Source organism: Lissotriton vulgaris, chromosome 1_1 (assembly GCF_964263255.1).
Source record: "Lissotriton vulgaris chromosome 1_1, aLisVul1.2, whole genome shotgun sequence".
Classification (NCBI taxonomy): Eukaryota; Metazoa; Chordata; class Amphibia; order Caudata; family Salamandridae; genus Lissotriton; species Lissotriton vulgaris.
Window position 1 is genome coordinate 1,969,507,306 of NC_141685.1, and position 576,716 is coordinate 1,970,084,021.

At 44.8% G+C, this 576,716-nt stretch overlaps 1 protein-coding gene across 1 annotated transcript; it reads left to right on the forward strand.

Annotated features, from left to right (window-relative positions):
• Positions 1 to 65,447: 65,447 nt before the first annotated feature.
• Positions 65,448 to 446,125, forward strand: SEMA3D (semaphorin 3D). The gene is made up of 18 exons (XM_086919762.1): positions 65,448 to 65,845; positions 169,268 to 169,452; positions 210,432 to 210,592; positions 220,565 to 220,627; positions 227,270 to 227,389; positions 228,227 to 228,320; positions 238,530 to 238,658; positions 254,254 to 254,396; positions 289,822 to 289,936; positions 295,840 to 295,909; positions 299,073 to 299,217; positions 358,471 to 358,693; positions 382,175 to 382,263; positions 391,751 to 391,792; positions 394,748 to 394,905; positions 406,920 to 406,987; positions 420,735 to 420,874; positions 445,333 to 446,125. The coding sequence occupies exons 2-18, from the start codon at positions 169,308 to 169,310 to the stop codon at positions 445,753 to 445,755; spliced, it is 2,328 nt and encodes a 775-aa protein (XP_086775888.1). The 5' UTR covers positions 65,448 to 65,845; positions 169,268 to 169,307; the 3' UTR covers positions 445,756 to 446,125.
• Positions 446,126 to 576,716: the final 130,591 nt, after the last annotated feature.

Genomic DNA, 576,716 nt, shown 5'->3' on the forward strand with positions numbered 1-576,716 from the left:
ACATGTCTTCGCCTTGCAGGTCCCTTATCGTGGCCTGTGACGCCATCAAACTCTTCGGACGGTACTCTGGCCTGGTTATCAACTGGGCCAAGTCCTCTCTGTATGTTCTCAAGGGAGACACCCCGCGCCTCCCTAGGGGCTGCGGAATTCAGATTGCTTCGCGCGGTTTCAAATACTTGGGTATCTACATATCCGGTAATGCCAAGCTCCGGTATGACCACAACCTGCTCCCTCCCCTTCAGCGATTGCGACGTGATGTCGACAGCTGGCGCCATTTACCACTCTCCCTCCTTGGTCGTGCCGCCCTTTTTAAGATGATGGCTCTGCCCAGGTTCCTGTACGCACTACAAAACACACAAGACCCTGTCCCGGCCCGCTATTTCCGTGAGATCGAAGGTCTTCTCCGTAATCTCCTCTGGGAGGGTCGCCCCCGCGTCGCCCTTCACAAGCTTACGATCCCTTGGTATGATGGGGGCATTGCCCTCCCCGATGTGCGCCGTTATTATTGGGCGTCGCAACTAACTGCCCTGAACCATGGGTTTTACGGCCCAGTGGTGAGCCCCGGATACGCTATGGATAGGTGGTTGACGGGAGGCGGTAATTACTACCGTGCCCTGTATTCCAAATCCTTCGACCGCAAGCTAACGGGTCCCACCCGGACGGCAGTCCGCACCTGGAAGGCGGTTACCAAGGCGCAGGGATGGCAGAATAGGCTCACGAGGCTCACTCCCCTCTTTGACTCCGACATCCTGGGTAGGCTGTGGCACACCAAGGGCTTTGATAAGTGGGACCTCATCGGCATTAGCAGGGTTGAGGACATGCTCTCTAGGGGTTTGATTAAGACCTTCCCCCAGCTACAAGCTGAATACCAGCTGGGCCCGACGGAGTTCTTCCGTTATGCGCAGCTGAGACATGCGCTGCTTGCGGCCTCTCCGCCGGACGGCGTTATTCCCGAAAGTTCCCCGCTGGAAGATAGAGTCTTGGATGGGCATATGCCAGACAGTGCAATTTCCCTCTCATACAAGAAGTTGATTAATACACGCACAGACCTCCTCCTGGGCTTAAGAGATCAGTGGGGGGCGGATGGCCTTGAATTGGACGACGAGGATTGGCAGAGTGCGGTTTCCTCTCCTAAGGAGGTTGCCATTTCTTCCCGTCTTCGCCTCGTACAGTTTAAGGTCCTGCACCGGGTGTACGTGACAGGGCCCCGATTGATGCGTATGGGTTTCTCACCTGACGGTCTCTGCCGTAGGGGCTGTGGGGCTCCTGCCACTTTCCTACATATCCTCTGGGAATGCCCGGTGATCGCCTCCTACTGGAGAAGGGTTCACCGAGTGATGGCGGAGGTTACTGGCGTGGCATACCTGGCGGAGGCCCGTCGATGCCTCCTGAATGTATGGGAGCCGTCCGACCACAACGTTGCACAGACTAGGTGGGTCACCCTCGGGAACATGGTGGCAAAGAGGGACATAGCCCAGAGATGGGGCGCGGCTGAGGCCCCTCTATTGGTGCAGTGGAAGGCCAACATGGACTGGTGCATGGTTAGGGAAAAGACAGTCTATGTGGCCAGAGGGAAACCCCGGGCTTGGACGAAAGTTTGGGAAGCATGGAACGAATATAGGGGGAATGTGTGTCAACCGCCCGAACCAATTGATCAACATGATGTCGCCTTTCCCTGACCTGTGACGCCAACTGAGCATTGATGTCATTTCTATCTCCTGATACCTCCCCCCCCCCCTCCTCTCCATCCTGCAATCTGCCTTTCTTTAGTGTTTTCTGCCTTGTCCCCTACCCATCCCTGACACCTAGCGTCACACTCTCAACACTGCCACTTTCGCGCCGCGGGCGCCTGTTGTTGTTCTTATATCATAAAATTAACCTTTGATGATTCTGTCTCGAATGTTTGACACTATTGATCTCCTCTATTTTTGCTGCCTTGCCTCCGGGATGTCAGGCTGAATAGCTGTGTGTTCTGGTCTCAATAAAGGTTTTCAAAAATTTAAAAAAAAAAAAAAAAAAAAGGAAGGTGGTGCCCGTGAGCGCAGGACACAAAGGAGCAGAGGTCTTTCCGGTTTTGTTCAGCCAAAACCCAGAGTAGAAGTGCGACACTGTCTGGCTGGAAGTGGCATTATCCTTGTGGCTCTCTTGCATGAGGATCAACCAGGCGAGGCAGGAGCCGTGAACGGAGAAAGGGGAAGGGATGAAGGGAATGGAGTGTCCAGTGGCATGCGGGAGCAACCCGCAGATCCAACAGTTCGTGGCATTTGCAGCAAGGTTGTGTTGGTGCAACAGTTGCACGAAGGAATTGTTCCAGAATTCCCTACGCCTTTCTCGGAGCTGTGGCGACAGGGAGATCAGGTGATGCTCTTTCGTGGGGGTCGGTTGCGCAGTGGGCAGCAATACTTGATGAGCCGGTGCGCTTTCCTCCAGTATCCAGAAGGAGGTCATGAGGAGGAGGCAAAAGAGGAAGACAATAAAGAAGGCGATTGTCTTTGATTTGTGCAGATTGTCAGTCTTTGAGTTCCTGTAGCGGGTATTTCCTGTTGCTTCCATCATCTTCTTATCTGGCGCTTCCATCATCTTCTTATCTGGCGCTTCCATCATCTTCTTATCTGGCGCTTCCATCATCTTCAAGGTGCTCGGTAGCGGGCAGAACCACAGACTTCGTTTAGCTTCTCTCCGGGTAACCCTTAGTTGTGTTTAGGTCACCGTTCTGAGATTTAACTTAGTCCGTGGCCTACTTAGCCGAGGCTCCCTCCTTTCGACGCAGGAAATACCCTTCTCTGGATGGCACAGTGGGATCAGAGAATTTTGCAAGATCGAGTGCCTCAGTATCGGGATAACAGTTCAATGTCGGTCGGTCTTTGTTCAGGAGCTCTTCTTGGGTGTTAACGTTTTCTGTCGTGGCCAGGGTCGTGGAGACCTTCCTGCAGTGGTGTGCGTGCAGCCAGTGCCGCTTCCCCTCCACTCGAAGCGCTGTCCGGGTGGTGATAAGCACTTGCCAGGGGCCCGTCCACCGGGGTTCCAGACTCTTGGTCCGTTGGAAGTTTCGTATTAGAACGAAATCTCCCGGTTGGATGTCGTGGCCGGGGCCCCTGGAAGCATCGGGGATGGCCTGCTGCACCTGTTGATGAATGACAGACAATGTTTTAGTTAACTTGCACAAATAATCAGATAGTAGGACGTCCGGGACGTCATGAATGGAGGTTGGTTTGGGAGCAGTCCAGAGGTTCATCGGTCGCCCGAATACAACCTCGTAGGGGGTTAAATGGTGTTTGGTGGGAGTGGAGCGCATCGATAGCAAGGCCAGTGGGAGAGCGTCTGGCCAATTAAGTCCGGTGGTGGCCACTATTTTTGACAATTTCAACTTCAGTGTGGCATTATGGCGTTCCACCAGGCCGGCGGATTGGGGGTGGAAGACTGCGTGAAATCTCTGTTTCACCCCCAATCCCTTTAGGATTAGTTGGATAACCTCAGCTATGAAGTGGGGGCCATTGTCGCTCCATAAAATTCGACAGAGGCCATAGCGAGGAAAGAATTCTTTCAGTAGTACTTTGGCAGTGGTCATGGCAGTGTTGTCACGGGTTGGATAGGCCTCTACCCATTTGCGGAAGGCACATACAATGACTAGTACATACTTCAAGCCTTGACATCTCTCCAGCTGGATGTAATCCATCTGGAGGACCTCAAAGGGGTCATTGGGGGTCCCAAACCCTCCCCGGGGTACCACAGTTCCTTTCCCAGGGTTGTGTTGCAGACAGATAAGGCACTGCTGGACTAGGCGTCTGGCTGAGTCGGGGATTTTGTCGTTGTGCCAGACTTTGGAAATGAGTTCGATCATGGGTGCAGATCCTATGTGTGCGGGGGAATGAGCCATCGTCAGTATGGGGATCAGGTATGAGTCAGGCAGCAACCATTTGTTGGCATCTTTTGTTCGCCAGCAGCCCTCATCATCCTTCAAACCCATCCCTGCCCACTTAGTCAGTTCGTGAGGGGTGCTGGCCGACTCGATGTCTCTGATCATTTCCCTTGCGTCAGTCCATTTTTCTGCTTGTGACCTGGTCACATACATGCGTGTCACCGTCTTATTCTCAGCTGTGGTTCGTGCAGTGATGTCGGCCAGTGCATTCCCTTGTCCGACCAAGTCTGTCACCTTCTTGTGTGCCTGGCATTTGATCACTGCTAGTCGTTTGGGGAGGAGAACCGCTTCAATCAGGGCAGAAACCAGATCTCCGTGAAGGATGGGGGTGCCGTGGGACGTCAGGAATCCCCTTTCCCTCCACAGGAGCCCAAAATGGTGAACCACCCCGAAGGCATACTGGCTGTCTGTGTATACGTTCGCGGTGGTTCCTGTGGCTATGATGCATGCTCGTGTGAGGGCTATCAGCTCTGCTGCCTGGGCAGATCGTTGTGTGATGCAGGCTGTCTCAACTACTGTTCGGGCTGTCGTTACTGCATAGGCAGCTGAAGTGGTGCCATCTGGGAGTTTGATGCATGAGCCGTCTACCCATAGTTCTCCATCGGGGTCTGTGAAAGCAGTGTCTCGGAGGTCAACTCTACTCCTAGTTTGTTCGTCAGTAAGGGTCACACAGTCGTGTATGGGAGGAACGTTGGGGTCATTTTCAGGCAGGGGTAACAATGTGGCAGGATTCAAAGTCGTGCATCTCTTTAGTGTGATGTGGGGTGCAAGTAGCGTCAATTCGTACCCAGTCAGTCGTGCGCTAGTCAAATGTTGAGTCTTGGTTTGGTTCAGAAGGGTGTCGACAGCATGGGGTACTAACACGGTGAGGGAGTTTGAAAGTACGATTCCCTCACTCTGACGGATAGAGACAGCAGCGGCAGCTACTGCTCGAAGGCAGGCGGGCAAAGCTCTAGCTACAGGATCAAGAGTGGCGGAGAAGTAGGCACAAGGGCGCTGCTTTGGACCTATAGACTGAGTCAGGACAGACAATGCACACCCCTCCCTTTCGTGGGTGAAGAGGGAGAAGGGTTTGGAGTAATCCGGGGTTCCTAGGATGGGTGCTGAGCAGAGGGCATCCCGTAATTCCTTAAAGGATGCTTGACACTCAGGGGTCCAAGGGAGCGGGAAGGGGGCATCTTTGGCCAACAGGGCAAGTAGGGGTTTTACAATGAGGCTGAAATTGGGTAACCATTGTCTGCTGTTTGGAGGGCAAGTCAGGGTAAAGTGCAGAGGGGGTCCTAACAGGAAATTGACCTGTCGACCCTGATTCTTGGTTTTGTGTAGCTTCCTTTCTTTCTTTTATTTCTTCTTCTAGTTGCTTAGCGGCTAGGTGGGCTGCCTTTCGTAATTCTTTCCCTATTTTTGCTTCTTCTCTTTTTCTTCGTTGTTCCGTTTCTTTGCGCCACATGCCGATACTATCAAGCATAGTGGGTGTAGTCTTATTTTTCTGGAGCGCTATTTCTAATGTTTTTATTTTATGATCATCAAAGGAACCTATCAGTGGCCACTGACTTTCAGGGTTCTTCTTCGTATATTTATGCCATAGCTTAGTATAAGCTATAGCGACTAGTCCATGCTTAGTGAACATGTCCTTATTAGGGGTGCCTTCCAGTGGAGCTGGATGGTTCATCTCTAATAAGCGGTCCGGGTTGTACAGGCTACCAATCAGTGGGGAGAAGATAGGCATGACGGGTTACAACGGGGACAAAGGTCTGCACTACCTATCTTATCACGGCGGGCAAAGACTAGACAGAATATTTCTATTCTCCGTTGTTTGCAGGCGGTGAATACCTCAAAAGAACCAATACCGAACACTTAATGTACGGTCAATCAAACAATCAATGGGGAGAATAAGTGGGTACGACGTGTTAAAGTTTTGCGTTACCCACTCTTTCTCTACCTGCAAAGAGAGACCTTGTTCTTCCCTGTTTGCAGACAGAGAATCTCCAGACAACAATCCACGAACGACAGTTCGGGAAAACAGTGGGGGAGGAAGATAGGCACGACGGATTACAATGGGGACAAAAGTCTGCGTTACCTATCCTTCACTGTTTGCAAAGAGAGAGCCTGTTATTTCTCCGTTTGCAGACGGTGAATCTCCAGAGGGATCAACAAAGCGTAATACTAGTATTATCCAAATCAAACAATCATTTCTCAATTTGTCGTGTTTACACAACCTTACCCGGACCGCATGGACGGTTTCCTGTCTTCTGAATCCAGCGCCCGATCGTCCTCTATTCTTCGCGATGTTCGTGGCACTCCTGATGGTTCCCAGTCAGGACCGTAGATCACTCAAGAGAGGTCTGTTCGGAACTAGTGAAGGTCGGATGATTGGCTGTCAGACGAGGGTCTATCGGACACAAGCTCTCCCGATCATTGCAGTCGTTCACTCTGTCGTCGTGACCTCTCCCACTGGATCCACGTGGCGCTGATGGGCCCCACGCTTTGGGACGCCAATTGTGGAAAAAGGGTAGGGCGATGACCTTTTTCAAGATTTGCCCGGCGCTAACCGCCTTTGTACCATTCAAATTTTACCAAGCAAATGAGGCAGGCGCCGGAGACCAGAAGGCAGGAAACAGGAGTTTTATTCCGACGGAGCAGAACACATCAGATCAGACAACAAGGTATCGTCTCGAGGTGCTCTAACAGCCTCTCTGAGGCCTGGCCTCTTATACACTGGTTTATGGTATGTGACCTTTCTTTATTACAATCAAGATATTGTGAAGTAAGGAAAAAGACATCCCCGTAATCCTCGTGTCAATCCCACCCCATATACCTCCACAATAGAGGTGCTCAACCTGCTGATAAGAAGAGGGGGTCATCATGCAGCTGAGTGTTCTGCCGATTCTTAGGATGTGTGCGCCTGATCATATCCCATGGGGTGGGGAGGCCATGATCAATAGTGGGTCCTTTGAAGAGGAGTGACTTCATACAATAAGGGGCAGTAAATGGTATCTCCCGGCTTAGGCGATGGCCTCGGATCTGTGTGGACAGTCGGACTCGGGGGAAGGGGTCATCAAAGGAGTGGTATTCATGCCGCTTGGACAATCAAGCGCGGAGGGATGGTTTATCAACAGAGGGGTATTCATGGAAGGAGAGGAGGTGCTGGTCAGGCGCGGGCTTGACTCCCAAGGACAGGGTCATGCAGGAGGAGAAGGGTTATGCTCATGTGAGGGAGGGAGGGGGAGCCAGGGTGCGCGGAGGATGCCTGCAGGGTCAGAGGAGCGCGCTGGCGGTCGATCGTGGACAGGGAGACCATGATACCTAAAATGGCGGTCGTGCACGTTGTACGTGGGTGACAAGCTGGCGCAGATGATGTTCAGCTCGTAAACTAAAATTCCACAGTCCTCCCTTTTAACATGTCTTGCCAACTTGTCAGTTCGGATTTATCCCCATAAGGCCACGTATTTCTACTTCGTAGAGGGGACTCATGTGCTCTGTTTGGAAGTCCAAAGTCTTTGGGCACATACACTTAGAAACGAAGCTGCACAAAGATGGCAGACATTGAATACCTAAACAACACCCACATAATATCACAACAGGTATCAGCACAAAGGAAAACAACTTCCAACCCCAGTCCTTCAAAGTGTCCCAAAACCAGCTCCCAAGCGACCATCCTTCTTGTTCTTGGTGAACCTCCAAGGAAAGTCGGTGGAGGTGCTCAATTGCTCTGTAGACTGAAGGCGAGTTATCTGGCACGTAGGTGCAGCAGCTAGATCCGATGATGCGGCATGCTCCTCCTCGATCGGCTAGAACAACATCTAGAACAAGGTGGTTTTGAAGGGTCACAAGGTGGACCGCCTGAAGCTCCGCCGTGTTGTTAGCGAGGATACCAGCCGTGATGTTGATCGTTGTTTCTACTGCCTGGGTCAGGTGTCGGATAGCGCGGCTGTTTGCCATTGGGCCCCACAGGGGAACGAGTCCCTTTGCTGCATCCAGGAACTGTGCCCCAGTGGAGTCGGCTTGTCCAATGTCATCTGCACGCCTCTGCCGGTGATGGTTAGCAGGGGCTACATACGTGGGGGGGAGAACGAAGGCAATGTAGCAGATACCCTTCCAACCTTTCGGGAGCCAGGTGTAAGCTTTGGTGCCACACACAAAGTACATATTTGGAGAAGCAACAAAGGAAGGGGGATCAACTGAGTCCAATGTTCTGATAATTCGGCAGGAACTGTGACCCACCAGCTGTGTTCACCGGCCTTCGAGACACACAAGACCTGTGACATTGATAACAGACAGAGCCACAGTCAGAGTGGCGGTAGTTTGTTTTTGCAGATGAGAGAAGGTGGATCTAGCTGGGTTGTGGAGCACCTGTACTTCGACACGTTCTTTGGCTGGAATGTCTTCAAGGAAGGTGGTTCCCGTGAGCGCAGGACACAAAGGAGCAGAGGTCTTTCCGGTTTTGTTCAGCCAAAACCCAGAGTAGAAGTGCGACACTGTCTGGCTGGAAGTGGCATTATCCTTGTGGCTCTCTTGCATGAGGATCAACCAGGTGAGGCAGGAGCCGTGAACGGAGAAAGGGGAAGGGATGAAGGGAATGGAGTGTCCAGTGGCATGCGGGAGCAACCCGCAGATCCAACAGTTCGTGGCATTTGCAGCAAGGTTGTGTTGGTGCAACAGTTGCACGAAGGAATTGTTCCAGAATTCCCTACGCCTTTCTCGGAGCTGTGGCGACAGGGAGATCAGGTGATGCTCTTTCGTGGGGGTCGGTTGCGCAGTGGGCAGCAATACTTGATGAGCCGGTGCGCTTTCCTCCAGTATCCAGAAGGAGGTCATGAGGAGGAGGCAAAAGAGGAAGACAATAAAGAAGGCGATTGTCTTTGATTTGTGCAGATTGTCAGTCTTTGAGTTCCTGTAGCTGGTATTTCCTGTTGCTTCCATCATCTTCTTATCTGGCGCTTCCATCATCTTCTTATCTGGCGCTTCCATCATCTTCAAGGTGCTCGGTAGCGGGCAGAACCACAGACTTCGTTTAGCTTCTCTCCGTGTAACCCTTAGTTGTGTTTAGGTCACCGTTCTGAGATTTAACTTAGTCCGTGGCCTACTTAGCTGAGGCTCCCTCCTTTCGACGCAGGTAATACCCTTCTCTGGATGGCACAGTGGGATCAGAGAATTTTGCAAGTTTGAGTGCCTCAGTATCGGGATAACAGTTCAATGTCGGTCGGTCTTTGTTCAGGAGCTCTTCTTGGGTGTTAACGTTTTCTGTCGTGGCCAGGGTCGTGGAGACCTTCCTGCAGTGGTGTGCGTGCAGCCAGTGCCGCTTCCCCTCCACTCGAAGCGCTGTCCGGGTGGTGATAAGCACTTGCCAGGGACAGACTGATTTGCATATAGCCAGGTTCTGAGCTGGGATGGGGCAGTGAGATAAATAACGGTGATGGATCAAGCCCTGATCTTTGGACTGGGTAAGAGTGGTCTGTTTAACTCAGACACTCTGTTCATCACCACCCCCTTTTCTAAATCGTTTTTGGCCACTATAGGTGTGGCAGGGTATACTCAGACATGAGTCCCTTTCTCACTGCTCCATCAGGATTCAAGCAAGCCGGGCCGAAGAAGGCTGAAATGCCAGAAACCGGTCCCCTGTAGCTTGTCTCCTTTCTGGTGAAGAATTGGCTTGGTAGTTTAGTCTGCCCTGTTCCCATGATGCACTGGGCCAGGGCCAGACTGATTTGCATATAGCCAGGTTCTGAGCTGGGATGGGGCAGTGAGATAAATAACGGTGATGGATCAAGCCCTGATCTTTGGACTGGGTAAGAGTGGTCTGTTTAACTCAGACACTCTGTTCATCACCACCCCCTTTTCTAAATCGTTTTTGGCCACTATAGGTGTGGCAGGGTATACTCAGACATGAGTCCCTTTCTCACTGCTCCATCAGGATTCAAGCAAGCCGGGCCGAAGAAGGCTGAAATGCCAGAAACCGGTCCCCGGTAACTTGTCTCCTTTCTGGTGAAGAATTGGCTTGGTAGTTTAGTCTGCCCTGTTCCCATGATGCACTGGGCCAGGGACAGACTGATTTGCATATAGCCAGGTTCTGAGCTGGGATGGGGCAGTGAGATAAATAACGGTGATGGATCAAGCCCTGATCTTTGGACTGGGTAAGAGTGGTCTGTTTAACTCAGACACTCTGTTCATCACCACCCCCTTTTCGAAATCGTTTTTGGCCACTATAGGTGTGGCAGGGTATACTCAGACATGAGTCCCTTTCTCACTGCTCCATCAGGATTCAAGCAAGCCGGGCCGAAGAAGGCTGAAATGCCAGAAACCGGTCCCCGGTAGCTTGTCTCCTTTCTGGTGAAGAATTGGCCTGGTAGTTTAGTCTGCCCTGTTCCCATGATGCACTGGGCCAGGGACAGACTGATTTGCATATAGCCAGGTTCTGAGCAGGGATGGGGCAGTGAGATAAATAACGGTGATGGATCAAGCCCTGATCTTTGGACTGGGTAAGAGTGGTCTGTTTAACTCAGACACTCTGTTCATCACCACCCCCTTTTCTAAATCGTTTTTGGCCACTATGTAATGTAAATGTATTGGCATTTATATAGCACACTACTTACCCGTAGGGTCCCAAGGCGCTTCGACCGCTGCGAAACCCTTCCTGGCTTCCCTGAGAGATGGTCCCTTAATGGGTATCTCCAGGGTGAGACCAGGCATCCCCGGCGGTCTGGTGGGGCCGTTAGTGAAGTTGAGGCAAGCTGATGCCCAGAGTTGCCGAGTGTGATCGCTGATCAGAGTGGGCACCGAGGCGAGAGAATTATCGAGTCCGCTGACCCTGGTCCAGAAACCTGCCGCGCCGGGAATCGAACCCTGGTCCCGGGCCGTCCTCTGCTCTCGGGTCTGCCGCCTCTAACCAGTGAGCCACACTACCTCACTATAGGTGTGGCAGGGTATACTCAGACATGAGTCCCTTTCTCACTGCTCCATCAGGATTCAAGCAAGCCGGGCCGAAGAAGGCTGAAATGCCAGAAACCGGTCCCCGGTAGCTTGTCTCCTTTCTGGTGAAGAATTGGCTTGGTAGTTTAGTCTGCCCTGTTCCCATGATGCACTGGGCCAGGGACAGACTGATTTGCATATAGCCAGGTTCTGAGCTGGGATGGGGCAGTGAGATAAATAACGGTGATGGATCAAGCCCTGATCTTTGGACTGGGTAAGAGTGGTCTGTTTAACGCAGACACTCTGTTCATCACCACCCCCTTTTCTAAATCGTTTTTGGCCACTATAGGTGTGGCAGGGTATACTCAGACATGAGTCCCTTTCTCACTGCTCCATCAGGATTCAAGCAAGCCGGGCCGAAGAAGGCTGAAATGCCAGAAACCGGTCCCCGGTAGCTTGTCTCCTTTCTGGTGAAGAATTGGCTTGGTAGTTTAGTCTGCCCTGTTCCCATGATGCACTGGGCCAGGGACAGACTGATTTGCATATAGCCAGGTTCTGAGCAGGGATGGGGCAGTGAGATAAATAACGGTGATGGATCAAGCCCTGATCTTTGGACTGGGTAAGAGTGGTCTGTTTAACTCAGACACTCTGTTCATCACCACCCCCTTTTCTAAATCGTTTTTGGCCACTATAGGTGTGGCAGGGTATACTCAGACATGAGTCCCTTTCTCGCTGCTCCATCAGGATTCAAGCAAGCCGGGCCGAAGAAGGCTGAAATGCGAGAAACCGGTCCCCGGTAGCTTGTCTCCTTTCTGGTGAAGAATTGGCTTGGTAGTTTAGTCTGCCCTGTTCCCATGATGCACTGGGCCAGGGACAGACTGATTTGCATATAGCCAGGTTCTGAGCTGGGATGGGGCAGTGAGATAAATAACGGTGATGGATCAAGCCCTGATCTTTGGACTGGGTAAGAGTGGTCTGTTTAACTCAGACACTCTGTTCATCACCACCCCCTTTTCTAAATCGTTTTTGGCCACTATAGGTGTGGCAGGGTATACTCAGACATGAGTCCCTTTCTCACTGCTCCATCAGGATTCAAGCAAGCTGGGCCGAAGAAGGCTGAAATGCCAGAAACCGGTCCCCGGTAGCTTGTCTCCTTTCTGGTGAAGAATTGGCTTGGTAGTTTAGTCTGCCCTGTTCCCATGATGCACTGGGCCAGGGACAAACTGATTTGCATATAGCCAGGTTCTGAGCTGGGATGGAGCAGTGAGATAAATAACGGTGATGGATCAAGCCCTGATCTTTGGACTGGGTAAGAGTGGTCTGTTTAACTCAGACACTCTGTTCATCACCACCCCCTTTTCTAAATCGTTTTTGGCCACTATAGGTGTGGCAGGGTATACTCAGACATGAGTCCCTTTCTCACTGCTCCATCAGGATTCAAGCAAGCCGGGCCGAAGAAGGCTGAAATGCCAGAAACCGGTCCCCGGTAGCTTGTCTCCTTTCTGGTGAAGAATTGGCTTGGTAGTTTAGTCTGCCCTGTTCCCATGATGCACTGGGCCAGGGACAGACTGATTTGCATATAGCCAGGTTCTGAGCTGGGTTGGGGCAGTGAGATAAATAACGGTGATGGATCAAGCCCTGATCTTTGGACTGGGTAAGAGTGGTCTGTTTAACTCAGACACTCTGTTCATCACCACCCCCTTTTCTAAATCGTTTTTGGCCACTATAGGTGTGGCAGGGTATACTCAGACATGAGTCCCTTTCTCACTGCTCCATCAGGATTCAAGCAAGCCGGGCCGAAGAAGGCTGAAATGCCAGAAAACGGTCCCCAGTAGCTTGTCTCCTTTCTGGTGAAGAATTGGCTTGGTAGTTTAGTCTGCCCTGTTCCCATGATGCACTGGGCCAGGGACAGACTGATTTGCATATAGCCAGGTTCTGAGCTGGGATGGGGCAGTGAGATAAATAACGGTGATGGATCAAGCCCTGATATTTGGACTGGGTAAGAGTGGTCTGTTTAACTCAGACACTCTGTTCATCACCACCCCCTTTTCTAAATCGTGCAGGGTCAGAGGAGCGCGCTGGCAGTCGATCGTGGACAGGGAGACCATGATACCTAAAATGGCGGTCGTGCACGTTGTACGTGGGTGACAAGCTGGCGCAGATGATGTTCAGCTCGTAAACTAAAATTCCACAAATATCCCTGTTCTCTGCATACTGGGGTTTAAAATGCTCAACCCATGATGCCTCATTGACATTATTATCTGGATTTTTAGGGGTGCCACCTCGGCCCCAATTCACGATTTTCCAGAAAAGTCTGGAATCCTTTGACCCAGAAGCTTCAAGCAATTCTTCCCAATATTCCTCATCCCACTTTTTCTTGGCCTTATGCATACTAACATTATATTGTTTCCTAGCTATACTAATCGATACCTTATCTACTTCTAATTGCCCTACCCAGTTCCAATCTGGTTAACCTGCACTGTTTATTAAACCACCTCGCCATTTTAAGTGGAGCTTTTCTATTTACCTTATTTAATCTAGTAAAATGTGGTTTTAAAAGGGAAAAGAACGTATCGTGTATGGCTGTTGTTAAAGAGGAACCAGGTGTTACAGGATTTACTATCTCCATGGCGGCAATTGCTTTGTCGCGTAGGGAGAGTGCCAGTAACTCCTACCTGCACGCACTTTCACCCTCCTGAGGCGGAAGCCGGGAGGTCTCTTATCTTTTCTGCGCTTTTAATTGATTTTAAAAATTGAAAACGTGTATTTTGTATAATTGTTGCACCTGACCGGAATAGGTGTTCTTGACCCCCCTGTGACTTCCCTTGCACTCAGTGGCGCCTCAGACCCCTGTTACCCCTGTCATCTTGGATCCGGACCTGCTCTCGGCCGAGTATTGACGCCGAGAGCAGAGCACCGGTTTTGGCGGCCATCTTGGGTCGGTCTCACTTCGTGACGCGATTCCCAGCACTATAAAAGGGACGCGTAGGGAGAGTGCCAGTAACTCCTACCTGCACACACTTTCACCCTCCTGAGGCGGAAGCCGGGAGGTCTCTTATCTTTTCTGCGCTTTTAATTGATTTTAAAAATTGAAAACGTGTATTTTGTATAATTGTTGCACCTGACCGGAATAGGTGTTCTTGACCCCCCTGTGACTTCCCTTGCGCTCAGTGGCGCCTCAGACCCCTGTTACCCCTGTTATCTTGGATCCGGACCTGCTCTCGGCCGAGTATTGACGCCGAGAGCAGAGCACCGGTTTTGACTGCCATCTTGGGTCGGTCTCACTTCGTGACGCGATTCCCAGCACTATAAAAGGGACGCGTAGGGAGAGTGCCAGTAACTCCTACCTGCACGCACTTTCACCCTCCTGAGGCGGAAGCCGGGAGGTCTCTTATCTTTTCTGCGCTTTTAATTGATTTTAAAAATTGAAAACGTGTATTTTGTATAATTGTTGCACCTGACCGGAATAGGTGTTCTTGACCCCCCTGTGACTTCCCTTGCGCTCAGTGGCGCCTCAGACCCCTGTTACCCCTGTTATCTTGGATCCGGACCTGCTCTCGGCCGAGTATTGACGCCGAGAGCAGAGCACCGGTTTTGGCGGCCATCTTGGGTCGGTCTCACTTCGTGACGCGATTCCCAGCACTATAAAAACGGACAGGGATGACACCGCGCAGCGGACGCGATCAGCGGGCGCGCCGGATCTGCGCCGGAGTCGTGCCAGAGTCATGCCCGTTTGCGCCCGTTCGCGCACAGTCGGGCCCAGGGCCAAAATCCCTTGACGTTATCAGTTCAGGTCCTATAACATACTCCCGCGCACAGCTATTTACGCTCAGGGTGTTACTCCCACTACCTTGCAGCCACTCGATCGACCTTGGTCTCGGCCATTTCTCCTGTAATAACTGTCCTTTTAGTATCACCAAGGACGTCACTAAAAGTACGCCAGTACAAGATAGGAAGACAGCAGACACTGTTCTAAAGATGGCACTCGTTAACTGCCGCTCCCTACCTAGGCATGCCACAGACATAGCTCTTCTGATTGAAGATCGAAACCTGGACGTTCTGTTTTTAACAGAAACGTGGCTTGGCCCGTCCTCCGGCCCCGATATCACACAGGCCTTACCAGCTGGATATCTGATCCAACATAAAGATCGAGAAATTAAAGTTGGCGGTGGGATCGCCATTTTGTACAGGGAACACCTAACCTGTCGTCTGAGTAACACTATTATTCAAGACTGTGAGAGCACATTATTCTCTATCTCCCACTCCCCTGAACAATCTATCTCTGGTCTCTTAATCTATCGCCCCCCCGGCCTGCTTGGCCAATTTATAGAAGGACTAATCGAGACCATCTTGGACTCGGCCACCAAGGTATCTAACTTTATAGTACTAGGAGACCTGAATCTCCATTTTAATAACCCCTCGGATACAACCGCCGCGGAATTAACTAAAGACCTAGCAGCATGCCAACTTGATTTAATCGTTCAACACCCTACTCATTCCAAAGGCAATCTTCTGGACCCAATCTTTTCCAATGTCGCGAATCTGTCCACTTCCACACCTTACTCTATCCCCTGGACAGATCACATGGTAGTACCATTCCTATGGAAAACTAACAGACCCTGTACCAATCAACGCCCTCATAAAATTCTAGGCAGGCGATGGACAAAGTTAAAGCCTAATGAATGGATAGACTCGTTAAAACAGAACGAACCTATAATTGGCCAAAATATCGATAAAGCCAACTCAGATTTTAACCAATGGATAGAACATTCATTAGACAGTGTGCTCCCTAAAACACGCATTTCTAAGAAAAAAGGTCCGAATAAACAGCCCTGGTTTAACTCAGAACTGAGACTTCTTAAACAGGAATGTAAACGTGTAGAAAGACAATGCCAAAAACTTTTCGATGAGGAGAAAAAAACTAAGTACAAACTCGCTATCAAAAAATACAAAGGGGCACTGAACGTAGCTAAATCTACCTTCTATGCCGAAAAAGTTGAGAAATCCGCCAATGCTCCGAGAGAAATGTTTCAAACCGTAAAAACGCTGATCAAGGCCCCTGACCCTCCCACATCCGAACTTTCCCCGGAAGAATCCGGTGCTCGTTGCAATGACTTAGCAAACTTCTTTGCCACGAAAATCGAAAAAATTCTACTTTCCCTTCCCCCATCCCCAGAAGTAGAGTCCATTCCTCCATCGATGGACGACACTAACCCCGCCTCACCTGGCTTAGCACTTTTCCACCCCCTTAGCGACAAACTCTTCCCCTCCCTCTTCAACTCCATAAAGAGTGGCTCCCCTCTTGATCCCGCCCCTATGTCTATTTTGAAACTTGTCCTTCCCCAGGTCAGTAGAAATATCACCGATCTTGTTAATACCTCCTTGGACTCTGGGATAGTCCCTCAAGATTGGAAACTAGCCTTGTAAAGGCCTTGTTAAAAAAACCAAACCTTAATCCTGAGGATTTCTCTAATTACCGTCCCATCTCCCTCCTCCCCGGTATTAGTAAGCTGGCTGAAAAGTGGGTCAACAAACAATTGGCATCTTACTTAGAGTCTCAAAACCTGCTCCATCCCACACAAACTGGCTTCCGGAAAGGACAGGGAACGGAAACGGCCTTGCTGAGGGTGGTTGAGGTATCCAGGAGGATTCTGGACGCAGGTGGCAGCGCGGCCATTATCCTCCTGGACCTCAGCGCCGCCTTCGACACGGTTAATCACCGTGTCCTACTCGCTCGCCTAGAGAGAATTGGAGTCACAGGCAAAGCTCTGGCTTGGCTCGAATCCTTTCCCAGTAACAGACTTTTTAAAGTCTTCTCGGACACCAACTGCTCCCTCCCAATACCATTGCAGTGTAGGGTGCCACAGGGCTCCTCCCTTAGCCCCACACTGTTCAATGTGTATATGGCCCCCTTGGCTGAGGTAGTAGCCCCCTTCGGAATCCAACTGGTGAGCTACGCTGATGACACCCAGCTAGTAGTCTCTCTCACCCAGGCAGACTCCCCTCAAAACAATCTTTGTAGCTGCCTGGTTGAAGTCGCAGGTTGGATGGATGCCTCAAAACTGAAACTGAACGGAGGAAAAACCGAGCTGATGTTGCTCGGAAGAAAGGCCTCCTTCAACACCCCCACCATGTGGCCTTCCTGCATGGGACCCAGACCCACCCCCAAAACGGAGATAAAAAGCCTAGGGTTCTGGCTCGACAATGAGCTCTCTTTCAAAACTCAGGCGAAAAAGACAGTGGCCACGTGTTTCGGCCTAATAAAAACTATTCGGAAAATTCTTCCCCAGCTGCCGGAGACTGCGAAGAAAACCATAGTCCAGTCCCTCATTCTATCTCGGCTGGACTATGGGAACGCCCTTTACTTGGGAGCCCCCATCTCAGTCATCTGTCAACTGCAGATAGCTCAAAACTCTGCAGCAAGGCTACTCACCGGAACTAGTCGTCGTACCTCCGCATCCCCTGCATTAAGGGCGTTGCACTGGCTCCCAATGAAGGAGCGAATCCACTTCAAGACCCTATGTCTGGTACATAAGACTCTGTATGGGAACGGCCCCCCCATTCTGAAGGATATGATCAGACCCTATGTCCCTTCCAGGCACCTTCGCTCTAACCACCAAAACCTCCTCATAACGCCTAGGACCAATAAAGTCCGGTCTGGGGATCGCCTCTTCTCCCGAAACGCGGCGAAACTTTGGAACGCCATACCACTATCACTTCGTCTAGAACCCAGCCTTCTGGTGTTCCGAAAACAACTAAAAACACTACTGTTTCCTAGGCCATAATCTGTCTTCCCCCTCCTAAACTCCGCATTTCCATCATTCTTCAAGCGCTGGGATGCTTCCGAGTAGCCATGCGCTATACAAGAACCTTTCCAATTCCAATTCCAATTGTCCACCTCCGAGTTTATGTAGTCCATGGATGCCACATTTGCCAGCACATTTGGTCATTTAACTCTTCGCATATCATTGGCCATAACAGGTACAACTTCACTACGCAACTCTGGGTTATCAGGCGTGACCCTCCACCAGGAGTGGGTGACACAAAGGGGATTATGGTCACTTTCTAATCTACCCTTGATTTCCATGTCGCCTATCCCACACCATAGATTAAGGCTACAAATGACATAGTCTATTCTACTTTTACTGTGACCATTGTCAAATGTACAATTGCCTCCCTGGTCGCTCTTTGTCCTTCCATTAAGGGCCCTCAAGCCATATTCCAAACATAGCGGATTCAGTAGCAATATATCTTTTGTCCACCGCTTAACTGGTACAAGATTTAGGTTTGGGACACCCCATTGGACATCTTCCTCCTGCCCTATTAGATGTTCTGTATTTTCCAACGGCTCGAAGGTCCTATTGAGGTCACCAGCCACAACCACTCTATTTCCCAGGGACTGTGATTCTAGGAAGGTGGATAGAGCCTCTAGGGTGGGAGAGTTCCCAACATTGGAACCCCTGGCTTAGATATTGTATATGTCTATCACACCCCCCTTGTCTGGTGATATTCTTAGCAATTGTATATCCTTACAACCCAGATCAAGCACTTTTATTTTAACTTGTAAACTTTGCTTGATCCAAACTGTTAGACCTCCCATGGGTCTGCCCCTTGGGCCTCTACTCGCTGGGATACAAAAATTTAAATAGCCTGGGAGGAAAATTGGGTCACAAGCCCATGTCTCCTGTAATAAACACATTTCCAACCCGTTGACAAAGTCTATCCAATTTTGTGACAGCAATCTAGCACACAGCCCCGCGATATTCCATGAAAAGAACCTCCCCGTGGTATTGCCATTACAAATCCCCACATCAATGACTGGCATAGGCAGGGGGTTAGTCAAACTCTCACAGTTACCTTCCTCTTCTATAACAGTGTCCACACAGTTAACATACTTGCCCTCAATAACACCCGTATTTGATAAAGGTCTTAATTCACCCCCCAAATTTTCCATACATACCATACTGTCCCCCCTCACATTTTCATTTTTCCTATTGATGGTCACTCCATTTGGACTTGATGTTACATCCCTAGTTGTTGCCAGTGGTTTCTCAGATATATTCTCCCTAACCATGTTACCCCCAATATCAATGAGGTCAGTCGGTTTCCGTCAACATCCCCACCTCAAATTTCCCAGCCCATCATGAGGATTGTATGCTTGTTCATAGCAGTCATTTAGTCGTGGGAAAGGAACATTGAAAGGGTTGATCTCTGCCTGAGGAAAGAAACTGAATTTCCCTGGCTCGTTGTTCCCACCAAAATGAGCGTCCACAGGTCTTGGATAGAAAAAAGTGAGATCCACAATGCCAATCCCACCACTGCTAGTACTCCAACCTGGTCTCGTGATCAATCCTACCACCCTTGGATCTTGGAAATTGATTATAATACATTCACCCCCCAACTTTTTTCAGGGTGCTTCCTATCCAATTAACCCTTCTAACCCCGATAATCAAACCATCCACTTCCCCGGGCAGAGGTCTATTGACCCTTAACCAATGCATAACCTTGTTTTTTAACATTTGATAGGTTTCTCTTTGCACTACCAATAGGGGTGGAACATTGGTAAGGATAGCCACAAATGGATAGGAATCAGGGGTAAGTTGTATTGGGGGTATCCTAGTCGGAGGTTTTATCACACAGGGTATTGGTCGGCTTTGTTCTGGAACAATAGGGCATGGTGGGGCAACATTCTTTGGTACCATGGAAGCCTTATTTTTCTCAAATATATTGTTTCCATCACTTGTAGGACCACCCCTGTTTAGCACTTTTGGAGCAAGGGGCTTATTTGTTCCAACACTATTTTTACAGGGATTTCTGTCATTACTTGCCAAAGGACCATGGCAAGTTGCCGAAGTGCTTGGTAGGGGTTGAATATCATTACTAGCAGGGGTAGCATTCTTTAAGCATTCCTTGCTACCTTTGACTACAATACTATGAGGCTTGGTTTTCCCACAATTGCTATTAGCTAGAATAGTTGGTGGGTCGTTGGTAGTCTTACTACTTTGACCTTTTCCCCGATGGCTAGTTGCAATACTCGTAGTAGAAGGATGTGAATCAACCGACGGGGCACCTACATCTCGCTCAGCTATTTGTTGGTTGTTCCTATTTTCGCACGTTTTGAGACAAGACTTAATTGAAGATTTTGTAGAAAAAAAATTATCTAGGCTAGCCTGCTCTAGGTGGTCCAATTGATCAGCTAGCTTTTTGAGTCTATCTTCAAAGGGGTTCAAGAGGGACCGTATTAATTTTTCCAATTCCAGAAGGAATTGTGGCTTAGATGTTGGTGTCCCAGGGGATGCTATAACAATGGGATCTGGGCCTGATGGTAACGGTGTCCTAGGGGATACTATTATTACGGGATCCAAGCCTAATGGAACAACTTCTCCCTCGCCCACTGGTAACCCAGTAGGGTTATCCCCAGTAGTATGACGAGGTCGTGTATTTGACCCTAATTTCCTATATTTTTGGGGGGGTTTTAGGACCTGGCATTTCTTTACAGTAACACTCCTTTTCCTTTTAGGACAGGGTTTGGGTTTATAGCATGTGCTAAAACAGTGGGTTGAGATGTAGAATGTTGCCCAGTGGGTGGATTAGTAAGAACACTGGGGGACGTTGCAGGCAGGGTAGCGGATACTATTTCTAAAGGAAAAGTAACCCATGACTCATTTACTGGGGGTGGAAGATGTGGAATATCATGTACAGCAGGCAGCGAAATAGATGATAAAGGGGTGACCAATGAGGGAAAACTTTGACGTTTACGTTTCTCAAGAGGGGTTTTCAAAAGCTCAATGGACAACCTGCGCCCCGCACGTCTTTCTGCCAAGGCGATTTCCCTATCAATATCCTGAGGCAGCCGTTTAAAATAGGAATCTAGGGGGCCCATAACAGCAGCTTCCACCTCACTCATGGATGGCAGCAAGGTGGAAGTGTTTGTAGAACAAGCCATATTAGTAACCCTTTAGCCACCTCAATATATTAGAACAGGTTAAATCACTAACACTACACAAATAACCGTATTACAGTACCAGTTCTGCAAATGTCAGTGGGATGGCCCAGCCCGGCCTCCTTCGGCCCCTGACGGCCACAGACCGTCCCGCCCTTGTCCCGGCTTCTCCCGGCACGCTCCCGCTCGCTCCCGCGGAGCGGAGTTAGTGGTCAGCTTTGAACTCTGTTCCTGGTAGCTAATTGGTTGGTGGACAGGGGGGTGTGGCCAGCGGGGAGAGCAGCCCAGGTGTGTTGAATGGGCGCGCAGGGGCTCCTGGACACTGGAGTCCCTGCCTGCATGCTCGCAGCCCCGCCAGCACTCTCACCTGCCCGCGCCTCCTCTTTCAAGCTCCCACACTGTCAGTTGCCTCTGGGACACTAGGCGCTCAGGGACCCGCGAAGCGGGTCCGGCGAGGTTGATCACAGTGTCAGCTGGGCGGCCTTTGAAGCGGGGATTCCTCTGGGATGGAGACTGCAATCCAATAGTCAGCTCAGCAGTAAAAGAAAAGGGTTCCAATGTTCTGTGCAAGGTAACGGCTTTTGTGGCAATCAGGCGGGGGCGTGGCCAGCGGGGAGAGCAGCCCAGGTGTGTTGAATGGGTGCGCAGGGGCTCCTGGACACTGGAGTCCCTGCCTGCGTGCTCGCAGCCCCGCCGGCACTCTCACCTGCCCGCGCCTCCTCTTTCAAGCTCCCACACTGTCAGTCGCCTCTGGGACACGAGGCGCTGCGCGACCCGCGAAGCGGGTCCGGCGAGGTTGATCACAGTGTCAGCTGGGCGGCCTTTGAAGCGGGGATTCCTCTGGGATGGAGACTGCAATCCAATAGTCAGCTCAGCAGTAAAAGAAAAGGGTTCCAATGTTCTGTGCAAGGTAACGGCTTTTGTGGCAATCAGGTGGGGGGCGTGGCCAGCGGGGAGAGCAGCCCAGGTGTGTTGAATGGGCGCGCAGGGGCTCCTGGACACTGGAGTCCCTGCCTGCGTGCTCGCAGCCCCGCCGGCACTCTCACCTGCCCGCGCCTCCTCTTTCAAGCTCCCACACTGTCAGTCGCCTCTGGGACACGAGGCGCTGCGGGACCCGCGCTGCGGGACCCACGAAGCGGGTCCGGTGAGGTTGATCACAGTGTCAGCTGGGCGGCCTTTGAAGCGGGGATTCCTCTGGGATGGAGACTGCAATCCAATAGTCAGCTCAGCAGTAAAAGAAAAGGGTTCCTGTTTGTGTGTAAAATGGAACTTTGAAAAATGCACTTTAGTGCATTTTTCAAAGTTTTTGCAAATTACCATGAAGTTCAACTTCACTGTAATTTGCTCCCTCTATTAGAGAAATCGCTAATTTTTTTTTAAACTTTAATGCCTTGCATTTAAGGAATCTCAATTTGAGATTCCTTGAATGCAATAGCAATTTAAGTAATCACAATTTTGCGATTTCTTAAATTGCGATTTTTGCATTTGGGATGATGGATCCCAAATGCAAAAATACCGGTCACAAAGGGGCAGATTCTGAGAATCTGCCCCTTTGCGAGCGGTTTTTAGCTTGATGCATCTGGGCCAATGTTCCCAGGGATACCAACAGTTTTCCAATGGTGCTCCCTCCCCAGCCAACTGTGTCATGCCAACTTTGAGCCCAGTGAAATGATCAAAGCAGCATCCTGCCTTCCAAATACTGGGAGGTCCAACCCAGACTCTTCTTCCAGGAGTGGCTGAGGGTGATATCACTTTCAGCCCAACCCCAGGCCATCCCTGCATTATGCTGACTTTCTAAGTGAATGAACCCAAGTAGGCCCCAGCCTGAGTTGAGTGGCTCTCCCTGGTAGTCTTGTTGGTTGTATACCTCCTGTTTTGGTACCAATATGATGTCTCTGGTGTTCGTTTTTGAATTTTGATCTATGGTAAAGGAGGAATATAGTGTTGCATTGGTTTAAGGCAACACCATGTTGGAAGCCCGTGGCTGGTGGAAGCGGGAAGATTCCTCTTGAAGGTAAGTATTGTTGGTTGTCTGACGTTAGATCTATATGCTAATATAATAAAGAGAGAGCCCAAACCTTTGAGGCGGGTAATCTCAGGAACGACATCACCAATCACAACACCCAATACAGCGTTGGAAAGTGCAGTTGCAGCAGAAGAACATAGGCTATGTAGACGACCACCATATACATTTAAAAGGTAATAGAACCGTGCCAGCAAAGTAGTCCCTTGCGGGTGTGTCTGTGTTGTGCTGTGGGCGTATGCTGGGGGCGTGACAAACGCTGGGGGCGTGTGGTACGTTCCGCCCTTCATGCCATGTCTCATATCGTGTGCTAATCCCACCCTGCTCCCTTTAAATAACCCTGCACCCCATAATCATAACCCACCCTTACTCCTTAACATACCCCAACACCCTTAAACACTAACCCATCTAACCCTATAAATATACCCTGTACCCCAAAACCCAAACCTATCCCTAAACCCTAAAAATACCCCTGTACCCCAAAACCTAGCCCTGAACCCTATAAATACCCCTGTACCTCAAAACCCAAACATACCCCATAACACTAAAAATACCCCTGTACCCCAAAATCCAAACCTAGCCCTGAACCCTAAAAATACCACTGTACCCCAAAACCCAAACCTACCCCTGAACCCTATAAATACCCCTGTACCCCAAACCCCAAACCTAGCCCTGGACCCTATAAATACCCCTGTACCTCAAACCCCAAACATACCCCTGAACCCTTAAAATACCCCTGTACCCCAAAACACAAACCTACCCCTGAACCCTAAAAATACCCCTGTACCCCAAAACCCAAACCTAGCCCTGAACCCTAAATATAACCCTGTACCCCAAAACCCAAACCTACCCTTGAACCCTAAAATACCCCTGTACCCCAAAACCCAAAACTAGCCCTGAACCCTAAAAATTCCCCTATACCCCAAAACCAAAACCTAGCCCTGAACCTTTAAAATACCCATGTACCCCAAAACCCAAACCTACCCCTGAACCTAAAAATACCCCTATACCCCAAAACTCAAACCTAGCCCTGAACCCTAAAAATACCCCTGTACCCCAAAACCCATACCTATCCCTAAACCCTAAAACTACCCCTGTACCCCATAACCCAAAACTATATCTGAACCCTTAAAATACCCAAACACCCCAAAACATATACCTCAGTACCCCAAAACATATACCCCTATACCCATACTTACCTTATCCAAACATTTAAAAAAGAAATGTTTTTACCATTCATGCATTTACAACGACTTTTGTTGTAAATGTATGCGTGGTAAAAGCATATAAAATGTAATGCCATGCGTTATAATGGCATTGCGGAGTCATGGTACTTTCGTAATGAAAGTATGCGGAGTGATGGTATGCAGAAAGAAAGTTGCGGAATAATGGGTGTTTACCCTCCCCCGGTAAGTACATTGGTGGCACGACGGCCCACATCTCCAGCAACATACTCATATTTTTTCATCACCCATTTGAAAAATGCACAGGTCTCTCTCATTGATGGCCAGCACCAACATACACTTTTAGACACAACTCCCCCCACAAGTTCTAGAATTGCGTTCTTTAGAGCTGGGGAGCTACGTTCGAATCTCGGCATCAGCTCAACATCCTGTGATTCCAGGCAAATCGCTTTGTCTCCCCGTGCCTACCACAAATGAATGTGTTCTTCTGTAATGTAAATTGTGCTTATGCCATGTTGTCGAGCTCGCGCTATATAATATTGCAAGGAAAAATAAAGTAGGGAAACTCGAGTTCACAAACTACTGAATGCGCACTCTTAAGTGAATCAGCAGTGCACTGTGAATCGGAGCGTTTCACAGGCCTGTCACAGATAAGAAATGCTATCAAAACGAAATCCTACAAAACAATATACGACTGGCCGGCAGCAATTCATACCCGGACAACGTCGGGACGGGCTGCTAGTTGTTTATAAAGAGCCCATGAAAATGGGTGTGGCAAGTTCAGAGAATGGGAGCCTCAACGGTGTGTGCGTCTTATCTTTGCTGCTGCTGCAAACACACACCACAGGGCCCCCTGCAGAATATGATGAGGGGTCTCCGAGTCTTCCATATCTTACAGATATTCATTGTCCTTGGTCTGAATGGGGCTCCCTTGAAGGGCTGGAGGTCCTCTGGAGGGTTGGGGGCCCCCCAGCATCAGCGACCGCAGGAGCCTGGTTACACCCCTGCACATTAGGTGGATGTACAATGGTTGCACTTCTGCCCACTGGAGGATGGCCTGTCAAGTTGGGAACTTCTGTATGCTTGTGAGAGACAGTGTGTAATGCAGACACTTATGTAGAAAATATAAATGCCCACCGAGCACATTTGTGAGGCAGTTTTACAAAAGAGAGCAGAGCAGCACGTGTAATACTATTGAAGGTCTGGCCTGGTGCCCCGACTCTCTCTTCTGGCCACCTTATACATTTCCTGTTTTGGGGCGGGTGTGCTGGGGGGTGACAGGGGTCAACCAAGTATGCATTCCACACTTAAACTGTTGAGTATGGCCAGGGTTGGATTGGGATTAAAAATCGGCCCGGGCAATCAAAAAAAAAGTGGCCCACATTTGCATATTGCCTTTCCGCAAAATACTGCATAAATTAATGGGCCGGCACAGCAAGAGAAAGGGAATGAAACCTCTGCCCTTTCATAAAAGGGAGGTAATGGACACCCATCTGCCTCAAGAAAGGCCACTTGGGGTCCCACTGGGCCACTGGTGGCATCTGAACAACACAGACACCGCCCAAATGTCCTCCCCAGGCTGCCCAAAAAAGCAGCCCACAGCTGTAACTCGGATACTTGGCCCTTCGGACATTGCCCTAGTTCCCGTCTTACCAATCCAACCCTGAATATGGCAGCTTCCACTGGCTCCTTTCTCGTGTGAACTCACTGTTGTATTGTGACGCAATACTTTAGTTTCAGGTGAACTCACTGGCTGAACTGGTGCCAGGGATATATTGTAATCCCCCCCCCAGCAACGTGTATGTTAATTGTTTTGCCCCGCGTAGCGCGGGCGTGTAAATAAATATCTGTGCGCGCACGTGAACGGCGTTAGAGCCGCACCACGCTATCACACACTAGACGCTCACTCCCTGTCCTGTCTTTATTGCAGCCTATACCACATGGCCATTGCAACTCCAATAGCGCTGCCCTTCGCATGCCTAGCGCAACAGTGGGGATGCTCATGGTGAAACGTCCCGACATAACATTGGTGACGAGGGTGCAAAAGACCCACGTGGCATTTTGGCAGTGGCTGCGCAGGTGAGTCTTTGTGCGTGGTGCTCGTGCTGCCACTCAGAGCTGCGATCTGCCTCGCACTGGTGACCACGGTGGATACCACCCCCTTTTGTAAATCGATTTTGGCCACTATAGGTGTGGCAGGGTATACTCAGACATGAGTCCCTTTCTCACTGCTCCATCAGGATTCAAGCAAGCCGGGCCGAAGAGGCTGAAATGCCAGAAACCGGTCCCCGGTAGCTTGTCTCCTTTCTGGTAAAGAATTGGCTTGGTAGTTTAGTCTGCCCTGTTCCCATGATGCACTGGGCCAGGGACAGACTGATTTGCATATAGCCAGGTTCTGAGCTGGGATGGGGCAGTGAGATAAATAACGGTGATGGATCAAGCCCTGATCTTTGGACTGGGTAAGAGTGGTCTGCTCAATTCAGACACTCTGTTCATCACCACCCCCTTTTGTAAATCGATTTTGGCCACTATAGGTGTGGCAGGGTATACTCAGACATGAGTCCCTTTCTCACTGCTCCATCAGGATTCAAGCAAGCCGGGCCGAAGAGGCTGAAATGCCAGAAACCGGTCCCCGGTAGCTTGTCTCCTTTCTGGTAAAGAATTGGCTTGGTAGTTTAGTCTGCCCTGTTCCCATGATGCACTGGGCCAGGGACAGACTGATTTGCATATAGCCAGGTTCTGAGCTGGGATGGGGCAGTGAGATAAATAACGGTGATGGATCAAGCCCTGATCTTTGGACTGGGTAAGAGTGGTCTGCTCAATTCAGACACTCTGTTCATCACCACCCCCTTTTGTAAATCGATTTTGGCCACTATAGGTGTGGCAGGGTATACTCAGACATGAGTCCCTTTCTCACTGCTCCATCAGGATTCAAGCAAGCCGGGCCGAAGAGGCTGAAATGCCAGAAACCGGTCCCCGGTAGCTTGTCTCCTTTCTGGTAAAGAATTGGCTTGGTAGTTTAGTCTGCCCTGTTCCCATGATGCACTGGGCCAGGGACAGACTGATTTGCATATAGCCAGGTTCTGAGCTGGGATGGGGCAGTGAGATAAATAACGGTGATGGATCAAGCCCTGATCTTTGGACTGGGTAAGAGTGGTCTGCTCAATTCAGACACTCTGTTCATCACCACCCCCTTTTGTAAATCGATTTTGGCCACTATAGGTGTGGCAGGGTATACTCAGACATGAGTCCCTTTCTCACTGCTCCATCAGGATTCAAGCAAGCCGGGCCGAAGAGGCTGAAATGCCAGAAACCGGTCCCCGGTAGCTTGTCTCCTTTCTGGTAAAGAATTGGCTTGGTAGTTTAGTCTGCCCTGTTCCCATGATGCACTGGGCCAGGGACAGACTGATTTGCATATAGCCAGGTTCTGAGCTGGGATGGGGCAGTGAGATAAATAACGGTGATGGATCAAGCCCTGATCTTTGGACTGGGTAAGAGTGGTCTGCTCAATTCAGACACTCTGTTCATCACCACCCCCTTTTGTAAATCGATTTTGGCCACTATAGGTGTGGCAGGGTATACTCAGACATGAGTCCCTTTCTCACTGCTCCATCAGGATTCAAGCAAGCCGGGCCGAAGAGGCTGAAATGCCAGAAACCGGTCCCCGGTAGCTTGTCTCCTTTCTGGTAAAGAATTGGCTTGGTAGTTTAGTCTGCCCTGTTCCCATGATGCACTGGGCCAGGGACAGACTGATTTGCATATAGCCAGGTTCTGAGCTGGGATGGGGCAGTGAGATAAATAACGGTGATGGATCAAGCCCTGATCTTTGGACTGGGTAAGAGTGGTCTGCTCAATTCAGACACTCTGTTCATCACCACCCCCTTTTGTAAATCGATTTTGGCCACTATAGGTGTGGCAGGGTATACTCAGACATGAGTCCCTTTCTCACTGCTCCATCAGGATTCAAGCAAGCCGGGCCGAAGAGGCTGAAATGCCAGAAACCGGTCCCCGGTAGCTTGTCTCCTTTCTGGTAAAGAATTGGCTTGGTAGTTTAGTCTGCCCTGTTCCCATGATGCACTGGGCCAGGGACAGACTGATTTGCATATAGCCAGGTTCTGAGCTGGGATGGGGCAGTGAGATAAATAACGGTGATGGATCAAGCCCTGATCTTTGGACTGGGTAAGAGTGGTCTGCTCAATTCAGACACTCTGTTCATCACCACCCCCTTTTGTAAATCGATTTTGGCCACTATAGGTGTGGCAGGGTATACTCAGACATGAGTCCCTTTCTCACTGCTCCATCAGGATTCAAGCAAGCCGGGCCGAAGAGGCTGAAATGCCAGAAACCGGTCCCCGGTAGCTTGTCTCCTTTCTGGTAAAGAATTGGCTTGGTAGTTTAGTCTGCCCTGTTCCCATGATGCACTGGGCCAGGGACAGACTGATTTGCATATAGCCAGGTTCTGAGCTGGGATGGGGCAGTGAGATAAATAACGGTGATGGATCAAGCCCTGATCTTTGGACTGGGTAAGAGTGGTCTGCTCAATTCAGACACTCTGTTCATCACCACCCCCTTTTGTAAATCGATTTTGGCCACTATAGGTGTGGCAGGGTATACTCAGACATGAGTCCCTTTCTCACTGCTCCATCAGGATTCAAGCAAGCCGGGCCGAAGAGGCTGAAATGCCAGAAACCGGTCCCCGGTAGCTTGTCTCCTTTCTGGTAAAGAATTGGCTTGGTAGTTTAGTCTGCCCTGTTCCCATGATGCACTGGGCCAGGGACAGACTGATTTGCATATAGCCAGGTTCTGAGCTGGGATGGGGCAGTGAGATAAATAACGGTGATGGATCAAGCCCTGATCTTTGGACTGGGTAAGAGTGGTCTGCTCAATTCAGACACTCTGTTCATCACCACCCCCTTTTGTAAATCCACGGTGGATACAGAGACAGTATCGCTCGTCCTGAATGCTGGAAAACGCGCCGGGCACTACCGGATGATCCCGGATGCAGTCTCTGGTACCGATGCTCTCGGTGGGCACAACGAACTATGAGTTGCTTCGGCACGGCCCCAAGCCATACGTCTAGCTGTGTCAAAAGACGACCACACCCAGTACACCCCCAGTTTGACATCAAGGCAAAGCTGGTGCACGCACCATGTCCCACAATCCTGCAATTGAACCATTTGTAGTGGAAGGAGCCCCATCTGCTCAGGCCCCAAGGTGACAGAAGTGGGTGGAGCGCGTGCTCCTCTTCTTTGAGGCTACAAAAGTAGACAATACGCAGAAGCATGCCACGCTCTTACATTTGGGAGGGAAAGATATATATAAAATAGCCAAGACAGTGGCGGATGCAACGCAAAAGACTCACCTCACAATCATTGCTGCCCGCAATGCTCACTTTGAGTCAACGACAAATCAAAGTTACAAACGGTTTGTGTTTAGACAAGCAAGACAACAGCCTGAAGAGTCTCTAGATGTATTCCACGTGTGTTTAAAGGAGCTAGTGGGCACTTGTGGATTTCAAGATGAAACAGAGGAGATAAGGGGCCAGATTATTCAGGGGTGTGCCTTGGCAAAGTTGAGGGAGCGGATCCTGGAAGAGTCGGGGAAGTTGTTAGCAGACATACTTACCCTGGGAAGAATGAAGGAACTTTCAAAGGCCCGGCCAGCACACATGGAGGCTGCGCTTCAAACTTCCATCAAGACAGAGCCAGTCAAGGCAGTCACTCCCACTGCCACAGAATCGATGACTCCCACACAAGGCCCAAGGATCAGATCGTGCGGATATTGTGGGGAACCTTCACATCGCCCATCAGATTGCCCGGCAAGGGGAAAGAAATGTGCGGCCTGCGGAAAGGTGAATCATTTCATAAAAGTGTGCCAATCCAGCAGAGGGCAAGTAGGAAGGTCCCAAGTAAACATGATTCCAGTGTCTCAGGAACAGAGCAACGACATGGACGACGACAGCTGAGAGGAACACACGGTACACTCAGTGTTCACTGTTGGAACATCGTCTCACACGCAGAACCGCCTGCCACAATGCCAGATTTTGGTGGCAGGGCCTCCATCTACAGCAATAATTGACATGGGAACCACCATAAACATTATTTCCTGTGAAGCCTACCAAGAGATGACACCTCCGCCATCATTAACATCGGCCAAGACAAAGGTGTATGTGTATGGCCAAACCAAACCACTGGCCATAAAAGGAACATTCAAGACCACCATTGCCTATGACAATCACAAAATGGATGCTCTGGTGTATGTGACAGGGGAGGGTATGGCATGTTGCTTGGGTGCAAGCCAGGGGAAGCCCTAGGCATAGTCAAATTTGCTTTAGGAATACATCAAGAGGGAGTGAGCCAAATACTCGAAGAATTCCCGAAATTATTCAGTGGCATTGGGTGTTTACGTGACAAACAGATACTTCTGCACATTGATCCGTCGGTACAACCAGTTGCTCTCAGGCACAGGAGAGTCGCATTTCATCTAAGGCCACTAGTAGAAAAAGAACTGTGTAAGCTGGAAGAGGCAGGAATTATTGAAAAAGTAAAAGGTCCGACACCCTGGGTGTCTCCCATCGTGGTAGCAAGAAAGACCAAGCAGCCAGGAGAAGTCAGAATCAGTGTGCACATGAGAATCCCAAATGCTGCCATCAAGAGGGAACAGCATTTGACGCCCACCATTGATGACCTGATCGGGGAACTAAGTGGAGCCAGCTGGTTCTCAAAACTCAATCTTCGGGCTGGGTATCATAATTTTGTTCTCGACGAACAGAACCAGTACATAACGACATTCTCCACACATGTCGGACTGAGGCGCTGCAAGTGTTTGAGTTTTGGGATATGTAGCACAGCGGAGGTCTTTCAGAATACTATCCAAGAGCTTCTTGCTAACCTCCCAGGGGTCGTGAATGTAAGCGACGATATTCTGGTCCATGCCAGGTCCATATCAGAGGACAACACACGACTAAGACAAGTACTCCAGAGAATACAAGATTCAGGACTTATGTTGCGCAAAGAGAAATGTGAATTCCTCGAAAGGAAGCTACAGTTTCTTGGGATATTTATTTTCAGCAGAAGGAGTTGCTCCAGATCCGGAAAAAGTAAGAGACATCAAAGAAGCCCCAGCTCCCATCAATGTAACTGAAAAGCGCAGTTTCCTGGGTATGGTAAACTACTGCGGTAGGATCATTAAAGACCTATCCTTGCTAACCACCACTATGAGAGAATTTACCAAAGCATCCACCCCTTGGTCATGGGGCTCAGAACATGAAGCTGCCTTCCAGGCTATCAAAGACTCATTCTCCAGCACCACCACTCTGAGATACTTTGATCCACGACAGCATACCCAAGTTGCTGTAGATGCTGACCCCCAAAGGCTCGGGCAGTACTCTTACAAAAACAAAAGGAAGAGGACTAGTGGGCTCCAGTAGCGTTTTCGAGCAGATCATTGACCATAATGCATTAAAGATACTCTAAGATAGAAAAGGAGGCGATTGCTGTGCATTCAGGGTGCAGACACCTCCACTTATATGTTTATGGAAAACTGTTTCTTGTTAGCACTGACCATAAGCCCCTAATCCCGCTATTCACTGGAACGGCGTTGATACCTCCACCTTGCATCGAGAAATGGATGCTGCAATTACAGGAATACAACTGCAAGTTGAATACCAACCAGGAATGAGCAATGCTGCGGACTATCTCTCTTGCCATCCCCGGAAAGCAACAATCAGTGAGGTGGAGGATACTGAGGAGACGCAAGAAAACGTCTGGTACGAAGTGTACAGATCACACCTGTTATCTATTTCTCTGGAAGAACTATGCCAAGCAACCTCCCAGGACGAGTGCCTGCCGAAGACGCTGAAGGCTGTGAAAACAAGTAAATGGCATCCCCTCTGAAGCCAAGGGGCGATCTTCACTCCTGAAGCCCGAAGAATACTTGAAAGGCTGTACTAGGTAAGGCATGAACTGAGCTCTGATCTCAAAGGGTGTCTACTACGAGGCCACAGACTGGTCATCCCCTCAAATATAGTGGACTGGGTGGTTGGACTCGCACATGCCGGACATCATGGCATGGTAAAAACTAAGGGTCGGCTGAGGACCATGGTCTGGTTTCCCCTTATGGACAACAAGGTTGAAGAGGTGGTGAGATCATGCCAGTGGTGCCAAGCCACTGGGGACCCGAATTCTCCCGGCAGCCTGAAGGCCCATGGATAAGCACCAGCATGGATTTTGGAAGTCTCCCTGATGTAAGACATTCCATGGTAGTAATCAATGACTACTCAAAATATCCTGAAGTGGAAGTGCCCTCATCTCTGAGTACCGGAGATGTAATACCAAAACTGGAAAAAGTGATGGCTTCTTATGGACTCTTTGCTTTGCCTTGACTTAGTAGTCAAGAAATACTTTATTCGGTTCGAATTTTCAAAACCATAAAAGTACAGACATATATAAAAAATGGTCCAGAAATCACAGTACATCATTAAGAAAAAAGTTACAATTAGTAATGCAGCAGTATTAAAAACGTTACAGAATAAAAAAACCAAGTTCAGTTTTACAATACACAGAATGGTTGGTACATATTCTACACCCAATTGATCTTTTTGCCCAGTCTCATTGCAATAGTTAAAAATTTGGCCACATTATAGATTTCCCAGATATCAGTTAGCATCTGGAGGTATAATACCGCTGGTTTAACCTGCCTGAACCCTTTCCCCTTTAACAGGGGGATAATGAATTTTTCCCTAATAGTTTTAAAATGGGTACAAAAAACCAGGAAATGGGCATTGTCCATAATTGAATAACCGTCACAATTACATATACTCAGTTCCGAGTCCCTGGTCCAGCCAGGGCGACCACAAATTAGCAAATGAACCTTGTTCAAGCGGAACTTGGTAAGGAGGTACCTGTGACTTGGGTTGTTTACAACTTTCAAGTAAAGTTCCGGTTCGTGATCTGAGGAAACAATCAGTTGATGCGACCTAACAGAAGGTTTTCTCAACTCCTTGTTTTCTCTATCCATTCCACTATGTAGCAAAAAGGTATTCTTTGCCCACTTCAGATCAGCCTTTACGAGGGCAGAAGGGTTGTGGAACAGCTCAGGCCTGCCCAGCTTAACACAAGATTGTTCAACATATTTTAGCCAGGGAATCTTGTTCCAATGGTCTAGTTTAAGGCAATCTTTCAAGATTTCATGATTAACATCAAGCTCTGGGTTGAGCCACACAGATATCCATTTCAGGAGGGGAGCCATAGCGATTCGATCCTCCAGAAAATCCACCCCGCATTCCTGATGTACAATGAAGCTTGCTGTGGATTTTGGTAAAGAAAGAATGGATTTCAAAAAGTTATCTTCGATCACTTGGAGAGATTTAGCGGGCATGAAACCCCACAGGTCTGCGCCATACATGGCGATAGCTATGCATTTAGCGGCGTACACTTTTAGGACAGCCTCTATGGGCTTCACCCCAATTTTGCGTGAGAAACCAAGGACTGCAGATATAGAGCGTGCCAAGACCTTTTTTTCTCCAGCATTTGGGGAAGCCAAGTGGAGCGATCATCAAACACTACACCCAGGTAGGGGAATCTGGGGACTATAATAATTTGTGGCCATTACAGTGTAGAGACATGGCATGTTTTTTGGCCTTAACATGGGGTCCTACCACCATTACATGAGATTTGCCAAAGTTGATACTGAGGTCCAGATTTATCATAAAATTATAAAAAACAGTTCAACAGACTTTGCAAACCCACAGCAGTTCTAGCTATGAGAGCCGCATCATCTGCATACAGTAATGCTGGCAATGTATGTTTCCCTGCTCTAGGTATGTCTTTACAGGCTGAACCCAGTGTTCCACCCAAGTTATTAATATATAAGGTGAACAGCAGGGGAGCAAGAATGCAGCCCTGCCTGACACCATTAGTAATATGAATTTTTCCTGTGCAATTCCCTTTTCTGTCATAGCGAACAGTGGCGGTAAGGTCCTTATGAAGGTCTGCTAGGAAGTACACGATGTTTGGGTCGATACCTATGCTAAGGAGCTGGCCCCACAACTTGGACCTGTTCACTCGGTCAAAAGCTGAGGACAGATCCATAAAGGCAATGAATAGGGATCCAGGCTTTGCTTTAGTGTATTTTCCAATCAGCAATTGTAGGTTTAAACTCTGATCGATGGTGCTCCTTCCCTTTCTAAAACCATACTGAAGGGGGGAAAGGGTATTAGTCTCCCCTAACCATTCAGTAAGTTTACTGAGGACCACTCTCCCTATGACCTTAACCGCAGAATCTATCAGGGATATGGGGCGGTAATTTCCCGGTTCCCCCCTGTCTCCTTTTTTAAAAATAGGGACAATTACAGATTGGGACCATGATTCAGGGATACCTGTTTTAAAAATGCTGTTGAAAACTCTAGCTAAAATTTTGGACCAGAATAAAATATCCACTTTAAAAAGATCAGCTGGAACCCCGTCCGGCCCAGGGGCCTTATTGCTGGTCATTTTTTCAATGGCTAGGCCCACCTCTTCCTCATCTACCGTTAGGCTATACGGGAGTTGATATAAACTGATCGTGTCCTCAGCCCCGGTAGCTTCCTGCTCATACACAGATTTAAAGTGCAAATGCCATTTGTCTTCTTGGATACCACAATCCAATTCACTATTGCATGAGTCCGCAAAATATGGTTGGTTGACCACGGCCCAGAATTTGGCGCTACTTTTCAGGACGTCAGTTGAGGTCAGATCAGCCCAAGCATCCTCTCTAATCTCACGCCGTCTTTTCTCAATGGTGGTCTTATATGCTTTCCTGAGGGTAGCCACAAGTTTTCTATCTACAGGATTTGATTTTAAAGCTAATTTTAATTTGTGGTTAGCAGCAGAACATTTATTATCAAACCAGCCTACCCTTTCCTGGTTTTTCCTTTTACACTGTTGTGTCAGGTTAGACACGATGTTGGCGCATACCCTTTTATACGCTTCTAAAACCTCAGTGTCCCCCGCCTGGTCATTTAAACAAAGTTCAAAATCCTCCTGACTATTTATACACAAATTGCCAAAAAAATCCTCAGGAATTATCTTGCACCATTTGATTCGACGGGCCTTGTCAGTTGGTCGTAAGTCACATTTGTCTACCAGACTCAAGCTACTATCGTTAATATCAAATACATCTTTAACTTTTAGTACAACAAGATTGTGGTCACTAAAATGGGACCTTACAACGGTATAACAGATAATATGACTGCTATAACTACTGCTCAAAAAAATGTAATCAATGGTAGACCCACTGCCATGGCCCGTAAAAGTTGGAATGCCCTCTTCCCCCCCAAGTGGCAACATTAAACCATTTTCGGCTAACAAAGATTCTAGAAAAGAACCCTGATCTGTATGTTCAAAATGGATATTCTCATCATCTGGGGGACCAAACAGAAGGTTCGGAGGGCAATCTTCTTGACAGCCGTGGACATTGAAATCTCCCAATAAAATAACAATACAATTGGCCTGCGGACGTGAGATTTTGATCGATTATCTTATCACCCTGATCCTTATCTCACTTGAGTCCCTATCTGAATCGATTATTGACTGTCATTGAGTAAAAGGCAACCCACATAGATCAAATCAACCCCATAGACTGACGCAACTCTAAAGAACCACCTACCACTGGAAAGTTTTAAAGATTTATTATAAAGCCAAAATCAGTTGCAAGTACAAACACCTCATTAGGAGGTTCAAAAGGTATACAGGTAATAAAATGAACATGAACTCTCTAAGAGATCTCAATCGACAGAAGAAAACTACTAAAACCAATTCAAAAATCAATAAGTTGAATATCGTTGACACAAGATGAATCTGAAGAGTCATTTACAGAAAGAAATGAAACAGGTTAAACTGTCCCTACACTATGCTAGATGACATCCCTACTTAACAAGCTCTTTACCTAAAAAGGTGTCAGCCGTTGAACTTCCGAAGAAGCTCAATCTCTCTTAGTCTCAGATGAAACCTATGTCGTGTAGCAGTACCCTTTCTGCCTACCCATCCGCTCTCTAAGAGTCCTCAGGCCATCTGCTCTACCTCCTCCCCGGGGTACTGTCCCTAATACAAAATCACAGTATGGGTGGAACGCCCCTTTGAGATGCCCACCACGTATACATTTCACGTGGTCTTGCTTCTGGTTTTTTCCATAGTTTCGTTTCTTTGGACCGTCTGTTAAGTTGACCTTGCTTCCCAGGCGCCGTCTCCATCGTGCCGGTACCCCCATGACATTCCGGTTGACTCCTCCGGACCCAAGCCTATCTCCTCAAACAGAGCTCTATTCATAAAGCTTTTGATTGGTACCCCCCTTGCACCTGGAAACAGACACTTCGAAACAGGGCCCCAAATTCCAGGCTTCTCTTATCTTACTAGGCCGTAAAACTTCGACCAGCATTGGCAATTTATTTTAACGAGACTTTTGACTTGTAGCTCACACGTGCAGATCAAAGACAAGCCACTATCTCTCCGGGCTCACTAAATTAAATGCAGTATTCTACACTCTGTGAACTCTTATTCACTCTGCTTAAGATAACACGCTAACCTACCACACTAAAGTTATACAAAACACTTCTATAAAATATTGCCTTTAACATATATATGTAAGCAAAATCATTGATTATAATGAATCCATGTCGCATAAAAGATGCAATTGTATATTTCTTCTCACACAGTGCCATGTGGTCTGCACGTTTCTTCATTTTACATTTTACATCTTTCTTCATTTAGCAGCTACATACATGGAACTTGATTAACACGTCTAATATTTCTAAACAGTCCCACACATTTCTACTTTAGCTCACACTCTATATGGATTTTCTACTTCTAACAAACACTCTAGAGTAAATACGAATACATTTTCTCACTTCTGCGGTTACATTGGCTAACATTACGCCACAAGCTTGTAAATATGATGTATACATCATTTTCATTCAAATTTCGCTCTCTCAGTTCCCCCCTTTGATGACCTCTAGGGGTCATCACTAATATGTCAATTTGAATGTGTCACACAGAACTTATTGCAAGGCTCCCTCTTTTTACCGCTTCTAGAGCTCTCAAACTTCTGTATTGATTATCTTGCATAGCAGCTAATCTCCGCTCCTGCTCTCTCATGGATCTTTGCAACCTATTTGATCTATACCATCTGTACAGTCTCACTAAACCCCATAATATGATCATACAGATTAAGACTATGAGAATAGGCTTCAGAATATACCAGACAAAGCTCTTCCCGAGATTGGCAAACCAACCTCCAACTTTACCCATTCCATGACCTACTTTTTCCCAAACATTTACCCTTGTTAGGTCTTCGATCTCTTGGTGTATCTTAGTAATATTCTGTATAGCCTTCTCAAGAGGTTTTGAATTGTCTGGAATGTAAGTGCAACATTCCTGGACCTTCAAAACCTTACAGACTCCGCCCTCTTTTGCTAGCAGAACGTCTAATGCAAGACGGTTCTGAAGAACCATTGCCCTAATCGATTGCATCTCTCCTTCCACCAGCATCAATGACCTTGCAGTACTGGCAGACAACCTATCTACAACTGTAGCTAATCTCCTGATCTTGACATCATTAAGTATCAAACCTAAAAGAGGAAACATGGCTCCAAATACATCTCCAACTACTTCAGCATCTCCTGCATCCCTTTTCCCTCTTGCCGAAGCCTTTCCCTCTATAATCTCCAAATCCCTTGCATGATATATTTTGGGGAAGACAATTGCCAAATAACATGAACCATACCAATTGTCAGGCAACTTTACGTAGGCATTTCTTCCACATACAAAATATACATTAGGAATCACTTGCATCCCTTTCATGAAATCTTTCGTATAGTATTCTAATCGAAAAGCGTGTTCACAACTAACTTCACCTACAAATACACTCTCATAGTACGTTTTGCTTCGGGTCAGACATAACTTTCCTTTCTGTGTTCGATCTAACGCTATTGGACCATTACTACCCTTCTTTTTGTGTGCCTTTTCCTCTTCGGTCCAATCTGTTTTCCAGTGTCCTGACAATTTTAATATCTTCTGCCTCCTGTAACGGTCATCAACTTGACCAATAAACTTTTTCTCGATCTCTGAAACCTTGCAAGTCAGATTATTTCGGCGTGCATATGAAGTATCTAATGTATCCCAAGGAAGGAAGAATTTAGCCAATCTATCTTCCTTCTTATAATAGTCCCATTTGTTCATCTGTTTATAATTCGGGACTTCGGGCAGTACCGAATCATAATTCGAAAAGTAGTATTCAAACCCCTCTCGACCATAAAATATACTGAGCAGTAAACTACATGTGATCCCATATGTCAATGGAAGGTGATGATATCGTATGCCTTCATCTACGGAAGCCGGCAATTGCATGCAGACATAACAATCCCTGGCCTCCATGGCATCAATATACTCATACAATAGTTTAGCATATGCGTTTGTTCTGAAATTTCCCTGCGACTCATCTACGTGTAACCTACGAGCCTCAACTGCCAATAACGCCTTTTCCTGTATTACATTGCTCTCCTCCTTCTTTCCACCAAGAACAGGTTTCAAAGTCGTTACAGGCTTTACATCTCTTGTCTCAGTTACACTTGCATGTCCCACTGTGTATGATACAGTAACTACTATGATTATGAGAAAAATTACTACTGCTATAAGTGTGCCTATTATGCATTTTGCTTTGCGGTTCGAACTGCCGGTTTCCATTTTATCAGATAGCGTAGCTTTCTTTGAAAAAGTCTCTTTTGATTTCTTCACTCAGCTTACATTTGATTTTTCGGTCTACGAATCACACTTGAAAAATGACAAAGTCTCTTCACCACAAAGTCTCTTTATCTTCAATAACAGACAACCCTAGCCCTTCTCCATCCACTAAATGAAGTCCCTAATTTTCTTCTTCTTTCCACTAGGCGCTAGGTTATCTTCTTTATCACTGGTTTATTTGCAAAGTGTTTAGATATCTACAATAATTCTGGTGCCAGCAGCCCTAATGGCGTATTCCAACAGTTCTAGACGAAGGATGGTTTCCTCTTGTGCTGGTACCGGATGACCCAAGGTTGGAAACTCTAATCTATTTAGCACCAAGTCCTTTATCCGGCTTAGATACAGGGGGACGGGGAGTGTGAACGTTAGCAACCCTTCAGTTTTGATTCCAGGTGTCAACATCCGTACTTCCACCGTTACAATTGGATCGAGATTGGTCACTTGCACTTCCCTCACCCTCCCGGATCTCTGTCCCCAAGACATCTGCCGCCAGGTAGGTCCACTCAGGAGTGGCGTATCTTCGGCAGGGCACACGTACTCTCCTTGATCTTCTTGGACTCTCGGAGTCTGAGTCTGCTGCACCTTCGTCTAGGTCTGAGTCTTCAGAAATCGGGACAAGAGTTCTCTCTGGATTTGCTCTCAGGCTTGGCCTCCTTCTTCTTTCCGGCCAGCTAGCTTCTCCCCTCCTTGTCCTCCTGCTTCTTGTTCTTGCACTTGACTCCGGACCACTTGCAGCTTGATCAGTGTCCGATTCGTACTCCCAGCTACTTTCTCCTTCTGTCGCAGCTTCAGTTTCGCTGGTGTATTGACCGTCCTCGGCCTGGTCAGACACGCTTTCAGTCTCCTCTAGCACCTCTGCAGCTTGGCTGATCCCCTCTGTGGCTTCTCCGCTTTCAGCCGGATTTTCATCCGAGAGAGGAGCTGTTTCTTCAAGAGGTGCTGGAACTCTTCGAGTGTGTGAGGCGTGGATCCAGTTAGGCAAGCCTCCACACTTCACTGCAGTGTTCATGACCAATATGACTTGGAAAGGTCCACGCCAGCGCACGTCTAGACAATTCTTCCTGACGTGTTTCTTCACCAGGACCCAGTCCCCCGGACACAGGTCATGGCACAGGTCATGTGACGATGGAACTTCGGCAGCCTGCACCTGAAGAGACACAGAATGAATTGCGTCAGAGAGTCCCTTACAATAGTCCAGGATCAAATCATCTGTGATGTTTAACAATGCTGCAGTTGGAACGGATGGCAGTCTCATAGCCCTCCCCATTAGCACCTCATGTGGGGAGAGACCTGTCCTTCTGTCTGGTGTGCTACGTATGCTCATAAGGACCAGTGGAAGTGCATCGGGCCAGCTCAAGGATGTCGATGAACAAACTTTGGCAAGTCGGGACTTTATGGTGCTGTTGATTTGCTCCACGATCCCTGAAGCTTCTGGTCGATAGCTACAGTGCAGCTTCTGGTCTATACTTAGGGCTGAACATAGCATCTTCACAATTTCGCTGTTGAAATGAGTCCCTCTATCTGATTCCAAAGAGGCCGGCACCCCGAAGCGCGGTATCAGTTCTCTAAGCAATAGCTTCGCTACTGTAAGTGTGTCGCACCTACGTGTGGGGTAAGCCTCAACCCATCTGGAAAATATACAGACAACCACTAGGACGTATCTGAGGCGATTGCACTTTGGCATTTCAATAAAGTCTAATTGCATTCTATTGAATGGCCCCCCAGACCTCCCTATGTGACTCAATGTGACTGGTGTTCTCTTCCCTACATTCAGCTGTTGGCAGATCACACAACGTTGACATATTGCTTCTGCCGCTACTCTAAACTTTGGGTTGTACCAGGTTTGCCTGAATACCCTCACCATGGCATCTCTACCTATGTGTGCTGGTCCGTGCAACCTCCTTGCCATTGGACTGACTAGTTCGTTTGGTAACACTGCCCTCCCATCTGCAGAGATCCAAAAATCCATCTCACTCTTGGTACAACCAGCTGTTTCCCATGCCTTCTTCTCAAAATCAGGAGCATTCTCTTGTACACATTTCAACTCATCCCAAGTGTCTACAGTGTCCAACAACATAGTTAGCTCGGTTCTTTCCTGTAATCCCCCCACTTCTACCTCTGTAAAGGAATATCCTTGTTCCGCACAGTAACGTGCGACTTCATCCGTATACCTATTGCCTTGTGACACAAAATCAGTATTTTTTGTATGAGCTGTACATTTAACAACTGCAATAGCTGCTGGACCTTGTAAGGCTTCTAATAACAGTCAAACAAATTCTCCATTCCTAATGGGAGAACCTGAGGAGGTCATATAACCTCTTTGAGACCATAACTGCCCATAGTCATGAACTACCCCGAAACCATACTGGCTATCGGTGTATATGGTGACTCGAATTTTATTACCGGCTAAACAGGCACGGGTCAAAGCAATGATTTCAGCTACCTGAGCGGAATGTACTCCTTCCAGGCAGGCGGCTTCCACAACTCCGGTAATGGTACAAACGGCATAAGCTGCTCTCAGCTGACCAATATCGTCTCTTACGCATGAGCCATCGACAAAGAATATTTCATCGGGGTCAGTCAATGGCTCATCTACGATATCTGGTCTTGGTTTGGTGCATAGTTCAGTCACATCAAGGCAGTCATGATCTGTACATACATCATCATCTAGGTCATTTGGAAGTGGCATTAAAGTGGCAGGATTCAAAACAGAGCATCTCTTGAGAGTCACGTTCTCGGCAGCCAAAATGACTTGCTCATAGCGCGTGAGCCTGCTGTTTGTCAGATGCTGTGTCTTGGTCCTGGTCATCAACAGTTCAACAGAATGCGGTACATACACCACTAACTGGTGTCCCATCACAACATTCTCGCATCTTTCAATGCTGACACCCGTTGCCGCAACGGATTTGAGACATCCGGGCAACGCTGCGGCTACTGGATCTAATGTAGCCGAGAAATATGCAACTGGTCTACGGGCATTTCCATGTATCTGAGCCAAAACTGACAAAGCACAACCTTCTCTTTCACAGCAATACAGTAAGAATGGCTTCTCGTAATCCGGCATTCCCAAAGGCGGAGCACGGCACAAGTCCTCTCTCAGCTGCAGGAACGCCATCAAACAATCTTTGTCCCATGGTACCGGATCACTCACCCCCTTGTGCGTCAGTTTTTGTAAAGGTTTTGCCTTCAATGAAAAGTTAGCTATCCACTGCCGGCAATACCCAACCATTCCTAAGAACATCCTGACCTCTCTTTGTGTTGTGGGCGCATTCATTTTCATGATTGCCTCTATTCTGTCTGGTGACACCTTTCGTTTTCCCTTCTCAATCCTGTGACCCAAGTACTGCACTTCTGTCAAACAATACTGCAATTTACTTGGAGACACCTTGTGTCCGTTCTCAGCCAAGTGATTTAATAAGGTGATGGTGTCTATTTTGCAAGCTTCCTCAGTCTCTGACGCCACAAGTAGGTCGTCTATGTACTGCACCAGAACCGAGTTCATGGGGAGTACTAGACTTTCAAGATTTTTCTTCAGCAGCTCGTTAAAAATCGATGGGCTTTCTGTATACCCCTGGGGAATACGACACCATGTTAAAACGCGATTTTCCAGCTTAAAAGCGAAAAGATATTGGCTTTCCTCATCTAAGGGGATTGAAAAGAAGGCCTGGCACAGGTCTATCACCGTGAACCATTCAGCTTGGAATGGTATCTGAAACAGTATCACTGATGGATTCGGTACCACTGGACAACATGAAACAACTATGTTATTAATTTTCCAAAGGTCCTGTCTGTATTTCCCACTAGGTTTCTGCAAACCCATGATCGGGGAGTTACACGGGCTTCCCACGATTTCCTTCAGTATTCCTTGCTTAATCATGGATTCGATCACAGGCTTTATTCCTGCAATCGTCTCCGGGGTCAACTTGTATTGGGGTGTTCTTGGATACTCAGCATTTGGTTTTACCATGATCTTCACTGGCTCTACCCCTTTAATCAATCCTATTTCTTCCCCTGTGAAATCCCACACCTCAGATGACACCGCACCTCTCAAGTCCCATGGAAGCTCTTCCACCGTCAAGGTAGGATATAGCTCCACGCATACCTGTGAGTTTGCAACCTTAAAGTCGGCATCATCATCGTTAGTCTGCACTTCTACTCCTTGGGTGGTGCAATATATCGTACAGTTCAGTTTACATAACAGGTCTCTTCCTAACAGACACACAGGACTGGAATCACATATCACAAACTGGTGCTCATCACTATATTTCCCTATTTTTACCGACACTGGTTCTGTCAAAGGATTCGTCATTCTCCTATTTGCGACTCCTACGACTTGTATCGTTTCTCCTGACATTGGCAGACCTGGGACCACCGCTGATCTCAGAGTGGATCGAGTGGCCCCCGTATCCACCAGAAAGGTCGTAGGACACCCTGCCACTTCAGCCTCCACGTATGGTCCCCTCTGGTCTACCTCTAAGGCTGCTCCTAAGGTGCAATCTTCCTCTCTATTCACTCGCTGTCCCGTAAGGGGATCAACGTAGTAGCATTCATCTCCTCCTACGAACAGTGGCAGCTGTCTATAGGTTTTTCCTCCGTTCGCAATACAAGGTGGTTGAGGGAACTGGGCTCGAGGAGTCGGAGTCCCCCCTTGGATAAACTTTCCCTTCGGTATCGTTGTTCCCTTCACCAGACGGCTCTGGACATCGTCTTCCTCAGGCTCTAATTCTCCAGTCTCTACATTATAGGGGCACTCGCGTTTCCAATGTCCCACCTCGTTACACTGGTGACACCTAGTCGTCTTTTTCAGTGCCGCAATATCTATCCTAGGTCTCTGTTTGTCCTCATCGTCTTTATTTTGATTATTCTGCTTTTTCCCTAGGGTTCCGGTCGTCTGTTGTCGCTGTCCACCCTTTCCAGCTGACTGCATCTGTACCAACATCAGTTTCTCCTTAAGTTTCTTTGCTTTCGAGTCTATTTCATCGCTGCAGTACCTTGCATATCTCAGAATTTCATCTAAGGGTTTGTTTTGCCAACAAATTAAATGCTGCTGAATCATCAAGCTAATGTCAGGTCTCAAACCCAAAACAAACTTTGACACAAACTGTCCTATGTCCTTAGGATCCATCACATCCAACCCACTATACTGTTTGAACGCTTTCAGCAATCTCTCATAATATTCATGGACAGTCTCTTTCGGCTCCTGAGTGGTTCGATCTATCTTAACCCAGTCTATGTCCTGCAACGGCACTTTCTCTTTCAGCCATGCCATTACCCTCTCGTACTTTTCCATGACTTTCTCTGATGGCCCATTTGTCTGGGCGTCCCTATCCGGTTCAGAAATGGGCCATTCAACACTAAGCTTGCATGCTGTCCACAAATCCCCTGGTACTACAATGTCAAACAAGGTGTTCAGATCGACCCACAGTACTTTGGAGATTTTTACAAACCTCTCTACCTGCTTATACCACTCCACGGGGTTCTCCCTCAGTTTAGGGAAAGAATTGGTAAATGCCGCTAAGTCCCCCCTACTCCAGGGCACATGCACATAGCTTCCATTCGCGATTTCTCGCAAAGGGAAGGCTTCCATTCGCTGTGGCCCTCCCTCTGGGGACATCCCAATCGCACTCCTTCTGACAGTCCCTCTCTTGGCCCATCTTTCCTCCCATTTATCCAAATCTTTCCATACTCTTATACCCAAGATTAGTTCTTTTATGTGGATTTTCAGCCCAATCGTCCTCCGTTCGTCTAGGTCCTGATCCGTGCAATTCAGCCTATGGTTACCCTGTAACGCCTTAGCTCTTGATAAGTCTATCATGTACCTGGTTGCCAACTCAGATAGTCTTTCATGCACTGACCTCGCTTTCCGAGTAACATCCTTTGCCATAAACAATACCTCATCCTGTTCATACAGATCGATTCTTTCCATTGGCAATGTGCCGTCTATTATTTCATCTAGATCTGATTTTAAACTGGTTACATTGAGTCTTTTTGCCTTTACCTCAGCTCTCAGTACCTCGCTCCTAGGTGGTGCGTTAACATCTCTCTCGTCCCAACTCCGAGCCCTACGTCTAGGCCCCGGTGAGTCATGGGGAGTCCTCCTTTGTTCCCATCTTTCTAAATCCCATGCTCTTCCATCTTCCCTAGGTGGATGATGGAACATTGTTCTATTTTCCACCATCTCATTCTGTCTCTTCGGCTCTGTCCCTCTAGACACATGATAGGATTCCCCGTTACTTTCTATGTCTCCACCATTCCCTTGCTGTCTGGTGTCACTCAGTAACCGATAAGGTCCCTCACAGCTCTCCATGTTCCCACGATCTCGTCCGTGATCACTGGACACATGATGAGATCCTTCGCGACTCTCCATACTCCCGCAACTCCAATGTTGCGCATTTTCGCCTGGTGTATGGTGAGTGCATCTGTAACTATTCTTGTACTCCTGTGTCCTTTGCTCTCCTTCACTGAGGATGGGGCGAGGCATCCCCCCACATCCTGTACTCTTCTCTTCACACATCTGTCTATTGCCACCGGTGATAAGGCAGGTATCTCGTTTGCTTTCCTGACTCCTTCCGTCCCACTCCGGACTGCTTTCGCCAGCCCCGCAGTGAGAGAGAATCCTGTTATCTTGGCCTCTCCGTTCAGCTTCCGTTTCTATTCTTTTATTCTGAGTCTCTACAGCAGTGTCCCATTCTTTCAAATACTCCCTTAACTCCTTAAAGGATTTCGGTCGAGGTCCCCTCAGATCCATCGGTCCTCTCTGACCCCCCTGCTCTATTAAGGGATCCGTTACTGAATCCAATGGGGTACTCCGACCTCTTGGTCCTAGCAACTGCCTTTGTGAATTTATCGTATTGTTCCTGCTTTCCATCTCTGCTCTTTCCCTGTCCCATCGTGCCTGTTCCTCCTCCTGTGCTCTTTCTGGGTTGTAGATTGACACTACGGGACCTATGGTAACAGGTACTTGTAAAGCATCTGGTAGCTGATACGACCTGGCACACTCTGTTTCTGGCACTTTTTGTACCACGAACCTTCCGACTACTCTCTGTACTGGACTAGGTTGAGGTATATCCTCGCCTTTTCTTGGTTCCCAGTCTGATATGGGGAGCGGTCTATATTCCCCTTTTCCGGCCCCGTCCCCCTGCTGGAGTTCGGGACGTTCGGCTTCTCTGTTGTACGGAGGTGGTCTGTCTGATAATAGCCTATCTATCAGACGATCATCCGTCTCGCTCTCCTCATCCTCCTCTGGAGGTTTCTTTTCTCCCATAACTTCTATCACTGGGTACAGTTTATCTGTGTCTATTCTCTGTACTCTCCACTTTTTAGCTTCATCATCCCATTTAGCGTCCTGTACTGCTCTTACCGATTGTTTCACTCTTTCTTGGCGTCTGGTCAAACTCCGGTCGTACGCCGCCCTGAACCATGCATTGAGGGCTTCGAATTGTGTTGGCCTGGGTAGAGGTCTCGTTGCGAGCATTACTGCTTTCAACTGGTTCAACGCTTCTAACCTAAACGTTCCGAATCTCGGGAACGTCAGTTCCTCATTTCCCTCTGTTAACTTGCTCCACTCAGAGATCCATAGTATAGTGTGTAACCCAACATTCACAGCCATGTAATAAGCTGGTGTGCCCTCCGGTGGGGCCTCTTCCCCAGCATATGAGTTCCCTCTGTCTCTCTTAAAGATCGCCCTTAGACATTTAAAACACTTCATTTTTTAAGACTCTACGCTTTTCTTCAATTCTCTTCCTTGTTTACTTCCCGATGATGATGAGCCACCAATCCCTACGCGGCTTTCTCTGGTCAGCCTATCCCAGCGCGGCTCTACACCGACCAGCCTATCCCAGCGCGGCTCACACCAACCAGCCTATCCCAGCGCGGCTCACTCTGACGTCACTCGTCCCCTTTGCAGCAGTTCCCCTCCTTTCTCAGCTCGTCTCCCGATCATGCATGCGTCTCGTTCATACACCGAAAAATGACTACTTCCGACCAAGCGATCACTTTTCTCGACTGTACGTCCACAGTCTACCGGTAATTGTCACCTCAACTGACGAAACGTCTTCCCTAAGGGTCAGACGATCGCCTTACTGATAGGTTACTTACACACAGTAAACGTCTGTCCAGCATCCGTTTACTCATACACTCACTCTTACGTTCCCCCTATCACGGTCCTGCGGGCGATCAATGGTACCTCATGACCCCCTTCACAATGGTAGACAATTACTCTGGATGTCCGATACACCCGAACCACTTAAGCCCTTCCGTGGACTTAAGATTTTCTCTGGTTGCGCGCGCTCACAACCGTCTCTCAATCACACTACAGGCATTCAACTCCGCTTGACATTACAACACAGGTACAACACAAAACACCGCAATCTGGCAACGCATGACCCTTATACTCACTCTCGACCGACTCTGCTGCTTTTTCTCTCGCACCGTCAGCACCTTCTTCGACAGGTGGCTCTTCTTCTGGTCATCGATGACTAGGGGCCTTGGGGTAATCTTAGCCTAACCTAGGTCGCCTTCCTCAAGAAGCCAACCATCTTTCTCTGCTACCAACTGCGGGCGTGAGATTTTGATCGATTATCTTATCACCCTGATCCTTATCTCACTTGAGTCCCTATCTGAATCGATTATTGACTGTCATTGAGTAAAAGGCAACCCACATAGATCAAATCAACCCCATAGACTGACGCAACTCTAAAGAACCACCTACCACTGGAAAGTTTTAAAGATTTATTATAAAGCCAAAATCAGTTGCAAGTACAAACACCTCATTAGGAGGTTCAAAAGGTATACAGGTAATAAAATGAACATGAACTCTCTAAGAGATCTCAATCGACAGAAGAAAACTACTAAAACCAATTCAAAAATCAATAAGTTGAATATCGTTGACACAAGATGAATCTGAAGCGTCATTTACAGAAAGAAATGAAACAGGTTAAACTGTCCCTATACTATGCTAGATGACATCCCTACTTAACAAGCTCTTTACCTAAAAAGGTGTCAGCCGTTGAACTTCCGAAGAAGCTCAATCTCTCTTAGTCTCAGATGAAACCTATGTCGTGTAGCAGTACCCTTCCTGCCTACCCATCCGCTCTCTAAGAGTCCTCAGGCCATCTGCTCTACCTCCTCCCCGGGGTACTGTCCCTAATACAAAATCACAGTATGGGTGGAACGCCCCTTTGAGACGCCCACCACGTATACATTTCACGTGGTCTTGCTTCTGGTTTTTTCCATAGTTTCGTTTCTTTGGATCGTCTGTTAAGTTGACCTTGCTTCCCAGGCGCCGTCTCCATCGTGCCGGTACCCCCATGACATTCCGGTTGACTCCTCCGGACCCAAGCCTATCTCCTCAAACAGAGCTCTATTCATAAAGCTTTTGATTGGTACCCCCCTTGCACCTGGAAACAGACACTTCGAAACAGGGCCCCAAATTCCAGGCTTCTCTTATCTTACTAGGCCGTAAAACTTCGACCAGCATTGGCAATTTATTTTAACGAGACTTTTGAGTTGTAGCTCACACGTGCAGATCAAAGACAAGCCACTATCTCTCCGGGCTCACTAAATTACATGCAGTACTCTACACTCTGTGAACTCTTATTCACTCTGCTTAAAATAACACGCTAACCTACCACACTAAAGTTATACAAAACACTTCTATAAAATATTGCCTTTAACATATATATGTAAGCAAAATCATTGATTATAATGAATCCATGTCGCATAAAAGATGCAATTGTATATTTCTTCTCACACAGTGCCATGTGGTCTGCACGTTTCTTCATTTTACATTTTACATCTTTCTTCATTTAGCAGCTACATACATGGAACTTGATTAACACGTCTAATATTTCTAAACAGTCCCACACATTTCTACTTTAGCTCACACTCTATATGGATTTTCTACTTCTTACAAACACTCTAGAGTAAATACGAATACATTTTCTCACTTCTGCGGTTACATTGGCTAACATTACGCCACAAGCTTGTAAATATGATGTATACATAATTTTCATTCAAATTTCGCTCTCTCAGGCCTCCATGGACTCTTGGAACTTAATTAAAAAAGAGTTTAACCTCTGCAAATTATCAACTGAGTGTTCTCTATCAAAAGAGTTATAGAAATTCACTAGTAATACAGCATTAGAGCTCCTGTGTGTAATTAGAACTGCAAGGCAGTAGGGGCTACCAGTGGGAATTTCTTTATAGGTGCCTGAGATTTTTGCGGATATCAAGGTAACCAGGCCACCTCTAGCCCGCCCTCTCAATGAATTGACAGCTGGGAGGAAGAAGGTGGTGTATCCATCCAGTGTAAGCAGATTTTCAGTCACCCACGTTTCCTGCATGGCGATAATGTCCATAGTGCCTATGAGGTCTCTCCAATGAGGGTCATCGATTTTGTTCCTAAGGCCCGCTATGTTCCATGTGGCCATTGCGATCACCTGCCTGCCTCCTTTATTCCCTTCAATTACAGACAAATCTGTCCCCCCCTCCATGACCTGCTCTGTGGTAGACGTTCGCTCAGTACTTGGATCAGGATTTAAGTCTTGTGGGGGGTGACTACTCTGTAAGGTGGCGTGTAGGGCGGTCAACGATTGTGTAGCATAGTGACCCGATGTTTGTCAATCTACCCAATCCATAAAGGACGGGTGATCGTAATGATTGAACGTTGGGACATTAAAATAATTTTCCTGCCCATTTACGTGATGATAGTCATGATATGGATGTTTATTTTGGGGGCCAGCGAAAAAACCACCCTGAAAAGGTCCAGCTCTTCTTCACCTGACCACGGTCCACCCATCCTCACCCTTCTCCTCCCAGCCACGTGATTGAGCCTCCCAGGGGGGATTAAACTTCTGTCTATAGTTGGACTCCTGAGGGCCCTTTAACCAACTCCATCTTTTGTCGGGTTGGTTCCCTTGAACATAAAAGTAGGAGAGAGGCCTGGCCATGACCGTGCTCGCCTGATGGCGCGGTGTACCGGCACAGATGTAATTTACTACCTGTGGGTGCTCAAAGGTGACCACCACGCAGTCACCTTGTAGGTTTTTCCTATTGCCTCCCACCCAAGGAGTTCTCTCCACCATTAGGATGTTACTAGGCATGCCAGGCGGTAATGGAAAGTTTTTAGACAGCCAGTGGCACACCTTATTTTTTAGGGTTTGGTAGGACTCCGTTTCAGTTGGCCCGAGTTCAGTGACCCCGGTCAGGATAACTACATAGGAGCATGCATCCGGGGGAAGGTGGATGTTTCTCCGTGGTTCTCTCTTTTCCTTTGGGGTCTGATCCAATTTAGGAGTCGGAGGTGTGGGTTCTTCAAACTTAACTTGAGAGGTAACTTTGGGTTTAACAGGATTAGAAACTGGTTTTGGGTCAGGAGTTTTTGAGGAAGTGCCCCCTGTGATGATGGTGTTGGTGGGATTAATGGGCGCATTTTTTTAAGAGAGGGGGTATTTTTATCAACCAAGGGAGGCTTATTCATGGCCTTTTTTACGGGGGGTATCTTGTTATCCAGGCTAAAACTAGGAGCGCTTATATCTTTATGGATGTTTTTTAAGATAGTTTCTAAGCAACGCAACCTGGCTTCGATGGGTTCAAGCAGGATTTTTAACATTTGAAAGATGTTATTATTTACCATGTTTAAGCTGTTCCTATCCTCCTCACTTCTAACATGATTATCTACTTCGCCACCTAGATCCAAAATTTCCTCTAGACTACTATCTATGACTGTGTCATCTGGTAAACTTAGCGGTAGACCCACATTAGTTTGTTTAGCTCCATCGATGTCAGCGGTGTTAGCAACCAGAACACTATTAGAGTTTAGGGGCGCCAGGTCTGAGGTAGTCTGATCTAAGTTCTGAGTGTTCAGTGCTTTCTTTCGCTTACGTGTGAGAGATTTGGACTTTTTTTTAGGAATTGCTCCCTCTTTCAAGCTCCTTTCCAGTGCATTTTCCACAGAAACATCTTCAGACTCATTTAATGAACCACTCTCTGCTAACAAAGCAAGATTAGGTGTTGCCTCCAAACCTTCTTGCGAGCTAATATCATCGTTGTGTACGATAGCTGAGGTGTTGGAGTTTGTGGCTGCATGTGGAGTACAGGCCTGAGCTATGAGGCCTAAAGAAGATCTCCTGGCCAATGGCAAGTCTTGAGACACCCTTCTGTCCATTAAAATAATCCCCTCATCTATTAAGGCATGAGTCCGAACGATAAAATCATCGAGGGTACCCGTCAGTTTTTTGGCTCCAGCAGCTGCCATGCTTCTAGTCTCTCGACAGTTCATTACAGGCCAAAAATAAAGTAAAATTACAGTGCAAAGTGACCGGGGTTACGTGTAGGCAGTAGAAGATAAGTCTCTAATGTTAGTCCCAGTGATAATAACAAAAATAACAGTGAGCGAACTTACAATTATGTAGGGGGTCCGTTGGTCCAAAGGCTGGCAAACAAATGACAAAGGGTGTGGCCCAGACCAGGCTCCTCAGGCCTCTGAGGGCCACAGAGGGCCCGCCCTTTGCCCGGGCTTAGCCCCGGGCGTCCCGCACGCGTCCCGCGTAGCGGGTGTCAGCAGTTGCTAATGAGGAGATGAGGCGGTTGGGGGCGGGGCAACCCGGGAGAGCGTCCAGGTGCAGGGGATGGCTACACAGGGACTCCTGGGAAATGGAGTCCCTGTCCCTCACCTGGTGCTCGCAGCCCGGGCAGAGTGTCTCCTTCTTCCGCCCAGTTAAGCACACAGTGCGCCGCCAAAGATCTTCAATTCAGCGAGGCAGCCCAGCCCAGCAGTACGGGCGATGCGGGACCCGCGCAGCGGGTTCCGCGAGGTGTGAAGGCAAAGGGTCAGTCCATCAGCAGGAACGTTGCAGGGATAATCCACGAAGCTCCCTGGTCAGCAGCAATTGAATTAGGCGTTTCCCAACTGGCTCCGGTAAGCGGCAGCTTTAGTCCGGCGGTCAGGGGCGGGGCAACCCGGGAGAGCGTCCAGGTGCAGGGGATGGCTACACAGGGACTCCTGGGAAATGGAGTCCCTGTCCCTCACCTGGTGCTCGCAGCCCGGGCAGAGTGTTCCCTTCTTCCGCCCAGTTAAGCACACAGTGCGCCGCCAAAGATCTTCAATTCAGCGAGGCAGCCCAGCCCAGCAGTACGGGCGATGCGGGATCCGCGCAGCGGGTTCCGCGAGGTGTGAAGGCAAAGGGTCAGTCCAGCAGCAGGAACGTTGCAGTGATAATCCACGAAGCTCCCTGGTCAGCAGCAATTGAATTAGGCGTTTCCCAACTGGCTCCGGTAAGCGGCAGCTTTAGTCCGGCGGTCGGGGGCGGGGCAACCCGGGAGAGCGTCCAGGTGCAGGGTATGGCTACACAGGGACTCCTAGGAAATGGAGTCCCTGACCTGGTGCTCGCAGCCCGGCCAGAGTGTTCCCTTCTTCCGCCCAGTTAAGCACACAGTGCGCCGCCAAAGATCTTCAATTCAGCGAGGCAGCCCAGCCCAGCAGTACGGGCGATGCGGGACCCGCGCAGCGGGTTCCGCGAGGTGTGAAGGCAAAGGGTCAGTCCAGCAGCAGGAACGTTGCAGGGATAATCCACGAAGCTCCCTGGTCAGCAGCAATTGAATTAGGCGTTTCCCAACTGGCTCCGGTAAGCCGCAGCTTTAGTCCGGCGGTCGGGGGCGGGGCAACCCGGGAGAGCGTCCAGGTGCAGGGGATGGCTACACAGGGACTCCTGGGAAATGGAGTCCCTGTCCCTCACCTGGTGCTCGCAGCCCGGGCAGAGTGTTCCCTTCTTCCGCCCAGTTAAGCACACAGTGCGCCGCCAAAGATCTTCAATTCAGCGAGGCAGCCCCGCCCAGCAGTACGGGCGATGCGGGACCCGCGCAGCGGGTTCCGCGAGGTGTGTAGGCAAAGGGTCAGTCCAGCAGCAGGAACGTTGCAGGGATAATCCACGAAGCTCCCTGGTCAGCAGCAATTGACTTAGGCGTTTCCCAACTGGCTCCAGTAAGCGGCAGCTTTAGTCCGGCGGTCGGGGGCGGGGCAACCCGGGAGAGCGTCCAGGTGCAGGGGATGGCGACACAGGGACTCCTGGGAAATGGAGTCCCTGTCCCTCACCTGGTGCTCGCAGCCCGGGCAGAGTGTTCCCTTCTTCCGCCCAGTTAAGCACACAGTGCGCCGCCAAAGATCTTCAATTCAGCGAGGCAGCCCAGCCCAGCAGTACGGGCGATGCGGGACCCGCGCAGCGGGTTCCGCGAGGTGTGAAGGCAAAGGGTCAGTCCAGCAGCAGGAACGTTGCAGGGATAATCCACGAAGCTCCCTGGTCAGCAGCAATTGAATTAGGCGTTTCCCAACTGGCTCCGGTAAGCGGCAGCTTTAGTCCGGCGGTCGGGGGCGGGGCAACCCGGGAGAGCGTCCAGGTGCAGGGGATGGCTACACAGGGACTCCTGGGAAATGGAGTCCCTGTCCCTCACCTGGTGCTCGCAGCCCGGCCAGAGTGTTCCCTTCTTCCGCCCAGTTAAGCACACAGTGCGCCGCCAAAGATCTTCAATTCAGCGAGGCAGCCCAGCCCAGCAGTACGGGCGATGCGGGACCCGCGCAGCGGGTTCCGCGAGGTGTGAAGGCAAAGGGTCAGTCCAGCAGCAGGAACGTTGCAGGGATAATCCACGAAGCTCCCTGGTCAGCAGCAATTGAATTAGGCGTTTCCCAACTGGCTCCGGTAAGCGGCAGCTTTAGTCCGGCGGTCGGGGCGGGGCAACCCGGGAGAGCGTCCAGGTGCAGGGGATGGCTACACAGGGACTCCTGGGAAATGGAGTTCCTGTCCCTCACCTGGTGCTCGCAGCCCGGGCAGAGTGTTCCCTTCTTCCGCCCAGTTAAGCATACAGTGCGCCGCCAAAGATCTTCAATTCAGCGAGGCAGCCCAGCCCAGCAGTACGGGCGATGCGGGACCCGCGCAGCGGGTTCCGCGAGGTGTGAAGGCAAAGGGTCAGTCCAGCAGCAGGAACGTTGCAGGGATAATCCACGAAGCTCCCTGGTCAGCAGCAATTGAATTAGGCGTTTCCCAACTGGCTCCGGTAAGCGGCAGCTTTAGTCCGGCGGTCGGGGCGGGGCAACCCGGGAGAGCGTCCAGGTGCAGGGGATGGCTACACAGGGACTCCTGGGAAATGGAGTTCCTGTCCCTCACCTGATGCTCGCAGCCCGGGCAGAGTGTTCCCTTCTTCCGCCCAGTTAAGCATACAGTGCGCCGCCAAAGATCTTCAATTCAGCGAGGCAGCCCAGCCCAGCAGTACGGGCGATGCGGGACCCGCGCAGCGGGTTCCGCGAGGTGTGAAGGCAAAGGGTCAGTCCAGCAGCAGGAACGTTGCAGGGATAATCCACGAAGCTCCCTGGTCAGCAGCAATTGAATTAGGCGTTTCCCCGTCTTATGGACTCATCAAAGAACTAAGGACAATGGTCCTCCATTTCAGGGACAAGAGGTTACATCATACGTCACGTCTCAAGGGATCGTTCACCGAAAGGTAACCCCTAAGTAGCCACAGGCCAATGGTGAGGCGGAACGCTTCATGGGAACTAGTTTGAACAAAGTAATTAGGATTGCCATGGCCAATGGGAAATCTGTAGAACAATCAATATATACCTTTCTCAGGGACAACTGTCAAACTCCCCATGCCATCACAGGAAGGCCTCCTGGGCAGCTATCGATGGAGAGAGCTGTGCGGTACTCTATTTCACACCACTCTCAGTGGGTCCCAGAGGAAAGAAATGAGCAGGCCGTAAATCACCAAAGACAAAAAGCAAATGATCAGGTGAGCAGGCATCGTCGAGCGGAAACCTCCCGGCTCCAGGTTGGAGATCTGGTTCTCGTCCATGACCGGCACCCTAGCAGCAAGTTCAGGGTATGTTTCCAAAAAGATCCCTGGCGCATCACCCACATCTGTGGTACCCAAGTGACGGTGAAAAGAGGTCTAGAGCTGGTCACCAGGAATGTGTCAGCCTTCAAGAAATTCCACGGGTGTCTGGATGCCACTTTGAGTCAATTGAGTGGGACCTCCTGTGATCAGGGCTGGTAAGAAGAGTTAGAAGTTAGATGCACTACAGATGGAGCTAGCGGTCTGGACCAGACTCCACTAGCTCAGGAAGTGGCAGAACTCACCTGACCCGCTCCTGACTACTGATAATGACAGTGAGTGTTGGGAAAATCGCGCCCAGTACCATTTGTCGAGAAACCCTGAGCCTTCCATCCATCTTCCGGACTTCACTGCTAGATCCTCCCCTCTACGGACTGGAGTCAGAGGGAGGTAGTGTGATATTGGGCATGCAGCTGAAGCCCCTATGTTGCAGGTCTGCTTTCTAAAGTAAGGGTTATTAAAGTTTTGTTTGAAGTTCATTTTTGGGGAGGAATGTTGTATTGCAACACAATACTTTAGTTTCAGGTGGACTCATTGCCTTAACTGGTGCTGGGGGTGTATTGTAACCCCCCCTGGCAAATTGTATATTAATTGGTTAGGACCGTGTAGTGCAGGCTTGTAAATAAATATCTGAGCCTGTGCACGAATGGCGTTAGAGCAGCACGCGCTGTTACAGACTACATGCTCACTCTGGGCCATATTCTCAAAGAAGTGGCGGAGAGAGGTGTTAGCCTTCTTGGCTTAATGCCTCTCTCTGCCACTTCAGAAAAGTGAAGCTGCACCCTAGTCTCAAGGATAGGGTGCAGCCTCGCGTTTCCCCCTGCGATGGCGCTAAGTTTCGCAACTTAGCACCAGCGCAGGCACCCTTGCCTGCAAGCAGGGAGGTTTGTTTATGTACAAGAAGGTGTCCCTTCCAGCACATAAACAAACCTTAAATGCCTGTTTGTAACTTACATGTGCCAGTTTGTAACTTAAATGTGTGCTACACATGTAAGTTACAAAACAGCATTTTAAAAAAAGGTTTGTTTACACCTCAGGGCCAGATTTGTCTTTGTCTTAAGTTTGGCGCTACCTTTGATTTACGCTGCCCTGTAAATAGGAGGTAGCGTCAAACTCAATGGGTGTTGTTGAGGTGGAACAGCGTGAAGGGGGGGCCTATACACAAGGCAGCATTAAGCTGCGTTAAGCCACTTAATATGCCTTAACACTGCCTTGACAATGGGGCTAAGCCCCTATCGCCACAACAACGTCACTGAACGTGACGTTGTGCTGGCGATGAGGGCTTGAGAATATGCCCCTATGTGCCCTGTCTTTACTGCAGCCTACACGTGGTCCTAGCAACTCCAATAGCACTGCCCTTCGCATGCCTAGCGCGACAGTGGGGGCGCACACGGTGCAACGTCCCGACATAACGCAACCTTCAGAACTACATCGCGTTATACACGGTACCCCAGCTGTGCCAGCCTCAGCCAGTGAGCCAGGCACCCAGCAGGGCCCTTCACCCTGGAGACAGGCTCGCTGGTGAAGTCACCCACTGCCTCCCGGCAATGCCCAAAAGCCACACCCACGGCCAGCTGATACTCATCTCAGTCTGTGGCATCTGCTGCTCAAGATCAAAAGAACTCGTGCTCGAAATTCACAGAGCGAACCTGTGCTGAACACCATGATGCTGAATTAAACGGCTATAAAACCCTCCGCTTCTTTAAGTAGCAGACGGACTCTCCAGTACTTAACGAGGCTTTGATCTACTCCGTAACCAACTGTAAAACAAACAGAGATTTGGTTTGTAAAAAAAATGTTTTTTTACTGAAGACTTCAGAATATGAAATAACAATCACTTTGTATACACATATGATCATGCGTCTTTCGTGTTAAATTTAAACACATTAAGCTCGAGTTTGTCCTCTGCAGAAACCGAACCGTTCTCTACCCTGCAGAAAGTTTTACAATGGCGCCTGCCACTTATGTCAGAGTTGACCACCCTTGTACTATCCTTCTTAAATGTCTCTTGTTGCCACCAACTCTCTGCTTGCCTTTCCATATATATATATATATATATATATATATATATATATATATATATATATATATATATATATATATATATATATATATAATTATTATTATTTTTTTAATGTGGTCACCCTTGGACCGGGGACCCGTTGTAGAGTGTAAGATTGCCCCTGTTTCAGAGCCTCTCTTTCAATGTCCACAATCGGCCCCCAAATGCAGTCCATTCCAGAACAGGAGTCGCCCCTTGCGCAGCACCTTTCGCCAGGGTAAAGTCACGCACCTGGCGCAGCCCTTCTAGTCCCATTCAGTGTAGCACTGGTTGCATAGCCCTCCTCGCTAGTGCAGAAGTGTACTCCACTCTGGCCAGTGAGCAGAAGTCGCCATCTATGAAAAATTCTACCTCGCGCGCATCCAAAGTGCCCAGAGTCAGCACCTTTCACCGGTTCGCGGAGTCCAGCCTGGCTGACAGTGACGACTTCAACAACTCAATGGAGGCTCGTGTCGTGTCAACGTGGGCACGGGGTCTACATCTCGAAGGGAGACGGCTCAGTGCAGCAGGGCACTATTGCTGGTGCTGTGTATTGCGCTCCACCTTGACTCTACTGCAAGGGGGATTTGGGGGGCAGCCGAGCCTTGAGGTCTGCCCCCCGGGCAGGTTTGGGAGGGGGAAGGGGTTTCATGGGCGCGGCCATTTTGCCGCCGGATGGGCTGCTTGGGAGAGCCCAAAGGCAGCCCAAATCCTACCGTATAAGCCCAATTAACGGCTTCATAACGGGTCCCCGCTTCCGCCCAGCCACCATTTTAGGTATTGTAACCTGGTGGCTGGGTGTGTAGTTCTGTAGCTTGTCGTGTGAGGTGATTTGGCGGTTAGCTGTGTCGGTTAGCGTAGGTTGGTGATAGGATGTCGGGAGCAGAAGATATACGTGTTCTCGAGGCCATCCGCCTGCTGAGTGAAGCAGGGCGGATGGACCTCTTGGTGGGGCCGCGGGAGGCGCGGCCGGTGAGGCAGGCGTCGTTCGGGGTGGCGGCGGCCGTTCTGGCCTGCTCGCCACCGAGGAAATCGCAGAAGTTGCAGGTGAGTCTTCGGGGCCGCGCCGATGTCAGGAGCGCGGCCCCGGATGACGGAGGGTCGCGTGCGAGGCGCGTTGCCAGGGGCGCCTCGCCGCATTTCCAAGGGGCGGTAGGGGGCGGGGAAGCGGGCGGGCGGCGGGATGTGGCTGACGAGCGGGCGCGCGTGGAGTCACGCGGCCGCCCGGGCGTTGGTGGAGGTAGCGGGGGGCCGTGAGGCGGAGCGGGCCCTCTGTAGAGAGCGAGAGGCGCGAAGGGGGGGCGGGGGACAAGGATGAAGAAGCAGGGGCGGGGCGGGAGGGGAGGGGGGAAAGGCAAGGACGGGGAAGAGGAGTGGAGGAAGTCCAGGCCACGAGGAGGCGTACTGAGAGCCCCTCGCCGGCCCGGCAGGGGGCGGGGGAGAGGGGCAGGAGCGAGGCCAAGAGAGGAGGGAAAGGGGGAGGGGCGGGGGCCGCAGGCAGGGGGGGGGGCCAGGTGAGGACGGCTGTGGGGGGGCTGGGGAGTGACCAAGGGCATAGGGGGGGGTCCCCGATTCTTTTGGAGTCAGAAGAAAGCGAAAGGGAGTGGGAGGGGCTGGATGTGTTTTCGTCATGGGAGGAAGGGATCAGGGAGGCCCGCATGGCGGCGGAAGGGAGGGAGACGGTGGTGGAGGAGGCAGGTCCGTCAAGGCAGGCAGGGGTGGTTTATGGGCGGGTTGGCAGCGGGGAGCGGGCGGGGGAAGAAGCCGCGGGCGACGCAGGGGCAGGTGTAGGGGGGCTCTGTTGGAGCGAGGACGAGGAGGAGGGGGGGGCAGGGGAGAGCTGGGGGAAGTGGCGCTGGGCAGACGAGGCGGAGCAGTGGCAGGGGACCAGCACACCAGCAATACCTTTTTTATTACAGGGAGGTAGTCGGCGAGGGGAACCAGACTTGGCACGGCTTGGGGCGGCCCAGCGACGCCAAGGAGAAGGGAAGGCGGAGCCTCCGGCGGCGAGCCTGGAGACCACGCGGGATCGCGGCGCGGCTGGCTCAAGAAGGCCCCAGGCGGGCTCGCCGGTCCCAGCACCCACAGGGCCCAAGCGGCTTGGGGAACAGCAGCATACCTGGAGCAACGCCAAGGAGGACTATTTTACTTTGAGCGGGGGCAGAGGCGAAGAGAGGGCCGCTGGCAGGTTTAGGTCGGCGCCGCCGGTGGCGCGCCGGAAGTATAGATGGGGAGGTGTGGAGTTGGTGGAAGGAGAGGATAGTGCAGAAGAAGGTGAAGTGAGAGAGGGGCCGGGCGGACGGGGGTCCGGTAATGGTGTTGGTTCTTTGTTACAGGTGTCACGGGGCCTGGGTGCTGCGGCGGCCCGGACACAGGCGAGAGGTAGATCGGCGGACTGGAGAGTCGAGGAGCGACGAGGGGATACGTTGCTTGCAGGTAAAAGCGGGATGGCGCCACGGATGGTGTCGGTGGGGGTTGGGGGGGGAGGGGAGGTGAGGTGGGGGCGAGTGATCGGTTATGCAAGGGGAAGTATGTGGCGGACCGGGGTGTGGGGACGGATGTGGCTGCGCTTGGGGGTTCGGGCGGGGACACTACGGGGTTGCCGGAGGGGAAGGTGGAGAAACCGGAGGTAGGGGGCAAGGCAGACAGCGCGGCAGCGGGCAGCGGGCAGCGCAGCAGCGGACAGCGCAGCAGCGGGCGGCGCGCCAGCAGAAGGGGAGGGCGCGAAAAAACCTGACAGCAAGGAGTTAAAGTTTAAACGACTTCCGTATATGGGGGTCACGAAGCCGCTAGGGGCGCATTTGATGGCGGTTACTAAAGAAAAGATATGGAAGGGAGAGTATGTGGAAATGTTAAAGCTTCTACATAGGGAAGTGCGGTCGAAGGAAGGGTCGAAAGAGGAGGAGTACGAACTACAGAAGCGCCCGAGGGTGCCGCTTACAATTGAAAACTGGACGGCGGCATTCCTGATTTTCGCGAGCGTGTATTGCGAGAAATTCCCAGAGAGGTCGGTGTCCCTGTTTAAGTACATGGACGTTATCAGGAAGGCTCAGATTACTGGGGGGGGGTATGCGTGGGCGCAGTACGACGAGGAGTTCAGGGCGAGAATGGCGTGGGACACGGAGGCACAGTGGGGCGAACTGGATTCCGATTTGTGGCAGCACACGATGGGTCTGGCGGGATCGGGCAAAACTATCTTCACCGCCAGCGGGCTCCCGATCATATATCAGCCCTTTCAAGGGCACCCCACCCGTGGAGGGGTGGGGGCGGGAGCCAAGAGCCAGCCCGGGACCGCGGGGCCCTGCTGGGATTTTAATAGAGGGGCGTGTGCCAGGGAGCACTGCCGTTTTCGACACGAATGCTCAGCGTGCGGGAGGTATGGGCACCCGGCGACGCGATGCTGGGGCCCGATCGGGCAGCAGTATGGAGGCAGACACACGGCGGCGGGAGCAACACGACCCGGGGGCGGGCAGCAGTCTGGGGGCGGTCGGGGTGGAAAGGGACCTGGGCCGAAGGGCTCATACGCCGGTTAGAGTGGACAAGTTGACTGCAGCCCTACGCAATTACCCAGACGCGGGGGCTGCGGAACGTCTACGGGGCGGGTTTCGAGATGGTTTTCGGCTGGGTTACGAGGGTCCGCGGGTGCGTCGGTGGGCGGACAATTTGAGGTCGGCGAGGGAGCACCCGGAGGTGATACAGGCTAAACTGGACAAGGAAGTCCAGGAGGGGCGCATGGCGGGGCCTTTTGAGGACTGGCCAATGACGGATTTGATAGTGTCCCCTATAGGTGTGGTGCCCAAGAAAGAGGCAGGACAGTTCCGGCTCATACAACATTTATCGTGGCCAGACGGGGGGTCTGTTAATGATTTTATCAGCGAGAGCGAGGCCACAGTGGTGTACTCCTCGGTGGAGGCGGCAATGGCTTTGGTGGTGAAGGAGGGTAGAGGCGCAGTGATGGCAAAATGGCTTTCCGGCTACTGCCTGTTCACCCAGACGACTGGGGCCTACTGGGGATCCAGTTTCACGGCCGCTGGTATGTGGACAAGGCGTTGCCGATGGGCTGCTCGATGTCCTGCGCGCTCTTTGAATGTTTCAGCACGTTCCTGCAGTGGTTCTTTACGGAATGCACGGGTCACCAAGGAGTCACGCACTACCTGGATGACTTTTTCTTGGTCGGGGCGCCGGACTCCACGAACTGCCAGGTAGCTCTGGACAGGTTTCAGGAGCTCATGGTGGACCTGGGGGTGCCGTTGGCACCGGAGAAGACAGTGGGGCCAGGCACGGCGCTGTCCTTCTTGGGCATTGAGATAGACTCACAAAGGATGGAAGCACGGCTGCCGGCGGACAAGAAGCAACAGATGCTGGGGCTGCTGCAGATGATGGTGGCCAGGAATAAGGTGACGGTGTTGGATGTCCAAGTGCTGCTGGGGCACCTCAACTTCGCGTGCAGGGTGGTGCGGGTCGGTAGGACGTTTTGCAGGCGCCTCGGCCGGGCTTTGGCGGGGAGGAGGCCTCCACATCATCGCGTGCGCGTGTCGGCGGGGGTGCGGGAGGATTTGCGGATGTGGCGTTTTTTCCTGCACCAGTTCAACGGAGTGCCCTTACAGCGGGACGTGGACTTGGTGTGGGATGTGCAGATCTTCTCGGACGCGGCGGGTAGCGACGGCTTCGGGCTCTACTGGAACGGGAAGTGGTGCGCAGAGAGGTGGCCCCCGGAGTGGTCGGGAGGCGGGAGGAGCATTGCGTTTCTGGAGCTCTTCCCTTTGATTGTGGCGATCTGGCTGTGGGGAGAAGTGCTGGCGCATCGGCGAGTGACGTTCAATGTGGACAATATGGCTGTGGTGCAGGTGGTAAATCGCCAGTCCGCCAGAGATGAGCAAGTGCTGAAGCTGCTGCGGGTGTTTGTGCTGGGCTGTTTGCGGCATGATATTGCTTTTCGCGCGGTACATGTCCCAGGAGTTGACAATGACATTGCGGACGCTCTATCTCGTTCGCAGTGGGGGAGATTCCGTGGGTTAGCCAAGGACGCGGAACGGGACCCGACTCCGCTGCCGGCGCAGATGTGGGACATAGGCAACACCGGATGTTGCAGCTGGTTCTAGGATCCTTGGCAGAGTCAACCAGAACAGCGTATGTGGCAGCCTGGGGGGAGTTTGTAGCGAATGGGGCGCGGTGGCGGCCGCCCGGCAGGGACAGGCAGGAAGAGGTGGTGCAATATTTGCTGGAACTGATTGGAAGGGGGTTGTCGAGAGTGACGATAGCGGGTAAGCTGGCAGGGATCGGTTTCATGGGTAAGCTACTGTGGGGATACGCCCCGTCCGCAGGTGAATTGGGGTCCAGGATGTTGGAAGGTTGGGCGCGGGAATGCGGGCGGGGGGGGGAAGTGCGGCGGCCGGTGTCAGTGGAAATGTTAGGCAGAGTGGTGCTGATGCTGCCTCGTGTGTGCAAGGATGACAGGGAGGCGTGCTTGTTTGGGACACTAATGGTGTGGATGTTTGCAGGGGCCTTTCGGGTGTCGGAGCTTTTGGGCTCCAAGGCTGAGTGGGGCGTGGATTGGGCTGAGGTCCGAGTGTCGCAGTCGGAAGTGCGATTGTGGTTACGAAAGTCCAAAACGGATCAGAGGAGTGTGGGGGCCTGGGTGACCATGGAAAAAAGGGGGGAGGGCGGTGAGTGCCCGGTGCTTTGGGGCAGGAGATGGATGGCGGTGGGGGATGCGAATGGTCTGGTGTTTCGGCACGCGAATGGGAAAGGAGCGACGGGGCGTCAGCTTTTGGGGGTGTTGCGGAAGGCATTGGCAAGATTGGGAATGGATGGGCGAAAATTTGGCACGCATTCTTTTCGAATTGGGGCGGCATCCGAGGCGCACCGTCAGGGACAGGGGAGGGGGGCCATCATGCGCTTGGGTAGGTGGACGTCAGATTGCTATCAACGATACGTGCGCGGAGCTGACCCGGCGCGTGCGCGCGTTTTGGCATTGGGGGGACAGTGTTGACTGACATATGTTTCTCATTTCAGGTTCAGTGGCGGGACCCTCGTCCCGAGAGATGTTGATCTGGATTGTGGGTCACTCGTTTGTGAAGAGGGCGAAGCTGCAAGCGCAAGACAGCTATTTTGGGGATGGTTTGGGGTTCAATCCTGATTTGTTCAAGGTTTTTTGGTCAGGGAGGGGGGGATGAGATGGAAAGAGTTGGTTACCACCCTGAATGGTTTAGTGTGCGGGGGGCGGTGCCCCGACGTGTTGGTCCTCCATTTGGGGGAGAACGATTTGGTGCGGGAGACAGGTTTGGTGCTGATGAGGGCGATGCGGCTGGATCTGGCAGAGCTGCGCAGGTGTTGGTCGGGGTGTACGGTGGTGTGGACCGAGTTGGTCCCGCGCAGAGTGTGGCGGGGAGCGGTGAAGCCGCAGGCGGTGGACAAGGCGAGGCGGAAGGTCAACGTGGAGATGGTTCGCTTTTGTCGTCATGTGGGTTTCACGCGCATATGGCACAGAGACATTAAATATGATGCGCCGGAGATGTTTAGAGGTGATGGAGTACATTTGTCCCGGATGGGAATGGATCTATACCTGTTGGAGCTTCGGGAGGTGTTGGCGAAGTTGTTGGGGGTACGACGGGAGTAAGGTGTTGGTGACGAGCAGCGAGGTGAAGGGGCGGGGGTGGGGGTGGGGGGGGGCAGGGAAAGGGGGGATGAGGTGTAACCACCTACCCCACTTTCCCTGGGTGGCGGAGTTTGGGTTGATGTTGGCCAAGTTTGGCTGGAGTTCGGGTCTTTATATTGATGTTTGGGGATTTGGGGAGCGGGAGCGGGGAAAGGGAAAACAGTTGTGGAGTTACATTAGAGGGGTTAGTTACAGTTGCAATAAGGCAGATAGGTCTGCAGGTTTTACAAGGTTTGGAGTTAAGATGTAGGGGAGAAAATGATACATGACGATGTTATGGAATTTGTATATCTGGATATGCAGGGTGGGGGGATTGTATCATGTGGGGATCGTATCGGTGGAGGGAGACACAAACCTAAGGGGTCAGGTAACTAGATGTCTAGAGAGGTTTAGTTTTGTGAGGCGGTTGCCAGGGGTTAATACATGTGATGTGCACCTGTTTCAAATAAAGCGGCCTTTTACACACAAAATGGTAGTCGGTCTTGATTGCCCCCTTCATCCCTCCCAAGGGGGATTTGGGGGGCAGCCGAGCCTCGAGGTCTGCCCCCCGGGCAGGTTTGGGAGGGGGAAGGGGTTTCATGGGCGCGGCCATTTTGCCGCCGGATGGGCTGCCTGGGAGAGCCCAAAGGCAGCCCAAATCCTACCGTATAAGCCCAATTAACGGCTTCATAACGGGTCCCCGCTTCCGCCCAGCCACCATTTTAGGTATTGTAACCTGGTGGCTGGGTGTGTAGTTCTGTAGCTTGTCCCACCCGCCCACCCTTAAGTGAGGGTTTTTGGGGGGGGGTGGAGTTTGTCGGCGGTTAATATCGGGCAGGTGGCATGTGTTTGGGACAGGTGCACAGGGAAAATTTTGCTGTATGGTTTTGTCGCTTGGAACAGGTGCAGGCGGAGTGTGGGTTGATGTTGGCCAAGTTTGGCTGGAGTTCGGGTCTTTATATTGATGTTTGGGGATTTGGGGAGCGGGAGCGGGGAAAGGGAAAACAGTTGTGGAGTTACATTAGAGGGGTTAGTTACAGTTGCAATAAGGCAGATAGGTCTGCAGGTTTTACAAGGTTTGGAGTTAAGATGTAGGGGAGAAAATGATACATGACGATGTTATGGAATTTGTATATCTGGATATGCAGGGTGGGGGGATTGTATCATGTGGGGATCGTAGGGGTGGAGGGAGACACAAACCTAAGGGGTCAGGTAACTAGATGTCTAGAGAGGTTTAGTTTTGTGAGGCGGTTGCCAGGGGTTAATACATGTGATGTGCACCTGTTTCAAATAAAGCGGCCTTTTACACACAAAATGGTAGTCGGTCTTGATTGCCCCCTTCATCCCTCCCAATGCATATAGGGGCCGGTCTTCCTCACCCTCGAGGGCTCCGTACCTTCTTGCCCCAGAGGGAGAGAGCTTACTTCGGTGGTGTTCAATGAGAGGAAACACCGAACTAGATCAGCGCGAGAGCTCCTGTCCCAGCCAGGGGCGTAATATAGGTCTCTGAGGTGCAGCGGGCCCCCTGCCAATCAAGGGGGCCCCAACTCTGCAAGGGGTCCCCAATCAGCCCAAGGCCAAAGCCTGTCTTTGATATATGCGAGACTTAGGGCCCCCTCTTCACATTCTGCGGGGAGGGGGGGGGGGGGGGGCCGGAGGGGCATCGTTTTGTTTACGCCACTGGTCCCAGCACGAGAAATAACTGCATGGAAAACGTAAATAATATAGTATCAGTTATGGTAAAAATGTGCTGTAACTTTAACACTTAAGAACAGATATGTGAACCCTTGTTTGCAAGATGCTGATATCGTCAGCCTTGGACATCGAAAAGTAATGCCATTTTAATCTCCCGTTTAATTTCAATGTGAAAACAAACACGAGTGAAATGCGAAGTACTTCGGATGAGCACAGGCGATGATTTGCACATAAACAGTTCCGCCCCGCGAGATGTCATTCGAAGTGCTGGCGGTGTTTGACTTGGCGAGGGGCTGAGTACATGCGAAGGGCGGCTGCGTGGCTCTCGGTTTCCTAACCCTGCGCTCTGGAAAGTTTGCCAAGGAAACAAGTGATTGGCTCCCTCCCACACGAGCCGCTGGCTTTGCCTGCCTCGCCTCTCGCCGGCAGTGGAATCTCGCACTGTGTAATTGGAGTCCGGGACTCGCGGCACCCTGCCCCTGTTGACAGTCCGGATGAATGAGTGGATGCTGGTGTTGCGGGGGTTACACACGGCATTCCCCACCGCCTCGTCAGAGCTGCCGTGGCGCGAGCGCCAGTGACAGACACATCCCTTGAAGCGCGCTGAGCTGGAAGTTTAGACACACTTCAGCGCCAGGCTCTGGTTTTTGGTGGTCACATTTTCCTGGGACGGCTCCGGGCGCGGTCTGCGACGCAGGAGCGCCCTCTGCTTAGCTCTCTTGTGCTATTCACCAGAGGGAAGCGACAGGCGCAGGGCTGATGCGGGAGGTTGCTTATCTAGGACTGATTTTTATCACTGCGAGAGCCATTTCGTTATCCAGCCGGGGATAATAAGCAGGTACATTACTTTTCGTGTTGTTTTCTTGTGTGATCGTTTTCCACTTTGGACTGACTACACAGCTTTTTAGCTTTTCTTGTGATCTGAAAGAGGGATCGTTTTCCATCCCGCGGACACGTGGATGGGTATTATGCATGTGTCCATACTCATTTTTATTTATTTATGAAGTTATAGAAATGCGATCTGAGAGAATGCTGTCGGTGTGCTTCTGGCCTAATTTACGAACGTATATGCATGTTTGCTAATAATGCACGCATTGTCGAATTTGGGCTACTTTAGTTCCTGCTACATTTTGAGAAATTTCTAGTCAACATTTATTTTTTTCTGTCTGTCATCTTGTAACACCTAGTCATGATTCGTGTGAGTTTTGGCAGAAGCAAAACTGCGCCATGCTGCATAGAGTTGGGTAAATTATAATGTATTGCACTCTGATGTGTTCATTAGGACAATATATATCGCTACTGAGTTAGACTAAAGTCGTTTCAAGACACGGTCTATTTTTTTGTAGAAACATGACGCACCGCTTCGAGCGCTATCATAGAGTGGCGATGCTGCGAGCCTTGCGCAGGAAGTGCGCACTGCAGTTTTTAGGTGAATGTTGCGCTTCTGCCCTTGAATCAACACTAACCGTATTTTCCATTTGCACTGTCATCGGGGATGGTGAGTCACGCTGTTTTCGTGGTGGAGTTAGTTATTTTAACAAATTCACGGTCGTGACAAAAGTTTCGAATTAAGCCTCATCATCCAGGGTGTGGGGGTTTCGAGGGTACGGAAAGGGACCGTCGCTTCTTTTACCTTCCGTTGTTTGCGTGCTATAAAATGTGAGTAAGATTTAAAAAAAAGAAAAGATCCCAGGCCCTTTCTCGTGTGTGCTCAGTTTGGAACACTATAAAGAAAGTTGATACCATAATGCTCTTGTTTGTTTATCATGTTGATCCGCGCTAGATTTGTCTAATGTAGAATGAGTATCAGAATTAAACAGTGCTATTCACGAGTGCACAGTTCATACTGATGACCAGACCTAGAGACCACAGGTGACCTCCGGGGCCAGTGAAACAGCTCGCCAGGTGTCCGAGGTGCTGCATGCATGCCCCGGTGCCTGAAGACGCGTGTTGCTTTTCTGGTGTGTGGTGATGGGGACTGCCCCATTAATGCGCTCGTTATAGATAGGGACCAGCACAGGGGTTGGTAGGGACATGAGCAGCGGGTTCTGCCTGGTCATTTTCTGCAACTGACCGATGCTGCAAGTGCATGTGACAGTTAATTGACTTCTGAGGCATGGCTGTTGGAGCCGGTCACATCTATCCACAGAGGTGTGTTACCTTGCTTCTTCATGACACTGCAGTGCATCAGAGCAGTGGTGTTGCTTTTAAAATATTACAGTTTTGCGTCTCCTCAACGTACACCATGCTGGCGCACAAAGTAAATCCCTGGTGTTTCGGGCCGTGCCTCATGGTAGACACTTGTCTGCCTGCACATCAGTTCAAATGTGTTTATATCTCTGTAGACCGTACACAGCCCACCCAGTGGAGGTTGGCGGCTATAGTTAAGAAGGGCCAGGGACACAGTGCGGGAACTAGAATGAAGCGACGAAAACAGAGGGCAAAAATGCAAACCTATCCTGGTGCTATCAGCTAAAGAGGGAACATAGAACAGTATGTATGTAGATCGCTTCATGCAACATGGGCACGAAGAAGCAGAAACCTACATTACAGCAGACACTCATCTGTGCTGCCAGCAAAAGTCATGGGGCAGCTTGTGCCCAGGGAAGGAATATGTTATTCGGATGAATCAGGGTGCATGTAAGTAAAAGTGGAGTGCCATTTGCTGATGAATCAAGGGGGAAAACAGGAATGAACACAAATAGCTGGGGGATGACTTTGTAGGGGAGATAACAAAATTAAGTGGTAGAAAAGAGAAAGAGGAGGGACAGAGTGGAATGAATGGGAATGAGTTAGCAGTAAGGGAGACAGTAGGGACAATGATGTGTCTGTGGTGGCACATGGGAAGATCAAACAGCAATGGGTGGGCAATCAGTTGGGGGAAGAGGCAAGAAGAGGAAGTTGCCAGCCAAATTCATGGCACACAAATCAACACATGAAAGGTGCATCTGTTACTGGTGAAAGCACCGCAGATCATTCGCCAAGAAGGCAAAAGTAGAGATTAGAAAAACACCAGGAATGTTCAAGAGTAAAGTACAAGACAGGAGTAAAGAGAGTCAGAACAGCTTGGCATGGAGAATAAAAGAAGGACATGCATTCTGGGAACAGCCTATTTTGGGGGACGTATGTATATTAAAATTAAGTTGTGAAATTAAAACCCAATATTTAACAATTTTGATAATTGAGAATGACCTGGATTATCCATCTTTTATTAAGGCAGAGTGGAGTAAGGAACATGCTATGGTTATATGCAGAAAATTACATGGTATGGATAAAGAGGATGGGATAGGAAAATAGATGATTCTTACCATGAAGGGCAGTATCAAAGCAACACACGCTGGTGGGATGTGACGAGGAACTTAGACTCTGGAATAAACTCACTAAAAGATATCAGAATTCCATTCACACTGGTACAAATTATAGGACACTTATACAGTAGGAAAAGCTGGCTAACTGTCTATTATAATTTATCATTAGGGAAGAAATTAGAACTGATGTGGATTCTGTTTTCTGAGCACTTCATAGGTTATAGGAATTACATTAGCAGGAGAGAAAAGTCTCAAGTAGGGAGAATCACTGTAAAAATCTTTAAAAGAAGAAGTGATCTTGGCATGCTCTAGTAACAAAGGCCAAGGAGAGCTCAAAACTGATCCATTTACAAAAGGAAGATTCCCGAAAGATGAATATGTAAGATGTGGCAAGTGTAGCTTTCCATATTGTCCTTAATATGTATTTTAAAGCCTTTCTGATTGTTTTCAGGTCTGGCAGAACATTCACTGAAGCTTAGGTCAACATGATCAAATTCCTTTTTGAAGTTGGAAAGTTAGTGTTGTAACGTAGGTCTCCTTTTCCTACAGCTGATGACTTAGTGGCTGATTATTAGTCTGGCCATAATGGACCACCAGACTCTACTCCTGATCTGGATACTGTGAAATGTTATGACAACAGTAGGCCTGACTTACTCACTCTGAAAAGCATATGTTTAAAAAAATAGGAATTTCAGTGTGGATTGTTAAACTGTTTAACCGCATGCGCGCTAGCGGGTTTTCCCGCTGCGCGCTGAAGATTCGAAAATCGCGCGTTACGTGACAAAGCCAGCTCGTCATGCGCGGAGCGCAGGTAACGCCCATGACGAGATGGCTTTGTCAACAGCATCGAAGGGGTTAAGCCTATCTTTTGTTACTTTGAATCTCACAGAGTGCTGTAATATACAATGGTTTTGATTTTATTTCAACCTTTTGACAAATCCTGGCGTGCAACATTTGCAATGTGGGAATCCTTGTTGGGCCCTCTAATAAGGGGTTATATGTAGTTTTCCTAATTGTAATTCGTTACACCTTTCTAATTGTAGAACTGAAAGCTTGATGGTTGCCTTGTAGGAACGCTTATGCAGTAGGCCTGAGCAGGTCGTGGCAACAATCCAAAGATAAAGGTTATAGACCTGAATGGTGCATTGGGAAAAGTTATGTCAGATGCCACAGGTCTGATCTGTTTATTATAAAATGGTGCATCAGACATTAGGCCTGACCTAATTCGCAGTAATAAGCATATGTTAAAGCCAATAAGTATTTAATGGTGAATTTGGTATTACTCTGTGTTATCGAAAGTAGACAGGCATTCTCTTACATGGAGTCCAAGAGATTACTGTAGTAGTCAAATGTGTTGATGTTGGTTTCCCTCTTGATAAACATTTGGTGTAGAGGATTTGTACAATCCTTGTTAGACAGTACGAACAGGCTGTATATAGTTTTGCCACTGTAGTAGTGCACAAATGTGTACTTTTATGAATGTATACCGGATAGTTGCCTTGTGAAAAGGCTTATGCTCAATATAGTAGCCCTGAAATAGTTATGGTGACACCATTAATGATAAATACTGTAGTCCAGATTGGTTCAATTAGAAAATTATATTAGAAACTATAGTTCTGATCTATTCATAATAAAAAAAATGACAAAAGAAACAAGTTACATGAAATCTAACAAGTTGCTGATGTAGAAAAAGGATTTTAGTTTTGATGACCCCCTCTGACAGAACATTGGAAAAGCAGATTTGCAGTGTGCTGATCTCTGGTAGGCTCTTCTGGGAGGGGTAGGATATTGTTTTCCAACTGAAATTGTTCACATATTTGTAATTCTATATACGCTTGAAACTTTGTGAGAAAAGGCATGAACAAAACAGTAAGCCCGATTTGTTTTGCTGATAAACCATGGCAAAGGTTCTAAGCTAGATTGGTTCATGTCATATGTAGCAGGCCTGATCAATATTACTGAAAGTTACAGCAAAGACTGTAGGCCTGGCTTACTTATTATGAGAAGCATATTAAATCTAATAGGTCTTTAAGGGTGAATTGTTATTGCATCATCTTAAATTCTGTACACACATACTCTGCTATATGGAATCTCACATTTTAATACACTAAGGTTTTTGGTGATGCTACCTCATCTGGCACACTTTGGTAGTAGCAGATTATAACTGTGAAAATCCTCAACAGACGCTTTTAAGATAGCCTAAAATATTGTGTGGCAAAACGCATGTGCTTTTTTCACGATGCTCCACTACATCAGGGTAAAGCATTAGCAAAGCCAATAGGTCCATGCGTCAATACCTATTGGCTTTGCCAATGTTTGTTTTGTTGTGTTTCCTTTGAGCATCCAGCAGCTCTACAGATAGGGCTACTAAACAGTTTGTTTGCCATTCATTTAATCTGCAGTGTACTGCATCACAAACAACCAGTGAGCACATGGTATCATTGTTTCACTGTTTGAAGATCTTTGCTACATGTATATGTGTCAGGTCAGTCATATAGGATCAGTAAAACACTACAATTGTGCACAGTTCCGAGATCACCTCAAACTGCGATGTTTATTGAGTGACCATCTGGTAAGGTATTTCCATAAAGTACTATTTTTATTCACCCATGATGGTTAAACAAACTTCTTCTTATAATGATGGCCCTGTTGGAACTGGAAAACAACGAAACACTATGTTCAATAGCATTGCTAGAAAGATGCTGATTGCTCTGCATATCTTTATTATATTCTGTAAACATATGCCTGCTACATAAATTAGGAGGTATGTTTTCTTGTTTTACTGTTTCTGTTTAAATTTATCTGTCACATGCCTGTTAAGTTGTGTGGGCTTTATCGTGGTGGGTAAGTGGGTGAAAGTGTAAATGAGTGACAAAATACATGCATGATAAGTGGCTAACTGCCTTCACAGTCGATGTTGATTCAGAGTTCTCAGGGTCAATGGCCATTATGGATCCACAGTATTGAAACCGCCTATATATCCTGCTGACAGAAGATCCTATATGAATTGAGTGTGCAGCCTAGAGAGTGCAATGAAATGAAGTTTTCGCAAGATACATATATCACTAGAAGAGATCAGAGAGCAGAACCTGATCTTTTGGTAATGAATACTTTAATAGCAAGGACAGTAATGGAAGCAACAAACTGGCTCCTCTGGTAGGTAATAAAAGACACTCATAACTGGTGTACAATAGGTCTCTCAAACATGTGGGTCATGGTGCCACTGCACCTGCTGCACCAGTGTTTGCTGGACCCCTGATCGTACCTCCTTCTGTTGCAATGATTTCATTTTCTTTGGGCCTTCGTTTCCATTTCCAGAATTTTTATTGGGTAGCAATGTTGATTTGTCTTCTTGCAGTTTTTTAGTTGTTGTATCGAACAATAACTAAATCATGCCATTCTCTTGTCATGGACTGTTGATAGCTTGTGCCTCTCTTTCTGACTCCAGATTTTGGTACTGCCCTAGTTTGGAGGAGAAAGATTACAGTAAAACCCACTAATTATCACTCAATAATGCTTACATGTAGACGTGAATCTTGTGTCAAAATTCTGTAGGTTGCAACTAGTATGGTTCTGCTTTAGAACATTGTTACACAGTGTAATACTGGATAGATAACAGTTTAGAATACAGGGTTCTCATGGAAACTAAGAGTGAGCTAACACACATGAATGAAATGGACCCTTGTAGGTAGCACCTTGCCGTCTTCATACGTTCACCATGGAAATGAATGAAGAAACAACAGACAATCGGACAATCCTTCCTCATTGGCTTAAGATGTCCTAACATCAGCATAGATTGTTACATGTGTTTTTGTGTTTAAGATATACATGTTCTGAAGTTAGATGTAGGTGAGTGTTACCCCGACTGGTCCAGGCCATTCTCCTATGACCATCTTTATTTTTCCTTAGCACCTTTTGTTGTATTACCTGTGAGTACTGCTGACAGTGATCTGTGTCGCCTACTACTTTGTGGGTGTCTGTTTTCTTTAAAGGTTATGGCAGCTGCTGTGACTATATTCCCAGCTTAATTTGAACAGTTGTTACTGCGACTGTTTGCTGATGCTGTTAGAGAGAAGAGACTAGGACAAGTTTCTAAAGCTACCGTTCATGAGGTGTTTGACTTCAATCCGATTGTATGTCAATACTCCTTTAAATCTTGCTCTTTTCCAAAAGGACTCTTTAAGGGTTGTGGTAGGTTAGGATCCGCTACAGTAGAATAGGGACTTAATTTCCTTAATAGAACACTCTGTTATTTTCTTGATTGTCTCTAGCCATGATTTTCTTGATATTTCTGATTTACTCATTCGAATAAAGATACAAATCACAATATACTGAGCTCTTACCGATAAATGAAGGTTTTCAAATTGATGATGTTTATTGAGTTGTTTTCGATTTACACTCTATTCTAAAACAGTGGCAAAGATTCATTTGGCTGGAGAAGAACATGGCATGGATTTGGAATTTGCTCTTGCAAGTTACGGGTTGAACTAATTAAATTAAATCGTTTCTGCACCAGTGCAGTCATTCTATTAAGTTAATATCCTCATAGAGTGTCTTACAAAATTCACACACTATTTCATGGTCTATGCTATATTTCCCTTCAAACTCAATGTAATAGTATATTCAAAACCTTAAAAAATAAGTAGTAATTTTAAATTATAGGAATATTGACAAGGGCATATGAGGCAGGCAAGTGGTTAAGGCACTGAGTGACCATTGAAGAAGTAAAGTTTGGGTCCCGATGGCACAGGGATTAAGAAAACCAATATTTGGACTGGCCGCCAGTGGTGCGGAGGTCCTGCACCACCAATTAGGATGCGACCGCCACCCTGGCGGTCACATTCTGCATATTCAAGATTGTGGTGGGCAGTGCTGTCAGCAGCACCCACCACAATGTTTAAAATACATCTTGCGCATTGGCATGCACAACGTGACAGGCACCGCGCAGTGCCTGCCAACTTGTGGATGCCAATGTTGGGGGGTACCATAGGTAACCCCCAAGTGCAGTCCCCCACCCCTGCATCCCCCGAGGGGCCCGCAACGGGCCCGAAGCAAAATCTGCATGCCTTTCCATGACGGAGTCTCCGCCATGGAAAGGCATCGAAAATGCCACATACTAATATGGATGGCGGTGCCTGCAAGGCACAGCCACCATATCATGGGCCTTTTCCGCCCCGGTAGGCAATCGTGACGATTGCCTACCAGCGGAAAAGCGGTAGACAGTCTTTCCGTCCGCCGCAGTACCTCAGCGATGCTAATGTGGCGGGCGTAAAGGCAGTCTGGAGGGATGTTTTGGCGGGCAGATCGCCACTGCTGGTCAGGCGGTGGCGTTATGCCCGCCATGCTAATGGGTCACTATGAGTGGAGGTAAAACCTTCCTAATTTGCTGAGGATGGAAGCCAAGAAGGTAAACACACTTCTGTATTAACATTGGCATTTAAACTGAGAATGCAGCTTTAAAGAAAGGAATAGAACATTGTTAGGTCGGGCGTTAGCCAATACCTTTTGATTGTACTACAATTATATGTATAATATATTTATATTAAGGGGCTGAAAGTCACCTCTCTTCACCCACTGGTCTGTTCTTGTGTCATTCACATTTTACTTCCACCCACTACAGTGTACAGCATGAGGCAACGTGTCAGCCTACTTTAGCCGCTGGCTGATTTCACTTTGAGGGACTGGACTTAGCCTTTTCAAAGGAAGCATATGCATACATAAGGTAGTCCTTTCTGTGCCAGTGCTTTTGTTTTTACTGTATTATTACTTTGGTGTTGTTTTGATATCTAGAGCTACAAGATAAGAGCATAGGACACTTTTCAGTTTTAACAATTACTGTCTCCTGGCAATACAGTTATTTATTTATTTATAAAGTTTTTTATAGCGCGAACTTGACCCAAGAAGGTATCAGAGCGCTTCACATTTAGGATTGTAGCGTTACAAGTTACATCAGATACAAGAGCATAGTAAGGTACAGTACACATAAACAATGTTTCAATAATTCGTAGGAGGGAGGGGAGGAAGGAGTAATAGCGGGGAGACGAGGAGGAACAATGCCCATTGTCCGGCTGGATAGGAGACGGTCAAGGGGGAAAACAAGGGCCAATCTTCTCATTAGCTGTCAAGCAGCTCCACCGAACATCAGCCATCCTTTTGAAGCAGGCCATTGTTTATTTACCTGACTGCTGCTTTTTCACACCATACCAGCATATAAGCTCATGATGGGGCTCACTCTTTGCAACCCTGCTTGTCATTCCTTTGTCGGTCCTTCTTTTACTTCTTTGCTTTCTTTCTTTTTCCTTCTGTATTACCTTCTTTTTCCTTTCTTTTATTTTCTTCTTTCTTTCTTTCTTGCCGTCCTCTTACTTTCTTACTTTGCTTGCTTCTGTCTGTGGTTCTGTCATGCATATGTTTCTTTCACGGTACCAGTATGCATTAAGAGGCAATGTTTTAAGTCACTTCAGCATTAGGCTGCTTTCATTATGAGAAATGGCATGCTGTCCTTTCCCATGGAGCACATCAGTACACAAAGTAAATAAGTAATAATCTATATTGCAGATTAATTAAACTCATTGCAATGTGCATCCATGTAACGTTATAAAACCAGTTGCTAAAATATATAGCAAATCAAATCGGCCCTAAAAACGTCTGTTAAGGCTAAGGACTCCCATATTACGTTAAGACTGGCAGATGGAATTGGGGCTTCCACACCGCAGCATAAAGTGCTTGCATGTATAACGTGAACAGCACTTGCTAACTGTACTGTTCTAATAAAGTGCATGGGTTTATTCAAATCGTGTGCTGTCTCAATATTACGAAAGAGGGGAAAAAGAATAGACTTAATAACTTAACTCATCTCTCTCTTTCTTGAGTTCGAGATGTAGAGGGGTTCTAGTTGTGACTCAACTTGTCCAGGCTCAGAAGTACAAACAGGCCCTCAGCTTTTAATTTCAAGAAGCCTGAGACCATGCTGAATCCGACATCAAAACATTCATGTCAATGCTGGGCTTTATTTAGGACGCTGAGGTGTTGGCTTTGTCGGTTGTTTGGACACCTGGAGCAAGAACCTTGTTGCCTTGCATGACAGCTGAATCAAGTGTCCGTTCAAAAGTGCAGTTAGTGCGGGACGGCAAGACAGAATTTGAAGGGCTCTCAAATCTGGGCTTAGCAATGAGGCCAGAGAACAAGCAACTTAGGTGAATCATGCTATCTTGATTATATTCGCATAAGCGGCAAAAGCTACTACCCCAGCACTGCTTCCAGGTAGAGAACAAGAGAACAAGGAGCATATTTACAAGCCCCTATTGCCACAGTGTGAAGATCCTGTGGTGATAAACCCGTCGCCTTATTTGCAAGGCAGCGTTAAGCCACTTAATGTGGCTTATAGCTGCCTTGTAAATAAGGCCTCTTTCATGCTACACTTAGTGTGAAAGGGGCATGCAATGAGTGATGGGGTGTGCGTTCCACCACAACACCCATTGATTTTGGCACAGCCCCCTATTTACATGGGTGGCATAAATAGGAGGCAGCGCCAAAATTAAGATCAGGGAAATCCTAGTCTTAACATGGCGAAATAAGGAGAAATTCTTTCTTTCTCCTAGTTTTTGCAGCACACATAGAAACAGCAAATTGCCATGAATGATTGTTTATGTGAAGGAAGGTGTCCGTCAATGCAGGGGTCTTGCATTGTCACTAGGCAGCTGAATTTAGCCCCAGTGCAGGGAGAAACGCAGGGGTGCACCTTATTATTGTAAATATGGCAAATCCCTGGGTTTCTAAAGTGATGGAGCGTGGTGTTAGCAATTTTGGAGCTAACCCGCACTCCACTTCTTTTTTATGCATATGCTTTCAAGTCCTTTGATGAAATGTTGCCAAGGTGGAAGAGCAGCAGGGATTTTTCAAGGCAGCTGAAAAGTGAATGGTCAAATGTGGCTGTGGGCCTCAGGTGGCATATGATGACAAGACTGCCCACACATGGTGTTTGTGAGCAAGTGCTGCCTTGTCAAGGAACCTATATTGGAGCTTTGCAGCCTTGTTGGTTACACTTTTAAAAGCAGTGTATTCCATGCTTGAGTTCCATACTTCTGCTAATTTTAGGGCATGAACAGCTTGCTGTAGAACAATAGGCCATAAAGTTTTGCTGTCAGGCTGTTTACCCATTTCTAACCAACATGGATAAGCTATTGTGTCAGGTGGGGATAATCTAAGCTTACTTCACAATTTAACAAGAGCCCGGTTCCTCACTGTAAGGTAAGGTACGGTAATTTTTATTTGCACAGTTAATTAACCCCTTCCATGCTGGTGACGAACCCCAGCCGTCATGCACTACGGTGCTCGTGTGCTGATGACGGCTGGGGTTCGTCACGGCCCGCCCGTGTTCGTCCGGCGGCCGCACACGGGGGAAATCGCGGCCGCACGAAAGGGGTTAAAACCAATGCAATACAATACAAAATATCAAATTAAAGCACAATATAAAATCACATATGTTTAAAACCATCATAGTATGAACATTTGAGTTCTGTTCTTCATAGTTATAAAATCATATCAGCCTTTCGATTATCACTCAGTATTTAAAATTAAACATGATTTGTGTTGCAAGACAAGTTGGAACCAAGTCAATTCAAGATTCTGGCCCTGGCATATTTTTCTCCACAGCCTTTAAAAATTTTACAAGGCCACAGCTCAATTGAGGGTCCTGAGATGAAAAACAGGTTATTACTGCGCTCCTTCGTGTACGTAACCCAAGCCGAATAAAGTGTTGTTTTAAAAGAAGTTTCCTCTCCTCTTGCATTTTCTCGCAAGAGCATAGTAAGTGAACCATATCTTCGTGTATATGACCGCATAGCCGGCATGACAATCCTGCTTTCTTTTGTAACCAGTGCGGGAAATGCTGGGTGCAGGGCAGCAGCCCTAGTCTGTATTTTAAGAAGCACATTTTTGTCTTTTTGGCATAGCCCAAGCCCAAATAGTTCTGAGGAGTTTTTGCCGAGTAAGAATTCAGAGTCATCCAAGCGTGCGTTCTTTTTGAAAATACTGTTTTATCTTGTACCCACGACTGGTGTTTGATAGATTTCTTGGCCAGTTTATTGAAGGTTTTATGATCTAAGGAGGATGCCCAAAGCTGTTCCAGCCCGGTGTTTACAAGACTTTTTGCAAGATATTTGGCTGCAGGCGAAGTCGAAGACTTATCTATCTCCCTCCATAGATGTTCGTTCAATGTTCCCTGTGCAGATTTCCTCACTTTGTCCCATACACAGATGTAGGCCCCCTGGCGTGCCAGGAGCTGTTGTTGAATGCCAAACTCCAGCCTGATCTGTGCTGGGGAGGTCCACTTAGGAAGACTAAAGATGATTCTGTATGCGGCTATGATTGTGCTCCTCACTGGATCTTGATGGAAAAGGCCAAATTCCAATCTGACCTGAGATTGCAAGATGACTTGTGGCAAAACAAATAACTTCTTGAAAGGATCGATTGAAGTGTATTTAATATCATTGTGTCACTCCCTTTCATTAATTCGGAGCCACAAGTGATGAATGGTAAGAACTCTGCTCCAATAACCTGAAGCAGATGATGGTGCAATGTGCTGCATAACATTTTTGTAGTAATTTGAAAGAAAACTGGAGCCTTTGTGCAGTAGCTCTTCTGGAAATAAGGTGCTCTCTAAAGGTAAGTTGGGAGTCCATGTAGGCTCCTAAATACTTATTTGATTTAAACAGTCCTGTGGCTTTCCAGATGAAATGGGGGGTTGTTCTTAAGAAGGGAGTTGAGAAACATACCACTTTGTTATTGTTTTGATTTATTTCCGCCCCCAGTTGGTGTTTGAGACACTGAAACACACAAAGTGGTTACCTTTAATGTCAGAGAATACTATGGCAATGTGTGCTTTTTTTGAGACCAAGACAACATTTTTGCCTTTAGCCAATGTTTTCTTTAGATTGATGAGGGCATGGCACAATAAAAGAAGAATTACTAAAAAGCTGGCTGCCAAAAGCAGACCTTTGGCTTTGCTATTGCTTGTTTAGATCTCTTGCCACAAGTAATGGAAGTCATAAACAATGAGCCTGATTAAGAGTGCTTCAGATTTTAGACATGGAGATACCATAGACCATAAACCGAATAACCGATTCCAGCCAGTTCATCCCCAACTAAATCCACTTATTCTGAGAGTTTGAACCTGGAATTGGGAATAACCGACCAAAATCAGAATTACTAGTCTTAAATTAGGATTGTTGTCCTCGATTGTTGGAAAATCCCACTTCCATTTACCATCTGCTCTTAGCAGGTGCTATATAGGAGCGGGAGCCAAAGCAGGCCATGGGGTGGGAGTTTAGGTGCCAAGAGCGGATTGCTTTCTCCCCTGTGCTCGGGGAGGTGTTTGCGCCTGCATCCACTGCCTAGTTTGGCACCGAATATTGACCACTTGGCTGGTGTTCCCTCACCCATTAATTCCGAGAACTAGGCCACTTGTAATGGGACAGACCAGTATTCTATCTGCTTTGTAATCAGGCCCAACAATATCAAAGATAATATTCTTCAGCAACAGAATTGTTGTTGCTTGGTCATGCTGTGCATAATTACTCTCATTATAACAATAGCATTTCAAAATAGGGCTGTCTAATTACTAAATGTGTGTTAACTGGGCTTTGAAAATGCACATTTTCCAGTCCTTCCCACGGCCAATCTGCTGAGTCTCATAGCTCACAAGTAACCATTATTTGTATGCAAAAAAGGAAGAAGTTAGTGTCAAAGCCCTCCATTATATACACCCAGTGCGATACATTTTATGAAAGCTTCATATTTTGCTATAATTTCCATATCAGGCAACACTCATTACAACCTTGGCATGTTGCCAGGCTCTGATTGGTTCACCTATGCAGTAGCTGAGAAGTGCACTAAAGTCTACTGTACTCTCCACGCCAACAGTACTGCATTGTATACTCGTGTATAGTGTATCTGATTTTGGAAAAGCAAATGAAAATCAGGGATGTTGTGAACTCCTCTCGACTGAAAAATAATGCCATATTTTGTGATGTCTTTATGGTTAAAGATCGCACAACCAAACTTCCTATTAAGTAATTGGAGTCAAAGACCATTGGAAGGAGTTAAAGAAGGAATCATGTCACTTACTTTACCCATGCCATTTTGGTGAAGTTACGTTTCATGAGCATTCCTTCCTTAAACTACATATCCCAGCGAAGTCATTTTTTTCATATGATCAATAAACTGGCCAGAGTTTACACAAGTGAAGGTCCACTGAGTTAAGCATCTCAAGTGTGAAAATTAGAAATACTGTAATAACAAATGTAAATCCAATGGAAAAATAAAGGATGAGAGAAGGTAAAACGGTGCAGAAAGTGAAATGCAAGGCTCTCACCATCACTCACTTTGCCCCAGGGCTCCAGGAACGCCATAATGGCACCCCGTCGAGCCCAGAAATGGGACACAGATATATTTTGCATCCTGAGCTTCTCAATTGTTATGCAGAAAGGGAAAGATGCTCCATTGGTAGGCCCCCTGCCTACAAGAGAGAGGACGGAAGTAAAAGAAGTCACCAATCTGTAAGAAAGATTGGAAACCGTGAAGGTCGAGTTCTAAGAGCATGTCCTTCCTCAGAATATGCAGCGGCAACTGAGGGATCAACTGAAATGGAGGAATGACATACAGGAGGTGACAAGTGCAATACAGGGACCTAGTGGCTACCCAAAGTCCCTGAGAATGGGAAGTGAGAATGTAAACTGGGGAGCTGAGGAGTCACAAGGGATGCAAAAAGGTTGAGAAACTCCCCCAAATCTATTTCAAAAGCCCCTGAATATCACGTCATTCAAGGGCAAGATCATAGGAGGATGGAAAAACTCTGCTCACCCTCTGCCTGATCAATATCAGGACCACTCATATGGCACTCCCTAAGGGACAATAGACAACCTCCTTCCACTCCCTCAAAAGTGGAGAGGTGTGGTGCAGCTGCAAGGGCAGCTGACTTTGGAACACAGGGTTTACGGTTCGATCCCTGGCTCCAGCGGCAGCTAAACTCAGCACCATGTGACTCTGAGCAATAGCTCACTTAATTTCCACGATGGCCCCCAGCACCTTGAGACACGTAAGGGTGAGTAGTTCGTGCTTTACAAATACAGATTTACATTTACATTTAACTGCTGTGTCACTAAAGTGAGAGATCTGCACTGCCCTCCCTTGACAATGGATGTAAGCCACAGTCACCATATTGGCGGTTAGCATCTGCACATGATGATCCACTAGGTAGACTGCACATGGCAGAAAGCATGAAGAGCAGACAGTTCCCATCAATTGGAAGAATGACAGTCCTCCACCATAGCACAGATCCCACCATAGCATAGATCCCTCATCATGTCTCCTTAGCTCAGGGAGGTGCAATCAGTTGCGACCACGAATGTAGCCACTGATGAAAAGGATATCCCTTGGTCAGAGAGGTGGGTCCAACAACCACTGCAGTTGAAGCTAATGGGATGGAGTCACTTGATCGGTGCCTGGAAAACCTGTGATATGAGACACCAGTACTGATGCAGATGGGCCAGGAGAGGATGCAGATGTTGGCAGGTCCAAGAAGCAGTGGAGGCAAATAGGGCAATGTGCCCCTGTGTCCTCAATCACAGATAGTGTGTGTCATGTGAGGAAACAGTCAACTTAAACCATTATGCCAGGACCTCAGGCAGGAAAATGCTATCCAGATCATTCAAGAAGAGGGCTCCATTGAAGACCTTTTTCTGTGACAGCACCAGTTGACACTTGTGATGGTTGAGCAGAAATCCATGATGAGTCAAATACTATTGAAAAACATCCAACCTCTTCAGGGCATTCTCAGGACAGGCACACACCAATTATCCATGAATGGCAAAAGTGGCCATCCCTGAAGATGGAACAGCTACAATTAGGCCGCCAAGTTTGTGAATATGTGAGTGTCAGGTAGCAGTCCAAAAGACAAGAACCTGGACAAAAATGTTCTCCATGGACACAAGCTGGAAGAACATCTGATGATTCAGCATTACAGGTGCATAGAGATAGCCATCCTTGAGGTTGATGGTTACCACTTAAGCCCCAATACATATCCAACCCCAATTCAGAGCAATGGTCCAGCACAGCAGAAGCAACAGAAGGCACAATTGAAGAGAGCACTAAAAATGTCAAAGAACGGAATTACAGGAAGTGTCAGGTGTCACAGAAAGGGGAATCCTCATGTTTTCTTAGATCCTAGTTAGGTTCACATGAAAGAGCTCACGGCCAAGCAGTCTCGGAAGGAGTTAAAGGAGAAGGAACCTTTAAAAATGGAACAGCCTGTGCAGCCATGAGACATAGTTTGAAATCCAGCTCCTCTTCCTACTGTCCCACAGACGTCCTGCAGCGCTGACAGGGATAGGGACTTTTAGAGGCCAAATAAGAGAATTCCTTTAAATGACACAGGTTATTGCATCACTTCCCCCATGGGCTCCAAATAGCTGCTACAAAACACACTCCACGCACAATATGACATATTCACCTGAACAAGGCCCAGCAACACTTACATAGAACAATGTCCGGCTCTTATATACGGTACCAAGATTGTATTGCCAACCAGAGGCAGAAACAATAGCCTTGCAGATATAGAAGCCATCACTGAAACACTGGCTTACTGTGCATGTATAAGGCATACATGCTCCTCACCACACACAGACATAGAAGCAGGCACCTCCAGAAGCAGAAGCAGAAGTAGCAGTAAAACCATCAATATCACTGCAGTGCTGCCACGGACAAACACGTGTGCCCTTGTGACACTCAAACAAGTGTTTTGTGATGCATAGACACACACAACCCATCTCCACGATGGCTTCGCTCCTCCAGCGATGATCCAGATCAGGTCACACTCCTGCTGTTCCCAGTGACCTGCTCTGGTATACAACACTACTTCATAGGGCTCCAATCTGATCCAATTGCCACAGCAGATTCCTTCAAGGCGGCTCCTCCTGGCAGATGGTGTTGCTGGCTCACTACTGCACAAGGGCTGCACCTCGGTCTACATGGCAATCTGTCCATGGTGGCCCTCACTGCACATGGGCTCGAGTCAAACTGCGCAACAATAACCAAAGTTAACTTTGTGTCAGCTTTTCCTGGCATGGGAGGTCGCTGACTCCTCATTGCACACAAGAGATGACGTGTTTAGCACAGCAATGTCTCAGGCTAACACGGATCATCAACTTTTTCCTACACATGGACAACCACCCAATCAGTGCAACTGCCATCTCCTCACACCTTACAAAGGTAATCCACTCAACAGTATTCCCCATTGAACCTCACTCCCTCAGACACTCTTCTCTTCCTCACAGGGCACACTGGTCATGGCAAGCAAGCAGGCATTGGTGCTATAGGTTACAGGGCAGGTGGTCTTGAATTTCCTGGGTGCTGTCCTTTCACCCAGCTGGGATACTAGCAGGCCTTGGCCCACAGTCTGGGTCACAGGCAGTAGTCTTGCAGAGCTTCTCCTCCTCACACAGCCCATCTGGCTGCATGAAAGTTGAAAGGTTTTGGGGTCTCAAGCTCCCTTCTTATAGTCCATTTCCAGACAACAAATGTGATTTAGAGTCAAGGCCCTGATTTGGATTTCAGCGGTCCGCTGATATATAAATCCCGTAATATCTTATGGAATTTATATTTCGATAGAGTGGATATGTGTCACCATTGTTACGGAGTAAAACATCTGCTGAAATCTAAACCAGTCCCTAAGTCTTTGAAGTTTATGTTTGGGTCTGCTTCCTCTTTAAGTACCCACTCTTCTGCCCTTTCTTTTCTCCAAAATGCTGCCTTTTACAGCAGGAGTCTCCAAAGCTGATAACACCACAACGTAGGCCATGGAAGTGACTAGAGTTCACGCCTGGATGTCAGTCACAATGATATGTGTATTAAAAGTCTAGCCCAGGCCCTCAGCCCTACTCTTTATGATTTGCTTATCAGCCCCATCTCCTTCCTGAGATGTGGCTACGCCCCTTCCTTCTCACCGCTCTCTAATACAAAGAGCAGTATTTGAAGTGTACCAGGGGTGCCTGACTCGCCCTTCTCCAGTGTGTCCCAACCAGCCTACAAGGATGCTGCAATAAACAAATCGGTCTCAGGGGATTACTCTACTCCTTTCCTCATGTTTCATCATGCAGCATGGGTCACCCAAAATGGAACCCAGAGTCATTTACACACAATGTACAGTACTGCCCTTTGCGTACTGCACAACTCAAAGGCACGTATACTCTCAGTACCTGCATTTAACATGCACACACTGCACAGCACTACAGCCTTGATGTACTGTACCACTCACAAGCACTCATGTACCATGCAAATGCACTTAACATGCATGCACTGCAAAGAACTCAATTATCCTTGTACCAATCATAAGCATATATACAACCAATACATAATGTAGGCATAAGTGTGAGTTAGGCACGCATTAGCAGAATTATAAATGAGTGAGTCTGTAGGCCTCACTCCAGAGACAGGTAAAAAAGACCTGTACAGTCCAATTGATCACTACACTGTATGGTGCCACCACTGCACTTGTGCAGCTTAACTCCTGGTAAATGCAACAGCCTATCACCTCTGTGAGGATAGTGCTTTGGGCCCCCCTCCAGCTCCAACAAGAGCGTAATCCGTGAGACAGACCTATGTCATGGTGCACACTCATCATCAGTGTTTGCCTATGACAACAAAAATCAGCATTAGGGATCCAGTCGTCAGTACAGTTGGGGCACTCAGGGTAAGGGTGCATGACCATTACAATGGGGAGGACATTTCTGTCCAAACAGTTGCCAAGAATAAAGGAAGTTCTCTTCAGAGGACCAACATTCCAGAATACATCACTCATCCTAAACTTAACGTTGCCCAACTTAGTTTCAGAGTGGCACTTGCTGTGTTTGTACAACACATTCTGAAGCACCTTCTTATCTCCAATGATCACATCCTTGTGTTTGCACATTATAGTGTCTAAAAAACAGAATGACACGGCAATCAAAATGCATGGTGACCTATATAGAAAGCAGTTAAAAATAAACTAAAAAAGGCAAAAACAACCACCTACATCACTCTATCCTATGCTCTTATTCAAAATCCTATACTTTTGCAACTGGATTTAATTCAAGTTTCAGCCCGAATTAGTGCACAGGATTCATCAGAAGGGCACAAACGTGTACAATATTATTATTCTTTTCTTTGCAAATGTTAATTGATTGCTGTTCATCTTGTTAAATGGGTCCTTTTTTCGTGCCAGGAGCTTTCTTTGTAATGCATTATCTGTCAGTTAATATGGGGAGGAATTAACTTGTGAGTTAGTATATATGGTTACTGCTAAAGGGACAATTAACACCCGTTCTGCATGACTTGGTATGCGTAAATTATAACATTGTAATCAATCAAAGACCCCAATAATGTTTACTGCTTTCTGGATTTACTCTGATCCTCGTTTCCTCCCCCTCTGAGGTTTCCTGATTAATGTTTATGCTTGCTGATTGCTACTGGCTCTCTTTCTAGCAACTTTCAATCGTGTCCAGCTGAAAAATAAAAGACAATTACAACCCATGAGAATGTTTAAAGGATACACGTAGAAGCAAAGTTGCATGCATAATTAGTAATATAGGAAACACGATTTTCAATGTAACTGCATTCGAATAATTAATTTCGACATATCTTATGGTGGATACATTTAAGTATTTTTAGTGAATGTAAAATTAAAATTAGCTATAGGTTTAGGTTCAATCCTCGGGCCAGCAGCCTACCGTGCTGGCAAACTAGCAACCTCTGTCACTGCATCAGCTCAACCAAATTGTCTGTAGTCGTCCTGGACAGGGTCGAGCTGGCCTAGAGGCCCCTCAGCAAGTGACGAGTGGGCTGGTCTGACTGGTTAGTGAGTGGGACGGTGTTTTTCTTTAGCAGTTTGTAGGCATTTTTATGGCAGGTTCGACCTTTTTTCACTTTTTAATCCCCTGATATTACCACTAACGTTGCATGCAGACCTCTTTATCTTGGAAAATACCCATATAGCGTGTTCTTACAAGTTCAAAACTGGCCTTGATGTGCAAACGTGCGGCACCTTTTTAGCTGTCTGGTTCGCTAATGAGGGCCACTTTTATTTTGGTGACCAGGCCAATATTATCCCAGTCCCAGTCCAACTCTGGTCCTGGAAGAAAAAACGGTGGTGGAAAAAAAGGCAGAGAGACTCCCAATGCTGGCCAAATATGTGCTCTGTGATTACCCCTTAAAGAGGAGGTAGGCAGGTAGTGCCACAACGGGACACTGCCCTAACTGTCTCCTGGAATTCCAAAAGTAATTCCCTGGCACACTTTACAAGGTTTGCATTCACTTGCAGACTGAGGGGCTATTCCGCAGCCATTCCCGGCAGAGTTCACCTGATTTTGGAAGGGTCGATGGCAAAGCTGGAGGTATCTGCATTGGTGGAATGTTCACCGCCTAGGGTGGGTGCACTAAATAGATAAATAATACTAGAGGTGTGGCTCAGGAATCTGCTAAATTTGTATGATTCTCATTAGCCTTTTCAGGCTAAGCAGTTTACTGGGCTTCAATTCAGGGGTTAGGATGAGCGCTAGGTTTATGGTTAGTGTTCATTCATGACCTGTTTTTTTTGTTTGAGATTAGATGTTAACACTTTCAGTAATAACCATTGTAGTAATGTTTCAGGTTTTTAAATGTCCCCATTTTGTTTTTACTGGAACCGTTTTCGTTCAGTTTAGTCAAGCTATTAATGTAAATTATTTGCAAGTTACCTGGGTCAGTCCTGGGGCACTGCATGCGTCCTAATTACAGATTGTTGACCATGCCTGTAAGTGATAAGTAATCTATTTAACTGCTCCCAATTGTATATAATCGGCAATGAAAGATGCCGGTACTCCCCCAAAAAATGCCCTTACAATATCAATGAGTGAAGTAATGCTTTGACTCCCATTCCGTGTCTTGAAATGTTCTTTAAAGTGCAGTTAAAGCACTCCTTATGTTAAACTTGTATTTTTGAAGCACGTTGTTTGCACATTTACCCATCCAGTACTTAGGGCCTCGTTTATAGGGTTTTAGGCGTAGGGCAGCAGAGCAAGGCACCCTGCTGTACTGCCCTACGCCAAACAGAAAGGGCAGGAATGCACCGTATTTAAGCACTACAGTGCATTCCTGTTCTTTCTCCCTGCACTGGTGCCATTTCGGCAGCCTAGCGCCAACGTAGGCACCCTTGCAGCATCGTTCAAGGGTGCCTCTGTTGCATTCAGGATTGTTTTTGTGTACCTTCCACCACAACAACAATCCAAAGGGGTACCTTCTTGCACAAAAATAGCCTAAGAGGTGTTTCCTCTTCCTATGTGTGCTGCAGAATGCAGTACGCAAAGAAAAATGAAAAAATGAGTAGAAATAAACATATTTCTCCTCGTTGCAACTCACCTCGGAAGGCGTACAGATTTGGTTCTTCACCTGGTTTACATCACTTTGTAAATCTCGGGCAGCATCAAATTCTATGGGTTTTGCGTGGGAAACCCACCTCTATGCCCATGGAACACCTCCCTGGTGCAGAGTAAGGTAACACAACCCTTTGTACTGTGTCGCTCTACCCATGAATTATGAGGCCACTCAAATGCACGAAGGTTGGCTTTGTGTGGCTTTATAAACCGAAATGAAAGGCCAGCGTTATGTGTGTGCCACTATATATGTTGCAAAAGTGAAACAGGGCTCTCCTAAATAAGCCTTTCAATTGGTAAAAAAAGTAATTACTTGAGCCCATCTCAGGAGGCACTGAGTGCTGCACCAAACATTACCCCTTGCAGGGCTGCCAGTAATAGTGCCAACACAACTACTAGCCATTGCACTCCTACAAGTGTAATGATTCAGACTACTCCAGGCTCACCCAAAGCTTAAAGAATGGTGTGGAATAGTCTGAATGTCATTTTTTTATGTAGATAGAAATATTGAAGACTCTTGCTGTACTAATCCTAAAATTAGACAGACTGTGCCACCTTGGGGTGATGAACTGTCATTAGTGCTGGTGTTGTCAGTGCCGAGCACCAGAAACCAGTGGCTCAAATTAAGCACTATACCCAACATGTCCCTCGCTCTCTTGTCTTTTGATGAGATTGATAATTTCATTCACATGGTACTCGCCTAAATTATTGCATTCTTTTTAAGAATTCCTTAAAGTACTTGTCAAATTTAGCAATAATTCAAGTGTCAATATCTTGATTATCAGAGATGTGTACATTCTACTTCATTACTTTTCACTTCATTGTAAAACAAAAGTTTTAATGCCTTGTTAGTCAGTGCTTCAAATGAAAACAGAGAAGTTCTGGTACTCACTACCCGCAGTGGCTTTCTGTACAGTTAAAGAATATTCCTGAAGACAGTGACGATACAGTCAGGATCTGTTCAGATCCGCATTTGTGATCGGTTTGAAGTTTGAGATTGTACATCCGCTTTCACCCACATCTGTATGGACATATAGCCCACAACTGGCCGCTTCTTAACATGGGGAACCTTGACAATATATGCAAACATTGATAGTATGAAGTGGGGGATGGGGCAGTAATTAGAAAATTGCCTACATCCACTAAGGAATGAAGACAAAAATCATTCCACCTTAATGTTTTCATTTTTAAATCGGATTATGCCATGCCCAAACTTTTAACTGATCAAACGAATTTTGTGATACGAAGCAGATGGCGAGCTAAGACACTTTATGATGCAATGTTGAATGATTTTTTTGTAACCTAACCATCTTGTTAGTTATAACCCGTTTCAAAAAAATTGGAGTCGACATATTCCTAATAGATGACCTTTGTTTGAAAGATGAGAGCACCTCTTTCATTTGATTCTTAAACAATAAGAGGAGTTTGTGCAGTCATGCACTTTTGCTCTTTTGCCTGAACATGACCTCCCAGTCAAACACATCAGTGACAGGCTTGTCTCTGTGCGCCTGATTGCTGTTTCTCATGCTGTTGGTGTCTCCGGATGAAACAATGTTCTTTAATCTCTGAAGCGTCAACTCTGACTTTGTTTTTAAGGCGATACACATCAGCTTAGAACAGTCTCCCGTACATGAATATCTTTTCACTGTAGAACAATGCATGCTTCAGTGGGCATTTTAAAGTTTTTCCTCTGAACATGTTGAATGCTTTTTCTAGCCTGTCTAACATTTATGCTACACAGCAATAAGTTAGCTTCCCAGTTTTTTGGCATATTTTAGTGAAGTGAACCTGTTTTGCAAAATAATGAATTTTGATTAGGGTGAATTATTTCGCAGTTCATTAAATATTTTTACAGAAACTCATATACGTTTAATCACTAATTGGCAACTTTCAGTAGTTCTTAAAATACAAGTTTAGTGATTCTAATTTGTTTTTGAAATGCATTGTAAATAATATTCGTATTTTATTCGAAAATCAAAGCTGAAATAGGATATCCTGATATTTGGTTGGAGGACAGTCCCTACAGTGGCATGTCAATGTGCCATACATGTACCTTATTTGGTTTATTAACATTTGTATTTGACTTTTAAAATAGAACAAACTCACAAGTGTTGCCCGCCAGAGTTGCCTCCAGGGTTGGTGCTTCTCTTACGACTCGCAGTGTTACTAGGATGATGCATCATGAGACCAGAGTTTAAACAGGCCAAATGGTCAATGAAAGCCTTTAGCGTCTATTGGCCTACAGGCCAGTGTGGGTGTCAAATTGGTATGTCTATAGGCTTTTTCTGGCAGGGAAGAGGTTAAGCAAGGAAGAGGTTAAGCTCAACTGTGAGATTTTGAGAAGGACAGTGTAAAGTACCTACATTCTGTAGGTTAGAGCCATTATGTCAGGCACAGAAGGATCTAAGTGCAAGAAGAAAGGATCATGGAATCATCTATGTGTCGAGGTATCCTGTAGTGCAAGTCCCTTCTGTATGTTCTGTTCTCTGTTGTAATGTGAGTGGTAGCCGTCTTCTATCACTGCATCTTTGGGACAGAGGATCAGAGGATCAAATTCAAGGTTCTTTGCCTCGCGTTTAAAATTCTCAAGGGTACGTCTCCCCAAATTTTGGAGAATCTGCTGACACCGTATGTACCCCCGCGAACCCTCAGATCTCTGGGTCAGAATCTGGCTGTGGTTCCGCGCTTCAGGCTGAGTAGAGCTGGTGGTCGCTCTTTTCGAGTGGTAGCGGCGAATTGGTGGAATGCTCTTCCTCCTCATATCCGGGCTATTGATGACCTTCTTCAGTTTAGACGTGCCATCAGGACCCTCCTATTTGTTTAGCTCTTATGCTGTTCCTGTGGCCCTTCTGTTTTTTATCGGTGTTGTGTTGTGTTTGCCTTGTCAAAGTGCCAGGACGCCCCTTCGCTGGGGCAGCTGTGCGCGGTATAAGTAAAAATAACATAACATAACATAACAGCGGCATGGACAGGCATGAAAAGTACAGACCTCCAACCCTCCAGCCTCACTCGTTCTATCGGATAGATGTGCCCAAGCATTTAGTGATCCCAGAGGCTATCCAAGAGGGTCAGACTTGCACCAATGGTGCAGACTTGATATTAATTACTTGCCCATTTTAAAGTGTTTTATAATGCACATCTGTTATTTCTAAGTACTGTAAATAACAGCTGTTACAATTGTCCAACTTAATGATACTGTGATACTGAATTTTCCAGCCTCCAATTGACATAAGGCTAAGAGGGACGTCTGTGAATTGGCAGATCATGGCATGTTTCGAAGGAGGTCTACCTGCAGTACGTGCAATTTGAATTCCATTCATTGTTTCTCTAGATTAGCTCTAGAATCCTCAGTATTATGCCTTTACAAACCACATGAATCCAGGTTTTGCAACCCTATCAAATTTCTCATGTCATAGTATTCTTGACAGCAGCGCAGTTATTGCAGATTCAAAACAGCTATCTTAAAAGTGTTAATGCAGTGTTCTTATTAATGATGTGCAAAATTAGCAACAGTTGTTTTGGCATGAGTTTGTGATGTTTCACAGCATTCATGGAACTTTATATTGTGGTGGGCGTAACTTGTGCAATTCTGTGTAGCATAATCATGCAGAATAGCCTGAGAATCATGCGAGAAGAATAATTCTGTGTTTAGCTCTATTTCTTAGTGAAAAAATTAACCCTGGGCGTAGTTCGCGTAGTAGCACTATGCATAGCTATGCAAAGTGCACTTCGCACCACGCGAGCTACGCGTAGTGCACTGTGAAAAGTGCTATTCGCACTGATTGCACAGTGATGGATGATTGTCCGCACTGTGCATTCAGTGCAAACTGCATCTTGCACAGTGCAAGCGGTCGTTTCCTGCCACTCGAGTAGATTTGTACTCAAGCGGCAGTTTTCTCAACGCAGACTGTTAGTTTCTCATCGCGAGCGGTCGCTAACAAATGCGACCCCTCACAATGAGAAACCTGACCTCTCTGTGTTTAGAATCTCGCCGGGAGTGTTATTTTCCGCGCTCGCAATCGGCAACTTGATGTTGCTGATCGCGAACGAGTAAAAAGTCTTGCTGGGATGTCATTTTGCTCGCTCTCGTTGCCAACTTGCCGTTGAGGAGTGCAAGCAAGCAAAAAATGACCGCTGACCTACGCAACGCTATGCTACGCGTGTTTGTACTGTGTTACGTGCAATTCGCGTAGCGCGAAGTAGCGCAAACTTCGCAAATTACGCAAGCGTAGCCTAGTGCTTCGACCAGGGTTAGAAAAAATGGCCCGTCGCATCAAAAGTGGTCACAAAGGGGCATTTTTCTGCTATGAAATTAAGTTAAATGCAACTGAACACAAACAGCGAGCACGAGCATCTATATGTGCTTTTGAGGTAGGATTCTCAACTATTTTATTCCCGACATTTAGTGCTATTACCTAAGGGCAAAATGCACCCTTGCTTCCAAAGTGGATGCAAGGATGCATTTATCAGTAAAAAATACACTAAATGCAGCAGAAAACAAGTAGTGAGCAGCCACTCATGCTCATTAAATGTGCTCTTGAGTAGGATTTTTGTCCCCAAATATCACAAGGCAGAGTAATTGCATAATTATCGGTAATTCAGAATCAAAGAGTAATGCAGAATTATTGAAATTACTCTGATAACTCCAGTGAAATTGAAATTCCACCTAGGCCTACTTTACATGAAACTACCTGATATTCAAAATCTGCATTTATTAGTAATTAGAGTAATTTCAGAAATATTTCTTAACAAGCATTGCACGAAATTACATCATCAGAAGGAAGATTTCACCCTGCAAAGGTATTATAGGACTGATTACATCCATCGTATTTGTAAAGTTCATGTTTACAATCCATTTCATAGCTGTATGCAGTTTTCTTGATGCACTGTAATGTAAAATGTCCAACAATTTTGTTTTCTGAGCCCTCTCTTTCCTAAAATGCCTGACTTTTTTGTGTACAGTGACCCCTCCAATGTATTGCCTTGTACAGCTGTTATCACGGCTGTTTTCTTCCTGGGAGGGTAGAACATACATCATTTTATGAGACTACTCAGACTTCTTGACTGTCATTCTTTTGTTAGGGTGTGAAATTCTGTAAGCTAAAATTATCCACAGCGTACACGCTCATCTTTACAGGCTGATCACATCGTAACATAACTGTGTCATAAACATGAACCATGAAATTGCAAGTGACCAAGTCCCATCACACTACACATCCAACCATATAGAAAATCGTCTGGTCTACTTCTTAAGGAGGTATTTGTTCATTTATTTTCAGTATTACAGAGCACTGCACATCGCCTTGTGGATACTCCAGAGAGCCATATAGTTCAAGTTAATGTCCAGGGTTGTTAAATTGCAGGAGTCCTTTAGGCGCTAACTCAATATGAAATGCTTATCTTACCCATCATCAGGCTGGTGCTCTAGACAAAAACCTGCTGAGAATAACGTTTCTGCTCTCGAGTATGGGTTCAGCACCGCTTTGGCCCTTCCACTCCAATGCATCAGCCTCCAATCGTTTACCACTGAAAGCTTGTACTTCTTTTATAAGTAGGGGACAAGAAACTCTCGATCAAGCCAGACACATGCAGCCAATAACGTGTGAGCAGCCCGCAAATGATTGCTCAGCTAAATATGTTTTCCGCACCCCAGGCTGCTAGAGGTTTTTTGAAAACCCACCTCTTCTGTTGGAGCACAGATCAACTGATGACAGCAGGCCTGCAGCAATGGGGCCAGGGCTAATATAGAGAGAAATGAATAACTCCATTTGTTAAGATTTTCTAGAGAGAGAATACATTACGCTTGCCTCTTCAAAAATGTAATAAACAATGTAGAGAAACATAAATGCTAAAGAACATTTTCTTTTTCCAACATCATTATTTGAAATTCACTTAAGTGACTTAAGTGCTCAATGCTCAATAATGCACCTTTTGTATTGAGGAAATATCTTAACTACCTTTACTAGTACTTCCAGTTTAGGTGCAGCAGAGGAAACATTAGTGCAAAGCTTCTTTACAGCAAGTTTCAGAACAACAATAAGGCCATTGCAGGTCACATTGAGGCCACCCAATAGGCCATGTTGAAAGAGAGAGTGGGTTCTTGAACATCACATTTGTTTAGCTGGGTGCAGCGAATCCAGCAGTTGTGGGAGGGGCTTTCACTCTAGTGCTCTCTCCTTCCTAACAGATACATGTGTAGCAGCTCAAGAATGTTTGGGGTGCTCAAGGAGACCTTTAACCAGCGGAAGAACAAGGCTGTCTTACCAGTGTGTGGTTTGCAAGGTCTGGAGCAATGGATTCTTTTCAGGAGGCTAGATTTATGGTATTGTATTCCATTTTGGAGGCGTCTTCCTGAATGTTGTCACTAGTTTTAGAGGTGTCATGTGAGGTGTAGCATCTTGTTTTTGAGGGTAACTCGATAACACTTTGCATAGTTCTGAAATGGTCATCTAGAGTTTTGTGTGAAGTGCCCAAAGCCTTACCTTTATTCACTCAGTCCCCCACCATGGTTTCACTCGTCACAGTCTCCTTCTCCTCGTGCTGGGCTTAATGTTCTAGATGCTTCAGACTACAAGATCCGTCCCAAAAGTGGGCACTCGGATTCCAGAGCCCACCATTCTCAGGTGTTCGGGGTTTTATGTTCCTCTAGGTAAGGCCATAAAATAGAAGGGGATTCAGGAAGCTGCACCTTGATCGCAGGCTCAATATCTATGAGAAGGCACCGGGCCCACCCAGTGGGCCTCATTTATGAAAAGTGACGCATTGCTGCGTGAAAACAGCGATGCGTCACTTTTCACTGCGCACTCCTTGCGACACCAATGATGCGTCATATTTAATGTATGACGCATCATGTCGCAAGGACTTACAGATACGTCAGTATTTCTGATGTATCTGTAAGCGCAAAAGTGACGCATTGCTGGAGTGTGTCACAAAAGTGACGCAACTCCAGCAATGCGTCCTTTCACATGGGGAAAGCCCCATGTGAAAGGGCTTGCGTCAGTCTTACGCCTGCTGTGAGGCAGGCGCAAGATTTTGACGCAACAGCATCCTAAAAGTGACGCAGTGAAATCTCATAGATTTCACTGCGTCACTATTACGAGGCTTTTTGCGGGGGAACGCCCCCTCTGCATACATTATACCTGATGCAGGTATAATGTGGCGCAGGGGTTTAAAAAGTGACGCATCTACCTAGATGCGTCACTTTTTAAATATGGCGCAACAAGGCGCATTTTTTACGCCGCTGGTGCATCACAAAAAGTGACGCACCGGTGGCGCAAAACTGACGCAAGGCCTCATAAATAAGGGCCAGTGAGTGCTGTACAAACGATACCCCTTTGACTCCCACATTACATCGATATGAGAACTGCCTCATAGCCCTGCTATGCATTACAGTTTGAGCAACGTGTGCAGTTACAGGAGGTGTTGTGCATTGGGCACTAGAAAGGAATGGATGAATGAGTGAAGGATATGAGGGGTTTGATGCCACCAATGGGGCCTTGAGTCTCTGGGGTGGGCTTTGGTGGTATTGCCACAGCCTTACAATTATACTTGCGCCATCGATAGTAATCAACTCTGCAAAGTCCTATTAGAATCGATTCACCACCCCTAACTAGGCAGTGGCCTCATCTACGCAATGCCCAGTTCTCTTGAGTGTGCTTAGTAGAAAACCACAAGTCAATAACATCTTCAACAACCAGCTTTCAGGGAAGAAAGAACAGGCTCGTCCCGGATTAGCATTTATTTTTATCCCCTGGTCACCACATCTAAGACCATGTTCTCAGTAATAATTGAAACCCTGCAATTGCGTCCAATATAGAGGAATTATGCAATTTCCTCTACTCGTATAATTGCTTTCTGTGCAAATCCGGGAGTAGTTTTTGTGTTTTTGACATGTGGCTGGGCCATGGGTGACTTTACTTTTAAGATTCGCCTGCCAGCTGCTTTAGTCACATCAACATCTACTTCCGAAAATAAAAGTATAATCCCAAAAATGTTTGCATTCAGCATTTCAATCTAAAAATAACCTCACTCGCTTTATATCGGTCTCTGCATTCGTTATTAATCCTGGCATTCACCTGCTTAATTTGCTGTCTCTGAAAGCATTATATTTGCATCAGGAGATAATTGCATATATCAAATTATCTGTGGAGGCTTTCCTAATATTGAGACTGGCGCTCCATCCCTGCAGTCATCCAAATGTAACCTCACGTTGCCAGCTAAAGCGCTCTGTTGTGTTTCACATGGTGCACGCCATTTGAATCCAGCACAATAGGAGTCTCTGCCTATAATACATTGTCATTTTATGTAGAAGTAGAGAACAGATCGAGGATATTTAGAAACTCAGACAGAAACAAAGATGCAATTGTGGAAACCGTAAATTAAAACAAACGAGTAGAATAACACACATGAGAGAGAAAATGTGTGCGCGAGCGCAAATGTTTGTGTGATCGTTTCCACCATCAAGGGTAAAAAGTTACCTATTGTAATATAAATGGATCTATTTAGGGCTTACTACCCCTGATGAGGCTTTAATGTGCTTTTTCGGCGAATGACACTCTACTCCCAGAAAACCAGTGTTACTTATCAATCGGATTGTTTAGTTTTTAATGTTTATTCGTTAGTATATTTCACACGTGGTTAAAGTTAGCAGGTTTTAACTGTCTTGTTGGACATGTTGGGGAACTTCTGATATCATCTAGATTTCCCTCGGGTCCTTCAGGAATAAAGTGGTTCGCAGTCGCACTGTGCTTTTTGCTCCATCTCGCCCTTTCCCGCATATTTTAGCCTAGGATAGCACTTTGAGCCATGTTTGGGGCACTGACTTGGTTGAATCGTTGTATGTGTGTGCACTGCAAGGTGTTCTAGCCTCTTATTTTTTGGGGTTACAGTCGTTGTTCAGCACGTATCGGGTCATTTAACCAAAGGAGAGCGGTGGAAGGGTCATTGTTTATGCTTCCTGTATTTTATAGGATTAGGTCCAGATAACCTCGCTGCCCCACTAATCACCCATCACTTTTCCCTGGATTGAAAGCAGACCCCCTCTGCTAATTGCGGGTTTACATAAATGTGTTATCTGCAGATTTGTTAGTAAATGTTGATCGCTCCGGGCCTTTTGTTTTGACTTTGCACTAAAAGGTGCTGAAAGAACACGAGACAAAGTGCAAAGATTCGAATTCAGCTTTCGTGTCACATGCCCTGAGATGTTGTTGATCAACCCTCAAGAATTCCATACCAGTGCTTAGATTTCAAAAGTTAGGCTTCTGGGTACAATTTGCGCAATACCACATTTACACATGTTTATGTATTACATGCCTGTACAAAGCACAGTTATTTTTTATCAAGCCCTCGTTCAGAACATGCACCGATACAGCAATAGAGACATTTCATTTGATTATTCATAAAGGAAGCTAATCTACAAAAACATGTTTCTAAGCCACCCCTTAAAATGATTAACCCTCAGTGTTTAAACGTGTGACTATATACATTGCAGTTGTATCAGAGGGCAGTCTTGAATGAGCACTACACTGTAAAGTGTATTGACATAAATAACGAATGACCTCACTCTGTGTTTATGAATTCCGTTTGCACAAAACAAGACCACCAGCTAAGATTTTATTCTGACATAAAAAAAATCTTCAGGAGACACCCGGCATGCTATATCATTCCGAAGAATGCCCCCACTGACAGTAATACACTCTGAATAAGATACTTTCTTTGAGAGGTCATAAATTGCAGCATTGTGTGCCTGTCTTTTGAGGAGGCATGACTATTTATGATAAATTACTATAGTTTCTAGGACTTTGTTAGGTGCTGGGGAAAACACATATGAACTTGCCCCTGGATAAAAAATAATTATTCTGTTCAACTCTGTTTAGTTTCTTTTGAGATAAAACTTTCAGTCAAACAGAAACCATCCAAAAATGATGTTGACTCCATTTATGTTTATTCAATGGCACAGATTAAGGGCCATATGTAGAAAGCATTTTGCGGTCAGAAAAGGCTTGATTCACAGATTTGGGCTTTTGCAACCACAAAAAAGCTTTATTAAAACGCAAACTGCGATTCGGTAACTTGTCACCAAATCACAATTTGTATTTAGCTATTCAATATTCTGGCGGGGCATGTTTAGGGCATCCCTTCTGTGGTTGTTGGTGGCAAATCACATTGGAGGGGTGCAACACACATAAAACATACATAAAATAATCTACACAATAATATAAATATACACAGGAAACAAATCACTCTTCTTACACTGCCGCTTGTACTGCAGCACGTTCCCGGAGCGCAAAGCCAACTCTCTCAACCAATCAAGACGATGCTCTAATGCTTGTAGGCCGAGAATAAGAGACAAGGGAGACTCTATTCACTAGGAACCAGGGTAATCTAAGTATAAGCAGAAACAGTGGCTCCTGTGGAAAATTAAAGCAATCTATAATATTGTTTATGTGCACAATCGCAATACAATGGGTTAAGTTGAATGTTGAAAGGAAAAGAAATTAAATACACCTCATTTTTTGGTTATAACAATCAGTATTTATATATAAACAGAATATACAGTTTTTTTCAAAAATAAAGCAATAGTGCGCAAGTGAACATGGAACCTAAAACATTAGTGACATATTTGTGATATGTGCAAAAACAACAGTTAATGGACAGAATGCAGAACAATGTTATACATTCACCCCAGTACAGAGATCTGGGCCTAAATCCATCGTATTTTTTGCTCACCATGCCATTCCAGTTTGAACCCAGCCATATGCAAATCAGTCTTAACCCTGTGCCCCATGGGAACAGTCCAGCCTGAACTGCCAAGCCAGGTCCTCCCTGGACTGGAAACAAGCATCCTAGGACTGGTTTCGGAATTTCAGCACTCATCTGCCAGGATTGCTTGATTCCAGTGGCATGGACAGCACAGGACTCACATCTGAGCCTACCTGTCCCACTCGGGACTGATTTGCATATGGCCATGTCTGAACTGGGGTGGTGTGGTGAGCAAAATAACGATGGATTAAACCCAGATCTGTGACTGGGGGTGAATGTTTTGCCATTGTGCAACATTCCGTCCATCAATTGTTGTTTTTGTATTTGTCACCCCGAGTAGGACGGGTATGCTCAGACGTAAGTCCCGTGCTCTCCATGCCACAGGAATCAAGCTATCCTGGCTGATGACGGCTGATAGCCAGAAAACGGTCCTAGGAGGCTTGATTCCGGTCCAGGGAAGACATGGCTTGGCAGTTCGGGCTGGACTGTTCCCATGAGGCACAGGGTCAAGACTGATTTGCATATGGCCATGTCTGAACTGGGGTGGTGTGGTGATCAAAATAACGATGCATTAAATCCAGATCTGTGACTGGGGGTGAATGTTTTGCCATTGTGTAACATTCCGTCCATCAATTGTTGTTTTTGCATTACCCACCCCGAGTGGGACGGGTATGCTCAGACCTGAGTCCCGTGCTCTCCATGCCACTAGAATCACGCTATCCAGGCTGTTGACAGCTGATAGCCAGAAAACGGTCCTAGGATGCTTGATTCAGGTCCAAGGAAGACATGGCTTGGCTGTTTGGGCTGGACTGTTCCCATGAGGCACAGGGTCAAGACTGATTTGCAAATGGCCATGTCTGAACTGGGATGGTGTGATGAGCAAAATAACGATGAATTAAACCCAGATCTGTGACTGGGGGTGAATGTTTTGCCATTGTGCAAAATTCCGTTCATCAATTGTTGTTTTTGCATTTGTCACCCCGAGTGGGACGGGTATGCTCAGATGTGAGTCCTGTGCTCTCCATGCCACTGGAATCAAGCTATCCTGGCTGATGAGAGCTGATAGCCAGAAACCGTTCCTAGGATGCTTGATTCCTGTCCAGGGAAGACATGGCTTGGCAGTTCGGGCTGCACTGTTCCCATGAGGCACAGGGTCAAGACTGATTTGCATATGGCCATGTCTGAACTGGTGTGGTGTGGTGAGCAAAATAATGATGGATTAAACCCAGATATGTGACTGGGGGTGAATGTTTTGCCATTGTGCAACATTCCGTCCATTAATTGTTGCTTTTGCAATTGTCACCCCGAGTGGGACAGGTATGCTCAGATGTGAGTCCTGTGCGCTCCATGCCACCGGAATCAAGCTATCCGGGCTGATGACGGCTGATAGCCAAAAAACGGTCCTAGTGTCCTTGATTCCGGTCCAGGGAAGACATGGCTTGGCAGTTTTGGCTTTACTGTTCCCATGAGGCACAGGGTCAAGACTGATTTGCATATGGCCATGTCTAAACTGGGGTGGTGTGGTGAGCAAAATAACAATGGATTAAATCCAGATCTGTGACTGGGGTGAATGTTTTGCCATTGTGCAACATTCCGTCCATCAATTGTTGTTTTTGCATTTGTCACCTTGAGTGGGACAGATATGCTCAGACGTGAGTCCCGTGATCTCCATGCCACAGGAATCAAGCTATCCTGGCTGATGACGGCTGATAGCAAGAAACTGGTCTTTGGGTACTTGATTCCAGTCCAGGAAAGACATGGCTTGGCAGTTCGGGCTGGACTGTTCCCATGAGGAACAGGGTCAAGACTGATTTGCATACGGCCATGTCTGAACTGGGGTGGTGTGGTGAGCAAAATAACGATCTGTGCCTGGGGGTGAATGTTTTGTCAGTGTGCAAAATTCCGTCCATCATTTGTTGTTTTTATATTTGTGATACGTGCAGTTGGTTTCCAATTTTTCATACAGTCGACCATCTAAAATGATAGAGAATAGGAACACTCCTATATATCCTATTTGTATGAATACTGATTGTTATAACTAGAAAATTAGGTGTATTTAATTTCTTCTCCTTTCAACATCAACTTAGCCCATTGTATTGCGATTGTGCATATAAACACTGTAATTTTCCACAGGAGCCACTGTTTCTGCTTATAGCTGGTAGGCAGCATAAGTGAAGTATCTTGATTTGCTGGAGGAGCATGCTCTAAGCTCCAAAAGTTACTGCAGGTCTGTGCCTGCTCTCCAACCCAGCTGTCCAAGGCAGCCAGGTTGGAGACGATTGAGTTGCACATGTTGGTTTGGCAGTAGCAAGGTAGCTGGACAAACCAAGATGCGCAATGCAAACTTAAGTGGGCACTCCTCACAGCAGTAATTTTCAGGCCCCTCCCTGCCCTTGCACTCTGTTTGCTTGCAGTGATCAAAAAATAAAATGGTAATAAAATCACCTTATTACCATTTTATTTCCAACTTTCTGCGTAGCAGTGTGAGATAAGGAGCGCTCCTCCGCTCACTTGGAAGCACCGCTGCTGCGTCCCTTCCAAATACCGAAATGCAGTGCTGTGTATTAATGTTTTGGGACCAATTTATGGTTGCAAAACATTAATTTTTCACGACACCTCAAGGGTAATGGTAACCATATGCAAATGGGAAGAGGTCCCCATGGGACCCCTTCCCCTTTGTGAATGTTAAAACAAATATTTTTTAGGAACAGGCAGTGGTCCCTGCCTACTCTTAAAAAATAAAACTTACATGTTTCACTTTACTTTTTAAAATGCATACTGCATTAAAAAATATATATATATATTGCTTTATTAAAAGGCAATACTAGACATGATGGTCTGATGACCCCTGCAGATCACCATCCCTGTGATGGCTGCAATTATTAATTGGTCACAAACTACGACCTACCTCAGTAATATTTATGCGTCAGGTCTGTTTGCAAACCACTAGGAATCACTAAATTAACCTCAATGTGTTTCATACATTATGTATAGCAATTTCCTAATTATGCCTCACAGAAAATCGCAATTAGGTAATCACTATTACTAAAATTTGTACATATAGCCCTAAATGCTTAATATAAGGTGGCGTGATGACCAAAATTTATTACATTGGCCACAAATCACTGTTTAGGATTTTGAGTAGCTATTAAAATGATGATAAAGAGATTGTGTGATATGTGTTTGGGACTCAGAATGTCCTACACCAAAACGTGCACGTTTTTCATTTAGAATATTTCTGCACATTGCTCTAAGTAGTTTTTTAAACCATTTTTATGAACATCGAAATATTCATACTGAATGCACAGCTGTATTACCCTCACTTTATAGACACTGTACTGTAAATATAATAATCTTTTAAATAAAATTTGTTAAAATAAAAAAAAAACATAAAGACGGTTTTTTAAAAGAGCTGTTTCCTGCTGATTTTTCTGAGGAAATAGTTTCCCTTGCTTCAAAATAGTTCTCACATGTTGTATAAAGTTTGGTAGCTTGTGAACTATATCTAAAAGAATCAAGACATTCTCCCAGTGGACACAACATTCTTTAAATACATTTTTGTATGCCTGGCTCATTTATAAGACAACTAAAATATTGTGAAAGGTGACATGAAGAACTACGCAGTTGTAAAACACACTTTCTTGGGCAAAAGTATATTCCACTGAAGGTAAATTTAAGGATAAATTATATATAACTTTCAGTCTCTTCATTTTGCTATGGTCCAACTTCATTTACTAGAATGGGGGATATGATGGAGACACTAGCTGAAAAAAGTACACTTTAAGTCCTAGTTAAGTGACTCACCCCTTTAACATGCTGATTTTATTACACACAATGAAGTAAATAAATGTGTTTTAAAAAAAGGACAAATATTTATTTCTTCAATAGTTAATGTGCTTGAGGTAACAAGGCTCAGGTCTATAATTGTTTCTGTGCATGTGTAAGTTAAAGAGGCTCAAATAAATGCCTAGAATGTGCACATGTAGAATTACAAGGCTCAGGGATATACTTTTTCATGGTGAGTGGTTATTATCCTTGACCAATCCACGTTTTTGTTTTGTTTGTTCAATCGGTGGAAACTTGCACTCAGTCAAGTATCGTCCAAAGTTAATCTGCCTACGATCTATACTCAGTGGTTTATGGGTTTTGATAAATCCATCTCAGATATAAATTTGGATCTATGTTGTTAAAAAACAATCCCCATGTGAACATTTATGGCTGATGACTATCGCTTGTTTTATGATTATAAGTTATATGGTTAAATCACGAAGCCCATTCCCAAAGTATTGTTTTCTATTTTAGGATGAAATGTCACTTTGCTGCCTGGATGGACAGAGGGCGATAATTCACATCCTTAGGCTGAAAATGCTGTAGGTGATGTAATACAAAATTTAGCTAGGCAACAGTATTGTTCCCACACCCTGTTTCTATAGTGTCTTTCATTTGATGTTCATTTCTAACCACTATCAGGGTGCACCTGTAAGCACTGACCAGTAGTATGTTTACAGGCGTGCACGTGCAAACACATAAACACACATACACGCACGCACTCATGCATGCACATACACACACATAATTATTTGAGGTACATCTTGGTCAAAATAGAACTTTAAAATAGATCTACCCCATTTTCTGAAGCATTGTATTCAGCTAAATCAAAATGTTTGAGCACAGATGTTTCTGGCATTGTCCGATACAGAGACCATTACTTTAGTGATAGTTAATCTTCATTTTTTTTGATTTGCCAAAAGGGGCGTATTGAAAACTGTATCATCCGTATGCATTATTTTATTGGTGCTCATTTTCTCTAAAAAAACTCTCTTACAGTATCCACATTACTATAGCCAGCGGTCAGCCACTACCTTATTGAGTCAAGTTCTAAGACTAAAGATTTTCACTTGATGGGAGTTAGACCTGTCGTACTTAGGGTGGTCTACCCCCAACGTTTTTCCTGTTTACTTCCATTTCTTTGCTGTACCTTTTTGTTGGCCTTGTGACTCTAAGCACTGTACCACTGCTAACCAGTGCTAAAGTGAATGTGCTTCTCCCCTCAACATGGTAACATTGGTATATTTAGTTTACCTGTAAGTCCCTTGTAAAGTGATATACCATATACCCAGGGACAGTAATCTAAATGTTAATAGTGGGCCTGCAGCGTTAATTGTGCCATCCACACAAGTGGCCTTCCAAACCTGTCTAAGACCTGCTGTTGCAGGGCCTGACTGTGCAGTTTACCGCCACTTTGGCTTGGCATTAAAAACCCCTTGCCATGCCTTAAAGTATCCTTTGATTCAACAAAGATGACCCATAAGGTAGGCCAGAGGTAGCCTTAATAGCAGGGTGCTGAGTAAGTAAGAGATAGGACATGTACATTTAAGTTTTACATGTCCTGGTAGTGACAAACAGCTGAAACCTGTGTTTTGTTATCACTGTGAGACCTACTGCTCTGATAGGTTAGCTTTGGGAATTCCCTAAAACACTTTTAAGCTGAAATTCCTGATTAGAAAGTAGTAGATAAATAATGTTTCATATCTTTGGAATGGTAATGATAAATCCCCTTCAGTGGTAAAGTTGGATTTGACAATACTGTTTTAGAAATGGTCGTTTTAGAAAGTGGACATTTCTCTGCTCCTAACTTTGCTTTGTGTTCCTGTAGCCTGTCTCCAATACACGTCTGGGCTGGGTGACAGCCACACTTGGTAAACCTCCTTTACAACGCAGTGTTTACACCGTGCGTACTTTACTACGCAGCCATTACAACGCAAGTCGTTACTACGACTTGCGCTTGAGCGCGCTCTTGTTAAAGGAATAGTTTGATTTTCTATTCCAACACCTTCCCTACTGTTATGTGGGCTGGAGTTGGAATAGAAAATTAAACTAATCACAATCCAGCGCCCTCCAACGCAAGTCGTTGTAACGACTTGCAGTGTAATGGCTGTGTCATAAAGTACTGCGATCATTTTGATCGCGTTGTACTGACGTACATCCGCCACACTTTGTACTGTCCCTCTAGACAGCCAGAAACACAGGAAGGGTGTTTGTGAGAGAGAACATATCTGCACTCATCTTTATTCTGATACCCTTCCCGGGCAGGAAGAGGGAGAGAGAGAGATCATAGTTACACCTGAATAGGCTGTCTCTGGTCCCCACACAAAGGATTGATTATCCCCCACAGATAGCCTGGCAGACAGGGCTAGGATTAAAGGGGACCTGTGCACTTCAAGGATCTGCTTTGACATCATCGCCGACTTCAAAGGCATATTTGGGAATAAGTACTGGGGCTCTAACCCTACCAAATCCGTACACTACTGGACCTGGGAAGAACTCTGCTGGAGTAAAGACTGCTGTGTTGTAAGGATTGCCACTTTGCCTTGACTGACTGTTCTGAGAAACTGCTTCTCTGCTTTGCCGACCTTTCCTACTGCCTGCTGATCTCTGTCCTTTTGAGGACAAGGACTTGACCCATCTTACTTGAGCCCAAAGTGACTCCAAGGGCTTGCTGACTTGCCTTCTGTTTTCTGAAGTCACAGGGATAGAACAGACTTCCTGCAATTCTACTGATCCTGTTGGACTGTGCCATCTGTGAGTACTACCCTTGCCTGAGGTGCCCTCTTAAACCCAGGGCCTCAGAAGTGGGTTCTGCAGCTGTTTTGCTACAAAACCTACGCATCATCACCACTACTCTAGTCGGAACCTAAGCATTACCCATTGATGCTGACGCAGAGGCTATTCGACAATAGCAGTTTTAAAGCCTGCAGAGCCCGAAGACACTCTGCCCGGCTTGATGACGACGCATTGCCTTAACCTCAATGGAGCTATCACTATTCTCTATAATTATGAAAAGTAGAAAAAAAGGAAGGATTTTTATTTATTTTGGAGCAAATTGTACAGCACTATCTAGGTCCAACAGTTAACACGCTTAACCAGTGAATTTGAGTACCAGGAGCTTAACAAAAACCCTACTGCCACTGCAGTGCAGGGGGGCACCCAACCCTTCTGGATCCCCCAATTCAGTGAGATATTAGAGAAGTAGGGGCCCCTCATCACATTCAGCAGGGGGGGGCATTATTTACATTACACCACTGCTGAGTGCATGTGCTACACCTTTCCAGCAGGTGCCTGCTCCGGTTCACCAAAGTTTTTTCTTGCTTAGCATCCATGGTACTATTCTAAACATTTTGATGGATGGCCACACTGGACAATCCTCCCAGACAGTACAGTAACTTTGGTTAATAATTAACATCATCTACAGGCCCAAGTGACCAGACAAATGGTAGAGTAAGCTATAAAACTGCAATAATTACTATTACTAAGTATTGATACTATCCTAATGCACAATCACAATCAAATTGTTTTTCGTTGAAATGTATCACATTTGATTGCCTAAATATTTAGTTGCTATCATATCATGTATGTCAGTATATTTCAAAGGTTGGGAAGGGAACTGTTAGACCTGGCTGCCTTAGGTGCCCCCCCACTCTGTGCCTGCCTCCCTTGATTTTCTGACCTCAATTTTGCTATTTTTAGGACTCTCTGCACTTTACCAGTGCTGACCAGTGCTAAAGTGCTTGTGCTCTCTCTTCACATGGTGACATTTGCTTAACCCCATCTGGCATTTTTAATTTACTTATAAGTCCCTAGTAAAGTGCCCTACATGTGCCAGAGACAGACTGTAAATTAAATGCTACTAGTGGGCCTGTCGCACTCCATGTTGCACTCCATGTGCCACCCACTTGAGTTGCCATCTAACCATGGCACAAGCCTACCACTGCATAGCCTGTATGTGCAGTTTTACACTGTCACTTCCAAATTTCAAGATAAATTCATTGCCTGAACTACACCATCTTTTTTTATACATAAACTTCACCTGTAAGGTAGTCCTTGTATGACCCACAGGTCAAGGTGCAAAGTATCTAAAAGGCAGGACATATACTTTTAAGTTTTACATGTCTTGGTAGTGAAACACTCCCACAGTCCTTTGTTCAATACTGCAAGGCCTCTCTCTCTCATAGGGCAAAATTGGGATTAGTTTATTATATCTTTTAAGTGTAGTTCCCAATGGTAAAGAGATAGATTCACAAAGGGAGCTTACATGTGACTGATGAGGCATCCACATTCTGATGGGCCATCCCGGGCAGGATCGAAGGGAGTGGCTGACATTTACACCTGAATAGGCTGTAGCCTGTCCCCACACAAAGGGCTACATACCCACCTGTAGTGAGTCTGGAGCCAGGGCAGGAAGGGAGGACCTCTGTTCACCTCAAAGCTTTTTTTGATGTTTCTCCCACTTCAAAGGCACCATTGCTTATAAGTACTGGACACCATGACATCATTTCACTTCTGGACCAGTGACCACTCTGCCAGGAAGAAGAACTTCTGTGCTTTTGGAAGGTCTGACACTTGTGCTGGACTGCTGTTTTTCTGGACTCTTGTCTTGTTGTGCTCTTGCCTTGCTGAGCTTCCCTGCTGCTTGCTGTTCTCCTGCCTGGGTGAGAAGGACTGGACCTGCATCTCTTGAACCAAAAGTGATTCCAGGGGCTTGCTGGCTTGCCTCCTGTTCCAAGTTTCTGGGATATCAAAGACTTCAACTACCTGCATCTGCATCAGAACTATACAAGCTGTGAGTCTGCCATGTCAACTGATGCCACTCCAGTCCTGAACCCTTGGAAGTGAGGCCTAAGGTGCATCTACATCCAGAACCCACGCATCCTCATCGCAACCTGTGCTTCCTCGTTGTTGTGTGGAGTGGAATCAGAGTATTACCTTCAGACTTGAAGCATCGCCTGCTGCGGGAGAACCAGCAGTGCATTGCATTTGGAACCAGCAACGCGCACTAAGAACAAACACATCACTGCGGTTCTGTGCAGAAAATAGACAACTTTTTTTCACTGCGTGGATCAACACTGATGCATTGCTTCGGCAGCCCCTCGCTTCTTCGTCGACGACGATGCATGCCGGATTAAGGTACATTGGTTTATCTTGCCCAAGTGTGTCGAGCTCTATCACAGTCAGCCTGAAAGTTTGACTTTTCCCCAAGCCAACGTGACCAGATAACCCATTTCAGCGAGTATTGCTTCTAAGCACTATTTTGCTATTATTCTTTAAAAATTGATATGTCAACTTCTACTTGTTGAATTATTGTCATGTTGGTGTTTTATTTACAAAATTAGGCTATATTTTTCTAACCTGGTGTGGAGGTTTTTTGTGGTGTTTTCACTGTGCTACTGTTTGAAGTGTTGCACAGATAATTTACCATTACCTCTTAAGTTAAGCCTGACTGCTCTGTGCCAAGATACAAGAGGGCAAGCACAGGAAAATGTGGGTGTTTTGTGACTTACAATGACCAGCATTATGGTTCCTGCTTGAACAGGGTGCATACCTCTTCCAACCAGAAACACAATTTTCAACGGAAACTAACACCACTGCTTAAAAATTTGGAAAACAGAATTCTTCATTTATATTACCTTAAACTTGACTGAAAAGGGCTGATGCACATGGACTTGCTTGTGACAAGATAACAACAGATAAATATGATAATATCCTGTTTGGAGTGCAGTAATTTTTATGTTTACAACATTTGATGTTCATCCATTAGGAGGGGAAGAATCCTTCTGAAAATTGTGTGTTGTCTTACACAAAACACAGAGGGGCGTATTAAAAGTGATGCACATGCGGCACCAGGAACTTGTAAATAAGCTTCAGAAGTTGGTTACACACTACCTGCTACTGAAATGACTAAAATAGTTAGCGAAATGGAAATGGAGGACACCAGCTTGAATCGCTTAAGACTTTCAAATTCTCATTTCAAGCCTCTTAGTGAGGTGCTATTTTTCACTCTCTTTACAACTGTTTATGCTTGCTCATTCCCTCTCCATGTTCTCCACTAATCACGTTTCATCGCTCTCATTTTTCAAATCTGTCTTTCATCCTTGCTCCATCTTTCTTAGTTGATCCTACGCTTTTCTGTTGCTTTTTAGGTAACATGCCTGCACTGTGCTCTAATACCTTCTGCCTCTTTGGTGCTATGAGCAAGAAAGCAAGAGTACACATTTAGCAAGAACCCAGTTTGACTAACTAGCATTTTTCTAAGGGGCTCTATAATTTTTCTAAGGATCCAAGATGGTCCTACATATTCAGAGAGATCAGGGCAAAGCCTTTGCATCAAAGTGAAGGTTGCAAGGGTGAAGGCACAACAAACATTAGCAGTGCAATGGTCTGATGAGTCAAAATATCATGAACGACACTCCAAACATATATACGACTGAAAAACTGAAAAGTGGAAATAACTATCAAACAGGAAAACAATTAGATTTCATACCGTGCAAAGTTTTGAAATTTCTAATCCACTATTGCACCAGTTAATAGTGGATTGGGTACAGTTTGTGGAATTACACAACGTGTTATAGCATTTATATTAAAATGAGTGCCACATGCAGAGAGATTCATTTATTAATGTATTAAAGTATATTCTAAGAACAAAAATTAAGATTAAAAGTGGCAAAATGATGAGTAACACTACAAAGCTTTGATTTTGTTAATGTAACCTGTTATAAAGTCTCCTTTTATTTTTACAAGCCGGCTTTATGTTCTTTGAAATTGAACGACAGCTGCGTAGGTGTATAAATAACACATGATGCAGCTATTAAAATAACCCTAGCTGCCTTGACAATGAGTAAAGTAGGACAGCGTGTGTTCTTTTTATTTATACTTCTTCTGTAAAACGGGTAAAATGAAAAGAACTGGCACACCGAGGAGAATCATAAGCACAGTAAAATGCCAAACTGCCGGGCAGCATCTGGATTTTCTAGGCTCCTGGCATTTAATCAGATTATGGTTACCAACATAATAAATGTTGTGTTTACTACTTGTTTTTTGTTTTTCCCTTTTGCTATTAGAACTGTCCTCTTTCTGTGGTTTCTTGACGAATTAATTGGAAAATATTGCCCTTGTGTTAAATGCTTCTTTCTAATTTTGTTTTCAGACGAAAAGTAAACTTTTATGTATTGATAGGGCTCTATATAAATAAGATAAGAAGCAAGGATTATTATGGGCGTTACCAAACTCACTCCAATACTGCGGATAGCTTTCGACCAAAGGTTTGTCTCACCAAGGCATCTACAGTCATTACATGAGGTAAATCATGCTTTTGCTTCCCCCTTGGAGAATGTGCAGCTCGCAAACCTGATCTGTTCCACATCTCTGATGCCTCTGTTCAACAAGTGGGGCAAGTCATGGGGAGAATGAATCCAACTAATTGTCCAAGTCATACACAGTTCAGGACCTAAATCTCTCTCAACCTCATCCTTAATCTTGTCATCCCTTCAATGTGAGATACCCTACTTACAGTGGCGGCTGGTTGGGAATGGTGGTGGTGCGGGGGTTTTTAGAAAAAGAGGCTTTCCTTGTTGTCGCCGGTTGCCAGCCACCACAACTCCTCTGACGCAGGTACAAGAAGCACCCAAAATCGCAGACTCCCCTAGCCAATCACAACACTGCCGTGGTTTGGCACTCCTAAGGGGACTGTGAGGCTGTGAATATTCTCCACCCAGGGTGTACAATACAGCTGGTGGGGAACATGCAAAGCGTGTATGATGGTTTGGACGGCCCAAGAAAGCCGGCCAAACTGTCATGCGCACTTTAGGTGCAGCAGCAACTGCTCCTCCTCCCTCTCCTAGGCGGTAACAAGCCCAGCTCACCCCAACCTGGCTGGCTCCACATAGAAGAAGCAAATGGTAATAATGTAACATTATTAACGTTGTGTTATTATCATTTTCTTTTTCTTTTTACACTTAGTGGGGCAACGCTCCTCCGCCTTAGCATACTTAATTGAAACATGCTGAATCACATCCCCGGATAATAAAATGAACTCTGACACCCATAACTAGATGTTCACAAAACTCTTAAATTATTTTTCAAAAAAATAGGAAGGCAAGGGTGTAGTATTCTTGCATTATGATTCATGCCCTATGCTATCTTGTCCTAGCTGCTCAGCCTGTGTGGAATGTTGCTGAATGGGCCATGAGTGGATTGTTTGGGTGACTGGATGAGTGATGACGTTGGTGGATGGGGCTGAGCAGCTTGCAGGCTGCTCCTGGTGGGGCTGCCCTACAGCACTTATACACCTGCTGATTAGGATTTATGCTACTTGTTTACTTACCTGAAAAAACCTACTTGGATTACATCATACCAGCATGGACTAAGTTACTACAAAGGGACACAGTTAAACAATATCAAAAATATAGGGATCAATAACTTTCTGTATGAATGACAACCAGTTTCAAAAGCAGGCTATGGAACTGGAGCAGCAATTCAAAATACAAGTGAAAAATGTCTTTCTGCAGTGCTAACAGAAGTCTTTCTCACATGTTACATTCATCAAAAGAAATATTCAGCTTTCTTCAACCCCTTTTTTTCTTATTTTATATGTATGGAACTACCACAAATACATGATCAACTTATGTTCCAGCCAGAACCAGTCACGTTTTGTATCACATTGCTTATCATTGGGACCCGCTTTTTTATGTCGAACCTGAGTCAGCGCTCATGCGCTGATCTGGTGAACTGCTGTAGTAGAGTATGGAAGAGAAGCCACTCCCACTCTCACTCCATATTTGTCATTGGCTTCCATCTTTGTCCTTCGTAAATGCAGGCTTCTGTTTCAGTGATCGTTTATTTAGTCCCTCCTTAGTAGCGCCTTTTCTTCATTTGTAACCAATCATGACTACTGGCCCCTTTACCTCTCTTTTTACAAGATACGTCTCTATTAGTAAGCACTATTTTCTTTTTTCCTACTGCAGGCAGGACGACGTGCGCAGCCGGGACAATGGCGGCCGCTTGTTTTTTTTACTTTGTCAGCAAGGTTCAATTTTCTTTTCCTCTGAACGCGCCCTGAGCACCGTGGTATTTGTGGGTCTCAAAACGGCTCGGTAGGTTCAACACTCACCCCAGAGATGTGTGCTACCTTGCTTTCCCACTTAAAGCACCGACACAGCCTTGATGGATACAGTGTATGCCCCGCAGTGATTGCTGCTTTTTTGGTAAGGGGGAAACGGGTTGGGAAATAGCCCTGCTGCCCTCTCCACTGTGACCACAGGAATTTTACCTCCTACAGCCCTAGCCCGATATGTCGAGGAGATGTGGCCTAGCGCCTGAGCTGCTGACTTTGGAACTGAGATGAAAGGTTCAGGCTCCAGCATTGGCCCAACATCCTTTGGATCTGGGCGGATCACCTAATCTCCGCCATGCCAATAAAAAAAAAAAATCTCGCTTTGTGTAACGCAATAACCTGCTTGTATAAAGTGCTCAAATGCCCTTGATCCAAGATCACGCTATACAAACCTGCACTATACAAACCTGAAAACATAAAATGCTACTCAGTGTCTACCCCACGTGAAGGGAGCCCTGATCCTGCCCTACTCTACATGCATGAAAACAGAGGGGTTTGTGGCGATCCCCGATACACTACTTTGGAAAATGAAAAGGGCCTGTTTAGATGGTGATGGTATCTGGAGCAAATGAAATCAGGCCTTCACATGGCCAGGGACTCTTCCATGTTCTTGACCTGCCAGTGAGTAGGCGGAGCATACAAGCAAACGTCTGTGTTGGGTGGGTGTAGGTTTTACATCTTACCGCCTGATTCATGAAAAACGGGATTTGCGATTCTGTAATAGCGAAAAAATGCGAATCGCTATTGAGAAATCGCAAATCTGAATTCATGAAGATTAGCGATAAAAAAATGCGATTCGCACGCGGGCGCAAATTCCGTTTGCGATTACCGATAATCGCAGAAAAATCGCTATTTCCGGCTACCCGCGCCGGGATTGCAAACTCAAATAGCGATATCGCTATTTGCGATATCGCTATTTGCGAGATCGCAAACTCGCGAGATCGGGAAAACGGGAAGTCGCATTTCGAGCACAGTGATGACATCACAACCAGGAAGCAGCCAGTTCCCACCCCCATTCACCACAGTGATGCAGACCTCGAGGGAGCAAGTGGGAGAGCTGCTGCTATTCTGGTGATTTGTACACATCTACTACATTGCTGCCATGTCAGAGGAACCTGTTCCTGGCCCCAGCAACTCCTCAGGGCGGAAAAGGAAGCTCAAATTTTCTGAGCAGGAGCTCGAACATTTGATTGAAGGGGTGGTGGCCAACCACGACAAACTCTTTGGTAAAGACTCCAGGAGGGTCCCGGAGCAAGAAAAACGGAGGATCTGGCAGGGGATTGCCTCCACTGTCAACTCCGTGGGAGTGGCCGATAGGTCACTAGAGGAGCTGAAAAAACGATGGTACGACCTCCGAGGTCGTGCCAAAGAGAAGGTGGCGGAGCGCCTTGGAGAGTCGTCGGGCACTGGAGGTGGCGGACCTACAGTCCCTCCCAACACAGCCCTGGAGGACCAGGTGGAGGACACCCTTGAGAGGGAGGCCTGCATTGGCTTCACACGTCTCGACTCATCCCGCACCACCCAAGACACCCAAGGTAAGTGGCATGCGACTGCGACCCTGTCCCCTATGAATGTCCATGACCAAATAGGCTCCCCTAATGTCCCATAGGCATGCCATTGTTGCACATCAGGGAATGCCCTGAAGCATTGTGGGAGATGTAGTGTGGCCACAATGTAGTAGTACCACAATGCAGCCAGACAGGTTCCAAAGTACGCAAAGCCACAGCCATTCAGGGAATGTCACCCAGCATGCATGTAGCAACTGCACGTCTGCCAGATACATGCAATTAATGATCGTCCATTTACCCTCACAGGTGGCGGCGAAAGCAGCGACAGTGAAAGGCTGCAAATTGATGAGGAGGTCCAGGAGGAGGAGGTGCCACCACCAGCCCAGGCACCAGCCCCTGCAACAACACCAGCAGCCAGGTCCACCAGCAGTGTTTCCCCTGCAACTGCCGCACCACCTACAGCCGCTGCCAGGCCAGCTACTATTGTGCCCCCTGTAACTGCTGCACCACCTAGAGCCGCAGCCAGGCCAGCGACTATTGTGCCCCCTGCAACTGCTGCACCACCTAGAGCCGCAGCCAGGCCAGCCGCTAGTGTGCCTCCAGTCCCTGCCGCACCAGCAATGCCTGCTGTGACACCACCAGCAGCTGTTGCTACAACATCTGGGCCCCCAACAGTTGCGACACAGCGGCCAGCCACAGTGTCAGGCCAGCAGAGCAGGCGTGGCAGGTCTCGCCAGCACACCACTTCAGCAAGCCGGAGGGGCAATGGACAGGGGCTGGCGCGTTTGAGCGTCGAAAGACGCATGTTGAGAATCCATCAGCGCCAGGCACGACAGCAAGGTGCCATTCAGCTCCAGCTCCACAAGATTGGGCGCAATGTGGCCGGAGTCGCTGACCGCATGGACCGCATGACGGCGGCCATGGCAGGTATGGGGGACCGCATGGACAACATGACTGCAGCCATGGCAGGTGTGGGTGAGGGAATGGCCCGCATGACTGCAGCCATGGAGGCCAACACTGCTGTGATGACCACACAGCGCAGTGCAGCACGCCGCCGCCACCATCAGCTCATGAGCCGGCTGGCCTCCTACAGCAGGTCGAATTATGTTGCTGCCAATGCAACTTCCCAGTTGTCGCGGCAGTCACTAGCACAGCAGCACCAACTTGTCCAGTGCTGTGAGGACATGACCAGGGTCCTGGAGCACCTGACCACGGCGGTTACGGTACTACACCCTCCTGCTATACCTGCCACTGTTGGGGGTGATGATGTTAGTGAGGGGGCATCCAGCATCAGCAGCCACTCTGCCTCACAAATCCCGCTACTCAGCCGCAGCACCAGGCCCACACCAGGTCCAGAAGCCCCGGAAGACGATGCGCCTCAGAGGCGCTTGGGCGGAACGCGCAGGAGGCGCACTTGAGTACATTAGACAATAACAGGCACAGGCTGACTGTAAGCCTGCCCTGTCCTTTGACACTGCAGTATGCAGTAATACTGTTAGTGGAAGATAGTTGAACTGGTACCTTTTTTGTGATTTAAACAAATACATTTATTTTGCTACACACATTAGCGTTGTGTCATTATTACATTTTGCATGCATTATTGATTTGTGGGGTGATGGAAGAGGGTGCACTAGAAACTGTTCACTGTGATGTGGTTGCGACGTCTGTGGCCTTCAGCTGGGTTCTCCCCGCGTGCATGGCGTGCATGTGCAGGTGGCCGGTTGTCCCCTTCAGATTCACTGCCAGAGATGTCGACAGGTATCCGGCGCTTGGTTGCTATGTTATGTAGTATTGCGCAGACAGCCACAATGCGGCAGCACACTGCAGGACTGTAATACATGGCCCCACCTGTCTTGTGCAGTATGCGGAACCTGCTCTTGAGCAGGCCAAATGTCCTTTCTAAGCAATTCCTTGTCCGTATGTGTGCAATATTGTAGCGCCGTTGCCTGGGTGTAGCAGGGTTGAGGTATGGGGTCAGGAGGTATTCACGGAGGGCGTAGACACTGTCACCTGAATGAGAGGAGCAGATGGTGATTGCCTGTGCTGCGCTGTTACTTCTTAGCAATGTGACATTGTCGACAAAGTGTACTTACCAAGTAGGTGTCCTTCCCCAAACTCTCCCCTGACCAGTCGTGTGTGGAGGCCACTGTGCCGGAATATGAAGGAGTCATGGCTACTCCCTGGGTACTGTGCGACAATGTCAGTGATGTATGTCTTAGCATTGCAGACCATCTGGATGTTGAGGGAGTGGTAGAACTTTCTATTGCGGAACATATACTCCGTGGCAGCTGGTGGGCAGATGGCGACGTGGGTACAGTCTATGCAACCGAGCACATGTGGAAAATGGGCTACATTGTAGAATTGTAGCTTGGTCATGTCCAATTCCTGTTGGCTGGCGGGGAATTTGATGTGACGGTGTAGCTGGGTGAGCATGGCGTCAACAAAAGTGTGGAGGCAGCGTGACATGGTGGGCTGGGATATCCCCCCAGCAGCCGCTACTATCCCCTGGAAACTCCCGGAGGCCAGGAGGTGCAGGCTACACAATACCTGCACATGTGTAGGCACCGCATTGGTACGGCTTGTTGGGTGCTGCATCAGGGGGTCAAGGTCCTGTATTAGCTGCATTATCATTTCCCCATTCAGCCTGTATTTTGCATATATCTGCTCTCTGGTTTGGCCCAGCAAGGTGACCCGCTGGCGGAAAATCCTGTCCTGGATCCTGCGTCTCCTCCGTGCTAATCGCTGTAGCCTTCGACGCCTCACCACCATGTACATTCCTGGCATTGTGGAACTCCTTATGCTGCTGCTGATGTTTGTCCTTATGTGTGATTGGTCAGGCCTGAACCTGTTGGTGATTGGCCAACGGTTATTTAAATGTAATTTTTGCATGGCTTTTATGGTTACCACCTGCTTTGAGTTGTCCTTAATTTGCGCGGCGCTAACTGCGATTTTTGGGTTTTTCGCTATTAGCGATTTTTCTTGAATACCGATTGCGTTTGTATAGCGAATTTGCTATTTATTTCGCAGAATTCGTGGTTTGTCGCATTTTCCGATTCGCTAATGCTCTCCTGCCGGGATTCTGCGAATATAATAGCGAATTTGCTATTATGTGTTTGCGAGTTCGCTATTTTGATGTTGAACTCCGATTACGGAAATTGCGCCGGCAATTGCATTTTCGCAGCGATTGCGGGCGCAATTTTACTTCATGAATCAGGCTGTTAGTGACGTGATTGATTGGAGGGCGATGTGACCACCTCATTAAAATTAAGCATTGTGGCGAGGCAGGACTTAGGCAGGTGTAAACCTCTCATGAATACCACTTAGATACCATGAACGGCAAAAGAAAGATTGTGTTTTTATTTTCTGAAGCCTACCACTCTCTTTCCAGGAACAGGGCGTCCAGGTGCCTAAACTACAAAGAAAGGCCAAGATACAAAATAAAGTGAGATGGCAAAAAGTATAACTGTATGTATGGTTTTTATTTCCTTCTAGAAATTGTAATTGTGTTTATATACCATGTACTGTCGACCAGTCATTATTTGAGCCAATGGTATGTACTCAGGGGCTTATTTACAAGCCCCTTACGCCACCAGTACATCACTTTTTCCAATATTAAAAGTGACACACTGCAGATGCAAGGGGCTTGTATATAAACCCCTCAGGTTTGAAAAATAAAATTGTCAGTGTTCCTTACATTGCAGTTTGTTTGTCTTACCAGTTCATCTCCTGTACTCGTTAGGGCTTGCATGTGTTCACTCACTCTTTCTTTTATAAGAAAAAAACAGTTGAGCACCCAACCTTCCCAATGTACGAAACTCCTGTGTTGGGTTATCAGGCGCATGTTACTTTCCGAGGACGTGCTTTTCCGTCAGCTGGAACGAAGCGCCAGTGCTTAGTTAAAAAAAACTTTCATATACAAATAAAATATGTGCAGGGGCCTAATGATTTTCCTAGGAGCATGCTGTCGAAAGCCCAGACTGCCTATTCTTGGTTCCACCATAAGATGCTTTCTTCCACCACCATACACTTCAGTTTTATAAAGCGCATTCTCGACCTGAAGGCATTGGAGTACTTTACATGAGTACCAGTTACATTACACAAGGACACTTTAAAAAAAAAAAAATTAGGCACGGAGATTGCAATTTTTCAGAATCACAGGATGTTGAGCTGACAACACCAAAACTCGAAACTAGTTCCCCAGTCCCATTGTCAACAGCTCTGGCTGTTGTGCCACATCCTGCGCCCTTCACACTTTCAGGCTCTTTAGCACACTATTCTATACTCTAGTCAATGATTTCCTGCCTTTTCTCTCCTTCTTTTCCCTCTTGCTTTGAGGTCAAAGTCTGAAGACTCCTCAGTTCCCAAAAATGAGTGCCCATGCCCATCACCTCCAATCACCCCTACAAATTAAGCATACTCCAGGGCTGTGTTTCTAGACCTCTGGGTGAGTTCACTTTCTCTTGGGTTTGATTGTAGGGGAGCAGCTTGTGAGCACTCAGGCCCGACAATCAGTATGTTGCCTGGAAACAGATAGCCCTGCTGTGAGACTAAGATGGGCTGAGACCAAGCCCAATTCTAAAGGGTGGGCCTGGCCCTCCCAATATAGCCCCTTGGCCCACCCTTCAAACAGAAAACCATTATATGTTCTTTTTACTAATAGGCCTGCAGCCTCACTTCCAAAGTCTAATTCTGTAGCTTTTATCTATAATGCCAATTCCTTTTTCGACTTTTAGCAACTGGGGACAGGGGTGAAGTCACAGGAGATTTTTGCTGTTACTGTGCACATTTCAACAGAAGGGGTACCTGAGATGCCCCCTGTTAGACCTGGCACCATTGGCGTGGGTCTCCCTTCCATTTTTGCTGTTGCCTCATGTATTTTTGCTGGTATTAGATGCTTTGGGCACTGTGCCACTGCTATTCAGTGCCACAGTGCAAGTGCTCTCTATTGTAAATTGATGTGTTAATCATGTTTGGCTATTTGGTTTACTTGTCAGACCCTAGTCTAGTGCACTGAGTATGCCAGGGCGTGTAAATCCAAATACTGCCTGCAGCACTGGTTGTGCCACCCACAGAAGCAGCCTTGTAAATGTGTCTAGGGTCTGCCATTGCAGAGCCTGTGTGTAGTCTGGGACTGTCACACTTACTGGGCAAGTACACCCACTTGCCAGTCCCTAAACCTTCCCTTTTCTTCATATCAGTCACCCCTATGGTAGGCCCAAGGGCAGGGTGCATTGTAAGTATAAGGTAAGACGAGCCCTGATGTGTGTGGCATGTCCTAGTAGGGAATTACAGCCATTTTTGTTTTTCACTTTTGCAAGGCTAACTGATCTCCAGAGGCCAAAATGGACTGTTAGAATTATTACATTTTATTATCCTAACTGACTCAGAGAACATGGTAGTAATTCGAGGTTAGTATGCCTGAACTCAGAATGATAAAAAGAAATCTTTTAGTGAAGTTGTTTTTAACATTCTGTATTTGCAAATACCACTTTTAGAAAGTAGGTATTTGCTTGTCTAGCCATTCAAAACTGCCTCTGCTAGGTTGTGTATTCCTTTGGCTGGTTTTGTGAGCGACAGGGCTGGGGGATTCCCAGAGACAGGATGAGTCGCCCAGTGTTGAATAGAGAGATCTGCATCTAGATGGGAGGGAGGAGTTGCACCTGAACCTTGAATAGGGCTGTGCCTGCCTTCCACAATGCTGGCTCTACCCCCTGGGGAGCAGCTGATGTCTCTGCCCTGCACACTGAAAGAAGAGAAGGAGTCCTGTAAATAAAGTGCTCAAGGACTGTACTTGCCTTCCACAATGCTGGCTCCACCTCCCGTGGGGCGTCTCATGTGCCTGCCCTGCACTGTGAAAGGAAAGGAGAAGTCTGGTAAACAGAGTGCTTGGACTGGGCAAACGCTTCTCTCCCATCAGAGAACAAAAGATTTTGGGGTATAAATATTGGAACCCTGATCCCATGAAATTAGATCACTTTGGACTACATGAAGAAACTTTTACTGAGGAAAGGAACCTGAAGAAACTGAGGAGAGACTCTTCCCAAGCTGAAATGCTGCTTGGGAGATTGGCCTGCCGTGGTTGCCTTACTGCCAAAGGAAGGAGAAAGGAACTTTGTGTACTTTGCTTTTAACTTGTGAAGGATCTCCAAGGGCTTGGAAAAGAGTTTGACTCCTGCTGAAGTCTCAGGGACAACAGACTTCACCCCTCAGCTCCCCAGAGTTCTTTGGAAGTGCCTGCTGCTGTTTTGGGCCTTCTGAGGAACTGTGTGTCGCAAGGAGCTGGAAGCACGACTCATCGAGAAGAAGCGTGTTGCAAGGAGCTATGCCTGCCGTTGCAAACCCCGAAGGAGGGTGTCACCGCTGGAACTGTTGCACTGCACCGCATCGGAGAGAAGTGTGCCGCAATGAAGAGGAAGCGTGTCGCCATCGCTGCTGCTGCCGTCGCAAATCCGAAGGAGGGTGTCGCCGCTGTAGTTGTCGCATAGCACCGTATCAAGAGAAGAATCTCGCAACGAGGTCGGAGCGTGTCGCCGTCGCTCTGCCTGCCGTCGCAACTCCGAAGGAGGGTGTCACCACTGGAACTGTCGCACTGCACTGCATCGAAGAAGAGCACCTCGCATACCTGAGAAGCGCCCTGCCATCGGAGCTGCTGCCATCGCATCGTGGATATCACCGCTGTAGTTGTCCCATCGAGCGGAAGCTTCACGCAGCATGGGAGAAGAGTGTCGCCGCTGGAGCTGCTGCCGTCGCATCGTCAGGGTGTCGCCGCTGCAGTCCACGCATCGAACCGAGAAGTTCTTGCATCCCCGAGAAGCGTGCCGCATCTGGAAGATCTCCACGTCTTTATTTCCTTGCAACTGAACTTTCCCGCATTTCCATCGCTGCGACATTGCTTGTCGTGGAAGCTCAACCTAACCTAAGGTACATTGACGCAAAGTGTCGCATCTAAGAACTGAACGGAACTAAGCTTAATCTACCATCTTAAAGTAACAGTATTGTGTATTTTTTTTGTTTATGGTCTTGTGGTAATTCTATATAAAGTATACTTATTTTTGATATAACACCTGTGTGGTGTCCATTTGTAGTGTTGTCACTGGGTTACTGTATGTGGTCACAAATGCTTAACACAGCACCTCTGAGATAAAGCCTGTCTGCTCGTGACAAGCTACCAAGGGGATGAGCAGGGGTTATTTTAGGAGTGTAATCCCCTTATCTTGACTAGAGGCAAGGGTCCCTATTTGTCACAAGTACCTACCTGTGCCAACCAGAGTCCCCCAAATCTAACACCCCCACTATATGGAGGCCGTTAGCTCCCCTCACCATGGTAATTTGGAAATGAAAACCGTTTTATAGCTGAAACAGTTGAAGAATTTTGCCAGTAGTAATATATATACATATATTACTAGTGGTTTGTTATATTTTCTATCTTCGTTATGTGGTACAACGTTGGGTGGCAAGTTGGCAAGTTAGTAAATTAATGTAATTTGGGATTCTTCTGTGGTTAGCTTTGTGTTGGGTGCTGGGTGGTTGTTCTGTATGGAGGTGGTTTTGGCTCATTGGCACGAGATGGGGTGAACGGTTGTCTTTTTTTAGTGTCCCTGGTCCTCCTGGAATTTCCACATCCCTTCTTCAAACATCCATTTTGATGGACTGCGGAAGTCTGACCCTACCCTGTACTTTCTCCACCACATCCTCCTCTGCTGATAGGCAATATTTCTCTCCATGTGTTCTCATAGTTGCAATGTTCCACAGTTTGGTTCTTACTCTCACTCCATGTTAAAGAACAGTAGATGTTTCAGCACCCTGTCTAATGTGCGGCATAGATACATACACATATGGTCTGAAAGGCGAGACCGATCGCATTGTAAATGCTTGTTTAAGGTTTGCACACACATACACCACACACACACCAATTCAATAGACACAATCAAAGATATTATGTAGGTAATGTGTCCAGAACTTTAACTGAAAGCGTGCCTCTGACCTCAGCAGAGCCAAGTGAGTATAGCAGTTAGATTGGTTTCGATGATTGTATCCTAATTTGTATGATTCAGCTTTTCTAATCTTTTAGGTCAGTAAAATGTCTTCCATTTAGTTGGTTCATACCTTTGTTGATATATTGCTGCTGTTGGATTTACATTTGTAAAGATTTCAACTAATGTAATTCTGGTAGTTATAGCACTTTCCATCTTAATAGTTAAAGTGGTTGAGATAGTGATAGATAAAGTGGCCATCATGTTGCTCTTGACATATCCCACATGGTCCCAAAATATAAACTGAGGAAATATGTCGCCAAGCACTCACTGCACAGAGATGATCAGCTGTTATATTCAAAGGTTTAAGAAAATGGGTTATTAGTTACGAAGAATGCAATCCCTCAGAGTTCTTAAGTAATAGGACCACTCTTTATTTTGGCACCAAATATCCCCTTGTAGCACTTTACTCTCTCATTGTAGTGAACCAGGGCATTCCAAGCCCTGCCCAGGGAGGTGGTGTGGACTAGTGACCCCAGCTCAATGGAACGCAAGACATCAATCAATGTATTATCCATTCATTGCTTTTTCTTTAAAAAAAGGAGAAGTTATTTGATTCCTTACACTACTTCATAGTAGACCGAAGTACTATTGGTGGCACCATCATATCACGTTACACCATAGTGGGTCCTCAGCCTTTTAACCACCTTACTCCCACCTATTTGTAATGCAATATTACAATTACAGGGGGTATAATTATCAATAAGGCAGGCTTACTGACGTTGTCATGGTGTCACCACATCAGTAAATGAAGAAGCATCTTATACTTCTGCATTGCAACATCACTGAATTTTATGGGGGCTGTACAAATATGCAACGCATGTAATAATCCACCATTGAAGTTAATGGGGGTAGTACCACTGCCAAAATTAATGGGGATAAAAATTGGAAGAACTCACTTTACAACAATAGGCTCATAACACCAGGAAAGTAAATCAAACAATTTGTTTCTCATTCCACAGATGTGGAATGCATCAATTGCATACCACAATGGCGTTTGAAAATCCCCTTTAATTTCTCTGGTAATATTAATAATAATGTAATATCCTCCTCTCTTCTCCCTATAAGAGTGCGCTGAGCTGATAGAGTTTTGGACTTATGCCCTATAGGCCTTTCCAATCAGCTACCAATGGGTCAGGGCTCCCCAAATAAAAAAAATAATCCTTGCCCTTTCATTTCCTAAAATTATGTGAGTGTACAGCAAGGTCTTGGGGAAAGAAAGGTTTGTAGCTTTCCCTAATAGAGGATATGCGAGAGTCTTTGGCCTTTTAAAACAAGGCACCTTTGTATGTTTGTGTGACATCCTCCAAAATTGGCAGTCTCCTGTAGTGGTGTAGTTCACCACAGAATGGTGGCCTTGTGTTGTGCTATCACATTCCACAATATGAAATTGTCGTTTGTTGGTGTAATGCACCAGAAAAATGCAGACAAGGTGTTGTGGGTTGCTTGCCACAAAATGGCAGCTTCCCTCATAAGTATAGCACAGAAACATGTCTGCACTGGGAGAGAGATGGGATATTCCACAAACTAATAGTCTTGGAGGATGAGCAGTGCCATGAGACAACATGACAGCCTTTTTTGTTGGTGTAGCTCCATCAAAAATTGGCAGCAGTTGGTGGTCGCTATATCCACATTGCTGGGGCTTACCATACAACAGTGTGTTGAGATGTGGTTCATCACTCAGTGATGATTGTATATGGGGTGTGACATGCCATAACATAGTAGCATAGGAGAAAGAGATGAATGGCAACAAGAGTAGCATTTCTTTATGGTGGGTACAGCACATTGCTCCTTAGAGGAGATCCCCGATTTTTGGGAAATTGGGAAAAGGTCATAGAATGTGAACAAGTGGTGATCACCATCATCATCTGTTGGTTGTCATAGAGAGCAAGAGAATTCATTTGGTTCTTGTCCTAGGAATCCTAAAGCACAACAGCTTCATTGAACATTTGCAAATGTTGAAGTTAGTTATATGTTTGATGGCAAATTGTAATGCACACCCTTCGATCATGCATGAATGCTGAGATCTTTTCTTGATATTGAGTACCATTCATAGCAATTCTCTCTGATCAAAAGGCACACCATTTGCAAATTCCGTATGGAAAGAGTGATGACTGTCTGCATATCAGGCTACAAAGGATAGTCATAGCAGTAAAACAGTTACAAGTGAGGCCATTGTACATGGCATGCCTGGGAGAGCAGCCTACTGCCTATCATGAGCTTTAAAGTGTTCTGCGAGTCACCTACAACTAGGTCCTTCACCCATCCCTGTTGGACATTGATATCATAAGCATGTACCTTATTTGATCGGCTATTCTTTAGTGGTATGTAAGATGAAGATCCCAAACAGCAAAGTACAGTACTAACCAGGTCAAGTCATTGAACTGGAATGCTGGAATACACAAAGACTCTCTGCAACATGGTTGTAAAGACGGGACAGAGCTGACTAAAAGCTTTGGAGGGACCTAAATGCACTCTTGCACAAAGGAGATGCAACTCTGAAAGAGATGGGGCTGTGACAGAGCCTAGCTGAAATGATTTAAGGATACCTGGAAAGACCTGCATTGCTGTGCAAAAGGTGAGGCCTTGTGTCGATGGATTATTCACACAATGTGAGTCAAAACAGCAGACGTGAATTACAGGTCATCCACCGAATATTCCAGGGATCGTTTTGAGTGGGTCAGGCAGACAAATGTTAAGGAAGAATCCAGAGGACCACTTTAACACTAAAACATTTCCCAAGGTCCTTTCCTGGCCTAATGTTCTGTGGGATATGCTACCCCCACTGTTAGTTTACAAGTACAGCCTCCCTTGCCTTTGTACTTTTGTTTAGGGTTGGTTCTGAGAGGAGACTTCTAACTTCACCCTGCACTCCCGCTCCCACTTGGCCAAAGAACATAACTGGACTAGTATTTATGGAAATAAAGAAAGTATAAAACTGCCCAGATCAAGTCATTGAACTGAATTGCGGGAATTCACAAAGACTGTCTGCAACATGGTTAGAAAGAAGGGACACAGCTGACTGAATGCTTAAGAGGAACCTAAAAGCACCCTTGCATAAAGAAGATGATACTCTGAAGGAGGTGAAGGAGCCTAGCTGAAATGACATAATGACACCTGGAAAGATCTGCATTGCTGTGCAAAAAAGTGATGCCTGGTGTTCGTGGATTTTCCCACAGTGTGAGCAGCGCCTAACTAAAGAGGACTAGATTGGGTATGACTTCCACTGTGAACCTCAAGAACTAAATAGTCTCTGAGCAAGAGAGATCAGTCACCACCATCCATGGTTGAAACTATGAAGAACTTCAAGAACAAGAAGAGATCAGCAGAGACCGCAGCAACCATGGTACTCACTAGTACACCTGGTGTGGGCATTGAGCATGTTTGGGTAGTGGGCTTTGCGACTGGACCAGAGGAAGACTTACCAAGTGTGAAGACATCAGTTGGGTTGGGGCAAGGAGTAACGTCGCACTGCCCCATTGGCCATGAAGAATGAAGAGCAAGAAGGGCAGCATGGCCCCTTTGAACCAACAGCTTCTACAGGTGCTACCTGCAGTTGAACTCTAATATTTGAACTACTTCACTGGCTCCAAAGACAGCAAGGTACAGTGACATTGCAGCACTGGAGCAGTGGGAAGGGTGCACATCTTTGTGGGGGTGTACTCCCTGTTCTGTGAGTAAGCTGATTCACATACGTTTCCCCCACGTAACTACAGACATCCACCTCACAAGGCCAGGAGCCAATATACTCTGCAATTTTAGACTGTCCCTGAGATTATCATGGGTAGTTAATCCATTAGCGAACTTAAAAAAGATCTTCTGTTTATTTTGTGTTATGATTCCAGTTTATGTGTTAGATTAAAGTATGTTTGTAAATGGAAGTACCAGCTGGAAGGTGAATTATTTATTGCTAGTTGATGTTTATGGAATTCTCAGTCGCTACCTCCATATGACCCTTTCTAAGAAAGACTTTCACGCCTCAACTTTGCTACTGAGTCCAGTGCTAAAATTATGTACTTGGTGCTCTGTTTTGGGTTTAAGATTAAGGTTAAGCCCAAGTATGCCAGTGATAAAAGACTCTCATTGTCACAATCTAAGTCCAATACCCCACTGCTGCACTGAGACTCCTGAATAAGTTACCGAGACATTCCAGTATACAACATTCTTGAAAACACGGCCCATATGCTTGTAGCCAGAAGACTCAAAAATGGAATATGAATTCTCAATATAGGTTAGCTGAAAAGAGGATGTTAAATCTCTTTACTAAGTTTTAATTTGAACAAGGTGCTCACATTCCAAAATGGTTGCCTCAGAGTGAAGTGATAACTTCCAAACTGCAGAGACTCTATTGGGTACAGACTTCCAAAAGTGTCAGTATCTTGTAGGCGGGACCTCCGCTAGCAGTGATGTCTACTTGGGGGAGGGATAGGGTTTTGTCTGGGGTGGGTCATGATGTCTTCCTGAAGGGAAGTGCTGCTTCCTGTCAATTTGCTGTGATCTAATTTACTGGACAGAATGTTTTCCCTCTTACTGGTTAAAAGGATTCTTTAAGAGGAACACTACACAGACACAGGAAAAGTCTCATCCCCTATCTACCTAGCAGAGTACCAAATGCCACAAAATGAGCTAACACATCAGCACCCATAATTTCAAAGTGTGTTATCTTGAGGAAATAGCACCCACATGACAAAACGTCACTAGAGAAGAGATTCCTCGGTTCAGGAAATCTTGCGCAACCAATCATTCAATTAAGGGCTTAGCAACATGTGGAATACCCTTTCAGTGCCCTGGTTTGCAGGACTAGCTGTTCTTTCACAAAAAAGCTAAAGGCTATGCTGCATACAAATAATATGAAGTAGATAGATTTTTCTTCCTGTAGTCGTCTTGTTGCTCATGATTACTTCTGATTGCTTGTTATCCAATTAATAAAGTTGAATTAGGACCTGGGATGTCACTGTCTGTTGAATCTTTGAAGTACTGGTTCACTTTCTGTTCCAATGGGCATCTCACCAGAGTGCTCACAGGGGTAGGCTGGCCATTCTATCACTCTCACACGTCTCTGGTTGCTTTCAAGCTAAGGGGCTGCTATTAAAGCTTGACAGACTGCCATAACCCAATCATGATACCTGCATGGCTCCTATCTAGTTACGTCTTACTGCAGAGTGGGGCTGGTTTGAATATTTGTACATGGACAGTAGTATAACACTGGAAATTGATGGGGCCAATCTGCAGGATGTGGCAAGGGGATCCGAAGACTCCTGCATCATACAGATACGCATAGGTCTTTAGCTGACTGGGGGCAAGGATGGTCATGAAGGGCGGGGCCATCCCTGTAACTTAGGGATTGAAGGGATCTTTGTCATGCCCCTGGCCAGGGCTAACCTTGGTTTCAAGTCCAGCCCTGGGTGTTAACAGTGAGAATTGAGATTGTAAGGTACAGTATTAGGCTGCTCATGCAATAGATACCCATCGCAGTGTACAGACAAACACTGCTGTTTTAGGTGACATTGGTAGCAAATAGATATTTACACAAGTGTGAACACCTCAATTTGCTTACAGTTTGCTAACGGTATTCCCCCACATGTTGCTGCCATATGTAAATGGTGTTTCCTCATTCTTTACCCTATCCCTTTATTTGATTCATTCATACAATACTTAACAAAGCACTTAAACAAATGAGCACAGCGAAAATGCAATATTGCTATTTAAAGACAGAGAATGAAGTCTCCCTTTCCATTACAGACCTCCATTTGCAGTTCTTCGACGCTCTAGGGTGCCACAGCCACTGTCTGGACATGCAAAAGCCCAGGTTTCTCCTGTAAATTATCATTGGTGGGCACTGGCAGGCAATGTCTCCAGCCTCTGGAAACACACAGGACTCCTCAAGATGGCAACTAACATGTTAATTTTACATAGAAATTTTTTCAGTGCAATTCAATTCTCTACTGCATGTTAGTGAATCTTACCCTTTAACACAGTCCATGGAGCCGCGTTTTCCATGGCACGGTTATCAAAACAATGATGGAGGAAAAATTGTTGTGCTGCTTCTAATTTACAAACGTGAAATCCTGCCAATAATTGGATCTTTTCATTTTACAAACAATGGAGAATTCATGAAAATGTGCTTTATTCATCAAGTCTTGATAATGATCCATGAGTGGATGGGTACCAAGTTCCACATTTGCTCATTATTTTAGGCAAATCTAGTGATCCTATTTTACCGAGTAATTGCTATAAATCAGTTTTAACACCGGGAGCTTCTAGTGTTGAAATGAATGGCTTTTGGCCAAATTCCATTAAATGGAAAATTCGTGTGAGTTTCTCTGCAGAAATATGCTGCACTGCAAAGCTGTACAAAGACTGAACCTTCTCCATTATATGTTATTCAAACTTATTTAAAATTAACAGTCTTTTTTTTGAATTAGTGTATTAAGGTATGGTAGTCTCATACAGGCTTCAAAATCTATGAACCCAACGGCAGCTCTATGTGAAACAAACTCGCTACGACAATACACTCATGTCTGTAGGTAATTTTCTTTGATGAACAAAATTACATTTTATTAGGATTTGCTTTGTTTTACCTTGAATGGTTTCTCAGTTCCAACAGCAAATTCTAGTTTAGTAACACACTACAATTACTAAGGTGTGTTCCTAAGAGTGTGCTTTTAAACTAAACAAATTATTAACAACACATGGATATGAAGTATGTCTGTCTCAAAGTGACTAAGTAGAGAAACCTACTTGTAGTGAGCACTGTTCCTAATGGAAAAGATACCCTTTTCCGACAATAAAGGTGAAACAGCTAATCAAATAGATCAAACGTTAAACAATATGAGATTTCACGTTCTAATATTTAATACTCATTCATAGAACGGTTATTCAACATATGTACATACAGGCAATGTATTTGTAAATCTTATTGAGCATCTGTCCAAACTAAAGAAAAATCAACATGCTGACATGAAAGTCTAATTTGTTACAAATCAAATATTATAAATTCACATTCTCGTTAGTTAGGAAACCATAATTCATAGTTGTTCATAAGTCAATAAGAGCCGAATTGCTGAAGACATGGTGCCCGATGCATTTCGGGACTCGAAGGTACCCTTCCTCAGGGCCGAAATCTTAAATAGCTCAAAGCCACTTCGATGAAAACAACGTTCTGATGCGAAGGTAATGTGTGCGTAGATATGTTGCACTAAGAACCATAGAGTTCTGCCAATAGGACAGTGGGCAACTTGAGTGTTGTCGGATAATACCCCAAAAAATGGGGTTTATGGATGTACCGTGTTGAGAAGGGAAGAGACTCGTAGGAGTCGATACCAGATAATGAATAGCAATAAGTCACTACATGATTAAATGTGCTTCCGAAGACGTGCCCGGATATTAGATGAAGATTCCCGTGTTAAATAGAACTTCAGGAAGGTGGTACAGAACAAGCCGCTGCGTGGCTGGGTAGTGCGCTGGTCCTCTGTGTGGTGTTCCGGCTACGAGCTGTCATCAGAACGTTGTTTTCATCAAAGTGGCTTTGAGCTATTTAGGATTTCAGCCCTGAGGAAGTGCACCTTCGGGTCCCGAAATGCATCGGGCACCATGTCTTCAGCAAATCGACTCATATTGACTTATGAACAACTATGAATTATGGTTTCCTAACTAACGAGAATGTGAATTTATAATATTTGATTTGTAACAAATTAGACTTCCATGTCAGCATGTTGATTTTTCTTTAGTTTGGACAGATGCTCAATAAGATTTACAAATACATTGCCTGTATGTACATATGTTGAATAACCGTTCTATGAATGAGTATTAAATAATAGAACGTGAAATCTCATATTGTTTAACGTTTGATCTATTTGATTAGCTGTTTCACCTTTATTGTCGGAAAAGGGTATCTTTTCCATTAGGAACAGTGCTCACTACAAGTAGGTTTCTCTACTTAGTCACTTCCTTTCACTTTTGTGCTAGCCAACACAAATCTGTAGTGAAGCACTCTTGGATTACATTAGATTATAGTTTTACTTAGACTATATAACTGAGTGCTCCTCTATCCCTCTTCTGTATGTCTGTCTCGAACTTTAAATACTTACAAGTTGATAGGTGGGCCAAAATTTAAATTTAAAATAGCCACTTCTCCCTTACCTTTCATAAACCAAATTATTTCCTACACTTTCCCCAGTCACTCGACCCCTGCTACAGCAATTATCGTATCAGTACCATGTGAGAAACAACACTTACAACGCAACTTTTACAACGCACTTCCTTAACAACAAAACTTTTACAATGCAACATCCATTACAATGCATGCCATTACAACGCAACCATTACAACGCATGTCACTACAACGCATACCACTACAACGCATACCTTTACAACGCAGTCATTACAACGGATACCATTACAACACATACCTACACTATCCAACACTTACCCTACTGTTGCACCCCCTGGAGTTAGAATAGTAATTTTTACCCCTACACTATCCAATACTTACCCTACTGTTGCACCCCCTGGATTTAGAATAGTAATTTTAACCCCTACGCTATCCAACACTTACCATACATGCAATGTAATGGTATGCGTTGTAATGGTATGCATTGTAAATGTAGTATGCGTTGTAGTGGAATGCGTTCTAAAGGTAGTTTCAAAGATTTCGTTGTAATGGCATGCGTTGTAATGGAATGCGTTGTAATGGATGTTTGCGGTGTAAAAAATGCGTTGTAAAGGTAGGCGTTGTAAAAGTATGCGTTGTAACGACATACATCCTTACCATGTCAGTCTTTCCAGTAAATTAAAATATGGTTAATTACATGAACTAATGAATATGCAATGTATGTGCACAACGCTCCCTTGCTGAAACATTACTGTGAGTTTTTCTATGAGGATTTTTTTTCAAGAACCTTACTTCTAGTGTGCATGTTTGTCTGTTCACCATTTATACTTAACATAGCATTTCAAATTTTCTATTAAATCATAAATGTTATTTTATGGACACATTAGGAACCCCATGCCTTGTTCAAAGGGCAATAACATTTCAACCGCTACTGAATGTTCACACTGTTTTGTCCCGTTTTAGAATCACATGAAGACACATATGTGTCCTGTTATCTTTCCTCAGGGCCTCAGTTTTCAGTCTCACCCTTAACAGATTAAACAATATTGAGAGCAATAAAGGCACAACCTATGGCAGAAATTATGTGAAATACACACTTTTCTAGACAGCATATCAAACAAAAACCGTCTGAAGCTCCAGGGCAGCTAATAACACCGGCTGGACAAAATAGTCTATTTAAGAGACATATCTTTGAAGATTTATGGAAGGGGATATACAAAGAAAACTATGGTAAATTTAGCAATTCTTAGCTTTGATACATGAAGGGATACCCAGCCAGAATAGCTATAGGTGTTTTTGCCAGAAATAATTACCTTGTCAGAGCCACAACCTGGGGAGGGACAATTCCTCTGATCCCCTATGATTATTATGGTCATCTCCCTTTGAGGTTGGCAATGAATCTCCTGGCTGTGGGGAAGGTGGCCATCTCTTGACTTTCACCTCACTCTGGTAGAAGCATATTTCAGATGCCTACATATTATGATCAGTCCAAAATGCTTACACCCTAGTGTTCTCCAAAGTCTCCGAAGACCATTTTATTTCCTCAATTTGGTTCCATGCCTGGTGGATCATTCCAATCACCAGCAAGAAGGAGTAAATAAATCCATCGACACCATCTCCTTTTCAGTTGAGGCACATCCAGTAATTATTCCAATGGTGGCATGGGGGATCCTGCCCTCGGTTTGTTTTTCTACCTGTCTCCTCAGGGCAGCTCCGATTTTGAGTCCCCTCTCCTTTAGCATGTCATCTCCTATAGCCCGAGCACACATCGTCCCCACTGCTAATTGTCTGTTGCAAACTGCATCTGAAAAGATCCAACTTGATACCTTGTCGGTGATGAGAAGTATTGGGGCTCTCTTCAGCACATTGGTTGGGGTGTGTGTTTCTCCCCATGCTAGGTTGTAAAACTGGGAACTCACTTATGGGTTCTCCTGTGGATGCAGGTGGTGATAGCAAATCAATGCCTACAATCCAAGAGCAATATGAATGCCAGCACTTTGGTGATTCGAAGGGCTAGCTTTCACTTGAAGCTATTGATACAGCACTTTCTTTTTCCTTGGGATACGGAAAAGTGTGCATAAGTGAAGTGGTGTGGCTCACTGGTTAGAGGCGGCAGACCCGTAAGCAGAGGACGGCCCGGGACCAGGGTTCGATTCCCGACGCGGCACGGTCATGGACCAGGGTCAGCGGGCTCGATAATTCTCGCCTCGGTGCCTACTCCAGTCAGGGACCACACTCGGCAACTCTGGGCATTAGCTTGCCTCATCTTCACAACGGCCCCCCCAGACTGCCGGGGATGCTTGGTCGCACCTTAGAGATACCCATTAGGGACCATCTCTCAGGCTGAGCCAGGACGGGTTCCCCAGCAGTCGAAGCGCGGAGATACTCCTCCGGGAGTCGATTCTAGCGCTATATAAACCCGCAATTAATTAATTAATTAATTGCTGCCTCATGTGCAGTTGCACTGGGGCCCAGAGGTCTGATGAGTCCACTGAGCCCTAATAATTGTAGTTTTTTATGATTCCGACAACTCCCAGGTGTCACATTTCCTTCTCGCACTAAGGCCCATGACATATAGGCTTCACCACTGAATATGGACACTGCGCTATTATGTTCCCATCCTTTTGTAGACAGACTAGGGGGACCCCCTACAATAGTTGTTTGCACAAGGTGAAAAATCTTGGCAAAGGGTTAAATCCAGGGTCTTTGCTCTCTATTGGACTCGGTGTGTAATTCAGTTGGTGGGAATTGAAGTAAACTTATGTTTTTTATTTAGTCTTAACTCTATGAGAACTCTAATAATCTGGGAGACAATCAAATGGACGAAAACTATATCAACACACAAGAAGAAACCCTCACTTCATCTCTGGACATTGCTGCCATGTTCCCTTCTCTACAGGACTCAACAGAAATGGCGTTCGATTTGGCATTCAAACACTTTGTTGCTGAAGGATCTGTGGTCAGACATTCTTGGTGTGGTGTTGCCTCTGTTTTGTTAATTTGTCCTGAAGTTTACAGAGGATGAAGTGGATGGATGAGTTAAAGCACATGTTTGCCTCCACACTGGTTGTCTCCTTTCTATCTAATTCTCACAAATAAGAGGGAGTAAGAGGATGATTTAAGGAGTCATCCCAGTATTACTTTCCTGCCACAGGTATTTGCACAACAACATGACCAGGATACTTCATGAGAACAATTTGTATTCCTACTCCATCTAATGACCTTTCATAAAGATGACTGAAAAAATAAGATGGTACACTTCACTTACATCTGGAGTCATGCTTCATCATAGCTACCACGTCATCAGCACCGTCATGATAAAAGGCAGGATTGCACTGAGCTATTTTAGGACATATATGTTGTATTATAAGGTGTTCTTATTCAATTAAAATTCTGTTAGGACAGGACCATTGCTGATTTTTATTTGATTTATGCCTGTCCTACATAAGAATAAACAGAGAAGAGGATAATTAGGGCAATGACAATTATTAATATTTCGATCGATTTCTGACAACATGTTTCAGCTTAAACCTAGTACTTTATTTAGCTGTAGCCTTTATTTAGGATTCTATTGATGAACCCCAATATCTTCCTTTGTCAAATATCAAGCTTTAGGAAGGTTCTATATTTTCCCATCCAGTACCTGCAGATGAAAGTGTCATTAATAAAACTCTAAATTTTTATAAACCGCGTATACAAATTTCAGTCACCATTCCCACATGTGAAGGACTCCACTGCACACTGTAACACAAAGTTAAATGTTTTCTCCCAATATGTATAGCCTAATTGGAGTCTCAAGACTGGATGACTCAGCATCTCGGCCGGCCCCTTGATATACAGCACGAATGCTGCAAGGAAAATATAATGTTTTCAGTGTTTGGTCTTGAAAAGCCAATTAAACTATACTGATAGGAAGGGGTATTTATTGGTGTTGAGGTAGGTGTAGGGATAGGAGTAGTGTAGGAATAGCTGTGGGTGTAGGTAAGAGTGTTTATATGTGTTTGTGTGTGTCTGGCTCTGTTTACTGTTCTGTCCAGGCTCTGCAAAGGCATGTTTGAAAATAAATTGAATACACAGAAAAAAAGCCAGAGGAGATTTAAAGACCAGCAGGAGTTGCCCCCCTCAATACTCGTAATAAAACACAAACAAGCACCTGGGTCTGGATAGAGGAGTGAAAAGAAATGAGAGTTGGTGTGCCTAACTGATGTGGGATATTCCCTTTAAAGGACCACTTCCCTCACCCACGAAAGGTGTCATAGGGAAACAGCCTACATCAGTTAGGCAAACCTGATCTCATTCATCAATGATGACGCTTGCTACCTTTGGTGGGTAGGGAATTGATCCTGTAAAGGGAATATCCCATATCAGTTCGGGATACCAACTCACGGAATTGGTCCTTTAAAGTGAATATACCACATCAGTTAGGCAGTCCAACTCTCATTTCTTTTCACTCCTAAATCTAAATTCTAAATCTAAATCCAGTATTTGTGAAGCTCAAACTACTCACCCCTAAGGGTCTCAAGATACTGGGGGCTGTCGGGGAGAATAAGTGAGGTATTGCCCAGAGTCACATGGTGCTGAGCTGAGCTGCCGCCGGGATCGAAACGTGAGCCCTGCGCTCTGGATTCCTGCCGCCCTGGCCGCTGTGCCACTTCTATCTGGACTCAGGTGTTTGTGTTTTGTTACGTTTGAAAAGTCGCCAGCAAGAACCTATAATGGCTGTCTCAAGTAATACATTGTTCTGGGGAATGTAGATAGGCTTATTTACAGCCGGGGTGCCTGGGAGTACTGCATCCACAAGGTTTCTTGTACTGTAATAACAACTTGCATTACTGGAAGAATAAATATTCAGAGAATCGGAAACAAGGTCACCAATACTGTGTATACATCAGTTTACTATGTTTATCATGCTTTTTTCTCCTGGTATCTGGGTATGTCTGTTTGGAAAACTATGTTAGAACACAGTGTTTCCCCAAACTCGATTTAAACCATGCATTTTTAACTACTCTCTTTTTAAGCAGGGAATATGCAGATATGTCAGTAAAAATGAAGTATTTAACCATCTGGGTTTATGTTGACTTAGTGTGTTTATTGTTATGAAGATTTGCGGCGTTGTGGTTTCTTTCACGTTATCTTTTTTCTTGGTGTTTTTCTTTGTGCAGTTCCAAGTTTAAAAGTAGATGATCTGGTTATGTAAATACACGATGGTTAGTAATTGTTGAGAAAAAGTGCGTTTTCGTTGTTGCCATCAAATGTGGGTTCCTTATGTACTGTTACTTATCCACAATGTTTTATAACGTTTCTTGAAATGCTTTAAATTAATCATGAGTTATATCCAAAAATGTACGGAAAATAGCATTCTCACATTAACCTTACTTCTGAATGGTTTGTTACAATTATCGTACGAGAATAGAGGAAAAAAATATTGTTAATGACACCCTTAATTCAAATAGATTTATGAAGTGGAAGTAAGCCTTTAAAAATATTGGAAACCATTGTCCTGGTGTAATACTGAACAAGTAACAACACTGTGTCATTGAATCATAGGCCTGCTCTCCCAAAATCTAAAATATACCCTGGAAGTATGAGTCCATTTTTGCCACTTCCCTACCTAACCTCCAAACCGCACATTAGTCCAGTCAGGCATTAAACTCATTTTGTATTATTTTCAATCAATTCTAGATATTATCTTGTAACCTATTTTTCTCTTACACACGGGATCACATTTCTCGTTATCATGGGCCCTCACAGAAACAGGCACACTGCGTAATTTTGCTTAATTACCTTTAACCATTTCACGTTCACCAGCATCCATGTATGTCCTGGAAAAAAGTCAATGCCTTTTACTCATTGATCCTCATGCACATAAAACATGTTTGACAGGAGCTTATAGCTGGCCACACCTCAATCAAAATATTTATGAATCCCATGTTTCATGCACCTCTCATCCTTCTTGGATCAATATCAGCAGTGATCTCATAGGGTGCATTCATGTCACACCCATCAACTTTTTAAGCCTTATCTTTTGATAGCAGAGTTACTGGCAGATGGCTGGGACTGTCAATCCCATCGTCCTCATTTTGAGTAAATAGGATTATCAGTACGTAACTCACATATCTCAACCCATATCTAATGACAGCCCAGTGCACTGACAGTCTCATAAATTATACTACCTTATCGACGCATAAAGGCCCGGTGGGGACATTGCCTGTCCTCTGCCTTATCTTTCCTCACTTCAAACATGAATACAAATTTGTCTTCTACATATGATTTCCTCTTTCATTCCTTGTCCTTCTATTTGTACCCCTGAAGGACCACCAGCCCAGGTTTCTCTAAGAGCAAGCTAGTAACTCACATTTTGGCCAATTTTAGATAGTGTATTTTTGACATGCAAAAAGAACTTTATTGTATCTGTGTGCCACATTGTGTGAGAATTGACAAAGATAGATTTAAAACTACATATGTCCTGCTAACTATATGTAAAGCTAGGATAAGACCAATAAGTCATAATGAGGACCATACAGTTGCATTTTTAGAAGATGCTAAACTTGTGAACATATACTCAGGAAAACATCTAAATATCTCAACAAAACTGAGCAATAAATGTTCAGGTGACGTGCAGGTGCACTTAAAATATATTGTATACCTCTGTAAATCAAAGTGCAAACAAGAATCATATGTCGGTGGAAAGAATAAAGACTACATAAACAAGAATAAAGGAACATGTGTTTAGCATCACAAAACATAAGAGAAATGGGATTGCAAACATATGGCAGTGAAAAACTTGAAATATAGGAATCTTAGGGTGGTACTAAAGAACAAACGCTTAAATAGGAATTTTGATTTGATGTGGTACGGTAATAGTCCTAGAACATGGCCCCATCATGACATTTGTGAGGAAGTGAAATATTAATTGGAATGAATGATAGTACTCCATAAGTAATAACATCACTAACTTGTTGGGGCCAGTCACAGGTTTCAGCAACTTAAACCTGAACTCAACCCTTAGTACCTATGACACAGGGGAGACAGACTTTACAAAAGAACATGTGTAAACATTTAGAAGCATCAACACGGTTAAATAGTTGAAAAACAACACAACTAAAATCCATATAATAATCCATATAAAAATGAACACAATGACACCAAATTATCAAAAAAACAACTAGAGGGATGTGTTTTTAAGATTTAATAGAAAACAGCACTAAGAAGCTCAAAGTGCCAATTTTGGTCAATTGTCGTGGTAGACAGCACCCAATAAGCTATTTGAACCCATCCATGATGGTGAGCAGGTCGAATACACCAATGAGATTGGTCTTACTAGGGCTTGGAATTAGGGAAATTCGATAAATCATCTAAGTTCAAATATGAACAGAGAAAATCCCTTCTCCATCCGGGAAAAACCTGAAATTCAGTCCAAGACTGTGGAACTGCAAGTTGGACGCTTTTCACAGTGAGCCTACTTGAAGCTCTGGAGCTTTAGAGTAAAGGTTTTGAAAGGTCCAAAACTTCTATTGGTGCCCACACATTAGCCTTATGATCCTTGGAGAGCTTTCTAACCTTAGATTTCAAGTGGAATTGGGTCCATCCTTCTCAAGTCCTTCTCGCATGTCACAGTTACCAATGGCAGCAGGTTAAGTCTACCTGGTATTCTTTCACAAGTACAGCAGAGCTCTGAGGAAGGCGCCTTGAGGTGCCAATATTATGCCTGGCACCAGCTAGAAAGTGTGGTGACTACTTGACACTCCCTAACCACTCTTTCAGCAGTTCCTGTTTACATTGCATGCCGTTTGCCAGGTCATTTTCAAGATGGCAAAACCTTTATGTCACTTGCTTCTGGGTGCTGGGGGTATACTTGCGAGTGTCATACGAAAATTCCCAAGTGTCCTCTCACATCTAACACTAAAATTCAGCATGAAGCAGACACTGTACCCACAACAACTCTAGAAAGAGAAGTCTGGTAAAACAAAAACAGTGTCCTTGAGCAAGTAGATAGGGGATACACAAGAAGTTTTTTGGAACCCTCTTCACTCACTTTCAAGTGCAGCCCAAGTGTAACTTGTGGCTCAACAGACCTATCAATCAGGATTCAACATTGTGGAATCAACAGATGCCTAAAGTCCCCACTCTGAATATTCTCTGGAGTTCAGATTAGCCATCTCATCTCTGCCATTTCAGGCCCTGAGGTCTTGCTTCTGGGAGGCATTGGAAACCTCTTTCGCCCTTATTGCCTGGCTTGAGCACAGGACAGGAGCTAGCTGAGGCTTGTGCTAATTTGCCTTCAGACACTTCAGGCAGGTACATTTTAACTTTCTAAAAGTTAACTTTCTTTAATATTTATTAAAGAAAAATTTCACTAGAGTGTTGGTTATTAACTAACTTCTAAAAAAAAGTGGTTTCATCATTTTTCTAGCTTGTCCTATTCCGAACATAGCTGTATTAGTATTTTAATATGTGCACTGGATTTTTTTATAGGATAGCTAGGCCTGCCACAGTATAAATAGCTTTTGGGACCTTGTTACTGTAGGGATAAGGTAATATTAATTTTCTACAAATCCTATTTTTAAATACCATGCCCCTACCTTGTGGGCTACAAGGCTTACATAGGAGTGACTTATAAATGCATGAAAGGTCGCGAGACCGATAGCCAACAAGTACCGTAAGGGAAAGTTGAAAAGAACTTTGAAGAGAGAGTTCAAGAGGGCGTGAAACCGTCGAGAGGTAAACGGGTGGGGTCCGTGCAGTCCGCCCGGAGGATTCAGCCCGGCGGGAAGGTCGGTGGCCCGGGAGTTCCGGATCCCCTCCGCGGGACCGGGGCCCGGGCCCTACCCGGCCCCCGCAGGGCGCATTTCCTCCGCGGCGGTGCGCCGCGACCGGCTCCGGGTCGGCTGGGAAGGCTTCGGGGTGGCAGGTGGCCCTCCGCTCCGGCGGAGGGTGTTACAGCCCCCCTGGCAGCAGCTTCGCCGTGTCCGCGGGGCCGAGGGCCCCGCGGACGGTGTTAGGCCGGTAGCGGCCCCCGGCGCGCCGGGATCGGGTCTTCTCGGAGTCGGGTTGCTTGGGAATGCAGCCCAAAGCGGGTGGTAAACTCCATCTAAGGCTAAATACGGGCGCATGAAAGGTCATTCTTTCTCTTTAAAAAAGCTTATTTTTTAAACTTGTTGCACTTTAGCTTTTACACTGCAGCAGTCATGCTACAATGGTAGGCCCAAAGCCACATATTCCTTTGTCAGTAGTGGATGGTACAATCAGTGCTGCAGTGCACAATTGACATTTAATTTTTCATGCTATGAGTGTATTTCCACACCATATACCGTGGCGTTGTAGAAAAATTAAATAAGCAATCAGATATCCCATCCGCCGAAATATAAATACCATAGGCTATAATGGGATTTATATTTTGGCGGATGGGATATTCGTCACCGTTGTAATGGAGTTAGCTGTCTACCAACATCTAAATCTGGCCGTTAGTCACTACTAAGTATTGTTATGATGTAAGTGAACTTCCACACTTGCTGTATTTAGGGACACAAGGTGATCTTCTCTGGGAAAGTCCAGAGGGAAGGAAACACATCTAGGGATGAATATTGCTCTGGTTAGCAAAAATATATTGTAGGTAGGGCTCAGCTGTCAAGCTACATCTCACTGATTAAGTGCAAAATTATAAGCTAATGGTCTATTTTGTAAAGAACAGATTAATCACCAAAGTCGTTTTTTTCCTTTGCCCCTTTTAAAATGTCTTTATTTTTATCAAATTCAATGGTGCCAATAGGTCATGCTGTAATGCCTGTTTGCAGTGAGGACAGACTGACATCATATGATTGGATTTCTTTTGTAATGGCACGGTGGAGCACAAATAAGTCTTTCAATAGTGATCTCAAAGAGTAAATTAAGAGTACATTCAAATGTAATTATTCATGCATTCTTGGAAACGTTTGAATGTAATTGTAACTCTAATTGGCTTGAAGTAGGGCCTGAAGATGGAACTAGTACAAGTCATAAAAATCCATAGTTATATTACACTGGCGGTCTATTGCTTGACATAGTAGAAGTTTTGCAAATGGGGTACAAAGAGAAAGGGAATCAAGCAACACTTGATAAAAATTTGATGATGAGGGTTTTATAGAAACACGTTACTGATTAAGACAATTAAATTTGAATAAAGCATTTGTATGATTCAGATACAACTGTAGAGTACTTTCTAAAAAAACGGCATGTGTGTTTGAATCCAGAAATGTTTAATAGCCCTGAAGCCTAATGAGTTAAACAGTGGGATGGTAGCCTTTCCAGCAACATGGTCTGCCTAGGAACTGTTAGCTGTACAGAAATAAATCAAGATTTTTTCTTAATAAAAGGTCTGCTAAATGTATTGAGCAATAATATTTATTCACTTTTGAATTTCCAATATTGTGTATTGGATCACATTGGAAGGTAGTACCAACTAAAACAACTGTAATTAGTACAAATATCGGACCAAGCTCCTTCACCATTGAAGGACCGGGTTTTAGAAACCAGCGGCGTCAGGGAGAACGCCCGATGCCTTCGAGTTCCCTTGCCTTGGCAAACAGAGACACGGGATACTTCTTGATGACGTCAAAGACCAAAGTTTATTGGCTGCAACCAGGAACAGAGATCCACGAAGCACACACGGGTGGTTCGCTAGAGACTGCACAAATTCAATGAGCGGAGCATGGTCTTTTATGCCAAAAATCAATCCTCAGGCAACATTTCAAATTAGCATTGGGATCATACAAACTGACCAATGACAGTGTGACATTTCAAAAGTAGCGTATGACGACAATCCCACTTTCCGTTGTCCAGCCCACCAGAAATGACCAAGCACATTCCAAATTTCTTGTTCGCTCAGGCCGGACAAACCCATCATAAAACCCTCAACCCAAATCAGTGATTATGTCGTAAAGGAAGGAACAGAAACAGATTGGAAGTGAGATAGAAAGGTGGGAGCAGTGTACCATAAACTTTGGCATGCCCTACTCTTTGATCTTTATCAGACCAGCTGCTTAACAAGGAACTGGCTCAGGGAGGTCAGCCTCGGGCAAGGAGTTAGTTCGGCCAGGTCACTCAAAAGTCAGCTAAGACATACATGTCTCAAGGACTCGTTCGGCCGTAGTCATCGGCCTATGTGAGGGCAACCACACAAAATGGCTGCCGTACACAAAATGGAACCCGAAGGTTCAGACTAAATCCTTGAATGTGGAGTGTTCTCATTGATCGACTCATTGGAAAACACTCATACACGCTACACTCGTGATTTGCGGTCTTCTGACACCAAAATCGTCTATTTCCGACGACCTTATTCGAACGGGTTCGGAACACCCGAACCAGACCCACAAACTCACGGAACTACACCATTGGAATTCACCAAAGGGACACACTTAAACGTAATTGCAATGTAGTAAATTTCTGATTCAAATGATCAAGGAAAACACTAACACACCAATCTTCAGTGCATGCATTCATTTTCTATTGTGTTCTCATCTATGCACACACTATTTTCTATCGTAATGCACCTGGCTGGGTAACATACTGTATATTTCAAAGATTGGAATGACACAAGCATTGGAAAAAAAATCATTGGATTCCTATTTTTTTTACAAACAGTAGGCTAAGCTGGGACTACTTTCTCTGTCGAAAATAGATGGAAGTGCATCTTTCATAATCTGCCTCATTTATTTAAATAACACAAACAGGAGGTTGTTGACTGAACATAATGAGGATATCTACTGTCCTATTATTAACAACGATCTATTATCTTACGGATATTAAGTGATATAAGACCTGATACAAATTTGGAAGCATAATCTGACCTACTGTTGATGATGGGTTTCAACACTGATGCAAGAGAAGTATGGCTTGTAAAGAAATAAGAGATACCTGAAGAGAGCACCAGGTGGGAAAGTATTTGTCTGTTGAGCTCATCAATTGGGGTGTCCTATGTAGTGTGAATAAGCAGTCAAATATTTACCTCTCTCTAACCCCAGCCACTGATTCCCACGGTGAAAGTGAAGCATGGTCTAATACTGCCACAGCCCACTAGGCCCTCACCATTGAAAGTACAACAACACAAAACAACACAACAACTAGCAAATCACTTATTGATGTGTGTCTTACCAAATATAGTCAGTGGTTAAACCTTTGGCCTTTACTCTTGTGTGTCTCCACACTAAGATAAAAACAGAGTAAACGTAGTTAACTATTTGAAGTGAGTTGACATGCTGCACTGCTATAAAAAGCAGCTTCATCAGGACACAAAAATCTCTTATGCCAGGACTCTACTGTGGTAGCTCACCCTTCCACAGGCACGTGAATATCATTTCTTGAGCTCGGACTGTGATGCTAGCCTTTTATCCACTATCTCAATAACCCTTATAAATGTGTACAGGTGTCCTGCAAGGCTCTATATTAAGCCCAGTACAGTTTAACATCTGCAGGGCCTCACTTATGGAATTGATATAATCATTAACATCGAAACTACCTCATATGCAGTCGACACTCAAATGACTCTAACATTAGATAAACATTCAGTCAATGCTGTAGAACACTTCCAACATAGACTCACAGGGATTATTCACTGGATGAAGCAGAACCACTTGAAGTGTAATTGAGAAAAAAACTGAAATCATGCTCCTAGGCAAGGCCAACACCTTCACCCCAGTCACTGGTGGCCACCAAATACCCCCGCCACACAATACGGTGGAGGTAGTAAACAATCTTCGGGTAAAATTTGACTCTACCCTATCTTTCCGTCCACAAGCACTCTCAGTGGCTAGGCAATGTTTCCAGCTGATTGATCTTCTCCCAGCCGCAGCAAGGACAACTGTTACAGCAGCCATAATAACCTCTAGGTTAGACTACTGCAATAGCCTCTCCGTGGGTGCCAATAAAGCAATCCTAAAAAAACTTTAGACCGTTCAAAACACAGCAGCTCGCCTGGTGCTTACACTGCCATGTCGCTCCTCAGCATCTGCAACTTTAAAAACATTGCATTGTCTACCATTCACAAAAGAGTGCTATTTAAGATATTTGAGAGCTTTCATTGCCTCAGGGACCATGTATCTAAGATCTAGATTCGCGCCCTATGTCACCACATGCCCTCTTATGTCTTCCTCAGCTAACCTTCAAAAAACCACACCCTTCAGATATAAAACCAAGGGAGGTAGATCAGTAACTGTTCTTGGGGCAAAAGCATGGAATAAACTCCCCAGCCTGTTTCAGGGAATCTCTAAAAACCTGGGGGCATATTACCAACAACTAGCGATAATTTTTGTCTCTAACTTGTTTAGAGACAAAAATTATCGCCGCAAATCGGCGATTTTTATCGCAGATAAACCTTGCTATTAGCAAGGTTTATTGCAAATGCGATAAAAAACGGCCGCAATGCATGAATATCGCTGAAAAGTCAGCGATATTCATGCATTATCGAGCAAATGCTCTTAGTCATGTTATCCACCTCCCATTGGATAACATGGCTAAGAACTGCTCAGGGCAGGTGTTAGCTTTTGGAGATATTCTCGCATAGCGCGAATATCTCCAAAAGTTGGTAATAGGAGATAGCGATGTTAGGGACTGTTTCCAGTCGCTAACATCTTGGCACGCCCACTTTGCATGTCATTAGTGATAAATATCACTGACATGCAAAGCGGGGCCCAAGATGGTCGCTATCTCCTATTAGCTGTCACTAACTGGTGTTAGCGACAGCTTGGTAATAGGGAGATCATTTTATCTCCGCTTTCTTGGCTTTTAAAGCCAAAAAAGCGGAGATAAACCCCCTGGATAATATGCCCCCTGGATTTTTGGAGCTTCGTACTCTCTATGCTTCTCTCTTATTTAATCCTTCATTACTCTCCAAGGCAATTTGTACCTTCCTGTACCTCCCATCTATTTCTGCATAGTGCCAAGATACTCCAGCGGAGTGATAGTCGTACTTTAGAAATAACAGATACAATGCAATACAATAAATCTACAGGGAGCACATGGGGCAAGGTCATGTATGTGAAAAAAACTATTTTTCAGGAGAGCTTTGCAATTTGCCTTTTCAGTAAAAGTGATATTAGAGAAGACTCAGAGAAGCTGTAAAATTACTTAAACACAGAAATTGAAATGAGACCCTACCTTAGGGGAAGGTGGCTAGGAAAGTCCTGCACATAGTGGTGTCTTATTCTACTGGTTAACAAGAATCTCTGCCTGGATGCAACCTCCTGGGGCAGCCAACTGTGCTACTGCAAATCAACCCTGCTGTCCTCTGTGCCCTTCAGCAGTCAATTGGAGCATGGCATACCTCATTTTATAATGTGTTTGTAAAACTATAGCAGACATTAACGTCATTTGACATCACACTTAATATGAAGATGTGTGGCTCAAAAGTAATTTAAAAAATCTGTGCCTGGTACAAGGAAGTGTTGGCTTTATCCTTGATTCAGGAGAAATGGTGTCACAGAGTTGCCTCGGATATTATATGACTTGGCTCAGAGCCTGACCTTTCTCTGGATGCAGCGTTGTTAAGGAAATACAGGATAGGTCCTGTCATACAATTTAAAATATGTTACCGGTTACTGTCTGTTTTGTTTATTATGTGAAACTAAATCAGTGGAATCAAAGGATACCTTCCAAACTCTAAAGTATAATTGTAATATCTATTTAACGTCTGTCGACCGGTTGCTTAGTTTTTATGGGTTTTTTATTCATATTTATGTGGTATAACCACAACCATTTATAGCAACAATGGTACATTACAAAGTAATTTCTTGAGTATAGCATCCAAGTAATTGTTCTCGTTCTGTTGTGGGAGGGGTTCCTTTGCTGTAGTTTATTAATAAGAAAAGTATGTCAGAAATAGGGGATCGGAAATAACAATCGAGAATAGGACATGTTCTAGATTCACATTCTAACCTAATGGTGGAAGTTTCTAGATTGTGGTGTATCATCTTCAAAAGGTTACAAACAGGTCAGGACAACTTTACAATATATGAAAACCATTGAGGGCTTCTGTGTCTCAAATGAGCTTCCTAAAATCTTCGACCTGGGTCACTGCTTCCTTTCACACTGTAACCATCAGAAGGACTGGATTCCGGGTGTCATGGTCTCTTAAGGGCATATGTGGAGAGTCAGTGGGCTCGCATGTGTCTCTACGATTAGCAGTTTATACACGCTTCTACTGGAGAACGTGCTAGTGCATAGCACGTTATCCAGAAGACCTTCAAACCGATGTGGTCAGTTCATAGGTTCACGTCTACAAGAAGAAGCATGGTACAAGGAGACAGAGTATCATGATTTGAGAAGAATATGTAAATCAATGGGAGAAAGAGAAATTCTCTGATGTAACGAAGTAAAAACCATTGTAATAGTGCTGGAGTGTGGTCAAACGGCCAGTACGCATAGGAAAGCCTCTAACAGTAACTAAAAAACGTGGCTTCACCTTTGACCTAGACTTCGCATTTGGTACCGGATTGATCTGTGGATAAGGGTGTCAAATGTCTGCTTTCTGGGCTTCCAGATGCCTGCCCAATTCTACGATGCTGTAACCAGAGGTTATGTGATGGCACACCTTAACAACACTAGAAGGGGCAGATTTATGTTAACTGGCGCATCCCGAGGGATGCGCCAGTTAACATGCGCCACAGTGCGCCACAGCTACGCCACCCATGGTGCGCCGCATTTATGATGCGGCGCACCATGGGGCAAAAACGGCACAGATGCGTCACGCATCTGTGCCGTAAAAGTGACGCATTGCTGGAGTTGCGTCGCAAGCGCGACGCAGCTCCAGCAATGCTCTGTGGGGGCCTATTCTTTCAATGCTGCCTCAAGCCTTACGCCTGCTTCAAGCAGGCGCAGGGTTTTGACGCAGCATTGCCCTGAAAGTGACTGAGTGAAATCTCATAGATTTCACTCAGCCACTTTCAGGAGGCGTTCCTGCGCAGGAACGCCTCCTCATGGCGCAGTGCTGTACAACGTGACGCATCTCCTAGATGCGTCACGTTGTAAATAGGGCGCAGGGATGCGCCACGTTTCCGCGCCGTTGCGTCACGCAACGGCGGCGTAAACGTGGCGCAAGCCCTTCATAAATCTGCCCCGAAGGGGCAGATTTATGTTAACTGGCGCATCCCCAGGGATGCGCCAGTTAACATGCGCCACAGTCTGCCACAGCTCCGCCAGCCATGGTGCGCCGCATTTATAATGCGGCGCACCATGGTGCAAAAACGGTACAGATGCGTGACGCATCTGTGCCCGAAATGTGGCGCATTGCTGGAGTTGCGTCGCAAGCGCGACTCAGCTCCAGCAAGGCTCGGGGGCGCCCCATTTTAACAATGCTGCGTCAAGACCTACGCCTGCTTCAAGCAGGCGCAGGCTTTTGACGCAGCATTGGCTTAAAAGTGACTGAGTGAAATCTCATAGATTTCACTCAGCCACTTTTGCGAGGCGCACCTGCCCCGGAACGCCCACCCTGCGCCGGAACGCCCACAAGCGGTGCAGGGCTTTACAACGTGACGCATCTGCCTAGATGCGTCACGTTGTAAATCGTTCGTAGGGATGCGCCACGTTTACGCCGCCTTGCGTGACGCAACAGCGGCGTAAACGTGGCGCAAGGGCCTCATAAATCTGCCCCGAAGTGTTTAGTGTGAAGTAGGAAAGAAACGTAGAGAAACTCAGGAGAAAATCAAGAAACGAGTAGCAAGACTGTGACTAAAGCTCCAAATCTAAGAAGATGAGAAACTTTGATTAGAAATCAAGCAGTTTTCTCCTGGTTCGATCAAAATGAATTTCAAGATTCTATACACCATACACAAAGCAATAGGTGGAAAAAGCCTGAGATTGCTATAGAAAGTTGCAATCCACTACATCCTTGTTAGTAATTTTCATCTATACGCCTCTAATTCAATCGAATAAGGGAAACTTGAATCATGGAGACTGGTCCCGAAGGGTCGAGACCCCCCCCCCCCCCCCCCCCCCCCCCCCCCCCGGTCACCTACTATAAAGGTAAACCCTGAAAATAGAGGGTACCAACTAACTTTCATCCGATCCCCACAGGAGAATGACCAAATCATTCTTGAGAAGGGCCATTTCGTGAGGTCCTAACTATGCACTTCATTTTCAAGGATTGATCTTCAGTGTTCTGAAGTGGAAGCTAGGTACACACGAATCTTTATTAAATAATGAACACGAAATGTCGGGCCACAGCACGTTGCACATGCCATGCGAGACAAAGTACATACTGCTAACCGTGCCTTTTTGTGACCACGGCACCCTGTGACTCAAGACCAATGAAAATAAATCAGACCGTCTTTTTGAAAATGACTGTAGAATGTTGATTTATCAGTAATAAACAGATGCATCTAAATAATTTATTTCGGCCATCTTCTGAAATTATTTTCTTGGTAATCTACGATCCTGAATCGTTTCCAGTAAAATGTGAAGTGGGTGAAATAAACACATTGTCAAGCATGCTCTGTGTTTGTCTGTGTTTTATTCATGAAGGAAGTCGAGCACGGGGGCAGCAAGTTATGTCATGCTCCATCAGCAGTTGAACGTTTTCCCTTTTATCTTTGCCTACATTGCTACGTTGTTGTCGGCAAGCAGGACACGTGACGTCACTACATCAGAAGAAACTACAAGAATGGTTCTCAGGGGAGTCCCGTGAGCTCCAGACATTTGATACGGTTCTTGTGTTAAGTACTTTCTCTCTTCTTCAAGCTCTAAATTGTCGCCGGCAAAGTGCAGAGCACAGTAGAACTTTGGTAAATCGCGGCCATCGTTTCTTACTCATCACCGGATATGACTGTCACTTTTACACATCTCTTTTAGAAACGGTCTATTTTTGAAGAAAAGAATGTTCCATCCCAAAGGTATCGTGGGGCATATTATCTAGAAGTGCGTTAAAAAACGCACATCGCACCTCTTCATATCTCCGGCTATCGCCGGATTTTTTTGCAGTGATAGCGCGTAATTATCAATGCGCATCACGTAGGGGAAATTAAATCCGGCGATAGTCGGCGATATGGAACATTAGCGCATGAAAACAAACGTTTTCAGGCGCTAATGTGTGCCTTGATAATATGTCAAGTCAAGTCAAGTCAATAAATTTGTATAGCGCTCTACATACCCAGAGGGTCTCAAGGCGCTTGAGGAAGGGTGGGGAGTTACTTGTCGAATAACCACGTTTTAAGTTGCTTTCTGAATGCTAGGTGGTTCTGAGTAAGGCGGAGGTGAGCGGGAAGTGAGTTCCAGGTTTTAGCTGCCAGGTAGGAGAAGGATCTACCTCCCATGGTGGTTTTGTTGATGCGGGGTACAGTGGCAAGGGCTTTGTTGGAGGATCGTAGCTGGCGGGAGGGGGTGTAAAAGGACAGTCGTGAGTTGAGGCATTCGGGTCCGATTTCGTAGAGTGCTTTGTGTGCGTGGGTTAGGAGGCGGAAAGTAATCCTCTTATTGAGCCAGTGGAGGTTTTTCAGGTGACCGGAGATGTGTTCTTTGCGCGGGATGTCTAATATGAGTCTGGCTGAGGCGTTCTGGATGCGTTGGAGTTTTTTCTGGAGTTTTGCTGTGGTACCGGCGTAGAGGGTGTTTCCGTAGTCCAGGCGGCTTGTGACGAGTGCGTGGGTGACCGTTTTTCTAGTTTCGGTGGGGATCCAGCGAAATGTTTTTTTGAGCATGCGAAGAATGTTGAAGCAAGATGAAGAAACGGCGTTGACTTGTCTGTTCATCGAGAGTGAGGAGTCCAGAATGACGCCCAGGTTCCGTGCGTGGTCCGTCGGGATGGGTGCTTTTCTAAGGGCCTCTGGCCACCAAGAGTCATCCCAGGTGGAGGGGGAGGTGCCTAGGATGAGGACTTCTGTTTTGTCTGAATTCAGTTTCAGACGGCTGTGCTTCATCCAATCCGCTACTTCTTTCATTCCTTCATGTAGGTTGGTTTTGGCGGTGTTAGGGTCTTTGGTGAGTGAGAGGATCAGTTGAGTGTCATCAGCGTAGGAGATGATGTTGAGGTTGTGTTGGCATGCGATGGCCGCGAGGGGGCTCATGTATACGTTGAAGAGGGTGGGGCTGAGTGAAGATCCTTGTGGCACTCCGCAAATGACTTCAAAGGCCTCTGACTTGAATGGTGGAAGGCGGACTCTCTGGGTTCTTCCGGCAAGGAACGAGGTGATCCAATCCAGTGCTTTTCCTTGGATTCCAGTGTTTCTGAGGCGTTGTAACAGGGTGCTATGACAGACTGTGTCGAAGGCTGCGGAGAGGTCGAGGAGGATGAGGGCGACTGTGTCTCCATTGTCTAGTAGGGTTCGAATATCGTCTGTTGCTGCGATGAGGGCGGTTTCAGTGCTGTGTTTGGCTCGGAAGCCGGACTGTGAGGAGTCGAGGGATTTGTTGGTTTCGAGGAAGGCTGCGAGCTGGTTGTTGACCGCTTTCTCGATGACTTTGGCCGGGAATGGAAGGAGAGAGATAGGGCGGTAGTTTTTGAGTTCGGTGGGGTCAGCTGTGGGTTTCTTCAGGAGAGCGCTGAGTTCGGCATGTTTCCAACTTTCCGGGAAGGTTGCGGAGTTGAAGGAGCAGTTGATGACGTCTCGGAGGTGCGGTGCTATAATGGAGTCTGCTTTGTTAAAGATGTGGTGAGGGCAAGGGTCTGTGGGGGATCCTGAGTGGATAGAGTTCATCAGACGGATGGTGTCTTCAGTGGAGATTGGGTTCCAGTCATTGAGGATGTTCAGGGGGGGTGGGGGTCCTGCAGAGGGTTGGGTGGGTTGGTCTTCAGGTCGGTTGTCGAAGCTTTTGTGGATGTCTGCAATTTTGTTGTGGAAGAATGAGGCTAGGGAGTCGCAGAGGGTTTGAGAGGGGGTGATGTTGTTGGAGTTGGCAGAGGGGTTGGTGAATTTCTTGACGATGTTGAATAATTCCTTGCTGTTGTGGGCGTTGCTATCTAGTCGGTCCTTGAAAGCGGCTTTCTTGGCAGTCCGGATCAGTTGGTGGTGTATGCGGGTGGCGTTTTTGAAGGCGACCTTGGTGCTGGTGTTTGGGTCTTTTTTCCAGGCCTTCTCAAGGGAGCGACAGAGTTTCTTGGATTTCTTAAGATCATCGTTGAACCAGGAGGCCTTCTTGCTGCCTAGTTTAATTTGTCGTTTTTTCAGTGGTGCTAGGATGTCGGCCCTGTTGGATAGCCATTGGGTGAGGTTGGTGGCTGCTTGGTCGGGGTTTGAGGAGTGGGCGGGGGGGTATTGAAGAAGCGATGAGGAGATCTGGTCGACGGTGATTTTGTTCCAGTTTCTTCGCAGAGTGGGTTGGGGGAGGTTGTTGGATGTGGATCTGTTGTAGGTGAAGTGAACGCAGCTGTGGTCAGTCCAGAGGAGAGCTGTGGTGTGGCTGAAGGAGACATGTTTGCTGGAGGTGAAGATAGGGTCGAGGGTGTGACCTGCGATGTGGGTGGGGGTAGTGACAAGTTGTTTGAGTCCGAGGTTGGCGAGGTTGTCCAAAAGGGTGGTGGTGTTGCGGTCGTTGTTATTTTCAAGGTGAAAGTTGAGGTCTCCCAAGAGGATGTAATCCTCGGAGGGGAGCGCGTGTGGAGTGATGAAGTCCGTGATGTCTTCACTGAATTGTGCGCGGGGTCCTGGTGGTCTGTAGAGGAGGGTGCCTCTAAGTGTGGTCTTGGGGTCGATGTGGATTTGGAAGTGAAGGTGTTCAGAGTTGGCGAGGTTGACGTCTGAGGTGGTTGAGATGCGGATGCATTTCTTATGGACGATAGCGATGCCCCCTCCTGTGTGTCCGGTACGGTCCTTGTGAATGATCTTATAGCCTTCCGGGATGGCAATGGTGATGTCTGGGGCTGAGGAGGCTTTCATCCATGTTTCTGTTAGGAAGGCGACGTCCGGAGAAATGGTGTCTAGTAGATTCCAGAGGTCGATGGCGTGCCTGTGGACCGAGCGGGTGTTGAGCAGGATGCATTGTAAGTGGTTGGGGTGGGATATCTGTTGTGTGTTCGTAGATGATGAGTTGTTCTTGGTGCCGTCGAACTTGCAGGTGTTGCAAGAGAAGGGTCCATGGGTGTGTCCAGGAGCGGCATGGACGCAGTTGGGGGAATGGTCGGGGTTAAGGGCTAGGAGGGTGGTGGCATCGTAAGTGATGCGGGTGGGGTGGGGGGTGCAAGGGCCAGGGGGTATGGTGTTGGGCGCGGTCCAGGCGCGGACGGGCGTGGACGGGCTTACCTTTGGCGCACCTTCGGCGCGACTGGGGCGCGAGTGCTGCGCGTGGACGCTGCGCGCATGGGCTACTGTCATATATGGATGGTGGGAAGGGGGAGGGGCGAGGGCAGCTCAGCTGGGAGGCGGGGCGGGCTCACGAGGACGCAGACCGAGGACAACAACAAAATAAACAAAATGGCAGCGGGGGGAGGGCAGAGCACAGCGCCGGGGGTAAACGCGCACTAAAGCTCAATTAATAGCAGCGGAAGCAAGGCTAAGCAGCGCTCAGTGCAATGCAGTACAAACAAGCTATGCAAAACAATACACTTCAATCAGAAGCGAGGCGAAGCAGCGGCCAATGCGCTACAGTGCAAATAAACTATCACAATACAATACAATTCAGTCAGATCAGAAGCGAGGCGAAGCAGCGCCTAGTGCAAAGACAAAATGTAGCTGGAATGCAGCAGAGATGCAGCACAACGATACCAGGTCACCAGGGAGGCTGGGGAGCGACCTCTCAGCAAGCAGCGCTGAGGGAATCACAGCGCTTCCATGTACGGGAGCGCTGTAAATACAAAGTGGGAGGGCGGCTCAGCTGGGAGGCGGGGCGGGCTCACGAGGACGCAGACCGAGGACAACAACAAAATAAACAAAATGGCAGCGGGGGGAGGGCAGAGCACAGCGCCGGGGGTAAACGCGCACTAAAGCTCAATTAATAGCAGCGGAAGCAAGGCTAAGCAGCGCTCAGTGCAATGCAGTACAAACAAGCTATGCAAAACAATACACTTCAATCAGAAGCGAGGCGAAGCAGCGGCCAATGTGCTACAGTGCAAATAAACTATCACAATACAATACAATTCAATCAGATCAGAAGCGAGGCGAAGCAGCGCCTAGTGCAAAGACAAAATGTAGCTGGAATGCAGCAGAGATGCAGCACAACGATACCAGGTCGCCAGGGAGGCTGGGGAGCGACCTCTCAGCAAGCAGCGCTGTGATCCACACCCTCATGTTATCAATGCCTTTACACCTGGTCAGAGCAGGCGTTGGGAGACCTGCGATAAACGAGTTTATCGCAGGTTTTTGTCTCCCAACGCCTACCTTGGTAATAGGGTGTTCCCACCTCCAACCACATTTTACATGTGGTGGGACGTGGGAACGCCCACTTTGCATGTCATTAGCGATGTTTCTCGCTGACATGCAAAGTGGGCTTGTGGCAGGCGTTAAGATGCCCTTGTGGATAGGGCTCTAAAAGTATCGCCGCTTTCTCGGCACAATTCGCCGAAAAAGCGGCGATACTTCGCCTTGTTAATATGCCCCCTTATTCCTCTGTTATAATCGTGATAGCATCGATTTATTGACAGAAACATATTTAAACCATTTTAGCAGCTGCTTTTTTGGAGCATGCTTGTCACTGTATGGACAGGCATACCCTGTCCGTATTGAATATCTATCACCCAGCGCCCCAAAGCTTCTAAGGAGTGGCATGCTATCTGTCCAAAACACATATGCATCTGTCTAAATAAAGAAATCCCCCCGAAATAAAGTGGCATGCACTTTATGACACAGCATAGCTATATATGTATTTGCGTTTTATCTAAACTCAAATGTAAATTTGCACTCATTGAAGTTGCATTGTTTTTAAATAATGCATACACCAGGAGCTGAGTTACATAGACTTCACAAAGTGGTGCTATTTTTTTTATATGTGTTCCAAAGAGTTTAACGTGTATGATGTTTAAAACGTTGTAGTCATAGCTACAGCCTCACTGGTATTTAATTCACAAAAAGTTTTAAACTCAGAATGTAACTAACACGGTTTAAGCAACATTAACAAATTGCACTTAAGAATTTGTGATATGGAAAGAACGTGTATTCAATAAGAGTAATAGACGAGTAATAAACAGCAAACAAAGAACCCCAGAGCTCCTATCGTGAACGTTCATCAAGCACCTCCATCTAGGGCAAACTATATAATCCCTTAACAGCCATTTTGATGCTCAAATTGACAATTTCAACCGCTTTGCTCGTTTTCTTCCTTGTGACAGTTTGTTAATTCATTTGGTATATTGTTCCTGGTTGTACTTTATGAAAGGTGCTGTCGATGAAGTTGGGAACACATACTATGGCTATATCCTCTGCACTATATGGCTCTACTGCATGTTAGCTCTCTTGAATTTGATTACATTTGTCAATATTCTGCTAGTCTCTGATCTCGATTTTCGTTTTTTAATCAAATTAATGTCATCGCAATGTCAACTTCTGGAACCCCTGCACTTGAATAGTAGTATAAATTAAAGGTATACCTTAGATAGCTTTGATAGAATTGTAATAAAAACTATTGGGTCTTACTGAAATTTCTGAAAATTCCAAGTGGTGTCTGTTTTGAAAATGCTCCATTGCTAATGAGGAGTGGATGCAGCGTAATTGTCACTGCACCTGCTGCAGCTTCAAGTTGCTGTTTTTCAATGATATTGATTGAGGCTGCTGCAGGTACACTTCGGGGTCCATTCACAAAAGCATCTATAAGTATGAGAAGTAAGATTACCTGATTATTCTTTTAGGTAGTTTTACATGGCTTTGTGGGGTCAGCCTAGAAAGGTCCAAACCCCTATCAGTAAAAGTGCAAAGATGGCATAATCCTTTCTATTTGTACTAATTGTATATGAATATTCCCTGAACATTCCTATGTTGTTCCGATTTTTAGATGTATTGAGGTACATTCATATTTCATATAAGAGTATGTAAAAGAGTACTACAGGAGCACAACATTACATACTCCAAAATGCCATTTTGAATACGTCCCAATGTGTTGTTTTTTATGCAGCCTGACCAATGAAGATTCCATCACTTACCTACAGGATTTCTAAGGCAAATAAGGGCATACGTCTGTGGAATGCCCCTGTGCCTTCTTTGCACCAGTGCATTTAGTACTAAAGAGCGTTGCTAGTGAAACTTCAGAAATACAGTCTCTCATTTAAATCACAACAGACTTCTTATCATGTCATTTGAACTTCTGTGGTATTTTTCATAAATGGCAAAAACATTAACATCAAAATAATGTTTTTTAGTCTGGAATATCTATACCTGACATGCAATTGCACTAAAGAAAACAACGTTTTTTTCTGTAAGGTGGAACCACTAATTTCTTTATTTTTAGTTATTTTTTGATTGAGATCACTCATAGCGAAATAAATACAAAATCATCCTCCATATACCATGCACCAGCGCCCCATTTCATATTCAAAACAAATTTCGTAGCAGTGCAAATTCATCAAAAGCACAGAGCAGGTTCAAATTACAGAATTCATTCATATGGAAAACAAATTAGAAGAAGAAATATCAAAAATAAAAATCTATCTGTTTACCTTACCTAGGGATTTCTGCCATAAACTGACCCCACATTATGTTGTATTTTCTAATGCCTATGCATTGAATAGCATACACCCATTCTTTATCATCACTTGCTTCACCTTTTGCAGCCACTCCCCCATGGAGGGAATCAGGCGAGTCCTTTGAAGCAATAAGGATCTAGCCACTGGCATTGCAACACATAAAGGCCCACATGCATCAAGCACTTTTTCATTCGCAAACGGTGCGATTCCTTAAAATCGGCCGTTTGCGAATGCAAAAGTGCTTTTTGGGATGCATGAAGCAATTTTAGAATTCGTAACATGTTTGCGAATTCTAAAATTGCGGGTGCTTTTAAGAAGTCGCAGATGTGCGATTTCTTAAAAGCAATGCATCATTATTTTAAAAAGTGAAAATTCGCAAATAGGGTGCCAAATTTACCGAGTGGTTGAACCACTCGGTAAATTTGAAAAAAGTGTTTAAAATGTTGAAAATGCTTTTTTTTCAACATTCATGTTACGGACACACATGTCCTTAGGACATGTGTGTGTGCAACATGATGCGAAAAATACATTTCAGGGGTGCATGGGGGGGTCCTTTGGACCCCCCCCCTGCACCCATGAAATTTTCTAAGTGCCACTCGCAATTTGCATTGACTCCTATGGGCCTTTTGGCCCATAGGAATCAATGGGAATTGCGAAAATTAACTTAAGAATTCGGTATTTCTTTGGGATTCGGTAAAAATTGCGATTTTTACCGAATCACAAAGAAATACCGAAAAAAATGATGTATAGCATTTTGCACTTCTTAATTTGCGATTCCTTATTTTTCGCAAATTAAGAAATGCAAAATGACACAATGATGCATGTGGGCCAAAACCTTTTGAAATCTGGACGCTAAGGGAGTGGCAGCATCATAACCCACTAACATCTACCACATACTGGGGACTAACCCACTAACATCTACCACATACTGGGGACTAACCCACTAACATCTACCACATACTGGGGACTAACCCACTAACATCTACTACATACTGGGGACTAATTGTAACTGCCACACTTTTTCCAATAACCCAAGTATATCTTTCCAGAAGTCTTGGATGGCAGCACACTGCACAATTACATGGGACCAATTTGCAGTGACTTCAAAAATACATCTAAAACAGCTACTTGACTATGCAGGATTAATTTGGGGTGTTTTTGGGTTCTATAAAGCAACCATTGTGTATAAAATTGCATTCTCTGCAAATTGGCTCCTCTCCACACCTTGAATTCTAATGTATTAATTCATCCCACATCTTTCTAGGAAAATTGAGGCATTCATACCTCTCCAGTTTATAAATTGCTTTTTGACACATATCAAGGCCCCAGTCAATTTAGTTAAGGGTGTATCCGCATTAATATAAGGAACTGCATATCCCCTATAAAGATTCCTTTGTTTCCTGAAAAACCACCCCGGGCTCTTATGCAAACTTTCTTGGATGATTTTGTCAATTTTAAAACATCTTGAATATCATATTTGGTGAAGATCAGTTGCATAAAATTGTTCTTAAAAATGCCACCTGACCTCACTTCATAATAAATCTGGACATGGATTGTGCAAAATAACCAAAATAATAATCCCTGAAATTGGGAAGTGCTAAACCACCTTTCTCCAACCCTCCATACAAAGTGCCAAGTGCCATTCTGGCAGTTTTATTCAGCCAGATAAAAGATGTAAAAAGAGATTCCACTTTAATAGAGAAACATGCTGCTGAAATAGATGGTATAGCTGAAAAGAGAAGTTAAACAAAGGGAGAAAAGCAATTTTAGTCAAGGAAACCCTCCCAAGAATAGTTAGAAGAAGCGGGCTCCATCATGCAAACATAGCTTTAACTTTTTGAAGCAGCGGGGCAACATTAATATCATATAAATCTTCAATATTTGAAGAATATCCAATGCACATATATCCCTTTGGCTGGTCATTTACGTAAAAGGCTATATCTGGGAGCAATATATCCAGGTTACAATTACAAAGGATGACCTTAGTTTTCTTTCTATTAATCTTGTATCCCCTGAACACTTGATATAAAAGAGAAGTTCTCAAAGGCCTTTTCCTGCAACTCCCTAGTAGCCTCCAGAAGCAGAATTATGTCATCCTCATACAGTTTTATCCTGCCCATTAGTAGAATAGGAGTGTGGATATCCCTATTCTTCCTGATTGCTATCTCTAATGGTTCGATAAAAAAAGCTATTCAAACCATGAATGGGAAATCCCTGCCAAGTACCACAGCAGATCTCTGGTCCACCAAACTTGGTTGCATTGACTATGATCGTGGTTTCAGCATTCTCGTATGTCTTACACATGAACCTTGTGATCTTGGTAGGTATCCCAAATTTGACTAAAATACAAAAAAGCATCTCCCAGACCACGTGGTCAAATACCTTATCTGCATCCAATAAAAGAACTACAGCAGGAATCTTAGTAAAGTTTCAGCTACAAAATGTGTATTAGCCCCTAATTGTCATCCAGCAATACAACTATTCTGATCCTGATGTATCAGTTTCACCACTGTAGAATTAAATAGCTGATAGTTTCATTATGATCTTGAAATCTGAATTTAATATTGTAATTGGGCGATAAGAATTTGGATCATCCCCATCCTTTCCGTTTTTTAATAAAACTAACTCCATTCCCCGTATTGAATGCAGCAGGTATAGGTCCACCTGCCAAGATGGCATTAGTGACCTGCAAAAAATAATCCACTAACACCTCCAGAAATGACATAACATTATTCTGGACAACCATGTGGGCATCATACCTTACAGCTTGGAAGGCTTCTTACCACCCCATCTGGATTTTCTTTTTCAAATGGGTGAGCTATATTTCCTGCATTCTTCTTGGTAAGAGAAGTGATATCCAACCCTGTTGGAAAAGTACCTATAGCTTCACTATCAATCACTTAATTTTGGCTATAAATGTGCATATAATGTTCAAGCAGAATTTCACCCAGCTTTCCCTGCTCTTTAACACCTACTCCCCGAAATTGGGAACTTCCAGCCATGAATTGTATTACTGGCAGCTTGTTCTCATGTCGGTCAAGCTAAATACCTCCCTGTAAAATTACCATCCTCATATACCCTCTGCATGTAAGCCTGATTGGATGCACAACATCAATAGTATAAGAGAAATCGATGTCCGCCTTTTCCAGCTCTTTTCTATTTGCCGCGGATGGTTGTCTTAAAAATTTATCATATACTTCCTTCACAGCCTTCTCTAGAACTTGCTTCTGTTTGCTGACATTTCTAATAATTATAACTCACGGAAAAGGGGAGAGGGTCAATAAATCTCTGCTAACCCGAACCCCCTAATATAACATGTTAACAGAGAAAGGGGTAGAGAGGAAACAGCCCACACAAATACATTAACAGACATGCAGTGGCACAAATCGTATGTTTTGAAAACTGCCCTCACTCCCACACAAATTTGTGTGACATGCTTCCTCATCGGGTCTGCTAACAAAACGCCCTGGCATAGCCACGCACAGGAGGGAGCATAGGGAAGGGGAAACACACAACAACATAAATTAGACAAAACAGTGATAACAAAATGAGTGTTACCCTGTGACTAGGTATAGTGATAGAAAAAAGTGCTGCAATAGAAGTGCTTAAAACTGGTTCATGGATACCCTCCAGACCTTTATTCCTGGGTTCCACATTCAGGATTAAAATAGTAAAGGATGGGAAGTGTTTATAGAGAATGTCAAGTTCCCAAAACACCCCTCCTTAAACCGCAAATGCCAACATGTTTCGACTGTCTTACTGTGCCCCCACTGAGCAGGTCAAGCCGGTCATCATCAGGACTTCTAACAGTCCCAGTCCACTCTCCCACCTTACCTCAATCTAGTTAGTCAATGGGGTGAAAAAGATCGCTATCGATCAGAAACGTGTGGAGGTAGTCCCCGCCATTTTGGGATGGCAGGGACTACCTCCACACGTTTTTGATCAATACCGTTTCTGATTATCACTGTTTTGTCCAAAATATGTTGTTTTTTGTTTCCCCCTCCCTATGCTCCGTCCTGTGCGTGGCTACGCCAAGGCGTTTTGTTAGCAGACTCGATGATGAAGCATGTCACACACATTTGTGTGTGAATGAGGGCAGTTTTCAAAACACACGTTTTGTGCCACTGCATGTCTGTTAATGTATTTGTGTGGGCTGTTTCCATTCTACCCCTTTCTGTGTTAACATTTCTAATATTTTCCACATATTTCGTTGTCAGCAGCCCCCTTACATATGATTTTAAAGCATCCTACACCACATTCAGGGGGGCTGACCCATGATTCCTAATCAGAAATTCCTTAATCTCCTAATCTCTTCATACATATCCAAACCCAACCCTCCTCTTGCAAATTTTGTTACTAAAGACCCATCTCCTAACTCGCGGACTAACTCTCTCCACAAAAATTCCAGACCAAAAATTGCATGGTCCGAAAAGTCATTAAGGAGGGTTCGCTGACCCTTAAATGTGAGTGTTTTTTGACATTAGGAAAAAATAAATGCGTTAGGCAGGTGAATTCTATTCTTGCCGGAAAGGCCTTCCTCCAGGGGTCAATAAGTACAAAGGTTTTTTGATAATTCTGTGTAGTGCTCGCAACTTTAGGTTTTAGCTATCTTTTAAATTTTAACACATCATCAATTCATGGATTCTGCAGTAGATTAAAATCCTGACCATAATAATCTCCCCTAGTACCTGCAGTAATGATAGAAATAGCTACTTGTATTGCCTAGCATTGTCCTCCACTCGGGCTTAAAAACTCACAAAGATGAACCGTCTAGAGAAAATTATGTAGTTAACCCAACACCGGAGACCATGCATATCACTAGCAGAGTTGAGCACTTCAGCACTCAGTCTCTTGGCAAGAAAAACTGCAGTACCCCGATGAGCCGCTTTGGTGGATGAAAAGCCTCTATAGCCCGCATGTTAGACTTGGCATCTTTTGGCGTGTTTCCCCTGTCTTTTTGCTTTCTGACCTCCCGGTTTAAACTCTGTTTTTGCTGGTTAGTGTCTCTGCGCACTTTCTCATTGCTGTTCAGTGTTAAAATGCAAGTGCTCCTGTTGTAAATTATGTTATGGATTGGTGTTTCCAGGATTGGCATATTTGATTTACTGGTGAGGCCCTAGTAAGGGGCACAGAGAGTGCCAGGGCTGGTAAATCAAATGCTACAAATGCGGGCTTGCAGCACTGGTTGTGCCACCCACAATAGTAGCCCTGAAAAGGTAACTCAGACCTGCCACCACAGAGTCTGTGCGCAGTTTGTAACTGCCATGCCGACCTGGCAAGTGCACCTCCTTGCCAGGCCTCAACCTTCCCTTTTTCTACATGTCAGTCACCCCTAAGGTAGGTCCAAGGTACCCCTATGGGCAGGGTGCTGTGCATGTTAGAGGTAGGACATGTACTGCTGTGTGTGACATGTCCTGGTAGTGAATTACAGTGTATTTAATGTTTCACCATTGCAAGGCTGCCTGTTCCCATAGTGAAGAATGGGGAGTTTGATAATAACATCTTATAAACATAACTGGCCCTGGGAACAAGGTAGGAAAATAAAGTTTAGTATGCCTGAACTCTGAATGTTATAATGCATCTTTTAGTGAGGGAGATTTTTACATTGTGTTTGAAAATGCCACTTTTAGAAAGTAGGTATTTTCTTGCCTAACCATCCACTGTGCCTCTGCTAGGTTTGTGTAATGTAATGTAATGTAATAAAGTCTTATAAAGCTCACTGTCTATTCAAAAGGTAAGACTGAAACCATTTCAGTGCCATGTCCTCAATCCGAATTTCCACAAGCCGCCCTCAGAAGGATCTTATGGTTGACTGTATTGAATGCCGCAGTCATGTCCAGTAGGATCAATGTAGCCGACTGACCTCTGACTGCTCGCATTCTAATTTCATCCAGGACTGTTACTAATGCAGTCTCAGTTCCATGACCTGGGTGAAAGCCGAATTGTACATCTTACAAACTTTGATTAGTTTCTAAAAATTGCGAGAGGGTTTTACAGACCGGGCGCTCTAGAATATATTGCGAGAGGGTTTTACAGACCGGGCGCTCTAGAATAGGATAAGGTAGAAGAGAAATGGGTCTATATTTATTTGGGCACTGGGGATCAAGCATAGCTTTTTTAACAGGGGTGTCATAATTTCTTGTTTCCAGCATGCAGAGACTTCCCCACTGCTCAAGGACTGGTGGCAGATCTGACGGAGCTGTGGGAAGAGCTCCTCACTAAGCTCCTTCCATACTTTATGAGGGAGAGGGTCCATAGGGGTCCGTAAAGCAGTGCTTAGAGCGTGTCTGTGAAAATCTTCCTCTGTAGGGGTTTCAAAGTGATCTAAAGTCGCTGACTTGTCCTCACTTGCCCCTTACTCCTTCTGAATCACTGACTGTACCTTTGTCGCTCTGATTTCACTTTCCCTCTCGTTTACCTGCAAGACTATTGATTATTTTAGTAATGTTCTCAAAAAAAGTTGCTTGACCATTACATAGGTCTTGAGTTGCGATAATCTTGTTTTTTATGCAGTCGGGCATCAAAAGGCTATTTAATATTTTAAATACGCTTCTAGCTTTGTTAGATGCATCTGATCTGGCATTGGCATAATACTCAGCTTTAGCGATTTCTCCTTTATAGTTACCCAATGTAACCTTAAAGGTTGTTTCATCATCTTTCTCATAACATTTTCTCCATTTTCTTTCTGCTTGCTTGCAGCCCTTCCTTAGATTTTTTTTAATTCTCATTATACCAAGGGGCTGACGACTTATGCTTATTTTTTTATTTTTTCATTGGAATGATCAGATCAAGAACGTTGGTGATCTGATTACAAAATTTCAAATAGTTTCCCTCCACTGATTTACTTCCATCAAAGGCGTCTTTTTCAGTGAATACTAGGGATTGATTGTTTTGTTATATTTAGCAGTTTGTTCTATTCCCTGCATTGAAGATAGTTTCCTGTGGCAGCGGAGTCTTTGCTCTTTCTGGAGTTGGACACTGAGAATATAATGAGAAATGGTCAGTCCAGCATAGAGGTAACATTTTTTCCCCTTCAGCCAAATTTTCCTCCTAAAACATTAGGTCTAGAATATGGCCACCCTGATGTGTTGGTTCCTTCACCAACTGCAGCAAATTTAAGTTCTCACACAATTGAAGAAGGTCTTTAAAAGCTGGGGCTGAATTCCCATTTGCCCATAGATTTAAATCCCCCAGAATAACCATTCTGGAGTGAGTAAGTGACATATTGTAAATAATGCCAATAAATGTCTGTTGTTGAGGGCTAGCTAGACCAAGGGGTCTATAACATACTATTCCGGTAAAGAGATGCCCCTTAAAAACCTTCAAAGAGAACCCCAAGAGCTCCCTGCACATAGCTTCATCAATGGGGGTCTGAGTGAAATTCCAACTGTCCAACTGTCCTTCAAAATTAATACAACTTCACCTGCTCTCCCACTGGGCCGCGGCTTGTAACACCTTATAACCCAGTGGACATGCCAGCCCCAATTCAACATCTGAGTCCGTCATGTCCATGTTTCCATTCAAAACAATGCATCCAGGTTAAGGGATTCTACCAGGATATGTTTCTCCTGGTGATGTTTAACCAGGGATCTAACATTGATTAGTCCACATTTGAGACGATCCACTTTTACTTTCTCCGTGAGTGTTCTCACCTGGGTCGGGTTGATATGATTGGGAGCATAACCCCCTTGCTCACCTATCACCAGGAGCTGTTCCCTTGTGTATCTATGGTGGGTGCTCTCTGTAGAGAGTGATCCCAAACCAGCAGCGTGGCTGGCGCAGTGCAAAGCCGGTGCGTGGATGGGCGCAAATGGGCTTGCCTTTGGGACACCTTGGTGCACTTGCAGCGTGTGCGCTTGCATCGGTTTATGTAAGGAGGGTAGCCTCCTCCTTTGCAACAATTAGTGCGCTAACCAAGATGGTGTGTGCTCAATGACCCACTCTTACGTGCAACATACACCAGCTCACCTTGGGCGCTAGAAAAAAGTGTGAGTGCCTGTAACAGTTTTAAAATATAATTCTAAGTTCCAAAAGCTAAAAAACAATTTGACAGATTTTACGAAATTTAAAAGCAGGTCTGTGCAAATCAAAGTGAATATGAGTGGAGGGTAGACTTTAATGTGTATTGAAAGTCTAGCTTTTGGATGACAGCGGTTGGAGAGGGGCAGCGGCTACAGAAGTCTAATAGGTCAGGGCTCGGTTGAATAGACCTGTGTTGCATTTAGAGTAGTGTGACGAGATTTCCTTGCACCTGAATATGTCTGGTCTGCCTTGCACAATTCAGTCTTCACTCCCTGCCAGGAAGCTGCACCAGTGAGTACAGAACTGGTTTTGGCTGGGTACAGACACTCTCTGCCTTCAGAGAATAAATGATTTGGTGGTATAAGTATTGGGGCCCACACCCCAGAAGTTTGAACTCAATTGGACCAAGAAAACTGCCAAGAAGAAGAGCTGGAGAAACTGTGAGGATTAAATACCACTTTGCTGCGTGCTTGTCTGTGTTGGCCTGCAGTGGCTGCTTCTGTCTTGTGCAGTGAAAGAACTAGACTTGAACTTTCTCCAACTTATTTTCTTTTTGAATCTCCAAGGGCTTGAGGTACAGCTTGCCCCCTGTTCAGAAGTCTCAGGGACAGCAAAGACTACAAGTTCTTCAGCCCTCAGCACTGTGGACAGTGTGTTTTGTGCTGCAACAGCAGAAAAAGCAACCCGATGCTGTCTACAATGCCGCTGCTGACTCCCTGTCCTGAAGGCACAGCAGAGGGCATCGCTGCAACGCCGCACCACAACCCTGGTCTCACCAACGATGCCTGCTGATGCCGCCACCGAGCCGCCGCTTGCACCACGACCTGTGGGCACTACACTCCGCACCGCCTCACTTCACAATGCTGCCTCGGTATCCTCAACGCCGCCGATCCGTGCCGAAATCGAAGTTCGAGGGCACCTCTCGTAAAGTTACACAATGCACCACCCTCATTCTGCACCGCAGCCTTGGCCTACGAACGCCGGCGCCATCGACTCCTTTTCATCAGCAACGACGACGACGCTGCTTGCACCACGACTTGCCAGCACTGCGACAAGCACGGCATCACTTTGCACTGCGACCCTGGTCTCACTGACGACACCATCTGATGCAACCACTGAGCCAATGCTTGCACTGCGACTTGAGGGCATCGCATGACAGACTGCTGTAGTTTGCAGAACCCGACAGCCACTAACACCCACCGACACCTGCGCTCCTGACTTCAAACGCGAGGAGTTCAATCTGGAACGCGTGTGACTTCAAGGGCCCGACGACCCTGCACCGACTTCCAGAACCGACGCCTGTGAAAGCCGTGCTTTTGGAGCTCAACGAGAGGTCGCCGATGCCCTACAGTTCAAAAGGTACTGTTTTGTGGGTCTTCCTGGCACTGTAGCTGGCCAACGACGCCGCGGTCAGGCAGAACAGTTTGGACTTTGTTGTTCACAACTCTATGATAGCCTCAGATGGAGCTATCGACTTCAAGGAATAGTTTTTCAAGGTTATTTTGATAACAGAAGATTTCTAAATATTGTATTGTGGATTTTTATAGTTTTTGGTCCTGTCTTGAGTATATAAAAAATATAGGATTTTTTTCTAAACTGTTGTGGTGTCCTTTTGTATTACTTTTGGTTATGTACAAATGCTTTACACACTGCCTCTAGAATAAGCCTGACTGATCATGCCAAGCTACCAAGGGGGTGAGCAGGGGTTATTTTATGAGTGTAACTCCTATATCCTGACTAGGAAGAAGGGTCCTTACTTGGACAAAGGTGCAAGCCATTGCCAACTAGCAACCCCCATTTTTAACACCGCCCAATGCTTAAATAGTATTCCTACTGATATATGAGTCTTCTGTAGCAATACTACCAAGGTACTATCATCCTCCACCCAGGCTTGTATGGCGTGCAGCTTATTTTTATTTATGAGTCCCCTAACAGTAAAAGAGACCACTTCAGAGTTCACAGATACCCTCCACTCCCTGGTGTTAGGCATAGTTAATAAAAGTGCTTAGAGTGCCTAAAGTGCTAAGTGCAAAAGGGCAACCACATAAAAGTGTCAGCCAGGAGCTTAAAGTGCATCTGATTTCAAAAGTGCCACCTAAGATACGTAACCTACATGCCTCCTCAAAAAGTGCTTTCAAACCATTAATAAAGTGTGCATGACCAAAAACATTGCAGTAATCTCTTTCCAAGCTCTATGGTCAAACCACCTCATCCCAACTGGAGCTCTCTACCCTGCCCTCTCTTTAAATCCTTACCATATCAAGAACATCAGCCCACCAGGCTTTTCCGTGATAAACCCCTCCCACATTTCACCTTCTTAGAGTTCTTCACTCTACACTGGTATATTTTTCTTCTTTCCACCATTCTGGACCTCTTTTTATCAAGCACCCTGAACCTCCCTCTGACCTCAACCTCCAACAACCCCCTCGTCCACCCTCCTACATGCCATGGTGGTAATTGGCACCATGACACAGTGCCAAAGCCTTCTGTCATTCCCTTCCTGACCCTCCCCTCAGCAAAAATACATAGCAACATACTTTCTTACACCAGACGTGGACAAAAAAAACACACCAAATGGGAACATTAGACCCACACAACTACATGGCTTTCAGCCATTAAAAGTATTTTCCCAACCCTGCAGACCTCCATAGTTCTCACAGAGTTGTCCTGTCTCAATGTCAGATACCCATTACTCCCCCTTTCTCTCCTTCCGTTGGCACCCCTGAAATAATCCAGACAGAACCTCAAACAAGCTGCACACCCCAATTAAAGCATTGACTCTAAGAACTTAGTGACTTCTGCCACATTACCAAGTATTCTAAAAGAGCACTTGAACAACACTTTGAGTTTAGAGAACTTGATTATCAAGGCCTCCCCCCCAGCAGCCTAAAATTCTGGAATCAGAGTTTTAAATTCCTAACACCTCTTTGCAGATTCAACTGCCATGTCTGAAGAAACTCAAAATTTGAAATTTTCCACAGACTTAAAGGCCTTTTTCACCTTTGTCAGAATCTTCTCTTTAATTTTGTGAAGTTACCCAGCATAGTGTAAGGGTGCTGTTCATGACCTTCAATGTGTGCTGGAACATGATTGGCTTGTGTGATTGTTAAGTTGTGTTTGAATGTAGGAGTTACTAATGACTGTATCAAATTTTCCATCAACTTTATACATCATCTATGCCTTGGAATACCCGTAATCCGAGGTAAGATCTCCTCTCATTGTTTTCCATCTGCTCCTTTTTCTCTTTAAACCATACTGTCTCCTTCTCCAGGTGTTCACCTTCAGGTGTTCACTAACTTTCTACAGTTTATGTATCTTAACCTCACAGTCAGACACTATTTGTTCCATCTCAATTAGCCGGTAAAAGAGACGCCGAGCTCTACACAGACAAAGTCTAACAACTGTCTCAATTCATCCGCCATCTTTGCTTGTGTGACTTTGATAACTTCCACCTCTTTTACGAGCTTCTGAAGTATAGTGGCCAAGCCTTGGGGAGCAAAGCCTCAGTTCCCTCGATCTGTATGGTCCTAGACCCCCCCCCACCCCCCCCAAGGACCAGTGGCAGCACTCCTGGCACATCTGAATCAGCATTGACACAGTCACTGCTAATAGTTACCCCTGATTAGCTCCTGACAGATTCCACAATCTGGCCTGAAGTCTCGGAGTTGCTGAGGATTTCACCCTGGCCCCTCTGTCAGAAAATAAATTAATTTGTGTCACTCTTGACACTGTTCTGGCTAGTTTGTAATAAGGGACATAGTTCACCATCCTTAGTATTTTCAGTGGAGAACCCCCTTTTTTGCTCTCCTCCTGTGAAAAAGGATGCCAGCCACCTTGATCTCCTTGATCCTCCTCTTACTTTTCAGCGACCTGCCTCAGTCATTCTAGCGATAGTGCTAGAGGATCTTGCATGTCCACTGCCTCCTCCACCATGTCCACCTGCACCCTTTGTCGCCCCTTAGCTCCCAAGGACTCTACTCCCTCTCCATCACCAGCGTACCCCTGGCCTCTACAACCGTAGGCAACGGGATGCTTGGAGAACTATCAGAGGTGCTCGCAGGGGTAATATCTGGAGAGCTGGCAATTGAGCCTTTCTTTTCTTCCATTCCACATTGCATGGCCCGCACAGCTGCAAGCACCCTATAGAATCCTGGCGCCCTCTTCCAGCCGCTCATTAACTCTGGCAGGATTTTCTTCCTTTCTGCAGGAACTTTTGCAGATTTGGCCGATTTAGGCATTTTGGCTGGCATTTTCTTGATGTACCAAGTTTTTTTTAGGACAAGAAGCCAAACCTAACCATAGTTTATCCCAAGCCAAGTTAGGGATCAACAGCAGAATGGTAACAGTGACAGTGACAACTCAAGGCAGGAGCTTAGACGGTGGGTGCCCTCTAATGTAATTAGCCCAACAAGTTATTTCATGAAATACACCTCCACAACATAATGTAGCACCACTAACCTTGCAAGCCACATATGGAGAGAGGGAGGGCTTTCAGGGCTTTCAGGCTGGCTGGCGCACCATAGAATCCACCAGGAGCCCAAAGCCCTCCATGTGGAATAAGTGGCTTGCACCCACCATAAGCCAAGTGTAGCTCGAGGATGTGGCTACGAAACCCATGACAAACATTGCAGGGCCTCCAACATGGGGGTGCTTCTCACGCTCAATGCACTGCTGTCGTGGGGCGAGACTGGAGCCAGAATTGAGAAGACGTGCTACCAGAGTAGTGTCATTCTCCCCACCGGGTAGAGTCTGTAATTGTTGAGAAAGCTACCAATGTATATTATGCTTTAAAAGTAATGAGCTTGCTCAATACATTTTACTAATGTCATATTTTTTATATGACATTGTACCTCAAATCCTATGAAAGAATCAGTTTCTATTAATGAAAAAAACGAATTCTAAAATGATATTACATTATGAAGAATGTTAGTTGTTCTTCTTACACTGTGGCATTGTACTGATGTTGTTAACCAAGTATCTGTTCTGCAAGGCGTGTGTTTTCAAAATACCAGAAACAAACAATCACAAGATTTCACTTTCTGACAAGGGTTAATGGAAATAGAAGGGCCATTTAATGTTTAGTATTCTGCTCTGAATGTAATATCTGGTACAGTTTTGGTTAACATGCTCTGTGTTGTATTGAAAAATCCAGTTCACATCCAACTATTCAAATATCTGTTGTTGGTGTTTGAATAAATATTATATACTGATTAATTTAATTAATTAGCTTTACAGTTCTTTCAGCAGTCACAAACAATTTAGGCACATTTCCAAGCAAACACTATTTCTTTAATGACCAGATGACTTACAGGCAGTCTCATTAAACCCAGCATATATATTCCTCATCACAGTCCTTATCACACATAGGAATACCATTATTGAGACGGGGAAATCTTTGCCCTATACCTCCTGCATCAACTCTTTCACTTATACCTATAATGAGAAAACACTCCTTTTTCTTGTCCTACTTTAGTTTTTACTCCTTCCAATAACTGTCCTCTAATGCCCATAAATGCCCATAATCCCCTTTATGAGGATTGAAGTACCAAGCATCAGATGGCAGCATATGGGCAGAGCAAGGAGGGATAGCAGGACTGTGATGAGGATGGCACGGAGTAGGAGCAATAAAGGTTACTGAAAAGTATTTGGGTCATTACCTCTGTGTCCAATCTTCACAGTAAATCTTCTTCATATATGAGCAGATTGGCTAAGCATAACCTAAATGATGTCATACCCACAGAAATAGATACATGCTGAAAACTATACTATTTTAAAAATGTGTGAATATCCAGCAATGAATAATAAAGAATATTCAGTACAAGGCAACACACCATGTAGAAGTATGAGTTGCTACATCTAAGGAGAAAACAGTGCACAGAAACTAAAGTAGCAGACTTATGTATTTCTGACAATGAATTCCTTGAGCTTCTGTCCAAAAAGTAGATGCTTCTCTGGTAGAACAACATTGATTGTCAAAGGGCACCTGTTGCCCATTAGACTCATATGCTGAGACATTAACAAACTTGAAGAAAGATTGGCAAGAAAAAAATGATCATACATTGTAAATAAGTATGTAATGCTTATCTCACAAAATGTATGTATGCAAGACATTATTCCTCTAAACTTGAAGGGTTCCGTAAAGAAACTTGCACAAATACTTCCTGCTCTAAATGAATCTGGGAATGATTTTAGACAACAATCCCGAACCAACTCTTAATAAAACCTTATAATGGAAGATCTTTACATAAGGGATGAATCCATGATTAAAGCCCCCAATTTCCCAAAATAGTGAGCATAAGTAATAGCATTAGAAAGCAAACTTTATATAAAAAAGAAAACCTACCTATAACATCTCAAAAAGAGCACCATGCACACTTCTAAAAACTAAGTAAAGCTTTTACACTGGTAAGGCGGAATGGTCCACTGGACACTTTTGAATCTAGCAACGAAGAAGTCGACTAACTCCTTTTTGTATTGTATTGTAGATGGAAATCCTAACAGGATTTACTAGGTCCTAAATGGTTTTCCACTGGCTTGAAGTGGACGCCTTTTTAAGGAATCCATTTCTTTAAAACGTCTAAAGATCCTAAAGGGGGCACAGGAGACAAGTAATATGTAGAAACCCGTTTTGCCTAAGGAAAATCAAAGTTGCTCTGGGATGTAAAACATTCTATTACTAAATTCCAAATTAATGTTAGATACTGCTGTTTTATATATGGCTCCATTTCCCTATGCTTGATATTTTGGTACAATATTTGTAAGATTTGTTTTATGGTATTTGTTTACTTTTCATTTGACTTGGTGTAAACTGTTTAATTTAGGGTATTGTTACAATTGTATACAAAAAATCCCTGAGTTTACATTCATTCACAGGAATTAAGTGCTGCATTTATTTTCTTCTGGCCATGCTGAATGATGCAGAATCTATCACATTTACAATGTTATATGAACAATAATTCTTGTAATATATGTTTGCACCATTATTGCTCAACAGAGGTGTCGCCTACGCAAGGATGGTGGTGAGAGCAGTCATGTGAAAGCAGGCATTAGATCAATACATGTGTTTTTCAAAGGATTAATCTATGCTTCGAGAGTCTAAAATAGCACTGTATTGGTATCAATAACTGTGTAATGTAAAGCCACTACTGATATGGCTCTATAAGGTGTGTAGGTCTTGCAGAAATTAGTGTCATAACTGAGTGTGGACCTGACCATTGGTGTGAGGCAGAGACTCAACTTACATCATTTGGTGTAAATTGTGTTCCTGGGCCATAGTGCAAGGCTATGCCATAAGACCATTATTGCTTCACATAGGAAAGGTTGTGATAGAGTTATATTTGTGTGGACAACCTCTTTGGCATAACCAATAGCACCCATTTTATCTGGGGTTTCTGTATTTCTATGGGGTTTGTTGCACTATTGGCCTACTTACGACTCTCATAGTCAATATTTTCACCCGAAGAAGGCTGACAGACTAGTAGGAAAGCTTAGGCATGTTGAATGGTATGTGTTCTTTGTTCGTCCTGTTTTGGTCCTTTCCTTTAGGGAGGAGATGCGTTTTTCCTTACAAAGTTATCTTATGCCTATTTATTATTAATTAGCTACATGCTTTCTGCTTCGTTCTAAAAGATCAAGTGATTTTTTTCTGTCTCTTCGCCAGGAGATGTGTTGGTGATGTTCATGTGTACTTTGTGTTTGCTATGTAAGTACAATACCTACAAGTGAAATGACAGCACATATGCAGAGTATGTTGCCTAAAGCGTATGGCAATCTCCCTCCCAAAAAGAGCTCACTTGGCTAATGATGAGACATCCCTAAAGGGCACTTCCATGTAGATGTTGTTCATGATGCATGTTTGCTGTACCAGCATGACCTCAGCACGTTCACGACGCCACAATGCATGCCTGCATGTACGAGGTGTTACGGTTTGTAAATCGATTCTTAGTCCACTATTGAACTTACTTTTCAAACACGAAGGTTTCATCATGGTAATTTGGTGTAAAAGAACTAAAGCTTCATGTGATGCCCTATCCACCCCTTAAAGGATGGGGTAACAGGCATGGTCAAAAGCTGGCAATCGGGTTTATACTGCACAGTGAAATGCATTCTTTTGTACTGAACATACTGTTTACATTGTTCCGTATTAACCACACTCAATTGCCTCCTTCAGAACCATGCTTCATCTTGCATTTTTTGGATGAGGAATAAAGCCACTTTGCTCATGGTTCCTCTTAGTTTTAAAGTGCCATATAATTTCTAAATGTGTGCTTTGTCAAACTCAACTACTAACACTGACATCAAAAGAAAACATTCATAACTTTATTCCCATATCAACTTTATTTATCGTGGATACAGACTAGGCATAAAAAGTATGAGATTAAGTTGAAACGTTGATAAAGCATGGTTAAAGGAACAAAAAAGAATTGTTAAATAAGAAAAACGTCTTGATGTTTATAACTATAAAAATGGTTTTCCCACGAAATTATGTTCGGGTTGTGCAGTTTGCACCTATTTTCGTGAGTTATTAAAACTCACAATTCTCCCATTTCTATCCACAGCAAAGAATATATTTATCCAGCAGTACAAACCTTTATCATCATGAATACAGAAAAGCTGATAGTTTGGGGCAAACATTTCAATTTGCGGCGTCTCTACACAATGCTGTCATTTCTATGGATTATGATGCTACCGTTTACTGAAGCACTGAAGCAGAATATTCCAAGGTTAAAACTTTCACACAAAGGTAAAGGTTTAGCTTCATTTTTTGTGTTTTAATTTAATACCTAAATGCTTGCACTTATCCTTTAAAAAAATACATTTTAAAATCCTAAAATGTTTGATAGATAGATGCAAATGATCCGCCAATGGGTAATTGTTCAATCAGTTTGTTTTCATCTCATATACCCCATGTCGTGCCAGTTTGGAAAACATGGACGACCCATATCTTTCCTATGATCTGAATATTTTGTTACTTGTTATCCTAGGATTTTGCTTAACCCATGTAGGCAAGCATTTGCTTTTTTGTACTTGACACTCTGGCATATATTTTAAACTGCATTTTGTAATATAAAAGTAGTACTACAGTATTGTTTTTTTTTTTGTCCTCATATTCGCCCTTGGTGACCATATAGTAACAGAAAGATAGAGAAGATGACAGGAACACTGACCCAGATATACTGGGGGCGGGGGGGTGTAATAGCGATTCCTATCGGGGTACCCCGCAGTGCAGAGCGCCACCCTCTTATTCGTCACATGGTACCATCTAGGCTAGCATGCTGCTATATAATACCCAGTTTGTAGCCGAAATCACCCTTATAGGGTATGTGTAGCCAAAGGAAACCCTTCCAAGCAGCGTAATCATAGGACATGGGGGAAAAAAAACCATGCTATTATTTTCCATGATTACCAATTCAATAGAAGCCAAAATCTTCTCTTATTTGGGTTCCCAGCTCTGACCATATCTAATTTTGAAGTCTGTAGCATAGAAGCACGCCAATCTATTAGAAGTGGTGGTGTCTTATCTTTCCATTGTTTACATATTTCTCTTCTAGCCAGCAAACAGGCATAGAAGACCAATTTTTTACCCATGTCGCAAAGCTCTGGGAAAATGCCAAAAAAGACTAACATTGGGCAAGGACTAACTTGAGACCCTACAGCTAGGGAGAGGGACACACAGATCTCATTCCAGTACGATGTTGGGGATGGACACTCGAGAAACATATGTACATCTGATGCCGCTACCAAACCGCATCTGGGGCAAGCAACCAGAGCGTTATTAGGAAATTTTGATTACCGTAATGGAGAATAATACGCCCTGTGTACTGTGAACAGATGGTTGCGACGAAGCCATGAAGGTTTCACAATGTCCCCCAGAATTTTAAACGATTCTAGCCACAAGATCTCCGTATCAATATTAGTGATATATGTGTCCCAGAGCGAGTGGGGGAGCAAAAATTCACCATCAGACTCGTCTATCATGAGATTATACCAAAATGTGATCTCTTTCTTAAAGGGTAATTTATCTATCAGATGGGATACCAGATTACTCTCAGCACCTATTTTAAATCTGCCCCTACCCTGATTTTGAGCGTTTGCCCAGCTCTGAATTTGGAGGCATTTAAATCTTGAGAAACGCGTTCCGATTATTGAACTCAAAGCCTCCCATGGAAGTAACGTGCCTTCGACAAACAGGTCCCCCCATGATGTGAGCCCCGCCTCTCTAACAGGTAGAGCTAGACTATCCAAGAGCCAAGAGGGAGAGCCCGGACAATCCCAAAGTGGAGCCCTACTGTGATAATAGTCAAGTCTGAGTGCACGTCTAAAATTACCCCATGTTCTAGCTAGATCCCTCAGTACCTTTAGCTTGACTTTTTTTAAATATTTGGGATCACCAAACTTTAACAAAAAATTCGCAGGCCTAACTTTTTCCCCTTTAGGAAGTGCTAAAAATAGTTTCCCACACCCAATGCAGCTAGGGGTCTTTAAAAGCATCCTGACGTGGAAGAGTTGAAAGGCCCATCCATAATACTGCAAATCTGGTGCCGCAAGGCCCCCTTTTTCTCGTCGACGTCTTATCTTCTTCCAAGCCAATCTGGGTGTATGACAGTTCCATATAAATGTGTTTATTTCAGCTTGGAATTTTGCAATCATGGATGGATCAAAAAAAAGAGGGATAGTGCTAAACAAAAACATAATCTTAGGTAAAATAGTCTACAGTATTGTTTCTCATGTACTGTAAACCATATTCACTATACTGTGCTGCACAAAAGAATGATGAATGGAATGCTGAACCAATTATACATTCACCCCCGGGCACATATCTGTGTTTAATACATACTTTTCTTTTGCTCACACTGCCACCCCAGTTTGGACCCAGCCACATGCAAATCAGTCTTGACCATGCTCCCTATGGGAATAGTCCTCCCTCAACCGGAAACAAGCATCCTGGGACCATTTTCAGGCAATTTCTTCAGGGCAATTACTTTTTACGCCACTGCATTGGACACCAGGGTTTCAAAACACTGTCATGGAGATAAAATAAAATAAAAATGAGTTTTACTTCAATGCACAACGTGTATATTTTGGTAAGCCACTGCGAAAGCCACGCAAATATTGACATATTTACCCTCTATCGGGAGAAGTTTCTCATACCAGCCGAGAGGTCGTAAAAAAAGGGGTTTTGGTTACCTCCTTATGTGAATAGCTTAACGACTCCTTCCGTTATCCTTAACTGTAAAGACAACATCACACAGTTGTGAGCATTTCTCACTTACCCTCTTTCTTGGTCTAAATCTTCACTATATTAAGACCCATTCAGTGTAGCCCCCTTATTCTCTTTTACCAATATTAGGAGCGTTGCCGGCGCATGAGATCGGTCATTTGGTGGGTCTACTACCGTATTAAATTCCCCCCCATATAACATATGTGGATCCTAGCGTCTGGATTTTCCCCACAGTGAGAGCAAGGCTTGTGTGTCATCTGTATTGGGTCCGTAGTAGTTTGCTATGGTTACATCAGGTGAATTCAGTTTCCCCCAAATCAGGCAGTACCTCCCATTTACATCAACTTCCATCCCCCCCAACACGAACCGGACCCCACGCCTAATGAGGGTGGCTACTCCTCTGGAATAACCAGAGTATGATGCAAAACATCTATGGGACGCCCATTTAGTTGCAAATTGGGTTATGCTACTGGGTTGTAAATGAGTTTCCTGCAGTAGGGCCACCATGACATGATGGCGATCGAGATATCCCAGCACCTGTCTCCTTTTCCGCGGGTTATTCAGCGCGCTCTAGTTCCAAGATATAACATTTAGATCATTCCTATTGTCTGTGGTGTCTGCCATTTCGCCTGGTTGTAATGGTTCTACACTTGTGTATGCCTTGTGTGCCTCTCAATTGTGTATTTTTTTTTAAGTATCTTTTATTGAATTCACAGGAGAAAATAAAATGTGAATGTTACATCATACATATTTCCACACCTCAGAGAAGTCTGCCGTGTTCGCGGGGCGTATCACACAATACAGTAGTTCTCCGCTTCATACATCATGACAATGATTCATCACAAATGTTCCAACCGTGTGACATCTCAAGATAAACAATGAAGGAAAAAAAGAAAAAAGGAGAGGGGGGTTATGGTTATCTAATTCGGAAATGTGGTGCGTGCGTCGGTTTGAGGGTGCATCGATGTACTGGGGGCTCATGGGTGCCATTGAATAGTGACTATGGGTTTGTGTCCAGCGTTGGGGAGGGCAATGGGTTGGCGGCGGGAGGTGCTTGGGGCGTGGAGAGCGGTGGGTGGGGTATCACCATGGCGGTCAGTGTGGGGTGCTGTCAATAGGCGCACCGATGGCAATGTCCGGGTGGTCGTGTGTTTCCCTGTCGGGGGTACCAGGGTTTTGGCTTATATCCTCTGCTCCGTTCAGTGCCTCCTGGTCTCTCCTAGAGGGGGAGTCGTTTGAGGGGTTCCTTACTATTTGGCATTCTTTATGAAAGGAGCTTAGCGTCTCATCCCATAATGTCGCGATTGGGAACTGTCTCAGTCCTGCCGTTTCCTCATTATGGAGGGTTGTGCTTTCTGCTCTCGCCCAGTTGTCTAGGTAGGTGCGCCAGTGTTCCGCCAGGGGTGGGGCAGCTCGCTTCCAATGTTTGGTGATCAGTCTTTTGGCCATGAGGAGGCCAACGTCCCAGAAACGAGAGGGTACTTTATTACGTTTGGTCCGCTTGTATAAGCCTAGTAGGCATGCCTCCCATGTGTGTGGTATCGGCATGGCCGTGCATCGTTCTAGTATTGATAGCACAGTCCGCCAGTATGTCTGAATCTGTGGGCATTGCCACAGCATATGTAGCAAGTCTGCTCCCTCCAGTGCACATCTCGGGCAGCTAGCTGCGGCGCCCGGGAAGTACTGGTTAATTTTGTCAGGTGAGAGGTATGCCCGATGCAGTATATAAAACTGGATCAGTTTGAAGCGTGCGTTGCGGGGGATGTTCTTGGGGCCTGTTAGTACCATTGTCCACTCCTTATCCGTCCAGTCCCTTCCCCTGTCAATTGCCCATTTGTCACGTAGTGTTTGTAGAGTGTGCTGCGTGTGCGACAATAGTGCTTGAGTCAGCCAGTGCACCACATGTGTACCGTTCCCCATGACATGTAGGCTCTGTATCAATTGATGTGTAGGTAGTTCCTCAGTGATGTTACCCCACCGTTGTGTGTATGCCATTACTATGGAGGCGTGTTGTAAGAACTGTCCCGCTGGGAGACCCGTGTCATTACCCAGTGTCGCGAAAGGTATCAGGGTACCATTGGCGTACACTCCTGTGCATGTCCAGTGTTCCAGTGCCGCTTCCGTGACAACGGATGTGGTCTTGGGGGTGCCTAGGAGCGGGAGTGCTGGGGCATATGGTTTGGTGTGTTTTGTGAGTCTTAAGCTCCTGGCGTAGCATCTTACCGCCACATCTACATGTAGTTGCGATGTTTTCCTCGTGTGTGCCAGGGGGTGGAATAAGGCATGTATCTGTGTGGAGGACAGCACATCTGTTGCCGTGGCCGTGTCTTCCAGGTTTTTACCATCGAGCCAGGCAGTTACCCACTGTAGTTGCGCAGCTAGGTAGTAAAGTTCTAGGTTCGGCATTGCGAGGCCACCATCACTGACTGGCGTATACAGTTTTTGCAGGGCCACTCTGGGTCTCCCAGTGTTCCATATCAGGTCTCTAATCATGGTTGCTAAGTCTTTGAAAGTGCGGACCTGGACGTATACCGGGATGTTAGCGAAGTAATATAGGAGTCTGGGTAGAACAATCATTTTCGTCAACGTCACTCTGCTCGGCACATTGAGCGGTAGAGTCTTCCAAAAGGCAATTTGGGACCTTATGGACGTTATGGCGCATGTTAGGTTGCCGTCCAGGATATCCGGGGGTGTTCTGTAAATATATATTCCCAGATACTTGAACGCGGTGTGATGCCATGGCAATTGTTCGCCATTAATCCTAATTTCAGGATCTGGGATGTCGGGATTGAATGAATACGCCCCTGATTTGGCCCAGTTCACTTTGAGGCCTGACATGATCTCGAAGGACCGGAAGATTTCTGAGAGTTCCGGTGGTAATTGGGTGAGGTCCCTGACATACAAGAGTAGGTCGTCCGCATATAGCGAGACTATGTGTACACCGTCTGCCAGTGGGATACCCCAGTGCGTGCCCCTGTTGCGCAATACCTCAGCGAGGGGTTCTATTGCCGGCGAAAAGAGCAGTGGGGACAGTGGGCAGCCTTGTCTGGTGCCGCGTCGCACCCTAATGGCGTCGGACATCAGCTTACCCGTGCGGACTCGCACCACGGGGTGTCTGTACAGCAATCCGACCAGTTCAATATAGTCATCCCCTAGCTCGAACTTGCGCAACACTGACAGCAGGTAGGGCCATTCGACCGAATCGAATGCCTTCTCTAGGTCTAGAACTAGGCAACCTGATCTTGGCCAATCCTGTACTGCGTATGTCTGCACTCGGAACAGCCTCCGTATGTTTTGGGAGGTGCATCTAGTGGGCACAAATCCGTTCTGGTCACTGTGTATCAAGACGGGTACCAGGGCTGCCAGGCGTCGGGCTAGGGTCGACGCCAGTATCTAATAATCTGTGTTCAGCAGCGCTAGTGGTCTATACGAACCTAGGAGTGTGCCATCTCGGCCCGGTTTAAGAAGAGACACCAGTGTCACCTCATTCATCGACTGGGGCAAAGCAGAGTCTTCCAGTGCGGCTGCATACACCTTGAGGAGCTCCAAGGTCAGGATATCGGAGCAGGCTTTATAATATTCCGCTGGCAGCCCATCTGGGAGAGGGCAAAGATGGCTTCACGTAGTTCGTCTGCTACCAACGGCGACCCTAGGTCATCCTGTTGGTCATCCGTTAGGGCAGGCAGCGCAACGTCGTCTAGATACGCATTAATGGTGGGTTGTGTTTAGGCATGGGCGAATTTTGCGAATCTGGCGTTCGCGAATTTGCGGATTTGCGAACTCGCAATCCGCAAAATCCGCAAATTCTCGAGAATTTGCGGATTTTTTTTTTTGTGTTCGCAAGTATTTCTGCCAGTTCGCGAGGGTTTTGTACCAGTTCGCAATTGCGAACTTACATGTCGGCTCGCAACGGTCGCGATTATGTTGTTTCTACGTCTGGTTCATCATCACAGGTTCCCAGCACCCTCTGTTTCACCACTGCCACCCTCTGTTTCACCCATGCCACCCTCTGGTACATCAATGCCACCCTCTGGTTCATCATCACTGTAGATTATGGGGGGGAAAAGCAAGCACACCTGCCCTGCTTCAACTGACATGAATTAATTTGGGGTTGATTTATTAATGTGTCACTGTTTTAAAATTCCAGTCTGCACCTGCTTCCTTATCTGTAATTTGCTTTCTGTTGCAGTGCAATTTTTTTTCCAGGACCTTTGTGGCCTACTTGTAGCTATTCTATGATCCTGTGAGGGTCAGAGCAGGGTCATATAATTGTTGCAACTAGCAACTGAACTCTGGAGGGGCCCCAGTCAGGAAGCACTACAGGGAATGGTTACTAATGATGAATTTGAACTTTTGCACCTGCTGCTGAGTGCTTTCAGTTTAGCAAAACTCGTTTTTCTGCAGAACAGCAAATTTAATGCCAACAAACTTACTTGTGAAAGTTTATTTCTAATCCAAAAGTGATACAAAGAAAGTCAAAAGGCCTCAAATCCAAAAAAGGGCAGGCAAATGTCAACCTCAGGAGTTATTCTGATAAAAATCATCATTTTCAGAAGGTCTATGCTGCTTGCTAGTGGATTTCTTGTGCAGAATTGCAAATTTTGTAATTTCGCGAGTGCGAGATTGTTGCTGCCCGCCGCACCTACATGTTCACAATTGCAAACTTACACCGCACGCCGCAAAATTGTATCACCAAGAAAAAAAATCCGCTGCGTGCGAATTTGCGGATTTTTGGTAATTTCCCGAGCGTTTGCGGATTGCGAATTTACCGAAAATCTGCAAAATCCGCGAGCGGAACGGATTTTCCGCCCATGCTTAGTTGTTTTGTCAGTAGACGGGACACATATAGCGCACTATAGTGCGCCACAAAGGCCTCATGGATTTTCGCCTGGGTGTACACCATTGGGCCAGCAACTGGATGTATCGCCGTTACGGGCGTTGTGCGCTCCTCACGTTGTATCAGCCAAACCAACAGCTTACCAGGTTTGTCCCCAGTGTGATGTGTGCGGGCTGAGTGGGCCGTGTAGTTAACATGTTTCAACCTGTCAATCAGTCTGTCATGTTCCGCCCGCGCCTCTAATAAGTCAGTGTTCGCGCCTGTAGCTGCTGCTTGTTCCGCTTGCAGCAAGTCTGACTCTAAGCGTCTGAGATCTGCTTCTAATTGTCATCGGGAATGGGCCTGGGTGCCTAGACATTGTCCCCTGAGGACCACTTTAAAAGCGTCCCATTCAATCTGCGGTGTTGATGCCGTGCCAGAGTTGTCCTCGAAATATTGTGCCGTTTGTGTGCATATGGAGCTTCGAAACGGGCCGTCTAGTAGTAGGTCAGGCTGTAGTCTCCATGTGGGTATCGGGGCCGTGGTTGCTCCCATGTCAGATCCAATAGATGTGGGTTGTGATCAGAGTGTGTGCGGCCCATGTAGCAGGTGTCCGTGACATGTGGTAGGATCTCACTGGTTACCATGTACCTATCAAGGCGTACATGTAGGGCGTGTGCTCCCGAATAATATGAGTAGACTCTGGAGTGTGGGTTACGATTGCGCCACGCATCATGTAGATCCCATTGTGTGGACCATGCCTGAAGTGTGTTCGCGGTATTTTGTGCCTGCGAGTTGGGTGGTGGAGGGTGGGAGCGGTCCAGGGCTAGATTTAATGAGCTGTTGTAGTCCCCACCGAGCACCCAGGGTATACCATGCCATGGGGCCAACGTGTGTGACAATTGGGCAAGGAAATCCGCCAGCCCTGCGTTGGGCGCGTACACTGAGGCCAATACCAGTGGGTTCCCATCCAACCTGCCGTGGACTACTACGTACCTCCCCCCGGGATCTATGTGTACGTCCAATGTGGTCCATGGAGTGCCCGGCCTGATCCACACCAGTGTCCCCTTAGCATAAGATGAGAAACCCGTAGCATATAATTGTCCACGCCATCTGCGACGTAGTGTTGGAGTTTCCGTGGCGCTAAGGTGTGTTTCTTGCAGGAGGGCGATTTGTATGTGGTGGCGTTTGAGGTACGAGTAGATTTGGTAACGCCGGGATGGTGTATGTATACCCCTCACATTCCACGTACATATCTTAATGGCTGACATTACATCTTTCTAATAGTGTCCCGCTCCCAGACCTCCCACCACTTCCCCGCGCATCCCACGCCCACCATCGAGCAAACGTTCCCTGCAATCGAGTAGACACTTAAGTTGGCACACCACTTCACTGAGACCAGAGGAGGGGAAAGAAACATGGCTAACGGAACAATGAGCCAATGAACATTATGAACATTCAAAATACCAAAAGGTCGGATGCGAAACGTGCTCCCGTCCATACTCTCTAGGAGAGCAACAAAGTTTAAGTCTAAGGGGGTGGTTGTGCTATGCGCACTTGATTAGTGGTTTCGAGTCAGTAAAGTCGTTATATGAAGGCCCACTGCCTTCCCGGGAGGAATGTGCCAGTCTAAACGGCCCTTGCATACAGGGAACCCCATTTGTACATGCATTAAACACTATACTTTACGTGTTCCAATCGATCTGCTGCAAGGCGAAGCGTCTCTGTATTTGCACCTCGGCTTAGGACGGGCACCCAGTGTCGATTCTTGGTCTCTTGCCCACTGAGGAGGCGTCTGGCGTGTGTTTGTCTCATGCTTAACTCTCAGGGTCGAGGGTGGAGTTCGCTGCTGTGTGTGTTCCCTGCCGCCGCAGCGTCGCGGTCTTGTTGGTGTGTTTCGTCAGATCCGCTGCGGTAGTTTTTGGCAAATGTCTCTAAAGATTGCTGATCTCGCTGTGCAGTTAGCTGATGTAGTCCGCCGTTTGGGGAGTGACATCCGGTCGTTCTTCTGAGGCTTGGGAGTCTGGTACACCATAAATGACTTTGTCGTCGCTGGGGAATTCCTGCACGCTGCCGCCCGCCACGTCGCTCTGCGCAGGGGATCTGCTGAGTTCCATCACTAGGCGGAGGGCATCTTGTTTCTCCTTTCTCGCGGCGTCCGCTGGGGGGGAAGGTCTTGTCGCTTTTTGTGCCCCTGTCTGTGACCTCTGGCGGGGTCTACGCCTTCTTCTGTTGCCTTCGGATTGTCGCCGGGGCGCAGGTCATGCAGTCGCTCTGGGGTCCGTATCTACACCGCTGTCCAGCCATGATTCCACATCTGTGGGGTCTGTGAAGAAAGGAGTTTGCTCCCCGGCCACTACTCTCAATTTCGCAGGAAACAGCAGAGAGTATTGCAGGCCCAACTGCCTCAGGCGTTTTTTCACCGCCATGAAGGAATGTCTTTGCCGCTGTACCTGTACGGTGTAGTCCGGAAAGAACATTACTGACGCATTTTCAATCCGGATATCTTGGAGTTTGCGTGCTTCGCGCAGTATGGAGTCTCTGTCTCAATAGTTCATGATACGGAGCGGCATTGGCCTCGGGTTGGAGCCTGTTGTTAGAGGTTTGGTGGGGACTCTGTGAGCATGTTCTATTACGAAGTGCGGGGAGAGCGATCCCTCCGGTAGTATGTCTTTCAGCCACTGTTCCATGTGCTCCTCTGGGGTCCTCCCTTCCCATTTCTCCGGAACCCCGACCAATTGCACGTTGTTCCTGCGTGTCCTACCTTCCGCATCCTCGGCTCTGTCCTCCAGGAATTTGACACTGTTCAGTAAATCCTTTATTTGCTTGTGTGACTGGTCGGCTTGAGGTTGAAGTGCCTGTACATTGCTTTCCAGAGTCGTGGTGCGGTCCGCCAGTTTTTTATGGTCCGCCCTCAGGTGTGTCAGGTCTATGACCACGCTATCAATTTTGGTGGCCTGGGAGGTGCAGGTTAGTTGTATGGATTCTTCTAGTCTCTCCATTGCTGCCAGCATGATGTCTAGTTTCGCCGCTGTTTGGTCTGGATCGTTGCTCTTCCCGGGCTTGTCCATCTTGCCCATTGAGTTCGCGCCGCCGGTCCCGGTTCGTGTTCTAGGTCCATTAGACATTTGTACCGCGGCGCTGCTCCCGCTTCAGCAGCGGGATCCACCCCCAGAGGGCCAGCCAGTGCGTGTGTTTGTCGTCTGGCGGGGTAATGGACTATCTCCCAGTGCTCGCGGCCTGTAGGTGGGCAGGCACCTGTGTCTGTGTCCTCGTGTCGGCGGCTCGCGGCGCCCAGCGTCAGCTAGGCCGCCGTGTCCTTGCTTGCATGTGGTGCAGAGCCGGCGCGCGTCTCCCTGTGGTGATCCAGGTATGGTGGTGGGTCGTGCGGGCCACTGCGCCACCCACGTGGTGCAGGTATTGATGTAGGTGCCGTGTTCCACCAGCCGCGGGCGCCCGTGTGTTCCCACCGCTCTTCGCCGATGTGCGGGCGGCCTGCCTCTCGGCGGGCGCGCCTCAGGTTGCTCAGCAGTTGCGCCGTCGGGTCCGGCCGTTTCCGCCATCCAGGCCCGCGCCACTCACCACTCGTGGCCGTGCAGCGCCATTTCTGCAAGTCGCCTGGTGGAGGGGCAAGGTTGCGGGCCCTCCCGGCGGACAGCGGCAGGCCTCCGCAACCGGTGGATCAGCTCCTCTTTTCCTACCTCTGGCTTTTGGCGGTCAGGTCGGCTCCACCCAGCTACACGCAGCCACCTATCCGGCCAGGCGTCGAGGCAGTCAGCCCTCGGTGAGCGGGTCTCCCGATCGGGTCAGGCCCGGTCCCGGGCGCCGTCTCCGCACCACAGCTTCGTGCGTCCGTCTTGTGTGCAGGCCGCAATTTCGGGCCTTCCGCTTCCGCCGAAGCCTTGGTCTGTCCTGAGCGCCCTCCGAGGTCAGGGGCGACGTGTGCGGCCTCAGCGCCGCGGGATCCTCGCTGCGTCTTGGGTGCGTCAAAGTCGACGGGGTGCTCCAGGACGGTGTCCCTCAGCAGCGCCGGTGGTTTTCGGCTGGCTGAAATCAGTGCTTCCCCGGATAAATGCGTTAGAAAGGGGAGCTCAGAGCGGAGCTCTACCCCAAGGCGGCCATTCCCATTGCACGCTTAGCCACGCCCCTGCCTCTCAATTGTGTATTGTTTAACATTCCCTCCCCACGTCCCCCTCCCCCACCCGCTCCGGCTCCCCCAACTTGCCGAGCAGTTACTCCCTCCCCCATCCCAACTTTCTGATCAAAGGATTCCTTTCCCACCCCCTGGAATACAACAATAATGGGGTATGCCCTCATGCGGGGTCCGCCAGGGGCTCACACCTTGCCCACTCAACCCCTCTATTTCACCCCCCTGCTGCCCCACTTAAGTAAGCGGGCTGCATCTGCGGGACGGAGATGAGTGTCCGGGCGGAAATATTTTATAACGTCTATAAACAAACAGGATACATCACCAGCTTGGAAAGGACCTCAGTAAGTCGCTGTGCATTGGCAGTTCTGCGTTCAGTGCTGTGTAGGTTCATGGCCTCATCCTGGTTCCGACAGGGGTGACTGTGATCTGGATCTCCTGCGTGATGCCGCCTCCTGGGCCGCTGCTCTGCGTGTCTGTTTGAGATACTTTTCTACCTGTTGAGGATAATTGAACCCTGATGGTTGACCTTCAGTTTCACGGGGTACAGTATGGCGTACGATATTTCCTGTGATTGTAGCGTCTTCTTCTCTGCTGCAAACGTTTGACGGGCTTCCTGCACTGCCTGCGTAAAATCAGGATAAAAGGCCAGGGTGGCGTTTTCATATCGGACTTGCCCCTTCTCCCGGGCTAGGCGTAACACAGTATCTCTGTTGTGATAATTCAGGAAGCAAACAATCACTGGGTGCGGTGTCGCCCCCGGTGGCGGATGAGCCGCCAGCGATCTGTGGGCCTGTTCAACCGTCATGTGTGCAGAGAAGTAGTCCTTGCCAAAAAGATCAACCAGTAGCTTTTCCATGAAGACCTAAATTTTTCCGGTATTCGTCGATTCGGCCTGGCCCAAAACTCGGACGTTGTTCCTCCGAGAGTGTGCCTCCAACTCCTCATTTTTGTCCGCTATTACCTTTAGTAATTTGTCGATCTGAAGCACATGTTGTTTGTTGGCTGCCGCTCCGTCTCCCAGCTCTGATACCCTGTGCTCTTCTGATCATGTTGGTCAAGTTTGGTGACCACCGCATCCAGCCTGCTGTTCATGGCGTCCATCTTGGTGTTAATGGATGTGAGACTCTGCCTCATCCCCACTTGTAGCGCCTTCCAGTCCTCTTCACTTGGTTCTGATGTGTCTGATTCCGCTCATTCCTTGGAATTCGAGTGTGACGCCTTACGTGAGTCAAATGATAATTTTGCCTGCTTAGTCTCTGTTCTCCCCATGCTGGCCACTTTGCGTGCTGGGTATACCCTTCGTGCAGGCGGGGTATTACTATTCATGCCGTAGGTGTCAGTGCTGTGCCCCTAGCAGTCGCTGCCTTTGTATACTGTGTTCTCACTCTGTGTCTTCTGCAGAAGTTGACCCATTGCAGCTTTTGCTGGCTATCCCCGCTTGTCACAAAATGGACGCGAAGGAGCCCGCAATAGTAACAGCTCTCCTGGCGTTCGTATATGCCAGACTCCTTCACTTAGGGGTGACCTAATCAATGCAGGAGTTATTGCGGGGGAAGCTCTTACCAAAACACCTCCGATCTGCAGGGGCCTCCGTGTTCTGTCACTGCGTGCAGTGCGAAAAATGGCGGCTCTGCTCCCTCGCCGCGGCGCCAGAACCGACCCAGTCTAGGGTGAGCCTTCGTGGTGGTGCACTGTGCGTGTAGACTTTGCACCTCCTCAAGGATAATATGCCAGTGTCCGCTCACCCTCTGTCGATTGAGCTCTCCTGTGCCTCTAATTCTAACCGTCAGGTTTTAGGCCGCATCAGCCGGGAGTCGCAGTACTCGGGTCCCCGGGCGTGTTCTCTTACATGCAACAGGTTTGTTGTAGGTTCTGGAAAGCAGCCGCCTCAGAGCCCCTCTGCCATGAACCAGCTCTCTTCAGCCGTGGCGCTGCAGGCCGCCCCCTCTCTTGGCCGTTAGTCACCAGCGCCAGCCTCCCTCGACAGGCCCAGTCAGCATCGGTCTTTCCTGGCCCCCACAGCCGACACAGCGCTCCACGACGTCACTGCTGTCTTCCGTGGTGAGACTCCACATCCCGTCACTCCTTCATGTCACACCCCACGCGCAAACAAATGCTACTGCTGCAGTCAGCACTTGATCCGCTTTCCGGTGGCACACAATTGAGGCAGTATATGTCGTTTAGGATGGGGTTGATGATGATCTTTACGCCCGGTCCGGCGAGAGCCTCACTGGTGTGTAGCCATCATGGTTGTGCCCCCCCCCCCCTTGGCCAGCAAGCCTTACCGGATTTTAAAAGGTGAGAATTGTGTTCACTGATTCTCACAGGGGTTTAATGAGCACACTGAGCAAATAGCAAGCATGGGTGCTGCACTCACTACTATTATTTTTTCACTATACTCTGTTTAAGGGAAATCATACACTTTTCTTTCTCCTTTTTCACACACAAAGAGAGAGAGTGGCCGATGATGATAAGTGGGTACGCTGACGAGTACCAGACAGCAATCCCTTTGGTGCTTCTACCGTGAGGTACTCTCTCTCTTCCCTCACAATTAGTTCATTGGTGGGAGGAGGAACTTAAAAGGTGAGAATTGTGTTCACTGATTCTCACAGGGGTTTAATGAGCACACTGAGCAAATAGCAAGCATGGGTGCTGCACTCACTACTATTATTTTTTCACTATACTCTGTTTAAGGGAAATCATACACTTTTCTTTCTCCTTTTTCACACACAAAGAGAGAGAGTGGCCGATGATGATAAGTGGGTACGCTGACGAGTACCAGACAGCAATCCCTTTGGTGCTTCTACCGTGAGGTACTCTCTCTCTTCCCTCACAATTAGTTCATTGGTGGGAGGAGGAACCTAGCCTGGAAGTTTCTTTTTTAAAAAGCAGTAGAGATAGATACACTGTTACAAATCAGAGTACTGTAAGTTATCACACTCAAGGTAATTGAGCAAGTTTTTGAAAACCCTTGTATTGTCATTCCTGTTTGGAATAGGTGTAATTGAGGTGGAGTCTGAGGATTAGCCAAGAATGGTATATTAGACTAACCACCAAATTTACAGATTTCATCCTTTGTGAAATCTTTATGGCTCTTGAAAAGGTCAATGCACCTTTGCCTCCATTTTTGAATGGAGCTGGAACGATAAAATACCTATGGATATATCATCTATGGTCAGAATATTAATGTTCAGTCAATGATGACAGGTTGATGAAGTTTTCAACACCTTTATTTATTTTAAAGGATTAGTATTGTTTTGTCATCTTTATTCTGATTAGTCAGGTTACAGAAACATCAATAAAAAGAGTGATTAATGATAGCATAAATCAATACAAAGTGTTCCACAAAGAAAAATTGTCACTAAGCTAGCTAAGTAACCTAATGTACCCTAAATAGAACCCATGAAGAGGTTTCTTCGGAAAAGAGTATGTCTAAAAAAATAAGAAGAACTACCAATAAGAGTCATTCTGGAAACACAGCCGAGTTCCCTTCAGCTGCAATAGCAACTGTCAATAATAGAATGATCTTTTCAGTAGCATTGATCAGGCAAGGATATTTGAATAAAGAAAGAATAAAGTCACCTTTAGCTGTAGCTCTCGGCAGCAAGAGCAAAAGGACCAACTCTCTGGTAAAGGTCGCAAGGCAGGAAAGAGATCTGGAGGGATCTGGGGAATCAAATCTGAATACCCCTAACTAGCTAGGAACATTATTTGATATAAAATCAAACAATAATGTATCAAAACACATTAAACATTAGCTCCTCTCATCCAATAGAAACCGCTTATCCAATGGTGTCGTCAACTTCCGAGGCTCCATCTCCTGATTCTCATGGTAAATGTTCATGCCGATATAGTGTAAAACATTGTTTCAGGACTTTGTTACATGGAGGAGAGTCTCACGAGAACCTTCTTACCCAAGCTAAAGGATGTGTTCTATGTCTATTGTGAATACAAAGCAAGTCAGATATGATGGGGTAAACTAGCAATAATATACTGTGAAACATTCATGAAATGCATCTAATTCATTATTTATTCAAACAGTCACAGCAAAGCTCACTATATTAAGGCAGATGATCTGACATGGTATGATGAAGCTAAGGAACATAAGCTCGAAGTCAATGCATTCTTAAGCAAGTTGCTGGTGCTAGGCAAAATGTACTAAATAACCATCTATCAAGCTCTGAGCATGAGTCGAGATAAAAATCTTTTAGGCCTAACTAAAAGAGGCACATTTAAGAATAGTAGCCTAGTACAAAAAAAGTCCTTTACATTATTTCCTATACCTACAGACAAGCACATTTTCTCTACTTGTTATGTTATTAATGGATTATTTTCTGATTATTAATAATACATTAAAAGGATTCTTTCACATTGTGAAGCAAGCACATTTTTTCTACTTGTCATTTTTCTGTGTGAAAATATTTCTACAGCAGTTTAAACACATTTTAAAGTGAAATTCTAACATGGTCTGTAAGTCTGTATGTCGAAACATAATTACAGGAAAAGGTCCACTTTGGTCTATATGTTTGCGTGCTTTATGATGTTTATATAAACTACTACTTAGAGCTGGTAGTTACCAACTAGATATCGCAGGGATACAATGCATATTTCCGGTCCTGAAGAAAGCCTTTTAGCCCTTGGTGGCGCAAGATTGAGGCTGAAACATTTCAAACCATTGATGTTAGGAGTTAATATACCCAACTAAACATCTCACTGCTTTTATTCACCCCAAAGGACCTTGCTAGTAAACAGGAGGTAGGCTCCTGGATGTGATTTGAAGTTGCACTTGTTATCCCTTGGACAAAGAGCTCCGCTTACAAACTACGTTGAGTCAACTCACAGGTGGAGTGGGTAAGGATCGGCTGGTGGTACCTGTGGGTGAGGATCCTACTGATACTGACTCACTCCTCTCACTCGAGCAGAGTGGTCGCTCCCAGTGTCCCCTACCGGCACCTGGTATTGTTGGACCTGCATTTCCTTTTGAATTACTTGTGAATATTTGAAATTGCCCGCGTTTAGCCTGCTGCTCGCCGCTATTGCTACATTTACATATTAGTCATCTGTGTATCTGAAATTGCCCGCGTTTAGCCTGCTGCTCGCCGCTATTGCCACATTTCATATTAGTCATCTGTGTATCTGAATTGGCCCGCGTTTAGCCTGCTGCTCGCCGCTATTGCTGCATTTGCTTTTTGGTCATTTTGCATATTGGTCGGTTTGCGCGTCTGCTCTCCCCCCTCCGCCTCCATTTTGTTTATTTGTTGTTTTCGACCTCGTGGACCCGCCCCGCCTCCCAGCTGAGACGCCCTCCCACTGGATAGAACAACGCTCTCCTCCCTAAGGGCGCCGTGACTCACTCCTCTCACTCGAGCAGAGTGGTCGCTCCCAGTGTCCCCTGCCAGCACCTGGTATTGTTGGACCTGCATTTCCTTTTGAATTACTTGTGAATATTTGAAATTGCCCGCGTTTAGCCTGCTGCTCGCCGCTATTGCTACATTTACATATTAGTCATCTGTGTATCTGAAATTGCCCGCGTTTAGCCTGCTGCTCGCCGCTATTGCCACATTTCATATTAGTCATCTGTGTATCTGAATTGGCCCGCGTTTAGCCTGCTGCTCGCCGCTATTGCTGCATTTGCTTTTTGGTCATTTTGCATATTGGTCGGTTTGCGCGTCTGCTCTCCCCCCTCCGCCTCCATTTTGTTTATTTGTTGTTTTCGACCTCGTGGACCCGCCCCGCCTCCCAGCTGAGACGCCCTCGCCCCTCCCCCCATCCATTTATGGCCAATGCCCCCACGCGCAGCGTCCACGCCGAAGGTGCGCCAAAGGTAAGCCCGTCTACGCCCGTCCGCGCCTGGACCGTGCCCAGCGCCAGACCCCCTGCCCCTCGCGCTCCCCAGCCCTCCCGCATTACCTATGATGCCGCCTCCCTCCTAGCCCTGAACCCCGGCCGCGCCCCCAACTGCGTCCAAGCCGCTCCTAGACACACCCATGGACCATTCTCCTGCTACTCCTGCAAATTCATCGGCACCGACAACACCTCCGCTACGACCACTCCACAGATTCCCGACCCCAACCACCTTCAATGCATCCTTCTCAACACCCGATCGGTGCACAGGCACGCCATTGACCTTTGGAACTTACTAGACTCCTTCTCTCCAGACGTCGCCTTCCTAACAGAAACTTGGATGAACGCTTCCTCCGCACCAGACATCACCATTGCCATCCCTGAAGACTACAAGATCACCCGCAAAGACCGTACCACCCACACAGGAGGAGGAATCGCTATCGTTCATAAGAAATCTATCCGCATCTCTACCAGCTCTGACGCCAACCTCGCCAACTCCGAACACCTCCACTTCCAAATCCACATCGACCCCAAAACAACACTCAGAGGCACTCTCCTCTACAGACCACCAGGACCCCGCGCAAAATTCAGTGAAGACATCAAGGACTTCATCACCCCACACGCGCTCCCCTCCAAAGACTACATCCTCCTGGGAGACCTCAACTTTCACCTCGAAAAGATCAACGACCGCAACACCGCCACCCTCTTAGACAACCTCGCCAACCTCGGACTTAAACAACTAGTCACTTCCCCCACCCACATCGCAGGCCACACACTCGACCCCATCTTCTCATCCAGCAATCATGTCTCTTTCAGCCACACTACGGATCTCCTATGGACCGACCACAGCTGCGTTCACTTCACCTACAACAAGCCGAAACCCATCAACCACTCCCAACCTACCCTTCAAAGAAACTGGAACAAAATCACCACGGACCAAATCTCCACATCGCTCCTTCGAAACTCCCCAGCCTTCTCTTCTAACGCCAACGAAGCCGCCGCCAACTTCTCCCTATGGTTATCCAACACCGCCGACACATTAGCCCCTCTGAAAAAACGTCAAAGCAAACCTGGCAGCAAGAAAGCCTCTTGGTTCAACGATGATCTCAAGAAGTCCAAGAAACTCTGCCGCTCCCTTGAAAAGGTCTGGAAAAAAGACCCAACCACCTGCACCAAGGACGCCTTCAAAAGCGCCACCCGCACTCACCACCAACTAATCCGAAAAGCCAAGAAAACAGCATTCAAGGATCGAATTGACAACAACGCCCACAACAGCAAGGAACTTTTCAACATCGTCAAGGAATTTTCCAATCCCTCGGCCAACTCCAACGACATCACCCCTTCTCAAACCCTCTGCGACTCCCTAGCCTCATTCTTCCACAACAAGATTGCAGACATCCACAACAGCTTTGACAACCAACCCGGAAACCAACCCACCCCACCATCTGCTGACCATCTTCCCCCCGCGAACACCCTTAACGCCTGGAACCCAATCTCCACTGAGGACACCATCCGCCTGATGAACTCCATCCATTCAGGATCCCCCACAGACCCATGCCCTCACCACATCTTCAACAAAGCAGACTCCGTCATAGCACCGCACCTCCGAGATGTCATCAACTCTTCCTTCAACTCCGCTACCTTCCCAGAAGGCTGGAAACACGCTGAACTCACCGCCCTTCTGAAAAAAACAACAGCCGACCCCACCGAACTCAAAAATTACCGCCCCATCTCGCTTCTTCCATTCCCGGCCAAAGTCATCGAGAAAGCCGTCAACAACCAGCTCGCCGCCTTCCTCGAAGCCAACAAATCCCTCGACCCCTCACAATCTGGCTTCCGAGCAAAACACAGCACTGAGACCGCCCTCATCGCAGCAACAGACGACATTCGTACTCTACTGGACAATGGAGACACAGTCGCCCTCATCCTCCTCGACCTCTCTGCAGCATTCGATACAGTCTGCCACAGCACCCTTCTACAACGCCTCAATAACATCGGAATCCAAGGAAAAGCACTTGAATGGATCACCTCATTCCTCACCGGAAGAACCCAGAGAGTCCGCCTTCCTCCATTCAAGTCAGAAGCCTCTGAACTCATATGCGGAGTACCTCAAGGATCCTCACTCAGCCCCACCCTCTTCAACGTATACATGAGCCCCCTCGCGGCCATCGCACGCCAACACAACCTCAACATCATCTCCTACGCGGACGACACTCAACTGATCCTCTCTCTCACCAACGACCCCAGCACCGCCAAAACTAACCTACACGAAGGAATGAAAGAAGTTGCCGAATGGATGAAACAAAGCCGTCTAAAACTGAACTCAGACAAAACAGAAGTCCTCATCTTAGGTACATCCCCCTCTGCTTGGGACGACTCCTGGTGGCCGGAAGCCCTCGGAAAAGCACCCATCCCGACAGACCACGCACGGAACCTTGGCGTCATCCTGGACTCTTCACTCTCAATGAACAGACAAGTCAGCGCCGTATCCTCTTCCTGCTTCAACATTCTTCGCATGCTCAGAAAAACATTTTGCTGGATCCCCTCCGAAACAAGGAAAACAGTCACCCACGCTCTGGTCACGAGCCGACTGGACTATGGTAACACCCTCTACGCAGGTACCACCGCCAAACTCCAGAAGAAACTCCAACAAATCCAAAACGCCTCAGCCAGGCTCATATTAGACATCCCACGCAACGAACACATTTCTGGTCACCTTAAAGACCTCCACTGGCTACCCGTCAATAAAAGGATCACTTTCCGACTGCTTACCCACGCACACAAATCACTCTACGACATCGGACCAGATTGCCTCAACTCTCGACTATCCTTCTACACCCCCTCCCGCCAACTACGCTCTTCCAGCCAAGCCCTCGCCACTGTACCCCGCATCAGCAAGACCACCATGGGAGGCAGATCCTTTTCTTACCTGGCTGCTAAAACATGGAACTCACTCCCCGCTTACCTTCGCCTCACCCAGAACCACCTAGCGTTCAGAAAGCAGCTTAAAACATGGATATTTGACAAATAATCTTCCTCCCCTTCCGAAGCGCCTTGAAACCCTCTGGGTATGTAGTGCGCTATACAAATTTCATGACTTTTGACTTTGACTTTTTGACTGATATATATTTATATGAGATACCAATGACAAACCAGTGTACCTGGGTACAGGTCCTACACCATCATAAGATATATTGAGACAAGGTAACTGACATCTTAGACCTTAAAATTTAATTTCTAGACAGGCTAACGCTCTCTTGTGTAATTATTGATACTGTTCAGGGAGGCTGAGGTTTACACCTTTCTAGCTCTAGAAACCAGGTGCCTTTACCCCTACATTCACCTTTCATTACCCATGGTACCTCGCCTGCACCCTCTCTCTTCCCCCCACTTCTGTGGCCCCCCTCTGACCTCCCTCCCTCCCCTACCTGTTCACCCCCTTCTCCTCTCATCTCACCTAATCCATGGCCGTCCCTTAACCCCACTCCTCCCCCCTCCTCCTCTAGCCATCCATTTCTACTTCTCAACTTTCCCCTCCTATGTATGATCTCTATTCTTCACCTCTGCTCAACTCCAGTAAAAACATCACAGTCACTTCATCCACTGCTTTCTATCACCTTCCTTCCCCCCTCAAACCCCCTGCATCACATCTGTATCCCCAGTCCCCATAGCCCACTGTCCTCCTTCGCCTACTTCACTTTATCCCCCACCTTCGACCCTCGCACCCCAACACTCCCCCCGGTCCTCCACTTTCTCCTGTCCTCCTTCACCCAAGCCACTCTCTCCCTTAACCATTGAGCCACCCTTCACTCGGTGCTCAGCACACCTCTCCCTGGAAACTAAACTTGATTCTCTCAATTCTTCCATTTCCCAGCTTGAAGCGTCCATTTCACTCTTATGTGCTAAGATATCACCATCCCAGAATAACATCCCGAGGAGTTCCTTGCTCCCGCACCCCAATAAAGCCAACCACAATCTGTCCTCCACAGACATCACCAATTTACTGGCCTCCTACAAGACTATCAATCTCAATTCCCCTCAACTCGCCTCTCCTAACAACTCCACTCAATTTGCCATTCAGACCATCTCTTCCATCAGAACTTACCAGCCTCCCCCTCAAGGGGCACCTTCATTCAAGAATCTAATCCCTATCCCCCTCATCAGTCCAGACACTCACATCACCAAAACAGTTGCATCAGAGCTACACTGTATGCTCCATAACTGCAGATCTGCAACCAAACACAAGCTGGAAACTTCTGACACTATCACTCACCACAATCCCGACATGCTCTTTCTCACTGAGACCTGGTTTAATGACTCCTCTCACACTTCATTTGATTTTTTGATTCCTACTGACTACTCTATTCTCAGAAACGACAGAACAGGCAAGATCGGGGGAGGTGTTGCGATTATCTTCAGAAACGCCCTCCAAATCAAAGCCTTTCCCACCATCCTCTTTCTCACCTTTGAATCCCTTTCCCTAGATTTCCAAGTTCATCATGGCTCACCCTTCAGGTTCCATATCATCTACCACCCGCCTGGTAATTGCTCTTGCTTTATGGAGGAATTCATTGACTTCTTTAGTGACCAATATTCACAAAGTGACAAGCAGATCTTCCTAGGTGATTTCAATCTCCACTGGGGCTCTGTGGAAGACTAGGCTGGCAACAAGCTTGCACCTTTTCTCTCAGCTAACGATCTTGCCCAACACTGCTCGGAAATCACTCACGCCAAAGGCTCAGTTCTGGACCTTGTTATATACAAATCAGACCAGATTACCACTGCTCCACCCATCCTTGTTGACTGGTCTGACCATTTCCTCATTCCCTTCTGTTTTCACCTCTCACACATTTTAACTCTCGGTCAACATAAGAGCCTCTACGTGGTTCCGCAACATAAAAAACATTGGTCTTGGGACTCTATGTGATTCTGCTATGCGCTCACTTCCCAGTCTAGACCACATTACGGATGTCAACGATCTCACTCCCCATTGCCTCTCAATCATTGCTGTCGAAATCGACAAGGTTGCTCCACTCCAAAGAAAAAGGAAAAGACACACCCCATCAGCTCCTTGGTTCAATAAAGCTCTCTATGACGAAAGGAAAAATCTCAGAATCTTGGAGAAGCACTGGAGACATTCTCCATCCACCTCCAACCTCTCCCTTTTACGTTCAGCAAGATCCAAATACCACAAGCACATCTTCCAGGAAAAAACATCACATTTCAGATCCCTCCTCGATTCAGCTAAAAACAGACCCCAAAAACTTTTTCGACCTCATCAAAAACCCAAATTGCTCGCCCCAAACCTTCAAGCCTGAGGATGCCTCAAAGAAAGCAACTGAGTTTGCTTTATTCTTCAGGTAAAATCTCTAGTGGAACAGGTCACCTACCCCACCCCCATTGACGAGTGAAAATCCTTAGTCTCTTGGCAGAACTTTACCCCCGTCTCGGAGGATGATCTCCTCAAATGCATCTGCGAAACCAAACCCTCCAACCATTCTTCTGAGCCCATACCCAGTGGCATCGCCATTGATTTCCATACTAACACTCTCTCCTACTGGACCAGCAGGCACGGCCCGTGATGGGCGTGCCACCAGGCGGGGATGTAGGGTGCGGGAGGGGCAGGGTGGAGGGTTGTAAAATGCGGGAAACGAACGATTTAAGGTAAGTACTGGAAAAAAAATGAATTTCGTTGCGCTCGCTGCATCGCCAAATGTGATGCAGCGCGCGCAACAAAGTATTTTTTTTCGGTACTTACCTTAAATTGTCCGTTTCCTGCATTTTACAACCCCCCAGCCTGCCTCGCCCCACATCACCGCCCGGTAGCACGCCCGTCACGGGCCGTGCCTGTGGACCAGGCTAGTCAATCTCTTTTTCAGTCAAGGATCCCTCCCAGTTGTCCTGAAAACAGGACAGGTTACCCCCTTCTAAAAAACCCCATGCAGATGCAAATTACCTCAATAACTTCCGCCCCATCACCAATCTCCCTTTTCTTTCAAACATCACAGAAAAATGTGTTGCAAACAACTTTCCCAGCACATTATGGACAATAATCTCCTCGACAAGTTCCAGTCTGGCTTTATTCAAAATTGCAGCACTGAAACAGCCCTGCTGCGAGTGATCGATGATGCGCTGCATATTCTCGATTCGGGGGAATAGTGCCTTCTGATTCTTCTTGACCTCTCTGCAGCTTTTGACACTGTCAATCATGTAAATTGTAAATTGATACTTGTATAGCGCACTACTCACCCGCAAGGGTATCAAGGTGCTTGTACGAATACCGCTGTGGAACCCGTCCTGGCTTTCCCTGTGAGGTGTCCACTCCTGGGCACCCCCAGGGTGAATGCCAGGCATCCTTAACATTCTTCAACAGTGAATGGGCGTGGAATGCACAGTACTCAAATGGTTTGCCTCTTTCTTCTCGGACAGATCCCAAATGATCAAGATTGCGAACTGTCTCTCGGCTCCACCGGTTTTTGGTCAAGGCATCCCTCAAGGTTCTATCCTTGCTGCCACTCTGTTTAACCTCTATCTGGAACCATTAGCGCGGGGACACACTGTCTTCTGTGTAACCAGGCGCTCAACAAATGGCTTATTATTATTAGGGAACCTCCTAAGCAAATCTGGAATCCTCTACCATCTCTATGCGGATGACACCCAAATCTACCTCAAGGTGTCTTCCCCTCATGATCTCTCACTACTCAGCTCTACTCTCAACGCTATACACAACTGGATGTTAGTGCACCCACTCATTCTCAATCCCTCCAAAACGGAATTCCTTCCTCCTCGTATCTAGATCTCTCTCCCAGCCTCCTGTTCAATCCTGGATGGATCAGTTGAAATTACTCAACAGTAAACCCATCATTGTGGACTGCGCTAAATCCTAGGTGTCACACTTGACAAAAGACTCAACCTAATCTCACACATCAATTCCATTGCCAAGAGCGCACGTTTTCATCTGCGCCTTCTATGGGGGATTCGTCGGTTCTTCCCGGAGAATGACCTAAAAACCTTGGTCCAATCGCTAGTTCTCTCTAGATTGGATTATGTAATTCTCTACTGACTGGCCTTCCCAAATCTCACCTCTCCCCCCTCAAATCCGTCCTCCACTCAGCAGCTCGCTTCATTTCAGGGTCCAAACGTAGTGACCACGTCACTCCTATCCTGTCATCGCTCCGGTGGCTTCCCATCGAGGCTAGAGCTATTTACAAAATGGCGTGCATCACCCACAAAGCTTTGCACTCTTCCTCCCCTCGCTATTTGGGGAATAAACTGAAATTGTCTGGAGGCTCAAGACCTTCTCAGAATGTGGAAAAGTTCCTTCTTGAGCCCCCCTCCTTTAAAAGGGAAAAATTGATGGCACAATCATTCTCAGGTAATGCGGTGAGAATCTGGAACTCGCTTCCTCCTTCGCTCCATGCCATCACCTCCATCCAGATCTTCAAAGCGGACCTCAAATCTCTTCTATTCCAAAGACACTTTCAGAACGAATTCCCTCCTTCTCAGACCCCACCAGGAAGTTCTGTAGTCATTTTAAATTTGTCATATATACTTATATTTTGTTTGTACATTCTGTGCTTGCTGCGTTTGATATTGTGTCCCTTTTGCCTGCGTTGTTTTGATTCTATGGCCTGCTATTTTTCGCCAGGAAGTTCTTTAGTCATTGTAAATTTGTCATATATATTTATATTTTTGTTTGTACATTCTGTGCTTGCTGTGTGTGATATTGTGTTCCTTTTGCCTGCGTTATTTTGATTCTATGGCCTGCTACTTTTGTTTTGTTCCATTCCTGTAACAGTTCTCTCATGTTACGTAACTGGTTCTATTGTACAGTGCTCTGACACCTTCAGGTAAAGTCCACGCTTTATAAAAATGCATTAAATAAATAAATAAATCAAGCATACTAAGCTTATGATTGTCGGCTAGGAGAGGAGAGTTGCCACATCCTCTTCATTAAGGGAGACTGGATAGCATACCATTAACAGTGGAAATATTTTGGGGGAAGGCATTTTTTGTGTTTTACTGTAAGTTATCTAATTCATAGCATACTTCGTTTTTTAAAGTTTCCTCATGTTTCACATTGAAACATAAACTACTCTATATATTATTTTCATGTTAAACTATTTTCATTAATTGTTGTCAATGGTCTGTCAAGTATGAGGAATGTTTTTTCACAATGCAAAATAATAGTGCTGGCCCTAGACAGGCAAACAATATATTTAATAAGGAGAAAAGAAAGAGAAATCGTTAAATCAGAGTGAAAGTGTAAAATTTCCAACACATCTTCAAGAAACATTGAGATTTTTCTCATTCGGATTGCAATAGTAGATAATATGAAAGAGAGAAAATGCTATACAAATAAGATGCTAGATTTCAACCGATCATTGCATGATTTCAAAAATATGAATTTGAAGCCTAACATATCAGGAGATCACTGACCAGTGATTTGAGAAATGTGGCCAAACAATTAGATTTTTCGAATGAATCAACAAACATTTTGTTCACCAAACTCACATGGATTTAATTGAAATTAGAAACATACACAGTCTGCTCACGGTTAGCTATTTGACAACTCAAAGGTATTCATGCTGCTTGATTTATTGTAAGCCAAACCACATATCCATCTTTGCTGGCTATTCAGCCGTTTACAGAGTGGCAGCCGGTATGTCTTCTATTAGTCGAATAACCACATCAAACCACTTTCATTACTTCCTGAAATTAAGTTGAAACATTTGCTTTCATGTTAACTTTCCTCTGTGTAGAGATAAAAATTAACTACTGAAAGTTCTAGACTTCCCGCATGAAGTCAATTGAAGTGATTTCAAAGGTAAGAGAAGCAGTTTAACCTGCTTTCCAAGACACACGTTTGAGTTCTCAGCGACTTTTAACAATATTGGTAATTGTCCGTAGTGCTTATGGTGACCTTGGCCTCATGCATAATAACTCAAACTGAGTCAATCATTGCAGCTGCCCAGTATGAGGGCCAGAACCTATCACACCAGATGGAGACCTTTTTGTTCGGCTAAACAGTATAAAATACTGTGAAATTGACTCCGCACAGGGAGGTTCATTGGAGTCACGCAGCAGGCACTCATAATCTTAATAAAAGTGAAAAAAGGCGATGCAAGTGATGGATTAGCCCAAAACAGTGATAGACACAACACTTAATAGATAATGTATTTTCATGCAACCCACGTGAGACAGAGTTTAAAAATATTGATTTTGACTAGACCACGAGGACCTGTCAAACGTTATTAGGTTTTCATAAGGACATCACTAATAGGTACACATAAAACAGGAGACCTTTGTTATTTATCTCTCCATAGTGCTCTGACTTGTATGTATTGGTTGGGGTTTTCTATTACTGCTAAAAAAGATATCTGTAGCAGTATACAGAATTTCCTTAAAAGGGATATTATGTTTTGCTGCTTACATTTTTCAGAGTTTGACGTTACAACGTATAGAACTGTTTTTAAAACACTCCATATTCATATTCTGGTGTGTAAAATATTTCATTTACTTTGGGTAATGCCATGACAATGGCTAATGGCTTTGGGGAATCTTGCTAATGTGCATGCAGATATTTAGAAATGGGGGTCTCTGAAAGGTAATCAATATTGCGTATGTCTGTATGTATGTGGTATATGTATAAAAAAAACCTAGCGAGAAGCACTGCGAAGGTCAAAGGCAAGTATACTGTCAATTGACAAGGAAGGTAGCTGGAAGCTGTAAAGTTACTGCATGTAGTGCTCTTTAAGGGGAAGTGTCTTCCTCTCTTTCTCTTCCCTATATTGAAGCAGCACCGCGGGCGGAGGTAGGGGTGGGGGAGTTGGGCAGAGGGGGAGGAGGGTGTACTTATGGAGGTTTGAAAGAATTTGAAATTATGTGACTGAACATATTTATGTGTGTATAAAAGAAGATTTTGTGACTCTTCTTACATCATATAAAATCATTTCTCATAATTAAAATTTGAGTAGAGATCGAGCATGATTGGTGTTTGGTTACCATAAAGGTAAATGGGGTAGGGCAATTTAGTATGCAGTTTCTCCTTGCATGGCAAATAAGGAGCCAGCATTCACCAACTATGTGTGTGGCTGTTGGATGCACAGACTGCCATCAAATCCTTTACATTAATGTATGTGTACACGGACAGAGTTTGTTGATGCCAAGTCCTATAAATGTAGGGTAATGGCTGGGGAACACCACACCTTTGAAACAAACTGCTAGCATGGTCCTCTGCTCAACAACTTTCTGTATCCTGTATGTATCTCATATTTCAAAAACTTCTGTGGGAAGTAATATTAATCTTATTATGTCTCTTGGTTATATTTTTGCAATTATGTGTTTGTTTATGTTATGTTATGTTATGTTAGCCGGATTTATAGAGCGCGCAGCTGCCCCAGCAAAGGGGCGTTCCGGCGCTATAATGGACAAAAAGCCGGACACAAGCAGTACCAAAGACACAACCATAACAACTCTAGGAATCCTGTGGAAAAAGGAAGGTTTTTACGGCCTTCCTAAAGACCAGAAGTTCGTCAATAGCGCGGATATGGACAGGAAGAGAGTTCCATAGCCTGGCAGCAAGCACTCTGAAAGAGCGGCCACCGGCCCTAGCCCTCTTGAAGCGCGGGACTGTGACCAGATGGAGTCAGGATTAATTAGACCCTGCACCAGGTTAGGATTACACACTATAGTTTTATTTTGCTGATCTTCAGGTTAGGAAGCATTTGTCAACTAATGAAGTTGTGATATTTCAATAGTGTATGCCAGTACTAACTATTGAAGTATTCATCATGTTTATATGGTGCCTGGTTAGAAGCCAGTTATATGCAAATTAATATCAGATTTGCTTTTTGCTTGCCAATGATGACTATAGATTCATATTTTGCTGCTTACAAAAGCAATTCACTAGCTGCTCTCTTGTTGCTTCATACATTCACACTTCATGTATTTTTAGTATGTCTGTATATAGAATCTACATATAGGAAACCTAGCCAAAAGGCAGAAGAAGGTTATAGGGACGCATATTAATTTTTCTTTAAAGAGGCGAGTCTTCATCTCTTTCCTAGACTGAAGCAGCATTGGGCTGTTCCGAATGCCTATGGGTATGTTGTTTCAAAACCAGGGTGCATCGATGAAAAGGGACTGCTGCCTTGTTTTTTTCTTATTTGCACTTCTTAGTCACCAGTCTGATCATGACTTGGCTGTGGGTATGCCAAGATCCAGCGGAAACAGCTAGCTTCTCCGCAAGATATGTGTGGGCACTGGTCATGATGGCTTTGTAAATAATGCAGCTGGTTTTCAATATAGCGTAGGCTGGAAAGGGGAGCCGATGGAATTCCATCAGGATGCGGACGATGTGATCACATTTCTTGGGGGCATGCAGGAAATGTGCTGAGGAGTATTGGATGCCCTTAAGATGAGCCAGGTCTGGAATCTGGGAGGCCATGTAGCAGGGCGTAGGCATCATCTAGATTACAAGAGTACAAAGGCCTGAATTGCAGTTCTGAAGTTACTTTCTTTAAGAAGAAACAGCTTCACTTTCTTTAGTAGAGAGAGTTGGTACCAGGTCATCTTTATGTTTTTTTAGTCATGTTTTACTTAACTGTGAGGCTGGTATCCAAGGTGAATACAAGTGATTTCACATTTTGTGAAAGCTGGGCTTCTAAACCATCAACGTGCATGCCATTAAACTAGGTTTGTACTATTTCTTGCATCTTGCTTTTGTCAAATAACAGGAATTATGTCTTAATTGGGTTGAGCTTCGAGTGGGCGCTGGACATTCAGGTCTGGATGAGGTGCAGGCAGTGTTTCAGGAGTGGATGTCTAGAGGAGAGAATACTTTCAGGTAGAGTTATGTGTTATCAGCATATTTGTTACTCGTTTTGCTGTTATCTGTAAGAAGAGCTCTAAGGGGCTTTCTGTAGTGCCTAAGGATGACAGGAGTCCGGGGTTGAACAAAGTAGTCTTTATTTGAGATTTAGGAGTAAAACTGGTGAATGTAAATGTAAATGTAAATGTAAATGTATAGGCATTTATATAGCGCACTACTTACCCGGAGGGTCCCAAGGCGCTTCGACCGCTGCGAAACCCTTCCTGGCTTCCCTGAGAGATGGTCCCTTAATGGGTATCTCCAGGGTGAGACCAGGCATCCCCGGCGGTCTGGTGGGGCCGTTAGTGAATTATCACTTAATCCTATTTGCATCTCTACAGCCTGCATGAGGTAGTTGATTGTGTCAAAGGCAGTTGAGAGGTCTACCCATATCTGGAGGCAGGGGTTGTCTTCATCTGTGAAGGGCAAACTATACAATGTGTAAGTTAGCTATCTCCATACTGCAGCATGATCCGAAGCCAGATTTGCAGTCATGCAGGAGATTGTTAGCATTGATGTGATCTTGGAGTTAAGCAAAGACTATTTTTTCAATTATCTTGCTGATAAAGCATAGATGAGTGTTGAGCTAGTTGTTGGCAAGGTCATCAGGGTCTAATATAGGTTTCTTTAGAAGTGGTCGGAGCTGGGATGTATAGATGAGGCATTGATAATAGGCATGAGAACATTATTTTTTTGTATTTCAATGTTTTATTGAATGAACATTTCACATAAGGTAGATGGAATCAAGTCAGTTGTGGAATGGCTAATAATAAATGTGTATTATACATTGTACTTTTACTGCTGCACATTTCTATACTAGACAGGTTTATTCCTGGTATTCTACCAAAATATTGTAGTTTAAATATTGTTCTACATAAATATTGTCACTAGAATATTGACTACCACAATATTTTGAAGTTACCTATATGTAGATCAGAATAGATGACAGTGGTGGTTGCTCCCAAATAGCATTAGTGGGTCGGGGAGGGAGGGTTAAAAAAAATAAAAACACATATGCCGGCCATCCGGCTCGCCGGCCGCCTCTCCTTGGTCCACTGCGTCCACTTCCTTTGTTCTGATTGGTCTGAGCACCGTGGTTCGGCACTCAGCTAGGGAATGGAACCCTAGAGCATGTTCTCCACCCAGGCTGTAATGCAGCCTAGAGGGAGAACATGCAAAGTGTGCATGAACATTTGGCCGGCCCAGGAGGGCCGGCTAAACATTCATGCTGACTTGGAGTGGGCAAGCCACTCCTCTCCTGCCCTGCTCTGTGAGCAGAGCAGCCACACCCTACCCACAAAGCTGCTGCAGCATTGAAAAATAAAATGATAATGACATTGAGGTATTAGCATTTTATTTTTCCTTTTTTTTGCAGTGCTGAAGGCAGTGGGGCGACAATGCTCTGCCTTAGCGGAGGAGGAGCCCTTGATAGATGATATGTATTGCAGGTATGTAGATGCGACTTTGTAAATCTATACATACCTGCAAGTGTTCACCTTCACAATATTTTGGTAATCAATATTTTTGCTATTTTCTTCTTTATCAAGTTTATACAATTTATTAATAACAATGCCAGTATGTTCTTGGAATGGTACAGTGCAATAGCCACACACTGAATATTTTCTTAAGGACTTGTGTCCCAATCATGCAGCACATATTTAAATGTGATCAGGATGATGTATGAAAATGTATAACAGAACTGGACTATATATAGGCATAATTTGCTAAACCATATAAACCTAACACAGCCAATCATGCAAAATGGTAAAGAATCCCAATTTTGTATATGCAACACTTTGTAAATTGGAGTGACACTGGAATGGGATGGTCTCCTGAGTATTTCTAAAGGTGAGGTGGTGTGGGAAGGAGTACCGTGTGGAGAGCCCTGATAGTGGAGCAATCTATCACTAAAACCTTTATAATTTGACAGATAGGCGAATATATCAACACCTTGGATGCTGATGACGGAACCGCTCCGTCATCAGCTGCAGGTGCGCTGTGCTGATGACGGAGCGGTTCTGTCATGGCCCGCTCGGAACGCCTGCACGGCGCGAATTCCACGCCTGCGCTGGACGTTCCATTGAGCGGGGCGGGCCATGACGGAACCGCTCCGTCATGAGCACAGCTCAACCGAGGCTAGTGGCGGAGCGGTTACGTCACCAGCATGTGGCCGCTGCGCGGCCGCCCCACCCCCTTTGCACTGCGGCGGAATAGCCGCCGCAGTGAAGGGGTTAATGATAGAATTCAAATGGGTCAATGCTGTTTTTTAAAAATTAAAAAACTGAACCCAATATGTGTATGGTACCAGACAATTTGGGACTAAATATTGTCTGAGAATAATTGTGGTTACAAACATTTTATATTCGAAATATCATTAAAAAAAATATCAATCAATGGAATTAATAACAACGGATAATAATTTTGTGACCCCCTATTTAATACATAATATTTATGCCAGATGATATTTTTGTCAATGACATACTGGCATACAGACTCCATTTATCTTTATTGGACGCAAATAGTTTCTTAAATCAATGCAGTGCTTCACCCAGAGCAAGCACAATGACTTTAGAGATAAAGAGAGAGAGGGAGAGAGAGAGAGTGTGTGTGTGTGGGGGGGATGCGAGTGTTTGTACTTGTGTGTGTGTGTGTGTGTGTGTTAGAGAAATCATAGCTTTATAGCTGCTATAGTTTGTTAAATGTTTGGCAGGCAAGGATCAATTATTTTGGTATAGTCAAGTACGGATTTGATCACTGCAAATACAAGTGTTATTATATGAGGCAACCTTATGTGGGATACGAGACTGAAGACTGAATGCAGAAGGAATTTTCAGAAACCAAATTGACTTTCCCAGCACCATTCAGAGCATAAACTGACACTGAGATCGCACACCTGGTTCTTGGTGGTATAGTGTGAAACTAGGTCATAATATCAAAATATTTGGAGTTGTTAGTCCCACAATATAGGGTGTCCACTCTAAACCCTGGGGACATAGGGGAAACATACACTATATTAAGCAAAATGTTCCTAGATGGAAAAGATCAAACTACGTTATTTGCAAGGGCGGTTCCTCCATGAGGGCATTTGAGCATCGCCCCTCATTATTTTACCCCAGGCAGCTGTAAGCAGCACTATTTAAAAAAAATAAAAATATGTGTGTAATATTAATATATAACTTTAATAAGTGTAGTAATTACTTACACTTCACTCAGCCTGCCTGCAGCAGTCAGCAGTCTTAGCCACGGGCCATCACGTCATTTGTGTGTGATGACGCACGTCATTGTTCTGCCTGTGCTTCTCAACTTAGGAGGGTGGGGTGGGGTTAGGAGCAATTAGTGAGTGCAGTCAACAACATTGGCGCATGTGGGGTTGGTCAGTGGCTTTCCCTGGCCAGTCCAATATGTGCAGTTTTCAGCACTCTCTCCTCTAGAATGAAGGAGCGGGGGGGGGGGGGGGGGAAGGGTATTGAAGCAGCAGTCTCCCAATGAGCACGAGTTATCCTGCCCTGGCCAATCCAGGCGCTGCTTACCGGCCGCCGCCACATCTCCTGCATCCTCTTCCTGGCTTCTTGGGAGAAACAGGAAGCACCAGGGCACCCACACTCCCCACATCCAATCACAACGCTGCAATGCAGCATTGTATTTGGTCTGAGTGCTGTGACACGGCGCTCAGCCAGAGGCTGGAGGGGTGGGCATGTTCTCCCCCCAGGCTGTAATGTAGCCTGCATGGAGAACAGGGAAAGTGAGCATGACTGTTTTGGGTGGACCGAGAGGACCAGCCAAACAGTCATTGCACACCTAGGAGGGTTCTACCATTCCTCGCCTGCTCTGCATCCCCGTCCTCTAACGCAAACTGCCGCAGCAGGAAGACAATATAAATTGATAATACCATTATGTTATTTTCATTTTATTTTTTCCTTTCTTTTGCTGCTTCAAGGCAGTGGGGCGACTCTCCTCTGCCTTAGTGGAAGAGCCACCACTGGTAGTCTGTGTTGTATAAAGTACAACCTTTCCTCAGTAAGTGTTGGGGAAAATTGCCCTGCATAGGGAAGGATGAAGTTCCTTCACTTCATAAGTTTGTCGTTTCACTTCAACCACTCCTTGTATCAGCACTATTTTGTAGCTCCAAAAAGAGTTACATTTACATGTGGACAAATTTAGAACTGCACATTTGCAGGTATTGAACATGGGAATATTTCTCTAGCTGTAGTAGTCGTAGGTTTTACATTACCTTTGACTATGCATCTGTTGGAATTTCCTGATCGTGGGTGCTCTTGCCCAGCACATCCTGCAGCAGGAAATAGCAAGAAGATGGAACCTACTTAACCCTCCCATGTAACACTACTAGGTACCTGAGAGCATGGCTAGGACAGTTAGGAGGCCGGACAGTTTGGAAAGGGGGCTTCCTGGAGGGTGTGACATTTAGAGGGGGAAGGCACAGTGGGGCAGGCTCCAGTAAAGGATGTAGGGGCATATTATCAAGGACCGGTGTTAAAATTATCGCCGTTTTATCGGCAGGAAACAGACGATAAAACTGCGATAATGGGCTTGATAATATGCCCTTGTTAAATCCCTTAGATGCCCAGGTTAACATCAGAACATGGGCTTCTATGGGAATTAACAAGGGCGTATTATCAACCCCATTATCGCCGTTTTATCTGCAGTTTCCTGCCGAAAAAAACGGCGGTAATTTTAACAACGGTCCTTGATATATGCCCCGTAGTTGTACAGGTTTTACGCAGCTGAGAATGCCAGGTGGGCTGGTCAATGACGATGAAAACTGCCAAGGAACACAAGACACTAGCAATGCATTATGGTGCCTATAACCTTTTGTATCTCTTTAAACTACGAATAGCAAATCACTATTTGTTGTTACTGGTAGTCTAAAAGAACGATATGCGATCTTGCGAGCCCAAAACTCTACATCTTTGTTCACCCTTTGTTAGTTACACAGTCCATTGCACGTGCAACAGCCATGCAAAGCGTAACTTCCACAACAAAAGGAAGGCTCATGACCTCACCATGGATGTGGCAGATGCAATTACAATTTTGCAAATAATGATACAGGTGTAAGAACTGTTAATTGGTTTCAGTATGTGTTGTTCTTTAATTACTTTGTCATTTTGGTTTTGTTACTTAATGGTATAAAATTGTGAGGTCATGGTTTGATGGCTGTTGTTGCATGGCTGATATGAATTTTAAGGTTTTTGTCCGTCTTAAGTTTCAATCATGACTGTAGTATAAAAGTGGGTACGAGAGATTTTTTTAAAGGCGTTACAGGCAATCCTAACTGTTATTTCACTTTAACATTTGCTTTTATAAAGAAATACGTATATGCCAAACTTGCACCTACGTTTTTAAATGAAGTGACAAGATTTTGTCCACTGAATATTTGTTTGAAATGTGCATCACTACTTCACTTGGGAAGGGGTGACCACATTTCTGAAGCCTGAATCATTTATATGACTCCCCCTTAAAGAATGCCGAGAGCATTTGCTCCAAATCAAAAACAGCGTATAAAGGTACTTTTACAGTCCGTTTTCAAGCATGTTAAAGCATTGCCCTGAGAGGATGATAAATGTGAAAGGGAGGGTGGACAGAGGGTGCGCGGCTTGAGCTCTGCAGCGTTGATAACGTGCCAGAGGAATGAGCAGTATGTTTACCTGAATAATTCAGCACTGTGGATTTTCAAACATCTGTACTTGCCTACAACACTGAAACGTAGTGTTTCAGGTTTGGCGCTAGACAAATGCGAATTATTTCTGTAAGGACAGCTGAAGGTGAAATTCGGATTAAATATTTTTCCAGCTTTGAAGGTCTACTAAAAAGCTCTATGTGGCTCAGGCCTAACAGTTATGTACTTGTTGAGGTGAACAAGTTTTCTTGCGAACTTAGATTACTAAAGGTTCTCCAAGATTGAAAATAAATATTAATAAGCTGGAGCTATTTTAGCTTCGGACCTCAAAATAGGAAAATATAGACATCAAGGTCAAGGCATATAAAACGTTTAAAGTAATAAAAGGTGGTGCCCATCTAATCACTGCTACAATGTGTTGCCGCTTAATGACTTGAATCTGGCTGTTGTGGCTATGACTTGGAATAGGTCATTTATGATCAATAAGGCAAAGGTATTAATGATAACTTTTGGGATAATCAATATTTTGTCAACTTTTTCTACTGATGTTCTTGTTCTAAATGAGTGGCATCAACTAGTGTATGTTAAATGCTTCCTGTTTGGATGGGGGTCGTGGGCATTGAGGAAAGAGTTAGCAGTCCTTTTTTATCCGCGGGTCTGGCTTTCACCTCACGCTCAGGACTGAGCTGAACATTTTGCCATGCTCACCTATTGTGGGTGAGCGGCCGGCTAGAGGGCTGCTTTCAGAGCACGATGCACTGCCGTGACCTAACCTGGTCCCAATGGCCACATTCTAGGTGTTGCCTTCTGCAGTCTGAGTCTGGTTTCAACAGTATTACCAGGGTTGATTTTGGTTTCCAGTCTAGCCCTGCTCAAGGGGATGACTTGGTGTGTGTGTGTGTACTTGTAGTGTTTTGCTGGACACTTTGCTTTCAGATTTCTAATACTAGATAAACACCTCCCCAATGCAGCATACATTTATTCCTAATATTGACCACTGGGTCCTTTCCGTACTGTATCAGGGGACGAAGTAGTAAAAAATGATTCTTGTCCAATTACATCATGTTATCACTGTCCTCAATTGCAAAACGGATCCAACTTTCTTCCTTCTCTAAAACTTAGCCATCACAATAAAAACGTATTTTTATAAAAGTTACAAAGAAAGTTCCTATTATAAGAAGGTGTTAGTCTGACAAGAAAAGTCTGCACAGCATTAATCACATGAGACAACAGACTATAAACATGTCTAAGGGAAAATAACTGTGGTATTTGCATCACACTTGGGGCTTTAATTTTAGGCCACGTGTGTAACTAGAGCTGCTCAGAAAAACGCTATTAAATAAATAAAGTGTCGGCAATGTCTGCAAGGGACTGCCAGAAATTATGGTCTGTGAGTAATAAAACATGACACGGTATGCAATAAAGATAAAATGATTATGCGAATTGAGAGAAACAGCAATCAAGGCACGACACTGTTGCTGCTGGTTGTGGCTGTTGATTGCAGTACGGAGATATTTCGGTAGCTAACTGCCTTCATTTATAAATAATATTTCAAACAGGATTCCAAAATATGTAAATTTACTCTATGTTTCAGCAAACTGATTGAAGGAGCAGCCAGTGTAATAGAAAATACCGCACGCAGGGGCTACCTTGCTTTAATATGTTCTCAGCCAGTGGCACAAATTTGTAAAAAAAAATATTGATATACACACACACACACACACACATATATATATATATATTTAGCTTAGAAAATGTATATATATATATATATATAAAAAAATATATATATATATATTATGAGTGTGGAAAATGTACTTCTCGATTTACAAAAAGAATGAGAAGTGGAGGATTATGTGTATTTGTATTTGTATTTAATTTATTTATAAAGCGCTAACAATCATCCTAGGTAGGATATCACGGCGCTGAGGTTTGGTGCTGAGGGGTACGGTAACCGCATTGATTACTTATTATTCTGGTTTAGGGAAGAGTAGTGTCTTTAATTGTTTCCTAAATGATAAGAGACATTCTGTCAGTCTGAGATTGGGAGGTAGTTCATTCCACTTGGTTGCAGCTAGATGAGAGAAAGCCCGCTCTCCCATCCTGACAGTCTTCACGTGGGTAGTGTTTGCTCTTCCTGAAGTTCTGGATCGAAGGTTCCTCGATGGTCTATGGAATTTGACTTTATTGTGTAGAATGGTAGGGCTTGTATTGTAAAGTACCTTGTGTGTGATACACAGTAATTTGAAGTTGGCTCTTTGTCGCATTGGGAGCCAAAGTAGTTCTCGCATGCAACTTTTGGCCGAATCATATCTCTTCTTATTGCATACAGCCTTTGCCGCGGCATTTTGCACTATCTGCAGTTTAGAGAAAAGATAGTCTGCCATTCCAACAAACAGAGAGTTGCCGTAGTCCAGTCTGCTCATCAGCAGCGACTGGACCAGGGTCTTCCTACACTCAGTCGGAATCCAGGGGAAGACTCGTCTGAGCATTTTCAATAATGCAAAGCCTCTGCCACAGACAGTGGAGACATGTGATTTCATGGACAGAGCACTGTCCAATACCACACCCAAGTTTTTCGCTTTTATGGTAGGATTTGGGGGCAAGCCCAGGTTACTTGGCCACCAGCTGTTGTCCCAGAGCTGGGGATTTTTGCCAAACAGGAGGATTTCTGACTTGTCTGCATTTAATCTCAGACAGTGCTTTTGCATCCAATTGGCCAGCTCAGTCAGGCATTTTAGTAGTCGAGTTTTAGGATCATCTTTCTCATCAATGGTGACCATCAGCTGGGTGTCGTCAGCATAAGAACACATTTCAACACCCCACTTTCTTCCAATGGCTGCCAATGAGGAAACAAATACATTAAACAGGGTTGGGCTTAATGAAGCCCCCTGAGGAACCCCATATTTAATGTTTTGCGGGGGAGAAATGAAATCACCCAGACACACTGATTGTGTTCAATCCGCCAAAAAGGATTGTAGCCATCCCAGTGCCTTGTCTCGAATACCTTTCCCTTCCAGGGCTTTCAGTAGTTGGTCGTGTGGTACGGTATCAAAAGCCGCCGATAAATCCAAGAGTATCAGGACGACTGTCTTACCCTGATCCACCTGGGCCCTGATATTATCCGTCACCGCTAAAAGTGTTGTTTCAGTACTGTTGTTCGCCCTGAAACCTGTCTGAGAGACATCCAACAGTTCATTGGCTTCCAAATAAGTGGATAGCCGTCTATTGACCAGTTTCTCCAGCACTTTTGAGAGGTAAGGTAACTGGCATATTGGTCGATAGTTGGCAGGGTTGTTTACATCTAATCCTGCTTTTTTTACTAGTGGGGTGACTAGGGCCTGCTTCCAAGATCTTGGAAATTTAGCAGAGCATAAGGAAAGATTGAGTGCTTTCGTTACGGCAGGGCAAATTACAGGGGTTAGCTGAGAAAAAATGTGGTGCGGACATGGATCTAGTGAGGATCCTGACTTAACTTCGAGCATGACTTTGCCTACCTCGGCTTCTGAAAAAGGGCCAAAACTTGAACAGGTAACTTGAGTTGTGGTTGGCATACTGCGCTCAATAGTTTCTGGCCTACAATTAGGAAAAGAGGCATAAATGATATCAATTTTCTCACAGAAAAAATCATTTAATTTATTGCAGTTCTCTTGTGATGGAGTAAGTTTTACTGAAAGATTTGTTGGGTTACATAATTCCCCGACAATTTTAAAAAGTTCCTTTGAGGAATTTTTATTCTCAGTGATTCTACGTGTAAAATACTCCTTTTTTGCCTTCTTGATTGCTTTATTGTAGAGTACGAGTGCTTGTTTATAAGTGTTTCTGGTCTCGTCTGACTTGCCTATTCTCCATTTATGTTCCAGAGATGTACATTTTCTCTTTAGAGATTTCAATTCTGGTCCGTACCACCTTTCCGATTTTGTAGTTCTGGGTTTGTGATGAACTCGGAGGGTGGAACAGAACTCAAGTGCAGTCTTAATACTTGTGTGAAGTAAATCTATTTCTTCATGAATGTCAGTAGATGCTAAACTCGGGTGTGAAAAATGTTGTTTGAATTTGTCTATTGAGAAATTTTTCCAACTCCTCGTGCTTGCTACACTTAGACCCAGTGTTCTCGTGTGTATAGTAGGTAGATTGATACGGAAAGTGATCATATAGTGATCTGTCCATAGCAGAGGTGTTACAGAGTCGATGTCAATCGATTCCATGTTAGAAAATACCAAGTCCAATATGTGACCTGCCGTGTGTGTAGGATGATTAACTCTTTGGGATATCTGCAGGATTTCCATATCCTCCACTAATTGTTTTGTTAGGGGGTTATTGCATTTATCAAAATGTATGTTAAAATCTCCGAGGAGGAGGATATTTTTATTCTTCAAACAGACTGGCATAATTTGCTCCAGTAATTGTGTACTGAAATTTAATGTGCAGCCTATTTGATGTGTGTTCTAGTGTTGCTAGTTTGATTTATTGGTGTATATACATTCCACATAAAAGTTCATGAAATGAAAAAGTTAAAAGCTTTTTCTGGATTCCTAGCAAGTTGTGGCAGATTCCCATACAAGGCCTTTCGAATGGCCATGCAACACCTTGATTTCACTAAAGTCAGAACCTAGATTATATAATTTCTCATTGTATGGAGGGATATGCATTCAGAGAAATATCCCTATTTGAGAACTACTTTTGGATGTTGAAAGAAGTTAAAGGAAGGAAATATATATCACTGTGCTGCCAAGTGATGATTTAAAGAAAGACATTAGCAAACGTGCATTCATCTGGTATTCAAGAGAATTATTTCTTTAAGTTCAAGATGGGTGTTTTGAGTTGTAGGAGCATAATTCTCTGAATTCACCTGGTTTGACTACTTATTAGCACAGGTTGTAAGTTACTTGTGGTTTAATGAAAACATTACTTCAAGATTTCAAAAGAATAAATTAAGTAATGTTTTATGTACAGCCGGGGCCCTTGGAGGGAGTTGCGGTGTGGCAGAAAGGCAGGGTGGGGGAGGGCCAGGGTGGGGGGTGCTAAAAACCGGAATATGGATAATTGGAGGTAAGTGAACAATGTAATTAATAAATTGAATTTCGTAGCGCGCGCTGCATCGCATTTTGCGATGCAGGGCGAGCTACGAAATTTGTTTCATTTATTAAAAGACCAATGCTGCCACGGACAATTCTGAGTAAGGGAAGACGAGCTGTGTGTCGTCTGCATACGAGATCAAAGTAAAAAGTGGAGCTAGGTAAATATTAAACAGTAAAGGACTAAGTGCTGATCCCTGGGGGACCCCGCACCATAGTCGTTTCGGTTTAGAGGAGAAGGGGCCTAAAGCAACTTTATGGGATCGGTAACTTAAATAGGAATGTAGCCAAGCCAGTGCTTTTCCCTTCAGACCGACATCCTCCAATCTTTGCATAACTGTGTTATGGGCATCTATTTTTCTTTCTGAAACATTGCGTTTGTTTAATGCCTGTAAATATTGTTCTTATATTATAAGAACGTATTCAACATAATGTCATTGAGTGAGGATAGTTATAATGTACTGCATGAGGATACCCAGTGAAGCTGAATTCTGATTTGGGCCCACCAATTATGAAATCCTTTCCTAGTGCTAAATTTGCTTCCAATTATCAAGTTTCCTTCATTAAGCATTGCACATGTTACATTAAGATAGTTCCACAGAGTTGACAATTATTGGCCTACCTGTGGTTTGAAGAATTTTCTGATTTTTGTATATATATTCGCCACATGAAGTGTCCCCTCCCTATTGTTAGTAGGCTTCATTTAGGTCATTGTATGTGCGAGTACAAACTAGGCTTAGCTTTTCCGCATAAATTACACAAATCAAATTGCAGTTACTAAATACTTGTGATTCCAGATTTTCAGCACGTGGGACTTTGCAACTTTTGTATCTTTCTCGTAGTTTTGGGATAAGTATTGTACATTTTTGAAAAGAAGACTTTTTTCCAAACCCGAGCATTATCTGTCCAGCTCGTTCCATGCTGCAGCCAAACTAATGTATTCCCAGGACGTTAACACGAGTGAGAGCTACTTGGCTCGCTACAGATAAAGCCTATATACATTTCATCATTGTATAGGTCTGAAATGTGCAGTTCGTCTGTGCTTATAGAGCCCATCAGAGCGCCGCTAACATATGTTCACGGCAAAGATGTTTCTGTTTTCACAGACCTGCTGCTATCCAACAGCTGCATTCCGTTCCCAGGCTCGGCAGAAGGGCTGCATTTTCAAACCTTGCTGCTAGATGAGGAGAGGAGCCGGCTGCTCATTGGTGCCAAGGATCATATCTTCCTGCTAGGTGTGGGTGACGTAACCCCAAGTTTGAAAAAGGTTAGTTTCTTTTTTGCGGCCTTTTTTGCCTGTTTATTAGTATCACTGTTTTTCTGATCTCCGCAACTAAAATGTAAACCGGCAAAGTTGAGGGTGTATTGGAAGTCTACATAATTCTACAAGGTGTTCCTCCTTTGCTATGGAAAAATAAAATTTATGATGGTAAATGACGGTGTAATAGTAGTCCTCTATTAAGAATGCAACCTTCCCAACGCCTGTAAAAATCATTGCATCGTTTAAGTTATCAATTCAAGCGTCACAATCCATGAAGGAACTCCACGGACAGGCCTTTTCAAATGCAGTGACATTTGGGACCGAATATTTTAATAGCTTCCATTCTGTTTATGGCCGCCACATGCGATCAATCTATTGCTTGAATTGAAATGCTGCTGAAAGCCTGTAAGTGCAAGAATGTATCATATCACGTGGTCTAAACAAGTGGTCACTTTCAATCTTGTCACTTGACAGTCGCGCTTGGATACTCAGCCAGCACTAAACTGTGATGGGTCCATTCACTTACAGGGAGTGCAGAGTCGAAGGTATGTCCCAGTAGCAAGTGAGTGTCGGAATGCAGTGTTTGTCTGTGCTGTATTTAGACGAAGCTTTGCACTGGCTGTGTGCCTTCTGGCTTAGCCCCAACCCTGCAGTGTGTGAATAAACCACACACGAGGCACTTCAAGGGGATGAAGCCTGCTCTTTATTCCCTTGTAAGTATTCTTTGTAAATGTTATCCTACGACTTTAAGAGATAAAGAGGCCGGTTCACAAGGTAAATAGCTTCTTCATTAAGTAACGAGAAAAATGAATTGAAAACGTTTGCTAGAACAAATTTGGAGTAGAGCTGCAGGAATCTCGCTGTTCATGGTTTAAGAGTGGCCGTATGAAGATATTTCAGGGCTAGGGCGACTTCATTATTGTTTATACTGTGGTGATATCATCTTCTCAAAGAGTAGAATGTCTGAAAAATGTAATCTCTGTGGTCCTTAATTTCCATGCGTTTTGAATATTTAGCTCGAAAGGCGACTTGCCCTGCAGCTGCCTGTGTCTCCAAAAGCCTTGAAGGACTCCCAACCTTCAACTAAGACCCATGAACTCCAGTGGAATAGCAAAGCTGTTTCCATGCATCCTGCAGGTACCCAGGAAAGCTGTGAGAACTCCAGACCACCCAAAAGCCGACACCAGAAAGCACCACTGCACCCGTGCTCCCTAGCCCGAGTTGAAGTAGGCCCACACCGCCCCAGACCTTCCAGACTTGAAGCCCACCTTGGGTTTCCTAGCTATGGACTTCGCAATGATGCCTGCAGCCTCTGTGTGCAGGCCCCCTCTACCACGAGTGTCTAGAGTGACAGAAAACCGATGCCTCAGGACACCTTTGCACCCGCCCCAAAGGAGAAGAGGACCAAAGGTGTCCCCACATCCCCGCGCATCGTGAGATCTGGGCTCCCCTGTTGGTGCAGCCGGACTGACCCCCTAGAACAAACCTGCCGCCTCTTTTTTTTTAAAATTCTTTTTATTGTTGCATCAGGCAAATCATACGTACAAAGAACCAGACTTCTCGGGGGAGCGTCAACATTCCGCTCTTCCCGACATTACGCAACTTTTGTAAATATTCAGTTACATGGCACACATCGTGGCGAACTTATTTTTTATTATTTTCACCCCGAACACCCCCCCACCCCCCCGTAACTACAAGTGAAGTCATCAACTGAGGGACCTGTTCTCGAAGCCCCCCTTCCCGCCCTCCACTTCCCCCCCCAAGCAGCATAGTACCCTTCTCCGCCACCCCCCCGACATCCGTGACTCATTCGGCTCTCTAAGTTATGTTACATTGAATAGAGGCAATCCCTGGGCCCGAACCCTCTGGAGGTAAATATGCTGGAATCAGCGACAAACGTACCACCCCGGTGCACCACCCCACCTCCCGCCCAGCTCCCCGGTCAGTCACACCCTCCTACTCCAATCCATGGTAGTGCCTCCACTTAGCCCATATTTTTCGAAATTTTCGCGGGCACCCTCTAGCTTTATAGGTAACTCGTTCAGCTGCCATATACATATCCAACCCCCTTCTCCAGTCCTCCAGTTTGGGTTTCCCAGGCGCCCCCCACATTCTCGCAATGTCCCTTTTTGCGACTACCAGGGCCAGCAGCAGGAAAATGAGGAGGTGTTGCGTGATATCTACCTCCGTTGACATGCCCAGAAGCGCCAGTTTGGGGTCCTTAGGTATCTCCACCTCTAGTATCGCACTCAATTCATTGAAGGCCTCGTCCCAAAATTCCTGTATCACAGCACACCCCCAGATGATGTGGTAGAAATCGCCAGTTTGGTCCTGGCATCGCAGGCAGGCGGTATCGTTTATCCTCCCCATCCGAAAGAGCCTCACTCTATCAAAGTAGGCCCGATGAAGGACCTTGAACTGTATGAGGCGAAGCCTCGATTTTATGGCTACTTCTCGAGGGTGCATGAGTATGAGTTCCCAATTTAGGTTCTCTAGCGTGCCCACATCCGCCTCCCATCTCTCCCTGAGTGTCTGTAGATCGCCCAACATGTTGTTTGTCAGAGTTTTGTATGTCATGGATACCGCCCCCCTCTGTGTCTGTTCTTGCAGTAGGCGGCCCTCAAGTGGTGCAAACTGGGATATGTCAGCGAGAGATATGTTTTGTGCTCCCCATGCGTGTCGCAACTGTAGGTATTTATAGTATTGGGTTCTCTGGAGTTCAAAGTCTTGCTGCAGCGCCTGGAAGGTTTTAAGTTCCCCCCTAGCTATGACATCCCCGATTGTGGAGATGCCAATATCGTCCCACCTTTGGAATCCCCGTAGCTTGTTCAGTTCAGCCAGCCACCTACATGACCACAGGGGTGTTTGGCGGGTGGGCCTTTCGTGCCAGCCCATTCTAACCGTTGCTCTGCGCCACGCCAATAGTGTAATCTTAGTCGCCGGGAGGAGCTGGCGGCCCCCTCTCCCCCCATATAAGAAGTGTAGCACCGTTTTATTGCCCCATTTAGATCTCTCCAGCGCATAGGTGGGGTGATCAGCCGGGGCATGAATACAGTCATTGATCGGGGTAAGGTGCTCTGCCCAATAGTAGGCCTCCAGGTTAGGCAGTGAGATTCCCCCACTATATTGGTGGCGCTGCAGAGTCGCGAGCGCCACCCGGGCTTGCTTCCCCACCCACAAGAAAGAGCGGAGATCAGTATGAATTTTTCGCACTGTCATAGCCGGTAAGGGATAGTACTCGTTTTGGAGGGCATATAAAAACTTTGGTAGCAGTATCATTTTATACAGGGCGGCCCTGCCCAAAATGGTGAGCGGGAGCGGTCGCCATCTATCCATCTCCGCTTTCGCTGCCACCACCACCCTGTCAACATTGTCCGTGTAGGAGCGCCGCTTGTCTTGGGTGATAAAGACTCCCAAGTACCGGAAGCCTTCTGTGGTATGTATGAGCAGCTCCGGCAGTCCCTCCCCCCGCGGGGCACCTTGTGGGTCGTAGAGGATCGACTTATGCCAGTTTATAGTGTGTCCGGCCACTGCCCCAAAGTCGCCCAGTTCCTTGAACAGGGCCGGTATCGTCCTAGCCGGGTCTGTCACGTACAACAGCACATCATCTGCATATAAGGAGATCTTCTCTTGGTCAGTGTCCGATTCTCCCCTTTGGAAGCCAGTCACATCACTATTGAGCCGGATACGGATTGCGAGGATCTCAATCGTGAGTGTAAAGAGGAGCGGGGATAACGGGCACCCCTGACGTGTCCCCCGCTCTATCGCAAACTCTCTCGACATCCGCCCATTGATCCTCACTCTGGCCCTAGGGTTCGAGTAGAGAAGTCGCACCCAATTTTGGAACTTGGGCCCAAACCCAAACCGGTCAAGGGTCCCCATTAGGAAGGGCCAGTGGACCGCATTGAATGCTTTCTCTGCGTCTAAGGAGAGGAACCAGTGTGGCTCGCTCCTGTCACAGACTTCCTGGAGCCAGTTGTGTGTGCGCCGCAGGTTGAGTTTAGTGGCCCTGTCCGGCAGGAACCCGGATTGATCTGGGTGTACTAGGGCCGTAATGACATGTCGCAATCGCCTTGCCAGGATAGTGGCCAGGATTTTAGTCTCAATATTTAGAAGGGAGATTGGGCGGTAGGAGGAACGGTCCCCCCTGGGCTTGCCCTCCTTGTGAATCGGGATTATGGTAGCTAGGGCCAAGTCCGGCGGAAGAGTGCCAGCGTCGAGCGCATCCGCATACAACGACTTTAAGTGACGTGAAAGGAGGTCCCCCGTTTGCTTGAAAAACTCCGCCGGGAAACCATAAGGTCCCGGGGCTTTCCCCGGTTTCAGGGCAGTCATCGCCTCCGCGATTTCATCCAGGGAAAGGTCTGCTTCCAAAGCCTCGCTATCTTCGGGGGTCAGCTGCGGGACCTCCATGTTACCCAGGAATGACTGCACCACCTCGTGGTCCCCCAGGTCTCTAGCCCTGTAGAAGTCTTCGAAATAGGTCGCAAAAACCTCTGCTATAGTGTGATCTGAGGACGCCCTCGCCTGACCAGGGATCTCAACCCAGTCTACCCACCTGGCAGCTTGCTCCCGCCTGCTCAGCCACGCCATGAGTTTCCCAGATTTTTCGCCGACATCGTACAGGCGATGCAGGGTAGCCAGCGCCTGAGTACGCGCCTCATCCGTGACCAGTTCCCTGTACAGCCTTTGAGTGTCTAGCAGTATTCTTAGATCTACCTCCTCCTTTGTTCTGTGGTATTCGGCCTCTTGGGTCAAAATGTTTGCCTCCTCCTTCGCTATGGCTTCAGTGCGTTTCCTTCTGGCCTCCCCCACCCTGGATGGAAGCGGTCCCTCAACACGGTTTTCATGGCTTCCCATAGTGTAACCCCGGACTGTACCGACCCCTCGTTTTCCGCCACAAAGACTCTAATATCCGCTCTTATACCCCCTAGAATTTCAGGAGTCTGTATGTCCCATGACGACATATGCCAATGTGCCTGCCCTCTCCCCCTTCCTCGGCCTATGTGGACAATCAGTGGGGAATGGTCCGAGATACCCATCGCCCTGTATTCCGCCGAGTCCCCTGCCGAGAGTTCCTGCCTTGAAGTGAATATATAATCTAGTCTTTAGAAGACTTTGTGGGCCCCAGAGTAAAAGGAGTAAGCTTCCTGTGCAGGGTGTAACCACCGCCAAACATCAGTGAGACCGATCGTGTCCATTCTACGCGCCAGAGCTGTCTCTGTAGCCACTGTGTGGGGGCTCCCTGATCTATCGCGTGCCGTGCACATTACGTCATTAAAATCCCCCCCACAATCTGTACCGTGTCGGCCGTGTCTAGTAGTATATTTGTGATCTCCTGCATCGTTCGTGTCTGCAATTTGGGTGGAGCATAGACCGACAACAACGTGTACCTGCGTCTCCTCCATGTCCCCTGCACCCCGACAAATGAGCCCTGAGGGTCCAACTATGTGCGTGTTACTGTGAAAGGTGTCGTTTTCCTAATAAGTATTGCAGTGCCCCTCGAGTCCATGGTGTATCCAGCGTGTGCCAGGACTATGTATTGCCCGCGCGCTAGAAACGCACAACGGTTTCCCCTCAAATGCGTTTCCTGGAGGAAAATGATGTCAGGAGCTGCGCGCTTAATGTATGCAGTAACCAGGCTCCTCTTAATTTTGGAACCCAGACCGTTCACATTCCAGGTTAACACCGTAATCCCGGTGCCATCTCCGTTCGGTGCAGTTAGTGTATTTGCCATTGTAGTTCACCAGGACCATCAAGTACCGGACCCCACGGCCAGGATAGTAGCAAGGGTGACTGTTCTAGAACTCGCTGCTTTATGGACATCTGTCCCCCTCCCACCCCAACATCCCAACACCCCAACATGAGGTAACAACAACACCTGTGCGTCCCTCCCACCCCCACCCCACCTCCCTCCCCTTCCAGCCGTGCCCCAACATGGGACCAAACCATCAATGGGAGCAGGTCAGTCGCCCTCCCGCACATCCCTCCCCAACTGAAACAATAGTTAAATCAAACTCTAGGGGAAGTAGGGTATGTGAGGGGGACTGTGCCAACTTGCGTGCTCCATTTGCGCCGAGTTGCCATCTTCATCGAGCCATACCGCACTAGGTTCATGAATGGGAGTCTTGTGTGTCCGTGGTTAGGCCGTGGCCTGAGAGGTCCTGTTCCATTTGACGGATCTCCTTCGCTAAAGGGTGTAATGATTCACTCAAGAGTTCCATGTCCTCCTCACCGGACGATGGACCCTCAGACTCCTCCACGTCGTCGCCCTCCGAGCGTGCGCCCTTCCGGAGTCCACTAAATCGGGAACCTGGCGCCGTGTCAGGGGATTCCGATCTGCCGACCCTCCTGCTTGCCGACCCCCGGGTCCTATAAGGTGTCGCTGAAGCCTTGTGTTGGGTTCTCCGTGGCCTCTGTCTGTGTGGCTTCGGCAGTTCCCACTGTGACTTACTCCTCGCTGTTTTGTCCATTGCCTCCCGGCTGGCCACCTCGCGGCTATTCAGGATGGGGCGCTCCTCGAGCCACTGCCATGCGTCCTCCGGATGAGTAAAGAAGATCGCTTTATCTTTATAGATCACTTTCAGCTTGGCGGGAAAGAGAAGCATGTACCTGATTTGCAGGGATCGCAGCTTAGCTTTTACTGAGTCATAGGAACGGCGTTGTTTCAATACTTCCTGGCTATAGTCTGGGAAAATCATTATTGTCGCCTTCTCCAGTCGGATCTCCCCCATTGCCCTGGCTTCTCGGAGGATCAGGTCCCTGTCGGCGAAGTTCAGAAAGCGTGCGATGACCGGCCGGGGTCTCGCACCTTCTGGGGGTTTGGCCAAGAGCGCTCTGTGTGCTCGCTCGATTATGAAGCAGGGAGAAAATGGCGCTGTCGGGAAGGTGGTCTTGAGCCAGTTTAACAGGAAGGCAACCATGTCCTTGCCCTCAAGTCCTTCTCTAAACCCCACAAAGCGGAGGTTGTTGCGCCTGGACCTGTTTTCCGCATCATCCACTTTCCATTGGAGGTTACGGTGTGCAGCCTGGAGTTCCACCATGTCTCTCCTGAGTGTAGTAATCGCCTCCCCGTCTTCCTTCAGCCTGTCCTCCGCGGCCGTCACCCTTTCGTTCAAGTTCCTGAAGTCTTGGTGCAATAACGTTACCTCCGCCCGACCTCTCCAATTTTCGTCTCCAGAGCTGATCTCGACGCCTGGATGTCCGTCCTGGACGCTTGAATGGCCTCCAGCAACATGGCCATATCAGGGCGGGCGCCCGGTTGTTCAGTCCCGGTCCTCGGGGCCGCGAAATTGTCCATGGGGCCTTGCCTCGTATTCTTGGGAGCCATCTCCTTTTTCCCCATTCTCGCCACATGGGTGGGGGGCTCGGGCCGGCTGCTCCGCAGGGTTCGTGTGGTACGAGGGTGTCAGGGGACCGCACAATTCACCGCCTCCTCTTCCGACACCCCCCGCAGTCCGACGGCCGGCCAGGCGCGGATCGCTTGCCAGAGCCCACCGGGGGGAGTCCAATCGTACCCTGGTCCCAGTACGGCTCCCTCGTTGCTTCTCCCCGGTCTCGGAGCCTGGGCGCCGTGCTTCACCCTGCCACTGTACTGTTTTCCGTCATCCACACCGTGTGGGCGAAAGGGGGGGGGAAGCAGCTACCCCCGCCGGCGACTGTACCTCCTGGGTCAGGGTTCCAGATCGGCTTGTTCCCCAGCTCACCTCCGCTCCACGCAGGGCAGCGCCGCAGCTCAGCACTCTCTGCCGGCCGCCATCTTGGGATGGGACTGTTCTCCGCCGAGTGTTCTGCGCGGATCTGGATTGCTGTCCCAGCCGCGGGTCGCAGTCCCAGGCCGTGAGGGGGTCCCTGGGTGCTCTGTCGCTCGTTCCTCCAGGCAGCTTGCCGGGCTCAGCGTCAGCGTTTTCGCCGTCCTCCGCATCTCGCGGCCGCCATCATGGCCGCCCTCACCCCGGTGCAGCCTCCGGGCACGCCGAATTCCAGGGAAAAAACCTCACCGTCACCCTGGCCGCTTGCTCTTCGGTACCCGGAGTGGTTTTGCTTCAAGTCGGTATGCTTTTTAACTCGATGTCAGAGCTTTAAGTCGGATTTTGGGGCAACTCGGCCGGAGCTCCGGTGAGGCACGTCTAGTCGGCCATGCTGTTGACCACGCCCCTAACCTGCCGCCTCTTTTTGACCAGACTCATCCCCATTGGCTACAAAGGAAACCCTTGGCTGTATTGCAACTCTGCACCCGGCCGCCCCAGTGGCGCTCGAGATGACCTGTTGATGATCGCTTGGACTCTGCCCCATACTTATCTTAAGTCCAGGAGATTGTTCTTGTTAGTTGCTGTGAAGAACCTTTATGCAGTATTTGTTTTTCCTCTATAGGATAACGTTGCTAGCTCTGAAAATTGCACTGTGTTGACTTTTGAAAGCTACAGGTATTTCTATCTCGAAAAAAACTTTCCTGATCGTAATGATTTGGGTACCAAGTATTATATAAAGATATGTGTTACGTTTTTTTAATTGGTGTGGAACTCCTTTTTGAGTCGTGTGGATCATTTATTGACTGTGTGCGTGCTGCAGATGTCTAACACTAGTCTCTGAAAAGCCTAAAGCTGTTCCACTACACTACCACCTAAGAGAGCACATTAAGATTGCTAGAGCAAGCCCCTACCTGGACTCTTTCTTTAGTATACCTCTTTTTGGTATAATATATAAAGACTTAACTTTCTACACCCTGTAAAATATATGAAAGTGAACTGACAAAAAAAAAATAAAGATTTCATGATATGTGGTCAGGCCGTGGTGAGGAATCAAACTACACTGGTAAACACCAAAGAAGATTTCCTTATCTCAAAGATGATGTAGAACATCTCAGTGTCTTATGAGCTGCTTACAACCTACATTACACTACATGCTTACAACTTACATTAACTGATATGACTCAGAAGCTGCAATAACGTCTGGTAGGTTTCAAGAATGGATCTGTATCTCCTTCTGCTAGAGAAGACAAAAGTGAAATTGGGCTATGAAACTGCCCATACAAAGGGCAGGATCACATTGACCTTCCTTTTCACCATCTGCGATGCAGAGCGCGCTACGAAATTCGTTTTATTTATTAAATTGTTTACTTACCTCCAATTATCCATATTCCGGTTTTTAGCACCCCCCCCCACCCTGCCCCACCGCAACTCCCTCCACGGGCCGTGACTGGGTGTACGTATTGCCTCACATTTCTTTTGTTTTTTCCTACCATGAGAATCCCACAGAACATTTACTCTGAACAATTGCAAGGATCTGAAGAAGCATAAATGAGGCATTGAAAACATTGTGCAGCTCCAAATTGTATAGATGAATGCACATGCCCCCCCTTCCCGAATTGTATTTCTCTGAATAGGAAGTTGTATTTTGTTATTTTGTAAAAAGGTGTTTCTGATGGTGATACCTCTTTATTTTAAACCAAGCATTTGCTATCATAACCGTAGTCCTATATACGCATGCAAAGTAATAGTTTTTCTACAACCATACACTCAGTGTAGAATCACTGACAGCTAGTACTTTACACCTTTACAATTTATTTAACCTATTACTAATCTGACTTTATTATGATCCAAATATATTTTTAAGTGTGTTAGGAAATCATGCTTTAACTTCTCATTCTGTTCTGGAGTGCGCTTTAGTGGGCAGTATCTGAATAGCCAGTGTCCAAAGGTAAGCCATTTCAGTTCATACCAATCTAGGGCAAAAAGATGTCTGTTCGCATCACCTTACTTTGGGCGGTAAGTATAGCTCTGCAGTTTTGGATCGTTATGATTTTTGAATAATCAAGTGGACTAGGGGTGTGTCAAAGTTTTCTTTTCATTGAGTTTTAAGCAAACCAAAAAGTAATTAATTTAAACTATAACAGGTTTATATTTTGCTGGAGGTCGGTATCAACTGCATAAAGATTCATTTTCCATGTCCTTAAATGTGGCATTCTCTGCTTGACAGATTAATTGGCCTGCAGCTAGAGAAAGAGTCGAATTGTGCAAACTGGCCGGGAAGGATGCCCATGTAAGTATACTTGTGAACATTGTTTGTGATGAACCTCTCTGCATTATACACTAACACTGGCCTTATGTAAGAGACTCATAAACCTGGTAGACAACCTGCACGAGCCACAGGGCGAGACAAAAAGAACCTGTCTCCTGCTATCTCCACATCTCCAGGGCTGACTGTTGCTGCCAAGGCCGAGTGCCTCCTGCCGCCCAAACATTCCAGCTGTCTGCAGGACAGATCCTAACACATTGCTTGTTTTGTCTTATTTAGTGTTGATGTAAGAAATACATAATGAGATGTCATTCACTGACTATCGGCGATTATTATCTCTGCAGTACGCAAGTATGGTCTCAAGTGAACTTGTGAAACTGTAGACACTCTGATCATAAGTAACAATATGCTGTAAAGTACGTATCTTATTCTGACAGGTGTTACTAAATCACCAAGTTATAAAGATATGTCACTGCTATAATGCATGCATATGAATTCCACATTTCATTCTGTTTCTTTTTGTGTTACTGTAGAGCATACATATGCATCATATCAAATTCACATCCAAAAGCAGACGAGAAAGCTAACACATAGACTTATATTTACTGACGCTAAATAGTTTTGTTGAATTTTCTGTGTATCAGGGGATATATATTCACTTACAAAGACCACATGCCGCCATTCTACAATAGGCTATTGAAGGTGGAGAGCTTCAACAGGTTTTGATACATGACTCAACTATTTTAACCCCAAACTTTCCCCTATTTGCCTTACATAAAAAAGTCCTGGAAGGTGTAGCAATGTGTGGGATGGATTAGGGTACCCCGCAGTCTACAACACTTATGTCATTGTGTGCTATTATATTTAGCCACGTCCACACATTTATCTACTAATCCCCTCAGGTAAAAAGAGGACACTTGCACCATGAGTGACTATCAACTTGGCCAGACTTCAGTTATTGTTCCCCCCATCCAAATCACGCTGCCGGACCGCGAGGCACGTGTTGGGCAGATGGGGCAATAGGAAGATCAGCCCCAAGATATGGCATCTGTGAGTGCTGTATAAATGTACTATTCATCCATCGATCCACCTACCCATCCAATGCTAGCAGTCGGAATCCTTTGCTAATATCCAGAAGAGCAGAAGAGCCTCGGGTATTCCAAAGGTATCTTGATCGAAACTACGAGAAGGGCATAATTCTCACTGAAAGTATGCCATAGACAAGGGACCATTAATGAGGAACAAAGCTCTTGGGCTTTCTTTCAAGTCTCCATAAATGGGAGGAATATTTAAGTGTTTGGTTAATGTAGGAGACAAACTGAAAGCTAATTCGTCTAATTCTGTATTTTGGAACTTGCATGTTGGAACATATTGAACAGCAATTTCAAGACTTCAGACAATACATGGATTTCGAATATTGATTTCAAGGCTTTTGATGACATTGTCTGCTCAGCTTCAAGTACATGACCAAATGCAGCTCAAACTAACTATTTTTTTATAGAGTTTTTAGGATTTGGATAATGCCTTCACAATTCTGTCAAGTGCAATTTGCTTTATATGGCTTAAATGTTGAGGTCTTAGTTGACCTGTATTATATTTCGTATAGGATAAGATATTTGTCTAATAATTGTAACTAATACTGCCCAAGATTTGCCTAAAGTCCATAAACAGCTGCCGGTGAAAGGTTATAAGAGATTGACAATGCACCCTTATTTTGGAGTATATTTATTAAATATGTCAGAGTACATGAATATTGAGGATTGGATTGCACTGAGACATAACTAAAGACTTAAAAGATGCAGTAGAGGAAAGGAAATGAACTTCTTTATTTAATGTTTCTAAATTGCCATCTAAGAGTGAATTTGGCATGCTAAGAAGAAAGTGGGGCCTAAAAAATTACAAAGGATGGTTTTAGTACAGCTAGATGCGAAGAAAAGAGAAATCACCCCACCCATATTCAGTATTCATCACTCACTTAGCAGAGAGGTATTCAGTCAAAGAACAATATGAAAAGTTGTGTTTTGAAAGTAAAATATCATGTATTAAAGACATAACAGAAGAGACATTGTAAGCATAAATCAGTAGGATAGAATCTTCAAAAACATTCTCAAAATACCCTCTTAGTTTAGTGTCTTTTATATATTTTTTAAGTTTCAAAAGTAAAAATATATTGAATAGAAATGCAATTACACTGGCATAGATACAAACGATAGTCACTATGCATATACCCATAATATTACATGCAAAATGCGTATCTTTTATATCTGATTGCTGCCAACAGGGCCCCAGGTTTGTTCCATTGCATTGTTCAATTAAAATCAAAGCGTAAACACAACTGTCACATTCAGCCTCCAAATATAATTCTTGCTGATTTTGTCGTTTTAGACTAATGCTAGATGAGAACAATAAGGAAAAACAATTGAATTGGTGTTACCAAATGCCATACTAGACCCTGGTCAAGATGGTTCTAACATGTCCTAGACAAGATGCTAGACATAATTGCCACCCACTGCAAGTGGTCACCCACCTGCAATCATCAACTGTGGCCTGAATATACAAAGTGCCAGTCTGTCTTACATTGGACTAGTCATTGTTTCACTGAGGTGCTCACCTGACATGTTTCCTTGCAAAATCTGGAATGCTTCACATCAAACCTCAATGGGCCGCTCCATTAGCCACATAGAAAACAGTATCATGATTGATTGGCGGCAGCTAATTACCCAACAAATATTACTTGACAAAGATGCCAAGTAGCATTTGAAAGTCCGTTCACAGCTGTAGTTCCTGCAGCATGATGACACTAACATTAGACATTCCTTGGGGCTGATGCTCATCGCTTCTTCAGCACGTTCTAAGATACCAAATTGGATTAGAGAACACGTGAGGAAGGTGCCTGCCTCTACATGTAATGTGGATGTTGATTTCCCTTTGTTAGCTGCCTTGCATCAATGAAGATACACCCTAGAATAGGAACTTCTGTATTGTGACATGAGCACCCTATTCAAACATACACACAGCCAATGGCCTTAGCTCTGATGTCACAGCTAGAGCACGTGTTCCACCAGCACAGAAGTGCTCAGACCTCAACTTAAAGGGTTAGACTGCAAAGTCTATTACATTGAACCTGTCACAAAAATATCTGATTCACCAAAATTTGGCACAATGAGAGTTTTGGAGCACATCGTTTTAATGATAGCAATACTGTCAATGGCTTGAATTCAAGGAACTTTTGGGAGAATATCTGCTTATTCACTCTTCTGTTAGCTCGCTCCCTCATAAAGTAAGAGCATACGCAATCCAGCTGCATTCCAGTTTTTCATAACTCTCCTTTATCAACATCCTGAAAACTCATAATTCTTCATGTAAATACTGAGAGGGCTACGGTCTCACTGTGTGACATCAAGTCCGCCTTCTCCTGCACTCTGACCTTTGGCTCCTGTTACATGTTCTCACTGCACGTGATTGTGATCGAGATCATCAATTTCCGGGACAGTCAGCAGTCCTGGCCAAGTGACCCAATAGCTTTGCCTTCTCTTCCAGTTCTCTGTCTATGACCGTCCTAAATCCCTAGCCATAGCCATTGTATGGCTGATATCTTATACTGGTGTTGGCTCCAGTGGCCTTGACGTCGCTAAAGTGTACAAGGGGAGCAGTTGTGATTGCTAAATACTATGAAGGCGGATTAGCCGTTATGCTGATTGGAATCTTTACAGCCAAATTCACGATGCAAAACAAAAATCACCATAGCCTTTATTTACAACTAGGAGGATTGTAGGGATATTCTTAAAGATAAAACCTCCCTGTCTCCAATTCAATTGATTAGACGTTTCAATTGATTTGACGTAACATAATCCAATCTGGTGACCAGCCACTAGATGTTTTCATTTTTATCTACCCTTTTTGTCCTGTCCTACTCAATATGACTTTCAACGATGTTCTTTAAAAGCCCAATACGATCCTCAAGAAAGGCGGGTATGGCCAGCTTTATTATCCAGTAGCCAAATTTCATAACACCATAAACTAAAAGAAGTTTTATTTAGGATTTCACAAAAAACATAATTTTGCCTCTGAAGGAGCACTTCCTTTCTCACCTAATAATCCCACGTGCCTGCTCTGTCCATTGGGACAGAATAGGCACGTGGGATTATTCTCTGTCCCTTTTGCCTTCAGAAACCCATGCGTACCTCAATGCCTCTGCCCCTCTGCCTTCATTCTTCTGCACCCCAGGGTGAAACTGATAACACATTAAAAGCTTAGGCTATCCTGTGCCTCCTTGGCCATGCACTCCTTGCCTCCCCCTTACTAAGCTCTGGTTCCACTGTCTGCACCATGCTTCGTCCTACCCGTCCTACCCTTCATGTTCCCCAGGTCCCAATACCTGTGACGATCCTAATCCGCAGTGGCCTGGTAGCGCTATCATTCAATGCTTTTAGAGTATCTACCTTCCTCTATCTATACTACTATTATAAAGGAAGAACTTTGAACCTATGAGGCGGGTAAACTCGGGAACCACAGCGCCAATCCACACACCTGATACATAGTTGTAATCGTCAGGGTGTGCAGATGGACATAGGCTATATAAACGTAGTAAATATGTTATTTAAAAAATTTACCGGAAAAAAAGTAGTCCCTTGGAAGAAGCGCCGGCCGCGACGTGTGTGCCCGACATGAGGAGCGCGGGGAGGAGCTGCATCTAGGAGCGCGAGGAGGACCGGCGGACATGGCGCGGTGAGGAGCGGCGGACAGGCGGTGAGGAGCGGTGGACAGGCGGCGAGGAGCGGTGGACAGGCGGGAAGGAGCGGCGGACAGGCGGGGAGGAGCGGGGAGGAGCGGTGAGCAGCGGATGATTTAGGTTATTTATTTATTTATTTAGGAGCGGCGGAAAAATGAAAATCGTGAGCAAGAGGAAGCAAACGGAGCATTACAAAAGTGAGCCAAACGGTGCTTTACAGGAGGAAAAAGTTACATGTGCAGGTTACAAAAGCGTAGAAAGTAAACATAGAGGTATAGGAGGAAAAAGTGACGTGTGCAGGTAGCAAGAGGAAGCAAACGGAGCATTAAAAAAGTGAGCCAAACGGTGCATTACAGGACGAAAAAGTTACATGGGCAGGTTACAAAAGCGTACAAAGTAAACATAGAGGTATAATACTGCTATATCTGGAGGAATGCTCCGGGGGACCCACCGACAACGTCGGGGTGGCGGGGCCCTGAAGCCTAATTGCTCCCGGACAACGTTGGGACGCGGGCTGCTAGTACACTATATAAGGCCTCCCTGGCCAGGTGACGTCTGTTGCACCCTGCGTCTCTAGCCACGCTTCCCTTTCCAGCCCTATGCTACCATGGCTCGTGAGCCACCCTTGCCCTTAAATTTCCAAAACATCCTCTCCCCTGCCACCAATTCCCCCCTGCTATCCCCCCCTGCACTTCAACGCCCCCTGACCTTCTCAGCAGGTTGCATCTACCTGATTTACACACATTGTTCTTTCATTCCTCTTAGTGTGTACCCTGTGCCCTGGTGTGCACCCTGCACCCCTTTTCCAATGCCTGCTTCACTCTGCTATGCTTTCTAATGCCTGCTAAATGTTTCTGTTGATAACAGTCGTATAATGCTTGTGTCATTTATTTTCTTTAAAAAAACGTTCTTCTTTTTTAAAGAATATTTACATTGACTTCAACAGCATAACATTTAGACGGCCGTTTTGTCAGTGAAGAAAAACACAAGTTCATTTAAGGGAACACGCTGTGTAATAATACATTTAGATTGAAATGTTTAATATACAATCCAAACATTGGTGTAATGGAAGAGGGCTGACAATCTAGTCAGACATCGTAAACTGGTGTGAATAATCCCACAATATCTAGGCTCCACTCACACGCATTTCCTGGAAGGCCTGTTCCAAGTATGCATTGTTCCAGCGCAGTCACAATACCATCACTCAAGACGAGGCTAACCTATAGCAGGCCGCCATCCGCACTGCCACCCACGAGGCTGGTTTACCGTGGATTTGGCAAGGCACGCCCTTTGTTGAACATTTGTCATGTTTGAAAAACATTTACATTGCCAAACACTATATATACACAGCCAGTGCAATCACTGGGGTAGATAGACTGTTTGTTATGTATGTAGGCAGTTTTCACCTTAAATATAATGTTGAAACGCATTCTATCATGCAACATTACGATTTAGATTTCTTATTTTCAAATTCTAATTGTGATACAGTTCTTGAATTATTGAAAGACAAAAATGCTTTTCATAATAACTTGTCATGCATGGTTTAGCTCACGCCCCATTAGAAAACAGATTTAATATATGTACCTTGGTACAGTTCTCACCTAATCAGTCACTATGTATCGGTCAGTCTGGGCATTCATCAAACGAGAGTAAGATCAGTGATACATTACATGTACTGTGCAAACATGTCCTGCTGATTTAGAAGGGAAGATTTAGTTTATGTTATCAAACATGTTAGCAATGCTTGAATGCAGGTTGGCATCATGTTGTCTGAAAATGAAAACATATACAGGTTCATATACGAAGATGAAGATTCCTTTGAATATATGAATAAGTTTGCTATATGAATAAAAGAAGGTATCATTGAAAGAGCAGTTTTGTTTTCATGTACTCTTTTATTTCGAATAATTTCTTAAATGTTGTTCTCACTGTAGACAGAATGTGCAAATTTCATCAAAGTTCTTCAGCATTTCAACAAGACCCACGCGTACGCCTGCGGCACCGGGGCGTTCCACCCTCTCTGCGGTTACGTCGAACTTGGAACGCACAACGAGGTAATTCTAACCATGTTTCTCACATTAGAAAGGCATGGAAAGAAAGAGGAATTGTGTCACCCAAAGCGAGCAGCCATCACTTCCTATAAACAAAAGAAACGCTGTTTACGTTCACAAGGCATTTAAATATGCGTGCTCACTCTCAGAAGCCTATGAACGCAACACTTTCTTACCCCGAGCCCTCAGCCAAGTAATAGTTAATATACAAAGATGGCTGGAAAAAGGTTTAGAAAAGTTTTATTATGTGATAAATACTTTTTGTCCAGATGTTTGATTTGAACAGGTTTGTAACCCCAGTTCCTCAGTCGTCTTCCTGCCCTTGAATATTTTCTGTGGCCATCAATGCTGCGAGCTGCACCTTCCAGGAAGGATGGGAGACCTGTTTCCTTTCTATAGTCTCTGCCAAGAGCCTCTTTGTACCTTTGTCAGAGGTTAATGGACCAGGGGCGTGGAGCTCTCAGCCTGGGAACACAACTTGCGTGTTTGAAAGCAGCACGTTGTATATCCAAGATAGACCACATTCGTTTTTATTTGCTGAGCCTTTTTTCATTTTGAAGAAAACGTAATTTATTGTTATATGTGTTAATATGTTTTCTAACTTATGTTCTATATGCAATATTTTTGAGATAACACCCGTTACTCATGCCACGGGCATTTTTCAAAACAGTGGAGCTACAACATGGTCTGCTGTTTTGAATTTGAATCTGGATATTCACAAATAAGGAGGCATTGATTCCATACAGTCATTAGCAAGAACAGTGGTGTTGTGAAGTGAAAGCCACTGTTAACAGGCTCAGCAGACATCTCCCATCTGAAAACAAGCTCGTTTATTCACAGGAAGCTGTTTTCCGGCTGGACACACACAACTTGGAGTCTGGCCGCCTGAAATGCCCCTTTGATCCGCAGCCACCGTTCACTTCAGTAATGACAGGTAAGACCGGTCTTATACTGACTGGTACGATTAGAGTTGGTGTCCATTCTGTGTATGCTTTATACATATTTGAAAGTTATGATTTACTGTAAAGCACCCACCATTGTAAAGCTTTGTTTTCTTTTTAACAAACATTAAAAAGCTCTAAACAAATATAAGGGGGGCCAAGAATGATATTGGACTATTTAAAGAAAGGGTGCTTCTCAACCTTTGTCTAAAAAAGGCTTACAGCATTTATATTTCTCTATCATTCAAAGAGCATTATTTTTATTCTAACTTAGGTCTTCCTTTCAAATTACCTGTTTATCCATCTTATTTGCATCTAAATAAGTATTTAGGACCTTATTTATGAGGCAGTGCATCACTTTTACACAGCGTAAAAAATGTGCCTTGTTGCACCATATTTACAAAGTGGCGCATCTAGGTAGATGCGTCACTTTGTAATCCCCTGCGCCACATTATACCTGCACCAGGTATAATATATGCATGGGAGGCGTTCAGGCGCAAGAAAGGGTCATAGAAGTGACGCAGTGAAATCTATAAGATTTCGCAGCGCCACTTCTAGGATGCAAATGCATCAATATCTTACGCCTGCCTCACAGCAGGCGTAAGACTGACTCAGGCCCTTTCACATGGGGCTTTCCCCATATATACATACATATATACACATATATATATATATATTTTAATGCTTTTAAGACAGATTATTTTCACTATCGTATTTAACTAAGTGAAAAAAATCCTGTATTATACATGAAGTTTGCCGTATTTTGCACAAATAATTTACAATCTGTTGTTTTAACATCTTACCATTTTAACGATTGTATATAATGACCATGTTACGTAATAATGTATTATACATTGACTGCTCCGGGTACAAGTCCATTTTCTATACCTATGTACAATTGTCCAATCAAAAATATGCACTGTCACTTTAAATTGATCACCCTCACTTACTTTCGCTCTCATGTGAGCAAGGCACTGGGGCGCCGAAACGTTGTAAGATCGACTAGCGAATAAAAATTTCATCACCGTAACTCTGGTCTGTGCTTGATGTTCCTGCGCACGCTGAGGGAGAGCTGCAACGTGCAGGAGACTTTGTTTCGTAATATATATATATATATATATATATATATGATAGGCAAATGAGCAGCAGTCCGTCACCTGTTTCTTCCAAAAGGACCCGCCCTATGATTAAGATGCCTGTGGCATCGAAACGCGTCAGGGACTGGAATTAACAAAGCTGTGATTTGCTGCCTCTTGAAATAAAAGGTTCTGTGAACTCTCACCTGTGGAGTGCGTTTCTAAAAGCTCGGAGGCTTTGTGGAGATATATATATATATATATATATATATATATATATATATACCTTCGATTCACCTGGCATTCATGGACTTGTCCAGTGCTTTTGACACTGTTAGTAGGGGGAAGCTATGGTTGTTGATGGGGGAGATGGGAGGGCTGTATCCTGGCCCACTTTCTGTTTCTCATATATACAAATGGTTTAGAGGCACTCCTGATTAAACAGCAACTGGATTTCCCAAAAATAAATGGCAAACTGGTCCCCTTGCTATCATATGCCGATGATACAGTCCTAATGACTTTGCCGGCCAATAGCCTACAAAAAGCCCTGACCGCATTCACTGATTTTATGTTAGACCTGGACCTTAAAGCAAATTTTAACAAATCGTTTGTTATGGTCTGCGGCCCAAAGAAAACTAAAACCAGGAAATTTATGGTGAAGGGGAAAATTATTGAGAAGGTGCCCAGTTTTACTTACTTAAGTAATGTTTTTAACAATAAAGGAAACTGGGATGATCTCATAATGGTAAGGGCCCAACAGACTAGTAGATTAATAGAGGGGCTTTTCCGCCTTGCCTGCAAATTGTGTCAGAAGCCGGTAGCAGAGATGATAACTCTATATGAATCAAAATGTTTATCTGTTGCTACCTTCGGGGCTGGAGTATGGGGCTTTCATAAGAGCCACAAGATCCAGATTTTAGAGAATACATTTTTAAAAAGATTATTAATGATTCCTATTAGCTCACGAACATCATTTTGCCATTCCGAGGTGGGCCTGGAATATGTGAAAGACAGGATAAATATTGGCCCATTCATCCTATGGGGGAAAATTTGGACCTCAGAAGACTTAATATTCTCTAGAAGTATACTCAGGGATTGTATGAACATGGAGGGCACAATGTCACTCCCTTGGCTATTATATGTTAAGAACACCTTCTGTAAAATTGGACTTAAAGAATATTATATTAACCCAAAAATTATTCAGAACAACTGGAAAATGGTTATCAAAAATGCATACCATATTGAAATAAGTATGTCTAACCAGGAACGGGGAATGTTGGACAGTGGGATGCTAAATCATCAGCAATTTTACCTGTCTTTTACTTTGCTAATACAATCACGTTTTCTGCTGACCAGACTAAGACTTGGCACATTGCACTCTTTAGCGGCCTATCCTAAACAGGTTGGTTGGTGTGAGAGACTAACCCCCTGTCCATGCAACAATTTGGCCAAACAGAGCACAGTGCACATTGTGTTGGTTTGCTCACTGTATGCAGCCCCTAGATCACGTTTTATAAAGCCCTTATTGAAAGCTATTCGGCCTTCTTCCTGTATGGAGGGCTTTGAACACTTGAGATCATTATCTACAGATGCAATCTGTAGTGCAGTGCTTAGTTTTTTTAGAATAGCACTTTCAATCCGAAAACGTTATGAACTGTGAAAGGAATCAAAATGTTACATTTATTGTAGGTCCTTTTAAGAAATAATTAGATGTATACATTTTGTCGACGAAGGTTGGGATAATTTTGAACTTCATTGAGTGTTGCTGGTATATCAATAATTTTGAATAGAAAATGTTGAATCATTATAAATGTTTTAAACTATTTTTTGAATATATGTAAACTCTTATGAATCACAAGAATCGAATAAAGTTATTTGGATGATGATATATATAAGCTACTTTCAGCTGCCAGTAAGCAGTTGAAATTAGGCCCTAGTTTCGATAGGAAAAGCGTTTTTGATGTACTTATATCTTTGGTGCCATTTGAGGAATCTTCACCAACTTTTGCCAAAAAAGTGTGCAACTGATTCTAGTTGTGCATGGGAAGTTTTACCATGATCTGTCAAGCGGGCGCTGAAAAAAGAGGGGGGTAAATAAAACAGTGCATTTCCATGTTAATTCCCCTAGGGATATAAGGCATGACTACAGCCCGAACTGCTGAACGGAATTACACCACATTTGGTAGAAAGGTGGTTCTTGGTCCAGAAAGTGACCTTTTTGTGATTTTGGTGTAAATCCCTTCAGTAGTTTTTGAGACAGTAACTGAAATCTAAATTTGTAGATCTAGAGACACAGACCCTCCTTGAATTTGCAAATCCACTCAACAACAGCAATGCCATGATTAGATGGTCTCAACCTGAGAGGACATTTGTAACCACCATATTGGACTCAATTCCCATTGGATTTTGTTTTTTTAAATGATAGAAGGGGTCAGGATAGAGGTCCCCTGGCCCCATGAACCGTCGAAGGGGTCTGTAAGAGACCACTCATGGGAAAGAAATTGTCCAAAATCTTCTTTTTTACCAAACAAGGGTCTGTGGATCATCCTGGATTTGGGTGGATCTGAAGATCCAGACTCCAATTAAAAATAATCATTCACTCCCTAAAAGATCCACACACCTACTCACACACCCACTTACACACACAGATAATGACTCAGACACCCATGCAGCCACTCACACCCGCCTCATAGACCCTTAAATACCCTCACACACCCACTTACAGTCCCACACAGCTTTTAAACACCTACTCACACACCCTCTTACACACCCACACAACCACTCACACACCTACTCACACACCCATACAGCCACTCCTACACCCACTCATAGACCCACACAGCCAGTCACAAATACACTCACACAGTAGTCACAGACTCACACACCCACTTACACACCCAAACAACCACTCAATCACCCCCTCACACACCCAAGTTGCAAGGACATTATAGTTAGGAAATAGTATTAAAAAACAGAAATTCACTGAAACAAAATCAAAGGTTACAGGGATGTTATAGTTAAGTTCAGATCTTACACATACAAAACCATAGCTATTCAGTAGTTGTAGTTATAGGTATGTTACATTAAGCAACAGTAACTCATGACATGAGGTAACTATAACTCAGCCCCTCTCCATGCACTGCTAATTTCCCCACATATAGCGTGACTCAAGACATCCTCTGTGACATCATTGATAATATCACTGCAACATTTGCAGTGAAAATATTGATGAGAAAACTAAGAGTGGACGAGCTGCGAGTTATAGTTAAGGTACTAACTGACCTAAGTATAGCTTGCACCATCATACATTTCAGATGTCATCAGTGATGTAATGTACGAGGTCATAAACAGTGCTTCACAGGTGTGCTTCAAAAGTGCATGGCAGGAGGTTGCCCGCAAGGCCTGGTGTGGCCGGGTCCTACATCCAAAACACCTCAATCAGCCAACCCTCCTGTGGGGGTGGACAAAGCCCCACAGACCCCTCGGCCCATGTTATCTGCTTTTATTTTTATATTTTCACACAGCCTGTGGTACTCATGTGGGAGCACGTGTAAGGGTTAGGGATTCAGGGTATCCCTTACCCAGCCTGCTTGTGTTCTTTTTTTATTTATTTTTCAGCACACTGGGACCGATCCCAGAGACCCGTAGTGACAGCAGCAACATTTCTCTTCATGTTGCCACCAGCAAATCATAGTTTGTTGCAAATCATAGTTTGTGGCATATGGAAGACCAGTCCTATTCCAGTGTAGGAGAGTTGGCAGATGGGAAAAAGGGCCCTCGGCTAATCAGAATGTTCTATTCTTTTCTGTGGTGTGGCGCAGCATTAGATATCTGTATTTTTTATTAACTTTAAACACTCAAAAACTGCTTCACAGATTTACACTAAATCACAACAAGAATTAATAGATTCAATAGATTTAAACTACACGAGAGCTAATTACGTTGCCAATGTCTTTTAGCCATGTTGTACAGCAGAGTGGAATGGAGTGGAGTAGAGTAGAGTGGAGTGTCATAGTGTCAACTTGTGTTGAGTAATGTAGAGTGCAGTGGTGTGCAAAGCAGAGTGGCTTGGAGTGTTGTAGTGTGGCTTGGAGTGGCATAGCATAGAGTGAAGTGACGTACAGTATAGAGGTGTGGAGTGGCTTAGAGTGACGTAAAGTGGAGTGGCATAGATTGGAGTGGCATAGAGTAGAGTTTTGTAGAGTGCAGAGGTGTAGAGTGGATTGGCTTAGAATTGTGTTGAGTAGAGGTGGGTGACGTAAAGTGGAGTTAGACTAGAGTGGCATAAAGTGTTGTAGAGTGGAATGGCATGGTATAGAGTGAACTGGAGGGATGCAGAGTGGAGTGAAGCAAAGCAGAATAGAGTGGCATGGAATTGAGTATCATAGAGTGGAGTGGCATAGAGTAGAGTAGCATTGTGTGGAGTGGAGTGGGTAGAGTGGAGCAAATTGACACCATGTGGAGTGAAGTGCTGTTGGATAGAATAGAGAGGCGTAGTGTGGAGTGGCATAGAGTACAGTGGAGTAGACCGGCATAGAGTGCAGTGGCATTGAGCAGAGGGGTGCAGATTACAGAGCATTGGTGTACAGTATGGTGGCATAGAGTAGAGTGGTGAAGAGTAGAGTAGAGTGGCATAGAGTGTAGTGGTGTATAGTTCAGTGGCATAGAGTAGTGCAAAGTAGAGTGATGTATAGTGCATGGGTAACAGTGCAGTGGAGTAGAGTGGCATCGAGCAGAGTCACCTAGAGTGCAGCAGTGTAGAGTGAATAGGCATAAAACAGCGATCAGTAGAGGAGGCTGGTATAGAGTGGAGTAGACTAGGTGGTATGGAGTGGATTGTTGTAGATTGAAATGGCATGGCACATAATGAAGAGAAGTGGTGCGGAATAGAATGAAGTACAGTGGACTACAGTGGCATGATATAGAGTAGCATAGATGGGAGTGACACAGAGTAGAGCAGAATTGTGTGGACTGGAGTGGAGTGGGTAAAGTGGCATAAAGTGAAACTATGTGGAGTGGAGTGGTGTTGCATAGAATAGAGTGGCATAGTGTGGAGTGGCAGAGAGTGAAGTGGCCTAGAGTGGAATGCAGTGGTCTAGAGTAGAGTGGAGTGGCATACAATAGATTGGACTGACATAGAGTGCAGTGATGTTGAGCAGAGTGGTTCAGAGTAGATTGCATTGGAGAACCGTGCAGTGGCGTAGAGTAGAGTGGTGCCAAGAAGAGTGGAATGGCATTGAGTGCAGTGATCTAGAGAGCAGTGGCATAAGGTGGTGCAGGGTAGAGTGGTGTATAGTGCACTGGGGAAGAGTGCAATAAAGTAGAGTGTCATAAAGCAGACTGACCTAGAGTGCAGTGGCTCAGAGTGAAATGGCATTGAGTGGTGAAGAGTAAAGTGATGTAGAGTGCAGTGGCATAGAGTGCATTAGTGTGGCATAGAGTGCATTAGTGTAGAGTGGTACAGAGTGCAGTAGTGTAGATTGGAGTGGCATAAAGTGTAGTGGCATAGGGTGCGGTACCATTGAGTGCCGTGCTGACATAGAGTAGAGTGGTGCAGAGTAGAGTACAATGGCATAATGTGGTGCAGAGTACAGTGCAGTGGAGTAGAGTGGTGCAGAGTAGAGTGCAGTGGCTTAGAGTGCAATGGGTGAAGAGTTGAGCAGAATGATGAAACATGTAGTGATGTAGAGTGCAGATTAGAGTGCAATAGAGTGCATTGGCATAGAGTACAGTGGTGTGGGGTGAAGTGGCATACAGCAGGAGGTGAAGTGAAGTAGAGGGCAGTGGTGTAGAGCAGAGGGGTGCCGAGTAGAGTTGAATGGTGCAGAGTAGAGTTCTGAAGACTGCAGAGGCATAGAGTAAAGTGGTGCAGACTAGAGTGTCTTAGAGTGCAGTGGTGTAGAGTGCAGTTGAATGGAGCAGAGTGGCCTAGAGTACATTGTTCTAGAGTAGAATGTGCAAAGTAGAGTGTGCTAGCATAGAGTAGAATGGTGCAGCGTAGAGTGTCTTAGAGTGCAGTGGCATTAGGTGCAATGGCATAGAGTGGTGCCGAGTAGAGTGGCATAGCATGTAGTGGTGTAGAGTAGTGTAGAGTGTATTGGCATAGAGTGGAGCTGTATAGAGTAGAGTGCTGTGGCATAGAATGCAAGGGTGTAGAGCACTCATCTGGAGTGCTTGGACTCAAAGAAAAAAGTAGCTCTAAAATCAGGAGGAGTGGATGGGAACAGGTAATTGGGCCATACTCCAGGAAATGGTCAAACACAAGTAGAGGACATGACACATGAATGCTGTGACAAACAGGGCGATGGAATTGAGAGCAATGCTGAAGCTAACAAAAGGTGAGCTGTGGGTGAGCTATAAGCCCATTGTATGTAAACAACATGTCTCTCAGAGACAGCACATGTGCTGTCCAGGCAAAACCTAAAAAACACACTTTCTTAATACAAATCTAGCTTTCTGACACATTTGGTGTAATTCTGTAAAGCTGTTTTTTCTGTATCTTTGATTAAATTTCCCCATGGAAATGGCATAGAGAAAACATGTTTGGTACCCCCTTTTTTCGGCTCCTGCTTGAAGGATCACCTCACAACTTTCCAGTAAGGAGTTGAGATGGATGAATATCTACCAATCTATCCATCAAACAACGCTATTTAGAGCAAGTTTACTGATAAACACACACCCACACATTCATTTCTATAGTGCAAATGTCAAATTTGAGTCAAGTTTATTGTTACACAAGAGTACAATTTACTTGAGAAAATCACTGTTTATTGCCCCATAGATTGTATGTAACAACATTTTAGACAGGGAAACGCATCTCCTAATGGTCAGTGGGGGACTCCTATGTAATTGTACCTTACTACGCAGATGTAACCCCTTGCATCCTGGGTTTAGTTAAATAGATTTTGTTAAAACAGAGGCACATGAAAATGCAACAGCGTAAACCATATAAGCAGATTTTGGAGAGATGGGAGCAACATCATGAGCCACTCTAGACTTCGTCTTTTGTAATTCATGCACTCCCCTCACTTAATAATGGCAATATGTAGTATATCTGCATATATGCTATATATATTTCTCTGCTCTGAACATTGCTAATAAATGGCATATTACACTTTGTATCTTGATATATACATGTCTATCAATATATGCATACATAGTAATATTATATTTCTTTAGTTATCATTATCCCTTTTTCATCAGTGTTCTTTTGTATACCACGCTATTTGTAACACTGTTATACGTAAAGTGCATGGACACTTATCGAGTGTTGTTTGTCTAGTGATTATGATGTCATAACTCTGAACCAAAACAGCTCTTTAGTTTCTGTTATTTCTCTGGGACTAGTGACAAAAAATTAACCTCTTACAGAGTATCACAAATAAATAGACAAGAAAGCTACCCTATATAGATAAATGCTTACAATAATAATATTTTAATTGGTCGTAAATGAAGTATCGATTGCTGAGGTCAGGATTAGCACTACCCCAGATAGTTCTTGTTTAAACTCAACATTATTCTGGGGTTTTTCACAATGCACAGCAATATTGCTCCCTCTTTACTCACCAGTGAGTGTTTGCACTAGATTATTTGGTAGTACAGTTGAGATAACAAGCAGCAAATGTGATTTATGGTTTCAGATACTTCCGGTAACCAAACTTTCTAGAATGTGAGTAGTTTCAAAAGCTTGTGAACCGATTGAGAACCATCCAGGTAGATTTCCTATCACACTGAACATTCAATATCAATGTTTTTCTGGCACCAAAAAAACATAATATAGCCCTTATTAGTGGGTGCTGAATCTAGAACAGTACTCTCCTTTTTAATAAGTTCCTTTTGAGAAAAAGTGCATATTTGAAAGTAAAAGAGTGCTTTGTATACAAGGAAGCGAAAAAACACTTTCCCTAAAGATACAGGAACATTCCATAGTAGATGTATAAACCCGCTTTTGTGAACATGAGATTGAATCCCTCGGGGATATAGAATATGCACCCTTTCGGAGTGACAAAAGTAGCCAATACTGAAAATCCCATTTACCAGGCAAAGCCTCCCATAAACATATCATTTGTAAAATTCCTGTTTGAGAAAGTAACTTCCGAAGTCAATAGACGGAATGCAGAATGGAGTAACTGCTGATGGCCACGTCAAGTGCTGAGTCTTTCCTGTCAGCAGAGGTTCACCAAAGGACTGATTGTGGTCACTGCGTGTCTGTCAGCTAAGCAGGCCTGCACTCGGCATTACCTTCATGTGTCGTCATGGCGCACGCGTTTTTGAATTGTACTATTGTGACTTTGAAGAGAGGCTGCCTGTTGTGTTAAAAGCAGTGTCCTCTTTGACTGTTGAGCTGTCAAATCACAAATCACCTTAGACGTTAAATCCAAAAGATGTTAAAGCAGTAAAGAACAAAGCAGAGGAAGATGCCCTTTCCCCGCAGAACTACACATTTCTATTATGAAATACCTTATGATTAGTCCGAGGGTGACATAAATTACGACATCCAATCGGAAGAAGGAAGTGGAAGAGCACTGGAGACAGATGCTCTTTTAGCACAACAATTATGTATACTGGAAATTTGAGATTTCCATTTCAGGGATTAAATTGTCTCGGGGCTAAACATTCCTGGTATATATATTCTGCTCTAACACTCCAAGGAATGTCTTTGTGCTTCTCCTTCTTTATTTTAGAACAGCCTACTCTCAGTAGGTAGCATAGCCTAATAGCATTATATGCCTTCTGGCTATAAATATTTATAAAATATTGCACCCTTGCATGTGACTCGGGCCTATAGCTTAGGAAGAGGGACATTAGCAACCATTACAGCCCTCGCCTGTGGGCAACAATGCTGTACTAGCATAAAAACACAAAAAACAGGGCCACAAAGTGGAACATAAACAGCCTGATGTCAAATGAACAAGCAGCTTGGTTATCCATGAGACTTCAGTTTAAGTCTCCATTGGCCGTAGGATTAGAGATACAATGACATTTATAATACCCATGCTGGCAAAAAATGATGAGCACAGATCGGAACAAGTGGCACGTAGTGCAATACATGTTTGTATGTACACAAACATGTTTGACATGTGGTCTCAGACTGCAAGGCTCAGTGTTTATTGTGTTTATTTGCAGACGGGTATCTCTTTGCTGGAACGGCCTCGGATTTCCTCGGTAAAGACACGGCGTTCACGCGTTCTACTGGACTACCCCATGATCACCATTACATCAGAACGGACATATCGGAACATTACTGGCTTAATGGTAGGAAAGAAATGCTATCATTTCCAAACTCATTTACATTCACAGCTTCAAAAAAAAACCATTCAAACGCTTGTTCTGCTTTTTTCTTAGTCAGTTGGTGCTCAGGTCATTTACAATCTGTATGCTTACTAATTTCAAATGAACACTCTCTTAGTTTAGAGTTGTTATCAATATTTAAAAATTCCTTTCGATTCAACATAAAATAGAAATGTATCACCCTTCATGTATTGGTATTCATGTTGTCTTCCAACTGCAGTAATCCATGTTAAATGTAATGTAAAAGATGGCCGCCTCAAGGCTGTGCTGCACGTTAAAATGCCACTGTGGAATGCATTGATTCATCTGTGACTTTGATGGACTGCACCCTATCATGATATAAATGTTTAACTTTCCTTCCATACATTCCCATGTAACATTTCGAGCATATATCAGGCACAGATTTTGGCTGCCTTTATATCCTATGGGTGTTTGGCTTTGCTGCACTCTTGGCCAGTGTGATTTGCGTTAGACATCTTACATTACATGTTTATATAAAGTACAATAAGATTAGATTTTCTAAATATTCTTCATGCACAAACCTGCCCTGCATTCTATTTGTCAGCTCATGTGTTTGCTATGAATGTTTGAATCAAGATGTTTAAAATCTAGTTAAATGAAATAAAATTGAAGGTGCAATGCAGATTGACTCTAAAACCTAAGAGTCCAGAAGAGTCCTCCTGATTTTTAGAGAACGATAGATAGGAAATAGTTAATAACGGGGATGTTTTCACCAATGGATTAGGAGTGACAACTATGCAACAAGAATGAAGCTCGAGTTGTGTATGAAGTCACTAACTCTGAGGTAAAAAGCAGCTCAATTATTCACTTTTTTATGTATGCTTATGTTCAACTCCACCCCCCCCCAATTAACTACCCCTACATTCAACAGATATGTAGGCTAAAGGAGTCATGGAGAGCTGTATAGAACACTAGCAGCCCGTCCCGACGTTGTCCGGGTATGAATTGCTGCCTGCCAGTAGTATATTGTTTTGTAGGATTTCGTTTTGATAGCATTTCTTATCTGTGACAGGCCTGTGAAACACTTTGATTCACAGTGCACTGCTGATGCACTTAAGAGTGCGCGGTCAGTAGTGTGTGAACTCGAGTTTCCCTACTTTATTTTTCCTTGCAATATTATATACCGCGAACTCGACAACATGGCATGAGCACAATTTACATTACAGAAGAACACATTCATTTGTGGTAGGCACGGGGAGACAAAGCAATTTGCCTGGAATCACAGGAAGTTGAGCTGATGCCGAGATTCGAACGTAGCTCCCCAGCTCTAAAGTTTGCAATTCTAGAACTTGTGGCGGGAGGTGTGTCTAAAAGTGTATGTCGGTGCTGGCCATCAATGAGAGAGACCTGTGCATTTTTCAGATGGGTGGTGAAAAAATATGAGTATGTTGCTGGAGATGTGGGCAGCCGTGCAACCAATGTACTTACCCGGGGAGGGTAAACACCCATTATTCCGCAACTTTCTTTCCGCATACCAACACTCCGCATACTTTCATTACGAAAGTACCATGACTCCGCAATGCCATTATAACGCATGGCATTACATTTTATATGTTTTTACCACGCATACATTTACAACGAAATTCGTTGTAAATGCATGAATGGTAAAATAATGTTTTTTTTTTAATGTTTGGATAAGGTAAGTATGGGTATAGAGGTATATGTTTTGGGGTACTGAGGTATATGTTTTGGGGTGTTTGGGTATTTTAAGGATTCAGATATAGTTTTGGGTTATGGGATACAGGGGTAGTTTTAGGGTTTAGGGATAGGTATGGGTTTTGGGGTACAGAGGTATTTTTAGGGCTCCGGGCTAGGTTTGGGTTTTGGGGTTCAGGGGTATTTTAGAGTTCAGGGGTAGGTTCGGGTTTTAAAGTACAGGGTTATTTTTAGGGTTCAGGGATAAGTTTGGGTTTTGGGGTACAGGGGTATTTTTAGGGTTCAGTGGTAGGTTTGGGTTTTGGGGTACCGGGGTATTTTAAGGGTTCAGGTCTAGGTTTGGGTTTTTGGGTACAGGGGTATTTTAGGGTTCAGGGGTAGGTTTGGGTTTTGGGGTACAGTGGTATTTTTAGGGTTCAGGGCTAGGTTCGGGTTTTGGGGTACAGGGGTATTTTTAGGGTTCAGGGGTAGGTTTGGGTTTTGAGGTATAGGGGTATTTATAGGGTTCAGAGTTAGGTTAGGGTTTTGGGGTACAGAGGTATTTTTAGGGTTTAGGGATAGGTTTGGGTTTTGGGGTACAGGGTATATTTATAGGGTTAAGATGGGTTATTGTTTAGGGTGTTGGGGTATTTTAAGGAGTAAGGGTGGGTTATGATTATAGGGTGCCGGGGTATTTAAAGGGAGCAGGGTGGGATTAGCACACGATATGAGACATGGCATGAAGGGAGGAACGTACCACACTCCCCAGCGTTTGTCACGCTCCCGGCACACGCCCACAGCACAACGCAGAGACGCCCACAAGGGACTACTTTGCTGGCACGGTTCTTTTACCTTTTAAATGTATATGGGGGCGTCTGCATAGTCTATGTCCTTCTGCTGCAACTGCCCTTTCCAACGCTGTATTGGGTGTTATGATTGGTGCTGTGGTTCCTGAGATTACCCGCCTCAAAGGTTTGGGCTCTCTCTTTATTATATTAGTACTAGCAGCCCATCCCGACCTTGTCTGGGAGCAATCAGGCTTCCCCGACCACCGCCTGCCTCGACATTGCCCAGCAGCCTGGGCCCCCGGCCGCTCCGTCCCTCGCCTGCCCCGACCCGCGCCTGCCCCGACATTGTCCCCCGGATGTCACAAAGGACCAGTGTTGAGGCGCTCTGCATAAATCTCCATGGCAGATGCTGTAAGTCCCTGTCCCCCGCCTGCCCCGAACCTCGTCTGCCCCGACATTGTCCCCTGGAGCCTTTCCTCAGCCGATGTAAATTGTACCCTTCTGTTTTGTTGTAACTCCCCGTCCCCCACCTGCCCGACATTGTCCCCTGGAGCCTTACCTCAGCCGCCGCTCCTCAGTTCACCGCTCCTCCTTCTGTTTTGGTGTAAGTCCCTGTCCCCCGCCTGCCCCGACCCCCGCTTGCCCGACATTGTACCCCGAAGCCTTACCTCAGCCGCCTCTCCTCAGTTCACCGCTCCTCGCCGCTGGTCACCGCTCCTCCCGCCGGTCCCCTGCTCCTCACCTCCTCCCCTGCGCCATGTCCGCCGCTGGTCACCGCTCCTCCCCCGCGCCATATCCGCCGCTCCTCCTCGCGCTCCTGGACGCCGCACCTCCCCGCGCTCCTGATGTCAGCACGCAGGTCACGGCCGGCGCTACTTCGAGGGAACTACTTTTTTTATAATGTAAATTTTTTAAATATAACATATTTTTTTACTTTATATAGCCTATGTCCATTTGCACACCCTGAGGATTACAACGATGTATCGGGTGTGTGGAATGGCGCTGTGGTTCCCGAGTTTACCCGCCTCAAAGCCTCAAAGTTCTTCCTTTATAATGGTAGTATAGATGGATGACCTCACCAGTACCAACCCAGATCCAGGGATACACCTTGTGTTCGGTCACCCCTCAAACAACCTCTCACCATCCGTCCTCTCTCCCTTTCAAAATAGGAAAAAAGTACCTGGCATCTTGCTACACTTCCACACCAAATTCAATATTCTTCTTCACTTGTGCTTCATAAATATAAAAAAATAAATGGCCTCTGGGAACCCACCAACCTCTGAACCTTAACTCCCTCACCCTGTCTAAAGGTGTCATGTTTGCTATCACATTGTGAGCATAGAGTCTCCTACATCATTGACACCAAATCTGTAAGAACAGCTTGTGTATGCAGCAACTTTTTCTCAGCCCAAGGCTGAGAGGAAATGTGGTAGCTACTGAAGGCAATGAGCTACCTGCATTCCCCTACCTCCTTTTAAAGAGGTGGGAGAATGCAGGGGAGGCCACTAACTGCCATTTTGTTTGCTTGTCTTTAAATGATTAGATGAAAATTAAACTCTTCTCTTTATGACTTTGGAACAGTGGGAAACAACTTTCCATTTTACCAAATCATAGCAGTGAATAAAAGTATCTTAAAACCTTGACAACGGAGCTCAGAACGCTGTTATATAAAGTTGCTTTACAGCTCAATAGTACAGTGAACATAACCTGTTCTTACCAAACCAATATGATCTTCCATGAAACAAAATCTACCCATTTCCATAGTTTAAATTATTGCAGCTTGAAGCGTGTGTAAAATTGTTTATTTGTACATTCCCTCGCCTTACTGCTCTAACCACACTGGGCCCTATGTAATTAGACAGCATTTTCATTGCCATAGAGGCAATAATCCTCTGATGAATCTTTCTCCACCGTTAGCAGATGTGGAAAATAGGGTGACCAAACTACTACACATTAGCTGTGCAACAAGGACCATACATTGACAGCCAAGTCACAAATTACACCATTCTCAAAACTATGCTGTAAAAATGAAGAATAGCAACTGGAAGACCCAACTTCCTAATGAAGTTAAGTCGAGTGAGGATTATGCAAACTAAAAGCTCCGCAATAGCAACACAGAATAAAAGAAGAAAACTTGATATTCTGATATGTATATATATATATATATTTTTTTTTATTCTTTATTTTAGACAACTTGTAAAGCGCGCAAATACCCATGGGTGTCTCGGCGCTACGGACTGAAAGGAAAGGGAAGGCCAAGGAGAGGATAAAGAGCCAGATTTTAACTTGTTTCCTGAAGATTAGCAGGTTAGGACTAGTTTTGATATGAAGGGGGAGCGTGTTCCACAATCTGGCAGTTGAGACTGTGAATCTTATTTCACCCATGATGCTTTCGTGGTGCGAGGGACAGTCAGAAGGTCTGCAGCAGATGAGCGTAAGGACTTTCTCCTGGACATTGAATAATAGCCCATTACAGTAGTCTACTTTGGACATTACCAGTGTACTGATCAGAGTTTCACCACAGCTGATTGGGAGAAACTGGAGAAGTTTTTTTATCATCCTGAGGACTTAAAAGGATGAGAAGACGACTGCGTTGGTGTGATGTATGAACGACAACTTGTTGTCAAACATAACACCCAGATTTCTGACCTTTGTGACTGGGGACGAAAGTGAACCCAGCTTGGATGGCCACCATGTAGGGGACCAGACAGGCGATAGATTGCCAAAGATCATCACCTCCGTCTTGTCTGAATTTTATTTGAGGCAATTGTTAGCCATCCATACACTGATGGCCAACATTCCTTCTTGAAAGCTTGCCGCAACTGTTCCTCCATCCTTGTGTACTGCTAGCACTAATTGTGTGTCATCGGCGTATGAAGTTAGACCCATCCTGTAGGATTTGATAACCCTTGCCAAGTCTGACACATATATATTAAATAAGGTCGGACTCAGCGATGATCCTTGTGGCACCCCACAAGGGTGCGCAAATGGTGGTGAGTTGAAGCCACCGAAACTTACTCGATGAGTCCGATTGGATAGGAAGGAGGACAAGAGGGCTTTGGCCTTGTGTAGAATGCCGAGGGCGGAGACAGGTTCTATCAGGGTGGCATGATCAACCATGTCAAAGGCTGCAGATAAGTCCAATAACACAAGGACAACAGCCCCACCATGATCGAGCACCATCCCGATTTCATCGGAGGCTTTGATGAGGGCAGTCTCCGTGCCATGGCCCTTTCTGAAGCCGCATTGTGTGTCGTCGAGTTGATTGTTATCATCAATGAACTGGGCCAGCTGAGTGTTCATGACTTTTTCGAACATTTTTGCTGGGAAAGGTAGACAAGCAATGGGCCTAAAGGTTTTGGATTCTGAGGGGTCCAAATTATTCATTTTTAGCAAAGGCTTGATGATGGCCTTTTTCCAAATGGAAGGATAAGTGCCTGTACGAAACATTGAGTTGAAGATGCTGACTAGATTGGGGCCTATCAGGTCAGGGGTCGCTTTCAGAAAAGAAGGGGGACAAGGGTTGTTAGGGGATCCAGACTTAACAGTGGAGATTAGGTCTGTGATCTGTTCTAGTGAGACCTAGGTGAATTCCGGGAAATTAGGGGTCCTGTCGACGTCACTGTGTGTCAGTCTGATTGACAGCCTTCGTTAGGGCTGAGAAGTTGGTGTAAATATGGCTAACCTTTATTTGAAAGTAAGCGGCAAGTGCATCGCAGAGATCTTGGGTAGCGTCTTTGGAGGAAGAACTGATAGCTTGGCTACTATCTGGAACAATAGCTTAGCAGAGTCTTAGTAAGTTTTGATTTGACTATGGTAGTAGTTACTTTCTCAGAGATAATGAGAAGTTTGGATTTGGTCAGTGATTCTTTATAGCGTGTTTTGTCCGCGCTATCATAATCTCGACACCAGCGTCTTTCTAGATTCCTGCATCATTGTTTCTCAAGTCTCAACGCCTCTGAGAACGAAGGGGCAGAAGGGGACTTCCTGATTTTGGAGACAGTTTTAAGTGGTATTAGTGCAGTAAATGCGTTTTGAAGCCATTCTGTGTAATTAGTGGAAGCTAATTCGGGATCCTGTGTGGCATCATGCTGGGTGAATAGCAGGTGTGATATAGGTAATGATAATAAATGCTACTCCATGCTATGAACTTCTTGGGCGGGGAGGGGCTGATGTATAGAGGGTTGTTTCTCCCTATCTGAATGTTGAAAAGAACTGCAGAGTGGTCTATCAATGTTAGAGGAGGGACGTTCCTTAGAAAAATTAACCGATTGTTAGAGAACAGACCGTCCAGAGTGTGGCTGGCTGAGTGTTTGGGGCACGTCACTAATTGTGGAAGGCCTACAGCCTCTAGTTCTGATATAAGGGATAAGGTGTCCTTGTCTTCGTGAGCCCCTAAGTGAAAGTTGAAGTCTCCCAAGATGGTGAAATTGGGTTCTCCGCCAGAGGTTCTAATAGACTCTCAGTAAATGGGCACCAGGCCTCCTCCTTTCTTAAAGGGTCTGTCTTGTCTACGAACGCAGAAGCCTTCTGGTGTTGCGGAACAGAAGTCTGGACCAGAAGAGGGATCGCCCCATGTTTCTGTAATGAATGGAAGAATATTTTCCTGGTTAGTGAACAAGGACTGGATGTGAACGGGTGACGATCTGTTGTAGACTTCCAGTTTGAATGAGCATGTAGAGCAGCTAGTCGTGAACTGAGTGACAAGTATCTCCATGTTGAGGTGGGGGCAGCACTTTATGCCATAAGAGTGGCAGATGCATTTTAGTTGTTCACTGGTATAGACTACCAGCGGGCCGAGAGGAGCTGGATTGGAGGGTCCAGGGGGCATGGCCCTGGGCCCGGTCCAGGCGCGGACAGGCGCAAATGGGCTTGCCTTTGACATGCTAGCGGGGCACCCGCTGAGCGGATCCGCCGCGCATCAGCGATATCAAGCACTGACATAGCCAGGTGTGAATGAAAGGCTAGAACATCACTCTACCAAGATGGCTGCCCACAAATGTCCCACCAGAAGAGCAGGGGTAAATGATTTCTCCCTCAAGCTCAGTGTGTTCCCTCCACCTAATCAGCACGAGTACTGCTGCGGTGGACCGGGGAGTAGGCGGCCGAGAGGAGGTCAGCAACAAGTGCAGGTAAATTTACATGTGCAAATTAAAATTGGGTGACAACAATTTTTAAAAGGAGCAATTTTTTAAAGGAGATCGAGCAAGAAGCAAGCGCTAGCACAGCAGTGCCAACAGAGCGTTACCTCTGCCTTAAAGACCACTGCGCGTCAGCGCCATCAAGCCCTGATATAGCCAGGTGTGAATGAAAGGCTAGAACGTCACTCTGACAAGATGGCTGCCTCAAATGTCCCACCCGAAGAGCTAGTTGATTCTTCCAACAACGCAATTAAAATATCAGTACTGAAGCACAGTTTAAATGGAAGAACCAACGGGGCTCAATATTAGACTCAGGCTCATTTAGATTATATTGGTTATTATATTAAGAATCTAATTCATTCATTGAATTAAGCAATTTATTAAGGACTTCGGCCAAAACTATCACAGCTTGCAATAAAAAACCAAACATCGAGACAGGTCTTTAATGATTGGTTCTAAAGTTCTGTTTGCATTGTTACAGAGTCCCACTACCCTTTTAGGAAGAAGAATAGATCAAATTTCTAACAACTCAGGGCCTACGGATAAAAAAGGAAAGGTTCAGACTCAATGTCCATTATGGGCGAGTCCATTAGCTTAGAGCTAAAGATATAATAGGAAATTGAAAAATAGAAATGGTTTGTCAAAGGTCTCAGTCCATCAGCTTCTGATTGTAGCATCGACAAACAGTCCAAAGTAAAAGATCTATTAACATAGCATTCGGGTTTCAAATAGGAAAAATCAGAATGGTGGTTGTCAAGATGCAAAATCAATAGCATTTTTTGCCCCTCCTTTGGGGTTTCTTCTCCTTAAAAACTTTTTAACAAGATGCAGTGGTGTGGCATCATATCACCATCAAAAGACTATCAAATGACCATAATCACATAGTGCCACCCAAAGCATTTGTAACATTGAGATGGTTTCCTATGCTAGTCATAAGAAACAAAAGCTTGAGAGTCCTCGTAGGCCCAACATTTGTAGAAAAGAAATACAAAATTGTGACTTATAGCCATAGTTGAAATTATATTCCCACAGGATTAGTTCACTGTGAATATTCAAGAATGTCAGTGTGTGGTCATGTACAGGACACATAAGCAATATTTGATTGTAACAAATGATCTATTGAATTAAATCAAGGAAAAGGTCAGCAACAGAGAAACAGCATTTCAAGAAGCCTTTACCTTAGCATCCCACATTTAAACAAAATACGTTTTAACCTTTACTTCAAATATATTAGAATTAAATCATTTCAAATAAAGAATAGAGCAAACGTTGGTAAATTATTATTATATAGAAATGGCTAAAGTTAAAAATACCATAGTACCACAAAACCACAACATTTTACATTTAATTCTAAAAAAATGTGTTTGTAATATTTCATACACTATAGTATCTCTGGTATCATGTTGTAAAATATCAAGCTTGTCTTCATTGCTATACATTTCTGCACCGACTTTTCTAACTTGTGGATTTTCAGCAAAAAGCATACAAATCACTAGGCCGCTTCACATAACATCAAACGTTTCATTAATATAAGTTAATAAGCAACATAAGCAAAAATAATAATTATTGCAACTCGTTTTTATGTATTAGTGTTGTCCTATTAATGTGTTTTCTTCATCACATTTTAAAACATGCTTTTACGCTGCTTCTACTACTACACTTGTTTGTTTCATGTGTCACTGTGTCTAACGTGTACTTTCCACCTTTTGTCTCTTCCCTATATAAATATCTTGTGTATCATGATTTTTAAAATTATGCTTGATCAGAATCTAGGAGTTAGATTGTTCTTAGTTTTCGAACCTCAATCAAATAATAAGTTACCATTATATCTCAGACTATATTCTCTTCTTTAACAGCTAAGGGGCTACAAAAGCACCCATGCAAGGGTGTGATGGCCTTGATTTTAATCTTTGAATTGCAAATGAAAGAAAAAAAGGAAAACATATGTAAAATTGTTTGCCATTAGCATATTCTTCAATAGCTATTAAACTTTCAGAATCCCAGTGCACTATCCTTCTATTGATTAAACAATCAGCTTAAAGTGTTAATTGTTCCCTTTAAGTCAAGTTCATTTGTTAACCTGTTCTGTCAGTTATGCAAACATGACTAATCAAAGTGATGCTGAAACCATGAAATGTTTTGCCATTGTAACTGTGTTTCCCAAATTTCCAGAATGTTAAAAATGTGCTTTATCTCAGTGCATAAGAGAAGTTGGCTGTAATAATTACCTGCTTAAAAAGTGAACAAATTCCGCTTCAGTGTAATTGCTGTTTTTGGTAATCAATTATTTTATACTTTCCGTAATGGTGTTTTCGTTTTTGTCCTTTTTACCCCGTTTCTTTTAAACATCAATTTATGCACCGCATAACGGAAATATTAACATATTGTTAGTTCCTAGAAATACATTTTTCTATTTGAATCGGAATATCTGAAACCTTACAAGAAAAGAGATGCTGAATGGCGCATTTCGTATCTTTTCACACCCTCTGGAACAAAAAAAAATAGTAAATTTGAAATGTCCTTGGTCATGAACAATATAACTCATTAAAAATTGTATCACTTAAGCATCCACATTCTCCATATAAAATGTAGGACTTTGTTTTATGTATGGATGGAGTCCTTCTAATGTGCTGATAAGAAATATGGTATATGACATCCGCTACCTAGCACCTCGGTTTAACTGCCGAAATGGCCATATTTCTGTGGGTGTCTTTGAAAACTTGTCTCATTAACATGACATCACACCAAACAAATGCGTTTTGGATAGTGTCCAAGTTACTTGTTTCGGACCTTTGAAACATTAAAAGACTTTATGATGGGCGAAAAAGTGTCCTAAAAGTCCGACAGAATCGCCATTTTAGATAATAAAACACATTTTAATGCATGTTTAGCAGCTGCTCTTGAACTTCAGGTTCAAGCAGTATCTCTGTGGAATTCTTTATATTGCCTAAAATAACCTAAGATTTATTCACAGCAGTAAAATTTGTGCTTCAAAACATGTTACAATGTCAAATTAGTAAAAACCATATAAGTGAAGGAGCACAATGAATACAATTTTGTGGATTTTGCTTGCCATGACTTTTGCTCCAAAATTATTTATACACCATTTAATTGTATGTACACGAGTCTTGCGCACTCACAGTCATCATCCACTGAGAAGGGACCCAATCTTGTCTTATCTCGTTCAAAAGAGAGACATCCCCCATCTGGGGTAATGCTAATTACATGCTCTGGCAGGAAGTAGTGGTTGTTGCACAGAAAAGTCAAAAGGTATTGCTGCAATTTGCCTTTCTGTGAGCAAGGCCAAGAACTCTAAAAAAACATAATTTATTAATAATAATAACTAGCTGAGCAGATTCAATTTCAAAGGCAAATACCCTATCGCGTTCCAGATAAAGAATAACGTAAATACTATTAAAACATGGAACTGATCTATAGGTCTGGCTTTCATGTAGTAAAGCCTTTAAGCACAGGCATGTTGAGGTGGTGGTAATGATAGCGTAACAGTTATAGTGCTGGTAAAGCTGTGGTGCTGATGGTAATGGCTTTAATGGTAATGGTGAAAAGGTAGAGTTATTAGAGGTGGTTATGATAATAATGATGGTGACAGCATAGGCATTCATATATTTATAGAGGGCACAGTCACACAAATGCATCATGGTATCAGGATTGGATTTGAAACATAACAAGCTGAGAGGAAAGTGCAGAAGAGCAGAACCAAGCATTAGCAAATTATTTGGTCTTCAGTTTCTTTTTAAGGATCTACAAATTTGAAATTAAACATAATGCACATAAGTCCTGCTATTACATTAGAAAGCGGTACTTCTTTAAGCATATTTTTCAGATGTTATATAGTCCCAGAAGCATTGCAATGGAAGCAATTGAAGCACTCTCACAGTCAAGGGAGTAATACTCTCCTTGGTGAAGCATAATGCCACAAGCTGTAAAGGAGGTGCCATATTATTATGGGCTCTGCTGTTGCAATGTGGACCTGAGCACCTGTTGTATGTTCCTGTAGTGCGTAAAGTAAAATTATTCATCTCAATATTTCTCTGCAATTGTGCTTTATTTTCAGACAGCAAGACTCAGGCACAGATGACCTTGCTAACTTTTTTCAGAGCTGTATTATTCAACACGGGGGGGGGCTACTCCGAATGTCAGAGGATAATCGCCCCACTGAGTCAGTCAGCGAAAAATAAAATAATAAAACAACATTTTCATTTTTTTCCACTGACTGAGCCAGGGAGTCTTGGGTGGAACTGGGCCAAGCCGGGCTATGGCAGGTTGCAGGAGTGGCAGGTGCACTCTAAAGTGTGCATACAGTTCGTCTTAGGCCGGCCAAACAGACATGCACATTTAGGTTTCTCCAACCTAATAGTTTTGCACAGGTAGGTTGGAGAAACAGCACAAACTACCAGCCACTGTTTGAGCAGCAATCCAGGCCGATTAGACCAATCCTGGCACTGCTCTCATACTATTGATCAAATACAAGGAGATAATGGATGGAGCGCTGAAACGTTTCACACACTCACTCCCAGTCACAAATCTGGGTTGAATCCATCATTGTTCATTAGCTCACTTCGCCATCCCAATTCAGACACAGCAATATGCAAATCAGTCTTGACCCTGTGCCTCATGGGAACACTGCAGCCCGATCTGCCAAGCCATGTCTTCCCAGGACGGGAAACAAGCATCCTGGTACCGGTTTCAGGCTAACAGCCCTCACCAGCCAGGTCCTAGGATGCTTGTTTCCAGTACAGGGAGGACCTGGCCTGGCAGTTCGCCTGGACTGTTCCAATTTGGCACAGGGTCAGGACGGATTTTCATATGGCTGGGTTCAAACTGTAATGGCATGGTGGACACAAAAATTATGGCTTTAGACCCAGATCTCTGTCCTGATGAGGGGTGAAACCCCAAAACCAGTCCTGGTTTGTTTGTTTCCAGACCAGGGAGGAACAGCCTGGCAGTTCAGCTGGACTGTTCCCATTGGGCACAGGGTCAAGACTGATTTGCATATGGCTGGGTTCAAACTGGAATGGCTTGGTGAGAAAAAAAAATGGATTTAGGCCCAGATCTCTACTGGGGTGAATGTATGACATTGTTCTGCATTTTGTCCATCAATTGTTGTTTTGCATTTGTCACCCGAGTGGGACAGGTATGGCCAGATGTGGGTCCCGTGCTCTCCATACCACTGGACTCAAACTATCCTGGCTGACGAGGGGTGAAACCTCGAAACATTTCCTATGACACTTGTTTCCAGTTCGGGGAGGACCTGGCCTGGCAGTTCGGGCTGGACTGTTCCCATTGGGCACCGGGTCAAGACTGATTTGCATATGGCTGGGTTCAAAATGGAATTGCATGGGGTGCAAAAAAACTATGGATTTAGGCCCAGATCTCTGTACTGGGGTAAATGCATGACTTTGTTCTGCATTCTGTTATCAATGGTTGTTTTTGCATTTTTCACCCCGAGTGGGATGGGTATGGGGCCTGTGCTCTCAATGCCAACGGACTCAAGCTTTTCTGGCTGGTGAGCGGTGAAACCCTGAAACCGATTCTGGGATGCTTGTTTCCAGTCCAGGGAGGACCTGGCCTGGCAGTTCGGCTGGACTGTTCCCATTGGGCACAGGGTCAAGACTGATTTGCATATCGCTGGGTTCAAACTGGAATGGCATGGTGAGAAAAAAAAACGATGGATTTAGGCCCAGATCTCTGTACTGGGGTGTATGTGTGACATTGTTCTGCATTCTGTCCATCAATTGTTGTTTTTGCATTTGTCACCCCAAGTGGGATGGGTATGTCCAGACGTGGGTCCCGTGCTCTCCATGCCACTGGACTCAAGCTATCCTTGCTGATGAGGGGTGAAACCCTGAAATTTTTCCTACAACGCTTGTTTCCAGTTCAGGGAGGACCTAGCCTGGCAGTTCGGGCTAGATTGTTCCCATTGGTCATAGGGTCAAGACTGATTTGCATGTGGCTGGGTTCAAACTGGAATTGCATGGTGAGCAAAAAAACGATGGATTTAGGCCCAGATCTCTGTACTGGGGTGAATATATGACATTGTTCTGCATTATTTCATCTATTGTTCTTTTTGCATTTGTCACCCCGAGTGGGATGAGTATGCCCAGACATGGGACCCGTGCTCTCAATGCCAATAAACTCAAGCTATCCTGGCTGGTGAGGAGTGAAACCCCAAAACCGATCCTAGGATGCTTGTTTCCAGTTCAGGGAGGACCTGGCCTGGCAGTTCGGCTGGAGTGTTCCCATTGGGCACAGGGTGAAAACTGATTTGCATATGGCTGGGCTCAAACTGGAATGGCATGCTGCATTGCTGAGCAAAAAAACAATGGATTTAGTCCCAGATCTCTGTACTGGAGTGAATGTATGACATTGTTATGCATTTTGTCCATCAATAGTTGTTTTTGCATTTGTTACCCCTGAGTAGGACGGGTATGCCCAGACGTGAGTCCTGTGCTCTCCATGTCACTGGCCTCAAGTTATCCTGGCTAATGAGAGGTTACATCCCGAAACCGGTCCTAGGATACTTGCTTCCAGCCCAGGGAGGACTTTGCCTGGCAGTTTGGGTTTGACTTTTCCCATTGTGCCCAGGGTCAAAACTGATTTGCCTATGGCTGGGATCAAACTGGAATGGTATTGTGAGAAAAAACGATGGATTTAGGCCCAGATCTCTGTTCTGGGGTGAATGTATGACATTGTTCTGCATTCTGTCCATCAATTGTTGTATTTGCGCGCATACTATTGAGAGCATCTCCAAGAAGAGCAGCTCCGGAATTGGGTGGGGAGCTTGTGCTGGTGTCCTTGGAATTGCTGGAATGCCATCAGGAGCAGGAGAGAAGAGAACAGAGTAGGCCAGCAGCGTTGGTGGCAGGACAGGGACGTTTTTAATGTTTTATCTTTTCCCTAATTGTCCGTCCTCACCCTATCTCCCTCTTGAGTTTCGTACTGCCGCCACTGCTATTCAATAAATAATTCACTAACTCAGAGAAATTTCACAATAATTGAACTCATTTTATGCTCAAAAGGCTCATAAAACGCAGACTCTGGTGTGACAGCTAATTCCTTTATGATAGGGTCCCAGATCTAATCACTTTTCTGACTGCAAATGGCGACACAGGTCTTGGGTATGAGGCGGGAGTGGTCTGTACTTAATGTGAAAATTTTTCTTTTAAACTGAACATTGTAAAAACCAAAGTTTGGAAAGCACGTTTGAAATATTCTGTGATTTGGGGAGCTCTCTAAATGATATATAGCGATTTGTCCCCAAAAAGGATGTTCGTAATTAAAATGAACTTGCATCATGAATTTTTGTGTTCGGTAAAGTGGGGGAGAGGTTGTGGCCTAACATCTAGGGAGGTTGAGCTCAAATCTGGGGAACCGGGTTCGAGTCTCGGCAATGAGGCTCAGTATCCTGTGATTCTTGGCAAATCACTTAATCTCCCTGTGCCTAAAAACATGAATGCATCCTTTTGTAATCCAACTGGTGCTCATGTAAAGCACTCTGTCACCTGATACCTTCGGGTCAAGTTTGCTCTACATAAAAGTCCGAAAAATAAATAAAGTGGTGAAAAAACAGTTTAGTCAGCTTTATTGATTGGTATAATTCATTCAGCATTATTGGCAGAAGAAATTGAAAGTTGAAAAGTCTGTGAAATGCTTCCAGTGCTACTCATCAAAAGATCACCGCAATACATTGCTCACCGGAAGCTTCCTGGATTATTCTAATCACAGAAGTAGCACAATGCAACCAGGAAATGACAGCAGTTCCATCAGTTCATTGAAAACTTAGAAGGCAGTAAAAACCATTAAGTTGAAATAGTTCCTTGAATCTTGTGTGTTCCTAATAGTACTTGCTGTGCTGCTTTATTTTTGTGTGAGTTATAGGCGTAGACAGTGCAAGCTCTTTAATCCTGTTGTTCAAAATCTATTTTCTCGCATTACATATTTTATTTTTTGTAGGGGCCAAATTCGTAGGAGCCTATTCTGTCCCCGACACTTACAACGCAGACGATGACAAGATCTATTTCTTTTTCCGCGAAGCTTCACAAGAAAGCATCACATCAAACAAAGCTATATTTTCTCGAGTTGGGAGAGTTTGTAAGGTGAGCTACATTTTTAAATTTAATCACAACTGCATCACAATTTGCTCATAATGAAGAGGTCTGTTTTTGCTTCTAAGAAACATAAACTTTGAGAATGAGTACCTCCTCAACTGTGACCCTAACAGTAGCGGCTGGTGGTGGGAGTGCTGCGGGGCGGTGAGGCACGGCGGGGAAGAAACAGCTTGGGGGGTAGTAAACTACGGCATAGAGGTAAATAACCAAATAAATAAATAAAACAAATTTCATTGAGCGCGCTGCATTGCCAAATACGATGCAGCGCGTGCAACGAAATTCGCTTTATTTAATTATTTATTTTTTACTTACCTCCATTGGGCTGTATTCCATAGTTCACTACCCCCCACCCTGCTCCACCCCTGCCCCGACACACTTCCCCGTAGCACTCCCACCACCAGCCCCTACTGGACCCTAAAGCAATGGTTGCTTCTGCTTTATGGTACTAGAACCATTTTGAATGTTGCTCCTATTTTCCTCAAGTTAATCTTTCACACTTTCCTCAGTGATTATACGTTGTAATATGATTAAAATATCTGTAAGTTTACTTTTCCCCATACCATTGCCACTGCCATGTTCTAGTCTTTTTATCCATATACACAAGTTTTCCTTTGTTATGAACACAGATACCCCGACCAACTTATGGGGTTATTAGTTGGAACTTTGGGGATTGGTGGGGGCGGAGCGATTCCTACATCAATCAATCAATCAATCAAATACACTTATAAAGCGCGCTACATACCCGTAGGGTCTCAAGGCGCTGGGGGGGGGGGGTGCCGCTACTGCTCGAACAGCCAGGTCTTCAGCTTCTTCCTGAAGGAGAGGTGGTCTTGGGTCAGGCGCAGGTCGGACGGGAGGGAGTTCCAGGTCTTGGCGGCCAGGTAGGAGAAGGACCTTCCTCCTGTAGTCGCTCTTCGGATGCGGGGGACGGCGGCGAGGGCGTGGTTGGCTGATCGGAGGTGGCGTTTGGGAGCGTAGAAGTTGACTCGGCTGTTGAGGTAGCTCGGGCCTTGGTCGTGTAGGGCTTTGTGTGCGTGGGTGAGGAGGCGGAAGGTGATTCTTTTGTTGACGGGGAGCCAGTGAAGGTCTCTCAGATGTCCGGAGATGTGGCTGGAACGTGGGATGTCGAGGATGAGTCTGGCTGAGGCGTTTTGGATCCGCTGGAGTCTCTTCTGGAGCTTGACGGTGGTCCCGGCGTAGAGGGCGTTGCCGTAGTCCAGTCGGCTGGTGACGAGGGCCTGGGTGACGGTCTTCCTGGTCTCTGTGGGGATCCACCAGAAGATCTTCCGTAGCATGCGTAGGATGTTGAAGCACGCCGAGGAGACGCTGTTGACTTGCCTGGTCATGGAGAGGGAGGAGTCCAGGGTGAAGCCCAGGTTTCGTGCATGGTCTGTCGGTTTGGGTGCGGTGCCCAGGGCGGGAGGCCACCAGGAGTCGTCCCAGGTGGAGGGTGAGGAGCCCAGGATGAGGACCTCCGTCTTGTCCGAGTTCAGTTTCAGGCGGCTGGTCGTCATCCACTCGGCTACCTCTTTCATCCCTTCGTGCAGGTTGGCTCTGGCGGCGGCGGGGTCGTTGGTCAGGGAGAGGATCAGCTGGGTGTCGTCGGCGTAGGAGATTATGCTGAGGTGGTGTTTGCGTACGATGGCCGCGAGGGGGCTCATGTAGACGTTGAAGAGGGTGGGGCTCAGGGATGATCCTTGGGGGACGCCGCAGATGACTTTGGAGGCTTCTGACTTGTACGGTGGTAGGCGGACTCTCTGTGTTCTTCCGTCCAGGAAGGAGATGATCCATTCCAGCGCCTTGTCCTGGATTCCGATGTTGCTGAGGCGCCGTACTAGGGTGCGGTGGCAGACCGTGTCGAATGCCGCGGAGAGGTCTAGGAGGATGAGGGCCGCTGTTTCTCCATTGTCCATCAGGGCTCGGATGTCATCGGTGGCGGCGATGAGGGCGGTCTCGGTGCTGTGTTTGGCTCGGAAGCCGGACTGTGAGGGGTCGAGGGATCCGTTCGTCTCGAGGAAGGCGGCCATCTGCTTGTTGACGGTCTTCTCGATGACTTTGGCTGGAAACGGGAGAAGCGAGATGGGGCGGTAATTCTTGAGGTCGGTGGGGTCCGCTGTTGGTTTCTTGAGTAGAGCGCTGAGTTCGGCGTGTTTCCAGCTTTCAGGGAAGATGGCGGTGTCGAAGGAGGTGTTGATGGTGTCTCGCAGGTGGGGTGCGATGACAGCGTCGGCCTTGTTGAAGACGTGGTGAGGGCAGGGGTCGGTCGGTGATCCGGATGCCGTCAAAATTCACCGATGCCCACCCACTGTGAAACACTGAGCTGTCCCTTGCAACTGATGCTCTGTCTTTCACTGCTTCACTGTTCTTGGTGCAGGAGTAACTCCCTGAGCTCATACACGAACTTTGCAGAAAATGTTTATTCATATTTGGGTGCAAAGTCCAGATCTACGGATCATGCTCACCCAGTGAGGGTGCACCAAGCCTAGACTGGGATTGATTGCTGTAATATGGAACCATAACATCCCAAAACGAGAAACATAATATTCAGGGTAGATGCTTTTTCATATTCTGCTCACCTAGCATCAACACATATTTGCCAGGTTTTATTAACTGTTTAATGCCCGCCTCATCAGCTGACATTGTTTTGATTACTTCACCAATGGTAGCGCAGATTAATTTTAATGCAAATGCGCACACACATTTTCCCACATGGCCCATCCATATGCAGGTATACCTTTGGATTTTTGCTGGTCACTTGTGACCTCTGGTTAACCTGATTTGATTATTCAGGAGAGCCACCAGTCGGCCGCAATCATCACTCGAATATACATTTGTGCAGTGCAAAAGATAGCCCTTCTCCTCTTAGATGTGTGCATAAGTTGGGCTGGCATCAGGGCCGTTGGGTTAGAAGTGGTTAGTGAGAAGTATGGGAATTAGAAGTGGAGAGACAGACAATGCCTAGCCCTGTGGGAACTGCTCATCCAGCAGGGCATAAAAAGGTTTTTTAAAATAAATTTCCAAATTTAGAGCTTGTTTTGAGAAGAAAAAAAAGAAAAAACTTGACTCAACATACAGGGAATTGTTTATCTGCTTGCCTTTTTCCTGCCCACCAGCCTTAAAATCTGTCGTTATCTGGAGGAAATTTTAAGCAGAATTCACTGACTGAATTTCCTTCACCATAGGGTGAGCATTATGGAGGAAATTCATCCAGTAGATGTCACTCAATTTTTTGAATTTACCCCCCAGAAGCTGGAGGACATTATGGGCCTGGTTTTGAGTTTCTTGGATTGAGTATTCTGTCTCCCAAATTAGAGATTATCGTTGCCCCTGTGGTCATTGCTGTATAATGAATGGAGCCACTGTGATGGCGGCTCATTTCAGTGTAATAAAAGTCTGGTATACAGCAACCATCAGTTTTGGAAGCTATACACCGTTTGACATTTTTGAGTTTTCTACAAACAAATTTCCAAAGTGGGAGACGTATCTGTAAAACAAAAACATTAACGACCTCCACACACCCTGGTGAGTTTTCCCCCTGGGCAAAGGAGCTATTATTGGGTTTTTCCTGTCCTTCACAACAAGATTTGTGCTGGCAGTGACGGACAGGAAAATAAAGACATAACACCTTCCACCCTAAATAGGGCAAATTGTCCAGTGTTCTTCCGTAGAAAGCCTCAACCCCATTAGGTATTCCGAGGATGTATTCTATCAATAGAGTCAAAGAGGCACGGTCAAGGTGTGTCTTTTCTAACTGAGGCACATAGCCTGAGCATAATCGGAATTGTTGATTTAATAGCAAGGGAAGCAGTGTGTAGTGACTTGATTGTCACATCTCCTTCCCCTTAGTTACATCTACCCTACTGCTCAGCTTGGATGAGTGCTGGAATGCTTGGTGATGTTATGGAATGCATTGGCGCCTGGTGATGTGCTCAGTGTCAGTTGGTGTGTGCAGGCTGAGCAGCAGGTAGGCTGCTCCTGGTGGGGTTATCAGCTAGCTAGCTTACCATTTACTTACCATTCCGGTCAAAAGTCAATAGCAGACCAATTTTGGCCCCATTGTAGTCTTGAAATGGATTTGGCTGGCAGGCCCGAGTCAATTGCATCACAGTGGTCCAGGCATGTACAAAAGATGTAACAGTTGGTTTTCAGTAACATAGGAAGAACCCTTCGCAGCATTCTAAAATATAAGAACCAGAATGAAGAGATCTTCTTTACCTGTTAGTCCAAATTTTAATCTTGATCAACAAAAAAACTTTCTGGCTGCCAAGGTTGGTATGGGGACTTCTCTCGGGACTTGTGGTTACAACTCGGTGAGCTTGAAAATGGCTGGGAGCCAAACATAAAAGTGCAGTTGTATCTCCTTTTAGCTTCAATGCATTTCTGCACATCCTGTTTACCTACACTTATGTAAGATAATTATTGTGATTTATAAACATGCAGCTTATGCTTATACGTTAAGATACATGGATTTGTTCGTGACAAAGCAAAGTTGTATTTGCATGTAACAAAAATCTTACAAGCAATGAAGCTAGAATATAAGTAACATTTACCTAAAGTTGCATTTGACAAATTACAGCTAGAAATCACACACGCCATGCGAAACATTCCTTCTTTTGTACAGAAATGCAGCATGAATTATTAGCCTTTGTGTTCCTATGTCAGGCTACTCCAGAAAATGAAATTTCATGTACAGGTTTATAGCTAGCGGGACAAATCTATTAATGAAACCTTTGTACCGCCTTCTCCTGGTTTACAACTTTTTTGCTTAACAGGACGTACATCTCACTACCGCCTTTTGTCTCCTCCTCTCGCTGCTCTTCCCACGCATATCCTCAGGGCTCTATCCTGTCTCAGCTGCTTTTTAATCTCTACAGGATCCCACTTGTCCATCTCATCCAATCCTCCGGTTTTACTCTTTACTTGTATGTGAAAAACACTCAGACTGTCGTACGCATTTCCAACGATGCTTAGTTATTGGTTAACCATCTTCAGCAGTGTCTTCCTTTGGATGGTTGTGAGCCATTTGAAACTTACCTGTGATATAACTTGTGATACCATCTCCTGTGTGGGAGCTACTATTCTGCCTTGATGAACTGGGTCGTATGCTCCTTTAGTGAGGAACCTTGGCTTTAAAACTGATTCTTCTTTATCTCTGTCTGAGCAGATTCTGCCAGTAGTGAAGTTGTCTCTATTACAACTCCATCCCTTGGAACACATTATTGATCTATTTACTGCTTCCCAGAAGCTGATCAAAAATCTGCAGTTAGTCACGAAAGCTCTCGGCCTTTGTTCCCTTTAACATATTTCTTCCACTCTACCCTCCATGCCCGGGTCCTCTGTAAAACTCCTGTTTAAATCCTTGTTTTTAGCACGTCAGGTGTGCTATCCCTTCTGTACATCCCATTTGTGTACCACGTTCAGATGGTATTGCCCTACTAGTCTGCTAGGAAACATTTTCTCAAAGTCCCTTCATATTGATGAATATGTTTTAGTGGTAGACCACTTGCTGCTGCCGATTCACATTCCTCGCAATCCTTCCCAGTCTTTCACAGGGAGGAATAGAGTCCCTGGCAATTTCGGCAGTGGTGGCCGCCACAGGTAAATGTGGTGAGGTGGGGCAGGGTGGGAGCGAGGAAAGTCGACAGATTACGGAATAAGTATGATTAAATAAATAAATAATACCTATTCCTTCATCTGTAAGCTACCCTCCCCCGCTCTACCATGCTTACCTGTGCCGGCCACTGCTGAATTTCGGAGACATTTGAAAACATGGTTGCTGCTTGTGACCTTGGTAACACCTTTCCTGGCCTGTGTCTTATATTCTGATTTGCGGTATATATCAAGTATTGTACTGAGTGCCAAGATACCCAGTCATGCATGCACATATTATGCTTTCCGAATGCCGAAAAAAATTAGGTCAATATATAGTAACAAGTGTAAATGAATCAGTTCTAAATGTATTACAGGGACCAAAAGCATCTATGTTTGCTAGTGTATGTTATCTGCTTATCTTATTTGCTTACCTTTAGGACTGCTGCTCTTGGATACCAACAATGTTATTTGCATCTGTTAGTAACAAAAGCTCTACAAGTTTTAGGTTATGAAAAGTACTTATTTGTCATATATTTTTAAAATACCACATTCTCCTCATCTTTCATACAATTATTTTAAGGTAGGCACCAATGAGAGTTTAAAATGTCTTTCCTTACAGGATTATCAAGTAACACCTAAAATATCTGACATGTGTTTTCACAAATCAAAATCGTTGTCATGGGAAACTTTATTTCTGTAGTCACAAAAATTTAAATGTACCCAGCATCTCTTCTCACAACATGAAGGATGAGTAAATGACTGTTATAAATTGGGTTACTGGTTGACTGGGGTGTGAGCCCTGCAAAGCAGCAACTATAGTACAAGTCAGGGTAAGGCACAAGCAAACCCCAAATTAATCTGTCCTTACCCCCTGGTAGCTTGACACAGAGCAGTCAGGCTTAACCTAAAGGCAACATGTAAAGAATTTGTGCAACACTTTAAACAATAAAAATGTGAAAGCACCACACAAAAGATCCCACACCAGGTTAGAAAAATAGAGCTTAACTTAATAAATAAAACAAGACCAAAATGACAAAACCCCAATCAGTAGAACCAGAGATATGAATTTCTAAATAATAAACAGTAAAATCGCACCTAAACGCATAAAGCACCAACCACGGCTATCTAGTCGTGCTGGACCGGGTCAAAATCGAAAATTCAGGCCAATCGTGATGGAGCACACAATGGATACAGTACCAGATCAGTCCTGTTGAAGGTTTGCCATCTCAAGTTTTGTGCTAAGAGTCCTGTTTGCATTGGAGAGGGCCGCAGGGAGCAAGGAGAGCATCTCTGGCAGTGGTGGGTGTGGTGCAAAGAGCAGGCCGGGTAGTGAAGACGTGCGGACTGGAGCTTCGAATTGGCAGTACCCTGTGGGCTGACAATGCTGCTGTGTGAAGAGATGGGCTGGCAGCGGCTCACAATGATATTCGGTGCAAGTGCCCCGGTTCCGGTGCAAATGAGCTTGTTTGCTGTTTTGAAGAGCCAAAAAGCTTGATTTCAAGAGGTTGAGAGCCACACCAGGGGTCCAGGACCTTTGAAGCACCACCTGCGGGGTAGGAATGGGAGCACACTGCTTCACCTCGCAGCACAGTTCACACATTAGCATTATGGTAAATGCAGTTCACTTTAAACTATTACTTGAATTTTTGCTTAAACACGTGTCTAGAGATTCACAGCACTAATCTGCACCAACTTTGGTGAAACAATCAGCAAAAACTCAACTGAGTGTTTAAAGTGAACTACATCTACCATAATGCTAAGGGGTGAACTGTGCTGGGAGGTGAAGCAGTGTGCTCCCATGCCCCTTCAATATGGGAGGTCTGAAGGCAAAAAGGTAGGGAGAAATCATGAAATGATGCCAGGTCTAAGAATGGCACTAAATGCTTACAGACTGCAATTGAATTCTGCGGTTTAAGTAATAATAAAATGCAGAAACAACAAAGACAACAACAAAGAATGGTTTATTTACCTTAAGAAAGCTCATGGAAGTATTTTTCCAAACCTAATATTTGTTGGCTGCGTTTTGCATGCTCAATAAAGAAAAAGTTCAAAATACAATCTACATTAGTGTGAAACTATTTATGCATCATAGGATTATAGCCTAGGAGGCTCTAATCCTCTGAAACAATGATATCCTTTCAGACATAGAGAAGCCAATGAAAAGGTAATTCCATACTCTACTGGTATTATTGTATCGACGCTTTTTATCAGCTTGGAACTTCCCTTGTTAGTGATCACGCTTTTTTATAGAGATTGGAATAACCTTCTTTAGTCTCTGTAAAAGCGTTTGGACCAGCACATTGATTTTGCTTATTATAGTGTTTGGGTTGGTTCCCATGTGTATTGGGAGGTGTGTGGACACGTTATGAGAATACATGTTGAACGGTGTGTTTGTGATTGTGCCACTGGCGGGTTTGGCTGGGTTTCGCTGGGTTTCCGCTACATTCAGCTCCACTTTATATTGTTTTTGGTATGTTTGTGTGCAATATATACGGACTTAGCCGTCCACTTGCTTGCTTTTGACACGTGTGTTTTATGTCAAACTTGTGACTGCATTTTCGAGACGCCTCAGGCCCCAGTATTGTTCAATTAACAAAAGATTTCACTGAATTAAACAATATTTTAAAGACTATTGCACACTACACCTTTTGAAACTTAGAACATAGACTTGCTTTAATATATACAGTGATCTTCATAATTATATGTGTTAATCTTCAACATTACCATAGTTAGGCCTCACATTCTATGCATGTGGAACTGCCTAGACGGTGTTAATGTGCACCTATGTGGAATATGCGCCGTAGTACGTATTGTGTGTACTCGCTTATTTCGTTTCATTTACAGCACCATTATGCATAGTCTTATGGTACTAAATATATTCTGCGTACATATAAGCACCATGTGTCGTTTATGACACCCTTAGCATTTAGCCGATCTACTTTTATTTCAAAAGAGTTCCATAATTCCATGTGAAAGTTTTTGCACAGAACAGTTTGTGTGATGACTCAACAACAAAAAAAATGACATCACTATATAAGATTTATTATGTGGTGGCATTAATTTACTGTTTCGTATTGTACAGCTCGTTTGAAATTATCTCACATGAATATTGCTCCATAACATTGTTTTGTGGATATTGGCCAATGTTTAGTTATGTTACCTTGGGGAATTATTTCTTATACTCTGCAGTGACTAATGTTCTGTGGCACTGGTAGTGCTCTACCTGAAGTGCTGTTTAATCCCTGCTGTATGCGTCCCTGAGGGGACGGCTACCATGGAGAGGAGCCTAGTTATAATATTCTTTAAAGACGAACAGATTACTTTAATCTCATCTGTCAATATTAGCCCAAAGTCAAACATCTGTTGCCCAAAGATGCCTGGTTCTCCCAGAAATATTTTAATCTCTACTGAATTTATACTATTTCTACATTATGCGACTACACCCTCAATTGTGTACCTACCTTCATTGCCAGAATGCTAGCATTCGTAAGTGGAACTCAGTGTATTTTTATTGATTTTACATGAAGTTGTGTTACCATATTTTTAGTATACATCATACTTTCTATGCTCAAGTTAGAAACAGTCGTTTATATTGGTGAATATAAGCGATATATGTTTGCAGACAGTCTTTTAAAGTTGGTTTGAATCACACCTTGCTGCATCTTAGTGCTATGTAGACACCATGCTTTGCAAAAACTTAAAAAGGCCAGCGACAGGCACAGTCAAGAACCATTAGCAAAAACATTGACATGAAGTTAGACATTAATAGTTTTTAGAGACATTTAGAGTTCAAGGATAGGGCCGGACTTTCAATACATCTGCAAAAATATGTTGGCTCAATCTGATAGGGCACAAATGTTAGGAAGCATGTTTAAAAATCGCTGGCAATCCCAATAGGGTTCGCCTATGCAAGAGCTACTGGCTTTGCCAATCTTTTTAAATCATTTTTGTTTTGGCTGCTGTTCGGCATGGCTAAAATTTAGTGACATAGAGGAGAGTGGGGTAGAGTGTTTTAGATTAAAATGGCATAGGATGCAATGGTATAGAGTATCGTTTATTGGAGTGGTGCACAGTGGAGTGGCATAGAATATTGTGGGCTGGTGTAGAATGCATTGGCATAGAGTGTAGCAGAGTATGGTGGCTTAGAGTGCAGTGGCATAGAGTGCAGTGGCATAGAATTTAGTGGTGCACAATTCAGCATTATAGAATGCAGGGGCATCGATTAGAGTGTTGCATAGTAGAGTGCAGTGGCATTGAGTGGTGTGGAGCATAGTGGCATAGAGTGCACTGGTGTAGAGTAGAGTGGTATACAGTGGTGCAGAGTAGAGTGGTATAGTGTGCTGCATAGTAGAGTGGCACAGAGTGCTACAGAGTAGAGTTTAGTGCCATCAAGTGCAGTGGCATAGAGTGCAGTGGCATACAGTGAAGTGGTATAGAGTGAACTGACATAGAATGCAGTAAAACAGACTAAAGTGTCCTAGAGTGCAGCAGTGTAGAGTGTCCTAGAGCGCAGTGATGTCGAGTAAAGTGTCATAAGTGCAGTGCTATTGAGGACAGTGGCGCAGAGTGCAGTTGTGCAGAGTAGACTCGAGTGCAGTGGCATAGACTGCATTGGCGTAGAGTGTTGCAGAGCATAGTGGCATATAGTGCAGCATCGTAGAATGCAGTGGTGTTGATTAGAGTGGTGCATAGTTGAATGCAGTGGCCTATAATGCATAGGTGCAGAGTGGAGTGGTGCAAAGTAGAGTGGCATAGAGTGCTGTGGAGTAGAGTACAGTAACATAGAGTAAAGTAGTGCAGATTACAGTGGCGTAGAATGTTTCAGAGTGCAGTGATGCAGAGTAGAGTGGCATAAAGTGATTTGACATAGTGTGCAGCCGTGCAGAGTAGAGTGACATAGTGGTCAGTGGTGGAGAGGACAGTGGTGCAGAATAGAATGGGGTAAAGTACTGTGGTGTAGAGTGGCATAGAAAGCAGTGGCATAGAGTACAATGATGATGCAGTGCAGAGTGCAGCGGTGTAGAGTGCAGCTGCATAGAATAGACGGTTTTTAGAGAAGAGTCAAGTGGTGTAGAGTGGAATGGGGTAGGGTAGAGTGCAGTGATGTAAAGAGCAGTGGCTCAAAGGTGAGTGGTAGAGTGGAGTGAGTAAAGTGCATTGGCCTAGAGTGCAGTGTTTAATAGTGGAGTTGTGCACATAGAGTGGAGTGGCCTAGACTTGAGTGGTGTACAGTAGAGTGCATCGACATAGAGTAAAGTGGTGCAGAGCAGATTGAAGTGGCGTAGAGTGTAGTGGAGCAGAGTGCAGTGGCATGGAGTGTAGAAGAGCTGAGTGTAGTAGCATGGAGTGGTGCAGAATAGAGTGGAGTGGAGTATGTATGGTGTAGTAGCACACTGCCTTTACAGACAGCACATTTTCAATTGAAATGACTATTATATTTGCACAGACATACAGTTTTACTAATAAAAACTATAGAGCGCACAAACCATAATGTGTGGCAATGTCATCACCTAGTGTACTTATTTGTTTTGATCATATTGAATTATGTTTACAACACATTTCAGAATTAACAGAAACTGTGCTTCAGTTGTGCATTCCAAATTCTTCTATATTAAGAAATAATTGCACAGTTCATTTAAATATCGCTGTGTGCTAGAAAAAAAACTTTCCTACCCCTAGTATCCTTCAAGATTGTCACATAAATCATGTCAATCAAATCAGATAAGGAAATGTAAACACCAAGCTTCCTCCAAAGACAGAGCCTGCCATTTGACCTCTGTCTTTGAATGCACAGCAAATATGTCCAGATTAGCAGCCTATATACAGAAAGGAGCCCTCGTGCAGGAATAAAAGGAGAGATTGTGGGAGAAGGCTTTGCTCCTTGAGAGGGACAAACTTGCACTGGATATCCTACAAAAATAAAGCTAGCAATTAAAACGCCAGAAAATGTGAGTTACAAATGCATAAAGTCAATTGTAAGCAATGGGCAGAATGCATTCCCATGGAAGCTTTATGAATGTCATCCAAAATGTCTTTAGAAAACCAGACATCTGTGCTGTCCGATGGACTTCAACCTAATAAAAGGGCAATCTCGATGTTGAAGCCTAAGTAATGTTTGCTTGTCATTGGCCCGGAATACATGAAGATATTGAAATCACGGTCAAGAACCTTTAGTGTATGTCAGTCCGTCAGTCAGTCAAAAAAAACTTTATTCGGTTAATTAAAACCATAAAAGCAGTACATGATGCATAGAATCAGGTTAAAAAATACTATTAAACAAGTGTGAAGAATTGATCGCTACTTCTTCATGAAACACAATAAACGCGTTCTTTCTTTAAAAAGGATCGATAGATGTGTGGAACACCTGTGTCAACATGTTAAAAACATTCTCACCAAGGTTTATGCAAAAGTCAGATTTGGTGATTAGGTAATGCGGCAACTCTTGGTTTGTTTTGTCTGGCGGCTGCTACCAAAAAACAGGCTACACCATATGTGACCTGCACCGAGTTCAACATCTGGAGATATAATAATGCTGGCCGAACCTGGACGAAATTCAAATGTTTCAGGATGGGAACAAGAAATTTTTTCCGCGGCACCAGGTAGTGGTCACAGAACATGACCAAGTGCAGAGTGTCCTGTGTGGAAAAACAGTCACATGTACAAGGGGGAAAATTTTCTGGGGTACCCCATTCTGTGTGCGAGCCAAGGACAAGGTGGATCAAGTTGAATCTGAACCTTGTGAGCAGGAAGCAATGGTAAGGCTTTGTGACATATTTTAAATAGGGTTCCATAGCTGTAGATGTGGAAAGTTGAAAAAGTAATCTCACCGTAGGTTTACAAAGTTCAACCGATTCTCTTTCGCATTCCAACAAAGTTCAAAAGTGCTGCTTCACCCACTTTACATCCTCTTTGTTAAGATTTTGCGGTAGAGAGTACATTTCCGGGCGCCCTAGCCTCGCGCATGCCGCTCTAACATACTCCAGCCACGGTATATTGTGAGCTTTGTCCAGAGACATACAATCTTTAAGGATGCAGTGATTCAAACTGATTTCCTCGTTTGTCCAGGTTTCAATCCAGCATAGTACTGGGGACATTTTTAGGAGATCAGAGACATATCCCATGCCTATTTCATTGTGGATTGAATGTGTGGGAGAAGATTTCGGGAGTGACAACAGGGCCCGTATAAAATTGTTTTCAGCAATTTGTATGCCTGGGGTTGAAACGTAGCCCCAAATGTCTGCCCCATAGGATGCGATTGCCACGCATTTGGCTCTATAGATCCTGGTCATGGCTTCCATAGGTTTCGAGCCCAATCTTTTGGAGAAACTCAGAAGTGCTGTAGTGGATCTAATGACTCCATTTTCCTTAAGTTTCATTTGTGCCTTCCAAGTTCCTCTCTCGTCAAAAGTAACGCCCAGGTAACAAAAGAAAGGAACCCTCGAAATTGGCGAGTTGTTACAGCTGAAGGATCTAATCTTCATATGTTTCTTTCGTGGGCCTACGACCATGACATGGGATTTAGCAGTGTTAATCTTTAGGTCGAGGGCTTCCATGAAGAGGCCAAAGTGGTCCAAAAGTCTTTGCAGGCCTGTGCCAGTCCGAGCTATAAGAACAGCGTCATCCGCGTATAGGAGGACCGGAATAGGTAGCCCCCCCATACGCGGCATGTCCAAGGTGGCTGAGTTCAAGGATTTCCCCAAGGCATTGATGTACAGTGTAAAGAGGAGAGGGGCCAGGATGCAGCCTTGTCTGACCCCTCTCCCTGATCTGAACTTTGCTGTACACCTTCCATCCCTCGTTGCCCTAATGGACGCAAACAAATTTAAATGAAGGTCATGCAAAAAACTAACCAAGGTGATGTCCAAACCCAAATTTCGTAAAATAGACCATAGTTTTGAATGATTGACCAAATCAAAAGCGGAAGATAAATCCATAAACCCCAGATAAAGAAGCCCCCCCTTCACCACGGTGTATTTGCTAATGATTAGATGAAGGTTCAAGCATTGATCCATTGTCCCTCTATGTGCCCTGAAGCCATACTGTAAATCTGAAAGGATCCCGCTCTCCTCCAGCCAATCCCCCAGTCTATGCAAGATGACTCTGCCTAAGATCTTGACGGCAGAGTCCAGCAGGGAGAGTGTATGATTTTTCCATCTTTGAAAACATTTATCTGGAGAATGGAGTACTTATTGATGTACAGGCTGTAATTCATCACAATGAATCAAAATGTATCTATGGTATTAGACTAGTTAATACATTTTGTTAATGAGCAGTACCTGATTCTAGAAACCTGTAAGATACTTTGTCCTCAAACTAAAGGTGTAACTATAATGTGCCTGTCCATTTCTCATGCATGGAGATACAGATGACAGGCATCATTATAGCACCATAGTTTTTATTTTTTGAAAATTGGGTAATGGGTTGACCTCAGTCAGAATGAAACGCAAGCAAACCCCGAATTAACATGTGCTTAACCCTCTGGTAGTTGGGAAAAAAGCAGTCAGCCTTAACTTAAAGGTAATTTGTAAAGTATTTATGCATCACTACAAACAGTAATAAAGTGAAAACACAACAAAAGAAAACTCCCACTCTAATTTAGAAACAGAGTAAACATAATAATTACTTGACACTGAAGAAACAAAAAGCCAATCAGTAGAACCGGAGATATGTAAGATATTTTAAGATTTAAGTGACAATAGTACCAAAAAGCAGAATGCGGGCACTTTAGTTATCTGGTCATGCCAGACCAGGACAAAGTTTCACATTTAGTCCAACCACGATGGAGCGCAGGCCAGAAACAGGAACCAAGTCCTGGTTGCTGAGTGCTGTGAGACCCCGCCTTGAGAATGCACCATGCAGCGTCAGTTTGGAGGCTCTGTGAGACTGTGTTATTATGTCCTGCACCATTGTCTAGGTTGCAGTCAACAAGGGGCTTGTGATGAAAAATTCTGCATCAGCTTTGCATCACACACTGGCTGTTCCGAAGAAGCTATGGGGCTTCAGTGAGGAGTCCTACCTCATCGTCGAGGATGCTGTTGACGAGGGGCTTGCGATGCGAAGGCCTGCAGTAAGGATGTGTTATGTCACAACTATGGCCAGTGGGTCATTGGTGGTGAATTTGATAGGCAGTTGTCACTTTAGTTATGCTGGGGTCTTCCTGTAAAGGTTAGCTATTGCTGATCTGCAATTCCTAAGGGAACCATTGTTGACCCCTGTCTAGTGGAATAGGAGCTGATTTCTTAAGGGGATGCCTGATATCCTCATCTACCTTTAATATATCTTGGTGCCACAGTGAGGCTATGCACCTTCCACTGCTCAACATTTTAGTAGTGATGCAGCTGTTCTGTACTTGTGTGATTTGGTTTGGCTACACAGCTGCCTCACAATCCCCCATCACCTTGACTCACAGTAATTTGTAGGCCATTTACTAAGCTGTCATCTTAGGAAGTCAGTCCCTTTCAGCGCCCCAGCGGCTTGCTGTTCTAAGTGAGAGGCAGGCTGTTTCTACTGGTACTTTCTCAGGTGCATCAATTATGAGCCTTTTTTGTCTGCTTATCTGCTTCAGTTTTCCAAGGGCCATGCTCCTTGCGAGGTGGGACATCCTTATGTGGCTATGCCGATTTATCCAAACAGGTAAACCTCAGACCTGTTGTGAACCCTGTGTTGCCCCCCATCCCCTTTCCCCTATTTGGCCTAAACTTTTGTTTGTTGCAAGCAACTAAAAGAAGAAATAAAATCCTATATAGATGCAAATGCAAATAAATGCATATAAATCTGTAGTAAAATTAGCCATATTGATGGCTGTAAAATCCCTCCTATTGAAAGTGTCATGTTAAAGACATTGTAAAGTCCAAATAATTCTTGATGTTTCAATGAATAAGACATTGGGGCCAATTACGATGTTGTTCAGAAACTCTTCTGACCGAATCGGTTTCGGAATTGTTTCCGACCGACTCGGGTTCTGGGAGTCCGGCCGACCAATTACGATGCTACGATACGTCCGTATATAGTTTGGTCGTATTCACATTGAATTCAATGGGAGCCTGTGTTCCGAACGAGAACACAGGCTCCCATTAAAAAAAAGGGTGGTGGTGGAAACCCATGCACCTTGTGACGGGCACCTCCTGGTGCCTGGCACTCTGTGCATGGTTGGTAAGAGGGGTCCCTTGGGTAAACCCATGGGCCCCAACTGGAGGTCTACAGTTGAACGGGGGCCTGCTACGGGTCCCCAAAGTCAGATTCGAACACCCGTTTCATGTCAGGCAGACCAAATCGAAACAGCTGTCCAAATCATTCATCCTAATCATTCGTTCGGAAACCATATCCAAAGAGCAGCCTGAATGGTTTCCTTGCATCGTAATTGGTCATCCGGAATGGTGTCCGATTTGGTTGGATTTGCCGAATACGAATCCTGTTTGGAGCTTTTCCAGACGGCATTGTAATGGGCCCCATAGCCTAATTAGCATCACAGAGACATATATAATTTTGTCTCAATTGCAATCAGAAATGTACAGATCTTGTGGACCAAACATTTCAATAAGAAAAGCTGAACGCTTGGCCATTCTCTCAGTTAATAACTTGAGAACATCATCATTGGTGTGATTTTAAAAAGAAGATGCTGCTGGAGTCTTCCTGGCTGGTTCCAGTACACACAAGGGGCTTGTAACAGTTAGCTGGCCTTCTCAGGAGTGGTAACCTGTTCAAGAAAGTCCTCTTATTAACCACTAGTTTAAATGGGAGTTTCCAATGAGTCACAAGGTTATTTTCCCACTGTAGACTATTCAGCTCCAGTCACTTCAACTTTTGGTAGCAAATATTCTACTTGCTATGGGGTAGGGTGGGCCTTTAGGAGGATTTCATCTACAATTCAGGAGATCGATGATGGACACAAAGAATCAGGCTGGGTGGGAAGGACACCTCTCCTTTTAGGTAAAATAAGAAACTGTATCTGGGAAAGTACAGATTACTACTTCCTTTTCCCATCTCCATGCTTAATCTAAGGAGCATCTGGCTCAGCATGAGGTATTTATAAGTTCAGGGTAGCATTTAGCATGATGTTGCTAGATGTCACTTTCAGAGAGTGCATAAGAGCAAGGAGGCCCACATCTCAGTATTTGGCCGCTCATTAATGTGCTTATGTTCAGATGCCACCTCACGAGACCCCCCTAACCCTTCTGTGTCTGACTCAAAGTCATGCAGGCTCTCATGGTCTTACTCCTTAAGGTTTCATGCCTCTGGAGTGCTTGTATATAGGTAATCAAATTATAGAAGGAGGAGGGCCTGCAGTGGTAGTATATATTATCAATGGTTGCCTGATTCTAGGTTTAGCTCTTTCTTGAAGGAATTATAATTAATAAGGCATTTTGAGGATACCAAGAGCATAACAGTGCATTATGTCAAGCACCATTTGAGAGTCTACGTTTTTTTCTTTTAAGCTTTGCTTGCCTTACTGACAAAAATAACCTGACATTATTTTTCTTAGGGATGTAATCTAAGGCATTTCTCATTCTGAGTGGGGTATTCTGAATTAGCCCCAAAGGCATTTCAACACAGGTGCATTTTATCAAATAATTCCAGCTACTGCATATGCTGGAACCCTGGTTCTCTATCAGGGTTCTTTACAAATATCTCTATCTTGCTAGTACAGATATGTAAAATGGTGCCATTTAGAAGATAAACAAATAATATCGAGAACATGAGCAAGTACATCGAATGCACACAAACCCATAATTACACTACAGGTCACAAAAGTTACGTTTAAGAAATACATTTCTTTTAGTAAATATGCAAATACACCAGACTAAATAAAAGGGATAGCCATTAAGTATATAATCATAATATTAGATATGAAATATGAAGTAGGAAAGGGGGAAGAGAAGGGGGAGAAATGAAAATCATATACCTATCTTGCTAAAGAAGACCAGAAGAGCTTGAAATGACACAAAGATTTTAGATGATATATTTATGTTTTTGTAAAGAAAACCATGTTGCATTTATTTTCCTCATTGAGTAATGAAGGAAATGTGCATAGAAAATATACATAACAAAGACTTGAGTAAAGTTTACTTATTTAAATATTAACATGAATTTCACATAAACATGTGCAAGGCTGGGTGACTTAGGCACTTTTTATCTGACCTCTGTGTGACAGTATGAGTATGCCACTGGTTACCAGGAAGGGGGCTCATTACTCTGCCTGAAATCATCGGTTTGAATGCTTTTAAGTTGATTACCCATGCTCAAAACTGTCCTAAGATGCTATCCATGCTCATAACTGTCCTAAGACGGTCTCCAGTCTGGTCAAATAACTTACTGACCCTAGCAAAATTGTCCCTGTGCCTTTTCTGTTCCATTCCTAATGTGCAGAACTGGCCCACTTTTTTGTAGAAAAGGTGGCTAATATTTAATCGCATTTGACTGAGAGCCACAAGGCAGGAATGCAATCTGTGGATTCAGCTTTTAGTAGCAGCTCTTGGCAACCTCCCTTATTTGGCTCAAATTATTTTCAGGATATCGCAGGCCTGGTCCCACAAATGGAGTCATGGCCATCGATGGACCTACCCCAATTTTACTTCATTTGAATAAATCAAGCTCTCACCTAGACCTGCTTCCACCTGCCCGTCTGGGGGATCTAGACCCTTATTTACTACAAGTGGTGGTGGACCTGCGTAATGCCTCACTTCATAAAGGTTCTGTCCCAGGGTCATGGAAACATGCTATGGTCCTCCCTCTTTTAAAAAAAACCCTAATCTTGATCCAATCAACTAGGCTAACTCCAGACACATTTTCATGCTGCCAATTTTTTCCAACATTTTGGAAAAACATGTAAATTCAATCCTCACCGCTTTTGTGGAAGCCCAGCAATTTCTTCACACCTCTCAATTGGGTCTTAGGGCTGGGCACAGTACATAGTCCACCTTTCTAGGAGTCATGGAACATCTAAAATGACTCCTGGATGAGGGCACAACAGCGGCTCTTAATTTTATGATATCTCAGCATGGCCTTCAATACTGTGTCCCATTCCAACCAGGTGGAAAGACTGGTGACATTAAAGTAACAGTTATAGCCTGGAGTACTTACTTCTTGAAAAACAGGTCATTTCAAGTCTTTTCATCCAACGCCGGGTCAGAGATTGGTGCCTGGACCTCTGAAGTACCACAGGGTTCAGCCTTGAGTCTGATGTTCTTTAACCTGTATGTTTGCCCTCTCGCAGATGTGGTGGTGAGCTGTGGTTTAACCCTGTGTTCCTGTGTTGACAACAGACAACTTATAGATGAATAGTAACTCACTCAAACTTAATGGTGACAAGGCCAACATTATGGTGCTTGGCAAGAATCCACTGCTGTGGGGTCCACAGCATTGGCCTGAGTCCATTCGGGCTCTTCCAGTACTATTCCCAAAAGTAAAAAGTTCAGGGTTTTGGTGGGATGAAAACCTCACTTTGAGACCTCAAGTGGTTAAAGTGGCCTCTACTTGCTTTACCGTTATGAAGTGGGTGAGAAAGATTATTTAGATTATTCCCCACTCTGCACACAGAACTCAGATGAAGGCCTTGATACTTTCACAAGTAGATTTGGCAACCTTCTCTAGTTAGGAACTGACAAGGCCTCTATTAGTTGTTTGCAGGCTCTGAAGAACAATACGGCTAGCCTCCTGTGATGGCTCCCGAAACATGCCCCTGCTTCGCATCTCCTCCACGTGCTGCACTAGCTTACGATTGAAAAGAGAATTTAATTTAAAGCCTTATATTTTATTTTCAAAGCTAGAGCTGGACGAGGTCCGTGTTATATCTGGGATCTGGTGGCACCTTATTAACCTAAGCGGACACTGAGATCATGTAATCAGGACTTATGCCTTGAGCCCAGAATCTGTCTGGTGCTAATGGAAGGCCGGTCCTTCACGTAACTGGGCCCAAAACTGGGGAATGCCCTCCCAGATTCCAAAATACATTGCACTTCTCTGCTGGTATTGAGCAAGAACTTGAAGGCTTGGTTATTATGCTGAGCAGCAGAAAACCCCGTCTTGGGTAGCTGTGCACTTTATACATTGAAATAATATTAATAATAATACTAATTAATAATAAAACATATAATTTGTTGCAATATGAAACAATAGCTCCCTGAATATTTCTTGAAATGCTTCCTTCTTTTGGCTGACAACTGTTCAGTCTGTGGCAGTAACCAGAAAAGGAGTTGAATTATGTTAACTGTATTTTTTATACATTGAAATAATATTAATAATAATACTAATTAATAATAAAACGTATAATTTGTTGCAATATGAAACAATAGCTCCCTGAATATTTCTTGAAATGTTTCCTTCTTTTGGCTGACAACTGTTCAGACTGTGGCAGGAACCAGAAAAGGTGTTGAATTATGTTAACTGTATTTTTATAACTTGCTATCTCCCGTGAGGGTAACCTGGCACTGAAGTAGGTGTGTGAGGCCAGCCTCAGGAGGGCTTTCTTTAAGAGCCAGCTCTTCAGATTCTTGTGGAATCCAAGATGGGAGGAGGAGGCTCTGGAGTGTTGTGAGAGGTGATTCCAGGTTTAGATCCGACAAGTAGGTTAACTTGCCAGATCGAAATAGCACTTTAAACTGGCCACAAAGTCTCTGCAGTGGCAGGCCTGATACCCATTTAAAGGCCTACTTAAGTGGGTGGCACAATTAGTGCTGCAGGCTCACTAGTCGAATTTAAATTACAGGCCCTGGCCACATGTAGTGCACTTTATTGCGGACGTAAAGTACATTAAATCCATGTTTAGAGTACAAAGTACATGCACTTTAGCAGGGGTCAGCAGTAGTGAAGTGCCCAGAACCCAAAAGGTGGTAAGCATGAAGTCAGCAAAATAGGAGGTCAGAAGGCAAATAGTCAGGGGAAACCACGCCAAGGATGCCAGGTCTAATAATGATTCCAAGGTACTTTGCATGTACACAGGGCACAGGAATGAGTTCTAGATCTGTTGGCCACAAGGTGAAGGCTCACAGCAATGTACAACGGAACACCTTTGCTGAGAATTTTTATATTTAACTGAAATTATAAAACACCTTTATCCAAAGCACTAGTACAGATATTTAAAATGGTGCCATTTAGAAGATAAAACAATAATATCGAGAAGATGAGCAGGTACATCGAATCCATACAAACCCATAATTACACTACAGGTCACAAAAGTTACGTTTAAGAAATACATTTCTTTTAGTAAATATGCAAAAACACTAGAATAAATAAAATGGATAGCCATTAAGCATATAATCATAATATTAGATATGAAATATGAAGTAGGAAAGGGGGAAGAGAAGGGGAAGAAATAAAAATCATATGCCATCAAGCAAAAACTAAGAAGTGTATGACAACATTACTAAAAACAAGTAGAAATATTGGCAAAAACATTACAATTATATATAAAAAATATGAAAGATTCAAGGAGGTTTAGGTACTTCTTCAAATCGAGGATTACATGAACATGACCTGTTACAAAAGTAACTTTCAGTGCAAAAGATGTCATCTACATAGAGTTACATTTTGCAGGTCACATTTGAATTGGCTGTTCTCGGATGAAACCGCTGTGCCTCGTTCTCCTCGGCAGCGTCTGCCTGAACCCGCATGCGTGCCACCTCTTGAATCCTGGTTCTGTGCCTTGCCATTGCTTTGCCCTCCAGCAGTTCCGTCTATTCGTGCCAGGATTGCACTTAAGATGGTCGTTTGAATAACTTGCTTGGGGGTGCAAATTTATAGCCACATTTTTTAGATATCATGCTCAGTTTGAAGGTTTATTTAGTCTGTTATGGGGTAGCATTTGCAAAATGTAATGGATAGCTGCAAGATGTTTGCATTATGCGAATGGTTAAGTGCTTCTATATGCGTAGCATGAAACTGTTCCATTTTTTTCGATACATTTTGCTTGGACATGCTTCCAAACGAGAAAGCACAACAGACATCCTTCATTTATGACAAGATTTCTTTTTTCAAGTGAGAAATGTGCCAGTTTGTGAATATCCCAAAACAGTCCCACTGAGTCCATATTCCTTCAAATAACTTGAGAACTTTACTGCTAAATGTGAGCATTAATTTCCGATTGTGCTGCTTGCATCAAGGCATGTAAAGTTGAAAGCTGACATGCATTGTAAAAAAACGACATTGAAAAGTTTTTATTTTGCACTTTGCAGATACCTCATCATTTATTTTCATTGTTTTAGATTGCATTTATAGATGTGCAGTATTTCCCTTTCAATGCTCCTAGGCAAAACGCATGAACTGTTCTTATTTCTATTGCGAAGAATATTTTAATAATTACTTGTTTCATATGACTCAACCTTGACATTGGTATCATAGGTAAACAGATGCGACGAATAAAGAGATATCTAGTTTAATCTGTGATTTTTTTAAAGCACACCTACACCCTCTTGTGCATGCAGGTGCTATGAGTCAAGGAGGAAAGGAAATGAAAAAGAAAGAAAAAAGATAACACTGTGTAGCTAATCAATTTTAAGTATTTCAACCCCGATAAAAGAACTTTATATTGCATGGGTGCCGGAAAGGAAAAAAGCTGGACTTCCTTTCTGCTCCTGCTCATTCATGGGATTTCAGGTAGAATCTGTTCAGGGAAATTTAGAGTTGGGAGAATAAATTGACTATCTGTGCTGAAGATACAGGTTCTACGCCACTTATAGTGTGATGATTTATGTAAGTAGAATTAGATGCATGTCTTAGAGACATTGAAAACCAAATAGGCTCTTCATCAGATGAATACTGGGAATAACATCTGTGCCCAGTCAGCAGCTTAGCTGAACACTGTTGTATTAGCTGAAAAAGTGGACGAGATTCTTAAGTGGAACCGTGAAGTCCTCTATTCTGACCTAGAGCGTGCATGGGAGAAATAACATGATAGTATCTTCCACAATATATTCACCAGGAAAAAACCCTACTGAACTAATGTCAGATATACAAGAAGACAATGAAAGGTAAGAATCTTATAGGAAATCCTAGTTATTTACTATATAGACTCACTTTGGGAATGCATCTAACTCTCATGGTCAAAATGCAGAGTTCCATCGGTCCTCCTGTCCATCCCGAGACGTCACCTCAGTTCGGGCTATATAAAACTTTGTAAATAAATAAATAAATACCTAAGTTCAGCTTGACGCAGTGGCTGCTCATCTAGCTCTGGATTCCACAATGCACTTGTGATGTATCTCAGTTATTATCCACAGACAACCATCCACCTGCGTGCATATTAGTGTAGCCTTAAAATTAGATAAAGCAGGCAAGTGTCTCAACATGTACAATCAAACGCCTGGGAAACTGTAAGGAAGACTAAAATTCATGGAATCAGCTGGATCAGGTATTTTTAGATCTCCTCTACCAGATAACTTTTAGTTGTCTATATGCAAAAACCTTTTGTGGAGTGTATCAGTGCACGTAGCACCGCCCAGTGCATAGCATTGGTTGACTTTATTGTCATACTGTTATTCTTGCTTTTTATTTGATGGCTTGGGGTTGTCCCTCCCAAGAAGTATAGCTTCTTTACCATACTTTTTATTGGCTCACTTGTGTTTCTTTAATGCTCACATTTAAATAACACCCAACCCCACATCAAACACATACCTCCTTCATTGCTTCCTTTTCATGTGCCCTTCCATTTCATCTCTATCCCTTGCTTTCCTTTAGTATGAATTTAATGTAACTTTTTTGAGGGCCCAGCTGTTGCCATTTGCTGCCAGACCCGAACAAGAAACTTCACACATCTGTTGCCCCCTTGTTATTTCATCTTTGACCAATAAGATTTAAAGGAAATGGATAGTGTAAGCTGAATATCGTAACCACCTGTACACTGGTATAGATAGTAGCGGTACCTTGTCAGCTCTTTAAACCTTGCAAGGCATAATTCATTTATTTCTAATCCAAACAGTGCACCTTGGTGATGACCCTGCGCTTAGCAGTGAAGGCTGTAACCTAGAACAATCCACTAACAACCAAGCAACAAGAACTATGAGCACAATTTAAAAACAAAAAAAAACTTTTTTTAAAGTTGGACATCTTTACTTAAAGGATTTTCTTCTACTTTTCAAGCAGATTGCTGTCTTTCAACATTCGTAAATCTCTCTAAGGTACACCTGAAAACCCACAATAGATGTTTATTTCTAAGAGTACCGATAATCGCATAAATTTACACATGATGGAAAACCTCGATTAAGGCAGATGAATAGAATATTTTGAACAGTGAAGTCCCTTTCCTCAAAGAAAGTTGAAACAATGAAAATAGTTGTATCCATTGGAGATTCCCTTCTCCAGCACCCCACCAATTTTGGGGATATATTCTTCCATTGCGAACCCGACTACAGATTTACACCCGCCCTTCACAGGCGGAAATCTCTGACTGTGCTCAAGGTGAGTATGTGCTTGTTAGAAATTAGTTAATGTCTGCAAACACACGAGTCCATGGATTTTCTCTGAGTTAAGCAGACTTTCCCCCATGTAATGCCCTCATCTCTCCCATGCTAGCAAATTGTCCACTTGTAATGCTACAATGTAACAGTCACTAATTTGTAAGATTACTGCTAATTGAGAATTCTGCATAAAAAAATAAAGTTAAGTTTAATCTTATGTGATAGGACATACATTTACCAGTATGAATTCACATTTTGGGAACTGAAAACATGAATTTACACAAGTAAATTGACATCTATATCCTTGGAGCCCTTAATGTTTCCTCGTTGGAGGAAGACGTTCCCTTTAATCTCCAAGAAAAATGGAGTTGCTCCCTGTTCACTACCAGTTATGTGTGAATAACAGAGAGAGACCGTTCTGACCGAAGGGATGAGGTACTCTTCACAAGTTACAAACAGATTTCCTCTGGAATAAATTTAAAAGACATATACACTATCAGCTAGATTCATCATTGTCCCGTTTTGCGAGTCCTTAATAGCGATTATTAAGGAATCGCTATTAACGACTTGCAAAACGGGATTCATGTAGGAAGCGCAAAATAAATTGTGATTCCTACAGCTTCCTTATTTGCGATTAGCAAATTGCTAATCGCAAATAAGAATGCGATTTCAAGGGTGCCAGGGGTGTCCAAAGGACACCCTGTAGCACCCCTGAAATGAAAATGTAGACTGATGTTGCGCACACACATGTCCAAAGGACATGTGTGTGTGTAACATGCAACTTAGAAAAATGCATTTAAATGCATTTTTCTAAGTTTTCGCTATTTACCACGAGGTTTGACTTCGTGGTAAATAGCGGTCCTACATTGCGAATTCGCAATTTTTAAATGTTTCATGAATAGCATTTAAGGAATCTCTAATAGAGATTCCTTAAATGCTAATCCTCGCAAATTTGCGGATTCTTTATTAGCGATTTTTGCATTTGGGATGATGAATCCCAAATGCAAAAATTGCACTTGCAAAGGGCCAGATTCTCAGAATCTGACCCTTTTGCGAGCGCATTTCGCTTGATGAATCTGGCTGAATGTCTGCAATCCAAACCAATGACACATTCAAAAGTAAAACCTCAATACAATTGCAAAATCAAATCAAGTAGTACAAAATATTTCTTTAATTCAAATCACATTAAAAAATCACTGAATTAATTCAACAACATAACATTAATACATGACACTTTATCCATTAAAATCCTTTCCACAAATATTGCACCATTCCAAAGACATAGAAAAACAAATACATATGTACGAGAAAACACAATTTCAGACTCCAAAGTTAGTCATTTACATGGACATATCATCTGAACTGGTGAAGGTATGGTCTGGTTTGAACTTCTGTTTTTAAAATTCCAAGGCCATATTACCTTAGAGATTATGTCAGATGAGTAGCGTTGACGCGTTTCGATGGTTTTAATCAAAATACTCCCATCTTTATCAAGACAAACGTATTAAAAAGGTTTTCTCTATCTCTTGTTTCCTCAAATATGATAATCCTTCTGAAAAAGTTGTATAGTGAATCTATTCTTTTAAAAGTCGCGTGGAATTCCTACATTTGGTTCCAACAGATGCAATTCATTATAAGGCAAACCCGTCACCTTCTTGCTGTCTTGCTGCCTACCTCATGGATAGCCTCTGGATGGCCTTTAAGGATAATCACTGTCGCTTTGATTGATTCCGCTTGCTTATTGCTTGCTTGTCACCATCATTCGTTATGGAGTTTAAGTCACCTCAACCTCATATTTCTTAACATCAACCAACGAATGGGACCGGCTAATCCTTCCACGTATTGCTCCTAAGTATGCAGCCTTCGTTCTGCTCAATAACCGCTGCTCAATAACCAAAGGTCGAAGGGAATCACCCGACAGCGACAGCAGAACGAAGGCTGCATACTTAGGATTTTACATGGGCACCCTCTAGGGTGACCAACTGGCATAGGTGCAAATTCAGGACGGTGACTGTAAAAATTCAGGACAAAGGGACAAAATTCGGGACAAAAATTCAGGACAAAAGGTCAAAATTCAGGTCCAAACTTCGGGACAAAAGGTAAGTTTTACAGACATGTCAGAGGTGGTCGCGCAATAGTATATAAGTGAGTAAATAGACAACCACCTAAGTACAAGTCAAAATAAGTGTATATTAGGTTGAGTCAATCGTACACTTCACGTTTTTTCCATATGCCCGCAGCTCGCCACATTAGACAATTCAAAATTCGCATCTCGCTCCCACCCTTTCACCCCATCCATCCGTACAGTCATTCATCCACTCTTCCACCCAACCATCTATTCACTCACCCATCCAGCCATTTACCCTTTCACCCATCCCGCCATCCATTCACTTACTCATCCATCCACCCAGTCACTTATCATTCCACCATTCTCCCTTTCAGTCATTCATCCTCCCTTTCTCTCTCCATCCCCTTTCACTTATCCATCCATCCACCCACAAATCCATCTGCTCATCTATTCATGAATCCATCCATTGATCCTATTACTCATCCATCCTTTCACTCATCCATCCATCTGTTCTCTCATTCATCCACCCTTTCACTTCTTCACTCATCTATCCATCCTTTCGTCCATCTACCCCCTTTCACTCACTCATCAATCCTTACATCCACCTTTTCACTCATCCGTCCATCCATTCACCCTTTCACTTATCAATTCATCAATCCATCCATCCTTTCACTCATCCATCCACCCATTCACTCGCCCATCATCTACCCTTTCACTCATCCATCCATCTTTTCACCCACTGATCCACCCTTTTACCCATCCATCTACCCTTCCAGCCACACATCCATCTATTTACCTTTTCTCTCATCCGTACTTCCACTCATTCACTCATCTATCCGTCCTTCCTTTCATTATCTATCCATTCACCCTTTCATTCATCCATTCATCCTTTCAGTAATCCATCCAGCCATTCACACATTCCTTACTCACCCACCTTCTCACATTATGAGCTGGGCCTTTGTTTGCAAAGTTCAGACAGAAAAGGCCCATCAAGAACTTCACCTTGCTGTAGTTCCTAAAGCAAGTGGTGGGGTGCGGTGGGGGAGATTTCACTATGCCCCTGCACATAGGCAGTCTGAAAACGTAGAAGTCATGGATCATGCATAATGCCAGGATGTGACGTGACTGTGACATGGTGTTGTTTCCAGGGCTTTAAGTGGTGTAAACAAACTGGGGGGGGTCTCTTTAAAGGGGTATTCAATGTAATTAAAGGCGTGGTTTAAAACACCTAGGCAAAAAATCTGAGCTTAGCATAGTGTTCCGCCCGACTGGTATTATGATGTTTCTGTCATTCCATCCAGATGTATAATACAGCAAGTATCATTACACCACCAACAAGCCAGGACTATTGGCTTTGTCAATGGTTGTTAGTTGCTTAAAATAAAAAAGCAGTAACCAGGGCTTTGTTGAATATAATATTGAAAATATTTCAGTTCTAAAATGATGAGACAGTAAAAGAACGATAACCCGTTCTTTTTAACTTGTTTTACAGGCTTATTTAAAGAAACTGTGTTTTCACGTTGCAGCATGGGCGTTTTACCTTTTATCTAACAGATTGCCCTGCTGTACACTGAGCCTGGAGGAGGCTGCCACATGCTTTAACACCCTAGACTGCCCCATTGACATTCTGTATGTGGCAATTAGCCTGCAGACAGAATGACAATGGGCAGGTGGGGCTGCTCTTGTGCTCCAGGAGGAGCACGAGGCAGCCCCAACAAGGGGTGGTGAGGCCTCTCACAGGAGAGCAGTGCTCCTCCCTGTGATGGTCAAAATTACGGACAAAAGGCGTCCATAAAAGGGATCCTGACAGACAACGGACGTGAGGTCCCAATTACAGACGGTCCGTGAAATTTACGGACGGTTGGTCACCCTAGCACCCTCTCATCACTTCCCTATTTCCACTCTGAACCCCAAACTTACAACAGTGGAAAATCTGTCCCTCTGGTCGACTTCTACCTTCGTAAATGTACTTTATAATTCGAATATTCCACTTATAATATTTATGTGAAACTGGAACTTTGAACTCATAATTATAATATTTATGTGAAACTGGAACTTTGAACTCATAATTATATTGGTTTACATTGTGCACTTAGTTTGCACTGAGATATTCAAAGACCTTTGTGTTTCAGGGGTAACATGTTTGACCATGCTGAGTAATTACCTCAGTTACTGTGCTTGTACTGAACGAAAGCTGGCTCCGAATATCTCCTAACTTTTAATTCTTGTGAAACACCAGTTACAAACAACTCAAAGTGAACAATTAAATAATAGCCTTAAAAGTGCCAATCGGGTGGCAATTTATATGAATCTTCTCGACAGAGAAACTCCTCTGATTGTGTATTTGATCAATACAAATTTCGATAACCAATTAAGACTTTCTTTTTTGTCATTTACAATTCAGATTAATCAATGTAGGTTCGGATGCTCCAACAATAGCACTGTTTCAGCCCTGCGGAATGCAGATTGATTGCTACGTGTTTGTTTTGTTTCCCTTGAATCTTTGTGGCAGAGACTGAAAGGGCATTCAGACAGAGTTCACTAAAGTTACACGAAGTTTGTTTAATGTCACAAAAGGGACATTCTGTTTTTAAATGCAATTGTTATTCGTTTAAGCAAAGCAAACATGTACAGATTTGTGTGTATATATAGTGTATGAATCTGATTGCTTTTCCTCCTTATTCTAATGATTCATATATTATTATATCATTCACTTTTTACTTAAAGTCCAAATATGAAATAAACAAGTATTTAAATGTTCACAAGGGAATGTGACCTGAGGTGGCAATTAAGTGTAAGCTACATGAAGGCAAACAACTGGGGTGACCCTGCCGAGAGTACCAGAACCAATAACCCATGACAACAAACTTACAGAAATGTTATTCTACCCATTACGTTTTATTGAATGAAAGGCAGAAGGGCAGAAATTCAAATGAATATTCTATTAATGATGCATAGCAGACAGGTCTAGTTATCATCATCAAAAACAAGTAGTTGCATTCTTTGTAAATTCAAGGCTTTCACTTGTGAGACAATTACTCGATTGTAAAACCGATTGAATCCAGTACAGATTGTCTGGATGCGATGCCCATTTTGACCATTTTTAATTCTAATATACCAAATTGATGCTAAATTAAAATAATTGGGGATACTCAAATGATCTTCACCATATTCAAGGCACTGTCAATCATGTATTTGTGGCTTGTTGATGACTCGTCATTTTGGCAAAGCCTTTTAGTTATTCCTGTAGCTTCTACCTCTCAGAAAATGCTGCAAGATGGCATGAATTCTGGCATGGCCTTGTGCAGCCTAGAGGGTAATGTAAATGCCTGTGCACATCCAACAAAGCCCTGATATGCCAACAAATGTAGCTGTTGCAAAACCCAACAACACAGTTTATCTCCACTAAAGAATTCTACAACACAGTGCCTTTGAAATCACACTTATAGGCTGCCTTTCCCTACTAAAAATGCTAGGAAACTCCATGTGTACAATAAGGCAGCCACAGCATATAAAGAGCATTCAGATCAAGTGCACTCTACATATCACCAACATGGATCTTAGAAACACTCAGATAGTTCAAGATAGAAAACACTTTAGTGACTCTGAGGAATCTACAACCCATCACCCAATCCAGAAAAAAAATAGACACATCTTTCAGTAATCCCACAGATAGACCATACACAACAAGGATATCCAAAGACATAAAACAACTCACTGTACCACTAAGCTGCTGCAGCAAAATCTTTTTTTGCAAGGTCAACCCTGATTTCGCACCCTTTTCTGGATCCTATTTGTGCTGGCTTTTGGACTCTATTCACGTTACCACAGCTAAACAGTAGTAAAGTGTCTGAGCTTTCCCTCAAAAATGTGTGCGATACATTTAAACCCTCTTGTTGCCCTATCTAACTTCCCTATGAGTCCTTTGTAAATAGTGCTAAATGGCATGTGAGAGCTGCAATGCGTACTTACACCACTGTGCTTCAGCTAAGCTGCATTTAAAATGCACTACAGTAAAAAAATGTCAGATATAAATTCCTTTGCCATGTAGAAAAGGCCTATTTTTTTACAAATATATTAGTAAGTCATCCTATACAGTATCTTGTAAACCCAGAGGCGTAGTGCAAATAATTAAAAACAGGGTACACTACATAATTAAATTACTGTACCCTCACAAGTCAAATATTACCTAAAAGCTATTTCACTTTGTAGGCCTGGCCTTTCCCTAATAGGCTTTGGTGAGATTACAATTTGTATTTTTTATCTCTGCTTAGGAAAGGACTAACAATAGCTTCAAATGTATTCCCTGCTTATTTTTAAAATCTGTCCTAATGATGAGATCAGAGTTTTGATGACTTAAGCAGAAAAGCAGCTTTGTAAAAATGGACTTTATGACACCTGAGCAATAACTGGCTTAAAACCAGTTATTGCACTCATTACACCTACAATCCTGGAATACACATTCTTTGCCTGAAGAATTCACAGCTCTTACTTAGAGGACAGTGGCTTGCCTCTGGGCCCAGGAAAAGCCAATGGGAGTTACCTGCTGACCACTTTGCAGGGAGTAACTATCTAGGAGTGGACAGTAACAGTTGGCAGACAAAAGGGCAGCTCTAGCACTACCTTGACTAGGAGATGGCAGGGTGGTCTTCTATGCATCCTCCAGACCATCCTATAGAGTTAGGCTTCAGCCACAGTAGTAGGGAAAAACAGTTTAGACCCTATCAAGTAGGTGATGGTGAAGAAGCTAAAGACAGGCCTTCGTGCTGTCTGCTGGGTCTCGCCACCCTGAAACAGGGGCTACTGGATTATTTTACAGTAAGTGTTAGACCTGGCACCATTGGCGTGGGTCTCCCTTCCATTTTTGCTGTTACCTTCTGTGTTTTTGCTGTGTGTTGGACTCCGTTTTGCTGGTCTAGATGCTTTGGGCACTTTGTCACTGCTGTTCAGTGCCAAAGTGCAAGTGCTCCCTTTGTAAATTCTTGTTATGGATTAGTGATTCCATGATTGGCATATGTGATTTACTTGTCAGACCATAGTATAGTGCACTGTGTCTGCCCAGTGCCTGTAAATCAAATGCTGTTAGTGGGTTGCAGCACTGATTGTGCCACCCACAGAAGCAGCCTGTAAAATGTAACCCTGGGCTGCCATTGCAGAGCCTGTGTGAAGTCTGGGAATGCCATGTCAACTTGGCTAGTGCATACACTTGCCAGTCCCTAAACCTTCCCTTTTCTTCATGTTAGTCACCCCTAAGGTAGGCCCATGGTACCCCATGTGGGCAGGGTGCAATTGTATGTAAAAGGTAGGACATGCCCTGGTGTGTGTGGCATGGCCTGATAGTGAAATACTGCCAATTTCGTTTTTCACTATTGCAAGGCTACCTGTCCCCATAGGACAGAATGGGGAGTTTGTTTATAACATCTTATAAACATTACTAGCCCAAGGAACAAGGTAGAAAAATAAAGTTTAGTATGCCTGCACTCACAATGTTAAAGTGCATCTTTTAGTGAGGGTGACTTTTCCATTCTGTGTTTGAGAATACCACTTTTAGAAAGAAGGTATTTTCTTGCCTAACCATCCAGTGTGCCTCTGCTAGGTTTGTGTATTGCATGTCTGGCTTTTAGATGACAGGGTTTGTTGAGGTGCTGTGGCTTCAAAAGTCTGATGAGTCAGGGATGGGCTGAATAGACCTGGGCAGCATTTAGATTAGGGGTGGAGATTTTCTATTCACCTGAAAGGGCCTGGTCTGCCTTCAACAATGCTGTCTCCACCTTCTGCCGGGAAGCTGCACCAGTGAGGACAGAACTGGTTTTGGCCAGGTACAGACATTCTTTGCCTTCAGAGAACAAAGGACTTTGGTGGATAAAAAGAGGGGCCCAAACCCCAGACTTTTAGATCACTTCTGGGAAATCAGGAGGAACCTTTGCCAAGGGGAAGAGCTGTGGAGGAAGACAGCCCCTGTGCTGTTTGCTGTGGGGGGTTGGCCTGTAGTGGCTGCTTGCTGCCAAGTGATGGTGAAAAAGGACTTTGCTGTATGTTTTGTCACCTGCTTGAGGAAAATATCTCCAAGTGCTTGAAACTGAACTTGCCTCCTGTTCTGAAGTTGCAGGAACACTAAGACTTCACCGCTCCTGTCTCTCTGCATCTGTAACTGCTGTTTCAGCTGCCACAGAAGGAAATTACAACACTGACTCCGGTGAGGGATGCCGTAACCTGACCAAAGCCGTGGGTACCGCTCATGAAGAGCACGACGCACCGTCCTGACTTGCACCGTAGGCCTGCTGATGCTGTGCAGCATCGACTCCGATACCACCAACGAGGCTTCTGCCTGCACCGGAGCTGAGGACACCACTCGTGATGACAATGATGCACCATCCCGACTCCCACCATAGCCCCGAGTCCACTGACGCGGTGCTTCATCAATGCGGAGCCGATCCCCGACGTGGGTGACTGCTGAATCCATTGACATCGCACCGTCGTAAGGAACCGCCGCCTCGCCACCATCCGTGATGTCACCACCGAGACACATTAAGGAACCTACGTCTCACCTCCCCTGCGCTGCAGTCAGGAACAGAGGCATCACCTCCCCTGGTGTCGTGAGGAAACGACACCGCAGGCGCCAATGAAGCATCACCTCACTGACACCATGCACCATCTTTGCTTTCATTACTTCGAAGGTACTTTTCTTTGTGGGTCTGCTTGACTCCGGGCTCGGCACCGTGAACCTCGCGGTTGGTGCCGTTAGAAGTGGAGAAGTGTGGCTCATTAGTTAGAGGAGGCATACCCTGAAGCAGAGGTCAGACCCGGGACCAGGGTTCAATTCCCGACGCGGCAGGGTCCTGAGCCCAATTGTCCATGGACTTGATAATTCTCGCTTCGGTGCCTGCTCAAATCACGGGCTCACACTCTGCAACTTCGGGCAATAGCTTGCTTAATCTCCACAATGGCCCCCCGCGGCGGGATGCCTGGCTTTCACCTTGGGGGATACCCAGTACGGGTTATCTCACAGGGAAAAGCCAGGACGGGTTCCCAATGCAAGCACCGAGATGCCCTAGGGTAAGTCAAGCGCTATATAAGAACCACATGCATACATACATACAACGTTGTAATAAATCCAGGTGGAGTTCTTTGTTGCTAGAAGCTTTATTTGAGTAAATATCCTATTTTTAAGGATATCTTGAGAACTGTATTATGGATTTTTGATGTTTGGTCTTGTTTTGGTTTAGATAAAGATTATTTATTTTTCTAAACTGGTTTGGTGTCCATTTGCAGTGTTTTCACTGTATTACTGTATGTGTTCACAAATGTTTTACACACTGCCTCTGCGATTAGCCGTTCTGCTCGTGCCAAGCTAACAAGGGGGTGAGCAGGGGTTACTTTAGAAGTGTATCCCCCGTACCCTGACTAGAAGTCATGCACCCCCACCTCTTTTTCCGGCACTTTCTCTTTACCTTACTGTTAGAAATAGCGGTCTCTAGTTGGCAGAGGAGGTACCTTTGTCCAAATAGGGTCCCTATTTGGACAAAGGTACCTCCTCTGCCAACTAGAGACCACTATTTCTAACGGTAAGGTAAAGAGAAAGTGTGAGAAAAAGAGGTGGGGGTGCATGACAATTGTTAGAATTTGGCAATGGAGGTTCTTCAATCACTGGCTAGTGCACAGGATACATCTGACACCTCTCCACCACCTCATCCTCAGAACTTTTCTGAAGCTGGAAAGACTCCATCAGAAGAAGAAGGCACTACTGGATGAAATATCCTGACTTGTGACTATTGGCTCCTGCTGGTAAAAGGGCTCACACAAGGACTAATTATTGTTATTATTATTATTAGGAGCTTATAAAGCACACTTCTGCCCAAGGGTGTCCAGTCGCTGCACACTGATTCCCTGTAAATTCTGCTGGCACCCATGGTCTGTAACTGCTATTCGAGGGTCATTGGTTGTGTTTACCATTGTCAGGGACAAAAGAAATCAGAGAGACTCCAGACTCCAAAACTCTTCAGTTGACTAGAGTAGACTAGAACGGGAAGGAGACCTGGTTGAAGAGGGACCTAGCGCCCAGAAGCCTGGAACTAAGTGCTGCAGGACTGACCAGAAAGATCAATTTCCAGCAGCTGGAGACTATGTCTAAAGGCAACCCTTTGACTGGGACGTCCCGCTGAGAGTATTTGACCTGTGCTTAATCACAGCGAGCCTGTATTTGAGACTAGGCACTGGTCTGCAGCTAACTGTTTGTTTTCCACAGTGCTCAACTTCTTCTTGGTGCTTTAGCATAATAACGTTGTTACTGCTTGTACATAGCACAAACTTATCTGAGAATGTCTGCTGCTAGTGTCATACCCACCAGGTGTAAAGCAGAGATTCCCTCAAAATTGTTTTTTGACTTAACTAGAGTACATTAATTGTTTTGACAGGGGGGGTCCCCCTCCCAAATTAATTACCACATTAATGACAGCTACACAAACCAATTCTTAACTCAGACAACCATGTTTCAACAAAAAGGCTGAATCAATTGATGGTGTTTCCAGATCTGGACACAAGAGCATCTGGAAACAGAATTCACTGGAATCCTCTAACAATGGTAGTTAACTCTATACATGTGTGAATAAATGAAAGTAAACATAGATATAGAGGGACTATTGTATTATTGAATGCAAGTTTGGGTCTCTCCCTTCCATGCTGATAAAACGTTCAAGATGGCATTGTTATTTTTTATTTAAAAGTAATAATTCCGTTCTATTGCTTTTGCTCAATAATGATGTATGCCCCTCTTTAAATGTGTCTAACACCAGCAATGTTAGATATGAATGTCTGTCCTAAACCAGATTAATCCAAAAACAATAAACTACCTACACCCTAAACACTGAATTGGACAGGCATCTGTATTCCTCAGGCAGAAAGAATGCTTCTAATAGAAAAATAACATTGTTCTCTGACCATTTAAATGCCTTTACGTGTTTCCTCAGAATGTATTTCTATCATGAATGGGTGTTTCTAAACATATTCATCATTGAAAAGTAGGGTTTCATTAGAAATCTGCCGAAAAGTTAACAAATGATGGCAAAATACATATGTTATCCAACTGCACTTTTACAAATTGCTACCATAGAACTGTGTAACTATCGGTCATGGAAGAATGATTTTAAGTAAATCATTTTTTATATTTTCTTTTTTTCCCCTAAAATATGGTGCCATAAAATATTATGCCTTTAATTTCACCTGCACATGTGTTGAATACATAGCATAGTAAAAAGGGTGCACAATTAATATAAACCTTTCTGTATTTTTGTAAGATATTAAATGTATAAAACAGTTGTAGTACGTCTACTTTTTTTCTAAATAGTTTTTATTGATGTCATTTCAGAATGATGCAGGAGGCCAACGCAGTTTAATCAATAAATGGACCACGTTTCTTAAAGCAAGACTGGTTTGCTCAATCCCGGGATCTGATGGGGGTGATACGTATTTTGATGAATTGCGTAAGTTTGATTTCTCGATTGCTTTTTTAAATCGCTAAGGGGCATATTATCAAGAACGGCGTTAAAATTATCGTTGGTTTAGCGGCAGAAAACTGCAGCTAAAGCGGCGATAATGGGCTTGATAATTTGCCCTTGAGAATTCCAATAGAAGTCCATGTTCTGTTGTGAACATGGGCTTCTATTGGAATTTCGTTCCTGATAATATTCCCCAAAGCTTTGCATTATTTTTTGTCTCAGTCATAAAACTTTGTAACATTGTGTTCTTTGTGCAATCATTATTATGGAATTGCTCATTTATGAGGAGCAGTAACTGGTTAGAAAAGAACTCATTTTAAGTACAGTGAGTTTTCGACTCTCTCCAAACCCCACTGAAGATGTGTTAGAATTGAGTCCAGTGCCTTTCCCCTTGGGACTAGAAAGCAGTGAAAAGAATTTTCAGGATATTCAAAAAAAATCTCAAATGATTCTTTCTTAGAAAGAGCTTAAACATATTTATTCAATTTGGACCAGATTAACGACAATGCTTATTAGTTTGATTCCCTGTTGTATGCTATCCGAGATCATTGCAATTATTTGATGGACAGTGCCTCTGAGTCCTAAAGGGAAGAATAATGCTAAGAATAAAAATGTCAATAAGGTAGAAAATGTAGTAAAAGTGTTTTACTACACTAAGAACCTTATACCACAGTTAATTTGCACTCATACTCTACATACTGTGCTGTATACAACTGTGCTTTCTAAATGAGACACCTTTAGATAATTGTTTAGTTACTGAACTACAAACGCTCTTCTCTTTTGCCAGTGCTTAAAAAAATCAGTAGATATTACACATGCAGAATACAAAAGGTGACTAGACCATTTATCAGTTACCATTTAATGGAAAACTAGTTTGGGGAACAGTCCTCTTTACTAAGTAAAAATATTTATTTGTAGTAAATTTTTTTAATGTTGCAGAATATCTCCATCCAAAATATGCTCTTCTGAGATAGTAGGAATATCTGAACAGGGTCAAAGTCTCGGATAGCACCACTTGGCATGGCAGACTCCCAATGCATAATGTTCAGGCGCAGATCCATGTGGTTCAAGTCTTTCATATCACTAAGACTTGAGAATGGGAGGCAAGCCAATAAGTCCTTGAGTCACTCTGGGTTCAAGTGATGCGGACTAGTCCATCTCACCCAGTCAATAGAACAGTAGACAGCAGGACAGCTCAGCACAGCATGGCAGAGTTCAGCAAAGTATTGGTCCGGCAATGTAGAAGTCCTTTTGGCAGCATAGCAGCTCTTCTTCTGGTAGAGTGGTCACAGGCCTAGAAGTGTTCCAAAATTGGTTGGGTCAGAGACCCAGTTCTTATATCAAAATGTGCCGTTGATGTGGGCGTGCCTTCAAAGAAGGGTCTTTGAAGTGCACCAGGTCCTTTCTTCCCAGCCCTGCTCCAGACTATCAGTAGGGGGTAATCAGCTCTTTGTGTGGGGTCAGGCTGCTACCAACTGAAATGTAAGTGTCGGCCCTTTCCTCCCTTCCTGTCCAAAGAGCCATCAGAATGCATGTATGGAGATGGGTACTCGGACTCATCTAGCTTTCCTGTGTTTTTGGCTGTCTATAGGGTATGCACAAAGTGTAGCTGTCACCCATCACACACCATAGGTTTCAGTGAAGCCAGTGCCCAGTACATACCTTAAGATGTCTTCCCTGTTCACTTGCACTGCCACTAATTGAACTGGCCAGCACAGGAGCACATATGCTGATGCAGATCTGTCCTAACATGCAATATAATGCACACTTCCTTTTGAGCTGTAGACTGCCCCAAAGTAATCTCAGAATTTTCTCCCTGCCCAAGGTACAACAATCATGCTTTAGATTAGCTTTCCTGCTGTCTGCATGGTACAGGCAAGTGAGACCCAAACATACCCCTTTTTCCAGTTGCGTTTACATAAAGAAGGTAATACTAAGAACTAACATGGTTCCTCTTGGTGTGGGGGATTGGTACTAAATTTCTCTTTGGGGCTCAGAATGTCTATGTGGAGTCTATGTGGCTTACCATAGTTGCAGAAGCCTAGGAGAGAGTCCTTGGAGGCTTGATGAGCCCCAGGAAAGAGACTATGAGGGGATATCGCTAGTTCAGAGATTGTGGGGTGCATCTCTGCCATAACCACTGCCCTTCCACTCTTCCAGGTTGTTACAATTAGGAAACGAATACCTCCATCCAATTTTAACATGGTGCATGTTTGTTAAGCTACTGAGTGGCGAGACAGGGAGCCCACATTCACCTTATTTATGTATTCTAATGGGCTGTGGAAGGTAGAGCCTTGGCAAAGGGAGGTTCTTGTCTCCTTAGGCAAAGGTTAGAATAGAGGCTTCAGTGTATTTTTCACAAGTACCTTAGCGGTTGTACAAGTAGCATTATATTAAGGAGGTAATTTTGACTACTGTGGGCAGTCCTACAGATGGTCTACTGACCCCACCTCTGCTCTGTGTCAAATCTAGAAATCCATGTTAGCAGGGCTGATTTTGTCAATAATGCCTCTGCTAACCTTGTGCTCCTTCATCAAAACTGAAATGCTAGCACTTTCTTTAAATTTCAGAAACAAATCCCAAAAGCAGAGACCCTGACATGAAAGGAGATTTCATCCTGAACTTGGGGTCCACTGTGCCTCACATGAATATGGACAATATATATCTGAAGGTCCTCCTGAAATAGGCAGATTCATCAATTTTTTTTATTATTTCTCTTTCTTTTAAAGAGTTTTATATAGCACGAACTAGACCCGAGACATCGGGTATCAGAGCATGAGCACCTGTTTCGTTACAGATGGACACATTAATTTTTGTTAGGCACAGGAAGGTTAAGTGATTTGCCCAGAATGACAGGATGTTGATCGTCGTTGCCGAGACTCAAACCCGGTTCCCCAGCTTTGAGGTCGACAGTTCTAACCGCAAGACTACATCCTCTCCCACATGTAGATGAAGAAAATTACCATTTGGCTTGGGGTGTTCCCCCAGACTTTTATCCAGTTTTTGCAGACTGTAGAACTTGTTTTTCCAGTTGTAAGGTGCCTATGCTCCACCTTTTAACATGGTTTCATTGGCACAACTCTATTTGGCATACTTAACTCACCTATAGGTCCCAATATATAGTACATTGTGCACCCAGGGCATGTAAGTTAAATTCCACTAGTGGACTGCAACACCTATTGTACCATCTACCCCATTGGTTTCAGGACTACCATTGTAGCCTGACTATAGCAGTTTAAAAATTTGCATTTTGATCTGTCAAAATAAACCCTTTGACAGGTCTAAACCTTCCCTTTAACTATCAAAAGTCGCCCCTAAACATGCCTAATACCAATAAGGCATATATAAATGTAATGTTAAACAAGTCCTTACAGTGATTACCACTCAAAAGGTATTTTCACTGTAGCAATACTGGCTGTTCCATATAGAAACACTGAGATAGACTTTTAACTTTAATAATGTTATCTCTAGATAGGAAACACTTAGAAATAGCATTCAAGAACTCTTTGTAATATTTTCTAAAACCTCATTTTACTGCTGAGGTCAGATTTTTAATAAAAAGGATAAGTTAAAAAGTTAAATTTTTCCTTTCTAAAGACTCTTGAGGCTAATTTACATTTAGCTTCCAGCTGCAACTTTTGTGAGTTCTCAAGCCCTGAATGAGACATTTAGACTGCTCCTATAGCAGATACAAAGGCTTGCATTTGTGGAGGTGTTTTCTGTTCCTCTGGTAGGCTTACCATTTGGGCAAGGCCCAGGAACTTAGTTTACTTTAAATGGGCCGGGACTGTCACAGGCACCCTCAGCAGGGTCAGATGACACCAAGACAGACCTCTTCTCTTCTTCCCCCTGCCAGGCAGGCAATAATTCCAATGGTGAGGGAGCTGCCTCAGAAATGATTTGAATTGACCACAGAGGAGGGGTTGCTCAGCACCCTAGCCGCACCTCTGGGTTGGGTACACATGCTCTGCACAGTGACAGAAGGATTTCACCATCTTGGATTTAGGTAGAGAAAGGCAAGTTCAAACCTTGTTGCTGTGCCAATCTCGTGCTCCATCGCGATCTGCCTCAAATTGTGGCTATGTCCTGGTCTACTGAGACCAGTTGACCGCAGTTGGCACTAAATGCTTTTTGGTATTATTTCAATTTCAAATTTAAAAAATATCGATCTCCAGTTCCCTTTATTGCATTTTTGTCATTTTGGTGTCCTTTTATTTATTAAAATATATCCTATTGTTCAAAATTGGTTTGGGATATTCATTGTGTTGTGACTTCATTACTGTTTTGGTATTGTATAACTTCTTTACACATTGCCTATAAATTAAGCTGTCTGCTTAGCCATAGTTACCAGGGGGTGTTGAGTTCAGGCTAATTTAGTGACTTTAGTGGTTCACCGAGCAAGGATTGTGTTTATTATTTAAGGTGAGTAGTCTGACTCCTTAACTAATGACCCAGTTTTTTTACAGTGGTGACGTAGGGTCTGGTAGCAAATAAGGCTCCAGGTCCGAGGCTTCTGACAGCAGAGTTGAGCCATCAGATTCTTATGGGCCTCTTGCTGAAAACTGTTGAATCGCTGCATGAAAACAGTGATGCAACAGTTGTTACTGCACCCTCTTTGTGACAGGATGGGTACACCGTATTTAATGTATGATGCTCCATGTTGCAAGGAGTTACAGATATGTCAGTATTTCTGACATATCTATGCTTGCCATAGTGGCGCACTGGTGGGGTGTGGCTGAAAACAGACGCAACTCCAGCAGTTTGTCCTTTGGAATCGTGCAAGCCGCATGTGAAAGAACCTGCGTCAGTCTTATGCCTGCAGTGAGCCAGGCGTAAGATATTGACGTCATAGAGTCCTCGAAGTGTTGCAGTGAAATCTCATAGATTTTATTGCACCATTTCTACGACCCTTATTGCGGGGAAACACCCACCCTGCATACATTACACCTGACGCAGGTATAATATAGTGTTGGGGTTTACAAGTGACGAATCTGCTTAGGTGTGCCCCTTTGTAAATTTGCTGGCACATTATTTACGCTGCCGCAGAGTCACAAAAAGTGAAGCAATGGCAGCATAATAGGCCCCAGGTGGTTACCTACCTCTAAATAAAGGTGGTGGCTCTGGTGTGGAGTGATTTTTGCTTGTGACTGGACTTTGCCTCACCAACTACATTGGACATCATGCCCCTGAAAACGTCTAAAATGCCTTACTATGTGCACCTCATTGCTGTGCTTTAGTTGTCTGACAGCTGATCTCATTTCATTGTCTTGAATAAATGTGGAGAGTAGTGTATAATAATGCACTGCGTGCCAAATTGAGTCAGTTTACCTGACATATTAGTAACTCCTGAAGCAGTAGTGACTCTAAAACTAGACAAATTCATAGGGAATATCAACTTTACTGTGAGTCAAGAAGGAACAAAGAAACAGCTGTCAACGAATGCTTATCTTTAGTTTTTCTTGGTGCTTTCTTTTTAAAAGAATCTGTAACAAAAGGTGGAGTTTTGCACACAGGCACATAGCTTAGTATCAGCATCAATGTAGAATTGTTTGTCAGATCCTAGCAAGGAAAGATACATTTTTCTTCCATGATCCTATTGTTCTTTGTAAGTTATTTTTTCATTAGGAAATGCATATCAGTATGAATGTTTGACATATTTTTCTTTCAATATATCTTTGGATAATATTTTAAACTGATGTAGATAAGCAAAGAAGTTGAAAACTTTTCCATATGTCTGCTTGTAGCATAGATACTACTGTTGAAAAAAAGGATTAGCAAATTGTGCTTTGCAGTAGAAAAACACGGCCTACTCAGCACATTACAGTGACTGTAAATTTACTCATCACAAGGACATTTACAAGATATTTAAATATTTCTTTTTTCTACAGAAGATGTATTTTTACTTCCAACCAAAGATGAAAAGAACCCTGTCGTGTATGGAATATTTACAACTACAAGGTACCGTATGCTTCGATATTATACATTCATTTATTTATTTCGAGTTTTATATAGCACTAACTAGACCAGGAGGTATCAGAGCACTTTACATAAGGAAACAGCATGTTACCAGTTACAGAAATTTACAATAATTACAGAAAAATTACAAATTCAATACATGAGTTATTGGCAAGACAGGTGTCAGGATTCAAAAAGAACAGGGAAAACTGGGAGTTCATTGGAAGGAGATAGCGGCGGAGCAAAAGGCGAGACATATTTCAGAAGTCCGGCTAAGTAGGTGACGCCCAAAGTGGTGTGCCAGGGCCAATCTCCCCTATAGCCGTCAGTGCAGCTCCACCGGGAATCGGCCATGCGGTTCGGGCTCCGCCAGACGAGCTTCAAGATTCAAAAAGAACAAGGGGAGCTGGGAGATCAATTTGAGGGAGACAGTGGTGGAGAAAAAGGCGAGACAAATATTCAAAGTCTGGCTGAGTAGGTGATGGCAAAGCGGTGTGCCAGGGCCAATCTCCCCTTTAGCTGTCGGTGCAGCTCCACCGGGAATCGGCCATGCGGTTCGGGCTCTATCGGACGAGTATCAACATTCAAAAAGAACAGGAGGAGCTGGGAGATCAATTGGAAGGAGACAGCAGCGGAGAAAAGACGAGACATATGTCAGAGGTCCGGCTGGGTAGGTGAGGGCCAACGCGGTGCGCCAGAGCCAGTCTCCCCTATAGCTGTTGGTGTAGCTCCACCTGGATTCGGCCATGTAGTTCGGGCTGTGCTGGAATTAGAGAGATGATTAGGAGGTGACCGAAAATCAAGAGTCCAGATACATGTGATTGGTCCACAGCCTCAGCCACGAGACTTCCCCTTGAACTAGATGGGATCAGTGGCAGCCATTTTGGGGTCAGGCGCAAAGTGATGCTCATGCCCCTTGTTGTTGGAGACAAGCCAGTTCCCTGGATTGGGTTTATGGGCAATCAGGAGCTTCCCTGATGGTGAAGGAAGTAGATCATCAGTTGGAGTGGGCCACCACTGTTCTTCCTGTAGCTACAGCAGCAAGGGCGCCATGTTGAAGTCAGGAGCGACAGGGGATCAATAATTCTCCCGTGATGGAGATAGCCCTTTGCTTACAGGGAAAAAGACAGTAGTTGAAGTGGGCCAAAACTGCTACTGGTGAAGATATCAAGGCTCCCGCTCGCTGTTAACCAGCCTCTCGGAGCACTACCGAAGGAAGACTTCCAGTGGGGCGGTAAACATTCATTCCTGCATGCTGCTTCTCTTCTGAGCAGCGGGCGCCATGTCAAGGTCAGGCAAGTCTCGCCTGGGCGCCATGTTGAGATCAGACATATCTTATCAGGTCAATTCTTAGTCTTCAGTCTGATGGTGTCCTGGCTGCAGGTGTGTAGAGAACCAACAGAGATGGTTGGCTTGTCAACAAGGTAAGAGAGAGTCTTGGCAGTGATGGCCTTGTAAATGATGCAGGTGATTTTGAAGATGGTGGAGGCTGGCAAGTAGAGCCAGTGGAGTGCCATAGGACGGGTGAGGGGTGGTGATCATATTTCTTCAGGATCTGGACGCGATGTGCTATGGCATGTAGGATGCCCGTAAGGGATTCCCGTGTGAAGTCTGTGAGGCCATTGATTAGGTCATTACTACTACTATCAAGTTTCAAGAATATAAGGACTTGAATGCTCTTTGTTTGTGAGGGCAGGTAGGAGCTGGATATCTTTTCTGGTTGATGTGCAAGCACTGTTTGAGGCCTTGGATGTCTGAATCAGAGGAGTCTTTCAAGTAGACATGTGTGTCATCAGCAAAATGGTGAATCTTGATGCTGTGATCTGTGAGTAGGGACAAAAAGAACAATTGATGACTAGAATGCAGAACAATGTCATACATTCACCCCAGTACAAAGATCAGGCCTAAATCCATAGTTTTTTTGCTCACCATGCCACTCCAGTCTGGACCCAGCCATATGCAAATCAGTCTTGACCCTGCACCCAAGTTGAACAGTCCAGCCCGAAGTGCCAGACCAGGTCCTCCCTGGACTGGAAACAAGCATCCTAGGAGTGGTCTCTGGCTTTCAGCCCTCATCAGCCGATAGCTTAACTACAGAGGCATGGAGAGCACTTTAAATCTTTGCCTACCTTAGTGTTAATCCATGGAGAGAAAGATTGGATTTATTTTTTATTTTTACCACATTAGGCTAGAGCTCTGTAATCTGTTCAACTGCTAGTGCTGTTGCACATTTTGTGCAATGCAGATTCACGCTAGACTTAGGTTCAAGGCGGAAGGAGTGTGCATTCGTCCTGGGCACTACTGTGATGTTCTCTAGATATCAACAAGAGGTTTACAGATAGTACCATTTCGAAACTACCCCCTGAAATGGTCCTGTCTTATTACCTTAGATTATGTACTGATAATGTGTTTCAATGCCAACTTGAAGCACAAACAAATACAGGCGACCTGTCAACAAATAAATATATGAATTAAGACATTAGACATGATTGTCTGTTGTCTTGTAAAAAACAGCTGGCGCCTGTTGCACTTGTAATACATAAATAAACATCTATTTTCCAAGAATCAATTTTAACAAAAAGCTAGATAACGGGAAGAAGTAAATGTAGATTTCTAATAGAGGAATTATATAGACTAAGGGAAAGCAGGCGATTTGGACAAGTACAGGTGATACTAAAGTAAGGACCACAGCTTTGAATTATAGCATTTTCAGAAATACTTCAGGACTGCTTCGCTCTAGGGATGGGAGTCTCACTATGTAAAGTCACATGGAGAAGTAGGTGAGATGAGAACATGCCAAGCTGACATCATTATATTTACCACGAATAGGATGTAATGTGTTCTGCAGCTGGATTTCTTTGTAAATCCATAGTATCACTCCTTAGATCCGAACATCTGGAAAACAGTTTTGCAATATCAATATGTGTTACTTTCATGTGTTATTTATTCGACATGCTATTTGTTTGTTGTTACATTTTACAAACTTTTGAACATTTGAATGAATACTATTTCAGTAAGTAATCGAATTAGCAATTGTTTGTAATGAATGGGACGCATTTTTGCATTGATGTGATAGTCAAAATCGGTACGATGAAAATTACAAATTTGCTGTCTGCATGGATTTGACATTAAAATGACAACCACGTTTTCTCATTCAACTTTTCAGCTCAATATTTAAAGGCTCTGCTGTGTGTGTTTACAATATGGCTGATATCAGAGCTGTTTTTAATGGCCCTTATGCACACAAAGAAAGTCCAGACCATCGATGGGTCCAGTATGAAGGAAGAATTCCATACCCTCGTCCTGGCACAGTAAGTAACAGGCTTCACATTTCATGCCTTGCTCCAAGAAAGCACGTTTCAAATGACCACATTTGCTACATGATTGGTCTTTCCACCTCTTCTGAAAACATAGTCTGTGCCAATTTGTTGCCTAAGACAATACCAGTGGTGATAATAGTTGAACACTATAAATCCTATTTTACAAAAGCATTCTCGAGAATCTACAGTAGTACTTAGGTGGCACTTTGTATGTACTCTTGTATATCTTGGTGATTGGCCCAAACATCTAACATGATAACAAAATGAGAGTATTAAGTGGATATTCAAAGTTAATTAGGTCATGTAGAAAGAGTTTGACGTTTCAGGGCATATTCACCAAAAAAAACATAAGAATACTTAGCAGGGTATTCCAGTAATACTACTTCACATGCTTATAAATGTTTTAATGAATCTGCCCCTCTAGGTCAGAAATGTATGAAATAGCATAAAATGCAACAATAGTTTTCATTCTGGCTTTTGCATTAATCTTAGTTTTTACAGTGACTGATGCTTTTATTTGCTTGCGCCACAGTGTGTAGCATGACTGGCTGATGGGATACTTGTAAACCAGGAGGCATAAACATGTGCGTTCAAATAGAAAAAGGTGAACTTCCAGACCATTCCATCCCTTGAAATGATGTTACTCTAGGCAGGTATTAATCTAAATTGATTCTAAACGCTGATGCAATACTATTCGGATCGCAAACAGTGGTTGCAAATTGCACTGACTGCAACCATAGTGGTAGTGGTCTGCACTGCACAGTACACCATCCTCCCTATAACTGCGTTCCAAAACTCAAACTATTTTTTAAGGCAGTTCATGTTCCATCAAGGAACTAATGCCCTTTTAAAACAAAAAAATTATATTGTATTCCATTTTGGGAAACTACAGGGGAACAATCTTTCCTTCGGCTGCTAACATGATTCCTAATAGGGAATGCACACTGAGGGGAACGCTTTCCCTTTGGAAATCAGTTACCACATCAGGGGCCAGATGCATCAAGCCTTTTTCTCCTTGCAAATGGGCCAATTCGCTGAATAAGCTAGTTTGCGATTTCAAAAAAAGCTTTTGCGATGCATCAAACCCAATTTTGCGATTCGTCAACCTGTTACCGAATCGCAAAATGGGTTTGCGATTCGCTATTTGGAAGGGGCGTGTTTAGTGCATCCCTTCCAAATAGCGAATCCTACCAGTATGCATGAATGTTTTGTGACCATGAATGCGGTCGCAAAACATTTGCATCTAGTTCAAGTAGGTGGTAAGATATTGGCAAATGGGAAAGGGTCCCCAAGGGACCCCTTGCCCTTTTTGAACGTTTGTAAAAGCATCTTTAAGAGCTGGCAGTGGTCCGACCACTGCCTGCTCTTAAACAATGAAAAGAAACCTTCTAATTTTTCTTATCGTTAAACATCTCGTTTTCCTTTAAGGAAAACAGGCTGCTTTAAAAAAAAATTATCACTTTATTTAAAAGCAATCACAGACATGGTGGTCTGCTGATCTCAGCAGGCCAACATCCCTGTGATTTTTGTGATTCCTAGGGGGTCACAAATTGCAACTGACCTCATTCATATTCATGAATGCATGCCGTTTTGCGATTCCCTATTCGGGAATTGCAAAAATTCGTAATTAGGGAATTGTAAAATATTGTTTTGATGATTCTGGCCCCAGAAGTGTAACTCATCAATAGTTTGCAACCTATGCCTCAAATCTTCATTGTTAGCGGTGCCGACTGTGGAAATTAAGGCTATTCGGCACTGAGATTATTTGTGGCTATGATTTTATTGACAACCAATCATTTCAGTCTACATTGAAATAAAGTATTTTTAGCTCTCAGTATATATATTTCTTTTAATATTGGTGTGATATGGTGGTGCTTACATTGTATTTATTATGAACTCTTTTTTCCTGCTGGGCACTATATAGGAAATAACAATTTTGTAGATCTGTCGGAATGGAAATTCTAATATTCACTTACTTTAATCTTGTGATGTACATTTGTTTAGAGAGAAGAAGACGGGGGCATATTACCAAGCAATAGCGATAATTATCGCTATTGCTTGGTTAGAGACAAAAATTTACAGCTGAGCTGCGGCGATTTTTACCGCAAATAAACCTTGGTATTACCAAGGTTTATCGCAAATGCGATAAAAATCGCCGCAATGCATGAATATCGCTGAAAAGTCAGCGATATTCATGCATTACTGAGCTAATGCTCTTAGCCATGTTATCCACCTCCCATTGGATAACATGGCTAAGAACTGCTCAGGGCAGGTGTTAGCTTTTGGAGATATTCGCGCTTAGCGCGAATATCTCCAAAAGTGGGTAATAGGAGATAGCGATGTTAGCAACTGTTTTCAGTCGCCAACATCTTGGCACGCCCACTTTGCATGTCATTAGTGATAAATATCACTGACATGCAAAGTGGGGCCCAAGATGGCCGCTATCTCCTACTAGCTGTCTCTAACTGGTGTTAGCGACAGCTAGGTAATAGGGAGATAATTTTATCTCCGTTTTCTTGGCTTTTAAAGCTAAAAAAGCGGAGATAAACCCCCTTGATAATATGCCCCACGGTTTTTCAAATGAAGCGTAGCTCCTGAGAGGGAGCTCCCTGTGCCCTTCATATAAGTATGGTGCTCAGTCTTACCTGTCCCTGTGTCACAGGTCGATGGTTCTGCATTATTCATCTCTAGACTCTTAGCAATCCTATGCAATTGTGTGTGATGTTCACCTCTGGCAGACTGATTGCTGCAAAGAAAGCTCACAGGAGCAGTAAAACCACAGCTGAAAGATATTATGCTAGAAGCAGTCTCCTACTGATGTCAAAAACACAACACACAAAAAATCGCATTCTAATTATTAAAAATAGAGAATATTTTAGTGAAAGAAATGACCCCAAAATGACAAATAAATCCAATAAGGGAAACGGATATATGAATTTTTAAAGTTGTAAATCAAAACAGTGCCAACTGGAGGCAACTGGTTGCCCTAGACTGGGAAAAGAATAAGGTTTGAGGCCGACTGTGATGGAGCAGGGGTCGGATGCACAGGTCTGCTTGGTCTAAGCTGGAAAGTTACCTTCCTACTTACAAAATGTGAGATAAGGGAAAGTCTTCAGCTCGGCAAGGATGGATCCAAAGATGGGCTTCTCTGCAATGGGTTTGCGTAGGATGAGTTCTCGGTGTAGCCATTGACAAAGGCAGAAAAAGCCTGAAGCTCATGCCCAAGAAGGCTTCTATGTTGATCAGAAGCTGCTCAGTGTCAGGTCGGGGGAAGATTTCTACCTTCGGACTCTTTTCTGGATGTAGGATTTCCTCAGCAAGGCAAGGTTAAGCTAGGGTATGGAGTCAAATAGGATTTAACCCCTTTCATGCTCATGACGAGCTCAGCTCGTCATGCAGCACACTGCTCCTGTGCTGATGACGAGCTGAGCTCGTCATGAACAATGGGGATCATGGATCTGCAGCACAGAGGGGAAATTGCTGCAGCAGTCAAGGTGTTAAAGTTGTCAGATGCCAGTCAGCTTCGGGCTGCTGAATCACATTAGCTGATGTGGAGAAGAACATAGCTAGGCTAACCAGTGATGCTCCCTCAGCAGACTGGCTGGCAGGTGGGTCCTGGTCTCCAGATCGAACTATAGATAAATGTTTCCAGATTTCAGGTTTAAAGGTTTGGGCAGGTGACCTACACCCTAACACCAGCCAAGGGTACAAGAACCCCAGGTGCAGCACTTGAGGGTAAGAACTCACTTTAACAGAAACCACCACCAGAGACCAGGGCTGGTCCAGTTGAAACTGGGCAGCTGAAGTCTTATAGGAAAGTGGGCTTCTTGAGGCTTATATGTCCCTGTAGCTTAACAGGATGACATCCAACTGACCTTGAAGTCCACTTCTTTTCCATGGGTATATGTGGGAGCAGGTCCAGCCCTTAGGGTTCTTCTCACCGGTCTCAACAGCAGGTGCAGTAATTTTTCTGTCTTCCACTGCCCTGAAGACGGTTCCAGAGGGACACTGCATTTAGACCTGGAACTAGCCTATGGGTGTGTATTGACTGTTTAGGACAAAAGATGTAAGGTAGCGGTGGCATGGTGCTAAAGTAACCCTTGAGTGCCATTGAGTTGGGTGACAATAAACATCTGTTTTGCAACGTCAATCTTTCTGGATTCACAATGCTGTGCATTATTCCGCGGTCTAGTTGTTGGGTCCAGAATCTTAGTCTTTTCTTTCTTTTTTTTTGTAGCCCAGGTGGACGTTGACGTCCCACCTTCTGGTGTACTTCCTGTGAGGTCGGCACACTTCCTGCGGAAGCTCCCACCCTTGGGCGCCATCTTCAGATTCTTTTTTCCGCCGTTGGGTCTGGATCGTCACCGAGAGGCTCCAGAGTTTTTGGAGGTAAGAAGACGAAAAAGACAAATTTTACGCAAAAAAGATTGGAGAAGACACCGGAACAAGATCACCAAGCCGGGACGACCAAGAAGGAGGAGAACTTCGAGAAATTCGACGTCCAACGGAGAATGCGCACACAGGGGGCCCCACTGAGCGCAGGAATGGACAAGACACCTTTTAAATTCTGCCGTAACTGCCACCACAAATACGCGCAGAAGGACCAGTACCCGGTTTGCAACCTCTGCCTACCGGTCGACCATGAGAGCAAGGACTGCATCGCCTGCTCCGTCTTCACCCCGAAGACCCTCAGGGTTAGAGAGAGAGACAATGAAGAGCCAACTACAGCATGAAAGGTAAAGGCCAACCCCCGTCGCTTCGGGACTTGGGCCTCTCCAGTGATGACGAGGACAACATCGCCGAGGGACCAGATGACTACACGGTCGTAGAGACCGATAAGAAAACATCTAAAGAGGTAGGAGAGATATCGACCCTTAAAACCCCGACAGACTCTTGAAAAACAGAGTCTAAGTCCTCGAAGGGAGCACTGGCGCCGAAAATCTTGATGGCCACAGCTGCATCCAAGGACAAACAGCCCAGCGGATCCTTCAAAAAGGATTCCCAGGAGGAGAAGACCGGCGAAAAGCCTAGGTCGTCGAAGCACCTCCCCAAAAAGGACTGCTCGACTTTCGAAGGAGAAGGACCTGAAGGTTGCTTCGACGTCGACGACCATGTCAAAGAGATCGGCCGAAACGCTTGACGCCGAACAGGCCGCCGAGCTGGAGAGAAAGAAGAGAAGGCTCGAGGCGAAATGGAAAACATCCTGCAAAGGAAGAGAGAGTTCGACGAGATAATGAAAAGGTTCACAATTCCATCGGAAAATGCCGACGACGATCGTCGAAATAGAAGAGGAGGAGGAGTTTGATGCCACAGAACCACTGAAAACTCCAGAGTCCCAGGAACACCTAGAGGAAGAGGGCCTATACTACGAGGAAGAAGGCGACGATGACCAGCGTACGAGTTTCAGCTCAGTATCCTCGATGGCACAGGACCTGGAGTGGCAGGACCTCAACGCCGAAAGCCCGGAAGAGCCCATGGAGACGTACCTTTCGAGGCCTTCCCCGCCAGATGACAGATGACATTGGGGCCTACAACATGGTCATCAGGAATGCAGCACCAGCTTATGGAGTCAAACTAGAGGAGGAAAACCCAAAGGCATGCTTCTCTTAGAGACCCAGCTCCCCACTCAAACAAGGAGTCAATTTCTCCCCATGCTTTCAAGTGTCCTGGACCAAGGGAGGGAGGTGTTCAAAGACCCAGTAACCTGCAGGTCTGTCACGCTTAGGACCGAGAAGAAATACAAGCACTTCTCTAAGGACCCTCCCTACATCCAAGGATCTGTCACGGCGGACTCCATTATTGCAGCAACAGCCAGGAAAAGGGCAAATGTTCCAACAACATCAGGCCCACCACCCGACAAAGAAAGTAGGAGGATGGACCTAACTGGGAGAAAATAGAGAGGAATGCAGTGGTACACTGGCGCATGGCAAACTCCAATGCCCTGCTAAACAGACAACAGTACCAGCATTGGGACGAGGTTGGACAGCTGCTCAAGCACCTCCCCAAGGAATACCAACAAAGAGTGTCACACCTGGTGGAGGAAGGCAACAATATAGCAAATGCTTGCCTGAAAACAGCATTGGATGGGGCTGACACATCCAGCAGGCTGATGATGATCGGAGTCACAGAAAGAAGGCATGCCTGGCTGATGATCTCAGGCTTCAAGCCGGAAGTACAGAACAACAATCTGAGCACCCCTTTCAGTGGAGAAACACTGTTCGGGGCACTAGTGGATGAGAAACTCACCCAGCTCAAGAAAGAAAATGAAACTGCAAGGTCCATGGGGGCCTTACAATTCAGAGGGATGAGAAGGGGTCCTGGGACACGGAGACCAAACGGAAGAGGCGGAAACCAGCCCGGAACGTCACACCTAGGCATGGGCGAATTTTGCTAATTGGCAATTCGCGAATTTGCGGATTTGCGAATTGGCAATCGGCAAAAGTCGCGAATTCGCGCGAATTTGCAGATTTTTGTATTTTTGCTTGTTCGCGGGTGTTCACAAGGCGCTTTGCGTGTTCGCGGGAGTTCGCGAGGCGCTTTGCAATTTGCGGGTTTTTTTTTTGCCTGCTTAATCACTGCCACCCTCTTGTTTTTTATGCCCATCTGCCCTCTGAACCACTTGTTTCTGTGCCCTTCTGCCCTCTGCCCCACTAATTTTTTGTCCCCTTCTGCCCTCTGTCCCACTTTTGTGCCCTTCTGCCCTCAGCCCCAATTAGAATGGCGCAGGCAAGTTGCCAGCGCCATTCTAATATAGCTAGAAATAGCTTCAACAGGAAGCACTATTAGATAAAGTAAAGCAGGTGCTCCAGTTGAAGGTCAAATTAAGTTACACAATCATTAATCACCCCAAGTTTCCAAGTTTGGGGTGATTAATGATTGTGTAACTGAATTTGAGCAGCACCTGCTTTACTTTATCTATTAGAGCTTCCTGTTGAAGCTGACTTTTGTAACTATTTTAGAATGGCTCTAGCAGCTTGCTGGCGCCATTCTAAAAGAGTTACAAAAGTCAGCTTGAACTTTTGACCCAATCCGTTCCGTTCGCGGATTTTAGTTCGCGGATTTTGCGGGAAATTCGCGAATCTCGCAGATTGCGAATTTACCGAAAATCCGCGAAATCCGCAAGGGGAACGGATTTTCCGCTCATGCTTAGTCACACCAGACATTCCAGCAGGCCTTCCAGGGCGACAATCAAGCACAGCAGGGACAACAAAAACAAACCTTGCAGTACCAGTCTCGGGATCAGTCCTTTCGCGGGTGGGCAAATGGACGAGGGCAAGCAAGAAGAGGGGGCCAGCAACCCACCTCAAAGTGACTCCGTCCCACAAAGCATACCCACCCACACGAACCCTCCGAGGGTGGAGCGCAACAAGGTCAGCAAAAGAGGGTTACACGGCCCAAACATCAACGAACATGTAACACCAGTAGGAGGCAGGCTAAGACATTTTTTCCAGGAATGGAAGAAGATAACTACAGACAAATGGATACACAACATCATACAGTTCGGATGCTGCATAGAACTGGAAAAGAAACCACCAAACAGAAAACAAAAAAGGAAGGCACATTCGGGAAAAGAGCTGGCGCTACTCCTAGAGGCGGCACAACAACTCCTACAAAAGGAGGCCATCTAACCAGTTCCATTCGGAGAAAGAAACAAGGGAGTGTACTCAAATTATTTCCTAGTACCAAAGGTGGACAAAACGCTAAGACCCATCCTGGATCTAAGGTTCCTAAACAAATACATAAAGACACCGAAATTCATAATGACATCCCTACAAGAGGTCATTCCTCAGATAAGGGACGGAGACTTCATGTTCACCATAGATCTCAAAGATGCCTCCCTGCACATTTATATGAACAGGCAGCACAAACACCGACTGAGATTTACTATCAACAAAGAACACTACCAGTTCACAGCTCTAGCCTTCAGACTAAAATCCGCACCAAGGGTCTTCACCAAATGTCTCGCTGCCGTGGCAGCGCACCTGCGGAGGGAAGGGATTCATGTATACCCTTACCTCGACGACTGGCTAATAAAAGCAAGTTCCCACAGGACATGCAAGGAACACGCACAGCGGGTCACAGAAATCCTGACAGACCTTGGATTCTCCATACACTGGGGGAAATCCTCAATGGAACCAGAGCGAGTGAAGATCTTCCTGGGTGCTCAGATCAACACCATACAGAGCAAGGTGTTCCCCAGCAACAAGAGAACACTTGCCCTGCTGAAGGAGACACACCGCTACCAGAAGGGGCGAGCTCTGACAGTGAGGACTGCAAGCAAGATCATGGGGATGATGGTGTCCTGCATACACCTGGTCCCCAATATACAGCTCCAAATGAGACCATATCAGGAATGGCTGAAACAACAATGGTCACAAGCTACAGGAAGTTGGGAAGATCTAGTGGTTGTAACACATGCAATGCAGGAGGAGATAACATGGTGGAACAAGGAGAACATAACAAAGGGGAAGCCTTTAACACCACCAACTGCAATGGTGACCATCACCACAGATGCATCCCATATGGGATGGGGTGCACACATGAACAAGGTCAAGGTGAGGGGTCTGTGGACTCCAGCGGATGCAGTCAGACACATCATCTACCTGGAACTGAAGACCGTGTTCCTCGCCCTGAAGGCCTTCCAGACCAGAGAGTGTTGATTCAAACAGACAACACAACAACGATGTTCTACATCAACAAACAGGGTGGAACACAATCAGTCGCACTATCCAACCTAGCGCAGGAAACATGAAGATGGGCCATCCCACTCAAATAGACCTCCTGGCCATACACCTACCGGGGAAGGACAATGTGAAAGCAGACAGGCTCAGTAGACAGACATCAGCATCCCACGATTGGGAGCTCAATGCACAGGAAACGCAAAAGCTATTCAGGAGGTGAGGAACATCGACAATAGACCTATTTGCAACACACCAGAATGCAAAATGCTGATACTTCTCATCCAGGCAAACAGGGGAACGATCCTTGGGAAATGCCCTATGGATACGCAAGTGCAGTGCAGAACCAGCAATATGACACTGATCCTGGTGGCACCTCAGTGGGCCAGGCAGACCTGGGACTCACAGATTATGGAAATGGCACAGGGACCACCCCACAAGTTTGGGAAAAGAAAATACTTACTCTCCATGCAAAACGGAGAGGTACTACACCCAGAGGCAGAGAGCCTCAGCCTTGTTGCATGGCTCCTGAAGACATAGAGTTTGAACACCTAAAACTACCGGAGACCACGCTGCGGGTGCTATGGGAGGCAAGGAGACCTACCACACGAAGGTGCTATGTGGCAAAATGGAAAAGGTTCACACAATGGTGCAGCAAGGAAAAGCTACACAAAAAGATGACAAGGAAATCAACGGTGCTAAAATATCCAACACATCTGCTGAAAGCAAAACTAAGTTCATCCTTGCTAAGGGTACACCTAGCAGCGATAGTAGCCTACACAAGAGGAGAGACAGGAAAGAGCTTCTTTACATCACAATTAGTTAAGAGATTCCTGGAAGGGGCAAAGAGGATCTCACCGCCTAAAAGGATGCCGCCGCTGGCATGGAATCTTAATTTAGTCCTAACAGAACTTATGAAAGCGCCCTTTGAACCCATTCATAAGGCCTCACTACAAATGCTCACAATGAAGACAGCCTTTCTGGTGGCAATCACCTCGCTGCCCAGGGTAAGCGAGCTGCAAGCGCTAACGCTACAAGAACCCTACATCCAAATACACGATGACAGGATGGTAATGAGAAAGGACCCACATTTTTTGCCAAAGGTGGTGCCAAGGTTTCACATGAACCAAACAATACAGATACCAAGCTTCTTTCAGAAACCGTCAACAAGCGCAGAGAGGGCACTGCACACTCTGGACGCTAGAAGGGCAGTAATGCATTACATAGAGAGAACGAAAAAACACAGGAAGACAAAGCAGTTCTTTGTCTCCTTCGTGACCAGTTTCCTGGGTAGACCAGTAACTAAGGACACCATCGCACGATGGATCGCACAAACTATACAATTCTGTCACAAGCAGGCAGGGCAAGAACTAACAGGAAGGGCACAAGCCCACTCTACAAGAAAAAAAGGGAGCAACAATAGCCTTCCTGGCTAACACTCCCATTCAAGACATATGCCTGGCGGCAACATGGGCTTCAGTGCACACGTTCACGAAGCACTGCTGCGTGGATATACAGATGAACAAGGAAGCACAAGTAGGACAGAAAGTGCTTCAACATATATTCAACAACCAATGCTCATCTTCCACCCAGCCGCCACAAACATAACAAACAGCTACAAAGTCTATGCACAGCATAGTGAATCCAGAAAGATTCACGCTGCAAAACGAATAGTTTCTTACCTGTCGGTGTAGTATTGCAGCTTGAAGATCTTTCTGGCTTTACTAGCGAACCCACCCACCTCGGCCAGAAAGATGAGGCAGGAGAAGAAGGTGGAAACACAAGCTATAAAATAAAAACAGACACTTTAAAAGACAAAGTGGTAAATTATTTACTTTAAGGAAGAAATTTTAAACATTGCCAAGTATTCACGAACAGAACACAAAAACAAGAAAAAAGAATCCAAAGATGGCGCCCAAGGGAGGGAGCTTCCGCAGGAAGCTTGCCGACGTCACAGGAAGTACACCAGAAGGTGGGACGTCGACACCCACCTGGGCTACAAAAAAAAAAAAGAAAGAAAGAAAAGACTACGATTAAGGACCCAACCACTTGACCGCGGAATAATGCACAGCATAGTGAATCCAGAAAGATCTTCAAGCTGCAAAACCACACCGACAGGTAAGAAACTATTCGATATTCAGCGCCAAGAGACCTATGGGTGAAGGTGCACTTTACAAATACACATGTTATGTTATGTTATGACAAGCTTCACGTTCTGTTGGGACTCCTCAATATTATTCTGCTCGTAGAATTACCTTAATCTTTGGTCCCAAACTTCCTGATAAAACTCTTAGTCTGAGATTAAAAAAACAAAGCTGGATTAGGTTGTAAAATCCTAAATTAAAAACTGAATTAGATCTTTGAAATCATACAGCTAAAGGTAAACTTTATCTATTGACTTTAAATCTCATTCTCTCCACATGTACTGCACTTAAGTCTCCAGCCATGTGAATATAGTCTAAGATGTCATTGCTTATTACTATTATGTTTCTTTTTAGTCAGTATTCATGATGCAAACTATCAGCAGTGGAGTGAATGGGCTTTAATAGTGGCAAAATTAGATTGAGAGAACTTGCTCTCCAACAACGTCCGGCAATGTTTCACAGTGTTTGCTCTCCTGTTTGATGTTCATATTGTCGTTTGGCTTCTAGTCTTTCCCTAAGGTGAACATGATCTGAACCCAATGTCTATCCACTTAGTTACTCGACAGCTCTGAGTGGTCTCATTTGAGAGCATCTAAACTTGCACCCCCACATATAGTGGAAAATATTGATGCCTACATGTAGAATATAGCAAACACAAGATGATGGACGGAGTGCTGAAACATTTCACCCACTCACCCCCAGTCAATAGGTCTGGGTTAAACCCATGATTCATTTGCTTACCATACCACCCCAGTTTGGACCCAGCCATATGCAAATTGCTCTTGACACTGCTCCCCATGGAAACAGTCCAGTCCAAACAGCCAGGTTAAGGTGCTCCTTGGACAGGATACTAGAATCCTGGGACCGGTTTTCGAGTATCGCCCCTCATCAGCCAGGATGTTTGTTTCTTGTCCAGGGAGGACCTGGCCTGACAGTTGGGGCTGGACTGTTCCAATGAGGATCAGGGTCAAGACTTATTTGCATATGGATGGGTGCAAACAGGGGTGATATGGTGAGCAAAACAATTATGGATTCAAACCAGATCTGTGACTGTTTGCATTGTTCAAAAACAACAATTGATGGACAGAATGCAGAACAATGTCATACATTCACGCCAGTACAGAGATCTGGGCCCAAATCTATCGTCTTTATGCACTCCACACCACCCCAGTTCAGACATGGAAAAACAACAATTGATGGACAGAATGCAGAACAATGTCATACATTCACCCCAGTACAGAGATCTGGGCCCAAATCCATTGTCTTTCTGCATTCCACACCACCCCAGTTCAGACATGGAAAACAACAATTGATGGGCAGAATGCAGAACACTGTCATACATTCACCCCAGTTCAGAGATCTGGGCCCAAATCTATCGTCTTTCTGCACTCCACACCACCCCAGTTCAGACATGGAAAACAACAATTGATGGACAGAATGCATTGTTCAGCATTCCGTCCACCATTTGTTCTTTTTACTTTTGTCACCCTAAGTGGGAAGGGTATGCCCAATTGTGGGTCCTGTGCTCACTGTGCCATTGGACTCAAGCTAGTCTGTCTGATGAGGAGTGATACCCCGAAACCAGTACCAAGATGCTTGTTTCCGGTCCAGGGAGGACCTGGCCTGGCAGTTCGGGCTGTACTGTTCCTATGAGGATCACCGCCAAGACTGATTTCGATACAAACATGGACGGTGTGGAGAGCAAAAAAACGATGGATTAAACCCAGATCTGTGACTGAGGGTGAATGTTTGCATTGTTCAGCATTCTGTCCATCAGCTGTCCTTTTTACTTTTGTTGCCATCGGTGGGTATGACCAGATGTGCGTCCTGTGCTCACTGTGCCACTGCGCCACTGGATTCAAGCTAGCCTGGCCAATGAAGGGTGATACTCTGAAACAAAATGATGGAGCTATCCTGCATAATGTGAAGTGGGACCCCTGAGTCTCCCATATCTCACAGATATTCACTGGCCTTGGTCTGAATGGGGCCCCCATGAAGCATTTGGGGACCCTTCAAGACTTGGTGGATCCACTCTACAGCCCGAGCTGAAGGGGCCTGTACTAAGACCCTGCAAATGAAAAAAATATAGAAGCATTTGAGGGATCTAAATACCTGTTAAATATGTTGTGCTAAGAAACTTCCCAAAGAATATTAGTCTGTTGTCAACTTCAATTCAAGCCATTCTTTCAGGCAGGAATAAGCAGAGCCTGTTAGTGTGAATGTTCTGTAAATGACCGGCTAAGAGGGGTCAATTCAATCGAAGCCAAGAAAGTAGTGGCACGCTGGTCTTCAGGGAGATAGCTGCCGAACAGTTGGACAATTTTTAGTTCCATTTCAGATATTGCAGTGAAGTCCAATGAAAGTGAACTCTGTTAGGGGCTTCTCTAGCCTGGAGGGACAACTATACAAACAAGCATTGGCATAGCCAATAGGTCTCGCTTTTGGGACCTTATAAGTATTTAGTTATGCAGCACAATATCCTTGGTGCAACAACATCAACTGTTGCATGGCTAAACACTTATAAGGTCCCAAAGCCGAGACCTATTGGCTATGCCAATGCTTGTCAAAGCTAGTGTTTTGCTTGGACTGCTGGAATGGCAGTAGCTCACAGCCTTACTAGCCTTTTAACTTCAGTTTCTTTTAATGGATTAGAAGTCGGAAATATGCAGCCTGTCGTTTTCAACTTTGCATTCCTCATCCTTACAGACACACAGCCAAGTCTACACTTTTGTACCCTTTTATTGCACAGTTCTTACGTTTTACAAGTCTATGTTTGAGCAGGCCAGCCATTTTGTGTTTCTGCAGGATCCTTTATCCATTTCTAAAATCAAAACTACATGTACCAGAATGCGAAGCAAAAACCATGGTTGGGTGAGGCTCTTATGTATGGATTTGGGACACATAGGAGTTCTGTTATTGACAAAGTCCGTCCAGGAATTGAGGCACATGAAGAATACTATACTGTTTCAGAGCTCTTGTCGCATTCAGCATTCAGCTACCTGTTGTCCTGTTTACACCATCATATATTCCGGGCCGTAAGTACCAGAATACAAAGACAAATCTGGATTGTGCTACTTGAATTTCAATACGGACTCTACTGAAAGTGGTACTCCTTTTATCGGCCGTGTTGAAAAGGATGAAAGGAGGAGGCAATCTGAAGATCATTGCAACATTGCTTAACTGACTTTGGGCTATATTACCAAGATACGGCGATAATGTTATCGCCATTCTTGATAACATGGCCCTCAGATTCTTTCCAGATTATGTATGTATTATCTAACAGAGAAGTGCTGTATTTTTTTAGCTTCAGTGATCTGAAGCAAACATTCAGATGCCATGATACAACAGCTGCGTATCTTTAACAAATTTATGTTCCACAAAATGCAGCCAGCTAAAGTCATAAATGAAGAGGGGAAGGAAGCAGGCGCTTCCTCTTTTCTTGCTCAAGGTCGTTTATCCAAATACTGCTGTAGGTGTTTCAGGTTTGCTGTGGTTGTGTGTCTCAGAGCGGCATTCTGCGAACCCTCCAGACGTGATTGGCGGGCGTCTGCAGCAGGAAGGTATGTAAACAAATGTGCAGCCGAGGCTAACTCTGCTTTGCATGCATGGGTGAAGTTTATTGCAATAGAGGGAGAGAAGTTTGTGCTGTGTTCATGCTACATTCAGTAATGGTGGATTTCCCAATAAACTGCCTGGTTTTAACAGGTTCCAGAGTCCAGGGGTGCCTCCACAGTACTCCAGTACTCCAGAATATTATGATTGTACCATAGCACATTTACAGAATGTTATATTCCTGCAAGGCTGTGAAAGTGATCGCAATCGCGAGCTGTAAGGGTGCCCGTGAGCGATGTACTTAATGAGCCATGACGAGCACAGGATGGCGGCTGTGCTCGTAACTGTGCGCGTAACCGCATGCTCTATGCCACACATAAAGCTGTGGTCAGCTTTTTGAAGCCCACTCACTTAAAGTCTCACCAGAGCAACGCATGCGCTGGCTCAGGCGAGACCTAATAAAAGGGAAGGCTTCCTCACCTGTACCTGTCTAATAAATGAAACGATTAACCTTTATATAGTAGAAAGAAAAGACTTGGTGAATTAGAAGTTAAAAACATGGTAAATGCTCTCCAAGAGGAAGAGAAAGGGGGTATGTGCAAATGCACATTTTTATATCCCTACAATTTGTAGCCTCTTCACATTTATGAACCCTACATCCAGGACTCTGAGGTGGACATGGATCTAAAATTGCAGTGTTGTGTTTGCACTCACCTGTGCATGTGGTGTTTGACTTCAATTATGTTTGAGAGATTGATTTTACCCGATAAAATCCTTTGGGAGTAACCCACAAAATTTGCAATTCCTTGTGTTGCATACTTTCTAAGTACCACTATTTGCATTATTTTTGTAGTAGTTTAAATATTTTTATACAGACTTTCTTGCAGTCAGGAAAAGTCCCATAAAAATTGACAAAAAGTTGCAAGATTCATTTTCCATTTCCGTTGATTACTTTGCATTTAGTGCATTAAGGAGCATATTTACAAGAAACTGACGCATCTGTATAGATGCGTCTGTTTCCCTGCACCTGCGTGAAAAAGTCCTTGCACCACCATTGATGCGCCGTATTTACCATACGGCGCACTATGGCGCAAGGATTGACAGATGCGTGAGAAATTCTGACGCATCGGTTGGTGGAAAAGTCACGGATTGCAGGAGTTGTCCAGAAAGCACGACAGAACTCCAGCAGCCTATTCCCAAAACACTGTGTCACTCCTTATGTCTGCTTCAAGCAGGCGTAAGGTTGTGACGCCGTGGCGTCCTAAAAGTCACGCAGTGAAATCTTGTCGATTTCACTGCATCACTTTTACAAGGCTTTCCTGCGTGGGAAAACGCCTACCCTGCATACTTTATACCTGAAGCGGGTATAATGTAACACATGGCTTTAGAAGTGTGGAGAAGTGTGGCTCACTGGTTAGAGGAGGCAGACCCTGATGCAGAGGGTTCAATTCCCGACGCGGCAGGGTCTTGTGCTCAAAATGTCCACGGACTCGATAATTCTCGCCTCGTGCCTACTCGAATCATGGGTTCACACTCTGCAATTCTGGGCAATAGCTTGCTTAATCTCCACTACGGCCCCACTGCGATGGGATGCCTGGTCTTCACCTTGGGGATGCCCAGTAGGGGTTATCTCGCAGGGAAAGCCAGGACGGGTTCCCAAAGCAAGCGCTAAGAGACCTGTCTGTGATTTGGCGCTATATAAATCGAAATTAACATAACATAACATTTACAACGTGATGCATCACGCTGTAAATGTACCACAATTTTCACGCCGCCGTTGCATCACCAAAGTGACGCAACGGCAGCGTAAAAGTGACACAAGGGGCTTGTAAATCTGCCCCTTAGTGCTTATTGAACTATGGCTTATGTTGTATCCGCTGTGTAGATTTTGTTCTTAGCTATCTATTAGCCCTTTCCCCACTGTTTCTAAAAGCAAAAGTTAAAGCAATAACCTTTATAAAAACAAATGCACAATACGCGTAATACTTCCAATGCCTAGACACCGTTTAGAATGCCTTTGCTGATAGAGGCTCCTCTACGCGCCATTTTCCCTACCCCCAGCGGTAACTCTGCTAGTGTTGTGTGCTCTCTTTAAAAGTGGTTTAGCACGGATTAGCATCTGTAACCACATACAATACCTTAGGACACCCTGAGCCTTTGACAAATGTTGCCAACTTGGCCCACCACACCCATCTGACAAATGAGCTCGAAAGATGCCCCGTATAGAAGGATTGTGTATTCTGTATTATCCTTGCACTGAAGGCTTTATCTTAGAGTCACAATGCAGAGGTGCATTTATCAGGCAGTCTGTCAGCATTGATCATTATCAGGCATGTTGTGTGAAGGCCTTTCAGTGGCTGAATGCGTTTAAATGTTTGAAGATAAATTGATACTTCCCTTCATGTCTACCCTTCTGTCTACATATCATTTGTTTAAATTCTTAGCTGTGTCCAAATACAATGGTATCTTCAAACGACTAAAGAAAATATACCAGATAATGATCTTTTGCAGCGTGTGCGTGTTTATAGCAGTAAATCTGAATTTAAAGCCATGATTTCCTAGGTCACAATAGGGGCAAAATAGTGTCTACATCAGAAATTCTTTGAAAAAAGAATTTCATGTATCGGAAAATGATTTTACTTTTCTAATACAGTAAAGAGAAATGTACTACGACGGACAAATTATGTATTTCTTTGATTGTAAAACCATAACTTATAAATATGTTTAATGTCATAGTGCAAAAGAAATTGCCTACCAATCTTAAATTCACAAAGCTTTTGCATTTTTCCTTAGGTCAGGAAATAAAAATAAAAATGTTTTCCTAACTGTATACGAAAGGATAATACGGACAACGAAATGGTGCGAAAGGGAAAGAACTAATTTAGAATAAGAAACGCGAATCGAATGAAGGTAGCAAGGTTGCAACACAGAGAAAGGAGGGATTTTCGTAAATTGTAAAAAGGATCAAATAAATTGCTTGCGGCACTTCCACAAATAATTATGAACTTTAAAATTATGGCGGGCATTGGTGTAGAGCTTTCTTTTTGTGCCAAATTAATAACACGTGATTGCCAATTAATTAGCAAATGCCAGAAGCTTTATTAAACAACAAATGCCTAGAAATTCGTTTTAAAGACATCCAACGCGCTGCAGGACTTCTAATGCATTTTCCATATCCTGTGGTTTTTTTGATGTTTCAAGAAGATCGTGTTTTTTGTGTTTTTTTTGCTGAAAAGATCACCGACTAGAACAATTCTAACGGTTGTGTTGCTGCAACTCAGACACAGACAAAGATGGGATGGCCATTATCCAAAATAATCCCTATGCAGAAAACATTTAGGATCAGTGAGAGCTATAGTAAAAAGTGTAGCAGCACAGCACTCAATTATTGACATGAATAAAAACACGCACACAATTCTGGAGCAACTCAGAGGTGGCTCCTGGGTTAGAGTTGCTTTGACAGGTTCACACATAATATTAAGATTTTTTATAGATTATAAATTGAATAATTTTTTTATCAGGTGGATTACCATTTCCTATCTTATCTCTCACCTCCAATAAGTTAAAAGGATGGCTTAGTTATCTCCTTAAATCAAATGTTATTAGATAATCGTAAAAATGTAATGGGTTACAGACTTGACCCATAAAGTAATTAGATTTGATTGGTGTTGGAAAACGATGCAGTACTTATGAGGCCTGCACAAATAACATGACTACATTTGTCCTTGACTGGGAACCAAACACCTGCTTGTAGCGCTTGACTCTCAAAGGGTATAGTTGCAGAGCAGTCTAAGGCTTACTCAAGAGTGGTGGTGTGGGCTAGTAATTACCATTTACCAGTACACAGGAATAACACTCAATAATTGATTGTCCTGTCTGTACTTTGCTTTATAAAAGGAAAAGTACATTCATTAAACACAGACACTACTCAATACTATGCAACAATTTACAAATATACATAAGCTGTTGGAATTACTTTGTACATAACATTTCCACCCCTTCCACAGGTGGGGTAGGGTCTAGTCCCACCTTTCCAATGTATGCACATATTCTTGCCCCCTAATGCAATGAGTTGAACATAACATGGAGCGAGGGCCTTACCCACTGGCACAATCCCAGTGGCGACCCACACCATTATCTCAACAAGCATTTAAAATAGCCACACCTGCCCTGGTGACACATAAACCTGACTGAGCATCTCATACTGAACATACAGTATACACCTCTACATCTTAGTGGCTAACAGTCTGGGTTGTTCCTCACCTAATGCAGTAACATGATTACATGTTTAGGCATCAGATAGAATGACAGTAGTATTCATAGTTGATCAAGGTTATAATGCATTGTGGAGAAGTGTGGCTCAATGATTAGAGCGGCAGACCCTGATGCAGAGGTCTAGCCCGGGACCAGGGTTCAATTTCCCGCCTCGGCGGGTCTTGGGCTCAAAATTCCACGGACCTGATAATTCTCGCCTCGGTACCTATTCCAATCATGGAGTCCCACTCTGCAACTCTGGGCAATAGCTTGCTTAATCTCCACAACGGCCCCCACAACGCTAAGGATGCCTGGCCCCCATCTTGGGGGTGCCCAGGCGTGGACGCCTCACAGGGAAAGCCAGGATGGGTTCCACAGCGGTATTTGTACAGGCGCCTTGAGACCCTTGCAGGTGAGTAGTGCGCTATACAAGTATCAATTTACATTGTAATTAAAGCCCCTAAAAGGCAGTTAAAATCGCAAGATTAACCATATTCAGCCAGACACCCTACCAGGAATGTCCAGCAACATAACCCAACTTTGCTTATGACTTCACATTACTCATGTACTTCAGATTACACATGTGACTTTCAGTCCCTCAATAGACATTGGTAAAAGCACTTCTCGTGCAATTGCACCTCCAAGGGATGTCCTTCTCCAGACATCCCCAGCACAGCCCTCCAAACCGTGATGCAATCCTTAATGCACCCCTAGCTGAAGAACAAAAGTTCCAGCCCCGGAATACTAGTGACTGCTGGCTGAGACCTTGAGGGGTTACTTCTATGGAGTTCACAGAGTCTTAGGGGGGGGACATTACCTCTTTGTGCTGGGGGAGACTGCGTTGCTCCTGCAGCTTCCCCTGCACCTTGGCACCCGTTTCTCAGTGACCCCATCCTCCTGGGGCCACCACAAGCTGAGAAACAGCTGCATTCCCCAGCAGGCCTCTCCTGGCCTGCAAGGCATTATGGGGTGCTCTTTCCCCATCGGTGAATTCTTGATGATCGGCTCTCTCGCTGCTCTGGGGAGAGCTGCACCTGCGCAATGGTGGCCCTGTGCCGCATCAGCTACTCGTAGGGAGGCCCGGTCCCACCCAGACCCCTCCAGTACCAGGTGATTTATTTCAGCTCGGGGAGCCCACCTCCGGCTGCTCCGTCTGCCTCTCATTGTGGGTCCGGTCCCACCCGGTTCCCGGCTGCCAACCATTGAGTCCCTGTAGCAATTGCAGCTCTGTGAGCCCAACCCTGGCTGCTCTGCCATTCTGGCTGGCTCTCCATCTGGCCCACACCCTCCTGTGCAGCCACGGGAGCCAGTGCTTTTATTCTGGTCTGCCCGCTCCTGCAGGCAGACACAGAGATTCCCGCCGGTCCAGCTGGAGCTCGGGGGAGTACAGCAGCACTCCCCCATCCTCCTCCTTCACTTTAAGGCCTGGTGAAGGAGTCCCGGGCCCCTGGGCAATCTTCACGGGGAGTGTGATGGTGCTCCCTGACTTATGCTTTTGCGTCCGGCCTGGAGTTGGGATTCCAGGCCCCTGGAGAAGCTTCACGGGTAACTTGACGGTGCTACCTAGCTTATCATCATCCGTGAGGGGGGGGGGGGTGCGACGGCACGCCCCCTCCTGTTCACCACAATCACCGGGATCCGGAATTGGGGGTCCAGCCCCTGCCCTTTCTTAATGGTGGCACAGTGGTGCTCCCCCTCCCCCGATGTCCTCGGGGGCCAGAGTGGGCTCCTGGCACACCTCATGGGCAATTTCAAGGGGAGCTTGATGGTGCTCCCGGACTTTACTTCTTCTGGGGCAGCCCCCGGGACCTGACCCACCACGGGGGCCCATTCAAGACCTGCTGTGGAGCCTCATGCGCTTCGTTGTCGGTCAGGCCAGAAGTCAAAGGTCACCTACCTTCTGGGGGGCATATCTCAGCCCCCAGAAAACCGATATTCACCATTTTGGCATCTTTCCTTTGCCCTAATGGTCTCAAGGAGGGTGAATTCAGCAGGGAGCTGTGTTCACTGACTCCCGCTCCAGCCTTTCACCTGGCTCTCCTCCTGGGCTTCTCTTCCTCTTTTGCAGAGGCCCAGGCTTTCGGCTCCCTGGTCCTGGGCTCCCCTCCTGGCTCATTTCAGGATCAAACTCTTCAAACTTCCCATGGCACCAGGCTCCAGCTGCAGTCTTCCTCAGCAGACCGTACCCCAGAGAGAGATCCTCTTCCTGTGCAAGCTCTTTTAAAAGCATTTGGAGGGGGCTGGCAGGAAGGCTTTTCTTGCCCTATCAGGCAGCAACACATCACCTCCCTGCCACTGCTCCCTCCTTCCTGCCCAGGCCTCTGGGATAATTCAAAACACTGTCATCCAGGGGTGTCATGCCACATTGTCCCTGAAAAACCCCATCCCCCTGGCCCAGAGCAGCACAGTGCCTGGCACCAGGTGACAGCTGATGATGAATAACCTGTAGCTCCACTCAGCTTCTCTTCTTGGAGAGCAGACCTTCAACCTTGGAATCCTTTCTGTGTAGGGCCAGGTCTCTGAGGCTGCAGCTTGGGTAGGAAGGTCATTAATCCAGCCAGGAAGGGTCAGCCCCAGCCAGGCTCTGGTAATAAGCTGAGTCAGAGCAATATGACATTTCTGGATGACCCATAAGCAGTGCATATATGGTTTTGAATTCAGCAGAATACTTCTTCTCACCTACGTTACTGTGGACTTTAGTGCATGTCTGGAATTTGTAGGCCCTAGGGAAGTGAAACTATCCCATGTGATCCCCATCCACATAGGAGAATAATGGAGTGGTCCTTCAGTAAAAACAGTAAAGCACACTGACTTTCCCTTACATGTTGATTCTCATTGTATAAAGCCTATCCCCTTACTCCGGCTGCAGCGCAGCTGCCTACTCTCACCAAGGGGACACCAGTAAATTCCACATGCAGTCTCTTTCATCATGAGTTTTCTGTGGGTGAGTCCCAACTTATAAGGCTCTCCCACAGTATAAGCTCAACAATTAGGTGTTCAAAAAGTGAAAATTCCGGGCAGCTCAGCCGGTCAGAACCACCTTCTAACAATTGGTTATCAGGGCCTACATGAAAAGTACTTTGAATTTAGGTGTTTTCTAAAGTGCTAACATGTTAGCCTTCTAGCCCCTGTTCTTGAGTCAGAAAAACCCCTTGCAAAAATGTTCAATTAAGAGATGGGGGGGCATATTATCAAGGGGGTTTATCTCTGCTTTTTTGGCTTTAAAAGCCAAGAAAGCGGAGATAAAATGATCTCCCTATTACCTAGCTGTCGCTAACACCAGTTAGCAACAGCTAGTAGGAGATAGCGACCATATTGGGCCCCACTTTGCATGTCAGTGATATTTATCACTAATGACATACAAAGTGGGCATGCCAAGATGTTAGTGACTGGAAACAGTCGCTTACATCGCTATCTCCTATTACCAACTTTTGGAGATATTCGCGCTCCAAAAGCTAACACTTGCCCTGAGCAGTTCTTAGCCATGTTATCCAATGGGAGGTGGATAACATGGCTAAGAGCATTAGCTCGGTAATGCATGAATATCGCTGACTTTTCAGCGATATTCATGCATTGCGGCCAATTTTTATTGCATTTGCGATAGAACTTGGTAATACCAAGTTTTATTTGCGATAAATATCGCCGCAGCTCAGCAGTAAAATTTTGTCTCTAACCAAGCAATAGCGACAATTATCGCTATTGCTTGGTAATATGCCTCGGGGTTCCTTGGACGTTATATAGGACATATTCAATATCATATTACTCTTTGCTCCGGCACTTCTAATCAGCTGTCATTTTTTCCAATTGTTGCAAAGTCATCATGTGCCCTTGGCACCCCCAAATGTGTGCTGACTGGTACTGGTGGTAACTGACTCTCACTGGCCCTGCACTTTGCCTAACCAGGCCCTGGGCCAGTGCTATGCTGAAAACACTTAGAATACATTGAAAACACTTACATACTCTAGGGTACACTAAGGGTTGGGGTACCCCTGTGATTGGCATGACCTACCCCCATAGAGCCCTAGTACATAATAGGGTAGGGGGAGTGAAACTGCCTATCAGTCCCTAGTATATAATAGGGCATGGCAGTTTAGAGGCCAGCAGCCCTTTCTGCACTTGCATGTGTGCACTGCTGCAGCCTGAGGTCAGTTAAAAGTGGCTCTGTGCTACAGGTCTGCTTTTAGAAAGTAACTCGACTTTTGTTTTCGGGACACTTCAAAATGGTTAACCTATAATGTTTGGGCATATAAGGTACCCCCAGGGTCTCCCCTAGGTGTCCCAGGGGTTGGGGTCAGGTATCTATAAGCTGGGTAAGGTGAATTTGCACTTTCCACTCCCCACATTGTGATAAAGTTCTGCCCAAATTTGACTTTGGTGGTAGGAGGACTGTGGAGGGAGGATCTTCAATATTTTTACATATTCAGAACTCCTAAAGTCTCCTGAGGGTCCTGTAGATATATGTAGAGTACTCATAAAACATTTTTTTATAAGCCCTGGGGCTGGAAAAATTGCCCAAATCATTTTTCTCATTGCAAATCCCATGCCATAGGTTAACATTGGAAAATGTTATTAGTTAATAACTGGAGAAAGAAATGCCATAAATCTAGGATTGAAGGAGTAGAATGGTAATGATGAATCCAACAATATGGCATTGTTGAATTTATTGTAAAATGTACAGAGAAACACAAGCTAACAAAAAGCCACTTTAAGCAACTGGATTGCAAATAGAGAACAAGTCAAAACACCATAGATAAAGACATATTCAAATCTGCGCTAATATGCTACCACAAGTAGATAAGGAACACCAAGTTCACAACTCTTGCATACCCTATATACACAGGCACAAATAGCAGCAAGTATTTGTTCTCCATACAACATCACCCCCTCACAAACCCTTTGCAAACAAGCACTCACAACACTATGGCATCATATTCACCTTCAATTATGGCAACTTTGACCCTCAACTGGACCACTTCACTGTTGCAAATCAACAAGACAGAAGGAGTGATCTTCAGCAAGAACATCTTCCCATCTTCCCACTGGTGGCTGGCTGAGCTCGAAACCACATCTACACCCAGCATCCAGGGCAGGAACCTCAGAAATATAATCAGCAGCGAACTGAGCAAGACCATACAAGTCAACGCCTTCACTGCATGCTACTTCCACACCCTGGAGATGGTGAGGAAGAACTTCAAATGGCTCTCAAGCAACACCAGAAAAACTGGTCACCAGCAACTTGTACTATCGGAGCACCCTCTATGCCGGGTCACCAAGCAAACTCACCAGAAGACTAAAAACCATACAGAAATCAGCAGCAAGACTCATTCTCAACCACCTACTCAGAACTCACATCATACCACACTTCAAGGACCTCCACTGGCTCCCTATCCACAACCACACTAATTTCAAACGCCTCACACCCACATTTAAGGCACTATACAACGTAGGCTCTCCCTTCATGAACAGTCACATCTCCTTCCACCAACCATCCAGACATTTCCTCTACAGAGAACTCCTACTTGCACACATCTCACACATACATAGAACCAGATCAGAAGGATGGGCATTCTCTGACATCACTCGTAAAGAGTGGAAAGCCCTCTTACGCTTCGTCAGAGCTTTCTCTTCTCTTCTGGAATTCTGCAAGAAGCTGGAGACCTGGGCCTCATTTATGAAAAGTGACGCATCGCTGCGTGAAAACAGCGATGCGTCACTTTTCACTGCGCACTCCTTACGACATTCCTGATGCATCATATTTAATGTATGACGCATCATGTCGCAAGGAGTTACAGATACGTCAGTATTTCTGACGTATCTGTAAGCGCAAAAGCGACGCATTGCTGGAGTGTGTCACAAAAGTGAAGCAACTCCAGCAATGCGTCCTTTCACATGGGGAAAGACCCATGTGAAAGGGCTTGCGTCAGTCTTACGCCTGCTGTGAGGCAGGCACAAGATTTTGACGCAACAGCGTCCTAAAAGTGATGCAGTGAAATCTCATAGATTTCACTGCGTCACTATTACGAGGCTTTTTGCGGGGGAACGCCCCCTCTGCATACATTATACCTGATGCAGGTAAAATGTGGCGCAGGGGTTTAAAAAGTGACGCATCTACCTAGATGCGTCCCTTTTTAAATATGGCGCAACGAGGCGCATTTTTTACACCGCTGGTGCGTCACAAAAAAAGTGACGTACTGGCGGCGCAAAACTGACGCAAGGCCTCATAAATAAGGGCCTGGCTTTTCAATTAACCAACATTCCCAATGCAGGGCTGGCACACACTCCTGCTCAGTACCAGGATACCCTCACAGGTGAAAGTGCACTTTACGAATACCCGTAACAATAGACAAAGGTCTTAAATTTACTACAAAGTTTAAGAGTAAATATACACATGTAGCTTTACTGATGTTTCACATTTACCTTTTTGACTAGGCTCCACAGTTCTTAAGGAGCAATGTCTTCTTAAAACACTTCAACAAGCCCAGTATCATTTATTAATGTTTCTTTTCCGCTTTCTTACTTCAAATACACTATAACTGTGTATGAGGTATCTCCAGATCTGGAATAAGGACATCAAGAGATTATTGACCCTGAGCCAATCAGGTGATCTGTCACGTGAGGAATGGATCTTTATGGCTTTGCTATTTTGCCCCTACTGACTTAGGGGCATATTACCAAGAGTGGCGATAGTCAATTATTGCCGCTTTAGCGGCCGTTTTCAGCCGCTAAGCGGCGATAATTCTACCGCTCTATTAGCAAGCTGTCGCTAACAGCAGTTAGCGACAGCTTTTAGGCGATAGCGAGCGGTTTGGGGTCCGCTTTGCATGTTAGCGATATTTATCGCTAACGACATGCAAAGTGGGCGTACCCAACCTGTTAGCGACTGAATGCAGTCGCTAACATTACTATCGCCTATTAGCAAGGCAGGCATAGCGATGGAAATATTCGCGCTAAACGCGAATATCTCCAAAAACTAACGCCTGCTCAGACCAGTTCTTAGCCATGTTATCCAATGGGAGGTGGATAACTAGGCTAAGAGCATTTAGTCGCTAATGCGTGAATATCGCTGTATTCTCAGCGATATTTTCCGGCGATGCTTAGCGATAAAAAAATTGTTGCTAACCCTAGTTAGCGAAAAATATCGCTACTCATTGGTAATATGCCCCTTAGTATTTTATTTGATTAACTCGCAACTGCTGCTTGTGTAAAGCGCTCTGATACCCGATACCTTCGGGTCAAGTTTGCACTATATAAAACACCTTAAAAAAAAAACCTCAGTAGTTCTGAGGCTGTAAAATTGTCACTCGGAATCCTACATTAGATGTAACCACTAGCAAACACAAAGACCTGTGGTGTTTTCCAAATACACTGCATCCCAGTTCTCCAAGTGGACTAAATAACTCATTGTAAGCTATGTGAAGCAAAATTGCTTCCAGTTTCAGGCGCATGTTCCTATTAATTAGAACACTTCATAGTCTTATTCATAGTATACAGTTTCTCATTCAAGATAGTCTTTTGAATCTTTGGTGGAAAATTGACACTTGGGCGTTGAGCCACAAAGCTATGCATGTTAAACTGATACATGAAAGTTTGCATTTATGAATTTGCCATTAGATGAGAGTCTAATTCACTGACAGATTCAATATCGGTGAATTACAGCCAGTATTTTGTGTCAGATAGAACATTGGAACTAGCTGTACATTATGGTCCTTTAATGCCATTGTGAAGTTCTGAAGACATCATAAGCCAGCACGTAGACAGCTTTGTGTTTTGGAAAGGTGAACAGATCCTCAATATAACATTACAGCATGGCATATGTTTAAACGTTATGTCATTTATATTATATGATTAATTAGCTGATGGTTAGAAAAAACATTGTTTTTGTTACAGTTTTTGGCAAGCACAAACTTATGTTTATGTCTCATTATAGAGGACTTTAGAGTGGGCTTTGAATCAGTCTCCTGGTCATCACTGATGGCTTTCTTGCTTTTCTCAGCTCTCTGATCTTGAGGTGAAGGTTTTCCTTTTATTAATTAACAACAAGAGAGGGAGGATTTGAAAGAGGAACACTCCTATATCCCCGATTTTAAATACAAAAAACAACTAAGGAGTGACTTATTGGAGCCTTGGACATATAAATAAAGTCAGACAACCCTGAGGACAAGACATTCTTCCACCTCTTAGTGATAAACCAATGTTGGAACCAGACAAAAAGCAAAATGTGAAAACACATACACCAGAGACAAACAAATTGTTTGTCTCTGGTGTATGTGTTTTCACATTTTGCTTTTTGTCTGGTTCCAACGGTGAAGGTTTTCCTCCCTATTCCTTAGTTTGTTCTAACCAGGGGCATTTAGAACCCACAATGTTCTGTTTGAATGAGGTTTATCCTTCTGCTACTCTTTTGAAGGACGTGTTCTTTCTTATGTTTAGTGAAGACAAGCAGAAGTGAAGCCAATATCTCTGCATGTTGGCTTTGCACATACTTGTTTTAATGTTATTGGCAAATTATTTCTATTACAGATCGTAATTCCCGAGTACGGTGATTTAAATGCACTTAAGTTCCTTCCTTTTACTATAAGATAAAAATGTTAGGGAATCTTCTGTTTAGTGATTGCCTCGCGTTGGTGGGAGTTCAACTGCAATGCGATGGTTTCATTTTTGTGATTGCAATCTTTTCACCTACTGCTTACGACCAGCTTTCGCAAAAAATATTACCCCTGGGAGTCTACACATGTATTTCTCCTTGTTTTTGCTTTTTCTAAGTTTTGCTGAATTCTGCAGCACATATAGAAAGAGCAAAACGCCTTTAATGATTGTTTATGTGCAGAACGTTTTCTCTTACTGCACATAACCAATCTTTAAATAATTGTGATTTATTACTTCTGTGTGTGCTAAAGAATGCAGGACACATAGAGGTAGCATATCACCATTATTGTTGGTATATGTGTAGGAAGGGACAACATCCTGCACGTAAACAATAATTCCCTGCAACGCCGGGACCTTTGCACTATATCTCTCTGTGTTGGCACTAGACAGATATTTTTAGCTTCAGCGCAAGGAATCATACAAGGGTGTGCCGTATTGTTGTGAATACAGTGCATCCCTGCGTTTTTGAAATGACACAACACGGTGCTACAAAATTTGCTGCAGAGCTGCCCTGAGCCATTCCTTATAGATATGCTCTGTATTTTTCCCACAAACTGAAAACTGGCTTGCTGTGTTAATGGCTTTATAAATGTATTTGTTTTTATAAGAGAGACATGGATATGGTATCTCTATTGACACTTGCACTGTTTTAGCATTACCACGTTTGCTTTATCTCTTCGTAAGCCTACTTACTTATTATGCGCAAACACCAACCAGTTTCAAAGCTCGTGTGTGGTACAGGACAGAGCACAGAAGCTGTGGAAACATTTGGAAGCATGTAACGCCAAAAGTAGAAAGACCAATCATGTTGACAAGTAAACGAAGATACACACAGATGGTCCCAGTTTCTGTTTCTCACCATTACATGTACGGGATTTGAGCCATGACTAACAGAGGACTCATCTGGCTGGAGACCTCCAACTGTATCTGCTTTTAAGAATGAGAAGATTTGAAAAGTTGCCCTCTTTGGCTTTGAGGAGCAAGTGGAATCTGGGGCTTAAAAGGATGGTTTCACTCACCTGAGGTTGACAGCTTCACATGCTCTTCTAATTATTATCTTGCTTATCAGAAGTCTATGTAAGTGCCATCCCGTCTATGGCGTGTCATCACGCCTACTCATTTTAAATTTTAGTGAGCCACCAGATGATATTTCACTCATTTGATGTGGTTTCACTCATTGGCTGTGTTCTGCTTGCCCCATATTATCGTTTGGAATAATTGGGCTTAATTATGCTCCTTTGGTGTAATCACAAACATTGCTTCACTGCCTTACTGTTTAGTTGTATGATCGATGCCTTTGCTCCATTCACCAACTTTGATTGCACTTTTGGTTGTGATATTGCTCATGTGGCACAAATATACAGAATTGATGACCAATCCTGCTTTTAAAGGCTGCATGACTCCTGGTCATGTTACCATCTTTGATTGATGGATCTGACTGTTATTTTGCCCTTGAAATAGTTTTACTCCATGGCCTTGCCAATTGGACTGCAAGGGTTGTTTTGTCTCTGCCTTCATACTCTACTACCCAGCCTTTCTCAGGAATGGAACAGTACTTCCACCACAGTACCCCCCTAAAATCCCATCAGCGTCTCCCAAGATAGTGGTATATTCGCCTTTGCCACTTATTGCCGCCATAATGGTATCCTTGTGAATTATTCAGGGGCCAGCCGCTGCTCCCGAAACTTGTGCCGCCCGAATGGACCACCACCCCCGCTTGCTACGCCACTGAGCATGCCCTCCTCCTGCCTTCTCTGGGGGCTAGGCTATGGAACTGCCCTGCACCAGGTGGCCCATGTGCTGGACTGAGAACCCTGAAACACAGAACTCCAGGGCATAGTACAGGAGCCCTGGTTTCACGATGTAAATTTTTATCATATCCTTGGGCGTGTACTGCATAAAACAATTTTATTTATTTATAGGTGGCAAATTCCTCTCTCCTTTGTGCCATGACCTGGTAGAGAAGGATGTGAGAGATCATACTCTTTGCCCCAGCTCTTGGGTAAAGAATCTAAAAAAAGAAATAGTGGCATAAGTAAGGTTTTTTCCTATATTTTCTCCTTGATGAGGGCAAGAGAGGGCTACTCCCCCTCCTCGCGTAGGCTATACAGTACCGATTTATGCCGGTTTTTCGTGCAGCCCGAGCAGGAGCCATACATGCCCAGGAGCTTAAACAGTGCAGGGACTGTCTTGGCCGGTTGGGCCACATACAGAAGAATATCATCCATGTACAGTGCCATTTTTTCTTCCTGCATGTCGGCCTGCGATATAAGAAATCCCCGTATCTTCTCTGTCTGCCGGACCTCACAGGCCCCTACTTGAAAGGTGAGGGCAAATAGTAGTGGGGACAAGGGACAACCTTGTCGGGGCCCCCTCCTGATAAGGAAAACTTCAGATAGGATCCTGTACACCTTTACCCGGGCTCTAGGGTCTGTGTATAGCAGTCCCACCCATTTCCTAAAGTTGGGGCCCAAAACAAACTTAACCAGAGTCGCCTCCAGAAAGGGCCAGTGTACAGCATCAAAGGCTTTTTTGGCGTCCAGAGAGAGGAGCATATGTGGTTCCTCTCGCCCCTTCACCTCCATAAGCCAGTTATGTGTTCTTCTCAAGTTTTGCCTAGTCGCCCTGTCTGGCAGGAATCCCGTCTGGTCCTGGTGGACCAGGCCTGAGATCACCGTCGCCAAGAGCTTAGCTTCCACATCCTTACGTCCTCAGGAAGTACAATCGTGGCCATCCTTAGGTCCGAAGGGAGGAGACCCTCCTGGGCCGCACCCTTAAAGAGCACTAGGAGGTCAGCCGATCCACACCTTTTTTTTAAAAATTCCACTGGGAGTCCATTCGGACCCGGCGACTTCCCTGGTCGTAGTCTGGCTATCGCCTCCCTAATTTTAGTGGCTTTATGTCAGTTTGAAGGGTCTCTTTGTCCTCGTCAATTAAGACCGAGGTTTGGACGGTAGACAGGTAGTCCATGATTTCTTCGGACCCACCCATTTCCCTAGCTTTATAAAAGTCCGGGAAGTAAGTGGCAAACGTCCGAACAATCTGGGCATCTTCTCTCTGTAGCTGACCCTGACCATCTACCACCCCTTCAATCCACCTGGCATCCCTTTCCTTACAGCTTAGCCAGGCCAACAGTTTCCCGGACTTGTCCTCAACGTCATACAACCTGTGCAGGGTCGCAAGAGCCTGTGATTTGGCTTCATCCGTCGCCAAGGCTTTGTACTGCTGTTGGGCATCCATCAGGCGCCGAAGCACCTGAGGGACTCACCCGATATATACGGCCGTTCTAAATCAAGAATGTGGGTTTCCAGGGGATTAATCTCCTCCTGGGATTTTCGTTCCCCCAAGATATTCGATTCTGGGCCCTATCATGGAGTACAGTCTTGTAAGCCTCCAATACGGTCACTCCAGACTGCACAGAGCCCACGTTTTCTGCCAAGTACACATTTGTGTCAGCCCTAAGGCCCTGTACTATCTCACTATTCTGTAGGTCCCATAGCGCAGTCTCCAACCTCCAGCACTGGCTCGAGGCCTCCCACCCAGCTGAACCAAAAGAGGCGACTGGTCCAAGAGACCGCTCGCCAGATACTCTGCTTCGTCATCAGCCCCAAGTGCATGTCTGGGAAGGAAGACATAGTCCAGTCTGGAATGTACCCCATGTGCCCCCAAGTAATATGAGTAGCTTCTGGTAGTCGGGTGGAGCTGTCTCCATACGTCTGTCAGGCCTAGTGTGGTCATAACCCTTGCATGGGCGTAGTCTAGGAGCGGTCCCCCGCGCTTCCCCGAGCAATCCATAGGGATGGACATAACATCATTAAAGTCCCCACCTATGATGTGTAACGTGCCCGGTGTTTCCAGCAAAACATCAGCCAGTCCGGAAAGAGTCCTGGCTTGGCGTTTCGGGGGAGTGTAGATCGAGGCTATCGTGACCCTCTGTCGCCCCATGTTCCTGCCACTCTTACGTAAGTCCCCTGTGGGTCCGTCCAGGTCTGGGTCACCGTGAAAGGCGGGGATTTTTTTATCAACATAACTACCCCCCCTCCAGAAAGCAGCACTTCATCCCTTTAAGGTGGGTCTCTTGGAGGAGGACTATATTCGGGTACAATTGCTTAATATATGCCGTCACCAGTACTCTCTTAATTTTGTCCCCCAGACCATTCACATTCCAAGTAAGGACCTTGTGGGGGCCAAACACTAGCCCACCCTCGAGGGTTCTATGCACCGTCACGGGGGCCATGGAGTAATGTGTGTCCAGTTCATCCCTGGCGGGGGGTGGTTGATATGTGTGCCTACCAGTGCGATCCTGCGGTCAGTGTGCCAAACAAACCTTATACAAAATATAACCCAAAACACATTCCCAACCAGAAAACAAGTGCAAAACCCCCCTCCCTCCCCCCACCCCAACTCCCCCTCCCCATGACTCCTCCTTGGCAATATGTCAGGCAGTGTACTTTTAGGGCAGGCAGAGGTTTGTTGCCCTCCTGCGCCCGACCTATGCCACAAGCTCAGACTCCTGCGGCAGTCCCAAAACCAACAAAACAAAATAAAGAAAGATATAAGGTCAAAGACATCAGTGCAAGAAAGGAAAGAAAGAAAGGTAGAAAAAGTCAAGATCAGCAGAGATAGATTAGGAAGAAGAGAGCGTGCGTCCAGCTTGCCTGCTTCAGCATGTTTTAGTCCAAACCATGGTCGTCCCTGTAGGTCCCTGTTCAGGAATTGGAATCCGGGGGTTCACTCTGGGATGCCCCCGCTTCAGTCAACGTTGCCTGCTCCATCGCCAATATTTCAGCCGCCAAGGGGTGCATCGAGGGGCCCACCACCTCCTTCCCTCCGGAGGAAGAGTGTTCGCTCTCAGTTCCAACGTCGTTCTCAGTGGCATTGCCCATCTGAATCCGTCCAGAGGAGCGGAGCGCATGAGCGTTCGTCGGAAGTCGAGAGATCCACTCTTGCATCTCCTGCATCTGGCTGTGCCCTTCGGGGCATATGGGGTGGCTTCCAGGGTGCAGGCCTTTCGTAACTGCCAGGGTCAAAGCAAGCCGCCCGATCCACCGGGGGGCTGCCCTACCGCTAGTCTGTGGTTCCGGGAGCCCCAGGGGGGGCGCTCCCTGAGCCATTGCCAGGCCTCTTCCAGCATCTGGAAGAAGTGGGATTTGCCCAGGAACAGGACCTTCAGTTTCGCAGGGAAGAGCAGCATGTATTGTATCTTGCGTTCTCTCAGTTTAGCTTTCACAGAGTCAAAAGTGCGTCTCTGCTTTTGTACCTCTCTACTGTAGTCCGGGAAACTCATTATGCGGGTACTCTCATGCCATATTTCCGCCAGCTTCCGAGCCTCTCTGAGGATCATGTCCCTGTGCAGAAAGTTCAGGAAGTGCGCAATTACTGGCCTAGGCTGCGCCCCTGCAGGTGGTTGGGACAACAGCGCCCAGTGGGCTCTTTCTATGACAAAACAAGAGAACTTATCCACCGGGAAGGTGTTCCGCAGCTAGGCGTAGAGAAATTCTGGCATATTTGTCCCTTCGATTCCTTCTCTAAAGCCCACAAAGCGGAGATTGTTTCGTCGGGCTCTGTTTTCCGCATCGTCCACTCTCCATAGCAGGTCCTTTTGAGAGGATTGGAGTTCCTGCACACCCTTATGCAGATCGTGTACCGAGTCCTCAATCTCTGCCAGCTGCGACTCCGCCTCCATGACCCTTCCGGCCAGGTTCCGAAGGTCTTGGCGTAAGAGCGCAATTCCGACCCAACTGCGCCAATCTGGCCTTCTAGCGCCACCCTGGATTGCTTGGAAGAGGTTATCCTTATCTGAGCGGGCGCCCGGGCGCTCCTAGGATGGTTTCAATCTTGGGCTGTTGCAGCGCCACCTGGTCGCTCCCAACCTGGTATCCCAAGTACACCACAGAACCCCGCCCCATATGGCACTTACTCAGTGCCAACAACACTTCCCAAAGGTGGCGCAGGTATTTTTCCCAACCGGCGGTGAACACTGCGATGTCATACAGGTGGGCTGCACAGAACTCATCCAGTCCAGCCAACAGCTGGTTGACTGAAAGGTGGCAGGGGCATTCTTAATCCCAAAGGGAATAACCTGAACCTGGGAGTGCCCATCTGGTGTGGAGAATACTGACCTCTCCTTTGCCCCATCGGTCAAGGAGATCTGCCAGTACCCAGACCTTTCGTCAAATGTGCTACGGTACCGTGCAGCCCCATGCCAATCAATGAGCTCATCAGCTCTGGGGATGGGATGCACGTCAGTCCTCGTGACTGAATTGAGCCCTCAGTAGTCCACACAGAACCAACGTTTTAGTGTGGCACCCGGTGTGGCAGCTTTTGGGACCAAGACCACTGGTCTGGCTCAAGGTCTGTGAGAGGACTCAATCACCCCTAACGCAAGCATCTTTGAGACCTCCTCTTTGATGCAAGCTCTCACCGTGTCAGTCACCCTGTAAGATTTGTGCTTCACAGGAAGTTTATCCCCAGTGTCTACATCATGGACACACCAATCAGTAACACCAGGAACCAAGGAGAACAGATCAGAAAACTGTCCCAGCAACTGGCAGCAGTCATTCTGTTGTTCAGGGGTCAGGGTGGAAGAGAGGTTCACCCCACCCACTGTTCCATCTCGCTCTGTTGCAGACAGAAGGTCAGGAAGAGGCTCAGCCTCCTCTTCCATTCCAGCATCTGTTGATAATAGCATGCCCATTTCGGACCTCTCCAAGTGGGGCTTAAGGCGGTTGACATGCAGGACCCGCAATGGGTTCCTGGGAGACCGCAAGTCCGCCAAGTAGATAACAAGACTTCTGCGCTCCACAACCTCAAATGGTCCTGTCCATTTATCCTGGAGTGCGTAGGGCTCTACTGGGGCCATGACCCACACTTTCTGACCAGGCTGAAGCTCCACGAGAGTGGCATAATGGTCGTACCACTACTTCATCTCCTCCTGGCTGGCTTCCAGATTCGCCTCAGCGAGCTGCCTGAAATGCCTAGTCTGGTTCCTGAAGGCCAGCATTTAGGTTTATACATCCTGGGGAGGGGTACTGGGAAATTGCTCCCAGCCTTCCTTGACCAGACTCAGAGGTCCTCTGACTGGGTGTCCATAGAGAAGCTCAAAGGGACTGAACCCTAGAGATTTCTGTGGCACCTCACGGTATGTAAAGAGTAGGCATGGTAAGAGGACGTCCCACTTATGCCTCATGGGTTCCTCAAGACCCATAATCATGCCTTTCAGGGTTCGGTTAAACCTTTTAACCAACCCATTTCCTTGGGGGTGGTAAGGAGTAGCAAACTTTGAAGTTACCCCACACTCCTGCCACAGGGCCTTCATATACTTGGAAATTAAGTTGGTTCCCTGGTCAGACACTACCTCACAAGGGAATCCCACTCGGGAGAAAATACCCATCAGTGCTCGTCCCACCACGGGGACCATCACTGTCCTCAGAAGTATGGCTTCCAGGTACCGCGTAGCATGTCCACCAAGACCAGGATGAACCTGTTGCCCATGGCTGTCTTTGGGTCCAGTGGCCCCACAATGGCAACACCCACCCGCTCAAAGGGGGTGCTGACCACAAGGAATGACTGGAGAGGAGTCTTCTGCTTCCTCCCACTCTTTCCACTTGCCTGGCAAATCTGACATGTCCTGCAATGAGTGTATAATCTCTTGCACATTTTTTGGGGCAATGAAAGTGGGTGACAAGACTCACAAAGGTCTTGTCCTGCCCCAAATCTTCTGCCAATGGCACATCATGAGCCAGCCCCAATAGGAAGGTTCTGAAGCGCTGGGGTACCATCAGCACATGGGCTGACCCAGGCTCAGCAACCTTAGGCTCACTATACAGGAGACCATTCTCCCAGTCAAAGGGAACATGAGCCATTGGACAATGGCTCTCTGTGTTGTCGGCGGCAACAACTCGGCAAAATACATGAGGGACAATCTGCTCTTGAGACACCAGGTGACACTTGACAGCTGTCACACTGGCTCCTGTGTCTCTAAGAGTCTCCACCTTATGGCCATTGATGGTCACCAACTGCCCATATTCTTAGTGTTGTTGGGCAGTTGGGTCCCTGGAGCCACCTCACAGTCTCCTAAAGAGACACAGGACACCTCTGCATGACCCCACCTACCTCGGACACCAATCTCCTCCTCCAAGGCTACACTCGCAATCTGCCGGGGTGAAACACCAGTGGGTGCCGCTTTTCCAAATAGGCGACACCTGGGGTCATTCGCCTTATGACCCAGGTCCCAACATTTGAAACATTTCAGGGGTCCCTGGTGAAAAGGATTACCTGTTGGGCCCCTTGCTTTCTCTGAGGGGGAGGCTCGGAACCCCTCCCTCAGTTCCCTTGGGAATTACTTGGGGGCCCTTTATGGAGCTCCTTCTGTTTACCCTTGTCCCTCTCACTCTTCTGCTGGGGACCCTGCCCACCTTTGGCTGAGTCTCCCATGTGACCCTTTTGCACCCAGTGCTCTCCCAGAAGTCCGCCTCCTCAACAAGGTTCCTAGGGTTAGTCAGCCTTCTATCAATCAGGTGCTGGCGCAGCTCTGGAAAACAATTACTGGACAAGTGCTCCCATCCAATCAAATCAAAAAGAGACCTTGAAAATCATTAACTTTGCTGCCCTTCACCCAACCATCCAATGCTCTGCAAAAGAAAGTGACATATTCTACTCAGGTACTGCTCTCTATCTTCTTGCAATTCCTGAACCTCTGCCATACCTAGACATTAATGCATCCTTCATGTGGCTATAAGAATTGTGGACTTCAGAAGGCAAGTCTAACAGTGTGTCCCGCCACTCACTAATGAATCACCCCCACTACCCCGCTCCCCAATCTCTCTCAGGGACCCGATGTGAAGACATGGCTACCTCATAGGCTCTGAACAACTGCCCAATATCATCATTGTTATAAAATTCCTTTACCACATCCTTAGGAATATACACTCTAGCTTCCCCAGGCACTGACGGTGTGCTGTCACCAGAGGGAGTAATCTCTAAGCTCTTGGCCTTTAAATCCAACTCCCTCAAAACCTTTTCATGATCCAACTGTATTTCTCTTCCTCTAGGGCCAATTTCTTACTTTGAGTTTCGCCAGCTCCATTTCATGCCTTCTGCATCTCTCTGTCATCCTGCTCCTCTGGAGACAGACTTTTGCCAGAAACAATGCTACCTGCGGGGGAAGGTGTTCTTCTTCCTCTTGGACCCAATGGCCCTTCCAGCTTTAGATCTGCATTCTCATCCCCATCCTCATTCTCAGGGGTCTTCCTTGCTTCTACCCAGGCCCTCAGCGCCTTGTAGAACTCTTCCTTCCTGGAGAGCTCAATAATGGAAACATTGAATTTCTTGCCGAAGTACTTAAGCTGCCTTACTTTATAGCTTTCCAGTTTCTCTTCTTCCCAATCAAGATCATCAGAGGCTATGGATTCTGCTCTCTCAAAAATGGAACATCCAAAAAAGAAATCTACCAAAAGTATGTGGTTGCCTTTTGGTCTGCACTCACTAGTAGTGTTCACCAATCACTGTACATGAATCACAAATGCAAGTCCAGAATCCTCACCGCTGACCACCAATGTTAGATTTGGGGGTCTCTAGTTGGCACATGTCGGAACTTTTGACAAATAGGGACCCTTGCCTCTAGTCAGGGTAGGGGGGGTCACTCCTAAAATAACCCCTGCTTCACGCTTCAACAACAAAAGTGTTGCGGAGATGAAGATGCAGCAAAGATCCAGTGCAAAGAAATAAACACGTCAAGTTCTTCCTGATGTGGCACACTTCTCGATATTGCGAGAAGTCTCGACTCGATGCATCCGCGGCGACACCCTTGTTCCGTGACGCAACGACAGCGGCTTTGGCGCCTACACTCTTCTCCGATGATGCGAGATGCTTCCGCTCGATGCAACAACTGCAGTGGCGACACACTTGTTCCAAGATGTGACGACAGCAGCTCCGATGGCAGCTCGCTTCTCCGTAGATGCGAGGCGCTTTTCTGGATGCGGTGCATTGCGACAGCTACAGCGGCGTCATCTCTGTGATGTGACGGCAGCGGCAGCGACGGCGACACGCTTCTTCAAGGTTGCAAGACTTTTCTTGCGATGCGGTGCAATGTGACAGCTACAGCAGCGTCATCTTCGTGATGCGATGGCAGCAGATGCGACGGCGACATGCTTCTTCGGGGTTGCGGGACTCTTCGTGAGATGCGGTGCAATGCGACAGCTACAGCGGCATCATCTCTGTGATGCGATGGAAGTGGCTGCAACAGCAACACCCTTCTACCTCTTGAGTCGCCTTTCCAGCTCCTTATGACACGCAGTCCCTGAGAAGGCCCAAAACAGCAGAAGGCACTTCCAAAGAACTCTTGGGGAGCTGGTGGTTGAAGTCTGTTGTCCCTGAGACTTCAGCAGGAGGCAAGCTCTTTTCTCAAGCCCTTGGAGATCCTTACAAGTTGAATAAAGCACACAAAGTCCTTTCTTCTTTCTTTGGCAGTCAGGCAGCCACTGCAGGCCCATCCCCGAAGCAGCACTTCAGCTTAGGGATAGGCTCTCCTCAGTTTCTTCAGGTTCCTCTCCTCAGCAAAGGTTTCTTCTTGTTGTCCAAAAGTGATCTAAATTCTTGGGATTAGGGTCCCAATACTTATACCCCAAAATCCTTTGTCCTCTGAGGGCAGAGCCCTTTGCCTAATCCAAACCAGTTCTGGAGCACTCTGTTTACATGACATATTCTTTCCTTTCACAGTGCAGGGCAGAAACATTAGACACCCCATAGGAGGTTAAGCCAGCATTGTGGAAGAAAGGCACAGCCCTTGAGCACTTTGTTGACATGACTCCATCTCTCCTTTCACAGTGCAGAGCAGAGACATCAGATGCACCACAGGAGGTGGAGCCAGTATTGTGGAGGGAAGTCACAGCCCTATTCAGGTCCCAGGTGCAACTCCTCCCTCCCATCTAGATGCAGATCTTTCTATTCGCCACTAGGCTGACTCACCCTGTCTCCTGGAATCCCCCAAACCTGTCACTCAAACTCCAGACAAGAAATACACAACCTAGCAGAGGTAGGCTTGGACAGTTAGACAAGAAAATTCTTAATTTCTAAAACTGGTATCTTCAAACACAGATTGTTAAAACCAACTTCGCTAAAATATGTATTTTATCACTCTGAGTTCAGGCATACTACACTCAAATTTCTACCATGTTCCCTGAGTCAGTTAGGATTATAAAATCTAATAATCTAACTGTCCATTCTGGCCTATACAGAACAGGTAGCCTTGCAAGAGTGAAAAATTCACTATTAGGACATGCCACACACACCTACCTTATACTTACAATGCACCCTGCCCTTGGGCCTACCATAGGGGTGTCTGATATGAAGAAAAGGGAAGGTTTAGGGACTGGCAAGTGGGTTCACTTGCCCAGTCAGCATGGCAGTACCAGACTGCACACAGGCTCTGAAATGGCAGGCCTTAGACACATTTTACAAGGCTTCTTCTGTGGGTGGCACAACCAGTGCTGGAAGCGCACCAGCAGCATTTGGATTTACAAGCCCTGGGCACACTCAGTGCACTGTTCTAGCGTCTGACAAGTAAACCAAATCAGCCAATCATGGAATCACTACTCCATACATCAATTTACAAGAGGGGGAACTTGCACTGTGGCACTGGACAGCAGTGGCACAGTGCCCAACGCATCTAACACCAGCAAAAGCACATGAGGCAACAGCAAAAATGGAAGGGAGATCCACGCTAAGGTGCCAGGTCTAACAGTACCCCTCCCAGGAAACTAATGACAAGACAGAAAAAAGTCAAAATGCGTCTTTTTTATCAAAAAAATATTCTTTTTTTCTAGTGGCGTTTAGGCTGAAAATTAAGACCGTCTTTATTCATAAAATGATGACGTCAATGGGAATAAACGAAAGGCTACTGTGCAATAGAACGAAATGTAATGTTAATTTACCTGTAATTGGTGACATAGAACTAATCAGAATTCTATTTTCATGTAGAGATTTTATTTTCAGCTAACACAAGAACAAAAAAAAAATCATGCGATTGGTTAAACTCATAGGGGCTTATTTACAAGCCCCTTACGCCGCCCTGTGCATCACTTTTAATATGAGGAAACTGGCGGCCTAAGACAGAGCTGTTGGCCCTCATTTATGATTTTTTGCCATAGGGCAGCGCAGCAGGCCTTCCTGCTGCGCTTCCCTACGGCAAAAGAAAAGGGCAGGAATGCGCTGTATCTATAAGATACGGCGGATTCCTGTCCTTTTCCCCTGCACCGGCGCACAATGGGCTGCCTGCGCCAACGCAGGCACCTTTGCACAATGGTGCAATGGTGCCTGCGTTGCGGGAATGATTATTTCTGTACAGGAAGGGAAACCTTTCTGTACAAAAATATTCATAAGAGGCATTTCCTCTTTCGAAAAAGGAAAAACAAGGAGAAATAAAGATATTTCTCCCCGTTGCACCTCCCTTGGAGGCGTGAGCTTTTGGCACTGCCTCAGATATACGATTTCTCATAAAACTGGGGCAGTGTCAAAAGACCATAGTTGTTGCTGGGAACGCCTCCAGCAACACTCATTGCACGCCCCTTTAACGCTGAACAATGCATTAAAGGGACTGATATTTATCAGAAAGCATTAAGCCCAAAAAAGTGGCTTAGTGCTGCCTGATAAATGTCACGCAGGTTTCTGCGCCACAGAACGTCGCAAAAAGTGACGTTCCGATGGCGCGAGGGGCCTCATAAATTAGGTCCCTTATGGATTGTCAACATATGTTTTAATTTAGAGCATTATCGAAGATAACATAAATGCAAATAGAATTGGGGGCAAAATAGAGGATGGGCTTCAAGAGGGTGAGAATACGTCCTCTGTTACTGCGATTATCGAGAGCTTGTGATCCCTATATCAAGTAACAGAGATAAACTAAGCACAGAAAAGAAATACCCGGCCATCTCAGTAACGATTTTGACCTAAATTACTTTTTAGTACTTAATCCAGAAAGCAGTCCCTGAGCTACGCATACATTATAATATTTTTCCAGCTACAAAGATGGGTTGTCCTATTTCCCCTTTTATTTTACTTTGACTTTACAATTGGAATATTTCCTTTCCATTTCTTTTTCTCCATATGCCATAATCCTCTCGACGTGTTTCGAAAATAATTTAGCCTTAGCTGTTTGATCTCTTTGAAGAAAAACTACATTATCGGTCCAAAACTCGAGCCACAAATAAATTAAAGGGATGCAAACCAAAATGAACTAAAGTGACATAAATCATTGGAAATAGAAACCACTTGTGGAGTGATTTTGTCATGTTTACTTGAAGATACATGAAAAGAAATACACGGCCTGGCATCAACATTCTGTTCGCAGAATGCCCACATGGGTTCACCAAGGCAAGATATATGTATATTCTTACAATGGCTATATTTGTGTGTAACCGCGAAAGACATTCAGGGTGCAAAACAACATTAGACAATTGTAGGGATTTAGTTTATTTTTTGGATTGTAACTGTGACTGATCATTATATGGAAATGTGTATTTCTTTTGTGGGCATAATGCAACGCCTACAATAAATCTGTTATCATGATACAAGACTCATGCATAAGGAAAACAAACTGTCTCATATCTGATATCTCATGCCAGACATTTCTGTCATCTATAATTGAAATCTTTGAGTTATGGTTTGAGTGAACAACAACGTTTATTATGTTTGCCAAGTGAACCTATTCACTTACACGTTAGAGATCAAAGACTTCAAAGAGGCAATTAGCTGCAGAAGGAAGAACACTGCAGAGCTGTCCCTCTAACTTGTTTCGGCGTTATTTTATTTCAATCGTTGATCTTCCCTGCCTGTTTTATTGTAGACCAAACCTACAATGAACTGTTTACAACGAGAAAAATACATCACTTATGAAATTAAATGGAATAGCATGGTAGGCTGTGTTTCTTGAATCCTACAATTTTCTTTTATGAGGGAATATTTGTAATGACATTTTTTGCATGGAAAAAGGGATTTGCTTTCTTTAACTAAACGTGTTTATGTTGGCCAATGGACTCTGGGAACTTTACTCCTACTAACTAGCCGTAAAGTGCTTCTACTAGCCCCTTGAAATATAGTAAAATCAAAACACATCTAGGGCCTTATTTACAAGCCCCTTGCGCCACCCATACGTCACATTTCCCGTGTTAAAAATGACACAAAAGTTGCCCAAGGGGCTTGTAAATAAGCCCCCTAATTGGGACATGAAATTTACTTAGGAGCTCCTAGCATATGGTGCTATATGTAACTACGGCCTGTAAATGAAATGCTATAAGTGGGCTGCAACATTCATTGTGCCACACACTATAGTAATACTGTAAAACATGCCTCCCAGCCTGCCCCTGCAACTTTCTCTAGCCAAAACATTCTCTTTTCGTACTCATATTTCTCCCTGAAAGTAGTCCATAAATGCCCATAGAGCAGGTTGCATGGTATTTAAAAATGTTAACATGTATATTTAAAGTTTTACATGTCCAGTCAGTGAAAAACCTACAAAGTTTTTTTTTTCTGTGGCAAAGCAGGCTCTCCCATAGGATAACTATGGATTGGATTATAATAATTTATAATTCTTAACTTCAGATTGAGGTTCTCTATAAACAAAGGTTATCATTGGTATCCTTTCCACAATTATTTCAATAGACAGTTAAAAAACTGCATGCAATCAGTTGATCATTAACAACCTAATAAATAGTATCACACATATCCCATAGCAAAATAATATATAACTCCAGTGAATATGCAATGTTTGTCACAAAAGTAAGAGAATGTGCAATATGGCCCAAGTGAAAAGCCAAGCATTACAAAGAGACATCAACAAACAAATAGATGGTGAAACAAATTTCTTGTTTGTTTATAAAAAAGAAAACTTCTGAATTTATAATAGTCCATTGGTCATAACTGCTGAATATTTTGCTTGTTATTCTTTACTACTGACTGAGTTTCAACCCTATTTCCAGATTTGAGGGTGTCTTTAGGACTTTAAAGATGAATAAAGATCTGAATGGTCATTATCCTGTGTGAAAATCAGTATGACTGGACCTAACATTGATAAGGTGAAACAATTAAGGTGCTCACCTAGGTAAAACATACAATTGTACGTGCTCAAAGTTATATGCAAATACCCTAGACATAAAATGACCCGGATTATGAGGATTTTCCACATTGCTGCAAGCTATCACAAGTATACCACTTGTCAAAATTCATGTTATAAGTAGGTGTAGGTAGCAAACTGAAAACGCAAATCTGGCCTGTAGAAGTTAATCTTCCTTCCTGGCACGTCTACACAAAGAGCAGTAACAATGATGATGACTGTGAGTAGAGGAATCCAGTGCGCTAACTTCAGTTTTGAAGCAGCTATAACCAAGATTCAAGAACTCATTACAATAGGAATGTAAAATCTAACTTAATGGTCAAGTTGTATTTTATATTACTATTTTATGAATGGAACTTTAATAAAGTTGTCATATATCTGCCAACGCCACATGTCCCTTTCTACCTGTCTACCAGTTTCCAGTGACACCTGGCTGTTAATTACTCTACTGTGGTGTTACGTGAATTGCTCCCAGACAATAGATAAAAGGCTTGGGTGTGGAGGGGTATTAGACCCGACAGCCTTAGTGTGGTCTTCCCCGAAATGTTTTGCTGCCTTGCCTGAAATTTTGCTAGATATTTGACTTCAGTTGGCCTTAGGACTGTGTGCACTTGCTAATGCTTGTGCTCAGTCCCCTAAACATGGTTTGAATGGCATACCCATAATTGGCATATTTAATTTACCTATAAGTCCTAGTAGAGTGCACTACATGTGCACAGATCTTGTAAACTAAATGATAGTGGGCCTGCAGCACTGATTGTGCCACCCACTTAAGTAGCCCGTTAAACATGTCTCAGGACTGCCTTTGCAGAGCCTGTGTGTGCAGCTTTAAACTGCCATTCCAACATGGCAAGTTAAACCTCTTGTCAGGCCCAAAACTTCCTTTTAGTACATATAATTCACCCCAGAGTAGGCCCTGGACAGCCCAAAGGGCAGGGTGCAATGCATTTAAAATGCATGACATGTACTTTTAGTTTTTACATGTCCTGGTGGTGAAAAACTCTGAAATTAATGTTTCACTATTGCAAGGACTTTATCTTCCATAGGATAACATTGGGATTGCCTTATTACATTTTATAAGAGTAATTTCCAAATGGGAAGATATCACTGTTTCATGTTTGGTGCCTTTGGAATGCTAATTTAAAATCCTACCCGGTGGTGAATTTGGATTTTAGATTACAATTCTAAAAATACCACTTTTAGAAATGCCTAATTTTCTTGCCTTACCCATTTGATGCCTGTCTCTGGTTATGTGACTGGGTGAAGTTGGCAGATCGGCTTTGTGCATTCCCCCTACACAGACACACACCATTGGAGCTTGTGTGTGACTCAGTGGGCATTCCTGACAGGATGGGAGGGAGGAGCTGGAGCCAGCCTCACTTAAAGCTGGAAATTCTGTGTCCTGTCTCCACACAAAGGACTGCCTAACCCCTGTAGTTATTCTGGAGCCACGGCCAAGTCACCCCTAAGGTAGGACATAGGTAGTCCTAAGGGCAGGGTACTGTGTAAGTTAAAGGTAGGACATGTACAATTAAGTTTTGCATGCCCTGGAAGAGACAAACACCCAAATTCATTTTTCACTACTATGAGGCCTATTCCTCTCATAGGCTAGCATTGAGAGTTCGTTAAAACATGTTTAATCTGTAATTACTAAAAAAGAGGAATGTCTGCAAGATGTTTCACATCTTTGGAATGGTAATGACTGATCTTCTTTAATGGTAAAGTTGGATTGTGCATTCTCTGCTCTCACTGCTCTATGTGACTTGCATTCTGTCTCCAAAACATATCTGGGATGGGTGACAGCTACACTTTTTTAATTTCCTCTAGTCAACCATAAACACACGAAGAGTGGGTGAGACAGGACTGTATCTGGATTCATCTACATTCTGATAGCTTGTCCTGGGCAGGAAGAGAGAGGAGGAGCTGACACACCTGAATAGGCAGTGCCCTGTGTCTTACACAAAGAGCTGATTACCTCCACCTCTTACCCCAGATAGCATGACAGACAGGACTGGCATGAATGGGGACCTATGCCATTTAAGGGCCTGCTTTGATGTCACTCCCACCTCTAAGGCACATTCGAGTATAAGTGCTGGGGCTCTGACCAACCAAGGCAATAAACTACTGGACCTGTGAAGAACACTTCCAGGAGTAAGGACTGATGTGCTAACCTGAATCATAAAGGGATTTGACGCTGAAGTTTCATTGACTGTGTGGATTGGTGCTGAAGCTTCAGCTCCACTCACAAGATCGACGACGACGTGGTGCCACCTCAACTCCTTGGTTCGAATCTTTGACGTAGACGCTTGCTCCATCCCTGGTTACTTTGTCAGCAGTCTCTGTCTGAGTTTTGTAGCTGGCCCGCACTCTATCACAGTCGGCCTGAACTTTGGATTTCCTCCAATCTAGTACAAGTAACCCTTTTGCCCTATTGACTTCTAAGCACTATTTTTGGTTTATACATTAACAATTCATCACTCCAGTTCTACGTTTTGGATTTTTGTCATTTTGGTATTGTTTTACTCAGATATATATTGTCTATATTTATACACCTGTTTGGTGTCTTTTGTGATGTTTTCATTGTGCTACTGTGTGTTTGTGTTGCACAAATACTTTACACATTGTCTCTTTAGATAAGCCTGACTGCTCTGTGCCCAGTTGCAAGAAGGTGGGCATAGATTATCTTTTAATCTGTATCTAGCTTACCCTGACTAGTATTGTGGTCCCTACGTTGATTGGGTGCACACCTCTGCCAACTAGAGACCCAATTTCTAACACTCTGTGAATGATTGAATGATGTTATGCCTATTAAAATGGAAAGGACTCTATACTCAAATACAAGACTTTTTTAAGACATCTGAAATGGCCCAGACAGCTGCATGCCAGTATAATATAGCTATATTATTGGATTATGGGGAGTTGTCACAGATTCCATTTCTGGAGCTGCACATACCTGGGAATCCTAGGGCTCGTGGGTCTATGGCACACTTGTAATCCCAACAAGGCCGGACTGGGAACCCAATGCAGTAGTGTGGCTCACTGGTTAGAGGCAGCAGACCCGAGAGCAGAGGACGGCTCGGGACCAGGGTTCGATTCCCGGCGCGGCAGGTTTCTGGACCAGGGTCAGCGGACTCGATAATTCTCTCGCTTCGGTGCCCACTCTGATCAGCGATCACACTCGGCAACTCTGGGCATTAGCTTGCCTCATCTTCACTAACGGCCCCACCAGACTGCCGGGGATGCCTGGTCTCACCCTGGAGATACCCATTAAGGGACCATCTCTCAGGGAAGCCAGGAAGGGTTTTGCAGCGGTCGAAGCGCCTTGGGACCCTACGGGTAAGTAGTGCGCTATATAAATGCCAATACATACATAATGGAGCCCTTGCAATTTTGTCGGACCAGGCCCAGTGGGTGGGTGGAGGGGGGTGAGCAAGTAGGCACTGCTGCTTTTGTTACTGGCAGATCATATTGCAGCTCCATAAACGGACCCCAGTAACAAAACCAGCCCCCGCAGTTGAAAAAACCAAGTCCACCCTTACAGCCTCCTGGGGGAACGTCCGATGCCCGCTACGGCCAGTCCGGCCCTGAATCCCAAATAGTACCTTCACTGGAGTGCTCACTCACTTCCTGATAAGGTGGGATATGGTTTCATGTATGATCCATCAGATTAATGACTTTTTAAACGTTTGTGTTTAGTGTAGGAAAGGAACACCAAGAATTCTCTCATTTTAATAGTGGCGCCTGCACTCTTTGGAATGTAAGCTTTAAGATTCCCTGTGTACCTAAAATGGGGGAAGAATGTTGGCCAATACCAGCCATTTAAACTAGTTTCCTGTGTGACTGCTCCAGATTAACGGGAAAAAAATGCAGGCAGAATAAACCTACAGCACAAGAGACTAGTATCCAGCTTCCGGTGTGTGCCCTCAGCTGAGCACAGGTTTTACATCAACCATGGAACAAGCATTTTGTTTTTAGTCTTTGTTTGTTGATATAAATGTATCGAATTAGGTTGTGACTTGCTAACAGCAACTCAGTGTCCATGTAAAAGTGTACTAGGATATTACAGACCCTTGCCTAAGAGGCATGGTGGGAATGTAACAAAACAGTCTTTTGAAATATGCATTACTGATAGAATCCTATAATGAAAATAAATGTTTGGTGCATACTGTCTTTCACCACTATCTAAATCTAGCTGCTAGAAGGATAAGCTACATTAATGCGTCACTTTTGTGTGTTTCATCTAGGAATCAAGAATCATAACAAAGCTATTACTACATGTTTTCTGGTGCAATTGTGAAATGTAATGGGGGATATACACAAGGGAGTGGCAAAGAGAGGTGTTAGCCTTCTTGGCTTAACACCTCTCTCCGCTACATCGGAAAAGCATGGCTACACCATATTCACAAGGACATGGTGCAGCCTTGCTTTTCCCCCTGCGATGGTGCTAAGTTTCACAACTTAGCACCAACACAGGCACCGTTGCACCAGAGTGCAAGGGTGTCTGCAAGCAGGGATGTTTGTTTATGTACAGGAAGGTGTCCCTTCCTCCACATAAACAAACCTAAAATGCCAGTGAATAGGGGGCAGCGTAAATATGAATGGGTGTTGCGGTGGAACGCCCACCACAACACCCACTGCACGCCCCTTTCACGCTAAACACAGCATGAAAGGGGGCCTATTTACAAGGCAGCATTAAGCCAAATTAAGTGGCTTAACGCTGCCTTGTGAATAAGGCGAGGCCCCTATCGCCACCACAACGTCACTGTTAAAAATTAACTTGAAATGTAAGCATTCTACTTCTCGGCCCTCTCTCCATGTAAGTTAGTGTTTTCTCGATTTGCATGAGTGCAGCTGTAAATCTGGCGTTGTCTTTAAAGAATCATACATGCGCGTCTTGGTGGTGGGACCAGTCAATGTGACTCACACTGGGTGCCTTTGATTTTTTGTGGATTCCTGTGAGGTGGTGATGAGCTGCTTAGAAAGGTTTCCCATTGCATCTAGGTGAGTTGGGTAAGCAATATGAATAAACCCATACTTCAAGTTGTAGTTTCATAGAGTCAGTTACCAAGTTAACTTACACTTTTAAGTAAGTTTAAACTTTGAAGTAAGTTTACTCCTCTTCGGTATTCACAAACTGCAAATTTAAAGTGACTTACACTTTTGTAGTCACTTACATTCTTGTAAGTCCAGCACTACATGGCAAACTACTGGTTCTGCAACACTCTCCCGTAGATAATAATGGAGGTAGGGACTTACAGTTCCATGGGAATTAATGTTAAATAACATAAAAATATGTAAAATAGGTAAAAAATTTAAGAAATATAATGTAATGTGAACACATACATATATATGTTTGACTGTGTGTATACGTGTGTTTGTATATATATTATTTGATTAGAAAATATTTAACCAGGCAAGATGGTGGCCGGTCGCTTGGCTGAGTGAGCCGGGCAGAAGGCTCTCCCCTTGTCGACTCGCCGGTTTTTGGTTTATTATGGCTCTTAAGGATTGAGAATCAGTCTCGGTGAGGAAACACTACAAACGCTATGCTGTGGGGGCCCCTTGTTTCTCGGAACCGACTCACCAGCTGGATCCTTTCACTGCGAGCTGGCTCCTCCGCGTACCGCTCTGGTCGAGGCTCCATGTTCTGGCTGGCTGACTCTTCATGCTTCATTATGCCTCCCAAAGCTCAGGGGAGGAATCCAGCTACTGCTACCACGGGACATGTCTCGACACCCTGGGGAGTCGGTTCTTTAAAGTCAGCAGGCGTGGAGGGGCAGTCACCAGCATCTCAACCATCGTGAGCAGGAGCTGGCGGAGACGCGGTGGGCGGCCAGTTGGCTCCTGTGGAGACAGTGACACCTGCAGCAGCAAAACCCAGACAGACCCTCCCCACTGTGTTCAGGCTAACAAGATTAAGATGCTGCAGCAGCTGAAGATTAAACGTGGTCAGCCGGCACCCGCGTCTCCAAATCTTTTGGGAACCTCTAATACGGGTAGGCGGACGCCGCTGTTTCTTTGTCTCTTCCGGGGTCAGCAGCATCGGATGGTAGTAAGGCCCCTCTTGAATGTATGAGTAAGGCTGGTCATCAGGAGATAGGGAGTAAGAGCGCTGACAATAATCTTGAAACTCCCTCTAACATTGCAGATCAGGTAGTCTGCCCAGTGGACCTTTGGGAGTAGTAATCTCAATGGTGCCCAAACTTTTTCTGGATTTCTTCCTGACAAAAAGACTGTTGAGCTGTCGGAACAAAATGAAATTATGTCAGGTGCCATGGGCCAAGCAGCCCCTCAGAGTGTTATGGCAAATTTAAATACAGATGCTAAAGACATAGAAGGGGGAGATAAATGATATTCCTTATTTGAGCATACTGGGTCATCTGAGGAGGATGCTGGCCTGGATAAAGAATGGATCAACGATAATAGCGAGCTGGGTGATTGGCGAACCAATGAAGTCAACCTCAGAAGCTTTGTTTTATGGTCCTCGTACAGTTTGTAAAGCAGTTAGAGAACAGGGGCTCCCTGTATCATGCCCTGATACAGATTAATTAGTTTAGGACTAATCGTTTTCCGCACAGAATGGTCTGGAGGGCAATTTCATCGACACGGGAGGGGGAACAGGGCTAATCCCTCCCACCTACCCCCAGGCGAGATGACACTTGCGGTAATTTACAAGACCATTATGGCCCACCGCGAAGAGACTTGGCAAGAAAGTGTGCATACTCAGGACGCGTACCGAAGGGTGCAAAACTCTGTTTGGTGAGTAGTAAAAACATGCTCTGATATTGCCTCTAAGATTGTTGAAGCGGAAGAGAGGATCTCCACTCTGGAAGACGACATGGCTATGCAGAGGGGCATCACAGACCTCATTAAAGCTCAAAGGGAGGACATGCTGTGGAAACTTACAGACCTTGAAAATAGGGCAAGGAGGAACAACTTGAGAGTCCTGGGAGTACTGAAAGGGATGGAAGGCTTCAACACCAGGCAGTTCATGGTTGATCTATTCACTGAGGCATTCCCGGAGGTAAAGCAGTGGGATTGGCAACTTGAAGTTCAGCGGGCACATCGTTTCCCGTTCAAGCAGAAACAGCGGAGTGTCCAGGCCGATGATAAGCCTTCCTAATATGTTTGAATAACTTTCTAGCCAGGGAGGTGATTTATGATCTAGCTAGGCCAGACAGGAGGTGGGCTGGGAAAGGATGTGAGTTCTTTGTTAGGCCTGATTTTTGTCCAGCTACGGTTGAGCGGAGGTGGCAGCTCTGACAGCTGATAGCACCTTTTCAGTCAAAGGGAGCCCAAGTATTTTTGCTCTTTCCTTCTCAATTGAAAATGATTTATCAGGGTCAGACCAGATTCTTTGTCTCTGAAGTTCAGGCTAAGGAGTTTTTGAACTCACTGTAGGGTTCAAAGTTATGATCTCCTATGCTTGTCTTTTTCTGAGAGCCTAAGGTTTTTCTTAGCGGGATTATTGGCCATTTAGGGAAAAGTTCAGGGGTTTATATTTTTTCTTTTTTTCTTCTCTTTCATTACTTTTTTTCTCTTCCTATGGCCTTATTCCCCGTGGCTGTCAATAGCTGGGCAATGACACCGGCGGGGATCGAGTTAAACCAGCTCTTCCATCGCAAGGACCACGGTCCTGTTGCCATTCAAGGGGAGTGTGGGGGTAAGGGGGTTTTGGGTGGGTGATGCAAGGGGGCGAAGGGTTGGGGAGATAGAGGGGGGGAGTGGGAGGGTGGAGGGGTTGGGGCACAAAAAGAAAATGCTTGAATTTACAGTATAATCGTGGCACTTTTGTTGGTATTGGTATTTTCAGCCCATGCTCATTTTTAGAAGGATGGATTCAAATTGATTTGCATATATCAGTTTGGTCAGGCTCTCTTATGAAAGCAAATGGCACAGACTAAATTGCGTTTATGTTCCTGGAACATATGTGGGTTAAATGATGGTAAGAAAGGGGCTTTGTTTTCACTAATTGCTTAGGCTCTGCAAATAGATATATTGTGTTTACAAAAAACTCATGTGCCTTGGAGCAATCGTGATTATTTGAGAATTCCAGGGTTTGATTTAATAGGATGTTCCCACCAGACTTCCATGATTAGAGGGGTCGCAATTTTATTGAGACATGGGGTCAGATCCTGTAGCAAAACTAGTCAAGACAGTGCAGGGAGATGGGTAATTACTGAATTGGTAGTCAATGGTAGACCTCTAACCGTCTGCGCAGTGTATGGCTCCAATTTAGACGACCCTGCAGTCTTACATTTCTTGAATATAGAGCTGGCACTATGGCCGCATCCTATCTGTCTGTGTGGGGATTTGAATATCAATCTGACCGCTGATTTCCATCTTGTGGGAGATCCAAGATATCTGGGTAAGACGCCTAGGGTTTTCAGGGCGCTTCAAGCTCTGGATCAAGACCATCGTTTGACTGACCTCTGGTTTTATCACAATAAAAATCAAGATGGCTTACATACCATTCTGCCCCCCATATTAAAATGGTTAGTTTGGACTAAGTTTTCTTGTCAGATCAATATGCTGAGGCTACCTCTATTTCAGCCCCCCGCCCTTTTTTCATGGGCCTAGTGTCCCAAGGGTTTGGACATTTGAAAGAAAATTATTACTAGCACAGTCTTATATAGAACATACGAGGAAATGGTTAATTGAATTTTTAAATAGTAATAGGGGGACTGCCTCTGGTGGCATAGTTTGGGATACACTTAAGGCTGCAGTTAGGGTGGAGACGAAGAGTTTTGCGGCCTTTCGACGGAGGACAATTCAAGAAAAAACTAGGGGGTATATTGAGGAGTTGAGGGCTGCAGGGGTCCAGTTAACACGCACAATTAAGGAGGGTCGGGACACAGGTCAAAGTCAGTCACTGGTGGCTAAATCTAGGCCAGGTCTGTTGGAGTTTTTTGGCCAGGACCAGGCCGCCAAGTTCTTACAGTTTCGCACAACGATGTTCGAGTTTGGGGAAAAATCTGGTAGGGTCTTGGCTGAACGACTCCAGCAGAAGAGCCTGGCCAACCGTATTACTAAGATCCAAGACCATCAAGGTCATATCCACGACACACAGGAGGGGGTCATGGGTGTCTTTCTGCAGTTTTATCATACACTGTGTTCACAGAGGAAAATACTGGCTTAGAGATAGAGTCCGAAGCTGGCTCTTTCCTTCAGGACATAAATAGTCTGCATGTTACGATCCAACAAAATGAAGCTCTTGCAGCACCCATTGAATGGGAGGAGGTTGAGTCAGCAATTAACTCGTTAGCTAATGGCAAAGCAGCAGGCCCAGACTCTATTTCTTTGGAATTTTATAGGGTGTTTCACTCTGGGATTCGGCTGGAATTTCTCTCAGTTCTTCGAGCAGCACAGGAAGGTAACATACCAGACTCATGGCGTCAAAGTGCGATTGTCCTTTTTAGGAAGAAAGATAAGCCAGAGCTGGACCCTTCCTCCTTTCACCCTATATCTCTCATAAACACAGACAGTAAAATGTATTCCAAAATTCTGTCTGCTAGACTAGCGTTGGTGATTACCCCACTGGTCTCATTACGCCAGCATGGTTTTATTCCGGGCAGGGATACGGCCGTCCATGTTTGCGGGGTCATCGCACTTTTGGACTGGGCCCAGGTTACTGAGTTTACCCTGGGAGTGATCCTGTTGGACGCCGAGAAGGCATTCGACAGGGTCGCCTGGGGGTTCCAATGGGCAGTTCTTTGTTGGAAAGACTTTAGCCTTAAGTTTATTCAGGCGGTCCAGTCGCTTTACATCGCTCCAGTGGTTACCTTAAGTGTTTCTGGTCTGGTATCAACATTATTTAGTATCAGCAGGGACACCAGGCAGGGTTGTCCCTGCTCACCCCTGCTTTTTGCTCTGTATATTGACCCTTTCTTAACCCTTTCGCTGCTGATGACGAGCTCAGCTCGTCATCACCCACGGGTGTCGTGTGCTGATGACGAGCTGAGCTCGTCATGAATAATGGCATCAAGAGTTTCCCAGCACAGGGGAAAAATCCCCACAGCAGCCATGTGGTTAACTAAGATCGAAGGCTCATTAAATATTGTGCCAGTTAAGGTCAATACTACAGAGTACAAGATGTTGGCTTTTGCCGACGACATCATAGTTTTAACTAAAGATGTTGCCTCTGCCTTTCCTGCCTTAAAGAACTTAGCAGAAAAGTATGGCTGGCTGTCTGGCTACAAGCTCAATGTCACCAAAACCCAGGTTGTTCAAACTTCAGATATGGGCTTATCTCAAGCTCCAGTTGTTCAAGTTGCAACATACCTAGTGATCAAAATTACGGCCTTAGTTGCCAATATTCCAGACTTGAACATTTTGCCGGTTATTGTATCAGTCAACTCCAAATTAGTAAGATTGAACAATTTACATCTCTTTCTCAACGGTCGGTGCAATGTTCTCAAAATGTTGGTTTTACCAAAGGTTTTGTATTTATTCAGAACCATCCCACTAGAGTTCTCAGAACGAAGCCTGGCAAGAGCAGGAATGACCTGTAATAGATTTCTCTGGGGGTATCATCGCCCTCGTAGGGCAGCTAAGTGGATGTACCTTTCGAGAGATCGGGGGGCTGGTCAATTCCGAATCTTATTTCATTATTGGTCCACACTGCTCCAACATTTGGGCATTCCTTTGCTTGGGGATAGGCCGGTGGTGTTGTCGTTCTGTAGACCTACTATTTATGAAATAGGGCTTGAAGAGGATGCAAAAGGGATCCTAATGTGGGTACTCGAATCAAGTTACTGCAAGGAGATGAATTTTAAGGTTATGGGGGCCATGTTTGCTGTTTGGTGCAAGATTCGGCATAAATGGTCGATTCCCAGTATTAATTTTTATATATCCTTCAACGCCGCTCAACTCTTGCCGGCTATCTTTCAAGATCAGATCATGTTTAGATGGCTGTCGTTAGGGTGGGAACTTTTGGGTATTTAGGTGTGGATGGGCAAATGGCCTCCTTTTCTGATTTAAAGGATGTGTTCCATCTTAATAAGCACCACTTCTTTAAATACTTGCAGATTCGAAGCTTTGTTGATAAAATGAAAGGTCAAGTTACCACTCTGTTTGATAGGATTACGCTGCTTGAAGTGATTCAGAGGAGGGCAAGAATCGTTGTATTGTATCAGCATCTAATATCTGGTCTCCCGGACGACCTTTCTTTACTGAATGCTAAGTGGGAGGCCAAGCTTGGTAAGACAGGGGTGGATGCCAGCCAGGTACCTGAGTTAGCCAGCAGTGTGCTGGTATCTGGTAGTTTACGCTCCCAAAGCTATATGGCTGTGTTCGCTCTCTATTACACGCCGGCCAAAGTTTTAAAATAGGGGGGCTGTAGGGGCCACTGCTGTCCGCGATGTGGCCTCTTAGCAGCCAATGATGTACATATGTTTTTTGGTTGTCCAAAATTGGGGGGCCTTTCTAGCGGATGTAGATCGATTTTTAAACTCTACGCTTAGTATTTCGGTTGACCTCTCACCAGAGATGGTGGTATTCGGGTGTGAAAGCAATGGTCCTCCTGTGAGATCAAGACATGCCTCTGCCTTTTTATTCATCTCTATGTCACTAGTCCGGCTCTGTATTACCCTTAAAATGGATTAACTCTGATGCTCCTACCTTCTTTAATTGGAGATCAAGGATCCTTGCCCTTTATAATTTAGAGTGGAGAAGTGTGGCTCACTGGTTAGAGGAGGCAGACCTGGAAGCAGAGGTCAGCCTGGGACCAGGGTTCAATTCCTGGCTCGGCGGGGTCTTGAGTCCTAAAATGTCCATGGACTCGACAATTCTTGCTCCGCTGCCTACTCGATTCATGGGTTCACACTCTGCGACTCTGGGCAATAGCTTGCTTAATCTCCACAATGGCCCCTCGTGGCGGGATGCCTGGCTTTCACCTTGTGGATACCCTGCTGGGGTTATCTCACAGGGGAATACCAGGACGGGTTCCCTAAGCAAGCGCTTAGAAACCGCTCGGTGATTTGCGCTATATAAATTCCTGTACATTTACATTTAGAGAGTCAGCAGTGTTTCAGTGGTGGGGTAGAATGAGGTCGTGAGATGGGACAGAAGATCTGGGCTTCGCTGGAGGAGTGGTTCAGGCAATAATAAGGACTTATATTTGGGGCTTTGGTATATTTATACCCAGTCCCATTTTATTATGTTATGCTGTTTTTGTCTCTGATTGAACTTTTTTTTCATCTCTTTAGTCTGCCCCACTGCCCAGGATTTTGGATGTTCTTCTCCAAATACGGTTTTCTTTTTGTTTTATATAATGTTTTGCCATGATTTATAAAATCTTTGTATTATGATTATTCTTCGTCAAGCAAATCTTTTTTTTAAATAAAAAAATATTTAACAACCTAGATTGAATTTTAAAATAATGCATGAATAAATATTATAAAAAATTGAAGACGCATTGATACATTATTTTTTACATGTGTAGCACTAGCCTTACTTCAAAAGTGTAAGTTACTGCACAAGTGCACTTTGTGAATACCAAAATAGAGTAAACGAACTCAAAAGTGTAAAATTGCAGTTTGTGAATTAAGCTCTAAGTATTACAACTCTTTTACTTACTGAAAAGCTGAATTCAAAGGACACAGATGCTTAAATTGGGAACTGCATGTGTTTGTCCTCTTAGCTGGCAATTGAGCATAACTAAGCTAAAAATCATAGCTGATCAAATATAACGGGAAATATATTATAGGCAAAACAATGTCAAAAGGAAGGTATTTCCAATAAAAAAGATGCTAAAATGCCAAGTCATGAATTCATACTTTGTTTCCACATAAAGGTAGCGCTATTTAAATATGTACATTATACTTATAAGTAGTGAGTAAGTAGTATCTAACAAAAAGAAGAATGTTAAAGGTAAATTGAAACTTCAGTGGATTTATGTATACTTTGTAGGGGTGAATGAGCTTAATTGAAGAGTCTACACTTCGTACGTTTTAAGAAATGCGCATCTGTAATATTCACATATAGGGGCCTTATTTATGAAGGCCTTGCGCCACCGGTGCGTCACTTTTTCCCATGTTAAAAGTGACGCACCGGCGGCGCAAGGCCTTCATAAATAAGGCCCCAGGTTTCTTGTGAATTCTCCTTAAAACTCTATTTTGCATGCTCATACCAGAACCAACAACCAAAGAAAGGTGCATTTCTGTTTAACATCGGTGGTTGTCGGTGCATGCATTTAAATGCAAAACCATCGGAGGGCGCTGCAGACTTATAAATGGGATATCTTCTATGTGCGCTTTAGGACTATGTGGAAGTAAAAGAACTTGATTTGCATACACCAACCAAACCTTTGACGTATATTTTCTTAAAGCAGCACTATTATTGCAGCTCTTATATTTTATTTTTTAATGCTAAAGAGATTTTGAACATATATTACATAAATGTATTCTAAGAAGGAGCTGAAGGGGTATGATGTCAATTCACTAAACTGACAGGGGTAGCAGAAGAGACAGCACACTCCGTATGACCTTTACTTTTTTCACTCACTCACTCCAGGCCATCCAGCTCACACAGTGCCGCCGTGTGTCAAGGCTTCTATCACAGGGTCACCCGATGAGACGCTGATATCACATGGTGTGCACACAATAAGCTGGAAACCCTTGCACGTTTCCATCTATTTGTTTAGAGGTTCTGCTCAGCCAATGCCCCTTAAGTGGATTGAAACCTCCCCAGAACATCTGCAGAAACATCACAAGATTCGTTTTTGGCGGGGTGGAGGGGGATTGTTTTTGGTGGGGTGGAGATGGTTTGTTGGGTAGAGGCAGTGAATTTAAAAGTTCCTTAATCTGTTCTCTTGCACTGATCCTCACCCTCCTCACAAGGTGAAAGAGCTTCACAAGTTGGCAGCATCAAAACTTACACATTCACACACTGTCTCTCACATAAACACACACTCACCCGCAAGCACTCACACAACATGCATTAAAAAGCCTTTTTTTACTTACCTCAGCATTTTTAATCGCACCAATAGTGAATACTAGAATTTTATTATAAAACACGTAATATTATTCACTATTAGTGTGATAAAAAATGAGAGATACAAGGAAAGTAGAGGCCCAACCAATGTCCACATAGACGAGTTGCCCCTGTGTTCCTGGCACAGATTTTGCCACCTCTAAGGTCAGGGATCGCAGAGGCAGTGTAGGGTTCGAGAGGAGCAAGCCAGGGGTCACAGTTGTAAACCCGGGAGACCCCTAAATGATGTCTATGGCTCTGCTTAAGTGTGTGCCTTCATTAGACTGATTCCACAAGAGTATAGTTCGTTGCAGTGAACTACTGCAGTGTTCCCATTATACGTACTCTGATTTGAGACACCGTGGTATTTTGGCACATATAATCCAGAGACTCAACACACTATAGCATGCATGTTGTTAGGGCGCTCTCTGTTACAGGTTGCAGGTTCTATCCCAAATGCCATAGAGTGGCGTGCTCACAATTCGAATGGTACATGGTGTATCCAGTAGTTTAGGGACAAGAGTACGACCCTCCTGTAGCGAACACGTTCTATGGGGGTGTCTGCTCAGACCTGCCTTGAACTTAGCTGATAAGTGTCTTTGCCCTTAGATGTATTTTATAAAAAAAAAAAAAACAGCGCTGCTTCCTAGTGTTCTCAAATATACAATCGTATCTTTCAGTGTGAAATTGCTTTAGGGAAATGTATACACCAGTTATTGCTTAACATGGTTAGCCTAGCCTTATACGTGGGCTAGTAGAGTCCAAGTGCTAGTGTGCGTCTACTGATACTGGGCCTTACGTTGTCGATTAGTAAACAATTGCACTTGTTTAACTTATTTGTCCTATTTTTGAGCCTGTGCTTGATTAGCGCTTAGTGTTGAACCCATGAGTGTTGAACCCATGCTTGTTTAGCTGAGTGTTGAACCCATACTTGTTTAGCTGAGTGCTGTACCCATGCTTGTTTAACTGAGTGTTGAACCTATGCTTGTGTAGCTGTGTGTTGTACCCATGCTTGTTTCGCTGAGTGCTGTACCCATGCTTGATTAGCTGAGTGTTGAACCAATGCTTGTTTAGTTGAATATTGAACCCATGCTTGTTTAGCTGAGTGTTGTACCCATGCTTGTTTAGCTGAGTGTTGTACCCATGCTTGATTAGCTGAGTGTTGAACACATGCTTGTTTAGCTGAGTGTTGAACCAATGCTTGTTTAGCTGAGTGCTGTACCCATGCTTGTTTAGCTGAGTGTTGAACCGATGCTTGTGTAGCTGTGTGTTTTACCCATGCTTGTTTCGCTGAGTGCTATACCCATGCTTGATTAGCTGAGTGTTGAACCAATGCTTGTTTAGTTGAATATTGAACCCATGCTTGTTTAGCTGAGTGTTGTACCCATGCTTGTTTCGCTGAGTGTTGAATCCATGCTTGTTTAACTGAGTGTTGTACCCATGCTTGTTTAGCTGAGTGTTGTACCCATGCTTGATTAGCTGAGTGTTGAACACATGCTTGCTTAGCTGAGTGTTGAACCAATGCTTGTTTAGCTGAGTGCTGTACCCATGCTTGTTTAGCTGAGTGTTGAACCGATGCTTGTGTAGCTGTGTGTTGTACCCATGCTTGTTTCGCTGAGTGCTGTACCCATGCTTGATTAGCTGAGTGTTGAACCAATGCTTGTTTAGTTGAATATTGAACCCATGCTTGTTTAGCTGAGTGTTGTACCCATGCTTGTTTCGCTGAGTGTTGAATCCATGCTTGTTTAACTGAGTGTTGTACCCATGCTTGTTTAGCTGAGTGTTGTACCCATGCTTGATTAGCTGAGTGTTGAACACATGCTTGCTTAGCTGAGTGTTGAACCAATGCTTGTTTAGCTGAGTGCTGTACCCATGCTTGTTTAGCTGAGTGTTGAACCGATGCTTGTGTAGCTGTGTGTGGTACCCATGCTTGTTTCGCTGAGTGTTGTACCCATGCTTGATTAGCTGAGTGTTGAACCAATGCTTGTTTAGTTGAATATTGAACCCATGCTTGTTTAGCTGAGTGTTGTACCCATGCTTGTTTTGCTGAGTGTTGAACCCATGCTTGTTTAACTGAGTGTTGTACCCATGCTTGTTTAGCTGAGTGTTGTACCCATGCTTGTTTTGCTGAGTGTTGAACCCATGCTTGTTTAACTGAGTGTTGTACCTATGCCTGTTTAGCTGAGTGTTGTACCCATGCTTGATTAGCTGAGTGTTGAACCCATGCTTGTTTAGCTGAGTGTTGAACCAATGCTTGTTTAGCTGAGTGCTGTACCCATGCTTGTTTAGCTGAGTGTTGAACCGATGCTTGTGTAGCTGTGTGTGGTACCCATGCTTGTTTCGCTGAGTGCTGTACCCATGCTTGATTAGCTGAGTGTTGAACAAATGCTTGGTTAGTTGAATTTTTAACCCATGCTTGTTTAGCTGAGTGTTGTACCCATGCTTGTTTCGCTGAGTGTTGAACCCATGCTTGTTTAGCTGAGTGTTGCACCCATGCTTGTTTAGCTGAGTGCTGTACCCATGCTTGTTTAGATGAGTGTTGTACCCGTGCTTGTTTAGCTGAGTGTTGAACCCATGCTTGTTTAGCTGAGTGTTGTACCCATGCTTGTTTAGCTGAGTATTGAACCCATGCTTGTTTCGCTGAGTGTTGAACCCATGCTTGTTTTGCGAAAGTGTAACCCATGTATGTTTTGCTGCATGTTGATTCTTCTTTTCTTCGTTGAGGAGGGAAATATATGGCCCAGAGACTATCAAGTAGGGAACCTTTTAAGTTTGTGCTGAAAACTGACATCAACTCTAGGGCAGAAAATGGTGTGACAATACTTTTACTGAACAACATTGAATAAAGATCTTATGTTCTCATTTTATATGCAACATCTCCTCTTTTCAGTGTCCAAGCAAAACCTACGACCCGCTGATTAAGTCCACCAAAGACTTTCCAGATGATGTCATTAGCTTTATCAAGCACCACCCACTGATGTACAAGTCAGTTTACCCTCGCATGGGAAGACCTGTGTTTACACGGCTGAATGTGGACTACAAGCTGACACAGATTGTGGTGGACCGTGTCATGGCAGAGGACGGCCAATATGATGTGATGTTTCTTGGAACAGGTAAAGACATAAACTCGTTTTCACTTCTAAATTCTGTAAAAAAGAAACTTACAATACATTAAAGAACCGTGTTATTAGTACAGTTCAAAGAGAAATTAATCTTTTCAGTTTGTCCATGAGCATACCCTGCACTAACAGATGGTGCTGTGCAGTGTACAGTTATGAAACCTAAGTTTGATAACACGTGTAATAGCCTTAGCAACCTTACCAATCCCACTGACCCACCTTCCCACATTCCTTCCCTTACTAACTCCACATCCCTCACTTCCCTCAAACCACAACCTCCGTTCCGTGATGGAATGTACCTCAACTCCTCTTTGTACTCTGCTCAGCTGCTTTGTAGTTACATTTACATAATACACAAATACGCACTTTTAATTACACCTTTTAATGTTATCTTGAATCTGGTATCCTATTTAGAATATGTTTTAGGTTGTCAAGCTGTTTAGGAAGAGTTTAAGGCGGTTGGGTAAAATATGAGAAGTCACTTGAAACTTGTGCAATAGATCCAAGGTGCTTGAATACAGATTCCCAGTTTCTTTTTTCATAAACTAGGTAGGCTGTTGGATTCTAGAGGAAATGCAACAAAGCTAATTGTAGATGTCCGAGGCCATACAGTCTGCATTACATTCATTCAGATCCAATAGCTATCGTGCAAATCTCACTGGTACTACTTAACTATATTTTTATAAAGATATAGGGCCTCATTTATGAGGCCGTGCGTCACTTTTACGCTGTCGGTGCGTCACTTTTTGTGACGCACCAGCAGCGTAAAAATTGTGCCTTGTTGCACCATATTTACAAAGTGACGCATCTAGGTAGATGCGTCACTTTGTAAACCCCTGCGCCACATTATACCTGCGCCAGGTATATTGTATGCAGGGGGGGGGCGTTTTGACGCACGAAAGGGTCATGGAAGTGACGCAGTGAAATCTATAAGATTTCACTGCGCCACTTCTAGGACAGAAATGCATCAATTTCTTACGCCTGCCTAATAGCAGGCATAAGACTGACGCAGGCCCTTTCCCATGGGGCTTTCCCCATGTGAAAGAACACATTGCTGGAGTTGCGTCACTTTTGTGACACACTCCAGCAATGCATCACTTTTGTGCCAGACAGATACGTCAGAAATACTGACGTATCTGTAACTCCTTGCGCCATGATGCGTCATACTGTAAATATGACGCATCATTGGTGTCGCAAGGAGAGCGCAGTGAAAAGTGATGCATCGCTGTTTTCGCGCAGCGATGCCTCACTTTTCATAAATGAGGCCCATAAGATTTTATAGGCTTTTTTATGAGAGGCTTGCGCCGCCGGAGCACCACCTTTTTTAATGCTCTGGCGGCGTAAACCTTTCAATCATATCTATGAGGTGATGAACAGCCTCTCTGCGTGGCTTTGCATGGCCTCATAGATATAGAGTAAGATAAAGCAGCACAAGTCTCTGCCTTGCCTTACTCTGCGTCAAGGAGGCGTTCCATGAGAGTTGAGGTGGGTTCTCCCATGCAGGACCCATGGATTTAAACGCTGCCCCATATTTACTTAAAGACGTAAACCTGGCCTGGAGCAGGTTCGATATTTATCGCACTTGATCAAATCCAACACCGCAGGAAGTGGAAAGTATTAGGTGCAATAAATTGCACCTATTATATGTTTTCCCTAGTAATGGTGAATAACATGCATATCTTAATGCATACGTGATCAAAATCTGAATATTTTTGTTATTATTGGGGAGCCCTCCCAGAGAATTTCAGCAGGTTTTAACCTCATGCAGTTTTCTCTGTATTACAAATAACTCCAATGGTAACTGGAATCGCTGCACATTCTGAAATTCGCTGGGCGTTTCTTGATGAATGCAGCAGGACCACTTCAGAGTCCCATAAATGTGAAGAATAGATTACAAAAATGCACGTTTGAGTCATTCAGAAGGTGATACACCATTCATCCTTATGGGAAACGTCGCTTACAACACGGTCGTTACATTGCAGTGCCATTACATCGCGGTTTTTAGAACGCAAGTCGTTACAACGACTTGCGCTGGATGGCGCTCTAGGACAAGGAATAGTATAATTTACTATCCAACACCTTCCCTACTGTATGTAGACTGGAGTTCGAATAGTAAATTATACTACTCCTAAGTCCAGCGCCCTCCAACGCAAGTCGTTGTAACGACTTGCGTTGTAAAAACCGCGATGTACTGGCATGCGATGTATTAGCATGCGTTGTAATGTCATACAACCATCCTTATTGCTTGATCATATGCGCCAGATGAAATCCACTACATTACTCATACCCTACATGGGCACACTCTCTTAAATTGTTTCAGGGAGGCTCATGTATAACATGATACTCTCTTGCATCAAGAAACATGCAGTACATGAACATATTTAAGAACATGGGTGCAAACAAAACACAGGGTCATACCGTCTGCTGCATATTTAAAGGTCTGACCACAAGATGCGGTTTTCTCTTATGACTATCCACATTTATATATAACAAACAGGAACCCAGTAATTACTCACTCCTACGTTAGAAAATGGTCACATTTGATTATGGCTCGTTTCACCTAGGATTGGCATGAGGATGCTCTCCTCTTTCCTCTGTCTGAAATTGTAGATAAAAATATAAAGACTTTTCCTAAAGCCTGCAATGCTAAACTTTGAGTATTAGTTTCCCTTAGTTTTAGATGTAAACGACAGGTTAACAATGGACGTTTCACTTATTTAACCCCTTCGCTGCGGCGGCAATTCCGCTGCAGCGCTAGTGGGGTGGGGAGGGGGGGGCCCGAGCGGCGCTCGCATGCTCGTGACGGAGCCGCTCCGTCACGAGCCGCGGTTGCGCTGTGCTCATGACGGAGCGGTTCCGTCATGGCCCCGCCCGCTTAATAGAACGCGCCGACCAGGCGCAAAATCACTGCCGCGCAGGCGCGGCGGCAGGGCCATGACGGAACCGCTCCGTCATGAGCACAGCTCAGCTGATGCTCATGACGGAGCGGCTCCGTCATGAGCATACAAGGGGTTAACTAAGATATCTGAGAACTGAGCACGAATTTTGAATATTAGAGTGAAATGGAGGAAAGGGATGACGGCCAATGATAAAGAAACCTACCATGGAAACCAGTTGCATCTATTAAACATAATTATTAGGGCCACAGAAGAATATTGGACCCTATTCACAAAGGGATTTAAAACTCGTAAAGTTTATGAGTGCACTCATGGCGGAATCTCCGCACTGAGCAGTTCAGTGCGGAGATTCCGCCCGAATTGTGTAGATTCCGCCATGATTGCACTCATAACCTTTACGAGTTGTAAATCCCTTTGTGAATCGGCCCCCTTGTCTCACCCAGTTACTCTAAAGTAATCAGCATATGTGCTCTTTAAATTGTTTGGCTGTGCACAGAGCGCCATCCTATCCAAAGTTTAGTAGGCAAGCATGGATAATTCTTGGAAACAAAATATAGAATCTCAGTGTGAAAACTGAACTCTCTCTGTACCCCAACAACGAAAATTATTCCTCAGTGGGACATAGTTCATAGTCTTTTTTGCCGATATGAGTCCTGGACCTTTTGCCGATATGAGTCCTGGAGGTATAATCTTGGCTAGATGGTTTGGGATGGGCGGGCTGTGCGTTGTACGTCTGTATTTGGGATGAAATGGCAAGAACTTGCTCCTGTTCTGGCACCACTTGTTTAGAGGATTAATAACCAAACACACACTAATTAGATACGTGCAATTTTTTATTTATTTATTTATTTTCAGAGTTTTGTATAGCGCGAACAAGATCTTTGCAGATATCAGAGCGCTTTACACAGACGGGGTACATGAGGGAACAAAGTCAAATAGGTAGATCGATAGTACACACAGTACAGAAGGGTACATGAGGGAACAAAGTCAAATAAGTAAATCAGTAGATCATACAGTACAAATAATACAATTGGGTGGCTGTAAAGCAATCAAGTGGGTGATAAGACAGCTCGTACAAATAGATAAGGGGTCAAGCAAGTAATACAGATCATCGCAGGGTGTTGATAGGGTTCGAGATAGTAGTACAGGTGAATTTAGCCATGAGGATAGCTTTTACTTCTTTTTTGAAGAGTGAAGTGGAAGAGATAAGCCTGGTTTCGGGAGGGAGTGAGTTCCAAATCCTAGGCGCCATTCCTGAGAAAGAGCGCTTGTATGTTTTCTCCTTCCGGAATCTTCGAGGTTTCAGCAGAAGATTGTTTGCGCCTCTCGTTTTTCTGATTCCCCCAGAGATTGTCAATTTCTGAGCAAGGTAGCCAGGTGAGTTTAGGTGTACCGCCTTGTGTGTCATGCAGGCTATTTTCAGATGTATTCTGGCTTCAAACGGCAACCAATTCAGGGATTTCAAGTCAGGGGTGATGTGGGAGTGCTTTTTTGATCCCGTGATGAGTCTCGCTGCAGCATTTAGAGATGCTTTTAGTGGTGCGGTTGTAGTTAGTGGGAGTCCGCAGAGGGCGGTGATGCCGTATTCAATTCGTGGGATGACTAGTGCTTGCACCGCTGTTTGGAAGTCTTTGGCTGGGAGGTAGGGTTTAAGTTTCCTCAGAGTATTGATCTGGAAGTTCGCTCCCTTTGTTGCTTTGCTGATATGTTGCTGCATGTTGAGATTGGTGTCGAGTGTTATGCCTAAAGATTTTGCTGATTCCACGATGGTGGGTTGGACATTGAGTGCGGTTAGGAGTTTAAGCCAATGTTGAGTGGTGGATATCTTCGCTGGGGGTGCGATCAGAGGGAACTCTGTTTTCATGGCATTGAGTTTGAGGTGATTGTCGGCAAGCCAGGATTGGGTGCATCTGATCGTTGAGTTCAGGAGCAGGATGTCATTGGGTGATTGCAGTTTGAGGTAAAGTTGGGTGTCATCGGCATACACGTGAAAGTGTACATTGGAATCTTGTAGCAAAGTGGTGAGAGGTTCCATGACTAGGTTGAACAAAGTTGGGGATAGAGAAGATCCTTGGGGGACGCCTAGCGTTACAGGTACTGGCGTGGACATCAGGTTGTTGCTCTTGAATTTCTGCGTCCTGTTGCGGAGAAAAGAAGTGAACCATTTGAGGACAGTTCCAGATAAGCCCATTCTTTTGTTTAGTAGTTCTAGTAGATTCTCATGTTTAACGGTGTCGAATGCTTAGGAGAGATCAAGAAGGATGAGGAGGCAGGTGTCATTTTGGTCTAGCATTTGAAGTGCGTCGTCAATTATGTGAGTCATAGCCGTTTCTGTGCTGTGTCCTGCTCGAAAACCTGACTGGTGAGGGTTGAGGAGATCGAATTGCTCAATGTGTTTAGTCAATTGTAGTTGTGCGCATTTTTTTTGCAATGTAGCTAAATAAAACATGCTATGGTTATGCATTCTTTAAAATAAAGAATGTGCCTACATGTTGATCAGATAAACTTGGCCAATTTTAAATCTTAAAATATGATCCAGAATTGTGAGAAGCAATATAAGATTGAACACTACAGTAGCTGCTGGATTGACCAGTTTTCGATGGCTTACCTTCAGGGATAAATTAAATCATGGGACATAATCACCGTTGTTTGATAACTGGAAGGAACTTTTATGGGCAAGCTATCATGAGCAGCCAGAAAATTTTACTGTATTGCTTTGTTAGACACTATTGATGATCACAGACTGTTGGAAATACTTGGCTATGAATTAGGAAATACGGGGACTTCAATGCTTGGTTTATATCTGTCCTGGGAGAGAACTGATATCAGATGAAGATAGGCATCATCTTAATCAAATCTAGAAAACAGAGGTATGGAGTCTTACAAGGAATGTTTAGAACTACTACCTTAAGTGCCTGGTGTATGTGGATGACACACATATAATTGACTATCTAGAATAGCTTCCCGCTTGTGCTTTAGAAATTTATTGTTAAATACAGGAACATAAGTTCACCTTTAACAAAAGGTGAACATAGGTTCACCTTCAACAAGAGGAGATGAGACAGAAGTCCCCCCACTTTTTTGTCATCTCCCCTCATATTCTCCTGGTAAGATGTACTATGGGAGAGGCATCTTATGTGTATGATGGCCAACAACGTGGGTGTTTGCCTGGTCCCCTAACAACGTATGTCAACCCAGATAATCATTAAAAACTGCGACTCCAACCCTAAATTAGAAATTAATTCCTAGAAATTTTAGATAGAACCTCTTTTGTTCAAGATTTGTATTGCATGAAGAAGATCTGCTAAATGCAGCAAATCCCCTTTAAGATGATGTGCTGCTGTATAACTCCGTAGGGTGGAATACTTTATCCACAAAATGAAGGATAAAGCTAATGTAATCCCTGTTTGTAAGGTATCCATTGGCTACTGCTAAACCTTAGCATCCATCTCAACGTCCTGCATATGGCCCAAAGAGCAGTTTCAGATGTTGGTCGATAGCACTTCAAGAAACTTTACAAAATATCACCATAATAGGAATTTGAGGTGTAACATCTAACAGTAGTCCATCCTGGGTAGGTGTAGCATTGTTTGAGTCTTTCACTGAAAATGTATGGGCTTGTTATCTGTTTGCATTTTTAAATGTGCTTAGTACTGCTTGAGAAAATTTCCAGCTAGTTTATGTAAATGTCAACCAAGAAGCAGGATAAAGAATATATTTAGGGCATATCCCAGGATACTGGACATGCAAGTACACTGCTATGTGATCAACAGTGCCCACGGTTATGGAATGATCAGTGAGGAAAAGGGGTTTCCTGTTATTTTTGTCCATTGATAGCAGGATCTCTACAATAGCCTAAGAACAAAGACAGACCTCCTTTTCTTCTCACACAATATTGATTCTTGGCACAATCAAGTACCAAGGTTTTTAAGCCATAATCCCTACTAACTTTGATAAAAAAGCACATTTAACTTTAAACTGTAGCTCCATTGATGCCTTTTGTATTGACAATATTCCAAAATCCAATTTAATATTTCAGTGCAAAATGCCATGCATCTATAATATTAAAAGAATTCATGCAAATGGAAGGAAAAATGCAAAAAAAGACTTTCTGAAACTAGTATGCTGTGCTCCAATTTATTTTACAATTTGATCACTGAGGTTTTTTAAGAGGGTTGTCTTTTGGCATTTTTTGTGAGAAGTTATAAATGTGATCTTAGGTGGAGAGGTGATGAAATGTCCAATTACTTATCGATAATCTTCATTACTCCTGGTCCACTTGTCCTTGTCCCATTCATTTCCAGTATAGATATACACTATCTCCCAGACAGAAAACAGAGCAAAAGGAATGCTGTAACCCTACCCCACCCACTCTCACTAGGAATACTTAATGTTTGCTTACCCAGCATTCATTCGGAACTACCAAGCCCTCAATTTGAAGGCTGGCCATTCGAGGGGGAGGGGTGTAATGAATGGGAGGAGGATAGATGGACCAGGAGTAATGAAGATTACAGTTTATTAATAAGACGTTACCCCCCAGGTCCCTATAGTCCTCGCCCCCTTCATTACTAGTGGAGAATACCCAAGCCAAGAACCCAGCATTCATATTCAAAAGGATATCACAAAAAGATACAACACTTAGTATGGGCGGAAAATTCGTTCCGCTCGCGGAATTTGCGGACTTTCCGTGATTTCGCGATACGTGAATCGCGCGAAATCACGGCAAAATCTGCGAATTCGCGAGCGGGACGAATTTTGCTCAGGAATCACTTACAGGGTTACAGCTAATTTCTTTGTAACCATTTACAAAATGGTTACAAAGAATTTAACTTCAACTTGGGCACCTGCTGTAACCCTGTAAGTGCTTCCTGAGCGGCGTCTCGTTGCCTACTTGAACTAATCTCTGACCCTGCTCTGACCCTCGAAGCAGGGTCAGAGAATAGTTACAAGTAGACAACGAGGCTCAGTGAACAGGAAGCACTTACAGAGATAGATAAAACAGGTGCCTGATTTGAAGGTCAAATTCAGTAACTCCTTAATCAGCCCCCAAAAAATTGTGCGCTTTGTCGAGGCTGGGCAGGTGTGCTTTCTGCCCATTTCTACAGTCAAAAATTAGCTATGATGCTTGATGGAGGCCTTTGCATCCTTAACTTTCACGAGTGCAACCCCCATGCAGTTCCTGTAACCAGTAGCTTTTTTCTCCTCATCTGCTGCTCTGATCTGTGCCTGACCTTTTATACACACAAGAAGAGGCATGTGAACTCGCAAAGAAGCCCCCCCCATTTGCCCACCCCACACACTAGCGGTGTGCACCGTCTTCCTGCCCTTTACACACTATGATGGACAGCTCACTCGAGGGACCCCGGCGCCCTTCGGCGTGATGGCAAAGTTAATCAGCCCCAAAAAATCGTGCGCTTTGTCGAGGCTGGGCAGGTGTGCTTTCTCCCCATATCTACAGTCGAAAATTAGCTATGATACTTGATGGAGACCTTTGCATCCTTGACTTTCACGAGTGCAATCCCCGTGCAGTTCCTGTGACCAGGAGCTTCTTTCTCCCCATCTGCTGCTCTGATCGGTGCCTGACCATTTATACACACAAGAGGCATGTGAACTCGCAAAGAAGCCCCCCCGTTTCTCCCCCCCACACACTATCGGTGTGCACCATCTTCCCGCCCTTTACCCACTATGATGGACAGCTCACTCGAGGGACCCCGGCGCCCTTCGGCGCGATGGCAAAGTTAATCAGCCACAAAAAAATTGTGCGCTTTGTCGAGGCTGGGCAGGTGTGCTTTCTCCCCATATCTACAGTCGAAAATTAGCTATGATGCTTGATGGAGGCCTCGGCATCCTTGACTTTCACAAGTGCAATCCCCGTGCAGTTCCTGTTACCAGTAGCTTCTTTCTCCCCATCTGCTGCTCTGATCGGTGCCTGACCTTTTATACACACAAGAGGCATGTGAACTCGCAAAGAAGCCCCCCCGTTTGCCCCGCCCCACACACTAGCGGTGTGCACCGTCTTCCCGCCCTTTACCCACTAAGATGGACAGCTCACTCGAGGGACCCTGGCGCCCTTCGGCGCGATGGCAAAGTTAATCAGCCCCAAAAAATCGTGCGCTTTGTCGAGGCTGGGCAGATGTGCTTTCTCCCCATATCTACAGTCGAAAATTAGCTATAATGCTTGATGGAGGCCTTTGCATCCTTGACTTTCACAAGTGCAATCCCTGTGCAGTTCCTGTAACCAGTAGCTTCTTTCTCCCCATCTGCTGCTCTGATCGGTGCCTGACCTTTTATACACACAGGAGGCATGTGAACTCGCACAGAAGCCCCCCCCGTTGGCCCCCCCACACACACTAGCGGTGTGCACCGTCTTCCCGCCCTTTACCCACTAAGATGGACAGCTCACTCGAGGGACCCTGGCGCCCTTTGGCACGATGGCAAAGTTAATCAGCCCCAAAAAATCGTGCACTTTGTCGAGGCTGGGCAGGTGTGCTTTCTCCCCATATCTACAGTCGAAAATTAGCTATAATGCTTGATGGAGGCCTTTGCATCCTTGACTTTCACAAGTGCAATCCCTGTGCAGTTCCTGTAACCAGTAGCTTCTTTCTCCCCATCTGCTGCTCTGATCGGTGCCTGACCTTTTATACACACAGGAGGCATGTGAACTCGCAAAGAAGCCTCCCCCGTTTGCTCCCCCCACACACTATCGGTGTGCACCGTCTTCCCACCCTTTACCCACTATGATGGACAGCTCACTCGAGGGACCCCGGCTCCCTTTGGCGTGATGGCAAAGTTAATCAGCCCTAAAAAATCGTGCGCTTTGTCGACGCTGGGCAGGTGTGCTTTCTCCCCATATCTACAGTCGAAAATGAGCTATGATGCTTGATGGAGGCCTTCGCATCCTTGACTTTCACGAGTGCAATCCCCGTGCAGTTCCTGTAACCAGTAGCTTCTTTCTCCCCATCTGCTGCTCTGATCTGTGCCTGACCTTTTATACACACAAGAGGCATGTGAACTCGCAAAGAAGCCCCCCCGTTTACCCCCCACACACACTAGCAGTGTGCACCGTCTTCCTGCCCTTTACCCACTATGATGGACAGCTCACTCGAGGGACCCTGGCGCCCTTCGGCGCGATGGCAAAGTTAATCAGCCCCAAACAATTGTGCGCTTTGTCGAGGCTGGACAGGTGTGCTTTCTCCCCATATCTACAGTCGAAAATTAGCTATGATGCTTGATGGAGGCCTTTGCATCCTTGACTTTCACAAGTGCAATCCCTGTGCAGTTCCTGTAACCAGTAGCTTCTTTCTCCCCATCTGCTGCTCTGATCGGTGCCTGACCTTTTATACACACAGGAGGCATGTGAACTCGCACAGAAGCCTCCCCCGTTGGCCCCCCCCACACACACTAGCGGTGTGCACCGTCTTCCCGCCCTTTACCCACTAAGATGGACAGCTCACTCGAGGGACCCTGGCGCCCTTTGGCACGATGGCAAAGTTAATCAGCCCCAAAAAATCGTGCGCTTTGTCGAGGCTGGGCAGGTGTGCTTTCTCCCCATATCTACAGTCGAAAATTAGCTATAATGCTTGATGGAGGCCTTTGCATCCTTGACTTTCACAAGTGCAATCCCTGTGCAGTTCCTGTAACCAGTAGCTTCTTTCTCCCCATCTGCTGCTCTGATCGGTGCCTGACCTTTTATACACACAGGAGGCATGTGAACTCGCAAAGAAGCCTCCCCCGTTTGCTCCCCCCACACACTATCGGTGTGCACCGTCTTCCCACCCTTTACCCACTATGATGGACAGCTCACTCGAGGGACCCCAGCTCCCTTTGGCGTGATGGCAAAGTTAATCAGCCCTAAAAAATCGTGCGCTTTGTCGAGGCTGGGCAGGTGTGATTTCTCCCCATATCTACAGTCGAAAATTAGCTATGATGCTTGATGGAGGCCTTCGCATCCTTGACTTTCACGAGTGCAATCCCCGTGCAGTTCCTGTAACCAGTAGCTTCTTTCTCCCCATCTGCTGCTCTGATCTGTGCCTGACCTTTTATACACACAAGAGGCATGTGAACTCGCAAAGAAGCCCCCCCGTTTGCCCCCCCACACACACTAGCAGTGTGCACCGTCTTCCCGCCCTTTACCCACCATGATGGACAGCTCACTCGAGGGACCCCGGCTCCCTTTGGCGTGATGGCAAAGTTAATCAGCCCCAAAAAATCGTGCGCTTTGTCGAGGCTGGACAGGTGTGCTTTCTCCCCATATATACAGTCGAAAATTAGCTATGATGCTTGATGGAGGCCTTTGCATCCTTGACTTTCACAAGTGCAATCCCTGTGCAGTTCCTATAACCAGTAGCTTCTTTCTCCCCATCTGCTGCCCTGATCGGTGCCTGACCTTTTATACACACAGAAGGCATGTGAACTCGCAAAGAAGCCTCCCCCGTTTGCCCCCCCACACACTATGGGTGTGCACCATCTTCCCGCCCTTTACCCACTATGATGGACAGCTCACTCGAGGGACCCCGGCGCCCTTGGGCGCAGTGGCAAAGTTAATCAGCCCCAAGAAATTGCGCGCTTTGTCGAGGATGGGCAGGTGTGCTTTCTCCCCATATATACAGTCGAAAATTAGCTATGATGCTTGATGGAGGCCTTTGCATCCTTGACTTTCACGAGTGCAATCCCCGTGCAGTTCCTGTAACCAGTAGCTTCTTTCTCCTCATCTGCTGCTCTGATCTGTGCCTGACCTTTTATACACACAAGAGGCATGTGAACTCACAAAGAAGCCTCCCCCGTTTGCCCCCCCACACACACTTGCGGTGTGCACCGTCTTCCCGCCCTTTACACACTATGATGGACAGCTCACTCGAGGGACCCCAGCGCCCTTCGGTGCAATGGAAAAGTTACACACACACATGGTCACTGGAGGCAACTCTTCTGGCCCTACGCAGCTGTAGTGCTGGAAAAGCACTATACATTTACCCAACGTGGTAGCACTTACTGATTAGCCAGTAGAAAGTACTCCAGTTAAGTATGGAGCAAAATCGCAAAACAATCAACGATTTTGCAGGGAAAATCGCGAATTCACAGATTTTTTTGCGACTTCGTGTGAATTTGCGAACCCCTGATTCACAAAATTCGCCCATACTTATACAACACCATACAGTAGCACTCAAAAGTGATTTATTAACACAGAACAGAAAAAAAGAATACAGGAGCTCACTACCTGCAACTCTCTCACCCCAAAATGTGCATCATCCCCCAACACATCCTGGAGATGGCAGACAAAGGTATTGGAGGATGCCCAAGTTGCAGCTAAAAAAATCCCAGTAAACTGCCATCCCCCTAGTAGAGCAGCCTGGAACCCCGCAGGAGGGGGAGACCCAGCCAGAGAATAAGTCAACTCAGCTCCTTTATCCATCAACTACTGGACAATGAGGAAGCCTTATCCCCCCATGAAGAAGCCCCCCCAAAAAAACAAGAACGTAGTCTTCATAAAATGAATAGTTCCCTCCTAATAGCTCTACAAAACCCTTTTCACATGCAACAAAGCCCACACCAATGTCGTTTGCAGACCCAGAGTCAGCCACCTAGTCAGGCAAAAGAATTTTCTTAGACTTATATAACTGGGGAGCCACTTCTGGCACAAAGGAAGAATCTGACTACAGCACCGCCCTATTGTCAGAAAAGAACAAAAAGGGTTACCTAGCCATCAGAGCTCCCCAACTCACTAATGTGCCTGGTGTAAGTGATTGCCTCTAAAAACACCAATTTGAACTTGACAAATTTTATGTCTACCAACTGCAAAGACTCAAAAGATTCCAACACTAGCGCTTTCAACACCAGAGGTAGATCCCAAAGCAGATTCAGAGGCATTGTGAAAGGGTGGGAATGAGAGAATCCATGCAACAACTGTGGCACTAGATCATCCACATCATCCCGGTTAACCAAAGGGTAGCGAAGTGCTTTGATGGCTGACCACTGAGCCCTCAAGGCAGATACCGTAAGCATTTCTCAAAACTGTCCTACAAAAACTGCAGCACAACCATTTTCAGGGGAGATCACTGAAGAGACCCACTCCAGCACTGGAAATTCCCCCAATGCCTATCAAACAAATACAAAGTGGAAGGCCTTTGGGACCACTGGATAGGCACGGCTAAGTGCTGGTGAATCCCTCTGTACTGCAGCCTCCTCCTTTCAACTTCTAGACTGACAGACAAAGCGTCGGCAGGTTCAGAGATGGAGTTGACTTCAGAGGAGAGGGGGAGCAAGGAATTATCCAGGGACCCTGAACTGCCATAAGGTTGATGCTGGGAAACTAAAGATCGAGGGGGCCAAAATGGCACCACCCTCACCACCACTCTGGATTCTCCCCTCAGATGAGTCAGAAGCCTGGGAATGAGAGAAACTGGTGGGAAAGCATACAATAGAGAAACTGGTGGGAAAGCATACAATAGGTAGTCCGGCGATTGATCAGTCAGAGCATCCATCCCCCAGGCTTCGCCCTGCAAGGAGGGAGCACAAAACCTTAGGATAGGAAGTTAGAGGTCACTGCAGCAAGAAACCAAGCGATAATTACCAGATCTTTGCATCTAAGTGTTCGTTCTCCTCCCTGGAGGAGCTTCAGTGAGCCCATCCCCCGGAAATCTTTCAGCCTGATTTCTCATGCTGACTCACGATCTGGTAATTATCACTTGGTTGGTTGCTGCATTTACCTCTAACTTCATATCAACAGACTACTAATAAGGAGTATTCAATTACCTCTAGGTGCTCTTTCCCATTCTGTCTTGATGGAGACCCCATACTAAGGACTTACTTACGTTGAATACTTGAAGGGGTCGAAACGTTGACTTTTCTCTATGACAAGCTTTGACTACTGAGATTTGTTATCAGGGACCGTACTATGCTATGTATTCCCATGTAATAGTTTGCCTATTAGAGGCTGGACAGGTTTCATCATGTAAATATAATGTACATGTGGCACATTATCTCTCCTTTCCGTACTATCCCCGCAAACAAACTTTTTCCCCCTCAGCACTTCATTCTCTCCTTTTATCCTGAGCACCTTTATCTCAAATGTATAAAGGATTATAATGTCTTAAATAAGCAGGTGTTGTGTTGATTAAATACATTGCATCTATTGCATATACATTAATGTGATACAGTGAATGCTTTTATCTCTTTTTTCTTGAAATTGTTGCTACTGTGACCATTTTTCTACTGTATTGTAGTCTTACCCAGGTCCGGTAGTATTTCGTGTTACCATATTGATACTTAACAATTCTCCAGGTTCAGCAGAAACCCATAAGCCTTGAGAGATGCACACACTACCTGCAAATTGTGAAGAAGCTGCTCATACAATGGAGCATGGAGCAGCCAATCGTCTTGATAGGGATCTAGGTGGATTCCCTAGAGATGGAGCATAGCGACTAGCAGAGCCACCTCCTTGGTAAAAACTCTGGGGCTGATCGAAGGCCAAATAGCAGCACTTGAAACTGATAAATAACCCCTTTGATGCAGAGCCTCAGAAAGTGCTTGAAATAGGGATGTATTGGAACATGGTAATATACAACTTGCAGATCCAAAGTGCCCATCAGATTTCCCTACATTAGAAAAGGACCACCCATTGCCGAAGGGAACATTCAGTACACACTTGTTGAGAGCCTTCAAATCCAAAACCAGCCAGAAGCCTCCCATACACTTTGCTACCAGAAAGATGATGGAGTACAATCCCTTGCTGGTCCACATTGGAGGAACTTCCTGACAGGCCTTCTTCTGCAGCAGAGAACAAAGCACCTGAGCCAAAGCCTCATGCTTTTCTGTCCAGGAGGGTCAAGAAGTCGGACAGACCCCCAAAACCAGAGGAACCTCCCCAAATTTAATCCAGTAACCATGCCTTACAATGTCCAACTCCCAGGCATCTGAAGTAGATTCCTCCCTGGCCTAGAGGAAGTGCTGAAGGTGACATCCTATCACACCGTCCTGACCCACCATATAGTCCGGAACAAGGCTTTGGAGTGGGAGGTGGATGAATGGATGGAAAGCCTGCCTCTGTGAAGGCTAGGAAAATGGGGATTTAGGTTTCAAAGACTGTCCACTGAAACGAATTTCAGGGAGGATGTATGATTCTTTTCCTTGAACAATTTGTGAAGCTTATCCTCCAGCTCTGCCTCAAACATCACGGTCCCCTGACAAGGCAACCGGACGGTGAAAGCTTTCTGGTCAGAATCAGTCCACCAGTCCTTCAGAACTAAATTCTGGTGAGCACCCACACAAGATCCATCTGACTGAGCTGAATCCCTCACCACATCAAAGGAAACATCTGAACGATATTCCACATGTCGCTCAATCTGTTCCACCATTCCAGAGCAATCAAAGCATCATCCAAGGATTTAATCAGGGCATTAATGTTAGTAGTCAGAGACAGGGCCACATATAAACCATAGATCCATGCTTGAAGGGCCAGATGGGAGCCAAAATACACTTTCTGGAAGAAGGCTTCCACTTTCATATCTACAGCATCCTTAATTATGCCATCCTCCACCAAGGATGTCCTCCCTCCTAAACTGCCCACAAAAGAATCAATAGTAATAAAGTCAGGTAAATTATGTTGCATATCCTAAAACGGGAACAATTTGGCCATAAAACGTGGTAGCATAATCTTGTCAGGATCATTCTATTCACGGTTGAGAACCTCATGAATGTAGTGGTGAAGTGGAACATAAATAGGAGTTAGGAATTTTGAAATTGGTGCAGGACGGAACCAGAGTACTTCATCTTCTGGAAACCCCATGTTTGATTTCAAATGCCTAAATCAATTCAGGGAACATGTCCCTGGCAATATACTTGCCCTTCTGCTCATCAGGACCAGGCCCCTCCTCCTCTGACCCTGAGGAGTGTGAACACTGCAGAGGAATAAAACTCTTAAGTCTGCAGGGGTCCCCCATCTCCAGCAAAGTCTCACATATCAACTTCTTCAGTCTAGAGTCCTCCCTTTCCCTGCACCACTTAGAAGGAAGAGAATGGGAAGAGGTTGAATAATAGGCAGATGAAGAGGAAGCCAGATGCTCCCTCTTTCGTGAGTGCTTCCCCATGGTTACATTCAGAAGAACCCTGCACCAGGCACTCCCTGTAAACAAGAAAAGCAAACAGCACAGCACTGTCAAAAATCACCGCGTAGCAGAAGAAACCACTGTGCACCACTTACCCCCGGGACAGCAGAAATAGGCATCCCAAAAAATCAGCAGGGCACAGAAATGCCACATCACAGCCCAGAGAGCTGCTCAACCTCCAGCACACTTGCGCAAATAAGTCATGTGCACCTTAGGAGGTCAGGCAAAACCAGGAAACATGACCCAGTCACACACTTCCTGGAGCCCAAATGATAGCCTCATGAAATGTGTGTCTTCCCTTCCAGCCCAGCAGTCTAGGAGGCGCGTAGTACAATGAGCACAGAACCTAACACTTCATGCACCAACAATCCAGAGTCAATCCTTTAGGCACACAAGTCCCTGCATGCCTGGCAGGCAGAGAGACGTGCCACCGTCATCCGTTACTAAAGCCCCACTGGCAAAACTGCCAACTCAACAATACCAGTCCAACTCCAGTTCTGCAGGAGCAGCACGCCGCATTCCTTGTCCCATTCTGTCGACAGACAGAAAAAAGAACAGAATGAATGCTGGGTAAGTACTCGTTAAGTACTCTAGGTTGGAGTGGATGAGGTAGGGTGCCAGCCAATGGTAGATGGCATCTATTGGGGGGAGACAGGCACAAATAAAAAAAACATTTAAATTAAAACTTACCAAATCCAGACAATTTGACGTCCTCTTCACTTCAGACCTCTTGTCCTGAAACTGCAGTGAAGGCCCCTGCAAACTCACTCGATCAATCCTGGTGCTGCTCACATGCTGTTAACCAGCATGAGAGCAGCAGCCTGATTGGAAGGAGCGGCCTCTCTTGACCCTCCCCAGCACAATGGAGGCCTGCACTTGCTCTCAACCCAGCTGTCTTCAGATAGCTAGGTTGAGCATTTTGTAGTGCTTAAGTTTGGCTGTACCTCGCAAAACGGCTGGCCAATGAGACGCAATTAAACAGTGCACAGGCAGCCCTCTGCCCACCACTCCTGTCTACTGCCACTCAAAAGGCCCCGCCCCATCTTGACACTCGGTTCACGATGGGAAGATGAAAATTGAAATGGTAATATATTACCGTTTTATTTGTAATCTCTGTGGCTTTGGGGGACATTTAATTCCTTTTGTTCTTTTTTCTGTCTGGGAGATGGTGTGTATTTCAACTAGTAATGAATGGGAGAAGCAATAGAGGGACCTGGGGGTAATAGTGGGACGTCTACAAGAGAATATCTTGGGCTTCTTACTTTTTCAAAACTGAACACTTTTTTACAATTTTCCCTTACAGTGGGTGAATGATCTACCTTATTTGTGATATATCGTAGGGCTTTGTATAGTTATTAAGATGTCTACCAAAATTCTGCTAAACGTTACACCTTTTTTTTAGCTTCTTTAAACTTCGGAAATATTTTGCAATTAGGTTGGCTTAGAGAGAACAGATAACGTACTGTGAGGCGTGCAGCAGCACTAATATGACATGCAATTTGGGAAGGCAATGTGAATGGAAGAAAAATGTTAAAGAAATAACCTGCAAAGTAAAAAAAAGTGGGCATTTTTGTTTACGCCGAGCTATTGGATGGAATGATTTGCCTACACCCCTGATACTTCTTGGATATTTTCTTACATAGTTTACAGTCACAATCAAGTCTAATATTATATTTCAGTATCAAGTGATATTTGGCAATATGATGTAGTACAGACAGTTAACGACTGACCAGACGCACATAGGCAAAGGAAGATTGGTAAGAAGCAAGATGTGCAGACAGAAGGAAACACGGGGAATCACTGAAAAAGATTCTGAGCTACTGAGATACTAGTAGGCATGCAGCTAGATGTGTGTGCTGATTAGATCCATTTCAGGAATAGAACATGGCAACGCCTCCAGCACAACCCATCCTATGAAGCCCGAAGAGAGGAACAGCTGCAGAACATCCCACCGCCAGTGCCAGGGAAGTGAACAATCACATCTTCCTCTCGGGAGAGGAACGTAATGTGGAGGTATGAACCAGAAGGGGTATATTTATGTGATAGCAGAGGCAGGACAACATATATTCCTCCTGAGTACGTAAAACATCAGATTCGTTTAACCCAAGAATTCAGAACTGTGTGTACTGATAAAACGGTCATAAGTTGACTTGAAATCAAAATAGCAAGCGTGATGCAAAGGTACAACATATGTTCTTCATGAACTAACTCTTTACCTGATCTACTTCACATGAAAAATGTACGAAAATGTATGTCATTTTAATGGCAGACAGATAATCTTGATTTAGGCAGTGAAACACAGCCAGAAAAGCACAGTACGGGTGTAAAAAAGTAATTTAGAGAAAGAAAAATTTAATTGTAATGTGTTAGTTGTTAAGTCCTCCAAAACCACTAGAGGGAGCGCTAGCATTACTAAACGCACTTGTTTTCGTGAGAGCAGTCACTGCTGCTTATGACATGGCCTTTTATACTTTTGCATTTTGGTACATGGTGTGTTTTGAACTTTGTATGTATTAATTATTCTGTGCATCAACATCCTGCAAAGAATAATGATCTAGTCAGTATTCACTATCTTGCTCCCAGTACCGTCTATGATATAAAAGATTTCTTGTTAAGATATTAAATATGATAGGTTTATCATTATGTGTATTATTACAATGGGTTTTCCATATTGCTTTTTGTTGAAAAAATCATTCAAAAACCAATTGTATTCAGTTTTTTACATCCAACCTAGAAATGTCTGAATTAAATATCAAGTAGTCTTTATTTGAAATGTCATTTTGAAGAACCAAAGTAATGTCTTTGCTGCTTTAAAGAGTCTGCTGTTTTCATACACATTGTAACATCTCCCGGTTTCAATCCAACTTTAATTAGAAAGTTTGTTCTCGCATTTAAGCCACTTTGTTCACTCCTTGAAACATTTCTCATTTGCTAAAATCAGCGTGGCACAGATGCCTGAGACCATACCCACCCACCTAAGATCCTGAATCACATCTTCCAAAGGATGGCTGGCATGATCGCATGTGCGACTACGTCTCACCCTATGTTACTGCATTCCACGCACACCTGCAGCTACCCGAGAAGATGCTATCACGAATAACAGTTCGCACGCAGGCTATACTCACAACTAATATCATGACAACGGAACACTGCTGCACATGAAGCTCGCACGTTCTATCCCTCACATCTCTTGACTTCACTACACCTCAAGTACAGCAACATGGCACCGCTGCGGTAGATCAACAAAAAACGTCCCGCATGGACCACATCAAAAGTCCACATCCCTCCAGCAATTAAAACTTTCGGTGTAACTTGCTGACACATTTCTTACCTTATGTGGGCCATGAAATGCAATATAACTGCGACGACCATACAACATAGTACAGTAAAGTAAATTTGCCAAGCAGCACGCACGACTCGAATACAACAATGATAACAAAACATGACAAACCACAACATGTAACAATGATTCATGTGAAGCTCACGATGATGCTGATCCTGGATCCCTGCAAAATGCACCAGTGTTCATTGATCATCTGTGAGTCTTGCCTATCTTTTTGTGGCAAAGGAATGTGAATCATTATTTTGCTTACAGTTACTGTGGGAGTTATTACATCGTGACTAGTACATTTGGAGTGCCTGTACATTGTGATTTTTCAGGTTAAGTATAATTATATATTTATATAAACAGACAGCATTTAGACTCATCCTCAACCTTCCACACAGAACCCACTTCACACACACCTCAGAGAACTACTCTGACTCCCGATACATACATGTGCTCAATGTATATGTGTGAATGAGATAGATAGAAAGAAAGATGGATGGATGGCTGGATGGATGGATAGATAAATACTGGTCCATTCTGGCCAGTCGGTACTTATAGTAAGGGCCTATTTTCCAAAGGAAGAACTTTTTTTGTTTGCTAATAACTTTGCTGCTGTTTGAGGATTTTCATGAAATTTTCAAATTAGTGTACTACTCACTTCAGCTGCAGACTAGAAAGTTGCAGGGTGATGCAGAAAGTGGGGGCAGAGAAAAAGGTGGGTACAAAACACTTTTTCCCTATGTAATTTCCCATCAGGATTTTAGACATGACTACAACCCGAATTGTGGAGCAGAATTACACCAAATTTGGCAGAAAGGTAGATCTTGGCCCAGAAAGATCTCTTTTTGTAATTTGGTGCAAATCTGTTCAGTAGTTTTTAGGTATATATATATAAAAATATTTCTGTATATCTAGGGACGCGGATGTTCCACAGATCTCACAACAACAAAAAGTCCCTAGTTGGAGGAAATATATCCTAAGGCGTAAGGTAACCTAGGCCTGGTGGCTTAAGGGTTATCTACGCTAACAGAGACTACAAATATGTCAAGACACCCTATTGTAAATAATCAGTCAGTGTAAACACCCTATCTGTACGTCACACAGCAATTAAGAGACTATAATTTCTACTAGTGTAAAAACAACAATTTATTAAAAACTTTTACAGAATCAATTTGCACCAGAAAACACATTATACAATAAAATACATATTATTTAAAAAAAACAAGAGTCAATAAATAATATGTATTTTATTGTATAATGTGTTTTCTGGTGCAAATTTCCTCCAACTAGGGACTTTTTGTTGTTGTGTACTATTTACCCTGTCCCCTAAACGGTCTTAAGGGTACCTCCCTCCTTGTGTTGTGTGTTCCACAGATCTGCCAGATCTCATTCTGAGATATAATTGGCTCCCACCACTTCAACTAGGAAGTAGTGGCAGCCATCTTGGGACTTGGGCCTGAGTCCCAACAAAAATGTAATAAAAACACAAGGGGGTCAGGGTAAGTAACCTCCTAGGCCTAGTGGTGGAGTTGCACAGGACCCCGTTGAAGGCCATTTTTTTAAATTATTTGTTTATTTTGGTACAAATTTGCAGGGAATCTATGACAAAAAAAAAGTTGCTTTGAGATATTCACCTGATATCGTTATTGGCTTTTTCAGTGAAATTCGAAGGCTTCTTCTTAAAGAAGCAGATCTTTTTATTTATTATCCCGAACTATAAAGTTAGATTAACCTTTAGTTTTTTTCAGTAAAAATATGCACTGAAAATGCCATAGGTTTCAGGCCTGATATAGTAAGGAATTAGCATTTAAAAAACCTTAGAAATTTACTGAAAAAAAAACATAGGTTTTAGCGGTGTTATAGTTAGCTGGACATTTCACTTTTACAAAACCATTGAAATTCCTCCGATATAGTTAGTTGTACTCACTATATCTTGCGCGCCCGCAATCCACTGCTGATGATGTCACATATTACATCATTCATGACAGCCCGAACTGCCAAGCCATGTCTTCCCTGGACCAGAATCAAGCATCCTAGGACCGGTGTCTGGCTATCAGCCGTCTTCAGCCAGGATAGCTTGACTCCAGAGGCTTAGTGAGCACGGGACCCACGTCTGGGCATAACCTTCCCATATAGGGTGAACAGCAAAACACACAAGATGATGGACGGAATGTTGCACATTGATTCTGCTCAGGCTCAAATTTATTCTTCTTGCTGTCAACATTGCTGGTTCACAAATGCTATAGGAATATTTTCCTCAGTTTTATGGAATGGTGAAGTAAGATGGTGCAGTGCAACCTTTGAGACTCAAGGTAGCTGTGAGAGCGCAGGATCATTCAAGATACAACCAAACTTGTGCTAGGTTTGACTAGGAACTGGATGCTATTGTATTTTTGGAGACATTTTAACTCCCTTATTGATGACCTGAAAGGAAGTCACTTTTTACCCACCTTCCTCTATAAGTTAGTCCCGTTACAATTAATTTGTTTCTTTCTGTTTATTCACAGGACTTAATATAGTTACAAATGTAATCTGTATGCTTTTTTGCATTAATGTAGCTGAATTCTGCCAATAAAACGTGATAGATATCTTTGTGCTTCTCTTCTGTGTGAAGTGGTGGTGCACAAAGGGATCTGTGTCTCCATCCCTGTGGATGAGCTACAAAGTTTGGGGTTGGTGAATTAACACAAACGTATTTTTCTAGATAGAGCTTCGTACCACAGTTTTGTCCTTACTTTGGGTTCCATTAAGAGTACTGGAGAATTCGCAATACTGGGTGGTAGCTCCCTGCGAGATAACATGGGCCCTTATTTATGAGGTCTTGCGTCAGTTTTGCGCCGCCGGTGCGTCACTTTTTGTGACGCATCAGCGGCGTAAAAAAAGCGCCTTGTTGCGCCATATTTAAAAAGTGACGCATCTAGGTAGATGCTTCACTTTTTAAACCCCTGCGCCACATTATACCTGCGTCAGGTATAATGTATGCTGAGGGGGCGTCCCCCCGCAAAAAGCCTCGTAATAGTGACGCAGTGAAATCTATGAGAATTCACTGCGTCACATTTAGGATGCTGTTGCGTCAAAATCTTGCGCCTGCCTCACAGCAGGCGTAAGACTGACGCAAGCCCTTTCACATGGGGCTTTCCCCATGTGAAAGGACGCATTTCTGGAGTTGCGTCACTTTTGTGACACACTCCAGCAATGCGTCACTTTTGTGCTTACAGATGCGTCAGAAATACTGACGTATCTGTAAGTCCTTGCGACATGATGCGTCATACATTAAATATGACACATCATTGGTGTCGCAAGGAGTGCGCAGTGAAAAGTGACGCATCGCTATTTTCACGCAGCGATGCGTCACTTTTCATAAATGAGGCCCATGGATCACAAAAACTGTTTTCCCTGAAATCGGGAACAGGTGGATTCGAGAATACCGTGTTCAATTCTCTGTGTTTTCCCCTTTCAGGGTAAACAATTGGCCCAAATCTGCAGCACCCTACCACCTGCATTGAGCAAGCAGTAACTTAGCAGGGGCTTTTTTTGCCTTTGAAGGTGCGAGGACAGTGGTAGGGTAGGTACCTTTCTACATATTGTAGAAGCGTCTACTCCGACCCCATGCAGATGGATGAGGCTGGGCAGGGCCCGGGCTCAGAAGCTGCCTGTAGGCTCTGTGGCTTCGAGGAGGTCTCCAGGTCTGGGTTCGAGGGCAGTTATTGAATGTGGAGTTTGCAGGCCTGATAATTCCAGGCAGTGAGACGGGTAAACCTGTGTTGTATTCCCACTCCCTTAGTGATGGTACCGCGTTGGGCCACTCGTAATAGGAGGCTAAGTGCTATGAATAGCAAATGTTATTTATACCCAGGTTAATGGTTTTTAGTGTACCCAATTTAGAAAGATGAAAGGATGAGTTGCCATTGTCAGGCTTCAAACCTACAACCTGAATACGTCAACCATTTCACCCACCGAACTGCTTGTTAAAAGATAAGTAAAAAAAAGTAGGAGTTATCTTTTGTGTGTGATGGAGGATAGGATGTGTGCCCTGATTGCTTAAAATACCATTTCTGGTAAAGAGAAGAGGCACTCAGTAACCGTGCTTGCACCTTCTCAAAGATGGCTGGGGCCGCCTCTAATTGCATTCCTCTCTGCTCTGTTTCAGACACGGGGACAGTGTTCAAGGTCATCAGCATTTACAAAGAGAACCTGGCTCTGGAAGAGGTCGTGCTGGAGGAGTTAGAGGTGTTCACGGTAAGTTACTGAAAGCTAAAAGTGTCCTGTGGGGGTAAGGTGTGTGTGGATGAGCACGCGTCTGCCGTGGTCGCTGCATTTTGCAGTGATGTTATGATATAGGAGGCAATCCTGTTCAGAGATGTTAATATTTCCCCTTCAGAGCGCGCGAATGTTGATTATAAAAACAATTTCGTGCATTTCAAGGTTCCTCTGTCTGAAAACATATCTTCCACATTCTGAGTCCTAGCAGGACTCTGCCGCACAATTGCAGTTCTGTGTTCACGCCTCAGCTGCCTGTTCCAATTTATTCTGTGAACCTCAGCAAACATGATTTGCCCCCGCCGAATATGCCTTCTCGTTACTGCAGAGCAGCCGTGACCTTGTGAACGGGCTGCTGTGTGAATCTCTTTCAGATGGCTGCTTCTGAGAGATAGCGTATCATATCTGCTCAACAATAGGTTAGAAGGTTACCCTGGTAATTGATCCGTCCTCCGCGCTGAATCAGCGAGTCTAAAAGCAGCAGAGCAGCATGCACAATATCCAGCATTGTCAGAATATGAGTTACTCCCGGCTCCTGGCAGTCTGTCCGAGGCCTGCTCCTCCTTACAATACATATGTTGTTAGCACAGGAGAGAAGTGCACGCATTGCGCCTCTCTGTGCGCCGAAACAGGGCATTCCAGGGAAAGCCCACAGAAATCAAAGCAGAGACTTTACTCTTGGTGAGTGAGTCCCCAGGCGTTTTCACAGATCCGCAGTCGCGGCCCGTCCATAGGGGCGAAGGGGCCAGGCCCCCTCACCTACTGCCCCTCAATAAGAATGTCTGTCAAGCTGAGCAAAGGTCAGCCTGACAGACACGCTTCATTTTCAGGTCAGGCAGCAAGGAGCTAGCCTTGCCCTAAATGCGCAGGCTCCCGGCTGCCTGGGGTGAACTTTACTGGGCTGAGGATGTCATAGCTCGTGTGGGCGTGATCTCCTCAGCTCAGCAAAGGTCCTTGAGGCCCTCCCCCTCGTGACAAGGGGGAGCATCACTCATTGCCTCGGGCCTGGGCGCTTCAGTTCTAAGCCCTGAAGTGCCGAGGGCCGAATGCAAATCAGTGGCACCTCATCATAGAGTGGAGTGGTAACAGCAGTCTCACTGATCTCTTCCCTCTCTGTGACGAGGTTGGTTCTGTTGCCATCCCTCATTGGCTGACCTAAGGTCAACCAATGAGAGAAGGCAGCAGTTACGATTCTCCTTGGACCTCCAAGGGTTGGGACTGCTGCTTTCCCTCATTGGCTGAAATAAGGTCAACCAATGAGAGAAGCAGCAGTTACGATTCTCCTTGGACCACCAAGGGTTGGGACTGCTGCCTTCCCTCATTGGCTTCTTAGGAGGGAAGGGGAAGACAAGACACACACACACATACACACATACACACATCTATTCACAACACTCATTACCAAATATTCAAACATACATGCAGGCACGCACCATAAATTAACAAACAAATTCTCACTTACCTGCAGCTCTGCCTCTGAGGTCACAGGAGGGTTCAATCAATCAATCAATCAATCAATCAATCAATCAATCAGGAGTTTGTTAAAGCGTGACTACTCACTCGTAAGGGTCTCAAGGCGCTAGGGGTGGGGGTGGCGGGGATTGGGGGGGGTGCATGTTCCATTCCATCAAGGAGGGGGTCTGTCGAAGAGCCAGGTTTTGAGGTTTCTTGCGAAGATGGGGAGCGATGTTGTCTGTCTGAGGTGGAGCAGAAGGGCGTTCCATGCTTTGGCCGTGAGGAAGGAGAAGGAGCAGCCTCCCGATCTGGTCTTTCTGGTGCGGGGGACCACGGCGTAGGAAAGCTGGGCTGATCGTAGGGTCCTTTGGGGTGCGTGGAATTCGAGTCGGCTGTTCAGGTATGCTGGTCCGGTGCGCAGGTGCTGGGAGATGTGGCAGTGTTTTGGCAGGTTGAGGACCAGTCTTGCGGCTGCGTTCTGGAAGTTCTGTAGCTTGCGGATGAGGTTTTTGTTTATTCCGGCGTAGAGTGCGTTGCCGTAGTCGAGTCTGCTGGTGACCAGGGCGTGAGTGACTGTCTTTCGGTGTTCGAGGGGGATCCATTTGAAGGTCTTACGAAGGAGGTGGAGGGTGTGGAAGCAGGAAGATGAGACAGAGTTGATCTGGTGGTCCATTTTGAGCTCGGATTCCAGGATGATTCCCAGGTTGCGTGCCTTATTCTGTGGGGGTTGGCGGGTTTCCGAGGGCGGTGGGCCACCAGGTGTCGCTCCAGCGTCGGGGTTTGGGCCCATGATGAGTACTTCTGTTTTGTTGGTGTTTAGTTGTAGGCAGCTGTTTTTCATCCATTTGGCGACGGCTTCCATGCCTTCTCGAAAGTTGCGTCTGGCGGTGTTGGGCTCGTTGGATAGGGAGAGGATGAGCTGGGTGTCATCTGCATATGACACAATGTTGAGTCCGTAGGTTCTGACGATGGGGGCAAGTGGAGCCATGTAGATGTTGAAGAGCGTCGGGCTGCGGGAGGAGCCCTGGGGGACTCCCCAGGAGGTAGGTGTGGGGTCCGAGAGGAAAGGGGGGAGTCTGACCCGCTGCGTCTTGCAGGAGAGGAAGGGGCAGATCAAGTCGAGGGCCTTGTCCTGGATTCCTGCATCGTAGAGTCTGCGTATTAGGGTGCGGTGAGAGACTGTGTCGAACGCCGCTGATAGGTCGAGGAGGATGAGGGCTACTGTTTCTCCTTTGTCCAGTAAGGTGCGGATGTCGTCTGTTGCGGCGAGGAGGGCGGTTTCCGTACTGTGTTTTTTTCTGAAGCCGGATTGGGAGGAGTCGAGGATGTTGTGTTCTTCAATGAATGTGGCGAGTTGGCTGTTGATGGCTTTCTCAATGACTTTCGCTGGGAACGGGAGCAGGGAGATGGGTCTGTAGTTTTTGAGGTCGGTGGAGTCTGCTGAGGGTTTCTTTAGGAGGGGGTTGACCTCGGCGTGTTTCCAGTCGATTTGGGAATGAGGCGGTCGCCAGGGAGCGGTTGATGGTTTGGCGGAGCATGGGTGTGATGGTGTTGAAGATGTGGTGGGGGCAGGGGTCCGTGGGGGCCCCTGAGTGGATTGACTTCATTGTCTTCAGTGTGTCTTCGGTGGTGAGGGCTGTCCAGTCATCAATCGCTGGTTTCCGGGTGTCGGGGGTGGTTGGTGAGGGTTCCGTGTGTTGGTTGTCTTCGTCGAAGTTGTCGTAGATGCTCTTGATTTTGTGGTGGAAAAAAATGCTGAGTTTGTCACAGAGGTCTTGTGAGGGAGGGATGTCGGTAGACTCGCTGGTGGGTTGGGCGAACTCTTTGATGATGCTGAAGAGTTCCTTGCTGTTGTGTGCGTGGGTGGAGATTCTGTCTTCAATTGCTTTTTTCCTCATTTCTCTGATGAGTTGATGGTGGGCGTTGGTGGCGGCTCTGAAGTTGTTGTGGGCTTCTGTGGATTTGGTGTTTCTCCAGGCCTTTTCGAGGCGGCGGCATGTGCGCCTGGACTCTCGAAGTTCGGTGGTAAACCATCTGGCTTTCTTGGCACGGGTATTGTTGTTTTTGTTGAGGGGGGCTATGGTGTTGGTGCTGTTCGAGATCCATCTATGCAGGGTTCGGGCTGCGGTGTTGGGGTCGTCGTTTTCCGCGATGGTTGGGGTGGACTTGTTGAGTGAGGAGGTGAGCTGGTCATCGGTGATTTTGGTCCAGTTTCTTTGTGGAAGCAGGTGCTGGTGTCTGTGGATGGTGGGTGTTCTGAAGGTGAAGTGGACGCAACAATGGTTGGTCCATGGGAGTTCGGTGGTGTGGCTGAAGGTGATGGAGTTTCCTGTAGTGAAGAGGGGGTCGAGGGTGTGTCCTGCTGAGTGCGTGGGCTCGGTCACGATCTGGCGGAGTCCAATGTTGTGGAGGTTGTCCAGGAGGCATGTGGTGTTGAGGTCCAGTTGATTGTCGAGGTGGAAGTTGAGGTCTCCCAGCAGGGTGTAGTTGGTGGATGCAATGGCCTGCGGGGAGATAATGTCTGTGAAGGAGTTGGCGAAGGGTCCGCGGGGTCCAGGAGGTCGGTAGATGAGGGTTCCTCGGAGGGCGGCGTTGGGGCTGGCCAGTATCTTGAAATGAAGGTGTTCCATCAGTTCTGTGGACTCGTCGGGGAGTGTGCTCAGGCGGAGGCTGGATTTGTGGACGATGGCTATTCCTCCTCCTGGGTGGGTGGGGCGGTCCTTCCTGGAGATCTTGTATCCTTGGGGGATGGCGATGGCGATGTCCGGTCCCGAGGTGGTGTTGCTCCAGGTTTCGGTGAAGAATGCTACGTCTGGGGTGGTGCTGTCGAGGAGGTCCCAGATTTCTGTGGCGTGTTTGTGGAGGGATCGGACGTTGAGGTGGATGCATTGCAGGGTCTTCGGTTCAGTTGTGTTCTTGTGGGCGGGTTGTGCTGGATCCGTGTTCTTGGCGGTGCTGCAGGTGTGCCGGCAGCGGTGACAGCTGAAGGGTCCATGGGTATCGGATGGTGATACTAGCTTGCAGTTGTTGTTGCAGCCTGGGTTGAGTGCGTGGAGTGCTGCTGGGTCGTAGCGCTGGCGGGGCGGAGGTCCAGGGTTCCTGGTGCTGTTCGCGGATGGGTCGCAGACGGTCGCCGACGTGCTTGCCTTTGACGCGCCTTCAGTGCACCAGCGGCGCGCCCGCAGCCCGCGGCCGCACAGTGGTCACCATTAAGTAGGGGTCGGGGAGGGCTGGACAGCTGGGAGGTGGGAGCGGGGAGGGGAGCTGGATTGGGCCGGTCGCGCTGGGGGGAGGGGCCGCGGGGGCAACAGCGGCGGGGAAAGGTAAAGGGAGGAAAGAAGGGATAAAGAAAAAAGGGAAAATAAGCAGAAATAAGTCACAAAAGAGCAGAGATGCAGAAAAGAGCAGAAAGGTGAAAGATAGAAAGGGTAGAAAAACGAGTGAAAACGAGTGAAGGAGCAGAGGGAGAGAAAAGGAAAATGGGCAGAAATAAGGCACAAAAGAGCAGAGGTGTAGAAAGGTGAAAGATAGAAAGGGGAAAAAACAAGTGAAAACGAGTGAAGGAGCAGAGGGAGAGAAAGGGAAAATGGGCAGAAATAAGGCGCAAAAGAGCAGAGGTGCAGAAAGGTGAAAGATAGAAAGGGGAGAAAAACGAGTGAAGGAGCAGAAAGAAAGAAAGGAGACAGAGGTCCACTGGACCACCAGGGATGAGGCGCAGGGAAACCTGCGGGTGGAGGGCCTCGATCACCAACACTCAAGAGTGCAGGGGCAGGGGCACCTCACTTAATGGTGGAGCTGCAAGGGTGGGAGAGCAATTTCACTGACAATGAGTCAGTGGTCTTGCTCGCCTGTCCCCGCAGTGGCCGCCATTAAGTAGGGGTCGGGGAGGGCTGAACATCTGGGAGGCGGGAGCGGGGAGGGGAGCTGGATTGGGCCGGTCCCGCTGGGGTTGGAGGGGCCGTGGGGGCAGCAGCGGCGGGGAAAGGTAAAGGGAGGAAAGAAGGGATAAAGAAAAAAGGGAAAATAAGCAGAAATAAGGCATAAAAAAGCAGAGATGCAGAAATGAGCAGAAAGGTGAAAGATAGAAAGGGTAGAAAAACAAGTGAAAACGAGTAAAGGAGCAGAGGGAGAGAAAGGGGAAATGGGCAGAAATAAGGCACAAAAGAGCAGAGGTGCAGAAAGGTGAAAGATAGAAAGGGGAAATAAACGAGTGAAGGAGCAGAGGGAGAGAAAGGGAAAATGGGCAGAAATAAGGTGCAAAAAAGCAGAGGTGCAGAAAGGTGAAAGATAGAAAGGGGAGAAAAACGAGTGAAGGAGCAGAAAGAAAGAAAGGAGACAGAGGTCCACTGGACCACCAGGGATGAGGCGCAGGGAAACCTGCGGGTGGAGGGCCTCGATCACCAACACTCAAGAGTGCAGGGGCAGGGGCACCTCACTTAATGGTGGAGCTGCGAGGGTGGGAGAGCAATTTCACTGACAATGAGTCAGTGGTCTTGCTCGCCTGTCCCTGCAGTGGCCGCCATTAAGTAGAGGTCGGGGAGGGCTGGACAGCTGGGAGGTGGGAGCGGGGAGGGGAGCTGGATTGGGCCGACTGAAGGACTGGGTTTTTCTAAGACCCAGCGGTGCCAGGGGACAACACCTGAAACCTTCGTGGGTAACCTGTTCCGGCGTACAAATGACAGAGACACGGGACACTTCCTTCAGCGTCAAAGATTCGAGGTTTATTTACTGCAGGGAACACAGAAGTCACGTGAAGTACACAGCATGTAGGTTCGTGGGATCTGATTCAAATTGCTACTGTGGGTCGCTCCTTTTATACACATTTCTCTCATAGGTTAACATGGTACACAAAGGTTTACAACTTGGTTCCCATCATTATCCCCAAGAGGGGTTGCTTTGATGCATTCAGGGCCCGGAACATAAGTACGAAAACACTTGGTGGTTCCCAACTGTAAAAACCCATCTTCCCACCATTAGTACATTCCAATCAGCAGTAAACAGATCGAAAAAGGAACAAAGACAGGTGCAGAGGAAGACAGAAACAGTGGGGAGATCGGAAAGGGTGAAAAAGGGGTGGTATCGGGAAACATGAGCTGCAGGCATCAAAGAGACGCGCCTAATGAGATGCACGGCTAAGAAAATAGACCGGCACGGCAAGATCAGCCTCGAGCGGGGCCATCTGCCTTACAGTATCATCCCCCTCATCATAAAGACACTTTCAAAGGAAACGTGTCTTCCGTAAGAGTCTTGGGAATCCCAGGGTCGCGAAGCGGACAGCGTCCGTTCGCTGGCTACTTGAGGGCAAGAGACAAAATGGATGCCGTATCTAAGATGGAACCCGTAGGCTCGGATGTAGAAACCCACGAAACAAACGAACGGTTTAGGCTAGTACAGCGAAACTGCGTACACCCACTAAACTCGTCATTTGCGGTTCATAGATACCAGACTCGACCATATTCGTGCGAGTCGAAGACATCACTTCACGATCGTCACGGAACCTCACGGTCGTGCTGGGGGGGAGGGGCCGTGGGGGCAGCAGCGGTGGGGAAAGGTAAAGGGAGGAAAGAAGGGATAAAGAAAAATAGGAAAATAAGCAGAAATAAGGCACAAAAGAGCAGAGATGCAGAAAAGAGCAGAAAGGTGAAAGATAGAAAGGGTAGAAAAACGAGTGAAAACGAGTGAAGGAGCAGAGGGAGAGAAAAGGAAAATGGACAGAAACAAGGGACAAAAGAGCAGAGGTGCAGAAAGGTGAAAGATAGAAAGGGGAAAAAAACGAGTGAAGGGGCAGGGGGACCTCACTTAATGGTGGAGCTGCGAGGGTGGGAGAGCAATTTCACTGACAATGAGTCCGTGGTCTTGCTGGGTTAGGGTTAGGGTTAGGGTTAGGACTGCTGACTTCCTTCATTGGTTGACCTAAGGTCAACCAATGAGAGAAGGCAGCAGTCCCAATGCTCCTGGGACCTCCAAGGCTTGGGCCTGCTGCCTTCCCTCATTGGCTGACCTAAGGTCAACCAATGAAGGAAGACAGCAGTCCTAACCCTCCAGGGACCTCCGAGGCAGAGCTGCAGGTAAGTGAGGCTTTGTTTGTATTTAGTATTGTGAATAGATGTGTGTGTATGTGCAGCCACGGCCCGTGGAGGGAATTGATAAAACGAATTTCGTAGTGCACCCTGCATCGCAAATTGCGATGCAAGGTGCACTAGGAAATTCGATTTATTTATTAAATTGTTTACTTACCTTCAATTATCCATACTCCAGTTTTTAGCACCCCCCACCCTGACCCGCCTCTCCGCCCCACCGAAACTCCCTCCACGGGCCGTGGCTGTGTATGTGTGCGTGTGTGTCTTGTCCGCCCCTTCCCTCCTAAGATTACCGGCTGCCATTGTAGATTTGCATTAGGTAATGTATTTGCAGCCATAACAGTCATATCTCCTACATTCTGGATGTCTTCATGGTCCTGATTTGAATTTCAACTTAAAGCAAAACTATTCATATACCGTCACATTTTGATCACATACAATAAATCATAATTATGTGAAGATTGAACAGTGGGATAGCTACAGTTTAGGTAAATATGAAGGCATATGTCATATGTGCTCATCTATGGATCAATCTATCTGCACTATCTATCTTCTATCTGCCTTCCTCCTGTGTGTCTCTCTTTAGTTCCATTGCTGCCATTTGTTCTGTCTGTATTTAAACAACTTTGCCAGGCAGTGGCAGCTGACGCAATACTCAAGTGGGGGAATTAAACATGGAAATAATACTTTTTTTTAAACATACCCAAATATTCGCCTGCCTCGGTCCTCTTCTGGCTCTCCTTGTGTCCCAGCATACACTGGGGCACAAGCTATCCACCCAATCCCAGCGCTGCTCTGATGCTATGAGAGCAGCACCAGGATTGGTCTGAGCAATGTGGTTTGCTGCTTAGACAGTGTCTAGGCCCCTGTGTTGTTTCTTTAACCTTGCAGTGCAACACAGCTGGGTTTGAGAAACCTAAGTGTGCATGTGTGTTGCGGGCATAAGACCGACAGCCAAATAGATATGCGCGCTTGTGCCTACCACTCCTCTCTGCTCTGCCTGGCCTGCCCGTTCCAACACTGCCGGCATTGGCTCAATCAGTCAGCGGTATAGCATTTTATTTTTTGCTTGACCTCTGATTGACAATATGGAGGAGCCACCTCTGTTGCCAGCATTATCCATTTATCCATCCATCTTTGTGTATGCCTCTGTGGTCATCTACTAATTTATTTTCAGTGCTGCCGCTCGTTTTGCCAGTATTTACATAAACTTGTCTTCCTGCCAGTCTGTCTGGTAGCTAAGTTAGCTAACCCAACTGTGTATCTGTCTATCTCTCAGTCTATCTATTTGTCTATCAGCCTGCCTGGCCTTCAGTTTCTACACAACTAACAAACAAGTTCTGGGGCAAAAACCGTGAATGTTGACTTTGATAGAGTAGACATGCTATTCTTTCAGATCCAAAGGCAGGGAAGAGCACAGACACAGCTGCAAGAGTGCTGTGGATGAACGGGGATTCCTCATACTGAGTAGTGTGACATATCTGTAGTGCTCCGGTGTGGTCTCTAACACTGAAGTGCGAGTTACTATGTAAATATGTACTTAGATCGGCTCAAGCAATATATAATAATATTCTTATAATTCCTAAACGAGTTCCTGCATTCAAACCTCGATTGTTACGCTATGCAAAATAAACTATTGATTTTGCAATATAATTTTGATATTATCATCTGATTTGTCACCTTGTGATGCATTTTCGGAACAATTTTTGAGTTATCACTTCCGGTGTAACCTTCCAAGGCAATTAGCTCGTTTTCTACAGTAGGTGCATGCCCCGGATGATCTGCCCTTCTTTCTGCATGCATGGGTCACGTCAGCACATTGCAGTATCACCGCGCACGCGTGCATAATAGTATTGGAATGAAGATTAAATGTTAAATAGCACCAACCCGATCGTGAAATATCACTACAATGACTATCTTTACTCTTTCAGCCTGCATCATCAATTACAAACATGGAGATTTCACTAAAGCAGGTAAAGTGAACGGTTTATAATCCATACCTAATGCATTATTATGTCATATTTTCGTCAGTTTTCTAGCTGCTCTTAAAAGTAATGAAAGAAACAATGCTTTTTCTAAAATGAATGTGTTACAAACAGGAAACATTCGTTCTGAAAACTGAATACCCAATGACACGAGAAAAATGTCCAATGAAATTCTGTCTCCACACGTACATGGTTCTCTAATAAATGGAGCGGGCGCTGACATTTACCTAAAAGGCTGTAGCTGATTTAAAATGAGCCGTGCTGGTGAATAACATTTTATTTGTATATTGTAATTAATTACATACAATTTGGATGTTGTTGTGGCTAACAGGCTGGAATAATCCTGGGCCATATTGACACGAGTAGCTTTGATTGAATTTGACTTGCCAAGTGAAATAGCACGCCTGGCTCTGCAATCACGCACATGCTACTGCGAAGCCCAAATATGTGAGAACATAACATGCCCATTGCTGCTACTGTTCATGTTTCCTTCAAAGAAAGCCCAGAAGATAAAAGATGTGTTAAATATAAGATGCGAGGACTCATAAAGTATGCACTCATGCCCTGCCATGAATCCGGCTCCAGCTGTAGGTTTTGATAGTGGGGGCATTGATAAATCTAGAGTGTGGAGTTAGCAGGGATTACAGGGGGGCCCTGAGGGGCCCCTTAGCAACGAGGAATTGTCAGGAGAGTTAGTATTTTCAGTCCCAATGTCCCTGGTTATTTCTAATTGTCCCCTGGTACTTCATCCAGCTGCTATTAGCTGCCCAAATCTCTGGGTGACATGCACAGGCTCCACAAATGTATTGCTGTTCTCATAATCCCATCAGCTTTTAAAGGGAGTTACAGGCCCCATTGAAAGAGCCTTGAAATAGCCCTATGGCTTTTTCAAGACTGAAAACAAAATAAAAAGATTGGGACACCTAAGGCAGTAGCGTACAAGGGAGACCCGTTTGTGATCCCAGCTTTGCAAAAGCCAATAGCCATCTTTCTTTACTGTTCATATTCTTCCCTCACACTACACCAGATTGTGCTGGATTAAAAATTACATTGACTTCTGCTTGTAGCATTGATGTCCTGGGGTTTTAGCATACTTTTGGACCAAAACTGAGCATCAAGTAAATCCATTTATCATTTTTGTATTTATGTTACCACCATCCACATGCAAGTACAAGGGCTTGACAAGTAGTTCTGTAGTCCCTTTCTGGAAGAAACAATTTTACTGTTTTATGAGAGAGAACTGGTACTCATTTGACTCTATATAATTTTTGCCTATGTGTTCCATGAGGGTGAGGTTAGTGCCCATGATGAATCCAAGTAACTTGACCCTCGGGGTAGTAAAGTCAAGCAGTCAGATACTTACTCATCATGAGCACACGTCTACTGTGACTCGTGACGGCCGGGAGCCGTCCAGAGCTCCGCGGCACTGCGCCCACACCCCTCTCCCCCCTCGCACCGTGGAAAAATTATCCCTGCAGCCCAGGGGTTAAGTCACAGCATGGTCTATTGTATAGTTAGTACATGGGCAACATATTCTAGGTATGTAAAAGTAATAATTTGCTAGATTAAAGACATTGAATGCCGTAGTAAAAAACATGATTTCTAAACTACATATTGTGATGGTCTCACTGCCATAGAATGGCAAAAAACAGTGTTCAGCCATCATCTACAAATACACTATGTAATTTACCACTTTGCTATTTTTAAAATACCCCAGTCTCCTTTAGAAAACATGCATGTTGCAGTTGTTATATTGTGAGTGGAGGCAAATTGATTCTGTTTCCTTAATATTTTAATGGAACCAATATTATGTTTGATCTAAGTATGCTATTAAAAGACGGTTGTCAAATCGGCATACTATTTCCTATTGAGCAGTCTCACCTTTAAACTTCCCAAAAAATATGTCCAGGAATCCTGTTCACTCTACCCTTCTTCCTTATCATTTTTTTTCTAACAATTCATCCCAGCTCTTTTAGTCTCCTGAACGCCATTGAACGTCTCGAAAGATACCCATCAAGACATCTGTTAAAGAGTTGCAATGGAAGATAATCTAGGGAAAGCCTGCACATTCCACTTAAACAAATTGAAGCTCAATGCTTTGAGAAAACTGAATTTTACTCAGGGTTGTATCAATGAAGGAGAAATCTGTGTAGAAATTGACTCAGAATGATTGATAACCAACTGGGAGGTCAGAGGGTAGCGATCAGTTATACAGTGTAAAGGTGTTTTAACTTCACCACTCCACATTTACCTGTTGATGCATCATTCACACCTCACAAATTCACCTACGCCAGGTATGCAATAGTCATGCTTTCTTTGTCTCCCACCCCTGTACTCTCAAGAACATGAAGGAAACAGACCTTCTTCCGATAAATTCCAACAGAAGCAGTGAGATGCGTTCTTGTGGTAGGTACCAACAAGCAGTCAAAAGTGTCCATAGCAGTCTCTCCTGCACTCAATACTGAACCCCCTACTGTCTCCCCACACTCTCAGTCCAACAAGCTAACACATCACAGTAACACCTAGAGACAATATCAATAATAAAATGCTTCAATAATCTCATTGGTGCTCTGAAAGTCCCAAGATGTTCTACGTTCAGAGGAGACTGAGCTTTATTCAAAGAATTCATAATAATGAATAAGAAAATAAGCCAGGATGCAAAATGTAAAGTAAATTTGAATGTTTTATGTTTCAAAAAGTCCGGATAATGGGAGCACTATCTAGCATGTCATTAATATTACTCTTAACCAGACAAGTTATCATGATAGAACCACCATGCTCTATTCCATTACAACAATTTAGAAAGGCAAATGCAATTTCTCACTTTCATAAAATAGACATACCAACTTTTTGTAGGCAGCTATTATAGTTGCACATGCCACCTACATTAAGCTTGAAAGAAAACTGAAATGTAATATGTCGATATGTTTCCCTGTTTTTCAGCAAATGCTATATGTTACTTCCAAAGATGGGTTTGTCCAACTCGCTCTGCATAGGTGTGATGCATATGGTAGTGCCTGCACAGACTGCTGCCTGGCCAGGGACCCCTACTGTGCATGGGATGGAAACTTCTGTTCTAGATATGTTCCAACATCAAAGAGGTAATATGTGTAAAGTGCTGGTGCCATATGTTTAGGGATCATATTTTGAAGGACTGGAGCAATGATCCCACATTTTCTATATTACATCATATAGGTTTATTTACTTTTTGTGGATAAATGGTTTCTAACTAAATACCAAATTAACTACCATCAGCTGACAACACCGGTTTTTGATTTTTTTCCATATACCTTACATTGAAAACTTACATGCTTCACCTACTGCACTATTATATTTATAGGATATTCATTTTCTTAATCTTTTCTATAGTTATGTATGTTGAAATCAAAACTAACGTGGGTATACCGAGTTTAGTGTTGTAGGAGCACTGTTGTAATTCACTAATGGTCCTACACTATGAAATGTTTAGTTCCCGCATCCTTGGCTAAGGTATACACCCATGCCAGGCAGGAACCACCACTCTTGTCAGAGTAAACTAGATGCACACTAAAAGATAACTGGTGCTCACCCTCTGGTTGGCATAGAGCAGTCAGGCTATCTAAAGAGGCACTGTTTAAAGTATGTGTTCAACACACAGGCACACACACACAAAGAGTACACTACAAAAATAATCCACAAAAGTTTAGAAAAAAAGAGAATATTTATCTGAGCACAATAAGACCATAACAACAAAAATCTAATCAGTAGAGGTTGAGATATGAATTTGTAAATATTAAATGCAAAAACAGTGTTTGAAGTCACTAGCAGTCAAAAGGTTACTCTGAGGTCACAAGGGACCAGTGCATAGCCAAAGTTCAGGCCAACCCCGATAGAGGACAGGCTGGCTCTAGGACCCACGCAGGGCCCACTGAGAAATTACCTTGGATGGAGAAAAGCGTCAACTCTGTGGGCACGATGCATTGATCTTTCCCACACAGTCAGTTCACTCTGTTATTATCGTTATTTGCTGAGGTGAAGGCAATGCGTTATCATCAAGCCATGCAGTGCATCGTCATCGGACCACACAGGCTGTAAAACTGCTGTCATTGAACAGCCTCTGCTGTCGGCATCGAAGGGTAATGCGTCGGTTCCGATCGACGCAAGGGTGACAATGCCTCTGTTTTGCTGTAAAATAGCTGCAGACCTCATTTATGAAGCCCAGAACTTGGAGAGGGCAACTCAAGCAAGGGTAGGTCTCATACAAGGCAGAATCCAGCAGCACTAGGAGAATTCCAGAATGTCTTTTGTGTTCCTGAGACTTCTTTAAACAGGAGGCAAGCCAGAAATCCCTTGAAGATCACTTGGAGGGAAGGCAGAGTCCAGCTCTCCTTCAGCAGAGTAAGCAAAAAGCAGGCAGCAGGTCAACAAGCAGAAAAGCAGTTCTTCAAGAAAAGCAGTTCAGTTGAGTCCTTTGAGCAGCACAGCATTCCTTCTGACAGAGGTTCGGTTCAAGATCCAGAAGTGCCTGATCTTAGGGGGAGTCAGAGACCCAGTACTAATACCCAAAAGTGCCTTTGATGTAGGGGATGGCTTTAAAGCAGCTCTCTGGAGTGCACACGGATTCCTTTCAATGTAGTCCTGTCTGCCAAGCTATCTGTGGGCGTAAATCAGTGCTTTCTGTGTAGACAGTACACTACCTATTGGAGTGTAAGTGTCAGGCCCTCCCATTCCTATCTGCCCAGGAAGACCCATCAGAATGCAGATACATGCAGATGAGTGCTCAAGATGCAGATGAGCCTCATCTTCCTGTGTTTGTGGCTTTCTAGACGGAATGCACAAAGTGTAGCTGTTGCTTACCCCAGACATGTATTGGAGACAATCTGTCAGGCACATAGAGCAGTAAGTGCAGAGAAATATCCACTTTCTAAAACTGGCATCTCTAAAACAGTAATGTTAAATCCAACTTCACCGGAAAGGAGGATTTATCAGATACTTCTCTCTGACCAGGAATTTCAACTTAAAAGTGTATTAAAGAATTCACAATGCTGGCTTATGGGAGTGTTAGGCCTCACAGTAGTGAAGAATTAAGTATGCTGTTGGCCTCCACCAGGAAATGCAAAACCTAAAACTACATGTCCTACCTTTTACCTGCATAGCACCCTGATTTTAGGTGTGACATATGTAATAAAAAGGGAGATAAAGGCTTGACAAGTAGTTTAAAATGCCAAGTCGACGTGGGAGTAAACTGCACACACAGATACTGCAGTGGCAGGCACGAGCCAGGTTGGAAAGGCTACTTTTGTGAGTTGCACAATCAATATTGCAGTCCACAAGTAGCATTTAAAGTACAGCACCTGGATATATGGTCTACCACTTTACAAGAGACACGTCTAACTGGTGAGGAGAAACACTGGGTCCGCACCACTAGAGCCTAAACTTGCTTTACCAGCAATAACCTTCACCTGGCGGCCCATCCTTCAGTGGGCCACTGGATTACAGTGGTTCTCACTCACCTTATGTGTGGGGAACATCATTTGCTTTCCCCACCAAAACATCATGCAAGGCATGCCAGTCTCAGGTAGGGAAAACATAATGGACTATTGGTGAAGCGAAAAAACTCCACATGAGTTGAGCTGTTGTGTTTTTGTTTCCTGAAAAGAAACAATTGTGAGGAGTGTTTGCATAACACGTGGCACTTGTTCAGCAAAGGTTTAGTGCCATCAGTGCATCTGCCATCTGTGTGGTGGGATGCCTAAATATCATGATCAATTCTCTGTCAGGGGATTGGAGGCAGTTGCCTACAGTGAGCTGGTGGGCTAGCGGGTCATCCACCAGGCTCAAACTGAGCCTCTGAATGTCTTGTAGTGTTTGTTTGATTTAGTATAACACACCAATCACCCCAAACGTGTATCTCAACACTGTGGGTAAACATAGGCAAGCCAGTAAGCTAAGTTGAAATTGAAATGGATTAAGCAGTTTCCTGAATTTGACATAATCGGTGCAGATGTGAATATGATCAGGTAAGGCAAGGTAAGAGAAGTATTGGCCTCCACTTTGCTTAACTTGATGCATTTTTTTCATACTTCCAATGATAATAATGAGTACCACCAGACAGTGTGATAATAGTAACTCACATGAGACAGCAACACTGATTACAAGCCATCTATAGACACAGCATCAGATATAATAATAAAGAGCGGATGTTTGGATGCAAGGGAATTTTGCTCACTGAGTGAAAATGTAGGAGGAAGGCAGTATTAGAAATAAAGACATAACAACCTCTAACACCCAGTTAGATATTTTATTCCCAGGCCCATCTCTTTGCTGCATTTTTACTTTTCGGATATTGGGGCATATTATCAAGACTGACCGATAAAATTATCGCCGCTTTATCGGCAGGAAACTGCTGCTAAAGTAGCGATAATGGGCTTGATAATGTGCCCTAGAGAATTCCCATAGAAGTCCAGGTTAGATGTCTAACCTGGGTTTCTATGGGAATTCACAGGGCATATTATCAAGCCCATTATCGCCACTAGCGGCAGTTTCCTGCCGATAAAGCGGCGATAATTTTATCGCCCAGTCTTGATAATATGGCCCATTGTTCCTTTACTTGTTCTCAGGGCCTCCCAATACTTCTGCAGATGCAGAAAAAGGATAGTTTACCCATCTCGGATAGCAGATGGGAAAAATAGTATATTTGGGCAAGAAGATGTTAAGAAACCAAAAATTCGGATTTAGCAAAATTCACAGCACCTGCACAACTGTTTTTTTATCTGAAAATGCAAAATGTGTACCTGGGTGGGACTACCGGTGAGGCTGGAAGATTTGTTGCCACACATCAAATAAAATGATGTTGTGAAAGTGCCCCTGACCCACCCTGCCACAAAAATTCCACCTTGTGCATGACAGACACAGAACAATGTCCAAAGTCACTAGGGTACTGTCAGTCCAGGTGCTCTGGGGTGAGTAGTTACAGGCCACAATGAACTCTTTGTGTTTCCCCGTTGAGGATACCAAGTCCACTGCAATAGGTCAACCTCACCTAAAATTATTTGCCTCTTAAGGTAGAATTGGGTGATGAGCCATGGCTTAACTCCTGGGGGTAGGGAATTAGTGAATGGAGCCAGACTATGTACTATACAGTTAGAATAGCGTATGAAAGTGCAATTAGAGTAGGGGTATGATCCAACACTTTAATATCCCAGTAATACCTAAAATATATGTACAAAGTGGGAAAATATGTGGAAATACTCAAAATGTAATACAAAACACAATATATTACGAAATAGAGTAATCACAGGATAACCCTGTAATTGTGCAGTGAGAATGGTAATCTCATGCAGATGCCAATAAAAAAAAGTAAAGCAGATCTTAAAAGCACTATGCATTGATTAAATGAGTGTCCCCTGATGACTTCTCTATACATTTTTACCACGTTCTAATGAGGTCTGAATCTCCAATGTTTGACAATCTCAGACCACACCTGGAACTGAAATGCATAGAATCAGATACAATGCAGTTCATATAATTGTTACACAAGGTTCACAAACAGCTAGTTAGACCAACACTTTAAAGAACATTGTAATTACAACAGAGGGTTGCACTCTTCTTGACAGGATACTTTGCACCACTGTAATATTCACTAAAGTTTATGATTAAAATTTTGCTAAAATTGAAAATATCACAAAATAAAAGAAAAAGGTTAGTACTTATTCGAGAGTATTGGGAAACATCCTTTACAATGCAACCATTACATTGCACAACACTTACAACGCAGTCATTACATCGCAACATCCTTTACAATGCATGTCACTACAACGCAGGCATTACAAAGCATAATACTACATCACATGACACTACATCGCATATCACTTCAACGCAGGCATTACAACGCATATCATTACAACGGATTGTACCCCTACACTTTCCAAAACCTACCCTACTGTTGCACCCCCTGGAGTTAGAATAGTAATTTTTACCCCTACACTATCCAACACTTACCCTACTGTTGCACCCTCTGGAGTTAGAATAGTAATTTTTAACACTACACTATCCAACCTTTACCCTACTGTTGCATCCCCTGGAGTTAGAATAGTAATTTTTACCCCTCTACTATTCAATACTTACCTTAAATGCAATGTAATGGTATGCGTTGTAATGTTATGCGTTGTAAAGATATAATGTGACGTAATGGAATGAGTTGTAAAGATATTTTTAAAAAATGCAATGTAGTGTCAAGCGATGTTACGGAGAGTGTTGTAAAGTATGTTGCGATGTAAAAACTGTGCTGTAAAGGCATGCGTTGTAAAATGTATGTGTTGTAACGTCATACATTTGAGAGTATTATCAAGGAAGTGGAGCTGTGTATTGGAGATTAGATGTGTGATCTTTACAAGAGAGATACACTGAACTTCATGTGTAGAAATGATGCAGGGACAACTAGTACTGCACAGGGGTCAGAGCTCACCACACATGTTTCTGGTGCTGACTAACTGGTTAGCCATCTGGGTGATGGATGGAATCAGGGAACAAGTAATAATTGAAGAAACTAAATGCCGATATAGTGAAGTGTTTGCTCAATTAGCATGGTCAGCACCCTCTCACTTGTATTGGGTCTTTGCTAAACAGTGACTGTACTACTGCTCCTCTTTACAACTGTGCTGTGCAAGCATAGATTGCAGATTTTTTTTTTACATTTTAGTTACAGAGTTTTATATAGCGCCAACTTGACCCGGTATCAGTTGCGTTACATGAGGACACATTCATTTTTTTTAAGCACGGGGAGATTGAGTGATTTGCCCAGTTTCACAGAACGTTCAGCGTAATTGCCGAGACTCGAATACTGTTCCCCTGATTATGGTCAACCGTCCTAGCCATTAGGCCAACAACTCTCCCCTAAAATTAATTCTCCCTAGAATGAAAAGGATAATCCGCAGTGCTCTCCACCTTGCTAATCTCCAATTCTCTCCTTTTCTGGATTAATTAATCTTCTCAGAGCAATTTCCAGGAATGATGATAACCCGCTATAAATGGGCTGATACATCATTCAAATGCAAAAATGAAATTAGGGATAGAAGGCACTATTTAATTTTTCTGATTCTCCATCTTGGACTACTGTCTGCATTTTGTGCCCTATTCATGTGAGCTATACGTTTGTAAACATACAGTTTTTTTCACCACATCCTATCCTAAAGATATTGTAGAGGGACATGTTGAACATCCTGCCTGTTACCTCGATTATCATTAATGACATTATGTTAAATTGCAGCTCTGAACTTCGAATGTTGCAAGGCCAACATATAAGCAACTCAACCCAAAGTGGTACAGGTATATAACAATTTAACCTATGTGCCTTTTCCAACAAACACAAAGCCTATAACAAATCTACATGCAAGGTGTCATGAACATAAGCATCTCCACAGTTGTGCCACAGAGAGACAGGGCCTCTGGGGAACTGGTAATAAGGGTAGACGTACAGTTGAGTTATCTCCTCAAGTCTATAAATACCCACTCAAGAGACTTTCAATTCATTGAATTATCATTTCCCTCAGGCAAATGCCCCTTAATTATATTCAATGTCTATAAGGCTAATCCCAAATGGAAAAAGGGAAATTCTATGCTTTGGGAACAGTCCAGAACCAAATGCCAGGCCAGGTCCTCCCTGGACCAGAAGCAAGCATCCTGGGACCAATTTCGGGGCATCACCCCTCATTAGCCAGGCTAGGTTTAATCCGGTGGTGCAGCGAACAAATGAACCCACATCTGGGCATACCCTTAGCCACTTAGGGCACACATAGCAACATTACAAAATAAAATTATGGCCAGAGTGTTCAAACACTCACCCCCAGTCACAGATCTGGGTTTATGCCATTGTTGTTTTGCTCCCCAAATCACCACAGTTTGGACCAAGCTATCTGCAGATCAGTCTTGATCCTGCTGCCCATGGGAACAGTCTATCAAACTTTGAGGCCAAGTGTGCCCTGGACAAAAAACAAGCAACCTGGGACCAGTTTAAAGGCATCACCCCTTGTCAGCCAGGCTGGCTTTAACCCAGTGACACAGGGAGCACAGGATCTACATCTGGGCATACCTTCAGCCACATAATCATTCAATCAATCAAAACATTTATAGAGCGCGCTACTCACCCGTGATGGTCTCAAGGCGCTGAAGGGAGGGGGTGGGGCTGCTACTGCTCGAATAGCCAGGTCTTGAGGTGCCTCCTGAAGGTGAGATGGTCCTGGATCAGTCGTAGGTGTGCGGGGAGGGAGTTCCATGTCTTTGCGGCCAGATAGGAGAACGATCTTCCTCCGGTTGTGGTTCTGCGGATCCGTGGGACGATGGCGAGGCGAGGGCGAGGCTGGCAGAGCGGAGCCGGCGGGTGGGAGTGTAGAGCGTGAGGCGGTTGTTGAGGTTTTCGGGGCCCATGTCGTGGAGAGCTTTGTGTGCGTGGGTGAGGAGCCTGAATGTGATCTTCTTGTTGACAGGAAGCCAGTGCAGGTCTCTCATGTGAGCGGAGGCGAGGGATGTCGAGGATGAGTCGTGCGGAGGCAATCTGCATGCGTTGTAGTAGTTTCTGGAGTTTGGCGGTGGTTCCTGCGTATAGGGCGTTTCCGTAGTCCAGTCGGCTAGTGATGAGGGCCTGGGTGACCGTCTTTCTGGTTTTGGTGGGGATCCACCGGAATATCTTTCGGAGCATGCGCAAGGTGTTGAAGCATGATGGTGAGACGACATTGACTTGCTTGGTCATCATGAGGGTAGAGTCCAGGATGAATCCCAGGTTGCGTGCGTTGTCCAAGGGTGTTGGTGCGGAGCCCAGTGCTGAGGGCCACCAGGAGTTGTCCCAGGCAGAGGCGGATTGTCCGAGGATGAGGACCTCAGTCTTGTCTAAGTTCAGCTTCAGGCGGCTGAGCTTCATCCATTCTGCGACGTCTTTCATTCCTTCCTGTAGGTTTGTTTTGGCAATGGCTGGGTCTTTGGTGAGGGAGAGTATCAGCTGGATGTCATCGGCGTAGGAGATGATGTTGATGTTGTGTTTGCGTGCGATGGCGGCGAGGGGGCTCATGTAGATATTGAAGAGCGTTGGGCTGAGCGAGGATCCTTGGGGTACGCCGCAGATGATTTTGGTGGGAGGGAGGCGGACTCTCTGGGTTCTGTCGGAGAGGAACGAGGTGATCCAGTACAGGGCCTTTCCTTGGATTCCATCGTTGAAGAGGCGTGTTATTAGGGTGTGATGGAATACGGTGTCGAAGGCTGGCGAGAGGTCCAGGAGGATGAGGGCGGTTGTTTCTCCGTTGTCCATCACGGTCCTGATGTCATCGGTGGCTGCGATGAGGGCGGTCTTGGTGCTGTGGTTGGCTCGAAAACCGGGCTAGAAAGGGTCGAGCGAGTTGTTTGTCTCGAGAAAAGCAGTCAGCTGTTTATTGACGGTCTTCTCGATGACCTCGGCCGGAAAGGGAAGAAGAGAGATGGGGCGGAAGTTCTTGAGGTCTTTGGGGTCTGCTGTGGGTTTCTTCAGAAGGGCATTGATTTCTGCATACGTCCAGCTCTCGGGGAAAGTGGCTGACGCGAACGAGATGTTTATGACATTCCGGAGATGGGGTGCGATGATGGTGTCAGCTTTGTTGAAGATATGATGGGGGCATGGGTCCGAGGGGGAACCGGAGTGGATGGAGTTCATGACGGAGGTGGTTTCTTCAGTGCTGATGGGGGTCCAGGTGCTAAGGGTGGTGGTGGGGGTTGTTGGTTCAGTTACTGGAGGCGGAGTCTGGGGTCCGAAGCTGTCATGTATATCTGCGATCTTTCGGTGGAGGAACGTGGCGAGGGAGTTGCGATGGTGTGATGTCGTTGTTGCTGGCACTGGGGATGGAGAGTTCTTTGACAATGTTGAAGAGTTCCTTGCAGTTGTGGGTGTTGTTGTCTAGTCACTCTTTGAATGATGTCCTTTTGGTGGTGCGGATCAGCTGGTGGTGTTTGCGGGTGGCGGTCTTGAGGGCTGTCATGTTTTCTGTAGTCTGTTCGTGGCGGCAGGTTTTTTCGAGGGTTCGGCAGTACTTCTTTGAGGGCGTCTGTGAACCATGGAGTTTTCCTGTAGCCGGTCATGCCTGGGGGTTCTTCAGAGGTGCGAGTTTGTCGGCGCAGTTGGTGATCCACTGTGCGAGGTTGTGGGCTGCATCGTTGGTTTCAGCGGTGTTTGTTGGTGGGTTCTGGCTCAGCGATGAGAGGAGCTGGTCTGTGGTGATTTTGCTCCAGTGTTTGTGGGGGATTTGTTGCGTGAGGTGGTGGGATGTATTCTTTTTGAAGGTGAAGTGGATGCATCTGTGGTCGGTCCAGTGTAGTCCGGAGGAGTGGCTGAAGGAGACGTGGTTGCTGGCGGAGAAGATGGGGTCGAGCGTGTGGCCAGCGATGTGGGTTGGGGTGTTCACCAGTTGTTTGAGTCCGAGGTTGGCGAGGTTGTCGAGTAGGGTGGTGGTGTTGTTGTTGCTGTTTTTCTCCAGGAGGAAGTTATGGTCTCCTAGGAGTATGTATTCTGGTGAGGCTAGGGCGTGCGGGCTGGTGAAGTCGGCCATGGTTTCACTGAATTGCGTGCATGGGCCCGGGGGTCTGTAGATGAGTGTTCCTCTAAGGGTGGTCTTGGGGTCGGTGTGAATCTGGAAGTGTAGGTGTTCGGCGGCGGAGAGTGTGTCTTCGGTGATGGTCGTGATGTTGATGGTGTTCCTGTAGACGATGGCGATTCCTCCCCCGGTTTGGTTGACGCGGTCCTTCTGGGTGATTTTGTAGCCGCCCGCGATGGCTATGGCGATGTCGGGGGCCGAGGAGGCGTTCATCCAGGTTTCCGTGAGGAAGGCGACAACTGGTGCTGTTGTGTCGAGGAGGTCCCAGACTTCGACAGCGTGCTTGTGGATGGAGCAACATCGCGAAATAAAATGATGGACTGAGTGTTGAAAGGTTTCAAACACTCACCCTCATTCACAGGTCTGGGTTTAATCCATTAATATTTTGCTCGCCAGGTTACCCCATTTTGCACCCAGCCTTATGCAAATCAGTCTTGACCCTGATCACCATGGGAACAGTTCAGCTCGAATTGCCAGGCCAGGTCCTCCCTGGACCAGAATTCTATTTATACACATTGAACCACTTGGGTAAGCATGAATGCCCTAGGACTCAAGGACATAACAACAGGAAAAGATTAAAATGGCACAATGCTACAAGAGATTGTTTGCCTATTGTATACAGTTACTCTACCTTTAATTTAATATGCATATTGTAAAAAGGAGTCAATTCTTAACAACTTTCCCCAAAAATAGATGATTCAGTATTTGAGATAATTTCTCTCCAAATGTATTCATCCTAATCTCAGGCGCCATGGCACCCTAAATTGGGGAAAAGGGCACTTCTTGACTCAGTAAAAACAAATCCAAAACACATATTTAAATGCTGTGTAAATTATACCTAAACTTACTGAGGAATGAAAGGGAAGGTTGGGCATTGCAGCTATGTTCAGAATTGCAAGAGCCATCACAGTGCAAGATTAGCTGCGCATTTTGATATGTTGTTGTACATGGGATAAAAGAATTGCCCAAAATACATATTGAAGTAGACAAATGGTTTGCACATTTTTCTGCTCTCTGTTTATGATCCATTTGGCCTCATCAGTGGGTGATACAGACTTTGAGGCAGGGAGAATGAAGACTTTATGCCCCGGTGATGCAACGTAGGACTCCTTTGCACGAAGATTCCAGAAAAGTGGCAGTGCCCCTGGGCTTGATAAGATGCAGACTTATCTTTGTAAATTGGAATCCCCTAACTGGACCACTTCCTTAACTCTCATGGTGAACATAGTACAAAGTGATAAAGTACATTCTACTTAGGTAAAGGTAAATTGGTCAAGTCTTTATAAATGAACGTTGTGCCAATCTATCTAAGTGGTCCCTCAACTGTGGGACGCGCTACCAGAAAACCTACGTAAGGAACCTATCCTTCTACCATTCAGGGAAAAACTTAAGGCACTTCTTTTTACTGAAGCTTGGGGCACAACATAGGCCAAGACTGGGAGTGCGTACATGCTGATGGTTGGGGAGGTTTAGTCTCTCTCTCATAGCGCTAAGGGACCTGTAGGTGAATATGCGCTCACTAAGCCCCAGTTAACATAACAAATATAGACTAATTAGCCTAACAGATAACACCCAAGTAATTCCTGGCTGAATGTTACTACATCTCATTGAAGTCTAAGAAAATAATTCCTCACTGCCAAGCAGAAATTTGAAAACGCATCAGCAACATTGATTGAGTGTTTAGATTTCATCTATTCATTGATCAACAGACATAGCTCAAGAATGAATGAGTTGATGTGGTTTTCGAGGACTTAATGTCTGCAACTGGTCGTGGGCTGCTTTATGTGCAATTGGTATTCCAACGAAAATACTCAAATCTTAATCTGGCTGCACACAACTATGTTAAAATGCATTCGGTGACAGCCAGTGGTGGATTTGACCCCCCACCTTGTTAACCCTGTTTTAATAGAGTGGTGGGGTGGCTTGGTAACTGTACAAATGAAACACCCTTATTAGGAGGACATAAGATCTCTATCTCATTGTTTTTTTTATGAAAACGTTCTTGTATTTTGCAATCCGATTAGAATCTAGAACCTACTTGGTAGGTACCAGAACTATTGTAATTAACAGGGATTAATTATTATTTTAATTAATTTATGAACTTTAACCCCACAAGAATGTTGATGGAAAATAAACCTTGAAAACCTTTGCTCTGGTTCGTTTCTTGTAATATGACTATCGGGGGTCAGGTGCAGCTACAAATTAAAACAAGGATTAATTCATTGGCTTTTTCACACCTAGGGGAATTGCCTATGTCTCTCTTGCGCCCAAAGTTGGTAACTTAGTGCACGTTTTTTCAATTCACAAAGTGAATCTCCACCATTTTTCCTTTGACAATTAAACATTGTGTTTACTTATTATCATACATTAAAACAATTCACGCGCTCGCCAAGTGGAATGCAGGTCACCTCATTCTGAATTCAGACAAATGTGTTCTTTGTGATTTATGGGCCGCTGAAAAGTATTTAATCTGTGAATCATTTTTCTGCATTTGCAAGACTAATGCCATGTAAATTACCTTTTAGGAGAGCCAGGAGACAAGATGTAAAATATGGTGACCCTAACACACAGTGCTGGGACATAGAAGAAGACAGTAAGCATTTTAAACGTCTCGCTATCATAGAAACATGTTATAAATTGCATAAAACTATTTTTAAAAAGCCATGCACCCCGAACAGAATTGTGTCTAGCAAACAGATGTACACCATGGAAAGATCATCTTTTAATTAATTGCCATTCTTTCCTTCAAACTTTGCACTATTGATTGTTATAAGCATTTTTTTCTGGATATGCACAGGGCTTGCCATGCACTCACACGACAGAACCCACTTCAGTCCTGTCTCATGAACAGGACGTGGAACACAAATGAAATAATATCTTTCAGTTGTAAGATGTATACCTTTTGGATCATGGTAGTTGAGGCAGACTTTCAGCACATTTACTGTAAAAAAATCATTTTTTTTTGACAAACAGTGCAACATGACTTTAGGTCAGTAGTCAATGACCCCAGAATTCTGCTGGTTTCACAAATAATAAGCCCGCAATGTTATACATTGTAATTTAGATATCAGACAAGTGGACACTTTCCGGAATACCAATTTTGTAGGTGCATCCTTTTTCTAAGGGGCCATTTCCTCATTTTCCTTGTCACATTGCATATGTAACTTAGGACAACCACTTTGTCCTAATACATGCTCCCATATATAGGACAATTGACCCCAATGACATAGAAGGAAGACAAAGCCAAAGGTCCCACTTTTCCACTAGTCCCGAATAATCTTTGCAAATGGTTGTGCCATTCAGTTCAGAAGAGCCCAGGAAGGTGGGTGCATTAATAGTCTTAAGGTGGCCAGCGTAGGAGGCAAAACATAGTCTCAGTTGCGTAAGGCATTAGTGGTTTTTCCCTATTTCATAATGTTAGCGACTAAAGTGACAGTGCACTGCCTCCTGGTCCGTTTTCTTACATGTCATCACAAATCTCACGTATAGCAATGCATCTGATCATTGTCTATTGAGAAAAGTTAATGAAAGTAAATAAGATGATGCTGCAGAATGCATGTCGTAGATGTTTACAACCGCATATCCCCACAACAGGAAGATTAGAACTCCGTGACGACTGTGGACTCAAACAGAGCTACTGCCCTAGTCACTGGGGCGTTAGTTTGTTTAGAAATAGTGAGTCTTTCCAATAATTCATATGTAATGATGTAAGTAAAACTTATGTAACGAAAAAAGATAACCAGTCTCCTTCCTTGTACCAAAATATTCCTTTACAAGACTATTAAGCCTTTCGATTACTATGTTCATCAATCGTCTTATGTCAGTTTTCTTCCTTTTTCCCACCCCACCACCTACCCCCAAGTACATATCAATCTAGCTATTTTGGCAAAGATTTGTAGCAGTTTCAGCTGTTTTACAGATGCCAGCTAATGGTATGTTCTCTAGGAAAGCCATTGAAGTCCCTTTCTTGTGAGTGGAACTTTGTATGTGAGAATGGGCAGGGACCTCTTAGCTTTAGCGTAACAAGTTTAGATGCACTTACCTAGCCAACATGCAACCCCTACCTTGGAAATGGCATGCCACATTTGTGGGTTAGAGTAGGACATGAACATATGTTGTGTCTTATATAAAAGTTTTGTTCTGTCAATCTAGTACATTAATGCCCTTTTGACAACTAAAGTATGTAGGGCGTGGTCTGCTACAGATTCTGGATGTGGAAAGTGTACTGGTAACTCAATTGGCTGACCATCATGGGGAGACATTTATGGTTGGCTCTGAGAACCACCCTATTGTGACGAACCTGACAGAAAGTTTACTCCAAGGTAAGAGCGTGTATCTCACTGACTCATCTGAGGGACTTCATGGTTACAAGCAGCGACGGCTCGTGGAGGGAGTTACGGTGGGGCAGGAGGGTGGGGAGGGGGAGGGGCAGGGCGGAGGTTGCTAAAAACCGGCATATGGATAATTGCAGGTAAGTAAACAATTTAATTAATAAAACGAATTTCGTAGTGCGCCTTGCATCGCAAAATGTAATGCAGTGCGAGCTACGAAATTCGTTTTATTAATTAAATTGTTTACTTACCTGCAATTATCCATATGCCGGTTTTTAGCAACCTCCACCCTGCCCCTCCCCCTCCCCACCCTCCTGCCCCACCGTAACTCCCTCCACGAGCCGTCGCTGGTTACAAGGCAAGCTACTTTCCATGAAAGACACTGCACCAGGCAACAGTGGAGTGGTTCAAAAGCAGGTCCCACACGCCTAGTAATCACAATGCTGAGATTCCACACCAGAGCAGTAGACGTCCTGGGTGGGATAACTCTCTCAAATGCTTCCATGAAGGCCGTAATTACTGGTACTCTGAAGAGAGAAGTATGTTGCCTATTCTGCAGGTATGCAACCAGATGTAACTGAATGGAAGTATAGGCTATGCCTGATTGGTGAAGATGGAAAAGGTAACAGACAATGTCTTGTACCAACAGTGTATGTGAAGTGGTATGTTCGAGGAGACAGTCGTGTACAAAGCGTTTCCATTTGGCTGCATCACAGGCCCTGGTAATAGGTCTTTGTGCTTTACGAAGAATAAACATTCACTCCTCTGAGAGGTTGACATAACCAAGCTCCAAGACCTGATATGATCGAGGAGACTGTAGTGTACAAACCATTTCCATTTGGCTGCATCACAAGCCCTGGTAATAGGTATTTGTGCTTTGCAAAGAATAAACATACACTCCTCTGAGAGGTTGATATAACCAAATTCCAAGACCTCAGTAGCCAAATCACAAGGTTGAGCTGCTGAGTATTGGGATGTTGGAATGTACTGTAGTTTTGTGTGAGAAGGTCCTGCCTTTTGGGGAGCTACTTGTGGGGAACTGGAGAGAGCTCTAGGAGAGTGGAGAACCATCGCTGGGGCACTTGGTTGGAGCCACTATGATGAGGGCAATGGATGTCTGTTTCAGCCTGAGCACTACAAACTGTAGATGTGAGAGAGGCAGAAAAGCATAGGCACATATCCCTGAGCAGTTAATTTGTAGTGTATTGCTAATGGAATGTGGTTGTGGTAGCCTGGTGGTGAAGTTTTGCGATTTTGCATTTTTGGTTGTGGTGAACAGACCTATTGAAGGAAAACCCCACTGCCGGAAGTAAGGGTGCAGAGTCCAGGGGTTGGATTCTCATTTGTCTACTTGTTGAAGCATCCTGCTGAGCAGATCTGCAGAGTTGTTGTCCAGGTCTTGAATGTATTGTATGCTCAGATAAACCTTGTGATGTATTACCCACGACCAGAAGGTGTTAGATGAAGTGGACAGCTAGGGTACGTAGGTGCCCATCCTTGCTCCTGTAAGTAAAACATGGCTGTGGTGCTGTCCGTCTAGACTAACATGACTTTTTTTGCAAATGAGAGGAAGGAATGCTCTGGGAGCAAGCTGTACAGCCATCAACTCCAGGTGGTCGATGTAAAGACCCTGCTGAGCGGACATCCACAAGCCCTGTACTGTATGTACTCCCCCATCTGACTGGGGTCTCGAAAAGGATGTCCCAGCAACAAGTAGTTTGCAATGAATATAGCCCCATATCAACACTGGGGAGGCAATATATTCCACTCCTCCAGCGGAATTAGTGGAATTACGGCCACTCTGCGTTACGCTTCTAACATGGAGTTCCAGCCAAATTCTGCCGAACCTTCGCATGGCAGAGTTTTTTCTCATGTGTGGCTCAGAATTGCTAAGTTGGTGAGCGCAAGCAAGATTTGGCATCCCCTAGTGCGATTTCCATTCGGTAGGAGGGCCCCCAATGAGATTTCTCCAACAAGGCGGTCATAACTGTTTTTGGTCAGACTGATGCTTGAGCTGAAAATCTACTCGAGTTGCAGCGAAATCAACTTGAGAAGCTGAGCCCTCTGGTGCACTGCGTGGTGCTATTCATGCTGATTTTTCAGCATATAATGAGCTCAAGGTGCCAAACCACAGTGCGAGTAGCTCAATGTGGCTATTTCCACCCATTTGCTTAATTCCGTGGAATCTTGTGGAGTTTTTTTGTAACTCTGCTGAATTTGGCAGTGTGAAACTCCACGAGATCTGTCAAGGGCTAATGAACAATAAATCTTCCCATAGATCCTCCGCCTGAGATCACTGTGTCGCTAGGCACGGCTATAAGCCACTCCACCTCGTGTCTCGAAAAGAGTTTTTAAAACAAAAACAGTTGCATGCGTTAGAGCCCAACATTACAAGGCAGGAAAATGCACAGCATGTGAATGTATAGCACTGCATGCCACGAACAGATGCTTACAGGATAAGTAACATTCGTTTCTATACTTTAAAATGGGCATACCTTATGTCCTGCCATATTGCATCACTTTGTTTTGCATCACACAATGTCTTTGCCATCTTAAAGGTATAACAGATATGTTTTCAAGATGGCTAGTCACTGCTATTGGCTTTGCCTATTCTGGCACATTTTAAAAGCACCTGAGACTGGCAAAGTCAATAGTGGCAGCCTCACAGAGTGGTAGAGAGGCGACATGGAGGGAGAGGGAGCTTGTGGTGTTCAGAGAGGCAGGAGAGGTGGATGAGTTATGTTATGTTATGTTATGTTATGAGCATTTATTATGCGCACAGCTGCTCCAGCAAAGGAGCGTCCTGGCGCCCGACAAGGTAACAACATAACACAGCTTAAAAAGGGCAAACTAAAGGGAAGACGAATTTAAGGAAATAGAAAGGTCTTAGCGGCCCTACGAAATGAGAACAGATCACCAAGGGCACGTATCTCTAAAGGCAGGGAATTCCACAAGGCCGCAGCACGTACTCGAAATGAGCGGCCGCCAGCACGGCTACGCTTGAACCGGGGGACTACTGCAAGTTCAAGGTCCGATGAACGTAGAGAGCGGACCGGAACATAGGGAGACAAGAGATTCAGAAGGATCTGGGCAGGAGAGCTGGAGCAGGAGTGGAGGGATAAGTGAAAAAGGTCATAGAGAGGACACCATACCAAGTTGCAGCAGTGTTCAGCATAGTACACTAGGAGAGAGGAAGGGAGGTGAGTGACCTGGTTAGGGAGGGTCATGGAGCAAGGGAAAAATCATGATATGGCTCTGTGTTCAGAAAGAGTCATAAAAATGAGCGGGAAATGCACTCCAATGCAAGTGAGATGGCAAATGAGAAAATGGGAAAAAAACAAGTCAATGATATCAGCTTTGGAAGAACGCAACATTTCCAGACAAATGTGAGGATAAAGGAGAACTCCTTCAGGGGTGAGAAACAAAAGAATAGATGGGAAAGTCATCCGGTAAAGAACAGGGATCTGAGACCGGCAAAAAACATCCAGCCATACGCAAAGGTCTGATCCATTTCCCAGTTTGCTTAATAGTGTATACTATGCTTCCTGAGGCAGTGGTTAGGTTAAAGATTTTGAAGTAAGCTGTAGAAAGACGACCAAATAGTGCACTCTCTGAGGAAGATGTACAAACACAGAGACATCTACTTTAATGTAAAATACTACCATGTGAGGTAATAAACCTGTGAGTTCAGATTTGGGGCCTGAGTGTTCTGCTTTTTTTGAAAAAACATAATTTACATACAGAACCTCAGCAAACTGAACTTATTCACAGACATTGTGGTCATCTAAGGATTGTGCACTATGAAATTCCGCATTATGATTTTTAATAGTATAACTTTAAATGTGACCACCACTGTTTCACCAGAATACATTTAGGCGTAAATAATATAGTAAGGGGAATTGGGGTCCTGTACTTTTACTCTGGAGCACAGAATACATGCCAATTTGGGCATTCACAAGCATTTTCTAAAAAAATTCTCATCAGGAAATACACCTTAAAATTTGGGAAAGTGCCTACACAGGGTGAGATTATCAAGAGAAGAAGCCTCTATTCACTTAAAATGGTATATGTCTTTCTCCATAGAAATGATTGCCTGTGATGAAACAAAATGCTAAAATAAGTAAATATTAAGAAGTTAATTTCCTCATGATTGACTCATGATGCAGATTTTCCACTTTGGCCCCAGCCCTTATATATGAGTCAGATAGCACAGAATCATGAGTCATATCTAGTCAGGTAGAGCAGAAATGCTGCATGGAGTTTTGCTGTTCCTGATCCTGACTAAGGTGATGTTCCTACATCATGTTTTTACAGGCATTGCACACCAGATTCGATTTTAGCAGGCAGTAATTCCACCCATTTCCCTTGAGCTTTGGCTGCATCAGCATCCAAGCTTCGGCTGCATCAGCATCCAAGCTTCTTTATCCATTTTTTGACTTGTGGATTCCCATTTTAGATTTGTTCTTACCCCTCACTCCTGACGCACCATACCCCATCCCCATCCCATACAGAGGCCGCAGCATACATTTACCAACTGCTCAAACCAGGTGGCAGATGTAGGCATTATACCCCCACAGAATTGTGAATTCTGTGTGGTTGTATGACTGGTAAAGCTAGAGGCACATAGTTATCCCCCATTCCATGAGGTTTAACTGGTAATTGCATGATACTGCTGCATGGTAACATACAATTTTCATTCGAAGTTTGCACCCCTGTGCAACTGCTAAGCACGGCCTTAGTGGAACATTCACACATTTGCATTTTGACCTGTAGTGGTGCACTAGAATTGTTATCTCTATGGAGATCTGATGCCTGATAACATTCACCAAAGTCATACGGTCTGTGGAATTGTCTGACTAATATATCTCTGTTAGAAATTACCATCTATTGCAAGGCAGTCCCTCAGATCTTTCCCTTTCTGTTCATGAACCCCTTTTTTGCTGTCCATATGACTCTGCAAACTTTCCTCCTGCAAACCAGTGGCAAAGTGCCTGTGCTCTCCCATTAAAATTGACAGATTCCTAATTAGCACATTTTATTTACTTATAAGTCCCTACTCTATTGTACGACATGTATATTGGGCCTGTAAATTAAATGTTATTAGTGGACTGCATAACTTATTGTGCCACTCACAAAAGAGCATCATAAAACATGTCTCCAGGCCTGGCCTTCAAGCCTGGGTATGCAGCTGTAATCCCCCTGCCAAAGTTGTTTTCACTGTATCAACGCTGCCACTACCACTGGAAAATACTGGGGCACAAAATAGCAACATTTTAATGCTTAATTTCAGTTTCATAGCATCTAGAAATGACTCATTTTAGTAGTAATTTAAAATCAGACTTAATGATAAAGTTAGGTTTTATATTACTATTTTAGATTTGTCACTTTTTGAAAGTTGTCAGATCTCTCTCTGCCTATGCTAAAGGGGCCTTGCTGCCAGTGTCCCGTGTTATCTGACTGTTGAATGGCTTCCCTCTGGCGAGATTGCATCTAGACAGTGAACGAAAGGCTTGGTTGTGGTGAGGTGTCTAGGCACAGCCCCTTCCAGAGATTCAAAGGGCCTTTTTCTGTCACTGTCAGATGTAGGTGACTCCTGAGCCTGCCCTTTCTAGTGTCCTGCTAGCCAGCTTGACTTCAAACCCAGTGGGAAGGGGGAGCTTCCCCAAAATTGGTTTAGAGTGACCACAAGGGAGGGTTTGCCCATTTCCATAGCCTCACCTCTGAGTGGGAACAGGGAGGTCAGACCAGAGGAAGAAGGGTTCTACTATGTTGATTTTAGAGAAAGGGGGATGCTGTGGGATAGCTTGCAGTAAAATACACAAGAAGAGTTGCAAAAGTGTGTAGGATCACCCAGGAACTTCTACCCCTTTGGTTAGGGTTTGGCCAGGATTTGTCTCCACCCACATGCTGGCAATGGGCATAAATGTTGCACTCCTTCAGAATGCACCTAAACCTGTGAGAATCAGAAGAAGGACTGTCCTGTTGTGAGAAGAACCTGAATGAGTAATGGGCCTGCTTTACTTGAACCAAGAACTCCTGAAGTTACTGTGGGGACAGGACAAGCTTCCAGAGGTGTTTTCCAGCAAATACCCAGCTGAGTATACAAAATGGACCTGCCATGGATCCAGATGCTTGCCTCTGTTGGACTGAATCATAACCCAAAAATGGAATCCCCAAGGTCTTGCACCCTTAGCTGGTGTCAGAGTGTGTACTCATCCTGTCCCCAAACCGCAAGATCTGGGACTTACAAACTTTTTGTCAACTTTCTGCCTTGAGGACCTTCGGAAACCAGGACCTCCATCAAAGCCACAGCTGCCAAATCACCTGCCAGCCCCAGCTCGCTGGTTTGCACCGCTGAAGGAGATCAGACTTCCAGAAAAGTTTAAAATATTGAACTTTAGAGGCCTTCTTCAGGACTGATGCTGAGCAGCCTCCAGGTGAAATTTCGGACTTCCTGGACACATACTTTGTATTTTGCCTCCTCAGAGCATTCCAGTCATAGTCAACAACCATACAAGGACCCATCCCTTCAGCAACCCACAGTCATTGAGCCCTACTTCAGATTCAGTTTGCATCTTGCCAGGCCGAAGACTCCCCGCTGACTACTTTTTTTTTCCACCAAACTTTTTATGTCAGAAGGTAAACTCTCTACCAAGAACTTGGTCTCTGTATCTGAGCCATTCTCCATCACTGTCAGCCTTAACTTTTGACTTTGAACCAGTCCAGCATAACCAGATAACTTCAGTTGTTGCTTTGTGCTTTTTCGGGCAATCGTTCATTAAAAGTGAAATGAATGAATGAAAGGTAATTTCTCTGGTTTCACCTATTGGAGCTTTGACATTTTGGTGTCATTCTATGTATTAGAATTGACACTCCATGTCTAAGTTGGTTTGCAGTTTTTCATGTGTTGTGTTTTCACTTTATCAACTTGTGAGTATTGCATAAATACTTTACATGTTGTATTTAAGTAAAGCATAACTCTTTTGTGCTAAGCTTCCACATGGTTAAGCACAGGTTTAGTAGGTGTTTTTGATGTTCACACTGACAAGGCTTGTGCATAATATTGTAGGTGCTGTCTCACCTCTCTCAACTAATATTCAAATTTCTTACAATTTCCATATAGAGTCTAATAAGGTGACCCATTGTTTGATGTGACAGTATCAGGGCCTTCTGGCTAGTCTATTAAGGGTCCTGTGTAGGTACGTTTTTTGCTTTTTTTACAAGTGACTTTTGTCTATACTCTGTGTAAGCAAGGAGGGGCTATCAGGGCAAAGTTCAGGATCCCAGTGCATCTATATCTCCAAGACAGAACTCCCTCCTTCTTTCCTTCTTAGCCCACTTTCCACATATCTGTGAAAACAACGAGGAACCATCAGGATACAGTCCAGCATTTGCATGCATCTGCAAATGTAAAGAATCTCTGCCTTTATAGACCTGGTTGGGTTGCTCAGTCTCCTCCATTTCTCCCTGGGAATTGAAATGATAAGTGGATGTCTTGGTCGACCATTTCCCTACTCTGCTGGTATTGGGTATATATTTTGTGTTCCTAATCCCTTCTTTCTCAACTCAGAACTAGCATGGAAATTCATAGCTCCTGAGTTTTAGCACAGACATGTAGATGTCTGCTGGGCACATACCTTAGACAAGATCTCCACATGATGTATCCAGAGTAGGAATGATGTGCTCCTTACTCAGTCCACAACTATTCACAGTACCTTAGCTAACATAATCTTCAACATACAACAAGGTGATGTATGGAATGCTTGAATTAATCTCCACCACCGGAGATGGCACATGCCACATTCCAGCCCATGTTTTTTCACCAGTCATGTGCCTCTAAATAAAGGTCCCCTATGCTAAATCAATTTGATGCTGCTCATAGGAACAGTCCATTCTGTCTGCCAGGTACACACACACACAAAGGACACACACACATAAAGGACCACAAGCAACCCCAACTAACCCATAGCACATATGGTGTCAACAGCAATATACAGCAAGGTGATAGCATTAGAGCATAATCAAAATTCCCTTTGTGACTGGTGTAGGGAGCGTATATGTAGTGCATGGAAAATCCAAATGAAGAGGTTTTTTTAGGCATAGATCTTGGGTTATGGGATCTGAGCCAGAAATATGGACCAACTTTGGCTTTGATGCAAATTCAGCTTAAATTCTACCTTGATTGTTATCACAAAGTGGGTTGACAGGTCAGGCCTGCTGCTGTTGTGCCTTCTTGTTATGTGAGTCTTCAGTGTATTTTACGTGAACATTTTTAATGCTTCCAGCACAAAGTCAAACCACCTGCATGTATCAGTCACAGTAACTGTGAGCCATCAGTATGTGAAATTGCCAATGACCAGATGAGTGTCACATACTAACTTGATCATTGATACATGGTTTGAGCTTAAAAGCTCTTCAAGTCAACAGGTAGAACACTAACCCTAAAGTACATCTTAAAAACTTCCATTCTGGGACTGTATTATTTTGACAGGTTTCTGAATGATCCCATTGATTAACATTGAATATTTCTTGTCAGATTTATTGGGGACATTTTAATAAAGTTCCATGTTAACCTTTATGTTAACATGTTGAAAAATCTCCGATGGATCTAAACTTTGCCTTATCAATTTTACTGTTTTACTTAAAATGGAGTGTGATAATTTAAATTCTTCATTTCTTCATTGTCTTCACTTGCACTGCTATAGCTTCTCACACGTGTATGAGGATTTCCTCAATGCTCTGTTCCTCCTACCAACGATCAACCATGTACTGTCACCTATACTGCTTGCAGTACAGGCCGTTCCCTGCCAGACTTGTTTTTATTGGATGTACGTCAGTACAGCACGATCAAAATGATTGCAGTACTTTACGACGCAGCCATTACAACGCAAGTCGTTACTACGACTTGCGTTGGAGGGCGCTGGATTGTGGATAAGTTTAATTTTCTATTCCAACTCCAGCCCACGTAACAGTAGGGAAGGTGTTCGAATAGAAAATCGAACTATTCCTTTACCAAGAGTGCCCTCCAGTGCAAGTCGTAGTAATGACTTGCGTTGTAATGGCAGTGTTGTAAAGGACGCGCAGTGTAAACACTGCGTCGTAAAGGTTGTTTACCGTTTTTATCAGTGCCCAATTGTGAGGTTGGTGCTGTTTCCATGCAGTGATTGATGAATATAATTACCACTATGTCACTCTAAGATAACTCTCTGTAAGAATTGAGAAGGTACAAAGTTAACAGAGAATTATTGTCGGTTGTAATTGTCCATGTTGACCAATTGGTTATAAATGGGATATTCTGAGTTATTGGAACACCTATGGGCCTCATTTGTGCATAATGGATCTTAAATGTTACTGTTTTTTCTACCATTGAAATCTTGCATGAGTTGTTCTATCACAATTGCATTCAAGAAATGTCACCCAAAAGCTGTGCAAATCAAGTAAGCCTATCTGTATTATTTGTTTCTAAAATCTCTATGTCGTTCATTGTACTGGTGTTTGAATGCATTGCTATCTCACTTGCAAAAAGATGCAGCCCTTATTGGTGCTGTTGAAATGTCCCAGATGTTTAGAAGTAAGCTCTCACAGTTTATTCCTGGAGCAAGCCTGGCTCCTATTGATGGTTGGCAGTGTGTGATTATATATGGCCTGTATGAGAAACCTTTGCGGATGTGCTTCAGGCTGGTCTGTGGGACAGAAGAGAGCCATATTTCTAGAGTACCCCATTCTTTATACGTGCATTCCCCAATTGATCTTAGGCATTTGGTTGATTTTGGAAATATACAAGTGTTTTTATAGAGGCTTCCTTAGGTCAAGGCGTTGCTTTAGCCATCGGGGGAGGCAAGGTTAAGACAGTAGGGGTAAATCGCGGAGGCTTTTTTGCTCCAGAGAATTCCAGGTCATATGAAGTATTTTAATTGGGACAAGGAAGAGTTTGAGTCTGCTTACAGCAGTCAAGCCCCGTGGGCACATGCATCTAGGGCCATATTACCAAGATGTGCGTTAAAAAACGCACATCGCACATTTCCCTATCGCCGGCTATCGCCGGATTTTATCGCCGTGTTACCGTATCATTATCAATGCGCAACACGTAGGCAATATTAAATCCGGCGATAGCCGGCGATAGGGAACATTAGCACGTGAAAACAAGCGTTGTTGTTACTCGCTAATGTGTGCCTTGATAATATGGGGGGGTGATTCAGCTGTATGATCCACACCCCATGTTATCAATGCCTAACACCTGATCAAAGCAGGCGTTGGGAGACCTGCGATAAACGAGTTTATCACAGGTCTCCTTCTCCCAACGCCTGCCTTGGTAATAGGGTGTTACCACCTCCAACCACATTTTACATGTGGTTGGACGTGGGAACGCCCACTTTGCATGTCATTAGCGATGTTTCTCGCTGACATGCAAAGTGGGCTTGAGGCAGGCGTTAGCATGCTCTTGTTAATAGGGCGATACTTCACCTTGGTAATATGGCCCACAGTTCTGGAGTCTTTTCTAATTTCAGGGAAAGTTACCAATGAACAGAGCAGAATGCCACTGAAGGTGCCTAGGGGTCTAGGGTGTGCATGGACCCACGTGATCAAAGATGTGTCCTTGACACATCACACAAACAGATTAATCAAGAAGAGGTAGAAAGAAAATATGAAGACTTGTGGATTCTTTGGATGTGTATGAGCAAACAATAGTAGAAAGTCTGCCTGTGAGGCTCTGATTGGTTTAGGAAAACCATTTTTCGGGAGACTGTGGAAGGATGCACATTATCACAAAAGATACGATCTAGATACCCACACATTGTTTGAACATTGAACACTGATAACTGAACTCTGATAAGTGAATTACTGTTTAAAATCCGATGAGTGATTTTTCATGGGCTTGCTAATGTGAACACCTCCCCAGAAGCGCTTTTTCTTATCTTAATGAATTTTTAGGAATAATTAGAATTTGAATCTAACTAGGATGATGTTGTTTGATTGATACGCATGCATTTTACTCTCCATAAACATGTTAACACCTACATATTAAGCTTTTCATTTTGTGCTTTTCAATCTAAGTAAGAACATTTTGTAGTCAGACATTATTTTCTAAAAATAAGAATGTTTTAATGCAAAAAATCTGATTGTTACTTTTTATTTTATAGTTCTCATAAATAACTCTTGTGATTCAATTAACAAGTTTTTGTCAAAATCCTATTGTATTGGGTATAGCAATGTGCATTGTATTTATCTTTTCGGAGTATTTTAAGTCTGGGTATTTATTTCTCTATTGTACTACCTCATTGTTCTAGGAAAATATGTAGACGTTTCCATACATTTACTGACTGCAATGGATTGTACATATGTGCAATAACTATCATTACATATTGTACATGCCATCCTTAGGAAAACTACTCAGTGTGGGCAGAGAACTCCGCTCCGCCCGCGGAGTATGTAGAGATTTGACAACTCCGCGTTCCGTGAAGAATGCAGAGTAGGCAAATCTCTGCACACTCCGCGGTGGAGCGACGTTGACCAGCCCTCCGCCTCCAACCCCCCAAATAAGAATTAAATAAATGTACAATATAAGTAAAATAATAAACACCTTGCCTGCAGCGTCCCCTGCCGTCCTCCTCTTCCTCTGCGTTTCATGGTGATCTGCCATGCACATTCCTTGCGAGAAATGCGTGGGTGCGCGTGCATTCGCTGATCACCGTGAAACATAGAGGAAGAGGAGGACGGCAGCCTGGGGACGCCCTTTACTTTTAATGTATATTCATTTAATTCTTACTAGGGGGTGGAGTGCGGGCGCCAGAGCCGAGTTTGTCCCCACTCCGTGGACCTCCGCGTAGAGCCGCCCCCGCCAGCTCTGCCCAAGGTTAAAAACTACCAATATTCCAGTGTAGAACCAAAGTACTTAAATTATCATGAAACAGGATGGTAATTGTCTTTCTTGCAAATAGTTGTAGCACTGTTAAATTGCTATTTAAATTAGTTTACGATGATTCTTCCTTGTCACATTTTTATTTTCAGAACATAACCATATTGCTGCTGATGAAAAGAAGATTTTTGGGGTTGAATTCAATTCCATATTTTTGGAATGTATTCCAAAGTCGCAACAAGCTACTGTACAATGGTTTATTCAGCGTTCAGGGGAAGAGCACCAAGAAGAGGTAAATCTTTTCTGCAATGTTCAAAGCAGTCATCAACCAGTCTCCCTAATTCATTTATGCTGCGATTTGGTGTTCATGTGCTTGATTCGGAAATAATTTAGTGAAATACTACTATCCTTGTTAGGAAAGTGACATAAGACATATGTTTGTGAGCGTGTCTGTGAAAATAGTCGACCTGCCTATAATCTACTGTCATGTGCATTATCTGAAAATAGGCCCAGGAATTCTTTATTCCTTCCTCGCAGTGCTGGCCCTCCAAAAAAACTAAAAATCCCTTCCCAACAAATGTTTCTATTTTTCTAGTGAGAAATGCAATTTAATCCAGAATATAAAGAACATTCCAGAGTTCAGCCTCTCTTACCTATCTAGAGACTTTACCTAGTAACTCTTGTGGGAGGACAACCATCTTAACTATGGTAGTGCCTACCCCAAGCATCTGCAGAAGGTAACACAAAATCACGATCGCTAAAATGTATTTTCTCTGCGCCTTTCACTGTGGATTCCAAAGTGAAATTGGTAGAAGCTCCATAGGCCCACAACACCCACCAATTTGCTGATAGGGTCTTGCACCTCCAAACCCCATCTGAGGCCCATGTCCTGCCCGCTGTGTAAGGGCCCAGTCCATCAGTCAGAAGAGGGATGCATCCAAATAAAATTAACCAGATCTGGGGCAGAACCTCTTACACATATGCTGACATCAGGTCGAAAGGCTCCACTCCTATTATTCTTGGCGACTAGAATCTATAAAATGTTTTACCTTTGCAGCTGCGTCTATGGAAAGTGAACTCTATAATAGTATAACTCTACGAGACAGAATATACACTTCAAAAACGATGTTTTAATGAACAACATTTAATTCACATTTCTAGTTTTAATTTAAACAGGACCTTTTTAATAGAGAAACTTTCTTTAAAGCGCCAATATACCGTTAGCGTACACTTATCTTTAAACTTCTTCATCACATTTTGTTTGTTACTGTCAACAGGAGTCCCTTTCCATGAATGATCCAATTCTCTACCATTGGATGGTGGTCAGTGGTGGTGATTGTGCACTGCGCACAAGGCTGGTCGCAACATAACTACATTTACATTCATGTTGCGTGATGACATTTAAGAAAGTGCAACCTCGTAAGACGAAACGGCATAGTTGAGTATGATATCCTCCAGGATCTATACATCAGCTCTGCGAATCCTTGTCTCCAGGAGAAAAATTTCCCTTGCGCGCAGAAGAGGCTGTAGACATTCAGGAAATTTTGTGTCAGTGGCGGTTACTTACTTCCAAATAATGATCAAACAGCTCATAGCTGTTTCTGGGTGCTAAACATGGCTTTAAGTAGGCTGGGTCTCACCGGTGCTGAGAACTGGTCTCTGTCGGGCTCGATTTTGTGCCATGGCACAGGCGGTCCTTTTTTTCCGTGACAGCAGGAACATCTATGTGTGAGTGCTCACACTGCTCACTTCTCACTAGTGGAGAAGTTACGGCATGACGTCATGCCAGGCAAACGTTGTAGCGGAAGGGAAATCCTTTAAAGAGAGTAATTTTATCTCTCGATTTCCATTCTCTTTTTGAAACTTAGGCGCCATCACATTGTTGTGGTGTCACCTGGGCTTTAACTGGAAGCTTTTTCAATATTATAAACAAGCCATAGTGGCTGCTTATTTATCTTATGCATCTAACAACCACTGACAAAGCCAATAGTCCTGACATGTTGTAGGTATGATGCTACTTGTATCATATATCTGGATGCAATGACAGAAATAGCAAAATACAATTAAGGCGACACACTATGCTAAGCATAGATTTTTAGCTTAGGTGTTTTAAGCCACGTCCTTAATTACATTGGCCACACCCCTTCTAGAGACCCCCCAGTTTTTTCATCCCACTTAAAGCCCTGGTGTTAAACTAGTTCTTCAATCTCATTCACACGTTTGGATAAAGAAAAGTATAATCATGTAATATTTCCTATCAGAGACCCCGACACCGCCAGAACCAGCCTGCACGAAGGGATGAAAGACGTCGCCGAGTGGATGAAGAACAGCCGCCTGAAACTGAACTCAGACAAGACGGAAGTCCTCATCCTGGGACCATCGCCCTCCGCGTGGGACGACTCCTGGTGGCCCCCAGCCCTGGGCACCGCTCCCAAGTCAACAGACCACGCACGCAACCTAGGCTTCATCCTGGACTCCTCCCTCTCGATGACCAGACAAGTCAACGCCGTCTCCTCATCATGCTTCCACACCCTACGCATGCTTCGCAAGATCTTCCGATGGATCCCGATGGAAACCAGGAAGACGGTCACCGAGGCCCTCGTCACCAGCCGACTGGACTACGGAAGCACCCTCTATGCCAGAACCACAGCCAAGCTACAGAAAAAACTCCAACGCATCCAGAACGCCTCCGCCCGACTCATCCTGGACATCCCCCGACGCAGCCACATCTCCGGCCACCTGAGGATCCTGCACTGGCTCCCTGTCAACAAGAGGATCATGTTCAGGCTCCTCACCCACGCACACAAGTCTCTCCACGACCTGGGCCCCAAGTACCTCAACGACCGCCTGACCTTCTACACGCCCAGCCGCCAGCTACGGTCCACTAGCCTCGCCTTTACCACCGTACCATGCATCCGAAGAGCCACCGCTGGAGGCAGATCCTTCTCCTACCTGGCGGCCAAAACATGGAACTCCCTCTCCATCCACCTTCGGCTGACCCAGGACCATCTCACCTTCAGGAGACAACTCAAGACCTGGCTGTTCGAGCAGTAGTGGACCCCTTCCCCCAAGCGCCTTGAGACCCTTCCGGGTGAGTAGTGCGCTATACAAGTGTTATGATTGATTGATTGATCAGTCTGCCTCTCTGATTATTACATTTACAATCATCGTTGAATTTTAGAAAGCCAACAACTTCGGTTATCCATCTCCATAACGCCTATTAGAAAAAAAACTTGAATGAATGCCACAAACGTTTCACTCTTCATGGGTCATGTAATATTGCATTGTATTAGATTCGTAAGTGACAAGCTTACATATCAAGGACAATATGTTAGTTTTCTGACAGAAAGTGGCCTCCTCATTTGTAAATACTGAAACAACTAAGTCTGTGACTACATTGCACACTCCACAGCTTATCTTGCCTGGGATACACACTGCAGCAAATACATAGAACCGAAAGTGATGATTGGTGGTTGACGTAAAGCACTCTGTTGGTTTTTATATAGCGCTTTACTATCCCTTGCAAGACGTAAAGCTCTTGCCGGTTGTACCAATTATATTATAGAAAAAGGGGGCTGAATATGTTGTCGGTGGATCTGACGGCACATCGGTCTCAGACCCACTGACATCTGCCCCTGCAGTCCGCCCACCGTATTACAATGCAGCGGGTGGAAGCATAAGGCATACGGACCCTCTGTGACGCTTCCGACGGACTCATTTTCGGTACATCGATAAAAGACCATAATCCCATAATGATGTTGGCTCCACCTGCAGGATTATGATGTCATTTTCTGACAGCCTTTCGATGTCATCCTTTCAGATATGGATAGCCTGTCAGAAAATGATTTTGGGGCCCCCGCAGGACCCCCTTCCATCCTGGCCCTCCGCTATGGGGGTGAGGTGCCTACAACACGGTCCAAGGATGATTATAAACCTCCATTTTGCTATGGCTGCTTGTGCTGTGGGTATTTTCCTCCCGCCACATAAGCTACCATAGCATAATGAATGTTTCCGACCGTACTATGGGCGGTCACATCCTAATTTTGAAATTGGAACTGCTGACCTATGGTTGGGCAGTTTCCAGGCTGACACGGTGCCGGCGGACGCAAGTCCCCCGACATCGTAATCAGGGTTACAGGGTTTCATAACCCTGGTGAGATAACTTTCAGTCACATATGTCTTTTTCTGGATGACTCTCGACGAACATAATTACATTTTTGGTTGTAATGTAAGATAGTATGTAACCTACTGAGACATTGCCCCAGCTCAAGATCCCTAATGTGTTCGAACTCAAATTTAACTAGGTAAAGTCAGATTTCTTGTTTTATTTACCTGCCTGATACTATTTACAGAGCTCTCCTACAATTAAAAAAACATAGCAAACTTAACAAAATAAAGTATGCTTTTCTCAGGATAAACTAAAACTCTAACAATACTTGCTCATTTTCCTTCTTGCCCTTACTGTATGATTAAACACGTGTTACCTGATGGTGTTCCTGTGAAGATTGTAGCCAACCTTGCTTGGTCTCTGTATTTTATAAAGCATATCTGAAGACAACGAGTTCTGCTGTGAAGCCCCTATCTGCCCACTGACAGCTGCCAGGGGCTTGTGCGGCTGAAGCGCGATGCAGGAACGGTGCACAAAGATGCTGTTATCCAAGCTTACAAAAGGTGTTGACTTTATCTGCTGTCAGAGCCTTCATATCTCTTCCCCGGATGCCGTTTTAGTCGCTTATCTTTCAGTACCGAAAGGCTAAAACGAATTTGTCAGTTTGATAGATGTCATTGAAGAATTTAGGTTGCCACCATCTTCGACGTGGAACCCTCAGCGAGTGAAAAAGTGTGACCGACCTGGAGTGATTGCGGTTAAATATTGAAATATAAATCAGCGCCATACTCAGCAGATTCGGTTCAGTGAGCCACATTCCGTCGCCATCAGCTGTACTTTATCACTTTCCTTCCTCCACAGCTATGAAAATCGCATCTTTTTCTCCCAATTCGTTTAATCAAGAGCATTAGGTGCAAACTCAATATCTTTGCCCTTTAGCAATTTGTTTCCACTTGTCGAGAACGTATCTAATATTGCTCATATTCATATGTGAAGAATTATGATAAGGATGAAAACAGACAACCTTGTTTCTCAAATAACAATTGTCTGCCTTTTTATTTCCATTAATTTAGCTTTCCATACCAGCTCTCCCTCGACTCTGGTATTTTACTGAACCTCCCCAAGGACAAGCATGTCTTTACCTTACTCCAGTCAACCTGTCAAAGCTGCGTGCCCAGAATATTTGATGCTAATATAATCTTATGAATTTATTTAAAATCTCCGGTTCCTTTCTCTTGCATGGTGATATCTATCATGCCCTTTTCTGCTCTTCTTCATTTAAGATCTTTTTCTTGTTTTTGAGCAGCAGGATGTCTCATACCATATACACAAGAAAAGTTATATTGTGAATAGTACAGGCTGCACTGTCAATATTTGACAGTTAACTTGAATGAGGTACTTTATGATATACTATTAACTTTTGCCCCAATTCACTAATCCGTAAGAAGTTTTCAAAACAATTTCTGCAAAGTGGCTAATTTTCAGCATGTCAGGTTTTATGCAGGTCTGCCTAGTGGAGAGTAAGTTGATGCTTTCATACGATTTTTCTACTCTTTGCTAAATCGAAACTTGCTGACTAAATTTACACCTAACTTGGCATGAGGCTAAAATGTATTAAGTAGTGCCTCGTTGTGGTTTAGTGTAAATACTTTCAGCACTTTATCTTGACTTTCTATACACACCTGGATCTGTGGACCCACATTTAGAAAAATAACCAATCCCATTGGAAGATGTGCCAGTTTACCCCGCCACCCAGTGGTAGATGTTTGGACATAGAAGGGGTCCGTGGACCAAGGAATTAAACGGGGCTGTCTTCCACATGAATAGTTCTGACTCATGCAATGGTGGGTTTGACCCCTTTTCCTTTTAAAAAATCAGGAGGAATGTGGAAGGGCAAGGGGAGCTTCCACTGAAATCCATGGGTTGTGTCAGGACCCCAAGAGTCCACAATGTCCTTAAAATATATGAAATTACTTCTTGTTGTTGGGTCTGCAGACCTCAGGACAGGGTCAAGAACCCAGGACTTATTGTAGTTCTGCAGACCCCAAAGTAGGTCTTGAGGTCTATGAACCACATTTATGGTCTGCAGATCCCCCGCCCCTAAATACAGACCACAACTCAAATAATCAATCAATAAATCAGGCATTTGTAGAGCACACAGCTGCTCTGACAGGAGTATCCCGGCACTGCAGGCCCATCCTGCAACTATGCAAGACAAAGTAGCATGGGGTACTGGGTGCATGGCTGCAAATTACACCTTGCTGCCAACCCAAACTGTGAGCGGCCTAAGGCCATGGTTGCACTGTGGATTCAGAATGGTGGAATAAAACACATGGGAGTAGGATGTAATATATCAATTCCCAACGAAACAATGCTAAAGGTAGTATATTTAATCAAAAGAAAGTAACCTGTTTCAAAAAACCTCCCAAACTTTCTGAAAACAACAATGTTAAAGTTGCAGTAAGGTTAAGAAACAAATGCAAACAATCACACAAACCATAAATCTGACTCCAGTGCACTGCTCACAACCTGACACATATGGTGTGCACTGTACAACAACTGCTTGCCCATTTCATAAAATTTCAGAAGGTGGTGGAGGGAAGCTAACAAGTGGTTAGATGGACCCAGATAAAAGTGATTGCAGTAATCCAATTGGAGCAGATATACGGGGCAACGAGGTAGCGATGATACTGTTAAGGTAGAAAATGCAACAGTTTGCTTAATAAGTGTAATTAGTGAGAACAGGAGCTGACGATATAGTTCACTTACTCTTTCAAAGTCAACTCCTAATCAAGTATACCTAGTAGAAGTTTGAAATTTGAAGACAAGGCCAGAAGTGCCTCGTTTAGGCAGGAAATGGGATCATGGTTAAAGTTTTGATGCTATCAACTGGACAAGTGGAAATATCTTACTCACCCAAAATTTCGGAAACTGATAACCCCTCGATAGTTATAAGAATGCTAGGCAGTCTCTCAGCTCCATCAAGGATAAAGGGGCTATGTTGGTCATCCTAATCTTAAATTTCTCTTTTCACTCTGTAAATATGTGATATATACTTGTCCAAGCCGAATCGCTGGCAAAATGGAATCCTGAGAAAATCTACTATTTGTATATATATGTATGTACATTTGCAATTTTTTTCTATTTGTATCTCTTCCCTGTGTGACTTTACAACTTGTACATTTGCAATTTTTTTTCCTGTTTGTATCTTTTATGTAACTCATGTAATCCTAAATCCTTATGTAACGCAACTGGTTCTTTTGTTAAGCGCTCTGACACCTTCGGGTAATGTTCGCGCTATAGAAAATCGCATTAAATAAATAAAAATAAATAAAGATAAATTACCTTATAAATTCTGCTTAAGGCCCAGGGAAGCTTTTCTTAACTCCTGAGGAAGTGTACCACAATGAAGGATACATCTTCTTAGTTCCTATAGAACATATTGTGCGGCCTCTCCAAAGAAAGTGGGCCAATTTCAGAGATAAAATGACCCTAGCACATTTGAATTATACTACATTAGCAGTAAACCATTGGCAGAGCGACATAGAGGATGGAAACCTAAATTTGCTAAATCAAAACACTCGTCTGGAAGGATACGATTTTGTCTAAAAAATAATAATACTAATAATCCACATTTGTAAAGCACGAACAATCACCCGTAAGGGTCTCTAGGTGCTGGGAGCTGTCAGGAAGATTAAGCAAGCTATTGCCCAGAGTCACATGGTGCTGGGCTAATCTGCCACCGGCACCGGGGATCGAACCGTGATCCCCAGATTACGGAGTCAGTCACCCTGGCTGCGGCACCACACCTCTTCTTCCACCGGCATCAGGGATCGAACCATGATCCCCAAAAAATGGCCACTCGACATTTCAACTTTGTGAGGCAGGTCAGCTGAATACAATTAAGTTCATAATTTGGTAATAGTAATGCCTATAGTAATGCATTTTGTTTTGATTGCTCGCTAACAGCAAATCAGTGCCAAGAGGAACTATGTGTTGTAAGCAAATACGTTATATCTAGTTATTCTTAATTTAGGACGCTTGAGTATCTCTAAAGAACATAATTGCAAGTTTCCTATTGACACTTCCTCGAGATAAAAGAGAAGGTGTGTTTCAAAATATGGCAGCAATTATGTATTTCAAAGAAGAAAAGATAATTACTTTTCAGGTGCCACCATGTGAGAATGTTATGTTGTGCTACATTTTAATTAAACATGTTTGGATTTGAAAGACAAACGCAAAATAAATATTTACTGTACACAAAAGGCAAGTTCTCAGGAAACAAATGTCTTCTAAGGGTAAAATAAAAAAAAAGTAGTGTTACAAAACTCCACATGAAAAAAATGAGAAACTAATATTGTCGTTTTTCTCAATATGCTCCAACCAAAAGTTGTCACGTTAGATCATCTTGTAAGCGACTTAATATTATTGTAAGCAAAAGTAATACACCTATCCTTTGCAGTAAGTAAAGGTTAAAATCTAGGACCGCATAAGGAAACTTTCAATGTTTAAATGTCTGTCATTGACTGCATTGATCCCTGGTTAGGGATATGTGATCTCCATATATAGGTGTAAGTTGTATTGTTGAGTGAATTGCTTTGGATTTTGTCATTGTGTACTTTGGTTTCAGTTCCTAAAGAGTAGCTACGTTTTCCAACTAAAACTTTTCTACTGTAGGTAACAACTACGCGTGGGTGTACCTGGCCTAACTCTCTTTAGCGTAACTGCTTGTAATTACAGCAAAATTACATGTAATTGTGCGTAGTTATGTCATAAGAATAATCCAGCATTAACACGTTTTCTTAGTTCAAAATGCACCTTCACATAAAACAAGGATCTAATTTGTGCTAAGAAAATAGCACTAAATGCTACAGGATATGGACTCTGTGATAATGTGTGGCCTATGTGAACCTCTGCCTGCGTAGTTATTGTAGGCATGATGTCACAGTTGTAGGCATCATGGTCTATTGGGGAAAGTTGGGAAGGTGACAGTTGATAGAGAGCAAGCGAGGGTGGTTCATATTGTAGTTGGCGTAAGAATAAACCCATTCATTAATCAATCTAGGTTTGTGGAGTCTTCTTCAGACAGCAGTTGCCAGCAGCTACTCGATATCTCTTAGTCCTTTGTTCCTGTGCACCTGCGGTAAGATTTTTGACTAAATAGCTCCCAATTATTCAAGCTGGCGTAATCGCATAATTTCTGTAATTTCACATCACAAGAGTAATTTGTAAGTACTGAAATTACTCTGGTTATTTTACGTTAACAGGTTCTGCGTCCAATCAAAAAGCTCGACATATATTCAACGTCGAGCCTATACTATGTTGAGATATCATATGTAAAAGGTCTGAGAACATTTCCATTGTTATAAACCTTTCTATAGCAATTTTCGGTTTAGCTAATTGGACTGCAGAGATTGTTATTAAAAGAGCACTAATACATTGTGTTTGCTCTTTATCAAGAAAGAGCCAGGCCAGTGTCATCAAGAACGTTCAACTGTTAAAATCAACGAATAAAAACGTATCAGAACATAAACAAGGCTCAAATAGACCCACACATGCCGCGGTTTTTTATCAGAAAGAGGTCTTCTGATTCAAAACAGGGGGGCATATTACCAAGCAATAGCGATAATTATCGCTATTGCTTGGTTAGAGACAAACATTTACCGCTGAGCTGCGGCGATTTTTATCGCAAATAAACCTTGGTATTACCAAGGTTTATCGCAAATGCGATAAAAATAGGCCGCAAAGCATGAATATCGCTGAAAAGTCAGCGATATTCATGCATTACCGAGCTAATGCTCTTAGCCATGTTATCCACCTCCCATTGGATAACATGGCTAAGAACTGCTCAGGGCAGGTGTCAGCTTTTGGAGATATTCGAGCTTAGCGCAAATATCTCCAAAAGTTGGTAATAGGAGATAGCGATGTTAGCGACTGTTTCCAGTCGCTAACATCTTGGCACGTCCACTTTGCATGTCATTAGTGATAAATATCACTGACATGCAAAGTGGGGCCCAAGATGGTTGCTATCTCCTACTAGCTGCCGCTAACTGGTGTTAGCGACAGCTAGGTAATAGGGAGATAATTTTATCTCCGCTTTCTTGGCTTTTTTAAAGCCAAAAAAGCGGAGATAAACCCCCTTGATAATTTGCCCCAGGATCCTTTTGCACAGGATCCTTGCCTAAATGCTGCATTGTTCGGCGCCTGCTCAATGTTCATGCTGCACTGGGTCATGGGTTTAGCATGTTGTTAGATTCTTCGATGAAGCACAGCGGTAATCAAGGGGCATGGTAGGATATTGTCTGCAGGTTTGTGGTTGGTCACTTCTTTTTTACCAGTGTAATTTAAACTTCTGATCATGTTATTTTCTCAGTCACACTTCTGTTCCATAACACTTATCGATCAGATATGAAATGAAGTGATTTTTAGAAAGCGCACTATGAACAGAATTGTCTCTAGACAGTCTCCAAACAAGACCGCATTCTGACCGCATATTTCTAGGGATTATTTATACCTCCTACAAATTAAATGACCTTTAGGTATTTATAAATTTGAGTCTTTATTTAGCACGTGTAGGAAGTGGATGTTTCAATTATATAAGCTCCTCTAGAGTGTGCTTTAACCCCTTGTATGCTCATGACGGAGCCGCTCCGTCATGAGCATCGGCTGAGCTGTGCTCATGACGGAGCGGTTCCGTCATGGCCCTGCTGCCGTGCCTGCGCGGCGCGTTCTATTAAGCAGGCGGGGCCATGACGGAACCGCTCCATCATGAGCACAGCGCAACCGCGGCTCATGACGGAGCGGCTCCGTCATGAGCATGCGAGCGCTGCTCGGCCCCCCCCACCTAGCGATGCGGCGGAATTGCCGCTGCAGCGAAGGGGTTAACAGGTCGTTCACTAGTGTTTTTAAGCTGGTCAATCAAGTATAAAAAGAAAAGTAAAATTTACCATCAAGACATCCGAGATAGAAATATCAGTTGTACAATGGTCCCTGATTCTTAAATTTCAGAGCCTATAATTGGTATGTTAGCTGCTGCAATTTATTGAAAAAAGATACTGAATTATTTTATAAAGCACCTTAATTATGATTCAATTGTACCGGGTTTCTACCGAGCAAATCTGATATATTGCTTTAGCTTTAAATGCCTTGAAACAGCAAAATGAAGCAGGGAGATCAGAAGGTAAAAGCTGTGATGCTGCCTCAAAGGCCCTTCATGCGGGTCTCCCTCGAAATAAATTTCACTAGAACTTGATAATTTATTTCTAGCCACAACAAGATTTGATTGAGTACTGTATTTTTAACATTCCTTGGGGATAAGTTAGTGAAATAAGCAATTCTTATTATTTTCTGTGCCTTGCAAGTTTTAGAAACATGGGGTACCGTTGAAGTTAAATGCAAATTTCTATAGCAGGAAAAAGCGGGTCTTTGCAAAGCATGCATGCGTAAATCCTCTGCCACTCTCGGCCTCATACCTCAAAATCAGCCTACGACTGACTTGCCTAAACACAAGAAGCTGCTAAGGAATATAAAAATATTTTGTAATGCTTAGTGTTCAGAAATTTGCAATTAAATTAAATCTACTAGTTGTAATTTGTCAGCAGAAATGTCCTGTTTTCAATCAAATTGAGAATGATGGTGCTTTGCATGAGCCCGGAACTACTGTACGTGCAGTTGACATGTATTTATGGGAGCAGTATTAGTATATAGTCCCCTGATAGCTGCATGTGCATGTCTACTTTCACAATTGAAAATAGTAACTGTCCCATGGAAACAGTTTAATGCGCCAAGGGATCACATGGGGCCCATGATATGCAGTCTCAGCAACCAAAGCAGGGTCCACCTTGAATTGAATAAGACATGGATCTCAGAGTAACTTTCTGTACAAAATAAATTCTGAAGTGTAAAGAAAGAATCAGAAGACATTGTCTTAAAAGCCTACCATTAGTGTTACCCGCAACACCTTTACAGACATTTACAATGCACAGCCCTGGCTAATAATTGCTTGGATTTCTCATTTCTGGCCATGTATCTTTAAGGGACTCAAGTAAGTGGGAGATTTAACAAACGATGAAGCGACCGGTAGTCACTTAAGGTGATGAAGGACATTTCCTATACCTATTCAGCAGTCAACCAAAGTAAAGCATTTCTTGGCATAGGACATAACTGCTATTAAGAGCCACTGTGTGGCCAAGTTTTAGTACCATTCTCTTCATAATTGCCTAACAAACTAGAAGAGAAACATTAAATCACTTAGTGACAACATACAAAAATGATCTAATAGCCAATTCAACATGTGTGTTTACCATTTGACTGCCAGTCCAGTGGGTACAAAACCAACCATGACTTATATACACCTTAATTAACTCCACACACAGTTAAACACTATTCTACTGTCTGCTTTATTCACATCTTCGGCAGATTGGAACCACAAAATTATCAGAGTCCTATGATTCGACTGCAGTCACAGACCTAAAACTATCATTTTTTTTCGGTGTTCCAAATGCTAAAATAGTTTTTCATAACAACATGAACTAACTCAGCCATCTTAGCTGCTGGTAAGACGTGTTTTTCCAGCAGTAGATTCCGAAAATGATATTTCTATGTGCAGCACACATAAAAAGAGTAGAAGGCCATTAATTATTGCTTTTTTTTGCAGGAAGGTGTCCTGTCCTGCACATAAACAATCATTAAATAATGAAGATTTGCTACTTCAATGTGTGCTGCAGAATGCAGCACACAAAGAAGTAACAAATCACCATTATGGATTGTTTATGTACAGGCACAGGCACCTTCCTGCACATCAATCATCATTCTCTGCAACGCAGGCACCCCTAAACTATGGTGCAAGGGTTTCTGTGTTGGAGCTAGGCAGCTTATTTTAGCGTCAGTGCTAGGGAAAACAAACTGATGCATTGTACTGTTATAAATATGACGTATGCGTGCGTTTTTTAAATGTCGGAGCGCGGTGCTGCCAAATTTGGAGCAGCTCCATGCTCCGTCATTTCTTTGTACATATGCCCCTTAGTTTTTAATGTTGTCTGGTTCCCTCCATAGCATTTGCATTCCTCATTCCTATTCTTTGCAATGCACTTAAAAAACGTATAAATCCCTGTTTATATCACAGATAGGAAAACCAATGTGAAGCAGTCTCTTCTTAGTAAAATAAAAATTTTGAAGGTGTCCAGAAAGTGCAATGCATCAACATATGCAGGCCACCAGGAGAGTTCTTTGGCAATCAGGAAACCATATGAATTCACATCTTGCCCCAACCAGATTCTCCACCTCCATCAAGGAATTTCTTTTAACATTGTTGTGAAAAGATGCACGTTAAAGTACAGAGCCCAAATAACGTTTCCACTTTGACCATTTGACACATTGATTGGATGACTATTTTTCCCAGTTAACATTTCTCTCAGTGGGCCTATGTCTCTTCATCTTTTGTCCCACTTTTCCTTCTCTGTCACTTCAGTTGCTTATTACCTCCTTTCGTCTCCCTCGCCGACATTCGATCCCCTCTACTCTCTTTATCTCCCACTTTCTCTTAGTCTTTTCTTACATATCTTTCTCCATCCCTCTCTAGCACCCTTTTATTAATTGAATCGGTCACTCCTCTTTGCTTGACTCCATCTCTTCCTGTGTTTCACTGTTTCTCCCTGTCACAGATCCACTGATATTGTCCGCCTCTACACATTTCACACATCTTTCCTTCATCACTTATCAATATGGAGTATCATCACCATGTATTTCCCTCGTTCCACCTTTGATGTGTCCCTTCGCCTCAATTTCCTGCAATTTCTCTCCCACCCCCTTCTTCCTTTGTCTCCTCTGTGTTTCTCTGTCCCTTTCTGTCACACCTTCTGTCCCACAGTAGCCCATTCCTCCAATCACCCTCAGTCCCTCCCTTTACAGTGCAACATCTGCAATACATCAGGGAAAATATACATATCTATATAAACAAAATGCATACTAAGGGGCTTATTCACAAGGACGTATCTCCATTTTATCCCCACCTTAACACATCAAAAGTGGAGATAGATTTAACACCCAATTCACAAGCCGGTGCAAACTGCAGACATTGCCTGAATTCCTGTGATAACTGACCCAAAATGTGTCTCCACGGTTGACACCACCAACAACCCTAATGAGATGCAGAGTAGGCGTTCCTGTGCAATAACACACGAAAAAAACACAACACCACTATCACAACGAACTGCCAGATCTGCAAAGCACAACAAAAACAGGCGATAAGCTGCGATTCACCAGGGATTTAACACCTGCCTTTTGCTGGTGCTAAGCAGGACGACTACCCACATCATGAAAGGGAGCCCAGCCAAGAGCCACATCTGAAGACCCACAGATGCCATGGAGACAATGATCATGCAGCTCCAATGCCCATGAGGGCAACAAAATCCCCCGCCACTACCCCCGGCACCCCTCCCCCCAGACAAACACATATCGTGAATGACACGAGAGCCACAAAAATCGCATGATGATGCCCATTGCCAAAATAAATACACACGTGTGGCCAGAAGAACGAGAAACAGTCACACAGCACTGAAGTAACAACCAAAACTTTATTGAAATATAACACAAAGCACCAATGCTGAATACTCCAGTTGGGTCCGTTAGGGACACTCTCGATGCCACAGCCTGGAAAATAAAGCAAAAAAATCAGGAGGTGTGTCATGCGCACATCAAAGGAGCAAGACACAGAGAAATAGAGAAGGAAAGTGAGCCAGAAAGAGAAAGAGAGGGAAGGAAAGGGAAGGAAAGGAAATGAGAGAGAGAGAGAGAGAGAGAGGGAAGGGAGAGAGAGTGGGAGAGAGAGAAGGAAAGGAAGGGAGAGTGAGAGACAGATAGAGAGAGAGTGAGAGAGAGAGAGAGAAGGAAAGGAAGAGAGAGATAGAGAGAGAGAGAGAGAGAGAGAGAGAGAGAGAGAGAGAGAGAGAGAGAGGGAAGGGAGAGAGAGTGAGAGAGAGAAGGAAGGGAGAGAGAGAGAAACACTGCCACCACTGCCCCTGCGCACAAAGGCCCCACTGTTCACCTGCTGCCACCGATGTGTCCATCATTAGGCACACCATGTGCCCGTGCAAGCTCCAGACCCCGGTCCCGCTACCATGGCATGGTCCACATCATGCGGGCCCACCCTGCGGCCCATCAGGTCCCAGACAGTCATCAATGGCAGAGATCACATCAGTGCACACATCATCAACGCAGGCTGCACAACCACTCAGCTATTTCTGGGCCACCAACACCAGTCAGCGCCACGTGCGGGTAGGCCTGTGACAGCCGCAAGGCTTCGGGTGCCACTAACCCTGTGCGCAACAACTCATGGGCCCTGTATGATTGAGAACCGTGGAGCGTCCGTCATCCAGTCACCACCTGCAGAGGGGAATGTGACGTTATCGGCCCCTTATATTTGTGGGGTCACATGACCTGTGACGCATGTGCCGGATGGGTGTGCTGTGTGTGCAAACCTGCACTCAGGGAGGGGCCGTGACATGCTGACAACTACACCAGTGACCTGCACACCACCAGCGAATACCCTTGCGACAGGTAGCTATGTGGGCCCCCCCAGAATGTAAGTGGAGTGGTCTGGCCTGGCATGCACCGGACCAGCGCAGGGCTTTGAACAATGACTCGAGGGCTCTGGGCATGGTTCAGTCCATATCCGGACAAGGAAGTGACTAATGCGTGTGTCCCTGTTGTAGTGTCCATGGCCCCGGAACACAATTGGCAATGTAGCGCACTGTGACTGGCATCCCACTAGATTAGCATCATTGACGTAAGGTAAATCACTGTCTCTACATTCATCCACACATTCATACATGAATGATGAAAGACATGACACAGCAGTGCATTACCGGATGTGTATTGCACATCCAGTGAAGTTATGCCAAGCACACTACACAATATGGGCCCGTGGAGGGCCAACCAGAGTCCATCCAAGGATGACAAGCACTGCGGAAGAGGAAGTTTACAGTCTGGTCGCTGTGTCATTGGTCATCAGACAGAATATGGCAGTCCATGTCGCGGTCCAAGGTGAGTGCAGTGGAGTGTATCGGGGTCAGTGGAAGGTCATGGGGCCATGTGCGGGACCAAGCAGAAACAGGCCAGGTGGCAGAAATGAATGCTAGTTACTCCTTCTGATAACAATCCCATCCACTTCATCGTCCTCATATGTGTGCTCTGCCCCACCCGTGGGTGTTGTAGTACCGGCTGTGGAACTTTTTGCCACTGACACATCAGAGGTGGGAGGAGGATTGTCGGCCGTACTGTGTGGCAGTGACACATCAGGTGCCAGAGTGGATATGCCTGCCACACTGTGAGGCATTGGCACACCAGGAGGCGGAGATGTTGACGGTGTGGGGACAGCTGCATTCATCAGCGCCACGCCTTGTGGCAGCAATGCCATGATGAGGATCTGCAGGGCACGGTATATCCCAGCTACATTGGCTGACATCCTTTCCACCTCCATCCGCACCTTGTCCTCCATGAGCCTCTGCATGTGTGCCAGCTCACGACTGGGATCGCTGGAGCCAGTCAAAGTGGACAGGTGTTCTTCTCCCTGCGTCATGACTCCAGTCAAGGCTCGTGAGAGACCATGGAGCAGGCCGTGGGTATCGGTTAGGGACTGGAGCTGGCCCTGATGGGACCTAGACACCCATGGATGGCGTCCAGTTTTGTAGCTATGAGGCCGAACCCACCATACCTGCTTAGCCATCTCCCTCTGGCCCTCCAGCACACAGCATTGGAAGGCCATGGTTTGTTCCTGGGGGTCATGGGATACTTCCAGGGCTGTGGGTGTCTCCTGCTGGGTGGTGTGGGTAGTGGGTGGGGTCTCCTCGATGCAGCTGGGCTGCCCTGATCCTGTAGGTGAGTTGCAGATGATATACATGATGTGTTGGAGGGCTTGGGCGTCGATGCTGGGGGTGTCCTCCTCGTCATCTGTGAAGAGTGGTTGGGACTGCTGTGCAGAAGGTGTTGACGGTGCCTCTGCAATGTGAAGGGGAGATGGTGTATTACAATGTGTCCACATGTATGTAGCCGCATGGTACATGCTGACATACAGACAGTATGGCATTGTCTATTGTGACAGTCTGTAGATCGGGGCCATGGCCCAGAGTCATTGTGGGTGTGCACTGTGCTCTGCTTGATTATGCACGTGTGCCATTGTGGCCATCTACACCTATCCCCCCAGTACCTGGTGGTCACTCACCCTGTTGCATTTGTGTTGTGTCCTGTCGAGAAGTGTCCATTCCCCTGACTCTGGCCACAGTCTCCACACTGATGACTGTCAACACCAGCTCCTCCATGTCATCCAGAATGAGCTGTATTGCTGGGCTCCCACCTACAGTCTGTATTGCTGCCTTCTGGTTGGCTGCGAGTTTCTCCTTCCTCTTTCGCATGATATCAATCAATTGCCTATTGGTCTCCTACATTGACCTCTTGTGTTCTCTGACAGCAATCAACTTACCCACAATGTCTCACCATATCCCATTTTTGGTGCCCAATGACACGTTGGAGGAGACGAATAGTTGCTGATGGTGTTCCATCACCTCCGTTATCAGGATCCTGTTTTCCTGCAGACTGAACTTTGTCTTCCTCTTCTTTTTGTCCTTGCCCTTCCCTGTCCCCGAGGTCCCAGGCTGGTCGTCCGGGGTGCTTGTGGGGTTGCGCTCATCCTCTGGGCCTGCTCCGACTGCCTCCATGGTGCTTGGGTGTCGGTCAGTTTGTGTTTGAGTGTTTTTTCCACTTTTATAGTGATTTTTCCCTCCTGCCATGTGTGTATTGCAGGACTGGCGCTGCTTATCGCTGCGTTGGCACAACGCATGTTTTTTCGCACTGAGGTTTGTGTTTTTATCTCCGTCGACGTGGTTGTATCGCGGACATTGGCAGCGGTTGTGGCAGACTATCGCTTGCCACTGCTGTTGTGAATTCTACATTAACATGGGGTTGTTTTCTTGCGATAAGTAAAGTCGCGTTACCATCTTTTAGTGATGTTTAGCACACATTCTTGTGAATATACCCCTAAGGCTTTTAAATGTTCATCTGTGCATATATCGGTCAACTTCTTTTGACAATTGTTTGTTTTTGTTTTTATATTTCACACTTGGCCAAAGGTTCTTAACCTTTTGACCGCCGTGGACCCCCACTGAATCACGACTAGAAGCAATTTCTAGGAGTTCAACCTCCAAAAATACACAACAATACAGAAGCAAATGTACATCAAATATCCAAATTATGGAATATTGTATTTATACACACAAAAACATACACAAAAATCTAAATTTTACTTGCAATCGGAGGTTCCCACGTTTCAAAATGTCATTTTACTTTTAAGAGGTGGTGTGATATGTTGACTCCCGCATTCCAGTTTGTGTTTGTGCTCTAAACGGAAGCATTCGTTTTGTCAGTATTCAGTGTTTGCCAGTGCTTCAATTCGGGCCATCTATATTTCATACTAGATTTCTTTTCCTGTACTTGTGCTGCTCAAACAAATCAAATTGGATGCCAACTTTGGATTTTAGCCTCCGTGCTCTAATTCCTTAACTGAGAGAGTTTCAATAATTTCTATTTTTTTATGTACATATACTTCCCTAGTTTGCTAATATTATAAAAAAATTTGGAGACCCTCTGAGTAGACATCGCGGACCCCCAGTGACTACAGGCCAAGCTGCTAGGCAAAAAAAGCAAATAAAAGGAACCCAGCTACTAAATTAGTGAAAAACACTGGCACGAGTAAGATCCTCTCCATAAGACCCAGATGAAATACAGAAATAAACAAGCAGCCCTTGTAGGGACAGGCACTCCCGTGAGGAAGTGCTCTCAAAAGATTCATAGTCATGTCCCTTTATTTTGTGTTTTATTTACAACTTACTGTCTAAGATTTCCCATTTCGTTCTGATGTGAAGAATGATTGCTAAAACTGCAGAATATATTTTTATACTAATGATTACATATTTGTGTTATAGGTCACTCCACTAAACTATTTTTAGGCACTCGCCAGATGTGGCTTTTCTATACATGCAGTTATTTTACACATATGCTTAGAAAGCACTACAAGTTAATTTGAGAACACATTCTACAAGGGTAATATTTCTTTTTGTTAAAACAATTTTATTGAAAAAGTAAGCAGTTAAAGATTGGATATCGATGACACACTACAGGTTACATTGTATAATATTGTGCGACTATATAGGTAAACGTGTTGGATATACCGTAGGAGAAACGACGAAGATAGGGCATGTACAATGTAGAAACATGTGGATGTACATAGAGAGTGATGTAGCGCAAAGCAGGGGTAATATTTTTACCACCAATAACCAATTTCAATAACCACCTGTCTTACCCCGCATAAACTAAATTTGCCCATACCCTTAATAACTGGGTCCTTCCCTGGATCTTTGGAGAGTTGTTAGGGACTGATAATTGTCAAAACCGATAATACCTGCATTATGAGGACCTACAACAAAGGGAACATTCTGCACAAACCAATTATTACTGAATACAAACCACATTAATAATATTAATCAATAACGACAAACTCTGATTACTTCTCAATTTGCTTTCATCTATTTCTTAAGCATATGAATGATCAATCAAATGATAACGTTTCAAACTTGAATTTTCTCACAAGAGACAGAAAGTAAATTCACAATAACATCTTGTTTAACAAGCTTGAGTGAGTGGATACGAGAAGAGACAAACAAACATTATAATAAGATCAATGCAAATTACTGAATTTCATATGAAGTGAGAGAAAACGATATCACAGCATGCTAATAGTCAGAAGAGCTAACGCTCCGACAGGAAGGGAAAGCTGGGGCAACCTCACAAAGTATGAGGAGCAAAGTTAAGGAGTCAGGTTCAGACAGCATCTTCCAGCCAAATAGGAGAGGAAACAGCAACACGGTTCTTCCCTCATCATAGGCACACCATTCGCCAATCACCATCCATCGCCAACAGTCCTTCTCCAGAAATAAATCCTCACACCAGTAGTTATACTCTGAATTGTTAAGTCCATTCCTATTTCTGTGTCAAAATCTCGAGCAGTCACGGTTTTCATTGCTCGAGAAATGTAGGATGCTCAATCACACCACTTCCATTGCACCTAACTTTCAAAAGTTCTTTGTTAGATTTGTTGTCATTGTCCTTCAGCAGAGGTAATCATGATGGTCTCCTTCCGTGGCTCGCACATATTTTAGAATAGGTTGCAACATTTTACGAGGATAGTTATCCACAAACTAAGAACATTTCCCTGGTCTGCAAGGAAGTTCTGAGATATCCACATAGCTATCGACAAGAAAAATAACAAACACTATTTGCAAAGACAAATTACAATTCTTTACAGCCTACATTTAACCGCATCCGTGCGGCGCGAATTCCCCGCCCATGCTGACTCTGCCTTGCGCGGGCGGAGTCATGACGGAACGGTTCCGTCATCAGCACAGCTCAACCGACGCTGATGACGGAACTGTTCCGTCATCAGCATCGAAGGGGTTAAAAGAAAAGCAAATTATTCCTAGCAGTGGTTTGAGGCCTTCTCTGTAATGTGTGCCATTTATATAGGAAGACAAAACAAGCTTTAGTTATTAATTCACATAAAAAGCTCAATCACATTATTCATTTTAGTTTTCTGTTATTCTTAACATAAATGCAAATAGTCTAAATAAGTATTTTATGCAATTAATGTCACTCACGTAAAACTCGTTTATTAATGTGTTCTAATTAGTTAAAGCTCAAATCTTTTAACATTATTTCTCTGCTATCTTTCATGCAGACATCGTTTGTGGCCTACAGGAATAATTTATCAATTTCTCCTGCACATTTTCACGTCTCCCTTTCCAAATACCCCATGTTCATATTTTTCTCAGTTAATTTCACAACACTTGTTAATAATTTTCACACAAAAGGAGGTTTCATCTGAGCAGGTTTATTTAGCAAACATCCTGCTCCATCAAGAGCAAAACTTAGGACAATAGGGAGTTAGATACAGATTCTCTGTGAGACCCCGAGTGTGCACACTGTTCCAATTTGGGTCGTAACGCATCCGACACTAGGTCAGAGGTCTTACGGAGGTCGGAGACCTTACGACAGACATTGCAGTTTTCAATTTTGACCGGCTGATTTTGATTCAGCTGGTCACAATTGAAAATGGACGGTCATTCCAGCTGGCTTCCGATGAGCTCATGGAGCCCATCGGCCAGTCAGGAACTGGTCAGTAATCAAAATGGTGGTTTATGTCGTCCGGATTACAATGCACAGTTTTCGTAGAGTTTCAATGTCGGTCTTTCCTCAGGGGAGCATGCACTACGGCCGGTATACAGCCATAACACATGCTCCCATAGTGAAATGTCTGAATGTGACCGAACAGTGTTCAGTCGCATCTTAATCAGGCTGTCGGGACCACTGATTGGAGGTCGGTCGGTCCCGTTTCCGAGATGGTCCACCCGACATTGTAATAGGTCCCTTGGTGTGAGCAGAAAATAAAAAGAGAGAAAGAAGAAAATAAAAGAAAGAGTAAGAAAGTAAAGTGTGGGGTGAGGGGCTAGGTCAACAGAGTTTGCAGTGAGGGATGGTCTGCTAAGTGTGTGCTGGGGGTTTCTTACCGTCACTGTGGGTTGTGGGCTTGTGTGGGAGGGACAACAGTAACACTTAAGCATATGTTTTTCAAACATAAGATGGCTCAGCCCTTCTAGACCAAAATACTTCAGAGGATTTATGACATTTTTAAAATTCAGCTTACACCATCTTACTTAAGCACTACTTTAGGCTTTGTGGCTCACCCCTTTAACACTGATCTCCCTGTACACAACGCTTTGCTACTAGACATTAAGCTAGCCCTGGGCTCCAAAACAGTCCCACTAGAGTGAAAATCAACCATAGAAATTCCCTTAACCAAATTGTGGAACACCCTGTGCAGCAAGAGGTGCACTGACAATGTAATGTGCGAGAAATTACACAAATCATCACACACATGCACTGTTTATATAATGCCCTGGACTTGCACCTATAAAAGGTGGTCCCACCGTAGCTTCAACCCTTCTCTCACTCACACAAGGGTTATAATTCTTGAACAGAAACTTCGAGTTCTGCCCATGCATTTATTTAACCTTATTAGAACATTGGAACGTTGAGCGTTGCATTGAAAACAATGGAGTGCTCCAGGCTTCTAATGGCCGGTAGAAGTCCCTGGCATCAACATTCCAATGTTTAACAAAAGTCTCATGCTGCCAGAGGGGATTGCAACCTTCTCTGGCTTAGTGAGGCCTTGGTTTTACAATTTTAAACATTCTGGTCTCCAGAGGCGGAATGTTCTAATAGCCATAGAGCCCTCCATAGCAGACTCTACTAGCCGTTAAAGGCTGGGTCCCTTGTTAAAGGTTTTTGCCTTTGGCTCGCTGGAGCAGGCCTTTAGTGGCCGGTAGAGTCCTCTACAGCGGGCTCTAAGGCTATATTAGATTGGCACAGTAACAAGGATTGGTTCATTTATGGGTGGGAAAGGTGTTAATTAAGAATGTATTTAGAACTTCTTTAATCAACCACAATAATTAAATATATTAGTGTGCCTTTGGAACACGTGACAGATTCATGCTGCATCCAAAACTTCTTCTTTACCTGTATAAATTGTAAAAATATTTTTGAAGCTAGAAATTCTCATGTCCTTAGCAACCCTGAATCGTGCTGCATAGCATTAACACCTTCACACAAACACTCACAGAGACAAACATAAGAAGCACAAGAGGAAATTGTAAGGAAGAAATTAATATGTGGGTAGTTTTAGAACCCTGGTTGATTTAATTTCTCTACTGATCTCCCATGTCTACGCTAAAACCTTAACCTTAAGCACCTTTCAAACAAATCAAGAGCAAATTTTCCATTAACCACTAGATGGCAGAATATGTACAAAATGTAAACTGAAACTATTCAAATTGTACAACTATCTTTCTAAAAGCAATCAACGCTTTCAGCCCAAAACATAGACTGTAAAGAAACGACTTTTGGCTTTCTCATTGCACATCTGTTAGTACTGTGAATCCCTTGTTCTCTTTCAGCGTGTTACTCCTTCTTTGGTCTTAGCTCACAAGAATATTGCACTTTTGTGGATCTTCCTAAACGCTATATATTTACATGCTTTCTTATATTGAAAATGCTTTTCTTAAGATGATTAAATCACAAACACTATAGATTATTTTGTTTGCAGATTTATCTGTTAGATTTCTGCAAAGTACATCAACCTGGAATATTTTCCTAAAGGACTAGATAGATAACCATCAGTGCTTAATTTTAGCTGGTGTTTGCATGTGAGTCCTACCTGCACTCTTCTCTTTTATGGGGACAGGAACTTATTTTTATTCATCAGACTTTAGCCCAGGATAAGAGAGAGAAAAGCAAAAAAGGGGGAAGGAGGAGAAAGATATCAAAATAGTACAAATGAAGAAAGCAAGATCACAGAGGAACCTACAACATACAGTTTAGGGACAGAGGGGCATATAACCAAGCAATAGCGATAATTATCGCTATTGCTTGTTTAGTGTGAAAGAATTATCGCCGAGCTGCGCCGATTTTTATCGCAGATAAACCTTGGTATTACCAAGGTTTATCGCAAATGCGATAAAAATCGGCCGCAATGCCTGAATATCGCTGAAAAGTCAGCGATATTCATGCATTGGCGAGCTAATGCTCTTAGCCATGTTATCCACCTCCCATTGGATAACATGGCTAAGAACTGCTCAGGGCAGGTGTTAGCTTTTGGAGATATTCAGCGCGAATATCTCCAAAAGTTGGTATTAGGAGACAGCGATGTTAGCGACTGTTTCCAGTCGCTAACATCTTGGCACGCCCACTTTGCATGTCATTAGTGATAAATATCACTGACATGCAAAGTGGGGCCCAAGATCGTCGCTATCTCCTACTAGCTGTCGCTAACTGGTGTTAGCGACAGCTAGGTAATAGGGAGATCATTTTATCTCCGCTTTCTTGGCTTTTAAAGCCAAAAAAGCGGAGATAAATCCCCTTGATAATATGCCCCAGAGTTAGTATACCGATGAATGAAAGGGTCATGATTTGAAATAAAAGCTAGAAACCCTTACTAATCATCAACTGCAACAGTCAGCAGAGGCGCCGGGTACGTCTTCTCGAAAAATTCGGGACAGACACTTATTCTTTTACAAATTAAGCATTGGTAAACTCTATTAATGATGCACCAATTCACCTTTCATGGAACAATAAAGTGAAAAAGAACAAATACAATTATTTATTGTTTTAGAAATGCCTGTTGTACGCCTCTTTGTGTTAGTACAAGCACTAACATAGATCAGAAGTAAGACTTTACTGACTAGCTGAATAATATATATTTAAACGATTTTCAAATTATTATTTTTTGACACCGTCTGTCCACTTCCCCTTTATTCTTATTTAATTGTGTCATGATGTTGTGTTGTAGCCTCAATGCACAAGATTAAAGACCTTGGAAAACCGCATGTATTGAATTACGTAGAAGCTTTGAATCTAAAAACATTATAGCATTCTATTCAAGGATAGGAGACATCATTGTGGGCCATGCAAGTTTGTAGAACGTGTAATTAGTCTGTTTTCTGTATCAGTTGATTTTGTATGTTTTTTTTTCAATCCAATAGCTCCCACCGGATGAAAGGTTCATCAAGACTGAGTACGGGCTCCTGATTCGAAGTCTGCAGAAGAGGGACTCGGGCGTCTACCACTGCAGGGCGAAAGAGCACAACTTCATCCACACCGTGGTGAGGCTGACTGTGAAAGTCATCGAGAACGAGCAGATGGAAAACACACAGAAACTGGAAGAGGAGGAGGGGCGTGTCAGGGATTTAATAACGGAGTCAAGGCTGAGGTACAAAGATTACATCCAACTTCTCAGCAGCCCCAGCTTCAGCCTTGACGAGTACTGCGAGCAGATGTGGCACAAGGAGAAAAGACGGCAGCGCAACAAGGGCGGGGCCAAGTGGAAGCACGTGCAGGACAACAAGAAAAGCCGCAATCGGAGGCATCACGGAGACAGAAAACACCCCAGTGCGGTGGCGACGTAATGCGCACAGCATCTGGAGGGGACTTGTGCTGGAGGGAACGCCCCTCCGTGTCATACACTCCTCATAACAGTATTGCTTTATGAGGAAAGAAAGCAGGAAAAAGCCTTTTAGCCATAACAAGACTCTACAATAGAACCGCGTCCAGTAGCAGATGGAAACATTTGTAAACTGCCCTTGACAATGCATTTTGCGAATGCAGAGTTTAACATTCATACTTTTAGAGTAGACAAGTTAACCATGTCCTGAGTGTATTTCTTTTACGTGGGTGATGCTGACAATACGGACAATGAGGGCTCTATTTATTGAACAGTGTGTTTTATAGGTGTACAATTGTTTTCTTTTATTAAATAAAACGTCTCTTTTTGGAAAACGTCTTCTCATTGGTAAAATGAAAATCAAACACAATGTCAATATTTTATTTCTTCCTTTGGTGTAATGGAAAATTAAACCTAGCATATGAGACGTTGTAAAGCAGCCGGTCATCCACAGTTTAAGAGTGCAAACAATCCTCATTTTTTGGAACACTTTCCCACACTTTTCAAGTATTCACCATATTTAGTGTGTTATTCATCCAATCTAATCTATTTAAAATCAATATGTATTGATCAACTTAAGTCATACATGGAGTGTTGGATGTGGGTGGAAGTTGATAAATGTATAGGTTGTGATAACTCGTTTGTGAGTTGCAAAAAATCTCTTGCAAATGTGTGCCCTCAATTTTGGAGCCCACATGTCCTGAATTACTTTCAAATTCAAGAACTTGATTGGTGGCTACTATCAGTGTCTGAGATCAGCCTTGTGGCTGGGGAAAGAGAGGACTGTAATCCTAAACCATACCTGCAGATCTAGACAATTTTGGAAGCCCTCATCTGTACCATGACCATGTATAAGATGGCAATTTCCTTGCGTCATCCTTTCCTTCTGTTGTGGCCTTAGCCTGCTGAACCACTATAACTCAAGTGTGCATCCCTCTCTGTAGCCAGCATAGAAAGAGGCTACATTGAAATCCCACTTTATAAGCATCTGCAGAGCTAATCAGTGCCACCAGGTTGCAGAGTTCGACCCTGTGCCCCTGTGTCTTACAACTTTCAAACTTCCTGCAGTTGAGTGCAGCATCTCAGACAAGATAAGAGCGTCTCTATGGTCAATTGGGCACTACATAAACTCCCAACATTATTCCACGCACGGCCATGTTACCCGTGTGTAGGGATAACAGGTAGTATAAAATGCTACAATGCAACATATTAGTATTCTATCCCTATTTTAGGGATGGAAATGTAATTATGTACTTCAGCACTTCATGAATAGCACAGTACGGGGTCTCCAATTTTAACAGCGGACATATATGTTCTCTACATGTATAGCAACTTCTCTTGTGTCAGTCCTGCATTAGATTACGACTGACATCTGGGAGCAGCTGAAGTTACAGTGCATCTGTATGTGGACTAGGACAACATTGAAATATATATCTGCCACACTCCCTGGCATGTTCACAAGAATAGATTTTGCACTATGGGAGATTCAGATTAGTGTGTACAAAGCTATATTTGTCCCCCCCACACACACAGACATCTGCACTAAATGAATGCAGATTATGAAACAATTTTTTCAAATATTTCCTATGGCGATTTTCATGAGAACCACACACTCAGTTTGATGGTATGATGAAGTCTACTATTATTTATAATAAATATTAGTTAAAATAGTGGACATTATCATGACTGATTATAGTGGACTATGTCTTAAATCAAGTGAACATTCCAGTGTAATTGACTAGAGTATCAGTGTCGAGCTCATTCAAAATGTAATCCCCTTTTCAGCTCATTGATAGACCTGTCCATGTAGCAGTCAAACGTTATTTTATGCCTATTTAATTCAATGTTGTTTCTCTCTCAACCCCCACCCCATTCCTGTAAGAAAGAACTTGATTGTTGCCTTCCAGGTTAAGAAACATCATCAACAGAACCCATGCAATTACATAGGAAAGTCTTCAATCCAACACATCCACAGGGTATCTTGCTTCTGCTCATCTATCTCTTTCAATGTAGTGGGAGTAGTAGGACTATTATGATAATATAGAGCAATATTTTTTGGTGTAATCAACTCATAATCCCCTCTTGTCCCACATACATAAACAAAGCAGGCTGGTTCTCGAAAACTCCATAGTTTCTCTATACCCTCTTTGGCATGCAAGAACCAAAACATACAAGATTCAACATTATCATCATCTTAAAGTTTATCTTGGACTAGCATAACTCATAAAAGACGAGCAATCACTTAAAATGGCAATATAAATACTTTCAAACCAAAAGTATTAAACATTTGATAATAGATATAGACATTAATTCATGTGATTGTATTTACAAATGTATATATGATACCGAATAAAACGCTATATGCACAAAGCCTTTCTGTAGTCACCAAGAGTCCACATCTGGGAATATAGCCGTTTGCAACTGCAAAGGGTATTTTCTCATGCACAAAACTAAATATCAATTTGGTAACACACTATCCATTACTATTTAGGTTTGCAACCAAATACCAATTCCATATTTAGATGCGGTGTGTTTAGGGCATCCCTTCCAAATACCAAATTGGATTGGTATGCTTTAAAGTTTTGCAACCAAATCCCAGTTGCAAAAAATTAATCTTTCGCCACCTCTCTAAAGAAAGTGGTAAGCCATTTGCAAATGGGTCCCTAAGGGAACCCGTCATCTTTTTGAAAATTGACAAAATGGACCACTCCCTACTCTTAAAAAATGAAACTTACACTTAATTTATTTTTCTTAACTCCTGTTTTACTCTAAGGTAAACAGGTTGCATTAAACATGTTTTATTTAAAAGCAACCACAGATATTGTGCTCTGCTGACCTCAGCAGGCCACCATCCTGTGATGGCAGTGATTCCTAGTGTGTAGCCAATTTTCAACCTACCTCATGAGGTAGGTAGAAATGTGACCCCCTAGGAAATTATAATTTGTGAACCGACCTATGAGATTGCTGGTTTGCATTTGTGACCAGTATTTTGCAACCAGTTTATAGTACATCTGGCCCCAAACTCTTACTAACACAGGTTGACAGCATTAAACCATTAGAGATCCAAATTATTGATGGTTGTCTGAAAATCAATCATGCTACATTGAGATATTCACCAATAGAAAACGGGGGGGAGGGTTCAAAGCTGGTGGTCAGCTTCTTAAGGTGTTTAAGACGGAGGAAAAACATTGCTCTGCCCCTTGATTCTTCAGGACCAATTTAGAGTTGGGCAGGATGCCCACCATCTGTCAAGGGAGGGGAGGTAATAACCAATGCATGCCTGGTGGACTACCAGCCACGATATTTAGAGATCTTTCCAGTCATAACAGAGATCTCTGTGGCTTCAAAGGAGCGACCAGCACAGTGACTCCTCTGAGGGCACTAAAAGTTTGCTAAGCAGTAACCATTTCTAATCCTAAAGCTCAGCAAACAGTTTTGTCTGACAAAAATAAACTCCCAAAGTAGAAGGGTTTTTTGTACTCAAAATACTAATGAGCCTAGCTCCCTGGGAGTTTTCTTCCAAGGTGTGGGGTATTTTCTCTTTTTTTTAAAGTTTGAGACCACTAGATTTTCTCTGGTATCTTCAAACAAAAAAGGACCATTTGCTAGTAAGCTTCCACCCAGACTTTACCTCCGCATTCTCCATTGCCTTTTAGACTTCCCCACTTACCCCTATGGATCCCATTCCCAGCTGTGCCCAGCCAATTGGGGAATGATAGCAACCAAGGGTGGAAGACACTCAGTTTGGACTAGATGACTCCATGAGGTGCTGGCGGTGTGTTCACTATCAGTAAGATGCCTCTCAGGTGTCTCACTAGTCCCCCCAGAGGTGTCCTATTCTTGCTACCCACAGACTCAACCAGAGGCCCACTCTTGGGATCTGGAAGGCTCCCAACACCTGGGAGGCCAGCTTCATAACTGCTCAGTGAGGCTACACAATTCCTCCATGATATCCTAGAACAGCCGTTCCCTGCTGACGTGTGACAACCTTTTCATGTTTCAGCACAATGGAAACCTGCATCCTCATACTCTCTCATGCTGTAACGGGTCTCAGCACTTATGGCTTCAGAAAAAGCAAATCCAACTCACCTTTACTGAGGTTACCCAGGCACTAAACACCTGCCTGCCATACCTCCCATGCCTACCACGGACGTCACCGGTTGAATCCGCAACCACAGAAACAAATTTGTAACTCCAACTCTTGAAAGGTGACATAACCCAACTGCAATATTGCCTCAATACCACAGACACACAAAGTGGATGACCTCGACCTGCAGGTGACAGATTATGACCTTGAGTACTGAACTCTGGAACTCACTGAACAAACTGATGCACATAGAAAATCACAGTTGCAGAAATGTCTGTATTTTTCAGCTCCCCTATATTGGCATTCATGCAGAATGACTCCCAGTTCCTCCAATCTTTTCTTCTGCAGTTTTTAGGCATGACCTTTTCCTTCTTACTGGAGTTTGAATTTTGAAAGGGGACATTGCACTGCCTCCTGTTCCTCCTCATCATGTCAGGGGCCATGCCAGTTGATTGCTTGATTTCTCTGCCAGCAGCAGGTGAGCTTGGTCCTCTCAGAGGCCCACAAACATGGTCTGTATTCTAATAACAGCAGTAGGATCACCTTCTCAGCTGACTACTCCTATGAGACCCACATACTGTATAAAAAGTTCATTGCTCTGCATCCAATGCTCTGGAAATTGGACCTTCGGTTTGGACCATATTGGTGATATGGAAGCTCAATGCACTCATCTATGGCTACTACCCCACTTTCTTCCCACACTGAGCAAGTAGGGGACTGCCAGGGTCAGAGAATCGGATGGAGACTCTCATTGGATCGTCGCCATAATTGGGATAAATCTAGGTTACCTCATAATCCATGATTCTCACCCATTGCCGGTTGAGCAAAGCTGCTGTGAACCCCATTACCCCACCAGATTGTCTCTCCTCTTCTCTCTCCTTTGGAGTGGAGGCCCCCCATGGTGATCTAACACCCCCACCAAAAGTTAGTTTGACCCTTTTCCCCCACCCTTTGCTTCCCACTGTTCTAAATGCAAAATGCCTCAACATAATGCTGCACATTCGTCTCTTTGGTCCTTCAATGTGAATGGTATGACCTACTTTATCAAATGCACAAAGACTCTCACCTTCTTAGGCTCTAAGAAGCCGGGTATTGTTCATCTGCTAGAGTCGCACCTCACAGCAGAAGAATATCTAAAACTGAAATGCGACTGGGTGGTTACGGTCCTCCTTTCAACACGGTCCAAAGCGACATGCACCGATAAATCTCTCTCCAGGAAGAATGGAGCTGCAATTATGCTTCACAAGAGGCTCCTGGTTCAGGTCCTGAAACCATGAGCGCATTACCATGAACACTACATTTTAGGACAGATTTAAATTTCAGACTGAATCTTCATTGTTGGCCCCATATATGCAGTTCACAAAATATCTGTAAATGTCAGATTCAAAAAACCTAACCAAGGGAATGGCGATTCCACTGAATGCGCAAAATACAAGACTTCATATATGCCCCTGTGGGTGTGAAGGAACCATGGCTCTCTAACCCTCAAAGGCTGCTTGTGTAATTTGACTCTCATAAGCTCATAATTAGTAGCGGCTGGAATGTGATTATTGACCATATTCTAGATAAATAAGCCAGATCAAATATGTAACGTGAGAATGACTGGACTGTGGTCTATAACCTGATAGACGACCATTTTTTTACATGACATGTTTAGTTTAGTTTAGTTTAATAGTTTATAAAGCGCTCAACTCACCCTGGGGCATCACGGCGCTATCCAGTCAAGACAGCCTCCCTAAAGATGAAGAAACAAGAATACTCTAAGTTTAAAATAAATACGCTTTCAACTGTTTCCTAAAGCCGTTATAGCTGGTCATTGTGCGCAGTCCCAGCGGAAGTTGATTCCAGTACTTGGGTGCCAGGTACGAGAAGGCTTTCCCTCCCGTCCTGGCCATCCTACATGTGGCACTTATTCCATCCTACAGACTGAGAATATATGCATCTTTCCCTGGCCAATGGTTCGGAATCACAGCTAGACTTCTTCCTGACGAATACTACAGCCCTACCACTGACTCTCACTTTCGATATCTATATCGGTGCCATCCTGGATCATGCCCCTTATGGTCCTCACTCTAGATCTGCTATTGACACTGCCTGTATCCTGGATTTGGCGTCCGAATACCTCACGCAACATATAGCCAAGCAGAAATCTTGATTGTAGGCCTTCCTCTGTGATCGCTTAGAGTTTAATGAACCAACAGTGACCTCCAAGTAACATCTTTGAGCGGTGGCTAAGGCTTACCTGAGAAGCATACTGATGAGAGAGGCTGGTATTGTGCAATCTACGGTTTTGCTAAGAGGATTGCATTAGAAAAGGATGTTCAAACCCTGCTGGAGAAATACTGAGGCCGCCATACTCCTATGAATCTGTGGACTCTCATAGAAAAGAAAAGTCAAACTCAACAGTTTGTACACACTGGTGGTGGAAAATGTCCTGTTTCACATATGAAAGAACACCTATGAACACAGCGAAATAGCAGGGCGACTTTTGGTGATGCAATTGAAACAATGGGAAGCATGGCTATTTGGACGGCAGGTGGACTTCTCCTGACTCAGCCGTTGGACATTATGCTAGAATTATTTTACTTTTATATGGCACTTTATATTACTGACTGCCCAACTGTCACAGCACGGGAAAATGCTTTCATGTACCGCTGCAGATCTCTACCCTTCCTGTGAGTGACAGGAAGGACCTAGAATCGGCTATTTCAGAGGAAGAGTTTGCTGAGACCATCAACTTTTAAATATGACTAACAACCTGGAGAAGATGTTTTCACTCTGGAATTTCACAGGACCATCCTCACTGCCAAGCTAAAAGAAAGCTTCATCCATGGGTTTGCTTAGTCCTGAATTCAATATAGCACACACATCCCTCATTCCAAACCCAGGAAAAGATTGCCTCTGCTGTTTCAACTATTGTCCCATTTCACATTTGAACTGTGATGTGACAATACTGGCTAAGGTTCTGGACACCAGACTGTGACTAGCGATCAGGTCACTGATACATGACAAACATGTGGATTTCGTCCCATACCAATCATCCTGAACCACCTGTGCACACTGGCACGTCATATGGTCTACCAAAACGGATCCAGTTGAAATGTTGCTACTCTTGCTTGATGAGGAAATGGCCTTTAACTGTATCAAAGCTACCAACATACTCTGTACCATGGCTATATCTGGAACCAGCAAGTTCATCCAAATGGTTGGGCGCCTCTAACAATCTCCTATGGCATTAGTCAACTGTAATGGCATCCTCTTTGACCCAATATCAATCACTTAGGGCACCAGGCAGAAATGTTCCCTGTTAACCCTCCTCTGCTTCCTGACATTGGAGTGCCTGGTCATAGTCATAAGATCTTCTGCACACATTTTGGGTATTCAGACAAGGCAGGGACATTAAAGTTACTGCTGAATGGGTACAATATCATTTTGACCCTAACCAACCCAGGAGTGTCGATCTCAGCTCTCATGGATCTTGAGAACTCTTTTACCCACTTCTCCGGCTACAAGATTAGCTGGAACAAGACAGAGGTAATACCATTGACCCTCCCCAAACCTCAAAACATTCTTTATCTCATTTACCAGTGACATTGCCCCTGAACGGACTCAGCTATATTGGTATGTTGCTGCATAGGAACATCCATGCCATGGTGCATAATAATGCCAATCCCACTCCTGAAATTAATGAAAGGTGCTTCAGCAAATTTTCAGAACTCCGCCAACCTCTCTGATGGACAATTCAAACAGTTAAAGTGGTGACAGCCCAGATATTCAATAACTTGTTTGGCATGTTTCCTATTAATATACCCGCTTGACTTCATTTGCAGATTGACACTATGGTCCACAAATATGTTTGGGGCTCTTTGCCCCCGAGCTTCACTTTTGTCGAACTACACAACTGCATCCTTTGTGGGCCTCTGTCTTCCTCACTTTCAGTCCTTGTATAGGGCCCAACACCTATCCCAGATGGCATACAATCTTCTTCCTCATAGAAAACCTCCCTGTGGGTCAAGATTGAATGGAGCCTTCACAGCAATACTCCGAGCCTGCCTACACAGGGCCACAGGCATTGTGTAAGACCCATGCAATCCTAAACTATTAGAAATTAATACAGCCTGGAAATCGACCAATGCCCTCCTGGAGGAATACAGCTTCTTACGTCCGAAAGCACATTTGAGGTGCAATGGGTTCATCACAATCAATCGCTTGCCACTGTCCTGGCTGGATTGATCCAGAGCAAGGATTTGGAAGAACCACCATCTCCCAACTAAAGATGTTCTTAGGTCCTTTGAGAGCCTTGTTGCAGACTACCAACTCCCACTCTCCCCACTCAGGAGGTATCTACAGCTCCATCATTGTCTCTACCCACAAATGAGTGAGGGGACTGACCCCCTCCCCTTCCTCACTCTACACTGCAATCGGGCTCAAACAAAAAAGTAGTTTTTGGACTTTATGATCTGTAGGTGTCCAAACTGTTTTCTGAGCCACTGGAATGCCTCTTCTGGGCTCAATGGCAGACTGTTTTACAAACTGACTACTCTCCAGCACACTGGCCACGTCTCTTAACCTTTCATGTTAGGGGACTGAGGGAAGCCAGAATGAAGTGTTGTTACTTTAAGATCTTACAATACAGGGACTGGTCCCAGGTTAAGATATACAGAGCTGACACCTACATATGACTACTGGTTGTGAGATGCCTCAAATTGCGACATATTACACACATTCTTTGCTCTTGTACAGAGCTCAAAACCTTTTGGACTGGGGATGATCGCCTTCTCCTAAACACTCTCAGCCATACCACTCCCCTCCAATCTCTCCCTAGGGATCCTCCATGACCGGCACTCATTCTCCCATAAGGTCTCCTGAGTGGCCTCAATACTGACTGCAGCTACGCTATGGAACCTCTGCCGGGGGTCCACCCTGCTGTGTCAGGAGAACTGGCAAGAGAATATAGTGACCATGACGGTACAGTAGCATTTGATCTACAGACTAATTGATCAGGAGCACTTATTTACTAACATTTTGAGTCCCCTACACAATGAAGCATTGTGATGAGCTGTTGCCCCTAAACCCTTGACTGCTGAGCGAATGCCTGTCGACACTTCACCTACTTCTGATTTGTCCCTCAGGGCTTGTTCGTATGCTTCAATGGCCACAGTCCCTACCCACTCTGGTGCTACCAATATTGGCACTCAAAGACCCATGGAAACCAGGAAGTATTGGTCTGGTATGGCCAAACATGGAAAGATTGTTACAGATTTGTTCCTTCAACAGACAGGATGGGAGATGACAACAAAAGCTGATGCAGCACTTTGGATTACATCTTATCCTCACCACAGCAACAAGCAAATCAACATGAAACTGAGGATGTTCAGATTCTAAAACTGACATATATGGAGACAGATCCTCAATTAAGATTACTTGAGGAGAATCATACTCAAAGTCTAAGTGAAGATGTTCGAGAAGGCAAATCTGTTAAAGTTATCCAACAGAAGATTATTTTGCTGGATGCATAACTGTGAAGTAAACAGATCCCTTGGCAGTAAGCAACACCAAGCTACTCTGTAAGAAATTGTCTTATTGGGAACATTATGATGTGATGCAAATGTCGTTTGTAATGGCACTAGAGAGCGCACATGGCAGTAGTAAAGCTGATGTCAATAAAAATACTCATTAATGTCTGGCCCAAACACCAATTTAAATGGATAGTCAAAGTCAAGAGAGTGGTGAAATCAGACAGTAATATTTCTATATGTGTTCTTTGTAAAATGTCTCTGTTCTTGAAGTGTCTAAAATCAGTCCACACAAATCAGTGACCAGATTTTCTGGTGATGACGCAGGTCAAATCAAGTCATGAGCCAAGGTAACTTGAGATAGTGTCTGGAAATGCATCAAGTACATTCAATCCAGTCAGAAAGGAATCAGAACAGCCCATGAGTAGCCTCTATTAAAAAATTAATAAAAACAAAACAAAAATAGGGTTCATTGACAGTCCTTGGAACACACGAAAGTACAATGAAGGTCATTCAGTGGTCTTTTCTACCAGTGCTGATGACTGGCCAAGAACATCCAACAGATTGGCTTCCAGCTAAGAAATATATTCCCTACAATTACAAAATTTACCTCTAACGACCACCCGTTTGGTGCATCTGACCCCCTCTTGGTTTGAAATTGTGCATAGATCCTGGTCTACCATTGCCAGAAACTGTCATTGAAGTTAATGTTTTTTTGGAGCTATTTGTACTTAAAATTAAAAAAATACATATCTGGATGCCCCTACTCATTTTTTGTCGTTTTGGTGTCAATTTGTTTATTAAATGTCACTCTATGTTTCTAATTTTGTTTTGGAATTTTATTGTTTCGTATTTTTACTCTTTTACTGTTCTGGTACTTCATAAAAACTTTACACATTGCCTTAAGTTAATCTTCCCTGCTCTTTGCTACAGTTACCAGGGGTTTGAGGTTTAGTGACTGTGGGTTCCACCCAGACACAATAGTGCTATTTTTTCTTGAGCTGGGTGGTCATCCACCCCAAATAATAATCCATTTTTTAAGTCATGAAATTTACAGTCACAAAGATCATAATATTGCAAAGTGCCAGGATTTTTAAGAAAGCCTATGAGTGCAAAGTAAAATAAAATGAACATGCAAAGTTGAGTAGTGAGTATCACTGGATCCATATGACTATGATATGGCTTTCATACTGAATAAGAAAATACTGAGTAAGAAAAACATAAATCAGCAAAACAAAAATCTTTAGGTTAGCACAATCAATTTGGGTCTCAATTTCAATCTATGGGGCCAATTCAGAAGCAGTCAGAAATGGCTCAGACCGCATAGGACTCGGCTGTACGGATTCCTTTCTGACTGTCCAATTTTGATGGGGTGGGTCAGAAACGAATCTAAACCGGATTTCTGAACGGCTTGTGACGGGCTCAGAGAGCCTGGTTGCCATTCGAGAATTCCGCCATCAATCCCTTGGGCGACTCTTTACGGCCCAGGGATTACGATCGAAGATTCCTACAGCCTTTCTGTGCCAGCCTTTCCGACACAGAAAGGCTATCGGAAACTCACTTTGGGGGCCCCTTTGGGTGACCTTTGGCAAGTCCCCCATGGGTGCAAGGTCGCCAAATGGCGGCCTATGAGGTACCTATGGGGGCTCCCGTTGATCCTTGCACCCGGTGGTAGGCACCTTGAGGTACCTGCCATCGGGTGCTGGGATGAACTGCACCTAAGCTCTTTACCATGAGAGCATGCATTCCATTCAACTGCATACTCCCATGTTAAAGAATAGGAGTGCAACCGAACAGTGTTCAGTGGCATCCTACTTCCTGGGTTGGGACCAACGACAGGAGATTGTCCGGTCCCATTTCCAAAATGATGTTGGATGAACTCCAGTCTGTCCAATATCAGAATCACCCCTATGTGTTGTTTGAGCCGGCAAATAATAGTACTACTTGATGTCCCCATCACAAAAACCTAATGGGAACATAAATGTGACTATGTAACACACCTCAAAATAGTCTGACCTTTATAGACAGACCATCCCAGCATTGGCAAAATTCATGAAAAACATATGAACCGCAATGGTTAAAGGACCCAAAGCCCTCTCTTTACTACACCCTTTTGTCCTTCATTGGATAATTTTTAATATGAGGTTTTCCAGATAACTAAATATGCCTGTAGCCGGAGATAAAACATGTTTTGCTTATTTAACTCTCTTTGTTACTTTCTCAGATCCTCAAAATATTCTACTTGGACTGTATTACTGCTGCTAATTTGATGCCCACTTGGAAGGGCATTCCTTCTCCCTCCCTGCTGCAATTTGTAGAAACTCTCTGCCCTTCACTCTTCGGACCACCAGTAATTTTGTTTTTTTCCATATGGAAGAGAAGATCCTAAACTGCCTACATACTATCTCTGCTTCTGACTGAGATAAATCATGCACTAGAACATCTTTGTGAATCAGCATGCTTTAGATACTCAATAATACATTAATCAGTCTCCAAGAGGAAAAGGCTTAAATTCAGCAGCCCCTGCTGAGAAAAGTGATAATCATGTGGCTCTGGCCTAAGAATCTAGACAAAGCATCCATGATGCATTCTCAATTATAATTATTGCAATATATGAGAGCTTAGAAAAGGTGGACAACAGATTGTAAACTATATAGCACACAATTCCAGCCTCAAGGATCATAGGGGTTAGTATCCTCTATTGAGGCAGAGTTTTAAGCACAAATGCTCAAACGGTTGATGCTTCAACCCATTGATAGTGTTTCAAAACACAGGAGCAGGGCACCATGGAATGTATTTCTTATCTTGATTGGGAAAATTCAAAATAAGTCATGCATCCATTTAGGTCATGCAGAACAAAGTTGTGAGCACTCATTCAGGTTATTTTTAAATGCACCCACCACCTTCACATATCTTTAAAATGAACACAGATGGTTGGAATATCGAAATCAATATATTAATATGCAAATATATTCTCCTCCAATATACATTTTGAATGTTCTTAATTCAACATCTGCTTACCTTGATGAGATATTAGTAGTCAATATTTTAGACTTAATCTAAGTGTGGGCCCATATAAAAAACCCAGGGGCAGATATAAAAACCCCTATTTCCACCACAATGTCACTTTTACCGACGTTGTGGTAGGGGCTGCGCCTTATGTACAAGGCAGCGTTAGGCCACTTAATATGGCTTAACGCTGCCTTCTACATAAGACCCCCTTTCATGCTATGGTTAGTGTGAAAGGGGTGGGCAGTGTTTGTTGCGGTGGGCGTTTCACCGCAACGCCCATTCGTTTTGACGCAGCCCCCTATGTATAAGGGTGGAGTTCATAGGAGGCAGCACCAACATTAAGACCAAGTTAATCCTGGTCTTAAATTGGGGAAACGAGGAGAAATGCATTATTTCTCCTCTTTTATGCTTTTTCCATTTGTGCTGCCTTGAATGGACGTGTAAAGCGCACACCTACTAATACAGTGTCCCGGCGCTGGGAATAGGGCTGAGCGGGAGGATGATGGGTTTAATCTTTGAACAGGTATGTTTTCAGTTGTTTGCAAAAGATCTTTTTGACGGGGATAAGTCTCAGGGCCAAAGGGAGTTTGTTCCAATATTTGGCTGTGAAAGTAGAGCTGGCTCATTTCTTACATCTGATGAAAGAGATAGACAAATGGAGGGCAGACTTTGATCTCCGAGTTTTTTTAGGGTGGTAGGGGGGTCAGTTTATCCTGTAGGTAAACAGGCCCTGTTCTGTGAAAAGCTGCATGTGCCAATGTGCCTCTTTTCTTCACTGGGAGCCCGTGCCTTTGGAGACAATATTGAGATATCGAGGAGTGTTTAGGAAGGTTAAACATGAGGCAGATGGTCATATTTTGTAACTTTTAAAGTTTCTGCAGAAGGCAATCTGTGTTGCCTAGATACAAGATGTTCATGTAATCGAGTCAAGATAGAATCAGAGCCTGTACCACCATTTTCGGGTCTTCCCAAGTCAAGGGTTTACGGAATGTCTTTAGCATCCTGAGAATCCAACAAGTGGTAATACCAAAAGCATAGTCTACTACATTCAAAATGTTGGCAGATTCTTAAACTCTTTTATTAGATGTACTATCAAAGATGTTTAGCAGCAGATTTACAAGAGATAAGAACAGGTGGGGAAACTATCCATCATAGCTCTTCTGATACACCTTGAGTGATTATCTGACTTTCAGATAATTCACAAAAATCCCAAGACCACTCTTGTAATTTTTACCAGTTGTTATTTTCCATGAGTTATCATATTACATGTGTGGTTGGGGGAGTGTTCTCCACCAGATAACTATTTTCCTGTTGGGGAAATCCAGTGCTTGCTGTCATTATGGGATTACTGTTGTGTATTTTACATTGAATTCACACCTTTAACCTTGCTATCTTTGAGTCTGATGGTAAGCATGCAAATTATATTTGAAAGAGTTGAGAACATCTTTTGTATCCAGAATCTTGTTTCTTTGTGGCTAAATGCTGTTTTCTAATGGCCACCTTTTCCTTGCTCATCCCCGGTGGTACAATATTGTACCCCTCTAAGCCTAAGTCTGCTACATAAGAAAACCTACCATGTGCCAGATGTTCTGCTGGAGCAAGTGTTCTTTAGGGATAGAACATTCTTCAAATTCTATGAATCAAAAGTTTAGTATTTGAGACAATACTTTTTTTTTAACAGTTTTAGATGTAAATCACAACGACAAGACATTTGTGAATGAAATTCTTAGCAAACCCTAATGCCTATATTATACGTCATTGTGAACTAATCAAGAGAACTGTCACACTCCTCAGTAAAGTTCAAAAGAGGTAGGTGGTGCTGGTAGGTAAATCCTCCTGAGTGTGAGGATATTTATGAGAATATAAGCCTGCGCTGACCTCACAAGGGAGGTCAGCGCAGCCGTATATATTATATATCACTTGTCACCAAAGTCACCACGGCTTGCCCTTCTTTATGGTGCTTAATATAGGTACTCTGAAAGAGACCAATACGTTCAGGGATCATGCTTCTCTAAACAGAGAACAACTTCCCTTTTGGAAGTCAGGAACCATCAAAATTGACCTTGTTTATGTTTTTGGAGAATACAAATAAAAAATTGTCTCCCCTTGAAGTAATAGTAATGTTAATAATAGAAATATTTTCAGTCAGTTAGTCAGAATAACTTTATTTGATCTAGCTAGACCATAAAAGTATAAAAAAACATTGTTTCATGTAAATTAATACAGATGACAATTAAACCATACAATAAGCAGCATAATATTAAAAATCCTACAATAAGCAGCATAATATTAAAAATCCTTAAACGACCATTAAAAGTCCATACAGACAAATAAAAATGGGCATGCATCAATTGTTCCAGGATCACTGTGGCCCTCTGTTTAATGGTGCTTTGAATGAAAACAGCAGTTAAAAAGCAGATTTTCACAGTAGGGATTGTAAATAATTAAAAGCAGCTCTGTAATAAAGGATATTTGTCTCCATTGAGAAGTGTAATAAATAGCGTTTTCTCAACACTGTATAATTTGCAGAAAATAAATGCAACGTGCTTTGTGCTGAATGATCATCGCAGGGACAAACATGTTGGGCATTTAAGTGAGACCCTTCTGAGGGAATGTGGCCAAAAAGTGCACAGTACATAGGCGAAACCTAATCTGCAGAAATCTATGATGCTGGTTACATACCCATGTTAAATTAGATTCGATGCTAGTGTTCGTGCAGATCCCCATGTGCGCATGAACAGTTGATTTGTCAGCCTCCCTCCTCATTCTTTCTTCCAGGCAGCCAGATATTTTTCAGAGAAGTAATAGAGATAGCTGTCACACTGCCAGGAGAAGTAAACATACCTTCCTGCCCCAGATTAAGGCAGGTATTTTAAATGTACCTTATCCAGGGGATAAACAGACATGGGTAAAGTTTCAGACAATCAGTACCACGGCCCCGTTAAATGAGGTCTGACTCTTTGACGAAATTCTGAGCCACAGGTGGAGTGACTGCATTTTGATAAAATCAATATTATACCCAATGGGGCGTGGCCTAGCTGAGGATCATGGGGGACGCGTGAACAGAGAGCTCCGCACCAGCCCACATTTAATCCTCATGAATTTGGCAGTCAGGGTAGACTGGAAAGTTTCAGCTGCCCCTCAGAAGTCCGTGAGCCGAGGGGCACGCCCCGAAGGGGATCGGAGTCCATCGGAGACTCCAGTTGAGCGCAGCGATCTGCTGCTTGGAGTGCACAGTGGAGGACGCTCCCTGTGTGAGTCCGGGATTTAGACGGGCCTCTGGACAGTGTGGAATACTCTGTAAAATGGTAGCGAGAGGTGGGGGGAAGGCCCCCGTGTGCAGGGTAGAAGCTGCATAGGTGGGGAAAAGTCCAGAAAATCACTGGTGAGACACGGGCTGGCCCCCCTCGACGACCCTATCAGCCGGAAGTGCGGAGCAACTGGTGGCCCGCCTGCTAGCGCCTCAGCACTGGGGCACCTTATACAAGGCTGGACTGCCTCCTGAGACCACAGTAAAGGCTGACTGCCCCGGGTGGGAAACAATTGAACCTGAGGCCCTGGCCGGTGATGGCGCATCGACGTCTGGAAAACACAGGTGGGCCAAGGGGTATGGCGGCTGGCCGGGCCCATGTGGTACGGGACCTAAAAGTGATACTGGGCATTGTGGTGGCCCCCCTGCCCTGGACTGGACTCACTGTCAGACTTGGTGACAGTTGCATAAGAGAGCTGGGAGAGGCTGGCCGGAAGTGGCAGGTGCCCCCCCCTGATAAACCAAAAGGCTGGGAGCATGGAGTAACTGGCTCTGAGTGAGCGACTGCTACTGCCTCTGCGCATCGTGGCGCACCTAGTGGACTTACAACAAGAGGTACAGTGGCAGTTCCCTCACACTGGGCGGATGCTATAGCCCTGAGGTGCACCTGACTCTCACCAGAGCACTGCGAGTGGGCCACCTCTGAAGGGCTAAACGAATGTGGAGTGACCAGCGTGCCACTGGGCTGTGCTTCGGCGCTGGAGCGCCCTCTACGGAACCGGAGGCACTTGAACTTGCAGCCCCGGCCAGAGACGACGTGCCATAACCTGGGGCACTTCTCGTGGACTTGGTGGCTTGACAGCTGGCCGGGCCTCTAGGAACTGGACCTAAAAGGGGAGCTAGAAGTTGTGGTGGCCCCCCTGCCCTGGATTGCGGTCGCTGCTGACTACCATGGCAGGAGCGCTAAGGGTCAGGCGTGGGCAGCCAGAGCAGCATTTCATCCATAACTAGCAGGGCTGGAGAGGCGGGATGCGATGGCTTGGTCTGGCGGTCCGTCTGCTAAGGCTTTGGAGGCCAGCAGATCAGAGCTCGTACAGAGTTAGGCTATTGCCACGTGCCTAGGCCAGGATATTGCCAGATATAGCCAGAGAAGTACCTGGAGGCCAGCAGATCAGAGCTCGTACAGAGTTAGGCTATTGCCACGTGCGTAGGCCAGGATATAGCCAGAGAAGTACCTGGACAGATTGTAGGTTTTCGCTTGGACCATAGAGAGGTGGTGTAAACAGCCCAAAGCAAAACCAAGGTGGATCGCCTGGCGGCGTGAATCCCAGGAGAATCTGTGATGGGAAACTCAGTGTGCCGTCTGTACCCTTGAGCTGGAGGGCCACGCCGACCACGGCTTGAGTGCACGAAGACATTCCAGTGGGGCCCAGGCGGGGCTACCAATTCTGAGGAGGTACGGCATATGGGGCCTGCTGAGCATGACAAGGACTACCGGTGAAGAGAGGAGGCGACCCGGATGGAGGGTTGTGGCGCGAACTGGATTGAGGTGGGAAATTTTCATCGCTTGCTGGCCTCCGACTACAGGGTGCCCTGAATTCGCTAAACATCATCAAGGGGGCATAAATACGGACTAGGGAGACACCAGCACCATGGACAAACCTAGGGGCCACCAGACTGAGGTCCTTCAAGTCCTTGAAGACAGTGCCCAGGAACAGTCTCTATATACCCCCGGCGGACTCGGTACAACAACAACTCAGTAAAATACTGGAGGCCATAGCAGACACAAAGGCTACCCTCCTTCAAAACATTAGCACTGTTGCGGTGGGGCTTGGCCTACTGCGGGAAGAACATAAGAAATTGTTGGATAGAGTTAAAGAGACTGAGTCTACTGTTGCGGAACTAGCTCTAGCACAAAAGGCATTGGAGCAACAGATGGGGGCCCTTTCGGATAGGGTGCGGATGGTAGAACGTAGGGCAGAAGATGCCGAGGGGTGCAACAGAAAGAACAACATCAGAGTCCTGGGCCTCCCGGAAGGGACGGAAGGCAGTGATATGGTGTACTTCTGTAGTGGCCTGACTGCTTCATTTCTGGACAGAGACCTCTTCGTGCAAAAGTCAAGAGTGGAAGGCCCCTTCACTGTAGACAACAGTAAAGTCTCCCTTTTTTGGGACTATACATTGGAGCTGCAGAGGAAACGAGCATCCTACATAGAAGTCACAAGAAGGCATTGAGAGAAGAAGGCCTCCAATACTCTCTGATGTTCCAGGCCCGACTGCGTATAATGCTTGAGGGGAACGCTCAATACTTCGACTGCCTAAAGATGCCTGGGACTGGTTGGAGGCCTGGAGCTGTCATGTGGAAAGCCACAGAGCCTGGGAAACACCCAAGAAGATGACCTCATAGGGGAACCTCAAAGAAACTGCCCTCAGCGCAGACGGAGAAGGAGAGGGCTGAAGCGCTGCAGGATGTGGCAGCACTAATGCAGAGTCTGACTCATCCCCGGAGGCGGAGGCTGGCTCCTCAAGAGAAACTGAGGACAATGAAATGAACACTTCCCACACCGACAGTGTGAAGATGCAGGTGGTGATGCCTAACACTGCGGACAATATTATTTGATGTAATTGGTAAGCTAGGGTGATCATGATACTCAGAGGGGAGTTGACATGCTGTTGGCTGTTCCTGGCCCGAGCTGCATCCTTAAATATGGGGCTGCTGCACTCTAATTGGTGAGAGCCTCCTGTTCTAAGCTTTCTTGGCTTGCCCCGGTTAAATGCTGTACTAGGTTAGGGCCTCATTTAGTACTAACTGTTTCACATGATGTTTGGGCGGACCGACCATCGTCGCACTCCCCTGGGGTCAGGAAGTTGACCTGCATTAGGGTCCCTTTGTTTGTGGCTTGGTTTTTCATGCTTGCAGAGGGGTGGGATGGTGCAAGACTGATTCAGAAAAGGGGGTGGTAAGAAAAGGGGGTGGTGATGAACAGAGTGTCTGAATTAAGCAGACCACTCTTACCCAGTCCAAAGATCAGGGCTTGATCCATCAACGTTTTTTAGCTCACTGCACCATCCCAGCTCAGAACCTGGCTACATGCAAATTAGTCTGTCCCTGGCCCAGTGCATCATGGGAACAGGGCAGACCAAACTACCAAGCCAATTCTTATACTGGGAAGGAAACAAGCTTCCGGGGACCGGTTTCTGGCATTTCAGCCGTCTTCGGCCCGGCTTGCTTGAATCCTGATGGTGCAATGAGCAAGGGACTCACATCTGAGTATACCCTTCCACGCTTATGGTGGACAAAAACGATTCAGAAAAGGGGGTGGTGATGAACAGAGTGTCTGAATTAAGCAGACCACTCTTACTCAGTCCAAAGATCAGGGCTTGATCCATCACCGTTTTTTACCTCACTGCACCATCCCAGCTCAGAACCTGGCTACATGCAAATTAGTCTGTCCCTGGCCCAGTGCATCATGGGAACAGCGCAGACCAAACTAACAAGCCAATTCTTATACTGGGAAGGAAACAAGCTTCCGGGGACCGGTTTCTGGCATTTCAGCAGTCTTCGGCCCGGCTTGCTTGAATCCTGATGGTGCAATGAGCAAGGGACTCACATCTGAGTATACCCTTCCACGCTTATGGTGGACAAAAACGATTCAGAAAAGGGGGTGGTGATGAACAGAGTGTCTGAATTAAGCAGACCACTCTTACCCAGTCCAAAGATCAGGGCTTGACCCATCACTGTTTTTTTAGCTCACTGCACCATTCCAGCTCAGAACCTGGCTACATGCAAATTAGTCTGTCCCTGGCCCAGTGCATCATGGGAACAGGGCAGACCAAACTACCAAGCCAATTCTTATTCTGGCAAGGAAACAAGCTTCCGGGGACCGGTTTCTGGCATTTCATCCGTCTTCGGCCCGGCTTGCTTGAATCCTGATGGTGCAATGAGCAAGGGACTCACATCTGAGTATACCCTTCCACGCTTATGGTGGACAAAAACGATTCAGAAAAGGGGGTGGTGATGAACAGAGTGTCTGAATTAAGCAGACCACTCTTACCCAGTCCAAAGATCAGGCCTTGATCCATCACCGTTTTTTAGCTCACTGCACCATCCCAGCTCAGAACCTGGCTACATGCAAATTAGTCTGTCCCTGGCCCAGTGCATCATGGGAACAGGGCAGACCAAACTACCAAGCCAATTCTTGTACTGGGAAGGAAACAAGCTTCCGGGGACCGGTTTCTGGCATTTCAGCCGTCTTCGGCCCGGCTTGCTTGAATCCTAATGGTGCAATGAGCAAGGGACTCACATCTGAGTATACCCTTCCACGCTTATGGTGGACAAAAACGATTCAGAAAAGGGGGTGGTGATGAACAGAGTGTCTGAATTAACAGACCACTCTTACCCAGTCCAAAGATCAGGGCTTGATCCATCACCCTTTTTTAGCTCACTGCACCATCCCAGCTCAGAACCTGGCTGCATGCAAATTAGTCTGTCCCTGGCCCAGTGCATCATGGGAACAGGGCAGACCAAACTACCAAGCCAATTCTTATACTGGGAAGGAAACAAGCTTCCGGGGACCGGTTACTGGCATTTCAGCCGTCTTCGGCCCGGCTTGCTTGAATCCTGATGGTGCAATGAGCAAGAGACTCACATCTGAGTATACCCTTCCACGCTTATGGAGGACAAAAACGATTCAGAAAAGGGGGTGGTGATGAACAGAGTGTCTGAATTAAGCAGACCACTCTTACCCAGTCCAAAGATCAGGGCTTGATCCATCACCGTTTTTTAGCTCACTGCACCATCCCAGCTCAGAACCTGGCTACATGCAAATTAGTCTGTCCCTGGCCCAGTGCATCATGGGAACAGGGCAGACCAAACTACAGGCCGGTATGCACTGATCACGGGAAGACTGGCGGGTCAGAAGGTCACCTTAGGTAACATTTATGCTCCTAACCATAACCAGATTGGCTTTTTAGACTACTTCTCTGCTGTATTGGCCAATGGCTTAAGGGGCAACTTGGTCCTTGGGGGTATTGCAATAGTGTTGCAGACGTTGTCACTGACCATTCGCACCTTCCCGTACATGGATTACACATTGGGGCCTCGAAGACAATTAGTGGTTGCAACACAACAGTGATAGGGAGTTCTCCTTCTTTTCGCCGGTACATCTAGTGCATAGACGGCTTGATACGTTATTGTGCTCCCCTACCTTTAATAGCTCTATTAAACATACCGAATATTTAGGGCGTGCACTATCGGATCATAGCCCATTGATAATAACACATCAGCCCCCAGGACGGTGCCCTCCGATCCCTACCTGCAGACTTAACCCGGCACTGCTTGAGGATGCTTCTTTTCACACATCATTGCATACGCTTCTTAACACGTACTACCACAGCAAAGTTAACACAGCTTCCTCCTCTCAAGTGAAGTGGAAGGCGTTTATGGTGGTAGTGTGGGGCCATTGTATGGGATAGGCAACGGGGGCCCATAGAGAGCTCTGCCACGAGATACTAGACTCAGAGGGGAACATCAACAGCTTAGATAATGTTCAGGGTACAGGCAACGCTTCCCGAGTGGCACTACAGGTCGCGCATGCAAAATATAATGATGCACTGGGGCGGTTGCGATGTTACAACCACAAAGACTCTTTAAACAAAGTGCAGAGAGAGGAATGGAAAACGGGGCATCTATTAGCACGGTTAATTAGATCTGAATCAGGGGAATCTCCAATTACACAAATTGGCTTAGATACTGGGGAGGTGGTGTCCGAACCAAATGTTATTAACGACTGATGAGCGATTGTACATGGCCGGACTGAGGCATCCTGGCTGGTTGTACGAGAATATCTGGAGCCTCTGCCCCTCTGCGTGCTGGAAGAGGAGGACTGGGAAGAGCTGGGTTAACCAATAAATCTGCGGAAAATCAAAGCTGCCATAAAACGCCGGCCCGGATGGCTTTCTGGTGGAATTTTATCAACTCCTTGCAGACCAGTTAGCACTGCATCTAGTCCAGTTGTATGCTTACGCGTATCAGTCTGGGGAGTTGCCTAGCTCCACCCAGACAGCCCTGGTGACCCCCCTTCCGAAAACTAAGAAGCCAGGGGCAGGTGTTAAAGATTACAGGCCGCTCTCCATGCTTAACAAAGATTTCAAGATCTTAAGTAATGTACTGGCTGGTAGGTTAGTTCCGCATGTGAACACATTAATACAACCTGACCAGAACAGGTTTATCCCCTCTCGCAACACCACTTAGAATCTTTGCAGGTTCTTCTCCATTTTTTTATTACGTTGAGGCCCAACCAAACATCAGGCAGCAGTGCTCTCTGTCAATCTAGAAAAAGCTTTTGACACTGTGGGATGCGAATACTTGAGGTGATGCTGCATATGGACCTGGGAGAGGAATGGGTGTGGTGGGTGCGACTTTTAAATGCTGCATGTACGACAAGGGTCAGATCAGGCAGAGCAATCTCCAGACGGTATAAGGTATCCCACGGAACTAGACAGGGGTGTCCTCTTTCCCCCTATTTTTTGCCCTGGCAATCGAGCCCCTTGCTGAGAGACTTCGTCAAGGAGGGGATGGGATCGGGCTGACTATTGGAGGGCGGATACACCATGTTTCCCTTTACGCAGACGATTTGCTGCTATACTTGTCAGATGCAGTCGCAGGCACCTCAGCGGCCATGCAAATTCTAGTTGACTTTGCATGCCTCTCAGGACTGCGAGTCAATAAAACAAAGACATATCTTTTCCTGGTAGCAGGCCCAACGCATAGGCCTGATGCTCTGATGGCTGACATATTATACGTTTAAATACTTGGGCATAAATATATTCCTTTCACTGAAGAAAGGCAACTTGGGTAGAGCGCTGTGCTCGTTGCATTCCTGTGTTCACTTTTGGCGTACATTGCAAATACCTGTGACGGCTCCGGTCTATCTATCTAAAATGGTCATGCTCCCGCGCTTGTTGTATTTCTTTGTCAATCTCCTGGTTCTTTTTTTTTTGTCCTCATACATGCCATCAATAAAAGAGCGCTCTGGTTGGGATATCTCTACTTCCCTCCTACAGGCCGTTGTTGGAGGCCACCCTGATGGAGAGCCTGAGGAGGGGATAGAGTCTTCCCAGAGACATGGCTGTATCCTTATCCCATTTCCGTTCTCAACACCCAAAAGGGTTAGATGTTATTAGGGAAGACCGGACCGACAAGCCTTGGCATTATCATTGGACTGATCTTACTTCTCTCTCCAAGTCTCCAAAGCCGACCCGATTTTATCACGACTGGAATTATCATAGGCCATGTCTGATTGACTAACAATGACAATGTTTTTTAGGCATACAGCAAAAGTAGGTGGTACCTCAAGCTTCCAAGATCTGCAAATTTCCCTCCTAGCGATGGTTACTACATATAATACAAACTTTGAGGCTAGATCGTTCAAACCATAATTTGCCAGGAGACCAAACAAGATTAACCTGGCACATACTTCAATCTGCATGCCCAATTCTTTTTCAAGGAAACCACATACCTCCATCCAAAAGGGGCCGATCTTTGGGCAGTTCATAAATATGTGCAGGTCATCCGCGGCCGGAAACTTACATCTCGCACAGTGGTATATTGTTGGGGACATCTTGGACAGTTTACCTGGAGTCCAGTATACCCTATAAGTGGTGTACAGATGATTTCTCCTTAAATTAGCTGGTTTAACCACAGCCTGTAACATAGAAAAAGAGTCACACCAGAGTGACAAAGCTGAGGAGAGGGCTGAAATTGGGGGAATAGCTCTACCTGACTTGCTCTCTTACTGCCATGCCTTTCACTTCAAAAATTTCAGAATGCTAGCTAATACTATTGATTCTTCCTCCATGGGCCGTTTGTTTCGGGCCTTATTGCATGATATTCCACAGGGACAGGAAGTTTTTCTCTATAAATGTGGGGATCCCAAGTTTTACAAGAAAGTCAGACTTAAGGTTCTATCGGCTGCATTAAGAAATTGGGGAAACATCAGGAAATCATTACGAATACCATACTATGCGCCCCATGCCCCAATCTGGGACTCTCCAGGTACCCCGGATTGTCTTCAGGACCAATTATCACAACCGCTTAGATCCGCTGGCATTAGAGTTTGGGGAGACCTCCAGGTGGATTTTCATCTCATGAGCTGGGAATTGATGTCCCATGTTACTAGGGGGACTCTGACAAGATTTATGTTTTACCAGCTAGCCACGTGGTGGTCATCACAATCATGGAGTAATGAAGACTCCAGTACAACTACTGACTCTATTGCTAGAATAGGATCATGGAAACGTGAGGTGTCCTTTTGGTATGGGGCATTCATAGAGACAGGGGTCTGTTAAGACTCAGAGTTGGCGAGACGCTAGGATAATGTTTTCACCGAAAATGGACATGACCTGCGGAAACAATCTCCCGGTTCTAATGCCCAGCGGCTGTCTCATCCCTTGAATGCCCTGCTACGGGACCAGGTGTGGGGGGATGGGCATCCTAGGGTGTCTCTCAAAATGCTACAACACCCTATGTCTGAAGGTGGACTGGGAGTACCGAATTTTGCATCTTATATGTTTTCTGCTCAGTTACAGTGGGTGGTGCAATGGGTAAAGGGTGTGAACGAGGAAGGTACATTTCTAGCACATCCAGAATCCCATCCTAAACTAGCAATGGCAACATTTTTAATACCAACAACACCTACCCCATACTGCTCCTTGTTGCAGCGCACAGCTTTCCAAGCTTGGAGGCGATGTCATGGCAGGGAGTAGGAAATCTCAAAGTACACCCCTATATTACCACTCATGGTTCTGCCACACGGTGATCCACAGACTATATTAACGAATGAGCAATTGGCCTGCAGGGTTCAATAATGTTGGGGACTGCTTCCTGGACAAATCTCTGCTCCCATTTGACAGGCTCGTGGAGGACGGTGGTCTTCCTCTGGGCCAGTTCCTGCGATATGAGGCCCTGGCACGTACATTTTCACAGCTATGGAATAAGGGGAGAGATGAGCCAGAGACACACCCAGTATTGCACTCCCTGTTTACACTTGGGACGGTAGGGCACCTTGTGAAATGGTTCTATGTGGCTCTGCAATCGGCGTCCGTAAGACCCTTGGATGGTCTATGGGTAAAATGAGATAGAAATGGGGCAGAGCACTTACAGATGCGGAACCCTACACTACCCTAAGAAGATTTCTAGCAATACAGGCCTAAAATATATACAATTCAAATACACACATATGGCTTACATGACACCACACCGTCTTAATGTGACTTATGGGGGGGGGAGTCCATCTTTGCCCCAGATGCATGTTCCCAGATGCAGACTTTGGCCATATGACTTGGAATTGTCAAAGCCTGCGGCCTTTCTGGGAGGCTGTGCTTGGTAAACTTACAGGAGTGCTGGACAGAGTGCTGTCTCCCACAGCGCAGGCTTGCTTACTAGGCCTTTTCCCCAGACCTCCAAAGCATAAAGTTGGGAATAGGCTGATAGAGCCTGCATTGGGCCTAGCTAAACGCAGAATTGCGATAGAATGGAAATCCTTGAGAGGACCTCAATTTGAGACCTGGAATAGAGACATTATCATGTGTGCTGGGGCAGAAGCTAGCGCACTTAGTTGGAAAGAGTCTAAGAGCATGAGAAAGCATCCAATAGCTGGACAATGGAGGGAGGTTGTAGTGTAGTTCCTATTTTCCCAATAGGCTCTGCGCATTGGCATAACATAAACAGCAGTGTAGACGTAGGACTGAGGTCATCTAGGTCTCCACTGACTATGTTAAACTTAATTTAGGTTTGCGCCAGCTAGCTCAGAGATCACTGGAAACTTTCTTGAATGAAGAGGGATGGACAACCTTCCCTGGCTCAGACAAGAAGGGATTCAGTTTCCGACAACTGCATAAACATGACAACTTTGCTCCCTCAGAATAAGAGTATATTTCTAGAGTCGTGTGAAAACAATAGACAGATATTTCACTCAGTCAGCAGTGCATACTTAGTTTCACCAGAATGCAGAGAAATAGAGAGACGGGCATTTTCAATAAAAAGGTGTTATTTATTGAATAGTCTTCCTTCTCATGCAAGAGAAATGAATTGCCACAATTGCAATACTTAAAGTAAAGTAAAGTGCGAACAGTAAAAGAAGTTTTATGAAATAATACTGTAAAAGCATTGACGGTTTCTTAGCCATATGACACTTTAAAATGGTTAAAATAGATACATACATAAATACATTGGCTAAAAGGCTCAACTGGTGCTTCTAACTACACCTACCCCGGTGTACCTGACCTAAGCCTAATACGTGAGAAGGGACAAGTACGTAGCAGTGTTAAGTTAAGTTGGTTAAGATAATTTTGCCAAGAATCTGCATCAAGAATTCTCTTAAGGGTTTAGTTAGCTCCGTACCTTGGTAATAGAATGTGGGAGGTCTGGTATCTTTTTCCTAAGGGCTCAAAATCCCAGCAACCCGCTGGGTAGGCTGGAAACACCGGAGCTGGATTTTCTCAGCTGTAGAAAAAGACAGCGTCTCTCTCAGTGCGTCAAACAGGAGGGGCGGCTTCTGCGGGCACTCGTATCAGCTGGGCTCTCGGGCAAGTAGATGGGCGCTCTGCTCCAAACCACTGTGCGTTTGCTTAAGGCAACTGTTGGTATTTTATACCTGAAAGGTGCCGGGTTTGACGTAAGGTTGGACATAAGAATTCACCAAGAACTAACAGTTCTTGCAGGACTTCAGGAGTTCTTGTTCAAATCAAAACAAAAGCAGTGGGGGGTTTCACGGTCTGCTGGAGGCTTGGTTTGTTTAAAGAACGCGTTGTGCTTTCTAGGAGCCGATGGGAGTAGCCATGCTGTGCTTTGGATTGCATGGGCTATTACTGAATATGAATCTGATTCTTATGCCTTTGTCAGGACATTATTGATTATAACCTCACAAGGGCATAAATCGGGAATATCGAATTAGGGTCCTAGATAAGAACACGACAAGGTGATGGCAACATGAGAGAATCCTGAGGGGCCTGCGACGGATGGGACAGGTTCGGATCCAGGCCAAGGATCCCGTCCGAAGGCCTGAACCCCATTGGGCCTTTAGAAAGCTCTGGACTCTGACCTGCATGGTAGTTGATTGCGGGGAAATGAATGGCAGAGGCCTACTGCTCAGGCATATTAGCTTCAACAATAAATGGAGCCCCTCCCCCTGCCCTTCCAGCCCCACTGGGAAGCTTAACTATGTTGTGATCTCTCCATACGCATGCTACGGCAGCTATCATCTACTTCACCCCCTGCATAACGTTTATTTACTTCTTTATTGCTTAAGTTGAGTATTCCTTTTTTTATAAGGATTGCTCTTAATAAATGAAGTAGCATTTTGATAAACATGAATGTTATACTTGTACCCAGGATCGTTGATGGAAACTCTCACTTGTAACTTACCGTGAACAAACTTTTGTGTAACATTTACTAAGAACTACAGCCATTACTCGAAGGTGGCAGTTGTATGGTGAATAATTCTTTGAACGTGACCTATTGTACATATGGACTGCGAGATGTATAGCTCAATTCAACTCTTAGACATTCAGCGATGTTCCTATGCAATGTGTTATTACTGTCACTAGATAACCTGTTTCTGATCATAATGTTTTCTAATCCATACTTCGTATGTTGAATATTGCAAAATGTCAATTAAAAAATACTTTAATAAATAAATACAAAATCAATAATATACCCAATGCCAACCTCTGCATGGCATATGAAGGAATTAGCACTCTTAGAGACTAATAAAAAATCTTTTAATAAAACCGCTCTCAATTATTTCCAAACCCTCCTGATAACTAATACCCCATAGCCCAGAACCATGGGAGCCAACAGTGCAACATTTGTCTTTTATAGCTGTGAGTTCTCTAATGGGCTTTTGACCTAATCTACGGGCAAAGTTAAGAACAGCATTGACTGCTTTGGAAAAGGCAGCTGCTCTACTGTACTTTAAGGGACCCCACATTAAATGCGTGTTCAAGGGAATGCCTAAATAGGAAAACAAGGGGACAGTACTAACTTTAGAGCTTTTGACTACAAAGGCAGAGCTATCCTTTCTTCCTGCCCCAAAAATCATTACATACGTCTTGGCCTGGTTGACTCTTAGATCTAATTTAGTCATGAACTGGCAAAATTGGTCCAGTAGGAGTTGTAGACAGATTGCTGTCCTGGCTATTAGGACCGTATCACCAGCGTAGATTAAGGTAGGAACACTGCGATCTAACTTCAGCTCCTAAAGCTGTTTTTTCCGGCCATTTACATTCAGTGAGAAAAGAAATGGGCTACTATGCAGCGCTGGTGTACACTCCTAGACAGATTAAAGACTGTTGTAGTCTCCCCGGCCGAACTGTATCTCACACTGGAAAATTAACAACATACTGATCAACCCCCATGTCTATCATAATGCTCAAGAGGTTAGACCTGTTAGCAGAGTCCAAAGCTGAGCTTAGGTCCATAAAAGCCAGAAATTGCTTGCCCTTCTTGGCCACTGTGTATATATTTATTAACAAGTATAAATTTAGAGACTGCTCCATAGTTCCTAGGTCAGGTTGAAAGGCGAATTTGACCTCTGAAAGTACATTATGTTAATTGGCCTATGACTGAAGGCGGTCCAGAAAAATGTGTCCCATGATTTTAGCAGTCTAAATAATCAATGAGATGGGGCGATAGACTTGTGGGTCACATTTACTCACTGTTTGATGATGGGAATGATAGTGGCATAAGACCAGCTCCTAAGTGGGCCAGTAACTAGGGCAACATTAAGAATGTTGGTCAAGAGTGGAGCCTGCAATGAGGTATTGGCATTGAACATGTCTGAAGAAATCTCATCTGGGCCAGGGGCTCTCCCAAATGACTCTATTCAGTCTCTGGGGCAGCTGAAAATGTAATCCTTGGCAGAGAAAGTGAAGAGGAACCTGAAAGCGACCAGTGCGGGCGGATAGTGGTTTGGTCTGGGGGGAAAAATGCTCCATAAATGGGTTGGTAAAGTGCTTCATAAAGCGAGTGACTGAGATATCAGGAGTAATCACAGTATTAATATCAGGGTCTTTAACTTTCTCAAAATAATTACAGCAGGGGCATAACACAGGCCCCATGCAGCCCCCGTGGTATGGGGGGGCTCCCATGCTCCAGGAGGCCCCCTTAGCACAGCACTCTGACCGGAGAGCTCCTGATTGAGCTCAGAGGGGGCCCCTCCACGTACCTTGCAGGGAGGCCCCCTCAAGTTTTGTTACTCCAATGAATTACGGATAACTGTTGCCCAGAATGTTTTGCTATCCCTTAGCTCACTTGCTTGCAATAGGAAGGAATAGGCTTCTTCTCTAATAACGTTCTTCTTCACAATAAGGCTGCTTCAATACAGGGTCATGCAGCTTCAAACCATATCATGATCTCTAGTAGTCTTCTCCTTCAGGGATGCTAACAACTCAATATGAGAATTGGTACAATATGTGTCAAATTACTTAGAATGCGGTCTGCCACCTGATTTATTTGGGACCAGAAACAAGTCATTTACTGCCCCTCAGATCCTATCGAAGCTCTTAAGAAGCTTAGTGCCTCAGCCCTGCTTGTGATCATCAACTAAACATTCTAGTAAGTCAGAAGTGAAGAGGTCACTAACTTGGTTAAAAGGTAATTTAATCTGTTTTAGACCAGCTCTTAATCACCCCACGGTTCCAGGAGAATGATATCGGAAGGGATAGGTTTGTAACGGGCCTTTTGGCAAGGAGAGATGCATGCCTTGAGAGTGCCAAGAGTCTATGGTCACTAAGTGGCAAGTCAGTAAGACTATACTCCAGCACCTAATCCCTCAGTGTCTGTGAAAAAAGAATAAAGTGTATTTGACTGGGAATACCCCTCCCAACAAAGTTGGGTGTAGGGACGGGAACATGACTTATGTAGTCGTAAGAAGAGAAAATTAATTAAATTTGACCAGCAATATATTTAATTCATCTCCCAAGGGGCAAAGAGTAAAGTGTGTGTAAGAGGGACCCCAGTGTCATGAACCAGGCAGCGCACATTGGCTGAGAAAGACTGGCACAGTCTCAGATTGAAGTACCCCAGTAATACCACAACATAGCCCTCTTGTTTGCTACTGGTACACTTTCCAATATCCTTAATCAGTGAGGCTGCTATATCAGTCTTGGAATTATCAAGGACATTGTTATACATACCTATTAATAACATTCAGGTTGTTTGGCACTGAAGTAATATCAAGGGTGTAGCTTGGTCAGTAAGATTGGAGGGGTGTGAGCTTCAGATTTTCTGACAATCAGGCTGGCATATAATGTTTAAATACATTATAGGACAAGTAGTGTGCATGAGAGGGGCCTAAGGAAGAATAAGAAAGAAAACAATATTTTGTGAAATATTCATTATTCAGAGTACTTTAAAATCAGAGAGGGTGAGCGTGTGTGTTCATTTTTGTCTGTGTGTATGTAAACATATCTGGGGAAATCTGACTGACATCTCACAATATCCAACTGAAGCCACCTATACCCAAGTAAATATTAGCTGGTAGTACAGAGAGCCACAATATGGTCAAGTCACCTGTACAGGGAATGTGAGGGAAATAAAAGTTACAAGCCCCCCTTGGCCCTGCCCTATAGATCCTGCAATGGCTGATGTGAAATAGGTGGTATACCCATCCATGAAGACAGAGTCTGTGAGCTATGTATCCCACGTAGTCTGTGAGCCAGATCTCTTGTAGGCAAATGACTGCGTAGTGTTTAATGAAGTTAAGCAAGTCTTGCCTGCCCCACTTACCAGGCAGCGATGTACCATGAGTATAACAATATTGGCTGGGTTTTATCACAACCAGTGCCAGGTGTGGAGAAGAACTGACCCAGGTAGGTGAGAGAGGCATGGATTCTATAGCAGTCAATGAATGTTTCTCACACACAAGAAGGAGGGAGAGGCACAAAACAACTACTACTCCAGCCTCCCCAGATAAAACTGTAAACACCCCAAGGGGAGTAGTGTTTGTGGATGTCCAGAATAGAGGTGGCACATGCTCAGTGGAAAAATACTGCCCTCACTCACAAAATCGTGACATGCTTCATCATCGGGCTTGCTTCAGTACACCCCTACGCAGACCAATGCCCAGGGTGGAGCAAAAGGGAGAGGAAGACAATACAAACACATCCCGGGCATTGGTCTGCGCAGGGGTGTACTGAAGCAAGCCCGATGATGAAGCTTGTCACAATTTTGGGAGTGAGGGAAGTTTTTTTCCACTGAGCACGTGCCACCTCTAATTTAGACATCCACACACACTACTCCCCTTGGTATGTTTACAGTCAATAGAAGTTCACACTCCACTCAAATGGCAAGTGCCAGAGGGGGTAGTAATATTATCAATGGCAATATCTCCAGCTGCAGCTCTGGAACCTAAATCAGGTTAGAATATTTCTCAATCTTGAAATCAGACATTAATATCAATATATAATATTGTTTACCATATCCCAAATCAGCCTAGCATTTATGTATGTTTCCTGAAAGAGAAAATTAGTTTTTATTTTCTTTTTCTGATTTAGCACTTAGGGGTAGATGTATCATGCGGTTTTTTTTTCCGCAAATGCTGCGATTCGCAAAAAAGCAGAGTTTGCGAGATAAAAAAACAGAAAATTCGATGTATCATGGAAATCGCATCGCAAATTTAAGGAATCGCAAAATTTGCGAATCCTTAATTTTGTGTCAGCATTTAAGGAATCGCAAATTCCGATTCCTTAACCCCTTCGCTGCTCGTGACGAGCTCAGCTCGTCATGAGGCACACTGGAGCTGTGCTTATGACGAGCTGAGCTCGTCATGAACAATGGGATTCAAAGCCTCCCAGCACAGGAGGGGAAAAGCCATAGCAGCCAAGGTGTTAAATGCTATGTATGAAGCACCCAAGTTGTGCGAATTCCAATTAAGAAATCGCAAATTACCACCAACTTGTAGTTGGGGGTAATTTGCGATTTCTTTTACAAATGCACTTTATGGGATTTCTAAAGGTGCCATATGGCGCACATACATGCCCTTAGGGCATGTATGTACGCCATATGCACACATATGTAAATTTCAGGGGTGCAGCAGGGTGTCCTTTGGACACCCCTGCACCCTTGAAATTATTCTCAATTTGCGATTAGCAAAAAGCGAATCGCAAATTGAGAATAACTTCCCATTCCTTCCTATGGGCCTCCTGGCCTATAGAAATTAATGGGAAAGTATTTCTTAATTGCAAATTCGCAATTTGCGAATTCGCAATTAAGGATTAACAAGAAATCTCTAAAAAAAATTGATTTTTTTGTTACATACCATTTGCGATTCTCAAATAGCGATTCTCAAAAAATCGCTATTTGAGAATCGCAAATAGGTATCTTGAAACATCTGCCCCAAAGTGATTGTGTCATTTATATACTTAAAGTTCTATTGCATTCTGTTTTAATGAAAAAAAACATATCTGGGTGTTTTGACTCTTTTGTTGGTTGAAGCAGTGCGATCTTGTACGTCCACATATCTCAAGTTCAAAATAAATTAAAGTTGGAGTACACGACTTTGTCCTGGGTACAGGAGAGAAGAGTTCCAGTCCTTCAATGCTCTTTTCAGGTCACAGACAGCAGTTTCAGTTTTCTGATCTTTCTCAGGTCCAGGACTGTTCTGAAGGGGTTACCTGTCCATCCCACGTTTATGCGGTACAAAAGGGGGTGGTGATGGACGGAGCATCTGAACCAATCAAACACTCACACCCAGTCAACAGATCTGGGATTGATCCATCACCGTTCTTTAGCCCACTCTGCCACCCCAGTTCAGACATGGCCGTATGCAAATCAGTCTGACCCTGTGCCTCATGGGAACAGTCTAGCCCGAACTGCCAAGCCATGCTTTCCCTGAATCGGAAACAAGCTTCCTAGGACCAGTTTCTGACATTCCAGCCGTCTTCAACCAGGCTTGCTTGAATCCAGTGGCAAAGTGAGCAAGGGACTCACGTCTGAGCATACCCTGACAACTTATGTCGAACAAAGCGGTACAGAAGGGGGTGGAGATGGAAGGAGCATCTGAACCAATCAAACACTCAAACCCAGTCAACAGATCTGGGTTTAATCCATCACCGTTCTTTAGCACACTCAGCCACCCCAGTTCAGACATGGCCATATGCAAATCAGTCTGACCCTGTGCCTCATGGGAACAGTCCAGCCCGAACTGCCAAGCCATGCCTTCCCTGGACCGGACACAAGCTTCCTAGGACCGGTTTCTGGCATTCCAGCCGTCTTCAGCCAGTCTTGCTTGAATCCAGTGGCAAAGTGAGCAAGGGACTCACGTCTGAGCATACCCTGCCAACTTATGGCGAACAAAGCGGTACAAAAGGGGGTGGTGATGGACGGAGCACCTGAACCAATCAAACACTCACACCCAGTCAACAGGTCTGGGTTTAATCCATCACCATTCTTTAGCCAACTCTTCCACCCCAGTTCAGACATGGCCATATGCAAATCAGTCTGACCCTGTGCCTCATGGGAACAGTGGAGCCGAACTGCCAAGCCATGCCTTCCCTGGACCGGAAACAAGCTTCCTAGGACAGGTTGCTGGCATTCCAGCCGTATTCAGCCAGGCTTGCTTGAATCCAGGGGCAAAGTGAGCAAGGGACTCACGTCTGAGCATACCCTGCCAACTTATGTCGAACAAAGCGGTACAGAAGGGGGTGGTGATGGAAGGAGCATCTGAACCAATCAAACACTCAAACCCAGTCAACAGATCTGGGTTTAATCCATCACCGTTCTTTAGCACACTCAGCCACCCCAGTTCAGACATGGCCATATGCAAATCATTCTGACCCTGTGCCTCATGGGAACAGTCCAGCCCGAACTGCCAAGCCATGCCTTCCCTGGACCGGACACAAGCTTCCTAGGACCGGTTTCTGGTATTCCAGCCGTCTTCAGCCAGTCTTGCTTGAATCCAGTGGCAAAGTGAGCAAGGGACTCACGTCTGAGCATACCCTGCCAACTTATGGCGAACAAAGCGGTACAAAAGGGGGTGGTGATGGACGGAGCACTTGAACCAATCAAACACTCACACCCAGTCAACAGGTCTGGGTTTAATCCATCACCATTCTTTAGCCAACTCTGCCACCCCAGTTCAGACATGGCCATATGCAAATCAGTCTGACCCTGTGCCTCATGGGAACAGTGGAGCCGAACTGCCAAGCCATGCCTTCCCTGGACCGGAAACAAGCTTCCTAGGACAGGTTACTGGCATTCCAGCCGTATTCAGCCAGGCTTGCTTGAATCCAGGGGCAAAGTGAGCAAGGGACTCACGTCTGAGCATACCCTGCCAACTTATGGCGAACAAAGTGGTACAAAAGGGGGTGGTGATGGACGGATAATCTGAACCAATCAAACACTCACACCCAGTCGCTAGATCTGGGTTTAATCCATCACTGTTCTTTAGCCCACTCTGCCACCCCAGTTCAGACATGGCCATATGCAAATCAGTCTGACCCTGGGCCTCATGGGAACAGTCCAGCCCGAACTGCCAATCCATGCCTTCCCTGGACCGGAAACAAGCTTCCTAGGACCGATTTCTGGCATTCCACTCGTCTTCAGCCAGGCTTGCTTGAATCCAGGGGCAAAGTGAGCAAGGGACTCACGTTTGAGCATACCCTACCAACCTATGGAAGGCATGGCTTGGCAGTTCGGGCTGGACTGTTCCCATGAGGCACAGGGTCAGTCTGATTTGCATATGGCCATGTCTGAACTGGGGTGGCAGAGTGGGCTAATGAACGGTGATGGATTAAACCCAGATCTGTTGACTGGGTGTGAGTGTTTGATTGGTTCAGATGCTCTGTATATCACCACCCCCTTTTGTACTATCCCACATTTATGCTGACATGAGCTGGTGGGTGGGAATGATTCGTTGACAATCATCAATGGGGAACAAATTCACGGGCTAACCCTATCTGCCTTTGAGAATTTTCAAGATGGCAAAAGTCTACAAATACACTAAGCTTGGGTGTTGACGATGTTTGTGGGGAGTGTAGTATTCTAATCCTATAGTCCTCCCATGTCTAACACTAAAATCTTGTTTGGACTGCCACCGACCCACAATAAACAAAGAAACAGCGGTAAGGTAGAAAAATGCAGGGTTTTCAAGCAACCAGACAGTGATACATCACAATTGTTCTGTCATCCTCTGTGCTTTCCTTTCAAGTGCACCACTAGTGTTTCATGTAGTAGGTTGTAATGTACCTCAGGGCCCGCTCTTAGTCTACATTTTAGTTTCATGTTTTAGCTTGTCATCTTTTTCTAATGGTGACTTTTTACATGTTTTACACTTACACAATAATGTACTTAGAAAGTATTCTCAGTTCATTTTTTGGAAGTATTATTATCATCTTGTTCATACACTCTGTCTAAGGCTAGGAACATGGAAAACGATGCCCTTGCATTTGCTTGTCCAGTTAGAGAATGCTCTACTGCTCCAAAAAACCATTGCATCAGCTCTGCACCTTTGGCAGTTTGGGAATGGTACTTTTATGATATAAACAGCATCTGTGCTACATTTGGCAGAGAAGCACTTCTGCTGGTATTATCCTGGAATGCTGTGCAGTGTGACTCAGATGCAGCCCTGCTGACTCTGACCTCTAACCTACAAGAGATGATAGTCTGCTCTACACAGACTGGCTTCCTGACATATCATACTCAGGTATGGTGGTCAGGATATCCTAATAGATCTGGCAGAGGGTACTCCCACCATACTTGTGATAGTATAAATAGTATTAGATCGGAGTCTAATCACATAGTAATGTTATCATGGATAAATTGGTATCTTTTTCACAATTCTCATAATGTTGGTTACAATATTTTGTTTCATCTACCTAATAATTGCTTTCTATACAAGAATATCATGTTTTCAATAAATGTTTGAAAAGCTATATTCATATCTTCTTTGTTCTACCTTGGGCATGCAAAAGTAAGAACAAAATGGTAGACATGTTTCCACAATCTCCGTTGGGATTAAGAGTGGTTATGCTTGAGGTTGCAGATACCATCTTCTACTCTGGTAAGGTTAGGGGTTTGGATGGGGCACTATGAGCTAGCTAGGAATTGGGTCACATTTGTTTGATGATATGTATGGACTAAGTGCTCTTATTCTGAAGTTTGTTGTCTAGCTACACAGGCCTACTTAATTTGTCGGAACCATATAACACCAGCTCAAATGTACAGCTGCATTTGACATACAAGTAGGATTTCCCATTACAATGTTAAAAAGGATGCTCACAGCACCACCCTGCTTATCCTGCCCATTCAGATCCGCCTACTGTTTGCTCCTGGGAGGCACTGCACACCTTCTCACATCTATTCAAATGTTGATTACTGGCTGGCAGAAGTGGGACAGCATATGTAAATTTAGCCTTCAGGAACATCAGGCAGGCAAAAAGTAACTTTCTAAAAGTTACATTTCCTTAATATTTATTAAAAACCTTACTTCACTATTGAATTTTCTTTTTAATAACTATTAAAGTAGTAGTTTATATTTTAGATGCTGGTCCCATTCCCAAGATACAGTATTAGGATTTTAACCTGTATTTTGTTTTTCTGCATAGGATAGTGGCAGGCGTAGGCCTGCCACTGTGAAAACCAGCTTTTGGGTATTAATAACTGACAAGACATGGTAAAATTAATTTTCAACCTGTCCCTCCTTTAAATAACATGCACCCTGGTTGTGGGGGATAAGGCAAACTTTGGGGTAAGTATTAATATTTAAAAGGGGGGCTTTAAGCTGACAAAACGGTTTATTTTGACATATTGAATTCAATTTTCTTCACTCCTACACTCAGGTTCCACTGTTAAGCCTTGAAGGCATGCTTACACGGCTACTGTAGTGGATGTCACAACAGGTGCTGCAGTCAATGGGTGGAATTTAACTTTTAGTCCCTGTATATACCTTGTGCCATAGAAAAGGGACTTCTATGTTAAATACACCAATTAGGAATATGCCAATTCAACCAATATTAATGGGGGAGCAAAAGACATGTACTAATATTTAGCAAGGGAAATGTGCACAGGGGTCTAATGCCAACAAAAATATTAGGTTCAGCAAAATAAAAAAAAATATATGGGTTGACCATGTAGAAAAGATACATTTTCAACAACTGTTACCTTTTTTTAATTGATATCTAAAAAAAAACCTTTAAAGTGTATTTTCCCATAGATGTAATATATATTAGGAGTTTTCCTAGAAGAAAAAGATTGTCTACTTACAATAATATGACCCAACCTTCATCTCCCAACTTTAATGAATCTTACATTATGGATCCATATGTGACCACCTAATGATCTGATGTGTGTGTCAGAGTGGATTTCAATAATCGGTGAAGGCAAACTTTCAGGTGTCCACAATATTTGAAATTGTTTCCAAGAGGATTTGCAAGTCTATCTTATTGAACAGTGACAAATGGTTGACAACCTTTACCTGAAACTACTGCCTTACTTTAGTCACATATTTGCATGCTATAAATGATAGAAAAATGTTGCTTTCTAAATCCTAGTTGATGTTTTGAGATTGTTTATTTTTCTCAACTCGAAAACCAACTAAATTCTTTCACGACATTACTTTTTTGAATTCTGACATTACTCTAAAACTGTCTGTTGGTGGATCATGGACTTGACAAATTAAAGGGGAATTTGAGATCATTCCACAATATAGATTTTGCTCACTGTTACTGTGTACCCATCAGGTCCTTGTGCAGTGGAATTCCTTGAACTTCTGATTAGGTCTGGTATTTTAATTTGCTTATGGCGGGAATAATCACTCTTAACATATGGGGCCAGATGTACTACCCTAAATTACATGCACAAATGGGTTAGCGACTCGTTTGCACATGCAAAATGGCCCTGTGCCATTTACAATTCCTGAATAGTGAGTCACAATTTATTTGTGACTCGCTATTTAGGAATTGAGAGTCACTATCAGGAAGGGACATTTCCTTCCTAATAGCGTGCATAATTCAATGTATGAATGTTTTGTGACCGCAATTGCAGTCGTAAAGCACTCGCAAATTACAACCCTCTTTAAGAGGATGGTAATGCTGTCACAATTTGGAAGGGGTCCCCACGTGACCCCTTCCAATTTGTGACTGTCTCTGAAAATATTTTTTAAGGGCAGGCAATTGCCCCAGGGACCACTACCTGCCCTTAAAAAATGGAACAAAAACATTTTTTTTGTTTTTTAAATGCATCCCGTTTTCCTTTAAGAAAAACAAGCTGCATTAAAAAAAATGTTTTATTTAAAAGCAGTCCCAGACATAGTAGTCTGCTGAGTCCAGCAGGCCACCATACCTGGGAGGGCCTGTCATTCCCAATGGGCTCGAAATTGTGAGAGGCTTATTAACATTAATGAGCCTCGCAATTTGCAACCCCATTGGGAATCGCAAACAGTATGTTCCACACTGTTGTAGATGGCATAATCAGCCCTTCAAATTGCGACTCACAATGAGTCGCAACTTGCGAGGCGCAATTTTGTTTGTCGTACATCTGGCCCCATGGTATCTTATTTTTTTTCCATTTGTCCATGATTCCCATGATAAAATGATATTGTATGTAGCAACCATGTGCTATCTGGAATATATAACGTTTTTCTTTTCAGTGCGCCCATTTGTTTAGCAATACATCTCCAGAATTCTCTTAGTCTCCCTCCTTCCCTGATAAATTTACAGTGCATCAATTTTGATCCTACATGCTTCTTTTTGCTAGAATCTCTTTTATTTGAATATATTTATTATGTTTTATTCCACACAAATATATCAGTAAATAACTTAGTCATAATCTGATGTTTGCTAACTTTCATAATCCCCACATCATGTTGAGTAGGTAAGTAGAATTCAGAAAGAAGAGGACAGTGTGAATAGAGGGGGAAGAAGAAACACAACGGCATTAATCATTGGTTACATACTAGTCTGGATGTTTAGATACAAGTTCAAAGATGGGCTATGGACTCAGGGTCTTTTAGCATCATTCATGTTGACAGCCATGGATCAAAGTACTCTGGAACAGAAACATCAAATCTTTGGTTGGTCTTGCCAGCCACATTCAAAGAAATGGACCCCTAGTATCATAGAACTATTGCAATTGGTATTTTGTATCCGTCTCAGGAGTTGCTATGGTGGTCATTATGTACATCCATTCATCATGTGCTGGTAAGATTGTGGATTTAAATTTCTTCAGAATACAGTTAACATGGATAAACAATCTTGACTCTCTAAACTGCAAACTGACTCCAGCAAACTCAGCTAAATCACTAAGGATCTCTCTAGACCAAAGTCTCAACATAAGCTCCCACATCAAATCCACAGAAAAAGGCACCCTCTACAACCTAAAACTCCTCAGCAAAATCAAACCTGTCATACCCCCCAATGACCTAAAAATTGCAACCCAATCTCTAGTTCTGTCCAGACTTGACTATGGTAATGCCACACTAACGGGACAGCTAGAACACACACAGCCCCATGAGATCCACCCAAGAATGGTCACAGGTACCAAGAAATATGACCACATCACCCCTGCATTACAGGCCCTAAAATGGCTGCCCTCGAAGCACGCTGCGCCTTCAAAACTGCCTGTCTCACTCATAAAGCCTTACACATAGACAAACCGGACTACCTCTCTGCCAAACTCACAAAAGCTGGACAATCAAGAAACCTAAGAAGCTCCAACTCGCTCCTCTTAATCCCCCCAAAAAAACATAAACAAAAAGCCCTCTCCAGTTCTTTCTCTGGGAATGCCCCAAAAATTGGAACTCTCTCCCTACCCACATCAGGACTAATTCCTCCTTCACGATCTTCAAGAGACAACTAAAATAATTTCTCCTCAACCGTCATCTCTGTGCATCTGGCAAATGACCTAGATCTTTTTGACTTCTAGTACTCTAGATGCTACTCACTGTATTCTAATGTTTATGTTTTCTATTCATGTATGTTGTAAAATGCTCTGATTCCTCCAGGTCTTATAAGCGCTATATAAAACTTCAAATAATTAAATATAAATAGTTTTGCTATGCCGATGGCTGATGCAATCCATCTTCTTTTATGTAATGTAAGTAATGAGTGCTATGTAGGAGTGCCAGCTCAGGTGAGCGAGTGAAAGTTAATGTATTTGTTGTGTTAATAGTAGCACAGGCTTATCTTCAGTAACGTGTTGCATTCTCGCTCACTAATATCTAATATGTCCCCTATATCATGTTCGCATCACCAACAGAGCAGTCTAGTAGACATTACTCTGCATATTTTGTAGGGGGTCCAATGCCTGTCTTGTACTATTTTGACAGAAATAAACTTAGGAGGGGTTCTCACAGACTGTTATGATATGCGGATATTAGTTCGGACCAATCCCCTGAATAGTAGGGTTTATTTGGTCTCATCTGCAATTTATGCCTGTTATCATCAAATATAGTTTTGTTAACATCAGCTCATAGATTACATTTTTATAGTGGTCCAATTTTACTATTTAATTGTGCAAAGAGAAGGGTGAGAGGTCTTGTGAAAGCAGTTCCAGTTTATGCAACAAACAATGTCTCAGCTGCAAATACTGGCAAATTTGAGGTCTGTGTAGATGTTTGTTACACTTGGCATCTTTGGTGTGATTTCTCATGTCGTTTTACTATTGACCTCCTATTCTTTTGACCGTGTGCTCCATTTTATTTTTGCTGGTTTGAGGACTCTGGGCCCTTTACCACTGCTGACCAGTGCTAAAGGGCAAGTGCTGCCTGAGTAAATTATATTGTTGATCAGTTTATTGATGATTGGCTTATTTTTCGATTTAGTAGTAAGTCCCTAGCAAAGTACACCAGTTGTAGCCAGGGCCTGTAAATCAAATGCTACTAGTAGGCCTGCAGCACTGATTTTGCTACCCACATGAATAGCCCTGGAAACATCTTAGAAATGCCAGTGCATTGTCTATGGGTTCAGTTTCATACTGCCATTTCGACCTGTCAAGTGCACCCAACTGCCAGGCCCAAACCTTCCCTTTTACTACATGTAAGTCACCCCTAAGGTAGACCCAAGGTAGCCCTATGGGTAGGGTGCACTGTATATAAAAGATAGGACATGTACTGTGGTGTTTTACTTGTACTAATAGTGAAATACTGCTAATTTCTTTTCTCACTATTGCAAGGACTATCTCTCCCTTGGGGTAACATGGGGATTTCCTTGAAATATCTTTCAACTATAATTTCCCATTGGGAGTAAGTATGGGCGAATTTTGCAAATCAGCGGTCGGTCCACGAATTCACGCAAAATCGCAAAAAAATCTGCGAATTTGTAGATTTTCCCACGAAATCGCAGATTTTTTGCGATTTGCACTATACTTAACTGGAGTACTTTCTACTGGCTAATCAGTAAGTGCTACCTCGTTGGTTAAATGTATTGTGCTTTTCCTACACTACAGCTGCGTAAAGGCCAGAGGAGTGGCAAGTCACCACGTGTGTCTGTGACTTTGCCACCGCGCCCATAGGCGCCGAGATCCCTCGAGTGAGCTGTCCATCACAGTGTGGGAAAGGGCGGGAAGAGGTTGCATAGCCTAGTGTGTGTGGGGCCGGGCTTCTGTGAGAGTTCACCTGCCTCTTGTTTATAAAGGGTCAGAGACCAATAAGAGCAACAGATGAGGAGAAAGCAGTAAGTGCTACCTTGTTGGGTAAATGTATCGTGCTTTTCCTACACTACAGCTGCGTAAAGGCCCAGAAGAGTGGCAAGTCACCACGTGTGTCTGTGACTTTGCCACCGCGCCTATAGGCGCCAAGGTCCCTCGAGTGAGCTGTCCATCATAGTGGGGGAAAGGGACGGGAGAGGTTGCATAGCCTAGTGTGTGTGGGGCCGGGCTTTTGTGCGAGTTCACATGCCTCTCGTTTATAAAGGGTCAGAGACCGATCTGAGCAGCAAATGAGGAGAAAGCAGTAAGTGCTGGTCAATGGCAGTACAGGGGGATTGCGCTCGAGAAACTTGTGGATGCCTAGACCCCCATGACGGATTACAGCTACTTGTAGACAGTAGATCTGGGGAGAAATCACACCTGCCTAGCATCGACCGTGCTCACTAGATTCTTGGGCTGATTATCACCATGTGTGTCTGTGACTTTGCCACCGTGCCCATAGGCGCCGAGGCCCCTCGACTGAGCTGTCCATCACAGTGGGGGAAAGGGAGGGGAGAGGATGCATAGCCTAGTGTGTATGGGGCCGGGCTTCTGTGCGAGTTCACATGCCTCTCGTTTATAAAGGGTCAGAGACCGATCAGAACAGCAAATGAGGAGAAAGCAGTAAGTGCTGGTCACTGGAAGTACAGGGGGATTGGGCTCGAGAAACTCATGGATGCCTAGACCCCATCACGGATTACAGCTAATTGTAGACAGTAGATCTGGAGAGAAAGCACACCTGCCTAGCCTCGACCGTGCTCACTAGATTCTTGGGCTGATTATCATCACGTGTGTCTGTGACTGTGCCACCGTGCCCATAGGCGCAGAGGTCCCTCGAGTGAGCTGTCCATCACAGTGGGGGAAAGGGAGGGGAGAAGTTGCATAGCCTAGTGTGTGTGGGGCCGGGCTTCTGATTGAGTTCACATGCCTCTCGTTTATAAAGGGTCAGAGACCGACCAGAGCAGCAAATGAGGAGAAAGCAGTAAGTGCTGGTCACTGGAAGTACAGGGGGATTGCGCTCGAGAAACTCATGGATGCCTAGACCCCCATCACGGATTACAGCTAATTGTAGACAGTAGATCTGGGGAGAAAGCACACCTGCCTAGCATCGACCATGCTCACTAGATTCTTAGGCTGATTAAAATGTGTTACTGAATTTGAGCTTCAACTCTGGCACCTGCTTTATTTATCTGTAAGTGCTTCCTGCTGAGGTTTAATTTTAGTGACAGGAGCCTCATTGCCTAATTGTAACTATTCTCTGACCCTGCTTCGAGGGTCAGAGCAGGGTCAGAGAATAGTTGCAAGTAGGCAATGAGGCGCCGCTCCGGAAGCACTTACAGGGTTACAGCAGGTGGCCAAGTTGAAGTTAATTTATTTTTAACCATTTTGTAAATGGTTACAAAGAAATTAGCTTCAACTTGGGCACCTGCTTTAACCCTGTAAGTGCTTCCTGAGCAAAATTTGTCCTGCTCGCTGATTCGCAGATTTTGCCGCGAATTCGCGTGATTCGCGGATCGCCAAATTGCGGAAAATCCGCAAATTCTGCGAGCGGAACGAATTTTTTGCCCATACTTAATTGGGAGCAGATGGAGATTTGTAGTTTGGGGTCTTTGAACTCACAGTTTAAAAATACACCTTATGGCAAAGTTGGATTTTAAATTGTGTGTTTGAAGACGCCACTTTTAAATAGTGGGCATTTTCTTGCTTAACCATTCTGTGTCTATGTCTGTCTGTAGAATCTATTTCTGGGCTGGCTGATAGTTGGGCTCTTGTGCATTCACTATAAGCAGCCCCACAAAGAGAGCTGAAGAATAGCCGCATTGCCTGCTTTGCGGCTGTGAATTAGATACAGCATATGCATCGCTGCAGTCACATCGAAGTATTTCGTCTGGATTTTTGATGCATTGTCCCTCTACATTGTCTCTTCATCTACGTCCGCCTGCAGTAAGGAAATGAGGCTGAGTGTCTAGAGAGCGACTCACCACCTCCACCTGCCTGAAAGGAATCAATGCATCAGCTCTCCTGCCAGTAAGGAACCGACACATCACCTCCCCTGGCAGTAAGGAACTCACACATCACCTCCTCTGGGAGTAAGGAACCAAGGCATCGTTTTGCTTTTCTGGCACCTCAGTTCCCCTGCGTCTGTTTCGTCTTTGAATTTTGATGCATCCAAGGTACTTTGTACTAAAAAAACATATCCATAGATTTCTATAGGCTGAAATTATTTAACCTTTGAAAAGTGGTATCTTGACTTGAGTATGTTGGATGTTTGTCATTTTTGTCTGGTTTTATTCAGGTACATATTGGCTATTTGTCTACACTGGTGTGAACTCCTTTTTTAGTGATTGCACTGTGCTTCTGTATGTGAATGTTCAAATACTTTACACATTTCCTCGGAGATAAGTTTGACTGTCATGTCAAGTTACCAAGGGGGTTGGGCAAGGATTATCTTAGCGGTGTGACTCACTTACATGGACTAGAGTGAGGGTCCCTACTTGGTAGGGCACAAACCTCTGCCAACTAGAGTTAGTACTCTGCCATGAGTTACAGAAAGGATTTAAATGTCCGTTAAGAGTATACTTGGGAAATACTGTAGATTCATGTATCAAGGCAGATTTTGTACAAAAATGGTCTGCCATCTATTGTGATAGATATTTTGTTTAAGATAAGGGCTTCAGAATGGTGGAATTCTTTCTCGCCTAAGCTTCTGTGGGCTGCAGACAATACCAGGAATATTTCCTTCATTATAGGATAATCTGGGTGGCTCAGAAAATGAATGCCTTTATTTCACAAAGAAGAGGACCTACCCATAGGTTTTTGATCTCCTGATCCATGAGACAACATCCAGTGCTCTGGGGAAAGAAAAGAAACAGTTAATAGAGAAGAAGGACAAAGCAACAAAGAGGAACAAGAATCAAACAACAGATACAAAATTCTTCAGATAGAAAGTGGAAGAAACAGAAGGAAAGAAACAGAGGGAGCGGAAGGACATTGAAGTGATTACGAGGGATACAAGAAAGAAGGATGCTCCAGTGAAAGGAGTCTTACCACCACAGACCCTGATCAGGCAGTTGATCGTGATCCAATGAGGGGAAGAGTCATCAGCGGAAAAACTCCTGACTGGAGAAAGAGCACCAAAGTCAATGAGTGGCTCCACAAATGCTCACAGCGCCTCCCAGACCCTATGGAATGCAGACATGACCGGCTCCCACCACTTCACAAGAGCTGGGTGGCTGACTCAGATGGGTGCTTGGATACAAGAATGGAAACACAGGGTAAGTGCGGGTAAACCAAATGTCTAAGCACATTACTAAATAGCTAAGAGAAAAAAATAACACTTGTGGTAAGTCAGTTTGTTTTTCCTTTTACCTTATTCTCCTTGAAACAAACTGTGGATTTACAAAGACAGGCCATTGCTTGTTTTCCTTTAAATTTAAAAGGCTACATTCCTGGCAAAGCCAGGCATTTAAAAGAAATAAAGAAAGGATAACAGAAGGAAAAGACCTAAATCTACAAAGGTTCGGGGAAAAAAGAAATAAATTAAAGAGGTTATAGTATTATAATATTTTTGGACAGTAGTATACTTACCTTTACTTTTCCTGTTCCCTGATGCATAATCCAGTCCAAAATGGTGTGCCTGAGAAATAAGCGAATAGGATATAGGTTATGACACTTCTGATTGGCACTAATCATAAATTCTAGTATATCCAAACTCAAAGGACTAATGCAAACAGAGGATAGAGGTTTATTATTTGCTCTAACAAATCAAGCACGTTACTAAATAAAACCTACTAAGTGACTTGAACAACCTAAGGAAATCAGATGTCTAGATTGAACTGCCATGATTACAGAACCAGATCTCCAACTCATTATAAAGGGTGTGACAGCCAGTCATGCCTTATTGTTGGTAGTGTTGTAGCCTAAACTCTTTTTGGTGTTCAAGCACTGGGTCTATAAAGTTGTTATAGTAACTTGGGGGCATATTATCAAGGAACAGTGTTAAAATTATCGCTGCTTTAGTGGCAGGAAACTGAAGCTAAAGCGCCAATAATGGGCTTGATAATATCCCCTTCAGAATTACAATAGAAGCCCATGTTCTGGTGTTAACAAGGGCTTCTATTGGAATTCTCTATGGCATATTATCAAGCCCATTATCACCGTTTTAGCTGCAGTTTTCTGCCGCTTTAAGCTGCAATAATTTTAACACCGTCCTTGATCATATGCCCCTCAGTCACATAACTCAGATCCTATACTTCACCCACAGAGGCATTGGTCCCTGATGGACCTTTCTTTGTCGTAGTGAGGGCTGAGGAATCAGGGTATCGAATTGTTGGCCACCCAATGAGTTCCCCTAATTAGCGGCCAACTCACAAATTAGAGATCAGGTTTAAGTTCACTATTCTCAGAATATAACACTCTCTACCATGCATTAGACATCAGATAGTTGTAAGCAGAAAGAACTTTGAGACACAATAAAAGACTCAGATAAGTTTAGATAATTTGGTTATTGTATTAAAGATCCAAATTCAATGCATATAAGTAAAAATGTAAGTAGCTATGTCATGAGTCTTTAAGCTTGTAATATGAAACCACACATTTAGTCAAAGTATATCTATTTCTAATTAAAATTATCCATAAAAAAGATTATCAAGGTTAGAATTTGTTCCACCAACAAAAGCAGGAGGATAGTTCTGAAGAGTTCTCTTAGCATGGGCAAAGGGATCAAGTTAGAGTCCACTAAAGAAAAGTCGGTGGACATGGGCAAGGGGAATGAAGCAATAATCAGGAAAGTTCAAGTCTGGTCTCTCACCAGACAGCTCCAAATCGTCCTGCAGGCAAGTTCATCAGCAAAGGAAAAAAAGGGGGCATGTAAAGATAGTCTTCTATGCAGTCGCCAATGGAGGAAAATGAAATGAAGGTGCCAGAGGAGTAAGACGCCTCAGCTGAATCGCCGTCCTCCTTGGGTGGTCAACTTTTATACTCCAAGTCATCCATTTGTGACATCAGTTATAACCATACAATGGTCTGACCATCATGTGCCCATGCTTTCTTTCACCAGATATAAGATTTATACTCAAGCATATTTTCCCATGTTGCTCATGAGAAACGACTGTCCATTCCGCCCTCACAGTTTTGTTGACAAAGAGCTTATTTACTTTCCTTCTATTCATGGATTAAGTCAAGAGATTATGTTTCTGTCAATTCACACACAATGAAATACTGTCTTATTGATTAAGCAATATTGAATAAACAGATCAGATAAAGCACCATTTGAAGAAACGTAGCAAAAGTCCAGCACACCAGGCTATGAAATATTGCAGCCTAAGGAAAGAGACAATTAAATACATTAGCATTTCTTATTTAAGTAAAATAGACTCACAATTAAGTTCAAGCATAACAAAATAAATCAAGTATTTCATATATGAAAATATTTGTAACATTGTCAGTGACTGTTGCACAAAAGGTTCAACTCTAATTATTGCCTACTCCCAAAAATCTTTAAAGTGCCTATGTGCAAACTATTCCTAAAATCATTCAAATAAAATTGTTTTCGGTATGTAAGATCCTAATAATGTCAAGCACTTATAGAGAAAGTTTCAGTCATATACCACATTGCATAAATCTTTTGCACCATTATTCATTTTATTATGGTGAATTTCAAAAAGGGTAATAAATCATGCATTTTTCATACCGACTTTGTCAAAATAGTAGATAATCAGTTAATGAATGTGTTAAATTCATTATTTATCAATCCTGTTATTTCTACATATCCAAGCACACATTTATGGTGCCGGTACTTCAACTTTTCTTTGTTTCAGTACTGTTTTTCCAAACATGTACAAAGTGCACATTAGCATTTTGTTATCATAATCTGTTTTCTGTGTTGGTAAATAATGATCAGTGTTTACGCTGCAACATTAGAATTCAATCAGAACCATTCCAGGCTTTCGAGATTAGGATGTAGGTAGTATGTCAGCTGGGAGAGGTGACAGGTTCCATAGTATGTTCTCATAAGAGGCAGCCTCAACGATCTTGATGTATTAGATATATAAAGTTTTGTTATTACAAGTCTAGGTGATGTCATACTCCAAACGTATATCCCTAATTAAGATATCTATACATTTCCTTTTTTTTGTTCAAATCATTTTTATTTGCATTGAGAAAGAACAAAAACAAGGAAAATACATCCAAGAAAATACATCCAAGAAATAACAGAAATAAAGGAATTGAACAAAGGAAAAAGAAATGAAATGACAAAGACGTGGATCAGACTAAAATAAAACAAGCAAGTTAATGGCTGTGTACACATTGGGAAACTCAAGTGCCTGTCAATTACATTCAATATTCACATGGAGGCCACATGATTAGAAAACAGCAGTGAACATAGATTGCAATGTGGTTGCATAGAATACAGTGAAGTTACAAAACGGTTGCATATATCATCACAATATTTTATCACAATAGGGTGGATTCACGGAAGATCAAATGTGAGTGATGAGTCGTCTAGAGACTTCCAAAGTTTCTTATTAGTCTTACGCCAAGGGGAGGTACGGAGGGCTGGGTTGTCCGCTCCCCTCAAGAAGGACAGCCACTATTGCCAAATTCTAAAGGACACATCTTAAGCATTTTTCCATTTACATAATATGACTTTACAGGCTAAGGTAGGCAGGAGATCTAACAGGTGCTGGTCTTTGTAATTGACTAGTGCTGGATCTAAGACACCTAATAAAATATATGAGAATTCTCTGAGGGGGTTGATATTGAATATGTGTTCAATACATATATAAATGTTATCCCAATAATCCTGTAGCATGGGGCAGGTGAAGAGCATATGAGCTAGGTCTCCCACATTGGAGTTCCAGTTCCAGCATGTCGGGTTATCTTGTAAGCCCAATTTAAAAAAAATCCAGGAGTCCAGTTCGACCTGATAGAATAGGGGATATTTTATTTGAAAAGGCAGTGTTTTAAATTTTATCCCATTCAAACAAAATATTGGTGGAATTGAGTTCTGATTCCCATTTGGCCTCATTAGGCTTACACTTTCCTGGGGTTAGGTAAGAGAAGTTTGTATATTCTGGACACAGGATGGCCGGCTTTCAGGATTCGCGACAGTTGAGAGATGAGTGATGGGTCATGAGGTTTAATGGGCGTGCTGAAAGGAGAGCTTTCAGTTTTAGAAAGTAGTAAAAATCCAAAGGGGTTACATTGAATTGGCTCTGAAGGGTTGAGAAGGGTAACGGGTGTGGGCCTGCGTAAAGGTCTTTTACCAGGTTTATGCCCTTCTGAGACCAGAGTTCCCAGTAGAGAATGTTACCTTCACTTCTTATTGAGGGATTTTGCCATGAAGAGGCTATATTAGACTTACTTACTCTTAGTTTATTTAGGAGGTCCAGTCTCAAGAGGGCCCGTCTGGTATTGAGGAGAATATATCGAGAGTGAGGGATGTGGGATAGATCCATGGTGAGGAGGGCAGCCAAGGGCATTTTGTCGATGAGTGACCTCTCTATATTTAGCCAAACTGGTGCATATTCCGGGTCTACGGTCAACCAGTTGGTACCTTGCTTGCATAAAAACGCTGTTTGATAATTCCTGAAGTTAGGGAGACCCAGACCTCTTTTTTTTTTAGATAGCTGTAGCTTAGTCTGTAATATTCTGGGCTTTTTCCCTTGCCAGAGAAATGTATTAAAAAGCTTATCTATCCTGTTCAAAAAATCAGAAGAGAAAGTCATCGGAAGCATACTAGCTAGATAATTCACTTAGGAGTCACCATCATTTTCAGTGTTTCAGCTCTGCCCCACCACGAGAGATATTTGGGAGACCACCCTTCCAGTAGTGTAGTAATCTTTTTGATGACCAGGTGTTCGTTGGTGTGATGGGTAGAGATCAAATCTATGTCAAAGTCAAGGCCCAGATACTTGAAACATTTTGGTTGCCATGTCAGACCAGAATCCCCCATAATCTCTCGTTGCCCCAGTTATTTAGGAGTTTTACTTCAGTTTTATCTTTGTTTAACTTTTACCCAGACACACTTGCTTGCAACGCATCCGGGTTCATGCAGTTTGTTCACCATGGGTGAAAAAGAGGCTAAAAACCTCAAGAGACTCAAAGATATCAATACATTTCAAAGCAGTGGCTTGTAGTCTAGATATCAGCTCAAAACATAATTCAGTTGAGGTGCCATGACCATCTTCACTATTTGAACTCTGCCCTACATTGATAGTTGTAACTTTTCCTGTTTTCTGAAGTTGATAGTAATCTGATCTATGATGCTCTGTATATTATCAGTTACCATGACCCTGAAGTCTCAACTAACGAAAACTTTACTTTGCATTGTATCTATTTAAAAGATATGAACTGCCATGTAGAAACATAAAACCATACTTGACTGGGCAATTGAGAGACCTGATGCAAGGATTGAACCTGTTAGATCTCTGGAGAAAAAGACACCCAGACTCCAAAATGTTCTCCTGTAATACTCCTACAACAGAGACATGCAGTTGTCTAGATTACTGTTTTATCTCAACAGGGCTGACACAACAAGCAAAGGAGGTCTCTTATCTAGCATGGTACTTGTCTTATCACTCTCCACTCCTAATGAGCCTGGGGAGGGGGCATACTCACCCTGCGGTGCCATTGTGGAACTTGCCAGCAGAGGCACTTTTGGAACCACTGTTTTCAGAAATGGTGCAAGAGGAACTTTTAATCTTCACGTTGTGAATATTTTCATATAATCATATCCAAAACAGAATCCAAAAACGTGTCACTGCACAAAATTTCAATAAACCATTGTAATCCTCAAAAAGATCCCGATGCATTTCGGGCCAGAGCCCTTTGTCAAGGGATTACTCTACGGAGAAAAATAAACATAACCAGAATCAATCTACTATCAAAAACCAGAGGGTTGAATTCGAATAGGATCATGCACTTGCCGGAAATTAAGTGCCTAAAGGGTGGTGACGGATGCTAAAATGATGTGACTATAGTGTAAAAAGAGTCAGCCAGGTGAAATACCGAGTCCCATAGTGAACACTAAGAGAAAGCGTGATGTAGAACAAAAGGTGCAGAAAAACGGTGAAAACACACAACTCTTCAAGAGGTGCCAGACCGACTATGCGTGTAAGCGTGTGCTTCAAAGTGCGCGAAAGTAATCGCTCAAAAGTACTTACTAGAGAAGGTTTACGAGGTGCCTCGCGGCGTGCCAACGGGACAGTGATACAGGTAAAGTGAGTTCTCGTGGTAGTTAAGCCGATAACAATGAACACAAACGAAGGGTGAAAAACCAAGAATTAGTGAACATCAAAGAAGGACCATGCGGTGGTGTCTGAGTGAGGAAAATCGATCGCCATTTTAACAGTGTCAAAAATCATGAAGAAGGTTGAGAAATGGTAAAAAGAAAGCTGAATATATATACATCATGACAGAAATGTGAAACATTTATAGATAACAAAGGAATTCGATACAGTCATTCAACCCGTTATATTTAAACATTTGTAAAGCGCTACAAAGGCCCTTGGGCATCTCGGCGCTGATATCTGCTAAATTCAGCCCTAAAGGAGGATCTACTTATTGGTCAAATAACCAAGTTTTGAGTTGTTTCCGAAAGGACCACAAAGAAGGACTGTTCTTTATGATTAGCGGCAAAGAGTTCCAGAGCTTGGGTGCGGAAACAAGAAATCTTCTGTCACCCCATGAGACCAGTCTGGTACGGGGTACTTCCAGCTGGAAGAGATCAGAGGACCGCAGGGACCTAGCGGGCCGGTAGGGGATGAGTTGTTGAGTCAGAAAGGCCGGTCCCTGGTTGTGCAGTGCCTTATAGACAATGCACAGAGCCTTAAACTTAGCTCTGTTCCTAATGGTAAGCCAATGCAACTCTCTGATGGTGCTCGAGACTGATTGGAATTTGGGGATGTTACCCAGCAGTCGGGCAGCGGCATTTTGAATAGTCTGCAGCTTGTTAAGGACTCTCTCTTGGGCATTCAAAAATAGAGCATTACAGTAGTCCAAGGTGGATAAGACCAAGGACGTGATCAAGGTCTTGCCAGCTGAGGTAGGGAGAAAAGGGAGGATTTTTTTGATGATTCGTAGTTTATAAAATGCGGAGGAGGCAATCTGATTTGCATGAGGAAGAAAAGTAAGCCTGTCATCAACCATAACACCCAGGTTCCTTACCTTGCTGACTGGAGTAGGCGGTGAGCCCATGGACTGTGGCCACCAGCGAGAAGACCAATCTGGGGATAAGTGTCCAAAGATGACCACCTCAGACTTATCCGAGTTCAATTTGAGGCAGTTGGCGGCCATCCAACTTCCTATAGCCTGCATGCCCAGATTGAAGTTGTCAGCCACTTTTTGTCCGTCATTTCTGATGGCCAAGACCAACTGGGTATCGTCAGCATAGGAAGTAAGGCTCATCCCATGAGCTCTGATGGTGTTGGCAAGGTCCGACACGTATATATTAAAAAGTGTCGGACTCAGGGATGAGCCTTGGGGGACTCCGCATGGCAGGGACAGGGTAGTAGATTGAAAAGGCCCTATGGTGACCACCTGAGTCCTTCCGGCAAGGAAGGATGCCAGTAGGGCCTTAGCCTTATGCTTAATCCCCAGATCTTCGACACGGTCGATCAAAATCGCATGATCGACCGTGTCAAATGCTGCTGAAAGGTCCAACAATATCAAGACCGCAGTGCCACCCGCATCACGAATGATTCGGATATCCTCTGTGGCCTTGATCAGGGCTGTCTCCGTCCCATGATGTTGGCGAAAACCAAACTGAGAATCATCCAATAAATGATGGTGTTCTATAAAGGCTGACAGTTGGGCGTTTAAGGCCTTTTCGACAACTTTGGCCAAGATGGGCAAATTGGCAATCGGTCGATAGTTCTTGAGCTCAATCCTGTCTAAATTTGGTTTTTTCAGCAGTGGCTTCAGTAAAGTCTTTTTTAGGTCAGCGGGATAGACTCCAGTGGTAATCACAGTATTACATATATTAGTGATTGCTGGAAGCAAAACTTCCAAAACTGGTAGCAATACTTTAAAAGGGCATGGGTCAAGGGCAGAGCCTGATTTAATAGGTGCCAAAAAATCCCTGACCTGAGTAATAGAGACCTCCCTAAACTGAGATAAAGAAGGACCAGTTGTGGAGGGATTCACCTTCTCAGAAGGAATATCTACATGCGTTTTTTCGGAGCTAGCAAAGACCGCATAAATATCATTAACTTTGTCATAAAAGTAGTTGGCCAAAGCATCACAGAACAGTTGGGAGGAGGGAGGTTGGAGGTTAGGTAAACAACCAGCCAATTGTTTAGTTGTCTCAAACAATGCTTTATTTGAATTTTTAGAAAGTTCAATTTTTTCCGAGAAGTACTTCTTCTTGGCATCTAGGATCATATTTTTGTATATGATAACCGAGTGCTTATAAATTATTTTGGCCTCTTCAGAATAGTGCCTGCGCCAATTCCTCTCATTCTTCCGACACAGCTGCTTTTGTGTCCTTAGTGTATCCGAGAACCAAGGGGCAGATGGAGTTGATCTGTTTCGAGAGCTTTGTTTTGACTGGACCAGGCGAGTGGCAGCAGATGCAACCCATTCATTATATTGGGTAGTAGCAAGATTAGAATCAAGTGATAAAATCGGGCTAGTTTTAATCAGAGCTGATTGTAAGCTATTGCTGTCAATATTTTTCCAGTCCAAGAAGGTCTGACGGTTATTATCATTCTCCATAGCTATTCCTGAGGCATGGCTGGTTAAAGTGGCCGTTATAACAAAGTGATCTGACCATATAATGGGGAAAATTGCAGAAACCCGAAGGTTGTCTAAATTGGAAAAAATACCATCCAGAATATGGGGCCATCGTGGAGAGAAAACGGATCCAGAAATGTTCTCGCTTGAGCAAAGTGTTCTTGTTGTTATAGGTAACTTGAACTTGTTCCAAAACCTGGAATTTGAGTTGAGCCACTGTGTGTCTGAATTCAGTGAAGTGGGAAGCCACGGTGGATTTGAGATTGTTAGTGCGGATGTTGCTTTTGTGTTCTAAAATCCTGGTGCGGATTTTTCTTTCGGTGTGTCCTACATAACATTTGCCGCACGGACACTTCAAAAGGTAGATGACATTGTTAGAGTTGCATGTAGCATTCACTTTTAGTTTGATGGAATGTCCTTTCATAGGGTGACAGATGACATTGCCAGTAATGCAATTGTTACAATTGGAACAGTTGTAACAAGGTTTCAGTCCTTTGTACACCTTCAGGGTGTCTTCCTGGCTAGGTTTACATAAGATTTCTTTTAGGTTTCTTCCTCGTGTGAATGCAAAAATGGGTGGTTGATTGAATAAACCCTTGAAGTCTGGTTCAAGTGTCAAGATAGACCAATGTTTACGGATGATGGCTTGGAAGCGGTTAGACGTCTTGGAGTATTTTGATACTACGACCAAGCGTTCTGATTGTTCTTTGATTTTGGGTTGCAACAAGGCAGACCTACACTTTTTCTCACTTCTTGCCATTGCTAAATCCAGTATGGGTGTAGGGTATCCTCTGGCTTTCTGGTACCTCTTGAAGAGTTGTGTGTTTTCACCGTTTTCTGCACCTTTTGTTCTACATCACGCTTTCTCTTAGTGTTCACTATGGGACTCGGTATTTCACCTGGCTGACTCTTTTTACACTATAGTCACATCATTTTAGCATCCGTCACCACCCTTTAGGCACTTAATTTCCGGCAAGTGCATGATCCTATTCGAATTTAACCCTCTGGTTTTTGATAGTAGATTGATTCTGGTTATGTTTATTTTTCTCCGTAGAGTAATCCCTTGACAAAGGGCTCTGGCCCGAAATGCATCGGGATCTTTTTGAGGATTACAATGGTTTATTGAAATTTTGTGCAGTGACACGTTTTTGGATTCTGTTTTGTATATGATTTTATGAAAATATTCACAACGTGAAGATTAAATCTTTGAAATCATACATACAAAGTTGTGGTTAATTTGATTATGGAATAAGACCACGGTCCACATGTTGTGCACTGGATTGTTCCCCTCCCAGTAGGGGGACCCTCGAACTTTGTTACTTATGCTCACAATGCCTGGCCAGACGGTGTCTTAATCCGGTAGCACACCACAATCCATTACCACATTCAATTTTTGGCAACATACGCTGTGCGAGCTCCCAATCTCTTTGCAAGAGGAACTTTCCCATCATTTCCAGGAAATGTGGGGCAGTTCAAGCAGTAAGGCGCAAGATTGGGACTCGATGAAAGTGGTGATAAGCTGGGTCTGCCTTTAAACCTCGTACAACATCAGACGCCAGTTAGAACATGACCTCTCCCAAAGGGAGTCACAAGTGCTTGATGTAGAAAGTGTGCTCCCCTCTCAGTCGCAGAGGCCTGAGGAATTGCAGCAAACTCGCAGGGACCTTCTAGAATACTGGCGTAGAATGGAGAAGCACACACATCACTGGCAGCAGCTTCACATGGACAGGGACAAGACTGGGGAGATGTTGGCAGGTTTTGTAAGACAGCAAGAGTCCTGGGAACCAGCTACGGTGTGGCACGCAAAAAGCGGGACATTAGTCACTACTAAGCAGGCAGTTGAATTTGTTTAGAAAAGCCTTTATTGAGATTAAAGGTACATGTACAAAATAAATATTTACATAATGTACATTGTATAAAAATCAAAACGTTTGAATACAGAGGAAAATATACAAAGGTTCATTTATGTTGTCAGAAACATTAAAGGCTTATTCTTTTAAAGCATACTCAAATTTTAAAATGTACTCTATGCATGGAAAGTTGGAAAAAACTTTTTAAAGGGTAGGTAAAACTAAAAACTAAACAAGTGCCAATCTTTATTACCTAGTGGTAGGGTGAAAAATAAAAAGACTAACCCCTAAATGGGGGACTTTATTTTGGCCTACATTTTAAACATGAAAAATCTAATCCCTCATTAGGGGATTTAATAAATACTCTTTAAATAATATTGTTAAAATATCTCCTAGCAACTTCAAGAATTTGAATTGAATTTAATTTGAATTTAAAAACATTTCTATAGCGCGCTTCTACCATGCGGTTTCTTGGCGCTGTTGGATTGTGAGGAAGCAGGCAAGAGCGGAGGGGGATTTAAGCATTGTAGGCTCGGGAAAAGAGAAGAGTTTTGAGACCCTTCTCTCAAGACAGGAAAAACTAACCCCTTAAAGGGGGACTTTATTATGACCTACATGTTAAACTCTAAAAATCTAATCCCTCATTAGGGCCTTTATTAAATACTCAATATTAATAACTTTGTTAAAATATGTCCTGGCAGCTTCAAGACAGAAAAGACTAACCCCTTAAAGGGGAACTTTATTATGGCCTACATGTTTAACCTTTCCTTTAGGACTTATAACTATAGATGTGAGTCCTATATAAATACCAATCTTAATTACCCAGTGGTTGGGTCATATACAAATAACCCCTTAAAAAGGGGTACTTTATTAAGGCCTATATAAATGCCAATCCAATTAACGGTGGCAGGGTGTAAGTCCAAGAGAGACAGTAAACATACTAATAAAGAAAAACTATTTACATAACTTTAAGTTACCCAATCTCGCTACTTTGCCATTTGCCAAATTTCTTGTAATCGTTGTTCTCTTAAATGAGATTTATCTATGTGTACATAGGTCATTATTTGTCCAAACATACATTTCTACAAGCAATTGAGTCAATGTCTTCATGTTTAAAAAGCTACAGGTTCCCAGATTCCCATAAAGATTCTTTAGCACGGTTTATTATTCGCCAAGCAGTAATAGACTTGGACACAGGCTTTGGTAAAGCTGTTGTGTTTCGATTTAGATGTCCGTATATAGGTTTTCCCGATACATGTCCTTATATAGATACAATTTATATTGCCCTTATATAGGCACAAGAACCCAGCCCTTTTTTAGGCATTAGCCATGCTCTCCAAATATGGCATGGCCACCTACATCCGTCCACCCCAATGTCACAACGAGTTCTTAGAAACCAGACCCTTAAGCCTTGGGACTTTCCCTAACCTAAACCTATTGATTTCTCCAAGAACTCATCTATTATGCATGAACCGCTGTTCCCTAAGGGTTCATTCATGACGTCTTCCTCTGCCCGACTTTATGTCAATACAAACATTCCTAAGCACCTTCCAGGTATAAATATACCTTCCCTTACCAAGCAAAATCACAGAACGGCTCGACTTGGCTGCACTGTTCGCCACGGCAAGTTTGGAAGAGATCGTATACCGGCCTGACGCACTGACCAGACGCTGTCATTCCTACTCACAGAGAATCCAGCTTCTAGTATTGTGACTCCATTTGCTGGGTGTTAGAGTTTGAGACCCGGAAAGAGATTCCCACCACTCTCATTCTAAGGTATGGAGCTGACTAGAACCTAGAGGGACTCTTGGCATACCAAACTATAGCTTACCATACTATAGAATACAGCACCTGCTTCTTACCTTGTAATACACGTAGGTTAGGTACACTGGGGTAGAACTAGTTAGAAGAATCAGACGAGTATCCACATTTTAGCCTGTTTCATATATGTACATAAGTATGTGTCATAGCTAAAACACAATGCTATTGCAGTATTATTTCTTTCTACTGCTTACGCTGTACGTAATATACCTTGCATACTGTCTTACGATTGTAGCAGCTCATATCGCTATTCTTTTCTCACTGCAATTTAATATCCCACACCATCTCAAACTGTTTTGATTTTTGGTACGATCCATCACTGGTGGTTCCTTGGGTTTGGAGAAGCACATAATTCCAACAGGTGTGTGGCTCCTTAACCAGACCATCTTTGGTTCTATCCCAGATGATGAAGCTCTGCCATATGGGTGGGCTGATGGGATTAATTTCCTTTTTGTTGTACACACCTTACAGGTAGACACAGAGTCTGTCACATTTTTCTTTTCTTTGCTCCCATTAGTTGTACAGACCATTGATAGTCCTTTTTGTATTGTTATACTGTGAATAAGGGGTTTGTCTGTCCTTTGGTCTTTAAATAATTTCCCCCTTAGACCCTCCACCAACCTTGTGTTTGATGTTTATGCAGTTGCCAGAAACTACTCCCTTCTTGTTTCACAAGGAGTTTCTAGTGGCCTCTGAGTTAGCTGGCACACAAAGTAATAAGTTTAATGTACTCGATAGGGGCATACTGACCTCAGTCCTATGCCAAAACTATAGTGTATATCATTCCAATGAGCAGAGCCTATAAGGGAAATAGGAACTGCACTACAAAGCTGCCCCAAAAGATGACCATATCATAGGACAAAATGGGAACATCAGCCAAGCACTTTAGAAAAATGTTCAAATGCCGCCAATGTTCATGTGTCAGTCAGTCAATTTTCTTTATTCGATTATTGAAAATCATAAAAGAGCAAGCAATGTTACATACCATGGTTACATACAATTTCATTGAAGCACAAAACATTTTAGCAAGTTTAAAACATACAATCAATATTGTAAAAACAGATAAGCTACAATACAACATACATAAATATCTAAAAAAGCTAAAAGGAAGGGTTTATTAAAGCACAATTCATTTAGGTAAATAGAAAAGAGAGGAAGTTCATTTTTCAAAGATAAAGTGCCTGTGCCTTGTGCGGTGCTTATTTAGACGTGCACCTGCAACCAAAAAACTAGCCACTGAGAAAGCTACTTTTACATTAGGGAGGAGTTGCAGAAACAACAGGGCTGGTTTAACCTGAATGAAGCCCTGGTGACGTAAAATAGGGAGCAGATAACTTTTCCTAATCTCAGTGTAATGTCCGCAGAACATAATAAAGTGCATCGTATCCTGTATCGAGAAGTGATCACAGTCGCATGGGTCGGCATCCTCAGGGCGCGACCAAGTTCTGAAGTTACCCAGTACAAAATGAATTAAATCAAAGCGAAATCTCGTTAAGAGAAAGCGATGATAGGAATTTGTAGTAAAAAGGAGATAAGGTTCCATTCCTGGAGCTAAGGAGAGCATACAATGTTTCCTCACCATATTCTTTTTTAGCTCTACTTCTTCCCTTTCCATGGCATATAAATTTGTCAGGGTGTTTTTGACTGATTTTATATCGCCATAAGTTATCCCCTCTGGAGAAGAGAAGAGCTCCGGGCGGCCTGCCAAGGTGAGCTGCCCTTTAACGTATCTTAACCAAGGAATGTAGAGGGCTCTATCCAGGGCTAAACAATCTTTTAAGATGGTGTGATTTAAAGTGAGCTCCTGATTGAGCCATGTTTTTAACCAACCAATCACTGGGGCTAGTTTTAATGTATCTGAGATATAGCCCAAACCTAACTCTATATGTAATGCGAAGGTCGAAGTTGATTGGGGGAGAGAGAGCAAAGATCTCAAGAATTTATTTTCTACAATCTGTATTTTAGCTGGGCTAGTGTATCCCCAGATTACCGAGCCATACTGGGCAACTGACAGACACTTGGATTTATAAACTTTAATGATGCTTTCCATGGGGCGGGCGCCCAGCTTTTTGGCAAACCCCAGCAGCCCTGAGGCCGCTCTAGCGACAGCGCTGCTTTTGACCAAAAGCTGAGGGCCCCAAGTGCCCCTATCGTCGAAAGTGACTCCTAAATATGGAAAGGAGGAGACTCTCTTAACCTCCTTTCCTGCACAGGAAAAGGTTGGTAACTTTCTTTTTCTTCCTGCGGGTCCAGCGATCATTACGTGTGATTTGTCTGTATTAATTTTCATGTCCAAAGATGACATAAAAGCCCCGAAGGAAGCAAGGAGTTTGTTTAGCGCAACTCCGGAGCGTGCCAAAAGGACAGCATCGTCCGCATACAGGAGTACGGGAATCTTTGTCTCCCCTGCACGCGGAATATCGCTGTGGGCTGTTATCATTACTGCCTCTAGGTCATTGATGTATAAAGTGAAGAGGAGGGGGGCAAGTATGCACCCTTGCCTGACCCCCCTCTCTGACTTAAAGTGACAAGTGCATCTTCCTTCCCGAGTAACTCTGACTGAGGTCATAAGATCCTTGTGTAACTCAGCCAGGTATTCAACCAAAGGGGGGTCGAGACCCATGGCCAAAAGGATCCTCCACAGCTTTGCCCTGTTGACCAGGTCAAAAGCTGATGACAGGTCCATGAAGGCCATGTATAAAGACCCCTCCTTGGCGATTACATACTTGTTTAAAATTAATTCTAAATTTAGGCACTGATCTAAAGTTCCTCTTTTGGATCTAAAACCATATTGTGCATTAGATAAAATGCCCTTACTTTCTAAAATAAGGGTTAGTCTTGATAGTAGGACTCTCCCCATAATTTTTACACTCGAGTCAATAAGAGAAATTGGCCTATAACAAGCCGGGTCTGTCCTCTATCCCTTCTTGAAAATTGGCACTATGGTTGAGTTTGCCCAGCTGGAGGGGAAGATAAATTCCCGTGTAGCATTAAAAACATTAGTTAAAATTTTTGAGCTAAAATCAGGGGCACTCTTGAAAAAGTCTGCCGGGACCCCATCTGGTCCTGGTGCCTTTTTACAGAGTGTATCACTGATAGCTTTCTTCACCTCTTCCTGAGTGAAAGGGGAGATGGAATTTGGCGTTAGAGAAAGAGGAAGTGCGCGTTCTGTAATCGTATCATTGTGACGATAAATATTGCTAAAATGTGTCACCCATTGCTCATCTGGAATGATACAATCCGCTCTTTGATGGTCTAATCCTACAAAATACGGATGATTTATAACTGCCCAAAATTTAGCACTGTTTTTCTGTGTCTCAGGCAGTAACAGATTATTCCAGGCTTCATCTTTAATCTCGGATTTCCTCCTTCTAATAGCCAAATTATATTTTTTTCTTAGAGATGCTACCAATGCTCTGTTTCTAGGTTTGTTCTTTAAGGCTTTAAGTAGAGTTGAATGAGCCTTAGAACAGTTAGTGTCGAACCATTTGGGGCCCATTGTCTTATTTGATTTTACCTTCACGGTCAGATCTGAATTGACTTGTTGACAAATAGCGCTAAAGGCCTCAACCACAGTACCGCTAGAATTTTTGTTGTCTAAACAAATGGCAACTTCTCCTTCAACCTTGGCCAGTGTGTCTTGTAAGAAGGTTATAGGGGTAACTTTGTCCCATTTAAGCCTTCGATTTTGATCTCTCAGCACAAGGTCTGTTGCATAAAAATTATCAGACGTCCTATTTCCCAAAACTCCCTGAGCTAAAACCTCTAAAATCACAGGATTGTGATCGCTAAAAACAGAAGTTAAGACTTTGCAAACAAATACATCAGATAAAACTCTAAGAGATACGAAGATGTAGTCAATAATTGTGCCTCGGTCCTTGCCCTCATAAGTCGGCAACCGTAAGTCATTTGAACAGGTATAAAATTCATAGAGGTTAAAGGTAGCCAAAAACAGTTCCAGAGCCTCGCCATTAGGTGTGTGTTCAAAATGTGGCGTGGAAGAATATAGAAAAGATTCCTCTGTTTCTCTTTGGCAACCTGCCTGGCAAGGATGAATATTAAAGTCTCCCACGAGGATCACCTCGTACCCATAAGAACTGTTTACATTATAAGTCGATAAGAGGTCCTCTAGGGATACTAAATGCTCTGTAGGAAATTGACTGGCTGGAGAATTATAAAAATTTATAAGTAAAATAGGATGGGAGTTTGATGAGCTCAATTCAACCATTAAACAATTTTTAGTATTGGACTTAATGTGCCTCGCTTTTCCTTTAACATCAAGTGAGATATATATAGCCAACCCACCCCTTGCTCTTCCTGCTTTGCTGGGATCTGCAGGTACATAAAAATGAGAGTAGCCATCTATAGCCAGACAATCTGATGTTTCCCAAGTTTCCTGGAATGCAAGAATATCATAATTTCTAATTAGGTCCAGCCAGTTCTTATCTTTAAATTTAGCTCTAAGCCCGGCGATGTTCCAGCTCATAATTCTTCGGACCTCAACACTTACTGAAGAATGAGCTAAAGGGCCAGGAGCAGGCTGTAAACCCTCTGAATTATTTTCTCCGGCTGGCGAAAGTCAATCATTTTGGTCCATAAATGAAAGTGGGGCAAAACGGTTAAAGAGTTCGAGTGGCTGTGTAACAGGGTTAAACATTGGGGGTTGATGGCGATGAACTGAGGCGTTGTTCCTTAAGTCTTGTCCCCATCTAAAGTGAGAATCCCAATTGGTATCCCACCCTGGGGCGGGGGTCCTTGGGAAAGAGACATTCTGCTGTTCTCTATAAAAAAATTTCAAAGTAAGGGGAACCACAGTGCCTCTTCTTCGTTGGGGAGGAAGAATATTTGCAAGAATATTGGGAAGAACGTCTGGGTTTGAAAAGCTCACTGCCACACAGTCCCCTTTAAATTTTTTTGGCCGGTTTCCCAGCCAAGGAACCCTGGTTGCAGATTTAATCACGCTTGCAAGATGGTTTTTCCCCCCTGGTGCTAGTCGCATATTGCTAGTTAACCAGTGTAGGGCTTTACTGCAAAGTGAAGTTGAAGTTTCAGCTATGCCCCCTTCTAATGGGGGTACGTTTGCGAGGACCAAGACCACGGGTGTGGCCTCAACAATAAATTGCAAGGGATCCGTGGAATGAGATTGAGCTTGCACTTGTATTTGTGCGGGAGGAATGTTAAGCGAAGGAGTTGGGTCTGATGTGGAGCATGCTGGTATGGAGCCCTCAAATGCTACAGATGGTGTTTGTTGCGTTGGGTTCGCCCCAAGCAGTTCCATTCTGTCTCCAACATCCATATCGCTTCCTACTTCAGCTCCTCTAGGATTGTTATCCAGGTGAGTAATTAACGTAGTGAATTTCTCAATACCACTTGCAACTGTATTTTGAAGTGCACCCAACTTCTTGACTTCTGCTTGCAGTTTATCGATCTTTGATATAAGAGGTTTGACAATGATATTGATTTTCATCTCAATGAGATCAGCGATTTTGTCAAGTAAGGCTTCCTCGGGGGAACAAATAAGATGTTCCTCAGCAAGAGTCACTTGTTTATGCTTTGGAGTGGTTGCCCTCTTCCGCTTAGTCCCTGAGCGTAGACCCCCCGCTTGGAGGGATTCTTTGTACATAGACGTTTAGGTCTACCAACATGTCCAGTAAGAGATTGGTCTAGGGTGGAGACCTGTGACTGTGTATCTTGCTCTGGGTCGTGATCAATGTCAATATCTATGTTAACATCAGTAGGTAAGCCTTCAAGGGCCGGAATTGCATTCTCCGGAGATCCGGGTATGACTTGGGGTGTAATATCATCTGTAGAGTCTACAATATGAATGTCCTGTGTTATTGTTCCATCAAACCGGATGGAAGCGGATGTGGGCGGTGATGGGCATAGCAAGTCAGGCGATAGGCTCAACCCCAAAGACTCCCTCCTTTGCATGTTCATTTTCTGAACAGTCTGGACCATGTAGTTATTTATCTTGTTTTGTTGCACTGCTGCAGGTTTTTTAGACATTGCTCAGACTGTATAATATATGAGGATAGCGTGCACTAGACTTACTTGAGGGACGATCGATGTCGGTACACTTGCAGAGTTTCTGGCCCTGCCCCTGCCTCCTCCTGCCGATGAGGGCCGTAGAGGGCCCGCCCTTTGCCCGGGCTTCGCCCCGGGCGTCCCGTGACGCAGGGCTTCTTCGTCCTTTATTGCCCCTGTTCGCGCTCTCTGGCGTGTGTGCGTCACCCAAGACGCGCCGCCGCGTGGCCTGCCGGGAGCTGTAGTCCCCCGGAGCGGCGGCGCGGAGTCAAGTGCCTTCCTGACTCTTGGCGGTGGCGGCTGGATCAACAGGGTGCCTTTGCTGCAGGTAAGTGACTCTCGGCGGTGGCGGCGTGTGCAAAATATGTCCCCCGCTCTGCCGGGCTTCTTCGTCCTTTATTGCCCCTGTTCGCGCTCTCTGGCGCGTGTGCGTCACCCAAGACGCGCCGCCGCGTGGCCTGCCGGGAGCTGTAGTCCCCCGGAGCGGCGGCGCGGAGTCAAGTGCCTTCCTGACTCTTGGCGGTGGCGGCTGGATCAACAGGGTGCCTTTGCTGCAGGTAAGTGACTCTCGGCGGTGGCGGCGTGTGCAAAATATGTCCCCCGCTCTGCCGGGCTTCTTCGTCCTTTATTGCCCCTGTTCGCGCTCTCTGGCGCGTGTGCGTCACCCAAGACGCACCGCCGCGTGGCCTGCCGGGAGCTGTAGTCCCCCGGAGCGGCGGCGCGGAGTCAAGTGCCTTCCTGACTCTTGGCGGTGGCGGCTGGATCAACAGGGTGCCTTTGCTGCAGGTAAGTGACTCTCGGCGGTGGCAGCGTGTGCAAAATATGTCCCAATGTTCATGTGCACAGTGCCATGTCCAAAAGAGATGATAAATAGTTTCTTCTCCCAAACAAGTGTCTCAAAGGCAAACAGTTGTCTGAGCAAGGCCTCTACGATGCTGTAAAGATTTTACAGGTAAACAGACATCTGCACTCATCCATGCTATGTATTTTTGATTATGGGTAAGTTCTTTATGAATGACTATTGTCCATGTATTAACAGATTGAGCCTCAGATAAGGTCCCTATCTTAGTAGGTTGCTCGTTTGCTACCAGTTAAGCTTTACATTTTTTTGAGTTCATGAAAGTCTCTCTAGGCAAATCATGAAACTTTGGCATTTTAAGTAAAGAAAGAAGGATGGCATGAAAGGGAGGAAGGGTTTTATTCAACAAAGTATTTTGTAAAGCAACTTTTGTAGATGTTAAATCATTTTCAGTTTTTCGTATAATAAGAGAGAGATATTTAGAAAACAAGAAAGTATGCAAGTCTGGCATTCCTTTGCCTGCATGTTTGTAAGACCTACAGACATACTCTCTCTTGAGTTTTTCCATTTTAGAATTCCACTGAAACGTGAAAATCAATTTGTAACATTTTGTAAAGGCATGGGGTTTAGAGGGTAAATCTAGTGTCAAATACAAAAGAATAGGTAAAAGAACAGTCTTTATACCATTAACTTTGCCTTCTAAAGTAAGTCTACGAACCTTCTATAGATCTATTTTCTTTTGGATCTTCATATATACCTCCTCCCAATTCTTGACGTCAGGATCTTTTCCTTTAAACCAAATTCCCAAAATCTTGGTGGGTTCAGTGGTGACAGGCACAGGTAAATGTGACAAAGTATCCCACACTCCAACTGTCAAACACACACGTTTGTCTTTGTTTAATTGCTAACCAGAGACATCATGAAATTTACCTGTTTGTAGAATTGCCTTCCATGCAGATTGAGAATCTGCACGTAAAAAAGAAACGTAGTCCATGTAGGCCACCACCAGGTACAAGGCACCATGAATGGACTTATCTTTCCGTAACTTGCAAAGGAAAGACTCCAAGGCACATATAAACAAATCAGGAGATAAAGGGGAACCTTGTCTTACCTCTAACTGGATGGGGAGCGGTCCGTCAAGAAGCCATTAATATTTACCTTACTGATGGCTTGTGAATACAACAACTTAATCATGACTATCATATGTGCTGGAATAGATAAGTGCTCCAGTACTTTAAACAAAAAGACATGAAAAACTTTGTCAAATGCTTTCTGAAAGTCAAGACTTAAAATTCCTATTGGGATGTCCCTTTAATAATTGTAAAATATGATATCTCTAATAATTGTAAGTTTATCAACAATAGATCTTCCTCTGATGGCACATATTTGATCACTCTGTATACATGATTTCAGGACTATACTAAAACTTTGTGCAAAGACTTTTGTCACTAACTGGTAATCTACATTTAAAAGTGAGATAGGTCGCCAGTTTTGGATGTCTCTTTCCTCACTTTTTTGTGTATTAGCGTGATTAGCCCTAAAGTAAAGTCTTGTGTGAAACTTTTACTTTGAAAGCTACTTGTTACCATCTCCATGAAGTCTAGACACAATAAGTGTCTCCCAAGGCAAACCGTCTAAACCTGGGCTGGATCTTTTAGGAGCTGACTTCAATGCATTTAAAAAATCCTCACCTTCAATAGGACTGCCAAGGAAATCTTGATGCTGCTTCGTCAAACCACCTTGCAAGTTGGCACAGTAATCTTCAATGACTACTTCCGAAGGGTCAACTCTAGAAGAATTGTATAAGTCAGAGTAAAAATCATGTGCTACAGATTTACAACAAGCACTCCTGAAACTCTTACACCATCTTTGTTCTGCAAGACAGTCATCAGTTTGTGAAAAGTTTTTGCTTTCTTAAAGAAATATGAAGTGCATTTTTCGTCTTCTTCAAAATGTCTGACTCCAGAGTTGAAAACAGTAGCTTTTCCTTTTTGCATTAACCACTCGTTAATTGAATTTTTAACTTTTTTCACTTCCTCTTTAACATGTTTACCTGCTTCTTCTAACGGAGTCAAAAGAACTAATCTACATTGTAGTTTCTGAAAGGCTTCCGATTTCTCTTTTTGCTTTGCTTTTCCTTGTAAATGTAAGAAGGAAGGTGTCTGTTGTTAGACCCACAGCCACCATTCGAAAAGTGATGAAAAGCGATGTTTTTGCTTTACCCATTTAGCAAAAGAAACCTTTTACCTCTTAATTATGATCTCATCCTAAAGCAGGTTACTGTTTAATTTCAAAAACCTGGTCATCGTTGACTGTCCTGATTGAAAGATAAACTTGCACTTAACATTTTATGATCAGAATAAGAAATTGGTTGCAATAGACTATTGTCCAGCGGAGACGCGGTGGGAGTGGTGTGCCTTGCTGACCCTGCGAGCTTTCCAGGCAGGAGGTGACTGTGGTGCCAGCCATATCGCCCGCTATTGAGGCCGTGCAGGAAGTTTTGGAGCGGACGCCACTAATGATCTTAAGTGTTAGCTCCTGTCCTGGGCATAGGCGGAGCCGACGACCAGCCTCGCTCCGGAGTTGTCCATCGGACTTGCTGGCTGCTTTCCCCCACAACACTAAGCTCCGTGGTGAGCGCCCCTGGATCTCGGATTAAGGTGGGTGATTTCCTCTTTGTCCCGCCGGAGCCCTGGACACAGATCTTTCTGCGGGTTAGAGGTTCTGGCCTCTTTGCAGAGCTCAGTGAGGAAGGGACCAGCCCTCGGAGGGGCGAGGTGGCCGGTGCCCCTTGATCTAGCGGTGCAGTCCTGGGCTTGAATCTGCCAGGTTGAGATGATCTAATCTCTATCTAATCTAATCCCAATGCCTTAGGGTTAATCTACACTGGGACCCCATTTTGGGCTTCATAGGTGTACATCCCCTGACCCCGTCCTCAAAATTTCAGGCTACTAACCTCAGTCATGGAAACAGAGGACAGACCAAAACTCCGGATACAATCTCATGGAAAGTGACATAGGACTACGCAGTCACTACATTCTACATTCTTGCAGTCATGACTGAATAGGACCTATACCCCACCTTACCTAGGGAAAGGGACTTTGATCTACCCCCCAAAGTGTTTATTTTCTTATTTACCTATCTAATTTTCTCCATGCTAGTGATGTTAACCTGGACTTTGATGTACCCCCCGAAAGTGTTTATTTACTTTTTTACCTATCTAATTTGCTCCATGCTAGCGATGTTAACCTGGACTTTGATCTTCTCCCAAATTGTTTATTTACTTATTTACCTATCTAATTTGCTCCATGATAGCGATGTTAACCTTTTTTATTATTTAATATGCTCCTGACTTTTTTTCCTCCTTTGCTTACCTCACCTTCTTATCTTGCCCCTATTTTAATCATTATACTTATCGTGTTTGTGTTACCTATTTAATTTACTCCATATTACCGATGTTTAACCTGTTTTTTGCTGTCTAATCTGCCTTTGACTTCAATTTCCTCATTTGTTTAACCTACCTCCTCATATTACCACTATTAACCCCTTGCGTGCTCGTGACGGAACCGTTCCGTCACGAGCTTCGGGTGGGCTGTGCTGGTGACGGAACGGTTCCGTCACGGCCCGCTCGCCGCGCCTGCGCTGAGCGTTCTCTTAGGCAGGCGGACCGTGACAGAACCGTTCCCTCAGAAGCACAGCCCACCCGAGGCTCGTGACGGAGCGGTTCCGTCACCAGCACGGGAACGCCGCGTGGCCATCCCACCCCCTTACCACTGCAGCGGAATAGCCGCCGCAGCTAAGGGGTTAATATCATCATATTTATCATGTTTATTTTACTATTTTATTTGCCTTATTTTAGCGAGGTAATCTATTTTGCTCTCTAATCTGAGTCTGATTTTTAACTCCTCGCTTGCTTACACTACTTCCCGATCCTGCCCCTATTTTTCTCCCCCCCCCACTTTTTGGTTTTCAATTCATCGCTTGCTTACCCTACTTTCTGATCCTGCCCTAACTTTCTATACCAGCGCCCTCCCCCACTTTTTGGATTCCAATCCTCCTCACCTCCCTTACCCCATCTCCTTAACTTCCCTGTCTTCATGCTGCCCTCATCCCCCAACATGCCTCCTCACAGCACCATCCATCAACCCCAGGACCCTACTCTCACCAAACATGGCCCTAACTCCTGGATCATTCTTAACCCCCCCAGTCTCTCCAAACATGCTAGAAAAACTTCCAACATAAACTCCTCATCCGTAACCTGGAAACACTCATTGTTGACAACTACATCAGCCTCACCTGCCCCATTATCACCAACTTCATCTTTTACTCCAAACGCCCTTCCAAATGGAAAATATCCATTGCTCCCTCCCCAGCCTTTAATGTTGATGTTGACATCTCCATTTTCAAAACAGGTAACATCCTCATACACGCCACAGCATCCCATCTTTCCATCTTCGAACTCCACTTCAGGACTATGTCCCTCCTCCTCGACCTAACACTCCACCACCCCAAACAAATAGCACCCCTCATACCTCTACCTCCCCCCTCTACCCCTGCTCTACCTCCACTCTCAACCACCCAACTAACTCCGTCTTCCAACAATGGACTTCACTATCTCCCTCCTTGGATCTCTCTACTGCAAATGACATCCCCATCCCCAATCACATACTTCACATCCCCCTCTTATCTCCCTCTCTCCCCTTACCCCAATAAACTCCCTCTCTTTGGACTCCTCTTTGAATAATGATAGTCCCCACTCCCAATCACCTACTTACCACTCCCCTCCTATGAGCCCACCTCTACCTGACCCCCCAAACTCTCTCCCCCTGACCCAACCACTCACATACTCCACGGTCCTTTCCCATCAAGCACACACTTCACCGGAAACTCTGTGCCCCCTGAACAACTTAACACCTCCACTGACACTTAACAGCTCCGTCACTCCTCACTCCTCACCTACTGCCCAATCTCCCCACCCACACAACCGGCCACCTTCCACAACTAATCAAGACCACTCTCTTTCCCCAGACCATATTCCTCTTTTCTCCTACGCTCTGTCTATCCATCTCCCGTAACCGGATGGCTCCGAACGTACACAACACCAAACTTGACTGATCTAATTTGACTATCGAACCCCTCACAACTCACAGCCCCATTGCCCTCCACCACACATCTCCTTCCCCGCCTACCCCTCACACACTAGTCCACCCTCCGCAAATAACACAGACCGCGCCCTGTCGACACCTCACCTCACCTTAATTGCCCAGAGCCTACAAAACATTGAACGTGACCTTTCTAACTTAACTACTGTACTGGTCCGACTCAGGAAATATTTCATCCTCCTCAGCACCAAAACCCTCCCCACCATAATATCCCCTCCCACCCTCCCTCAAAAATCCCTCACACCACACACAACAGGTGGAGATCGCTCCCTCTCCGCTACAGGTATGCACAGACCTCACCGCACCTCTAACCATCTCTCCCCGTCTGACCTCGCCGACCTATGCAACTACTACCTTCCTACCTTCCTAATGTACCACCCACAAACCCTCCACTCCCCCATGCCCCATCCCTGTTATCATAGGTACTAATAGAACCCCTTCCTCCACAGCTTCCCCCAGACCACCGCCCCAACACACAAACCCTCCACTCCCCTACGCCCCATCCCTGTCATTATTGGTACAAATAGAACCCCTTCCTCCCCAGCTTCCCCTGGACCAACGCCCCAACTCATGTCGATCCCCTCGTGCCCACCTCCATATACAACCTCGCACTACTGAAGTGCATGCTCGTCAACTGCCGATCCGCTGTTTCACACGCCACGGAAACTTAAGAAACAATCCTGAGTGAATCCATTGATATTACATTCCTCACGGAAACCTGCCTAAATGACCACTCAACGAGCAAACTTGACCTACTCCCCCCTCCTGGATACTCCATTCTTAGTAAAGATTGACCAGACAGAGCGGGGGGTGGTCTCTCCATTAGTTTTAAAAATTATTATCAGATATCCCTTGTCACTAACCCAGGCTACTCCTCCTGCGAATACCTGGAAGCTGAACTGTCAAATCAAAACTCCCTCCCAATTCGCCTACACAACATCTATCGCCCTCGGAACCACCACAGCCCTTCATTGAGGACTTATCTGAGCTCCTGACGAAATCTGCATTATCCAACTCAAAAAACCTCTTTCTTGGGGATCTTAACCTCCATTGGAACGATACCAATGACCACACTAGCTCCCTCCTCACTACTCTCCTTGAGATCAGTGAACTCAAACAACTTTGCTTATCCCCAACACACGCCAAAGGTTCCATACTTGACGTCATTCTGTCTAACAAAGATCTGACCACCGTGACCAATATCATCCCCATTGACTAGTCTGACCATCACCTTATACTGTTCACCATCGATACCTCAGCAAGCCTCCCGCCTCTAAAGTTAACAGACCTAAGAAATCGACAAGGAACCTAAAATGTATCCCCCCAGACGCTCTCCAATCTAAACTCCAAGCTCAACTCCTTCTCATTCCCCACTCACAAAATGCAAATGAGCTCACTGCACTCTTCAATAATACTGTCACTGGTATTCTTGACAAACTGGCCCCGCCAAAACTCAAAAACCAAAGAAACACAGAGATCCAAAGGCATCTCTGAATAAAAGTGTCTTCAAAGATTTCCTAAAAAGGAGGAGGTTAGTTTCTTTACGAAGGGCCTCAGGTAGCTTATTCCACATTTGAGGGGCTTGGATTGAAAAGGATCTCCCGCCTTTGGTTGCCATTTTAAAGCGCGGACATGACTGCAATTGGGAGTTGGAAGATCTTAAAGCTCGCTTGGGATTATAAACTTCAAGCCTCTCTTTTATATAGGCAGGTGCCTGCCCATAAATTGCCTTATGGGCAATGCACAGGCTTTTAAATTCCACCCTTTGCTTTATGAGGAGCCAATGTAGCCTGTGCAATAGTGGGGAAGCATGGGTCTGTCTGGATGATCTGAAGATTAACCTTGCTGCATCATTCAAGGTGACCTGCAGGCGGTTGATTAGATTTTTTGGCAGACCTAGATATAATGCATTCCCGTAGTCGATCCTGGAGACTATTGTTGCCGAAACAATGGTTCGGAGCATATTTATAGAAAGCAAGGGGACTAACTTTCGCAACTGCCTAATCAGGTTAGTGCAAGTTCCAACGACGGCGGATACTTGGCTGGTCATTGAGAGCTCCTGGTCGATCCTAATACCAAGGTTCTTAACGCTGGGGCATGGCTTTGGGGTCGGTCCAAGTTCTTGGGGCCAGAACAAATCATTCCAAGGTGAGGTGGCAGTTGAAACTACCAGAACCTCCATTTTATCTGGATTAATTTTTAGCAGATTCGTCGTCATCCAGCTCACAGTGAACCGTAGTATATTCTGGGCCATGGACTGAGCCGATGTTGTATTGTCGATACTCAGCAACAGCTGAGTATCATCGGCGTAGTTAAAGACTTTACAGCCCATGTTCACCAGGAAGTCTATCAGTGGCAGCAGATAAAGATTGAACAGGAGTGGCGAGAGTGCGGACCCTTGCGGGACTCCACACTCCAGAACACCCACCTCAGAGACACGATCTGCTAGTTGGATCCTCTGAGTCCTCCCTAGCAAGAAAGATTTTAACCATTGGAGGGCCTGGTCTTTTATCCCAGACACAGCCAGTCTGTCCAGGAGGAAGGCATGGCTGACAGTATCAAACGCCGCTGAAAGATCTAAAAGTATCAGGGCGCTTGGTTTTTTACTGTCAGCCATGCATCTAAGCTCATCCAGCACCGAGAGAATTACTAACTCGGTGCTAGGATGGGCACAAAACCCCGCTTGCCGCTCCTGGAGTAGATGATATGACTCCAGGAAGGGTGACAGTGATTTTAATGCATGCTGTTCTAAAATCTTGGACAGGAAAGGCAGCTGGGATATTGGCCTGTAGTTTTTCAAGCAGGTCGGATCAGCCCCTCCTTTTTTTATGAAGGGTTTGACGCGTGCCTCTTTAAAACTAGTTGGTAATAAGCCTGTGTCTAGTGAGTTGTTTAAAAGGCCAAGTAAAAGGCATCCTTCTTCCACACTCAACTTGATCTTGCCAAACACAGACCCAGGGAACTCTTCAATATCATTCCTAACCAAACTTCCCCTGCACCTCCTAATACAACAGCCTCCTCAGCCAGATGCGCTGAAATTGCCCATTTCTTCTCGGAAAGAATTTCCAAAATTGATTAATCCTTCCTTTCTACACCACCACCCTCCAACCCCCTCCCTAATGATCCTTCTCACCCACCCACTTCTCTCCTCCCCAACCACTCCACTGGCCCCCCTGCTACCACTTCACTGGCTACCAACTCCCCTAACTCACAACTAAAGAAGCTAGAAGTCCTTAAAATAATTGGCAATCTTAAAGTATCCTCCCACACAAAAGACCTTGCACCCTCCAACCTTGTCCCTACCCTTAAGCACATCATCGCCCCATTCTGGACCAAAATCATCAACACCTCTCTCTCCACGGGCTGTGTCCCCACCTCCCTTCATTGGACAAATCTCGCCAATAATTAAAAATCCTAATACTGACCCAAATGACCTAAACAATCTCCACCCTATCACCAACCTATCCCTTCTCTCAAAGGTCCTTGAAAAATGTGTCCTACTACAACTTGACAAACACATTGAAAACTTCAACCTACTTGACCCCCTTCAGTCTGGCTTTAGGAAAGGCTGCAGCACCGAAACGGCAATGCTCAATGTCATAGATGACATCCATTAATCACTTGATAATGGTGAGATCTGCCTTCTTATCCTCCTTGATCTCTCCGCAGCGTTCGATACAGTCAATCATTCAGCCCTACTTAATGTTCTTAGGACCCGTTTCGGCCTTAATGGCACCGCCTTCAAATGGTTCACCTCTTACCTTCAACACCGAAGTCAGCAAATCAAAATTCAAAATTGTCTCTCTAAACCCACTCCAGTCTCCCTTGGAGTGCCCCAAGGATCTATTCTCTCTCCTTCCCTCTTTAACCCCTTTATGGAACCCCTCACTCTCATTCTTATACAAGCAGGTATCAACTACCACCTATACGCCGATGACACCCAAATCTATTACAAGATTAAAACTCATGCTGACATCTTACACCTGAACAACACCCTTTACAAGATCCAATCTTGGTTCCATTCAAATCATCTCAAACTAAACCCTAATAAAACTGAAATCATTCTTTTCTTCCCTAAAAAGAACCCTCTCCCCGTTCAATCATGGTTTTCAGACCTTAACGCACTCAACTACTCACTCACACTGTCAAACTCCATCAAATCTCTTGGCATGTTTATTGACAACACCCTCACCCTTAACGTTCACATCAAAAACTCTGCCAAATGAGCCCTCTTCACTCTCTCAAGAAAATCAAACCATTCATACCCACCAATGATTTTAAACTTGCAGTTCAATCACTTGTTCTTTCGCGTATTGACTATGGCAACGTCATCCTCAACGGAATCCCCCAGGTCCACCTTGCTCCAATTAAAGCTGTGCTCAACCTTGCAGCCAGGCTCATCACTGACTGCAAACACTTTGATTATATCTACCCAGCTCTCAAATCTCTTAAAAGGCTCCCTATCAAAGGTAGATCAGCTTACAAAACTGCCTGCATTACTCATAAAGCCCTACACCAAAACACTCCGCAGTACCTCTCCAAGAACCTCCTCATCGCTGGTACCACTCGTCCTCTGAGAAGCACCAACGCCCTCCTCCTAATCCCAGCTCTGCATAAAAAGAAAACCACACAATCTCGCTCCTTCTCTGGCAATGCCCCTACTATCTGGAATACCCTCCCAAAAAAACCTGTGTTGTAACCCCTCCTACGCCAGCTTCAAAAAAGACCTCAAAACCCACCTCCTTAACTACTATTGGGATCCTATCACGAGCCCGACTCCTGATCGCTTTTCACCATACCATATTTGTTTCAGTAATATATGTCCCTCTTCCTGTACTCCACTTTACCTAAATTACTTGTTAATGTATTGCTCCAGCTCTGGTTTTATTCCTACCTGACTTGTAATTATGTTGTTTTTTACTTTGATATTTCACACTGCTTTTTCTGATTTTATGCTTTTATATCATGTTTTCCTTATACTATCCTGATCATGTAAAGCACACTGATACCTCTGGGTCTAGCCAGCGTTATATAAAACTTTTAATATAAATAAAATAAATAAAAATACTTAATTAGACACAAAAAGAAAGTCCAATCTGGACTTAGTATTACCATTGTCTGCTTCCCAAGTAAAAAATTTTCCAGGCGGTAAAAACTTCCTGCTCACATTATACATGCTCAGATCACGTGCCATAGTCAATAGTTATTTAGAAGAGATATTCAATGCATATGAATTTTGAAGACCTTGTCTATCTTTTGCATGAATAATACAATTAAAATCACCATTTAGAATGATTGGCATAGCTCCTGTTAAAAAAGGCTTAAGTATATCAAAAAGCTCTTGTCTGTCCTGTTTTTGTACTAGAGCATAGATATTACAAATCTTTATGATCGTTGTGGAAGTATTATGGGCCTACATCTGCGGAGCAAATGCTGAGCATACTGAAGGACCATGGGCCGGCCTACCAAGCAGAGATAAATCTCCCCCAGTTAGGGATGGTGGAGCAGATAGTCATGGAGGTACCCTTTATGAGGAGCTACTAGCGGTCCCAGGATGCTTGTTTCCGGTCCAGGGAGGACCTGACTTGGCAATTCAGTCTGGACTGTTCCATGAGGCATAGGGCCAAGACTGATTTGCATATGGCTGGGTCCAAACTGGGGTGGCATGGTGAGCAAAAGAACAATGGATTTAACCAAGATATCTTGACTGGGGGTGAATAAATGATTTATTCAGCATTCCGTCAATAATTTTTTTGTGTACCACTTTTCACCCTAAGTGGGTTGGGTATGCCCAGAAGTGGGTCCCTTACTCACTGTGCCACTGGATTCAAGCTAGCCTGGCTGATGAAGGTTAATACCCAGAAACCAGTCCCAGGATGCTTGTTTCCAGTCCAGGGAGGACCTTGCTTGGCAGTTCGGTCTAGACTGTTCCCATAAGACACAGGGCCAAGACTGATTTACTTATGGCTGGGTCTAAACTGGGGTGGCATGGTGAGCAAAAGAACAATGGATTTAACCCAGATCTCATGACAGGGGGTGAATGTATGATTTATTCAGCATTCCGTCCATCATTTGATTGTGTACCACTTTTCACCCTATGTGGGACGGGTATGCCAGACGTGGGTCCCTTGCTCTATGTGCCACTGGATTCAAGCTAGCCTGGCTGATGAAGGGTAATACCCAGGGGCGGTCCCAGGATGCTTGTTTCCAGTCCTGGGAGGACCTGGCTTGGCAGTTCGGTCTGGACTGTTTCCATGAGGCACAGGGCCAAGACTGATTTGCATATGGCTGGGTCTAAACTGGCATGGCAAGGTGAGCAAAAGAACAATGGATTTAACCCAGATCTTTTGACTGGGGTGAATGTATGATTTATTCAACAATAAACTGAACAATTGCCAATACTGTTATCCTTACTCCTTTTTATTTGTCACACAACATTGGAGTTAAACCAGACCTGGGACAAAGACTAGTAATTCAGTCTGACTAAATCCTTATTTTATTTCTCATTTGAAGTACATTTATTAATTCATTAGAACCTTTTTACACAATTTTACAACTCCCTCAAATCAAAATATAAACAATTTGTACAATGAATAAAAAAAAATGAAACTATACCCATTACAAATCAGTCATTCCAATCAATTAACCTACACGTTCCACACTCTCACATACGCTATCACAGCCAGACCGTTAGTTTATATGCCATAAGATCCCAAAGACATATACTTTTAATTTCCCTAAAGAAATATAAACAATAAAAAATGTCTTTTCTATGATTTTGTAAATATGCATTGTGAATGTAAATAGATTCTCTTTATTTTGCTGTGATAGCGTATGAAGAAATGCTGTATGAACAGTAAGAGAGATCTGGGACTTGATGGGGCAGTGGAATGACTCTTCTATAGGGCGGAATACCAATATCTATGACCCACGGTATGGACAGGGTGGCTACAGAGATCATGGATACTGCCATCGGAGACTTCAACAATTGCTTCCAAGTAGTAGAAATCCTTATAGCGGTAATGTTTCTGTAAATAAATTTGAGCAGGGGAAGTGGTAGTTGGAACTGATGCTCTTATGACATGTACTATTGTTGGAATGAAGACATAAGTATCGCTCTACTGGAGCCATGTTGCGTTGATTCTATTCCTGTGAAAATCAATAAAGACAAAAAAAAAGAAAACTGTCCCCATGCTTTTTGTCCATGTTCGTAGGCCTTATCTTTGAGACCGTGCAGGGTCTTCTCTTCAGTGGTAGAGAGCAGTGTTCAATTTCTTCTTAGTTATTAACATTTGAAGAAGTTCTGTTGAGGGGTGTTGTCTATAGGTATCCTGCAGCGCAGCTATTACTAGTTGTTTCTTGCCAGTCTTTCAGAAAATCTCTCATTGGCATTCCTCTTAAATAGGATTTCCCAACCACCTAGAGAAGCTTTGGTGGGGTAGCTGAATTTTCTTTAAGATTCAAACATAATCTACGCATATATTACAATTTCCTTTTCATCTCTGGCAGCTTATATTTCGTAGCTCTCATTCTCAACTTCCATGTTCAATGGTTCATTAGATGGAAATCTAGTATTGAATAGATCAGGGCATTTAGCCGAAACACTGATAACTTCTATGTCACATGCACATACCTTTGGTAATGCAGTGTTATTCATTAGGGAAAATTCCAGTCTAAATTCTGTCCCATGTGCCAGAGAAAGATGGGTATAGTCCTTTGATGTGTAGTGGCATAGCAGCACTACATGAATTAGCAAGTGTCAGACACTAGGTCTCGCAGTTTGGTTCTAACTCTATCATGTGAGGGATCTGGTGTTCCTTTCTGTCCATGAAAAGATCCAGCTCACTATTCCAGTGGCGTCCAGCTATTAGTTTTATTTGTCAAGGTTCTGTGAATAAGCAAGATAAAGAAGAGAGTAAGGTCCTCTAAGGGCCATTAGTGGCATATACAGATCACACTAAGAAGGTGACATCTTGAATCGATAGTTTAAAGAATAAAAAGAACTGCCGGGTTACTCAATGTCTTTTGTATCCTTGCAGCAAGATTCTTATGAATAGGAATAGACACTCTGGGCCAGATTCTCAGAACTAACTTAAAACAAAATCCTAAACTTACTGCCATTTTGGTATTCACAGAAGGCACTTACTCATTTTGGTATTCACAGAAGTTAGGAGTCCTAACTTTGCTACTCCTAAACTGAGAAAAATCCTAACTTTAAGACTTTCGGTATTCACAGAAGGCATTTAGGAGTCCTAAAGTTAGGAATCCTAATTTTACTACTCCTAAACTGAGAAAAATCCTAACTTTAAGACTTTCGGTATTCACAGAAGGCCTTTAGGCTTCTTAAAGTTAGGACTCCTAACTTCTGTGACTACCGAAATGAGTAAGTGCCTTCTGTGAATACCAAAATGAGTAAGTGCCTTCTCAATGGACATGATAATATTGGCCTTGGGCATCTATGGGGAGTTGGTTTCTTGCTCTGATTCTGTGGCCTCTATGGTCAAGGCTCCAAGCTTAAGAAGGAGCTAGCAAGAACAGGGAGGAAGAGAAAGTATGCTTCAGTAACAAAGTGTGTTGAGGACAATATTTCCACCTTTAGAAGGTAATATCGCACAAGCAACAGTTAGTATTAATCTTCAGTTTTTCCTGGTCAGAGGGGCCACATCCAGCACAGCCTCCTTAATTCAAGAAGCAGTGATTTAACTGGCCCGGCTTCTGCACTCCAGCACACTCCTGTGGGTGTTCATTGCCATCCTCCTACCTTGTTTCCTTTCATTTATATTTTGTCTACATCAATTTATTATTCACTCCATCCATTGCCCATTGTTTTCTCCATCCTTTTGCCTTGCTCTCCATCCATCCACCTATTTTATTTTTAGTGTTATATAGCGCAAACTTGGCCTGAAGCACCAGTTGCGTTACAGATGGACACATTCATTTTGTTAGGCACGGGGTGTTTAAGTGATTGGCCCAGAATCACAGGATGTTGAGCGTCCCTACCGAGGCTCGAACCTGATTCATTAGCTTCAAGGTCAACTGCTCTAGCTGTTAGGCCACATCTACATCTCAGCATCTATCCATCCATCTCCATTCATCATTCTCTTCCTCCATCTCTACATTTATCTTATCTTCATCCTTCCCTCATACTCTCTTGCTCTCTTTCCCACTTTCTTTCCACTGCAATAGGTCGCACTTATGAGCTTTTTACAAACCAGTCAAAGGGGCATTAAACAACAACTTAAATGTTTCATATTAAACAGAACTGCCTAATGATTGCCCATCTACCCCACTTCGCTCAGGCTGCTAAAAAGTGGGGTGAGTGACGCCCCTGTTTTCATTTTGGCATCATTCTTCAACGTTTTATGTCTGGCTTGAAATATTTGTACTAAAGAAACAGCGTTCACAAGGAACTTTTGATAACAGTTTTGTGGCAATTTGATTGATTTCCCTGCCTGGTAGAAAACTATATACTGGTTATCTCTTCTGTATATCACTGTGATTCAATCATTACATTTTACACTGACACGCTCACTAAACAACCAAATGGTAATAGCCTATTTCACCGAACTAGGCACTTTATTTCTACAAAAATCAGCAATTTATATACATTTCACATAAAACCATTAAATAAACATTGAAAACAGAATTTTTGAAAAAATTCACATAACCCCAAGTGTGGTGACCGTAACCATATTTACAGTGAAAAGTAGTGACAAATTCAAAATCAAGGTTATCCGTACAGAAACAAAAGGAAAAGGACACTGTATAAAATGAGACAATTTGGTTTGTTGTATGTCTCTTTACTCTAATTCGTCGACGGCGTTTTGACCCTCTCTAGATACCGGGTCTCATCAGGACTGTTTATCTGGGGACAGTACTCGCACGTGAAGCAATGGAAATCCAACGGTTATGTGACTCGTCTTTTATCCCGAGCCAGTAGATATGATTAACTTCTGCTTAGACGATTACTCCGCTTGATACTAGACGTGTTTGCGGTGTGCGTTTACTTCTTGTGAGTCCAAGAAGGTGGGAGAGAAGATACTCGATCCCACTTGGTTTACGATCAAAACACTCGGCCACTCAATGATGGACCGAGACCGGAATAATTTTCATCGGCGCAGCTACAGCAACAATTAGTTTGCGAGCTCCTGGCTTGAAATATTGACACAAATTATTTGAAATATGCACAAAGTGACATTGGCATTGCCCAGAGGATATAACACTCTCAGCTCTTCAAATTGCATACGCTTGTGCTGAAAAATCTGGTTGTAGATTTTGGAGCAAGCCTTTCCTTTTTAGGCACTGTCTGGAAGACCTGTTGTACTGAAAAAGGACTCCTGCTGCTTACCGTTAGTTCAGTCCAGTGTTGCTCTTCTGTGCTGCCTCCTAAGTGGGTCACACTGTGATACGTCACTTCCGTTTTCTACTGAGGAGCACTGCCCAACTACCTTCCACTTGCAATCTTTATTTGTTGTTGGGTCACCTTTTTTTAAAAATTGTTGGAGCGTGGCACGCCATGCTTTATCTTTAACTATGGCAGCAGGAACCTTCTTTTGGTCTGCATGTGCGGCTTACCCACCTCCATTTTTTAATTACTTGAAACATACTTTGACTCTCAAAGCAGTGCCCGTTTCATGAGCACACAATTTATCTTTCACTTTCCTGCTTGCTTTGTGTTACTGCCAATTTTACGCTCCTTCCAGCCCAGCTGCTTGTTTTCTATTTTTCTTCAATTAGTTTACATAACACAAGCAGCATTAAGGCTTCCATCTGGTTGAAGCTTTTGATGGAAGATGGAGAACTGCTTTTAGAATGAACACTGATGCACAGTGCAACACTCGCCCTGCCCACATACCCAGCGACCCACATCACATACCCTCAGAGGGCAATGCCTTACACGCACCGTGTCTGACCACTTCTGCTCTCACAGCTTCAAACAGCAAGAATCGCTTCTACGGACGACTTCACAGATCTATGAGTATAGCTGCCAACTGGCCCCATGATGTCTTAGTCAGCATCACTTTACGTTCTGGGACTTATATGAGTTACAGAGCACAACCACTTGGATGTCTTTTGTCTGACTTAGTACTCAGTATGGTTTTAATAGACTCAAATTCAGATACAATGCAGAAAAAAAAGTAATAGAAAATAGACGTCAATGGCGATTTAACAGAAGGTTAAACCGTCCTTAGGAGTCTTGTTGTAGTTGACTCGAAGTGCAAGTTGGAAGAGCAGACAGCCGGCACGTGTTTCGTCGTTTAATACAACTTTTTCAAGGCTCAAAAAATATTCCTACAGCAATGGCTTGAAATGTTCTTTAGAGGGACCCAGTGGAGTTTTCTAGGGATTTTGAGTGCACTTGGATCATTCAAATAACACCAATGATCCTCTTTAAGTATGGTGCATCCAAAACGAAATACTCAACATAAGTGATGGTTCAAAACCCGTATTATGATACTACTAGAGATAGAGTTCAGGAGTAGTCAGGTTGTCATAAATTCAACACTAAAAATAGTGGGGCATATTACCAACAACTAGCGATAATTTTTGTCTCTAACTTGTTTAGAGACAAAAATTATCGCCGCACATCGGCGATTTTTATCGCAGATAAACCTTGCTATTAGCAAGGTTTATCGCAAATGCGATAAAAAAACGGCCGCAATGCATGAATATCGCTGAAAAGTCAGCAATATTCATGCATTATGGAGCAAATGCTCTTAGCCATGTTATCCACCTCCCATTGGATAACATGGCTAAGAACTGCTCAGGGCAGGTGTTAGCTTTTGGAGATATTCCCGCTTAGCGCGAATATCTCCAAAAGTTGGTAATAGGAGATAGCGATGTTAGCGACTGTTTTCAGTCTCTAACATCTTGGCACACCCACTTTGCATCTCATTAGTGATAAATATCACTGATATGCAAAGTGGGGCCCAAGATGGTTGCTATCTCCTACTAGCTGTCGCTAACTGGTGTTAGCGGCAGCTAGGTAATAGGGAGATAATTTTATCTCCGCTTTCTTGGCTTTTAAAGCCAAAAAAGCGGAGATAAACCCCCTTGATAATATGCCCCAGTGTTTCTAAACGCGGAGACGTCCTGTGCAGTTTGGGGCATCATCTGATAAGATATAGATGTGTGTTCACTCGTGTTCGAATTATAATAGATTCAAGACTCGTAGTTTTTGGTTCAAAGGGTAGATCACCCGGTAGTGCGAAACCCGTACATCTTCATCCTAGCTCCGCACGTCGCGTCTTAAAGCAGTGGCATCCTCCTCTTATAGGGTTGATTATTTATGATGCAACTTTGTAAACCTACCAACTGTGATGTCCCTGCCTCATCACATTATCTCAGTTTACTGATGCTTGTGTAGCGCTTGGTTGTCCTTCAGCACGAGGTTCTTATCTTAGAAATACTACCCTTCAAATAAATAAAAACAAATCCTAGCATGCAAAGTGCTGTCTGGAGAGTTAGCACACAATCATGTTATAAGCAATTCTGTAGTGCCTTAACAGAATTCCCCTGAAATGTAGCGGCTTGCATCCCGGATTAAAAATGAAGGTCAGCCAGTGTGTGAAACCACGTTGCACAAAGCACCAGGGAAGCTATTGTGAATGGGTGAGTCTGTTCCGGCCTAGTATGAATGAATGCACTGGGATGCTCCATCCTTCAGATACTGTAGGCGTGCTGCACTGCTCAAGAACTCAAGGTAAGTTGGAGGGTCAAAGGACAATTACCTAGCCAACCTCATGTCACAAAAATCCTGGCTCGAGTATAGAGGATAGGTGAAGGAGTTCTGCAAATAAGCCTCGGCCCCCAGAAATGTGTGTTGCTGCCCACCGCCTACAGTCACTGGGAAAATTTAAGGGACAAATCTGACGCTGTCTGGAAACATGCAACAAGCATGGGAGTCCAACACTTTTTTTCAAGTGCCTTAAGTTGCACTCATTTCTTTTCTGTTTTTATTAATGTATTTTTGTAATTCTCTGTGTCCATCCTAGGCATTTGAAAAATTTTATACAAGGCATCCCGTACTAATAAGACCTATGGTACAAGTGTCAGCAGCGGTTGGTTGTTCTAAGAACAATGAACATCACAAAAAAAGAAAAAAAAACATTTCTGCTACTTTTTAAAAATGTTTTATTTACCATTCCAACTTTGATTAGTAAATAAATTGAGGGAAAAAAAATGCCAGGGTCATTTTGTAAATGCTTATTTTTTTAGGCAGAGGGAGATGAAGTAATGTGCCCTCAATCTCCTCCACTTCGACCTCTCACATGTTCTCCTCCACTTCCCTTTCCCTTCTTTTCGTCCACTTTTCTCTCCTACCTCTCCACTCTTTCTGTCTTCAATTTGGCTCCACATTGTATCTCTCTCCTTACCCACTGTTGTGTTGCACACCGGACTGGTGACAACATGGAGGTGGTTGCGTCGCGGGGACTAAGGCCTTGTCAATAAAATACAGGAGACAGGCTGTGAGTTACAACTGGGCTCGCCTATGTAGCCTGAATGGCGTACGTGGGTGCGCACCTAACATTTATTGAAACAAGGTCACATGACCTTCACGTGCCTGTTACGTCATGGGCACGATACAACATTCCTCCCCAGTAAACATCAAAACAATATTAGCCTTGAACCCCAACGCCGAAACTGTTGTCAGACTACACATTTCAGGCCCAGCATCATCATATTCAGTCAACACCAAAACAAGAACAGTCTTACGTGAGATAGTCCTTCAATCGGCATGATGGTTCAGGATTTCTTCTCAGGCTGTACTGGGACAGGCCCCGACTTGGGACCTCAGCATCTTCAGCTTGAGACGTAGACTCACAGCAACCAGCCTAGGGCTGATCAGGAGAGATCTCCAGCCCCGCACTGCGGACACCATCCTGCCGAGAGGAATGGAAGTTGCTAGATTCACCCCATTCCTCCTGTGAAACCAGCTCCGTCGCCTCCGCTTGACATTCTCCATCCACTGACAGGGTACTATAATCAACCTCAGGGGAACCAATGGACGACTCTGGCACCTCCCCGTGATACTTCTTGAAGTGTGACACATTTCGGGCAACAGTTTCTCTGCCACGGGTTGCCATGATCCGGGTTCCTTTGACATTAACCACAGTCCAAGGTTTCTTTTCACATGGCAACTGAAACTTGCCAGCAGCAAAGCGATTCCTGAGCAGCAGCAAGTCCCCCTTTTCAAGCTGTCGAGACTTGGCCTCCGCTGACTGACTTGGGTGTAGGCCTCCCGACGTCGGGCATCAATCCTGGGGTCATCAGGTGTGTTCAGTTGCCATTGTGGGTGATGAGGTATTGAGTCCGTGACCCCCCGGACCATGAGCAGATGAGCATGTGCGACACCCATGGTGGTGTGGGGCATCTGACGGTAGCTTCTGAGAAAAGTGAAGATAGTCAATTCTATGGACTGTCTCTTGTTGTGAGCAATTCCAATTACTTTATTTAGAGTACTCATGAACCTCTCCGCTTCACCATTGGCTTGGGGCCATCTGGAAGTGAATCGGCGGTGGCTAATGCCAAGATTGTTAAGGTATGCAGCCAGTTCCTGCCCCTAGAAGGGAGGCCCGTTACCGGTTCACAGCTCCTGGGTAAGGCCATGTGCGGCTATGATCTTTTCAATCTTTGGTATCACCTCTGCTGCACTACGAGAAGCTATGATTTCTACTTCGGGATACTTTGAATGTTCATCAATGGCCAAAAATGTATGACGACCGTCCGGAAGACTGCCAAAGTCCAGGCTAACACAGGAAAACGGAGACCTCGGTCGAGGCTCTGCAATGACTGGGCAGGACCTGGCATTTCTCCCGTCACTTGACAGACGAGCAAGAACGGACTGTAGCCTCCACTAGTTCATCCATCAGTGGGAACCACACTTTGGTTCGGAGACGGGATTTAGTCTTTACCATGCCTTGGTGCCCTATGTGGGGAAGCTGAAGGCACATATCTGTTAAGGACGTGGGGATCAACAGCTGTTGTCCCCTCAGCAAGCACCCCATAGTGTCTTCGGTGAGCTTGTCTCTGATGTGGTATAGGCTCTCCATGATTCGCTGGGCAGGTATTATCAATATCTTCCAGTCCTCTTTAGCCTTGTGTCAATTGCCACTCTGGAGAGCCGCCTTGGCTCTTTGCAGACAATCATCTTTGGAAGTTGCTTCTGTGAGATCACCCATGGATAGGAGGAGTGGGCATGAGCGGGCCGCAACACACCTGACATACTCTTCGGTGTCGGCCGCTTCTTCCATTTCCTGGGCTGTCGCTGCTCTGGGGAGCCGAGACAGGTCGTCTGTAGGATTGCCGGATCCTGGCTGATATTCTACCTATATAGTTATAATATCCACTTTTCAATCCTGGGAGGTGGTTTGGTAGAAGTGCCGGAAAACAGAGCCACAAGGGGTTTGTTGTCTGTGGTCACTACAACGGCTTGCCGTAGACATACAGGTGAAAGTGACGACACCCCCATTGAATGGCAATGGCTTCCTTCCTCGAGTTGAAAGTATCTCTGTGCAGTCTCAGTAAGGGACCGGCTTGCGAAGGCCATTGGGGCCCAGTCATCTTCCTGATGTTGTCTTTGCAGCAGTGCAGCTTCCAAACCCAGGGGCCCGCATCCACTGCTTTCTGGGTCATCATCTTCCCCGGGTCGAAGAAGGCGAGCGTCGTGGCCTCTGAGAGCACGTTCTTGATTTCCTTGATAGCCTTGGGCAGGTCCGGACCCCACTTCCAAGGGACAGAGTCCTTGGTAAGTTCTTGTAGCGGTATTGTCAAAGTGGTTAGGTCACGAATTTACCTGCAGCAATAGTTCACCATGCCGAGGAAGCTGCGGACTTCCGTCACACTGGCAGGAGTGGCGGCTTCTTTAATGTCTCAGACCTTTTCTGGATCTGGGTTGACTCCTTCAGTGGAGAAAGTGTAGCCAAAGAATTGTAGTTTTTCTTCAGGAACTCGCACTTTTCCGGTTGCAGGGTAAGTCTGGCATCCCGCAGCAGACAAAGCACTTGAGTGAGGCGAGAATTGTGTTCAGGAAGTGATTTCGCATGGACCATGATGTTGTCACTAACGCTGATGACACCTGATATGTACATGATCAGCTCATGTATGATGATCTGAAAGACCTCCGCCGCACTGGACATCCCGAAGCTCAATCGTTTATAGCGGTGAATCCCCACATGAGTTGAGAAGGTGGTGATGTTTCGGGATGCTTAGTATCGGGACCGTAGATCAAGCTTGGAGAACCAACAGGCTCCGTCCAATTCCCCGATGAGATCATCTATGGTTGGGGTGATATGTCGTTCCCGTTTGATAGCAGCATTAGATAGTCGCATGTCTTCACAGATCCTCACAGCGCCAGGCTGCTTGGGCTTCCGAGTGACAACGATGGGAGAGACCCAGGGTGTGGGCCCTGTCACCCTCTGAATGATCCCCACTGCCTCCAGCTTCTTTCCTGCTCTACCTGGGGTCACAGATGAAAAGCTATCCTCCGGTGCCGTAGCGCTACGGGCTGGACCATTCGGTCGATGTGTAGATGGATTTCTTTGCCTTTGAATCTCCCGATTCCCTCAAAGACCTCCGAGAGCTCATCTAGTAAATGTTGAATTGGCTCGTGATAAACACTGAATGCAAACGTCACCACACCTAAGTTCTCCGCAGCACAGCACCCTAGCAGCATACCTTGGCCATCTTCAGTGACGTATACGTAGGTGGTGATCGAGTTGTCTCCATGGGAGATGGATGTTTTGAAACAACCTTTTATTTTCAGGGACGTGTCTTGGCCTTAAGCGAACACAGTTATTGCTGACGGGCACAACTTGGGTGCTGGACACATGGTTCGGTGGAGCTGAAGCCATAATATTGGTGGTGACCCCTGTGTCCACTACAGCCATGACGTCCTGGGACCCCACACGAATGTTGTACTGCGGTAACCGTTGCGCTTTCCGTGATGCAGTACCAATCATGTGTACTTTGTGGACGACCCGCTCTTCCTCCTCATCGTCGTCCATGTCACTGGGTGTCTTTTCACCCTCGGGCAGTGCATTGACCACCTGTCAAGGTAGGCAATACAGTTTTGCCCTGCATACCTTCTCAAAATGGTTACATTGCCAGCATCCTGAACACCTTTTTCCTTTGGCCGGGCACTCTGCTGCTGGGTGTGGAGGCCAACCACAGTATCCACATGTTTTTGCTTGTCCTGCAGTTGCTGTCCCGGGCCCTTTCTTGTTCCACCTCGTCGTGGTCTAGGTGTGACAGCATTCACCAGTTCAGTCTTTACCGGGGCTTGGAGTGCCGCCTACATGTGTGCTGCACATGCCTTGGACAGCTCCTTGGTGCACCCCATGGTCAATATGTCTGTGAGGGACTTGCCGGATTCCTCTACAATTCGTTCACACAGTTTGGCGGAGGCACAACCCTGAATCACCTGGCCCCTTATCTCTTCCGTCTCGTCTTGGAACCCGCACGTGGATGCGATGTCGTTGAGTCTTGCGTGGTACGTGTCCAAAGACTCTTCGGGGAGTTGGCGTGCTTGCCTAAATATGAACCGTTCATAGTCCTGATTGGCCATTGGCTCAAAGTGTCCATTGAGGGCATTTATCAATGTGTGCTGATTCATTGGTGCGGCTTCTACAAGCGTCTTAGTGATGTTATGTATGTCTTTGCCTCCAAGGTGTAGCAGCATCGCTCTTTTCTGGCCTCTTATGGACTTTGGTGGCTTCAAAGAAGTTCAACAACCAGTCTACCCATTCTTTCCACTTGGGTGCCAGTGAGGAGGGTGACCCTTCCACTATGAAAGGCTCTATGGGCAGTATCGTGGACATTGTTGATGCTTTGGACCTTGAGAGTTTTGACTCGGTGATCTCCTTGCCCTTCTTTGTCGCAGCAGCATTGTACTATCAGTGTAGGCATACTCTCCGCCTTCCACTAGGCTTCCAACTGCTTGGGCGAAGCGAGGCATGCACCCTGGGATGGTGCAAAGTGACGTCAGCCTTCTCTGCTGGCTTTCACTTACTGCTTTGCCCTGTTGCTAGGTGTGCCCTGAGGCCTGTGACTGTGGTGCATGCTCTTCTGCAAGGCAATTGGTAAGGCTGTGTGTGCCCCCACTATGCCCGTGTTGAGGCCTTGTTATTCCTAGGCCTGTGTTGAGGGATAGGCCTGTGTTAAGGCCTTACTGTTCCTAGTCCTGTGTTGAGGCCTTGACTTCTCCCACATGGGGCAGCGTGCCTCCTCCCTGAGCCCTTTTTCACTGCAGAGGCGCTGGGGGCACTTATCAGCGCAGGTCCGCTGAGCGCTCCGCTCCGGCCACACGTGCCTTGCCGACAGGCGGGGCAGCAGCTCCAGGCGCGCGCTAACACCAGGAAGCGTCCCCACATGGCCAGGCACAGCCGTGATAGGCGGCACAAGCAGCAGGCAGCCTTGCGGAAAGCAGTGCCAGGGCGGGCTCACCTCTCACGGCCTCGCCGGGCCGGTCAGCCAACTGCAGTCCCCGCACGGGACGCTGGGACTCCACAACACCACGGCGCCACACTACAGGGCACGAGTGCCGCGAGCAGGTGTACATGCTCGCGGCGGCCACTCTGACCGATGCGAGGGCACGGCCACCCTCGTCGCCAATTGTTGTGTTGCACACCGGACTGGTGACAACACGGAGGTGGTTGCGTCGCGGGGACTAAGGCCTTGTCAATAAAATACAAGAGATAGGGTGTGAGTTACTACTGGGCTCGCCTCTGTAGCCTGAATGGCGTACGTGAGCGCGCACCTAACGTTTATTGAAACAAGGTCACATGACCTCCACGTTACGTATGTGCCCGTTACGTCACAGGCACAATACATCACCCACCACCCAGTCCCTTCTTGTGGACCCTGCCTAGTCGCTTCCCTTCCTCTCCATCTTATCAGCCCGCTTCTTTTCTAGCCCGACCTCCCCTTTCTGCCCACCGTGGATTTCCCTTGGTCTCCACCTCAGCTCTTCTACTGGTCTACAAGCAATCCTACCATGTGTACCTTTACTCACCTTCACCCCTTCAGTAGTCTGCCCCCTTCAGCTGGCCACTGATGCCCTGTGGCTTCTATGAGGAAAGTGTGCATTTGACATTACTAGGCTCCTGCCCTTCCACGTTCAGTGTCCTGCCTAGTGAACGCTTCCTGCCAGGAGATCCCTGCCTAGCACTGTGTACATAAGTGCTCCTGGTACTAGACTTTATGCAGGATGTGCACTTGCACGTCTCCGCAAGGGAGAGAGGGAGCGAGCTGTCCACTGCCACAGGAGATTAATCCTCGTGGCTGCTTAGCTATAAAACCCAAGAACTTAGACTCAAATCCTCGCTTCTATGTTTCTCCAAACTGTGACTCTGAGCAAATCACCTAATGCATCCAAATGGTGTCACCATTGTCTGTACAGATGGTATTTGCTATGCCGTTTCAGTTAAAGTTCCTTACTCCACTCCTCACAGAGGACAGTGTATAGCAAAAAAAAAACAATTGTAGAAGAAAGTATGTATTTTTAATCTCTACCATGTGTATTTATTCATGTAAAAAAATATGGAACATAGCACGATCTTTTCGAAAACTGCTGATTTCTTATGATTGAATTTGCAACAGGTTTTGGTGGAAGTCAAAGTGTACATGCAAAAAAACAAATCTATACACCATTCCACGCCACACAATGACACAACTAACAATTCCAATACAACCAGCATAATTCCACTCAAACCATATACATGCACTCCATACCACAAGGGTAAAAGACATTGCCATTTGCAACACCAATACCTCTAACACACAAAAATGTTGCATTTCTAATGCTTGTTGTATTCATGGCATGTAACAATGCTAAAGCTACCAGATGGTGCCAGATACTGGAGCCGCTTCTTTTATCTGTCCCTGAAGGATTTTTGCTAAATTAAAATCAGGTCTTTGAGACATGATGCTCAGCATGCCAACTAAACACGCTTAAACTTTATAGCCATGGATTTAAATGAATGTTTATATCTGAAAAAGTAGTCTTTGTGTTTTCCAAAGTGCCGAAAAGAGCATTCTTGGGCTTCCGAGTGACAACGATGGGAGAGACCCAGGGTGTGGGCCCTGTCACCCTCTGAATGATCCCCACTGCCTCCAGCTTCTTTCCTGCTCTACCTGGGGTCACAGATGAAAAGCTATCCTCCGGTGCCGTAGCGCTACGGGCTGGACCATTCGGTCGATGTGTAGATGGATTTCTTTGCCTTTGAATCTCCCGATTCCCTCAAAGACCTCCGAGAGCTCATCTAGTAAATGTTGAATTGGCTCGTGATAAACACTGAATGCAAACGTCACCACACCTAAGTTCTCCGCAGCACAGCACCCTAGCAGCATACCTTGGCCATCTTCAGTGACGTATACGTAGGTGGTGATCGAGTTGTCTCCATTGGAGATGGATGTTTTGAAACAACCTTTTATTTTCAGGGACGTGTCTTGGCCTTAAGCGAACACAGTTATTGCTGACGGGCACAACTTGGGTGCTGGACACATGGTTCGGTGGAGCTGAAGCCATAATATTGGTGGTGACCCCTGTGTCCACTACAGCCATGACGTCCTGGGACCCCACACGAATGTTGTACTGCAGTAACCGTTGCGCTTTCCGTGATGCAGTACCAATCATGTGTACTTTGTGGACGACCCGCTCTTCCTCCTCATCGTCGTCCATGTCACTGGGTGTCTTTTCACCCTCGGGCAGTCCATTGACCACCTGTCACGATAGGCGATACAGTTTTGCCCTGCATACCTTCTCAAAATGGTTAAATTGCCAGCATCCTGAACACCTTTTCCTTTGGCCGGGCACTCTGCTGCTGGGTGTGGAGGCCAACCACAGTATCCACACGTATTTGCTTGTCCTGCAGTTGCTGTCCCGGGCCCTTTCTTGTTCCACCTCATCGTGGTCTAGGTGTGACAGCATTCACCAGTTCAGTCTTTACCGGGGCTTGGAGTGCCGCCTACATGTGTGCTGCACATGCCTTGGGCAGCTCCTTGGTGCGCCCCATGGTCAATATGTCTGTGAGGGACTTGCCGGATTCCTCTACAATTCGTTCACACAGTTTGGCGGAGGCACAACCCTGAATCACCTGGCCCCTTATCTCTTCCGTCTCGTCTTGGAACCCGTACGTGGATGCGATGTCGTTGAGTCTTGCGTGGTACGTGTCCAACGACTCTTCGGGGAGTTGGCGTGCTTGCCTAAATATGAACCTTTCATAGTCCTGATTGGCCATTGGCTCAAAGTGTCCATTGAGGGCATTTATCAATGTGTGCTGATTCATTGGTGCGGCTTCTACAAGCGTCTTAGTGATGTTATGTATGTCTTTGCCTCCAAGGTGTAGCAGCATCGCTCTTTTCTGGCCTCTTATGGACATTGGTGGCTTCAAAGAAGTTCAACAACCAGTCTACCCATTCTTTCCACTTGGATGCCAGTGAGGAGGGTGACCCTTCCACTATGAAAGGCTCTATGGGCAGTATAGTGGACATTGTTGATGCTTTGGACCTTGAGAGTTTTGACTCGGTGATCCCCTTGCCCTTCTTTGTCGCAGCAGCATTGTACTATCAGTGTAGGCATACTCTCCGCCTTCCACTAGGCTTCCAACTGCTTGGGCGAAGCGAGGCATGCACCCTGGGATGGTGCAAAGTGACGTCAGCCTTCTCTGCTGGCTTTCACTCACTGCTTTGCCCTGTTGCTAGGTGTGCCCTGAGGCCTGTGACTGTGGTGCATGCTCTTCTGCAAGGCAATTGGTAAGGCTGTGTGTGCCCCCACTATGCCCGTGTTGAGGCCTTGTTATTCCTAGGCCTGTGTTGAGGGATAGGCCTGTGTTAAGGCCTTACTGTTCCTAGTCCTGTGTTGAGGCCTTGACTTCTCCGACATGGGGCAGCGTGCCTCCTCCCTGAGCCCTTTTTCACTGCAGAGGCGCTGGGGGCACATATCAGCGCAGGTCCGCTGAGCGCTCCCCTCCGGCCACACGTGCCTTGCCGACAGGCGGGGCAGCAGCTCCAGGCGCGCGCTAACACCAGGAAGCGTCCCCACATGGCCAGGCACAGCCGTGATAGGCGGCACAAGCAGCAGGCAGCCTCGCGGAAAGCAGTGCCAGGGCGGGCTCACCTCTCACGGCCTCGCCGGGCCGGTCAGCCAACTGCAGTCCCCGCACGGGACGCTGGGACTCCACAACACCACGGCGCCACACTACAGGGCACGAGTGCCGCGAGCAGGTGTACATGCTCACGGCGGCCACTCTGACCGATGCGAGGGCACGGCCACCCTCGTCGCCAATTGTTGTGTTGCACACCGGACTGGTGACAACACGGAGGTGGTTGCGTCGCGGGGACTAAGGCCTTGTTAATAAAATACAAGAGATAGGGTGTGAGTTACTACTGGGCTCGCCTCTGTAGCCTGAATGGCGTACGTGAGCGCGCACCTAACGTTTATTGAAACAAGGTCACATGACCTCCACGTTACGTATGTGCCTGTTACGTCACAGGCACAATACATCACCCACCACCCAGTCCCTTCTTGTGGACCCTGCCTAGTCGCTTCCCTTCCTCTCCATCTTATCAGCCCGCTTCTTTTCTAGCCCGACCTCCCCTTTCTGCCCACCGTGGATTTCCCTTGGTCTCCACCTCAGCTCTTCTACTGGTCTACAAGCAATCCTACCATGTGTACCTTTACTCACCTTCACCCCTTCAATAGTCTGCCCCCTTTCAGCTGGCCACTGATGCCCTGTGGCTTCTATGAGGAAAGTGTGCATTTGACATTACTAGGCTCCTGCCCTTCCACGTTCAGTGTCCTGCCTAGTGAACGCTTCCTGCCAGGAGATCCCTGCCTAGCACTGTGTACATAAGTGCTCCTGGTACTAGACTTCATGCCAGGTACTGGAGCTGCTTCTTTTATCTGTCCCTGAAGGATTTTTGCTAAATTAAAATCAGGTCTTTGAGACATGATGCTCAGCATGCCAACTAAACACGCTTAAACTTTATAGCCATGGATTAAAATGAATGTTTATATCTGAAAAAGTAGTCTTTGTGTTTTCCAAAGTGCCGAAAAGAGAATCAGAGCATTCCCTTATGAACAAAGTTTGTTGGTCTCTGTGGTGTCAGCCAGTCAGGCTCAGACATCTCAAGTATTACGTTTTGATACATTTAATAAACTAAATAAAGCCAGAGACACACCCGTAACTTATAGTAGTGTAATACCTCACTTTCTGGTCTATTGCAAATATATTTTGAGTTCTCAACAGAAGCTGTCAGCAATGGTTACTTATTGCGAGATCTAACGTTCTTTGCAAGGTTTACAGTTATTTGGAACGAGCACCGGAAAATCCCAAAGGTTTGGCAAGCATTCTTACTTACAAGATAGACATATTGAATTTCCCAGTGCTTTCAGGCAAATACGATTTCTCGTCCCAGGACAGGTAGCATGGGCTGTCTGTGTCATGAGTGGTGGTTGGCTCTACAAGAGCTCTGGGCCTTGTTGCATAAGCTGCGCATGTGCTAGCTCTACATGCGGTGGGATCTGCTGGTGAGAATCTACATGCTCATGTCGGAAGCTCCCACGCTGTTAAGAGATGAGAAGAGGACATCACAAGTGTCTCTTCAGAACCTGGAGGCTGGTAAGCATGGGGGAGGGTGCAGAGCAGAGTTCATGACATGTGAGGGTACTTGGAGAAAGTTGAGGTGGGTGGTGTGGTGCCGGGATAAGGGAATAGACATGGGAGTACACAGACAGATGCCACACTCGGTGCCACTGTCGGAAGTAACCCCCGAATGGGTTCTTCCCATTTATTAATGTGTGTTTCCGGAGCGGAGCCAGAAAGAGTCGAGCGCTAAACACTACATCCCTTTCTAACTCAGTCTTTTTTTTTTCTTCTGAACAACAAAACTTTCAAAACATAACTAAGACTAATGAAATAAAGTTCAGGATGATGCATGCAGTCTGATGGCACCAGCCTCTGTATCCTCAGCACACAAAGTCTCGGAGCTGTTGGCTCGGGTGAGGATTATGTCGCAGACTGTACCTCTGGAGGGAGCCTCTGTGGTGTGTGTTCTCAGGTGACGCCTTGGCTGGAGCTAGGAGAGGGAGCGACAAGTTGTTGGAGTCCGCCTCCGGTGGGTTGTTTCCTCTCGCTGGTTCTCTGTCTGCGGCCTCTTGGGCTGGGGTCACTGGAATTTCTGGTTGGCCTCCATCTGACTCACTCCAGATGTTGGTGGAAACTTCTTTGAACCAGGAGATATTCCTAGAGACTTCTTCACCTCCTTTCCTGGCTGTTACCATGGTCCCGTTGCTGGTACTACTGTCCATGTTCCAGGTTCATAGGCCGTCCTGAATTTCCCTCCTGGTCGACGGTCTCTGAGGATAACAGTTGCTCCCGGCCAGAGAGTACTTGGCGGAGCGCTGCGTTGGGTACTGGTTTGGATGTTTCGTCATTCTCGTTGGTCTTGCACTTGTTGCACCTCCAGCGGGTGGGTGTCCACCCTAGACAGGTGGGAATGAGATCTCTTCTTGTGCCTTGTAGCATTAGCAACCAGGGACTCCGCTGCGTGGTGCTGTATGGAGTACTCCTGTAGTCTCTTAGGAATTCGTGTTGTGGTTTCTCCGGGTCGGCTTGTTCCAGCACCGCAATATGGAACATCTTGTTGAGGGTGTGCATACATCTCTGGACGTCACCATTTGCCTGTGGCCATTGGGGTGTGACATGCAAGTGATGTATCCCTCGCTGCTTCAGAAATGCAGCAAATTCTGAGCCCTGGAATGGTGGTCCATTGTCCCTTTGGATTTTGTGGGGGAAATCAAACATGGCGAACACTTTCTCCAGGGCGGGGCTTACGTGTGTTAAGGCGGTTGATGTCACTCTTTCCACCACTGGGTATTTTGAGAATGTATCGACGATCACTAAGGTGTGTTTCCCTTCGGGGAAACTGCCAAAGTCAATGCTCATCTTGGACCATGGGTTTGTGCATGCCTCTTCGGTAATTACCAGGGTTGGTCTCTCTGGGGTACTGGTCAGTTGGCAGGACGAGCAACGATGAATGAGATCTTCCACTATTTGTTCCAGTTCCGGGAACCAAATCTTTTCCCTCATTCGTACCTTCATTTTCATCACTCCCTGATGGCCTCCATGAGATGGTTGGGCGGCACAGTGTTTCAGCGCTTGAAGTATGACCAATCGCGATCCCCTTAGCAATATCCTGTCTCTGGTGGTACTAAGTACGTTCTTTATGTCCCAAATCTTCGACAGGCCGTCTTTGTCTTCTGGACTCCAAGCATTTGCGTGTCGCAAATAGCCTGCCCATGATCCATCTTGAACTGCTTGGAGAGCTCTGGTGTATACGGTATCGGCGATGTCCGCTTCTTTGATGTCCTCGAGGGTCATGACCTGGGGGCAAGCCGTGGTTGATATCATGTGGACATACTGCTCAACAACTTCTTCATCTTCATGAGTCTCTAGCGGTGTTGGGTGCCTAGACAGGAAATTTGTGGGATTCTTTCAACAGGGTCGGTAGACCAGCTCCATCTCATAGGCACAAGGGGCTGATGGTTTGTGACCATAGTGAAGGGTTGTTCTGTTAGGTACACATGAAAATGGTTGCACACCCACTTTATGGTGAGCGCCTCCCGCTATATTTGGTACAAAAGGGGGTGGTGATGGACGGACCATCTGAACCAATCAAACACTCACACCCAGTCAACAGATCTCGGTTTAATCCATCACCGTTCTTTAGCCCACTCTGCCACCCCAGTTCAGACATGGCCATATGCAAATCAGTCTGACCATGTGCCTCATGGGAACAGTCCAGCCCAAACTGCCAAGCCATGCCTTCCCTGGACTGGAAACAAGCTTCCTAGGACCGGTTTCTGGCATTACAGCAGTCTTCAGCCAGCTTGCTTGAATCCAGTGGCAAAGTGAGCAAGGGACTCACGTCTGAGCAAACCCTGCCAACTTATGGCGAACAAAGCGGTACAAAAGGGGGTGGTGATGGACGGCGCATCCGAACTAATCAAACACTAACACCCAGTCAACAGATCTGGGTTTAATCCATCACCGTTATTTAGCCCACTCTGCCACCCCAGATCAGACATGGCCATATACAAATCAGTCTGACCCTGTGCCTCATGGGAACAGTCCAGCCTGAACTGCCAAGCCATGCCATCCCTGGACCGGAAACAAGCTTCCTAGGACCGGTTTCTGGCATTACAGCCGTCTTCAGCCAGACTTGCTTGAATCCAGTGGCAATGTGAGCAAGGGACTCACGTCTGAGCCTACCCTGCCAACTTATGACTGGGTGTGAGTGTTTGATTGGGTCAGATGCTCCGTCCATCACCACCCCCTTTTGTACAGCTTTCTTCGCCATAAGTTGGCAGGGTAGGTTCAGACGTGAGTGGCGCTTTTTTCATACGCCGATGATACTCAAAACATCTTTTCTCTATCAGCTGATAAGAGACTGGGTCCTTCTGCTGTGCAATTGGGCTTGCCCAACATTGCATCGTGGATGCAATTGAATTTGCTCAAGCTCAATGGAGAAAAGATTGAAGTGCTTATTTTTGGTAAAAATTCTGAACATTGGGGCCCTCAACATTGGCCAGCAGAAATGGGGCCCTTACCCAAGCCTTCCTCTCAGGTCCGCAATCTAGGTTTTATTATTGACAATAAACTGTCAATGAAACAACAGGCAGTACAAACCGCAGCCACCTGTTTTACCATCCTAAAATGGTTTAAAAAAATCATTTGGATTTTCCCTGTTGATACCCAAAGGCGGTAGTCCAGGCACTCGTAACATCTCGCCTGGACTATAGTAACGTCCTTTTTTTGGGTTCAAACAGGGATGTGCTGCGTAAGCTTCAGGTGGTACAGAACTCTGCAGCCAGATTACTGTATGGACTTCCTAGAATGTCCAGTACGGCTAATGCCCTGAGAGAATTACATTGGCTCAAGGTGGAACAGCGTACTAAATTTGAAGCCCTGTGCTATATGTTTAGAATTAAGATTGGCTCAGCTCCTAAATACCTACCAGATCTGGTACGCCATTACCACCCTTCTCGCCTGCTTCGCTCCTCCTCAGAAGAGAAATTCGAAATCCCCAGGATCAAATAATGAGAATGAGAGGGCGCTCCTTCTCTCTTCTGGGGCCAACTTTGTGGAATTCTATACCTGATGTGATGTGGAAGGAGAAGCTGTGCCCCAATTTTTGCAAGCAATTAAAAACTTGGCTTTTCACTCAACAATTCTAATTTCAGATTTCCAGAGTCTATTTTATGGCCTGCGCTGGGAAACCCTTGTTGGGTAGCTGTGTGCATTAGAAAAATAAATTAACATAACATAACATGTATGAGCCAGAAGTGTGGGGCACAGGTCTTAGCTCCTCCCACGTGGAGAGCTGCAGCATGTGTCTTGCCTGCGTAGCATCAGCATGCTACCGGGTCAGGTGATGAGTGCCGAGGTATCAAGCTGTCTTTGCACAATCAGGATTTGCAGAAGGGTGAAGCAGTGCAGGATTACCTGTAGGTGGCACTTACTTGTGGATGTGCAGGACTGGAGGGCACTAGCGTGGCTCCGTGCGCTGTGTGGATGTGCTAGGCGCGGTGCGGTCATGCGCACATGCTTGCGGGCCGTTGCTGAGCACTGTGCTGCTCCGTGCAGGGGAGAGCCACGGGGCACAGGGCAGTTGCGTTGTCCAAGCAGTCCAGGAGGGGGGGCGAGGGTTGCGCCCACCACCCTCATCCCCAGTGTGGTTCCAGGATCAGGGAATAGGCAAGGGCGCACACAGACACATGCCATGCTCGGTGCCCGTGTCGGAAGTAACCCCCAAGCGGGTTCTTGCCATGTATTAATTCCCTGCAGGCCATGCCTGGCCTGCGGATGACATGGGTGCGTGTATGTGTGTTTCCGGTGCAGAGCCGGATAAATATGAGCGCTAACCACTACAGGTGGTAGGGGAAGAAGGCTGGTATAGTCCAGTCCAACTTGTTCATTTCTGGAAACGGAAAACCTGCAGTATTACGTTAAGATATAAGAGTGGGTGGTGGCTGTGCTATCGAGCAACTGAAGGATGCTATTTGAGACCCAGTTCTTTCCCAACACTTCTTAAATCTAAGGCCTTTGTATACCAATGGTGCTATTGACAGTGCCTCACGCTGCAAAAACAATCTGGTCTGGGGACAACTAGATGGAAAATGACGAATGCCGATGGGACTACTGGGGCAGAAGGAGTGGCCAGTCACTGTCCAGTGTGTGGGAAAAGAAGGAGTTAGGGAAAAGTAAATATGAACCAAATGGGCCTGCGTGAATCTTGATTCTTCTACATGTCAAGGGAATGTTCCACATGGCAAAGCCTTATCAATGGATTTCTTCTACGCAGATTCTGAAAAACCAGGAGACACTTTTGAGGGCCCAGTGAAACCTTTAGTCAGTCAAAGCATATAAACCAGAATCACAGACTTTCCCAATGCAAGATAACAGCGGCTCAGGGGTCTCCAGGTGTGCTGAACTGCAGTAGCAACTACATTTCACATTGCTGCCAGGCTCATTGCCACGACCAACTGTAAGTGGCAGGATGAAAGAGAACCACTTGGCATTCGTGTCCTTTGTGGACATCGGAATGCCCGAACCCATGATGCATGGCAGAAAGCTCACGTATGTTGTGAGGGAACTCGCAAACCGTTTTTCATCTTGAGTGACAGGTGTCCCGATGTAAAATGAGTCTTGACAGTGGTGTGGTCGTCGAATGTTGGGGCTCACACAGTTCTTAAAAAACGCCAGAAAATGTGAATTAAAGTGAAAAAGCAGAACAGCTTTATGAAGAATATACATGTTTGACACAATTAACCAAATATGACGAAAAGGGGGTGCTTGACCATACATATGAGATATAAAATGGTTCCCGACGTGGTCTGAAGGATAAACCCCCAAAATGGCAACAGAAAAACAGTGAGAACTGAGGGGCATATTATCAAGGGGGTTTATCTCCGCTTTTTTGGCTTTAAAAGCCAAGAAAGCGGAGATAAAATTATCTCCCTATTACCAAGCTGTCGCTAACACCAGTTAGTGACAGCTAATAGGAGATAGCGACCATCTTGGGCCCCGCTTTGCATGTCAGTGATAGTTATCACTAATGACATGCAAAGTGGGCGTGCCAAGATGTTAGCGACTGGAAACAGTCCCTAACATCGCTATCTCCTATTACCTACTTTTGGAGATATTTGCGCTAAGCGCGAATATCTCCAAAAGTTAACACCTGCCCTGAGCAGTTCTTAGCCATGTTATCCAATGGGAGGTGGATAACATGGCTAAGAGCATTTGCTCGATAATGCATGAATATCGCTGACTTTTCAGCGATATTCATGCATTGCGGCCGTTTTTTATCGCATTTGCGATAAACCTTGCTAATAGCAAGGTTTATCTGCGATACAAATCGCCGATGTGCGGCGATAACTTTTGTCTCTAAACAAGTTAGAGACAAAAATTATCGCTAGTTGTTGGTTAAATACTCCTGTGATCAGATCCAAGATGCGGTTGACAATGGCTCTCGTATAAGGCTGAAAGTGCCTAAAATATTATAGTGGCTGAAAAAAGATGAGCCAGAGCCCTCTGTATGTGTTCATAATATTTTCTTTAAAAAAAATAGAAGGCTTTAGCTCATGTTAGGCATAAAAAGGAGCCATATTTACTTATACCTATTAGGATGCTTATAGGAAAGGATATCGCGCTGCTCTCTTGTTTCTACTTCACTTCGAAGGCGCTTTAAATCAGGGGATACTTTTACTTACAAATAACAGATTAGAGCCATCTATGTCATATTATCAAATATTGTCCCACAGGATTCCATTTATTGCAAACTGTCTGGATTCAGAGCACATCCAGAAATTGGAAAGTTCATAGATCATTTATGACATCCATACAAGTAAGGAGTGAGGTAAATACATCTGAATTACATTTTCGAGTTCTCATTTAGGATTGTGGCTTGCAGTTGGCTCTGTTTAGATGCAAACATTGTATCATCTGAAACTAGTACCAAAAACATATTAAATAGAATAATCGGAAATGGGAAACGTAGTTCATATTTCCTTCCTATAAGTGAAATGGAACGTGGATTTTAAAAAGCGTAAGTACTTCTGTTTCTGAAAAAAAGAAAACTATTTTGTAGGAAGAAGTAACCGTTCCCATATGTGCCCTTAATACGTGTAAACATGAGTGCAAGCGTGCGCTGATAGATGACATTATTAAATACTGCATTTTTTTAGTTTCTTTCAATTTGCACAAATAAATTAGCTCACTGCTCAAGCTCAAACACATTAACCACTGAGCTGAGGCAACATTTTCATCTAAAAAGATTTAATGGGGTTGGATTTAAAGTTAATTACCTACAAGAGTTCAATATCCTCACGCACTGGTAATTATTGCTCTTTATAAAGTAATGCTTCAATGTGAATTTAACAGGGTGCATGCATTGAACTTTCTGAACCCGATGGCTTTCACAATTATAACATTTCATTTTCAAGTTATTTGATTTAATAACACTGGACGCTTCATAGGAGGAACCTTTGTGACAGCCAGCCATGAATGCTATGGGTTCAATTGCTGCCCTGTAAGTGCTTGCAATGGCAAACGCTCCGCATTTTGTGACTCCATCATCTTCACCCCATAGCTGATGATCGATGGCTTGATAGCACCCTTTAGAATGAACCAAGTGATCAGGCTTAAAACTGCACAGGAAACAGTGCTCAAGAGATGAGGGAAATAGGGACAAGCATTTAAGAATCGGGCAAGTTTTGAACAAAGGTGTTTTGTAGATTTGGGCATTGTCAATGTTCTTTAAAGTCCTGGTAAATGTTGCATTTGTCATCTAATCACATAGGCAGGTTCCACCATTCTCATACTTCCCCACCCTTGTTTAGAGATGAAGGAATTGGGGGGCATATTATCAAGCCTGAGCAATAAAATTATCGCCGCTTTATCGGCAGGAAACTGCCGCAAACGTGGCGATAATGGGCTTGATGATAGGCTCTAAGGAATACCAATCGAAGCTCATGTTAAATGTGAAGGACATCTAACATGAGCTTCGATTGGAATTCCATAGAGCATATTATCAGCCCATTATCGCCACTTTATCAGCAGTTTCCTGACGATAAAGCGGCGATAATTTTATCGCCCAGGCTTGATAATATGCCCCGCAGTCTTGCTAACAGTGGAGCCTCAGCTGGCTTTACTGCCTGCCGGAACTCTCAGTGTTGGCTATCCCTCTTATACCCCCGTGAAGGGCAACCATCATTTGTGCACACAACATGGCGGTCCTGGGCAGGGAAATAACTCAATTACCCACCTGCACAGGGAGAAATGTCCCTGCATAATAGAAACACTGGTATTTTGGTCTGCCACCGCAATCTCTTGCAGGCAAGTATGTTGGACAAGTCGCTAAGGTGCTATCTGTTTTAAAAGGACTCTTCCATAGCCAAGGCACTCACCTAGGCACTCTAGCCAAATCTAGGCAAAGAATCGGATATATTTCACAGAACAAATGCATTACCAAGACCGAAGACAGTGAAATAGTGGGGTAGCTATGGGAGATCTCAGTATGTTTTTTTGGGTTCAATGGCAGTATTTCACACTTGGCCAATTTATTCACAAGACCTCTTATATTCATGCCTTTAAATCACATTAAACTACTTTCACTTTTAGTGATTGGGCTGCTTATTATTATTTGTCAATGTACAATTAAAAGGAGAAAACTAGACCCCTGAGAAACATCCTGGGAGTTGGAAACCAAATACATATATTTTATCTGCTGCCCACACATTGAGTTCTGGCTGCTTTCATGCTAATCGTCATGAAACATTTCACAGGTGTCTGCCTTTATTGAGGTTGGGCAGCAGTTGCCCTTTAACCCATTCCTTGTAATGATATATAATGTAATTAAAGTTCAATAGAGGTCTAAGAGTTGCGGTGGAGATGGACCAATTTGGTACTTCAAGGCTGCAATAAAATCTTTTTTTATGAGGGGTTGGGTGTGGTCCTAAATGTGGACCACAGAGGAACAGATTAAAGATATTTCACTTTTGATCACAATTATCAGGCAATATCCCTGCACTGTGAGAATACTCATTTGCTACATTTAGCAAAAAGAAATACTAGATTTGATTGGTTCCTATAAGAAATTGGGGTATTAATTGAGGGGGGTTAGAAACCACCTCAAGTAATACCCACAACTCTTGTTAGGTTTAACCACTAAAATGACTAAATAAACCTGAGCTCAACCCCCGGATAGCTATGGCACAGAGCAGACAGGCATAACTTAAAGACAACAAGTAAAATATTTATACAAAACCCAAATCGTGTAAAGTCAAAACACAAAATAGAAAAAAATCACAAACCAATTTATAAAACAGAGTAAATGCCAATAAATAAAATGACAACAAAACAACAATAATCCAATAGATTTTTAGAGTTGAATTATAAAAATGGCACGAAAAAGCATTATTCACCGACTGCCATCAGGTTGTGCTTGATGGTTACCAAGGTGCAAGTTAAGGCTGACAGCAATAAAGCACAAGTCAGATTGAAAAACCAGGTTTGAACTGGTTAGCAGTTTTACTTTTGGACATAGGGCCTTATTATGAGTTTGGTAGTCCTACTGTTGGCCCGCCACCGCCGTGCCAAAAGGAGGACCACCAAGCCCATCGAGCGTCCGCCAGCCCACCAGATTATGAGTGTAATCCAGGGTGGGCGGAGGTGCTGTGACGTCAGCTGTTTAAGACTCATAAGAGAGCCTTATCAGCAGACTGACACAGTGACAGTGCCAGCAGCACATTCCTGCACGGTGTGGCAATTACTATGTTGCGTGTGCTATACCGTGCTGGAACGGGGGTTAAATTCCAGGGTGGCACAACATGTGCACCATGCAGGCACTCCCAAGAGTGGAAGCAGTTGCCTCTCCACTGCCCTTTTCAAGGTGAACTTACCACCATGAAATGGGCAGTGGACAGGCAACTCATAATTTGCTCTGCAATGCGCTGCTGCACTGCCAGCATATTACTGCTCCTGACCGCTGCACCACTGCTGTGGGATCATGGATCACAGCAGATGCAGCAGTCCTGTGGTTGTCCGACCGCCACACTCAGAATATTGCGGGCAGGCTCGTAGTGGTGGAGGCGGCCAAGAAAGATGAGCAGACACATTTCCTCCTATTCGTTTTTGAGACAACTGCCAACAGAGGATCAGAGGTACATAGAGGTCTTATTGGCTGGTAGTGTGTGAGTCCGTTAGTCAAGTAGCGGATACCTCACTTATAAAAGGCTCTGTGGGCCAACACAGGCCCCTTGAAATGTACTCTCTCCTAGACTGGTAACCAATACAGTTCCTTCAGTTGCAGACAAATGTGATTATTTTTCTGGAGCCATAAAAGAAGTTCTGTACTGACTTAAGTCTCTCAAGTTGGAACGCTGGGAGACCCCGGTACACAACATTGACGTAATCCAGCGATTAAGTTATGAGAGCTTGAATTACTGTCTTTTGGCATTGCAAAAGGGAGCAGAAATAGAAACGTTTTGAAGATCTAAGGCCAAAGCAAACTCCTGCAACACTGCCCACATGGCAGCTGGAGGCTAGCTTATTGTGGATCTTTACCCCCAGGTTTCGAACTGTGGCAGGGGGTAGTAGGAGAAGGAGCAAGATTGGGCCACCATTTATGTCCCCAAGAAGGAGGATTAGAGCCAAAAAAGATTTTGCTTTTGCTGGTGTTGTATTGAAGATTGCTCCCGCACATCCACTGAAATAGCAATGACATTCATGCTATAAATCTGTTCTGGGCATTGGGAATATTACTGTCTCAGGTAAGAAGGATCTGTGTGTTGTCTGTATATGACATTACTTGCACGCCAAAAGATTCCACCTGGACTGCCAGGGGAGTCATGTAGAAATTAAGTAGATTTTACCTCGGGGTAGAGCCCTGAGGAACACTGAATCTGAAAGTTTTGAGGTCAGATGCAAAAGGTGCCATCCGTATAGGCTGACGTTTGCCAGATAAAATGGACCCAAACCAGACCAAGGCAGCCCCTCCTATCCCAATATTACTTAGTCATTGAAGGAGGATAGGGAAGGAAACTGTTCCAAATGTGGCAGATAGATCTAGAAACAGGAGGACCACTTGCTTCCCTTGATCCACTCCAAGTCTAATGATATGAGAGACTTCTATCAGTGTAGATTCAGTTCTGTGTCCAGGGTGAAAGACCGATTGAGATGAATGCAGTAACTGATTAGAGTCCAAATACATGGACAGCTGAGCATTAATCAGTTTTTCAAAAAATTTAGAGAAGGCCAGCAGTAATGAAATAGGCCCATAATTGGCCAAGATGGATTTGTCGACAGAAGGTTTTTTCAGAAGCGGAATAAACATAGCTGTTATCTAACAGCTGGGAATGGTGGATTGACATAGGGAGTAATTCAGGAGTGTGTTAAAAGTAGGAATTCTAGTCACATGATTGGCTGCCATAATATGAGGGTGCAAGGGTCATCTGGCGAAACCAGATTTGCAGGACTTTGAGGCTTTCTCAGAGTCTTCCAAAGCGACAGTGACAACTCCAGCCGAGGAGCAGGGTCACGTAGATGAAACCGTAAAAGGCCGGTTCCCCAAAAAAGTTCCACAATGTCAGATAGCTGCTGGACAAGGACCTGGTGAAGCCATTAGCATTTAGCTGGAGAGCTCAGAGTGGGAGAAATTAGATTTTCACATCCAAGAAGGTCCTTAGCAGGCTAAATACTTTTGGTGCCTTCGCTCAGTGAAGATTTCTTCATTCTGAATTGGTCTCTTTTCAGGAACTCGAATTCCTTCAGCAGCACAAAGCTGCAAATTGTACTCTCTCTACAATGTCTCACTGACTTGGATCTGCTGCTGCGGAAAAGCTCCAAGTGGGAGCAACCTGAATCTTTGATCCTGCAGCAATCCACATTTGTTGAATTAATTTAGCAGGTTTCTCTCAGTCCTCCAGAGGCCTTTGGATCCAAAATGTTTCTACTTGCCAGGTTTTTCAGAATATTAGGGGTACACTTTCACACAACATAGGGTCCCAGGACCGCAGGAACAGCTCTTGTGGTCAAGACTCACTCAAGCAGAAGCCACTAGTATTGTCCAAGCCAGGTCCAGTTCAAAGTGGTCAGCTGAGGTCTTCAGGGTAAGGACTGCTAGCAGCTTGGTATGTGACTGTAGCTTAAGAGGAGGTCAGCCAACTGACTCTAGGAGTCCACCTCTTTGTGCTGAGTACAAATGCGAGCACATCTAGCCTTTCATATTTCCTCACAGATCTCAATAGCAGGTGCAGTCCTTTTGTCTTCCACAGGTCCAGTAGTGTTCTGAAGAGGGTGCAGAGGGGTGCCACATTTATGTCTGACACTAGTCCTTGGTAGGGGTGAACCCTGGCCCATCGATAACCAACGAATAGGAAAAAACTTTCCATGGGTAACCTTATCTACTTTTGCAGTAGTTTCTATATGCCCTGCTGCAAACAATGAAACAACGCCCCTCTCTACCTATAGCAAAGATGGCAGAAACTATATTTTCCTGTGCAGAGCTTCTGTGCTCACTCTAGAGGTGTGGCTGGGTAAATGAGCAACCCCTCCTCTGTTGTTACTCAACGCTGGATCTGGAGGCAGCTCTTCTCCCACTGGAATTTGTGCTTTGCTCACTAGAGGGATAAAGGAGGATGCAGGCACGGGTGTTAGCTACATCTACGTGTGATCTGGTAGGCCTCTTTGAAGTAAATTTGGTTCTAGGCCACAGCTCTGGTAGCAAGTTTGCACCTCATCAAGGGCCCGATGTAGGTAGGCAAATACCGGTCGGTAACGGCCGAAATTCGGTAATTTCGCCGTTACCGACCGGTATTTGGAAAATGAGATGTAGGTGGGCATTTTACTGATTCGGTAATTTACCGAATCGGTATTTTGAGGAATCGGTAAGTTACCGATTCCTAAAAATACCGAATCGGTAAATTAATGATTTTGCTATGTAGGAAGCACTCAAATGAGTGCTTTTCCCCTTTTAGGATTCGTTATTTACCACCAACTAGAAGTTGGTGGTAAATAATGAAAACCTTGGAAAAAGCATTTTTTTTGCTTTTCCAACAGTGCCATGTTGCAGACATACATGCCCTTAGGGCATGTATGTATGCCACATGTGCACCCATACACAATTGAGGGGTGCAACAGGGTGTCAAAATGACACCCTGCCACCCTTCAATGTTTCCCCCTTTTACCGAATCGGTAAATACCAATTCAGTAATTGGCATTCATTCCTATGGGCCTCCAGGCCCATAGGAATGAATGCCAATTACCGAATCGGTATTTACCGATTCAGTAATTACCGAAACTTACCGATTCGGTAATTTTTTCGGTAAAAATACCTACATCCCATTTGCCTGTTCTTAAATACCGAATCGGATTGATTCGGTATTTAAGAATCGGTAATCTGGGATTACCTACATCCTGCCCCAAGTGGCCTATTCAGCGCCTGGGTGACAGTTGGGAGTTCATGCAAATGGCTTTTTAAAGGCTTCAGACAGGGTAAAGGTAACTTTCTAAAAGTATTTTTTCTAAAATATTGTTCGCCACTGAATTGAGCTTGCAGTAAATATTTCAAAAAGTCCAAAAATTACTTGTGTGGATGGTTTCTAGCTGGAGTTAACACTATTAAATGCAGTATTGTATTGGAACCTCCACCCTTGCAATAGTAAAAATAGCTTTTGGGGCCTTTCCACTGTAAGGACATCTTTATCAGTATATGATTACATCTCCTTTGTTTAAATATTGTGCACCCTGCCTTATGGATAGAAAAGCCTACGCAGTGTTGATTTATTAATTTTTAAATCGGGGGCTAGCCAGGTTAAAAACGGTAGGCCTGCAGCCATGTTTGCAATTATTATTATTATTATTATTATTATTATTATTTCTGAGTTTGTATAGCGCCTGGTTACACTATCAGTGTGTCCCCGCGCTGTCAGAAGAGCTAGTTGCTCCGTCAGTCAGACAAGACGGGGCTATTCTTTAGGAAAGAGGAATGTTTTAAGTTTCCTGCGGAAGATGAGCTCCGATGTTTCCACTCTTAAGCTCAGGGGGAGAGAGTTCCATTTATGTGCCGCCAAAGAACGAAAGGATCTTCCCCCCATTCTGGCTCTCTTGTGTCTGGGGACAGCGAGGAGGCCTGCTCCTAATGAGCGGAGTTGTCGGGTAGGCGTATAGGGGCAGAGAAGGTTCCGAAGGAAGGCCGGGCCCTTGCCATGTACGATCCTGTGACCAATACATAGGACCTTGAAGTCGATCCTTTCATTGATCGGAAGCCAATGTAGTGTTTGTAGAGATTTTTTAGAGGCGGCTCTTCTGGGCAGCCGGAGGACCAGGCGGGCGGCAGCATTCTGGATTGTCTGCAGTCGACGCCGACTAGTGGCGTTGGCGCCTAGATACAAGGCATTGCCGTAGTCCAGTCTCGAAGTGACAAGAGCGTGGACCAGGGTCTTCCTTGAGGATTCTGGGAGCAGGTCCAGGGTCTTACGGAGTTTCCGTAGAATTGAAAAGCACGTACCAGCTACCCGTCTGGTGTGGTAGTCATAATTAAGCTTTGAGTCCACCCATACTCCAAGGTTCTTGACCTGATCACTGGGGGTAGGGAGAGGCCCCAGGGTCTGAGGCCACCAGGCAGATGACCAGACTGAGGGGGGTTTTCCTACAATCAGCACCTCAGTCTTGTCTCCGTTCAGACGGAGGCAGTTCTTCGCCATCCATCCAGCCAGCTCTTGGAGGCATGATGAGAAGTTCGCGGCGGCTTGTTCAGCAGGTTGGGTCAGAGCGACCACCAGCTGAGTTTCGTCTGCGTATGTCACTACTTCCACCCCATAGCGTTCCGCAGTAGTAGCCACGGGGGTGACATACAAATTGAAAAGGGTTGGACTGAGGCTTGATCCCTGAGGCACTCCTTGACCGAGGTCAAAGGTGTCGGAGCGTGCTCCTCCTTGCTCCACCGAGAAGCTACGGTTAGTAAGAAAAGATTCCAGCCATAACCAGGCCGTGCCTGTCACCCCTCCTTTCTTCAGACACTGTAGCAGCGTATGATGTGCTACAGTGTCGAAGGCTGCGCTGAGGTCCAGGAGCACTAGTGCCGCCACATGCCCGGCGTCCACGTGCTTCCTCAGTGCCTCAGTCGAAAAAAGGAGGGCTGATTCTGTGGAGTGGCGGGCCCGGAAGCCCGACTGGTTGGTATGCAGGAGGCCTCTGGACTCTATGTGTGCTGAGAGTTGTTGGTTGACCAGCTTTTCCGCCAGTTTTGAGAAGAAGGGTAGGAGCGAAATGGGGCGCAGGTTGCTAAGCTGGGACGCACTGATATGGGGTTTTTTCTTAAGAGGCAGTACGACTGCCTGTTTCCACCCGTGTGGGACCTTGCCAGTGTTAAAAGAGGTAGACAATATATGGCCCACATACGGTGCCAGAAGACTCATGGCACTGGCCAGGAATTTGGCAGGGGCAGGATCGTGAGGGGAGCCTGATTTGATTCCTTTAGCAGTGGCTATCAGTAGGTCCTCCGTCGGAACCTGGTATACTGTAAGGCAGTCTTCGATCTTTGCCTCCCAAGTCGCTTCTTCCTGAGGAGGTAGAAGGTTGGAGCCAGTTCTGGCATCATCAGGGAAACTGGTGTAAATGTCACGTACTTTTTTGTGAAAAAATTCCGCAATGACGTTGCAAGATTGTACTGAGGTATCGGCCTGCTCTAAAGAGGGGGGAGGTGTAGTGATCTCTTTATAGATCCTGAAGAGCTCCTTGGATGAGCAGTTAGCACTATCTATACGGTCAGCGTAGAAGGTCGCTTTGGTTTTCCTAATTTGGAAGTGGTATTTTTTCATGCTAGCTTTGTACACATCTCTTGCCTCTGGTAAATAGTTCTTTCTCCAGGCGCGTTCAAGCCTCTTGCAGGCTGCCTTGGTTTCTCTAAGAGCTGTGCTGAACCATGGTGCAGTTTTAGTTTGCCGCTCCGGGCCCTTATTGGCCCAAGGGGCAGTGATGTTTAGGGCTTTAGTGATGTGTCCGTCCAGGGCCATGCAAGCCTTGTCAACATCTACTCCTAAGTCTGTGGGGGAACCATTCAGTAGGAAGTGATATTCAAAAGAGTCCATGGAAAAACGGGCCCATTTCCTTTGTTGTTTATTAGCGCTATGGTGGGTTTGTTTATGGTGAGTCTTGACTAGGAAGTGAAAGGGGACTAGGAAGTGGTCGGTCCACAGCAAGGGAATGGGAGGGTCCTGCTTCAGATCCTCCAGATTACTAAAGATGGGGTCAAGTTGGTGCCCCTGTCGATGGGTCGGGAGGAAGGAGGCTGTTTCTAATTGTATGGTTTGCAGCTCTTGACGCAATTCTTGAGCAGCTGAATTGTTGAGGTCTTCGAAGTGGAGATTAAGATCCCCTAATACAAGGAACTTGCTGTATCTCATGGCCAATGGGGTAGCGTTCTGGATGAGACTTTCCGTGAAGTTTCTGCTACCTCCCGGGGGTCTATAGATTAATAGGCCTTTGATGACCGTATATTTGTCGATACCGATGGAGAAAGCTCCAGTTTCGCTATCTTTTATATTAGCTGGTTCGAGGGAGCATGTCATATTCACTCTATAGATTATGGCAATGCCACCTCCCCTTCCCTTAGGTCTATCCTGCCTGCAAATTGCATAGCCAGGGGGAAGGGCCTCCCTGACTTCAGGGTCTGAGTCCTCGTCCAGCCAAGTTTCAGTGAGGCATAGTATGTCCCATTTGTTGTCTATTATAAGGTCGAATACTTCTAGTTTGTGTTTTTTGAGAGAACGACAGTTAAGCAGAGCGCCAATGATTTTCCTACTGTGCTCTGGTCGGGCGTTGTCGTTGGGTGTGCTTGCTTTAGGATGCTTATTGAGGGTGAAGCCACAGTGTTCACAGGGATTTGTAGGACTGCGTATACTGAGATCAATACTGTGCTCACATACCTTAAAGTATTTGTTGCGAAGGTTGAGGAGCTCCTCTTTATCGTATCGGTTATCTGGGAGGTGAGGACCAGGGGGTCTGGCCCCGTGCCCCGGACTGCCGCGGACGGGCGCAGACGGGATTGCCCCAGGCGCGCCTTCGGCGCGCAAACGGCGCTCCCGCTGCGCTCGTCCGCTGCGCTTCCGGTGGCAACACATGATATGGGCGGGGGAGGGCGTGGCCTTAAAAGTGGGCGTGGCCTGTGCGTCGCCGGGGAGGCGAGCTAGGGGTCGTTGCAGCCGTCACGAAGGACGCTGTTTAAGATTAAATTCAGGTAGGCAGTAAGGGGCACAATGGATGCTGCAACCCACTAGTGAAATTTAACTTATGGACCCTGGGTGCACTTGGTACCATAAAGTAGGGACTTATAAGTAAGTTAAAAAGACAAATTAGAATTATGTCAATTTCTTCACGTTGAAAGAGGGAGCAGATTCACTTTACCACTAGTTAGCAGGGGTAAAGTGCCAAGTTCTACAGCCACCAAAAACAGCCAAGAAAAGAATTTGATGGTGTATTAGGAAAATGGTCGTTCCCAACTGTTCTAAAATTTGAATTTTATTTAACTGCCCAACACATACTTGAAAAAAAAGGAGACACTGTTGGACTCTCAGTCAAATGGGGGAATGATAGAAGATATTGGTTGTATTAGCAGTTTTATTCAATATTTAATTTTGACCATCAGTGATAGGCACAAGGTAGAATATCATGGGAAATTGGAACTGAAAACAATTTCAAACTCAGGTTTTAAAGTCTTTATTTCGATGATAAAATCATAAAAGACAAAATTTAAAACATTTTAGGACATTTTAACCACTAGACAATCGATTGGGAAAACAATAACCATATTGTCGTATTTCATTTCAGTTACACTAAAATCCCAGCTAAAAATAATTATTAAACATCCAAAAATTACAAAGACAAAGATAAACCTGGCCTTAGAAAAGCTAAAATGTACAGATTACAAATTACAGGTTAATAAGGTCATACACATTACAGCTTACAATATTCCTAAAAAAGAGCATTGGGGCAAATATCAAAGTTAAACCTGCTAATGATGTGAGTTCCTTCTAGCCCTTATTGCCCATCCCCATCCTAAAAATTTAGCCAAGCATACTACAAATACTTCTGAGGTATTAGTTTTTAGAACCCAGATCGCCTCAGTAGACCTTCTATATGAGAGGCGCTGAAACAGGGGTTTTATCCATTTAGTGCGAGGCTCTGAATACAGCGGGCAGGCAAACAGGAGATGACCCTCGGTTTCCTTTTGGCCTGGGCACCAACAACAGGAGCTTGTTGTTCCTTTGACCCAAGATGATGTAAAGGAATTCAGCGGCAGGGCACCTACTCGAAACTGGTGATAAAGTTTCTTGTCCAGTGGTCAGGTGATGGTATCCCAATAAGTCTCGCGGGAAGGGTCCAGCTTGAAGCTTAGGAATCTTCCCGTAAGACTACCAGAACTGGAAGCAGTTACCAGGGATTGGCGGACCGAGGCCCAATATAATTCCTTGAATTCCTTTTTTGAGGGAAAGGTGTTGGTACCAGGAGAAGCCCACAAGTGTTCTAATCCCATATCTTGTAGGCTCTTTTTTACAGAGCGAAGCCAAGGGATTGTTCCAGAGCCCCCCATCGACCTCACTTCTACTAACTCCTTTACAAAAAGGGTAAGATCCAGGGAAGTCCACAAACGCCTCCAGAGAGCCACTACTCTAAATATTGCCATATCGTTAATTGGAAAGCAGCCCAGATCTTGGCAAAGAGGTATCGATGGAGAGGATTGAGGTAACCCTACCAAGTTCCGAAAGAATTTACACTGGGTTTTGTAGAGACTCGAGAGATCCATGAATCCCCATAGATAAGCGCCATAGAGTATGGCAGCATTTATTTTGGTATCATAAATTTTCAAGGCTGGGATAACCCGTTTTGTTATGGATCTCTTCTGCTCTCGCAAAACACAGCCGGTGAGTTGGGCAAATTTTAGCTGTTGAGCAGCGATTTGCTCTTTCCATAGCAAGCGGCGGTCCAAAGTGACCCCTAAGTAGGTCATGGTTTCAACTTGTTCCAGGTTGACCCCACTCATAGTTACATTGCTACGGACGAAGTTATTCCTAGTTAGAACCATGAACTTGGTTTTCCCCACGTTTACCTGAAGGTCATTTTTCACACAAAACTCCTCAAAGCAGTTCAAGGCCCGCTGTAAGCCTTTCCGTGTTTTAGATAGGAGTAGAGTGTCGTCGGCGAAGATAAGCATTGGGAATCTTGTCCCTGCCAACGATGGGGCATCGGTATGGGTAGCTGAGAAAAATTTGACTACCTGATCAATAAAGAGCAGGAAAAGTGTGGGCGCAAGGACACACCCCTGACGAACTCCACGAGTGACTGGTAAAGAATCTGTACGTTGTCCTTGGCCTCCCCACCTCACCCTCGCATAGTTCTCTTCATGCATTTTGATAATTAACTCAAGTAGTTCTCCTGGTAACCCAAGATCCCTCAGTACCCGCCACAGTTTGCCCCTAGGCACTAAATCGAAGGCTGACTTCAGGTCTATAAATGCGGCAAAGATGGTGCCACCGCCGAGCAAAACCACCTTCCAGAAAATTAAACAGAATCGAAACACCTGGTCAATAGTGCTCGTCCCCGATCTGAAGCCTGCCTGCATAGGTGACAGTATATTTTCCGATTCCATCCACGCTTGCACTCTAGCCAAGATCATTCGTGCGATGACCTTTTGGAGGCAGTATATTAGGCTAATCGGGCAATAGTTGCCCGGATTTGACCTGTCTCCTTTTTTGTATATTGGGAGAATCTCTGCCCCCTTCCATGATTTGGGAATACTTGCACCTTTTGCTATCGCATTGGCTATGTTGGTTATATATGGCACCCAGAGGTCGATATTTGCTTTGAACAAGTCTGCAGGTATAAGATCCAACCTCGGTGCTTTCCCCCGCTGAGTCAAACCGAGGGCAGACTCCGCGTCAATGTTAGTGAAGGTCAATTTTTCCCCACATGTGGGCGTTATGTACAACTTATCCAACATAGGCGGAGGATCAGAGCCCTCCATACTAAATTGGGTCGAATAGTGTTTTACCCAATCTTCCTGGGACACATGATTGGTTGGAGTACGGGAATCAACATCCTTTCCCCATTTTAATATATCCCAAAATTTTGTCTGATTGTTCATCTTGGAAGCATCCAAGAGATCGGCCCAATAGCCATCCTTCCACTCCCTTTTAGCTTCCCACTGTGCTTTTTTATACCGGGCCCTAGCCACCTTTACAGCACACATATTTCTAGATTTAACAGTGTTAACAAGATTGCTGTCAGCCTCCCTACATTTTTTGTTGTACCACTTTTCCCGAATACCGTGTGGTCGTACTGTACCCTTCTGGCATGGCTTAGAAAGAAGAAGCTTGAGCTGGTCAAAACAGCGTTCATGCAGATCCATAATGGTGTTAGGTTCTAAACTGCCCCTCCCTGTAACCTCTAACATCATTTCATTTAATGCATTCAAAACCACATTCTTAATATTGGTCTGTAGGGTCTCATCTCCTGATAGGTTTGACCATTTCAGCCTCCTGCGATCATTAGACAGGACAGCAACCCCTGACCCTAAGGGAACTAGGTCTTCCAGTCTTTCCATACCATGCAGCCTTAATTTCAGTGACAGGGGATTATGGTTGCTTTCTGGGCGAGGGACAACTTCCATATCGACCATCAGTGACCAGAATTCCATTTTCAAAAGGAAGTAGTCTATACGACTCTTCCTCAGTCCATTGTCAAAGGTAAAGTTGGCACCAAGATCTGAGAGAGAGCGTCCATTTACTGCCCTTAACCCCCAAGTGAGGCATAGTGCAGTCCAGTTCAAGGCAGCCTCCGTTGCTTTGACAGTTTTACTGGTCAATAAGTCCGGTATGTTCCATGTTGCATCCTCAGCGGACCCCCAACTATCCCCTGCAACATAGAGCAGCTCAATTGTACAGTTCAAATCACCCGCTAGAAGAATTAAAGTGTCCTTGCTCAATCCAGCTAGATGTCTGTCCAGGACATCCACAATGGCAGGGCACCCACCACCTGGGAGGCCACGTGAATAAATGTTAATAATGATCATATCCTGTCCGCCTCCCTTACTCAGTTTGATGGCCAGTAGGTCAGATTTATCCTCATAAAGTTTGGTGATGTTATATCCCGATGCCTGTTTTACCCACGTTATCAGGCCCCCTGATGCTCGCCCTTTACTACTCTTGATTGCGGGTTTAAAAAAGTTTATGAAGCCTGCCTTATGAATTGGTTCAGGTGCCCAGGTTTCTTGTAGCACCACAACATCATATTTATCAACAAACTCAAGCCAATCCTCCATGCGACCCTTGGCTCCCGCAACATTCCAGGACACTATATTAAATGTTTCTGGAGTGGGTTCTGTTGTATTCTGTGCGAGATTAGCCGTGGACAGGGGAGTCATTGGGGTAATCTGTGTAAACATGTTTCTCTCCCCTCTTTCTTCTATATCAATTTTATCCAGACTTTCCCCTTCTGATATGGCCACAATTATTTCCACTGCACCAGGTACAATCTGATCGCTGGATTCAAGTGCCATTGGGGCTTGATGTGATATATGTGCCTCATTCCCACTAACATCAACGGGCTTATTATTCATGCTTGGTGCATGCAGTCAATCTATCTGCTCCAAGTCAGACAAGGGCCCAAAGTGGTTAGAAAGTAGGGGGTACTGCTGTGTGTGAGGTGTTCTTAACCCTTGATACCTCCCATCTCTTACTCTCAAATGAGTTGGGCCTAGGGGGTAGTTGCTATGCCTGAGTGGATAAAAATACGCAAGACCCAGGGATTGTACATCACCCTGCCGGGCAAATCTGGCTTTCCGTCGTATAAAATCAACCACCCAGGGATCTTTAAATGAAATTAGGATACAGTCCCCTTCCAGATCTTTGGTACCATTACCCACCCAATCTACTCTCCTTACATAGAGAATTTCTGTTGGAGATGATGGTGGTAAGGGACGGTTCTGATTTAGCCAAAATATCGCCTTATTACTCAGATCCCCATGTGTCTCCTTAATACCATCTTTTAGGGGAGCAACACCAGTTAAAACTACAATGTATTGGGTTGCCTCCGGGGGTAGGTTTACGTGGGGAGCTATGCTCATGCTTTGTTTGCCCACAAACGGTGTCCTGGTAGGCTGATGGTTAATTTTTTGCCTACTAGGTGGCTGAGCTGGGGTACTATATGATGGTTTTGCCATGGCATCTGGCGTAGATGGTTTCACTCTATCTAAATTGGATTTAGCTAGGTCTTTTTTCTTAGGAGCATGTGTCAGGGAGCCTCCACTTGCAGTGCTAGGTGTATCATCTGACCTTGCCCCTGCTATGAGTTTATTAATAGCTACCCCTGTTGGTGCTGGCTTAGTTACCCTATTTGCTGGGGAATTACTGACTGGTTTGGTTTTACATAATGTCTGATTACGAGCCCCTACAGCAGAACTAGGGGTGGTTAGTTTTTGCAATAAGCCCAGATTGGTATTAACTGCGGTCTCCAAAGCATCGATTTTGGAGGTCATCAACCTTGTTCGCTCCAAGTCAGGAAGCAGAATTGTTTTGAACATGGTCTCAATTTCGACCAAAAGAATTTCATCACTATTGAGGCATGTTGGACAAGGATTAGATGACCCCAAGGGGGTGAAGGAGGGGCAATGCACATTAGGAAAACCCAAGGGTAGGTGTGGGACTGGTAAAGGGAGACTACATATATCATTCAATTTAGGCTGCTTTAAGTCTTTTGCCCCCTGGGGACTCGAATCGAGCTTTCTCTTGCGAGATATCGATCTCGGACCCATAAGATCGACCTCAGGCGGGGTAAATGAAGTGGAATCATTAGATTGGGAAAGGATGTCCCCATTATTCTGGGTCTCGTTCCCCTCACTTGGCTGGCAAACATTTGATTTCTGGACATCGATGACCGAAGAGGTAGGTAGGGCCACCCCCTCTCTATCCACATGGACTATTGCCTCAGTCTTCATAGAATAAATGCAGTTAGATGCTGCATGGGGAACGGGACTTTTGGCTGTTGCCAAGCCACCCAACGAAGAGCGCTTACCAGTAACTAAATCTAGGGACAACGTTTTTTTCCACCATTTCTATTTCTTTCTCCAAAATCCCTGTGGCTCTAGTGATGAAAGCGTCCAGTGGGCCAGAAACAACTCCCTTAGATGTTTGTAGCTGGACTAATCGTTCTTTCCCTGATCTCAAAGGCATAATGATTTCCAACTTGTTTTACCTACTACTGTTAGAGTACAGTGTGTCACCCTCCCTTTAAAAGACAATCAGTCTCAATGTACCTTCAGGTCCCAAACAGTAAGGGGAGAGCACCTGTTACCTGGGAATCGATTTTTCCAGGGGTTCAGGCCCAACCCAACCTAGTCCGACCACGGACGGCCACAGACGGTCCCGCCCTTGTCCCGGGCTTCTCCCGGCGCACTCCCACGCGCTCCCGCGCAGCGGGTGCACAACGATCTTAAGATAGCAAGGGGTTGATTGGCGGGGGGCAGGGCCGGCAGGGAGAGCAGCCCAGCTGGTGGTGATAGGGCGCGCAGGGCCTCCTGGTCCACAGAGTCCCTGCCTAGTGCTTGCAGCCCTGCCGGTCGGGAAACAGTAGCCCCTTTAAGAATAGCAACTCCTGCGGTTAGAGCCGCGCCACGGGACCCGCGAAGCGGGTCCGGCGAGTTGCTGGTGCAGCCTCCGGTGTCTTTGGGCAGGAACTTTTGCAGCAGATGGCCGGTAAGCTTGCAGCGTGAAGCGTAAAGGAAACAATCCCACCTGGAAACCAGTCAAACACCCCTTTATCTCCGTGGGCGGGGGGGTGGGGCCGGCAGGGAGAGCAGCCCATCTGGTGGTGATAGGGTGCACAGGGACTCCTGGGCCACATGGTCCCTCCCTAGTGCTCGCAGCCCTGCCGGTCTGGAAACAGCAGCCCCTTTAAGAATAGCAACTCCTGCGGTTAGAGCCGCACTGCAGGACCCGCAAAGCGGGTCCGGCGAGTTGCTGGTGCAGCCTCCGGTGTCTTTGGGCAGGAGCTTTTGCAGCAGATGGCCGGTAAGCTTGCAGCGTGAAGCGTAAAGGAAACAATCCCCAAACACTTAAAAGAAAGGAGTCTTTAGGAATAGTGAACATTATTGTAAGAAAGTGGGTTACTGATTAACTGGGGTGTGAGGACTGGTCAAGCAGCAACCACAATCCTTTTCAGGGTAAGGTACAAGTAGACCCACAATTAGCCTGTGCTCAATCCCCCTGTAGCTTGGCACAAAGCAGACAGGCTTAACTTACAAGTAATGTGTAAGATCATGTGTGCAATACTTTAAGTAGAAACAGAGTGATGACATGCCACAAAAGGAGCCCACAACAGGATTAGAAAAAATAGAGTGATTTTTAATAAATAGCACAAGACCAAAGCAACAAAAATCCAATAAGTAGAACTGGAGATATTGAATTGTAAAGTTTTTTGATAAAATAGCACAAAAGGTGCAAAGTGTCAACTGTGGTTATCTAGTCATGCCGGACTGGGCAAAGTCACAAGTTCAAGCCGACCACGATGAGTGCGAGCCAGGTACAGGGACCCAGTTACGCCAGCTGAACAGAGTACCTTAAATCTTGGTTTGCAGAATGCTGTGTGGATCTGCATCAGAGATGATTCACACAGCTGAAGTGATCTGTCAGTTACGAGATGTACGGTGGCATCAGTGCAACATCCTGTTGCATAGATGTCAATGATCCCATCGACGAGGGCTTAGGATGCGAAGTCCGTAGTCGGGGATGCGCCACACAGTTGTGGTGATGCGCTGATTCCAAGGATCTGCAAGGATGCGATGCGGAGTTTGGCAACATTGTTGAGGCTGTCTTCAACAAGAGATGTGAGGGCCTGTGTTGAGGACATTTCTCACAGCGGCAGTTCCGAAGGCAATGCGGGCTGTGGCAGTGATGAGCGTTTTTGCTACGGGTCAAGTCCACGCAGCATTGGAGATGCATCAGTTCTGCTTAGGATTGGGCCATGCAGCAGAGGAGATGTGTTACTTCTGCGGGATCCGCAGAGATTGCCAAAGCACCTTAAGCCTACTTTCAAAGAACCAGGACTGGAGTGGCACTACATGGCAGGGTAGATTAGGAGATGCAGGTCCAGTCCTCAACCAGGCAAGAAGGCAGCAGACAGCAGGTCAGCACAACAAAGCAGGCGCCCAGCAGACTGCAATCGAGCCGAGTTGCAGTCCTTCTGCAGCAGAACAGTCCTTCTTCCTGGTAGAGTAGCCACAGGTCCAGAAGTGTACTGAAGAGTTGGTGTCCGAGGTCTAGTATTTATTCCTAGTTGTGCCGTTGAAGTGGAGGAGATGCTTCTAGAGTTTTCTCTTTGAAGTCCCCAAGAATTCAGCCTGCTGTGCCCTGACTCCAGACTAATTATAGTGGGTATGTATCCCTTTGTATGGAGGCGGAATACAGCCTTTTCAGGTGTTATTGGGGCTGTGCCCAACTTCCCTCTCCCATCCAGATACTCCTTTTACGTGTGGAAGTCTAGAAGGAATACACAAAGCTCAACTGCCAGCTACACCCAGTCATGTGAGCAGAAGCAGGCAACATGCACTAAACACTTCAGGCAAGAACATGCCAACTTTCTGAACAAGCATTTACAGAATTGGAACTTTAAATCCAACTTCACCAGAAGTTAGTATTTTAAATTATGATTCAAGAGACACTGCTTATCCTTTCTCATGTGGAAATTACACTTATGAAATGTAAATAGGCCTTGCAGTAGTTAATAACTATTTCAAGAGTTTTCACTACCAAGGCATTTAAAACTAATAAATGTCCTGCATTTTAAATATATTGCACCCTGCCCCCTAGTTTATCCAGGGCCTACACTAGGGGTGACATACGCATTTAAAAGGAAGGTTTGGGCCCAGTAAATGGCTTATTTTATTACGGTTGAAATAGCAACTTCAAACAGCACACACAAGCTCTGTAACGGCAGGCCATACACAAGTGCAGCAGGCCCACTAGCAGCATTTAATTTACAGCCCAGGGTACATGTAGTACCACTTTACTAGGGAGATATAAGTAAATGAAATATGCTAATTGGTGATAATCCACTATTACCATGTTTATAGGAGAGAGCACAAGCACTTTATCACTGGTTAGAAGTGGTAAAGTGCGCAGAGACCTAATGCCAGCAAAAACGAGGTTATGAAAACTGCAGGAGGAGGAAAAATATTTAGGTGAAGACCACCCTAAGGCTGCCAGGTGTAGCAATTATCTAAATGCAATATACATATGGAAGACAGTGAGACACCCTAGGTTATACCAAGCATAAAAGAGCGCAATACTCTTGGTCACTATAAAATAGAATGTTGTTTTTAAGCTTTGAGGCTTGGATAGATATTTATAAGTTTAACATAAGGGCTAGTGAAATGTAGGTACTTCTTGATTACATTTAACAATTTAAGTAACATCCTAGTGACTATAAGAGCAAATAGAGAGACATGCATGATAAGAAAGAGTGCTCTCTCCTTCTAAGGCTCAACATGATGTATACACGTCAGACCATTGAATATTTCCAGTCCTTCAAGCTGTCAAACAAGTTTCAAGTTTAAAGGTTGAATTATGATTATATATTTATATAAGGTTTTATATTTATTATTTGCTTATCACGAAAGATGATGAAGGGAAAGGTAAAATGGGGAGAAAATTCATCAGATGTGTTTGTCTTAGAAAGGCTGTTAGGATTTTTCAATGCCTTCCATCAATTGTGTGCATCAAGCATATATAGAAACAAATCAAAATTTCTGCTAAGGTTCTAAGTTAGGGCGGGAAATGCATGTTCGGGTGGTTAGAGGAACTGAATCTGTAGAGAGGAAGCCTCAACTGTGGGCATTACAAATCCAACTTTAGATATTAGTTAAAATATCGTAAAGGTCTGACACTTGAGAATGAAAAAAAAATATTCTAGAGCAGGTCCTTAGAGAGTTAATAGTAGTCAATATGTCTTTACAAGTTACATCAGGCATTCAGAAGGTACTGCAAAAATCTGAGAGGCAACAAGGTAAATAAATCGCAAAATGACTGCAAAGTTGCCAACCAAAGCAGATGAAACGAGAGGTTGATGTTAGAATATTATATCATTTATTTCACATTCCATGAAGAACTGTACACACAGCCAGCGCGTTTCGCATCCTATCTGGGCTTCTTTAGGGCATTCAGAGAGATAAGCTCCCGGGTCTTCAGGCAGATCCCAGTGCATATGTCCTTTGGGAGACCATGAAGCTGTGAGGTTTCACACAAGACGCATATATAATTGACGACACTGAAAGTCTTGCAAAGCAGTGCTGTATTATTGAGGTACTTATTATACATGTCTTGTGGAGAGCTGTAATCAGCCTTCATTAAACTGTGTCCGGTTCCGGCAGCAGCAGTCATAGACTCTGCCCAATGGAATGCCTCGGAATGCTGCTGTCGGAACAGGAACTGGACATGGATTAATGAAGGCTGCTTACAGCTTTCCACAAGACATATATACTAAGTACCTCAATAATACAACACTTCTTTACAAGACTTTCAGCTTCGTCAATTATATATGCGTCTAATGTGGCCCACACAATGCTGCTCCAGTTTAGGAAAGAATTGAAGACTTGCCTCTTTAAAGAACTCTACATCACAATACATTAACACTTAACAACATAGCTTCTGTTAGAAATGGGATCTCTGGTTGGCTAAGGCTTGTGCCAAAGCCAGGCGGAGACCACCACTCTAGTCAGGGCGAGGGAGTTACACGCCAAAGATAACCCTTCTCACCCCCTTGGTAGGTTGGCACAAGCAGTCAGGCTTATCCCGGAGGCCATGTGTAGAGCGTTTGGGCATGCACACCACAACAACATCCTAGGCACACCACAAAAGGAACTCCACACAAGGTTATATCAAAAATAGCCTTTGTATTCTCATAACATATTAGAATAGCACTCACATAATATACATCATGCCACCTGGCGCCAAGTCATATTTACAAGGGATTGTTTAAGCCTGGCAGAGCCTTTTGGACCACTGTCAGAACCATCACAATGTGAACTTAGTAAAAGTAAGACGTATCATAAACGTACAACCAGTAATCACTGGTATCCACGGTACTTAGCATCAACCTGTTACATAAACCTTATTATGCACAGTATCACATTAGGCGCCAAATCTATTGTACGCCAACCTCATCAGTCTATCATATTAGACCCTAACCTCCTAAGCAGAACTCACTTTAGGGGTATGCTCAGAGTAGGAAATAATCTCACTGGCATAAACATATTACACACATAATCTAATCCCCAAACGCATTTAGAGGCATGAATAATTGTAGAGCATCACATTTTCTAATAACTCATACGTCACTGACCCCCCTGGCCAACTGGCCATCTCTAAGGGGCTCACATGCCCAGTGTCCAGAATGTCAGGGCTGCTACCTATGCAGCATAGTTTGCACGTGCTCCGTTGTGCTGGGGCAGAGAAGTGCAACTCACTCCTATCTCTCATAATGCCCCCAAAGAACTGTGGCCTATTCGTTGCAGCAGCCCACTACTTGCTGGGCAGCTGTGAATCAAGTAGAGGCCTGCACCTCTGTGCCTCCGGTCCCACTCAGGGACTCTGAATTAATTGTGCCTAATTTGCTGGAGCTGACCGCGCTGGTGCGGAGCAGCTGTTGCACTTTTCAAAAAGGGGGCCCGGCACCTCTGTGCCCTCTGGACCCCCATGTGGCACTAAATACGTGCCCCCATTGTTGGGGGACTGGCCAGGCACCGGCAATGTGCCCCGATCTGTCCCCAAGACACTGGGGCAATGGCACTCTTTTATTCATAACTAACCGTGGGCAAAGCACGATGCTACGCTGGTGTAGTTTGCGATGTTTGCGCTACTTTGCACTACGCAAATTGCACGTAGTACAGTGCAAACACGCGTAGCGTAGTGCAGAAGTCATTTTTTGCTTGCTCGCGGTCCTCAATGTCAAGTTGGTGACAGCGAGCAAGCAAAATGACATCCCGGCAAGACTTTTTCCCTTTTTCCTCGTTCGTGATCAGCAACCTCAAGTTGCCTAACTCAAGCATGGAAAATAAAACTCCCGGCGAGATTCTTAACGCAAGGAGGTCAGGTTTCTCATTGTGAGTGGTCGCGTATGCTCGCTACCGCTCCCAATGAGAAACTAACAGTCCGCGTTGAGAAACCTGCAGCTTGAGTCAAAATCTACTCTACCGGCAGTAAAAGACATCTCACACTGTGCAAGATGCCGTTTTCAATGATTGCACAGTGCGGACAAGCATCCCACACTGTGCAATCATCGCGAACAGCGCACTATGCTGTTCGCATAGTGCTACGCGTAGCTCGCGTAGTGCGAAGTGCACTTTGCATAGCTATGCGTAGCGCTACTTCGCGAACTACGCCCAGGAACTGCCCCCAAGCGTTGAAGCTGCCCGCTCTCTGGCAGGTCCGCTCTGCACCAACACAGTCATGGTGCCGCGATCAGTACAACAATGTGCCCCTGAAGCCCCCACTCACCAGACTGGTCTGGGGAGTCTCTTCTCGCACTGCGGGACCAGCACCACGAGGTGCGGCATAGGGTCTGCACTCTGATCTCCCCCCTCGCCGGGTGACTTCGACTCGTGCGGCAGGGACAGGCACTGACAATGTGCCTCAGGCCCCCTCCGCCTCCATCACCACGGCTTCTCTCTCCAGCAAGGACGTGTGCAAGTCTTCCCTCGAAAAACAGGAATTCCCGCCCGCCCTCAGGCACCATGTTGCCTGACTTTCTCCTGGCCGCGGCGGTGATCTCTTTACCGGCGCAGATGCGGGGTGGGCACCCACAGTATCATTGAACAAGGCGGCCATGTGGTGTGGGCACCCACTATTTAAATACAAAAATTAGCGGGGTGGGCACCCGCCGCTCTCCCCTCCGTTTGGGGGAATCCCCAAGCTGGGATTCCCTTTGGAATGATTGCAGCTCAGCGCTGCAGAGCCTTTGTGCTCCTTTTCTTCAGAATCAAGCGCTCCCATGGCACTAGAACAGACTAAAGGTTGTGTAGTTAAAATAATAAATCCTCAGAGATGAAGGGGCAATGCAGGGCCCAGGGAGGCAGCCCTCATGGCAGCCCCCCTGGGCCCCAGCAGCAGCACGCCCCAGCAGGAATAGCACACCAAGACTGAATTGAACACATTCATGGGGTCACAACCCCTATATTTATATCACACAATCCTTGGTCTCAAAGTGCAGGGCATGGGGGAACCAGATGCAACTGGTTCAGGGGGGATTTGGAGCACTTTGATTTCAAGGCTCCTCTTCCCCTTTGTCAGATGGGGGCTCAGTGATCAGACACAACACAGGGGGCGGAGCCAGAATTCACTGGGGAAGACACCATTCTATTCAGAGTCAGGGGAGTACCCCCCACTACTCTTAGCCCAGGTGTCCCATTCAGCCTAGCTTACTCACCCTGCCCCTCCTGGAGCAACCCACACCTCTCAGCTCCTGTCACTCACAAGCCAGACATGCAATTCACATCAGGCAGGCAGACACATGGCACACAGAAATGCCAACTTCTAAAAGTGGCATTTCTCCACCAGTCACCATAAATCTACACACACCATTGTGCAGCATACTTACTAAACTCAACCCTGCCCTCCTCTCATACTAGGAATTACCATGGACACACTTATCCCACATGCATTCCTATGGGAGGGCGGGCCAATCTCACCACACATACACAGTGCTAAAGTTCCAAGAGGCCTATAACCTCTACCACCATGTCAGAGCTCATGGCAAAAAGTTCAGGGTAAACCTGCCAAAATGGGCCAAGTCCAACAGCTTTCTATTACTTGTTGACGTTATGCTTGTCGTTGACCATGTACAGTGCTCTGATATCTTTTGACTGGATCTGAGCTATAGAAATAGAATATGACTCGTTACTACGCAAACCAATAGTACGCATGCTTTTAGTACGAAGTTTTAACTTCTCAAATACCATTACTACGCAAGTTTTTATTGCGCATGTTTGCATAGTAACGAGTCATATTCGTTCGCCCTACCTTGTTACGATCATTCTCCTTTCAGGATCCCTGCCAGGAGATATCCAGGGATTGGTTCACAGAACAGTGACTGTTGTACAGACTCCACTGACACCTGCGCAGGGCCAGGAAAGGGACTGTTTTGAACACACACGCACAGGCACGGGGAATCCCTCCTGTGTGTCTCGCCCCACCACGCCTCGAGTGGGGAAGGGAGGGGGCGGCAGTCGGGATGCATGAGGACACCAGGTGAAAGAGACATACACAGCTATTGGCAGAGTTGCTAGGCACATCGCACATAAAGCCATCTGCCCAAGAGAACACAATGACATTGAATAGATATGAGCAGTGCGCATTGCAGGGAAATCTTAAACAGGAAACTTTGACTTCTTGGAGGAGACGTGTTAAATGTATTTATCTCTGCGTCATCCTGCCACTTAGCAGCCACATATGTGCTATGAGCAGAAACCCTGCGATATGACTCGTCAAGTGGGGATAAAAGAGAGCCTGCTCCGTTATTGAACAGTACGTAAACTTCAAGCAACCTAGTTTAAGAATTAAATCATGCACGAAGCCATGTTACTCTGTCTCCAAATCCTATTGCAGTGGAGTGCATATATCGGGATTCAACAAAACGTTCCCGAAAACATGCATCCCCAGCCTTTTTCAGTCATCGCACTGTGGAATAGCATTACAGTGCATGCGATGTAGCAATTTGCGTAGTAAAGGCTACGCGTTGATACATTGCATGCGTTGTAATGCTTGCAAAGTAATGGTATGCAGTGTAATAGCCGCATTCTAATGGCAGTTTACCATTGAAATACCATGTACACATGTATATATATCTATATAAATATATATATACATATACACACACACACACACACACACACACACATATATATATATTCAATGAAAAAACCATGGGTTATAGAACATATATAGTTAGGGATTAGCATTTACAAAACCTTATTTTACTCACACAAAACCATTGAAATTTCATATATAGTTAGTTGCACTAACTATATATCGCGCACCCGCAATCCACTGCTGATCATGTCACATATTACATCATTCATGACATGGTCAGTGACATCACTGATGACATCACTGATGACATCTCAAATGACATCACTGATGACATCACTGATGACATCTCAAATTACATCACTGATGACATCTCAAATTACATCACTGATGACATCTCAAATTACATCACTAATGACATCTCATTTGACATTACTGATCACATCACTGATGATATGATTCACGTGATAATACGATGAACCTCTTCAGACTCTAATATAACCTTAGATACAATCAGTGTAAACAGACACTCACAGACTGTCACTCATCCATGGAGTTACTCACACACCTAGTCAGTCATGCAAACAATCAATCACACCTCCATTTCCTCAAATATACAGTTATACACAGCTTACTTATTCAAACATATACTAACACATATTTACTCTCTTATACAATCCCTGATACAAGTTCACAATGATCCATACAGCCACTCACACATTCACTGGCTCTTATGCACAGTTATTTATATATGTCAACTCTCACATGTACTGTGTTTTACATATGTACTTACTTTGACATGTAGCACTAAGATATCCATTCACTCACCAATAGACTCATGCACACAGTCAACCGCCCATACAGCTGTTTCCACATGCACTTTTGAACCCATACATCTAGTGAATCAACTGCTCACACATCTATGCACAGAGTCATACACCTCCCAGTCACCCACACACACACTCAGTCTCCCATACAAATACTTGGGCAACCAATCAATAACCCATATAGTTACTCATATAGCTACTTATCAACACATGCAACAGTTTACAGAACAACAGACATAATGATGCACAAATTAAGACAGTTTAGTCACTAACCCATGCACTCAGTGAGACACATTTAATCACTCACTCATACAGTCAGTCATGCACCTACTAAATCCTTCATCCAGACACTTATACATCCACTCATTCTTCAATATGTAAGACATATTTTAACTTTACAGAAACATACAGTCACTGGATGTTTTCATCAGTGATGTCATCAGTGATGTCATTTGAGATGTCATCAGTGATGTCATCAGTGATGTCACTGACCATGTCATGAATGATGTAATATGTGACATGATCAGCAGTGGATTGCGGGTGCGCGATATATAGTTAGTGCAACTAACTATATATGAAATTTCAATGGTTTTGTGTGAGTAAAATAAGGTTTTGTAAATGCTAATCCCTAACTATATATGTTCTATAACCCATGGTTTTTTCATTGAATTTTCAAGGTTTTGTAAATGCTAATTCCTAACTATATATGGTCTATAACCTATGGTTTTTTCAGTGAATTTCATTGGTTTTTTAAAAGCTAATATCTGTAGCTGTAAAATGTATTCTTCTTTAAATCTTAAAATATATGTTACATGTTTTTTATACAATTTTTTTAAAAAAAATGTTGTTTCGCTCCCAGTCCGCGAACCGGTTAGCTTCCCGTTAGCTCAATTTGGAGCCGCGACTCGGTCCGCGAACCGGTAAACCTTCCGTTTGCGTAACTGTTACGTTAGCATGACGTTTTGCGTTGTCGCGTAATACGTCATTTGACGCGCCAAGTTAGCGGACCCGGAAGCGGACCGGAAAGCGGCGCAAAGCGCGAAACGTAAACACAGCAGGTCATGTGACTCGGTAATAACACTTTTCATTGGTTCATTTCACTTTTGGTTTCCTAATGATGTAATACTAGGTCATGTGATCTAAAATTAACACTTTTCATTGGTTTAGAACTTTTGCTTTTCCCAAATGATGAAAACCCCTCCTTCTTTCCTCACTCTGACTTTCATCTTGGTGAGAGAAAGACCCTTTATTAACATTGAGATATGGCTTCATTAGTAGCTTCAGCTGGTTCTAACCCACCACCTCCACCAGATCCAAGGAAGAGAGGACCACCTGCTGAAGTTATTATACAACAAGAAGAGGAAGAACAGGAAGAGGAGGAAGAGCAGGAAGAGACACTGTTTTTGCCAGAGGAGCCCAGGAGGTATAATCGTAAGGAGAACTACATTTGGCAATTTTTTAAATTTCCTGAGGGCCAAAAAAAAGTAAATGCACGCTACGTGTTTTGCCGTATATGTAATGATAGACTGTCCAGGGGGACTGAAAAAAAATACAGTTTCGGCAACTACACTATGCATCGGCATATGAGTAGGTGGCATCCAAACAACTATAGTGCTGCCCAGCTACGTGGTGAGCAACAAAATCCCCCTGCGATGGCCAGAAGATCGGTTGTACAAGAAGTGACAGGACCAGAGGCGAGGGAGATGGTCCCAAACATACAAATGAAGTTTGGGGAAGTGAAGCAAGTGTGCGTGCGCTGTAATCAACTCATTTGCTACAGAGAAAGTAGCATTACTCTAATTATCAAAGCTATTGATAATCATGTTTGCCCGAAACGCCCCAAACAATAAATTCTTCTTTTTTTTGTTGCTCCTGTTGAGCCCTTTTCAATGAATCGTTTTTGTTTCCCCCACCCCCAAAAAAACCAAAAAAATATCAAAATGTTCAGAAAATACAAAAAAAATAAAAAAAATGTTCTGAAAAATAATTTAAAAAATTTAAAACGACAAAAACAAAAAAAAAAGTTCTTTTCAGAACTACCTCCCCATTATAAAAAAATTGGTAGAATTGTTGGAACTCTGCCAACCTCTATTTCTTTTAGTTCGCTTCCCGGTTCGCACTCCGGTACGCGAACCGGGAGCGAATCAAAAACATTTTTTCAAAAAAAGAACAGTAAGTATAAGGGAAGGAAACAGACAGTTATGTTAAAAGAAAGACAGCTATAGGGAGTAAACAAAAGATACTGTTACCCGCAATCCACTGCTGATCATGTCACATATTACATCATTCCTGACATGGTCAATGACATCATCAGCAGTGGATTGAGAGTAACAGTATCTTTTGTTTACTCCCTATAGCTGTCTTTCTTGTAACATAACTGTCTGTTTCCTTCCCTTATACTTACTGTTCTTGTTTTAAAAAATTTTTTGAGATCAATCAGAAACAGTAACATTAATAGAGACAGAGTGAGTGAACAAGAGTGAAGAAGTATGAGAAGAGAGGGACTGAGAAAAATAGTGGAAGGAGTAGAATAATTAAGTAATAGAGAAAGGAATGAGGGAAGTAGCAAACGCAGGAAAGTAAGGATTAAACAAATGAAGCAGTAGAACTAATAGAAGTTAAATGTGATAGATTAAATGATTGATTCAGGATGACGATAAGGTGTGGCCTCTCCAAAAGTTTGTTTAAGGTGAGGCCTACTCAGGGTTGCATATCAAATTTATGCTTGTTGAAGAATACAGAGGAGATAATACATGTGAAGGCCTACCATTGAAGTAAAACATGTCCACATCACTCTTAAACAACGGCCAGACCTCTTCTGTGTCCATAGACAGACCTAAACTTCATCTGCACAATGTCCTTCGTAAACTTAGAAAACACAAGTAATGTAATTGAAAAACGTGGAGTTTCTTTTGCTCATTTCACAATCACATCACCTGTGTTGCCTTTGCTTAGGTATCTCATAGTGCAGATGTAGTCCAGCATAAAAAAACTGTACCCAGAAGTGCAGCAGTGTATGCATTAACTTTGATATTTACAGAAGCCTCAGTTTCTCCATGTCTACCTCACATTTCTAAATGTATATCATAAGTACAAAAAGTAGAACATTAATTATACATGTTAAATGGTTTATTTTTGCTGTTCTCAGAATGTATCAAATTTCACTTAAATCAGTGACAGGTATTCATCATGTAACAGCGGGGAAACAAAACACAATCAAAATGATTGTGTTTAAAAAACCCATACAACATAAGAAATCTGAATTCAAAACTCCTTAAAATTAACTTACTTTCCATAACGTCGAAGGATGTCCTATGAACAGCGTACACTCTGTTGTGCTATTAATATTTTCAGCCCGCCACTTTCTGAAAGAAAACCTCCATCGTTTTGAAAAATATGTTACATAAAATAAAAGACTTCTCACATTCTACCACATGTTTCCACATGGCCAAATCATGTTGGAGCGATTTACAACTCTTGTAATTCTTGTAATCAAATCCCGTCATTTTCTATTTTCGTAACTTTCAGAAAGAAAACATTTAAGATTACTTTTACAATCCTGGACTACTAATATCTTACCCGTCTTGCTCACTCATGTTCTACTTTTCCTATGACACTGATACTGCTTACTATGAAGCAGACTTACTTGCATCAGGTTTATATAGTTGGATTTTTAAAATGACATTATAATTAAAAGTTTTGGACCAATAATCTAGACAGCATTGCAGACTTACATTCCCTCTACTTCATGAACCTTTTGCAATTCCTCAGAGCAAATCCCGAGATTCTTTCCTTAAAATTTTGGTTTTAAAAACACCAGGTAAGAATTTTTAAAGTCAAACGGCAATTTTGTTTTGAAAGTTACAACAGAATCGTTGCAGAATGACCAGCCGTTTCTAGACTTTAAATAAGCTGTGTAATGTCCTGATGTTGTTGAAGGACCGTTGTGATAGATAATTGCTGCAGTTACAAAAGTCCTTCCTGATATTGACAACTGCGAAGCAACACATTTTTTTATTAAAGTTGACAATTTTGATCCATCAGGCCTACATCGTTGGATCATTAAAATGACATACTGGCTATATCTTCGTATAAATAATGTTGACATCATTTCAGATTTACATTGGCTACACTCCATGTTGTGATCAGCTGCTTTTACTAGCTTATTAAAGGAGACTGATTTACTGTCTGGCAAAGTTAAATATATAAATCTTTCTGAGTCTACACTAGTAGTACTTGATAATGTACAGTTCTCGCAGTCATGCTGCCATTGATAAGAAAGCCCAAACAGGTGATCTACATCTACACCCTCATCTTGCAATACATCAAGCATATACATTAAAAACTCCTGACAATCCTGCTGATTATTTTCAGAGAAGTCTGTTTGACCTGAACATTCATCTAACAGATAACAAACTTCAGACACACTTTCTACTTTTGTTCGATCAGTGCTACATTTCTCTAACACAGAATTCAACAAACAGCATAAACTTTGTTCCGAATTGAACACAATCTGTTCTTTTAAAGTCTCTAGTGAAAAGAGAACATTAACCACTACATTTGCATAGCAGTTGACACCAGAACTGTTTTCAAATTGAAAACCGACAACATCTTCAACAGAATCCGTTTTCTTTCTGCTTACAATTTTCGGTTCATCGACTTTTGGGCTTTTTGCTACAACCTCCCTACCATTACTGATATTTCTTCGTTTCCGGCCTACCACAGGTTTCTCAAACAAAGGATATTGAGGCAAATGTGGCGCATACTCTCTTCTTAACCTATTGTATTCCTTAACACAATCTAGATCCGCACAAATGTTTGTGACATCACAATCAATCAAGTACAATCCCGATAAAGTTATAACTCGTGACAATGCCACATATGCCATACCCTCCTTGAACAAAGAACTGCCAATAATTACCAATGCACTATCTACACTTAAACCTTGCGATTTATGGATTGTCACCGCATATGCCAAGCAAACAGGAAACTGTTTACGGCGAACATATAAGTCTTTAACAAGCAAAAACCTAGCAGAACAACGACCAATTAGCTGTACTTCCTCAAAGCCATCAAATTTAATTTTTAAAAATTCAATACCATCTCTACTTCTGTATTTCTCAAAATCAACAACATTACCCATTGATCCATTGACCAGACCTCTTTCAACATGTAAATTCCTTCTCAAAATGATTCGGCAATTTAAACACACATTCAAAGTCTTTTCAAAACCCGCTGTTTTAGATATAGTCTTCTCTAATGAATCCAATTTTGATTTCAAATTCTCAGACAAAATAATTGTTGATCCCATATGCTCTATTCTGTCAATAGCTTCAAGTTTCACAATCTCTTGCTTTTCTAAATTCAACATTTTGTTGTTGAAGATGGCACATTCTGCAAGAGTTGGCATTAAACATATTCCGGATTTCTTCTCAGTAATTTTCTGAAAAATATTCTCAGGCACAACGTCTTGTTCTGGATATAAATTTGACAGTAATCATGCATTTAAAGCTTCTTTCCCATGCTCGGTCACTTTTCCAATTCTAATATCTTGTAGAATATTCTTGTAATCTTCATCCTTTGCCTGACGCATATTTTCATGCAGTTCAGCATAATTGAAGTTTAACCATATATTGACGTTGCCAATGCTCCCTAGGCACTTCCTGGTATCTTCATGCGTGAGTATTTTGAACACAGGTTGTCCTTTTACTGGTGTCAGCTGCAGAAGATCTCCGAAAACAATGATGTGTTTGCCACCAAATAACACATCATACTCAGTTTTAAGAACTTCTTGCATTCTCAAATGCACAAAGGCAAGCATGACATTGGAAACCATGCTTACTTCGTCAATGATAAGAAGTTTCATTTTCCTCAAGACTCTTGAAACTTCACAACAAGCATCCCCAGATAACTTGTGGTATTGTAATTTGTTGTCATGCTCCTCTGGCAGCATCAGTAGACGATGCAAAGTAATACCTTTAATGTTATGTGCTGCCAGTCCAGTAGGAGCGGTAACAACACAAGACAGCGATGACTCAGTCCTTTCCTGCAAATAACAAGAAATTGCTTTAATAAGGAAACTTTTTCCAGTTCCCGCTTCTGCACTCACGTACAGTCGGACAGGCTTCAACGACGTACATGAGCACTCTTTCTTCTCATGACTTAATCCATGATCAATTTGCTTGGTAACTTCGTCATATATTTTCCTCTGCTCAACGTTGAGTTGTTTTTCCAAGTCTTCTAAGTTA

What these genes read in the sequence shown, in the direction of transcription:
- SEMA3D (XM_086919762.1), top strand. Translation starts at nt 169,308, where the DNA reads ATGAATACAGAAAAGCTGATAGTTTGGGGCAAACATTTCAATTTGCGG. An exon ending in CATACCCTCGTCCTGGCACA is followed by an intron (nt 299,218 to 358,470) that starts GTAAGTAACAGG and finishes TCCTCTTTTCAG; the next exon opens with TGTCCAAGCAAAACCTACGA. An exon ending in TATGTTCCAACATCAAAGAG is followed by an intron (nt 394,906 to 406,919) that starts GTAATATGTGTA and finishes ATTACCTTTTAG; the next exon opens with GAGAGCCAGGAGACAAGATG.